Below are 559,238 nucleotides of genomic sequence, written 5' to 3'. Positions count from 1 at the left end.
ATGCTGTGACGCTTGAGTCCCCTGTGAAATACTTTAAAGCTGACGAAAGTGGAGAAAAATAAAGTAGAAAATCTAAACCAAATTGTTTTAAACGTTTACAGTAGCCTACGAGATTAGAATCCGCTGTGGACTGTGGAAGACGTGAAAAAGACCGCGCAGCTGATCGGCGTTTCTGTGTACAGTGTTTATGCCACTCGCTTGGAATTTAAACTCCACGGAAAATCCAAGTCTCCAGCGAAAGATCGATGTGTCAGCTCAGCACTCGCCGTAAATAAAACAGGAAGGGCCTTAACACGGTATGGGAATAGGATCCTTGATATTCGATGATGATAATAATAATAATAGTAATAATAATGTGTACTTTACTTTATATTCGTAACCGCCCTCTACCTGCAGAAATGTTGTCATGGGGGGATCACGAGTTCGTTTTTACCTTCCGAATGACGAGATTACAATATTTACAACATTCCTGGAAGCATTGTATTTTGCAATCCCACTCACGGGTGGGTTTTTCAGCTTTTTTAACTGTGAGAAACTGCCACTGACAGTCGTTGCACGAGAGCGGAATCGTATACTTATGTTGTAAGTCTCCATGTGCCTCACACAAATCGCATTATGAAATAAAAATAAAATTTGCTTCTCTTGCCTCGGTATTCGTCAGTAGTTAGGTTTTACATGGTCAATAAAGGAATAAATAGGTATGGTACGTAATCAAAGTACAGCTATGTGAAAGGAAGTGATTTCGTTTGATGCTTCACTATTTCAGAATGAAGTTCTGTACTTGTCAGATGGACGCACGGCGTTAATGATAAGCTGGTTGTGGCGGAGATGGAGAACGTAGACGAGACGGGAAGGGGGAACAGGGGACGTGCTCACATGCGGAAGGATACTTTTCCTAAGCTCTTGACTTGAATTTCAGTATAGGAGCCAATTATAATGGGAACAAACGACAACAGTGTTAACCTGAGGAGGGAATGACCACATAGGGCTTGGCGGTATGTTGGGAAATTACACAAGGATTCCACTGACAAAGACTTCAAAAGCTTTACCGTACAATAGGTAAGGAACTGAAGTAAGAGATTGTGAAGTTGAAATAGGACTCTGCTTAAAGGCATTTCGATTAGGCGTTTCACTGGAAGCTCTACAAAATGTAAACTACTGACAGTTCTCTAGAAAACACAGTGTTCAGAGGAACCACCATGAAAAAGGTGTCCAATTCAAATAACAAGACAACACAGCAAGTAACAGTTATAACCAGGAACATAAGGGAACTGGAAAGTTCTTACTGTAACCTTTTCCACATATGAAACAACCTTTTAGGAATACTATTCATATAAAGCCTTGGTGATGCAAGGGCCTTCAGGAATACTAGCAAGTCTATAACCTGCCCAATCAAACTTTGCTTGGCACCAGTGCAATTGATACACAACATGTCACACATCATTTTTCTAAACACCAATCAGCTGGTTATAATACAAATGTATTTTCAACGAAAGAACACAGCTCAATAGATTGTAGAAACTATTGGGAAATCCTTCCAGAAAATTGATAAAAACTAAGCTTTAGTCCTAGCCGAGATCCTCAATTGCCGCAATGATCAACACAACCACTAATCCAATCTTGTCCTAACCTGTCGGGCCTTTGCAGTTTAAGTTATTCCCATGCTGACTTATGGCTTACAAATAATATGGAGCCACTTTAAAGACCTCAAACTCCTAGAAAAGGTGAAAGCTACTTGTCTGTGGGTGTCAAAAATGACCCCTCCAGGCTGGTGTACAAATTAGCATGGAAGAGTTTCCTTATAGAGGTACTGAAACTATTTCACTGCCTACCAGCAACACACAGCTATGACAAACTATTGGTAGAGAGAAGGAAACAACACAGTGAGATAGAACTGGACTACTATGACACTGAAGCGATGCTCAGTCAAAACTGGGAGAGCTTTGAGCAGCCACTGGCACATGTGCTTACTCATTTCTCCATGCAGTTTCCACCATAAAATCTATTTAAAACCTGGCTTCCACAGAGCAGCAGAAAATTGTGTGTGCTCTTTATGTGAATGTAAGTAATACCACTTAGAATTTTGCACAATAAGAACAAATAGCATGACTGAATACTTTAAAGAAGGCTCACATGAACATTTCTCTACATATGTGTAAGTTTCTACTTTGTTATTATTTAATGTGATTTGATTGATTGATTGATTGATTGATTGATGATAAAAAACAATGTTCAAGTCATCATACCTGTGAGCAACCTGGTATAGGATTAAAGATGTTTATTTACTAGAAAGAACATGAAACCCAATAGTGAAACCGGTTCGAATCCCACTGTTGGCAGCCCTGAAGATGGTTGTCCATGGTTTCCCATTTTCACAAGGCAAATGCTGGGGCTTTACCTTAATTAAGGCCACAGCCGCTTCCTTCCAACTCCTAGCCCCTTCCTATCCCATCATCGCCATAAGACCTATCTGTGTCGGTGCGACGTAACGCCATTAGCACCAATAGTGAAATCTAATAGCATTGAAAACAGGTGATGGATTTTAATGTCCATATACTTTTTTTAAAAAAAGTTGTCAAATGTACTACTACTACTACTGTTTTTCCAAGGCCCTTACTGAGACAAACAGTTTATTTCAATAAGAATTATGTGTTGGTGAAAATATTGTTTCTAATTTCAATGTAGATTCTTTTTACTGCAAACTATAACATAAAAATGGTTATTGAGGGCTACTTTTTACAATAGGTATAAACCATTACAGAGTTTATTTAGTAAGGCTTTCTTTGGTCAACAATTCTACATATCCATCATTGACAGTCGAGCAGTGTAAACCGAAAAAAATCACTCCGGTGACCATTCTTTTATTTGATTTCCTTCACTAAAATCACCACAGTTGGGTTTCCTTTTGTCGTAGGCCTAGATTTATGTTTCATACACTTAAAACTTCCTCGATAAATCCTCCATACAACAGTAAAAACAGCATCAAAATCTGTTTTTATGGTTCTTAACCCTTTGACTGTCAGCCTCATACGCGGTGTCCATGTCCTATACCGCCAAGGCCTAATGAGCACTTTTTACCTTGCAGTAAATTATTCGTAATAACTTCTGTTCATTTTATGTAAATTGGATGGGCATTTTTTTTTGTTTCGAAGGTAATGCTTCGGACATTTTATTGATGTAAATTTATGCACCTTTATTTTATAAAGTTTTATTTTATGAAGTGATAATTCAAATAAATATTTCCTTTCTTTGAAAAAAATATATTTCATGATAAAAAACCGGTAAGAAAAAAATATTTTTACTGTCAAAAGCTGCATTATTTTAGAGCCTTATGTACAATATTACAGTTACAATGTTTTATTATTATTACATTAACGTGAAATTTTCTAATCTTACATTATATGCAAATGCTGCAGTTCCTGGTTCGTTATAAGTAAAAAATTACTACTAATGTCTATTTCACACAGACTTAATGCTCAAAAATTCACTTTTTGCCTTAAAAATATGATATAAGAAATTATTTACTATTATTTACACAAGTTTATGACGTGCTCTAGCAAATGTGCTTAGGGAGGCACAAAGGGTGTACACTCTTCTTACACTGTTTACAAATGTATCTGGTCTTTTTTCCATTTACCACCTTGACTAGTACTAATCTTTCTGAATACGGAACAGTTGCGTTCTTTTTTTTTTTTTTTTTTTTCGGTAGCTGAATTGCCGCTTGGCCACCAAGCCACTCGGCAGCAAGTTCATCAACTAAACTTGTTGTATATAGTCTTATTTAATCCAATACTAGTCCAAAACATGTATTATACATTATTAAAACGAATAAATAACTTGGAAAGTATTTTTTCCGGAATGTCCGATCAATCAAACGTTAGCGTTTTTAGACTGAACCTCGAATGTCCGATCAATCGGACATTGGCGGTAAAAGGGTTAAGGTTAGCCTGCACAAACAGACAGGCACACTTACCAAGGACGTTATTTTGTATGTATAGATTTATTGCAGTTTTTCATTGGATTCTGACCATGTTCGCATTAAGAGTTGAAGTACGCATCCTCACCAAGACTATCGGAATCATTCGTATACATGTTGATACATCTAATAATTGTTATCTAATGAAATATTGATCACAGGATATATTTTTTATTGTTAATAGCAAAAAGTTGCTTTACTGTGGATATATATTTTGTGATGTATATTGTGAGAAATGTAGACATTCAAATAGACTTTTTTTTTCAGTTCTTAATACTGCTGCTCTGATATTGGGCTAACAACTGACCTAATAGTTTTTCTGTGACACATTTGTAATATTTTCCCAAATCTCTTCTCCCACAAGTCAGTGGGTGCTATGAGAAGTAAATGGTAGTATTTTCATGCACAGTCGTGTTTGAAAGGCAACACTTATATTTAAAGATAAAAACTTCATTGTTCCGTATTGAAATTATTGATGTTAAAAATTAAATAATTGAAAAGGAGGTTCAACCTATTCAATACTAAAAGAAGGAAATGCAGTAATCACATTCCTATTTAAATGGGACCGGTTTCGACCTTAGTCCAGGTCATCATCAGCCGTAAAAAAATGTACAATGTTTATGAATGTCAGTTTCACACTTTGATAGGCACAAAGACACGACACCACATTCTGTATGCACAAAGTCACAACACTATCAACTGATATACGAAGATCAAAAATAACTAGAAGTCGTAGACGAATAGATTTGTAGTAGAAAGCCGCCAGCTCCTGGTGATCAGCGCGGCACATTCAAGGTCATGCGCTGCGGTCGAACGCCAAAGTAGAGTGGAGAATGTTTTGAAGGTCTAGAATTTGTCACGGTTGCGGGAAGTTATATTTTTATATACGTACTTAACTTAAGTAGCTGGCGGCTTTCTACTACAAATCTATTCGTCTACGACTTCTAGTTATTTTTGATCTTCGTATATCAGTTGATAGTGTTGTGACTTTGTGCATACAGAATGTGGTGTCGTGTCTTTGTGCCTATCAAAGTGTGAAACTGACATTCATAAACATTGTACATTTTTTTACGGCTGATGATGACCTGGACTAAGGTCGAAACCGGTCCCATTTAAATAGGAATGTGATTACTGCATTTCCTTCTTTTAGTATTGAATAGGTTGAACCTCCTTTTCAATTATTTAATTTTTAACAGGCAACACTTATCTCAATGAATTTTTTAAAAAGTGTTATAACATTGGTGTGAATGAAAATCATGACTCACGTTGTTTTATCATAGAATTGTATCATAGATGATGAAAGTGATTTTTCCCCAGTTATTTAAAAACTTCCACCTGAATAAAATCTCCAATGCCAGTCTGGAAATCAATGTTTTTGAAAGGAAGATTTGAGATGTTGGGCATAATGAAAGCAACTCACTCACATCATTGTATTGTATCTTTATTACTGTATGGTGCATTAAATCCTCCTGTTACCAGTGATTGTTGAGGCACCAAAGCTTGCAAACAGTTCTTCAGATATTACAGGTACAATTTAAAATGCACGTATGTGAGAGATATATTTGCCAAAATAATTTTTTTTGTATGTCAAAATTATTACTATTATTAGACAAAATATCTGCAATGTAGAATTATTATAAACTTTGTTTCTTCAATGTCAAATATCCTGGTGAATTTTAAAAATAAGTCAACATAAAATGAGTCACATCTACTAACAATACCAAAGAGAGGGCATTTACAAATATCCCATCTTATTCATGCTAACTTCCATCATTTCTCTGTTCCAATAAATTTTGTTAGTATGAGCATCAACAATTGGATACATATTTGACAGACTTTGTCACACAACACTGCATTGGTTGTAGATTATATGTCATCGGCACAGCTACATACACAAAAATAAAATTGGTCTGTGTGAGTAAGTCTGAAAACATTTGTAACTCCTCAAGTCTAGAGAGATGTTTTACAGACCTCTAGTACATATACTTCCTGGACAAATACTGACCATACCACTGAAATTTTGAGATGTTCCATGTTTGTAGAAATGGTGGAAGGAGGCTAGACTTAAATATAGTATTATAAAATTCTTTAGAAATTACTGCACATTTCCAATAATTACATTGTTATCTTCCTCTCTGTGGAGATACAAGCAGTTGTTTGTGTATTCAAAATAATGTGCACTTTCTGCCTGTTTTGAGATTTTATTTTGAATAACATCTTGAATGTGATTGGTGGATATTTTTAAATTTTGGGGACTGTAATCTTTTTAAATAGATTTATAGTTAACAAAATTAAACCCTTTTTTTGTGCTGCATATCTGACAAAATTACCTCACCTGTGCATGAATCTTTTAACACACACATTGTTTGTGTTGCCTGTAGTTTTAACACACTTCTCAATTACTGTAAAAAATATTTCATTTTATTATAATCGTATATCGTTATAAAGAAATATTTTAAAATTTACGTATAGTGTTGTGTTTGGCCATTCAGCCCTTATAATTCCTAATCTTAAAGACAAGAAAGAATCACATTTTAATGATATTGCATGTTTTCCCTAAAGTGGATATCTGGCTCCATGGTTAAATGGTTAGCATGCTGGCATTTGGTCCAAGGGGTCTCTGGTTTGATTCCTGTCCAGGTTGGGGATTTTAACTTTCATTAGTTAATTCCTATGGCTTGGGGAATGGGTGTTTTGTACCACTTTCAGCACTAGACTCATCTTAGGTAGGGCCTCATCCTCACAGATGCACTGGTCTTCTATACAGTGTCAACTCGAAAGAGCTGCACCAGAACTCCTCTATTATTATTTCGATAATTGCTTCACAGATCATGCACTTCATTTAAGGCAACTATGAAGTCTGGACACATGAAAATGAGTTCTGTAATTTCAGTGGCTGACAAATGTTTTTATTATATAGGAACCAGGAATTTTATTCATATAAGCAGATTATTTTATACCTTTTTTCCAAATGAAACATAAAATTAACAGACAATTTAAAATCTTAATGAACACACTTTTTTTTTTTGCATACCATTTTTCAGCTATTATGACGTACACATGTCTAACTTGTGAATTGAAATGCTTTTAGTTTACAGCTGGTATAGGATCAAGTTCCATCACTTCTGGCCATCCAGTTCTTTCTCTATTCATATCAGAACATTGAAATATCTAAGCATATAAAAGGATCATTTTATGTGCAACATTAGAATATATAGTACAATACAAATCTAACAGTAAAACAGTAAGACTGAGTTATACTGTGGTGGCCCAGTACTGTGTTACTTGCAGAGCCACATCTGTACCCTACATTAAATCTTCCTGGGTGCAGGTTATAGGAGCCAAAGGGCATGGAATAACATGTCCTATTGTCTGGGTTTCTTCACATGCACATAGTGCAGTGTCATTATCTCCCAGATATTTCTGCAAATTTCCCATGAATCTTTCAACCCCAGTTTGAAGTCTATTTAGGGTCATGCAGGTTTTCCAATCAAAATCATAGACTGGAGAAAGTTGCCTGCCAGTAGTAACCATGCAGACAGTACTGCAAATTGGTTGCTCAAAGTACTATTCTTGTTCTTTCTGAGCGTTTGTTGAAAACTGGAGTATTTGTGAAGAAACTCCTTTGAGATTTTAGTTTTGCATGTGACAGAATGTATCCATACAGAAGGTGCTTTTCATTTGTTATGGCCTTAGTTTTCTCCACCGCCGTCTCAATCTCTATATACTGCCTGCTCTGTGCCACGAGAATTGCGTTTACAGTGACATTGCAGATGGCAGCACTTACCGCACCCACAGCACATGTTGGTTAAATGAGAGTTAGTCCGTAACATCAATATAAAATGAAAAATAATCCTTAACATGTTACTAATTGAGAGGATAATGCACATACAGAAACTAATATTTCACATTTGAGCTTGGCTTAAGATATAGAAACGTAAAATATATAAAATCTTACCAGTTACAGTAGATATATTAGGATCATCCTATGCAGCATGGTACATACAAATTTCAGAATTTTCTCGACACGAGTAACGGAGCACCTTCTCAGTCCTTTTCTTTCTGTTATTTACCAGCAGTGGACGCAAAAAAAGTCTATCACTATTTCGTTGACCGTTTGTTCATGACCAGTTTTCAGGATACGTTTTATAGCACATAATGCAGTGCGTGCGTTCGTCATGTCATTAAATCCACCACCCAATCTCACTGAACTAAATAGAGCTTCTATTGCGTCTCCAGAAAATCATCTAGTGAGAACATTAAATTACTGATTTTTTAATAGGTAAGACACACATTCCACTATAGATTTCACCGTTCGCGAGACAGCATCTGCCGTCTCATTAGTCAGACACTTCAGTTTTTCACGTTTTGATTCCAACCGAATTATTTTAACGTACTCGATGAAATCATCATTCAACCATTGTAAGTATTTTATCTGCTGGTGAATAGAAATGCACACAGTCTGGTTTGCTTTGCCGAAAGGCATTACAGTAATCATTTCTGAACTAAAAGGGATAGATCGTAGACTCGACGCCTTTAATGGAAGTAGGCAGCAGCGCTAGAGAACTTATTTGAAAGTCGGATTACAAGAAAACACAACAGTTTATTCGCGAGAGCAGGAGATTTTACAATATCTGTGCCAAATACACCTTCAACATTGACTACGCAAAGGAACTTGTCACTGGTTCGGTCGTAGAGTAGCCGTACCTAATTAACCATTTAATCTGCGATCACTGTTACACTCCTATCTCTTGGTCTGAGAGTTTTACATTCAGCTCTCAGTGTCTCCTTCACTAATTGGGAAATCCCGACAAACACCGTCAACATTTTCCATTAAGATTACCTGTCCAGAGTACTTTGTGACGGAGCTGACACTAGACCAGCAGTCCTGCCATATTCGTAACCGTTTGGGATACTATTCCCCACGCCACATAGTACCGCGTGATTTGTTCTGACTGCCCGGATTTTGTCTTGCGAAAATTATAAATTTGATTTTTAAAAACGGTCGTTTTTCCTTTGTTTGGCTGCTTCCTTTATTTTATTCAGACGATCAATTTCTGGGTTGTCTTCGAATTGTCTCTGTAGTCTTTTAACTTTATTATGATTAGTCATCAGCTGTTATCGCAGTCTCAGAATTCTTGATCGGAGCCTCTAATGTCTGATTTTCTGATCACTGCTGTCATTCTTACTCGCTGGAATCGTTGTTCAAATTAATTTCGTACTCGTCATCCAGTGTATTTCCTGCTGCTTGTTTGATCACAGATTTCTTCCAAAGAAATACCTTGTCACTGTCTGGTCTTTCGTGGAGCTATTTTTCTGGTTTGAAGGTAATGGGGATAATTCGAAGACCGACTATGCACTCTCTCTGGCTTCAATAATTTTTTTCTTTTAGTTTTTATCTTTTATCTCCATCTCTAAAATTCAGGCTACAATTTTCTTGAAGTCTTTACTTGCAGGGATAACAGGAATCCTCACACCTGAAAGATTTGGATTTCCTGTTTTGATATACAGTGAGGAACACAACAATTAATCATTTTACAACCAGAGACACACAAATAAATGCTCGATGCAAACGCACTGGAACAGAATAACGTGGGTACGGAGATAAGTTGGGTGCGTTAGCTGGCGCCCCTAGCGGAGGTTCGTGACACTAAGAGCTCACGCTGAGAAGCATATTAACCGCATAGCATAGAGCAGGCAGTATATAGGATTGAGACGGCGGTGGTTTTCTCCTACTGGGCAAGTTGGCCATGCAGTTAGGGTTGCGCAGCTATGAACTTAAATCCGGTAGATAGTGGGTTTGAACCCCACTGACGGCAGCCCTGAAGATGGTTTTCCGTGGTTTCCCATGTTCACACCAGGCAAATGCTGGGGCTGTACCATAATTAAAGCCACGTCCGCTTCCTTTCCACTCCTAACCCTTTCCTATCCAATCGTCGCCATAAGATCTATCTGTGTCGTGCGACCCACCATTTCGCAGACTTCAACACATCTAAAAAATGTACACATCAAAAATATAAGCAAATCATTAAACATAAAGGAGGGAATTGAAATAGGCCCTACACAAAAAGAAAGAAAAGCCAATCAAACCAACCTCAACGATCACACGTCTGAAAAATTCCCCCCTCCTTGCGCTGATAAATTACTTCGAATTGGGTAGGACAACATTTCACACTAGTTTTCATTAGCTTTTAATTGAGACTATCAGCACAATAGTTATGGGAATGGCAACTGCTAGATATGGATGTTTGAAAAGTTGACATGTAACGTAGTGTTTGGGGCACAGAGACATGATGTATAAATAATGTGGTATTATGTACAGTGGTCAGATATAGTTATGTAGTTTAAGATTAATAATGGATTAATGGCTGTTTTGATGTGAGTTACGCTATTATTGCTTTCGCACATTTGGCCATAATACACCAAATGTGGAATAGTCCATTATTGCAATACAAACTTTATTCATATATTTGACAAATTACACATCTGTCATTAATTTTTATCATCAGCATGAATGATGTCTGCAAGCTGTAGTGCAGATGTCTTCAAGTTATGGTGGTAAACATGGTAAACAGCGAATACAGACTGCAGCGAGATCATTCTTCTTCTTCTACCATGGGTGCAAACTGTGTCGCACATGTGGATTTGGCCCTGTTTTACGGCCGGATGCCCTTCCTGGCACCAACCTTATATGGAAGGATGTATTTGTTGTTGTGGTATCTGTAGTGGTTGGTAGTGTAGTGTGTTGTTGGAATGTCCGTCTGTTAGGTCAACAGCCCAAAGGCTGGCTGGATCCTCAAATAGCACCACCAAAGGTTATGCGGTTATAAGGAAACCGCAAAAACCAATGGCAGCACCAAAATGAGGCATACTAGGCAAGACGAGGAGTGAGGTAGTTTGCCATTGCTTTCCTCACTGGGTCAGCAAGTGCTATTGCAGCACGACTGACCCTATGAGCAACACCTTTCATAGCACTCAGATGCACTAGTCGTGCTCTGAATGTCATTACTCAGCACCACCCATACCCCAGCAGCTTCCATATTGTCACAGCCATGGATGAGACTGGGACTTCAGTGGAAGCTACATTTTACTCTGGCCTGTGCCAAGAGATGGATACAAAAGTACTGTATCCATCAAGAAATGGCAGCAGGCAAGTTGTTGGAATATGAAGAGGAAAGTGTTGGAACAAACACAAATACCCAGTCCCCGAGCCAGAAGAATTAATCAGACACAACTAAAATCCCCGACCCGGCTGGGAAGCGAACCCGGTACCCGCTGACCATTCAGCCAATGAGTCGGACATTGCAGGAAGATCATTAAATGCAGTAGCGTAGCCAGGATCGGCCAATGGGGGGGGGGGGTTACAGTTACAAAATTAAGATATAACATAATGAAAGTGCTTGTGCTTGTGCGTGTCTGGTACGCGCATGCATGACTGTCATAAGGATACGGATACAAGAGTGAATTACTGTATGTGATATTCAGATTGCAATACACTACAAAATTCTTACTTTAAAATACAGAACAAGAACAATATGATCGAGGTCAGCAGTTTTATCTCAAACGGTATGTTCAGTTTACAATCTAAAATCTAATTTTCGAGGCTTCCTAGAAAATAAATTTAACACATCTGTTGGTTTTACAACTATGTCTCTGTGAATGTTCAAGGGAGCCAACCCGTTGAGTCGACTTTCACTTGTGGTATTTCTGAGGTAGGTTTTAAGGCGTCTTAATGTTGAAAATGATCTCTCACTGGCTGCAGTGGTGACAGGTAGGGTGGCAAACACTCTCAACAAGCAGTAGATTGCAGGGAGTTTATCTTGATCACATAAAAGAAGTTTATTGTTTACTGTCAGTTTCTATTTATTTTCTTTTTGTGAAAGTTCAATGGGGGGGGGGGGTTCTAACCCCCAGTAACCCCCCCCCTGGCTACGCCCCTGATTAAATGTTTCTTTTTCAACTTGCTAATAGCATGTCCATTGGGATATAGTAAGTCCACAATCCAATTACGTTTGATTCAAGTTTTGCTAAACTTGCTGCGGCAAATGGAACATGTGACTCATTGGAATACTTATAAAAATACACTGTCTGACAACAAATAAATAAAAAAATGCAGTACCGGTACCCAGAAGAAATGGTCAAATGTCAACGTAACTTCTTACATCTACATAGCATATGTAAATGATTCGAGTTGCAATTCTCTCGGACATGTAGAACGGCCACTAGAGTGCATTATTGTTGTTCATGTTTAGTGTTGCTACGACCTTGTAGGGTATGTGAGGGGTGTGAACAGTTTCAGATGTTGAAATACGAAATACGAATCCAGCTATATCAAGATAGCGCTGCAATCACAGGTTATCACAGTTTTTTTTTTTTTTTTTTTTTTTTTTTCCAGTGTTGCTGATGCGAACAGGAATAGGTCAGCCAACCCTCTACTGCATGAATTATTATTCGTTTCCGTTTGGTGAAGAAAATTTCAAGCTTTAATGTTCAACATACCCTCAGTGTTTTAGATGTATCAGCAATTCTTAACTGGGCCTAATAGCTTAACACGTGTGAGTGGATTGCCATATTGGAATATATATATATATGTTTTTTCACGATCCTGAATTAGACAGCGCACTGCGCTAGACCACACACTGGTCACCCAGTACGCAGCATTATGTACACGCCCTGGGATATACAGTTTATCATGCTCTTATCTAAATTCGAGGGATCCATTCTGGTGAACTCTGGCGCCCATACTACGGACATTTCGGTTAATTATGCTTATTAATTTTATTAAGTTTTTGAGTAATTTTATTTATATATTTTTATTCATGATTTTATTTATTATTATCATAAAAAAATACACACATGTTGCCGCTTTCTGCAATTTCCTTTACCCATGCACTAACACTAATAGCATCATCTTGATGTCGCATCACATCACTGTTCAAATTGAAACTTTGTTCGATATTATGCTGGTCTTTCTTAGTGATAAGATGTCTCCTGTCTAACTCATCTACAATAGAATTTCGAACTTCGTCCAAAATTGTATCCATAGGAATATGAGCTGCAATTTTAGAAGCTATCACTTCGCGTTCTTGCTGTTTAAGTCGCAGATGCCCCAGATCACCCTTATGACCTACATGTGTAGTTATAAAAGAAACCTGACATGCTCCATCTTGCGAAAGTGTCATTTTCATGCTTGCTGGGCAAAATCCATTTACCTTGCAACTTCCTTGGGTTTTAACATGTCTTTTGCCCGTAGATTTTGACACGTATGTACCGGAACGATGGCAGTAGTAAGTGTACAATTTTGTTCCATCTGCACGTGTTTTCACAGCAGTGCGCCTTATGAAGGAAGAATTCGTTTGATTTTCAACGGATTCTTTCCAGGACCTGAAATCTGTGAAGGAAGTAAAGTGTTTCTCTTCGGAGGCTAGGTGAATGTCATGGATCTCTTTGAGATGCTGAACCATGCCTTTTTCTGTAAGTGCCGTAAAATCGCAAATACAACAATTCAAATTCTTAATCATCAACGAGGGAAGTAGTAACTGATGGATTCTTCGTTGATGTTTTCGAAGACCTGACAAGTCAGCAAACCGTTTGTTACACAAATTGCACAAATTTTGTCCCTCTCCCTTAGAGTTTATCTTCTTATGGACTAATTTTCTCACTTCAGAAGGATGACACTTTTTAATATGTCTGTGTAAACTTCGGGTATGTTCATACTGCCGATCACACTCCGAACACTTAAACATTCTGTAATCACGATTGTCACTTTTCGTTAAAAGCAATCAACGACTAGTTCTCACTTATCATGCCAACTAATGACTGATTTAGAACGCGAGGTAAAATATATTTACGCGTCCAAACAGTTGTGTTAGGTTCACGATTGTCACTTCTCACTGAAAGTAATCAACGACTAGCTCTCACTGACATAAGAAGCGACGAAACATATAACTAAATGCACGCGCGCAAACCGTAAACTTACTATAGCGTACTTCATACTTAATAAAATTAGAAGTTATATAGATCTTACAAAAAAGTGTATTCATTAGCAAATATTTTCTAGAAATGTATTGCTAATTTAGCAATATTGGGGATGTGTCAATGAGCGTCTAGAGATAGTCCAGTCCTTGGGATAAGATTCCTTCACGCGGGAAGAGGAGGCGGAAGTTAGGGCATGCGCTCTCTGTGTTTGGTGCAAGGACTGGACTACCACTAGACGCTCGTGAATATGATGGGGAGGGCCCACATAAAATAAATGGTGGTTGGTACGCGTGGATGTTGACGGGGCGGAAGGAGTACCTTTGGTTGTAGGGCTGTTTTGTCTTAAGTTATGTAATATATAATATTTATATAAAAACAAGGCATCACTGGAATATATGTTTAATTGATTGTACAGTTGAAGATGTGACGTAAAACTACCACTGCCTACAATATTTATCCATGTATACAGGTAAAAAGTTATTTGTTGCCTAATGGCAACAGTATGCAGTAGAGGGCTAAAGGCTGCCTCTTCCTGGTTGCCGTGGCGGACGCCCCAGGAGCGAGCAACTTGGAGGAGGTGCGACTACTGTCGAATATGCTGGTGACAGTCGAGCCGTACCGCCCCCCAACCACTGGCCCCCGATGTGGAGTGTGTCAGAGGCACGGGTATTCAGGTGCGGCCTGCAGACTGGATCCCAGACGCGTCGCACCCCCAACACCTCTCTCGCGACTGCGACGGCAGCGACCCCGCGTACTGGAAGTCCGCTAACTGCGGTGGGGGGGGTGGGAGAGTTGACTCGAACCCGCACCTCCTCCTACCCATCACTCATCACACAATGTTTCAATTGCCTTCGGCTGAACCACTCTGCAGCCTCGTGCTCAGAGGCTAAGCGGTCCTCACCGTCACACTGATTGCACAGTGCCACGTGACCAGGCGAGGTGCGCTAAATTCCACGGCAGCCACGCCGCCTCATTCCCTGGTTGCCCGTTCCTCAAGAAGGCGATTAGAAACCATTACAGACGCGCGACACACCTACAAGCACGCAACACAACAAGCTTCAACACCTCGAACCCCTCCAACACATGAACACACCACTCAGCCCAGCCTAAACCCCCCTCCCCTAAGCCAAGACACCCTCACCCTCCTAAACCTACTTATACTTAACCTCCTTTCGGCCCAAAAACAGAACCTTCCACCCACCATGCCAAGCAAACAGTTAATCATTGCTTAATGCCACACCAGGTAACCATCCCAGCCCTGAACTCACTTCATTAGCTAAAAGCACTGTCCTCACTTCCTTAAAATGTATAAAAAGCACCTCACTCCCAAGCTCCAATAAAAGCACTGGGACACACGGAAACCGAGGCGGGTGCATATAAATAAACATACGCTGCCAATAACGATGCTTTCACATTCCACCCGTCAAACTTATGTGTATTTAAATGATAAAATTTAATTAAATAATGAGACGCCATTTTTTCGCGATGAAGCCACTGCAAACTTTCAATACAACCAGGCGTGGTTAGCTACTGCATTCCAGTACTACCACATCGCTACACCAAAAATGCTGTGCCAGTCATTTCACAGAATGTCATGCCACCCCCTGGCCACACTTTCACAAAAGACACCACCACCACAAAATATCACACATCAAACTGATAAAAAATCACATTAAACGTCACTAAATACAAAACTAAAACATCAAATTAACTAAAATACACTTACAGACCGACAGAGGATCGCCAGGTGCGCACCGGTATCGGTACCTTACTAATGAATCGCTATAAATATGTTATGCTTCGGAGATAGGTGCACATACAGATACCCAGGGCGGGGGGAAGGGTGAACACGAGGCTAACTTCAAAGAATGTCCCCGCCGCAAATACTACGAAGCTGCACATCAAGGCAAAGGGCAAAAGGGTGACAAGCGTGGCGACCCTAAAACCCAAGCAGGCCCTTCAGGCAAGAAGAACCAATGCCCTTCAGGCAAAAACGGCCAAAAACAAGGCCTTTCAGCTGGAGGCAAACACAATTTGCAACCACCATGGATAGACGGTGAACCCAACCTAGGACCTTCAGCCCAGCCACCCCCACCACCGTCCAAGTTAAGCCTGCCAGGAACAACAGAAATAAGAAGGCCCAGGCCCCTACAACAACAAAAAGGCAGATTAAGCCTACGCAAACTGCCCCAGATGCCCCCTTGTCCAGCTCCACCCCCGCTGAAAACCTGCCGCTAGTAAACCGGCACCCGTGACACTGCCCCCCGCACCAAACCATCCTCATCCCTTTCACCACCTACACCAGAAACACAAAACCAGGTACAACAGCACGCGTGGAACATGGCGTTCAAGGAAAAGATAGTCGTAATTCTGAAAAATGTCTTCCCGAACCTTGCCGCAATCATAACCACTGGAGTTATGATGGTGAACATGCTGGCCGCGCCCTGTCTAAGGGACCTGGTGAATGCGGTCTCCAACCTCCTGACCCAAGATGCCCCCAAGAAGGCGTCTGGTCCGGACGAGATTCAAAATATTATAATTAAGAAATTAACCCATAAAGCCCTTACCCTACTCACCAGCATCTCCAGTGCAATGTTCAGGCTTCAGTACTACCCTGAACAGTGGAAGAGGGCCAAAATACTCGTATTTGGAAAACCAGGCAAAGACAGGTCAGACCCAAACCATTACAGGCTCATCAACCTTCTGGACGCCCTGAGTAAAGTATTTGAGAAAATTGAGTCCGATCCTGTTTAACATAGCGACCATGGACGCAATAATAACAGTAAATTCCAGTAATGTAAAAATATATGTTTAGGCGGATGACATGGCGATTGCGTCATCATCTCATGCAGATCTGCAAGCAGCCTTCAATAGATTAGTGTAATGAGCTGGCAGAAATGACCTGCAGCTGAATGCAAATAAGACAGTAGTTATGACATTCAGACGAGGGGGAAAAATTGCATCGCATGACACTATTTATTATAAGAACGAAAGATTAACGACGGTCGCATCCTATAAATACCTTAGAATGACGCCACAGACTACAGGAACCAAATTAACACTTCACATCAAGGACAAGGTCGCAACTGCGACAATAGCAATGCACGACATCTTACATATGAACCTCTCAGTGGATACAGCGATAAAGCTATTCAAAGTGAAGATCTCGCCTATTGTGAGCTACGGATTATATCTAATATGGGAACATCTTTCTAAGAGCAATCTTCTGGAATTGGAAAAATCAAGGCAATTTATCCAAAGAGAGTACTCAGCGTATCTAAATTAACCCCTCGCGGTTGGTATGAGGATGGTTGCCTAGTTGTACTTCCTCTTAAAACAATACTCACCACCACTCACGGCTGGTATATGAGCTCGTGAGAGAAAGGTTCTTTATAGAGGATCTTCGAGAATGGATGCTATTACATTCTACACCTGTGTATCACAGTGCGTTAAAATAACTACACAACAAGAAGAAAGAAATATGGAGTACGTTTTACATCACGGATGCTATGATTACTCAAGACTGGCAACCTCCAAATTACGACCTGCGACATATCATGACGCGATTCGTTGTGCATGGATTCCATCACAAAATATGCGACAAGACAAGACATCACGACACTACTAATGAATGTACTTGCAAATTGTGCAAGAAAGAAATGCGATCGGTACCATCTTCGGGAGTGTACGGAAAGAACAACGTCGTTGACCTCATTTTGTAGTGAAGAACAATGTACAATATTGTATTTATTTCTTGGTCATTGGCTGTATTAAATTATAGTATTATTGTAGTAGTAGTATATAGTCTATTAATCGATAAAACAGTCGCTATTATTGTGTCAAGTATAAATGGTCTGACCACCGGTGTGAAATTTCTTCTTCTTGGTGAAATTTGTTGGGCTCTTTATATTTCGCCCAGTCACAAATCATGTTTTATGGGATCACTCGCTCTAAAGACGCTAATCACTAACGTGACATACGTAGTAAATCTTGTATCCATACATACACCAATAAGAGTGAGAAAAAATATATTGATCACAGAAAAAGCACTAATGAAAGCAGGAGCGTACGACCGTCAGAAAGACTAATGGGATACTAACGTTTACCGAACCAGTTTACAATCATCAATGAACTGATTGAATGCATCAACTTTAGCTGGAGTGAGATTATACAATAAACAGGAAACACTGGTCGGAAAAGGGTATTTAAGGCGTTCAAGACGGGACAGAAATATTCATCGCGCCGAAGAATGTCGAGGACATTGAAAGACTAAATGATTAATATTTCCATCTTGATCACCACATATGCAGTAAGATAGATTGGTAATGTGGAAGCGATATTTGTAGTGGGGTGTGAGGGCATGACTAAAATGTAAACTAATAATATTTGTTATGTGGCGACGAGAATAGGAACCTTTCATATACCAAGGTTTAGGAGGGATGTAGGGTCGCCACACACACGCAAACCCCCTCCACACGTTTACCCTCCCCTCCCACCAATCGGTTTCTTCCCCCATCAACTCCAACACTCGACATCTTGCGATTCCTAACTTCCTTCCTCTGTAACATCACGGCGACCCTGCACCTCCTCACCTTCCATTTACAGCCTGGTAACCTCCTCTAAACATGTCACTCCTCCCGCACACCCTCATAACCTCAGCCCCGTAGCCATTCATAAAATTTTCGCACCGTTTTGCCCTCTTCTTCATTTGAAACATCTCACTGTTCTCTCCACATTACCCGGCCCGAGAGATCGCGACACGATCTAGGGGGCCCGCCCGTCCTTCGGGCGGGGAATGAAAACTTTCCAGCAGCAGCAGCAGCATAATGTAAGGACGATGAATGAAACATTCATAAGAAAAAGAGTAATACGGCAGTTTAGGCATACGCAAAAGAGAAACTCGATATCCATGTAAATAAGTATATGCATAATATAGTGCCGGCATTTTTTGAAGACGGTGACGGGGAAGAGCATATAGTTCGAACAATAATTTTAATTTTGGTATGAGGGGAGAAGTGATGATGGCAAATTCCTTGAAGAGGTATTTTGTTGTTAACATAAGTCGACGCATTTTTAGAGGGGGATCGCCAGCTTCTACAAGTAACGCGTTAGTGGGTGTTGTGTGAAGAGCACCGAGACAAATGCGGAGAGCACTGAATTGCAACGTATTTAGATGTGCTTAGGTAGTATTAGAAGCAATATGTAGCACATGGGCACCATAGTCCATATAGGAACGAAGAGTGGCCTTATATAAAGAAAGAGCGGTGGTCGGGTCCGCTCCCCAATTTCTGCGTGTAACAGTTCGGAGGACATTTATATAAGAAGTAGCTTTGTTACGTAAATGTTTAATATGGTGAGTCCAGGTTAGTTTATGGTCTAAATGTAGTCCAAGTTATTTATAATGGTTACAGATAGGGATAGAATACGTATCGAATAGAAGAGGGTTCCGGTCATATTTACGGCGATGGGCGAAGATCATCGTTGCACATTTGGATATTGCAAGCTGACGGCCGTGGGAATCCAAGCACGAGATAGCCTCACTCATAAGTTCCGACATTCGCTCGCGGCATGAAGCTATGTTGATGTGAGACATGTAAAGAACGATATCGTCAGCGTACGCTATTATGCGGGCGGAGCGTGTTACTAACCTGTCAAAATCGCTCATATGTCCGACTTGTTGGCTGAACGGTCAGCGTACTGGCCTTCGATTCAGAGGGTCCCGGGTTCGATTCCCGGCCGGGTCGGGGATTTTAACCTTAATTGGTTAATTCCAATGGCACGGGGGCTGGGTGTATGTGTTGTCTTCATCATCATCATCATGTCATCCTCATCACGACGCGCAGGTCGCCTACGAGCGTCAAATAGAAAGTCCTGCACCTGGCGAGCCGAACCCGTCCTGGGATCTCCCGGCACTAAAAGCCATACGACATTTCATTTTCATCGCTCATATAAGGAGCAAAAAGTATCCCGCTGAAAATGTCCCCGTGAAGTAAACAATTTGACATTTGAGACGATTTTATTATAAGATTACGGTATGTAAATAATTGCTGTAAAAGGGAAATAAAACCAGGTGGGAAGTTCTTAGCAGAAAGACAATTCCATAACATATGTAACGGAATAGAGTCATAGGCGCTTTGAATATCAAGTAACGTAGCTATGGTACTGTGGCGACGTGCCTTGGCTAATATTAGGTCGATTACAAAGGTGTTTATAGCATCGTGAGTGCTACGGCCTTTAAGAAACGCATATTGATTTTTTGGGACCAAGTTATAATATTCGAGTACCCAAAGAAATCTCTGGAGTAGTATTTTAAGGAATGTTTTCCTCATACACGAACTGAGAACAATCCCAAGGTAACTGTGAAAATCAGAGGCTATCTTATTCGGTTTAAGGATTGACGCAAGAAAGTCATTCCATTGACAGGGCTTTTTAAGTGTAGATAATATGGTATTATGGTATTTAAGAATGACTTGCGTAGTTGCGTGAGGCAACAAGTGCAGCATAGGTAATGTAATCAGGGCCAGGTGCTGACTGAGAGGATGTAGGGATAACTGTTTCGAATTCGTATAGTGTAATAAGTTGTAATAAAACGGAAGAATAACGACTGGAATCGGCTTGTGAAAAGGTACTGGTAGGGACGACATAGTCCGGAGTGAGAGTAGGAAGAAATTGCTCAAGCACATCAGTCGGGATTATCGCACTTGTGGCATGTTGAGAAACACGTGTCAGTGTTCGAACTGCATTCTAGAGTTGCGTAACCGGTGTGGATGTTGTAAGTGATGAAATAAAGTTCCTCCACGCTTCCCGGCGATTGGCATTAAAACTCGGCGAGAATAAGCAAAATAATGTTTTAAAGCGAAATAGTTATGAGGCGATATAAGTTTTTTCGATAAATACGAAATAATCCTTTACGTTTTTGTATAATGTTGTGTCACCCAACATCCCACCAACGTAGACAACAAGGTTGCCCTGATTGAGGAGTTTGAACGACTTTAAAAGGGTGATAGATATTGATGTAGCGTAAGATGATCTGCAGGAGTGAGCCATATGTTAGCATATGAGAAGGCGTAAGAGAAAATTGAGTCGCGATAAAGTGGCTGAAGGTGTTCGCGTTAATGTTCTTAAGCGATCGTACAGCAAGAGTATGTCTGCTGTCAAACAGAGACGGGTTCGGTCTACAGAGGCCGTACGTAATAATGGTGGGAAAGTGATCGCTTATAAAGGTATCCACCGAAGTAAGCCAGGTTGTGAGTGGTGCCATAGAACCGCGACATAGAGTAAGATCTACCGCGCTGGGTGGGGAGCCTGGGGGAGTCAATCTTGTAGGAGAGCCATCGTTGAGTATTATGTGATTATGTTGATATGACGCATCTAATAGATGGGTAACTTTTGACGAGTCAGAGTCACTACCCCACACTGTATGGTGACAATTCATATCTCCGAGGATGAGAATCTTTGAGGCATGATCAAATTGAGTGAAATAGTTCGACCATTGTTCTGAAAGATAAATATCCGGGGAACAATAGATATTGATAATGTATATATCACGATAAAGTATGCCGATACTGAAGGTGGAAGGAAGTTGAGTAGTAATGTGTAATGGTTGATATGACATATTATTTTGAACAAGGAGTGCCACACCACCAAATCCTCGCCCATCATATCGTTCAATATTATAACCTGCGACAGAAAAAATGACTCGGCAAAAACCATGTTTCTTGTAAAATTACAATCTGAGGGTGTGTGTGTTGGATAAGTACTTTTAGTTCATGTTGTTTAGTTAGGATGCTCCTGGCATTCTATTGCGTTAGACTGATCATAAAAAGAAAACATAGAGTATACACTATTTTTTAACATGTGAAGAGCATGAGATACTTGATTATTATCTCCCAGAAGTTAGAATAATAATGTTATTTGTTTTACGTCCCACTAACTACTCTTTTACGGTTTTCGGAGACGCCGAGGTGCCGGAATTTAGTCCCGCAGGAGTTCTTTTACGTGCCAGTAAATCTACCGACACGAGGCTGACGTATTTGAGCACCTTCAAATACCACCGGACTGAGCCAGGATCGAACCTGCCAAGTTGGGGTCAGAAGACCAGCGCCTTAACCGTCTGAGCCACTCAGCCCGGCCCCAGAAGTTAGATCAATTGTGCTAGTTTATAGGTAATATCATGTCGTATATGTATACCTTGGCGTTGGATATTGTCTACCAGCGGTGGGTGTGGCACACTTCCGGATACAGGACGAGATCCGAAAGTACGGGGTACAGATGGGGCGGCTGAAGTGGATGGCATTGAAAGGGGTTGAGAAACTGGTACCGGAGGAGTACCTATGAGATTTAGGTAACCTTTTGGGTCATATCCTGGTACAGGTACAGGCCGAGGTTGATGAGTAATAATTTGGATGAATTTGGGTTTTTTTGGTTGTTCGTCAGGCATAGGAGATGTAGCCTGAGGTAGAGGGGGAATGTGTTGCTGATGCCGATCAGGAGAATAATTTGGGGGATGAAGCTTAAACAAGTCGTCATTAAAGGAGATACTTTCAGTGCTCATTATTTTCTTAATTTGGAGCTGGTGTTGTTGTTCTGGACAGGAGGCAGAACCAGTCAGATGGGGTCCTTGACAGTGAACACATTTAAAGAATGATTCTAGACAATCTTCAGTAGAATGGGAAAGGGAACAGCGACCACATCTGATAGTATTTGCCCTACAATTCTTGTCTCTATGACCATACCTTTGGCACTTGCGGCAAAGAATAGGAACAAAGATAAACGGTTTAACTTCCATATAAACACTGTATAGGGAAACATGTTGAGGTAGTGCCTGACCACGAAAGACTTCTTTAACAGAACCCGTGGGTAGATATTCTGTACTACATTGTTGCGTGACTCGAGGTTAGGGCGTTAAACAGATTTCACTGGGATCGTGGATTTTAAGTTTTTAAGAATCTCAGCTTCAGTAAGTGATTTTTCAACATAACGGATGATATTCACACGCATAATATTGGAACTGGGTATGAATGCTTTAACTTGGAGAGTAGTGAGAAGAGGATTAGTTAAGAAAGCATTGGCTTGCACTGCATATGAAAATCCAATTTGAGTCGATTACGTCCTTTGCGAGTAATGGATTTGGTACTTAAATTATTTTCATGAAATTTGCGCCCCAAAGCTATCGGGTGCTAATGACTGATATTCTGTTGATTGATAGATTCCACATATACAATATATGGGCCATAATGATTATTAAGTTACGTTTCGTTTACAACAGGCGGAGTAGAATCAGAGTGGGGTGGATCATTAGATCCTTCCATATTTTGAGAAGAAGAATTGGGTAACTGAGCGGAATTGAGTAGTGAGTTATCATCTTCCATACGGAGTTCTATTTCCCTTTCAACCTGTAGCTGTGACGGATCAGGAGATTCGTCACCCCCTCTATGTTCTGCCATATCACACACACACTAACACGAAGAGGTAAAAGGTAGTAATACGCTATGTAGCACACACTGCACTTCGCTACACTTGACCGTACAATATACAAGGAAACCGTTCAGGAAAAAGCCCGGATATGAACTAGGACACGTAATAACGCAATTTACTGTTCGCGGATTTCCTGTTCCAGACACAATTTCGCTCCAAACCTCCAAATCCGAACAGCTTTAATTGTACGCTGCTCTTAGTTTATGTATTTCACAACAATGATGGTGTGCAAGTTGTTGTTGTTGTTGTTGTTGTTGTTGTTGTTGTTGTTGTTGTTGTTGGAGAAGTTATGGGCTCTATTATTTCACCCAGCCACTACACTTATTATCGTGATATTACACTTAATATGCGAAATCACACGCAATTATTCACACTACGAAGATCACACGCAATGAGTCTCACTACAAAGGTCACAAGAACAAAGTTGAGCATCATGTCTATGTACACATCTTAAATAGCTCGTAACATAACAAAGGAAGTGCATAGAAGTAAAAAACAGTGGAAGCAGGAGTATGTAACAGAGCGAACAATAAAAAGACAGTAATTTACAAATGAATATGAGAGTCATCCAAATATTGATTGATAGCATGTATTATAGCAGGAGGAATATCGGTAAGCAAACAGAAGACATTGGTGGGGAGAGCTTTCTGAAGACTGATAAGACGAGAAATAAAAGCCGGACGAAAAGAATCATGCACAGGGCATTGGAATAATAAATGATTTACATCAGCATTCGGAGTACCACATAGACAGAAGGAGTGGGGGAGAGGTTAAAACGATGTTTATACAGAGGAGTGAGGGCATGATTAAAGCGAAGACGAATAATGTTGGTAATCTGACGGCGAGAATAGTTACCCTTCAAATACCAAGGATAGGGAGGAATACAAGGCTGAATATTGTAATAATAGCGATCTTTATAAGGAGCTGATCGAGTCCAATCTTCTTGCCACTGACGATAAGCGGAATGTTTAATAACAGGGTAAAAATCGGGTAGAGGAACTGCAAGTTTAAGTAGGGATTTTCCATCACGAGCAGCTCGCTTAGCAAATAAATCCGCCTGTTCATTCCCATAGATACCTATATGACTAGGGATCCAGACAAAAGTGAGAACCTCCCCAGATTGATGCAAGGAATAAATTAGACTTTTAACATGATACAAATACCAGTTAAAAGAAAGATGAGAGGACATGATCGATTGAACGGCACTGAGAGAATCCGTATAAATAGTTGCTTTAGGTATAGAATGATGGTTAATGTACATGAGAGCTTGACGAATAGCAAAAATGTCCGCAGTGTAGATAGAAAAGTCACTGGGTAAACGATAGAGTTCAGCAACATTGGTATTGAAAATACAGAACGCTGCTCCAACACCAAAAGAGTTTTTTGAGCCGTCTGTATATATGCTGACACCAGAATCACTTAGAGCAACACGTAGTTGTTTAAAAGGAGGGCAGTCAACGAAGAACCAGGAATAGAAGAGGAAAAAGAAGATGTAGGGGAGATAATGATAGAAAGGACAAAAAATAAACAGTCAAAATGAACTGAATAAAAGGGAGAAGAAGTAGTGCGTAAGATAGTATTTTTATAGGAGAGAAGAAATTGACATGCATACAACAAAGCAGGCATCTTTCGACGGCGAGCCTGTGAAAGAAGAGAGTATTCATCTAATAACTGCAATTTAGGAAGCAATGGGTGTTGAGCCAGGGCAAATCTTTTAAGTAAATATTTAGATGTTATCATTTTACGGCGAATTGGAAGAGGGAGCTCACCGGTCTCGACAAGGAGAGCATTAGTAGGGGTAGACAACAATGCTCCAACACAAGTTCTCAGGGCTTTACATTGTAAAGTATTTAAGTGGTTAAGAAAAGAATCCGGCGCAGTATCTATAACATGCGCACAGTAGTCGAGTCTAGAGCAAATAGTAGCGGAATATAACAACTGAGCTGTGCTAGGGTCAGCACCCCATGATCGTCTAGTAACCGCTTGGAGAATTTTAATATGCGTATCAGAAGAATTACGTAACTGAGTAATATGATGTTTCCAAGATAACGAGCGGTCTAGCATGACACCAAGGTATTTATGGGAGGAACAAAAAGGAATGACATGAGAATCGAAAACAAGTGGCTCAGAGTTAAACCTACGCTTAGAGGTAAAAAACATTGCACAGCATTTGGAGGTGGAAAGTTGAGGACCATGAAAAGTAAGCCATGTAATGACTTGCTCCATCAGCTGATATATATGATGACGACACACATCGACATTACTATGAGAATAATAAAGAACTATATCATCAGCATAAAAGAGAATGCGAGCTTTTTGTGTAACCAACTGTTCAAGATTACTCATGTACAGGGCAAAAAGCAGACCACTTAAAATGTCCCCCTGAGGAACACCGACAGATGACAGACGACAAGGAAGAGAAGAATAAGTGGATTTAAGTGAAAGTTTCCGATACGTAAACAAATTACGCAAGATGTGGAGAAAATGAGCAGGAAACCTTTCTGTGCGAGATTAGTCCAGAGAAGATGAAGTGGTATGGAGTCAAAAGCTCCTCGTATGTCCAAAAAAATAGCAATAATACAATCCTTACGAATTTGCGCTAATAAGATATCTATAATTAAAATGTTAATAGCATCTTGAGCACAACGACTTTTAAAGTAGGCGAATTGATATTTGGGAACCAAATTATAATATTCAAGAGACCACAGGATTCGCTGAAGGAGAATTTTTAAAAACGTCTTGCGGATACACGAACCAAGGAGAATCCCTCGAAAGCTGTTAGCGTCAGTGTGAAGTTGACCAGGTTTGGGGATAGGCACCAAAAAAAATTCATTCCAAGAGGTAGGAACAGAAGTAGTGAGAAGTATATTATTATAGAGAGCTAATAAAGCTGGTTTAGCACGTAGAGGGAGGATCCGGAGCATGTCATATGATATATAATCAGGGCCTGGAGGCGAACTCTTTGCGTTACCCAAGGTGGCCTCATGTTCAGAAAGGTGTATAGGTTGGAGTAATATAGAAAAACGAGAAGAGCATGGAGACAGGGGGATAGTAAAGTCGGGCACAACATAATCAGGAGTGAGCGAGTTAAGAAAGATAGAATCTGTGGAGGGGTGACAGAGGGTAGAATGTATTGAGAAGCTCGGGTAAGTGAGCGAATTGCACTCCATAAATGAGAAGACTAAGTACGATCGTTTAGGGAGGAAATAAAGGATCGCCAGGCAGCACGGCGTTTAGAAAGAAAAACTAGTCTAGCGTAAGCAATATGTTGTTTAAGACGGAAATAATGACGGGGGGCTAGTGTTTTCCTATATATCCGGAATAAGCGACGTCGTTTAAGAACCAGATTATAGCACTCTGAGTCCCACCATCGTAAAAAGGAATAGGGACGAGAAGAGTGAGAAGATATAGGTTTATGGGGATGGTAAAGATCGAGATAATCTTGTATAAATTGAAAGAGAGTAGAAAAGGACAAAATAGTATCCGAAATAAGCTCAATACGATGGGTAACATAAGAAATAAAAGTTACTCTATCAAAGTGACGGAGGGAGCGAACATTACTGATACATGTAGGAGTGGAAGAAGAAATAGGAAACCTACCAAGACCATACGTAAGAATAATAGGGAAATGGTCGCTAGAATGTGTATCAGAAAGACGATACCAAGTTACAACCGAAGCCATTGCAGGACGAGATAATGATAAATCCACAGCACTGGGAGGAGAGCCGGGGGAAGTGAGGCGCGTGGGAGAACCATCGTTTAAGATGACAAAGTCGTGCGATTGGGAAGCAGTGAGGAAATAACCCAGGGAAGTACCACTACTGCTTCCCCACATACAGTGATGAAGATTGAAGTCCCCTAAGAGGAGAAGCTCGTTATGAGAAGAAAATTGCTGCAAGAATCGACAGCATTGTATATGAGAAATAGAAAGATTTGGAGGGCAGTAAAGGTTAATAATGTAAAAGCCGATTATATGAGATGCCGATAACAAACGTATGGGGTAGACAATACGAGATGTGAAGACGTTGATAGGATAAAATATGGTGAATAAATAAAGCAACACCACCATAACCAATACTATCACAACGCTCAACATTAAAGCCATTTAAATAAAACTCAGTGGATGGGGAAAACCAAGTCTCCTGTAAGGCTATAATGAAAGGGGAAATTTCGTTTATCAAAAATTGTAACTCATACCGTTTAGAAGGAATACTCCTAGCATTCCACTGCAGGATACGTAGCATCTAAAGAGAACATAGTGTGCACACAGTCACGAAGCTTATAAAGTGTATGTGCAACATGTGGCTGGTCCCCTAATAATTGAATAAGTTGTAGAAATAATTGATGAATACTGTTACGGTGTTTTGTGGATTTGCAGAGGTGAAAGAAGGTGCTGGGTGGAATAGGTCTCAACTTACGAAATTAAGGTTAATTTAAAACTTTAACAAAGGTTATATTTTCTTTTCAAAATCAACAGATAACAACAACAGAGTAACAGGTACCAAGTAGCAGGAAAATAATTTAAGAAATTACAATACTTACAAGATTTGGGCTTCGAGCCCCAAGATTAATTTCTGAGCTCTCAGCTCACCACCACAATAGCTAAAGGGCAGAAAACCCTAAGTACAAGGAGCACTTACTCCTAATTACAACGTTAAGAAAAAGAGCAGACCCGCTCTCAATTTGACAAGCCTATCAAAGGCTACAACAAACTTCATTTCTATCTGCCCTTAAGGCACACCAAGAAACAGGGGTATTTGACACCCAACATACAGGGCCTTTACATGAGGAAAATAAAACATCAGGTTAAGTTACTGGCCCATAATACAAATTAGAATGGAGGCGAAGCTTGCACTCCTAATAGTCTTTTGAAACCTATTTGGCACTGGACCGCTTACGCAAGGGCTAATCCCATACTAAGGAGGTGACACGATAAGAAAACTTTATTACATTACGAAGAGAAGAAAAACGGTTATGAAAACAGTCACCTCAAAAGAATATGAGTGGGAGCTCGAGAGGGTTAGGCACTCTCTATCCCAATTTAATAGTTAAAGAGACGAAATTTTACCAAGTGTCTATTACATTTTAAAAATAGGTTACATGAGGAAAGTTTCGAACATGCCCCGAGGGTTAAACTGCTGAGCTAGCAAAAAATAAAGTTATTAAACGGCCATTACCTTGTGGATGAACTTGCTCCTTGGAGAAAGAGGCGCTTCCCGCCCCCTGCTATATATGTTCACATACTGCGAAAGATGTTACTGAAGTGGCCCCGAGACAAGAAAATCAGCAGTTTATATACCCTCGTGGAACACTCGTGACCTTTCAAGAATGAGTACCCACACCCCCCTCAACTTTATTGGATAGCTTAAAGCAACATATCCATATCGGAGAAGACATACGTTATTGGTCAAAAATGAATTAGAGAAATTCGGGATTGGCTAAATTCAAAACAAGCGGGTAGAAATGATTAATGTTGCCAACCCACAAACCACAGAACAAAATTTAGTAAGGTCAAAAACTTATTAACACAAAACTTCTTCAAGAAAAACAGTTCCTTCACTTCGCACTAGGGTGCACAATTATAGTTCTTAAGTAGTGCCATCTAGAAGAGAATGTCCACACTTCTTGCTACAGAGCAAACAAATACAAATCGAAATAGACATAGTTCAGAACACTTCAAAATTTACAGTAGAGACATCTTCCGAGAAACCTTTGATTTAATACAGATTTTAAAGTTCAGAGTTTCTCCTGTAGAGAGGTTTCAACTGGCGCAATATTTGAATTCGCGGCGTGGAGGTGTACCGCCCGGTACAAATACCACTTTGGAGATGCGCCTTTTGGCGTAGCACAGGGGAACTAGATGATAGAGAAGAAGCTGAAGGCAAACACTGAGAATTACGGGACGTAGACGGAATTGGGGACGGGAAGGATGAAGATGAAGTGGATGGAAAGACCGAGGTATGTGAAGACACTGGAGTGGGTCTGATGAGATTAAGATACCCAGACTTATCAAAACCAGGTTTTGGAATGGGACGGGGCTCTTTCATAACCTCCTGAGTAAATTTACGTTTTCTGGGGGTTTCCACAGGTGAAGAGGAACTAGTAGAAGGAAGAGGTGGAAAATGATGGGTATTATTGGACATGTCAAATTGGGTCGAGGGTTTTCTAGCAGACGCCTCGGAAAAGGATATATTTTCTGTACACATAAGCTTTTTAAGAGCAGTTTGCTGTTGATGAGTAGGGCAGTTTGATGGGCCAGTATAATGTTCCTGCTGACAGTGAACACATCGGCGAATATTTTCCTAACACTCAGATGTAAGGTGATGTAACGCACAACGCCCACATCGGGGTGACTTAGCCTGACAGTTTTTGATCGTGTGTCCATATCGCTGACATTTTGAACATATAATCGGAGAGAATATGAAAGGGTGAACCTCTAAATGCACTTGAAACAAAGATACGTATTGAGAAAGAGTCTGAGAGCGAAAAACAATCTTAACTGTTCCAGTAGAAACGTACGTCACTCCACTGGGCTCCACAACCTTACGGTTAAGCCGCTTGACCGATTTGACCCGAACATCAGATTTGAGGTATTTAAGAATGCCAGAATCAGAAGTATTATTTTCCACACTGCGTATAAGTCCAACACGAAAGATATTGGAACTGGGAATATATGCTTTCAAAGAGTGAGTTGCAAGTATTGAATGAGGTAGAAAGGAATTAGCTTGGCTCGCGGAACTAAATTCCACCAATAATCTATTTCGTCCTTTGGGCGTTATACCTTTCACAAAAATATCATTATCGTAAAACAAACGCCCAAGGGCCATGGGATGTAGCCCACCAATATTTTTCGATTTAGTTGATTCAACAAAAACAATAAATGGACCAAAATGAGCCTGTTGATAAACCTCCAACTCTTCAGGAGGTGGAGGAGGTGGCTGAGCGTCATTAGACTGTTGTGGTTGTAAAGGCTGCTGTAATAAATTCATATGTGAAGTGAGATTAATCAAATTGGTTTGCATCAGCACAGTTTCTTCACGACCAACATTGGCATTGGTTGAGGGATCCGGTGCCTCATCTCCTCCACTATCAGTATCCCATCGCCAAAGCTTACACAGACACACACTCGCCAAACGTTCACACACTACTTATCACCGCAGGCAAACACCAGGCTGCAACCAAAGAACGATCCGCTGCAGGAGAAAGTACGCCAAGTTGAGCGTGCGGTCCGCCACGTTGGTGTACCCATCATGGAGATCTCCTTATGGGGAAGCAATGATAATATAATCAATGTTAAATCGCAATTAATGACGCATTGGAATAATTAAAATATAAGGACATATTCACTCAAAGCATAAGGAACACCGTTTTTTTAAAATTTGCATTACGTCGCACCGACGCAGATAGGTCTTATGGCGACGACGGAGCAGGAGTGGGAAGGAAGCGACCGTGGCCTTAATTAAGGTACAGCCCCAGCATTTGCCTGGTGTGAAAATGGGAAACCACGGAAAACCATCTTCAGGGCTGCCGACAGTGGTGTTCGAACCTACGATCTCCCGGAATACTGGATACTGGCCGCACTTAAGCGACTGCAGCTATCAAGCTCGGTATGAAACACCGAGACGTCATTCTGAGGGCAGTTAATCTCCAGGATAGCAATAAAAATGAGTGTATAATAACGGCCGACAAATATTAACTTAGGTGCTGAATACATGCAATTAGCGGTCGGTAATACAATAGAGTGAGAAACAGTTTCTGGAAACAACGCTGTAAATTTTATGCATGTATGCCACGAAATTATTAAGTGGAGGTATGACTGAATTTTTCGTATTTTGAGCCAAAAACTCGGTTTTTATTTTTATTCATACAAAAATAGCCCTATTTTTCCTCTTTCAGAAAATGTTTTTATTTTAGTAATTCCGGCTTGTTTAAAGCTTGTAGAAGCCATTTAATATGAGCCTGCAGGACATTTAAAAGCCGAGAATCACACCCACTTCTCCTGTAACGGCATAATGATAGTTTACTGTGTGTTTTTCGCTGGATATTCTAGTATTTCGCGGCGTTTTCGCCGTAGAGGTGCACTGCGGCATGCTGACAGTCACTCAGTCACTTACTTCCTACGTAATCAATACAATTACGTTATGTTTGGAAATATTATAATTTGAACTGACGGAGAGAATGTTGTACCTCTTCCAAATAGTACTCAATTTATATTTGCCACACATGTATAATTTAATAGTTTAAATATTTTATGTATTTGTATTATTTACATTTATGAATTCGTATTTGTGTTAATCGTAGTAGTACAAGCATGGCTCCCTTGTTTGTTTATATTTTACTAACACGCAGAAATAACATGTGGTTTCAATGCAGCGAGTGAAATATCTAAACTAGTGAATTTTCATTGATGTTTATCTTAGTTCCTTTGTAAATGTGTGGGATATTGCAATAAAACAGCACAGAACACCCGTGGAGCTACAATCAGGAGACCTGGCGTTGCTGAACTAAACATAAACAAAGCAAGCGCGCTCCTCGTGCTCTATTGCGCCGTGCGCTCGCTGCCATCTTACTACGCCAGTCATCTTCTATTCGGCTTACTGCTACCCAAGCTATCAGCCATCCATGTATAGAGATCAGTGAGTCCTGCAGAAAGCAGTAATTGGAAAGTTTCACCATAATGCCGCTGGAGCGCTGGCCTCCTAATTCAGTGACAGGAAGCTGTACATCGCAAATGATCACATTTCCGGTTTCATTTATATTGTTTTACTGTTAACTGTTGTAAGTGTTGGTAATGTGTTCGTAATGATGTGTTTGTTGGCATTTCTTGAGAGCCGATAGTTATGCGCTAATTAGTTTCCTATTGTATCGTGTGGTGTTATATGTTTACAAGTTTTGGAATATGCGATATTGCTGTTCGCCTTTCTGCACTTCGAAAATAAATTTTCTGCAAATAAGTAAAAATGTAATGAGTGGTTCAGAGTGGTTTCTTGCCGTAACTTCGCCGTAAATAATAAAAATTCTAATTTATGCGCTAATTCTTTTTTTCATTTTATTGTGTAGCGTAGTGATTTGTTTTTCTTTAACAGTTTTCGGAAATATTCGAACATGTATTGCTATGTGCCTTTTTGTACTTCGAACAGGAAAAAGAGCAAGCGAACTTCATCATTTCACGAATTCCCTGTAGACCAGAACAAAACTAAGGAGAGGCTCAAAGCAATTTCTCGCGATAACTTTGACCCTAACACTAATTCTTCTTCTGTTGCTTGTAGCCTTTATTTCAGGAATTACTTATTGCCTTGCACTTCAACTAACGGGCTGACGCAAAGCAGAGAACACTACGTTGAAATCTATGAAAAAGTAATCTGATGAATCCTGATATTATTGAGATGTACTTACTAATTCATTTTCAAATGTTTGTTTCACTGTACAACAACTAGCATAAAGTGGAGATATGCCTGAAGCAGAAATGACATTACAAGCACAAGGATGACTGTTACATCTAAGTTTGTATTATAGCTCCCTACAACCACACTTGAATTAGCACTTTCATCTTAGTTTTCCCTTTCTATTTTAGGGCATTTCTTACTACTACATTTCCTTTGATTGAATAATTCTCTAGATGTAGTCATATTTTGCCACATGACAGCAACACAACACATTTTTTCCAAGATAATCTGAACATTAATGTTCAAACACTGGCAGTAGGAACCATTACTGTTATGACAGTAAAGCCAACGTATGGAGCTCTAAAGGCCGGTCTCCACTGATTAACATTTAAAACGTGTTAAATGTTAAAAGTGTTAAATGTTAACTGGTGACACCATCAACATGTTAAATGTTGAATACTGTTTCATATAACATTGTGTGCACACTTAATAAACATGTTAAACTTGATTTTCTTTGTTTGTATATAGGTAGTTCATCATATCAATTTGTGGTAATACATTTAGGTGGTGTCTGGTATTTTCAGACAAGGACAATGGACTCAGATGAAGAGGATTTGGCCTTTGTTATTGCCATTGTTGCTTTTTGTTATGATTTAGAAATGCAGATCTATTAGACACATTTCCTCCCGTCATCCTGCTCATTGCTTCAAAAGCAAACCATTTTGAAGTATAAATTTTGTCCGCTCCCGCCCCGACTTTTCTGTGTTTTTTTTTTTTTTTTTGCAATACTCGACTGTATTGGTTGCGGAGGGACGCTAGGTTTTTTCGATGCACTCGCAGGAACAATTATAGACAATTAAGAATTCCTGAAAAATGTCGGCTTTCTTCGCTTTATCGCTGGATTCCTTTGATGAGACATCCCACAAACAAGGCCTTTCTATTATATCATTAATTAAGTCTAAAGTAATCTTGCTCCACTCCATTTCTGACTATAAATTTTAGTATAGTGCAGAGAAAACGACACACGTGCGCGTATCGGTACCAGTACTGTATTTGTAGCTTATAACAAAGAGAATGAGTGTTGCGGAGTGTTGTAACTATAATCCTACTTCACGAGAAGCACGTCGTTTGCATCGTTTGGCTATCTATTGACATGGAAACGGAAAGAAAGTTGCCGAAGCTGTGCCAACATCTCCCGAATTACGAATTGACTTGACATGTTTTCCACTTGGAGCGGAAAATACGCCAACCTGTTAAAAGTGTTAACTTCAACATTCTGAGTTAACATGCAAAGTCAATTTGAAGACACAATCACAATATACATGTCAATTGTAACATGTTAAATTTAACATGTTGATGTTAAATGTTAATCAGTGGAGACCGGCCTTAAGTGTTATCTTTTGAATGAACAATTTGCCAAGTATTTACTGAAAATACTTTCGTATCATTTAATTTTTATTGAAAATTCTAGGGCAAAGTATAAGTGAAATGTAATCAGAAACTATATATTAAAATTAATATTTAAACATATTTAAATCAAAATATTTATGTTATCCATTGTAATCTTTCTATTAAATCAATAATAACTGATGATGAAGAAAAGAACGTAGGAACCACTGAAATATATAAATAAGTAATTCATAAAATTGCCGGCTGTTGAGATTTATCTTCAGGGTCGTTGCCTTGTGACAAGGAGATCTGAATCACTTGACATCTGGAAAATAATATTGGAAAAGGAGTCCATCTGGTAATTTCCTCACCCATGGAATTTAAACAGAATATATCTCATAAAATTTACTTTTTCTATTGAGTGTCATGAATTAAACAGCATTCACCTTGAAATTTGAGCTTAGCTCATGATACACCATTGAACATATATTACCAACTAAACTGAATATTGATATAAATAATCAATGTCTTGTGATTAAGAAGTAACTCTCTCTCTCTCTCAATATATCTCAATGATTAGAACTCAATTTATTCCGGAACGCAAAATATTCACACGCAGTCATGACTATTTTTACGAGAATGGACTCCATTTCACTGACGGCATTGGTATTGTTTGAAAAGGCCCAACATTTTACCTTATGTAGACTCTCTGTAGAATTATATATGGCTAACATTCATAACCATAGAATATTGTTACTATCCAGCACTTTTTCCCCAGTTCCGTCAACAGCAGATCTCGAATTCCCAATATGGCATGGAACATCTTCCCACAACTCGTACAAAACACCTCTGATTACACTCCGAAAGAAAGCACATCTGCTCACTACCAGCTCCAACTCGAGAATAATATGACACGTGTCGGCTCCAGGCCAGTCCAAGCCCGCGCAACTACCTTCAAAATAGCACAGTTTCGGGAATTTTCCACCTCAGCTCCGTCAAGAGTAGATCTCGCTCAGAGAATTGTCACATGCAGAACCGGGAAATAAACTGAGTGATCGAAGCACACTAGTCCCAAATGAATACAGAGAGTAAATTATAAGTAGAGAGTACCCATAATAATGAGAGTTCCTATAAGAATTACCATGCCACGACGGCTAAATATATACATTTGAAATATACACATTTAATAATAATAATAATAATAATAATAATAATAATACTATCTGACCGGCGTTTGTCAGGTTACACCATGCACCGAATATTTAAGGAAATAATAAGGCGTTTATATTTTGACCACGCCCTCTTCGTGACATCAGCACTTGAACATGTTTAAAACTCTAATTGAGCAATGACTTTTAATCTCAAAATTAACATCAGAAGTTCTGCTATGTATCTAAATGCTATAAAAGTAATTACTATTATTCCTCACAGTTAAGGAACGTCAGCTGAACTACTCCAGCTCTCCGCGGTTTCACTTCACGATGTTTGTTTGAGAAATATCTACGAAAGTAGCCTTTAGGATTAATCATCTTAACAGTGTTAGTCAATTAACATACCCCTTCATTCCTCTAAATTATGATCAATTGGCAATCAAAGTCAATATCAGATCGTCAGCTGGACTACACCACCTCTCCGCATTTTCATTTCACGACATTATTTTTGGCGTATATCAACGGAAGTATTCTTTAGGATTCATAATTTTAACAATATTAACCTATGTAACATTCCCCATACCTGTAAATTAAGATAAATCGGCAATGAAAGTCAGTATCTTTTCCACAGGTGAGTATGCATTTCTACCGCAAAAACTTAGGTCGCCAGCGTCATGTGTCGAGCTATGAAACTACTCCGATTAAAGTGCGTTGACCCGATTGTCAAGGCCGGTAAGGAGCTAGCTAGAGTGACGCATCAAGTCCGTCGTGATTATAGCTTTATGCTGGGCTTCACCAAGACCGACACCAATCCTCAGACCGTAATATAAAGAAAACATGGCGGCCGAAGTAGCCGGACTGCTGCTGTTGGCTAATACGAAAATACCATGTTCATATATAATCGGCGGTAATTTAACGTGATAAATGTGACATTATAGGAGAAAATAACTTGTTCACGTATGAAACGCTTCGCCAACAAGTACGCACCACATAAGTTATAATCAACTAGAATCACAAATATTCAACTAGAAAATAGAACAACAAGCTGATTATGTAGCCCGACTCCTTGGCTGAAGAATCATCATTAGGCCTTCGGTTCAGAGGGACTCGGGTTCGATTCCCGGCCGGATTGGGAATTTTAACCACATATGATTCATTCTTCTTTTTTTGCTAGTTGCTTTACGTCGCACCGACACAGATAGGTCTTATGGCGACGATGGGACAGGAAAGGGTTAGGAGTGGGAGGGAAGCGGCGTGGCCTTAATTAAGGTACAGCCCCAGCATTTGCCTGGTGTGAAAATGGGAAACCACGGAAAACCATTTTCACGGCTGCCGACAGTGGGGTACTTGATACTGGCCGCACTTAAGCGACTGCAGCTATCGAGCTCGGTATTAATTCTTCTAGCTCGGGGAAATGTTGTTTTTGCATTTGTCCCAACGAGCTCCTCTTCATATAAAGAAAATGCGTTACACTACCTACCACAACATAAACACGTAATAGTGAATACATCCCTCCACATAGGGTTGCCTCAAGAAGGGCATCCAGCCGTAAAAGAGGGTCAAATCCATATGTTCGACACAGTTCGTGCCCGCAATTCCACAAGGTGTGGAAAAAGCGGAAGAAGAAGATGATGATAATCTTCCGCTTGGCTTGTCTTGTCATAGGCCTATATTGACTATTTAGTAAACCTTCAATACTTGCAAGAGATAGTTTATAATACATACCTACTATTCATATAATAGCTCAGTGAACAAGTTTTCTTATACAGTATGTTCGTGTCATGAATAAAAAAAGTTCAAAACTTGCAAACATGATGGCTGCCATTTTTCATTTTTCAGACTTCCTGTTCATAAATCTTCTGGAGAAGTAGCACACGGTACTTTATAATAATAAATGTACCTCTATGTTAGGTTACAACACCGTTCTACATATCTTACTTGGGGTCTGATATTCCACCACAGACACCGCCTTAAGGATCTGCATAGTTGACAGATAAAAATACTAGTTCATAAAAAGATTCTAAACCTCTTTTGTAAATCTTTGGTATCCTGTCCGCGACAATTCCAATGGCATTAAGTAACACTTGGTCATTAATATGCCAGCACCGTGATGTAGGAGGTTCCTGGTACGATTACTGACCCTTGGCACATGAAATACATTTTGGCCTTGGATTCACAAGACGACCATTGCCCATTCACATGTCGTGGAGATTAGAGTGCAACGGGTAAAACAAGGGTCATGCGAAGAGTCATCTATGTTCTTGTATGACTTGGTTCTGATTCATGCTGTTGTCTCGTAAATTGATCATATATCGTACTCTTCCTTATGAACGTCTGTGACAGTAGGGTACACACATCACACCCTTATACATGGGCGCCCGCAGGATCTTTTCCAGGGGGGGGGGGCACATTAACAATTTTCTTGAATATAAAAACCAATATAACGTCAGCAACATTAAATTGTTTACAGAAACTTCCAGTTATAACATATGCTAGATGACTGTCAGGAATTTCAGTTTATGAAATAATCTGGTATGATATTAAACAATTGAACATCAACATCTTTAGAATTCCAGGGGGGAGGCAAGTGCCCCTCCTTGCCCTCCCTTGCGGGCGCCCATGCCCTTATACTGTATTTATTATTATTATTATTATTATTATTATTTTAATCCTATTTGTGCATTATACTAGGAACTGGAAGGTATCCATATTGGATCCTGTAAGTAACTTATGTTGTACAGTAGTTGAGAAATGCAGAGCTATTTACAGAGGTGGAAGCAAACTGGAAAGCGTTATAAGTCAACAGCGCAGCCAGAAGGATGGTATCAATATGGTTTCTACGGATCCAATAGTTACAGTATATTTCAAGGTGTGCCTGGCGGGATGACTACGTTGGAGATTAAGCGCGGCAAACCTCTCTCTCGTGATTGGACTGTCGCAGCCCAGGCGGGGTAAGCTATGACGAGTTTAAGTGGGGAGGGAGAGGTGTATAAGAATATGTGACTTGACCCGATCCGGTCAGCTATTTCCATTTCGACCACTGTCCGGCTCCATGGCTAAATTGTTAGCGTTCTGGTCTTTAGTCCAGGGAGTCCAGGGTTCGATTCCCGACCTAGTCGGTGTCTTCAACCTTAATTGGTTAATTCATTTGTCTCCGGGGCTGTGTGTGTGTGTGGCGTCTTCATCATTAGAAATCATCTTAGGCATGACTCCATTCCCATAGACATGCAGGTCGCCTATAGGCCGTCTACTAGAAAATGACCTGCACCATGCCCCTCCGGAGGCAATACGCCATTGTTAATATTATTATTTCGACTACTTATGGGTTTATTTATATATTTTATTTCATGAGCAATTGCAGTCGCGATTTGATGGAACTTATACAACTTGCCATCATCTTTAACGCGAGTTAAAACCATGAATGTCGATTTGATGTTCTTAAAATGGCAACCACTGTATATTGTCGTTGTTCTATCATTGCTACATGATATCCTAGTGCTTCTGTACTTCGTCGTATAGGAGATCATGTGCTTTCTTTCAGACTTTCTACAGATACTTTAATATGACAATACCCGACAGCTTGATGTTTTCAGCGAGAAAGTCGATAGTGCTGCTACCTACATGGCTTGGTGTGACCAACTCTTCAATAACATATTGCCATCTGTATGATTCTTGGCGCACTGGCGTGTTGTTTATAATGTATCAGTGTTCGACACTAAATAATCTTATATTGCAGTTATATTCCAAGAAAAGTGTTATGCTCTGAACAAATTACCCAACAAGATAATGGACATGGGAACTGATAAGGACCGCAAGTATTTAAAAAAAAGTAATGACCTCGCATCTGTGTTGCGGTTACTGTATTTGGTTACATTCTATGCCCCTTATATTAAGAAAATCAATCAAATACTCTACTGAAATATTAGTGGGACGTAAAACCAATAACATTAACAAATATTGAACTCCAGTATACTCAAACTTGAGGGTCCACATTGTTAAAAGTACCATATATTTCACAATCGAAAACTTGTGGGCCTGTAACGTAATGGTTATCGCGGTATTCTTGAAACTGAATATTGAAGAGTTACGAATGCAGTCACTTTTTTACTGTAAGATAATAATAATAATAATAATAATAATAATAATAATAATAATAATAATAACTTTTCTTTACGAACCACTAAGTACATTTACGGTTTTCGGAGACGCCTAGGTGCCGGAATATCGTCCCGCAGGAATACTTTTACATGCGAGTAAATCTACCTACACGAGGCTGACGCATATGAGCACCTTCAAATATCACCGGACTGAGCCAGGATCGAACCTGCCAAATTTGGATCAGAAGGCCAGCGCATAACTGTATAACTGGCAGAGGCTTCAGCACTTGTCCAGCTAATTTCATACGTGCGTATGGTAATTCTTCATGCATAAAATTGTGAAACAGGCTTTAGAAAATTCTGAACACTTCTTCCTTGTTAGGAACATCGTACTTCAATCACGTAACACCAATATGTGTTATACTTATATATGGCCTATTATGTATTTCTGTCTTCAGAGGTAAAACAGAAAATTCAAAGTACAGCAAAAGCGAGATAGCAGCGTGAGGTGAGTTCCCCTGTAGAGTTCGGGAAGATCGGCCGTACCGAAGAAGAAGAATAAGTCAAAATAATGGACCAAAACTCCTGTTCCTTAATTACGTTTCTCTTTCCCAAAATATTAATAAATCATGGATGTTGTAAAGTTACCTGCCCCCTCTATGGCTTTGGCTGAATGGTTAGCGCTTCCTGACACCCCCCCCCCCGCCCTTTTATGATACTTTCATTCTTCGGAGTGTTGGACCTCTTCCATTTCCCTTCTGATTAGTGTTAATAGAGGATGGCTGGCCAGTTGTACTTCCTCTTAAAATAATCACCACCACGGAATGGTCAGCGTACTGGCCTTCGATTCAAAGGGCCCTGGTACGATTCCCGACTGAGTCGGAGATTTTAATCACGTCTGTTAATTCCTGTAGATCGAGGGCTACGGGTTTGTATTCGTATTCATACGCATCTTCAAGTATATACAACACATCGTACGAAAAACAACCACAGAAACACGCAATAGTGAGTACGGTATATATCCCTCCATATATGATGCTGTTATGTAAGGTATCCGACAGGAAACTAGGCTAAGTTCATGCAAAATCCTGCCCTAGGTAATTGAGAAAAGTCTAGAAAGAAGAGGAGAGAGTAGTTGTTAAATATTTCCCCCAGAGGATGGGTGGATCCTCAAACAAATACTGCTTTATAATTTTTAAGACATAGCGAAAGGCACGGCTAACATAATGCTCATTTAGAGGTTCATGAAGGAGGCATTTCATATTTTAAAATTTCATTCTTAATCATTATGATTATACAATTATTTAAACAAAAATAGTTCCAATGAGTGTAGTACATTCCTCTCAACTGTAGCATAGACAAGTATGCAGTTCACACCAACACGCTAGATGTTACCACCGTCACTGTTCGCACTCCACTCAATGCTGTTGAGATAGAGCTGTCCGGTATTGGTTTATTAAAGTATTTGCTTTCTACAGCAGGCTTATGCAGGTAGACAATCGGTTACCGATGGATACCAATAACTATGTAGTCAAGGGTAAAAGTGATTAATAATCTATGGCCCAGTTTCAAGGCATATAGATAAGCGGCGTGCGTTTGCTCAAGTGAAGGTAAAGTTAAACCAAGTGATAGAATCATTGAATATATAAAGGTACAATATTAAAGTAAATGAATTCAGCTCAGGATACCATGTGTCGATGGTAAAATCCCCTGAAACTCACGTTTATACACAAGGCAGAATCGGTTAAAACACATTTTATTATTCGGTAAGTGAAATATCATTGATTTTTTTTGCAGTTCTTTTCCATCCATAAAAAGGTAGCTCAGTTCCTTCAGATTTTATTTACCCTCATCACCCACCAAACCGAAAACAGCGCTTGTTCCGTCACTCACCTTCAAACTGTCTTCGTCCAAGACAATTTTCCCCCTTTCACTGAGTTTAATTTGATGTCCCTGAATCTGGTTCGCCCCCGAGATTTACGATACGAATGTCCATTAAAAAGTGTATCTAGTTTTCCTTTCTCATTCTGAACGATTTCTGTCACTGCAGGTCTAAGCAGCACTGCCCATATATGAGCTGTAACGAGTAACGAACTGGCAATCAGTAGAACAGCTTCTGCCGAACTTTCCACCTGGGCCAGGGGAGGAGAGATATAGCAGATTGATTACATCTAAAGCTAGGAAATGAATCATAACACGGTATATGTGCGATTGTCATAGACCATGTGTCCAGTCCTTAATAGGCCATGTGCAGATGTCCATCAATCGTGTGCACAATTGCCGCTGTGTATTCATTTCTATAGTTCCTGCCATGTAAGCTTATACACTAAGCGTACAACCTTACGCATTCTTTCCTGTTAATACTGAAGGTGGTGGTTTATAGTTATTTTATAACTGTTGGGTTCGATTCAGTATCGCCAGCTATACAGTATAGGGACCCTACTTGCCGATATGACGTCTTACAGTTACTATTCATCTTTCAGGTTGGCACTTTGTAGTCATGATTTTTTCGTGACTTGCGAGATTAAACTGTACTGCCACTGTTGAATTATGAAAAATCACTTGTGTTACATTTGCGGATAAAAGTAAAGCATATTTTCTTTTTCTGCAAGGTTGTAAATCTGCTTGGGTAATACGAGGTAAGTAGAATTGTGGCATGTTCGAATAATGCATTTAATAACGTAGTTGGTGTGAAATGACGAACGCAGCTTTCTATTAACACGGTCTTATTTCCAGTGCCGTGCACTTTAACCCATCTATCCCTGCGCTGCTGGGGTAAAGAACTTTGTATTAACATATTCCTTAGAACGCTTTTTATAATGTTTAAAAAATTGCGAACATCTAAGCCAATCCAAGTACAGCTGTCTCGACAATCCACTCACACTACCGCAGTTCAGCTTCTCCAGCGAGCTGGGTTTTCTTGCCGGCGCGATAGACAGCTACCCCCAGCGAAATTTAATGTCGCTTTGGTGACGCATACACTTGAAGTTTCCTCGAGGCGAAGCTGTGCCCCTCCCCCTCCCCGACAGGAATTTATGACGACAGGCCAGCTAGATTAGGTAAGGGGCGTTAGTTGTTATACTTGACATTCGAAGTCTTCAGCGCCACATACTAGAGACTGCAATAAAAGATACCGACATCTTAACAGTACAATAAACAGCCAATAAAAATAGAGCCAATATATGAAATGAATTGTAATATAGAAGAATATATTTTATTCTTGGGTTTCGGCATGCGTACAGTTTTTTTCGAGCAATTCATTGACGGCACGTGTAGAGTATGAGTTCCGATAGCCGCAGAAATATATTTAGATTGCCCAGCATGAATACAGAGATTATCGCGAATGGTTGTCTGTGATGGTGGTGTATAGAGAATTTTTGTTGTGTTCCTCTTGGATTATAGGCGAAGGTTTCGCGAGTTCTGTGGCATTCTTCATGAATATAACGTGTGTTATACATCGCGACAAATATTTTCCCTCGTTTGTCGTTGATGCACGTACACTCAGTATGCGAGTGAAACTATAAAACTTCAACGAGGGTAAAATACCAGTTAAATTTAGCTGATTAGTTTAGATTAGGCTTTTTAAGTAAAACAATGGTTAGTCCCAGTGCATTTTTGTGAAAACCATGACTGTACTATCACGAAGAATCACCGGATGAAACTATAAGTAATTTGTTTAAAATCTGCTATAGATTATTATGGTGTCGTCACTGCCGTGAATATCAATTTGCAAATATGTGCGAGCGCGTGGTTGTGCCTCGAGAGGCCTGGAAGTGTAAAATTTATTGAGCAAAGACGCTCTAATCTTTAATGTAAACTAAAAGGCTGCCTTGATTAGGCTGTAAGGGTTGGGGGCGCAACCTCCTGGGTAGAGTTACAGAGCATAGGGTCTCTTTCCTTATAAGGTAAAATATATTTGTGTGAATATTGAATGGTGCCTTTGGAAGGCCGTGACTTGTAACCTTAGGAGCAAAGTGCTCTTGAAAATGATGTAATTTAAAAATCCTGTAAAAGAAATTGCGAGATTGTCTCCTTGACTATCTATCTAAACGCAACATTAGTGAGGTAGGGACTTTTGTAAATGGGGAGCCTGAGACTCAAATTGTAACCAACTTTTTCTAGGTTTTTCTGTTTTTTCTATTTTGTACCGTACTAGCTCTGTATCTGAAATCTTGTCCCGTCACCTAGCAAAGTGTTTTGTTAAAATTTAATATCTGAAAAAATATAACCTTAATTTTTAAAGTTTTAAATTAATTTTTTGACTGTCGTAGATCGACCCATTCAATCCAGCACCTTCTTTCACCTCTCTGTTCCACACAAACATCGTAACAGTTTATATATTTTTTTAATGTTTGCAGCTGGGGTAATGAATATGTTCACCGCACGCCACTGTTTATTTCGTCCAATTCCTATGTAGGGTGTTCAGTTAGTATGTAGAAGTAAGAAAAATCTGCAAGAACTCCTCCGGAAAGGAAAGTAACGTCACCTCCTCTATAAAGATCAATGCCTTGTCACGACTTTTGTACAGTTTGCAGACTTAGCCTTTGTGTATTATTCTTTTTTCAATTTGCTTTACGTCGCATCGACACAGATAGGTCTTATGGCGACGATATAGAAAAGGCTTAGGAGTGGGAAGGAAGCGTTCTACCAACATTGAATAAAGATGATGGGTCAAGTTTGATTGCATATAGTACCTCGGAGGAAATACTATCTGCACCTTGCCCAAGCACAGCGTCATCGCTCTCGAGGGCCAGATGGAATAATTTTGTTTCTTTGCAAAAATGAAATGAAATGTCGTATGGCTTTTAGTGCCGGGATATCCCAGGACGGGTTCGGCTCGCCAGGTGCAGGTCTTACTATTTGACACCCGTAGGTGACCTGCGCGTCGTGATGAGGATGAAATGATGATGAAGACAACACATACACCCAGCCCCCGTGCCACTGGAATTAACCACTTAAGGTTAAAATCCCCGACCCGGCCGGGAATCGAACCCAGGACCCTCTGAACCGAAGGCCAGTACGCTGACCGTTCAGCCAACGAGTCGGACTCTTTGCAAAAGGAACATGGTTTTTGTTGTCCTTAGTACGATGGTATTATTTCACAATCATTCAGCATAAGCTGAGACGGGATAGGGTACTTAAGTTCTATTTTTACAATTCGTATGCCATTACTTACATAGGTGTCCGGCTCCATGGCTAAATGGTTAGCATGCTAGCCTTTGGTCACAGGGGTGCCGGGTTCGATTCCCGACAGGGTCGGGAATTTTAACCATCATTGGTTAATTTCCCTGGCACGGGGGCTGGTTGTATTTGTTGCCTTCATCATCATTTAATCCTCATCACGACGCGAAGGTCGCGTACGTTCGTCAAATCAAAAAACCTGCACTTGGAAGATGAACCCGTCCTGGGATCTCCCGGCAATAAATCAGTGTATAACTGGCCTGACACTCGGTGCACAGAAAGTGACAGTACGAGCGTATGCTGACGACGTTTGTATTATCATAGTCTATCAGCTTCATTTCCGTATTGATTGGTACTCTGATATAAAGAAAGTCTAAAATCTCCACCTCATCAATACATTAGTTTATTTACTCTAAATTAGTAAATTGGTCAATCCCTCGGGGATAATCTTCAGTTGACACACAAAAAAGAATTTATAAAAAACATCACATATGAAAGGTTACATTTGGTGACTATTTCAATTAAATCAAGTGTTGAAAGTTATGTCATTAAAGCACTAGTGGGTACATCTTAGTTTTTTAAAATGCTATTGTATGAGGTATATTGGCTCACTGTGTCTAAGCTTTTTGTACATATAATGGGTTCTACACTTATTCACATCTGGTATTGATAATATTACATTCAATATGATTGATTCATATGATTAAAACATTAACATATATCTTACTAAAATGGTAAAAATATACATCATTTGTTTAAAAAGTACTTGTTGTTAGAGTCTTTTTGATCATACTACACTTGTATTACAAAATATGGAATAAGATTTTTCACTCATACCGGTACACATTAGTGATAATGAGTCCATTATAGAGTGTTAAAAGTATTGTTGTAAAGGTATATCGCAGCTTATTGGTTGTTGTGATGTCAATAAGACTAATTTCACTTTGTATTAATGTTTGAGGTATTCCACTTTTTTTAAAAGTCCATTGGAGTAAACATAGGAAAAGCTTAATTAAAGGGTTAATTAAAATATATCCTTCATTACTAAAAATACTAGTATGTGATACCTTATTAAAATGGATCCTTCACTTCTAAAGTACTGATATGTGATACTTCAAGTGTTTGTTTTATCATGTATAAAATGGGGTTTACATTTCTAAACAGTAGTACTGTAGGTTGTTACCATCTATAATACATATGTAATATTACGATCTGACATAGCAGCCACCTGAAAATGTTTAAAGTATAATCTTATGGAATGGGACCAATTCCTTCTTTTTAGTGTTTGTTTTTCACTTTCAACTGGTGGAGTGCATAACATATGCGTATTGTGTTAGATCTATATTATTGTTGAATTTGTTGCAATCTGTAAACTGCTGCTTTTGGTGAAGTGTCTTAGTCTATGAATGTCAATAGGAAATTGTTAGTGTGTCGTTGCTGGTTGAATGGTGACTGTTGCAAAATGAAGCTCTTTCGTCTTGATGGAAATTAAATTTGCACTTTATGGTAATGGCATGAAGGCTTCTGTGTGTTGTAGATTAATTATGTTGAATGTTGAGACTGTAAGCTTTGCGTGGCTGCCTGTTTACCTTAGCAACCATAAAGAGGCGTTGTTTTTGAACTCAGGAAAATAGAAAATTTATCAGGATATATAATTTCTCCGTCTTCTGTGGTATTTAGTAAAGAAATCTAGCATAAGTGGTTTCGACGAATTATTTCAGTTCGGTTGCCTGGACTAGTGTATCCGATTGGAAAGTCACATACAGTGTAGTGAGTGTTATAGTGTCGTGTTCGTACTATGACAGAGTTCAGTGGGGGTGATGAATCACCCGATCCATTAAAGTTATCAGTTGAACGAGAGATAGTAATTCGTATGGATGAAGATGATCCATTATCTAATTCTGAGAAGCGGAATAGTTCTTCTTCTCAAAATACAAAAGAGTCGAATAATCCAACTAATTTGAATTCTACTCAGCCTGTTATCATCGAAAAATATCCTATTACTCATTATGGCCCCTATATTGTGTTTGTGGAGTCTATTAATTCGCAAAATCTTAGTCATTTGCACCCAATGGTTTTAGGGCGCAAGTTTCACGATACTAATCTTAATGTCAAGTCTATCACGCGCAAAGGGAGAAATCGCCTTCAGTTGGAATTTTCCTATGCAGTACAGGCAAACGAATTGCTAACTAATCCTCTGCTCAATTCTTTAAAACTTAAAGCATTCATACCCACCTCTAATATCATGCGTGTGGGCATTATTCGTGATTGCGACAAAACGCTCACTGAATCGGAAATTCTTAAAAACTTAAAATCTTCAATACCTGTCAAATCTGTTAAACGTCTCAATCGACGAGTCACACAACGAGAACAAACAGACTATTTACCTACGGGTTCTGTAAAAGTAACATTTCGAGGTCAGGCATTACCTTCACATGTGTCACTATATAGCGTGTATATGAAAGTGGAGCCGTTTATTTTTCATCCCATTCTTTGTCGTAAATGTCATAGATATGGACATCGAGATAAAATTGCAGGGCTAACACTACTAGATGTGGTCAATGCTCTATGAATCATGCTACTGCAGATTGACAGGAAACTTTTTTTAAATGTGTGCATTGCAATGGACCCCATTTGACTGGTTCTGATTCATGTCCCGAAAAACAGCATCAAATTCTGGTCAAAAAACTCATGAGCACTGAAAACATTTCATTTAATGAAGCAGTGTCAAAACTTCATCCTCTCAGCTATTTTCCTGATCGGAACCCGCAGCAATTTCCCCCTTTAACACAATCTGTAACTCCTACATCTCCTGTACTTCCAAGAAAGAGAAAATTTACCCAAATTATCACTCCTAAACCTCGACCGGTCCCAGCAACTGGATATGATCACGCTGGTTATTTAGATTTTATTCGTACACCTTCAGCATCAGCTTCTCAGTCCCTTTCAAGAGTCCCTACTACACAATTTACTCCCCCATCGGTACCTACCACTTCCAGTAATCAGTCAGTACACAGCAGTGTATCACAACCCCCGACAGTAAATAATATCCAACGGCAACATTTATATTTGCAACAGGACATTCGTAGTAAGCTTTCCCAATTAATCCAGTTACTAGGTGATAATCAACATGTAACTCAGGTACTTTAAATGTTAAAAGATAGTGTTCATTCTATGTTTTCTTTCTATGATCAGTCTCACGCAATGGAATGCAAGGAGCATACTAACTAAACAACATGAATTAAAAGTACTCCTACAACAAACACAATCTCAATTTGTCGCTTTACAAGAAACCTGGTTTTTGCCGTGTCATTCTTTTTCTTTTAAAGGATACAATATTGAACGATATGATGGACGAGGATATGGCGGAGTAGCATTTCTCATTCAACATAATATCTCTTATCAATTAGTACCTATTTCTATTCAATTACCTTCTTCTTATAGTATTGGTATCATTTATCGTGATATCTACATCATTAATTTATATTGCCCTCCAGACATTTATTTTTCGGAAGAACAATGGTTGTCCTATTTTGCTCAATTTGATCATGCCTCAAAAATACTTGTCCTTGGTGATATGAACTGTCATCATACAGTATGCGGTAGTAGCTCTGATTCCTCCAAAGGTACTCATCTGTTGGATGCGTCATATCAACAAGACTTATTAATACTTAATGATGGATCTCCCAATAGATTAACCCACCCTGGTTCCCCGCCCAGTGCGGTGGATCTTTCTCTATGTCGTAGTTCGATGCCAACATTTATAACCTCGCATACATTAGTGGATACTTTTACAAGCGATCACTTTCCTATACTTATCACCTATGGCCTGAGTCGACCGAATCAGTCTCTGCTTGACAATCACTCTTCCCCTGCCACACGATCTCTCAAAAATTTTGATTCGAAAAACTTTCGACACTTTATTGAGAATCAACTTTCGTCCATGCCAACCCATCTGCTTACTTATGACTTTCTCCTACAGATTGTTTATCGATATATTAATATTTATCATCCTTTTAAAGCAGTACACACTCCTAAAGCACGACACCCCTGCTCCTTGCGATGGTGGGATGCTGAGTGTCATAATATTATACAAAAACGTAAAAGAATTTTTTGCTTGTATAGAAAAAATTTATCTCCGCATAATTATTTCCTTTTAAAACAACATATTGCTTACTCTCGCAGAGTTTTCAGTGCCAAGCGCAGGGAATCGTAGAAACGATTTATTTCCTCACTTACATCCTCAACGCCGATTACACAAATCTGGAATGCTGTCCGTATATTGACCCGTGTTTCTCAACATGCTGCTACTGCGTCAATTCCTACTGATGTGATTCAGAAGTTTTTACATTCTCTTAACCCGGATATGTTGTGCCTTTCAGTATTTTTCCCAGATCGAAAATAGACGTCATTATTCTGTTTTATTACAGCATATCACTCTTTCTGAACTTGAAACAGTTCTTCCTACAGCCTCTCAGTCAGCACCTGGCCCAGACTACATCACCTATAGTATGCTGTACTTATTGCCTTCCAACGCTAAACTAGTTATCGTTAACTACTATAACAACATATTATCTTCACTTAGAGTGCCATATCAATGGAATGATTTTTTTCATTGTACCCATCCTCAAACCGAATAAGGAAACATTTCTTAAAATATTACTCCAGAGATTCCTTTGGGTACTCGAATATTATAATCTGACTCCAAAAAGCTATATGCGTTTCTTAAAGGACGTAGCACTCAAGATGCTATCAATACCTTTGTAATTGATCTACTTTTGGCTAAAGCACGTCGTCATAGTACTATCGCTACGTTTCTTGATATTCAAAGCGCATATGATTCAATTCCATTACATATGTTATGGGACTGTCTTTCAGCTAAGAACTTCCCCCCTCGTTTTATTTCACTTTTATAACAATTATTTACCTACCGTACTCTTATAATACAACCGTATCAACACCATATTTCCAGTCGACAGACGTCCCATGGTTTGGCGCAAGGAGACATCTTCAGCGGGATACTTTTCGCACTTTACATGAGCGAATATGATAGCTTAATAACACGCTCCGCTCGCATAATAGCTTATGCTGACGATATCGTTCTTTATTTATCTCACACCAACATTGATACATGCCGTGAACGAGTGTCACAACTCTTATCTGAAGCTATCTCGTGGTTGGAATCTCATGGTCTTCAACTCGCAATATCCAAATGTTCGACGATGATCTCTTCTCATCACCGTAAATATGATCGAACTCCTCTTTTATTTGATACATATTCTATCCCTCTCTGTACTCATCACAAATATTTAGGAACATTCCTAGACCATAAACTAACCTGGACCCAGCATATAAAATATTTAGGGCACAAAGCTAATTCTTATTTAAATCTCCTCCGAACTGTTACACGCAGAAATTGGGGAGCTGATCCAGTCGTTGCTCTTTCTTTATATAAGGCTACACTCCGCTCCCAAATGGATTATGGGGCCCATGTGCTAGATATGGCTTCTACCACGACCTTAACGCACTTAAATAATCCAATTTAGTGCACTTCGCATTTGTATTGGTGCTCTTAGTACTACGCCTACTAATGCTCTTCTTGTGGAAACTGTCGATCCCCCTCTAAAAATACGGCGCCTTATCTTAACCACAAAATACCTACTTAAGAAATTTGCCATAATCGCTACTCCTCTCATTCCAAAATTACAACTTCTATTTGAACTTTCTGACACTTTCCGCCATCGTCTTATTAAAATGCCGGCTCTATATCATGCATATACTTATTTACATGAACACCGAGATTCCATTTTACGTATGCCCAAGCTACCACATTACTCCTTTTCTTATGAATGTTTTATCCATCGCCCTTAGGTTATTATACCTCCTGCTTCTAATTATAGCCGCGATGTTACTTTGCACAGTACACAAGTACAGATTCACAAAAAATTATGTTTCTCACCCTTTCCTAATTCTGTAGACATTTTCACAGATGGATCGAAGTCATCGACTGGTGTTGGGGCGGCCTTTTTTGCTGTACAACCACAGTTTGTCTAACAAATTAGATTACCCAATTATTTTTCCATTCATTCTGCTGAACTTTTTGCCGTCAGACAAGCCCTCCTTTATGTTATACAACATCATTATACCAAAGTAACTATTTACACTGATTCAATGAGCGTATTACAATCACTCTCCTCCATCTCCTTTTCATTCAACTGGTATTTACATAACGTGAAACATTTAATTTACACCCTTGAATGTTCAAATGTCTACCTTACTTTTGTTTGGGTGCCAGCTCACATTGGAATTTACGGTAATGAACAAGCTGATAATGCTGCTAAACAAGCGTCACTTCTTCCACTCCCCGCTTTCCCTATAGCTACCCCACCCACTGATTACTTTATACATGTTAAACATAAGGCCCGTGAAGATTGGCAATTACAATGGCAAAATACTGCAAACTACAAGGGTCGATCATACTACCAACTTCAACCTCTCATACCCCTACAACCCTGGTTCGTATCAGGTCAGTATTCCAGACGACACATCATTACTATCATCCGTCTTAGATTTAATCATGCGCTTACACCATTGTATAAATATGAATTTCACCTGTCAACTCACTCACTTTGTCTATGTGGTTCTCCCGACGCAGATGCTAACCATATCTTTTTCAATTGTTCTTTATATCGTTCAGCTAGACTCCGTTTTTTACATCACCTTGTTCAGCATAAAATTCCTTTGGCTTCTAGCATATCTTGCTTACTTTATAATTTGACACCTAACGTCATTTCATTAATTACCACGTTTCTTGATGACACTAACATAACTCTATAACTAGATACTACATCATGATTTCATTGGTCTTGTTGCTTTGGTGAGTAGACATGTTCCTGGTTTCCTTTGTGTTCGATTGTATATCTGATAATTCATCTCCTCCTGCTTCCCTGAACCTGCTTTTCTACCTTCTATACCAAGTTTTAGCACTTGCTTTAATTATTCTTCCCGCTATATGAGTTTATCAAGTGTATAATGTATATATTGTCGAGTGTTTTTATTCAGTGCTCAGTATGGTTAACGTGTCTATATAGTTCTTGTTAACTACATAAGAATATTGACTGGGCAAAAATTAATAAATAAGGATTCCAAAAACAGTTCACGAAGAAGAAGAAGAAGAAGTTAGCTGATGTGTTGTGTTTGATGGCCTCTTTTGGTAATATATGACCTACGTCAAATTTGTGATACAATCAAGATCAGGGGGTGACACTTCATAGGGAGTTTCCGAAGCAGTTCTGAGATGGCCCAATCGATCTCCGCCAACTAATGAAAACTAAAATTCTCTTTTAGAGGGTTAATTTAGAAGGCAGAGGTTGGCATTACACATTCAGTTGCGTGGTACAGCCAGCGCCTCCTAGAGAGGCGCTGGTGTAACAGACAGCAGAAGGAAACAGATATGAACTCACAAAAGCTTCGTTTCCACAGGTAAGCAGTCTAAGCACTATCTCACTGCAAAGCATTAAATATGGTATTTTAAAACGATAATTACTATTTTCTTCCGGTTTGGCTCTTGTCATTAAGTATTCTATGTTTATGGAGATATCTTACATTTATTTTGGCATATTAAATGTCGTACGTTACGTTTTATAGGTTATAGTCAGAATGATATTGTTACCAGTATAGAATTTATAACTTCAATTGCAGATTTCCGTAGAAACGACCGGAAATATTAAAAAAAAGTGGATTATAGTTTTGAGAAGGGTACACTGGACCCTTACAAAATGAGATATGTTCAATAGATTAAATAAACAACTGATAGTGAGCCCTAAATGCAAATCAATGGTGATTGGTTATTTTGTAAAGTGTACTTTTTAGTGATAAATTTTTGTACTCGGTGAGGAGTAAGAAGGGAGCAATGCCGGTTCCGGTAAATACTGCCAACTGAATGGAAATGAAATCTGAATTGAATCGATAATATGATCGATCGATATGAATTTTCTAAACCTTTATTATCGTAACTCCAACAACTATGTCACACACACAATATATAATACTATATAATATATCCCGATGCGAAACGTGTTCCTAGCATGAATTCTATAGTTTGGATTTGCTGTGTAAACAACAACATTACGAGTACGTAAAGTGTACGCCAGATGTCGCACAGCGATGATAAGCGATTCTTAGTTTGTGTTTCATAGGTTGCCAATACGAATCTCGAAAGGTAACCGAAGTCGACCGATTCAGCACTTGGGTGTAAATCTATCGCTAAAAAGTGCGCAGATAGTATTTTGTTTATTAAGCGTATATTCCGATGTGAATTTGTGCATTGTGTATAAATATATACACGCATACGTATGCTGCCTTTGTCCTGATAATAAATATGGTTCAGATATAGATTTCAATGTATTTTCAATTGACCGTCATTCGCAGATATTTCCCGCCTGAAATCACTACCGGTAGGCTATAATTTTGTATGCATATGTTTCGTTTGTATGGCGTCTTTCTAGTGTAGGTATTGGTCTCGAAAGCCAAGAATAACGGCTGAGAGGATTGGTCGTGCTGACCCCACGACACCTCCTAATCTGCAGGCTTAGGGCTGAGCAATGGTCGCTTGGTACGCCCTGGCCTATCATTCTATCTCTTCTTCTCGTCAAATATAGCCAAATCGATCTCCTCTCACCAATTCGATTCAGTATCTCTTCATTCGTGATTCGATCTATCCATCTCACGAGGTATTTGATCCTAATTTTCTTACAGCATTAGTGCGCTTAGCACCACCTCGTCCATGTTGCGGCTTGAAGCCAACATCTCGATCAGCTGACTAGGGGGGTAGTTCGAAGCAGAGTCTGAGAGGATATAAGGAAATTGTCAAACAGTGACATTCGAAAAGGCGGCAAAATCGGAATATGAGATGTACCCTGCTTAGCTGTTGTGGACATAAATGCGTAATTACGGCAGACATGTTTAAAACCAAGAGAGACCTACGACAGAAATGTTTGAAACCAAGAGAGACCTACGATAGGATACACCCTCATTATGATCGTTTTTTTGCAAGTATTACGTCCCCGTAACACCAATTGTTTAATGTTAATTATTTATTATAATGTAAGAGACAAGTATTTTTTTCCAATTACCGTATCATATTGAAATTAATAGCTGAAATTTAACCTCTGAAAGTTGTCCGTAAGGAAGTGTAGCCTGATTTCAAATATTGATGCGACTGACATCTACAATAAACACTTCATAATTTCAAAAAAAAATTTAAAATACTGTATTTACCGTGCTTGGTGTACTTTTGACTGAAATAGGTCTACTTCAAACCAATGCCCCAACAACACAAGATACAAATAATTACACAGAGCCTACAGGACCATTATGGAAAGAAAATAACACAAGTATCATCCTTAAGTGAACCATACACCACCAATAGATGGCAACAAAAATGAACTCTCCAGGGTAAACTATAAACAGGTACCATAACAAGAAATATTCACTTATCATAAGTAGGGTCAACTGCATATCAATTGGCACTGGTTGTTGTACCTACTTATGCCTATGAAGCAGTGATCTGTTATAATATTCTGCTTCAACAACGACAACAACAACAACAACAACAACATAATAATAATAATAATAATAATAATAATAATAATAATAATAATAATAATAATAATAATAATAATAATAATAAAGGGATACATAAAATGCTACACAGGTAAAATTTCACTCCACTGCCACCTACTAAAATGAGCTTAGTTTAAAGCCCTACTTAAACTAATGCACATGCCACATTTGAAGTAGACCTATAAAAAGGAGATCACATCTGAAGAAAAGAAAACATCCTGCAGCATTCAGTAATGTTATTCCCAAAGTACAGAAACATGACCTGCCAATATAATAGTAATTTAAGAATGAATTTCTATAAAAATCAACCTGAGTCATAGACAGAATGATTAGAGGAAATATGCCTAAAAGTAGAATACTAATACAAATCAGTGAGACTAGCATACCACACCAGCATCCTCTTACATAAGCAACTTGTGTCTATATAAATATTTCAGGACAGGAAGCATAGAAATCCTCATATAGACCTACACTCTTTAACACGTTTATATAGCAAATACAATAATTATATTATAAAGCAGCCTACCTTATATCACTGGTTCCTGAATAGAACAGTCTTTGTGTGAAAGCTTCGTACCCTCACACTGTGAACTTTGTCTGTTTCAAGCCGTGCTTTATGGTGGAACCTCACTTTAAAGTATTCCAGCAAAACTGCTCGCTTCAGCTGATGAATGTGGTTGTCAATGGGTGGAGAAGCAAATGTATGCTCCTGAAGTTCATCAAACACTTCTCTCTTAGCATGGTTCAGTACTGCTATTACAAGTACATTTAAAGGGTCCTTCGTCCTTGTCATTCTGTGCTGGAATTGTCGCATCATCTTTTCACCTTCCCTGCAGAGGTAAATCACATCTAATGATGGGATTGAAAGGCCACCTCTGTTTTTCCTCTTCAGGAGTGCTGAATGTGAAACTGATGTTGGGAGAACCGCCTTACAAACATAACATTTAAATGCTTTGTGTAATCTTTTCACAGCAAAACCTACTATATATTCCAATCCATCCTCAACATAAAGTGTCAAGTTGGCTGGTTGTGGAATGTAGTCATGACCATGACTAACAAAAAGTACATCAGTACTGTTGGCAGGCAGATGAATAGGATCACCAATTATTTGACTGCGGTCTCTATAATTCATAATTGCAGTAGGGTCAACTGCAGAGCAATTGGCACTGGTTGTAGTACCTATCTGTATATGGAGTAAAATTATTTTATATGCTGCTTCAAACTGCCTAGGTTTGGGGTTGTTGTTATGACCACCATGACTCCTAATGGCACTAAAAATACTTCCAGGTGATCCTGACTAAATTTGTAGGTGAGCAGAAAATGCATCTTCAGCTGTGGCATGTTCAAAATTGAGTCATGCACTCCTAAGACAGACTTTAGACACACAATCAAACCTATGAAACCAGTTTTCCTAGAGCACTTCGCTAGACAAACACCACCATCCATCTCTTGCAGTGATTGTATATATTCAATAGCCTCCTGAATGTAGGCCCTCGTACTGTGGGTATTCTCTGCTTTCAATGGTTTCTGCCATCCTTTTGAACAAAGATTACGGCTGTTCAAGATATCAAATATATTGTTCATGAGCGTAACAAATTTTACAGTCACCTCACACCCTTGAAACTGAGGAAGATTTAAATCTCTGTCACAATATGTCATTGGACTTGCAACACTTTCACTGAATGTTTGTGTGGCGAGCTTTACAATCATAGGTTCCTTCTCCCAGTGAACGTGCCTTTTGGTAAGTTTTATTCCTAGATGAAGGCCCTCGATAATCTGAAGTTTCTTTAACTCTTCTAAGTACCTCCAATCTATGACATTATCACCCCTGGTAAAAGTTCTCTTAGTTCCTAAAATACTCCTAATTTTATAGCATGGCAAGCATCTAGAAGAATAAACACGTTAGAATCATTTGAGGGATTTTCAAACCAGTTTACCATATCATTTTCATCAAAAGAACCTCCCAGACAACGGACCATGGATAAATTAGAAGCAGCACCATCAAAAGTAAGTGACACTACAATTACATTTAGGTCATTTAAAAATTTAAGGCACTCAGTCACTAGGTTTGCTCTCTCCGAGCCACTTAAAACCGTTAATCAAAAAATAACCCACTGGAATTTTCCAGTGTCCATTTCGTGAGACCACCATAAACACTAAAGCCTCCTTGGCTTCTGGTAAATACTGATCCTCGATTTCAGTACCACAATTCACATAACCAAGAAATTGTTTTCCATCAAATTCAATGTGCTTCCGGATGCATATTTCATCCATCATCATTGCACATACTAGGGGCTTTCCATTGATAGCCATCTCCTTCCCTTTCGAAATGAGAGCAGTTGCGGCCTCTGAACTGAATTCTGGCTTACCATCCACCGACTGATGCCACTTCCGCAGTGTACTTGGATGGGGCAAACCATGAGGAAATACATCCCTCAAGTAGCTGTATGCACGACTTGAATAGAAATTCAATGTAAGTGCAAAGCAACGTAGTTCAGGAGGATACTCTGCTCTTGTATCACCATCCTTTGTTCGCATCAGAAGTTGGGCCGCAGGAGGAGAAAGACATTTCTGGAACAATGGAAATTAAAATGTGCATTATGCTTTTTCACAAATTAATCTATGGTATTACATTATTTTTGAAATATTTGTTTAACAGAGATTGTGATACATTAAAAACAAATTACAGACTTCTAAAGGCTCCAAATTTTACGTATGTATGTCTGTCTGTTAGGTCATCAAGCCAGAGACTGGTTGAATCCCCAAATAGCACCACCAAAGGCTAGCGGAATAGGGAAACCGAAAAAAGTATTTAAGCTGTTGTTTTCTTACCTCAAGCGTGCAAGATCATCTTCAGTTATCATCATTTTCTCCTTCAGATGGTTTACTAAGGCTTTTCCATTCTGCAACTGATTAATAGCTCGCCGATACTTCTGCCTTTCCAATTTTAGCTTCTTATGGGATTTATGAATAACTTCCCTGGCAACCTGCATGAAGGTCTGGGCTTTCCTCGGTGACTTTACCATTTCCTCAGTGTAATCACCAACATAAGATTTTCTGAACACCTTTGTTTTAGGAAGAGACTCATTCTTCCCTTCCTGAGGAACACTGACAAAATATGAAAATTATAAGGGTCAACAATAAAAATGTCTCACCTATGTGTAATATAGTAACCTAATATGCTTCAATAGATGTTGAAGTTGAACAGTATGTTAAATGTCTTAAACATAAATATTTCACATAAGGATGACAGGCCACATTCCTGCATAAACCTATGGAAAATAAATAAATAAATAAATAAATAAATAAATAAATAAATAAATAAATAAATAAATAAATAAATAAATAAATAAATAAATAAATAAATAAATAAATAAATAAATAAATAAATAAATAAATAAATAAATAAATAAATAAATAAATAAATAAATAAATAAATAAATAAATAAATAAATAAATAAATAAATAAATAAATAAATAAATAAATAAATAAATAAATAAATAAATAAATAAATAAATAAATAAATAAATAAATAAATAAATAAATAAATAAATAAATAAATAAATAAATAAATAAATAAATAAATAAATAAATAAATAAATAAATAAATAAATAAATAAATAAATAAATAAATAAATAAATAAATAAATAAATAAATAAATAAATAAATAAATAAATAAATAAATAAATAAATAAATAAATAAATAAATAAATAAATAAATAAATAAATAAATAAATAAATAAATAAATAAATAAATAAATAAATAAATAAATAAATAAATAAATAAATAAATAAATAAATAAATAAATAAATAAATAAATAAATAAATAAATAAATAAATAAATAAATAAATAAATAAATAAATAAATAAATAAATAAATAAATAAATAAATAAATAAATAAATAAATAAATAAATAAATAAATAAATAAATAAATAAATAAATAAATAAATAAATAAATAAATAAATAAATAAATAAATAAATAAATAAATAAATAAATAAATAAATAAATAAATAAATAAATAAATAAATAAATAAATAAATAAATAAATAAATAAATAAATAAATAAATAAATAAATAAATAAATAAATAAATAAATAAATAAATAAATAAATAAATAAATAAATAAATTAAATAAATAAAATAAATAAATAAATAAATAAATAAATAAATAAATAAATAAATAAGTAAATAAATAAATAAATAAATAAATAAATAAATAAATAAATAAATAAATAAATAAATAAATAAATAAATAAATAAATAAATAAATAAATAAATAAATAAATAAATAAATAAATAAATAAATAAATAAATAAATAAATAAATATGCTCACACACAACTTGTTGATGCAACAGGATCCACTTGAAGTTTCCTCTTCACAGGAGGTTTTCTCCTCTTCTCAGCTGGTAAGAGGTGGGGTGGAAAATTAAAAATTGTTGGTACTGCATTTGGCTTCAGTTTAACTCCCACACCAAATGCTTCATTATCGAAACATTCCGGTGAAAAATGCTTAGAGCATAATCTTGAATGTTTTCCAGACAAGAAATTCTCTCTTCTTAATGCAACTGCTCATTGCTTTTTTTCTTGTCTCATCACCAGGAAAACTGAAATCAATAAAAGCACAGTATTCAAAATTGCTGTAACCGGGAAACTGGAGCTGTAACCAATAAAATAAATTACATGTAATTGTACGTATTCTACAGACACCAGACAATAACTGTATGAAACCCCTTACATCATCATCATATTTACGTAAGTATTTACTTACCCTGAAAGGAAATGCCAGATCCTTTTTTTAAGGTCTCCTTGCATCCATACGCTACGCAATAGTGCACCATAACTTCATTAATAGTAGCTAAAAGTCACTTTTATGTATGCTGGACACTATTCTCGCTTATAACACAATGTTCAAAACTCTCGCACTACCCACCAGTCAGCTGATTGAGATCCTTGCTTCAAGAATGTGACGTCATCTGCCATCTATTGCTTCGATCATATATCCAATAGATGGCAGATTACATTAAGGCCTTATCAAAATCACTTGATGCGGATGACATAAACGTAGCGACACAGACATTGGAACTGTTGTAAACAAGGTTGGGTTTACAAAAAGCACAACTTCTTTATTTGCTTCACATGTAAAATTACAATATTTACACTAACAAAACTGAAAGTTATCTCGAAGCAAATTGAACTATGAATTTGGAGAAAGAGTCTGTCTTTGTACACTATATACACGTTGGAGTATTCACGTTCACTACTATTTCGGAAAGATAGTCCTTGTGACATAAAAAGTTCTTGATAGTCGAAAACTATCAGAAGCACTGACGTAAATATCTCAGAGTGTCCTTCCTTGTTGAAGTGTCTGAGTTCATTAACGTAAGTTCAATGACTGAAGAGTTCCTACTTAGCGAAACTAAGTCGATAATGGGAGCTGCATTAGCTAGGGAATGATAGTGGCATATAATGGTAAGACTGGGCATGGACAGCGGAATAGGCAAGAGGAGCGGTGACCCGAGGTGAGACCTCTTACTGCCAGAAATTCAGTCCACCTGGCCGAAGCACATTTTCAAGAGGAGTAGCCTCCGTGCTCGACGTAGGGTGTATTCTGGAGCTGGACACCGGGGTCAGTGGGCGTCTGGACAGGCTAGGAGTTCCTTTATATAGCACACACGACGTTCAGGCACGCGCACTGAGGGCTGCGCGTCGATGCTCGAAGAATAACACACTGGCAGGCGTGTAGCTGGCTGGCGGATCGAGAAGGGAGCGGCGGACATACAACACCCTCCCCTCCTAAATACGCCGGTACGGCGTGAAACGGCGGCGGCGCTGGCGGCGGCTGCGATGCTGGGCCGGAGCTGCTGATGTCTCTGTTGTATTGTCCGGAGCTGGGACTGGGCGGAGTGGCGCTGCCTCGTCCTGAAAGGAACCCATGGTTATTAAATGGTCTAAAGCTCGTTCAGCAATAGATTTATCTGGCTTAGCAATAGCATCAATAGCTGGACATGGGCGGTAGCGCAGACGTATCTGGTCTTGATGGCGGCAGATACGTTTTTCCGTAGTCTGTATCTCGTAGAGACGATGACCCAACGATCTGCAGATGACTCCAGGTATCCAGAGTGGGTTGGACTTGAATGTCCTGGTGTAGACCTTGTCGTTGACTGAGAACTTCGGTGGTGAGGCCTGAGGCTGGGCCGGAAGAGGCTGCAACAGAGAAAGTAAAGTTCTGTGAGGTCGTCCATGGAGCTTCTGTGCAGGAGTGATATTATCAGCGCCGGGCAGAGTTCTGTAGTTGCTTAAGAGTTGGAGTAATGCTTGGTCTTTAGTTAAGCCTGAAGAGACAGCTTTTTTCATACTTCTCTTAAATGTTTGTACAAAGCGTTCAGCTTCACCATTAGATTGAGGGTGAAAAGGCGGTGCTAGGATATGACGAATGCCATTATATGTACAAAAGTTCTTAAAAGCAGTAGCTGTAAATTGAGGTCCGTTGTCCGAAATGAGTACTTGAGGTAAACCTTCTGTAGTAAATATTTTCTGAAGAGCACGAATGGTAGCTTCTGTCGTAGTAGTTGAATGCATATCCACTACATATGGAAAGTGCGATAGTGAATCGATGACTATTAACCACATGGAACTGAGGAAAGGACCTGCGAAATCGATGTGAACTCGTTCCCATGGAGTAGTAGCAGGAGGCCATGAAGCTAGATCAGAAGACGGGGCGTTCTGATTCAGTTGACATTCTTCACAATGACGGATGAGTTTTTCGATGGCGGCATCAATACCGGGCCAGTAGCAGTGTTGACGTGCTAGTTGCTTTGTTCTGGATATACCCCAATGGCTTTGGTGTAATAATTCGATAACTTGTTTCTGTAGGCTAAGTGGGATAACCACTCGGAAGATGGTGCCTGTTTCTAGGAGTACGACTCCAGCACGAGTCGTGAGACGATGCTGCAGACGATGATAAGGTGCAAGGTGGGCAGGAAGCTTGCTCTGAAGAGGCCAACCGTTGCGGATGTAAGTACGCACAGTAGCAAGTGTACTGTCCCTATCCGTAGCTTTAGCTATGCAGGGAGCATCAATAGGAAGATACCGTATCTTCAAGTTCTATGTCCAACTGAAGACATTCAGATTCCTGAGAATCGAAGGCAGTATCAGGACCAACTGGTAAGCGTGAGAGGGCATCAGCATTACAATGCTGGGATGTGGCTCGATAGACAATCAGAAAGGAACATGGGCCACCTTTGAAGCTTGCGGAGGGAATTCTCAGGGATCTTATTACCAGGGTGGAATAAGTGTACGAGAGGCTTATGATCAGTAATGATCAGGAAATGGTTGCCATAGAGATATTCATTGAAACGGCGAATACCAAAGATGATGGCTAAAGCTTCTTTCTCTATCTGTGAGTATCGACGTTGATGGTCATTAAGTGTTTTCGAAGCGAATGCGATGGGGCGTTCCTGTCCATGACGATCCTTCTGGGAGAGAACGGCACCGACACCGTAGTCTGAAGCGTCAGTAGCTAGCGTGATGAGCTTGTCGGGCTGAAAATGAGTGAGTTGTATATCTTGAATTAAGGCGTTGTTGATGGTTTTCCATGCCTGTTGGCATTGCGGAGTCCACTGAAATTTAACACCTTTTTTACGTAGAGCGTTTAATGGAGCTGCCACTGTAGCGAAGCGGGGAATGAACTTATTATAGTAGGTCGCTTTGCCTATGAAGGTCTGGAGCTGCTTGAGGTTCTGAGGTGCCGGCATGTTTACGATAGCTGAGACATTCTGTGCACTAGGGCGAATTCCAGTCTTATCAAGTATATGTCCTAGGTAGTGAACTTGAGGCTGAAAGAATGTACATTTAGCGAGATTTGCTCGTAGGCCATTGTCTTTCAATTTCTGGAGAAGGAGGCGTAGATTGGTTAGATGTTCCTGATGATCTTTTCCAGTAACAATAATATCATCCAGGTAGTTAGCACAACCGGGAATGGAGGCGGTGAGTTGAGCTAAATAGCGCTGAAAAATAGCCGCTGAGGATGAAACACCGAATGGGAGCCGCTGGAGCTGGAGCAGTCCGAGAGGAGTGTTGAGTGTTAGAAATTTCTTAGATTCTTCGTCTAAAAGTAGCTGGAGATATGCTTCTTTAAGATCAACTCGAGAGAAGAATTGTCCACCAGAGAGACGACGGAATAAGTCTTCTGGACGTGGAATAGGAAAGATATCTGTGTCGATGTGTGCGTTGACGGTAGATCGAAAATCTCCACAAAGTCGAACATTACCATCAGGTTTCTTGATGACCACTAGTGGAGTAGCCCATTGACTAGAAGTAACTGGTACCACAATTCCAGTTTGTATCCATCTGTATAATTCTTTCGTGACCTGGTCTTGAATTGCTAGGGGTACTGGACGTGCTTTGAGGAAGCGAGGCTTAGCTCCGGATTTCAGCTGTATGTGAGCTGTATAGTCTGTTGCTGTTCCGAGCTGAGAGTCGAAGACTTCAGGAAACTGCTCTAGGAGAGCGGTAACGTCAGAAGTAGGATGCAATGTAGAGACGATATTAATGTTGTCATGTATCTGGAAACCAAATAAGTTAAATAGATCCATGCCCATAATGTTGGAGGCAGTGTAGTTGTGAACTACGAGAAGATGAATGGCCTTCTGAATTCCTTTATAACTAGCCTGAAGCTTGATTTGACCTTTAATGTCAATTTTCCTTTTGTTAAATGTCACGAGCTGGATGTCAGCTGGAGAGCATGCAGGTGAACCTAAGTCATGGTATGTAGCCAGGTTAATAATAGAGACAGGTGATCCAGTGTCGAATTGAAAATCGACAGATCGATCAGAGAATGAGAGAGGAACGATGATCTTGTGAGAATTCTTGGTAGGAAGAATAAGATTGATCTGATCAACTTCCATGTCTTGGCGGGGCTGTATACGCTTCCGGCGTGCTGCAGGAGTCTTAGCAGGGCGGAGCGAACTCTGACATACAGTCTGAATGTGCCCAAGTTTATTATATCGTTCACAAGTGGCTTTGAAAAAACGACAGTCACGACGTTCATGATGCTTGAAACAGCCTCGGCAGGAAGGCAGGAGTTTCGAGTTGCTTTTAGAATTGGGCTTCCTTGTAAAATTACGAGAGGGACCCGTGCGAGAATGCTTGGTAGAGAGCGCCTTGTCTGCGCGGGTCACTGTAGCAGAGGCTTTGTGGGCCTGAGGCGAGACTTGAGCAACTTCGTGTGGAGAAGCTATGGCTGCGGCAGTCTTGGTAGTAAGCTCATAAACCGTAGCAATACGCTGGACGTCTTCTAAAGAAGGGTTACTCTTCTTGACAGCGTCAAAACGTATTTTGTCCTCAGGAGTATGTAAAATTACCATGTCCCGAATGAGAGAATCAGTGTAGGGTGAACCACAACCGTCCTTGGAGCATATGAACTGGCAGGGTTTAGCTAGACCACGCAATTCAGTTATCCATTCAGTATGTGTCTGATGGGGTTGCTTTCTGCTCTGAAAAAATTTATAGCGAGCAGCCACTATGTGAGGAGCTTTGGCATAGTGTTCAGTGAGACGGGCCAAGAGCTGTGCGAATGTGACCTCAGAGAGGTTTTCTTCTGGACTTAATTTACGTAGTAATTCACACGTAGCATTGCCAACCGAACTAAGAAATAGTGCTCGGCGGCGTTGATCATCTGTGACAGAATGGCAGATGAAATGCTGTTGTAAGCGGGCTAAATAAACTGACCATTCTTCCTTAGCCGGATCAAAAGCAGAGAACGGAGGAATAGCTGATGGCTGTGTAGAGACAGAACTAGCTTGAATAGCCTGAATTAAGGCTGTCTGTTGTTGTTGCATAAACTGTTGTTGTTGCTGCTGTAAGGCCTGGAATACTGTAGCGAGTTGCTCAGCTGTAGCCATTGCGAGATGCGTGCAATAAAGAGCAAGTATAGCTGTGTGTCAGAACTGGTTGGATGCGAGACCCTGACCTGTATAGCGGGGAGTGAGAGAGAGAGCAAGCAAACACGCTGGAGCGTGCCACACAGGTGGAGCGCACGACAGAGAGCTGTGGAATGTCGGCTGACGTTCCGGAGTGTGAAGAAGTGTAATAGCTTCACTTGAGAAAAGCGAACTGCTGTGATAGGTCGTACGGGCGCCAATGTGGAATGATGATAGTTACGTAGTATAATGTCACTGTGCCCATGAGTGGACAATATCCCGCAAGAGTTTGTTGGTCTGTTGCAAATGAGGTGATAACCGAATGGACACAGGCTTGCACTTTGTTTCGACCGAGTGGGCGACACACTGAGCACTGATTGACTTCGTCGCCAATGTATAAGTGTCTGAGGGCACAGAGTTTGCTGTATCTCGGTGTGAATGAGTGGATGACGGGGCCTATAAAGTTCGTGCTGTGTCTCGTCACCACTGAGTGTCGATTGGGGCAGATGAATTGCAAGTTTGTTATCCCGTCGCCCCAGAGTTGGCGACTGGGGCCGATGAAGTGTAGTTTTTGTTTTTTGTTTTTTTTTGTTTTTTTACCTCGTCGCCACAGAGTTGTGTTGTAAACAAGGTTGGGTTTACAAAAAGCACAACTTCTTTATTTGCTTCACATGTAAAATTACAATATTTACACTAACAAAACTGAAAGTTATCTCGAAGCAATTTGAACTATGAATTTGGAGAAAGAGTCTGTCTTTGTACACTATATACACGTTGGAGTATTCACGTTCACTACTATTTCGGAAAGATAGTCCTTGTGACATGAAAAGTTCTTGATAGTCGAAAACTATCAGAAGCACTGACGTAAATATCTCAGAGTGTCCTTCCTTGTTGAAGTGTCTGAGTTCATTAACGTAAGTTCAATGACTGAAGAGTTCCTACTTAGCGAAACTAAGTCGATAATGGGAGCTGCATTAGCTAGGGAATGATAGTGGCATATAATGGTAAGACTGGGCATGGACAGCGGAATAGGCAAGAGGAGCGGTGACCCGAGGTGAGACCTCTTACTGCCAGAAATTCAGTCCACCTGGCCGAAGGACATTTTCAAGAGGAGTAGCCTCCGTGCTCGATGTAGGGTGTATTCTGGAGCTGGACACCGGGGTCAGTGGGCGTCTGGACAGGCTAGGAGTTCCTTTATATAGCACACACGACGTTCAGGCACGCGCACTGAGGGTTGCGCGTCGATGCTCGAAGAATAACACACTGGCAGGCGTGTAGCTGGCTGGCGGATCGAGAAGGGAGCGGCGGACATACAACAGGAACAAGTTATAAACATGGCCACAGTTCCTATACGATTAACAGGAAGAAAATCCAAACCGTCGTTCAATAAAGACTGTTACGCCGCTCGAAAAGTAGCCTTAACTGCTCTTCATAACATGAAAAACGTCCCTACGGATAAACACCGACAGATCTACATCGCAGAAGCAAGAACATACAAAGAGCTGGTTAATAAAGCCAAAAGAAATTTCCAAGATGAAGAAGAGAGGAAATTGATTGAAGACGCTGAACGAAAACCTTACGGAATCTTTAACGAGATAAATCCATCCTTCCCTAGGCATATCCCCATGACTATCTGGGAGGAACACCTAACATCAGTATTACAATCAAGAAACACGTGTCCCACAGTCGATTCTGAGAAAACATACAGTTCTCGAAGAAAACTTCTTATTCTCGGTAGAAGAGGCAAAGGCTGCAATTATGAGCTCCAAGGATAGGCAAGCGTGTGGCCCAGATGAAATGTACAATGAACACATCAAAGACTTGGGATATGACTACTGGGATAAAATCACGACCTTATTTAATAGATGCATTCGCCAGGGATTAATCCCAAACAACTGTAGAAAATCGACTATAAAAATGCTCTATAAAGGAAAGGGTGATCCAACGAACCCCAACAATTACAGAGGAATAGCACTGAATGTTCGCTATTTAAGATGTTCACACGTCTACTTACTAGAGGACCCCTGACCTAGTAGATACTTACCTACCTGAAGAGCAATTTGGTTTCCGGAGAGGAAGAAGCACTACGCAAACTGTCCATTGTCTTCAAAGGGACATTGAATATGCGTTATCAAAACCGAAAGGGAAACTACACGCAATTTTCGTTGACTTCTCAAAAGCCTTCGACACCATCAGTAGAGACATGATCTTAACTAAACTAGATTGGCCAAGGTAATCCCATATGCTGCATTATAAGAAGTATACTAAGCGAAAACTATATAGTGATATACGATGGAATCTCCCGATCAAGAACCATAAAGCAAAAAGTAGGGGTGTTACAAGGTGACCCACTTAGTCCCCTTTTATATACAGTGGCCACAGCGGACGTAATAGAGGCGACACACTCAGAGAAAGTTAAAATATATATCTATGCAGATGACATTGTGATGGCCTCAACATCGAAAGAGGATTTGCAAACCTCTTTCGATCAGTTGGCAAACTGGGCGTAGAATAACGAGCTATAAATTAATAAAGAAAAGACAGTGACTATGACATTTAGAAGAGGTGGGAAACAGGCGACTTCCTTCCATAGAACATTTCCTGTAGCAGCAGTATCACATGCGAAGTATTTGGGAGTGATCTTGCAAACAGGTGGAGACAAATTTTCTTACCACATTACAGGGGCGGCTTTTGAGATGAAGTAGGTGAAGTGCCACTTCACCACTTATTTTTACCATAATGAATTTCTTAAATTTATTTTTCTTATGACATTTGTTGGTTTTACGGAAAGAAAATGTTTTATTGTACGGCGTTTGGAGCACCTCTTCACCTGATGAGAACCAGGGGAACGCACGAAAGCGCCGGCTGTCGGCCACAGTATGGCGCGTGAGACTGAGAGTAGACGAGAGATTCCGCAGGGGCCTCTACCTCCCAAGTGCTCCCTCCTAGCGCTTGGCCTTGGCGGTTGCCATGACAACCGTGACGTCACCTGCGTACTTTCCACATTACAAGTTGTCCATTTCATGACCGTATCGATGTTTAATCAAGAAGTAAGTATAAATAACCACCTAATCGATACTTTATTAATGCCTCAGGCAAAATTGAATAAAATTAAAACTTTCAGGAAATGTTTCGACCACTTAGTGGTCCTCTTCAGCTGTATAAATAAAGAACTGAAGAGGACCACTAAGTGGTCGAAACATGTCCTGTAAGTTTTAATTTTTTCAATTTTGCCTGAGGCATTAATAAAGTATCGATTAGGTGGTTATTTATACTTACTTCTTTTACTTTCCACATAGCGGAATGTGCTAGTGAAGTTGTCGGAAGAGCGGAATGTTTCGTCTTCCCTGCGTCATCCTGTGTGAAGTACGAGTGCTTACGCATCGTGGTTCATTCGTAGTGTTGTGCTGTTTTATTTAAATATGTAACCTGTTTATGACATAGTGTGCATTTTATTATAAACACCATTTTCACGTTGGAGAAACGAAGATCAGAATGAAGTTCTACGTTTTGATCACTCTACTGAATCACTACAAATTTGTGCTACAGAAGAAGTGAAACATTACGGTATATCTTACAATCTTCGTTTCAAACGATCGTGGTTTAAGGAATTTCCATGGTTGTGCTTCTCTCCAGCTCTACAGAAGTTGTTTTGTCGGGCCTGCTTGCCTTTTATCAATAAAAATAACGTTTGGTACAAAGAAGGATTTTCAGCCCTTTTGAACATAACACGTTCTTTGCATAAGAACTCAGACTCTGCAGAACATAAAATACGGCAGCTAGATTTCAAGATATTGGATACAAACCAAAATACGATCTCTGATGTCCTGAAGGAAAATGCCAGACTGTATATTGTAATTGTACAGTTCGGTGAAAATGTGCATTTAAATAGGCATCTCCTTCAGTTGGTAATTGTTGCAGTGCTCTATTCAAGTAAGGAAGAACTAGCTTTTCCTGGTCATGACGAAACATTAAATTCAATAAATTTTGGTCACGTGCTGGACATTCCGCCAGTCACAGGTACGAGTACAAAACAACCAAAAACATGACGTAGTTCCTATATCTTGTCCTCCTCTGTGTTGTAGTGGTTAGTGTGATTAGCTGCCACCTCGGAGACCCGGGTTCGATTTCCGGCTCTGCCACGAAATTTGAAAAGTGGTAAGGGGGCTGGAACGGGGTCCACTCAGCCTCGAGAGATCAACTGAGTAGAGGTGGGCGCGATTCCCACCTCAGCCATCCTAGAAGTGGATTTCCGTGGTTTCCCACTTCTCCTCCAGGCAAATGCCGGGATGGTACCTAACTTAAGGCCCTTCCAATCTTCCCATCCCCCACCAAGGCCCCTGTTCAGCATAGCAGTTGAGGCCGCCTGGGCGATCTACTGGTCATCCTCCCCAGTTGTGTCCTCGACCCAGAGTCTGAAGCTCCAGGACACTGTCCTTGAGGCGGTAGAGGTGGAATCCCTCGCTGAATTCGAGGGAAAAAGTCAAGCAAATTAAGAAAGAAAGAAGTTCCTAAATCTGTCGCTCGAAACCGAACGGGTAATAGCTCTTCACCATATTTTACAGGCACGAGCCGCCACTGCCACATTAAGACAGAGCATTCAGAAGCGCAAATAGCATAAAACATGTGAGGAAATTATCACTAAAAACAACAGTAAAATTGTTCAACGTCAATGTTTCACCTGTCATCACCTACGGAATAGAAAACATCTGGCCTTTCCTAACTAAAGCTCAACTGTCGAGCATAGAAAAGTTAAAGCATCATTTCTGAAGAAAGCTTTATGTCTCTCCAAGTACACTCCTTCTCGCTTGGTTTAGGTATTGGCAAGGGAATTGTTCTACTTTGAGGAAATAAGGCTAACATTTCTACTTCCAGCCACACCCGCATACAAATATACCATGATGGAACTTGGATCTAAGAGAGAAGAAATCTGGGAAGAGTTCTATGTCAACGACGCCATATTCATACAAGATTCGAAACAACCAAACTACGATCTCAGACATGTGACGGCTCGGTTTGCAGTACCGGATACATGGTTTTCATCATCTATTACAATTACAGTAGAGATAATACGCGACACTTACGGATTTCGCCTTGATAAAATGGGAGACAATTCGAAGGTGGCGCTCCTAGTGACTTGAACTGAACAAATCGCGCTAAATTCAAATATCAATGGAAATGTTTATACGGAAATGGATAAATAAATTACGTCTAGAAAGAAAGTGTTATTGAGATATTAACTTCGAAGTTGCTAAAGCAATTCTGGATAAATGAATGAATAATTATTCAAAGACTGAAATTAGACATATAAACAAGAAGTGAAATGGACTGATGTGAAATGGCTTGATCTTTCATTTATGCATTACTTTTTTAGCTTTAGCATTCCTGCCTGAACTCTTACGGTTGGATTTGTCTTTCTTCTCATTTAAAAACATTGTATCATCACATTACGACAATTGTCAATAAAAATATCGGCACATTCCTTACACATATGATGCAATGAATTAACATTTAATAGCTGGACAATTTCCCTCTTAACATGAAGCCTACAAACAGAAAGTTATTCCTTACACATATGATGCAATGAATTAACATTTAATAATAATAATGTTTGTTTGTTTTACGTCCCACTAACTACTCTTTTACGGTTTTCGGAGACACCGAGGTGCCGGAATTTAGTCCCGCAGGAGTTCTTTTACGTGCCAATACATCTACCGACACGAGGCTGACGTATTTGAGCACCTTGAAATACCACCGGACTGAGCCAGAATCGAACCTGCCAAGTTGGGGTCAGAAGGCCAGCGCCTTAACTGTCTGAGCCACTCAGCCCGGCGAATTAACATTTAATAGCTGGACAATTTTCCTCCTAACTTGAAGCCTACTAACAGAAAGATAATCTATAAAATCCCGGCTTTATTCTGAGAAGAGGGATAAAGAAAGAAAAGTATGAAAATGTTGTCGATAGTGATGCTTTAAGGAATATTTCCGTACAATTAGAGCAAAAATGTAACATACCCTTGGCTGTATTGTCGAGGATTTCTAAAGTCGCTGGCCTGGAAATGATCTGAACAGATCTTATAATTCTTATATAAGCGTAACGCCCCTTCTTTCTTGTACACCTTATCCAAATCGTTCTGTGACATTTCAAAACCCACAGATCACGCCTACAACAACACATCGGTATTGAAGGTTAACTGCTGCACTATAGAATAAAATATGCGTATTACATTTTATGCCAGTTAAAATATGGGTCGAGCAGGTCAGAAGATTATGAAGTACTATAAAAATCTCTGTCACTGGAAGAATATATATGCAAACACAATATTACTTACAGGTTCTTGTCACGAGGGAACCTGAAGAACGACCGCGCATTTTTCTCTACTTCGTAATTACTGCAGCCAAACACAGCACATACTTTTCCCCTCATGTTGAGAGGAGATATCAAGGAATGACACACACTACTATTTATTTATGTCAACTCACTGAAAACGCATAAATAACACCAAAAACTTCACACAAAAATACACGTGCTCTTATGAGAGAATCAGTACTGTTCAGGTCTATCCGCTAGAGTGAGCTCCAGTAGCTGTCCCTCGAATCTCGCTCAGTTTTGCGTATTATCTCTACTGAATTTGTCTATTATGCCAGAAAGTAGGTTTCCATTCTCCAGAGTGAGAATGTGTATTCAAGCGCTGTGGTGGGATGTGTTACAGATATCATGCGATGTTTTGCAAGCCAAGCATCGAGAAACTGACTATGTTCTGTGCTAGAGTCAACTTACCATATACTTACTGTACCATTTATGCACATTGTGCGCATTTTCTCTATTAATTAAATAATTTATTTAACGCGCACAGTGTGCAAAGAATTACTATATAAAACATTAATCATCATTGCAAAATTTCACCAGTGATTCTGATCGCTGTTTACAATTTAAAACATGGTACCTAGTACAGTGTGCACCACATCTTAAACATACACAGTTCAAACCTGGTTCATGATAACGCTTTATATTACACAGTTTATAATGGAACCCATGAACGGAGAACCTTTTCAGCAGGTGTCGCAGTTCATATCCAACTTGAAACCACTCGCGATTTAGCATGGCATCGGTAGAGTAGAAATCTTCCCAGATGTCAGCCTTCTTCGATCGTAGGTCTCGAAGCAGACGTATATAGGGTGTTGTTGCTGGAAGTAACAACTGTAACCTTAGCTCTTCCACATAAAATCCCTCTCTGGATAGCTCATACACGATCCGGGAAGGAGAATATTTGGAGAGGCATAGAGCCCGTTCAAGTAAATTGCCTTCAACTTCTCGATTTTATCTAACTGTTTCATACTCAAATGTTCCCAAATGTTTTCCAAGCCATATGTTGCTATAGGGCTGATTTTTAGATGAAAATTTTTGTGGCCGTTTCTAAAGACAAGTTTCTCAGATGTTTAATGTCAGACATTGCTTTCATAGATGCATTTATACGGTCCATGAGATGGAGGGTGAAAACATTACCTTGGGTTTGAAAAATTACACCCAAGTATTTAAAATGCTTTACGGACTTAAGTTCTTGGTCTTCATAATAGAAGATTCCATGAGGACCCCCTCTTCTAAACGTCATGGAAACTATTTTTTCTACATTCAGTTTGAGCTCATTTTTATTTATCCAGCCTACTATTTGGTTGAATGATTCCTGGAGTTCCTTCTCTGACGTTGATGTTAAGACCATATCATCAGCGTACATTAATAGTGCACCCTACGGGTCAGGGTAACCGCAGTATTTTCCCAACTAGTCAGTTACATATCTCAGGGTATTCATGCCTCCAGAAAAATGGTTAATTTTTCTATGTTTTGGTTTAACGTGTGTTCAAAGAGAAAGTAACGGCATCATACGCGGTTCAGAATGACGTAATTCAACGCTCAGTAGTGGATTTTGTGAACATAAACATCATTCAACCTTTCGAAAAACACATCCGCGTAACGAGAACCTTACTCACTAAGTACAACTACTGACTACCATTATAAATGAAAACTCATTCCATTCTATAAAAATTAATCAAGAAACACATTTATTAAACTATCAAGATTCGCGAAAGAAATGGTTAATGTCAAATATTGCTCTTAATCTTCCAATTATCAACCTAATAAATACATATTTTAATTGTTGTTGTTGTTTGAGTCATCAGTCCATAGACTGGTTTGATGCAGCTCTCCATGCCACCCTATCCTGTGCTAACCTTTTCATTTCTACGTAACTATTGCATCCTACGTCTGCTCTAATCTGCTTGTCATATTCATACCTTGGCCTACCCCTACCGTTCTTACCCCCTACACTTCCTTCAAAAACCAACTGAACAAGTCCTGGGTGTCTTAAGATGTGTCCTATCATTCTAACTCTTCTTCTCGTCAAATTTAGCCAAATAGATCTCCTCTCACCAATTCGATTCAGTATCTCTTCATTCGTGATTCGATCTATCCATCTCACCTTCAGCATTCTTCTGTAACACCACATTTCAAAAGCTTCTATTCTCTTTCTTTCTGAGCCAGTTATTGTCCATGTTTCACTTCCATACAATGCCACGCTCCACACGAACGTCTTCAAAAACATCTTTCTAATTCCGATATCAATGTTTGAAGTGAGCAAATTTCTTTTCTTAAGAAAGCTCTTCCTTGCTTGTGCTAGTCTGCATTTTATGTCCTCCTTACTTCTGCCATCGTTAGTTATTTTACTACCCAAGTAACAATATTCATCTACTTCCTTTAAGACTTCATTTCCTAATCTAATATTTCCCGCATCACCTGCCTTTGTTCGACTGCACTCCATTACTTTTGTTTTGGACTTATTTATTTTCATCTTGTACTCCTTACCCAAGACTTCATCCATACCATTCAGCAACTTCTCGAGATCTTCTGGAGTCTCAGATAAAATAACAATATCATCGGCAAATCTCAAGGTTTTGATTTCTTCTCCTTGGACTGTGATTCCCTTTCCAAATTTCTCTTTGATTTCCCTTACTGCCTGTTCTATGTAAACATTGAAAAGGAGAGGGGACCAACTGCAGCCTTGCCTCACTCCTTTCTGGATTGCTGCTTCTTTTTCAAATCCCTCGATTCTTATCACTGCAGACTGATTTTTATACAGATTGTAGATAATTCTTCGTTCTCGGTATCTGATCCCCATCATCTTCAGAATCATAAATAGCTTGGTCCAATCAACATTATCGAATGCCTTTTCTAGATCTACGAATGCCATGTACGTGGGCTTGTCCTTCTTGATTCGATCCTCTAAGATCAGACGTAAAGTCAGGATTGCTTCACGTGTTCCTACATTTCTTCTGAAGCCAAATTGATCTTCTCCCAACTCAGCTTCAACTTGTTTTTCCATTCTTCTGTAAATAATACGTGTTAAAATTTTGCAGGCATGAGATACTAAACTAATGGTGCGGTAGTTTTCACACCTGTCAGCACCGGCTTTCTTGGGAATAGGTATAACAACATTCTTCTGAAAATCGGATGGGACTTCTCCTGTCTCATACATCTTGCACACTAAATGAAATAACCTTGCCATGCTGGTTTCTCCTAAGGCTGTCAGTTTAATTACTGAATCAAATATTCTAGGTCAGCGCTGCCTTACTCCTAAATTAAGTTTACATATCTTAACATTCTGGGTCGCGTATTCCTGAAATGAATTGTTGCTTTGTTTCATCTTCCTATTAAAATTTACATCTGGTCACTTAAGTATATATTACATCAAAGTCTTCAGACCACAGTCAAAATTCGGTATATCAATAAGTTATTCCATCACTCACGGTGTTAATTATACACCCTCATCAAAAATACAACCATTACATTGTTCAAGTTATCACGAAATGAACTGAATTTGAATAAAGTGTCCTGAATACAAATATCAGTGACCTAAGTTACATTGAAAATTATCTGAGTTCGTTGGTGCCGACTACAGTGAAGAAAATGAAATATTGAATGACGCACTAAGTTTCTCGGTCCGATTGCCACTTAAATTACGGCTCCTAACTAAATATTCGCTCTAATAATATTTCAGATTAACAAAACATCGATGATATCCTACGTAAATCTCAAATAATTTCCCTACTCTAGCTAGATAATTTCTTATGTAACGTATTCCAGATCAATATACACGTAGCCAATAAGCATTTTTCATATATAGATGTGCAAATGCCTACATAGAGATATTTCAACACTACATTATCATACTAGTTGGATACAAGTTTGATCTTCCACGCAATTACCATTCATTCAGAATATGATACAATCATGTATTCATTTACCCATAACCGGTTGTTATTATTGTCAAACCACTTTCACACTTCATTAAAATATGCGTAATTTTACTGTCCATACCTTGCTATAGTTCCTTCCTGGGGCATACTTATATTCCGTAGTCGCTTTACATGTGCTCCTACATCGCACATTATATATATCATATACGTTTTACTCCCTGTTAATCTGCGCAATATATCATTTAAAATACCATATATACTTCCATTATTTCATTATTAACCTTCAATTCAACCCATATTTAATTCATTTAACATCTATAATTACTGCGTTTAACCTCCAATATTAATTAAACACAACGATACGTATCTCTTCAATAGCGCAGAATTCGTTCCTCAAAACGCATTTTGTCATACAATTCAACATATAACCCCAAATTCAGTATCTATTCTTTCAATATATTCACACAGCAAAGAGTATGGTAATTTAACTTAACCAATTCAAACATGCATCCCTCTGTGACGTAACTGGGTTTGACTGGTATTACATCACTCATGGATCTTTCTAACTAACCGGGATTCTTTGAAAACAGCTGTTACACTATGTCGCATTTTAAATCGTATTCCTTCATCCTTGGATAAAATAATGTAGTAAACACGTTACCATTCTGTCACGAGATATCGTCTTAAATATTTCACACTGCACTTTCTTATATTCACTGCACACTTAATTATCTCACGCTTAGGCTATTCAGATCTATTGCATATACTGGTAATACTCTACATAAGAAATTATACTACTTAATACTATTACTTAGCTCGCCATTCAATATCTCGGGCCTTACTTGCTCTTCGGTCTGGTCGCAGGCCTTGGACTGGGAACTGGGCAGGATCTCCACCATTGGTATCTCAGGTAGAGTGACCTCCTCCACACGGGTCGGGTGGTTTTAACAGCCAGGATGACATCTCCCTCCAGGTTGGTCTATGCCGATTTAGCAAGCCATCATCTGTTCAGGAACACAGTAAACAATATGCGTCGATTCTGGAAAATATGAATTCATCATGGTTCTGCGTAGTATATATATATATATATATTTTTTATAGTGATTGTTTCTTTATTTAGGCTGTCCTTGCTATTATTTCCACTAAATATAGCTCAACCTCGAGCTCTCACGTCTCAATCAACTTCTTGTTTTCAAACGATTTTGCGTCTAAGTATTTGGACGGACTTTTCAAAATTTCTGGATTTTATTCCCTCTTTACGGTATTTCAACGTTTATCTCTTCGTTTCGCTCAATATTTCCGTCCTCTCAGCTTAAAATTTCACGTTAGATATTGCAAATCTTGCTTATTTTTGAGAGCGATGTTCGGGATATCTTGTCCTTACCACGTCAATTTTTTAAGTCAGTTTTTATAATAATCTCTTTGTTCCTTCTTATTTTTTTAAAAACAATTCTATCGATTCTACACCATTGTACACCGCCTTCATAGTGGTAGGTTTAAGTTAGTCATGGCCTTCTAGCATACATCAATATCGATACCCTATTACACATTTCTTTGCCTTGGCTGGCCTCTACCTTCCGTAGGCGCCATTTTTAATACGTCCAGTAAATGCATCGGGTACAATAGTTTGACGCTTTCCTGGTTTACCAAATCTACTATGTCTGCTGTCGCAATGATGAATAATAATGGACTTAACAGGTCTCCCTGTAATACCCCGGTTGTTTGTTCCAAAATAATAGATTTGGTAATGCCATCATCTACTTCTATTGAATTGTTGAGCAGTAAGTTCCTGATCAGCGGTATAAGGTAGTTCGTACTACCAATGATACTCTCCAATTTTTCTAACAGTATGGTTCTGCTTATGGTGTCAAAAGCTTTCGAATAATCTATAAAGATGGCATGCAATTTACCCCCTGGTTTCTTTAAGGCTTCTTCTATGTCATTCTGGAGACAGCGGATAGCTAAAGTCGTTGATTTTCCTTTTCTAAATCCGAATTGCGACTCCGGTAGGTTATTTTCCACCAGGTTAACGAGACGTTTACCTACTAATGAAGTTAAAGTCTTTAGTAGAGTACATTCTAGCTCTATTCCTCTATATGAGTTGGGATCTGCGGTATCACCTTTGCCTTTATATAGCATTAAATAGTAGATTTTCTCCAGTTGTCTGGTATCCTACCTTGCCGCAAGCATTCATTCATTAAGTGAGTGATGGATTCACCCAATTTTGGGAGAGCAGCTTTAAGATGTTCATTAAAAATGTGGTCTGGGCCACATGCCTTGTTATCTTTAGATGCTGTAATAGTTGATACAACCTCATTAATTGAGAATTCGTCAATTTCAGGGATTATTTGAAAAACTGGCACGAAATAATTAGTACTCTCTCTCTTGAAGCACTGCACTTAAGTGCTTTTCCCAAACTTCCATTGGTAAGTTCCTGGAGAACTTCGGTTGTCTAGGCTTCAGAACCAGGTAAGGATCTAGACTGGCACATTCTATAAGTTTCTTTTCTTCTTCCTCTCTATAATGATTTTTGGCTTCTTTTAGTAGTAGTTTGTATGCTCTTCTTTTACTGGCATATATTTCAAAGAATTCTTTTGTTTTCTCTCTTCGGGCTGTATGTAATGCTTCCAGCACTTCTCTACGACACTTATAGCATTCCTTGGTGAATCAGGGCTGAGCTTTCCTGACCACAGCTATTGTTGGTAGAGTAGTATTCTGGAGCAGCACTTCTAGATATAATGCAGCCTTATTAAGATTACCCTCTCGTAATAGGTTAAGTATCGTTTGATTATCTTCCGTGTTCTGTCGTGAATGTGAGATAAAGTTTCGCGAACATCTTTAGTAACCATCATAAGATATAGTTAATAGTGTCGTAAAGTTTTTCATTCTTAAAGTATTGGAACTGAATACCCCGTCGTGTTATCATACTGTTCAGTGTTGTATATAGTCTGTTGATTATAATGTGGGGATATAATTGTGCAAGAGCAGTGTAAAATTTGTGTCTGGTGTGTGTGATAGAGACGTACTCAATTTTCTGGAAAACATAGGGCCTATATCAATAAATTTAATGTGACTTGTGATTATCCATCGATCTGAGTGTGTATGTTTCATCTGATAAAGTGAACATTTGGTAACCACAAGAGAATTACACTTATTCAAGTGTTTCAGTTTTGTAGATATGAGGATAAACTAATTTAAGGCATTATTTTATTTATTCGTGATAAGTGTGTACGACTTATTGCGAATATCGTTGTATTAAAGACTGCGTGAGCGAGCGCGATTGTTGATTTAAACAAGTAGGCTATATCGATAGTGACGGTTTACTATTTGAAATCACGGCCTACCAGATATCAAAACTGATCCAGTGTATCCAGATACGGTAAAGTTTATTTTCTATAATGAGCTTCTATCTGAATAAGTGTTATCTTCGAGTCTATTTGTGTAGTGGAGTAAATATCAGCCAAACGAACACTTCAAAATTATTTTAGTGTGGTAGCCATATTGCTCTGCTCTGCAACGTCTTTGAGGGTGTGTTCCTAATGCCAGGGAAGGACGATACCGAGAGCACAGGAGACAACACTCCAATCAATCAATCAATCAATCAATCAATCAATCAATCAATCAATCAATCAATCAATCAATCAATCAATCAATCAATCAATCAATCAATCAATCAATCAATCAATCAATCAATCAATCAATCAATCAATCAATCAATCAATCAATCAATCAATCAATCAATCAATCAATCAATCAATCAATCAATCAATCAATCAATCAATCAATCAATCAATCAATCAATCAATCAATCAATCAATCAATCAATCAATCAATCAATCAATCAATCAATAAATACTGATCTGCATTTAGGGCAGTCGCCCAGGTGGCAGATTCCCTATCTGTTGCTTTCCTAGCCTTTTCCTAAATGATTTCAAAGAAATTGGAAATTTATTGAACATCTCCCTTGGTAAGTTATTCCAGTCCCTCACTCCCCTTCCTATAAATGAATATTTGCCCCAGTTTGTCCTCTTGAATTCCAACTTTATCTTCATATTGTGATCATTCCTACTTTTATAAACGCCATTCAAACTTATTCGTCTACTAATGTCATTCCACGCCATCTCTCCGCTGACAGCTCGGAACATACCACTTAGTCGAGCAGCTCTTCTTCTTTCTCTCAATTCTTCCCAACCCATACATTGCAACATTTTTGTAACGCTACTCTTTTGTCCGTGCGGAATATGTGGAAAACAGATAACAGAGACCAGTGCTGCTGTGGGCTGTGATGGAAACTGTCGCAAGTGGTTTCACAAGGAGTGTTCCGGAGTTAATGCGGGTGACTTCGCGACTCTCAAAAAACCTAGCACTACATTGCTATGGATGTGCAAGATATGCAAAGATGATTTAATTATGTTAAGACATGGAAAAGAAGAATTAAAAGCAATATGGGAAGAAATAAGAAGTCTTAAGGAAAGCATCAAACAAACGGTTGCGGAGGAGATAAATAAAGCGATTGCTAGACAAATTGAAGAATATAAGAACAGTTCTAAAGGAACCAGTACTTCTGTTATAGTTCAGTATCCTCGAATCACTGCCAAGAAAGGATTGGCCCCGATACCACCACAAGTGGAGTCAAATAGCCACGAACAGAACATTCCAGTAATTGAAGACAAAGAAACGTCATCTGATAACACCGAAGAGGGGACTTGGACGGAGGTTGTGAAGCGAAACCGGCACCGTAGACAGGTAATCATAGGTTCGAGAAAGGCTGATGAAACCAGCAACCTAAGAGCGGCTAATAGAACAGCCTGGTTGTACATAGGCAAACTTCATCAGAACACGGAGAGGGAGGATATTATTAAATTCTTTCGAGATAACAATATATCTGATGACATTATATGTGACCAATTAGACACGAAAGGTACAAAGAAGGCGTTCCGAATTGGTATTGTATTTGAGCACCTAGAAAAAGTAAATAACCCAGAATTCTGGCCAGGGAGGATTTTGGTGAGGAGGTATAATTTTCGACCCCATAACGGCTCGGGTACAATGCTCCCAACCAAATCCTGCTAAGGACGACAACGTTTTGCCTACATCAAAGATTAAGCTACTATTATGGAATATTGAAGGACTGCTGAGCATGACAAACACACTAGAAGAGATGATACAGGAATTTGATGTAATAATCCTAGTGGAAACATTTTTAACGCATGCGTGGCGAACTAGTAGACATTATTCAACATTCGTCATGGCAGAAAAACCTCCAGTAGGGAGGCCCACATGAGGCATTGCATGTCTGTTCACTGATCAATTCTCACCATTTAGTGTACAATACAGATCTACGAACGTTTTAGTAGTTCGAACCAAGCCGTGTGTATGTGTCTGTGTATATTTCCAGCCAGATTTCTAATCAACTGAGATTATTGAGGAAGTTAGTAAAGCTTTAACTGTGACTACTAGGGATGATGCCATTATCCTTGCCGGAGACCTAAATTGTCGCATCGATACAGAACATCGAAAATCAACAGAAGTTTTGGACTTCTTAGAAGAGGAAGGTCTTCGGTTGGTGAATGCCTCTGACATAAATACCTACATGTCTCATAATGGTCCTAGCACAATAGATCAGGGGCCTGTTCCACGAATGAACTTTGCAACTTTTCAACTTTGCACTTTTCACTTTTCAAATTTTGCAAAGTGCAAAGTCTTTCTGTTCCACCATGGTCTAGGTTGTACTTTTCAATTTTTTCGCAAAGTGAAAAGTCTTTGCGAATGAGTGATACGATCGAGTTTATTCCATGAGCAAACTGTATAGGCCTAATACTCTACGATTTTAATGCTTTACTTTTCGCGGCGAATTTGGCGGTATAATTGTCGTACAGTTTACGTTTTTATCATGGGAAAAAAGGTTATTACAAGTAGCTGGCTGTGCTGGAAGTTGTCAAGGAGAAACGTGACATACTTTTTCGACAACTTTAAAGATAACCTCTCAAATTATGACACATCAATATTAACGAGAGTAGGCTGCCGTCAACACATTCACACACAGAAGGAAATTCACCCTTCATTAGAAATGCCGTCGCTATATTGAGTGGATTATCAGGCCAACGTACTGTTAGGAAATATTACATTTACTATAACATCTACGACTTTGGTAACAGTTCGCAAATAATTGTTTTGATGTCACATGCATTGGTGTTACACCGTGCAGCTGGGCACCATTTACTAACCAATGTAAGCATATAAGAATTTGTTCTTTTCCGGAAAGGGATTGACTTCTTTTTGTTACATATTTCAATAAATGCCCGATCATTTCAAGAATATAATGAGCCTGTGTTGGGGTAATACGAAATCACTCGCGAAAGTCCGTCGAAGTGAGGTTATGAAAATTAATCTCGTCTTTGTACGTTCTCTTATTGTATTCTTCATCACTGCCCTCACTTGTTGCTAATAAAAGCTCACGTCGTAACGTGTTTATATCACTAAACCAAATTCTACGCCGAGAAACTAGTGTACATACTTGTTAATGAACATATGAAAAGGGAATCATCTCTTTGCAAGATTTATGAAAACTTTTCACTTCATTTCTTTGCACTTTGCATTTCTGTACCAATGGAGGAACATAACAGGCTTGAAAAGTGAAAAGATTCCTAACTTTTCACTTTTCACTTTTCACTTTGCAAGTTAAATCTGAAACGTGATGGTGGAACAAAATCTGAACTGAAAAGTGCAAAGTGAAAACTTGCAAATTTCGTTCGTGGAATAGGCCCCTGGTGTTTATAAACTCTAAGTTTGTGCCGTTCAAGCAGGAGGTTATTCTCGAGGCGCAACGGAAACACCTACCAGTTGCAACTTCCTTACAGCTGGAGAATAGGCCTAGTACGCTTGATACAGTTAGAGACCGTACAAAAATAAGTAGAAAAAGTAATCCGTCTTTATTAATTAGAGAAAAGATTGTCAAGACTGGTGTGAAGAATGCAGTGTAGTATCCAGCCGGCCGTGGTGAAGAATTTTTGTTAAGTTGGTGGTTGTGGCAGATAACAAAAGAACAGCGATAAACACCAGCGCTCAGGTGCAGGTGTAATCGTTGTAAAGTCTGTTTTGACACTTTCCATTCATTTCTCAGATCTAATTGTGGTAATAGAAGTTTTGCTGTGTTAGAAATCGTGTTGGGATAATGTACGACCAAGATGAAGGTTGGTAGTTAATTTCAGCGAACTGTAATACCTTTCATTGTAGTAAATATTGTAATTGCCTATGCAATGTTTTGCAACGATAATGATCATAATTGTTTTAATTATTTTTTTGTTATATGTAACAGATCAGTACGAAGAAGATGAAGCGGAAGAAATTTCTTCTGAGCTGTGGCAAGAAGCATGTTGGATTGTTATTAACGCTTATTTTGATGAAAAAGGTCTGGTACGCCAGCAGTTGGATTCATTTGATGAATTCATTCAGATGTCAGTGCAACGAATTGTTGAAGACTCGCCACAGATCGAGCTTCAGGCAGAATCCCAACATACATCTGGAGAAATTGAAAATCCAGTAAGCTTATTTAATTTATTTGGTGTAACTTTCTGACTGTTCTAATTTTATACCTTGTGCTTCATTGGACTTTTTGTTTCCAGCCACGCTATCTGCTGAAGTTCGATCAAATTTACTTGTCAAAACCAACTCACTGGGAGAAGGATGGTGCTCCTTCACCTATGATGCCTAACGAAGCTCGCTTACGAAATCTTACTTATTCAGCCCCGCTTTATGTTGACATTACAAAGACTGTTGTGAAGGATGGTGAAGAGCCAATTGAGACTCAGCATCAGAAAACTTTCATAGGTTAGTTTGATAGTAAACCTTAATTCATATTAAAAAGTTGTTGGAAAATGCTCTATTTGTAAGTGTATAATTGTATTTATTTCAGGCAAAATCCCTATAATGCTGAGGTCAACATATTGCCTACTCAGTGGACTTACTGATCGTGATCTGACAGAGTTGAACGAGTGCCCACTGGATCCAGGGGGTTACTTCATTATAAATGGATCTGAAAAGGTAATGGTTCTTTAGCTGTATTAGTGTAGTGGAAGAATGTAATCTGAACACCACTCTAATGTTACACATATGATGAATTTTAGAGGCTTTTTTCTAGCAGTGGTCTTCTTTGGGGATATTTGATCATATTCACATTTGAAATGTTTTGATATTTTATAGGCACAAAATTACTAGTTAGTTTACAAAAGAGAGGTTAAGAATCCAACATAGTGCAGCTCACATGATGTCACAGTAAGCTGCACAAAGCTGCCAACTTAGAAACTTAGTTCAGACATGTGACAAGACCATTGGATAGTGACAAGAGGTCAGAATATGAAATACGTCTGGATATTGATAAAGACCATTGGTCTGAATTGTTAGATCCACCTTCTTAGACAAATCCGTTTGTCTGGATTGGTTTGGTCTGGCTAGTGACGTCATGACTAAGGGTGTGTGGTTGTGCGGAGCTTGCATTCAGAAGATGGAAGATCCTCTAAAGTTTACTCTTTTTTTATCTTCAAAATATTATGATCTTCCATTTAAGATACAGGAGAAGCATCAGATTTTATTGATACTAATGTATTACTTATCCAAATAATCAATACACGGACTTTGAAAGTGAAGTGTCATAGTGAATGTCAGATTTAGGTACAATATCAGCGACATTTGAATTAGATCACCACCCGGAACAAGGCCAGAATTCGCCGGCACAGCTATGACGACATACTTACGGGACCTCCTGGAGGGGTTTTGGGTGGGGAGAACTTAAAAGATAGTGAAGAACTTTCACCTTGTATTTCCTCTCCCTTCACTTTCTTTCAGCCCCCGCCTGTATTTCACCGGCATCCATTTAACCTATTTTATACGTAGTTATTTCACTTATATATTCGCATACTAATCTAATTTTACTTACCTGTTATAAATTCCTGGCGACAGGCCGTCTTGAACCAGCGATCTTCAACTCCGTAGTCCATCAGCTTATCCACTCAGCTAACATGTTACTTGATAATTTGAAGCGTAAACGAGGTATATATAGATACATATAGTACATTACCAGTAATAGAGATGGCATTGCAATGTAATTAATATTTACCCCAAAAGATGACTCTGTCGTCTCTCTCTGAACTGTCGCCAACTTAACTTTTACGAGGAACAAAAATACATCAAACTCAAATCACGAGTTTCATTACCAGCAGTGTGATTATTGTTTGAAGAGGGAGTACAAGTAGACGAAAACAAACCAGTCATGTGTCCAGCTATGTTATAGTCTTGATTGCTATCTTAAGAGGAAGTAGGCCTACAACTAGACAAAAACAATCGAGTTGTGTGTCCAGCTCTGTCATAGTCGTGATTATAGTTTTAAGAGGAAGTATAACTAGAGATAAACAGTCGAGTCGTGTGTTCAGTTCTGTGATAGTCGTGATTATTGTTTTAAGACAAAGTAGAACTAGCCAAAACAATTAAAACTCCCATTCAGTGCTGCATCCATACTAGTAATTATTATTTTAAGAGGGAGTACATCTACACAAACACAAGAAGTCCATCTTCTGTCTACTTCTGGTCCAACGTTTGGCGAGTACCCATAAATTCATACCCTGTCTCAGTGGTTGCAATATACTCGTGTGTATAGTGTTGCTTTCCTATTCGTGATGTCATCACCAAAAGTGTACTTTCAACAACAGTCGCTCAATTAGCAATGCTGTTGCACCTAACCGAACCTAACCTAACGTGTCACTACCAGTGGGTTTCGGTGGATCACAACCTAACCTGTCACTATCAGTGGTTTTCCGTGGATCACAACCTAACCTGACACTACCAGTGGTTTTCGGTGGATCACCCCGCTAAATTAGTAATGCTGTCGCACCTAACCGAACGTGTCACTATCAGTGGTTTTCGGTGGATCACAACCTAACCTGACACTACCAGTGGTTTTCGGTGGATCACCCCGCTAAATTAGTAATGCTGTCGCACCTAACCAAACCTAACCGAACGTGTCACTATCAGTGGTTTTCGGTGGATCACAACCTAACCTGACACTACCAGTGGTTTTCGGTGGATCACCCTGCTAAATTAGTAATGCTCTCGCACCTAACCAAACCTAATCTAACCTGTCACTAGCTTTGGTTTTCGGTGGATCACCCCGCTAAATTATTAATGCTGTCGTACCTAACCTAACCTAACGTGTCTCTACCAGTGCTTTTTGGTGGATCACAACCTAACCTGTCACTATCAGTGGTTTTCGGTGGATCACCCCGCTAAATTAGTAATGCTGTTGCACCTAACCAAACCTAACCTGTCACTATCAGTGGTTTTCGGTGGATCGCAAGCTAACCTGTCACTATCAGTGGTTTTTGGTGGATCACAACCTAACCTGTCACTATCAGTGGTTTTTGGTGGATCACAACCTAACCTGTCACTATCAGTGGATTTCGGTGGATCACCGCGCTAAATTAGTAATGCTGTCGCACCTAACCAAACCTAACCTAACGTGTCACTACCAGTGGTTTTTGGTGGATCACAACCTAACCTGTCACTATCAGTGGATTTCGGTGGATCACCGCGCTAAATTAGTAATGCTGTCGCACCTAACCAAACCTAATGTAACGTGTTACTACCAGTGGTTTTTGGTGGATCACAACCTAACCTGTCACTATCAGTGGTTTTTGGTGGATCACAACCTAACCTGACACTATCAGTGGATTTCGGTGGATCACCGCGCTAAATTAGTAATGCTGTCGCACCTAACCAAACCTAACCTAACGTGTCACTAACAGTGGTTTTCGGTGGATCACCGCGCTAAATTAGTAATGCTGTCGGCAGCCCTGAATATGGTTTTCCGTGGTTTCCCATTTTCACACCAGGCAAATGCTGGGGCTGTACCTTAATTAAGGCCCACTTCCTTCCCATTCCCACCTATTTGCGTCAGTGCGACGTAAGCAACTAGCAAATAAAAGTGTTTTTCGGTGAATCACAATTGCTTTCGTAAAGAATGCTAGGGGCTGTTGGCCGCTTCGCGGCCCTAACATGGGGGCTTATGCCCACCGACCCCCTTTTGCTTGTCTCTAGACCAATGGTTTTGCCACTAGCCGGACTTAACCAAACCAGATAAGTGCTTTTCCTACTTGCCGGACGTACTTAATATTCGTAAAGTTTTCGCGAAATCAAGTCAGCTCCATCATATCGCGCCGTTAATATCTATTTCACTATCCAACTAGTCAATTTTTAACCCAATCTAGTGCCAATCTAGTGGCTGTGAATTGTGTTACGCAGTCTCAAACAACTAAATATATCAGACCATTCATTCATACATTTAGCGGCTGCTACAGGTTCCTTCGAATTATCCGCCATGTTTGCAAACATCAACTCGCTAAACACGTCGTACATGACGTCATATAGACGCACGAGCAGCAGCCGCGGAGCCCGTGCTCGCCCGTGCCGGCGGATCCTGGACTTATACCCACCACCCTCTATGGGTATATAATATCTTCCCTAACAATAACTAACACATCCAAAGTTTTAGGTGACACAAGGATAAGAAAAGGGCTAGGAGTGGGAAGGTAGTGACCGTGGTCTTAATTAAGGTACAGACCCAGTATTATCCTAGTGTGAAAATAAGAAGCCATGGAAGGTCCAAGTGAACCTGTCTGATATTCTTGTTAATACCCTGTGGAAAATAAAGCGATTTTTTCTTTTTTTTTTTTTACGTGTTAGCTTAAGACCCCAGGTTAGGGCCGCGAAGCGGCCAACAGGCCTCTAGCATCCCTTATGAAAACTATTGTAGTTCACCGAAAACTACTGATTGTGACAGGTTAGGTTGTGATCTGTCAAAAACCACTGATACTGACAGGTTAGGTTGTGATGCACTGAGAACCACTAATAGTGACAGAAATATTTGTCAGCCGGCTAGCTGGAGTGAGTATTCAAAAAAAAAAAAAAATCGCTTTATTTTCCACAGGGTATTAACGAGAATATCAGACAGGTTCATTTAGACTGCTTTGAGACAGAGAAGGTAATTACATCTGACCATCGAGCTGTAGAATTTACTTCATCCTTACCGATACTTAGCGCACTGTGCCACGAGGAAGTTAATGTTCGGATGGACTAAGTCCGATTTTCCTCAAATGAGAGATTCTTTTCATTGTGTCTTTGGAATTTAATAAAAAATTCCCCCTTTTGATTGCAAGTAGTCAGCTTCATTTTCTGTATCAAATTCTAATCACAAATACTTGCAATAATTGAAAATCTTCCACCTTTTTGATACTTTTTATTTGCTTTTTAGCAATTTAATTAATTATAAACATTATATGCTTCGTTCTTGTTTGAGAACATCTTCAGCTGTTGTTTAGCTTAGGTGAATCACTAAGTTTTCAGGTACATTGTTCCTCTTAAAAGCTATTTTAATATAAATTGAAAATGATATTAAAACAATGTGGTGGTTAATGGGTTGATGAAATGAGACAGGATGAATACATAGTTAGCCTACTTAAAAAACTATATCTATTCATTTGAATAGTTGTTAAAAATTTCAAACTCTGTTACACTAAAAAATATCTGTTTGTCTTCCAGTTAAAAGGTTTTTCTAAAATGATTGACTTCTTGACATTGTTCTAAATATTGTTGAATGTTCACTTCTTTCACTCCTTCCAGGTTGGTTGTTATTAATTTTGAGTTTGCTTAATGTGTCTTAAATCGATTTTTATGTGGAACTTTGAAGCTGATTGCTGTTGGGGAGCTTCGTCTCAATTTCTTACTGTTGTTAAACTCCAATTCTACCGTGATCCTGGAGGAGCTACGTTTGAAGCTGCTTTACGTCTTGTTCCAGGGTCAAAATAAAAAAAGGTTTTGTGGAAAGATTTTGGTAAAAACCTGGAAAGGCTAGGTCAAGCAGCAGGGAAACCTTTCTGGACAGTAATAAAGAAAGGAAGGGAGGGAAAAGGGAAATGAACAGTGTTTTGGATAATTCAGGTGAACTCATAATAGGTACCAGAGAATCACTGGACAGGTGGAGGGAATATTTGGAAAATCATCTCAGCGTAAAATTAAATTTTCCTGGTGGTGTCGCAAACTACCGGGCTTATGGGAATGAGGAAAATGTTGGTGAACTTACTCTTGAGGAAGTGGAAAGGATGGCAAATAAACTCAATTTTCATAAAGCAGCAAGAATAGATGAAATTAGACCTGAAATGGTGAAGTATAGTGGGAAGGCTGGGATGAAATGGTTTCATAGAGTAGTAAAATTAGCATGGAGTATTGGTAAGGTACCTTCAGATTGGACAAAAGCAGTAATTGCACCTATCTATAAGCAAGGGAACAGGAAGGATTGCAACAACTATCGAGATATCTCGTTGATTAATATACCAGGCAAAGTATTCACTGGCATCTTGGAAGTGAGGGTGCGATCTGTGGTTGAGAGGAAGTTGGATGGAAATCAATGTGGTTTCAGACCACAGAGGGGCTGTCAGGATCAGATTTTCACAATGCGCCAGGTAATTGAAAAATGTTATGTGAGGAATAGACAGTTGTGTTAGTTTTATAGGTCTAGAGAAAGTATATGATAGGATACCAAGGGAAATGATGTTTGCCGTACTGGGGACTATGGAATTAAGCGTAGATTGTTAAAATCAAAGGCGTTATGTTGTCTATTGGGCTTCATTGAGAATTGATGGTAGAATGAGTTCTTGGTTCAGGTTACTTACAGGGGTTAGACAAGGCTGTAATCTTTCACCTTTGCTGTTCATAGTTTACATGGATCATCTGCTGTAAGGTATAAAGTGGCAGGGAGGGATTCAGACAGGTGGAAATGTAGAAAGCAGCCTGGCCTAGGCTGACGACTTGGTCTTAATGGCAGATTGTGCTGAAAGCCTGAAGTCTAATATCTTGGAACTTGAAAATAAGTGCAATAAGTATGGTGTGAAAATTAGCCTTTTGAAGACTAAATTGATCAATAAACTTAATTGTTTCAAATTTGTTTAAGTGGTCAACCTACTCAATACAGTACATTCGTGCGAATGTTTATAACTTAAGCATGACACTTAAATTGGGACATGTTTCGCCCTTGTTGTGGGCATCATCAGCCTATCTCTCAGCCTCAAATTCAGTTGTCATCGGAATAGTTAAGTTAAAAGTACAATGTGACAGTCCTTTACTGAAAGGTAAACAAGATTTAGTGGAGTTCTTGAAAGAGTCTTTGAAAGAATTCGTAAGATATCTGGTGTTGGCACCTATTAAAATTATCATCATGTGATTAGGCACACTGTCTTATGAAACAATGTTTAATGTTTAAGGAATACATTAACACTTGATGTAAAACGAACACCATTTTAAGACACTATGTACGGTCACAGGATGAAGATTTAGGTGGAAGTTGTCTGGATGCTAATTACAATGTTTGATGTCTGATAACATCTATTAATCATACTCGAAGAATGTTATGAAACCTCTTGATCTTTCTATAATCGTGGTCGTATTTTTCTAAGTTGAAGTCTTCTTTACAAAAGGTATATTGACAAATTGTGGAATTATGTGGGAAAAGGGAAATGAACAGTGTTTTGGACAATTCAGGTGAACTCATAATAGGTACCAGCCCTTCATTCATGCTATTTTAAAAAGTGGTCTATTATTGACTGGCGACCTAATTTGCATACTGTAATGGTTTAGAGAATAAGTGAATAATAAGGATAGGTAGATCAACAATAGTTCCCAAGTGTTCGAGGGTGGTGTTCGCCACTGTCTTGATGTTGGATGGGAGACTCACGAAATACTAACTTTTTAGATGGAAGAATCCACTGAGGAAATGGAGTTGTTAGAAATGTCTGTAACAAAATTGAAAATGATGTTTTACAGGAAGATGGTGTTATCAGTCGCTCAAAGAGCTAAGTTATGGAGCCTTTTGCTGACCTCCTCTTGTTGTTTGTGGCAAGATCGTGTCATTCTTGTCGCCAGCTCGACTGACAGTTACAGCTCTCGTACTTTGTATGTTGTAGCGGTGTGACGTCTTAGGTGGAGGGAGGGTAGGGTTAGGAGGGGTGGGCGGAGTGTCACGTGTGTAGTTGTATTAGTGGAGGCGTGTTAGTGTGGGACAACCACTGGAAAGTTAGGTTATTGGAAACTATAGGAGTATTTGAAGGGGGAAATTTAAAGATATTCTTGATTGTGGAACCCTTTATGTTTAATAATTGCATTAATTTAGGTAATGGGCTGATGACCTTCGATGTTAGGCCCCTTAAAACAACAAGCATCATCAATTTAGGTAAAGTTTCGTAAGTGGGAATCTTGGTATCTGAAACGTTGTTTAAATTACGGTCTTTATTAAGGTACTAGTCTAGAAAAATGTAAATATTCTCATATTCGTTCATTAACCTTCCTTTGTTCAATTTCTTGAGGATTGTGAGATTTTGATTTATGGTTGTAATGATTTCATACTCCAACCTCAGGGTACAATTTCCTTTGCTGCTCTTTGAATCAAGCCACCACATAAATGATACACTAGGTTATCAGCTGCTCTAGCTGAACTGTTTTCATTAACTGATAGATCTATGCGATTTGTCAGTGTGTAATACGGTAGTGTCCCTAATCTGTTCATGAATATTTTCATTTACCTCCCTACTTCTTACGTCTTTAGTCTCATGTCATTGATATTATCTGTTGCATGAAGGAAGACAAACCAAACAAACCAACCCCATGGCACTACAGCCCTTGAAAGGCCGTTTTTCTAGACCGGGGCCGCTATTTCACCGTCAGATAGCTCCTCAATTCTAATCACATAGGCTGAGTGGACCTCGAACCAGCCCTCAGGTCCAGGTAACAATCCCTGATCTGGCCAGGAATCGAACCCGGGGCCTCCGGGTAAGAGGTAGGCACGCTACTCCTGCACCACGGGGCTGGCATGAAGGAAGACAGCTTGTGGTCAATAACAGCAAACTGTGAGCAAATTCCTTTCATTGCCAACTTTACATTCATCTTCTGATAAAACATTAGGATTGATGTGTGTACCATCTCCTTTACTGTACTCAGATGTACAACCTGGTACAAAACAGCTTGGAATAATGATAACAATGAATGATTTTAATAACAACATTCAATTCAAAAGTAAACAATATTTTGCCTTCTAATACAGTACATCGTGCCTACGCAACATTGCATTCAACCGCTTCTCTTTCAGACCAAATGGTGTGTACGGCACATGGTGTTGAAATATGGAACTAACTTTTCTGAACAGTGGAACCTTATGGAAGTTCCAATACTTGATAATGTGATGATGCTGATGTTTGTTGTTTAAAGGGGCCTAACAGCTAGGTCATAATCTATTCACCCTGCAGATACTAATTTGTTACCTGAACCACTACTTTCATGGAGTGTGGCAGCAGTAGGCCACACATTATGTGAGCTTCGTTGGAGACTATAAAGACTGCCCTACAGCCAGTAGAAACAGAGGAAAGGACCGGATTTCAGAGGTTTTGTCGGTTTTAATTTTTTTTATATAAGTAAGTATACCTCTAAGGGCGGGTTGGTGGGACCCTGGGAAGTGTAAAGGAAGGATCTCTGCCCTCGTCTTCTGTAGCTATTATTTCGCATCAGTTTTGCATGATTTTCATTGTCCTAAAAATGCAAATCAGCTAGTAAAGTAATCTTTTTCTATTATTTTCAGAGAATTATCAGTTAAACAGGTGAATGAATGACAATTATCAGTTAAACAGGTGAATGAATGACTAGTTCTATAAGGTGTCTCGGTGAGAAGTGTTGGTTTCTTATAGTATACTAAGTATCTGGCGTTTGCAGGTTGGCCATATCGGTAGTTCAGGTAAACCTAAATTGCAGCTAGAGTGAAAGTACAGTCAAACATTGTTGTTAAAAGCAGCACTATCAAATGAAATGCTCTATGAAATGTAAAACTGGGCAGATTCTCACTTTTCACGAACAGTGCTACATTGCAGTTCCAGTGCGGGAGCGACGTGGTCATAGACTGCAATGAAAACTGCTCGTCTGTGTTCCATTCAGTATATAAACTTCCCATCCCTATTTGTGCCTCCAATAGCATGGATCAAATAGCTGGAATACTTCGATGGTCTAGTGTGTTGAGTACCAGTAGTTAATCAAATATATATGATCTAGACCATTGGTTCTCAAAGTGCCCGGTACCCCCTCCCTGGGGGTGAGAGAAAGCCAGGGGTCGTTCACATTATTTTGCACTGCTGGGGGACGGTTGAGATGTGTCCTACCAAGTCCTACTGAGCAGATCGAAATAGCCTTCTCAGTTTGAAGTTTTGCCGCTGGTTTGTGCTGACATCTGCTGTGAACTATCAAAACATCCATAGAACATTGAACGTCATCTATGGCTGACTTTATGCACTACTATACTCTTAAAAGAAAAGTCTGTTGCATATGCTGGCACAGTTGGGTTTGCAAGACTGTGTTTTATAAAGATTCCATATAGAGTAAGTCGGGGAGAGATGCCGCACATTTTGTAATGATCGTGCAGCAAGTCTTCGCCAGTATTTCGATTAGCTTATTTTTATGCTAGATGTCATTCCTTATATCTTTCCTCACTATAGTAATCGCCGCGTAAGGAAATACCCCAGAAAGTAAATATCGCCGCCCGATGCTCTTCTTTTCTCTTTTTTGTAATGGCTGATCACTGCTGCCAACCTGCCTGGTTACATATTAAAATCACCAGACATAACCATAACAAACTAACCTCAATGTAAACACCGATAATGAATGTGTCCCTACCCTAGTAAATGCTAAAAGTTAAGATGAAATAAATCGAGATATTCATAATTAAGTCGGTTTCCACGCTCAATGAGGAATTAAGGAAATAAACACACTTTCTCACTCAAATTAATGTTACATGTATCTGTCTTTATTTTGATATACAGTAGGCGTACTAACCATATTCTTGAAAAGAGGGGCGTGTTAAACGATACAATTTATTTAATAAATCTTTGCAGTGTGATTTTCGAAAGTTCCAGACATCCAATGACTTCCCTTTCTTTTGCGCGAACATTTCCTTCTCTCTTCAATACCGGTAACCAGTAAGGAGAGAGATTACTGGGCATATTTTCAGCCTGCAGGCTGGTTATATCTTCAAGCTTACCAGGAAACATATAGGAATACCAATGTGCCAAGCTCCGTGAACGGAAATTAGGTCAGCTTTCAAGTTCACTGCGGATTTGAAAATAATAATGTAATAAGTTCTACTGCCAAAAAATTTCGTCCCGCAAGAGTTATTTCATGTACCGGTAGATCTAGGCATGACACTGGCGTATTTGAGCACTTTCAAATACCGCCGGACTCGAACCCACCATATAAGAACACTAATGTGCCAAGCTACGTGAACGGAAATTAGGTAAGCTTTCAACCTCACTGCAGAATTGAATATTACTTCTACTATCTACTTCTATCGTTTTCATATACGCCGAGGTGCCAGTATTTCGTCCCGCAAGAGTTCTTTATGTACCTGCCGGTAGATCTAGACATGAGGCTGGCGTATTTGAGCACTTTCAAATACCGCCTAACTCGAATCCGCCAACCTGAGCTAGTCATACATTCTCTCCTTCACTTGCTTAAATTAATTTTAAAAAATCCTGCCTTTATTCTGATGTACGCATTACTATAACTGCATTCTTAAAGGAAGGGGGGGGGGGTCGTCGTCATAAGACCTAGCTGTGTCGGAGCGACGTAAAGCAAAAAAAAAGATTAAAAAAAGGAAGGGGGGAGGGAATATAGATTGTATAATTCATTGCGATTTCTGCAAGTTCAAGGACTTACCACATAAGACATATCTGTCCTTTTTTTTAATAATAATGCTAACAGCTTTACATCCCACTAAGTACTTTTACGGCATTTGGCATTTGAAAAATATTTTCAGCTTACAAGTTGGTGTATCTCAAGCTTACAACATTACAGAAACCAATGTACAGGAGCACTATGAGTCAAACAACATTACCAGATTTTTACATATACATTGCCTTAAATCACATGAAGACAGGTTGTGAGGCAAGAATGGGATAGGAAAGAGGGCTAAGATTTCAAACGTTTAAAATGTACATAAGCGTACAGACACAGCACTAGCCTGAAATGAAAATGACGGGCGAAAAAAAAACTTCAGACCTGCCGAGTGTGGGGTTCAAATCCATCACCATCTCCTGATACCAAGCTCACAGCAATGTGATCAAACTGCACAGCCAGTTCACTCAGTTTCCTATGACGCGTAATAGGCCTACCACATGGGCGACCCACTTACCTGTATATGGATCTTCAGTTCTTCAATTATACATGTATGCAAAAACATTATGCACCTTAGTAAAAGGTACTTCCCTAGTTGGTTCTCTGATTGGTGCACGTATAACAAATATGTTTGGGAAGAAATACTTTTATTTTATATTTATTTATATCATAAAGAAGTAATGTTGTCATAGCAAAAAGAATATGCAACGAAAAAATGAATCCAAAGAGATAAACATTATTTACTGTATTAAATATTAGTTTATTTACATGTTAAGCGATATGTAGCAGTAATAATAATAACAACAAACATGTGCAATATGGAAAAAGGAAATAAATACAAGTCAATATAAATATAATTCACAACATTTAGAGCCATTCCATGGTCACTGAATTACAAAGCAGGGGTATGAATAAACAAACATAATAAACATGAATACTAATATTTAAAAAGCAAAAAGCAAAGTCATCTCCGTACAAACCATGAAAGCCATTGGAAGGGTGGAAGGTGAAGGCTTCCACTATCCATAACGTTGGCACTTGGTGGAGTGGAGTGGTTAGCTCTACGCATGCCGCCCTTGCCCCCCAGTAGTTAACCTGGTACTCGTTTATCATACGCAAAACATTCCTTCCAAATTACGTTAAACCCCTGTCACTCATTATTATTATTATTATTATTATTATTATTATTATTAAATTGCAAATGGGAAATATCCCGGTGGCAACGGTCACTTACAGTAATGTAATAATAAAGTAAAGTTAACATAATTACCCAACAACAACAAACAAAAAAACAAACAAACAAGCAAAGAACAAGAGTACAAGAAGCAGATATATGGAAGGAAAATATTGCAGGCATTACTGCTAGTTTAATATTCTAAATCGAGCAACATCATATACAAATTCTCACACAACTTAAGTATTTATAGTGCTTAACAATATGGCTTACAATATTATAGGTTGACCTTACTACTAGCTTACCATTATAAGTGATAATAAAGTGAAGTTAAACCGTAATTACCCTACAACAACAACATTACAACAAGCAAGAAATACTAGTAATTTAACTTTCTAAATTCAGTGTCATTATATACATATTCGCACACAACTTAAGTATTTCCAGTACTTAACACTACAAATTACAATACTACAGACTGAACTTGCTACTAGCTTAACACTACAAGTGATGATAAAGTTAAAACCTACTACCCAACAACTACAACAACTCAAGTATCGGTACAAAAAGGAATTCCATAAAAAATATTACAAGAAATACTACTAGTCGTTTTAAATCCAGCATCATGTACAGTTTCACACACAATTTAATTATTTCCACTATGGCTTACAAAACTATGGATTGAGCTTACTACTAGCTTAACGTTACAAGTGATAAAAAATAAAGTTAAAAACATTGTTAATTAACCAAGAACAACAACAATTACAAAAACATGAGTACAGCAAGCAATTTCCTGGAAAGAGAATACCACAAGTAAAAACCTCCCAGTTTCACAATCGAATCCAAGCAGAAAATCACAAATTCAGTGCCCATAATTTACAACTTTTACTTTTCACTTTACACAAACACTAATGGTCTTCTTAAATGACTTGATACCAGAAGGGAATCTATCAAAGACTGCTGCAGGTAATTTATTCCAATCCCTTACGATCCTGTTGACGAAGGATGATGCTTATGATAATTTCTCGATAAGTATGAGGGAGGTTCCAAATTATTCCTAATACAACTCCAAGCAGCCCTTTCCGTATAGCTCTTATAAAGACCACACAGGCGAGCTCTAGTTCTTCTAGATTCAAGACTTTCCCAATTAATGGTATTCCTCCTATTCCCAGTTACGAAACGCATTGCTCTTCTTTGAACTTTCTCTAGGGAATTTATTAAACCCATCCTGTACGCATCCCAGCATGCAGATCCATATTCGAGAATGGGCCTTACGAGGCATTTATAAGGTTTATTTAAACCTACTAGGGTGGTGAACACATAAATAAGAATTCCAATGAAAGTATTTTCCTTCTGGACCTTCATGTCAGATTTTTTTAAAACAAATTTTTTTCACTATAATATGATTTATCTATAGAGCGAAACCGCTCTGCAGTGTGCGTCTCATAGCTATCGAGATGGAATTGGTAATGTACTATGTATCTGTAGAGCCTATATACAAGACTTTTTACAATTACCTCTAAAGTGACATTTCAGCTGTGTGACAACGCTAAAAAGACTATGGACTTTGAGATTGGCATTCCTGAAGAGGGTTTTCTGCACTTTCCCATTTTTACACATTGATTCAAGAGTCTGTATTGGCTTGTGACAAAACCACAGTATTCTTCCGAAAACCACTGATAGGGACAGGTTTGGTTGTGATCCACCAAAAACAAATTATAATGACCGGTTAGGTTGTGATCCACCGAAAACCACTGATTGTCACAGGGTTAGGTTAGGTTCGACAGGAATTGTACTCAAGCGACTGTTGTCATTGAAAGCACTGCCGTGACGACTGAAGGCAATAAACATAAAACTGAATCCATTGATCTACAAAGTTTTCATTCAGTAGATACGCTAGGAACTGGCGAACCAACACTGTACCGGTACATACAAAGTTTACAGGAATCAACAAAACAGGATATTAATTCGTGGTACTCACTGTTCTTTAAAGAGAAGAAATATCCAGTCAACAATAGCTGCAGTGAACGTGGTTTTTCACTATTATTGTCCGGCCCCATGGCTAAATGGTTAGCGTGCTGGCCTTTGGTCACAGGATGCGGGTTCGATTCCCGACAGGGTCACGAATTTGAACCACCGTTGGTTAATATCTCTGGCACGGGGGCTGGGTGTATGTCGTCTTCATCAACATTTCACTATTATTGTGTAAAATAGAAACTTACTAGTTTTGACAAATACAGTATGTTCAACAGCGACTCATGAATGATGACGGGCAGGATGTCCAACCTCACTAATCTATGTTGACGATGTATTTCATGGTAAAGACAGCTGCCTCTGTGGATCAGTGGTAGAGTGACGGCCTCCGGATCCCAAGATAGCGGGTTCAAACCCGGCAGAGGTAGTTGGATTTTTGAAGGGCGGAAAAAAGTCCATTCGACACTCCATGCCGTACGATATTGGCATGTAAAAGATCTCTGGCGACACATTTGGTGTTTACCTGACAAAATTAATTAAATCTCAGCCAGAGACGCCCAAGAGAGTTTCGGTATACTCGGTCTGCCATCTAGTGGGCCTAGAATAAAACGGAACGTCAAAATTGACGAGCAGACAGCCAGATGGCGTCAACTTGAAATGTCTACACACGGTAACTGAGGCCATACGATTATTATTATTATTATTATTATTATTATTATTATTATTATTATTATTATTATTATTATGGTAAAGACGAATTACTTTGCAATGCTATCTGTCTTAATGGTAATGTACTATGTACCTGTACTAATGTTGGCTACTGAGTGCATGATTCGAAGCAGTGTATCGATTCATTCAAGTGTCCGAGTGAATCGATTCACAGGAACGGCAAGCTCACGGCACACAAATCATGCACAATCACGGCTCAGTGAGCCACATGACACACACGGCTCCTTATCGGCATAATGGACACTGGCGGGGAGCCGAGCTTCCGTTGCAGCGAGACACAGTGAATCATGGCACACTGAAAGAATCGTGCGTAGTCACGGATCAGTGAGACACAACACACACACGGCTCATTATCGGTACACTGGACATTGGCGGGGAGCCAAACTTCCTCTGAAGCAATACATACAGAGTCATGGTACACTGGAAAAATCATATGCTACAATGGACTCTCGAGCTCAGCTCATTTGAAAATAATACCCACTCGCATTCACTGTCCTCTTCTTACAGGGAGTTTTAAATAATAGATGGATTTATTTGCAGTGTTAAAAAGATAGTCAGAACATAATTCCAAAGTACCTAGCTTGTAAGTAGGTAGGCAATTAGGTTATTCTAATTACCGTATTAGTTTAATCAATCAGTATTTTTATAACTAGTTGACGTTCGACAATTACTTAAACTCAGCTCTCTAGCCTCCACGCCTGTCTGAATGGCTCAGACGGATGAGGCGCTGGCCTTCTGAACCCAACTTGGCAGGGCCGAGCTCAGTGCGATGGCATTTGAAGGTGCTCAGCCTCGTGTCAGTAGATTTACTGGCACATAAGAGCTCCTGCAGGACTAAATTCCAGCACGTCGACATCTCAAAAAAACCATAAAAGTTGTTAGTGGGACATAAAGCCAATAACATTATTATTTAGCCTACCCTATGACTATGAGTTATGCTCATGACCACTCGAAATTGTCTCAGTTTGTATGTCGCATCATTGCACAATGCTTCAATAATCAAATCACCAGGTTACCGGTATACGTGGACAGTGAGTATGTAAGTAGACTGATGCAATAGCTTAAATAAATTATGTTTAATCAGAAAACCAGTGGGCTACTGTCCATCTCGCGTAGCCTATACAAAATATGACGATTTTAAAAAAAAGCCTCTGCCGATAGAAAAAGACATTTTCAAAGATGACCCAGTTAGTTGGCCGACTCGACAATCCTCTTCTCAGTGTGTTTCACTTCATTTCTCCACATCTCTGCTGTCACCTGTAGAATATATTGAAGTATCACAACCTGACAAGTATATTATAAACTCCACTTGCCTATATCCAATAAATAACCTTTCCACTTGGCCTACCTGATCAAGAGATTCTTTCCACACAGCTGTAGCTCTGTCCAATCCATGACCAGGTCTTGAAGCCACTGTTTTGTTATAATACTGTTTTGCCACAGACCATGCAAATTCGATGGCATTGAAAAATGAGTGGTATGGAGGAAATCGTAAGACAGTATGGCCTTCACTGTGCAGCATCTCGTCAACAATGTACCTGGTTTTAAAGAAACAGAGAAATATTATTATGCATACATGAAAGTCAACAACATGAATGTAAACAACATTATCTAAACTTATGTTTAGGTGCTTCTGTACCTCTTTAAGTGACTTTGATTCATATTACACAACCTTTGCAGCTCATCTTTTGTAGCATAATCTTGATTTCTCTTCAAGTTTGCAGCATCAAATCAGCACCTGTAAGAATTTTAAGTTTTAGTTTGAAGTTATTTCTTCTAAAAAAAAGTATTCCCTAAAAATATGAGATCCTCTTCAAGAATAGGCCTATTAATTGATAAAAAATGTGATTTCTGTTGAATGATACAAAAAGATGTCTGATTTTAAGTGAAACCAACTACTGTGTAGCAAAGTCAGCTGATGATGAAGTCAATGAATTACTACTTACACTACTTTATCCTAACATCTCTCATGAATGTATTTCCATTAGTAGGCCTATATCTGGATTAGAAGTCCACAATCACTTGCATTAAAGATATAAGTATAAACACCCATTTCAATACCTTAGAACAAATGTAATTGCTGCAAACAATGAACCTATATCAGGCAGTAAGAAATAAGAAGCTTGAAAGGTGTTCAACAGTCAGGTATCAAGCACCGATTCAGGTGGAGATTGTCGAATGCAGAATAAACATAATAAATAGGCCTGCAATACAAGTAATTTACTGATACAAATATCCAGTAATATTATATGAAAATACACTGGGGAAGTTTTGATTGAAGTACCTCTCTAAGGTTAATCATTGGCCTAAAGTGAATACCTGCAAGTCTTTTTAATAACCAAGAGATCCCTTGACAGTGGAGAAGTCAAAATCAAAAACCACGCACAGAACCCAATGAGCGGTAAGTTATAATGCCACTACCGATCTCGTGCCAGTCAATTTCAATCAATCGGGCACCACTGATCTGCACTTAGATCAGTCGCCCAGGTGGAAGATGTAGTTTCAGGGATAGGCCTAGTCTTTTCTTCAATAATTGCAAAGAATTTGGAAATTTATTGAACATCTCCCTTGGTAAATTACTCCAATCCCTAACTCCCTTCTTAAAAAAAAAAACAAAAACAAATATTTGCCCCACTTTTCATCCTCAACTTTATAATTGTACTATGATCTTACCTACTTTTAAAATACCACTGAAACGTATTCGTCTACCAATATCATTCCACACCACCTCTCCACCGACAGCTCGGAACACACCACTTAGTCCAGCCACTAGTCTCCTTTCACCCAAGTCTTCCCAGCCCAAACTCGACAAAATTTTTGTAACGCTACTCTTTTGTCAGAAATCACCCACAACAAATCGTGCTTCTTTCTTTTGAACTTTTCCAGTTCTCAAATCAAGTAATCCTAGTGAGGGTCTCATACACAGGAACTGTACTCAAGTTGGGGTTTTATCAGAGACTTACGTGCCCTCCCCCTTTACATCCGTACTACAAACCCTAAATACCCTCATAACTATGAAAAGAGAGATCACCTCACTATAATAAAATGAAGTAAAATAAAGTAAGAACATACCAGGTACAAAGCCATCTTTCTTTCCAGCATGAACAATAACCAGTCTTCCTCCCTCAGATACAGGTCGACGAATTACTCCTTGAACATCATGTCCAGATTTGTGTGGTTTATTCCAGGAGTATGTGGGCGACCCTGAAAGAGAAATGCACATTTGAAACCAAAGACACCTGATGAAGATAAATTATTCTAAGATTTTTAAATAAAATATAACATATAACATATATATTCACCACTACCCTGTAAGAATACACACACAGAAATATATTAAATACACATACACCGTACGTCAACAGGAATACACAAAGGTTAAGCCTACAAACCGTATCGAAGTCGACACAAGACATGGTATAGGCCTACATGATTAGGTTAGGTTAGGTTAGGTTCAGAATGAAATACTGCTCCATTTGAACTGATTGTCATTATGTCAGAAACTTATCATAGAAACAAGATAAAAACGAACACTTACCCCAGTTAATAATGAAACTCTTGCCATTAGCTTCGTATCACTGCGACTGATACCTTCTTCGTCGTAGTTCGTGTTTCAATTGCTCGTAGCAATGTACAAGCATTTCTTGACCTGATGTTTGTAAAGGACGTAACCTTTTTTCCTTTTCGGAGGAGTTCTTGCAGATTTTTCTTCCTTCTTAGACATCCCAATCGAATTCTGTTCGTATAAGTATGGGACGAAATAGGAACGTAATTAATAAAATGTTGTGCTCATCATTTCACACAAACTATGTTATTAAATGCATTATCTGAACATGCCACAATTCTACTTACCTGGTATTAGCCAAATAGATTTACAATCCCACAGAAAAAGAAAATATTCTTTAAATATTCTCGCAAATGTATCATTAGTGACTTTAATACCAATGCGGTGGCAACACGCAATTCACGCTAGAACAGTGATTGAACGTTGCCAACGTGCCAGATTAACGGTAAATGTAAGACGTCGTATCGGCAAGTAGGGTCCCTAAACTGTATGGTTACCGACACTGAAAAAGACCCAACAGCAAGAAAAGTTACTATAAATCAATACTTTAATATTACAGGGGAGAAAGGGTAAGGTTGCACCCTTAGGGTACGTCCTTACACGGGGACGACTATACCTTTTGAAGGAAATGATCTTAATGTAAGTAGATAACAGAAAGAGATTGTTTATTTGAAAGTGTGTCACCTGCGCCAACTTTCCTGTAGTGTCAGGGTGAGATGGTGTTATGTACTCGATATGCTAAGGAGGGAAGAAATTAAGAAGTAAATTATGATTACAAGTTTAATACATTTATTTATCTTATTTATATTCACTTGCTCATTATTCTTTGGTCATTAACGAATTATTAATTATTTAAACTTTCAAGATTTATTCCTCAGTCCTTTTAGGATATGTTTTTTCTTACTCTCTCTCATCCACAATCATTACACAAGTTCTTATACACTGAACACAATTCATGCAGCCAGGTGCACTTAATCCAGTTGTCATTCTTTTTTGTCAAATAATAGTTCTCCCAGCACTCCACACACTTGTTGCAATCATCAGATATTCCATTATTTTGCCCATCTTGAATCATTTTAGCTGCTTCATTGGAATGAGGTTTTTCTCCTTTCCTACTCTTTCCCATTGTGGCAGTGGCTGCAATTTTTCTTTCCACTTTGTTCTTTTTGTTCACTGAGATTTCTCTTTTGTTGGAGATATTACGCTTTAAAGTTGCATTAGAGACATATACCACAAACTTCGATTAGGCTGTAGCTGCTTCCTCTTCCCCATAATTAGTATAATTTGACACAGAATTAAACAAAATACATATATGCTATATATATTTTATTAACAAACTGATCGGAGAATGGAAACACATTTTACACATAAATGGAAATCCAAAGAATACCGCGCCATCTCTCCCGGAAATGTAGCGCGCCATCTCACCAGACATTTGGGGAGATGGCGCACCTCTGCCCCGGGAACTGCGTTGGCCCAACATGGCGTATATCACACCACCATAGTCGTTGACTATCCTCGTCACCCACCTGTGGTAACGAAATGTTAATTTAGCTTGAACAACCCAGTCACTGGGATTTTATGTCATGCCGTAGCAAAACTTTGAAGGTAGAGAAGACGTACTTACCAGAAGTATCAAGGTTTTCAGGTGAAATCACTCGCACTGTATGACATCCAATAGATAGCTATTGTTCTCATGTACACACTGTATACATGAGAAGCAGTGGTCGAGCGATCTACCGGGTGATTGCCACACTGGCCTACCCTGCGCCATCTCCCCCGGAATGACTATAATCAGAAAATTCATAGTTTTTTTAAAGTCTGCTTCAAGCTCTTTTAACATGTTACGTTATGAAATGGTAAAGTAATATTGCCATAGTAGCCTTCTGAGTATTTTTCCTGTAACCTTATTTTTGAAGTTATTAAAATGCAGAGCTTAAACATAAATGAAGTTTTCTTCCACAGATTACCAAATTTTTTACAAAGCAAAGAAATAGGCTCCAGAAAACTCAGTGTGGACATCTGAGGCTCTTATTAACTGAAATTAAACCATAAGAAAATTGACACCTGTCAACTCTGATCATTAAATCTGTCTTATCACAATTCAGTATAAAGTTACTGTTCAGTTAGAAAGTTAGATCTATTATTACATTTTAAATACCGTATAATCTTGAATACCACCCGCCACCGAATAAGACCCGCACCCTTATTTTGAAAGAACAAAAAAAAAAAAAAAAAAAAAAAAAAAAAAAAGGTGAAATCAAAATTATTTACAGTCTTTACTAACACACATCAAATGATTAGAAAATACAAGTAAAAGTAAACAAACATTTCCAGAACAATATCCAATGAGTTCATACATCATCATCATCAGTACCAACTTCAGAACTTTCATCACTATCACCTTCCCACAAAATGTCATCGCTGCCATCCATAGCATTAGAAATGCTACATTTCATGAAGCTCTTCTGTGTGAGGTCTCCAGGGATATGATTCCATGCCGTCAAAATCCACAAACACAGCAGCTGAACTTCCGGGCGCTGAATGCGACCAGTTGGCGTCAATGTGTGATTATCAGCCGCCATCCATTCCGTATAGAGCTGTTTCTAGGCTGCTTTAAATGGACGGTTCACGCAGACATCCAACGGCTGTAGCATCTCACAAAACTGCTAATGATGAAAACAACCAGATCAGATGTGCTTTCATTGTGTTTGAGAATGGTATTGAAATATTTTCAACACAGTATAAGCTCTCCTCATACTCTTCAGTTTTCCAAGGTGAACTTTGGGCCATTAACCGTCGGACACTCACGCTAGGAGTAGACGCAGCATTACTTGCGCGGGCTACATATGTAGCCCAAACTGAAATTCAATCTGAATGAATTGCACGCGCTATTTTTAAGTTTCTTTTTGTAATACTATCTTAAATAGTAGTATATACAGGGTGTTAGGTGTATACGTGCAGATATTAAGCTAGTCGGCAAAGAAAAAGCCATCTCACAATATATGCTATGTACTTTTTATCTCGTCCTATTAGTTTGCCCGTAACTGAGCCAAATATTTCAGGACCTAATGTGTTTTGAACGGCCGTAGCAGGATGCGCCGGTTACGTCATTCTGTCCACGCGTAGTGGAAGTACAGTAGCAGAGTCTAGGGCTTGTTGAACCTGTTTCTTATCGCAGGCCAACACATGTTGTTGTGCACTTCCCCTAAAGGCTTGGCAAGTAGAAGAGGATGACTCACGTGCCAGGCCACTTGCTGTACTCGAAAACCGGTCTAGGGTACTCTGTGTGAAATGTACACAGGATCCTTACAGTGACCTCGAAGATACGCAACAGCACATACGTGCGAATAAAGTATTGTGTAGTTGTGTGTGATTTATAAGACGTCAATGGCATTACTCAGTGATCAAAGCTGACAAAATGAAAGGAAATTGTTAATAAGTAAATGAAAAATGAGCGCAACATTTCTGTGCTCTTTTTGCGACAGTCTACGATGAATTTCTGACAATAGACAATGCGAGTTGTCTATGCTTATTCACAAACTTTTCAGGTCAATGAAAGGACGGTGGACACTGAAAGAAAAGGCTGTAAGTATTCAGTCATATTGTTATTAATGAGACAGATTTCAAAAACCGCAGTTGCAACCATGCGTGAACATTGCTCGAAGGAAAAATAGCTACTGTGGATTTCTTTTGCTAGATGCTTTACGTCGCACCGACACAAATAGGTCTTATGGCGACGATGGGACAGGAAAGGGCTAGGAGTGGGAAGGAAGCGGCCGTGGCCTTAATTAAGGTACAGCCCCAGCATTTGCCTGGTGTGAAAATGGGAAACCACGGAAAATCATCCTCAGGGCCGCCGACAGTGGGGTTCGAACCTGGATACTGGATACTGGCCGCAGTTAAGCGACTGCAGCTATCGAGCTCGGTCTACTGTGGATTTGCCGCCGGGCATTTCTAATAGAAGGCTTATTCTTCTTTTTCCTAATCTGCTTACCTTCCAGGGTTGGTTTTCCCTCGGACTCAGCGAGGGATCCCACCTCTACCGCCTGAAGGGCAGTGCCCTGGAGCGTGAGACATTGGGTCGGGGGATACAACTGGGGAGAATGACCAGTACCTCACCCAGGCGGCCTCACCTTCTATGCTGAACAGGGGTCTTGTGTAGGCCTTGCGGGGGAATGGGGAGATCGGAAGGGATAGACAAGGAAGAGGGAAGGAAGCGGCCGTGGCCTTAAGTTAGGTACCATCCCGGCATTTGCCTGGAGAAGTGCGAAACTACGGGAAACCACTTTCAGGATGGCTGAGGTGGGAATCGAACCACCTCTACCCATTTGACCTCCCGAGTCTTAGTGGACCCCGTTCCAGCCCTCGTACCACTTTTCAAATTTCGTGGCGGAGCTGGGAATGGAACACGGGCCTCCGGGGGTTGGCAGCTAATCACACTAACCACTATACCACAGAGGTGGACAGAAGACTAATTACTGAACAGTAAGTGCCGATAGGTAATGTAACGGACCCGTTTAATTAAAACGTCCGTAATAATAATGTTACTACTACTACTACTACTATCTTTACGATCCACTAACTAATTTTCACGGTTTTCGAAGACGCTGAAGTGCCAGAATTTTTTAAAGCAGTACTTTTTTAAATTCAAGTAAATCCACAGATACGAGACTGGCGTATTTCAGCACCTTCAAATACCACCGAACTGAGCCGCCATCGAACCTGCCAAGGTGGGATCAGAAGACCAGCGCTCTATAGTCCGAGCTACGCAGACCGGCATTGGAGCTTAGAGTAAGTTGATCGTGCGGTTAGGGGCGCGCAGCTGTATGCTTGTATTCTGGTGATAGTGGGTTCGAACTCCACTGTCGGTAGCCGGGAAGATGGTTTTCCGTAGTTTCCCATTTTCACATCAGGGAAATGCTGGAACTGTACCTTTATTAGACTTCGAACGCTTCCTTCCCACTTGTATCCCTTTTCTCTCCCATCGTCGCCGTAAGACCTATTTGTGTCGGTGCGACGTAAAACAATTTGTAAGTACATGCTTCAGTAATTTCGGAGACATGTCTGCAATTATAATATTAATAATAATTCGAACCTGTTAAAACTTCACTATTTCTTTAGTGTTTTCTGACAGATTACGAGCTACGAAGTTTGAGTGGGGGGATTATCTTCTATTTTCATAATAGTCAGTAATAATAGACTAACACAGTTTTTATAATAATATTGTTAGTGGCTTTTCGACGGATGCAAGCTAATCGCACGGCCAACTCGCCCAATAATAATAATAATAATAATAAATCTTCACGTGCCAATGGAGACGCGCGATGTCGGAATTTTGCCCACAGGTATTCTTTAACGTGCCCGTAAATCTACCGATCAGAAGCGGTCGTATTTGAGCACCTTCAGATACCAGCGGACTGAGCCGGGATCCAGCCTGGTAAGTTCATGAAACCAGTGCTTGAACCGTCTGAGCCACTCAGCCTGGCAACGTTTGTTTTGATACGTTGAATAGGCACTGCAAAATCAGCAGTAAGCTAGAAGGTTCTCATTTACATTTAAACATGTTCTCTTCGGTTGGAAGCACGAAAGGAAGGTACGTTTAATTAATTTATGTTTATAACATGTCCCTTACTGGTATGAAGTAAAACGTTCAATGTGTTTTGACATTTCAATTCCGATACTACTCACTTTGAAATTCTAACCCATGCATTCTTTCGTTGACGCAATTAACTTTATTTACGTACACGTCAACACGGGTTGTTTCTGCATACGGCGAGATGGACTCCCAAAAGACCATGATATTGAAATCGCACTGTGGGAGAATATTCCACGTAAGCAGTTCGACAAAAGCACTAGACCTGTCACATGCCGGTTGTCTGCGGTTCCTAGCGACGGAAATGTGGCTGGACGGGTTCCCCACCCCTACATGAAACCGGTCTGTCTGACCTTGACCTGAATAACAGCTGTCAGAGATGCGAATTATCGTCCGAACTAGTTCGCGAGTTACTTCGTAGTAGTAGCATCAGTAGTAGTATTTGAATAATGCCAGTGTATGAATACCACGAATACCATTATATGCTGCTACTGTATCGTGTGGCAGAACAGAACACGGGTCACCCTTCATGAATCTATTGGGAAAGGCTTCCAGCAGTTTATATTTTGTTTCTTATTCCCTACGAGTTAAAACATAGGACACTTTGCGTTTTTCAGGGCCGATGACATTAAGACAGCAATCATCATCATCATCATTGTCGTCGTCGTCGTCGTCACGTATAAATATTCAATAAAATAATCGTTTTATATTCATCATTACTGAAATAGGAACTATAAGTTAACATTTAACTTAAGAAGATTGCTTAGAGTGTTTTGTTAATTTACAAAAGAAAGTTTAACATTTCTTTTAATGCAATCTGTATGTTTTTGTTTTCTAAACTGTTGTACTGTAATGTTTAACATAGGTACATTATGTTGCTCACAAGCGTTTTCGTGTACGTTCGTAAATCCATACTTTTCTATTCGAGATATTCTTGTTACCGTCCACCTGGAATTACGGAGCCCGTACTGTATGTTAGTTCATTATTTTTCTGCAACAGAGGGTTACGAATGCGACTGTAGTTCCCGCGACCACGCCACTCTTATGTCTGTGTCACTAATGTGCACTTTGTTCAGCTGTGTGCTGCTTGACTATGTGGCTCTCGTTACCTTCTTCTTCCTCTTCTTCTACTGCAGCCTTATGTCTTAACAGGTATACTGTATTCTACCGACATCATCTCAACACGCAGTAGCGTAATCTGCTGCGATTTACCGAGCTCGAAAGCTGCAGTCGCTTAAGTCCGGCTCCATGGCTAAATGGTTAGCGTGCTGGCCTTTGGTCACAGGGGTACCGTGTTCGATTCCCGGGAGGGTCGGAAATTTAACCTTAATTGGTTAAATTTGCTGGCACGGGAACTGGGTGTATGTGCCATCTTCATCATCATTTCATCCTCATCACGACGCGCAGGTCGTCTACGGGAGTCAAATCAAAAGACCTGCATCTGGCGAGCCGAACTTGTCCTCGGACACTCCCGGCACTAAAAGTCATACGACATTTCATTTCAGTGTGGCCAGTATCCATTATTCGGGAGATAGTGGGTTCGAACCCCACTGTCGGCAGCCCAGAAGATGGTTTTCCGTGGTTTCCCATTCTCACATCAGGCAAATGCTGGTGCTGTACCTTAATTAAGGCCACGGCCGCTTCCTTCCCTGTCCTAGCCCGTTCCAGTCCCATCGTCGCCATAAGGCCTATCTGTGTAGGTGCGACGTAAAGCCAATAGCTGCTGCGATTTGTTATTAGCACCATCATAGTAAAATGTAATATAGTTGTGGCGGAATCTTCTTAGATATGTTCGATATCTGTGGATTGTGTATAATTTGATAACTCATCTGTACTTATGAAAGCGACCGTTGGCCTGGCGTTCAGGTTAATAGCTACATGTCTCTAACGTGTAACCTTGTTTATGTTTCTTATATTTGTTGATGTGTATGTTTGATGTTTATACACAATACGAGATTACAGCTGACTCATCCCCACGAGCTTGACCTGGTTCTCGTTTTACGCATAGTAATCTGTAGGTAACTACTGCGACCGATGCTAACTCACGTGACATACATTTCATCTTGTTTCCTCTTAAACCACGCATATTTTACTATTTTCTTCCACGTATTTCAGCTTTTAATGACCTAATAATAATAATAATAATAATAATAATAATATAATAATAATAATAACGCTAAGTGCTTTAGTCCCACTAACTACTTGTACGGTTTTCTGAGATGCTGAGGTGCCCGAATTTAGTCCCGCACTAGTTCTTTTTATGTACCAGACAATCTGCCGACACGAGGCTGACCTACAGTATTTGAGCACCTTCAAATACCACCGGACTGGGCCAGGTTCGAACCTGTAAAGTTGGAGTCAAAAGGCCTGCACCTCAACCCCCTGAGCCACTCAGCCCAGAAGGAGGCACGAAATGTAGGTACGTTTAATTTATTTAGTTGTATAACATGTCCAATATTCCTTTGAAACTAAACGTTCGATGTGTTTCGATAATTCAATTCCGATGCTACTCATATGGGCATCCCATGACTGCTTTCGTTGGCGTAAGGACCTGCCATCTTTCTTCTACCTTTAAGCAATGCACAACGGGGATCTACTGTATTTCACGTCCCGGTGCGCCTATCCCAACCAATAATTATATCACACGCTCGTACAGGTCCCGCACCGATTCAGGTTTTCAGGTCATTTCCATACTCACTAGACCACGGGGCTGATGACCACACATATCCCAATCCCTTAAAGGACATAGCAGCAAATGAACCAGCATTACCGCTGAGAATTCGGTATATCTCCAGGGTCCGAAACCGATGACCAGGGTTGTCTGAAGCCCCTAAGACGGAAACTGAATACTGACAACTACGAAACCAGTCTGGCGAGAATGTAACGTAACAAGGCATACGCTACTGTAGTAGCTACTTTCAGCTGTTATCGTAGCTCTGTTGCTCTTAAACATAAAACCAGTTTGACAAGTATGTTACGTAACATCTCGTGCATTGCATAGGTAGCGTTCAGTGTTGCACGTAAACATAAACAGAAACCAGTTTGGCACGCATGGCGCGTGACTCGCCTGTTCTCAAAGGGAAGCTATTCATTCACAAGAACAAGGCATACTACCTATTCTAAAAACATCGTATCTCTTTGCTCTCGAAAATAACTTCCGAGAATTATTAAAAGTTTGATATATAGTGGTTCGTCACATCGTTCTCTATTGCTAGAAGAAATATCTGCAGGTATACACCTAACACCCTGTATAAATAAGTTGAGCCAAAATTGAAGACCATATGTAGGTTTTTTTTTTGTTGAGAAGAGGAAATATAAACCCTTGAAGAAAAATTTGATTGCATCTTACTCTGAGGGAAATCTGCCATGGAAACATAAATAAAATTATTACAGCTTTTAAATTTATTTATGTATATATCCAATTACCTGCATTAGAACATATTTGCATGCTAAATAAATAAAAACATCAGGTTAAAAACTGTCTTGGAGTTTCTGTGAGCATTTCAATGAATTTTAGCATTCTATCATATCACGTATTTCTGTAGTATCAGTAAATTTTGCATCACAATCACGTTCAAACTTGTCTCTTAATTCACCTATATAAATATTTGTCACTGCGGTTATCATTTGTATTATATTGCTATCTATAAAAATTTCTAAACGTTAAAGTTCAGTTTTCACAGTACGAGCAATTCCCTTAGTGCCAGGAAAGTACAGGATAATATTATGGGTTCTTGTACAAACATTAGTACATGGATGATCCCTTAGCCACTTGAAATTGTCCTTGGCAGTGAACAATCTGGAATTATTGCTGCCTGTACCTGCATCGTCATTTTTTACTGGACACTCGCGTGGGGTATCTTCCTCACTGCTTGTATCTTCTTCAGATTCAGTTTGGTGTATTTCGTGTGTAAGTATATCCTGTTCACTATCGTCACTATCACCGCTTAAAACACTATCAGTACTTTCACCTAACCACCAAGTAATTTGAGAGTCATCTACTTGGCCGCCTGCGCAGCGACCTTTCCTTTGCTCGGTCATTGTCAGCACTCAAACAGCAGTGCTTGCGCAGGCTACTATTGTAGCCCAGATCACTTCTAATCCGCCTGGTGCCTAAATGGTGCGCCTAGTCAGGCCGGAAACACACTTGCCAGTTAATTACATTGACAGGCAGCTATAGAGAGTATCAGTATTCCTAACAATGAATATACTGTGTACTACTACGAAATAAATGACTGGGCTACACCTGTAGCCTGTGCGAGTATACAAGGGTTAAGTCAGTACCGTAATACTGTAAAGATAACAACAAAAATGCAAAGTTATTCAGTGGTTCATATGCAGCACTGAACTCAATAAATGACAAATACAATATGAACCCAATAGTTGCTAACATAAGATTAATTACTCAGCAAGGTTTCAATAAGTGTCTCTCCTGAGGTCATGGACACATACGGACAAATCGTAAATGAATAACATACATACATCACCTGCATACATCATTATACACCGTTATGCCTTTCGGCATTCAGTCTGCAAGCCTCTGTGAATTTACTATATGTTGCCACAATCCTCTATTTGCAAGTAGTGCTGTGGCCTTATTTAGTTCTATACCCCTTAAATCGTTAGAAATTGAGTCTAACAATCGTCATCTTGATCTCCTTGTACTTCTCATACCCTCCATAACAGAGTCCATTATTCTCCTAGGTAACCTATCCTCCTCCATTCGCCTCATATGACCGCACTACCTAAGCCAGTTTATGCGTTCAGCTTCATCCATAGAGTTCATTTCTAACTTACCGTTATCTCGTCATTCCGAGTACCTCCTGCCATTGTTCTCACCTGTTTGTACCAGCAATCATTCTCGTTACTTTCATGTCTGTTACTTCTAACTTGTGAATAAAATAGACAGAGTCCACCCAACTTTCACTCCCGTAAAGCAAAGTTGGTCTGAAAATAGACTGATGTGTAGATAGTTTCGCCCGGGAACTGACTTCCTTCTTACAGAATACTGTTGACCACAACTGTGAGCTCACTGCATTAGCTTTACTGCACCTTGATTCAGTCTCACTTACTGTATTATCATCCTGGAAGAACACACATCCTAAATACTCGAAATTATCTACCTGTTCGTGCTTTGTATCACCATTCAGTTCTCTTGGGTTTCTTACCTACTGTCATTAGTTTAATCTTTGAAAGGCTACTTTTCATATCATAATCACTGCACCTATTTTTAAGTTCCAAGATATTAGACTGCAGGCTTTCGGCACAATTTGCCATTAAGACCAAGTTGTCAGCATAGGCCAGACTGCTTACTACATTTCCACATGCCTGAATCGCTCCCTGCCACTTTATACCTTTCAGCAGATGATTCTTGTAAACTACGAATAACAAAGGTGAAAGATTACAGCCTTGTCTAACCCCTTTAAGTACCCTGAACCAAGAACTCATTCTACCATCAATTCTCACTGCAGCCCAATTGTCAACATAAATGCCTTTGATTGGTTTTAGTAATCGACCTTTCCTTAATCCCATAGCCCCCAGTATGGCGAACATTTTTTCCCTCGGTACTCTGTCATATGCTTTCTCTAGGTCTACGAAACATAAACATAACTGTCTACTCCTCTTGTAGCATTTTTCAGTTACCTGGCAAATACTGAAAATTTATAATGTCCAATAATGGACCATTTATATAGGTATTATAAATTTACTCTTTCCAAACAAATATTTCATATTCCCTATGGGAATCAACATCTATGTCATACTGAAAATTTGATCGTGACAGTCCCTCTGTAGTCTGAAACCACACTATTTTTCATCCAACTTCCTCTCAACCACTGATCGCACCCTCCCTTCCAAGATGTCAGTGAATACTTTGCCTGGTATACTAACCAATGAGATATCTCGATAGTTGTTGCAATCTTTCCTGTTTCCTTGCTTATAGATAGCATACCTGCCAAGTATTCTCGTTTTTCCATAAAATGTATGGATTTTGAGTGTGTTTTACGGTTGTACAGATGAACGTTATTGTACAGATTTTGAATATCGCGCTTGTTTTTGCTTTCTGCGGTCCAATCGGATTTGTTTCACTTTCGATAATAGCTGCTAATGCGAAATGCAGTGTTTGAAATTCGACCCGTAAATGTATCGATAATCACATTATCGATTATCACCGTGCTTTTGTCACCTGTTCGACCTCAACTCCTACTTCATTCACTGAGATGTTTCCGAACAAGTAGCAGGCTGTGATTTTGAAGAAAAGAAATCAGTGAAAAGTAGCAGGCTGTGGATTTATATATAACAATTTCAGTAACTGCATTGTGCTTCATAGCAGCTGAAAGTCTTTGTGTGTGGGTGTAAGTAACATTGGCGCTAGTTCTGAAACTCGTGGAAATGTGTGACGAATTTCTAAGCGATTAAGTATTGTGTTCGTAATGAGTGCAACTAAGAAACGATATCAGTCTTTTAGGGAAGCATATTCTGTTGAATTTTCTTGTTTTATACGATCACGGAAAGGTGAAACATTCACATTCTGTTCATATGCTCGTGTGATATAAATGTTTCTGATGGAGGAAGAACAGAATTAGTAAATCACATTAAATCTGTAAACCACGTCTCCAAAAATAAAATTTAAGGATGGCAGTCAAATAATTCCTTTTTTACCCCTTCTGGAGCTGACCTTGATATAGTAAGAGCGGAATGCTTGTTCACTTCATTTTTAATTAAACATAATATCCTGTTAGTTGCTGCCAATCATGCTGGTGCTCTGTTTAGGAAAATGTTTCCAGGTTCAGAAATTGCAAAAAAAATAAGGCTGTGGTCGTACGAAAAGCACGCACATTTTGAAAGAAAGGGCTATGGATTAAAGAAGTGACCATGCAATGTGAACCATTTTCTCTTGCTATGGATGGGAGCAATAATAGTATTGCTAAGCTTTACCCTATTAGCACCTTTTTTGTGTCAAAGCAGGAAAAGATAGCTCAGTGTTGTTTGTCCCAGCCTTGGTGGGTGATTCAGTGGGATGTAATGTTGGTAATTTGGTAATTTTACAGTTAGTGTTACAAAATACCAATTCAAAATTGTGTAGTGCTCTGTTCCGACAATGCTCCAGTCATGATTAAAAAGAAGAATGGAGTTGCTGCGTCTTTTAAGGGAAGCACAGTCATCTGTCTTCATACCTGGTTGCTCATGCCATTTGATTTACTTGGCTGCTGAGAAAAGTGCTAGCAGTTTGCCTCTTAAAGTTGCTGAACTATTAGTCAACATCTTCTTTTATTTAGAAAAGAGTTGTAAAAAAGAGGAACGCCTTGAGAAATTCCAAGAGCTTCACAACAAGGAAACGAAGAAGATGCTGAAACATGTTTGCACAAGTTGCACAAGGAAGGTGTCTGCAGAGGCTGTTAGAGCAATGGTATCTCCACTACTTGGTTTCTTTAAAGATAAGGTGCTTGTTAATGCTCAGGGTGCATCAAATACTAGCTTAACATCATTTACGATCCCAAAGACCATGAAAAGAGTAAAGCTACTGATTCATCAGAACTGGTCGCTCCCAAAAGATTTCCATGTCTCAAAATCTGACACTCCTGTGCTAAAGAATAACATTATTCAAAGTCGTGAAGAATTTTTTTCTTTTGGTTCTGTCATCAGACTTAAATAAGGTATACTGTGCCTTCCTGTATGCTGTCATTCTTTTATTTGAGAATCTCAATGCTACACTTCAGAGTGCTTTCTCTCACATTCATAAACTACTCGAACTAATTACGAACCTGTTAAGGTAGCTGTTTTCCAGATTTGTTAAACCAAAAGTGTTCAAAAGTTCCCTTTTATTAAAAGTTCCATACCATTCTATTGAGAATTCTAGAGACAATGATGAGCTAGTCATTGGCGTTTATGAACTTTGTGAAGAAAGTTAATGTTAGAGATAAATCAACATTCTTTTCATCTGCCAGGGGTTAATACTGCACAGCATATGATTATATTATTAACAAGTTCTCTCTCAATGATGAAGTATTGAAATGCGAAGGTTGCAGATGTTTCAAAAATTGAACATGCCCAGTTTTCTTCTGTTCAATTCTTTATAGAAAGACTTCCATCATTGCTACCGAGGAAGAACAGTGAATCGGTTGAGGATGCAATGAATATGCTTCAGAACCAATTTGTCGCTCCTCAGATTGATGACTGTCCTACTGTTGACAGTGAGAATCTGACAGATGACACCAAATGGGCTCGCTTGATGAACATTCATGGAGCTGATGGTGTTCCTAAGTAGGATAGAATATCCAGGCTAATGCTTTCGGATCTGACTACTGTACAGCAGTGCTGAGTGTGAATGTGTGTTCAGCTTGGTGAAAAAGAACCAAAATCAGTTTATGTCCTCAATGTCAAATGAAATTCTGGATTCAGTTTCTTTTTTTGAAAACCGGTAGTACTGGTTCATGATACTCGAGTAGTTTTCCTCCAGAATTTCTGAAGAAAGCAAAGAAAGCAACTCATCTGCGTACTGCATACTGTGAACTTGACAGAATATTGTAAATAAGTGTACATGTTTAGCTTAATTTTGATAGTGACATTCATATTGTGATCCACACGTTAAAAGTGCAGAAAAAACACTGTGTACTGTGTGAACTGTTCCCAGTGTTAAGTGAAAACAGATGAGCACTCATCAAGATGTAACTTCATGTAAGTATTTAATTTCAGGGGTGATCATAACATGTATTTGACTTGTATTAGTATTGTTTGTAATCTCCTCCCTTGCCGTCCTATTTCACTATCTCTCAAGACTTCGCAACGCATGCGTGTGTTGTTAGAAATTTTCGGATTTAGTATCTTCTGGATTTCTCTTTTTGAAAGTTGGCAGGTATGAGATAGGTGTTATTACTCTTTTTGTCCAATCTGAAGGTATCTTGCTAACACTCCATCCTATCTTATTACTCTGTGAAGCCATTTCATCTCTGCCTTCCCACTATACTTCACAATTTCAGGTCTAATTTCATCTATTCCTGCTGCCTTGTGACAATGGAATTTATTTTTCATCCTTTCCACTTCCTCATGCGTAATTTCACAAACATCATTTTCCTCCTCCCCACGAGCTCGGTTGTTCGTGACACCACCAGGAAGATTTGCTTTTACGTTGAGAAGATTTTCAAAATATTCCCTCCTCCTGTCTAGTGATTCTCTGGGATCTGTTATGATTTCACTTGAATTACCCAAAACACTGTTCATTTCCTTTTTCCCTTTCTTCCTAAGATTCTTTATTACTGTCCAGAAATGTTTCCCTGTTGCTTGACTTAGCCTTTCCGGGTTATTACCAAAATCTTCCCATGACTTCTTTTTGGATTCAACAACTATTTGTTTCACTCTGTTTTTTTCATCTACGTACAATTCCCTGTCTGTCAGCTGTTGTTTTGACCCATTTCTGATAAGCCTTCTTTTTTACGTTTACAAGCTGCTCTCACTTCCATCATTTCACCAAGATGTTTGCTTTTTCCCACCTTAACACGCAGTTATTCCTAGGCATTCCCTTGCTGTTTCTACTACAGCATCCCTGTATGCCACCCATTCTCTTACTATATCCTCAACCTGCTTACTGCCCACTGTTCAGAACTTCTTACTAATCATATCCATGTACTTCTGCCTTTATTTCCTCGTCCTGGAGATTTTCTACCCTTATTTGTTTGCAGACAGATTTCACTTTATCCTAGGCCTAAAGATACTTAGTTCACTACAGATCAGATAGTGGTCTATATTTTTCTCTCCAGAAAACCTGTACATTCCTAACAGATTTCCTGAATTCGAAATCTATTAAGATTTTGTCTATTATGGGTCTGGTATCCCTACCCTCCCATGCGTAGCGGTGAATAGCCTTATGCTTGAAGAATGTATTCGTAACTGCTAAACCCATGCAAGCACAGAAGTCCAGCAAACGCTTCCCATTCCTATTAGCTTCCATATCTTCCCCACATTTACCAATCACCCTTTCGTATCTTTCAGTTCTATTTCCAACTCTTGCATTGAAATCGCCCATTAGCACTGTTCTATCCTTGCTGCTGACCATGACTATGATGTCACTCAGTTCTTCATAAAACTTGTCAAATTCATCCTCATCTGCACCCTCACATGGTGAGTACACTGAGACAATTCTCTTCCTGATTCCTCCAACTGCCAATTCTACCCACATCATTCGCTCATTTATGTGCCTAACAGAAACTGTTGCATGCAGTGGTATTCCTAATTAATAGCCCTACCCCACAATGCCCTTCCCCTTTTAACACCCGTCAAGTACACTTTATAATCTCCTATATCTTCCTCGTTATCTTCCCTTACCCCAATATCATTTACTCTTAGCACATCCAGATGCATCCTCTTTGCTAACTCAGCCAGTTCTACTTTCTTTCTTCCATAAGCCCCATTAATATTGATAGTTTCCCACCATTTTGTTCGCCAAGTTGTTTCCAAGGAGCCCTTCGTCTCTAAAATGAGAGTGGGACTTTGGTACTCCCATAGGTCAGAGGCTTGCTTAAAATGTTCTGAGCTCAGTAAATTCATAAAGAAGGATGCTACCCTACTTATACATAGTCCAAGTGAGGATCTCTCCTCTAAGGGGTTAAGGCCACCGCTGGATAGTATAGTCCTAGCTGCCTGAGCACAAGGAGGGCCATGACTCAGAATATGTTCAAGATGCCCACTCCCATTCCGTAGCAGCTGGTATCCCGACTCTCAAGACCAATTATTAGGCCACTCAGCCGTTGTCCATGGTTCACAAACTAGGACATGACTGCAGTAACCTACACCATGAACCATAAAAATATTAATGATATAGTTTATTGCCATTAGACAACATACAGTTGCAATAGACAGTCTGATACAGTACATAAGTTACGGTTTAAAAAATATAAATACATCTAAATGTTTTAAACAGAGCTCTACGTATAAAAGGTTTATATACACCGAAAAGTAAAATGAAAGCTTATCATGACACTTTAGGCTATTTATCTGTTGAATACTAATCGTAGAGCTGATTATAACTACCAGTGTTGCCTACATATTAAGAAGGTGCTAACTTTCATATTTATCCCTTGACCTTGTCTTCAAATTCAGGTAGAGAGTAAAAAACTGTTTAATATCAGCCATGGTGACTGAGCTGGTGGGCGTCGGCTGGCGCTGCAACTCTGGAGGTTGATGAGGGTCTGCGTTGGCGGGTGGCAGCTCCGGAGGCAGTCGAGGCCTGACCCAAGGACCGCTGAAGTCGGCTGCACGAGCGTCCTCCTTGTTGTCATCGAAGCTGTCCCGGTCCGGGGAACCGGGTGTGCCTGGGTGGGAGTCGTAGCTGAACTTGGAGAGGATGTCCCAAGGTGCTGAACAAAGTTGAAGCTCCTTAGGATAAATGTTGGGCCGAAGAGGCAGGGCTGCCCGGACCTCTTCTAGGGCATCCGAATCGAAGGAAGAGCAGTATTCCGCCAAGGTAGCTTCAATCGTCAGCTCGGGCGCGTAGGCGACGGAATTCCTGGTTGCATATAAGAATAAATTGACCTTTTCAATGCAATATATCAAGTAAATGATATTACATAATGTCTTGGGAGTAGCTTCAGCCACTTAGTGGCTATCTTCAACCAATTAAAAATTAAACAGATTATGTGATTACTAAAATATATGTATACCATATTAAGGTAGCAGGTAGGGACTCTCTTCAGAGGTAGCCCTGCCCAGGGATTGGTGCCCCTGCCTATGCGAGTCCCAGAGCGCACTGACCCGGTGTGTAGCATCTGGTAAGGGTCCCAGCTTAGGATACAAGTGAAGCCCTCAATGGAATCCACAACAGAGAAGATGGACTTCTGAATGGTGGAGTGCAGAAGAGGTAGCCCAGTACTCAGGAAATAATATGAATACGCTTGGCATCAGCAGCGTCTGTTTCTCATGTTAGGGTGGCTGCAAGGGTGTCTGTTCCTCATGTAAGGGGCGGCCTAAATAATTGCTGGGAGTGGCGACCCCATTGTAATCATCGCTCCTGAATAAGATTTGGAGTGGCCAACCCTGAAGATGTTTTAGTGTTCACCCCTAGTAAATTTCTTTACTAGTTCGCATACGGTGATAAACAACCACGCAGACGTTACTATCCCAGGGAGTATCCAATCTCCTGTCACCAATGGTGGTGCATTCAGGCCTTCGGATTCTGGGGAGCCTGACCTCATCGTGCGGGGAAAGTCGGAGTTTCCCAATATCACTAACTTATCGAGACCCAAAACTGTCACACCTTGGAATCATGAATATTCAAACCCTTTGTAAGACCGGAAAACTCAAACAATAGACCGACATCCTGCATAAGCGCAAAATTGCAATAACAGCAGTCCAAGAAACCAGATTTACTGATGTGGCTTTTGAGTCAGAAGGTTATACAGTAATTAAGTGGAAATCAGCGTCTAAGAAGACACATGGCTCCTGCGTTTTTGGTACATCCTTTGTAATATGATGTGATATAATGGATTCTGTCATTGGATTTACATCAGCTAGCGAACGCATCTCCGTGTTATCTCTGAGATGTGGCAACAAGGGATACTCTATTGTAAATGCACACACTCCAGTTAATGATGACAATAAGAACCACCCTGAAAAGGTCCAAAGTTTCTGGCAGATGCTAGAAGACGAGGTCCATAAGATCCCCGATCACCATGTCAAAATCCTTGTAGATGACTTCAACGCTCAACTGGGGAAAGAACGACTGTACCAAGATATACTGGGGCCTTACACAGCACATAGATGAACAAACACCAACGGCATGCGCTTAATTGAACTGTGTAGGTTATATCAGTTGAAGATCATGTCCACAGTTTTCCCCAGAAAGGCAAAATACCAGACCTCCTGGCAGTCACCGAATGCAGCTATAGGATCATTGCAACTCAATCATGTTGCAGTCACTGTAAAATGCAGGAAAGACATCATGAATGTCAGAGTTCCTAAAGGTTGGAATGTTGATTCTGACCATTTCTTCACACAAAGATCAGATTACTGCCCAAACAAAAGATACTTTCTACCACAATTCCACCAATTCCTGTCTGAGATTAAAGAACGTTTTGCAACTGACATCTTGCAAAAAGATATGAAAGACTGGAATCAACTGAAGTCCACCATATGCGAAACGACCAATAACCTCGGACAACCTTGAAGGAAGAGACAACATAGATGGTGGAATACTGACTGTGATCTTGCAGTTGATGAGCGCGCCGCAGCCTGGACGAAGTGGTATTCGACTAAACGAAGGGAAGACTGGGAGAATTTCAGAATGGTGCGGAAACTGTCGAGTAAGACCATCATGCGTGTGAAAAGATCTTACGATCGGTCAAGATTGGAGAAGTTAGATGAAGAATTCAAAATGTAAAACACTAGAAACTTTTATCGGGCCTTCAAAGAGGAACTCTCGGGTATAAACCACAATGCCTTCACTTTAAGAATACAGACAAGGAGTTGGTCACCCGTAACCGCCGGAACATGGAACTTTTGGCAAATTACTTTGAGCAGTTGCTCAATTGCGAAGAGCCCTCGGAAAGATTACCTGTTGAAGATCCTTTTAATGTTAAGAATTTCATATTTAGGTTCCGTATTGAAACAAGATTTACATCAAAGAAAGGACAATAAGTTCTACCTTTTCAATAACTGTAATGTAAAACTTTCACATAATATATAGTATTGAAAAGGGGGAACTTATTGTCCTTTCTTTGATGTTGAAGATCCCCCAGAGATACACCTCCCATCTAACCCACCAACAATGCAGCAAGTTGCTAATGCCATCGGACATCTTAAGAAATGCAAGGCACCTGGGGAAGATGACATAATTGCGGAAGCTCTAAAAGAAGGTGGAAATAAGATCACAGAGGCTATACACTAGATCTTGGAAGACTGGCAGGATCCCTGATTGGAAATCAGCTACCATACACCTTTTACATAAGAAAGGTGACTGCAGTGATGTCAGCTACTACTGAGGGATCTCTCTGCTGTCAGTAGCATACAAAGTGCTATAAAGGATTTTACTGGACAATGTGGAAAGCCAATGTGATCGAACGTTTAGTGAATATCAAGGAGGATTTCAGTGTGGATGGTCCTGTACCGAGCAGATCTTCAACTAAAACAAGTAAGGAGTATGAACGTCGCTGTGGTTTTCGTTGAATTTAAAAAAAGCTGATGATTCCATCGACCATCAGACACACTTCTCCGTACTGCAGGAACGAGGTGTTGATTACAACACATGCACCCTCATCCAATAGACTCTTACGGATACAACATCCAAGGTGATGTTCAGGTGAGAACTATCTCGGAGTTTCAAGATAAAAACTAGAGTTTGACAGGGTGATGGCCTCTCATCCATTCTGTTCAATCTAGTGTTTGATAAAGTTATCAAGAACTGGGAATATACACTGAGGAGTCTAGAAATAAAACCAGTTGCCATTGGAGCCGGGACCCGAAAGATTGAGATCAAAGCCCTGCACAAGACAGTGGTGAAGGCAGGAATACAGATATCGTATGACAAGACCAAGTACTTTAAGACTCGGCATCCTGGAAACCCCCCTTTGACGACCATACATGGAACGATTGGGAGAGTCAATCGCTTCCGCTATCTTGGTGAATGGGTCCACCCCAATGGTAGAGATGGTACATCCATCTTAGATGTAAAAAACTCAATGCAGTGTACCAACTATCCCACAACCATTATAATAAGAGGTGCATTTCAAAAAAATGCTAAGATCTGTCATTACAAAACTATTGTCAGACCACAGTTTTTGTACATCTTAGAGACCGTCCTAAGGTACAAAAAAGGCACCATGGATGATCTAAAGAAAGCCGAAAGACGTATCCTCAGGAAAATTCATGGACCGAGATTGCTCCCAGATGGAACCTACAGACTTAAATTGAACTCTGAGCTGTATCGAAAGTTAGAATCAGCTAATACCAGCATGTGACGTAGGAGGCTTAAGTTCTATGGACACCTACAATGAATGGACAGCAACAGGCTTACCAAGAAAATCTTCTCTTTGGTTAAAAGCTACAAGACTGAAAGCTTGTGGCTTAATGAAGTACAGAAGGACTTGGATTTGGCTGGGATTTCAGAAATTGATATAGAAGATCGTTCCAAATTTTCAGAGCCCAGGGTCTATCTGGGCACGGAGCTGTCGGTATGGATTACAAATTATTTACATGGTACAAAATTAAAGTCCTTGAAGAAGCGATGGGCGGCAGCCATGATTGCCGCGTCAATGTGGGCGGTGTCTCAAATGCTTGGGCCCAAGACTGCCGGAACCTCGGCACTACTACTGCAATGGACCAGGGGGTGGCGTCGGCAAAGTGCTGGACGGGCTGCAACTGACGCATCATTGTTATGAAGTCGGGGTGAGTAGTTGCCGTACCCAGAAGAATTCGCCTGCGAGGATGTGCTTAGAGAGGAAACTGGGCCAACCCATGATCCATCCGAGCCATGCAAAGTACCCAGCTGCCTGTTTGAGCTATTACGGGGTCAGAGAGGATAGCGCGTGCACAAGAGAGGGGACACACTGCTGTGTGACATGGTGCATTTTGATTTCTTGGCGAACAATGTCGATGGTCACCCTAAGGTAGGTGAGAATGGGTGTCAGGTCCAGGACTGACTTCGGGTAGTTGATGGTGATGCCAAGAATCACAGTCAAGTATAGTTTGATTTTACGCATGAGGTCAGCAGTGAGATCGGGGCTATGGATGAGCCAGTCGTCCAGATATGGGATCTTCTGGAGGAGAAGGGGGTCCTAATGTGTTCTGAATGGTGGTTACTGTGTTTTTCCAAGACACTTTTGAATTTTAACCAGAGACCACAGTGATTAGATAAAGGAGACTCTGTGACACCACATATGAAATGAAATGTCGTATGGCTTTTAGTGCCGGGAGTGTTCGAGGACAAGTTCGGCTCGCCAGATGCAGCTCTTTTAATTTGACGCCCTTAGGTGACCTGCACGTCGTGATCAGGATGAAATGATGATGAAGACAACACATACGCCCAACCCCCGTACTGGTGGAATTAATCATTTATAGTTAAAATTGCCGGCCCTGTTGGGAATCGAACCCGGGACCCCTGTGACCAAAGGCCAGCATGCTAACCATTTAGCCATGGAGCCAGACTGCACCACATGTAAAGTCACTTTTATGGACATTAGTAATGATGTTGTCTAAACAAGATTCTTTTCTAGTGTCCGGCTCCATGCCTAAATGGTTAATGTGCTGGCCTTTGGCCACAGGGGTCCCGGGTTCGATTCCTGGCATGGTCGGGAATTTTAACCATAATTGGTTAATTTCGCTGACACGGGGGCTGGGTGTATGTGTCGTCTGCATCATCATTTCATCCTCATAACGACACGCAGGTCGCCTACGGGTGTCAAATCAAAAGACCTGCATCTGGCGAGCCGAACTTGTCCTCGGACACTCCTGGCACTAACAACCATACACCATTTCTTTTCTAGCAGGTTGATCATTGGCAAGATAGAAGTTATAGTTAAAAATTAGGTAAGTTTCAGCCCAAATAAAACATTATAGTGAAAGCTTATTAAAAATTTGGTGAATGTCAGAAAATGAAAATGGGAACACTGTTGAATATCTGATACAGCGGTTTCGCCATTTCATTGTCACAATGTCCGGCTCCATGGCTAAATGGTTAGCATGATGACCTTTGGTTCAAGGAGTCCCAAGTCAAATCGAAAGACTTCCACAGGGCCTCTCCGGAGGCCACACGCCATTATTATCAGCAGCAGCACAGTAGTTCAGGTGACAGTCTAGAGTATGTTTTGCTCTTCCAAATACAGGACATTCAAAAAGCAGGTGATTTACAGTTTGAGGGAATCCATGCATAATCATCCGAACACTGATCTCAAATCATTCAAAATATGACTTACATTTACTATGGCTAGTTAAGAATTCGGTAAGGACAAAGTTCAGCAGAAGTATTTTACAATGAAATCAGTGCTGGATCTTGGGAAAGAATATTTGTCTAGTAACAGGTCCTTTCCAGATATTATTGCACTGGGGAGTTGTGTTCTTTAATCTTTCTTTTCAGGCAACATATTGGAGCTCTGTTGTGTGCAACTTCCATCGTAGATTTTGTAGAATTTCTTTTCTGTATTGGAAATTCAGTGTTAATAATAATTATTATTATAATTTGGCATTCAAGTTCTGTGTATTTAGTACTTACTAGGCCTACTGCTTACTATTGTTTAATAAAGTCTTAATCCAACAGTAAAAACTTGAATACTTGCATATTTAAGTAGTGTAACTTTGTTGGAAGCTAGCAGTAATTGTGTTGTTATCAACTGTTTCCTTGTATACTTCATGTAGCAAGCCTAATTATAAAAAAAATTGTATGTTCAGGTCCTGATTGCTCAGGAGAAGATGGCTACCAATACTGTGTATGTGTTCAGCATGAAGGACGGAAAGTATGCATTTAAAGCTGAAATTCGCTCTTGTCTGGAACATTCCTCAAGACCAACTTCAACTTTATGGGTCAATATGATGGCCAGGGGTGGTCAGGTAAGATACGTTTATTGAAAATGTGCTTAGTAAGAAATTATATGTATGTATTTTTTTTTTTTTGTAGTTTTGAAGTAGGAAAGAAAACATCTTGTAAAAAATGATTCATGTGTACAGATAAAGAATAAAAAATTGTTGTGTCTCTAGAGATGTGATATATAAGAAAGTCCATTTGAGCTGTATGTATTTTCTAACATGGCCTGTAGTTCTCATTGTGTTATTTGCTGTAACTCTAGCTTCTCCCTACATTCTCTTTGTCCTTGTGACATGCACTTGCATACAGCACTATGAAATTATAAGAACATGGCACGCTCCCACGTAGTGTGGTGGTTCAGCCTCAGGCTACAAAATTTGTGGCTACCATAACAGGTAAGGTTTGAAATCCTGCAAGAGCAATTTTTCTTTTTTTCCCAAATGAATATACTGTGATTAATTATGTCAGGCAACGAAAGCACTAAGTTTGGTTGAGCTAACTTTGATGCTAAATGCTTCACTGTATTCTGACATGGCACATTATTCACATGTGTCAGTGGAGCAATTTTAGGATTTGTGAGGCAACCATTCGGTGTGGCATTTTGCCTAGGGCTGCTCAGGGGTGGATACAGAAGTGGTGGGTGTCAGGGGACGTTGGACGTTTACCACGCACTGGTTTAAAGGGGATTTTTAGTAGGGAAGAAGTCAAGAGATTGGTTGCAACTTCACAGGAGAACCCGTACTTAAACACGGCGGAGCTCATGCAGGGGGGGCCAATTTTCCTGGGTGTCCATACGTTGTACATAAACAATTATGAGAGGCCATTGCAGAAAAGTTGCCACCAAAGAATCTCTATCTGATAAACAGATGGTCAGTCACTTTTTTGTTGTAGCTATACCACCTTTTTTTGAGGATGATGATACCCCATACAGGACTTAATACTTTTCATGCATCAAGTTTTGGTTGTCAGACTGTACATTTCTTAGGGGCGGTAAGTAGGGACAATTTGTTGAAGGGAGGGGTCTAATTAGATGTTAAAAATAAACTAGTGCTTATTATGAGGGAACATTAGTGTGTATAGAAAGCTGTTTATGCAAAAACTTACTTGCATCTCCAGTGTCACATTTGTTGCACTTTGCCTTTCAAATTATTCTTGTTAAGAAAGACTGTTTTTCTGTTATCATCAAATAGGTGCTTGGCACTTTACTGACTTTATTTATTGAACTGTTCTTTCCTCTATGCTGACAGGTTTAATGTTGAAATATTAATTGAAACATATACATGACTTAAGGAGACAGCTTCTCTTAATGCAGTGTTATTTAAAGGCAAAAGAACTGAAAATATGGTGCTTGTTGGACTTGAGCAGATGTGTTAACATATTCAGATAAGATGGTCAGCACACTGGAGAGGTACATTGAGCTTCTTGAGGCGAGTTTTCCAACCTAAATCCATTTCAGAGTTTTCAAAAATTGGTCAGATTTCATCATGGCTAATATAGCACTCTGGGTATTGTCAAAATGTTTCATAGTAATTCAGCGTTTCCCCATTAAATCTCTCCAGAGAAATCTAATTCACCATCAACGAGCTGAAACTGAGTGTCATAAATTGACCATCCTAGTGGAATTGGTTCATGCACCTGTCAAGGGAGATAGGGATTCGAGTTAGTTTTTCACAAAAGGGGCCGCTTTTTCAGCTCTTTCACTGTAGAAATATTTTTGTGTAATTGTATGATGTTTATTTCTCTATCATGTTCCTGCCACGATAAATTGCTCTTGTATAGTTTTCCATTTCCATATTTATTATCTGTATTTTATATCTGAATATTGTACATTATGTATCTTTATGATAGTTATCTATTCTTTTCTACTGATTTACGACTGATCCACATTTAGTGCTGTCGCCCAGATGGCAGGTTCCCTATCAGTTGCTTTCAAAGCTTTTTCCTATGATTTTGAAGGGAAGTTGGAAATTTGTCAAATATCTCCCTTGATAAATTATTCCAATTCCAACCCCTAATTCCTCTTTCTTTAAATGAATATTTGCCTCAATTAGTCCCCTTGAATTCCAACTTCATTTTCATGTTTTGATCTTTCTTTAAAAACTCCACTCAAGCTTATTCGTGTACTAATGCCATTCCATACAATCTCTTCACTGACAGCCCGGAACATACTCCTTAGTACAATTTACGAACTTCATCGTGTAGATCCGTATTGATACAGTTAAAACTAAGAAACAATATTAGATTTTGGTCTACCAATCAATACATACCACTTTACAAGTGAACTATTTAAATTAAAACATATTAAAAATACTTAAGGACATGTTTTCTCTCTGTTTGAGGCTTCATCAGCCATACAATCACGTGGTAGATTACAAAACTCAAAAAAAGAGAAACTGAAAAAATGGAAGAACCCGATGCCTTTTTAGGCATATTTGTTCTATGTTTTCCCAACAGTTCAAAAGAAACTTCCGTTTTAAATACGGACAGCAACAATGGCCATTGAAAATGAAATGAAATGTCGTATGGCTTTTAGTGCCGGGATATCCCAGGACGGGTTCGGCTCGCCAGGTGCAGGTCTTTCTATTTGACACCCGTAGGTGACCTGCGCGTCGTGATGAGGATGAAAGGATGATGAGGACAACACATACGCCCAGCCCCCGTGCCATTGGAATTAACCAATTAAGGTTAATTCCCGGCCGGGAATCGAACCCAGGACCCTCTGAACCGAAGGCCAGGACGCTGACCGTTCAGCCAACGAGTCGGACTAATGGCCATTGATTCCATATGAGACGTTATGGCAGGCTTGTCAATTTCAAGTTATATTTCATTTTTTAACATTGAAGACAAAAGTTTTTGCAAGAAGTGAGGTCAATTTGTTTAAATAATATGTATATATTTATATCTTTTGCATTTCTCAAATAGTCCTTAAAAAGGCATTGGGTTCTTCCATTTTTTCAGTTTCTGATTTTTTTAGTTTTGTGATTTACCACGTGATTTTATGACTGATGAAGTCTCAAATAGAGATGGAAGATGTCCCTAAATATTTTAAATATGTTTTTATTTAAATAGTTCACTAGTAAAGTGATGTGTATTGATTGGGTGGACTAAAACCTAACATTGTTTCTTAGTTTTTACATACTGCTTAGATGAGAAGCTTACCTCCTTATTCCAAATCTTCACAGCCCAAAGATTGTAACTTTTTTGATCCTCTGCCTGTCATAAAAGGGGTCTCAGGGGCTGTTAACTTGGGAGTGAGAGTTGACGACCACGGGGCCTTTAGGTGAGCTCTGGCATTGCTTTCACTTACTTGTGCTTGCTCCTCACTTTCATCTATCCTTTCCGACATCCCTTGGTCGACTCTTGTTCTTTTCTGACCCTGATGGTATTGTTTCCGAGGCCTAGAGAGTATTTTTTTTTTCAGACCCTTTCTGGCCCTTGTCTTGCTTTGGCCGATACCTTCATTTCTCGAAGTGCTGGATCCTTTCCATTTTTTCTCTCTGATTAGTGTTATATGGTATAGAGGATGATTGCCCAGTTGTACTTCCTCTTAAAACAATATTCACCACCATCACCACCACCTGCAACATGTTTGTAGCACTACTCGTTTGAAATGGCCCAGAACAATTTGAGCTGCTTTCCTTTGGACTGTTTCCAGTTCTTGAATCAAATAACCCTGGTGAGGGTCCCATATACTGGAATCATTCCCTTAATTCAGATTTTTATCATTGACTTATACACCCTCTCCTTTACGTCCTTACTACAGTCTCTAAATAACCTCATAACCATATGAAGAGATCTGTAACCATTATTTATAACCTTGTATTTGTGATTACCCCAATGAAGATCTTGTCTTATATTATCACCGAAGTACTTACAGCAGTCCCCATGAGTAACATTCACTCCATTAACATAGTAATTAAAACTGAAAGAACATTTCCTCTTGGTGAAACTTACAACCTGGCTTTTCACATGTATATTGGCATGCCATTCTTTATTTCAGAGCATTAAGAAATCTGCCATTGGTCAAAGAATTATTGGAGTGCTTCCTTATATTCGTCAAGAAATTCCTATTATGATAGTTTTCCGAGCGCTTGGTTTTGTAGCTGATCGCGACATTTTGGAGCATATCATATATGACTTTGACGATCCTGAAATGATGGAAATGGTAAGTGAACTAGAATGATGGCAATCTCTTGGCTCAAAGATACTGGTTTTTTTATATTTATGGAGGTTTTCATATTATTTTCTTCCCCCAGGTAAAACCATCATTAGATGAAGCTTTTGTTATTCAAGAACAGAATGTTGCTCTGAATTTTATTGGTGCCAGAGGTGCTCGCCCTGGAGTTACCAAGGAGAAACGTATCAAGTATGCTCGTGAAATTTTACAGAAGGAAATGTTACCTCATGTTGGGGTATCCGACTTCTGTGAAACTAAAAAGGCCTATTTCTTAGGGTAAGTGAACTAGATTTGTAGCAATATGATTTTATACTGTAACAAGATAGTTTGCAGCCAGGGCCAACTAGAAGGGCAAATTAAATCATTACTCTTCTGTATTCAGTTTTTGTTGCTGTAACCAGCATTGGTACTTTCTGACTTCAGACACAATGATTAAGGTATTAATTGTGTGTGTTTGTGTATGAATCACAATCATACGAGAGGGACTGATTCTATTTTATCTAGTCTGCTGAAGATCCAGAGGAATTGCTGAATGGTATGGACACAGTCTAGAGGAAGGAGTAAAAGATGAACTAAATAAATCCTAAACAAAAATAATGGAAGGCAGGTGAACAGTCATGTGATGCAAGAAATATTAGAGTAGGAAATCAAATCTTAAAGGAAGTAGATGAGTGTTGTTACTTGGTTAGTAGAATAACTAACAACAGAAGAAATAAGGACGACATAAAATGCAGACTAGCACAAGCAAGACGGTCCTCGTAAGAAAAGGAATTTGCTCACTTCATTAATGTACAAATTAGAAAGATATTTTTGATTAGTTTTGTCTAGAGTGAGGTATTGTACGGATGTGAAAAGTTGACAACAAACAAATTGCAGAAGACGTGGCTCCAATTAAACCACGTAAAAAACACCAATGGTGGAACAGTGAATGTGATGAAACAGTGGAGAAAAGACATCAGGCATGGCTATAACATCAGTCCCAAAAAACAGAAATATTCTTTCAACATCTAGTAAAACAGAGAAAAGAAACTGCCCAAGTCTTAAGAAGAATAAAAAGACATCATCATAAGGGCACACTGCAGTTAATTGAAGAACAATTCAATAAAACTCAATCAAGGGACTACTACAAAACCTTCAGAAAGCAGCTCCAAAAATATGAACCCCCGACCCTACTGATGAAGGATGAAAATGGTAAGCTGGGTCATAACAATAAAAACAATGCAGAAATTCTGGCTAAATATTTCCATCAAGCTTTTAAATTGTGAGGAACCTACAGAACTCCTTCATTTGGACACCAACACCCCGATAAAAGCACCACCAGAGAACATCAATCCCCCACAATAAAGGAAGTCTACCAAGCTCTGAATAAATTTAAAAAACTACAAAGCGCCAGGAGAAGATCAGACCTTTGCGTAAATCTGGAAATATGCAGGAACATCAGCAAAAGTTGCCCTCCATCAACAACTTGTCTCTATCTGAATTAAAGAACTACCAGAACACTGGACAACAGCCCTCATTCACCCACTGCACAAAAAAGGAGACAAAACCGACCCTAATAACTACAGGGGAATCTCGCTGCTAGACATAACATACAAAATATTTTCAATAATCATCCTTAGTAGGATAAGTTTACAACTTGAGAATGAACTAGGAGAATATCAAGGAGGTTTCAGACCCTGGAGGAGCTGTCCTGATCAGATCATGAGTCTTAAGTTGATAATGGACTATAACAGGAGAAGAAATAGAGATATGCTGTTAACATATGTGGATTTCAAGAAAGCTTATGATTGCATCCATAGAGAATCTCTGTTCAAAATTTTAAGTCACCTTGGAGTACACCCCAAATTAATAAACATGATAAAATTGACTCACTAACACCAAATCAAAGGTGAAGTTTAGGGGTGAAACGTCAGACATTTGAAATTAAAACTGGACTACGGCAGGGAGATGGGCTCTCACCACTATTATTTAATTGTGCTCTAGAAATGGTAATGAGGGAATGGTTTAGGAAATGTCCCCCCAAAATAAAGGTTGGCCGAAAAATCAAAACAAATTGCCTGGGTTTTGCTGACGATTTAGCATTACTAGCAGTGGGCATAAAAGAAGCAAAAACCCAGATATCAGAACTTCAAAACATTGCAAATAAAATTGGCCTCAAAATATCATTTGAAAAAACAGAAATTATGCCCCAAAAACCAACACAACTAAAAGAAGCTACCATAAATGGTAATAAAATCAAAATAGTAACTCATTTAAATATCTTGGAGAAATAATAACACATAACCTAAATAGAAAAAATCTCAATCCAAACAAGAACAAATAGATTAGCTAAAGCACAAAAATTAACATGGGATATCTACAAAAAGAAATGTCTTATCAATAAATGCAAAAAGAAAACACTACAACACAGTTATAAAACCGGAAGCTACATATGCAGCAGAAACACTTTTTCACCTGAATTAACAATCAAAGACTGACAGACTTCAGAAAATTGAAAGGAGGATTGGAAGAACCTGCATCAACAAAGAATACCAGAAGGATGGACAGTGGCGGTTAATACCTAACAAAGTTGTGTACAAAGAGCTAGAACCCATTACAGATACTATGCGTAAGAGGAGACTGGGATTCTTTGGACATATCATGAGGATGCAGAATTTGAGGCTTCTGAAACAACTAGTACAACACAATCTCGTCTCAAAAAATACCACAACAGGATGTAAATGGATCAGAGAAGTAAGAGAGGATCTGAAGGAAATAGGCCATAGAACAGAAGACACCACAAATAAGATAAAATTGTATACAAAACTCAAGAATACAAACCTCCGCTGTACCCTTACACAAAACAAACCAACAACACCCATATTTTCAACTGAGGAAAGGGCACGAAGATCGGAGTGTCTGAAGAAGTACTGGGAAGACCGCAAAGCCCGAACAATCCCTTCAAAGGGACCTGAATGACGGACTGACTAAAGTGATCCTATGTGGTCATAAAAGAAGAAGAAACAAGAAAGAGAATATAAACTTTTAAAATGTGGTTTCAGAGAAGAATATTAAGGGCGAGATGGATAGATTGGATTGCAAATGAGGAGAGATTGAATCGAGTTGGTGGTGGGAGAACAATTTGTTGTTGTAGTGGAAGGCATTTCTTTTCAGTTTTGATTTAGCTGATATATAACTGTGAGGTTTTTCAGTCTGCCAAAACTAATCCAGGATCAGTAAAATTAGAAAATACCTGAAAAGAAAACATTTAATAACAGTTTATTAAATATCTTTAACCCCTTCAGTGGCAGGTTCTGGCAGGCATTCTATGCCAGAAAAGTGAGTTTTCTTCAGAGAAAATTATTTATTTTTAGGAAGTAAGGAATGAGTAACAATTATTAAGGGAACAAACACATTCATATATTATTCAAGGTTAATAAAAACTTACTTTACACTCTATTGACACTTTCTTTTACAGTAGGCCTGTGAGATGGTTTCATAAAATACTGGTGTTTTGAGAATACTGTCTTGTGAGCAATACATTTTTATTTCAGGCTCTTGTATTATTCCCATCAACAACACTAACGCAATAAACTACCAAATTTCGTAAGAGTTTGTTTCTTTCCAAAACTGTGCCCATGCATGTGGAGAGATATATTTACAAGTTTTTCGATGCAGTATTAGCATACAAATATTTTTCGGTCACTGTCAATTTACAACTTCATCCGTTCGAAACAGTTCAGAACAATCAGTCACGCTCACCTCTGGTAATAATCCAACCCTCACACCAGGATTTCCCGTAAATGGAATTATATTAGGTCGCACACTATTCCGAGGCTTACACTTTTCCCACATGAATGAATATTCAACATCTCCTACCATCACCTCATCTTCTGACGTAATATAGTCTTCACTTTCACTAGAAATACTAATTTTTTTTTTGCTATGGCTTTACGTTGCATCGACACAGATAGGTCTTATGGCAACGATAGGACAGGAAAAGGCTAGGACTGGGAAGGAAGCGGCTGTGGCCTTAATTGAGGTATAGCTTGGTGTGAAAATGGGAAACCACAGAAAATCATCTTCGGGGCTGCCGACAGTGGGATTCGAACCCACTATCTCCCGAATACTGGATACTCGCAGAAACTTACAGTAATTGAAAATCTTCCAACTTTTTGATACTTTTTATTTGCTTTTTAGCAAATTAATTATAAACAGTACATGTGTCATTCTTATTTGAGAACATCTTCAGCTGTTGTTCAGCTTAGGTGAATCACTAAGTATTTGAATACATTATTTTCAGGTACATTGTTCCTCTTAAAAACTATTTGAATATAAATTGAATTAAAATGATATTAAAACAATGTGGTGGTTAATGGGTTGATGAAATGAGACAGGATGAATACATAGTTAGTCTACTTAAAAAACTATATCTATTCACTTGAATAGTTGTTGTTAAAAGTTCCAAACTCTGTTACACTAAAAAATATCTGTCTTCCAGTTAAAAGGTTTTTTTTAAATGATTTACTTCTTGACATTGTTCTGATTATTGTTGAATGCTCATTTCTTTCACTCCTTCCAGGTTGGTTGTTATTTATTTTGGGCTTATTAATGTGTCTTAAATTGAGTTTAATGCAGAACTTTGAATCTGATTGCCGTTCACTATTTGAGAAGGGAGCTTCGTCTCAATTTCTGAAATGAAATGAGGAAAATAGGGATTTGCTTTTATAATGAAAAACATGTCTCTTTACAAAGTGACTTAAAGAATTGTACCAGGAAGGCATAGGCCCAGGCACATATAAATGACAAATTTTATTTTCTAGCATACAATTCAGTTTCGATACGTGAACAGCTGTGTGAGAGAATGTTCTCGTACCTACTGCACTCCACGAGCAAGAAAGCAAGTCAAGCAAGGTCATGTGAAGTCACCGCCGTTTGCAGCTTGCTTCCCCTACCAAAGTTTCTCGATTGTATTTTTACGAACTTTTTAACGCCTGGACCGATTAACACGAGACCAACACTGAATTATAGCTAATGTTCTGGAAGTAAAACCCTGCAAATTTGAAATCAATGCATCCAGTGGTTTCTGAGGTATGACAATTTAAAGTTTGGGAGAAATACTCGCCCCTTATCACTTGATTCCAAGCGCCGCCCGCCTGACGTGTATATATAGGCCACTGGGCCAAGGCCATAGCCAGTGCAGTCCCGTGTACAGAGTCATGTGTGCACAGTGTGTGTAGAAAGTATGCTCCGTCGCGATTCGCGAGGATATAATAATGGCCTTACTCAAACGCTGTAACGACTGTAAGATTCTAGACTTTTTTCAAGGTGATAGAGTACTTGCAAATTTGTTATAAAGGTGAAACTATAATAGGAAGTACAGTGAACTGTGTGAGACTGTACTTATTCGATATTCGTCCCAGAACAGGGCAAAGATTAACTATTTTCATTGTGCACTTTCTCGATCTTTCGATCACTACGGTGAGAAATGCAGTGAACATTAAGGACATTTTTCAATAATATTAAGTAGTACGGACTAGTGTAGTGTGAATACAACCATAAAACCGCCTTAATCTGTTAATAATATTTGTTCAGAGACTGTGATAGAAACTGTGATAGATAACGTTTTCAAGTGCTTATGAACTGTGTATATACAAACTGTGTTTTCTGCATCATGGACTGTGAATGTTAATTTAACGCCGTAAAATCAGTGTAAAAATAGAACTGTGCATTACGACGGTGTGTGATATTAACATCCGTAATATTCTCAACAGTGCCAATTGAACTTTCTGTGTTCAGACATTACTTCCACGAACAACGGAAAAAAGTGCTATGAGATCCTGCTACATTAAACGTCGCTTCCAACGAGGGATCTATAGGGTTTCTTCAGTTATGATACCCATCGAGGGACATCGACGAGGGAGATCAACGTGGTATCTTCACTGAACATCGCCGGTGCTGAGTTCGAGTCTTCGTCTGCACTCCGCGGAATGTTTCAGACACCGTACAGCACAGCTCCAACATGTGTAAGCAGATCTTCTCGCAATCTGAGTGAGTAATCACAACTGACTGACTTTTTACTAAGCACGTTGTTCAGTACAGTGTTCTTACAAGTGCTGCGTGTGGATGTTAATTCATAATTTCATCGTCAGTTAAAAAGTTCATATTTTGCTATAAATTCCTTTCTAAATTATTAATTAGTTGAAGTGCTTTATTCATTTCATTCTTTCAATTTAAACAAACTGAAATACATACTGCAAGAGTTCAAATATTTAATTTATCAAACTTTCCATGACAAGTGTGTGTTTATTTTGTGTTTCAAAATTTAGAAAGACTGTAGGTCAGCACCTTAAATGATGAACTGACAATTTCCAAGGTGCTAGGCAATATTTGTGTGTGTTTGCATTTAAAATTAGAAAGACTGTAGGCTGTTCATGATCTATAGAAGAACAATAATTAGTTCAGAAATTCTCAAGCGAACAGACGTCAAGAAAATGATAACATAAATCTTTTCTTCTTCATTTTGGCAAATATTAACTACCAAGTTGAGTTGCAATTGCAGGGTGATATATCTGTGGCTATTATTAATAAATTTTATAGAAAAAAGAATTACCATCTATTATTCGCCCTGCGATACTATCCGTCTCTGTACTTGCTCCAAAAAACATCGGACACTATCTGAGATCCTTCCCATGCTCAAACCCCACAATCATTTCCTGGTGCAGTATAAAATGGTTCCATACCTTACTGCTGTTAAACTCCAATTCTACCTTGACCCTGGTGGAGCTACATTTGAAGTTCCTTTACGTCTTGTATAATAATGATTTGTGTGTTCCGATGTCTGTTCCACCTTCCGGGCAGGCAGGGCTGTGGAAAGGGGAGGAGGCGTGTTGCTTACTGTCACGGCTTCGGCTTTAGAAGGAGTGGGGTCAGTGGATGTACAAAATGGCGGAGGCTCGTTCTTATTCATACTTTTACTGTGTTACTTGGTTAGTAACAAGTAATAATACAAAGCAAAAAATCTTTAATTACAACAGTGTTAATTCCCTGGGAAAAAAACAAACATTCAGAATCAGGAGTTTACAAATTGAAATGCCAACAATGTGAAAAAACTTATGTTGGGCAAACAGGGTGCAGTTTTACTGTAAGATACTTAGAACATGTCAATGCTGAGTCATAAAAAACACATGAGGACAACCGGACATCAGTTCACAACTATAGAGCAGGATTTAACTATATTACGTAAAATAAACAAAGGAGCTCTTCTAAATACGTTCGAAAATCTATATATTTATTTAGAACAAAAAAGTAATCAGGACAATAACCTAAATGATATAATTGACAATAGGAACCCTGTATTTGAAGGGATATTAACAAATCTTGCAACTTTAGGCAAAATAAACAACACAGACAATAAAAGTATGAATAAGAATGAGCCTCCACCATTTTGTACATCCACTGACCCCACCCCTTCTAAAGCCAAAGCCGTGATAGTAAGAGACACGCCTACTCCCCTCTCCACAGCCTTGCCTCCCCGGAAGGTGGAGCAAACATCGGAACACACACACATCATTATTATACAAGACGTAAAGGAACTTCAAACGTTGCTCCTCCAGGGTCAAGGTAGAATTGGAGTTAAACAGCAGTAAGGTATGGAACCATTTTATACATTAAGTTACTTTGTAAAGACACATGTTTTTCATTATAAAAGCAAATCCCTATTTACCTCATTTCATTTCAGAAATTGAGACGAAGCTCCCTTCTCAAATAGTGAACGGCAATCAGCTTCAAAGTTCCGCATTAAACTCAATTTAAGACACATTAATAAGCTCAAAATAAATAACAACCAACCTGGAAGGAGTGAAAGAAATGAGCATTCAACAATAATCAGAACAATGTCAAGAAGTCAATCATTTTAAAAAACCTTTTAATTGGAAGACAAACAGATATTTAAGTGTAACGGAGTTTGGAACTTTTAACAACTATTCAAATGAATAGATATAGTTTTTTAAGTAGGCTAACTATGTATTCATCCTGTCTCGTTTCATCAACCCATTAACCACCACATTGTTTTAATATCATTTTAATTCAATTTATATTCAAATAGTTTTTAAGAGGAACAATGTACCTGAAAATAATGTATTCAAATACTCAGTGATTCACCTAAGCTGAACAACGGCTGAAGATGTTCTCAAATATAAAACGAAACATGTACTGTTTATAATTAATTAATTTGCTAAAAAGCAAATAAAAAGTATCAAAAAGGTGGAAGATTTTCAATTATTGTAAGTTTCTGTGATTAGAATTTGATACGGAAAATGAAGCTGATTACTTGCACTACTGGATACTCGCCACACTTAAGCGACTGCAGCTATTGAGCTCGGTCATCCAAAGAATCACTAGAACCATTATCACCATTATCACTATCAGAAATACTAACGTTACTTAGAGATTCATCTTTGATGTAGTTCCTTATTTTTTTCTTCAGACAAACGTCTCTTCCATTTCACGTTCGCCATTTCTGTTTACCTCGTCAGCTGGCCAGAGATTGTATTTGTAAAATAGAGAAGATAAGGCATATTTTAGATTAGAGACTTCATGAATACAGCTGGAAACCCTCCTGCCATCTGTTGAGAATGCTGGAAAACATTTTCCAAAGAGATTACTGTACCCGACAAATTATTGGGCGATTGCGAACTGAATACTGCAGCTACACGAGAATTTCTCGGGCTGTGACATTATGGGCAAGTGTGCGCCACCCGAGAATTTCTCGGATGTGCCACTAGAGAGGTTAATATGTTATTAGATGTTAGAAAATTAGGAAATATATGAAAAATATTTCAAAAAACATTTAATACCAGATTATTCAAATATATTTTTCGGTTATAGTCTGTTATTAAATATTTTCTTTTTCAGGTATTTTCTAATTTTAGTTCTCCTGAATTAGTTTTTACAAAGTAGAAAACCTCACAGATACAGGGAGAACATACACACTCACTCCCTCCTCGATAGGGGCTACATCAAGTTTACATTGCACATCTTCATTTCTGACATGATCCAAGAGAATTTGCCCAGTGACCATGGCAGCATCCTTATCTCCATAGCATGGAAGGCCTGTCCATATTTCCCTGTCGAAGAGCAACATTCTACTCCATAGAGAGCAACTGGTCTTGTCACTGTCTTGTAAATTTTAGCCTTCAGGTATTTGGGCATCTTACCATTTACCTATCTCCACTTGGACCATGCTGCACCGAGGCTCATCTGTTTATCAGAGGTAACATCATTAGAAAGATCCAAGATATTTAAAATGGTTGAATTCTTGCAAGGTCTGGCCGTTGGTGTAATGATGCCGCTGGTTTGGGGGGCCACATTTTAGATATTCTGACTTTTAGTTGAGTCAAAGCTCATTCTCATCCACTTCTGTTCCCAGTTTTCCACCTGGTGCTGAAATGCAAAGAGTTAGAGGGAGAATGATTTGCTAAATTTGACCAGAAGGAAAGATTGAATGTAGGACAAATTTTGACACATCAAGGACTTATTCAGTTAGCTTTTGAGGGGTAGTATGAACAATAGGGGTAGATCAGAGCATGAATAGACCAACAGATTAAAGTTGATATAGAATGTAGTAGTTACGTTTAAATGAAAATCTAGCACAGTATAGGGCTGCTTGGAGAACCACATCAAACCAGTCTATTTCTGATGATGCAAACAACATGTTGTATAGATAATGTAACCGTATCAGGAGACATTATTCTCAATGCGGCCGTACATATGCATTAAATTAATTCTCGACTATTCACCGGCACCAAAAAATGCAACCTCCAAATAGGACCCTAGGTCCTAATTCAAATGTAAATCTTGTCAGTATATAATTTGATGTAGTGCTATCTCCTCTTCTTCCTCTTCAGTTGTTCTTCTTGAGTTGATACCCTAATCCCAAAAAGTGTAGGTTTCTATCATGGTTAAGTATGCCTGGTGTGTAAGCATCCTGACAAAGATGTCCCTATCTGAATAAACATTAGATACCATGAAATATTATTTATTTGTTAAGTAGCATTAATGTAGGCTAGGTTTGCACTATATACTGAATAACACCAATGAATAGATATTAAGAGAGATGCTTCTCCAATTTATTGCATTTCAAAAGATAATATGTAGGTGGACTAAGATTTTATCATTCAACTAAAAGATGAAAAATAGGGTTGGCCTGTGGCGACGATGGCAATGCTTCTTGAACAATGAAACATTAACTGAATACCGTACATTTCTCACTAACAGTGTTCTCGTAGAAGGAAAACTGATAATTTCCCACATCTAATTTATCATCGTATCAGTTATCAAAATACCAGGGCATTAAGTACATTATTTTAAACAGTTCGGTATTCATTTTATTTCGTAGCTCGTAATTTATTCTCTCTCTGGTGTGAATTAGTATGTGTATTATTTACTTTCCTCGACAAAAAAAAATAAATTAATTTGCGTTATCATCGCATCAAAGGGATATATAATTATACAGGGTTATTACAAATGATTGAAGCGATTTCATAAATTCACTGTAGCTCCATGAATTGACATATGCTCACGAAACTCAACACCCATGTAGAAAATCTCAAAAAGTTTTGGTCTGCTGAAGTCGTAATTCAGATTTCTGCCACGAGAGAGCAGTGCGCAGTGAGACAAGATGGTGACAGGAGCCAAAACAGGGTTTATTGTGCTTGAAATGCACTCACATCAGTGTGTCATAACAGTGCAACAACACTTCAGGATGAAGTACCATAAAGATCCACCCACTGCCAACTCCATTCGGCAATGGTATGTGCAGTTTAAAGCTTCAGGATGCCTCTGTAAGGGGAAATTAACGGGTCGGCCTGCAGTGACTGAAGAAACTTTTATTTTGGCTATTTGTTTTAAGTCGCCTTGAATTTTCGGCGCGGTTGCAACAGTGTATGGAAGAGGATGAGTTTAGTATGACACTTGTCTTCAGTGATGAAGCAACATTTTTTTTGTTAATGGTGTAGTGAACAAACACAGTGTGCAGATCTGGGGAGTAGAGAATCCTCACACTATCGTGCAGCACATTCGAAATTCACCGAAAGTTAATGTGTTTTGTATAGTCTCACGGTTTAAAGTGTATGGCCCCTTTTTCTTCTGCGAAAAATCTGTTACAGGACACGTGTATCTGGACATGCTGGAAAATTGGCTCATGCCGCAAGTGGAGGACAGCGCGGACTTCCATCTTTCAACAGGATGGTGCTCCACCCTACTTCCATGGTAATGTTCGCCAGTTCTTAAACAGAAGATTGCCAAACCAATGGATCTGTCATGGTCGAGCTGACGATTAGCAATTCATGTCATGGCCTCCACGCTCTCCTGACCTAACTCCATGCGATTTCTTTGTGTGGGGTTACGTGAAAGATACGGTGTTTACACCTCCTCTCCCAACAAACCTGCCATAACTGCGAGCTTGCATCAGACGTGCTTTCAAATCCATTGATAGGAACATGCTGTGCCAAGTGCAGGACGAACTTGATTATAGGATTGATGTCTGCAGAATCACCAAAGGGGCACATATCAAACATGTGTAAATGTCAAAAAAGAATTTTTTGAGTTATTGTGGAGCTTTGGAATCGCTCACATCATTTCTAATAACCCTGTATTTGGAAATAATGAAAATTTGAAGGAAAATTTGCCATTCAGAAATGTAAACAAATGGTGTCCATATTTTATTCACAGACATTAACAGTGGACGCATATAAATATAAACATATCAATTTCATCTCAAACTCTGTAACGCCAACGAAAAATAATAAAAAATCCACTACACAAAATATATACATACAGCATCTCGGGAACTGAAAATAAAGACATGAAAGGTATACCACGGGACATGCATTGCAAGGCATGCATTATTTTTGAAGATTCCTTTCTATATTCATAAGTTATTTGCTAAACGTGGTTCCAAACTGATTTAATCCTTCCAGATAATCGATATAGCTTCACTCAAATGCACACTTATCAGTACACTGGACCAAAATATTCTTTTACGGAACCTACTGCTGCAGTATCATGAACATGTTATACAAGGTACACATATTTTAGGATGGATTTATTATCTACTGGGTGTACATTCAGATGATATCCTACACACGAGTGGAAGAGAAAGTGTGAGCTCATAAGTTGTTTTCTCTTGGCTAGTATATGGACTGTGATGAATTGTCCGCTAGGGGCAGCACCGTTACTGTCTGAAGGTTGGTATCTGTTGTTGTAATATGTTTATGTTCGATAGTGTTGTTCTGTGAAGGCAAAAACATAAGTGTCGTGCATTATTGTTAATCCAAAGTTATGAATTTCATTATTGGTTCTGTATTGAATTAAGAGTGCATATAATTTAATTGACAAAGTTTTAATCCACCTACTCAATACTATACAATAATTGTAATGCCTATGTATACATTACAGTGTATTAGGGGACTAGTTTCGACCCTGTGTGGGTCATCATCAGCCTAAATAAGGTACACTTTTTATTTGTTGATATCCAGGAACAACATTTTGTCGTAAATTGATCAAATGAATCAAATGAGCAAAATGTGTAATGTGGTAACATGTATATAAAATGGTGAAATGCATGAAATGTTTTGTGAGATAAAAAAAATTATATCGTGGTACTACTCAATAGATAGTGAAATGTTTAAGTTTGCAAATTGCAGTGAGACTATAAATATAGTACCACATCGATTATTTACAATAATGGTTGAAATATTGCACTTTATATACATTGAAATTGGCTAGTGATAAGGTATAAAATGCTGGTCTGCATATAAAGTCCGGATGCTTCTAGTGAATTCTATCGTTCTGTTTACATCTTCTGTCAAATATTGAATATATGTTATGTATAACTTGGCGCAGAGGGTATCTATCTTGCCTAAAGTCCTGTATTTATAATTCAGAAAATGTATGCAGGCTGAATATAAGAGACTCCTTATCATACAAAGAGTTCTGCATATGATAAGAGGTGAAATTCCCAATCCAAGATGTAACCAATGGAACCTTGCGTGGCAATGTGATTGACCTGACCGCTATTGTGCAACTAAGTGAAGACTGTGTACCTTGTTTAGGCTGTTGATGATCCACGCAGGGTCGAAACTAGTCTCTTAGTACATTGTAATGTATACATAGGCATTACAATTATTGTATAGTATTGAGTAGGTGGATTAAAACTTTGTCAATTAAATTATATGTACACTGTTGTTAAGTCAAAGTGAAGAGCGTGTGATTTGGCGATAGTATTTAATTTTTAGTGTAAACGTAGTGCTTGGCTTATAAAACTTACAAAAATACAGAAGAGGAAAAAATGCCTACTTGCTTCATTCCAGGCTGTAAGTGTGGCTATGAAACTACGAAAGGTAAACATTCCTTCAAACCACCTAAAAAAAAGAAACAGAATTTTCAAACTGGGAAGAGGTGGTTCCCAGAAAAGACTAAAAGCTTTCTGATAAGAGTTATGTGTGAAAACCGGCGCTGTCCCTCATATATTCCCCAATTTGCCACGGTATCTCATGAAACAATTAATCAAAAATCACCACATAAACGACAGCGTCTGAAGATGGAGGAAAGCTTTAATCACACATGCCTCACTGCGAATTAAATTTTGATGCACCAGGCGAGTTGGCCACGCAGTTAGGGGCGCACAGCTGTGAGCTTGCATTCGGGAGATAGTGGGTTCAAATCCCACTGTCGGCAGCCCTGAAGATGGTTTTCCGTGGTTTCCTATTTTCACACCAGGCAAATGCTGGGGCTGTACCTTAATTAAGGCCATGGCTGCTTCTTCCCACTCCTAGCCCTTTCCTATCCCATTGTCGTCATAAGACCTGTCCTTGTCGGTGCGACGTAAAGCCACTAGCGGAAAATACATTTTTGATGCTTTTATTGTGAGTGCTAAGAGAAATGAAATAGGTTCAGACACAGCTAGAAAAGACAAGAAGCTCACTTACAAACTAAAGAGACAGGGACGTATTGTAATGACTACCCGTAATAAATTGAAGATAGCTAATGCTAAGATATTTTGTTAGAAAAACAAATAAGAGATGCAAAATTACAGTGAAATGATTTAAGTGCGCCGACATTAAGTAGAAAGCAAAAGGTGACTATTGACACCATGGTAATTGTGAGCCCAAATTTGAATTGACATTGATATCATTCGTCAATGAAATGAGAGCACTGGCTAAGAAGACAAAAGAGACAAATAAGGCCATAGTAGGAAAAAGGCACAAAATAAAATAAGGCAAGCACTAGACCCCACTGAGAACATGCATGACCTCATACTGGACTGGGAGAACAACTTAGGCTCACTTAGTGATAGCCACATTCCTGCTCAGGAGTGTTTAATTTATTATCTAGAAATACATATAGTACGCAATGTATCGAAGATCACAAAATGTCGTAAATGTGTCGGTCTCTTTCACGGAAAACCTACAGAAGAAATACTTGCCGCCGCAGTCCTCGTATTTATTAGAGATTATAGCAATAAATACAGCATTGACAGCACTTTCCTCACCCATCCTTCAAGAGCAGTTTATAATGTGTTCCTGCAAGTTGAAAGTGCAGTAGAACAAAAACTCTCCTGTGAACATAGTCTGCAGGAAAATATATTTTACGAGTGTTTGGACAATTTGCTGCGATGACCATGTTGTGGACATTATCCCTAAACTTGTGTTATACCATATGAAGTGTTGATTTTATTCTCTAACAAGACAGATGAGAAAGGAACTGAAATCTTATAAGACCACAAAGTCTACCCGGAAGCTATCTAAACTATCTGACAACTAACTTTAGAATGGTAAGCAAAAGTATAATATTTTGCATTCAGTAATTTTCTTTTATTCGTATAATGACTACTAATTTCAAACTCACTCACTGCTGGAAGAGCGGTGTAGCAGAGGAACCGATGAACTAGGAGAGAGGTCACACTTCTACCTTCTACTTGCCATGTTCTACATACATTCTATTCGAGAAACAACACATAATCATTTGACGGTTTTCATACAAGTTCATGCTTCCATTGACCTTTCTTATGAAGACTCCTAACATTATTCGTAAGTATGTCCTCCAGCCCACACAACGAAGACTTTCATAACATACGATGATGTTTAACTTATTCTCACATTCATTGTTAAAGATCCTAATGTTTCTTTCCATCAACTTATTTAAACATGTATTCCTATTCAGATAAATATTATAGTCTCTGACTCTATTATTGTAATATAAACATCATTACTTGACATATTACGAGGATTACATTACTCCAAAATGTTATAAATCTATATATAAGCCTATGAATTACAGTCACGTATGGTATTTTTCCAAAGATCACGCCCCCCACTATGTGTATTAATATTTGAGGATCCATAATTATTCCAACCAAATACACATTATACCTTCGATCTTAGGTGTTCACTCACTTCTAAGCGTAGGGTCATATCAAAGATTCACATACGTGTTGTCACATATGGGCATACTAAAATCATCTTGAAACAATCTCATGAACTATGGATCCAAAGAATTATCAGACTACTCAATTTTCTGTTGATGCTGCAAAATATCTGTAGTAAATTTATCTCATAGTTAGTCGATGACCCTGTGGTTCATTCAAATTAATCTTCATGGCTCAGTTCAGCCTAATTAAGTAACTGTCTACATTAAAACTCAATAAATCTCAAAACAAAAGGAATCTTCACTCAAAATAATAATTATATAAGAAAAATAAAGGGTACTTAATGTTCGTTGATAGTGCCCGTTACATGGTTGAAGTTTGGCTATTCAGCAAAAGCCATCAGAGCTTCCACGTCATATCCTTCTTACTCTTGCATGGTGGTGTTCAATAGGCTAATTCTCTTTTTAATAACTTATCTCCATTGTCCATGAAGTCTTTTACCTGCAACTTAAAATCTAGAGTTAGAAACGTATCATACATTTTTGATTGTTTGTTCACTACTATTACAGATCAGTTCTTATCAACTATGCCTGTATTATAACATCCACTCACTATTACAAAAAGATTACATCTTAATTATTACAATATTACACTGGCCAACTTCCTTTATAAGACAAACATTGACTATAACCACACGACTGTGAACATGGGTCCGTTCTAATTATTACAGCATTACACTTCTCTACAGTGCAAACCTCCTCTCGTGAGACAAAACTTCAATATAACTACACAATTATGAACATGTATCCATCCTTCATTTCACTGTGACCGGGCAAGTTGGCCATGCAGTTAGAGGTGCGCAGCTGCGAGCTTGCATCTGGGAGATAGTGGGTTCGTACCCCACTGTCGGCAGCCCTGAAGATAGTTTTCCGTGGTTTCCCATTTTCACACCAGCCAAATGCTGGGGCTGTACCTTAATTAAGGCCACGGCCGCATCCTTCCCACTCCTAGCCCTTTCCTCTTCCATCATCGCTATAAGACCTATCTGTGTCGGTGCGACGTAAAGCAACTAGCAAAAAAAGAAAAAAAGAAATAAAAATACTCTTTGCATATTAATCTCACAAATATCACTTTCAACAAGCTTCATTGTTGTCTTCATAGACATGGTAACATCAGTCGAGTAACAGCCTTCACCTTCCCAAACGATCACCAGTAAAATAATTATGTATCCTCTTCTGTTTTCATCTAAAAGTAATCCTTTCATGGCAAATTATCATTTATTCTGAACTGCTTGATTATTGAAACACTGAAACATTCAGTGCACTGTAGGTTCTGTAATAATTTATAAATAGTCAAAAATGATTTTATTATAACAAATGCATTCAGAATAAATTGGCCTTCAAAATACTGATTTTCCATTAACATGTACTCAACGTTCTACTACTCTATTTTTCTACTCCTTATTCATAATTAATCTCCAAAATTATGTGGCGTTAGAGTTGTTTATGTACGTAATAATTCATTTTATGAATTGAGAGGATTGTTTACATCTAAATTTTGCCACACACATGCCATATTTTACTGAGCTTCCCAGTAAATAGGTGTACATTTGTTCATTTTAGCTCCAGCTTGTACAGATTACCAATTCACTCAATGACCTGAAAATAGTTTTGTATAGTTTTTCATTTTGAAAACAGATAAATATCAGAGGTCAGGAGACATGTACAAAAACTCTGTCCTCCATCTGCTTCTCCTCCAATGTATGACTCTTATACTCGGTTATCATTTACTGTGGATGGTGATCATGACCATTCCTTGCATATGAAAAGCCACAGTAAGTATTCCCTTTTCATTAAATATATGGATTATTCTTTCATTTCGTTATTGTCACACTAACATGGATAAGTTGTTGGTAATGGTGGGATAGAAAAGGTCTGGAACTGGGAAGGTAGTGTCCATTGCTGTTATTAAGGTACACCTCTAGCATTTATCTGTTTTCAAGATGAAAAGTATAGAAAACTATCTTCAGGACATTGAGTGATTCGGTAATCTGTAGAAGTTGCCAGGCTGTAGTACTACCCCTGTGTATTTGGATAGTAAAGTCAAAATTTTCTCTCTGTACCAGCTCGAATCAGTATCTTTTCATTTGTGATCTGATATATCCATCTTGCCTTCAGTGTTTTTCTGTAACACTATATTTCAATGGCTTGTATTTTCTTTCTTTCTTTCTTTCTTTCTTTCTTTCTTTCTTTCTTTCTTTCTTTCTTTGTTATTGTCAGTAGATCATTTCCATTCTTCAGAAACGTTGTTTTAATCTGCATTACTTTGTTTCTGGGGAGCAATGTTTTCTTAAAGTAATTTCTCCAGATCCTCCACAGACTCAGATAAAAAGTGTAATATCTGCAAATCTTGACTACCAGATTTCTCGAGCCATAAAATCTGTCCTCAGACTTTTCAAGCAGCCTATCCCAGTACCCTTCATTACAGCATGTCATCCAGGTCTCCAGAAAATGAATCACATTTTAAAACGAGCATTTGATCTTCTCTCATCCTCAGTCCACACCTGCGATCTTTATCCAAGAAAGCCTTACAGTCTCATTCAAGCACCTGCCGAACCTGAAAACATTCTCTCTTTCTGTGAATCACACAAACCTCCACCCTCCTCCTGTCTTTTCCCTGTGAACACAGCTACTGCAATACCTGTTGACTATATATACCAATCACTGCTTTTATTGGAGCATTGCCAACAAGTCTTGTCCCTGTACAAGGTTGTCGTGACTGCACTTAATCCAGCATCATCTACGAGCTTTAAGGCAGGCTTTGCACAATGTTTTCTGTTGGGTTAACTGCCAACACTAGTCAAATGAATATCTGGTCACTGCAATACCTCTAAAACCCATAACATGGATCTTCCTGTTCTTATTCATACCCAGCACCATCAAATCACATTTGATGATTCAGATTGTTTCACGGTTAAAGTACTTCCTGTCCTCTTGCTCTTAGAGATTCCAAAGTAGGACGTCACGTTGTGCTCAGATGTAGGGAAGTACCCAGCTTGTTACATTAGATAACCACCCCTTTTTGTTCCATTCTCATGTCTTGCCTATTTCCTCCCTCTCTTAATTCACAACAGCGTCTACTTGTCAACAATGACCACCATTCTTATTCTATCCTCCACTGACAAAGGCTGCACCCAAAGAGTTTGGTCCCTTGTCTTTCTTATGTGTCCACTGTAACAACGTATGTTTATACAGTAAGTTGCTGCTCTCCATCTGTTTTCTGTGTGTATGGTTTCCTGCCCTTGGGATGGTTCCTTTCCTAAATTTCTCTTGAGTTTCATTCACTATCTACTCTGTATAAACATTAAAAAAAATAGGAGGAATAAACTGCAAAACTGGTTTGCTCTTTTCTGGAGACAATTGTTACTTTTCTTTCATATTGCTTGATTCTTATCTCTGCAATTGATTTTAATGCTAATTGTAGATAGCTTTTCTGTTTTTTATCAGAGTTGCTTGTAGAATCTCAAAGTGCTTGGACCAATCAGCACTATCAAAACCTTTTTCATTTCTTGAAATACCACATGCATAGGCTTATACTTGTTTTTATTTCTATAATATTGTTAGTACACCATGCACCACATGCTGCAACGAGAGGTTAACTTCATGAACACCACAATGAGTTGCGAAATTTATACCTGACACAAATTAAGAATGTGTCAGTTTTAACCATATCTTCATGTGCCGTCCTGAAAATGTCCAACAGCATTTCAGCATGTTTTTAACAAGCACTACGGGAACATTCCGTTTTATTTACGTGGTCGATGTGGAAACACCATCCAGCAGTTCTGCGTCAGCTGGTTGTTATTTACAGTGGCATCCAGTAGCTTGCATACTGCTAACACCACTCAAGTAGATTTGGTGATTGATGATCTGACTACAGAATCAACATTTACCAGTTCCTGTTTTGCAATTGAAATTGTAATGATTGGCAGTGATGGAACTAACAATTCTACGAATATCAATACAAGAAAGAGTCTGGATGATGAGCATACTCCAGATGCTAAGAATTTAGAGCCTAATTTATTTTTTCAGATTTTACACTTAGTTCATCCCAGATTTTAATGTTGATTGTGTGTTAGTACATTTGTATTCATGTCAATTGTGTGTAGTCCCTAGTTTATTAATGTAATTCAATAATATTGCATAATACAGTATTGAAAAAAGGTGGACCATACAACATTAATTTAATAATTATTACTGTGATCACAATACAATGCAGATCAAAAACATGAAGTTTATATCCTATGATACAGAGTGAGTTAGCTGTGCGGTTAGGGCGTACAGCTATGAGCTTGCATTCAGGGAAATAGTGGGTTTGAACCCCACTGCTGGCAGCCCTGGAGATGGTTTTCCATGGTTTCTCATTTTCACACCAGGCAAATGCTGGGGCTATACCTTAATTAAGGCGATGGCCACTTCCGTCCCACTCCTAGCCCTTTCCTGTCCCATTGTCACTATAAGACCTGTCTGTGTTGGTGCATCGTAAAGCCAGTTGTAAAAAAAAATTCTTTCTTTGTTAGCTGTTTGTGTCTCTAACTCTTAGATATTTTTGTGATCGCTGTTCTTTACCTGGTCTTCTAAGATGTAGTCAGTATTGCTTCATGTGTTATGTTTCTGTGGGAGCCTAATAGATCTTCCAATTCAGTTTTTGTTCATCCTTCTGTAAATGTTCTTGTACAATTGTGGACAAAGCAAAATGTACTTGCCTCTATGTGGTATAGGGATTTCTGATCGTTTAACATGGACTTTCCGTCCCTCCTCTACCTCCTTTTCCTGCCTCCGTGAGGTTAGATGAGAGGTTAAGTTCATGGACTGCAATGAATTGCAAATTTATACCAGATTCAGGGTGAGGAGCTCACTATTAACTTTGAGTGAGGCCATATTTCTACTGTTTTGCATAAAAGTTACATCTGTTAACTTTCTTGACTGTGAGATGTCCTGTAATTTTGACATTGATGTGCCAAAGAAGGTTAATAAAAATGAACCATCAACAGAAATCTAAAATATGGAAGTTTAGGGGGGAAAAAAGAATAACTTGTATAGAACAGTTGCACTCACCAGTTGTGTATATAGCCATATCAGATATACTCCACTGGAGCAGGTAGACCACTCTTTGTACCGATGTAGTATCTTACCTGTGTGCTGTAATTGTGAGCAAGATGTGGAGAAAAGAATTGGTGCTGCCTATGCAGTTTTTGGGTGACTATCATTCCGGGTGTTCACGAATAGAGACCTGACAGTGAACACGAAACTCATGGTGTACCACGCTGTTGTCATCAAAACACGGCTGTTTGGTTGTGAAACTTGGACGCTTTGATGACGTGACTTGTAAATTTTCAGTGGTTCCACTAACAAAATATTCAGTCCTTCCTTAGGATCAAAAGGGAAGACCATATCACAAGTATTGCTGTTCTTGAAAAAGTCTGTGCCAAGAATATAGAATTATTCATCATTGGTTATCAGTTTAGATGGACTGGCCATGTCCGTTGGATAAGTGATACCAGATTTCCTTGCCAAATCCTGTATGGTAAACTTTGTTTCAGCACCAGACCTCAGGGAGCCTCTATGAGGCACTACAAGGACCAGCTTAAGCACACTATGAAGACGACAGGTCTTAATCCACAAACCTGGGACACGTATTCTCAAGACCGTTCAATTTGTCGCCAGATCTTTGCTGCTGCTGTCAATCTGTTGAAGGGGAATGACGCAAACGTGAAGAGGCCAGAAGACAAGCACGAAAACTCGGTGCAGTACCACCACGCCTTCCTCCAACAATTCTGTGCAATCTGTGTGGATGCTTGTTCCATGCTAGGTTTGGTCTGTTCTGTCAGTACCACTGTATAAGGAACACTTTGGATCTATCCAGCGCCCGTGATTATTACCACCCTGCGAGGAAGACCATGATTCTTTGTTACTTGTGATTAGTACTACTGTAGGAGAAACAGTAATAATTAAACTTATGTCGTAATGGTCCACCTTTTCAATACTATATTATGCAATGTTTAAGTTATATTTCTAATCTAGAAACTAATTTCACCCTTGGCTGGCCATCATCAGCCTTAATGCACAACTGTACAAACACATCCAATAACTAAAACAAATGTAAAAGCACACAAAAATGATATTTAAAAAGTGCTAAAAATCCTATGTCCTATGATAAAAATGAAACGTCATGATTCTGCTTTACCAGTGATAAGTACTATTATGAGGGGTTGATGACCTGGACAACAAGCATCATCCCAGAAAATAAGGCATTGTGAATTGGATCCACTGATTGTTTTGGATTCATGGTCATTTTTTCATCATTAGATTTAGATTCTAGTCAGTAGATACATTTTGAACTTTAGTTATCATTTCATTTTGTTGCACGTTGTATCATTAGTGGCCGATGACCTAGCTGTTAAACTCCTTTCAACAACAAACATCTTTATATTTTTTGTGTATGGGCAACAGCTCGACCATGGAACGCTATTCCTCATAACTTCCAATGCACGGTGATGTTGATGTCTGGGCAATTGGTAGCACTGCAGAACTCATGGGTAATTATTTCACCCTACGTCTGGCAATTTTTTTAACCATCATCATTGCTGTTCACTGGTCCATCCGTCATTAAACACAGTCTACCTATCTTTGGTTTTGTCATGGTTGTGCATTTTTGTTTCCGTTTCAAAATCATGTTACCAACAGTTGAAAGGCAACTTGATAAGAGTTAATATGTTCTTAACAGATGTGACAAGTTATAAACTAGTCCATGTTTGAAATTGTTGAGCTCCCATCCTAGTACTCCTTATAATGAACACCACACAATGCCCTCAGCCCCCTCTTACAGTGGTCAGTGCAATTTAGACATTGGTGGTGGGGGTTCACATACTTTTAATCACATAGTGTACTTACAGTACTGTAATACACGTTGCCAGTGACCACTGTTTTTTCCCAAACTCGACTCTTATTGTCCTTATGCTCTGTAATTGTCACCTCTTGATTTTCATGCTGTTTATTTTCAGAACATATTTATAACCTGACTGACATATTCACATTTTAAGATCTTGGGACCAACAGATAAGGTCATTAGTCTTACATGCATATTCTAAACTGCCTATGTATTTTTTTATAAAGTCTCCTTTGCAGTTAGTAGATATTCCTGTGTTAACTGTGACATTGCTTTCCTCTCTCTGTTAGTGAACAGTGTAACTTGTTTATCTGGAATTTTGTGAAATTTCTCCTGAATCTACAATTCCTCCCCATTCTCTGAACATTCCTTCCACTACTGATTATATCTACTTAATGCCTTAGTACTGCGTATTGTAGTTTTGTGTAATAATAAAACTGCAGGGTGTTTTGTTCTTATAGATTTTTATATTAATTTCCTTCAGGTACATGGTACATCGTTTGTTGCTGGCTGCCTTGGGTCGCCGGGAGCTGGATGACAGAGATCACTATGGCAATAAAAGACTAGATTTAGCTGGACCATTGCTGGCATTCCTGTTCCGAGGGTAAGTTATTGCTAGTCTTACTTGTTTATTAAACATAACTAAGTGTTCTATAGCTTCTTTTCTTCACGGGGGCTCTAAATATTAGTTCCTAATTAGCGTCGACCTTTAAGATCTTTCGCTACCATGTTTTTCCTTCATTCCCACCTAGATATACCTGCTTCCTTCACAAAGCTGCAAGTTGTTCTTATTGGGTCTTCTTGGATATTTTCTCTCTCTTCACCTGGTAGTCCTAGAGTGGAGAGTCTGATTCTACCCAGTGCCTCACATTCGAAAAGTATGTGTTTAGCTGATTCCTCTGCTTCCTGCATTTCCTACATATATTGTCTCTTATTACTCCTTTTCTATGTAGGTGTTTTTTTAGATGGCAGTGTCCTGTCAACAGTCCTAGTACCCATCTTATATTTTCTCTGCCGAGTTTAAACAGTTCTTTAGTATGCTTGTTGTTTGGTCCTTTTATCAGTTCCTTTGCAAGCCTACATTCAGGAGTATTTTTCCAGTTCTCCATTTGTTTCTTTTGTACCCATTTTCCTATGTAGTGTCGGGCTTGTCCATAGGAAATTCCGCATACGGGTTCTGGGCGTACAAAATGTGTTTCTGCCCCTTTCCTGGCCAGTTTATCTGCCTTTTCATTTCCTTCTATACCTGCATGCCCTGGTACCCATATTATTTTAACAATGTTGTAGTTTGAGAGCTTCAGAAGAAGTGAATGGCAATACCAGACAAAACTGGATATTATACGGACTGCTTCTTGTGCCTTAATGGCCTCTTGGCTGTCCGTAAAAATGAAAATGTTCTTAATCCCATAGTTCATTTTCAGATTTTCTTCAAGACATGTTGTGATAGCTATCACTTCAGCTTGAAAGACTGTAGTGTCTTTGCCCAGGCTCATCTGGATTGATCTTTCAGGTCTTCCCCCGTTGATCTCTCCTCCTGTGCCATCCCCAGTCTTTGAGCCATCAGTTCACCACACTATATCTTGTTTTTCAGTATTTCATTTGTTGATATCTCAGTCTTCTTTTTCTTTTATTGTTTGGGTCTCAAATGGTTTTTCGAATTTGTACTTTGGTATCATATGATCAGAAGACATGTGTAGAACTTCCTCTGTTATTACTCTGTTAATTTGACAGTGTCCTAGATTGGGTCTTTGTGCATTCCTGTACTCTGATTGTGCCAATCTATATGAACTCATTCTAGCCTATCCTTTTAATGAAATTGCATAATGATGGGAGGTCTAGTAAAGTATTCAAGGCTTCTGTTGCCGTAGTTCTCATAGCCCCAGTTATGGATATGCCAGCCATTCTCTGTAGGCTATCCAATCTACTACTGACTTTTCCTTGGCTTACTTTCTGCCACCAGTTGATTACAGCACATGTCATCAACGGTCTGATGATTATTGTATATATCCACATTACCATTGATGGTCTAAAGGCGCGTCCAGACTTGTAACAGAACATCGTAACCTAACCGCGTCGCGCTCGTGTCTGGACGGTACTGCGTAACCTCGTCGCACAACCATAGCCCGCAACATGAACGATACGGAACGAGGTTCGCTGCGTTCCACAGCTTGTCGGTTTTCCCGCGTCTTATCAAAGAGCTGCGCGCGCGGAAGTTACAGCAAGCTTGGACGTACACAGGACCTCGGCGCATAACACACATTCGCCTCTGTCTGCTTGATCAGTAAAAATGTCGTGGACCGAGCAAAACACACTGCATTTTATTGAAATGTACAGAGCTAAGGAAATGTTGTGGCTAACTAACCATCCCAGGCATTTCAACAAAATTTTAAGGAATTACCACTTTTCCCATCCACTCCATTCTCCGGTTCACTCTACATATTCCCAATATCCCCATCATGCTGCACAACAATGTTCATCAGCTGCCGAACCCATCACATTTTCAAGGTTACACCGTTTCAACACCCACTCCTTCAGCTTCCTTATCCTCGCCGAATACTACTACTACACCCAATTCTCCTCACTCCAACTCCAATCTGTCCACTGAGTCAAATACAGTAAGCCATTCCCACGATGTGGATATGGATTTTCAGGACTTGATTAGACATACAAAGTAGTGTTTCTGTGTTGAATAAGCAATTAAAATAGATAAAGCTTGATGTATGAAACATAGAATATCCCAGCAATTAATTCCTTACGTACGTTTATATTTTCGTTTAGTGCTTCAATCAGAGCTTGACACATTCCGGTACGATAACACTAATCGACTGTATGGATATTTTGAAAAGATACTGTTGACTAGTGTTTGAATCACCGGTTGCTAGAAATCGTACTGTCACTGCCAGTCTCTCTTGCACCGAGATAGCCTCTTTGAATGTGGTATCCTTCTTAGCAACTTTAGGCCCTATCAAATTGATGAGGTGGAATCTCTCGCCGAGTCTGAGGGAAAAGCCAACTCTGGAGGGTAAACGGATTAAGAAAGAAGGAAAGACATGTATTATTATTATTATTATTATTATTATTATTATTATTATTATTATTATTATTATTATTATTATTATTATTATTATGGAATTTCTAATATGTTTTCATGTAATAAGATACGTATTTCCGTTTCATTGCTGTCATTTTTATTCAATTAATGTGAGTATAGCTATGCAGTATAACTTAACCTCTACAAATGATGTTATGGCAGTAAATACATTGCCAAAATTATGTTGAAGATAACTACATTAATATTTTGCCCATGTAAATTGTGGTTTATTGCGCGTTTCTCTTCTTTTTAAGACTGTACCCCGCTGCTAGTCCAACAACTACAACAGCTGTTTGCCTTTCCTCTATGTTAAAACGAAATGCTATCAAACCTTGCCAAATCTTTTCAAATCTTATCAAACCTTCAGCACTGTTGAACAGTCTTTGACAAGATTTGACAAATTTCTTGTGAAATGTTGAACTGACAGGAAAATGTAATGGTGTACAACATGCATAAGACAGTGGCATTTCCTGCCCCAGAAGTTCTGGCGTTGTTATAGATTAAATTTATGAATTAAATATAAGACCGCACATTCCTCCACACCCTCCCCGAATTATTCTGCAGAGAATTACGACTTTCTTTCAAAGATGAAGTGTGTATTTCGGCCATTTCAGTCACTTCACCGTTGTAAAATCTTATATACTGTAATAATATAATATTGTAAAACTAAAGTACAGAAAACCGTCGTCAGGCCTGAAAATCGCTCAGCAGGGTCGGCTACAGTCAATCACTTGTTTATTTTCACTTGATGAAAACCGTGTTTAATAATTGTTTTACTATGCTTTCACTACCCACATTACCAGGCGAGTTGGCCATGCGCTTAGGGGCGTGCAGCTGTGAGCTTGCATCCGGAAGATAGTGAGTTCGAACCCCACTTTCGGCAGCCCTGAAGATAGTTTTCCGTGGTTTCCCATTTTCACACCAGACAAATGCTGGAGCTGTACCTTAATTAAGGCCACGGCCGCTTCCTTCCCACTCCTAGGCTTTTCCTGTACCATCGTCGCCATAAGACCTATCTGTAAAAAAAACCTACCCATATTGAAACATTTAAACCTCCGACTTGATTGCCTAAGCAATAATACTCTTGCGCGGAACTCGAAAACAAAAATCAACACAAAGCGTTGGAAACGGAAACGACGCCTTGGTCAGGTTTAGCAAGTAAAATGTTTATAATGCCCACTAACTGTCTGAAACTTCATGTCAGCCAGCAAATTTGAACCACCATGTGTAGTTCTACGTGAATATAGCTGAGTTTTCCACCATCGCCTATGTTTCCGTTTGGTTGCATAATGCAAATAAATATAGGCTGCTGCAGCTAAGTCCATCTTTCAAAGCTGCACTGTCTCAACTGGCGGAACGCTGGTAGGTTACGCGTTACGACCTGCGGCGCGGGGTAGAAAAGTTTACCTCGCAACCGCGGTGCGTAACATTGCCCCGTTTAACCTCGGCGCGCGACGTGGTTACGTTACAGAGTTAGGCGCGCATATCTGTACCCGCCTTTAGGCCCCATGTCCTCTCGATGGCTCTTTCACATGTATACAGCAAGTTCTTGGCCTGGGTTATGTTCCTTTCTATATGTGGATTCCAAGTTAGATTTTTATCTAACACTACTCCTAGGTGCAGTGCCTGTTCTTCCATATATATGTCTTGCCCAAAGAGCTTCAGTGATCTCCTTCCCTCTAATTTCCTCCTTCCTGTAAAAGGGACTAGAGTTATCTTATTGGGGTTGACTGATAGTTGTTCTTCTTGACACCAGTTCTCCACAAGGTTAAGTGATCTTTGCATGAGGTCCTGGAAAACATCATCTTACTTCGTACCACAATCACTAGGTCATCTGCGTATCCTTGTGTATAAAAACCTTGTTTGTTGAGCATAGCTATGATTTTGCTCACCACAAGGTTCCACAGCAGAGGAGAAAGAACTCCTCGCTGAGCACAGCCTCGGATGGGTCTAACCGTGAGGGTTTCTTCAAACAGGGTTGCTTTTATCTTCCTTATGACTAACATGGATTTAATCCATTTGACGACTGTTTTACTTACCTTGCTGTTTTCCAATGCTTTGATCATAGTCATAGGTTGTATTGCTGAAGGCTATTTCTATATCTAGAAGTGTCTCCAGTGCAATTTCTTTATGTTCTAGGCTTTCCTCTAGTTTACAAACCACTGAGCTTGATAGCTGCAGTCGCTTAAGTGCGCCCGGTATCCAGCATTCGGGAGATAGTAGGTTCGAACCCCACTGTCGGCAGCCCTGAAAATGGTTATCCGTGGATTCCCGTTTTCACACCAGGCAAATGCTGGGGCTGTACCTTAATTAAGGCCACGGCTGCTTCCTTCCCACTCCTAGGCCCTTTCCTGTCCCACCGTCGCCATAAGACCTATCTGTGTTGGTGCGACGTAAAGCAACTAGAGAAAAAAAAAAGTTTACAAACCAACTGTTGGAGTGCTACTTCAGTGGATCTGCCAGGTCTATATGCAAACTTATTTTCATGTAACGTTGAGTTCAGTTGCACCATTCTTCGGATATATTTATCCAGAATTTTCTCCATTGTTTTCAGCATGAAGGAGGTTAAACATAATGGTTTGTATGCTTTGGCTTGGGCATAATTTGCCCTTCCAGGCTTAGGTATGAATAGTGCTTTAACTTCAGACCATGATTTCGGCACGTACCCTAAAACTAGACTAGCTCTGAAAAGGTCCATCAGGGTATTGACGAGTATCTCCCGTACTTCCTGTAGGTGTATCGGAAGTATCTCATCTGGCCCCGGAGCCTTTATAGGATGAAACGTGTCGATTGCCCATTTTACATGGTTATGTTTTATTATTGTTGGCACAGTTCCAATCTGCTCTTTGAGCTCCAGTCTTTGTTCCAACCGTTTCTTCTTCCGTCATCTCCTCAGCCTTAGAAAAGTGACACGCCATTTGTATCTCCAGCATGTCCCTCCCTGCCTGAGTAAATGACCCATCTGGTTTCTCCAGTGTCCCCACTTGATTTATATGGGTTGCTTTCAGAACCTTCTGGATCCTTGCTGTTTCAGTGTGTGATTCCACTTTCTCACAAAACAGTCCCCAAGATTTTTTTTTTTTTTTTTCCGTTCCGTATCTCTAGGTTGTACTCAGTGAGTTTCATATTATATACGTCACACATACCATTTCTAGATGATATTCTATGCAACATCCTAACCTCTTTTTTATTTTGGCTAGTTTGTTCCACCACCTTAGTTTTTTGGTATTTTTCTTTTCTTTGAGAGGACAGTTGTCATGGAATGAGTCTATAATGGCCTCTTCTAATAGTTCCACTGCCTCGTCCAATTCTTTCTGTCCTCTCATATTAGTTCAAATTTTTTGTACAGCCTTCCCTAGAACTTCTCTGTATCTGTCCCAGTTAGTTCTTTTTGGGTCTCTCTACATCTCAATCCCACATAGTCTCGCATCTATTGCAAATTAGATGTGCTGGTGGTCTCAGTGATGGTTCCTCCATCACTTTCCAGTCTTTAATAGTCTAAGGTTTGCAGTATGCATAGTGCTTAATGTAATGTCTATTACCTCCCTACGATTTTTATTTGTAAATGTAGTCTTGTTTCCTAGGTTTAGTATCGTCAACTCAGTTCCAGTAATAAACTCTAGTAAAGTCTCACCTCTTGCATTGCAGTTCATGCTGCTCCTTGCCATCTGGTGTGAATTTGCATCTGCTCCAAGGGCTAGGTGTTCACCTTTCCTCTTTGCATTGCAAATTAGGTTCTCAACTCCTGATTACTTGAGTCATATGGGAGACATGCAGAGCGTACGATAATTTCTCTGGGTCCCTTCCAATTTCCAAGTTTAATCTTGGCCACGGTTAATTCCCGTGAACAGTGCTCCTGCAACATAAGACATTTTAGTTTCCTGTTCTCAAGAAGACATGTTCAGGGTATTTCCGATGTTGTATCGTACGTCAGCATACCTCCAGATTCTGTCAGTCTTGCTACTCTGCCTTTGACTACCGATGGCTCTTGAATATGGGCCACATCAATAGCCTCGGACTTGAACTTTATGGCAGAATTGGCCACAGCTGCTTTTTTGTGCTGAAGATTGGCCTGAAAGACCTTCAGCTCCATTATCAAACATTGGGTTCCGTTTTCCCCCCCCTGATGACTTGAAACTTGATCTGCCCAAGTCCGAGCTTAGCCTTAAGGCTTCTCTTTTTGAGCTCTTCAAAGTGTCTTCCACCAAGGGCTAAAACGACTGTCCTTCCTGTCTTATCGATTGAAGTGGCATTCAACACTCTCCACTCTTGTGTTAGAAGTTTGGTATCGTGCTGATTGATTCTGACAGCAGTCTGCTCTACTGGAGCTTCTGTTGCCATTTCTTGTTTTGAGTCGGCGACAGGCTGTCCAATTGGGACTTCTGTCTCCATTTTTTTCATCTTGGGCTTGCTCCCGGATCTGCTCTACTGGAGCTTCCTTGGCTTCCCTTGATGTCAAAATATTTGAAATTCGTTCTTTATAAGCAGCCATATTTCAGTCATAGGGTTTATGCCCCTTCTAGGGTCCTAAGCTCGTTTTCACCATCCGTGGTGAGGCATACAGCCAGACTTTGTCCTTCCGCAACTCAGGCTCTCCATTGCAGAGACCACGCCCCTCAGTCGTCCATCCAGCTGTCCACCCCTGCACAGTGCGTTATTTCATGAATCTAGCCGGCCAAAAATCGTATCTTGGACACTAATGGACCGATTTACACAAAACTTAGTGTGTAACTGCTGTTATTGGAGATAATTAAGGGTGTGATCAATCAAGTATAAAAACAAATTACTATGCCAAGAATAGAATTAGTAATTTTATAAATTTGATTCATTTTTCGTTATAGCTGTAAGAAATTAAATAGATGTTAATATTGGGACATGCTGTTAAGAATGTTTAAAAACAGGTACAAGGTACAAGAATACATGTACTTGCCAAACAATTTAGTCGTTAGATGCAGTTCCATTAGAATTGCAAGCTTCACTGTCACTATCTCCTTGGGCAGAACCAGATACAGGAGACTCAGACAGTAAGTTAAGCACTTCTGGTGAAAGAGGAATCAATTTCCTGTTCCTTGATTTCATTAAGCTGGTAATATAATGGTCCGAGGATATAAACAGTCTATGGAAAAGGTCAGTATTTGTGTCCTTTCTGGAGGTTTTCCTGGTGAATACTTTTCTGAAATGCCTATTATCTTTATTCCTGGTCTCCTGGGCTTCCTCAGAGAGTTGTCCAATAGGTATAATACAGTGCCCAATGACTTCTTCTCCATGAACCAAGAGTTTGTGCAAAGTTACAGGCATGTAGTACCATTTGTATTTTTGCAAGCACAATTGTATAGTTTCCTTTGCGTACATGTCAAATGCCACTTTATCAATGGCATACCCACACAAAAGAGTTTCTAAGATGACACGTAGAGTTTATTAAATTTGGATCTATTCTAGTAATATCCGCAGAAGTGGAAGCCTCCCTGAAGAATCTTCTAGTGGTCTTTCCCTCATTAATAATGCCAGCATTTTGTTTTGGTGTGTCAACTAATAGACTCGTTCCCTCCGTGAACCAAACCTATATATTTTTCTTTCTTTCTTAACCAGTTTCTTCTCTTCGGCATCTCTTATTTGCCACTTTCTTACGTCAGATCTGTATGCTATATGTAAAAGGCATTCGAAACATCAAATCCATGCATGAAGTGGTGATAACCCAAACTTAAGTGTTGTTGGGTTAATTACTCTTTGTCACTTCAGGAATATTGTTATCTCTTTAGGGAACGTGCCGCATATATAACACCTTTGGGAAGACTGATAGGAAGACAAAGCACTGTAGAATTTTCCATCCACCATAGTGAAATGTAGCTCACGTTCAACGACCATTGTTTTTTCATTATTCAGGACTACCGTAGTAGGCGACGACTTCTCCTTCTGAGCACTGATACATTGCACCTCGTCACGGATTAAGTTGGCTGTTTCTTTAGATGATGAAGGTCTAGGATTATGCCAAATTGTATCCTGGTTTCCGGTGTTTGGGTGGCTAAACAAGAGCTGAAGGGGCACAAGTGAAATGCAAAACAGAGACTCGTCACATAATGATCGACCCTGTGAAAATCCCTGTTTATAGTGACTTTGATTTGAACTGCCATCACAGCCCCACTTCGTTACAAGTTTATAGTGATATTTACATTCCTCATCTGCCAAATTCAACATATTCCCATGTATTTTGCAAATTCGGCATACTGTGTGTTCAAGAATCACTTGTAATCGGACCTCCGCAGATGAATCGGTGATTAAAATATGACTGGGGTAACATTCATATTTACTGATATTGTACAGGCTTTTGGGCTTGTGCCGTGTCAAGAAAATAAGGTAAAATTCTTAACGTTTCGCAGAAAACTTTGCTCTGTGTCCTCAGACGAATTCTCGACTGTCCACAAGAAAGGCTTCTTAAACAATGACCCTTTTGAATTTGGAACGTTATAATAGAAGGGGAAATGGTACGTTCATTCACCACCAGATGGCCCCTAGGACGTGGCACAACGCTAGCGTTCAAAGCGGAAGCTGACCGAACCATCACAATCAGACTAAGCGGTTCACATAATGTGTTTGCGTAACGTATGACAGGTGTAAGACATAGACATAGACAAGCCTGGAATGAAACATCTGGTGACGAGGAACGTACGAATTTGGAAAACACCGAGACGTAATAACAATAGTGAAGGGGTAGGGAAGGGAACTACCTACGTAAATTCTTAATGGCTGGCAACCAGGTATTACTTAATTGATAGCCGGTGTCCCTGTTGAAATTGTTAGGATTTCTACATATTTCCACAGTCCTAGAGTGCTAGTATTGGCAGGCTCATCCTGACATTGTTGTGATGCATGTCCTTCTGCAAGGCTCACTTTCTGGTCCAACCAACTTTTGTTGTACTTCAAGAATTTGTCTGGTTTTGTACTATATTTTGTCCAACGTGATTGAATTTTAACACCCAAAATACTGACCGATTTCCTTATTGACTTGGATATATCCTCGGAACAATCCTCAAGGCCTAAAAGTTCAATTACAACATTTGCAATATCATCGTTCCGCTTATATTCCTTGCTGTTCCTCCACAGCTCGAAAACCGACCTCCAGGTTACAGAGGACATGGCTTCTGAAAAAATTAATTACTCTCATGGTTGCGCCTGGTCGCAGAAAAAAAATCATAGTTTTCTATTCATTAAAGTATAGATAACTCATCCAAAAAACTTCCATTACAGAAATCGAACGCTATCCCTTTTGAAAGTCACCTCAAATTTTTATAATTAGATAGCACTTGGACACCCTGTACCTGAATTTTAAGCGCAAATTCCGGACAATAATATAGTAATTTTCAGCAAATGATACATAATATATAAAATACATACCTTCATCTAATATAATCCACTGCATTTTAAAGAAATATTTAGTTCTGACGTCCTTACTGAGCCCTAGCAAAGAAATAACTGTGCGCTCGTCTCGCCACAATATTATCCCCTAACGGAGAAGAGCCACTTTAGGCCTTCGGTGAGATAAGATAACCAGACAGCGTGACCTTTCAGTACTTAATTACTGCACCCAAGAGTCTTATAAACTCGTCTCACAGAAAATGCACACCAAAGACAGGGGTGGAAAATATTTTTTGGCCGGCTGGATGCTAGAAATTACCCACTGTGCCCTGGCCCGAACCTAGCCAGGTTTGTTCCCCCTTCAGTAGGCCTACTCACATGGTCTCAACTTGGCATTATCATGACTGAGTTCACAGCCATGACTTTCCCCCTAGGTTGGGATCGCCCCTTTCCCAACCCGCGGCACGTCCGGACTACGTAGAGCAAAGTGATGTGTTGGTTCCAGCAGCCCGCAGTGAGCCTTCACCTCAATCACCAGCCCTACTTCACCTGAACCACCGTCTCACTCATGTGTAGGAACCATGGATGCCTCTCTAGCATGTGTGGGCGAGACCTCTGCTTCCAAGCCTTGACTTGGGCTAGTAACAAAGTTCTATATAGCTTTGTACTGTGCACAATTTTGTCTGTTCTCCTTATTCACTCTAAATTATTTTCATTTTGCATTACACTAGGATTGTCCTGTATGTTGTGCTGTAAGTAGAGGCATGAAAATATCATAACCATGATGAAAATTTTTAAAATCCATTGTTTTTGTACTTTTCTTTACATCTTTTCTTAATTACATTCCTTTAAGGGCAGTTCCATTATTCAAATGTATTGTATAAGTGGTTATTAAAGTAACAAACTGCAGTTTCAGCAAAATCCACGGGATTTCGAAGAATGCATAATATTTTATGAAATATAATTTGGAAACAAATATGTTCTCAGACTTTGTTTTGCTCTTTACGTGCATTGTGGCTGGAAAATTTATTATTATTATTATTATTATTATTATTATTATTATACCGGGCAAGTTGGTCATGTGGTTAGGGGCACGCAGCTGTGAGCTTGCATCCGGGAGATAGTGGGTTCAAATCCCAATGTCGGCAGCCCTGAAGATAGTTTTCCATGGTTTCCCATTTTCGCACCAGGCAAGTGCGGGGGCTGTACCTTAATTAAGGCCACGGCCGCTTCCTTCCAACTCCTAGGCCTTTCCTATCCCATAGTCGTCATGAGATCTATCTGTGTTGGTCGATGTAAAGCCACTAGCACTGCTACAGAGCACGTGTTCGTTACTTGGTAGGTATGAAGGGAGGTACAAATACAACGGCAGGCACAGTTTGATTTTAAAATTTCAAGTAGTTGTTAATTTTAAAAATGAACGTTTATTCAGTGTTATACTGGAAACAATGAAGTAAGAATGTTGAAATTTGTGCAGCACCATCCTGTAATTCAAATGTCATGTTTGTTTCTGTCTTCTTTTTGGCAGCTATTGATCATTATTGAAACTATTCCAGGTCTAGTTATTTAGCAGAACATTGTAATATAAGTTGGGTTTTGTATGTCCATATATATATAGGTCTAATATTTTATTTACCCCTCTCAGGTAGGCATAATAAAATAGAATAACGGTTATAGCTAATGTATGTTATTTCTTTAAATAATTAATGCTATAAAATGCTATGTTTAATTAACCTTTTCCTATTAACAAAAAAAAAAAAATCCTTTAATTTCACCTCTCTGCCTACAAGTAATGAAATCATGTACAGGGTTATTCAAAATGATTGTCGGGGATTCGTGATTTTGTTTTAGAAACAACGGAAAATATACTATTATTGTTACAGCAATGGTTAGACAACTTCTCCAAGGTGTGTTCTGCATGGACTATAGTGATATCAATTACCATCAGATGGCAGCTACAGCAGGGTTTACAAAATGGCGCTGAGTGGTAAGGAGAAAGCATTTTGTACTCCTGAATATCATCAATATTGGCCCGTTACCATGGTCCAGTGCTATTTTTGAACGAAATATTTGAAGGACCCTCACTTCGACAACTCTCTTTGCAGATGGTATGTCAAATTTGTGGACACAGATTGTTTGTGTAAAGGGAAAAGTAGTGGGCGTCCCACTGTGTCAGAAGCGGAAGTGAATAGGATCAGGAGCGCTTATCTCCGTATCCCTAAGAAATCAACTACAAAAGGCAGCAGGGAACTGACTGTACCTCAAACCACGTTATGGCATGTGTTACGAAGGCACTGAAGATAAAGCCATATTGCTTACAGTTGCGTCAAGCTTTAACAGATAATGACAAAGTGCTACGTTTGAATTTTTGCATCACACTGCAAGAAAGAACATTGTGAAGAAGATAATGGTTTTCATGACAGACTAGTTTTCAACAATGAAGCAACCTTCCATGTGAGTGGAATGGTGAATAAACAAAACGTTCGAATTTGAGGAGCAATAAACCCTCATTGTTATGTGGAACATGTGCGTGACTCTTCAAAGGTGAATGTGTTCTGTGCTGTTTCAAAGACAAAGGTCTGTGGCCCATTCTTCTTCAATGAACAGACAGTGTCAGGGCTAACTTACTTGGATATTCTTACAGAATGGCTGTGACCCCAGTTGAGTGACAACAGGGACAATTATGTTCTGCCACAGGATGGTGCACCGCCTCAATTCCACAGGGAGATCAGAGTATTTTTAAAATCAACAACTACCACAGCGATGGATCAGACGTTCAACTGATTGTGATCAGTTGCTCTTACCCTGTCCACCAGATTCATCATATTTAACACCGTGTGATTTCTTCCTGTGGGGATACGTTAGGATCAAATGTTTGTTCCTCCTCTACCAGTGAATATTCTAGAATTGAAACAGCACATCCGAGCTGCCTTCCTAAATATCACTGCTGACATGTTGGGGCGTGTGTGGGAAGAGATGGACTGTCGACTAGATGTGTGTAGTGTGAAAGAAAAGCGCATATATTGAGCGTTCGTAATGTATGTAAAAAAAATTTGAGTTACAGTCCACAATAAAACAGTATACATACCCTACATCAATTGCACCCCAACAATCACTTTAAATAACCCTGTTTGTCTTGTATGTTGAGTGCTCATCCCTGAAGTTGGTTTGGACATCAACAGCTCAGCTATCAGCCATTAGTGGTCCAGATGTCACTGAAGAGGCATACTAGGGAAATGAGGAGTGAGGCAGTTTCCTGTGCTTTTCTCACTGAGCCAGAAGTTGCTTCTGTCAAGCCCAATGAAATGCCTGCATCAGCTGACCATATAAGCAACATTTTTACGGCATACATAACAGGGACTGGCTACATAAGAAATGGCATTACTAGTGAATCATATTATTCTTAAATTATTTTGTTACGAAGGAAGCCATACTTTCCAGTGTTGACTCAACTAAATGTAATATAAAAGCTTTTCCTTTTCAGTCTGTTGAACACACAAGTTCGGTATTAATATTACACTATAACATACCTGTAAAAATACACACCATTGAACAAAGAATAAATAGTGTGTTTTTATTCCCTGTTTTTTTTATAGTATGTACCTTTATTTTCTCCTGATCCATACCGAATTCTCCCAGTTAGATCATTTCACTGGAGAAAATATATATATTAAAAACCCACAAAAAATAAACAAGGTATATAGAGTTAATCTAAGTCTTAAGGCATATGTGCCGGCATGGATGAACTACCCCTCCCCCCCCATCGCGGATAACCAACAACGTGGGGGCGGAGCCCTTCTTACAAGCCGCCAATCTCATATCCAACTATCACTCTCATCTCCCCTCCCCTCCTCTACGGTATCCAGTAGTAAAGGAGCCAATCATGAAAAAAAAAAAAAAAAATGCTTGCTTAAGGTTATCTGTATCTATCCCAACACTCCCAGCTGACGTGGCTCTCACCAGCCTTATGGGTATCTGCTAAGAGCTGGATTAAGTCCAACCTCCCCTTTGTCCCCTTGTATCTACAATCCTTTTAAAATGTTGTGGATAGGTAGCTCAGCTGTCTGGTATCACCCATGCAGACACACCCTCTGAATTCCCTATCTCGGATAGCTGTTAACTAGGGGAGCACACTCCCAAACGTCTTTTCTTTTGCCGAGTTAAAGCACACAACATTTACATTTTACACGTTGTCTTCTGTTACGGCAGGACAGGACAAGCCCGTTTTTCCCTACCGTGCCCTTTTAATATGTCATTAATGAACAACAAAAATAGTATGGGACATAGTTTGCAACCTTGTTTCAACCCTATTTTTGACTCAGTGCATTTACTTCCTAACCCTTCTTCAATTCTAACACTAGAGTACACCTGCTCATATATTGCCTCAAGCGCTTTTCTCATCTTTCTGGAAACCCCTATCCGACCTAATCTTTCGAACAATGCCCCTTTGCTCACTGTGTCGAAGGCCTTTTCAAAGTCTACTGCAGCCATATATACTTTACCTCCTATTGACTGTACATATTTATCTATTATAGTACTCACTATCATGATATTATCCACAGTCCTTCTTCCTTTCCTGAATCCACCCTGGTACATCGAGAGTATGGAAAACTCCTCTGCCCAGTTTCTCAACCTCCTCGCTAAAATGCCAGTATATACATTATTCAGTGAGTCTAATAATGTTGTACCGCTGTAGTAACTTGGGTTATTCCTGTCTCCTTTCATTTATGAATGGGGTATATTATTCCTTTTCTCCATTCATGCGGAATTTACCACACTCAAAGATCTTATTGCACAGCTTTACCAAACTCTCCAAAAGTTTTTATTTTTTTACTGCCTCTTTCCAAAACACCTATGGGCCATTTAATCCCCCTGCAGACCCAACTTCCAGTTTTTCAAGCATTACTAATACTTCATCTTCCGTTATATTTTCATCCAAGAGCACATTACCCAGCTCTGTCTCCCAACCCCATCTCTCTCGTCAACACCTCCCTACTCCATATGTCTGTCCCCCCTAATAATATCTGGAAATATTGGACCCATCTTTTATAATTAATACTTTTGCCCTCTATATATTCTGTTTATTCTCTCCCACACCTTATCACTTTGTTTATTTTTACAATCCCTATTTCTTGCCTCCGGCTGTTCCTTCCGCCATAACATCTTCCTTTCTACTAACATGTCCTTATACATTTTCATAGCCTACAAAACTTCTCCCTCTTCTCCATCCCCCCCCTCTTTTCCTATACACCCTTAAAGCCCGCATCACCTCTCCTGTCATCTCCCTATATTCCTTATTGCACCATCCCTCTCCTCCTTTCTTTTTTGCTCTACCTTTTATCACACCTGCTACATTCTTGATCAGTTTTTCTAATGATGATTTGGAAGTTCTCATCTAAATAATTACTTCATGTCTCTTTCGTCTCATCCTACCATTTATATTTAAATTGACTCGTGCCCTTCCCTCCCTCTCCCTACCCCTCTTCTGCTCTTCCTTCATCTTCCTCAAAGTAATATTATATACCAGCACGTGGGATGATTCTGCCTAATCTACTACATCTATCATATTTATTCTATACAGCATAACTCCCGAACTAATCAAGTCAATTACACTCCCTCCTAGCGTTGATATGTACGTCATCTTCCCTTTTTCATCCCCTCTTCACCATCCATTCAAATATATACAAATTTCCTGCTGCACGAAAACCCAACATTTTTATTACCATAACAGTTTTTCTCTTTATCCTCACTCAGTTTCTCTCCTCTCATTACTTCCATCCCCTCCTTATTACATGATGGGCTTAAAGTACTTATCCTCACATTCCAGTTCCCTGTTAAAATCAAACCTATCTTCGTATTTTTCTCTAATTATACTTAAATCTTCTATTAATTCCTCAAAGAAGTTATGATTTGGAAATGCCGATCCTACCGGATGCTTATACAGAAAAGCCAGGCATACATTTTTAACCTCACACCCCCCAAATTTTAAACCTTATCCACACATCATCATCATCTCCTTCAAAATTTCTTCTATTAACTTGTTTAACTCTTCTGTAACTAATGTAGCTATCCTGCTGGATTTTTCCCCTTCATCCCCTTCTTTCTTTTTGCTATATTCCTTACTACAAACCCTTTCCATACTAAGCTTCTCCATATTGCTAGCCACGTCTCCAAAAAAAAAATAAAAAAAAAAAAATATCAAAACCCTCTACCAACTCTGCCACTTCCTCATTGCTCAACTTACTAGACACCCCTTCAATATTTACAAAACCCACTTTCCGGAATAGTTATCTCTTACCCCCTTCTTCTTTTCTGCTTCGTCTTCTGTTCTTACTGCCCTCTATTGTCTTTGTGGTCGTACTTCTAGTTATTCTCACTTCCCCATTTTCACCTGTGTTCACCTTTTTCTTTTTACCATTTCCACACTCTCTTTACCCTCTTTCTCCTCTAGTCCCTTATTATTTTTCCCCATAGGTCTTTTAAACTTCTTCCCCTACCCATTGATTCACGTCATCTTTCTTCTCTCTCATCACCTCATCTTGTCTGCGTAGTCCCCTACCTGCCCTCCAATCTTGCGATCCCTGGCTCCACGTGCTCCATATTCAGCAGTTCTCTTCTTCCCTAACTTGGTGTGCGGTGGACTTCACTCACTTCCGTAATATCACTCCTCTACGTCATCGCTACTTCTCCTTGTCGTGACCTTCCTCACTTCTCCCTTTGCCGTCTGGGTCGCCTTCTACTGATGTTGATGTTCTTCATCCATTTCCTGTAATCGACCCACCGTCCATATACACTGACTGACAGAGCAAATGCAACACCAAGAAGGAGTGGTCAGAACTTTATGCCAATTGCAGGGTAGACTGACGTCACTGAGGTATGCTCATGATGTGAAATGCGCCGCTGTGCTGATCACGTAGCGAACGATAAATGGGACACGGCGTTGGCGAATGGCCCACTTCGTACTGTGATTTCTCAGCCGACAGTCATTGTAGAACGTGTTGTCGTGTGCCACAGGACACGTGTATACCTAAGAATGCCAGGCCGCCGTCAACGGAGGCATTTCCAGCAGACAGACAACTTTACGAGGGGTATGGTGATCGGGCTGAGAAGGGCAGGTTGGTCGCTTCGTCAAATCGCAGCCGATACCCATAGGGATGTATCCACGGTGCAGCGCCTGTGGCGAAGATGGTTGGTGCAGGGACATGTGGCACGTGCGAGGGGTCCAGGCGCAGCCCGAGTGACGTCAGCACGCGAGGATCGGCGCATCCGCCGCCAAGCGGTGGCAGCCCCGCACGCCACGTCAACCGCCATTCTTCAGCATGTGCAAGACACCCTGGCTGTTCCAATATCGACCAGAACAATTTCCCGTCGATTGGTTGAAGGAGGCCTGCACTCCCGGCGTCCGCTCAGAAGACTACCATTGACTCCACAGCATAGACGTGCATGCCTGGCATGGTGCCGGGCTAGAGCGACTTGGATGAGGGAATGGCGGAACGTCGTGTTCTCCGATGAGTCACGCTTCTGTTCTGTCAGTGATAGTCATCGCAGACGCGTGTGGCGTCGGCGTGGAGAAGGTCAAATCCGGCCGTAACTGTGGAGCGCCCTACCGCTAGACAACGCGGCATCATGGTTTGGGGCGCTATTGCGTATGATTCCACGTCACCTCTAGTGCGTATTCAAGGCACGTTAAATGCCCACCGCTACGTGCAGCATGTGCTGCAGCCGGTGGCACTCCCGTACCTTCAGGGGCTGCCCAATGCTCTGTTTCAGCAGGATAATGCCCGCCCACACACTGCTCGCATCTCCCAACAGGCTCTACGAGGTGTACAGATGCTTCCGTGGCCAACGTACTCTCCGGATCTCTCACCAATCGAACACGTGTGGGATCTCATTGGACGCCGTTTGCAAACTCTGCCCCAGCCTCGTACGGACGACCAACTGTGGCAAATGGTTGACAGAGAATGGAGAACCATCCCTCAGGACACCATCCGCACTCTTATTGACTCTGTACCTCAAGGTGTTTCTGCGTGCATCGCCGCTCACGGTGGTCCTACATCCTACTGAGTCGATGCCGTGCGCATTGTGTAACCTGCATATCGGTTTGAAATAAACATCAATTATTCGTCCGTGCCGTCTCTGATTTTTCCCCAACTTTCATCCCTTTCGAACCACTCCTTCTTGGTGTTGCATTTGCTCTGTCAGTCAGTGTATATGACCATCTTCCATCCCCGACAACCGGCTGCTGTCCTCTAATATATGCTTTTAGGCCTTGCCTCCCTTAATGCCTGCTGAGGATTCTGTTCTCCTTAATGGCTTAGTTGTCCATCTCCCTTCTTATCCACATTTTCTCTCCTTTTAAATTACTCGCATTCCTTATCACAATGTCCGCCATCAGTGTAGATAATAATTCACTCTAAAGGGCCTCCTTCCCTTAACTTTCCTGACCTGATGCACATCGTTTATATCAAGTTCACTAAAGTTAATCTTCATTCTATTCTGCACCACTTACCGGGCGAGTTGGCTGTGCGGTTAGGGGCATGCAGCTGTGAGCTTGCGTCCGGGAGATAGTGGGTTCGAACCCCACTGTCGGCAGGCCTGAAGATGGTTTTCCGTGGTTTCCCATTTTCACACCAGGCAAATGCTAGGGCTGTACCTTAAGGCCACGGCTGCTTCCTTCCCATTCATAAGCTTTTCCTATCCCATCGTCGCCATAAGACCTATCTGTGTCAGTGCGACGTAAAGCAAATTGAAAAAAAAAAAAAAGAACTTTCACCACTTTATACAATAGTTCCACTTTACTCTCTTTTTCCTTTTCTTGCGCACCATGAATGAAAATAACCTTCCTCACAATTTCTTATTAGGGGCTGATGACCTAGATGTTAGGCCCCTTTAAACAACAATCATCAATCAATCATCATCAATCACAATTTCTTGACCACCCCTCACTACTAATCGCTTCACCTCCTTCATATCTTGCTCTAAACTTCTTACCTTCTGCTTCAATATTTCCAGCTCATCTTATTACAACCTACCTCTTTCCATATTTTGCTCACGTCTTCCTTAATACACAGCTTTAAGTCCTTAAACTCCTTAGATAGCTCTCGAAACATTTCCCTTATTTGCTCCGTCGGGCATGCCTCTCTTATCTCTGTTATCACTTCATATTCCCCCTATCCAATGGAACCCATTGGACCAGGACTCGGATTAACTTCAGCTCCCCCGATTATCAACAGCATAACCACCACCAATGCCACCACCAGTAGAGCTGCCAACATCCTCACTTTCTTACCATTTATCTTCACTCTTCTCTCTTTTCTACATTCCATTCCAGAGTACCAGCTCCCTATCGCTATCCTGTATTGTGCCAATGTTTTGCCCATTACTCCACGCTCAACTCAGCACATCTGCACTCCTTTCTTACTCAGACACAACTGACCTATTCCTTGTTTAATAGGTTTTTTTAACACGTATGTTACAGTGTAATATTTATACTGAACTTGTGACTGAAAAGCTTTTAAGTTATATTTCTGCTTTAATTTATAATAACCAGTACTCATAAAGCATTTAGAAGCATATTGTATGTTTGGTGAAGTACTGAGATAATAGTGTTGTTCATGTTTGCTTTAAAAAAAAAAAAAAAAAAAAAAAAAAAAAACATTTGCTGATAAAGATCTCATCAGTCAAGTAAAATGTACCAAAAGGCATTTTGTAATGTTGAAGGAATATGAAACAGTTACATTTTTTAATAAATCTGTAATGTACTGTATGGTGATGAGTAAAAAATTGTTTTCCTCCTAGTGGGGGCACAATTTGCTATTAAGTGCACGTAATCTTGTAAGGAGGAATGATTTTAAAAAAGTCTAGTCATTCATATAGCATTTTGCGTTTGGAAGAAAATGACTGGTAATGGAATATATGAAATCTCTTGAGAATGAGTCATTTTATTTCCAACTCAAGCATGATAATAGAAGGGGACAAACAAGTGTCAAATAAACACATAATTTGAATAAACACAATGACTGGTCTACATGGGAAGAGGGAAAAATAAAAAGAGGTGACAAGGACAAAAATGAAAAATACCTTAAGAATTAGTAGAAAACTATTTTATTCTGAAGTTAAATTTTTTAAATTTCTAAATCTTTTAATTATGGCTTTATGAACGAGTTGACTCCCAAAGCTTACATAAATTGCACATTCATTATAAGTTGTTTCATTATATATACATTCAAAATTATTTCATTTTTCAGTTTGTTCAAGAATCTGATGAAAGAAGTTAGGATGTATGCCCAGAAGTTTATTGACAGAGGCAAAGACTTTAACTTGGAGTTGGCTATCAAGACAAAGATCATCACAGATGGACTGCGATATTCATTGGCCACAGGAAACTGGGGTGACCAGAAAAAGGCTCATCTTGCCAGAGCTGGAGTATCTCAGGTATTGATCAACTCAGAATTCAGAATTTAACATAACATAATAATGAGCAGTTTATCAAATTAGTGCACCCTTCTTGTGGTGAAGGTTGCAGCATTAACCTGATTTCCTTTCAATTTCCATTCAAACTTGTGTTTTCTCTACATATTTTAAAGTTGTAGAAATACTACCACTTTAACTTGAAATCAAACTTAATAATAATTTGCAAATCAGGAGTACCCTCTTTTTTTAAAATCATATTTTAGTTAAATTTTCCTGCTGATTTAAATCATGCAAAGGAATAATTGATCACTAATGGTATAATTGAAAATAAACTTGAGAATACAGATGTGATTGTGTGGTAAGCAACTAGCTGTGAAGTGTAGTGATAGAGGTGCTCACTTTTCATGTTCTAGTTTGCAGGAATGAATTTCATTATGTACAATTTGTTGGCATTTAAGAATGTTTACATGCAAGTAGCTTTTATAGCATTTTGAAGTATCCCCTTTTCAGGGTGAAATTCCTTCACTCGGCATTTCTTAAAATCTATGATAGATCTCAAATAACTTTCAGATTGTTTCTTTAGAAACGATACAGTAAAACCTCGTTAATTCGAAGTCGTTGGGACTCAAAAATCAGACTTCGAATTATGTGATTTCAAATTAACCACCAATTCGTAATTCAGAAGTGCCAACCCTTGCCACGTTACAAAATATTCTAAGGCCCGTTACTGCATGTAGTTAACCTCAGTTCACAGTTTATACCTTTCAAATGGCATGAAAAAAACTATTTCCAAAATGCATCCAAGAAAGTGCATTTAGAGTATTCAAATAATGCACTTGGATAACTCGCTGACAAACATAACCTCTTGCAACGAAAGAAAGAAAGAAAGAAAGAAAAAAAGCATGATTCAAAGATGAGGAAAAATCTATGCTGGCTCTCATGTGCAAGTTCTTTACTCATTCTCTTTGATTACTGAACTGTATGCATTTTAGATGCCCTGTACTTGCACAGAAAGTACCCGATGCCCTTAAAACATCGTGGCTAATCAAACTTTCCTATGACGAGGGAGAAAGTCTCGCTTCCTTCTGCATGACAACACAATGCAGTCACTCTATCCTTGTACAATTTCCCACTATGGCACTTCTCTCTTACTCCAGACATGTAAACACTTGCTGGATCACAAAGTATTCTAAGACCCATTAATGCATGCAATCACCTTGATTCACAGTTTAAACCTTTCAAATGCCATGGAAAAAACTCTTTCCAAAATGTATCCAACAAGGTGCATTTACAATGTTCAAATAATGCACTTGGATAAATCTCGGACAAACATAACCTCACACAATGAAAGAAAGAAAATCACACGATCAAAGATGAGGATAAACTATGCTGGTTCCCGTGTGCAAATGCATTATTTTTTGGATTACTCTTCCGTTTGCATTTTTAGTTGCGTTGTACTTGCACGGAAAGTGCCTGACGCCCTTAAAACATTGTGGTGTATCAAACTTTCCTATGATGAGGGGAGAAATTCTCTTGCTTCTGGCAGGTTGTCAGCTTCGATTAGAAGATGGGCGCTATAAGTGTAAGAAATTGTATCACTTCGATTCGGAAGAGGCAGTTTCAGGAGATCATTATATAAGATGTTTGCCATTGATGCTTTCTCCGTACTTATAGACATGATACTGTATAGGCTTTTAGGCTTATGTCGTGTCAAGAAAATAAGGTGAAATTCTTTACGTTTCGCAGAGAACTGTGCTCTGCGCCATTAGAAGAAAATCTTGACTGTCCACGAGAAAGGGTTCTTAGATTTAGATGTTCTAATAGACGTGGAAATAGTACGTTCATTTGCCACCAGATGGCTCCCCGGACATGGCACAGTGCTAGCGTTCGAAGCGGAAGCTGACCGAACCATCAGAATCAGTCTAAGAGACTCGCATAACAAGTGCTGGTAACATATGACACTGTCAGGTGTATGATATTGACACAAGCCTGGAATGAAACATTTGGCAATGAGGAACGTATGAATTTGGAAAACACCGAGACGAAATAACAATTGTGAAGGGACATTGAAGGGAACTACCTTCGTAAATTTTTAATGGCTGTCAACCAGGTATTACTTAATTGATAGCCAGTGTCCCTGTTGAAATTGTTAGGATTTCTACGTATTTCCACAGCTTCCCATATAAAATCCTGGACCTGTAATGTCTGGTGTGGATAAGAGCTCGAGCATCTTGGAACGTGACATCATGACCAGACGATAAAGCGTGCTCAGCTATTGCCGATTTGTCTGGCTGGTTGAGACGAATATTACATTAATGTTCCTTGATATGGGTACCAATGAACCAGCATATTTGGCCGATGTATACCTTTCTGCAATTACAGGGAATTTCGTATACCCCAGGATGTAAAAGTGCGAACAATTTGTCCTTGGTTTTACTCCGACTCAGACTGTGAGCAATTTTAGTGGCGGTGCCAAACACGGTTTTTATATTGTGTTTGCAGAGGACCTTGGCAATTCGATCTGTGGTATTGTGAATGTAAGGCAAGTAGGCAGTTCCCTTCACTTCCTTCTGTGAGCCTTGCTTGGTCATTTCTTTGGGATGCAGGGCTCTATGAATCTGCAAATCGCTGTAATTAGCAGCCTTGAACGCGACTTTGAGCGTGCCCATTTCCACCTGGATATTTGATGGCTCACAAATTCGTCTCGCCCTCCTGGCGAGTGTCGTGAGAATCTGCATGAAGATAGTGATTTGTGTGGGTAGGTATACGATAGACGGTATGTCCTAAGGAGCCGTCCCATTTCTATTTTACTAGAACATCCAAGAAAGGAAGGCGTCCGTCCGACTCCATCTCCATAGTGAATTTAATTGAAGGATGTTGGTGATTTAGGTGGTTTAGAAATAGATGAAGTTTCTCAGGACCTTCTGTCCAGACCACAAATGCATCATCAACATACCTCCACCATACCTTAGGTATGACGGGCGCCGAAGCAATAGACTCCTCTTTAAAATGCTCCATAAAGAAATTAGCCACTACGGGCGAAAGTGGACTTCCCGTAGCCATTCAGTCTGTCTGTTTGTAAAAATTCCCTCCCCACAAGAAAAAGCTGGAAGTCATGCAGTGGTAAAATAGCTTAGTAATGTGCTCAGGGAACAGGTGTTCAATGAGAGACATGACCGAGTCAATGGGCACTTGTCCCTTCACTATCGTTATTTTGTCTCAGTGTTTTCCGAATTCGTACGTTCCTCATTGCCAGATCTTTCATTCCAGGCTTCTGCCAGTGTCATATGTTACATACACATGTTATGTGAGCCTCTTAGACTGATTCTGATGGTTCGGTCTGCTTCCGCTTCGAACGCTAGTGCTGTGCCACGTCCAGGGAGCCATCTGGTGGCAAATGAACGTACCATTTCCACTTCTATTACAATGTCTGAATGTTTAAGAAGCCTTTCTCGTGGACAGTCAATATTTTCTTCTGATGACGCAGAGCACAGTTCTCTGCGAAACGTAAAGAATTTCACCTTATTTTCTTGACATGGCACAAGCCCAAAAGCCTATACAGTATCATCATATAAGATGTTCCAAAATCCAGGGTTGCAGTTTGATTCCTGAGAACAACCCATGATGACATATTTGGTGGTGACTGCATTTCCAATTTTGAGTACAGTACAGTATAAGAATCAAACAGTACAACCTTCAAAGAAAAAGTGTACATGGAAGACTCAAGTGGTCCAATGTGGCCAATAAATAATAATAATAATAATAATAATAATAATAATAATAATAATAATAATAATAATATATTATATTATTATTATATATAATATATATGTATATCATATATATTATATAATATATTTTATATATTATATATTATTATTATTATTATTATTATTATTATTATTATTATTATTATTATTATTATTATTATAGAAGTGTGCTTGTATTTTATAGACATTTCTAGGGCATTGCTTTTCCTTTAGCTGAGATACAATTTTTGGCCACCAGGTATTATCAATAGCACCTGCTATATCCAGGGATGTTAATAAAGGTACTTTTTTCATTGAGAAAGTTTGTGGTGACTTTGAAGGAAGTTTCTTTGGGTATTGATTTAACAATTGCAAGTTTCCAGAAAGAAAGAAAGGAAGGAAAGAAAGAAAAATGTTTAGGGATATGCATTTATTGAAGAGGATTAAAGAACAAGAACGGGAAACAAAAGTGAATGTTTTTAATTATATTAGCTGATATTTAGGCCCAGCCTGTAGCTCTCTGTCATTTGGTAAGAGAATAATACACTCAGCTTCTTACTGTGAGAATGGTTCATCATCTGCAGTATTAGGTGGAAACTAATTACTTATAAGACAAGCTAACAGAAATTAACTCTACCCTTAAATGCTGAAAAATCGAAGTTGCGTGTACAAAGTATGTTGCAGACTCTAACTACATAGAACTAAAACTATCGGAATATCAGAATTGGCTTATTAATTATTATTTTCGTTTTCTTGGTCGTATGTGAACAGTGCAGTATTTGAATGTGAATAGCAGTGATAATTACTAATGATTATAAAATAATAGGAGTGATAGGGTAATCGAAATAATAGGAGTGATAGGGTAATCGAAACTTACAAGTGTACTTTAAACTAAATGCGTAGGCAGATTATCATAATTATTTTAATGTACTGTGCTCTAATAGAATTTATGAATCAATTGATTTACTTGACTGTTTGCCACCAGCGGAATATTTAGCAATTGTCACAACAATGCAAAGGCTGTTGCCAACCTTGTCCGTAAGATACCTTAAATTCTCTAGAAGTCTTTTCATTTTCTGTAACTAAATTTACATTGCTGCCAGTATTGTATTGTTTATTTAAAGAAATAGTTTCCTTCATAATAGGTGCAATGGATCTTCAGTGCAATATGAAGTATCGTATCTATTACCTATACGAATTTTTTTCTAGAAAAAATTCCATATTATAATACCAACAAAACTGTAGATACATAAACAAAAATTTTAAAAAAGTGGAATATTATTTTCTATTTCTCCCAACCCAGATGTGAAAGAAAATAAACCTAACCTACAGTGTGTAATCTACCGTACACCAACAGAACTACTCAATGTAAAATTTAAAAACATGTACTAATCTTGATTACGATTGACAAACACCAACATAAATTGTTCATTCCACTAACTGGATCACCTACGCACTAAATGTTTCTATTATGCTAGGTAATAACTACTTTATCTCTACTAAATGAGATAGCACTATCAACAGCTAACCATTCACTAGTGTGTCCAACAATGTAGTTATATTTTCATTGTTTCTCTTTAGGTGTTGAATCGACTAACATTTGCTTCAACTTTATCACATCTTCGGCGTGTGAACTCTCCCATTGGTCGAGATGGTAAACTAGCCAAACCACGCCAACTTCACAACACGCTATGGGGGATGGTGTGCCCTGCAGAGACACCTGAAGGAGCTGCTGTAGGTAAGTTTACCCTTGTGATAAAACCAGATTTAGTTTATTTCTTTCTGTTTTATGCTATTTCTAAAATAGTTGTTGTGTGTTTTTTTAGGAAGGCGATCCAAATTTAAAGATACCTTTCACGTTTTTTATGCTATGTAGGTTTGGTGAAGAATCTTGCTCTAATGGCTTATATCTCTGTGGGCTCACAACCTTCTCCCATTCTGGAGTTCTTGGAGGAGTGGAGTATGGAGAACTTGGAGGAGATTGCTCCCTCTGCCATAGCTGATGCCACCAAAATATTTGTGAATGGATGTTGGGTACGTACATTTCTCACTCTGAGAAATTTATTCTTTATAGTTCTGTGCCTTTGGAATTCTTGAGGACTGTTCCGCTCATTCTGAGAGAAGAATGCCCAGTTGATTTAAAAGTTGTTTGCCATTTGAAGGAAAAATAGATTGTGGTCCATTTATAATGAAGGTTTTTTTTTTTTTGTTAACCTTTCACATTTTAAAAACTGTTCGTAAGTATATTAGAATGTAGGAATTCTGAACTGCAGAATGTAACAGTGATTATAAGAAACAATCCAATAAACAAAATATTGAGTGCCAGCCTTCTTAACACATTGTTGACTGGAATGAGCATTGCGTCATCTCCTTCTGTGGAGCGGCCTAATGCAACATCGCTTGGTGAAATATGCAGCCATCTACTGAATTATCCAAAGTAAGTGTAATGTGTAGACTCCCTCCGAATCATTTTTATTGGTTGAGTTGATGCTGAAATCCCAGATATTCCAGGTTTGTTTAGACATATTCTGACTCCTGATTTTGCCAAACTGAAGTGGCCGAGTGAATTTCTTTATAGTCCAGTAATCCCTTGGAATGGCTTTCCTTAAATGACGTATGAAAATTATTATTGGCAACTTCCTCAATTCTTTGAAACCATTATTCTTCCATGACAATGATTTGGGGATATTTTATACAAGGAGTATAATTTAAGACTTCATAGCAGAGTATTGAGGCATAGAAGCGCAGAGAAGTGGTGACAGCGAGCACTATACCCGCAATGGCGAGCGGACATTGTTGTCTCAAAGATGCGGCATGATCACGCCTGTAGAAACTAAACGAAGCTGAACTCTCCAGCTGTATATATGCTCAGGACAAATAAATAAATAAAATAATATAGCAAACAAATAAACTAGTAAATGAAACTGAACTCACCAGTATTTATAGATGATGTTGAAAGTATCTCCTTGAGCTGCGATGCAAGTTTCACAATTTGAGATTTCGAAAGACACTTTACAGTTCATGAACACTGATGGAACACACAGTATTCTTGATTTCGATTTTTCATTCTTCTGCAGTTTTGGAATTATTCCTGTAAACTTTTCCTTTGGGGGGGCCTCTGCTGATGATCTGATCATCATCGAACACTTCTGCAGCCGTCACATAGAGCTATTCGCCGTATGGGCCGTCGCACCATCCTGCTGGAAATAACCATACCTTTTTCGGTCATTTCAGCAAAAAAAAATGGTTCGAGAATGCTGTGAATATAACTATCGGAAGTAATTGTGTCCTGAGAAAATATTTTACCAGTAATTTGCTGGACACTAATAGTGTACCATACACCCACCTTCACATCATGCTGTTAAATGTGGGAGTTCTCTTTATTCCAGATCCTATTGTTCTGTGAATTGACATGCACTCAAACGAAACAGTGCTTCATCATTCATAAAAATAAAGTTTGAATCCACGATACCATCGTGTACACTATTAATGTTTTTTAAAATCCCATAGCTCTCAACCATGATGGGCATTGACCTACCAAGTGACTGCTGCTCAGCCTGCAGGCCTGCAGATTACAAGGTGACACAGGGTCAGTGCGACGAATCCTCTCTGTTGTTATTCTTGATTTTCTAGACCAGGGTCACCATTTCACTGTCAGATAGCTCCTCATTTGAAATCACGTAGGCTGAGAGGAACTCGAACTAACCCTCAGGACCAGGCAAAAATCCCTGACCTGCCTGGGAATCATTACTGGGGCCTCTGGGTAAGAGGCAAGCACACTACATCTAGATCACGGGAATCATACTGGGGCCTCCGGGTGGGAGGCAAGCACGGGACTGGACATTATTCATTAGGCAGTTGCAAAATCTTAATCTTTCAATGAAATCTGTAGGCTGTGTGTTGTGGACTGAATGAGTCTGGTAAGATTGTAAATGTAATAATTTTGTTGCATTACATGTTGACGAGTGTAAAATACCAGATTCCTGACCTACTCTACGAAGCGATTTATGTGGACTGACTTGCAGTCTTGCTTGTATATCCTTTGCTGTTTTTTCTTATTGGTTACGGAACCAGTATTACACCTCTTGTGAACAATCTATCAGTGATAACTTAAAACTTATAGTCTACCTAGTCAATACTTATTACAATCTTTTATTGCTGACTAAATGCTGTACATGTTTCTTACCTTACAAGTAAATTACAAATTATTTGTCATTCTAAATAAAATTTTATAAACAGAGTCTAAGAAATAAAATTATTATATGTCAGTTTAAATAAAGACTAGTGGGCCCGGACTGCTCCGCACCATTAGTATAAACAGGTCAGATAACTCGTCTTGATATGCCTGTCGTAGTCATATTGTTTTGCCTGCCCTTTTCAATAGTTTTATGAACATTTAATAACTGATTCATTCGTTATGTATTTTATAACACTTTCCATACAGTATTCACTGTGCTTCGACCGCGTGTCTGAATCTTAAAATCTCCAAACAATCTTGCCCGAGATAGTACAACATACAATTGGCCATGACAGAATACTGGTTCGGGTAAGTAGACTACCCACTTTTTCAGGAGTTTGTCCTAGCGCTTTATTAATGGTCGTACAGAAGGCTAGTGGGCTTGATACTTCCCCGCCTGCACGTACGTCAATGTTTTCTATTAGCAGCATGTAAGTTATTAGGAAAGTTCTGCCATCTGTTGAGTATATAAAGAAGCTGAGGAAGGTCATAGAATCAAAGAGTACCGTATTTGCTCACATATAACTCGCCACCGCGTATATCTCGCACTCCATTTTTAACATTTGGAATTGCAGGGGAAAAATTCCCTGCACATAACTCACATTAATTTCTGATGTCATAAAGACATGTGGTACATACATGAAATAAAGTGCCTGCATTAAATATCGGGACTGTACCAATTGCTGTTACGGTACTTTGTACGTGACAGTGCAAGAATAAGCTGCATTTCCTTCTACCTGCAGAACGGTTGAGGCTAGCTGTTGCAACAAAAATACCTAACTCGCAAATCCCCGCCCCAGGGCTGCATTCCTTGCCAGTCAGTCACACGCTGCCATCTCTCTCTCTCTCTTCCGTCTTTGTCAATATGCTTATCGCTACCTGTCTGGCAGAGCTGATCACGTGAACTGGGAGTGTTTCTCTGTCCTGGCAGTCAAGTCCATCTGTAGTATTGTCGACAAGTACCAGTATTCTGTCTTCACGTTTCATTTTTGTTTCTCAGTTAAGTTTTCTTGTGTAGACCGATCTTTAAGTTATGGAGAAACGTGGGAGTTATACAGCTGGGTTTAAACTCAGTGATAAAATGTGCTGAAGAACATAGTAACAGAATTGCCGGTCGAGAATTCATTATGACTGAGTTTAATGTTCACTACTGGCTTAAACAGAAAGCTGCACTAGAAACCACCAACCGAACATGTAAGTTTCCTGAGCAGGAAGATGCTTTAATATCTCGCACGAGATGCTACGTTTCAAAGCGCGCGAACTAGGGATTGAAGGAGGAATCAGCTGTTCGGATTTGAAAGTGAGACGGGGTTGGATCTGCAGATTCATGACACGGAAGTGATTGTGTCTGCGGCGGTGAACATCTCTTTACCAGAAATTGCCAAGCGATTTCAATGGCAAAATCATAGATTTTCATCGCCATGTGATAGCAATGCGGAAGAAAAACAATGACCTCTTATCTCAAATTGGCAATGCAGATCAAACCTCGATAAACTTCGACATGCCATGCAACACTACCATCAACAGGAAGGGAGAATCTAGTGTGCTTGTACCTACAACTGGGTGTGAAAAACAGCGTTGCACTGTCATGCTATCAATAACTGCAGACGGAAGAAAATTGCCACCGTTCGTTATTTTCACAGGAAAAACAGTGCCTAAAGCGAAGTTTCCCCAAAGACATTCGTGTACGGGCTCAAGAGGAAGGATGGATGGATACAGCTCTTGTCCAGGACTGGGTCCGTACGGTGTGGGGAGCACGGCCAGGTGCACTGCTTCTATGCCCAACAATGCTAGTGTGGGTCAGTTTCTGCGGACACTGGGTGGAAGACACAAAGAAACGTCTTCAGGAAGTGAAAACTGGTCTTGTTGTAATTCCTGGTGGACTCGCATGTTGTCTACAGCCCGTCAACAAGCCCTTCAAAGACAACATATATAAATTGTACGTTGAATGGATGGCAGGAGGAGAACATGAGCTGACGCAGCAGTCAAGATAAAGAGGCCATCAGTTGAACTCGCTTGTGATTAGGTTATGCAGGCATGGGTTATGGTATCGTCAGACGTTATTGTGAAGAGTTTCTTGAAGACGGGCATCACAAATGCGTTGTAGAGAAGTCAGGATGATGCAGTATGGGATGGTGACCAGAATGATGCACGAGATAATAGCTCGGAGACTGAAGGCAGTGACAATGAATAGGGTAAGTATGCCAGTTGTTTTGTTTCAATAGCCTAATGCAAATTTTATGTTGTTTTCTTTCCAGCAATATGATCTTTGGCACACAAATCCCCACATATATCACGCACCGAAAATGTTCACACTTATTTTTGTCAAAAAAGTGTGAGTTATATGCTAGCAAATTTAGTATATTCTTCCATGAACAGAGGAAGTGGCTTGACAGGTAGTAATCAAACATGGCTGCATGCAATGACATTACTAAGGATTAAAATCACATAATTAGATCAGAATATTAATGAAAGTATTAGTCGCTTAGCAACCTGCTAAGTACTTCATGTATTGTGGGTTAGGGTAAGCCTTTGCCTGCAATTATTAGAGCGATCGTTTAATGATTTGATTTTATGATTACTCGAAGTTGGATGAACTTACGTCGCCCTAGCAGGTAATTCCAGAGAAAATAAGACGAAAAATGAAGCAAATCGGTCCAGTACAATAGATGGACTGATTTGCCAAAGCTGTTTTTATTAAACTCTTTTAATATATAGATTACTGGAAGTTATTATGTGACCTTGTGTTCCAACTTTGTCTCAGTAAAATAACAAATTTGTCAGTTATCTACTTCATAAGAATATTTTGTCTAAAAACAAACGGTCTTCGAAAATTGAAGCATTCACCGTAATTGATGTGCCTGTAAATGTTTATATCTTCAACTCCTCTTTTTGAGGAGGTGGTGTTGGTGATTATTGTTTTAAGAGGAAGTACAACTAGGCAACCCTCCTCTCCTCCGATTGTTAAACATTCTTCTGTTCCATTGCTTTGAGAACTTTTACAAACTTTCTTGACTTAAGTACGTTGTTTATCCCCTATATATAATTATGTTTGATCTTGACATCTGATTTTAGAGCATAGTATGTTTAAAATTAGTTGACAAAATAGCCCAGAAGTTGGTTTTGAATGCCCTCACAATTCTTCCACTCTTGTCTGAATAGCGTTTTGCTAAAACATGCAAATAAAATTTTGAGGACAAAATCATTCTGACACTGCAATGAGATTCTTGCTAAATTTGGGCACTTTCCCATGCTTTCCGACATGTTCTCTACTAACGTGATCCAGAGATGCCAACTATTATGATTCTGTCGTAATAATTACGGATTTTCCATTGAATGACACACCACAGTTTACGATTTCCTGTTGATTTTTAAATGTAACTGTATGATGTGTTCAAAAGGATACACCAGGAATGCCATTTTTAAATGTAATGTATGATGTGTTCAAAATGATACACAAGGAACGCCATTACAACTTGAATTCTCAGAATATTTTTTTCCAGATTTCTCAGTAATCATTTATATCTGTGCACTATCCAGTCCCTTGTTTAAGAATACTTTTAATACATCAAACGCAGTGTGTGCTTCCAGTTCCCAGAAAATAACCACCTATGAAGTGGTATATGTTGTGGAGTTGTATTTGTACATCACATTATTATTCTTCCTTGCAAGTATTTAAGTTCTGTTGTTCTTGTTTTGGTGGCAGTGGCGGCAAGCTCAGTTTCATTGTGAATACTGTGTGTGTGTGACTGATGAAGTATTTATTGCAATTTTTATTGCCAAATTTATATATATTGCTCTTCTAGGAGATGCTAAGTATGTGTTGAAAAATGCAAAAGGTTTGAAATGAACAATGAAGCTATTTCCTGTGCAGAAAAATTGCCAGTGATGACGTTACCGGGACTAGTGATGCTAATAAGAAACCGAAAATTGTTCAAAAATTTAGGGAGGAATACTTGAAAAACGGCCCTATTTTCTGTGTTCCTCAATCTCTTTCACACGTGTTTTATAGTGTGCATAGCCGCGATTTTTCAGTTACGCATGGCGAACGTGATAACTGTCATAAACACATGGCTAACAGCAAAATGCATACAGACACAGTCAAGCTGCGGGATACAAATAAGAATTTAACCATTTTTGCTAAATCCTCGGAAGATGAAAGCTCGGTAACAAATCTGGAAATGTTTTTTTTACGACTTTTTTGTTGAACACAACTTGTCTTTAGCCTGCAGTGACCATGCGGGACATTTGTTGAAGAAAATGTTTCCTGTTTCGAAGGTAGGTTCAGCAGAGTATGGTTGTATGAGAATGAAAACAGGAGCGACCGAGCTCTATAGCTGCATTCGCTTAAGTGCAGCCAGATCCAGTATTCGGGAGATAGTAGGTTCGAACCCCACTGTCGGCAGCCCTGAAGATGGTTTTCCGTGGTTTCCCATGGCCACTTCCTTCCCACTCCTAGCCTTTTCCTGTCCCATCATCGCCATAAGACCTATCTGTGTCAGTGTGACGTAAAGCAACTAGCAAAAAAACAAAAAAACTGGAGCGCTAGTTAAAACTTTGGCTTCTACAGTTGAGGGAGAGGTAAGCAATTAATGAAGTCCCAGTCCTTTGCCCTGGCAACAAATGGCAGTGATGATATGAATGTCAAAAAGCTGTACTCATGAGTTGTGTCTCTTTTCGATGGGGAAACTATGCAAATTTCAATGATGATTCTAACAATTCAGGAATCCAACGACAGTACTGGCAAAGGAATATTCAATGTTTTGGATGATGAACTGAAGAAGAAGGGAATTCCGTGGGATAACTGCGTAGGTTTTGTATGTGACAATGCAAGTATTATGGCTGGTGTTTCCAAAGGTGTGAACTCCTTTAGTTGTAAAGAAATTCCTAATAGTCTTACACAAGGCTGTGCTTGTTATCTTGTGCACTTTGCTGCTTAAAAGGGGTGCAGTGCTCTTGTAAATGTCAATATTGAGCATGTTTTAATTGACATTTATTACTATTTGCTGAAGAGTTCAAAGAGGCAAAATGCTTTAAAGGTATGTCACCAAGTCTTTGGTGAAAAGTCTCACAAAATTTTGAAGTATGTTTCTACCAGGTGGTTACCTCTTGTACACTTTGCATCAAAGGTCTTACAAGAGTGGAACCCTTTAAACATGTTCTTCTGTGAACCAGATTCTGACAAGACCAACTCAAAATTTCTGAAAGTTAAGGAAACATTTTAAAATTCATCTACTAAGCTTTTCCTTTTGTTTCTCATCTCTGTTCTTCCTTTTTTCAACTCCTTAAATGTATTCCTCCAACAAGAGACACCACTTTTTCATAAACTTCTTTCAAAGTTAAATAATATTTTCAGTGACCTTATTGTTTGCTTTGTGAGAGCATCCTCGGTTCCAGAGACCCATAGTATTTGCTTGATGTGAAATTTGGTTCTGCTAAGTTACAGAAAAGTGACAACGAGTTGTTCATTGGGCTAAACACAAGGGCATACATAAGGGCAGTTTTTCCATGTGAATCTACATTGAAAAAGTTTTATTCCAATGTCAGACTGTTCTATATAAAAACGTGTGAGTACATTGTCAACAAGTGGCCAAAAGTTTCTTGAGCATGCTGAAGTTGCTGATCTTTTCTGGAGGAAATCCAAGATTTTTTTATCTATAGAACTTATGACTGACTGATTTCTTAAAATTCTGTCATCAGAAGAAATTAAGTCTTTGGAAGCAGAGTTTAGTCATTTCCAATATGATGGATTCCCTTTTGACAATGATGAAAGGGCCGACTGAATTTGGTTTGAAATATCGAAGATCAGTGATGCTCCAGGAATAAGGAAGTACCCTTCACTGAGTAAGCTGGTGATGGCTATTCTTCCGGTACTCCATAGCAATTCTCCAGTGGAAAGATTTTTTTAGTTTGGTGAGGAAGAACAAGACTGAATTTCGTGCTAATAATATCACACACTGTTAAGTGCTCTGTTGGTACAGAGGAGGCACATGATTTCAAATGGAAAAGCATGTCACCAGTGCACTTTTACTAAACAGGTACTACAGGCTGCTAAGGGGCCAATTACAGTACTCAACTCAAAAAATGATCCTTCAACCTCCACTCAGATATGTATTGCAGATCATCTGTTACTCTAGCAGGTAAGAGCCATACACTGTGTATGTGCCACCCAGTCTTTGAATATGTTACATCTGGTTGAATTGCATGTTTGTTGATTTTTCAATGATGTCTAATTTAGTGAGATCTTGAAAGAAACGTGCTGCTTGAGCCCGCCCGCCCTATCAGTCGCAGTCACATTACTAATTGATTTTCTTGAAAGTTGGCATCTCTGGTGATCATCTAACATTGGCTTTGGGATACCATATTTTTAGATAGCTTGTTTAATGGACATTTTTTGTGCCTTAATTCGTCAATCGCAGTTTATAATAAATACAAGTAAGTATTGCTGCTGTTGCTAACAACAATACCAGGAGCCTTTAATAACAAATATGCCCATATACCATAAATGCAACCTTCCACTATTATTCAAAGTTGGACAGACTTATTCATATTGGTGTTTTCAAGGTCAGATATTTTTAATTCTTTAACAACATGTTATGTAGTTTTGGCTGCTCCCACCATGTGGAAAGTGTTGACTGAAACCTGTGCTTCAGTGGTGTGCATGGATTTCATGTCCACTGTTCCCAAAATCCATTGTGTTTTTGTCAGTCAGTCTTGTTTCTTGCAGTGCCAGTATCTGTATTTCTCGTTCGTTTAAGGTTTGCTCTAGTTCATACAATTTTCCTGCTCGTATGAGAGTATTTATGTTTAGTGTTCCGAAAAAGGTTTTGCTGTTTGGGCGAAGTTGGCCAGAGGTCTCAGACTCCCTCTGTTTGCATGTCAGTCCAGACTCCCCAGAATCCAACAGTCTGGTTGTAGTGTTCTTGACAGCAGTGGATTGGTTACCAAAACCAAACCAAACTCCATGGCACTACCACCCTCGAAGGGCCTTGGCCTGCCAAGCGACCGCTGGTCAGCCCGAAGGCCTGCAGATTACGAGGTGTCGTGTGGTCAGCACGACGAATCCTCTCGGCCGTTATTCTTGGCTTTCTAGACTGGAGCCGCTATCTCACCGTCTGATAGTTCCTCAATTCTAATCACATAGGCTGAGTGGACCTCGAACCAGTCCTCAGGTCCAGGTAAAAATCCCTGACCTGGCCAGGAATCGAATCTGGGGCCTCCGGGTAAGAGGCAGGCATGCTACTCCTACACCACAAGGGCAGCGGATTGGTTACCACCTGGGGTAAAAGTTTGATTTTTAACATGCCTCATGGTACTTGATTATCACAAGTTTGGACCTAGGTCCAGTTTTTAGGACTGGAGTGGTGAGTTCCAGAACATGAATCTTTGGCCGCACCTCTGGTGATCAAATGCTGACCACTTTGCTGCTTGCTGCAAGTCACACGCGAATTGGATTTGAGTTGGCTCTTCCATCCTCTCTGCCCTTGGGATATTTCCTCTTCTGTCTTTGAGGCCGTTGACCATTTTTCCCATTACCTCTGTTGATTTGAGAGTGCTGATTTGGCTATGCCTTATACACACCTGTCCTGCATATCTACAGGAACTTCCCCTGTCAGCCATTTAGGACGCGCCATGTTGGGCACCCACCCCAGTGTCTCACACAGAGTTGCAATTTTTGTGAAGGAGATTTGTAAACCAACTTTCCCAGCAAATTCTTTGAGCAAGGTTGAGAGTGGGTAGATGAGTGCACATTTCCATTCGTCCGGTAGTTTTTCACTTCACCAAAAGTCTTGAATGATCTGTGTGATTTCCTGTAGTGATCGTGGTCCTAAATTTTTCAATAGTTCTGCGATGATTCCTTCTTCTGATGTCTTTCCATTCTTGAGTTTTTTGAAGTAGTAATGGATTTCTTCTTGCATTGGTGGTTTGACTTTGGGTTGTATGTGCTCTGGGACTGTGCGTGTGAATCGCTCAGGTGGTTCAGGGCGATTGAGGAGGTTAGAAAAATTACATGCTAGTTTTTCACATTTTTCTTGGTTAGTGAGTGCTAGACTTCCGTCTTGTTTCTTGAAGGTCAAATTTTGCGTGCATAACCCTTAATTCTGTTTGCGAAAGTTTTATTAAAAAACTCTACTGTTGTGTTTTCTGAAGTAAACCTCGATTGATTGAAATTAGTTATATAATTACGTTTAGTTGTCCTGATAGTTCTGGTTGCCTTTTTGTGGACATCGAAAAAGTGTTGTAGGGTTTCTGGAGATTTGTGGCTATTGTATTTTTGGAATGTGATTCGGCGATCATTAATAACTTGATCACAGTTGGAATCCCACCAGGGGTGTTTTGCTTTCTTTTTTAAGTGGAATCAGTTCTTTGTCTTTTCTGATAATTTTGCTGCAGAAGGTTTTATAACCATATACAGTAATATTGACTTTTATATTTCATTATCATCATCATCATAATCATTTACCTTGGGGTGCAATGCACAATGCTTATCACTATTACAGCCAGAAGGAAAGAGCCTTCCCTCGAATGTTTTATAACCATATACAGCATTTTGAAACAGTCATATACACTATTTACAGGTAAAGGTACAAAGTATAATGCATACATATTTCTCATTTACACGATCTTTCACTTCCTGGTTCATTCTTCCACATATTCATACATTTTCTTACCTCATTTAACTATATTTACATTTTTACATTTAATGGTGGCGGGGAGGTCATTCCAAAGTCACGTTGAACGAGCAAAGAAACCTAGTATGTAGAACTCGGTTTGCACAAAGGGAGGTATAAGATGCACCCCTTTGCCCCTGCGGACAGAGCTGTAGGATAAGGAGAGTCGAGGGAATGATGAACAGTGATTGGCCCATGAGGGACTTGTGTAAGAATGTGACGTCGCTTTGTTTACATAAGGAGTCGATTGACGGGAGGGAAGGCAGGCAGCTTTTCTTGTTAATTAGTCGTTCAGCGCGACATTGGATTCCTTCTAATTTGTGAAGGTTAGCTGCAGTAGTAGGGTGCTGGGCCGGTAGACCATAGGTTAATATAGGTCTCACTAGTGTCAGGTAAGCCGCTCATGGAGGTTTCTGTGCATAAAACCGAGCACCCTGGAAGCTTTGCATGTCGGTTCCTCTGTTTGTGTGTTCCATTTTAGTTTGTCAGAAATAGTTATTCCTAGCGAATGCATGGCTTTAACTTGCTCATTATGTACATTATTAATGATGTATTTACATTTGCTAGCATTAATGTTGAGACTGTTGAGGTAACGCCACACCGCAATAGTGTCCATGTCCGACTGTAACATCAGACAGTCGTCTGCACATTGTATATCCCTGTACATTACTGTATCATCAGCATACTGGGCGATGGTTGAGGTCACACATTTAGGTACATCAGAGACAAATGCATTAAATAATAAAGGTCCCAAGACTGTGTCTTGACGTACTCCTGAGATTACTTCAACAGTCGAAGATTGAACTCCATCATACACAACATGAGTTCAACCCTCGACAAAATGACCTCAACCATGCCAGTACACTTTCCCCGATGATATTCATCAGTCTTAATTTTAACAAATTCGTTCATGTGGGGTTTGGTCGAAAGCTTTAGCCCAGTCTAAAGCCATGCAGTCTACCTGAACAATTTTAGATTTCTCCAGGGAGAACTGCCACTCATCAATAACCTTTATTAACCCAATCCAGTCTGGGCCTGAATATCCCTAACAAACGTTCTGGACTGGGCATTTCTAAGGATTTGTAAAAGATTATATTTCTGTACCTGTAGGAGATATTTGCATAATTCTTTTTTCTTTGTGCTTGTTTGAGCATCTAGTTTTTAAAATGATGTTTGTTTCATGTCAGCTATCACTTAAGATTTTAAAATTGTTTATATATTATACCATATTTTGTGAATGAAGAAAAATGTCTGACAGATTATTAAGTAAGTACAGTTTTCTGAAATACTGTTATATTTTCCCTGATCACTTGGCATGCTATCAGCTGGAAGGCGAGCAAATGCTGGAGGGAATAATGACTGTGGATGATTCTGGGCCAGGGCGTATGAACCAGAGCTCAAATGTCAGTCTGTATGATGGCAACATGCAAAATCACCATGAAGACACAAGTTCTGGCAAAAATTTTCCCTCACAAAGCCAATGGTCATTGTAGCTTACGGCATCAGAGGCGTTATTTTGTGTCACTTCTTTCCAATTGGCGCAGTGGTGACAGCAGCATACCACAGAACTTTCATGCAGAAACAATTACGTCATGCCATTAGGGACAAATGCCTAGATCTCAGTAATGTCCAGACAATACCAGGCAGCGTGTAGCAGAGGCTGTATGGAGGCAACTACAGCGGTGTGCTGACGTGTCTCTATTTACATGACACATGTACTGAAATGTTAAAGATTTTTATAATATACTTTTTAATACCTACTATTGAAAAGGTGGACTCCTCCTCCTTTAGCCAAAATAAAGCTTGCAGGATAGCAAAATTTTGCAAGAACTGTGTGCAGGTAGCTTATCTGATCTACCTAGACACTGTGAGGTTGCAAGTAAAGTGGAATCTTGTTAGTACGTTTTAGAAGGGATGAAAATATTTCAACTCATAAGCAGGAAGATGTAGATCTGTGATAAAGGTTGCTTTTTCACAGATCTAACTACACTGCAGACAGAAATACACATCCAAAATAGATTGATTTTTCTCTCCCCCCACCTCCCCTCCCCCAAGTTTGCATAAGACTGAATCCTTCATTGTTATAGCCATGTCATCACTCCCAATGAAATGAAATGAAATGTCGTATGGCTTTTAGTGCCGGGATATCCCAGAACGGGTTCGGCTCGCCAGGTTGCAGGTCTTTATATTTGACGCCCGTAGGCGAACTGTGCGTCGTGATGAGGATGAAATGATGATGAAGACAACACATACACCCAGCCCCCGTGCCATTAGAATTAACCAATTAAGGTTAAAATCCCCGACCCGGCCGGGAATCGAACCCGGGACCCTCTGAACCGAAGGCCAGTACGCTGACCGTTCAGCCAACGAGTCGCACATCACTCCCAATGACAAAGGTAGACACAAATTTCCTGCAATTTTCAAACAGTATCCATTGCTTCTATGGCATTTCGGAAATACTACGTAAAAATGAATATGATAAAATTTCAATTCCCCTCAGGGCATTAACAATAATATTGGACAGGTAAACATTGACTGCAAAATTGAACTACTTTAGTGTTATCACGAAGAAAACATAACGGAGTATTCTGAACTTACAGCATTCTACTGCTTGTTCATAACCACTTGACCGAGCTCGATAGCTGCAGTCGCTTAAGTGCGGCCAGTATCCAGTATTCGGGAGATAGTAGGTTCGATCCCCACTGTCGGCAGCCCTGAAAATGGTTTTCCGTGGTTTCCCATTTTCACACCAGGCAAATGCTGGGGCTGTACCTTAATTAAGGCCGCGGCCGCTTCCTTCCCACTCCTAGCCCTTTCCTGTCCCATCGTCGCCGTAAGACCTATCTGTGTCGGTGCGACGTAAAACAACTAGCAAAAAAAAAAAAAAAAATAACCACTTGGTTGCTGTGGAGTGCCATACAGGTTTGTTACATCCCACGGAATCGAGTGCTGGCATGCGATTCCACGCTAATCCAGACACCGCTCGGGCACAACACTACGTGATAAGCTAAACATTTAAACTCCGATGTAACTCGTGCAATTATGCTGACAATAATGAAGATTTTTCATTTAAATAATTTACGGTATTTAAATTTTCATTTGGAACACACAGTGACTCAAATATGCATTAATATTACGTAAACCAAGTGAGTTGGCCGTGCTCGGGAGATAGTGGGATCGAACCCCACTGTCCACAGCCCTGAAGATGGTTTTCCGTGGTTTTCCATTTTCACACCAGGTAAATGCTGGGGCTGTATCTTAATTAAGGCAATGACCCCTTCCTATTCCGTCTTTGCTATAAGACCTATATGTGTCGGTGCGACGTAAAGCAACTTGAAATATTATGTAACTAGCACATATCTAGGTTATGATAGCCGGGCGGTCAGTGAAAATGGCTGGGTGGTGCACCCATTAGAAAGGTCCTAGAGAGAACACTGGTTACTGTAGTATCTGACAGTTTCCTCGCTTTATATTCTACACCTGGTAAATCTACTCAGCATTATTCATGCACAACACCTTACACTCCTGACTTGCGTCTGTATAGTTCAATTTGTCTGGTAGATTATGCAATCATGTGGAAAAAAATAGTTGCCATGACTTATGCCCCAACCCTTGTAGTACACAATTAGTTTCAAACTTAAAGTGATAACATCCAAAAGTGGTTGGATGCAGGTGGATGAGAATATAGAGCAGATCTGAACTTGGTCTGTCATTCGTGTAATGAAAATAAATTATTGAAAGCACCGCAACTAAATATTTGCTTCAAGGACCCAAAATAGGAAAGTTTGAAGGCGCTGAGAAAAGTGGTGGACCACATTATCGAGTAAGAAGCAATGGAATGGCTGTAGACCATCAAATGACGCAGATGAAGGCTCGGGTCATTACAAAAGCATGAAAGGTTGCTGATGATGATGATGCTTGTTGTTTTAAGGGGCCTAACATCGAAGGTCATCGGCCCCAAGCATGAAAGGAATTTTCAGTCGGGAATTACAAGCCAACTGAGAATGGGCTACTCATTTAATGACACATTGCTGATCAAGCCTCAAAAGAACACTCTCTCTGTACAAATGCTCCCAAATGACTATACAGACAAAGTTGAATAGGTAATGAGTGGAAATGGTGCAGAAAATAACTTGAAGATCAAGCAAAGTCAAATGGATGCTTGTAGGAGAAGCATACAATTATGTGGATGGTTTAATTTTCAATGCCCGTTTTGGCTTGTAAATCAAGTAGTGTCTATCTTGTCCATGTCCATGCACTGGGTGATTACTGTACATGACACATCAGTCTGGATACTAACAGGTCTTCTGGATGTCTCTGCTTGTTTCACATCCATGCTGAAATGCTGCTACCGATCTTGCAATGGTTCGGTATGGAAGGGCATTTATTATTCCCCACAGCCTTCCACAAGCTGTCTATGACATTCTTTGGCATTGCGACCCTGGCATGCGGACAGTTTGATGTACGCTCGCTGTGCCTGTCTAGTCACATCCATTCTGCATGGAACCTGACTCGCTACTGCTGTCCCGTTACCATGTGTGTTGTATCTGTTCAGTGCACTGCCATCTTGTATTGTGTCCATGTACTATGAATGTGTCTGGCTCCATGGCTAAATGATTAGCATGCTGGCGTTTGGTCACAGGGGTTCTGGGTTTGATTCTCGGCAGGGCCAGGAATTTTAACCATCATTGGTTAATTTTGCTGGCACGGGGGCTGGGTGTATGTATCATCCTCATCACGATGTGCAGGTCGCCTAGGGCGTCAAATCAAAAGACCTGCACCTGGCGAGCTAAACATGTCCTCGGACATTCCCAGCACGTAAACCATATGGCATTTTTTACTACGAGTGTCATGCTTTCGAGCACATATGATCATTGTATGGTAGCACTGTGCAAATGTGAAGAACAAAGTAGGGTCATGACATTTTTTCTTACTCACTAATATGTTTAAAACGGTACATACTCCAAACTGAATCAGATTTAATTTGGGACAATTTTTACAGATAGTCCATGAAAATAGGAGGCAAAGAAATTTTAGTTTTAGTTTGGAGATTTGCACAGCTCAATGCATCTTGAAATGTACATACATGTTACTTACTGTTTTATCCGTTGTTTTAAGTCCAGTGTTCTGTAATGTTTTTTGTTACTGCCTTTGAGTATGGCTTTGAAATATTTGTAGGTTGGAATTCATCGTGATCCTGAACAACTGATGGCTACTCTCCGTAAATTGCGTCGTCAGATGGACATCATAGTTAGTGAAGTATCTATGATTCGAGACATTCGTGATCGAGAGATAAGAATCTATACTGATGCCGGTCGCATTTGTCGTCCACTGCTCATTGTTGAGAATGGGGCTCTGCTTTTGAAAAAGAGACATATTGATATGTTGAAGGATCGGGATTATAATAATTATGGGTAAGTGCCAGTGTTATTTAAATAAAATGTCATGCTTTTAATTTCTATGATAAGATGGCCTGTTCATTGCTTGGAAGTATCATATATCAGTAATGGATACAATACTTGGAATACTGTTAGTATGTAGGTGTTAATATAAGGAATGATATTCATTGGGATAATCACATTATCACGGTTGTAAAGAAAGGTTGCAGACCTCTTCACATGGTTATGAAGGTATTTAGGGGTTGTAGTAAGGATGTAAATGAGAAGGTGTGTACAAGTCTCTGGGAAGACCCTAGGAGTATGATTCCAGTGTATGAGATCCACACCAGGACTACTTGATACGAGAACAGGAAAAGACCCAAAGGAAAGCACCACGATTTGTTCTGGGTGATTTCTGACAAAGGAGTATTGTTACTAAAATGTTACAAACTTTGGGCTGGGAAGACTTGAGAGTAAGGAGACGAGATGCTTGACTGAGTGGTATGTTCTGAGCTATCACTGGAGAAATGGTATGGAATGACATTATTAGACTAATAATCTCGGATCGAGCTTTTAAAAGTAGGAATGATCATAATATGAAGATAAAGTTGGAATTCAAGAGGACAAATGGAGGCAAGATAAGAAATGAAACTATATGAAAACACACTACAGATCAACCCCCTAAAATAAACCATGGAGAGAAATAGGCTGAAATTGTTCGTCCACGACAAAAGAATGGGACAAGAAAGATTACCAAGAAGAGCTCTGGAATGGACAGAATCTGGAAGAAGACCAATTGGAAGACCACGAACAAGATGGAGGGATCAGGTGGAGGATGATGTAAATTGGAGAGGACTACGATGGGAGACAGTGATGAATGATAGACTGTGGGGAAAATAGAGAAGATTGGAAGAGGCTCTGTGAATGACCTGCATAAGCAGAAATGTTTCAGGAAGAAGAATAAGAAGAAGATTAATTTATAGGATGAGTAAGGGATTGGTATAATTTATCAAGGGAAATGTTTGAATAAATTTCCTAGTTCTTTGAAAATATTTAAGAAAATGCTAGGTAAACAATTGTTCGGGAATCTGCCACCTGACTGACTGACTGACTGACTCAACACCCAGCCTAGACCATTACTGTAAATCTAGAGACATGATGTTTGTAGGATATATTCATGTACATGTGTAAAGGTGTATTAAGAAGTTTAAAAAAAAAATTAAAGAAAAGATTTTAAGTGGTTAACGTGGGGTACATGCAAAATTGTTCTTTTTTCTTTTTTCAGCCCCGTAATAAAATAAAACTTCATTTTTGCATTAAAACATTCTGCATATAAATGTCTAAAATACAATTTCTGCAATTTTAAAATTCAACTTAACAGTGTTTATGGAGGGTTGGACAAGTGCCTGTTCAAAATATACCTTTTTTTAAAACTTTCTCAGCCACAAAATAAAATAGAACAATTTTTGCACTAAAACTTTCTTCGTCTAAATGCTAAAACGAAATTTTCTCATCTTATGAAATTTGACTTGCAAGGTGTACAAAGTGTTAAAATACTGATTCAACAACCAGCCAAGACTATTAGAGATATGAAAATTTAAAGATATGTTCGTATAAATGCATGAAGGTGTGCTAAGAATGGGCTTTTTGCAAACTTTGATTTTGTAGGGTTAAAATGGGATATATTCAAAATACTGGTATAGGTTTTCTTTAAAATTTCCTCAGCTGCAAAATATAATCTTTATTTTTGCTCTAAAATATTCTTCCTATAAATACATAAAATACAATTTGTTCATTTTTTTTTGAAATTTGACTTACAAGGGGTGCAAAGGGTTGAAGAAAAATTTGTCGCAAAATCAGATATGCAGCAAATATTTCATAATGAAATGAGGTGCCATCGCCATTCTTGCTAAGAAATTGTTACCTATACTTTGAGGAGGACTATCTCTTTAATGGCAGCTTAGCCAGGATAATTATAAGAGGGTGCTAGGAGCAACATGCTAATGAAAAGTGGGCACTACATCAATTGCGTTCGACAATACGTCTATTTCAGATGACATCTTTTGATGGTGATCACATTGTAGGAGAAGGTCGTATGCTAACTTTCAAAGTGTAAAGTCATATTTAATATTTACACGGAAGCTTGCTGCTAGATTTTGGAAGAGAAAGCTAACTTTTTATGAATATATTTGGTCAGTGAAGGTGAAAAAGAAGCGTGTCAAAGGTGTTCTAAATATCCCAGTGTTAATGAGGAGTTAGTCAAGCAACTACAACGAGTTGTTCAGTTAAAATAATCATGGGTGAAGCCGTGACGGGTAGTGCTGTTAATGTATAAAAATGCCATTACCATCAGATAAATAGTTTTCCAGGTATATAATTTTAAGTGAGCAGTTCCTAGAGAAGCAGCCAAAAACTTGGACAATATTTACTACAACCAAAAATAAATTAATTATTGAACTTTAAAAAAGATTTGTCTTAAATAGTCTAATGCAGTATCAAACAAGAAAAATATTAATACTTTTGCAATAGATATATTGGTTTGTTTGTAATTAAAGCCTAAAGTTGAGTATCCACAGTAAAAAAGTCCAGCAGTAGATGCCGAGGTGATTAAGTGTTTCAAAGTGTACTACCGCAAGCAGCTGGTGTAAAGGGCTGCATGTGTGTTGGATGCCTGAAAAGAAGTATCAATGAACTGCGATATTCTACAGGTGGTCCACTTTGTTGTGTAAGCATGATTCCACATTTCACCTGCCACAGTCCAAAACCATTTCCATAAAATGTAGCTCTGAAAAAAAGCAGAGACACGAATAACACCAACACCATTACCAAAGAAGTTATCACAGAGGACTGGGAGAAGCTTACACGAACAGATGTTAATTTAGACACTTATGCAGCAGTCGACAGTGAGCTTACCACTTGTGGGGTAGTGCACGTGAAAGAGCTGTGTGACAAGGCTACTGCTACGATTAGCACATGCGCCGTGTAACAGATCACGAACGTTGCAGAAGACTTAAGAAGAAATCAAAACCCCTGCCTATGTTTGCCAAAAGATTAGCTGCCTTTGATAAAATTTTCATGTACTGTACATCTTCACATATGACACAGATGGCAGCAAATTACAGAATGTTTTAAATGTTTGAATGAACATTGTACTTTGTTGAAACAAAACAAAAACAACTGATCATTAATTACTTTTTCACTAGAAAGTGACTATTCTGTGGCTGAAGAAACAGTGCTATATAGTACAGCAGTTTAAGTGATGTTTTTTGTGAGCATGTGGCTATTTCAGTAAGAGCTCTTTTTTGTGTTTTAGTCGTGTTGCTTTTGTTTTTGTGTGTGGTAATTATTTGCTTGTGAGTAGATCTGTTAAGACCTGTGCTTATTTGCTTGCTTTCAGCAATGTTTTTAACTACAGGTAGGTTCAGTTGAATTGCAGTAGTGCAAGCCACATTTCTCACCTGTTTATCAGTTTATTGATAGGAATCAAGGGATATGAAAGAGAATATATCAACCAGAAAGGAACTAGGCAGGGTTGCAGTTTATCCCCATCAATTTTAATGTTTAAATAGAACAGGCAGTAAAGGAAATTAAAGGGACATTTGGAAAAGGGAATCAATGTTCAAGGAGAGGAAATCAGATATTCAATGTTTGTGGATTTTACTTTATCTATGTCTGCAGAATACCTGGAGAAATTTCTGCATGGTATGAATACATTTTTGGGGAAGGAGTAATGATAAATAAATCTAAAAGAGTATGGAATGCAGTCAAGTGAAGTTTGGTGATGCAGTAAATGTTCAATTTTGTGATTGATAAAAGAATGTTATCGTTACATGGATACTAAAATAATGAATTATGCTTGAAATAAAGAGGAGATTATATATTAATATGATTTAGATGTAATTGGTTTCAGAAATGGAAGGTCAACAGTTGAACCTATTTTCATTCTGATTCATAATGAAAAAAAAAAAAAAAAAAAAAAAGCTGGGAATATGGGAAGACTTAGAAAAGGCATACAACACCATCCCCAGAACAGAAGTTTGGGAAAGCCTGACACACAGGGACACTGGCAAGAAACTAATAACAAGGATAAAATCAATATATGGTAACTGTTGCAGCTGTGTGAGAACTGTGGGTAGATCAGAATAGTTTAGAATTGACAATGGGTTAAAACAAGTGTGCTGTGACCTTTACTGTTCATAATGGTGATGGATGACATTGTAAAGGCAACAAGGGAAGATTATAGAGGGGAAAGAATGAATGTAATGGTGTTTGTGGATGATAATGTGATCTTGGGAGAAGATTAAGAGGAGGTACAACAGCTAAATGTACTGAATAGAAGGATTGAACAGTGGGGACTGAGGATTAATGTTGTGAAGAGCAAGACAATGGTGATGATTAGAGAAAGGAAAGGAGCTATTAAAATTTGAGACAAGGAACTGCAAATAGTAGAACACTTCAACTACTTGGGAAGTGAACTGACAGAAAAGGGAAGACTTGATATGGAAATTAGCAGGAGGATACAACTGGGCAGTGTCTTCTACCACCAGGTACGGAATTTATACAGAATTAATATGAAGACTAAAGTAGTAATGTACAACGGGTATTGAAAATCCACAGCCTGTTTCCAGCCATCCGACTGGGTCAGGAATGGAATTAATGAAGCCCCTATCTAGCGGCGAGGGTAGGAATTGTGACGGCTGCCGAAGCCTGTCGCGCTCCTCTGGGGCAATTATTAATGAATGATAGATGAAATGAAATGATTTTGGAGAGTGTTGCTGGAACAAAATATGACAGGGAAAACGGGATTACCTGGAGAAAAACCTGTCCTGCCTCTGCTTTGTCCAGCACAAATCTCACATGAAGTGACCGGGATTTGAACCACAGAACCCAGTGGTGAGAGGCCGGCGCGCTTCCACCTGAGCCACGGAGGCTGTACAGTGGGTATTATTTACCTACAATGACATATGCAGCAGAAACCTGGGCAATGACTCACAGAGGTGAGAGTAGAGTACAAGCAGCTGAAACGAAATTCCTGAGGAGTATGTTACAGAAGACAAGGAGGGATAGGGTGAGAAATGAAGACGTACAAAAATAACTAAATGTGCAAAAACTAACTGACAAACTGGAACAGTACAGATTGAGATGGTTTAGACAGGTCAAGCAAATGAAAGAAGAAAGACTGCCGAGACAAGCACTGGAAAGACAGATGACAGGGAAGAGAGGACAAGGAAGATCAAGATTACGATGGATGGATGGATGGATGGACTCTGTGATGAACAGCATAGGACAACGGAACCTGGACTGGAACACAGTGTTGGATGAGGAATGGTGGAGACAGGACGAAGTGGAGAGGAACCACATTTGCCCCCACCCAATGTCAGCTGAGAAAGGGGAAATGATGGTGGTGGTGGTGGTGGTGGTGGTGGTGGTGATGATGATTCAGATAAGGTATTTAGTAGCATATTTTTGGAAGAGTTGACTTGATCAAAATTGCTTATCTGAAAAAATTTTCACGGGAATGTGACTGTTTCCCAATAAAACTGCATTTAAGGTGTCTTAAGTTTTTTAAATCATGTAATTTATGTAGGATTATAAGATTTTATAATTGAATCATGACTTGTTAAAAGGGCTTAAGTCCAGTTTTTAGCGACTTTGAGTTAAGTATTAATACAGGTCTACAGACCTCAATACAGTGTTATGTTAAAACAACTTTAGTCCTCGAATCCTGCAGCATAATATTGAAGATGCTTTTCTGAGATGAAGTGTTATTAGAATTTATGAAAACAACAATTTCACTGGAAATCATGAAGCATTCTATCCCGCATTCTGAGAAGATAAGCTTCAAACCTACAGAGTACATGAAGTTCAAATATTCTGCAGATATGAAAGGTTGTGTAGTTACTTTTCCATACATCAGCAGCAGTCCTGTTTGTCATACTGTCAGACTTGCACAGCCAGGAGTACAGGCAATAGTTCTTCCGAAGACTTCAGCATACCCACAAGGTAGTGTTTCCATCAACACAAAAAACCTAGCTGGTATGCAACATGTGATACCGAACATTCCTTGTGGTACAGAAGAAGAGACATTTTTACCAGGAGATTCTGTGGTGGAACTATGATGACAGAGGGGGTGATGTTAGTGACGATGACTAATGAAATAATATTGTCACGCTCATGACTTCTCCAGTAGTTAGCCTTCGATGTCTTAATATCATTGAAATGACAACATTTTATACGAACCTAATAAGTACTTTTACCATTTGTAACGTCTGTAAAAAGAGTGTCTATTTCACTTCAATTGTATTAATATTAAAAAACAGACATAATGTAACGATTTACATGTGTATGGTTTCGAACTATGTCATACACTAACAATATTTAAGAATGAATTGTTTAAAGGACTTAAGTCCATGTACTTTAAACACCTTAATCTGTATGTAAAATTGCTTTAAAATTAAAGATCTTATATCCTACATGTTATACATTACAGGTTGAATCATGAGAATAGTGCAATTTACAAGAACAAAATTAACTGATTGATAAATAAAGTTTTTTTGTGTGTCTTAAAATTAGGTTAAAATTAGTCATGATTCAATTATAGATATTTCATTATTGTAATATCCAGCCAAATTGTTGATGGTTTTAATTCATTCCTGGATTCCCAGTTTTCCTATTTTGTACTTTTTTTAAAATCCAAGGTCCCTGAAAACTGAGAATAGAGGTTTCACTCTATTCAGTCTGAGTGGACATGATTGCTCTAGAAACCTCAGTTTCCAATGGGTTGTTGTTGTTGTTCCAGTTGGCAGATGTTGGTGGCACATGGGGTTGTGGAGTACATTGACACTTTAGAGGAGGAGACTGTAATGATTGCTATGTCACCAGATGACTTGCGACAGGATAGAGAGTATGCTTACTGTAGAACATATACTCACTGTGAGATTCATCCAGCTATGATTCTGGGAGTGTGTGCATCTATTATTCCATTCCCGGATCATAACCAAAGTCCCAGGAATACTTACCAGGTTGGTAGATTTCATTGTGTAGAAATATATATATATATGTGTGTGTGTGTGTGTGTGTGTGTGTGTGTGTGTGTGTGTGTGTGTGTGTGTGTGTGTGTGTGTGTGTGTGTGTGTGTGTGTGTGTGTGTGTGTGTGTGTGTGTGTGTGTGTGTGTGTGTGTGTGTGTGTGTGTGTGTGTGTGTGTGTGTGTGTGTGTGTGTGTGTGTGTGTGTGTGTGTGTGTGTGTGTGTGTGTGTGTGACTAAACCCTCCTAGTGCCAGTCAGTAATGCAAAGGTGTGTGTTAAAAGTGCCAGGTAGTTTCTGTGAAGAATGCAGGCTTTCAGGAAAGATGTAATTCCTCTGTTTCCAGAGTTGTTAGATTGAAATTTTGCCTGAAATCTAACTTTCTGTTAATTATTACAGCAATGTAAAATGTATTATTGATTCAAAGAAATAATTACTGCAGAATTTTACATTATGAAAACAAAATTTGTTTAATTTGACTAATATTGAGACCACAAAAACAAAAGTAGAATAAAAATACTGGAATTTGCAAACATGTTATATAAGAAACATATGATACATTTAACTCTTTAAAAAAGTTTTGGTAGGGGTGCCAGATATAAACAAACTGGGGTGTGGCAAAAGCACTGAAGATGTCCATTATTTGTTGTTATTATTATTGTTATTATTATTATTATTATTATTATTATTATTCCCTTTGTGTATCGGCAATAGTGCTGGCCTCCAAATCCCAGAGATTCAAACCTGGCAGATGTAGCTGAATTTTTCGGAGAAAAGCCCATTTGATGATCCATGTCGTATGATGCTGTCATGTAAAAGATCTCGGTGTCACATTTGATGTTTATCCGATAATATTAATTCAAAACTGTCTCTCGATTGTTTACTAAGCATATCTTGGACATCATTGTGATCTAACAAGCACCTGCTACTCATGAATGCTATGCTTGCCTCTGTGGCACGCATTGTGATATGTATAGAAAATAGAATAAATTTTTCAACACGTGTTTGCTTGAACACTTCTCAGTGCTAACAGCTGACAATGCCATTTTTGTCCATAAGGCCTGTTACTCTAAAAATACAATAAAACCTCATTAATTCAAAGTGCTTGGGCTCAAAAATTGGACTGTCATTCCCAAATCTCCAATGCTCTCTTGCCGATTGCATAATAATGTAAAAAAATTATTTTAACCCTATAAAAAACAAAAAAACAGCTGTATAACACAGTATAAAAACAATTTTTATGTGATCTGTAACAAATGCAGTTAAGATTGGGTTAAGTTTTTGTTACCATACGTCACTTACATGCGTACAAGAGTCATTATTACTTAGACATGAAAGGGTCGAAAGTGGCAACAACCAAGGTGAAATTTCTACGAGATTACCATCTTGAGTGCATTTACAATAAGTGTGTCAGGTGGTTGAAGTTAGTGCAGAGATATCTTCCGTAAATTATTTTAATAAATTATTACAGATTTAGGCTGGGAGAAAACGTGAATAATCCACTGTTCATGGAAACATGTTTGCCAGCAATGTTAGCATCAATCATACTTAGCACAGTTCAAATTTCGGTCTTGGATCTCGGCTCTCGTTTACTCGTGAAATCCAGCACTATCCATAGCAGGTAGCTGTTTAACATTGAGACGAGATAGGCCCATGTTGAAAATATCCTTCGTTGCATGTGAGTTTATGATATGCATTACATTTTCTTGTCTTCGCTCGGGATCTGCTATATTAACAGATTTAGTTTGTCCATACACAGAGCTATGGTTCATGGTGTGGGTTACTGTAGTCGCATCCTAGTTTCTGTACCATAGGCAATGGCTGAGTGGCCTAGTAAGTGGTCCTGAGAGTCGGAATACCAGTTGCTAAGGAATGGACTGGGCATCTCGGACATATTCTGAATAATGGGCCTCCTTGTGCTCAGGCAGCTAGGATTATACAATCCACCGGTGGTCCATAACCCATTAGTGAAGAGATCCTCACTTGGACTATGTATAAGTAGGGTAGCATCCTGCTTCATGAATTTACCAAGCTCAGAACATTCTAAGCAAGCCTCGGACTTATGGGAGTAACAGAGTCCCACTCCCATTTGACAGGCGAGGGACTCCTTGGAAACAACTTGGCGAACGAAATGGAATTCGATGGGGAGCTATCAATATTAACGGGGCTTATGGAAGAAAGAAAGTAGAACTGGCTGAGTCAGCAAAGAGGATGCATATGGATGTACTAAGGAGTAAGTGATATTCGGGTAAGGGGAGATAACGAGGAAGAGATAGGAGATTATAAAGTGTACTTGACGGGTGTTAGAAAGGGAAGGGCAGAGTCTGGGGTAGGGCTGTTTATCAGAAATAACATTGCATGCAACATAGTTTCTGTTAGGCACGTAAATGAGCGAATGATGTGGGTAGATTTGGCAGTTGGAGGAATTAGGACAAAAATTGTCTCAATGTATTCACCATGTGCATATGAGGACAAAGTTGACAAGTTTTATGAAGTGAAAAGTTTTATGAGTGACATCGTGGTCAGGGTGAACAGCAAGGATAGAATAGTGCTAATGGGCGATTTCAATGCAAGAGTTGGAAATAGAACTGAAGAATACGAAAGGGTGATTGGTAAATGTGGGGAAGATATGGAAGCTAATGGGAATGAGAAGCGTTTGCTGGACTTGTGTGCTAGTATGGGTTTAGCAGTTACGAATACATTCTTTAAGCATAAGGCTATTCACCGCTACACATGGGAGGCTAGGGGCACCAGATCCATAATAGACTATATCTTAACCGACTTCGAATTCAGGAAATCTGTTCAGAATGTGCGAGTTTTCCGGGGATTTTTCGATGATACAGACCACTACCTGATCTGTAGTGAACTAAGGATCTCTAGGCCTAGGGTAGACAAAGTGAAATCTGTCTGCAAACGAATAAGGGTAGAAAATCTCCAGGAAAGGAAATTAGACAGAAGTACATGGATATGATCAGTGAGAAGTTTCGAACAGTAGACAGTAAGCAGGTTCAGGATATAGAAAGAGAATGGGTGGCATACACGGATGCTGTAGTATAAACAGCAAGGGAATGCCTAGGAACAACTGTGTGTAAAGATGGGAAAAGGCAAACATCTTGGTGGAATGATGAAGTGAGAGCAGCTTGTAAACGTAAAAAGAAAGCTTATAAGAAATGGCTCCAAACAAGGGCCGAGGCAGACAGGGATTTGTACATAGATGAATGAAACAGAGCGAAACAAATAGTTGTTGAATCGAAAAAGAAGTCTTGGGAAAATTTTGGTAATAACCTGGAAAGGCTAGGTCAAGCAGCAGGGAAACCTTTCTGGACAATAATAAAGAATCTTAGGAACAGAGGGGGAAAAGGAAATGAACAGTGTTTTGAGAAATTCATGTGAATTTATAATAGATCCCAGGGAATCTGTGGAGAGGTGGAGGGAATATTTTGAACATCTTCTCAACGTAAAAGGAGATCTTCCTGGTGGTGTTGCGAACAGCCAAGCTCATGGGGAGGAGGAAAATGATGATGGTGATTACGCTTGAGGAAGTGGAGAGGATGGTAATTAAACTCCTATTGTCATAAAGCAGTAGGAATAGATTAAATTAGACCTGAGATGGTGAAGTATAGTGGGAAGGCAGGAATGAAATGGCTTGATAGAGTAGTAAGATTAGCATGGAGTGTTGGTAAGGTACCTTCAGATTGGACAAAAGCAGTAATTGCACCTATCTATAAGCAAGGGAACAGGAAGAATTGCAACCACTATCAAGGTATCTCATTGATTAGTATATGAGGCAAAGTATTCACTGGCATCTTGTAACGGAGGGTGCGATCAGTCGTTGAGAGGAAGTTGGATGAAAACCAGTGTGGTTTCAGACCACAGAGGTGCTGTCAGGATCAGATTTTCAGTATGCACCAGGTAATTGAAAAATGCTACAAGAGGAATAGGCAGTTGTGTTTATGTTTTGTAGATCTAGAGAAAGCATATGACAGGATACCGAGGGAAAAGATGTTCGCCACACTGGGGGACTATGGAATTAAAATTAGATTATTAAATTCAATCAAAGGCATTTATGTTGACAATTGGGCTTCAGTGAGAATTGATGGTAAAATGAGTTCTTGGTTCAAGGTATTTACAGGAGTTGGACAAGGCTGTAATCTTTCATCTCTGCTGTTTGTGGTTTACATGGATCATCTGCTGAAAGGTAAAAAATAGTTAGGTGGAAATGTAGTAAGCAGTCTAGCCTATGCTGACGACTTGGTCTTAATGGCAGATTGTGCTGAAAGCCTGCAGTCTAATATCTTGCAACTTGAAAATAGGTGCAATGAGTATGGTATGAAAATAAGCCTTTCGAAGACTAAATTGATGTCAGTAGGTAAGAAATTCAACAGAATTGAATGTCAGATTGGTGGTACAAAGCTAGAACAGGTCGATAATTTCAAGTATTTAGGTTGTGTGTTCTCCCAGGATGGTAATATAGTAAGATTGAATCAAGGTATAGTAAAGCTAATGCAGTGAGCCCGCAGTTGCAAGCAACAGTATTGTGTAAGAAGGAAGTCACTGAGCTCGATAGCTGCAGTTACTTATGTGCGGCCAGTATCCAGTATTCGGGAGATAGTAGATTTGAACCCCACTGTCGTCAGCCCTGAAGGTGGTTTTCCGTGGTTTCCCATTTTCACACCAGGCAAATGTTGGGGTTGTACCTTAATTAAGCCCATGGCCGCTTCCTTCCCACTCCTAGCCCTTCCCTGTCCCATCGTCGCCATAAGACCTATCTGTGTCAGTGCAACGTAAAGCAACTAGCAAAAAAAAAAAAAAAAAGCAGAAGAAGGAAGTCAGCTCTCAGGCGAAACTATCTTTACATCGGTCTGTTTTCAGACCAACTTTGCTTTACGGGAGCGAAAGCTGGGTGGACTCAGGATATCTTATTCATAAGTTAGAAGTAACCGACATGAATGTAGCGAGAATGATTGTTGGTACAAACAGGTAGGAACAATGGCACGAGGGCACTTGGAATGAGGAGATAAAAGCTAATTTAGGAATGAACTTGATGGATGAAGCTGTACGCATAAACGGACTTCGGTGGTGGGGTCATGTGAGGCGAATGGAGGAGGATAGGTTACCTAGGAGAATAATGGACTCTGTTATGGAGGGTAAGAGGAGTAGAGGGAGACAGAGATGATGATTGTTAGACTCAGTTTCTAACGATTTAAAGATAAGAGGTAGCCTATTGAACTAAATGAGGCCACGGCACTTGTTACAAATAGAGGATTGTGGCGACGTTTAGTAAATTCACAGAGGCCTGCAGACTGAATGCTGAAGTGCATACCAGTCTTTAACCCCTTGAAGGTTACAGCGCAATATATTGCGTGTCGGAATTTGAAGTGATGTATCTCCGTAACTGTATGTCTTTGGACAACGATTGAAAAACAGATAGCTCCCTACATCTGTTGGCTATATTTTGAAGTCGTTAGGTTATTGCTATCACCACGGGGAGTGCTGGAAATGAAATGTTTTTCAGCGGATGTCTTCAGCTTTAGCGAGTCAATTGCAAACAGTTGAACATGGCTGCGCAAAGTCGAACTGACTTGCTTACAAACGACGATACAGTTCGTGAAATTCTTATGAATACTGAAAATGATTGTTCAGTGTTTGAAGACAGTGAAGAAGATGATGTAGGAGGTATATCTGGAAATAATTCAAGTGGCGAAGACTTAAATGAAAGTGAGGATGAGTTCTTACAGCCGCCACGTCCGAAGCACACGGGAACGTAAATAAAGCGCCTAGTAATCACAAGAGTTTGGGAAGACGAGACTATAACTAACCAATTCACGCCAACCACTTTAGCTTCGATGGCAGTAAGTCAGGAATTCAGAATGTTTCACAGACGAAAAATTCTTCAGAAATTGACATTTTCAAAAAATTGTTGTCCGCCTCTGTGGTGTAGTGGTTAGTGTGATTAGCTGCCAACCCTAGAGGCCCGGGTTCGATTCCCGGCTCTGCCACGAAATTTGAAGAGTGGTACGAGGGCTGGAACGTGTTCCACTCATCCTCGGGGGTCAATTGAGTAGGTGTGGGTTCGATTCCCACCTCAGCCATCCTGGAAGTGGTTTTCCGTGGTTTCCCACTTCTCCTCCAGGCAAATGCCGGGATGGTACCTAACTTAAGGCCGTGGTCGCTTCCTTCCCTCTTCCTTGCCTATCCTTTCCAATCTTCCCATCCCCCACCAAGGCCCCTGTTCAGCATAGCAGGTGAGGCCTCCTGGGCGAGTTACTGGTCATTCTCCCCAGTTGTATCCCCCGACCCAATGTCTCACATTCCAGGACACTGCCCTTGAGATGGTAGAGGTGGGGTCCCTCGTTGAATCTGAGGGAAAACCAACCCTGGAGGGTAAACTGCTTAAGTAAGCAAGTAAAAAATTGTTCCAATTACCTTGTTTTGAGGATTATCTTGCCAAAAAACATCACTAAAATGATGTTTCACAATTTTTGTGCTCAAACTAGTTCTTTGATGTCTTATTAACATACTTGTTAAATTCATTCGTTTCTTTAAAATATAATGCCTCTTGAGGGTTGTTTTGCAAACATGTGCAATAACCTAAATTTTTGGGTGTGCAGTGGACTAAGAAACCTGACTCTCAAAGGGTGAATGATAATGTATGTATGTATGTATGTACACACAGCTTGCGATGCTATGTTATTTCGCTTTTTAAATGTTTGGAGCTGTCCATTCAAACACTGGAATTCCATCCTCAGCCCCAATGCTAATTCATTCGCTTTAACTTTTGAAACTACGCAATGAAGTGGAATGTTATTTTGGACATGCCTAAACCACTCCACCAGATAATCCTCCAAGTGCAAATGCTTGGCACCTTGAATTCTCATTTTTGATCAATAATCTGTCCCTTTTCACTTGAGCTTCAATACTCTCCTGAAGTTTTAAATACCGGGCGAGTTGGCCGTGCGCGTAGAGGCGCGCGGCTGTGAGCTTGCATCCGGGAGATAGTAGGTTCGAATCCCACTATCGGCAGACCTGAAGATGGTTTTCCGTGGTTTCCCATTTTCACACCAGGCAAATGCTGGGGCTGTACCTTAATTAAGGCCACGGCCGCTTCCTTCCAACTCCTAGCCCTTCCCTGTCCCATCGTCGCCATAAGACCTATCTGTGTCGGTGCGACGTAAAGCCCCTAGCAAAAAAGAAGTTTTAAATGACACACAGTTACACCTGCAATAAAAATTTAAATAAAAATAACCCAACACTAAACTTACATCATATACAGTATTTTCATTCAAAATTTATTTCCTTTTAAACTTCAAACAGAACAACGAATCAGTTCATGCTCGTTTCACTCCACTTTAATTTCTGTTATGTGCCATATAGAACAAGTGTACATTATCTTTACTCATAGAGAAGTTTGGACGATAGAGTGCTGGCCTTCTGAGCCCGACTTGACAGGTTTGATCCTGGCTTGGTCCGGTGGTATTTGAAGGTGTTCAAATACATGAGCCTTGTGTTGGTAGATAAATTGGCGCCTGAAAGTACAGTACTCCTGTGGGACAAAATTCCGGCACATTGCTGTCTCCAAAAATGTAGAAGTGTTAGTGGGACATAAAAACTATTATTATTATTATTATTATTATTATTATTGTTGTTGTTGTTGTTGTTGTTGTTGTTGTTATTATTATTATTATTATTATTATTATTATTATTATTATTATTATTATTATTGCTATTTGCTTTATGTCGCACCAACATAGATAGGTCCTATGGCGACTATGGGATAGGAAAGGCCTAGGAATGGGAAGGAAGTGGCCGTGGCCTTAATCAAGGTACAGCCCCAGCATTTGCCTGGTGTGAAAATGGGGAAACCACGGAAAACCATCTTCAGTGTTGCCGACAGTGGGACTTGAATCCACTATCTTCCGATTTCTGGATACTGGACGCACTTAAGCAACTGCAGGTATCGAGCTCCGTTTATTATTGTTGTTGTTGTTGTTGTTGTTGTTGTTTGTTGAGAATATTCATATGACTCTGGCTGAGCCACCATCGAGTAGCACCACCTACACACTACAGATTCTTTTTCCATTCTGACAAGTCACGATTGTAACCTCTATGTCTACTGTTTTCACTGTATCTATCTGTAATTTACATGTGTATTATATAGTGTCATTCTAATATAAACTTTACTGACATTACTTTCTGAAACATCGTGCATTTTCGACTATTATTATTATTATTATTATTATTATTATTATTATTATTATTATTATTATTAATCACTTTTACTTGCACTTTGGAGATAATCTGCGCTCTATAAAAACACAAGATGTCTGAAGCAGCTGATTACAGTACGGTATTGACTAAGAAGGAAACCTTTGCTTGTGGTGCTGACAAACAGTTTGCATCAGCAATGAAAGATCTGATGATGAGTATTATGTGAGAAAATAGTAGTTTATCAATGATTTTTTAATTAAAAAAAAAACATTTTCCATTTATGTAACTGGTGCAATCCTTCAATACAGATCATGACGTACGTCTTCTTGAAATAGATCAGAAATTCTATCATTTCCCTCAAAACTGCCTGGCGAACAATGGGAATGAACGTAAGACTTAGTATCTTACCAAATGCTTGCTTTATGGTATCATCATTGGGATTACTATACACACCCTGGAGTCCTAATTGGTATATTTTCTGCCAGGCACTCTGCTCCAGGTGAAAAGAACAGAGCCTCAAGTGTATCACATGGGAAGATATTTTTAAATGCTCGGATAATACTCATTTCAAAATTGGATATGACAACAGGTGGTTGTGGAATATCCCAGCTTGCAATCCTAGCACTTCTCTATAGTTGCTTCAAGTACATCTCCCTGTGATGCTGTGATTTTATTGGGCATTAAGACATAGACAAAAGGAAATGGGTTACCTGTATGCTACCCATAATCCATTACATTTGTGCAAAGCGTTTGGGTGGAATACGGAAAGTTCAATCGATGTACCATGTTGTTGATTGGGATAGTTTGACCCAAACACCAGTTTATGGTCAAATTCATCTTCATTACTGTCCCACTCATCAAAAGTGTCATGAAACCAAGAGTTCTCTACTCGTTACTGTATATTCACAGGTAATATCTAAAGGATCACTTAATGATTTGGGGTTTCCAAGGAAAATGGCATTGTTGCCTTTTGTTAATATTCCTCCTCAAGGATTCTTGTTCAGGAAGAAATGCTAGTACTCCCAATGCACTCTGTCCAACTTGATGTAATCACAAAGACGCACACAAAATGCTGTCACTTGCATACGCTGTTTTTATTTACAGTTATTTACATGTTGCACATCAATAAACCACCATTTTGAAGAATGCCTATCGTGAAGCATAAGAAGAAGATTGCACCAGAGGCATGTCAACTACCAACTCAGCAAAACCAATTCACATACTTCAAACACTCGCTAGCACAACTTCTACACAAGTCCCATCAAAACAACTCCTGTTACACATTAACTCAGCTCCACCATCGAGCCTGTCTCTTTATATATGTTGCCTGGCCAGGTTTTTGGAAGGATATTACACAACATATCTTCTCGTAAATTCTAGAGTGCCTAATGGCCTAGTTATAATTGTACCGGGCGGTACACCTCTACACCGTTTATTTAAAAGTTGCGCCAGTTGAAACTCCTCTTCTGGAGGAAGGTTGAACTTTATCTACTCTATTAATTCTCTACTTTCTCAGAAGATGTCACCACGTGGAAAATTTTGAGTTTTTGAACTGTGTCACTTTTGATGTGTTTTTGTTTCGCTTGAAGTAAGAAGTGTGAACTTTCTCTTCTAGAGGACACTACTGAAGATCAACAATAGCGCACCCTAGTGCGGAGTCAAAGAACTATTTTGTTGGAGAAATTTTTATTTCAAAAGTTTGTTTCTTGTTAAATTTCTTTCTGTTATTGTTTAAGTTGGCTGTATACCCCTCTTTTTCCCCTTGTTTAAGATTTATCCAATCCCGAATTTCTTTTAGTAATTTCTGACCAATCTGGTGTATCTTCCCCCAACTTGTATCTGTTGCGGGGTCCTATCCAATAAAAACATTGTGGGCGGGTGTTTTCATTCCCCTAATGCCTAGAAACTTCCGCGAGAGTATATAAACTGCTGATTTTAGGGTCTCCGGGCCACTTCTGTTCCATCTTTCAGTGTATTAAGTACATAGCAGGAGGCGGGAAGCGCCTCTTTCCTCGGCGGCGGTCAACAATAAGGTAATGGCCGATTAATAAATTCTTTCTTTTCTTGCTCAGCAGTTTAACTTTCGGGGCGGGTTCTAAGCGTTCAACCATGTAACCTTTTCCTAAAATGTAAAAACAACTGGTATCTATTCTATTTTAAAACGACATATCGGGATAGAGAGTGCTTAACCCTCTCGAGCTCCCACTCACATCGTCTTGAGGTGAACTTATTCTCTCAACCTATTCTTCCGTAATGTAATGTAAATTGCTATTAAGTCACCTCTGTAGTATGGGATTAGCCCTTGTAATAACGGCCTAGTGCCAAAGTAGGTTTTAAAATCAAAGTGTATTAGGAGTGCAAGTTCGCCTCCTCTCAAATTGTTTTAGAGGTCATTCAATTAACCTGCTTTTCATTTAATAGACCTCAGTAGATTGGGTATTTTACCCCTGTGTTTATGTCCGTTGAGGACAACTTGAAGGTGGAGTTTGGTGTGGCCTAGGAGAGGCTTAAATTAAAGAGCGTGTGGCTCTTTTGGAAACGGAGTATTGTATGCCTCGAGGAGGCTTTACTGTGTAATTTGGAGCAAGTGCTCCAGGGTTTGATTGGGGTCTTCTGCCCCTTTGTTAAAATTTGTATATCGGAAAGTTGGGCTAGTTGCTCAAAAATTGTGAACTCAGGGCTCGAAGCCCAAACTCTGTAATCCCTGTAATTGTACATTTCAAATTGTGTTTCGGCTACTAAGTACCTGTTCTTTGTTATTACTTAATATTGAAAAGGAAATATAACCTTGTTAACTTTTACATTAACTTTGATTCCGTAGTTTGAGACCCATTCACGCCCGCACCTTCTTACACCTCTACCTACCACCAAAATTCGGTAACAAGTGGTAGCAGAGCGTGGTTGAATGGGTCTCAATTTAGCCCCTTTTGACGGCTAAACATTGTTTGTTCCGAACTCTAACCATTTTCTCAGTTGCTGGATTTTTTTGATTTTTTCCAAGTTGTTCTGTCATCATGCCCGGCCCTCGCGATGTTCTCCTTCTTAACTATTTGCGCAAGGAGGAGTTGATCTATGAATTGACTATTAGAAATGTACAATCTGCAGGCACGGTTGCAGTAGACACTAACAAGCTTAGAGAGTCCCTTGATTTGCCCATTTCCATCCCCAATTTGGGAGAGAAAGAAATTGACGACTCTCTTTCCACGATCGCGGAGAATATTACTGGGCTAGCTTCTGTAGTTAGTTTTTTTGATGAAAATGATCCGTCTCCAAATCAAATTAAGCGTGTGCAAGGCAGGCTATATCATTTTTCGAATAGGGTTAACGATCTGTTGTCTCTAAAACTGAATGACGTTCAGAGGAAGGAAGCTAGTACGCTCCTGGAAAATATTTCCGAGTTATCTAGTAAGGTCACTCAATTGTTAACTGGGGAAGTTCCTCCCAAATCTGATCAACCCACCATAGTGAATCCAGGTAGTGAGGAAGCGCCTCCCAAGGGAGAAGTTAATAGGATAACCGTTGCTGCTCAAACTATCCCTGCCCCATTGGACAACGGATCTGAACGTCGTGCATCATTGAGTAACATCCGTTCTGAATTGACTTCCTTGCCATTGAAACCTTTACCTACTATGTCACCCGGATTTAGTAGCTTGCCTCATCCATTGGCAATGTTGCTCAGAGGTATATCCAAGTTTTCTGTTAATACCACCAGTGACGTAATTTCATTTTTAAGATTTCTAGTGGAATTTCAGGATCATGCCCTTGTTTTTTCTCTGTCTCCATGTCAAATCTTGCAAATTATCTATCCGTATGCTATTGGTATTCTCTCCGACAAAATAGTAAGAGCCATAGCTGAACAGTCATCTATTGAAGATTTTCATGCACACTTGCTTGCAAACTTTATTCCCGCCCGCGCGAGGTCATCTCTGATTCAAAAGTACTATTATCGAGTACAGAGGTTGGATGAAAACTTGGCTGATTTCATACAAGACATTAAGTTTTATACCAGGGTGTTTGCTCTTCACTTCCCTGAGGATCAAATTGTACAAGCTATTGTGGAAGGCATTTCACCATCTTATAGGTCATACTTGTGTTTTGCGGCGTGCCCGCAAACTTTCTCTGAACTTGAAGCGTTGGCCGTCTCAGCGGAAGGAGTTAGATACGCCGATTCTTTGCGTGTAGCGAAAGAACCCCCGCCTTCCTTTAGTAACACTCGGCCTCCACCTCGCCGACCAGTCACGCCCCGTAAATGTTATGCTTGCGGGTCGCCTGACCATCTTCGCAATAAATGTCCATTAGTCAAAAGTAGTAGGGCAAATAATGGAGCTGGTTCAGCACAAGGCTGTTTTAAATGTGGGGCCTTCTCACATATCGCCAAGAATTGCCCAAACTCAAATAGCACCCCCTCCTGCTCAACTTCTGGTGCAAATTCCACCTATGCCAATAATAAAAAGTGACTAGTGGCTTCGGCTGAGTCGACTAATCAATCTTCCCGAGACTCAGCCCCTAGTAAACAGATTGTAAATGCCGAGAACGATCAGCCTTCAAGTTCATCTTTTGAATGCCCTAAAGAATGTCTTAGGATTGCGGCGGATACCCCCGCACCTGTTCCTTTTCTTAAGATTGAGGTAAATAACGAGCCTATAACAGCTCTCTTAGATTCAGGTAGTGTTTGTTCGATTATTGCGGCTGAATGGTACTCTAAATTGAAAACGGTTTGTAAACTTCCTGACTATGTCTCTTCTCCTGTTCAATACGTGTCGGCTAATTCATCTCCATTAGAAATTCTAGGTTCCTTACTGGTCAAAATTCGTGTTTTTAAGTTTACATGGAAAGTTAAATTGTTTGTGGCCAAGCAATTGTCTTGCCCCATTATATTGGGAGCTGACTTTATTTCTCACACTGGTCTTGTGCTCGATCTGCAGTCTAGGTCGTGCACATTCAAATTTGCTTCTAGTTGTAAAATCCCACTATTAAAGTGTAATTCTGTGTCATGTTCTTCTATTTCGCCTATCCAGGATGAGATGTTCTTAGACCTTAGACATCTACCTGAGGAGCAGGCTGATAGTATTCGCAAACTGTGTCAGTCGTTTCCCGAGGTGTTCTCTGATACTCTTGGTGTCACTGACCTTATTGAATACAAAATTGAGGTTACGGATTCGATTCCTGTCCGTTTTCCACCGTATAGGCTATCTCCACCTAAAATGAAGGCTCTGAAGGAAATCATCGATCAGATGTTGAAGGACGGTATTATTAGGCCCTCTAAGTCAGCGTATTCTTCGCCTATTTTTCTAGTACCGAAACCCCAAGGAGGTTTCAGGCCTGTCATTGATTACAGGGCTCTCAATCGGAAGGTGGTGTTACAATCTGTGCCCCTTCCCGACCTTCATTCTTGTTTTTCATGGTTTCGTAAGGCCAAGTTCTTCACCATCTTGGACTTAAATCAGGCCTATAATCAAATTCCCCTTGCCGAAGAGTCTAAACACCTTACAGCGTTTGCCACGGACTGGAATTTATATGAATACAACCGCGTACCTTTCGGGCTCCCCACGGGGGCAGCTGTACTCACTAGGCTACTAGATAGGGTCTTCTCCGACATCAAATTTGAGTACTTATATCACTACTTGGATGATGTCGTCGTATTTTCAGAGACCTTTGTAGAACATCTTGATCATTTGCGTGAAGTTCTCGATCGCCTTCGTAAGGCTGGGTTAACGGTTAAGTTGTCCAAGGTTGCCTTTGCTAAGCCCTCTATGTCTTTCCTAGGGCATATTGTGTCACCCGATGGTGTAGCAGTCGATCATTCTAGAACACAGGCCATCCGTGATTTCAAACCTCCCAAGGACATTAAAGGCATCGCCAGGTTCATTGGTATGGTGAATTTCTTCAGGAAGTTTATTCCTAACTTCGCTAATAGAGCGGCGCCCTTAAATCTTCTTCGTAGGAAAGGCATCAAATTCGAGTGGGGACCCTCTGAACAAGCCGCTTTTGAAGACCTTAAATTAGCACTTTGTAATGCCCCTGTACTTGCTATGCCTGATTTCTCGAAGAAATTCATCGTCCAAACCGACGCGTCGTCGTCAGCGGTAGCTGCAGTCCTTCTTCAAGAGACTGAACTAGGGAGGCGCCCCATCGCCTATGCGTCTAGGACATTGTCGGCTCAAGAAGCCAAGTATTCCATCTATGAGCTCGAAGGTTTGGCAGTCTTATTCGCCTTAGAGAAGTTCCGTCTCTATCTGGAACATGTCAAATTCGACCTGGAGACCGATAATCAAGCCCTAAGCTGGGTCTTAGGTAGGCCGCGTCGTACTGGTCGTATAGCCCGCTGGGCTATTCGTATTTCCGCCTTCCAGTTTGATGTTAGACATATCAGAGGTACCGAAAATGTTGTTGCTGATGGACTCAGCCGTATGTTTCATAACGACGTAGAGACCCACGAACCGGTCGACAGTTCATCACCTTCCGAGTCCATACTATCTGGTGTTAATGCCATCTTAACAGATGCTCCCATGCTTTTTAGGGATATTGAGAAATACCAACGTGAAGATCCGACGCTGGCTCCGATAATGGAAACCCTTTCTTCTGGGGAACATGCTGTCCCTTATGTTCTGAGGAATGGTGTTCTATGTTGCCCTTCGAGGCATGATAAGTTGATGAAAGTTGTTGTTCCAGCGGTTCTTGTACCTATGATCTTCAAATACTATCATGAGACCCCATTGGGGGGGCATCTTGGAATCTTTAAAACTCGTGAAAAGATTCGTGAAATGTTCATATGGAAAGGTATGGACGGTGAAATTCGGGAACTTGTAAAAGCTTGTAAATCTTGTTTGATCAGTAAACCCACCATGTCCACTAAAGTAGGCCTTTTGTCTTCTCATCAAGCGTCGCGCCCCATGGAACGCCTGTATATTGATTATGTAGGACCCTTCCCCCAGTCGAAGGGAAATGCCAACAAATTCATCTTTGTATGTGTAGATGGTTTTACCAGATTTTCTTGGTTATTTTCGACTAAGCTGGCTACCGCTCAGTCCACCATTACCTGTCTAAATTCTATTTTTGCTTCTTTTGGTCCGTGCCAATATATTGTATCTAATAATGCTAAGGCGTTCACATCAAATCTTTTTCGTAAATTCTGTTTTGACTTGTCCATCTCTCATGTAACCACTTCTGCTTATTACCCTCAACCATCTCTGGCTGAACGGGTTAATCGAAATCTCAGGTCCGCACTTATCGCCTATCATCATGAAGATCCTTCCAGGTGGGACACGTCCCTGCATTGGCTAGCTTTTGCATTGAATTCGGCGATTCATGAATCTCATAAGTTCACTCCAGCTTCATTGATGTTCAAGTTTGTTCCCAACACGCCGCTCTCTAACCTCTGGTCTCTGAGTGACATTCTACCCGAGACAATAGATCCGGACAATATTAAAGATCTTTGGAAGAAGGCTAAAGCCAATCTTAAAGTGTCTCATGAAAAGGTTAGGGAAAGGTATGATCGTGGACGGAGACCCACCCCTTTGAAGGTAGGTGACCAGGTTATGGTCAAGAATTTTGTTCCCGCGGGCAAGCTTGCCCCCAGATTCCATGGGCCATGCATCATTCTCGATTTTCTCACACCGGTTACATTGTTACTAAGCAATCCAGCCACCGAGAGGATATTTAGGGTTCACCTGTCACAGGTGAAACCGGTGTAAATTTAGTTTCAACTTGCTTCATATAATTTGAAAGGATATGAAGGTTATATTTTTTTTTGAGTTCAACTCTTAAGGCATTCTGCCCCTTCTGTAATATTTTGGTTTTAGATGTAAGCCTTGTGTAAAATCTGCCCCGACCCGTTAAACTGCCATCCTGTTCTTGCCACGGCCATTACCACGCTCCCGTCTCCTGCTCCACCTTACACTGTGGCTTCATAATAGTAAATGCCATGGATATCTACACGCCGCTGGCCCCTCAACCTCTCCACAAGCCTGTACCCTCAAAGAAGATGATAGTCCAACACAATTCTGCCGCCTAGCTTTAATGTTTCAGCGCCCCCGCAGCCGCGCAGCGCCGTGCAGCGACTGGGGAGGGGGATGGGCCCCCTCCTCTCCAGCGAGGACGACATGTGCACGGCGAGCCGGAGCTCTCCTCCCGGCCAAGGCTGATGTGCGGCGCACGACCTGCTACATGCCCGCAGCCTGTATCTGTTCACCGCGGGCGCGGCGTGCTTCAACACCTCTGCTCCCCTCATAGTGCGGGCGAGCGGTATCTCAGGGTACTTGAGGGGTCCGAGCGGCCTCCTTTTGGACGCAAGCTGCAACGGCCGGTCCGGCCATCCAACTTCATCAACATCAACTACATGGACAGTTACTATAAGAGATAACTACATTTGGGAATTCAACAGCAATATTCAGTGGACCGTGCAAAAAATTTTTCTTCACTTCTAAGTATTAAAAGTTTATCTTCAGAAATCCAAATTCTACAAACTTAAAGACTTTCATTCACCTGCAACAACAACATTTTGAAACTGAATTAAGAAATCTTGTAAATGCTTCTGCTATCTATCTTCGTATCAACATCATTACTTGGACTTTGTTTCAAACTGATTTCATGTGTCACCCCTGGAGGAACTTTTGGGGGGGGAGGTCTGTACCGGGCGGTACACCTCTACACCGTTTATTTAAAAGTTGCGCCAGTTGAAACTCCTCTTCTGGAGGAAGGTTGAACTTTATCTACTCTATTAATTCTCTACTTTCTCAGAAGATGTCACCACGTGGAAAATTTTGAGTTTTTGAACTGTGTCACTTTTGATGTGTTTTTGTTTCGCTTGAAGTAAGAAGTGTGAACTTTCTCTTCTAGAGGACACTACTGAAGATCAACAATAGCGCACCCTAGTGCGGAGTCAAAGAACTATTTTGTTGGAGAAATTTTTATTTCAAAAGTTTGTTTCTTGTTAAATTTCTTTCTGTTATTGTTTAAGTTGGCTGTATACCCCTCTTTTTCCCCTTGTTTAAGATTTATCCAATCCCGAATTTCTTTTAGTAATTTCTGACCAATCTGGTGTATCTTCCCCCAACTTGTATCTGTTGCGGGGTCCTATCCAATAAAAACATTGTGGGCGGGTGTTTTCATTCCCCTAACGCCTAGAAACTTCCGCGAGAGTATATAAACTGCTGATTTTAGGGTCTCCGGGCCACTTCTGTTCCATCTTTCAGTGTATTAAGTACATAGCAGGAGGCGGGAAGCGCCTCTTTCCTCGGCGGCGGTCAACAATAAGGTAATGGCCGATTAATAAATTCTTTCTTTTCTTGCTCAGCAGTTTAACTTTCGGGGCGGGTTCTAAGCGTTCAACCATGTAACCTTTTCCTAAAATGTAAAAACAACTGGTATCTATTCTATTTTAAAACGACATATCGGGATAGAGAGTGCTTAACCCTCTCGAGCTCCCACTCACATCGTCTTGAGGTGAACTTATTCTCTCAACCTATTCTTCCATAATGTAATGTAAATTGCTATTAAGTCACCTCTGTAGTATGGGATTAGCCCTTGTAATAACGGCCTAGTGCCAAAGTAGGTTTTAAAATCAAAGTGTATTAGGAGTGCAAGTTCGCCTCCTCTCAAATTGTTTTAGAGGTCATTCAATTAACCTGCTTTTCATTTAATAGACCTCAGTAGATTGGGTATTTTACCCCTGTGTTTATGTCCGTTGAGGACAACTTGAAGGTGGAGTTTGGTGTGGCCTAGGAGAGGCTTAAATTAAAGAGCGTGTGGCTCTTTTGGAAACGGAGTATTGTATGCCTCGAGGAGGCTTTACTGTGTAATTTGGAGCAAGTGCTCCAGGGTTTGATTGGGGTCTTCTGCCCCTTTGTTAAAATTTGTATATCGGAAAGTTGGGCTAGTTGCTCAAAAATTGTGAACTCAGGGCTCGAAGCCCAAACTCTGTAATCCCTGTAATTGTACATTTCAAATTGTGTTTCGGCTACTAAGTACCTGTTCTTTGTTATTACTTAATATTGAAAAGGAAATATAACCTTGTTAACTTTTACATTAACTTTGATTCCGTAGTTTGAGACCCATTCACGCCCGCACCTTCTTACACCTCTACCTACCACCAAAATACGGTAACAATAATGTAAAGAACTTTCTCCAACCATCTAGTGTCAAAGATATGCCATTCTGGATATTACAGTGTGTTGCACAATATTGTAGTGGATTATACATCACATATACAGGTAATAATGAATTATATACTATTAATTACATGTTCTTACATGAACTAAACTCATCTTAATATATATACACACACACAAATACACAGCACATTTTTCATAACATAACATCGCAAATAATACGATCGTCCGTAAATAATAATAATAATAATAATAATAATAATAATAATAATAATAATAATTCAAGCTCGATACTTGCATTATTTACCCATGGGTTAAAGAATATTGTTTTCAAGTTATCTTAGTCTTGCGTCAAACTGTTGTTGAATTATTTGTGATAGTGTGGCAGTCAGTTGTTATCTACAGCTGTCTTTAGTTGTATACATTTGCGAACAGCTTCCACTTCTTCTGGAGGTTGAGGATGGTTATGATCATTCGACTTGTGTATCTGAACAGTACAACCGTTTAGGGCTGTTATTGTCTGTTCATTGCATGGTTTTTCGTGCATATCCAGTTCACCCTTGATGGCTTTTGTTTCTTTAATGTTATAAACCAAAGTAAAGCCGTTTCTTTCACTTAAAGTAATTTCTCCTTCATTTGTCATTACTCCAAACTTGTCATAGTTACATGGGTTATTGTTTGGATGGAAACAGTATAAGAATATCATTACTGGTTTAATTTTCATTGTGTGAGTAGTCTTGTATGAATGGTCTTGTGTCAATTTTCTTAGATGAATTATGCTATTGTATCCATTTTCCCTGCATGAAATGGCTGTATCCCATACAGCGCAGTTATATAATTTCAGTTATAATTGAAACTGTGTATTATAACCACTAGAAACTAAACTAAAAAGCATACGATAGTAAAATAACTTCAGTTTAGTTGGTATGTGTCCCCCAGGCTGTAGTTTTGGTGGCCCTGCATTAAACTATTAACTTGCATAACAATGCAGACACTGTAGCAAAACATATTATCTGGCAGACTTCACAAGATAGATAAGGAAGTTGACCAAGATGTTACTAAAGTAGAAGTGGAATCAGTGATAGCGTATGCCCATACAACTATCTAGGTTTGGATTAGGTAAGTGCCTCAAGTCAACTTATCCATCATTTCTCAGCTGTGTTTCTGAAAGCCATAAAAGTAGTTAGTGAGACGTAAAACCAATAACATTATTATTTCTTATGTGCTGAGCAAGGTTGGTTTGTTTACAGGGAGGTGAAAAATGTGGAGGGTAGCTGTTTTACATTACTAGTAGGTACTTACAAAGTTCAAGGGTGTTGATCCGTAGGGAAAAACAATATTGCATTAATAACAAGCTGCACATTATGTGATTATTGTTTTGACAGTGAACTCTGCTTTATGATGATCATACAGGTTGTAGGGCAAAAGTAAATTATACAGCATTGATATCAGTTTAATAATAATAATAATAATAATAATAATAATAATAATAATAATAATAATAATAATAACGTTATTGGCTTTACGTCCACTAACTACTTTTATGGGTTATGGAGGCACAGAGGTGCTGGAATTTAGTTCCGCAGGAGTTCTTTTGCGTGCCAGTAAATCTTCCGACATGAGGCTGACATAATTAAGCACCTTCAAATGCCACCAGACTGAGCCAGAATCGAACCTGCCAGGTTGGAGTCAGAAGGCCCGTGTCTGAGCCATTCAGCCCGGCTGATAACAGTTTTGCTCCATTACTTGTATATCACATTTTCCTGCAAATGAGGAAATCAGTTTTTGACTTTAACCTACTTTTTATTATACTGTGCATCCAGTGACATAATTCATACTCTTGGTTACAGGTTTGTTGCAAACTTTAAATTTAAAAAGAAACTGCGGAAATTCAAATAATGTGACACAAGTTGTTGCTGTTAAAGAAAGATTCTAAATTCTTTTATTTTGTTTGGCCATTTTATCATAACTCCATGGGTAGCCTGTCTTTTTAGTGACCAACAGTAGTTAACTATCATACCAATTGTCCAGCCCAGTGATGTCTTTTTTAGTGTCATTTAAGTCCTTGCGAAAGTGTTCACCACGTTCCTCACTGTAAACACCAACATTGTGTGCGGGATGGTTTAAATGTGCATGTAAATAGTTTGCTCATTTATGTTCTGCTGTCACTTACATACAAGCCTCAGTTAATGAATTCTCTTTCTCTTGCTTGTTCATTTACTCCCAATTTCAACATTTTCATTATTGAACATAATCAACAATTAAAAGAACACTGGGGCTCAGCACAATTAAAGTCTTTTATTTAATCTATAGACATTCACTGCTGTTCATTCTGATGCCATATTAGTAAAGGACAAGCTGCCAAATTGAGAAATAGTAGTAAGAATACCTTATATGACATGAAATTTCAAAATTTACTCTGTTTAAACTTATCTACTGTAGTAAAAAATTCATGTAAAATTTGTGTTATCACAGATGCAAAATTTTGAGGGCCTGTTTCTGCTTTGTTTGACTCGTCTTGTTTGGTAAGGGATGTGAAAAGTCCTCTGATCCCCTTCCCCCCTGTTAATCCTCCAACTTGTGGTCTTCATGTTTTATGATTTTGTGGAAGAAAGTAAAATGTGTTGTTTCTATTGGAGCTGAAATTTAAGAGATTCCCTTGTTTGAATGAAGGCTTTGTTTTCAGAGTGCTATGGGTAAACAAGCCATGGGTGTATATATCACCAACTTCCATGTTCGTATGGACACACTTGCTCATGTACTGTATTACCCTCATAAACCTTTGGTGACTACCCGATCTATGGAGTACCTGCGCTTCAGAGAGTTGCCAGCTGGTATTAATTCTATTGTAGCCATTCTGTGTTACACTGGATACAACCAAGAGGACAGTGTCATCTTGAATGCTTCTGCTGTTGAGAGAGGGTTCTTCAGGTGAGTATGCTCTTCTGTAGTAGTTATGTACCAGAGTACATAATTTACGTTAATGTATTTTACAAATATCACTGTTTTGTTGCACTTTGTTTTGAAAATCATATGCAATTTTGAACGAGTACAGTACTGTATCTGCGCTAATAATATTTTCTTCTAAATTTGGCGTTGAAAAGTTGTGGTTATTTGGGTCACGGTTGGTACAGTGCTCCTGACATAAAGAAATCTGAAAGTTGGTATTTTTCCACCCACTCTGTTCCCACCACAAGTAATAAGCATGCCGCATACATACCGTGTCATTTACATAATGTTAGTTTTAGTAGTACAGTAGAACCTCGATAATTCAAAATTGGTTAATTCAAAATCCCGCCTAATTCGAAGAAAGTCTCGTTCCCGGAAACATGAGATACAGTTTTGCATGTTATTTAAATTGTTTATTTCGAAATATGGATAATTCGTAATTCGAATTACAATGTCGACCCCTTTACCGAAATTTAGACTTTTAATTCGAAACTGCCTTTACATTATAAAATGATAGTATGTTACAGAGTAATTTCAACTCGAAATTTATCCGCGTCATAATAGAACGCGTGTTCCGGAACGTGGAGTGGTACCATAGCTTTCCGCATTTACACTCACTTCGGTGGATCTACAGTGCGCTTCATGATTACTAAGTTGAATGAAATCGGAATTCTTTTGTACTCAAACTTTTAAGGAACGCTGTAATATCACGCAACGGGCAGTGTGCGGGAAAACAGAATCCGCGAACACTGGCGATGCCGACAGTTGACGAGAAAAAAGAACAACGTGGCTCATATAATAAATTCGTTGTTGGATACATGTTGGAAATAGTTTTTTCCCATGGCATTTGAAAGGTTTAAACCGTGAATCGAGGTGATTGCATGTATTAATGAGTCTTAGAATACTTTGTGACCCGGCAAGTGTTTACATGTCTGAAGTACAAGAGAAGTGCCATGGCAGGAAATCGTACAAGGATAGTCATAGGAAAGTGCGATTTTAAGGACATCGGGCACTTTCTGTGTAAATACAAGGCATCTAAAATACTTACAGTATAGTAATTTAATGAATAAAGTACTTGCACATTGGAGCCAGCATAGATTTTTCGTCTTTGAATCGTGCTTTATTTTTTTCTTTCTTTCTTTCGTTGCGTGAGGTTATGTTTGCCAGTGAGATATCCAAGTGCATTATTTGAATACTGTAAATGCACCTTCTTGGATACATTTTGGAAATAGTTCTTTTTTCATGGCATTTGAAAGGTATAAACTGTGAATCAAGGTTAACTGCATGCAGTAACGGGCCTTAGAATATTTTGTAACGCAGCGAGGGTTGGTACTTCTGAATTGCAAATTGGCGGTTAATTCGAAATCACGTAATTTGAAGTCCGATTTTTGAGTCCCAACGACTTCGAATTAACGAGGTTTTACTGTATGTGTTTAGGGTGGCTGGTGTACGGTATGTGAAATGAGGTAAAATGGATCCACCTATTCAATATTATGAGGTTTATATCATACGATGATTCTTATAAGTCGTTTACAGCCTAAGAAGAGTTCTACATTGTTGAAGATAGGTAAATGCAATGCATGAAGAGAGTTCCATGTGCACAAGAGTTGTGGTATGTGATTGGAGGAAAAATAAAGCTCACTTTGGAAAGAGAAATGGTAATTGCTGGGCATTTTGTGGACGAAAAGCAAAGTTTCTACAAATTGTAAACAGGATGTGCAAGTATGTGACTGAAAAGATTGTGTTTGGATGTGTGGTAATATGAGTGAAATGTGTCAGTTGAAACCTTATGGTAATAGCAAGGAATTTAAAAGTTATCGCTATTGAGGCTTGCCGTGGGTGGCTCATGTGTATTCTTGAATGAAATAACTTCAGTTTCCGCAGGAAAGCTAGCATTGCCCAATGTCTCCAGCCAATTATGAAGAAAAGATTGTGAATTTCCAGATTTGCTGTCAGTTTGCATCGGAGAAATTCTTATTTAGTCTTGCAATTTGAACACAGACCAAGTCGGTATATTTTGAAGATTACAATGTGGCAAATTGTTTCATAATTTTATAATTTATTGTACTGTGGTATTTACAATTTTAAATATTTAACAAAATGTAAATACAACAGAAACTTTTCAAAATTCTTTCTAAAATTATGGTGCAGGGATTATTCACATATATATAGCATTTCCTTTGCTTGTTTTCTTAAATGCAAATCTTTTTCGAGACCTAAATTTTGAAAATAACTCCGTAAGAGACTTACTTGCAGTCTAGTTAGCTTTGTCTCCTTTGAAGTACTACCTCTTCTTTTAACCCAACATTGTCAAGCCGTTTTCACTTATGGAATTCTGGTGGACAGTTTGGGGAATTGTACGCAGTTCAGCCTGCAATTGCAGTGTGGTCCCTTCAGTGGTTGAAATAGTCTTCTGTTCACAATAAATTTCAGTTTGAGGAATAGGGAAAAGTCTGCCAAGGGTAGGTGAGGTGAGCAGGGTGTATGAAAAAGTACACTTGTCTTTGTGTTTATAAAAAACTCAAGAATAGACAGTACCTATTGTGTGAGCTGGCACATTGTCATGGTGGAGGCTCTAGGAGTTGTTTCTCCACAAATGAGGTCTCTTTCTTGTGACATTACAATAATGGTGCTGAGAGCTAGACCCGTGTAAGTGTGCTCTGTAATTCACCGGCCTAAATCGCAAGAAAACCAGCGAGTGAGTGTGATTTGAAACTTTAGGATACAAACATATCTTGTATCTGACAGTGACCCTGAAAGAAGTGAAGGAAAGAATTACATGCTTTGAAAAGCAAATGGCTCAATTCCAAGCCCGCCTGGAAGAAGCAATGCCTGCTATCACCGACAGTGCTACCAACCGCAGTGATGTTCTGACTATGCTTCAAGGGGACTTCCGAAACTCTATCTGTGCGGAGCTCTTGGTTTTGAAAGACAACATCGCTGGTTTCTAGAAAGGTTTAGAGATTCAGGAGGCTCGGTACAACAAAGCGGAGCAATACGGTAGGCATAATTGCCTTCGTCTGCATGGAGTGAGCGAGACGCCTAATGAGGACATTTACGGAAAGGTCATGGAAACCATCCGTGAAAAACTGAAAGTCTACCTGGCCATGGACTCCATCGATTGCTGTCATTGACTGGGACAGCAATGTAGATCGACTGCTGATGTAGTGAACTCGGGAAGTCGGCCTATCATAGTAAAATTTCTCCGCTACCACCAGCAGGATCAAATTTGGTGCTCTAAGCAACAGCTGAAAGGCACCAAACTACTCATAACTGAATCCCTCACTAGGCTGAGAATGGACATTTTGAACTAGGCACGAGACACTTTTGGATTGCACAACACGTACAGCCAAGATGGAAGGATAATTATCCAGCAAGAAGTTCCATGTGAACACACTCTTGGAATGACAATCATTAATCAGGCAATATGGTGAAGGCATAGTGTGAACTATGTGCAATCTTTGTAGTTTATTGGTTTTTAATTTAGTATATATTTGTGAGAATCAGCTGATCACTATATGTACGAGGAAATTAAGGTAAGCCACATGTTTTACATTCCTTTAGCATGCCTGAGTTAAGAAGTGCTATTGAAAGTCCCTCTCCTTGCTCCCTCCCTCACTCCTCAGCACTCATCCGTAAGACAGATCCTCATCACTCTCCCTTCACAACCCTTTCACCGGAACATACGTATGGAGGACACAGCTTGCCTTCGCCCATTTCTCGGTGCTTTCTCCTTCCTATTTTACCCAGACCATTTTAGATAAGGAACTCAAGTCATTTACTCACGCCCTATTGTGTGTGCATGTTAACAGCCAATCCATCGTTGCTCACCTTGATAAACTGAAGGCGATATTTGAAGACAGTCCAGTTCATTTTGTTTCTGTAAGTGAGAGTTGGCTCCTTAGTTCGATATCCTTAAGCATGGTTGATATCATGGGCTATGATGTTCACAGGCATGATCAGATGTGGCGGGGTTGTCCTATATGGTAAAACTATGCTCAAGAGTAGTTGTACACCCTCTACTGCTGTAAAATCTGCTCCTGAATATATGTTCATAGAGGTGTTTGTCAACACTGTGAAAATACTGGCAGGTGTAGTATATAGGCCTCCTGATGCAGTGCGAGACTTCTGTGATTTATAAGATAGCTTACTGAGACTGCTACCATACTATGAGCACGTGATCCTTTTGGAGACTTTAACACAAATTTATTAACCCAGACAACTCCATAAGATTACAAAATATTTTAAAACCCTGTGACATGACTATATTGCCCCTTTAACTCGCCCACCACGTCCATACTTCCACCATTTCCGCTGATACATTCATAGACCTAGTAATAACAACCCCCCAAAAAATCCTTCACCACTGTCAAGTATCTGTCTATCTAAACATGACCTCATATACTTAGCATACTCTCTTCGCGTGCCTAAGTACTGATCGAAATATGTAATGTTTAGAGACTTTAAAAGCATGAATTTAACACAACTGAGACAAGATGCACAAGACTGCCCCTTGTATGGCATAATGATAAAGAGCGACATTGATGAGAAAGTGAAAATATTTAATTCCCATTTACATGAATTGTACAGCAAACATGCACCCAAGCGTAATATGTGGGTAAAACGGCCGCCCTGTCCTTGGCCGACTACCGATGTTAAGACTATGATGAACGAGACGCACTACACAGACTCTTTAGGTAGACTCAACTAGCTGGCGGCATGAGCAGTATCATGTTCTTCGAAACCGAATTAAACTAGTAATTCGTAATAATAAATTTCTTTCTAGCATTTAAACAAAAATATTAACACTAGTTTTACATCTTATAAATCTCATATTTTGTCCCATATTGGCTCAATCAACTAAGGTTAAGTTGTAAGGAGATTCCCACCTTCCAATACTTGTCAATTTCTTATAACAGTTTTATTGTTTACATGACATAATCTAGCTTAATCTCTAGGTATATACTAAATAGATAGAACATGTTTTGTTCCCATAATGGAGCATTGTCAGCTAAAAGAATAAACAAAAATGGCAAGACAATTAAAACACAATGATTATGGTGATGTAGTAAAACGTTCATTCATGTTGGGTTAAAATTTCCAACAAGTCGGTGTCCACGTAACAAAGTAAAATTGGCGTAAGGAGTATTCTTTATGCTGGAGACATGTATACTTGTTAATCTTGAAGATAAAATTAGTAATATAAAAGATTTTCTTAGAATATGGTTGTTAGGGGAACTCTTGTATATAACTGTAGTTGAAGTTGAGTTTTGGAGTTAGATTGTTAAAATGTGTCTGAAACAAGAAGAAATTAAGTAAGGAGGGAGATATTTTAAGTGAGAAAACCTTTTAAGAATGTCTGTTAGTGACGTATAAAAGCATGTATGAAATTGTTTTCCCTCACAGTTGGTCGTATTGTATTTAGTGTCCTCCTTTACGCTGTGCCGTCAACTGACTGAGTTCTATGTGTGTGTGAGGAGCTTGCGGTAGGCGAGGAAAAGCGGGAGGAGAGGTAGGGGAAGTGGGGGAAGCAGGGGGAATGTTGTGTAGGGTGGAGCTAACTGAGAAGTGGTGTTGTGATAGGTGAGGGGGAAATGGAAGGAGAAGTAGGGGGAATGTTGTGTATGGTGGAGCTAACTGAAAGGAGGTGTGTTGGATGTTTTTCCAGATCCTTTTGGATGGCTTTTCTAGACGAGTCTAATTTGGTAGCCTCTTCTAGCAATATATTGATATTCTCCGTTATTTCGTTAATGTTCTGGCTGGGGTTTTGTTTCTGATCAATCTCAATATAGATATTCTCCAAAATATTCATTAATTTACCTTTGTTTAATGTTCGCAGAATGGTCGAGTCCCTTTCTATTTTCATAAAATTATGTTTATATTCAGTCATATTGAGGCTTATGGCCGATTATTTCCTATGTTTCTCAGCATTAATAAGTTCCTGGTATCTTACTAAGAAATTACGTCCTGTTTGCCCAATGTATGAATTGGCACAATTTGAACATTTAAGTTTATATATCCCCGAATTTAAATATGTTATTTCTTGCAGTGCTTTGGTAATTGAAAATTAAACGTTGATTGTTATTATTGGTGCGAAAAGCAATTTTGAAATTAAGTTTCTTAAAAATATTAGTAATCTGGTAAATGTTCCCATTATTATAAGTGAAAGTGGTAAAGTTTTTCTTTTTATGTTCTTTTATCAGCTGCGTTTGAGTTTGTAATGTTTTGTGTATCCGTTGCATATCGCTATTTTATAAATGAGATTAATTTCGTTTTGGAGATTTTTTGAACAAGGGAATGTTAAAGGTTCTACTTAACATGCTTAAAAAGGAACTCCTTTTATGTGCCTGAGGATGGTACGAATCTTTTCGTATGGTATTTATAGTTTGGGTCTGTTTTCCAAAGATTGAGAAGGATAAATTTTCTTCTTTTCTTTCGACTGTTAAATCCAAGAAATTTAGTTTTTTATTGTTCTCCGTTTCTAATGTGAATTTTATGAAAGGGTCTAAACTGTTGATTTGGTCTATTAAATTAGCGCTACTCTTGATTTGTTCATCTATAATTACAAAAATGTCATCAACAAACCTTAGCCAAATAACAATACCTTTTTCTTCATTTAAAATTTTGTTTTTTTCTAAACAATCCATGTGCATTTCAGCAAGGATGCCTGACACTGGGAATCTCATTGGGAGACCTCTCTGTTGATATACTGTGTTATTGAAGGAAAATAATTAGTGTTAAGGGTAAATTCTAGGAGTAGCATAAATTCTTTTATTTCATGGTTACTGAGTTTCTTATGAGTCCTTAAGTTCTTAATTATATCTAGAGTTTCTTTTGTGGGGATGGTAGAATACATATTAGTAACGTCGAATGAGTTCAAGGTGAAAGATGGTTTTAATTTAGTTTTCTTAATAATTTTACAAAATTCTATTGAATTACTGATTGTGGTTCCACTTTGGAAAGTATAGTACTTTTTTAGAAAACTATTGATAAATTTAGAGGTTTTGTAGGTGGGGCTGTTTTTAAAGTTAATAATTGGTCTTATGGGTGTGTCAGGTTTGTGTATCTTAGGCAAAGCTCTTGCTGTCGGTAGTCTTGGATTCATGTTAATTAACCTTGATATTTCTTCTTATTAAGGATGAAATTAATGTTTTTAAGTATTTGTTTTAATTTTCTTTGGACAGGGTTAGTGGAGTCTTTTCTAATTTTAGTGAAAGTATTATCTGAGAAAAATGCTTTGGTTTTTTTGTATGTACTCTTTCTTGTGCATGATAACTGACACATTGCCTTTATCCGCCTTTGTGATTATAAGGTCATTATCTTTTATTTTTTGTTTTAAGCCTTTAATGTCTTTAGAAGGTAAATGGGGCATGTTATAATTCTGATCTTTAAATAATTCTAGAAGTTTTTCTTTCTTTTCATAAAATTCACATTAGAAATGGAGAACAATAAAAAATTAAATTTCCTGGATTTATCAGTCAAAAGAAGAGAAGAAAATATATCCTTTTCAATCTTTAGAAAACCGACCCAAACTATAAATACCATACGAAAAGATTCGTACCATCCTCGGGCACACAAAAGGAGTTCCTTTTTAAGCATGTTAAGTAGAGCCTTTAACATTCCCTTGTCCAAAAACTATCTCCAAAAAGAAATTAATCTCATTTATAAAATAGTGATATGCAACGGATACACAAAACATTACATAGATAGATTTGTTACCTCAGACTACAGGGGTAACACTAAACAAGACACAAACACAGTTAAAAGGGGGAGGTAAGAGTACAATACACAATATAAGAAAACACTACACACTCGGAAAAACAGTAGCTAGCATTACCCGGATCTCCAACAAACAAGTACGTAACTATCAGTAGGGCCAACTAGTGAACAACAAACCGGGAAGATGAAAAGGCTGGGAACCTACCAAAGGCATGGACATGGCTTAGATTGCAGATTCGGAAATAAATCACCGTGATCCTTAGATTTTAAAAATATTATTTACAAGATAATTTTACAAATACATTCCAAGTTATGAGCTATAAGTTCAGTGATATACATTGGTTATTTCGTAGCAGTGTAAATTCAAATTTCAAATCACCTATACATCTAGTTACCAATATAGTTGTACAATGCAATATATAGTGATGTGAAAAAGGTTATCCAAAACTTGGCGTACCTCAAATGATACAGAACTACCAGAGGCAACCCCCAAGGAAAATAATGTTAAACTACATATACATATTTTAGTGAAACAAGAAATGAGAATGCCTCGGAAACGAACAGGTAAGTCCAGCTGAAAAACTAAGGCATCATAAGTAACTAATTTGGTGAATCTAGGCGAGGTTAGGGCAGACTCCTGTATGAAAAGCAAATCGGAACATTACGGAAATTTTAGCAGGAACGGAATTCAAGAGTGCTTACCCGAGGAGTGTGCCATCCTGGAAGCCGGGGGATGTCAACCAGATAGGCTGCTCGCAGACAGATAAACCGAGACCGACAGAATTCAGGATACAGAATTAATTCGAACACTGCCTCGCTCACTATATATAGGAATTACTGGCCTTGGAGGCAGCCAATCAGCGTGCACGTGTTCCCTATCACCACCTAGACTCACCAATCACAACCTTACTTTCGATCGCGAACTTTGACTAACATTCTAGAATACGCATGATCGCGAAAGTCGTATTTTTCCAGAATAGACAGAACACACTTTCTAGAACACATACCAACAAATTAACACACCCTGTACAAAAGTTATGTAACTTTCTGAATCTTTCCAGGAACTATAGACAGAATTCTACTATTTACAAATGCCTATGTTACAACATTATACAGTACAGGTTAGGTCAATAAAAATAAAACATCATATTGTATTTTACAAACAAAGACTTCAAAAAAATACATTCCACTCGCATTCCATATTTCACTTGTAACAAGATTAATAAATAAAATTAAGAATAAACCTCAAGTTGTTCTTGTTTGAGGGTTACTGTAGTCACGTCATAGTTCGTGAACCATGGGCAACGGCTGAGTGGCCTAGTAAGTGGTCCTGGGAGTCGGGATACCCGTTGCCATGGAATGGGAGTGGGCATCTCGGACTATTCTGAGTCCTGGCCCTCCTTGTGCTTAGGCGGCTAGGACTATACAATTCACCGGTGGTCCATAACCCGTTAGAGGAGAGATCCTCACTTGAACTATGTGGAAGTAGGGTAGCAGGCGAGGGACTCCTTGGAAACAACTTGGTGAACAAAATGGAATTCGATGGGAGCTATCAATATTAATGGGGCTTATGGAAGAAAGAAAATAGAACTGGCTGAGTCAGCAAAGAGGATGCATCTGGATGTGCTAGGAGTAAGTGATATTCGGGTAAGGGGAGATAACGAGGAAGAGATAGGAGATTATAAAATGTACTTGACGGGTGTTAGAAAGGGAAGGGCAGAGTCTGGGGTAGGGCTCTTTATCAGGAATACCATTGCATGCAACATAGTTTTTGTTAGGCACGTAAATGAGTGAATGATGTGGGAAGATTTGTCAGTTGGAGGAATTAGGACTAGAATTGTGTCCGTGTATTCATCATGTGAGGGTGCAGATGAGGATGAAGTTGACAAGTTTTATGAAGCATTGAGTGACATCGTGGTCAGGGTCAACAGCAAGGATAGAATAGTGCTAATGGGTGATTTCAATGCGAGAGTTGGGAATAGAACTGAAGGATACGAAAGGGTGATTGGTAAATGTGGGGAAGATATGGAAGCTAATGGGAATGGAAAGCGTTTGCTGGACTTCTGTGCTAGTATGGGTTTAGCTGTTACGAATACATTCTTCAAGCATAAGGCTATTCACCGCTACACATGGGAGGCTAGGGGTACCAGATCCATAATAGACTATATCTTAACAGACTTTGAATTCAGGAAATCTGTTCGGAATGTACGGGTTTTCTGCAGATTTTTCGATGATACATTGTAGTGAACTAAGTATCTCTAGGTCTAGGGTAGAGAAAGTGAAATCTGTCTGCAAACGAATAAGGGTAGAAAATCTCCAGGACGAGGAAATTAGAAGTACATGGATATGATTAGCGAGAAGTTTCGAACAGTAGACAGTAAGCAGGTTCAGGATATAGAAAGAGAATGGGTGGCATACAGGGATGCTGTAGTATAAACAGCAAGGGAATGCCTAGGAACAACTGTGTGTAAAGATGGGAAAAGGCAAACATCTTGGTGGAATGATGAAGTGAGAGCAGCTTGTAAACGTAAAAAGAAAGCTTATCAGAAATTTCTCCAAACAAGGGCCGAGGCAGACAGGGATATGTACGTATATGAAAAAAACAGAGCGAAACAAATAGTTGTTGAATCCAAGAAGTAGTCATAGGAAGATTTTGGTAATAACCTGGAAAGGCCAGGTCAAGCAGCAGGGAAACCTTTCTGGACAGTAATAAAGAATCTTAGGAAGGGAGGGAAAAAGGAAATGAACAGTGTTTTAAGTAATTCAGGTAAACTCATAATAGATCCCAGGGAATCACTGGAGAGATGGAGGGAATATTTTGAACATCTTCTCAATGTAAAAGGAAATCATCCTGGTGGTGTTGCGAACAGCCAAGCTCATGGGGAGGAGGAAAATGATGTCGGTGAAATTATGCTTGAGGAAGTGGAAAGGATGGTAAATGAACTCCACTGTCATAAGGCAGCAGGAATAGATGAAATTAGACCTGAAATGGTGAACTATAGTGGGAAGGCAGGGATGAAATGGCTTCATAGAGTAGTAAAATTAGCGTGGAGTGTTGGTAATGTACCTTCAGATTGGACAAAAGCAGTAATTGCATCTATCTATAAGCAAGGGAACAGGAAGGATTGCAACAACTATCGAGGTATCTCATTGCTTAGTATACCCGGCAAAGTATTCACTGGCATCTTGGAAAGGAGGGTGCGATCAGCCGTTGAGAGGAAGCTGGATGAAAATCAGAGTGGTTTCAGACCACAGAGAGGCTGTCAGTATCAGATTTTCACAATGCGCCAGGTAATTGAAAAATGCTACAAGAGGAATAGGCAGTTGTTTGTTTTGTAGAACCGGAGAAAGCATATGACAGGTACCGAGGGAAAAGATGTTCGCCATACTGGGGGACTATGGAATTAAAAGTAGATTATTAAAATCAATCAAAGGCATTTATGTTGACAACTGGGCTTCGTTGAGAATTGATGGTAGAATGAGTTCATGGTTCAGGGTACTTACAGGGGTTAGACAAGGCTGTAATCTTTCACCTTTGTTCTTCGTAATTTACATGGATCATCTGCTAAAAGGTATAAAATGGCAGGGAGGGATTCAGTTAGGTGGAAATGTAGTAAGCAGTCTGGCCTATGCTGACAACTTGGTCTTAATGGCAGATTGTGCCGAAAACCTGCAGTGTAATATCTTGGAACTTGAAAATAGGTGCTATGAGTATGGTATGAAAATTAGCCTCTCGAAGACTAAATTGATGTCAGTAGGTAAGAAATTCAACAGAATTGAATGTCAGATTGGTGATACAAAACTAGAACAGGTCGATAATTTCAAGTATTTAGGTTGTGTGTTCTCCCAGGATGGTAATATAGTAAGTGAGATTGAATCAAGGTGTCGTAAAGCTAATGCAGGGAGCTCGCAGTTGCGATCAACAGTATTCTGTAAGAAAGAAGTCAGCTCCCAGACGAAACTATCTTTACATCGGTCTGTTTTCTGACCAACTTTGCTTTACAGGAGTGAAAGCTGGGTGGACTCAGGATATCTTATTCATAATTTAGAAGTAACAGACATGAAAGTAGCGAGAATGATTGCTGGTACAAACAGGTGGGAACAATGGCAGGAGGGTACTCGGAATGAGGAGATAAAGGCTAATTTAGGAATGAACTCGATGGATGAAGCTGTACGCATAAACCGGCTTCGGTGGTGGGGTCATGTGAGGCGAATGGAGGAGGATACTTTACCTAGGAGAATAATGGACTCTGCTATGGAGGGTAAGAGAAGTAGAGGTAGACCAAGACGATGATGGTTAGACTCGGTTTCTAATGATTTAAAGATAAGAGGTATAGAACTAAATGAGGCCATAACACCAGTTGCAATTCGAGGATTGTGGCGACGTTTAGTAAATTCACAGAGGCTTGCAGACTGAACGCTGAAAGGCATAACAGTCTTTAATGATAATGTATGTATGTATGTATGTATGTATGTATGTATGTATGTATAAACCTCAAACGCAGCTGATAAAAGTACATAAAAAGAAAAACTTTGCCACTTTCATTTATAATAATGGGAACATTTACCAGATTACCAATAATTTTAAGGAAATTTCAAAATTGCTTTTCACATCAATAATAACAATCACCGTTTAATTTTCAATTACCAAAGCATTACAAGTAATAACAGATATTTAAATTCGGGGATATATAAACTTAAATGTTCAAATTGTGCCAATTCATACATTGGGCAAACAGGACGTAATTTCTTAGTAAGATACCAGGAACATATTAATGCTGAGAAACATAGGAAATACTCGGCCATACGCCTCCATATGACTGAATGTCTTTCTGTTAGGTCATCAGCGCAGAGGCTGGTTGGATCCTCAAATAGCACCACCAAAGGTTGTGCGGTTATAAGGAAAACTCAAAAATGAATGGCAGCACCAAAATGAAGCGTACTAGGCAAGACGGGGAGTGAGGTGGTTTCCCATTGCTTTCCTCACTGGGTCAGAAAGTGCTATTGCAGCACGACTGACCCTATGAGCAACACCTTTCATAACACTCAGATGCACTCGTCATGCTCTGAATGTCATTACTCAGCATCACCCATACCCCAGCAGCTTCCATTTTACCACAACCATTGATGAGACTGGGACTTCGGTGAAAGCTACACTTTACTCTGGCCTGTGCAAAGAGATGGATACAAAATTACTGTATCCATCAAGAAATGGCAGCAGGGAAAATGACTGATTATAAACATAATTTTACGGCAATAGAAAGGTACTTGATCATTCTGTAAATGTTAAACAAATATAAATGAATGCATATTTTGGAGAATATCTATATTGAGATTGATCAGAAACAAAACCCCTGCCAGAACATTAATGAAATAACGGAGAATATCAATATATTGCTAGAAGAGTCTACCAAATTAGACTCGTCTGGAAAAGCCATCCAAAAGGATCTGGAAAAACATCCAACACACCTCCTTTCAGTTAGCTCCACCCTACACAACATTCCCCCTGCTTCCCCTGCTTCCCCCACTTCCCCTACCTCTCCTTCCACTTTCCCTCGCCTACTGCACGCTCCTCACACACACATAGAACTCAGTCAGTTGACGGCACAGCGTAAAGGAGGACACTAAATACAATACGACCGACTGTGAGGGAAAACAATTTCATATGTACTTTTATATGTCACTAACAGACATTCTTAAAATATCTCCCTCCTTACTTAATTTCTTCTTGTTTCAGACACATTTTAACAGTCTAACTCCAAAACTCAACTTCAACTACAGTTATATACAAGAGTTCCCCTGACAACCATATTCTAAGAAAATCTTTTATATTACTAATTTTATCTTCAAGATTAACAAGTATACATGTCTCCAGCATAAAGAATACCCCTTACGCCAATTTTACTTTGTTACTTGGACACCGACTTGTTGGAAATTTTAACCCAACGTGAATGAACTTTTTACTACATCACCATAATCATTGCATGTGTTTTAATTGTCTTGCCATTTTTGTTTATTCTTTTAGCTGACAATGTTCCATAATGGGAACAAAACATGTTCTATCTATTTAGTATATACCTAGAGATTAAGCTAGATGATGTCATGTAAACAATAAAACTGTTATAAGAAATTGACAAGTATTGGAATGTGGGAATCTCCTCACAACTTAACCTTAGCTTGTTTCACATGGCGACATCTTCGGTCACTGGGTATTTGCAAACCACTTGCGAAGCATACCGATCCCAAGGTGTCCGTGGATGAATTAAATACATATTTCTCCCCAGTACGTCTCGCTCCTGACACACCAGCTGTACAAAACACCATTGACAACAATTATATTAAAGCAACAATCTCCAGTCCGTCCTTCATTTGAATTTGATATTGTTACAGAACATGAAGTAAGAAGGGAAAGGAAATTATGTCAAATCTCACGCAACTCGAGCTGATGAAATTCCTATTTCCTTCATGACCTACGTAATTGACATAATATTGCCCATTATTGCACATTTATTTAATACCTGCCTGGCTTCAGGCAATATCCCAATGAAATGGAAAGATGCACTCATTGTGCCAGTTCCAGAAATCTCACCTGCCAGCAATACATCTGACTACCGACCTGTCTGCATTCTCACAGCTCTTTCTAAGGTTCTGGAGAAGATAATGCTTAAACAAATAATTAAATACTTAAAAAAAAATTTCTGCACTTAATCCCTTACACTCTGGTTTTAAGAAAGGACACAATACTGCAACAACACTAATAGAAATTACGGATGACATTAGATGGGGAATGGGCGAACGAAAAGTGACTATACTTATCCTTCTAGACTTCAGCAGTGCGTTTGATACTGTAAATACAGTATAGACATATTGTTAGCTAAGTTACAAAAACTTCACGACTCATTCTGCTATTGACCTCTTGGGCTCATATCTAAAAAATAGACGACAGTGTGTCATATCAGACACGGCGACTACTGAATGGAGGACTTAGCTATTTGGCATTCTCCAAGGGTCTACTGTATTCTTGGACCTCTTTTATTCTTAATATAAAGTAATGACATTTCTTCTCAGTTGAATGGCTGCAACTATCATCTTTATGCTGACGATCTTCAGATATACTCACACTTTAAAGTTTCCAACATTGGCAATGAAATCCTCCAAATTAACTTTACTAAATTCAATTAGCTTGTTTGCAAAAGAGAACTGCGTATTAATTAACCTGAAGAAAACGCAAGCAATCATTATAGGACAGTCTAGGCTTTTAATTGCACTAAACATCACACAACTGCCTGCTCTGACGCTCTGTGGTGAAGCTATACCTTTTCAGAAGTCTGTAAAAAACTTATGCGTCATGAAGGACACCTTAAACTGGAATGACCACATAACATGTGTCTGCAGAAAGGTATCTGCACCTCTTCACCTCCTAAAAATGAAACAATCCATTCTTCCACATAGTATTTCTCTTCTTTATCCTTTCCCTTTTCCAGATTCTCTCTGTGTAGGGTAGTGTACTAAAGCCCTCCACCTTACTCAATCTTACCACCACTACTCTTCTAGTACTTTATTGCTATAGACTCATCTATTTGCAGTCCAGTCCACAACAGAGCTCCTCCGTCTCATTCTAGGCTGTCCCTTAGGCTTGTTTCACACCTACACGGCTGCCGGGTAACCGGTGCCGGGTATACGGTTGTCAGGGCGAGAAGTGTACGAGACATTTCAAACTTGGCCGGTAAAAGTCGTTGCCGTATAATCGGCACCCGGCTGCCGTGCTATTGTAGTAGGAAGCCGGCAGCCCCCACTGTACCGGCCGGCTGCCGGGCGAACAAAACCAGATTGGGAGGGTAGTGGGGGCTGTGAGTCAGTAGAAGTTTACATATCTAGCCAGCATGGCAGCTGTCTACAGTTTTCTCGAGTGTTGTGTTTCCTTGTTTTTACGCTCTAGTGTATTAGGCTTACGTATTTGTTCTTATGGCGGAAATTGACACAGAAAGTTTGCACACTCGTCCTAAAATAGTTGAAAAATTTGTCGCTGTCATTTGCTAAGTCTTCAAAAAGTATAAAGAATGCCCCAACTCGTCTCTTCTCATATTTTGACTGGGTGCACCCATAGCAGTCTGTTTTTTTCCTTCTCTTCAAACGCCTATACAAGACCACAAACGCTAGTAATTTATTGCGATCCATTCTAACCCGCGATGTGTACCCGTGTTCTTGCCGGGTATATGTGAAAAGGATTCCCATTCTTGCCGGAGCCGGCTACTGGTTACCCGGCAGCCGGGTAGGTGTGAAACAAGCCTTAGGCCTCTTTGCAGTCTCTGTATCCATGAATGTTCTCCTTGGTATTCTGTCTCCTGGTATTCTCATTATGTGTCCAAACCATTTCAGCTTTGCTATATCAATCTCTTCTTGTTTACACACTCCCACGCTTCTCCTTATTTCCCCATTTTGTATTCTATCTGGTCTTTCCCTGTATACTCCTCAAGAACCTCATTTCAGCTGTTTGTGTCTTACTCGGTTCCGCTTAGTCAATATCCAGGCTGCTGGAGCATCGGTCAGTATAGGTTTATAATAGGATGAGTATAAAATCTTGCACTTCATTGGCACATCTTTGTTCCATACAATGTCTCTGAGACACTGGTAGAAACTTGCAGACTACTGTATTCTTAAATCAATTTCTCCATCCAAATTTCCATCTTGTGACGACATGCTGCCAAAATATTTAAAAATTGTCACTACTTCAAGAGGTTCATTTCCTATTCTTATCACTCCCCTGGATTTTCTGTTATCTCTCATCATGATGAAAGTATTGCTTTTTGCAGGACTTATCTTCATTCCAAAATTTCTTATCTCCTCATTCCATAAATATACTTGTGTCTGTACTTCCTCTTCATTATCTCCCCAAACTGCAGTGTCATCAGCAAAGAGCATAGACTTTACTTGCTCACCCATCACCTTCTCCTTGACATTATGTAGAATACTATTCATGATTATTATGAAGAGTAAAGGAGACAGTACACTTCCCTGTCTTAAACTTGTCTTAACTCTGAACCATTCAAGTTGACCCACTTTGGTTCTAACACAGCTTTTGCAATTTTGATACAATGCTATTACCATCTGCATTGGTTCATTCCCAATCTGTGCCTCTGTCAATATTTTCCATACCAAATTCCTTGGGACACTGTCATATGCCTTTTCAGCACCTAGAGATGTTACTACCATGTCCTTCCCATATTCCCAATACCTATCCATCATTTGATGCAATGTAAATATTGGGTCAAATGTGGACCTGCCTCTTCTGAATCCATACTGCAGTTCTGCCAATTTTTCCTCTGCTCTGTCTCTTATTCGTTTATCCAAGATTCTTTCAAGGATTCTAGCTGTATGAGGTATCAGTGTCACTCCTCTGTAATTTTCACATTGCTTCCTGTCTCCTTTCTTGAAAATTGGTATAATGACCCCTTTTGTCCACTGTTTTGGAACAGTCTTTTCTCTCCATACCACTCTGAAGAGTCTATACAGCTACTGAAGGCCAGTTGCTCCTGCTGCTATTATAATTTCTATGGTGACTTTGTCAATTCCAGCTGCCTTGCCTCATTTCATCCTTTTAGTGGCCCACTCAATCTCTGTCACGGATACCTCGTTTTCCTTATCTTCCATCTGCACTAAATCTGGTTCTTCGATTTCTCCTTCTACCGAGGTATTTTGCACGTTGTAAAGCTGTTCAAAGTATTTTCCCCACCTTTGCAATATATCCTGCTTCTGTGTCACCACTTCGTCCTGTTCATTTCTAAAGAAGTTAGCACCTTCACTTGGGTTTTTCTTCTTTTTTACCCACTGGAATAAGATCTTTTTGCTTCCAGTTGTATCTTCTTTCAGAGATTCAGTAAATTTTTGCCAGCATTTTGTTTTCTCTTCTTGAACCACCTTGAAGCACTGCTTCTTGCAGTGCCTGTATTCTGTTTTGCATTCTGTTGTTCTGATTCTCAGCCATTTTTTCCAAGCTTGTTTCTTCCATTTACCTATATCTTTTACTCTGTCATTCCACCAGGGCATTTCTTGATCTTTCTTCCTTCCACAGGTCTTTGCTACAGACTCCACAATGACTGTTTTAAAGTACACCCATTCTTTTTTGACCCTTCCAATGTCTTCCGTGGGTATGCTTGTTTTAATGTGTGTCTGGAACTCCTCATTTATTTCCTTCTCCTGCAATTTCCACACCCTTAGCTTTCTCTGCCTAATCTGTCATCTTTTGTATCTTTCCCATCTTTAACTTAGCTATCACAAGTCTGTGATCTCCTTCAAAAGATTCACTTGGGAGGGCTGTTACATCTACCAACATTTTCCTGTTACCTTTCTTGACCAAAATGTAATCTATCAGAGTTTTGATTTTGTTATCCCAGCCATATCTTGTTATCATTTGACTTTTTCTTTTGAAATCATTTATTAACCAATGATCATCTCATTTCTTCTACAAAAGTCTACCAAAATATTTCCAGCCTTGTTTCTCTTCCCATATCCAAATGGTCCTATAATCTCTTCATCTCCTATATCTTGTTATCTTTTGACTGTTTTTCTTTTGAAACCATATGTTACCAGTGATCATCTCATTTCTTCTACAAAAATCTACCAAAATATTTCCAGCCTTGTTTCTCTTCCCATATCCAAATGGTCCTACAATCTCTTCATCTCCTTTTCTTTCCTGACCTACTTGGGCATTCATATCTCCTATGATCACAACTTTTTTGTCCTGTACATGGCTTTCCAGATATTAATGGTATTCCTCTAGATCCATATCTGTATTTCCTGTTTGTGGAGCATACTCTTGAATTATGTCTGTAACACCAGTTTCACGTCTCAGTCTGACTTAATCAACATGTCGTTTATTTTTCCCACCAATTCTAGGTATTCCTTTAGGTCTTTTCTAATTATGAGACCTACACCATTTTTGCCTTCTCTTCCTCCTCTATCGTATAAGGTGTATCCTTTCTTTAGTTTCCTCTCACCTTTTCCTTTCCATTTGGTCCCACTGATTCCCCCCAAAAATGTACAATTTCTTCCACTTTCCCTGTTCGTGTCAATACATTGATGGTCGCTATCTTGATGTATTTGATTGCTGGTTGTCCATTTCTCACATTTCACTCAGCATCACAAGAACTGCATGTCGCTTGTGGGGAATGCCCTAGCATTTTGCACGTCGCTTGTGGGAAACGCCCTAGCATTTTCCAGGGCTTCAGTACACTTGTCATCATATTATAGGCTTTTATTATGATGGGTTCGCTACTCCCAAAGGCATTTTAGAGCTACTGCCCGCCGAAACTTGTAGGCCACTCCTAACATGGAGAACAGATGCCTCTTGTAGCCGCTCCTCTGGAGTACAGACGCTACAGTTGGTATGGGGTTTCAGTTTCATTTCCTCCACTGAGGCCCCATTTCCCTTCTACAAGGACTCCTCCGCCCATAGCCGTTGGTCCTTATAGTGGGTCAGGCTATTAACTGCCACCCAACACTTGGCGTGGAGACACTGGCTGTATGGTTTACTCCATTACCAAAGTAGATTTAGCTGGCCATATTTCCACATAGTATGAAAATAAAACTTATTCAAACTCTCATTTTTCCAATCATTCATTATTGTGATATTGTACTAACCGATTCAACTGTAGAACAAACAATGAAACTTCAAAGGGCAATGAACTCTTGCATACGATTTATGTTTTCTTTGAACTTGAGGATATATATTTCCCCTTATGAGAAGCTATCCTGACTGAAAATCGATAAACTAAGAAACCTACATACTGTGATGCTAATTTTTCAACTTCTGATCAAATCTACACCTGAATACCTATCCTTGCAGTTTAACTGCCTCTCATTTATCCATGGACATAATACCAGATCGACTTCTACCCTTATGATACCTGTTAATCATTCATCTGTATACAGCCACTCATTCCAGGTGTCTGGAGCAAGGCTATGGAACACTCCTCCTGTCAGTATACGTAATATCACTTTAATAGCCTCATTTAAACAATCTTGTTGAGATTTCCTCTTAAATACGTGAACAGCTTGTCTGAATGTTAATGTGAATGATAACAAGTAAGATTTAGAGCTATTAGGTGATGTAGATAGATAATATTAACTCATCGCGGACAGTGGATGGTGTAAGACGTTTAAGCTTGCTCCTATGCTGCAGGCTGTGGATGGCGTAAGGCGTTTAATGTTCCGTGCGAAGCAATGCTGTTCACGTTCGTCATCTATGCATTCTTACACCTTAGTCAGCGTTATTGGTTGTAACAGGAAGTTGGTTGACCTTGTTGAGATAACCCTCACGTTGAGTGGGCTCATGTTTATCTCAGCTGTTTTAGAAGGAAAATCTCAGCACTTTCTTGCGCGTCAAGTCGGTACTTGAGATTCCAATGCAGTGCGTGTCGTTCTTACCGAGTGTAGTATAATGGCTTATAAAACAAAGTTTCTTATGGAAGAAGAACTGTTAGATATTGTTCACAATGATAATTCTGGTGATGAACTTATTCCTGAAATAGACTCAGATAGTGAAAGTGAGAGTGACGAGGAAATTCCGATTCCCGAATGCGATAGGCGTGTAGAAGAAAGTGAAGTGCCTGATACAAATCGTCCTAGTTATTGTCAATCTGTTCCACCATTTACAGGAAATTCAGGTCTAAATATTCAAATAGAAAATGAGCAGGATATTATGGGTTACGTGAATATTTCATGAATGATGAATTTTATCAGTATGTGTGTGAGCAGATGAATCTATACACAAGTCAAGTGATAAGTGCGGCTCCCTGGCCTTTCACAAAGAATTTGATTACGCACTCCTGGAAACCAATTGATGTCTCTGAGTTGAAAAAGTTTTTAGGGTTGATGTTCATCACAGGTATAGTCCAAAAGCCTGATATAAAAATGTACTGGACCCTGTTTTTCAGACTCCAATGTTTTCTAAAACAATGTCCTGAATATGCTTCCTTCATATTTTTTTCATTTCTTCACTTCAGTGACAGTAATCATTATACCGATAGTACAGATAGGCTGTATGAAATTAGACCTATTTTGGAAATATTGAGCAATAAATTTTCAACCATATACACTCCAGGCAAAAAGATTGCATTGGATGAGGGGATGCTAGCTTGGTGAGAACGTTTGAAATTGAACACTTTTTTTTTACTTTTTAATATTGAAAAAAAAAAAAAAGCCTGTTTGCAACGCACCATTTGTAACAGTTGTTCAGATCGGTTTGCAATTCCATAGCATCATCATACCCAGTAATTTGCTTATAAATGTTTAGGTCATCAGCAAAGAGTAAGCACTTTGAATATTTTATTACTTTCGGTAAGTCATTTATAAAATAATATTAAAAAGAACAATGGACCAATGTTTGAGCCCTGAGGAACTCCAGAATTAACTTTGAACTGGAATGAAGTATTTTGTGCATAAGATACAAATTGTTTTCTGTCTGACAGATATGAGGAAATTAATTTTAAAAACTCAGAAGATAAACCATGGTAATTTACTCAAAAGTAGGGTAAGTAAGGTAACTCTGTGATACTAAGTTTTTTTATATTGTGTACTGAAATTTTTTCACAGGGATGATCACTCTTCAGTTGAAAGAGGGATAGTTTTGGAGCACATTGTGGTTAAATTTTGAAAAACACCCAATCTTTAATACCAAGAATTTATTTACAAAATTTACAGTTGAAATTTGGTAATACCGTGATAGGGTTCAAGTAACTACGTGACAATAAATTGTTCACAAAGGACTGTGCTTTTTCATAATAGAAACATGTTTGTGATATAAAATAGGTTTATATATCCATTTTAAGTATCCTTCAGTTTCCTATGTTGCAGTTAAGATTTGCTACGGTGTAGGGCTTAAATATTTTAAAACAAAAATGACAAAACAAATCCCAGTTCTAGTTACTGTTGCAGAAATCTCACACCCACCGCACATAAAATACACTTTGTCTATCACTTCGCCACTTTTCATTATCACTTTTTGACACTTTTCATGGTACCAAACATGACAAAACTGGCATTCAATCCACTTGGCCCCATTTTCCTTCCTGACGTCATCTGCATAAAAACCTCAACATGCCCCACAGTTGTCGTTTAACATATTTTTAACACTAGAACCGCCGGAACATATTGTATACCTAGAACCGCCGATGCGGTCATTTTGACCGCTGTATTGGAATTATTATTTTTATTCTAAATACGTATAGTAACTCATTGTCATACTTTCAAACATGTGTTACTAAGTTTATAAAACATTAATTATGGGATCTAAAGCAGAAAAGAAACAAATTATTTCATTGTATTGCAAATGTAATATTTTCCTAATTTATTACAAACACAGATATTTTTCTCTAAAACACACTTATCTAATAAACAAACATTGCTTTTACTTCAAATTCTTTTAGTATAAACTGTAACATAGTTATTACACATTAACAGAAAAGAAAATTATTGTAATATTTTATTTAGTGTAATTTATGACCTGAAACATGTTTGCCAAATCCACGTACCACACCATATTTTTGAAATACTGTCTTTCTTTTCCTTTAGTGTATTTGCACACGCTGATGCAATTCTGCATCTTTAGAAGCAGGAACTACATACCACGACCTTAGTTATGTCCTTTGAGCAAGAACCACACACTCGCTGTTTACACTTTCTGCAAGTAAAGTTTGTCTTATTCCTGCATTTCTTCATTTGGCATTGCCTCCTCTGTACATTTCCTTCCACAGGCTCCCTAAATTCGGGTTCTCTTTCCACATACTTAGGTTTTGATTCCATGTACTCCATACGAAGCTCCTCTGCTAGCTTCAGGATGTAATTTCGGCGACTGATCTTCTTCCTGGTCACTTTTTTAAAATGATCCAGGAATTGATAGCTGCCAAGTCAAGAATATTATGAAATACATGAACAGGCCATCTTCGGGTAGCGGATCGAACAGTATATTTTCTTCCCATTTGATCCACTACGTCCACACCATGTTTTGTATTGTTGTAGAAGTCTACTGTTTCGGGAATTCTTTCGGGATTAGCTGGAAGTTCAACTTCTGAGTGCAAAGTACTGTATAGAAGGACGTTCTTGTTTCATTTACCTTGATAAACAGTAAGTGTGTCATTGGAATGTTTCAGGAGAGTTAAGTCGTAAAGACTAGCTTTCATAGCCTTCACAGCTTTAGGTATTTCTCTCCTTGATCGGATCGTCTAATGGTTCCAACAATACTCGTACCATTACTTTTCAGCTTCTTACCAAGTTTCACTGTTGTAAAAAAGTTGTCTGTAGTCACGTTTCGCCCCTTCTTTTGAAATGGTTCCATCAACTTCATTACTACACTTTTGGGAAGAGTCTCGTCACGTCCTCTGAGATCGTCTTTTCCTAGGTAAGGAAACCCATTGCACAGAAACTTTGAGTCAACGTCCACAAGAAGCCAAAACTTAATTCCAAATTTATCTGGTTTGTTCGGCATGTACTGTAAGAATGGGCACCTTGTTTTGCTTGGGAAAAGCTGCTCATCAGCCATCAGATTTTCACCTGGAATATAGGTCAATTGACAATTTTCAATGAATTTGTTCCATACTTTTGATACTAACGCAAATTTATCAGTCTTCAAACATTCTGATCTTGTAGTTCTGACGTCAAAACGCAAAAATCTTTGAATTTCTTGAAAACAATTCCTCCCCATTGTTTCACTGAAGAATGGTGGCCCCCACTTTTTAGACCAGAGTTCATCAAGTTCAGTGTTACTGGCTCCAAGAACACCACGAGCATACACTAAGGCAATGAATGCCTCCAGTTTTTCTAAACTTACCCTCCACAATTCATTACCTAGAATACGTTTTGCTTCCGTTTCCGTACAGTGTTTGATGTGTTTCAATATAGATTCATCAATAAAAAGACGCCATGCACTCGCTACACTGTCGTCAGAAACACGCCGCTTTGAATATGGAGTAGGTCCTGGATTTTCTTTCAAGATGTTGTGACAAGCCATCCTGCCAGGTGTAGTCTTCCCAAACTCTCCTACAGTCCACTCCGTGATGCCGTCTGTACCTAGTAACGTATTACTTGTTCCTGGGAGGCTTGTGTTGATTCGTCCCCTCTTATTTCCAGCTTTTCGTACTACATTTTCTGCTGCTGTAATAGAACAATTGATAACTTTCAGTTCTCGGCCTATACCAGGCGTAATTGCAGTCTAAATGTTGAATTTCAATACCAAAGTTGAAATGTTGACATCAAGATAACGTATATCATTATTGTAACTTACCTGGTTCAACAATTTGGTATTCAGCATCATCTGAATCACTGCTTTCAGAATGGACACTTGGTTGGTAGTAATCTTCGTCCGCAGCTTCTTCTCGTAGGTCCTCTACATCTGGGTCACATTCAACTTCAGACATATCATCTGGAATGTTATGCAGTTGGGTGAGTAATTCTTCATCGGTAAGGAACGGTGGTCTACGAGCCATGGTCTGTGACAAACTGACGAAGCTGTGGCTCCAGACTGCTGAGAGAGATTAGTGGACATTTGTCCCAAGGTTGTGATTGGCTCACGGAGAGAGGAGGGGTGAGGGAGGCCTTGAAGGGGATTGTGAGAGCGGAAGAATGTTCGCTACTCTCAGAGGAGAGTGACCCATTAGCCCTCGTAGCCGCCTTTCAATAAATGAATAAAGAGGAAATTGAACAATGGCCGTGCATAGACTATCAGAGTTTCATTGTTGTGCTTACATTATTGCAGGGAGAATAATTATAAACAAATTTTATCTCAACCAGAGGAATAAGCACATGTTCTAACACATTTTATTATGATAATCAATACAGCGGTCAAAATGACCGCTCCGGCGGTTCTAGGTATACTCGTTACCTACGTCCTATCCAATGACGCAGATTCTGACCGGTAATCAGGAAAAGTTACTGAAGCTCTTTACAATAGGACAAAAAATGTGGTCAAAATAAGGCTTTGAAAATGTGTAGCGGCATGGATTTCAGCTTGGGCCCAGTTGTGGATTTCATTCCTGACATTGATGGCCTGTTCTGGCTTGGTTAGCCTGGTTGGTTGTAAGTTCGAAGCCGAAAGATTGCATTGTTGTAACATAATTTACTATTTAATTTCTTTTTTTTTCTTTGCTAGTTGCTTTACGTCGCACTGACACAGATAGGTGTTATGGCGACGATATTTAATTTCTAGCTCAGATGGACTGACAAGGGGCTTTCCAATTTTAGCAGTGGTGGCACACAGGGGATCAGCTAAGAATTTAACACAATAATCCTTGAGCGTGCTACATGGGATTCCAAATTGTTCCCTAGCTTTGTAAACTGTCCAGCCTTCCTCCTTAACCAGATGCAGCGCTTCTTTCATGCTTACAGACATGTAGGAGTGAGCCGCTTTACTCTACTTGGGCGCCATCACCACATGCAAAACCTAAGAAAAACTATAATCTTATTAAGCTCATTGACCTCTACCCTGTAGCATGATTTGTTTGTGATTTTTATATCTAAATTATTAGTATCTGATCTGTAACTCTAGTTCATATTGAACATTCACATTAAAACTTAGTAATGTATTAAATTGCACAACACTGCTTTCACTGCAAATAAATGGTGTGTTGACACTTCAAGTACTCACAAAGGACTCTGTAAAATCTCACACAGGCACCTACAGATGGTGTTAGCTACCTTGTAGGAGTCCTGCATTATTCTGCCATCTGGTGATGGAGTTTGGAGACATTCAGATTTCAAGCTACGTCGTGATATAGGAAATTCTTGATATCACAGAGTTATCTTACCTTACCTTACCTTACCCTATACCATGATCAATTTTATCAAAAGCTTTTGCAAAGTCAGTATAAACTGCATCTATAGGAAGCCCTTCATTCATTGAATCAGAAACATCCTGAATAAAGTTCATAAGATTAGTCGTAGTAGAGTGCTTGGGATAAAACCCATGATGAAATTCTGATATGTTTGGTTTGATATGATTAAATATTCTAAGCGTATTTGTTCAAAGAGCTTTGCTGGAGCACATATTATTGAGATAGCTCTGTAGTTCTCAATTATCGAACTATTACCAGATTTAAGGATCGGAGTTAATTTTACTTGTTTTCTAAATTTCAGGAAATATTTGTGTCTAAATTATATATGGCACATTGTGGAACCATTAGCACCTCTGCACATCCTTTAATAATGTAAGGACGTATGTGATCAAATCCCGCTGATTTAGTTGCCTTAAGTTTTGTTTTGCGTCTTTGTACTCACCTTCGCGTATAGGAACCATCTGTAAACTGTGAGCAGTGAATATTAACCGGTTCAAAATATAAATCAGGATGGTTAGAATCTTCATTCACAAGTGGGGTAATCTCTTCTGAATACATTAATATTTCCTAGATAGTTGGACAGGACTAAATGAAGTGTTTTACCATTGGCATTTTTTACATTATTAAACGAACTGATTGAGTAAAGCATAAAATTAGCCAGAGCAGGGTATTTTGGTCCACAGTCAAGTAAATTATAGTTACTATCAGGGATCAAAGGTAAGTTAAAATCACCCGTTATAATAATATTATAATGTTGTATGAATTCAGTATGTTCAAATACTGCAAAAAAAAATTATACATTTCTACAGTAGATCAGAGTTTGGTGGAAAGTAAACAGTTGCCAGGAGACATACCATTTCACCTAAAATAAATTTAACACAGACACATTCGATGTTCTCTACATCAATTTCTACAAGAACAGATTTAAAAGTATTAGCAATAGCTATCAAAACACCACATCCTTCTTATGAACACGATCCCACCAAAATACATTATATCTTGTATCAAATATTTCCCCCTTATATACGCTCTTCCTCAACCATGACTGTTGCCATGATCATGTCATAATTACTAACAAGGACACTTGTGTGTATGTCACCCTATAACATTCTGATAGTAAAATAACATCTATCCTTTACAGCCATCTAAATCATACCAAATTCTTAACATCATCAGTCGTTCTAGGAGTATATAGGTGTCACTTACTTTCTTCCTAAGTTTAATATTTCCTGCATTATCCACCCACAAATATGCAAAATCTCTCTCCCTTTTTTACCTTTCTGGCTTCACTGAAAATAATCCTTCTGTTTTAAGTGAAATTTTGATTGACATAGATAGACCCCCCCCAGAGGTTAAGTCCAGTGTCAGCACAGCTCGAGTTACGTTTAATCTTACGCCTCTGGAGAAACATATCCCTGTCAAATCTTCTGACAATTTTCACACTAACTTCTGCGTTAGGTTGACGTACTGGCTTTTTTTAACCTATGACGTGTCGATCATATTTTGTCATAGTAACATCTAATGCCCGACCTACACTTTTCACTAAGGAGATCACATCTTCGTTTGGTGTTTCAGGAATCCCATGTATTTCCTGTGTATTTCGCCTTCCATATTGGTCTAGATCATCTATTTGTAGCTCTAAGTTGCTCATCTTGTTCTTTAATGCACAGTTCTGTGATTTAAGGCTCTCAATAATTTCCTTGCATGATTTCAGTTCTTCTCCATGGCTCTTGAGTAGAATAAAGTTTTCTTCCAGTTTCTCGTGAACAGAGTTCAGTGATTTACCAAGCTCTACCTCAAGATTCTTACACGATTTCTTAACTTCTTTACTAATTGAAAACAGAAGTCTATATATCTCGCTTACAATCGTTACATTTTCTACAACCTTACTGCCCTCCTGATCACTCATGTTACCACGGGGAGTTTTCTCACAATTACTACATAACCACATCTCGTCATTGGATCGCAAGTTTTTCACATCCTCCTCCGTAAGATTTACACTTGCACTATGAAATAGATTACTGCATAACTTGGACTGAATTTTTCCATTTAAATCCTGACGTGCATACTCGTTATAATAGATTCAATACAATACACTTTTACTCCTTGAAAACATTGAAAATTGAAGTTGTAGTAGTTTGTCACAATCTATAGTTCACTTGACCCCACAGAGGTGTTTACGATTAAAACAGGATTAAGACAGATGGTTTATCGCCATCACTTTTCAACTGTGTTCTAGAATATGTGATGAGGGAATGGTACAAGGAAAATCCTAAGAACATAAAAATTGGAACCAAGAAAGATCAAATAAACTTAAATTGCTTGGGATTTGCAGACGATTTAATATTACCGGCTAATAACATTCAAGAAGTGTGAAATCAAATAAGTCTACAAAATATAGCACAAAAAATAGGACTCCAGATATCATTTGAAAAAACTGAGATAATGGTAGCAGATCCACATAACAGTACATAACAGGGAAGTAAAAATAGTGGAACAATTTAAATACCTAGGAGAAATTATAACATACAACTTGAACAAGAAACCTGCATGGCAAGAAGGAACTAGTAAAACAAGAAAAGCTCAAAAATTAACATGGTCTACATACAACAAAAAATGTCTATTGATCAAAACAAAATTAAAACATTACAAGATGGTGGTTTAACCAGAGGTGACATATGGAAGTGAAACTCTTTTTGAAGTAATTCAGAGAAACAGTCAACAAAGTCCTAAAAGTAGAGAGAAGAATAGCAAGGGTATGCATACAGTAAATGAAAAATATCAAAAAGATGGACAGTGGTGGATAGTCCCAAATGAAGTGATGTACAGAGAACTGGAGTTCAACATCACAGATTCTAAACAGAAGAAGAGGATCTCCTCCTTTTTGGTTACATTATGAGGGCACCAGAAACCAGATCACCAAGAAAAATTGTAGAGAAACTCCAGAATCTGAAGCAACATGTAGGATGGATTAAGTAAATTAGAGAAGATATGGAAGAACTACAAATAACTCTGGATGATTTGCAAAACAAAACAGAAAATTTAAAGAAACTGAAAAGAATAAAAATAAGATTTAAACCAAAAATAGACAAACAACATACAATGAAAAGGGTATTTACAGATGAGAAACAAAAGAAATGATGAGAACGAATGGAAAGTTACTGGGCAATTTGCAAAGAAAATGTAATTGTACAGTCTATGGAAGCTAAATAAATGAATTAATGAATATCAAAGAAGATGACCAGAAAATGATTGACTGAAGTGATCGAAAGAGGCCAAGGAAGAAGACATTAAACAGGACTTATCGCTACTGCATTAGATCCCCTTAGGCGGACATGAAAGGTGATATATCTCTTGGCAAATGAGTCACCTGGCTGTGCTATCACATTCCGTATAGCTGCCCAGATACTCGTCAAAAGCTAACAAAAAAGACCTTGTAGTTAGGAGATGAATTGTTATTGCTTGTCATTTTCTTAGGTCATGCTTCATATTGCACTCACAAGCATGTAAATTACCAGACCTTAAAGTGCATGTTACAGTTGCGAGCAAATTTGCTTCTTTTAATTTTTAAGGTCAAGATTTTTGCCTAATATTTAGAACATTCATTGGAGTTATTGGTACATAAATATAGTTGTTTATCAATTTATTGCTTAATTTTAAACTTAATCGTCCTTTCTTTAAAGGTCTGTTTTCTTCCGATCCTACAAGGATGCTGAATCTAAGCGTATTGGTGACCAAGAAGAACAATTTGAGAAACCTACAAGACAGACATGCCAGGTGATGATTTTTTTTGAAACGTTCACTGAAGACTTTTGCAATGACTCTTTAAAGCCTTTGGAAAATATTGCATGTTTGTGAAAAGAGATATCTATTAAAGTATCTCATCCAGTTCATTTCTGGTGCAGTTAGCACAATTTATTTTCCTATTACTGTTTCTTTCTTTCTTTCTTGTGGTTTATGAAAAATTTGCATCTGTTAAATTTTTGTTTAGGGTATGCGGAATGCTCTTTATGATAAGCTGGATGATGACGGCATCATTGCACCTGGAATTCGAGTTTCTGGAGATGATGTGGTCATTGGAAAGACAATAATGTTGCCTGATACTGAAGATGAGGTAATTATTATTAAGTCACTCATTAACAGTGAGTTGGTACTATTTTATTAATAATTTTATTGATAAATAACATATTCTAGTTCCAACATGGAATGGTCAAAAGCATCTAGAAATCTCCTTGAAATTGTCCTCTTAAGTGTTCCTCGGATATACTTCCCTTCAGTGGACATTAGGCCCCACACCCATCCTTGATTTTTATGATGACTAGATTACTGTGGAGGAGACTTTTCTAGCAGATTGCAAAATATCTCCGGGGGAATGACAAACCATTCTTCCTGCAGTGCTGTAGCAAGTTTAATTAGTAATATGGGTCATTGGCGTCTGGAGTGAAGCCGCTGTAGTGGTTTGTCCCAGAGGTGTTTGATAGTATTGAAGTCGAATCTCTGGGCTGGCCACTCCACTTCTAGAATCTTACTGTCCACAAAACACATGCAAACAGAGCATTATCATGCTGAAACAAACAGTAACCATCTCTGAACTGGTTTTCTGCCATCTGTAGTAGGCCAAAATGTCCTTATATCCTTGTGCTGTGTAGTATTACGAGGAGACAAAGTCCCTTCCATGAAAATCTCTCCCATATTGTCATCTCACCTCTGCTGTACTTCACTGTAGGAATTGTAAAGGCTGGCATGTATCGTTCGCCACACTCACTCTCCCATATGACTGCCACATTGTATAGTCATTCATCAGTCCAAATCATGCATCCCTGGTCATCCCCATAACAGTGGCAGTACTCTACACCACTGAATGCAGTGCTTAGAGTTCTCTAGTGAAATGTGTGTGATACGTGGGCTGGTGCCTGAACCTTGAACCCCAGTCGTGTGATCTTCCAGTGCACATTTAATGGCTCTGTGGAGATCATGGGTGATAGTATCATATGATGTCATGCGATTATCCCGTACGCCTTTCTTCGTTGCTTGATGGTCCGTCGGTCAACACTTAGCCTGCCCGGACATTATTTAGTTGTGGTTATCTCTTCCTGTTTCCACTTCAGTCACATTCTCAATTTGAGAAGGCTGAAAATGGCCCTGACTGATTGCTTACTGCATACCTGCCAACCCTTCTGATTTACCCGGAAACTTTCCGGTTTTTAACTCCTCTTCCGATTTTCCAATTTATTTTTACTTCTTCCAATTTTTGACTAACATAATCTCTAGTATGGCCAATACTCTTCCCCTAGGATAAAGGATAAATTTGTACGTGCTTGTGTAATTTACGAAACCTCATTTTCAACCGTATTTATGTGATACTTTATTCCGTGAATGTTTCGTCCGTCGCAATAACCATTCTGTATTTGAAGACACTAACCTCCCTTGCTCTACCTTTTCTGCAAGTATCTCATAGCACTGAACAACATCAACCCCTCAAGTTCCTTTTATAGCAGCAGCAGTAGTCATAGTGATTTAGAAAAGTATAAGTTTGTTTATTCCTTTGCCTTATCTTTAGTGAATGGATTACTTGAATGTACATTCCTGAAAATCATATTCAGTACAGATCAAATGGTAAAATTTAGTTCTTAGAACCCTACTGTTGAACTACAGTATTAGCACTTGTTTTTACTATAATTGCTGTTACTGTAACTTTTAAAAAAAAAAAAAAAAAAGAAATTTAAGTAGTGATGTACCGTAATTATTCACTCGCTATAAGTTGTTAATTGATAACATTTTAGTACATACTGTAGATTGTCTGTTTAGTACTTCACCTTCAGATGTGTAATTAGTAGAGCCCAGATTATATATAATTACATATTCTGTTCCCGTATATGTATCTACAGAAAAGCTAAAATGTCGGCGAATCACACTAAAAGGACTATTATTCGAGGAGTTTAAAGTTACACATTTTTTACATATTTTGGTACATAATAAATATTTTGATAAATATTATATATTTTAAATATTTTGAAGGATATTGCGCATTTGAAAGAAAACAATTATTTTTTCACTAATTTTACATTGATTTAAGTTTTTTAATTAAACACTTGAAAATAGTTTTTAAGTCTCTAACATCTAAAAATAATTTAAAGTGAGATATTTTGTGAAAGAATCGCACCCTTAGGTATGTTGACGGTGCAAGTATTGGGTATCTCGAGCTGTCTATCAATCTTCCCTTGCACAAACTTTGTCACATTGTTGTCCTCTCAGATTTAGTGACTTCTTTTGTGATCCATTCGCCAGTCCTCGGTTTAATGTTGCGTGTCAAAAGCGCCTTTTCCCTTTCTTTCTTTTTCTTTCTTTCTTTCTTTCTTTCTTTCTTTCTTTCTTTCTTTCTTTCTTCTTTGATTATTTTCCATGCTTCACTTCCATAAAGAGCTACACTTCATACAAAAGTCTACAGAAAGATTTTTCTAATAAGCATATCTGTTTTTTATGAGATGAAATTTATTTTCTCTTAATAAGGACCTTCCTTGCTTCAGCAAGTCTACAATTAAATATTTCTTTGCCGGGTAATTTGAAATACATGCCTGTGACTTTATGTGAAGTTGAAAGGTCTTTTTATATATATAAGAGCAGCCTAACAGAGAGAAGGCATTGGATGACTGCAGAAAATTTGGAAAAACATTTAGTTATTAACTGCACCTCCAAATGAAATTTAGAGGTTGACTAACATCTGAATTTTAACTTTTCTTTAGTTTCGTTTCCTTTTCTGTGTATAAGAATACATCAAATGAAATCCAACAAATAAAGCTTAGATATTAATTACATATTTTTTATTTATTACATATTTAACTACATATTTTGTCAGTTTTAGCTACATATTTATGTACATATTTGTTATTTTTATATTACATACAATCTGGGCTCTAGTAATTAGTACTGAATGGATGAAACCATATTGATTCCAGCCTAGTGTTCAGGCTGATGAAGCCAATTACACTCCTCCAGGGCAATGATAAATAATTGAGGAGTGTTAATAGAATTAAAATGACTAGAAAAAATGATCCTGGAGAAAACTTGTCTTGCATCTGTTTTGTTTGTTGCAAATTTCACATACAGTGGTTGATAAGATTTGAACTTGGAATACAACAGAGAAATGCTGTCACCTAATTGTACAAGCCACTGAGGTCTCATTAATGATTATTACTATAATTTTATGAGTTATAACAAACTATAGATTTTGTGTAAGTGACTATAACTTTCAGTGTGGGTATGATGGAATTGACTCGCGAATTGAGGGAAAGGGGAGTGAATCTGCACATTTCTTATGTTTGTCATAGACCTCTGGCAGCAGGAAGTAAAGCTTGCAAATCTGTAAAGAGATGCCTTTTAACAGGAGAAATGCTTAGAAAACTTCTCTTACGGGCACATGGTCATCAGGATTGGACAGTGGAATGCTGGAAGAAAGTTCTTTCTCGAGAGTCGCTTTGAAGTGCAGAGACAGAGGGTTCAGTATATGTGCTGAGCAAAAATGAGCCACCAACTTCGGCATATTTGCAACAGGCTATTAAACACCCCATGAAGATGATGTTTTGGGGATTATTTCACACATGAAAGGACTGGGACCCTTAGTACCAGTTGGCAGGATGATTATTTCTGATCAGTACATCCAAATACTGGAAAGGAGATCTGTTGGTCTGCTGCAGAAGAGGTCTTTGAATGGTGACTGAATTTTTCAGCAAGATTTGGCTTCTCCTGTATGAACGTGGCTTTGTTCCCTGGATACCGTTACTTCAAGAAAGCAGTAACCGCAAAAGCCAAGGCACAACAACACTTCCTACCATGTGCAAAACCAAGCACCAAACGCAAAACCCCACCACTCCTCCCTGCCCCCAAACCGCAACCAAGTCAACAACACCCTACTGCATTACTCGTCAACCTCCTCAACAACCAATCCAACCCACTTCAGGGCCACCTCGGTGGATTGAGTAGCTGAGTCCCCTGAAAAACCCCAACCCAAGTAACAATATACCGCACACCGCCAAGATACACTACCCACCCTCCATGAGCTTAAAAAAGTGCTCACTTCCTCATAACATACCATCACCAGGTCTTCTAACACCAAACGGCCTTCCTAGCACAAAGATGAAGCAGTGGTTCTCGGAGACGAGGCGGTGCACACGCCATACACGCTGCATCTCAACGATGCTATTATTCAAAATTAACATCCGCACACCCACACTAAAGTAAACTCACTGTTTAACTTAAGTGGTAGTCACTGCACAACACGGTTGGTAACAGTCTCACTGTTTACAGATAGCAACATTGGAAGTGGTCAGCACTTGGATGGATTACCATCCAGTACTACCACTTACCGATACACACAATTGCTATTCACACAACAACTCAGCCATGGACTAACAACAGCGAAGATTTCAATTAAGCCAAATGTTACAGCAATACATAATACAGACTCAAATCTCATTATTATTATTATTATTATTATTATTATTATTATTATTATTATTATTATTATTATTATTATTATTATTATTATTATTATTATTATTATTATTATTATTATTATTATTATTATTATTATTATTATTATTATTATTATCAATTATAAACTTATTATTCTTATACTTATTGTTCTGAAAAGACCAGGTGAGGAGCGCAATAGCGCACCGGTACTGGTATCACATTAGGCCCCCCTCAGGGGTGCCCAAACAGAAATTTGTCAATATGGACAGATTCGAATATCTTGTAATTGACTATTTTGCCAAAATTTTCATACAGTTATTCGTTTCTGGTGAAATAATGACATTCTGCATATTTTTTAGCTTTGGTGTCTGTCTGTTTGTCTGAGTTCTTATAACTTGAAAACTACTGGATATATTTCTACCAAACTTGGTACAGTGGAACCTCAATTCTCCGGTTTTGGAGGGACCATGGAAAAAAACTGTACAATAGGGAAAACGGAAAATCCGGGAACGAATGAACCATCAACAATTTGGCTAAACATCACAAAAATAAAATATATATACTTATAATCTTACAAACACCCCTAAACCAAACCAAACCAAACTAGTCCCAATGGGCCTTCTGCCTACCAAGCGACTGCTGCTTGTTCCGAAGGCCTGCAGATTACGAGGTGACGCATGGTCAGTGTGACTAATCCTCTCGGCCGTTATTCCTGGCTCTGTAGACCGGGGTTGATATCTCACCATTAAATAACTCCTCAGTTGAAGGTATCTGTAATCATAGAATGAGTGAACCTGGAACCAGCCCTCATATCCAGGTAAAAATGCCTGATCTGTCCGGGAATCAAACCCGGGCCCTCCGGGTGAGAGACAGGCAAGTTAGACCGCCGGCTTCAAACATGAGTTACTGGTACGCGACTTAAAAATCTCGAAACTTCACATTCAATTTTACCGGGAAAACTTTGTCAGTTTCCTCTAGAAATTTCTTTCAGTTCCACAACTTTGATCAGCCAGAAACAATTTTTTTTTTTTTAATCTGATACCCGTAACGCCAAACAACAATTGACCACAAGTAGTTTTAAATTCTCTAATCTAATAAAATAAAGCGCATTAGATACCAAAGCGCCCAACATAACGGCGAAATCCCTTTTTTTAATCTTCCATTGTAATTTGGTCACCGGTATACTGTTCGTAGTCAGTTTATGGAAATCTTGTACCCCGTAAATTAGGCCTACATTGACTTTTAAAGGTTATGTTGAACTTTAGAATATGGTTTTGAATATAAGTATCGATCCTCAAGTTTTCGAATGCATTATATTCAGTTCTGCCTGTCGCTAATCACAATCAAATTGGAAAGAGAAAAAATAGCATTAACACTTCCGAAATTACAGTTATTCACGACCTTGAGCTCAGCTGGAAAGCGTGTTCGTTGTACAAGTCGGTACAACTGTGAAATGTTACATAGTAGGCAGTTTTTATAACATTTTAACACAGAAACGTGAAATTCCCAGTCTTATATTAGGATGAAAACAGTAATAGGCAATCGCAAAACCTCCCATGGCTTTATGTATGTAAGGTACCCTACAACATCTGTTCTGCTGGTCTCGATAACATAATCGTAAGTAAACTCTTGCAAGATTAAAATTATTGTCGACCTTTTCAGTACAAATATATATTTTTAGTGGTTAAATTCTACATGAATTAAACACACCAGTTAGGGACATGTTTCGCCCTAGGGCATCTTCAGCCTATATTAATCTTAAGGTCAAGAATTAAAACTATAAACATTGAAACTTGTATTAAACTAACTTAATAATAAATACAATTGTCTTATGCTATTTACATAGTTTACAATTTGTACAGTATGTACAATATGTGCATTAACTTTGCCAGAATTTATGAACAAGGAATTAACTTATTTTATAATGACTAGACTTCCAATTGTGGACTGGTTTGATCACAGCATGAATTGGGGTTTCTCAAATTGTATTGACTAGAATTTATCACTGCTGAGTTGGGATTTCTTTAGCTGTTATGGTCGCCTGAGTTGGAAGAATTTTTACAAAACCGGAATCTTGGTTAAAGTCATTAATATTCAATTTATAGTCCACATGTAGCACTCATCGGAGACAACATTTGGGCAAAAAATAAATGAACCTTATATAATTATACAATTATATAAGGTAATTATATAAGGTTCACTTATTTTTGGCCCTAATGTTGTCTCCGTTGAATGCAACATAAGGACTATAAATTGAATATTAATGACTTTAACCAAGATTCCGGTTTTGTAAAAATTCTTACGACTCAGGCGACCATAACAGCTAAAGAAACCCCAACTCAGCAGTGATAAATTCTAGTCAATACAATTTGAGAAACCCCAATTCATGCTGTGATCAATCCAGTCCACAATTGGAAGTCTAGTCATTATAAAATAAGTTAATTCCTTGTTCATAAATTCTGGCAAAGTTAATGCACATATTGTACATACTGTACAAATTGTAAACTATGTAAATAGCATAAGACAATTGTATTTAGTATTAAGTTAGTTTAATACAAGTTCCAATGTTTATAGTTTTAATTCTTGACCTTAAGATTAATATAGGCTGAAGATGCCCATAACTAGGGCGAAACATGTCCCTAACTGGTGTGTTTAATTCTTGTAGAATTTAACCACTAAAAATATATATTTGTATTGAAAAGGTCGACACAATAATTTTAATCTTGAAAGAGTTTACTTATTGTATCTCCAATATGGAACAAAATGAAATTAGTTACTTGTAACATAATCGTATACGATAATATTAAATACTAAATTTGTGTTACTTAAGAAGGAGCAGTTTCGATTCGTGCCTATACAGTGCCCTGCGGGAAGTGCCGAATACGTGTTCGGTGATACACTCAGGAGGGGAGGGGAATGTAACCCTGGACATAATGTGCCTTAGACGTTTTGCAAGTACGAACATTTCATGAAACTCGTACCTTCTTCAAGTAGAAATGTCGAAATGCGCTCTGTCTCCTTCCAGTTGTTGTGGACACTCTCTGCTTTATGATTTCCAAGGATTCTCTAAATAATACCACCCGAATGCGATGCTAAGATGGTCCCTTATGCAAGTTCACCGCCGATCGCTTTTCCAGTACGGTACAGTACTTCAAGTTACCGCATTGACGGGACTTTAACACCAAGATCTGAAAGTATGCTGTAGCTGTACTTTCGCGAGATACAGTTTCTTAAAAAACGCATGATCGAGGATTTTTTCTTTTTTTTTGCTAGTTATTTTACGTCACACCGACACAGATAGGTCTTACGGCGGATCGAGGATTTAGCGTTGATGGGACTGAAATTTCTGGACGATTGATCCGGGAATAATTTTTCGAGGAATGTATAATGCAGGATTTTTACAATGTGATTTAATTAGGATGCTCGCGGGGCCACATAATTTGAACTAATAATACGAGACTTCACCTGTCCTTATGTAGGTTTTAGGGCCAATATTATTTCTGAATACCTAAATTTACAGGGGGTGTATCCAAAACCAGAACTTTGATTTTGCACTCCCACAACATATGCACATCCAAAATTAATGGAAATCTACCATCCTTAATAGAAATCAATTTCTAAAACTTTTTTCTCACGTACATCATAGGATTAGTAAGGGAGATATCATTAACGGACAGTCTTTCAGCACAAGTCCCAATGGACTTAGCTGAGATGAGCTACGAGAAAATATCAAAGGACCAGTCATTTAGACTCTAAATATGGTGTCTTATGGTAGAATCCACTTGTCAATATGACATACTATTTAGCGGCAGTTAATCTGTAAATGAAGATCTGCAATATTCTAAATATGCATACTCTTTTCCTATGTCTATATATATACATTGACATCGATTTGTAGCAATCAGGAAAGGGTGTGTCTACTATTGTAGTCAATACTTCCCACACTAACTTTGACTGGCAGTAGGAATGGGGTCCTTCTCCAACTCCTGTGTAACTGTCATTAGTAAGGAGGGGCCTACCATTATGCTGAATAATTCCCTTCTTGATTTGATTTACAGAAGACTAGGGACATGCAGTTTTGTTCAAAACTCCCCTACCTGATTGTGTTTGGCTCTGGGCCAGTATAAACAAAAGTACCCATCTAAAATGTGACTGGCATTATGCATAGTTACCTGCTATTTTAATGGAAATTCACCAACTTGGTGTGACTGGCAGTAGGAAAAGGGGCCTGTCATTATAATAACAGCACAACTCAATTTTGGCTGGCAGTAGGGAAGTTGCCTGCCCTTATATTAAAAGCTCCTCGACTGTAATCTGTCTGGAATTAGGAAAGGGGGCCTGCCATTGTAATGAAAACTCCCCAAATCTATTGTGACCGCGCAGTAGGCAAGTGAGCCTGCCGTTATCATCACACATCACAACTCCATAACTCACACTTTACATTGGAAACAACATATGGGTGGGTACCTGTCCATGCAGTTTTTTTTTTTCTTCAGATAAAGCTAAGACGCATGGAATGTAAAAAAATGTTGTTCACTGCACGTACATTAATTTACTTCGATATCCGTATATACATACCTCGGCAGTGTAATATCTCGAGATACACTAGCCACAAAGGAGGTGGCAAATAGAGTGCAGAAGACCTCTCACTTTTACCAGTATCGAGCTCGATAGCTGCAGTCGCTTATGTGTGGCCAGTATCCAGTAATCGGGAGATAGTGGGTTCGAGTCCCACTGTCGGCAGCCTTGAAGATGGTTTTCCGTGGTTTCCCATTTTCACACCAGCCAAATGCCGGGGCTGTACCGTAATTAAGGCCACAGCCGCTTCCTTCCAACTCCTAGGCCTTTCCTCTCCCATCATCGCCATAAGACCTATCTGTGTCAGTGGGACGTAAAGCAAAAAAAAAAAAAAAAAAAAAAAAAACCTTTTACCAGCAAGTACGAACACTCCTCTTGGATCCCAAAGTACCAACAAAATCAAAGCTGGTGATGTTCAATCAGTACTTCATACCAATCTTAACCTTTGGTATTGAAACCTGCACCCTCACTAAGAAAGACTCATCAAGGTTGCAGGCATCCGAGATGGAGTTCCTTAGGTCCACAAGTCAAAAGACCAAACTGGACAAGTTGAGGAATGATGTGGTTAGGAAGGAAGCTGGGATTGTTACTTCATTGTTAGATCGGATCAGCATGTCCAGACTGAGGTGGTTTGGGCATGTAATGAGGATGGAGCCAACAAGGACAGCATATGTTAAATCGGAGTGACATGTGGCTGGGAAACGGATGGTGGGAAGACCAAGAACCCACTGGATGGACGTCGTAAAGATGGACATTGCAGATCGGGGAGGACACTGGAGGACGTCATTAACAACAGAACGTATCTCAGTAAGACAGAATGGAAGAGGCTCGCAAACAGTACCCGGGAAACTGGAACTGTAAAATGATGATGATGATGATGATCCGTCTACAATGTAAAATACTGTAGTGAAGCACGGTTACATTTCTAAGTTATTACTCAAGGCAACTGGACTTCCTGCTTAGTGTGTTGACCAGCTGAAATCTGTAAATAGAACTCTACATAGGCAATATATTTTCCTTAGTTCATGAATGAACTGTCACATTTACATGCTTAACCTCTTATCTTGTAAAACGTTTAAATCCTGAGAATATTTGGGCAGTCCCGAATATAAATATGTTTTGTGCATTTATACTGTAGTTACCTAACTAGCCACAAGATGGCATATAACTTCACTTTTACTTTCGAATTCTCAGACAAATTCCTGTCCCAATGCAAACTGGATGGAAGACAAGAAGAGAATCAAAATACTGTAAGCCTGTTTGTGTGAATATTAGGATGTAGCTCTCTCTGTGTATTGTTCCTTGCTTTAAAGCATATCATATGCCAACAAACATTTTAAATTGATTTATGCTGAAATGTGACAGAAAATTTCATGTTTTTATTGTAATGTATCTTGTTTGTAATTGTGAAGTGTCTTCTTTCCATAGTAATTCTTCTAGCACAGTCAATGAAAATTTTTGATGGTTGTTGCTCACAAAATATTCACTGCTGAAAGCATTTCATGGAATTTTCAGTTATTTTTAATAGCAACAGATATATTTTGGCTTTTAATGTTGTTTCTTTTAACATCTTTTGTAAATAATTTTGAAAATTATAATTCTTTTGAAAATTATAAATCTTCATATCTATGTTTATAATAAATATTACATTTCAGCAGTTAAAATAATGGAAATTTTTAGACCAACATTCTCCTTTTTATGTTAAATTACAGTAATAGGTTAACTACAAGGCCATTATATACACATTGGTGTTCTGTTCTAGTTGGAGGGAACAACAAAGCGTTTCACCAAGAGAGATGCAAGTACATTCCTTCGTAACAGTGAAACGGGTATTGTGGACCAGGTGATGTTGACCCTTAACTCTGAAGGGTACAAGTTTTGTAAGATTCGAGTACGATCTGTGAGAATACCTCAGATTGGAGATAAGTTTGCCTCTCGACATGGACAAAAAGGAACATGTGGCATTCAGTACAGACAAGAAGTGAGTATCCTGCTGTAATGGGAATGACTTTTTCTTCCTGAACGTATTTGTTATGTACTCGGACAGGCTATAAATTTGAAATTAGGTGTAGTTGTATGATATTAAACAAATCTTATCCTAGAAATTACTGGCCACCATTGCTTCTAAAGTAGACTTTGGGGGATTATACAACACTTCCAGCTATGATGCCAGCCTTACAGCATGAAATCACTTTTAATGTTTTCAGATCAACCTGTGATTATGCTGGAAGATTCCCCATCTTTTCAGTTTCAATTGCAGCACTTGCATAGGGAAGAATTAGCGGGATGTAACACTTAATGATATAGGTGCTGGGGCATCTGTTAGATATTGTTTGTGGTTGGTAAGTGTTTTGTTAGGGGGGCTGCAGGGAGGATATTTTCTAGATAGAAAAGTTGAGGGTAGTTTCTACCTGTTGTGATCACTTTCTTCTTGCATGTTTGGAAAGCATTACCCATGTTCTCAAGGGGATTGAAATTTTTCTCTCTATTTCTTCTTCTTCCTGGCCTCTTCCCCGCTTTATTGGTGTCGACACTTCGCATAGATTTGGCCCAGTTTTACGGACGGATGCTCTTACTGGGTACCAACCGTATGTGGAGGGATGTATATCATTATTGTGTTTATCTGTGGTGGTTAGTAGTGTGTGTTTTATGTAGATGAAGAGAAGTGTATGAAGACAAATATAAACGCACAGTCCCCAAGACAGAAGAGTTAACCACATACCATTAAAATCTCCAATCCAGCTGGGAATCATAGCTGAGAACCTATAAACTGAAGGAGAGTATGCTGACTTTCCTTCTCATTTGAAAGTTGCGTGAATGATATCCTTTTTTTTTAACATTCCTCAGACTTTCACGGTTTTTAAAAACTGCTATTTGATGCTCAGGTTATAGATTTCATCCACAGAATGTTCAGATAGGTGAGATAATGTGTAGCATATGTTTGGGATTAGAACAAATATGTTGTTCTTTTTGGTTTGCATTCAAGAGCCTGGATAATGTAGTGAACTGCATGTTATAAATTGGTGTGATATAAATTGAGTCATGTTTATTGTCTTTGATGTTCATTTTGATTAGGATCTAAGATAGAAAATGCAGTTTCCAATATATCTGAATCATTTTTACTGTACAAGCTATAATGTAGATCCTCCTGAGGCCCAACATAGTTCAGGTTGAGAGATTTTGATGAAACTTGTTTATACTTACTGAAATAGCTTAATAAGAAGTGTTTTGGAGTAATTTTATGATGTTGATGCCCAAGGGCTTTAATGAGGACTGTCCATTTAAATGGACAATGGGTCTTCTTTCGGTAAACATTTTAAGTGGACTTATTTATTTCTCAGTTTGTAATATTCCACTTATTAATTTTCAATAGGGCCAATGACCTAGATGTTAGGCCCCTCTAAACAACAAACAAGCATCAATTTTCAATAAATATCAACCAATTTACATAAAATAAAGGGAAATCAAGAAAATATACAGGCACATAAGCATCAAACAACAAAATGTGATACAAGACGTTTGCCATAAATTAAATAATAATTTGGAAAGAAGGTATTGGAATCACCTTACATAGTTGCTACAAATACTTGCTATTGCAATGGATATTTAAAAATAATCAGTTAGAATGTACATACTGGTAAAGAAAAAGAACAAATATTACATAAAGCACATGATAATGTGAGGTTTTATGACTTGATTTTTCCCTTCAATCAGTCATCACTTTTCATGGAACTCTGAGAAACAGTTGTTTTTTGTAGTGACGCAGGAGTACTTTTCACACCGCCGGCACATTACTTTTGTTTATCATCTGTTTATTGGGTTAAAATCTTACAATGGCTACTAAAGCATTGATGTACAGTGTAAAAGTTGAGGCTATGGCAGAACAACAAATAACGGCACCATGTCTTCATGTCCAATAAAGTGGATATACAGTAGATTTTAATCTGTATTTTCATCAACTTACTGCATTAAAATCTCGTAGTGATTACTAAAATACTAAAATATATAGTTATTACTTTCATTTTAGGCCAATACACATATTTTAGAACATTAATGTATTTTTAATTCCATAAAGAATGTAGAACAGTTACCAGACATGATGATGCTCCATGGAAATACATTGGGCCGATTGCAGAAACGATGACTAGTTTTAAACCTTAGACAGTGTCTACCTAAACAAGGTCTAAGTTGCACAAGGTCTTCCATTGCTTAAACAATGTTCAGCCGGTGTTTAACTAGACATCACTTAAAGTTTAAATATTTGTTCAAAAATGGAGATAGAAGTATCTATAATGCAATCCTTTGCTTGTTACAATCAATGAAAATCGTTGGTGCATGCGCCGGAACACTAGTCAGCTGTTGTTTTCCTACACATTACTCAAATATGGCTAAGCATGAGCATGACTTTCCCACAGATAAGAATATTGCTTTCGGTGGAAATTATATCTCATATTATTATCGACAGTAAAGTGACACCCCACTGTACGAGAAAGTGTAGCTTTGATTATACTGTAGTGTTGTTACGGTGAGGGCTGTTATTATGGCTATGGCTCTTCTTCCCCAGTCCTTGCCTTTTCCTATCTCATAGTTGCTGAAAACATATCTGAATTAGCACAACGATTATCCAAAAAAAGGAGAAACCACACACAACCTACTCTTTAGTTGTCACTATTATTTGTGCTTACTTGGCAGTAAATATATGTGAATCCCTCCAGGTTGATGTATGTGACAGCCCTCTGACTTGGGGACAAGTTATTCTGATATGTATGTAGTCGAAGTGACCTATAATTCCATGGAAATTGTCCCATGTGTAATAAAATATATCGGATGCCAAGAATTGTAGTCAAGTTAGCAGTTACCAGACTGTGCCTTAGTCTCAGGAAATAAGTCTCTTGAAAAGCAACATTGTATTTTAAGCTGTACCAGTACCTCCCAGAACATTTCAAGTGAATTGTTGCCATTTCGCAGCAAACGACCCACAGAGAGGCCACAGGCCGTCGGACTTACCTTTCTTCCCAGAATCGCCTCGACGTGATAATTCAAATTACAGTAGAAGTCAGTTATAGCGAGAATTCATAACAGCGAAAAAATTACTCCCTATAACGGATTGTCGTTATATCAGATTTTTGTATAAAAGTCAGAAAACCCACCATGCACATTAAAATCGGTATGAAAAGACAATCAGTTTGTTCAAAACTTGCGTTTCCGCAGATGGTATCCAGACTACGGCTTACTTGTTTGTTATTTTTCAAAACCCGATACTACGTGAAAGTGTGTGTTTAATTTCATTCTAAAAAATATATAGTACCATATTTCTCCGAATCCAAGATGAACCCCACTTTTCCCTTCAAAAAATTTAAATCAGGCTCCAAAAGTACTTTGTAAAATCATATGAATGCCTTTGTTGTACAGTAGGCCTACACATTTTTCGACTATTTTTAAATGCTGAACATTAACTTTCGTCGTGCCGTAATTTTTGCGGCTGCACAAGTATTATTTATTTCCGCGGGTTTAAAGACCATTAACTTAAAATTGGCATCATAATACCGAAGCGAACCCGTTGAAAATTTGCCGGCAATACCTATTCCATGCGTCTCTACAATACAACGATCCATCAGAAAATTATTCTTGATGTCTATAAACCTGTTACTTTTACTCAGCGTCAGATATAACCGGCTACCGCTACACGCACGTCTTGCTTGCCGGGTTCGGCCATATTCAGCGGCTAGCGATGTATGGGCCTAATCGCGGACATTGAAAGTCAACGAATGAGTTTACTGCGCCACGGTATGGCCATTCCGCCATTGCGTTTTTCGTGCACATACCTCACAATTTCATCTTCAACTTCTTTAAAGCGTCCTTGTTGCGGACTACTGAATGCATTTTTTTGTACAGTACGGTATGCATTTTTTAGTTCTTTGTCTTTACGTTAACGACAAATATTGGCTTTAGTTAGGCCTATGCCTATTTTCTTGCGGCTGCACAATTATTCTACATTTCCGAGTGTTTAATAACCGTTAACTTGGCATCACATCGACTAGAACCTGTTGAAAATTTGCCGGTAAAACCATTTCCATGTATCTTTACAATACGACTATTCATCACAAAAATATTCCTGCTGTCTATAAAACTTAATTTTACTAAGCGTCGAGTACAATAGACGCGTTATAACTCTGCCACTGAGTAGCTATGGCCTTTCTAAGAATTCGAAGGCTCGCATGTTTTGATGCCATTGTGCAGATTTGAGAAACGTTTTTGTAGAAGCTAATAGAATGCCATACTCTCTTCACTATTTCCTGAGATCCAGCGACGTTACACACAAGCACCGTACAACCGATTGTCGCGGCTAGCGATGTAGGCTATAGTAAAGAGGCGGTCGTTTAATGTCAACGAGTTTTGTGCGTGTGTGAAAAGAAGCAGCGTGATTACCGCAGTAGTTGCCAGTGGTATCCATTAACTTACCGTCAGGCCGCGAATGCAAGATAACCCTCGAGTTTTCGCATGAGATTCTGAGAAAAAAAATGTCTTGGATTCGGAGAAATACGGTGTCATTCCAGAGGTTTCTGTGGCAAACACTTCAGTTTTCTTCTTCAAACGGTGTCACCTAACCTAACCGTATATGTATTATGAAAACGTATTTGAAACGCATGTAGAGAAATGATAACCTACTCGCGAAAAATTTACATGTAAATAGCCTTTCCGAAATTTAACTAGACGCGAGAAGATATGAAAATGTCCTCTGAAATCAGTGATGTACTCTGCCATATCTTGAGGTGTATCACATTCTTACTTAATTTCCGTATATAACATTAAAATCAAGATATCGTTTACTTCAGTCTTTATTTTTAACGAGTTAACAACTGCTATCGGCCACGTTATTTACGCATTTATTACGAAAACGTGTTATCCTCTTTCATTTATAATTTTCTTTAGAGAACAGCAGTCGACGCGTATTACTAATCAACTCCAACATCGCCTTTAAATGTCGACGAGAGAGCTTGCAAAGGCACAATGTGAGAAAACTATACCGTACGAAAGATGATCGATCGCATTTTGTTGCAAACATTTCATTTTTCTTATTCAAACAACGTCACCTATCCAAACTTAACCGTACTATACATATGATGAAAACACACTTCAAGCGCCAGTGGAGAAATGATAACCTTCTCGCTATAAATTTTCATAATAACCTTTCCGTAATTTAACCAGACGCGAGAAAGTATAAACTACTGATCAATTAAGCACTATGCCATATCTCGAGGTGTATCCCATTCTTACTTTATTGCAGTATTTAGCCTCAAAATTAAGCGGTCGTTTAGTCAGCCTTAATTTTTAACGAATTAACAACCGTTATCGGACATGTTATTTACGCATTTATTACGGAAATATGTTCTCCTTCATTTCAAATTTTCTTTACAGAACAGCAATCGACGGGTATTACTAATCGACTCCGACATCGCCTTCAAATGTCGACGAGAGAACTTGCTAGTGCACATAGCAAGGAACAATGCCGAAGGTAATTGATCGCTTGCAATATCATCGCTGGGGTGCATAACTATCGGTAACGGAAAAAATCATGCGCGCTTAATCGCTCGTAATAATGGATGCATCAGTGATAAGGCTCTCGCTGTAACCAAAGGACGATACATAGTTTCATATAGGAATTTTGAAGGGACAGAAAAAAGGAGCCGTTATGGCGGAGTTCTCGTTATATGCCGTACTCGCTATAGCGGACTTCTACTAAATATGTTTCATGGTACATAACCTCTGATTGTGATTCACTCCTCATATTTGAGGTTAAACAGTTTTCTGGCCGGTTAAACATCGGTTTTAGACAGTGTCTAAGTGATAAATAACGTCTCTGTAATGTGGTAGCCATACTTAGACATTGTTTAACAGCAGACATTGTCTAAACACTGTTTCTGCAATCGGCCCATGATTCCTATACTGAGAGTCAACTCAAGACCTAAACGATCCCTTTGATGTTAGCCAGACTTCTGGTCAGTGAAGAGGCTTCCGCAGTGGTAAATAGTTCCTATGTTTGTTGCTTGTTTCTGCAGTCAGGAGCTTCCCTCAGTTTGGTTAGATATTCTGGTGAAGTGACTTGACCAGTTAAAAATGTTTGCGCTGTGAAAATATGGAAAATATTTCACAAGTTGCATGTTATTCGGGTTCGTTACCATCTCTTACATTTCATATATAGATGGCTGTGAATAGTTATTGTTCTCGGTGGTGTATGTAGCAAAATAAATAATTATTTAACACGAGTTAGATTTGTTATTGCATTGTGTACTTTTAAGCTTTGTTTGAGTTCATTCCATTGCTATTTAGTTCACATAATTTTTACGACGTTGAAGATGGATCCAAGAAAACTGTTGGCATTATTCACTGCAATAGCATGCTCAATATTCATAATGGCTTCCAGCTGTGAGCAACACGTGGTTGATGCTGTGACGCTTGAGCCATAAGTGAAATACTTTATGTTGAGTCATCAGTCCATAGACTGGTTTGATGCAGCGCTCCATGCCACCCTATCCAGTGCTAACCTTTTCATTTCTATGTAACTATTGCATCCTACATCTGCTCTAATCTGCTTGTCATATTCATATCTTGGTCTACCCCTACTGTTCTTACCACCTACACTTCCTTCAAAAACCAACTGAACAAGTCCTGGGTGTTGTAAGATGTGTCCTATCATTCTATCTCTTCTTCTCGTCAAATTTAGCCAAATCGATCTCCTCTCACCAATTCGATTCAGTATCTCTTCATTCGTGATTCGATCTATCCATCTCACCTTTAGCATTCTTCTGTAACACTACATTTCAAAAGCTTCTATTCTCTTTCTTTCTGAGCCTGTTAGCGTCCATGTTTCACATCCATACAATGCCATGCTCCACACGAAAGTCTTCAAAAACATCTTTCTAATCCCTATGTCAATGTTTGAAGTGAGCAAATTTCTTTTCTCAAGAAAGCTCTTCCTTCCTTGTGCTAGTCTGCATCTTATGTCCTCCTTACTTCTACCATCGTTAGTTATTTTACTACCCAAGTAACAATATTCATCCACTTCCTTTAAGACTTCATTGTCTAATCTAATATTGCCTGCATCACCTGCCTTCGTTCGACTGCACTCCATTACTTTTGTTTTGGACTTATTTATTTTCATCTTGTACTCCTTACCCAAGACTTCGTCCATACCATTCAGCAGCTTCTCGAGATGCTCTGCAGTCTCGGATAAAATAACAATATCATCGGCAAATCTCAAGGTTTTAATTTCCTCTCCTTGGATTGTGATTCCCTTTCCAAATTTCTCTTTGATTTCCTTTACTTCCTGTTCGATGTAAACATTGAAAAGGAGGGGGGAAAAACTGCAGCCTTGCCTCACTCCTTTCTGGATTGCTGCTTCTTTTTCAAAGCCCTCGATTCTTATCACTGCAGACTGACTTTTATACAGATTGTAGATAATTCTTCGTTCTCGGTATCTGATCCCAATCACCTTCAGAATCACAAATAGCTTGGTCCAGTCAACATTATCGAATGCCTTTTCTAGATCTACGAATGCCATGTACGTGGGCTTGTCCTTCTTAATTCAATCCTCTAAGATCAGACGTAAAGTCAGGATTGCTTCATGTGTTCCTACATTTCTTCTGAAGCCAAATTGATCTTCTCCCAACTCAGCTTCAACTTGTTTTTCCATTCTTCTGTAAATAATAAGTGTTAAAATTTTGCAGGCACGAGATACTAAACTAATGGTGCGGTAGTTTTCACACCTGTCAGCACCGGCTTTCTTGGGATAAGGTATAACAACATTCTGCCGAAAATTGGATGGGACTTCTCCTGTCTTGTACATCTTACACACTAAATGGAATAACCTTGCCATGCTGGTTTCTCCTAAGGCAGTCATTAATTCAGAGGGAATGTCATCAATTCCAGGTGCCTTGTTCCTTTTTAGGTCACTCACAGCTCTGTCAAACTCTGACCTCAAAATTGGGTCTCCCATTTCATCAGCATCAACAGCTTCTTGTTCCAGAACCAAATTATCTACATCTCTACCTTGATACAACTGTTGGATATGTTCCTGCCATCTTTCTGCTTTGTCTTCTTTCCCTAGAAGTGGCTTTCCATCTGAGCCCTTAATATTCATACACCTAGATTTCCTTTCTCCAAAGGTTTCCTTGATTTTCCTGTATGCAGCATCTACTTTTCCTAGGACCATACAACCTTCGACATCCTTGCACTTCGATATACTAACAATTTGTTGGTTATTTTGATCCACCTTTTCAATACAAATTTGTATTGAAAAGGTGGATCAAATTTGTATTGAAAAGGTGGATCAAAATAACCAACAAATTGTTAGTATATCATAGCATAGTTCAATACGGGTCTAATAATGAGATTAGTTACATGTAATCCTTGCACTTCTCCTACAGCCAATCTTCCTTAGCTACCTTGCACTTTCTATCCACTTGATTCTTTAATCGCCTGTATTCTTTTCTGCCCTCTTCATTTCTAGCATTCTTGTATTTTCGTTGTTCATCAATCAGGTCTAGTATCTCCTGAGTTATCCACTGATTCTTAGTTGATCTTTTCTTCCTTCCTAACATTTCTTCAGCAGCCATACTGACTTCATTTTTCATGACTATCCACTCTTCCTCTATTGTGTCCTTTAGCCTTTTCATTTAGTCCTTGTGCAACATGTTCTTTGAAACAATCCCTCACACTCTTTTCTTTCAAGTTGTCTAGATCCCATCTTTTTGCCTTATTTCCTTTCTTCAATTTCTTCAACTTCAGATGGCATTTCATGACCAACAAGTTGTGGTCAGAGTCCATGTCTGCTCCTGGGAAAGTTTTGCAATCCAATACCTGGTTTCTGAATCTCTGCCTAATCATAATGAAGTCTATTTGATACCTTCCAGTGTCTCCAGGTCTCGTCCACGTATACAGCTGTTGTTTGTGGTGTTTGAACCAATTATTGGCAAGGTCTAAATTATGATCGGTGCAGAATTCAACCAGCAGACTTCCTCTTTCGTTCCTTTGTCCCAATCTGAATTCTCCTAGTGTATTACCTTCTCTTCTTTGGCCTACCATTGCATTCCAGTCTCTCATCACAATTAGATTCTCGTCACCTTTTACATATTGTATTAAATATTCTATCTCTTCATATATTCTTTTGATTTCCTCATCATCCGCTGAGCTAGTAGGCATATAGACCTGCACTATTGTGGTGGGCATTGGTTTGGTGTCTATCTTGACGACAATAATTCTTTCCTATGCTGGTCGTAGTAGGTTACCCGCTGCCCTATTATCTTGTTCATTATTAAACCAACTCCTGCATTACCCCTGTTTGATTTTGTGTTGATAATTCGGTAGTCGCCTGACCAAAAATCCTGTTCTTCCTGCCAGTGTACATCTAACTTTAGTCTATCCATCTCTCTTTTCAGATTCTTTAACTTACCACAACGATTCAAACTTCGAACATTCCACGCTCTGGCGCGCAGAATGTCGGTATCTTCCTGATGATCGCCCCCTCTCGTGTAGTCCCCACCCGGAGATCCGAATGGGGGACTAGTTTACCTCCGGAATATTTTACCCGAGAGGAAGCCATCATCAATACATCATTCATACAGAGAGAGCTGCGAGTCCTCGGGAGTTAGTTACGGCTGTAGTTTCCCGTTGCTTTCAGCCGTGTAGCAGTATCAACACAGCTAAGCCATGTTGAGTGTTATTACAAGGCCATATCAGTCAATCATCTAGACTGCCACCCTTGCAACTTCTGAAAGTCTGCTACCTCCCTTAAAGTTAATAAAAGTGGGGGGAGGGATTAAGTACGTTATCTAAACAAATTGTTATGAACGTTTACAGTAGCCTACGAGATGAGAATCCGCTGTGGGCTGTGGAAGAAGTGGTGAAAAAAGACCCGCGCAATTGGCCGGCATTTCTCCGTACAGTGTTTACACGGCTCATGTGGAATTTAAAGGAATTCGTATGTTTTCTTGGGGTACCATATCTTATATGCTGGCCTGTTGTAGTTTGTATATGTCGTGAGTGTTTCTGACGATACGTCCCCCTAAAGTTGCTGAAAATGTAGTTTTAAGAAAGTGTCTGAATTATGTAAACAAGCAATCAAGGCAATAAGGAAGGTGAAACAAAACGTAACTAAGCTAAGCTGAATGCCAGATTTATGTGACAGAACAGGTTTGTTCGTTTGACTGCTCGTCACTAGGCCTGTGTGTCAGCTCAGTTCGAACTATGCACTCTCCTTAAGTAAAACAGGAAGGGCCTTAACACGGTATAGGTATAGGATCCTTAGCGTACTCGAAATAATAATAATAATAATAATAATAATAATAATAATAATAATAATAATAATAATAATAATAATAATAATTTGTACTTCATTTTTGTAACTGCCCTCTATCTGCAGAAATGTTGTCATGTGGGGATCATGAGTTTGTTTTTACCTTCCGAATGAAGAGACCACAATATTTACAACATTCCTGGAAACACTTTATTTTGCCTGGAGGTGTTCCTTGTGGAACTATGTGAGCGAACATATGAGTTGCATGGTTGATTCACCCATATAGAATGAAAGATAATCACAAAGGTAGTGCTAATGCGAGTGTTAATACCAAATGTCTGGAGCTTGTGAAAATATAAGGAAATAGTCCTAAAAAATTATTGAACAGAATAAGTGAGAAGAGTGAAATAAAGATGAAAGTTCTTCCGTTATGACTAGTTATAGGTGGGTTTTCAGCTTGTTGAACTGTGAGTAACTGCTACTGACAGTCGTTGCACGAGAGCAGAATCGTATACGGTACTTATATTGTAAGTCCCCATGTGCCTCACACAGATTGCATTATGAAATAAAAATAAACCTTGCTTCTCTTGCCTCGGTATTCATCAGTAATTTGTAGGTTTTACATGGTCAAGAAAGGAATAAATAGGTAAGGTACGTAATCGAAGTACAACTATGTGAAAGGAAATGATTTCTTTTGATGCTTCAGTATTTAAGAATGAAGTACTTGTCAGATAGACGTACGACGTTAATAATAAGCTGGTTGTGGCGGTGGTGGAGACGGGAAGGGGGAAGGAACAGGGGACGTGCTCACAAGCGGAAGAATACTTTTCCTAAGCTCTTGAGTTTACTGTCAGCATAGTTTGTATCGTTTCATACTTCAAATTTTCTTCAACAGATAGCAGCAGCATACAGTCCATTTGGCTGGACACTGGGTCTCTGTGCCAATTAATGAATATTATGAATATTAGAAGGAATATGACGATGTCCATTCAAATGGACAGGGGTCTCAGGAGGAGATATTCGTGAATTAAAATTTTTATTCCAAAGTCCATCAACTGCAAGATCACTGATGTGGAGGTAGTTCAGTTGTCATGGTTATGAACTGGTGATGGCTGTTATTATGATGTAGAAATAGTTCAGTTGTCATGGTTACAGACTGGTGATGGTTGTTGTCATGACTTTTTGTATGCTGCTAAACCATGCAATTATTGACCCCGGAATCGTGTACATATATACTGCCGAGAAAAAAAAATTAGTACACCCTCTTAGAGTTTTCCAATTCACTCAAGATTTATTGTCAAAACAGTGCATATGGAGTATAAGTATTACATTTACAGAGCAGTACTGAGGTACCAGGTGTTGATCCATGCTGAAATACCCATATTAGTACATGGTGTATCCTCCCCAGGCGACAATGCAGGTGCTGATTCTGTCATCCATTCGATCATACATATGGTGAATACTGTCTTGGGGGATACATTATTCCATGCCTGTTTGACCTGTTCAATTAGTTCTGCAAAAGTTGTGGGTTGACGAGTCGCACGTGTCGGTTGTCGTCCCATCGTATATCTTACACGTGCTTGATGGGAGAGAAGTCCGGAGATTGTACTGACCAGGGAAATTGCTGCACGTCTTGCAGAACATGTTGAGTTTCACATGCAGTATGTGGACGGGCATTATCCTTTTGGAACAACCCATCACCTTCCTGTTGCAAGAATGGCAATAGAATGGGTCGTACAACATTCTGCACGTACTGAGCACTGGTCAGCGTTCCCTCCACAAATACCAACTGAAAGAGAGTGAATGCCAAAGTAAAGTCACATCAGTGGAAGGCAATAGAGGTTGTGAACACCAAATTACGGCAAATTAATAATTCCCTGGGACACTCAGTGCCCCGGTGTACGATTCTGGGGTTAACTCTTGTTGATCAGGAAGATGACGATATTTATCAACATGAGAACAAAACAAAACAAACATGAAGGGACCGTCATTCAATAAATATGGGGAAACAGAACGTAATAGCTGTGTGTTTGTGTTTTGAAAGCCTTTCTCCTTATTGCCCTAATTTCGTAGAGCTGGAAGAAAATAAAATATTATGGCCTACTGTTTCATAAGCCTCTAAAACTTAACACTAACAATACCATAGTTATTCTTTTATAAGCTGACACAGATTGTAACCCGACCCTTGGGAAATCAGAAAAAAATTTAAACAAACAATATTGATAAAGAACACAAAGCATACGGTATTAATTTTCTGTCATAGTTGTTTAGTTAGTCATTGCTATCAGAGAGCTTCAGATTCATAGTCAGTTATTTCTTTGTTATTATCACTAACTTCTTGTTGAGACATTCTGTTTATGGTGATTTCACGTGCTATGTTTTACAGCTGTATTCAAAGTAAAACAAAATTGTATTGGATTGTCTAGGGCGTCCGAGATTGAACATTTCTTTAAATGCATTACCGATTTTTCATGTAATGTTTCATGACAGTGCTAAAATTTCAAAAACTTCAGTTAGTAAAATTGTTAGCAGATATTCTGCAGCAGTAGCATCCATGAGAAAATTGCTTAGTATTTCCTTCAGGAGAAGAACATCAACAAATTATTCAAGATTCCTTTGAAGTGTGCCATTTTGCTGGTGCTTTAGGTGCAATAGAGAGTACACTCACAAGAATCCAATCACCTGGAGGCAATAGAGCTACCTAAAATATGCTGGTAACGTTCCCTCCACAAACACCAACTGAAAGAAAGTGAATGTCAAAGTCACATCAGTGGGAGGCTATAGAGGTTGTGAATTGTGTTCAAGTGATTGATCCTAACTCCAAATCAGGAAGTAGTTCTGGCCACTTTCTGTAAATGACAGTGTAATAATTTTAATAACTCCAATATCCAAGCATGGTTTGTAATGGGTCAGGTTACAAAGGGATCCTCAACAGTGTGGAATGTATGATAGAAGTCTGCAAAAGACTGTTTCCCTCTCTTAGTTGGGGAATGCGATTCAAATGTTGAGAAAATCTGTTTATGGTAATTTCACGTTCCCTGTTTTACAGCTGTATTCGAAGTCAAACAAAACTGCATCGGATCTTGCTTAGAAACTGTTTGGTTCTGCCACTACCTTCTAGATTCGCACTGTTCATAACTGTTGTGAGAGTTAACAATGTGGTATGGCTATATAACATTTCTCAGAAAAATTTTGAATAAACCCAAGAATCTTAACAAGTGTTAAATAACAGTTTATTAGTAGAAACCATATATTTAACAACTGTTGATGAAACCGGGAGTGAATCTATACATGATGGCAAGAAACTTACTTATGGCAGCTACTGGCATTATTTTTGGAATTTCTTCATGTTGTATCGATAAAGTCTACTTTAATTATACCAATATAAATGGTCCGTTATTGGACATTATAAATTTTCCAGCTAACTCATTCTTGGTTGCCAGTGTTTAATCTATATCATCTATATATAAATTTTCCAGCTAACTCATTCTTGGTTGCCAGTGTTTAATCTATATCATCTATATCATCTGATGGCCAAGCAGGCATCAATTTTTGGTAATGAGACAAAGTCTCTAAGTGCATTGGCACTGCCGGTGGCTCCAGTTAGCCTACGCAGTGGCCTCCACGGTATGCACTAGCCAGCGTATTGGTAGGTGTGCTTGGTACCAACTGATGAGCCCACCCTAGCACACGAGGGCGAAACGCTGGCAACCAAGAATGAGTTAGCTGGAAAATGTATAATGTCCAATAACGGACCATTTATATTTCAGATTCCCTATGGGAATCAACATCTAAAGTCTACTTTACCAACCGTGTTAACAATATAGATTGTTAGCCAAGGGGCATTTTCCAACCAAGGAAAAAGTAGGAATAGGTCAGCTTACAATCGGATAACTACTGTAACTGACTATTGTTAGTTAAGGTATGGTCTGTCTCTTTCATTGCCTCCCTATTCTGCTAGATCATATTATTGCTGCAGTTACAAAAACTAACCTGTCAATGGGTTACACAACAGCTAGTAATCTATAAAACTTAGGACAAATATGCTGTCATGTGCAGTTGCTAAAAAAGAAAATGAGTGCATGGTATTGTGTTAGTTACTTGCAGGTACATTTTTTCAGAAACAATTGAACCTATAGATTTGTTTATTGTGGGTATCCACAGGGTTTATATGTCTGTGAGTGGTGATTTTTTTTTTCTTTTTTTAATACATCGAGTTTGGCCTCTATGGACTGCATGGTAACAACCAACTTCATTTTAGTGTCTAGGTCTTGTTCTTGTTCCAGCTTGGACTTCCTGCCAGTATCTTCTGAGCCCAGCGACCAGTGTCTGTTTTTGCTCTTCAGACAAAGGTCCTCTCCGTCTTCTGGAAGTTGATGCCATTTTGAAACCTTGATAGTTGTTCACCAACCTTCTGAATGAGTTCCTGTCAGGAATTTCTTGGTCTGAAATACCAATCTGCCTTGGATCTTTTTCGCATTCCTGGAGCCATCTCGGCCTTGTTGCCTTAGATTGAATAAATTTCCGTATTCTTTTTGTTAGTCGATCATCAGTCATCCCCAAGAGATGACCGTAAAATAGTAGCTGTCTCTTCCTAATTGACTCTGTGAGACGTTCTGTCTTGCTGTACAAATCCCCATTTCGTCTCATTCGCCATTGTCCATCAACCCATCTATTACCTAGGATTTTTCTTAGTATCCTGTGCTCTCTTTTTTCCAGCCGGTCACCTTGAGAGGTGAATTATATTTTGATAACGATTAAAATTCTCATAATATATGAATGCAGGGAACATAAAATACCTTGCGCTCATTCTTTTCTTGAGCAACTATACATATGTGAGATTAACTGTGACTGATATGTTTTCTTTCAGGACATGCCATTTACATGTGAAGGACTTTCTCCCGATATTATCATCAATCCTCATGCCATTCCATCTCGTATGACAATTGGTCACTTGATCGAGTGCCTTCAGGGCAAGGTAAGTGTCTGTGGTGAATATATGAATCTTGAAATGCTAAGTGAATCCAAACCATGTTGGAGACTAAAAGTAATCTTTTATAGGTCTCCTCCAATAAGGGTGAAATTGGTGATGCCACACCATTTAACGATGCTGTGAATGTGCAGAAGATCTCAACACTTCTGCAGGAATATGGGTACCAGCTGAGAGGTAATGAAGTGATGTACAATGGTCACACTGGGCGTAAGATTAATGCTCAGGTCTTCTTGGGTCCAACTTACTATCAAAGACTGAAACATATGGTGGATGACAAGATCCACAGTCGAGCTCGAGGACCTGTGCAGATTTTGGTTCGTCAGCCCATGGAAGGAAGAGCCAGGTAAGCAATTTGAAGACTGATATAAAAGGGTAGTCATTTTCATGAATTAAGAAATATAACATTATTATTAAGTACAAAAGTAATTCATGTTGTAGTATTTATCAGTGTATGTATTTATGCTAAAACTTGCATATTTAAAAAAGGCTCAAAAATATATTGGTTTGTTTTTCGTAAGTATGTTATTATTTATATTTGTATTGAATTCTGCCATATTCATTATTATTCTTGTTCATCAATGTTTACTGGGCGTGTTGGGCCATGTGGTTAGGGCTGCGCAGCTGTGAGCTTGCATCCGGGAGATAGTGAGTTCGAACCCCACTGTCAGCAGCCTTGAAGATTGTTTTCCGTGGTTTCCCATTTTCACACCAGGCAAATGCTAAAGCTGTACCTTAATTAAGGCCACGGCCACTTCCTTCGCACTCCTAGACCTTTCCTATCTCATTGTCGCCAAAAGACCTATCTGTGTCGGTGCGACATAAAGCCAATAGTAAAAAAATCATCAATGTTTCTCACCCAATGACATGGTGTGCTTCATGGCTTCACCACTGCCATTCCATTTCGTCAAGGGCCATGTTGGCACATAAATTTACACTAGGCCGTCTTCATAACAGGCCAGAGTATTCGATATGTGGCAACACTGCACTAGGGGCCAACTGTTGCTTGTTACAAAGAAGTTGTGTTAATCTGTGCCATGCATAATTCATTTAAGAAATACATTTCCTCTGCAATTGCACTTGATTCTTGATGTGGTATGTGCAAAAGTATGAGAATACAGTAGAACCTCGATAATTCAAAATTGGTTAATTCAAAATCACGCCTAATTCGAAGAAGCTCTCGTTCCCAGAAACAGGAGGTATGGTTTTGCACGTTATTTAATTTGTTTGATTTGAAATACGGATAATTCGTAATTCGAAGAACCATGTCGATCCCATTACCGAAATTCAGATTTTAAATTCAAAACTGCCTTTAAGTTTTAAAAAAAGTAGTATTTTACCGAGTAATTTAAATTCAAAATTCCATTCGGAATTGCTAGGCAGGCAATAATTCCATTGTGGAGTTTTATCTCCTGTATGCAAGTACAGGAGGAAGGATCAGCCTCCCAAACATGGGATAACCTCAAGTCAATCATTAACTCTTCTCTCCCTGAACCGTTTACTAATTCTTCCCAAGCTAACCACCCCTGGATATCGAACACCACTCTACTGCTGATAGAAGAGCGGAGCATACTGAAGAAACGTGGCATTCAAACCAAGCAAGACAAAGAAGCATACAGTGAACTTTGCTGTGAAATACAGCGCAATTGCAGAACTGACAAGACACGGTATCTCACCAGTATTTGTGATGAAATAGACCAACATCATAGGCTGAATCAAACACGTGATCTTTTTAAAAAAGTCAACAGCATTACCTGTGAGTTCAAACCACGCACATGGGTGATTGAAGATGAAGACGGCAACCTTATTACTGATAAGAACAAAGCAGTAGAGAGGTGGAAACAATACTGTGAAATGCTGTATTGCAAAGGAAATAATTCTGCCGAACAGGAAATTTCTATGAGGTATGACGAAGAACCTGATATTTTATTCACTGAAATTGTGAATGCTGTCAATCATTTGAAGAACAACAAAGCCCCAGGTATGGATGGTATTTCGGGAGAAATGCTGAAAGTGATGGGGGAGGAGGGCATGCGTGTTTTACATTTGGTATGTAATATGGTGTGGAAAACTGGTGAATGGCCCAAGGACTGGACAGCATCAATACTAATCCCTCTTCACAAAAAGGGGTCTATAAGGGATTGTTCCAATTATCGTACTATTGCATTAATATCCCATGCAAGCAAAGTTCTGCTCTACATAATAAATCAACACCTAAAACCATTCCTGCAACCTCAGATATCCGCAGTACAAGCAGGCTTTGTTGCAGGTAAAGGAACACGAGACAGATAATTGAGAAATGTTGCGAGTTTTGTGTCCCTGCCTTTATTTGCTTCCTGGACTACAAAAAGGCCTTTGATTGTGTTATGTGGGACAAGTTGTGGTAGGTGCTAAGGAATTTGGGGTTCCACTGCACTTAAAATTGTTACTGAAAAGCCTGTAGATAAACCACGCAGCAACCATAAAGGTGGATGGCGATCTCTCAGGCATTTTCAATGTGACAAATGGAGTAAGGCAAGGTTGTATATTATCACCTCAACTCTACAACATCTATGCAGAGTGTGTCATCAAAAGAGCTCTCAGTGGCTGGAATGATGAAATTTCAATTGGTGGCAGAAAAATTAATAACCTGCGCTTTGCAGATGACACTTCCCTCATCGCTGGTAGTGAAGAGGAATTTCATGACCTGCTTACAAGGTTGAAGAACACTAGTCTTCAGTATGGTCTAGAGATAAACATCAAAAAGACCAAACTAATGGTAGTTGATCAGCAAGGTCAAATCCAACTTATGGGATACCTAAAGGACCTGTGTATAGTTAAGGAATTTGTATACTTGGGGTCTGTCATCAATGACACGGAAAGCTGTGATAAAGAGGTAAAAAGACATATTGTCTTAGGTCGTGCTGCAATGGTTAAACTTACTAAGATCTGGCAGAACCGGGCAATATCAAAGGCCACGAAGATGCGCTTGGTAGAATCACTAGTGTTCTCCGTCTTTTTGTACGGCTGTGAGACCTGGACCGTGAATGGTAAAGACAAAAAGCGCATTGATGCCTTTGAGATGTGATGTTGGCGGAGAATGCTATGTGTACCCTGGACAGAAAGAAGAACTAATGTTTCCATTCTGGATGAACTCTGCGTCAAGAAACGCCTATCTTCCCGTGTGAGTGAGCGTTACCTCCAGTTCCTTGGCCACATTTTAAGATGAGATGGAGAGAACTTGGAAAAGGTAATTTTACAAGGCAAAGTTGAAGGCAGCAGACCACGAGGAAGAACAGCAAGCAGGTGGATAGATCAGGCGAAGAAGATCACTGGGCTACCACTTCAGGTCATATTAATGAAATGTGAAAACCGCTCAGGATGGAGACATCTTGTCAAGGTTGAAACACGGAAATGATGGAGTTATGAGGTCACAACGCTCAGTAATGAGCACAACGACTGATGATGATGATGATGATGATGATGCATTTATCAGACTGTGCCTCTTATATAGGGCTTCTGATAAGTTCACCTGCATACACCCCAGCGTCAATGGGTAGGGTCTGACATATCCCACTCTGATCAGTCTAGTGTCAGACCTAAGACGAAACGCTGGTTGATAGAGCAAATGCCTGAAAAGCCTTACATCTGATCTGTTTTTGTTTTTTATTCAAAATTTATCCGTGTCTTGATAGAACGCGTCTTCTGAAGCGTACAGGGGTAGCAAACCGCACTTTCACTCACTTCGATGTGTCTACAGTGTGCTTCCTAAGTTCAAGTGAAATCGTAAGTCTTTTGTATTCAGTGTTTTAAGGAACACCATAACATCATGTAGCAGACAGTGTGCGGAGAAGCAGAAATTGCGAACACTGGCGATGCCAACAGTTAGTGAAAAAGAGTGGCTCGTATAATCAATTCGTATGCACCAAACAATATTGTTATTGTCGGTGAAACTCCACCGTTTAAAAAAAATGCCAAGCCCAAACGGACTTCAAGTTTTAAACGAGAGAAGCGCCAGCTGGGAAATCGTACAAGGGTGGGGGTCGTTGTACTGTGTTGAAACTTGTAATGCTCATGGAAGCAGGAGACTTCCTCCCTTTGTCATAGGAAAGTTTGATAAGCCACAATGTTTTTAGGGCGTCGGGCACTTTCTGTCCAAGTACAAGGCATCTAAAAAATGCAAACAGTAAAGTAATATAAAAAAGCATTTGCACAGGGAAGCCAGCAATATTTGTCTTCGTCTTTGAATTGTGTGGATTACTTTTTAGTTCTGCCAGATCCTTCTCTACCTGCTGGATCCACAGCTATCCAGTGGCTTTACCCTTGCTTACTTTGAAGATTTTATAGGTTGGTCTATGGGGATCCATTCTATGCTGGTGTCCATAGAAAGCCAGCTGTTTTCTTCTAATGGAATCTGTAAGGGTTTCTTTGTGTTCGTAGAGTTCACAGTTTGGTTTGTACCATCGCCTTTCATCTGATAGGACCGTTGTTCCTAATATCCTTCTCAGGAGCTTCCTTTCTTTTACTTCGTCTGGCTCCATGGCTAAATGGTTAGCGTGCTAGCCTTTGGTCACAGGGGTGCCAGGTTCGATTCCCGGCAGGGTCGGGCATTTTAACCATAATTGGTTAATTTCACTGGCATGGGGGCTGGGTGTTTGTGTCACCTTCATCATCATTTCATCCTCATTACGACGCGCAGGCGCCTACGGTTGTCAGTTCAAAAGACTTGCACCTGGCGAGCCGAACTTGTCCTCGGACACTCCCAGCGCTAAAAGCCATACGCCTTTTCATTTCTTTTCTTTTACTTCGAGGGCTCCTAGTGGGGTCTTCTTGGTTAGAGGTAGGCACTCTGCTGCGTAGAGGACTGACAGTCTATTGAATTATATCTTAGTTTGACATTCATTGATAGGTGTTTTGAGGCATACAGTTTTATTATTTATTATTATTTGTTAGGTACGTTGATGAGTAAAATAATCGTTATTAGTGGATTGTTTTTATTATATGTTTTAAACCTACTTCTCTCCAAAAATTGCATAAATTGGCCTGAGTTATGAGATATTAAACGATCACTTTGTTAATTATCTCACTCGCTATCTTAATAGCAACAACTGTGAATATTTCTTAACTAAAATAAACGTATGTCCTCATCCTGAAGTGGTGCAACTCATTTTAGGCACGCCCCCAGTGAAGGTGAGCTGCATGTACCATTTTACTGCATATCAACCTTTGTGCTATTCTTAAATCTCTAGCAGTACCGGGAATCAAACTTGGGTCTCCGAGAACAGCAGCTAATTGTGCTAACCATTACGCTGATGGACATTCTTAGCTATAGTACGTAGACATATCGCATGACTGATGCATGCTTGCAATGCACGGGTCAGACATATGAAACTACAATACTTACTTGTGGGATGTCATTTAAATCTAAGAATTTCATTTTTGTCCGTATTGAACTGAGAATGGAAGATAGGAAACTTAAAAGGGTCCACCTTTTCAATACAAATAATGGGATGTCATCGGAGCTGCAGTATGCTACAGAGGCGGACATTACTTAACTACAAAACACAGACATACCACATGACTTTGATGCGTGTTTTCATTGTGCGGGATGGACGAATGAAAATATTCACAAATTTGTGCGACGTCATCGGCCTGTACCTGCTTCAAAGCGGAATCGTTGTTGTTCTCTGACAAATTACATTGAGGGTTATTACATGCAAGCTTTATTAATTTATTTTCTTTGTGTCAAAAAGCCAGGGGGTCTAATACCCGAGGAAATATGGTAAATCGCTTTCTTATTGATTTGCCTTTTGGATTTACTTTTTGTTTAGCTGGAAGGTGGTTTGTCACTTTCGGTGGCACATATTTCATTGCTGGTATTGTTGATGAAGAAAGGAGATGTCGAATAACAGTGTCATACAAACAAATTTTCTCTCCGGAAAACCTGGAGAATAAATTATGTGCATTGATGAGAATCAGTTGGAAGATGTCCTGCTCCATGGCTAAATGGTTAGCATGCTGGCCCTTGGTCACAGGGGTCTCGGTTTGATTCCCGGCAGGGTTGGGAATTTTAACCATAATTGATTAATTTCGTTGGCACAGGGACTGGTGTATGTGTTGTCTTCATCATCATTTCATCCTCATCCTGACGCGCAGGTCGCCTAGGGGCGTCAAATAGAAAGACCTGCATCTGGCGAGCCGAACATGTCCTCAGACACTCCCGGCACTAAAAGCCATACGCCATTTCATTTCATGTGGAAGATATGCACTCCAATTTTCTTACACCAATAAATTTTCTTTTAACTGGGATAATATGCGAGCATTTGGTCTTGCCGATCAACGTCATACATCAGGAGATTATACTACGTTATTGCTTTTGGCTGTTTCTTTGTTTGACCTCTTTTAATTCACAGTGTTGACCATTTTGTCTTCAAATTCTGTGGAAATGAAAAGAACATATGTTATCCTTCCACTTAGTCACAATGACATCATTAGCATGCTGGGATATGTGTTCATCATTCGGAAGTTTGCTTTCTTGTTTAGGATTACTTTTGCTATCACTTTGAAGTGTTCCATTGCAGTAGGTATTGGCATTTAGCACCTGTATTACTAAGTCGTAACTGTTGTAGAAATTGTCCATGAAGAGCAAGTGTCCTACATTTAGTTTTCCCCCCCGTCAACTTCATTACAACATTAGCGGCATGTCCCTTACACCCATGTCATCTGCTTGACCTTAACACAATAACATGCATTATCATTCTATTAGGCTCAGTCAGCATGTACAACTTGATGCCCTATTTGTGCCTTTGCCATTTTGTGTACTCTGGGAATACTAATCTTCCTCTCCACAAAATCATAGGTTCATCAAGCGAGAGATTCTTCCCAGGGTAATACACGTTATCAATGGTGGAGGTGAAAATATCTTACAAGGGTCGTATCTTCACTAGTCGCACTCGATATTGATCCCTAGGTCTAGGGTTCGTCATAAAGTGCAGGCATCAAAAAATTAGAAGAAAATTATTTCTACTCATATGAGAAGAAAAGCACTCCATTTTGAACAACAAATCGGTTTTCCAGTAATCCTGAAGGTGAGGCCCATGTGAAATAAAAGGCCTAAAAATGTTTTCATTTCGCTAATGGTGACGCCTTTCCAGTCAGTTATTCTGGATTGTTCCCCAACACTTGAAAGAAATGCTGTCTTTGCATATGCAATTATTGTCTCTCTTACTGTTAGGTTATAGAATTCATCACATGTAAACAAATAAAAAAAATTAATTGGCTCATTCCTTGACACTACACATTTCATTTAAGGCACACCAGTAAAGTTTATTTGTTTTTGTGTCTGGTTCCATGTCACCAACCTACATCTAAATTTGAAATATTCACAACTAATGCTGGAGATATAACACGAGGTGTTGGAGAACTAACACTCAATTTCAGAATTACTGCTCCTCTCACTGTCACGATCAATACTGAAATCTTCGTCAGAACTTACTGACAATGCTCCTAGTAGATCGAAAATTTTGTCTTCATTGTAATTTTTCACCAGTCTTCCAACACGGTCATTTGGAGTTTGCAGAACCAGTAGAATTATCATTGCCACTTTCATCCATTACTACACGTTGGAAAGCAACAGGTCACAAACCAATAACACAAACACGTAACTCAAACTTCGGTCTGAATGCCATTATAGCAGAACAAAGCCCAATCGCTGTGCGTTCAGTAAACACAAGCAAAATTGGATCATATACAATGACGCATGTGTGTATCAACGGCATGTAGCGCGGGAACCACACGATGCACATGCACGTTAGAGAGCCAACATGTTAAATGAAGCAGGGTTTGTGTTTAGTGTTAAGTAGCTCATAAGACGTTATCATCTGAGATGTGAAGCTTGTAGAGTCTGTTAAGTTACTGTTAGGCTCTTTTTCCAGATTGAATCATGTTGTTTTCTGTACCTTATATACAGCTTGCCTATGTTTTGAATACATTGCAGTATTCTTTATCATGGTGGCTGATGTACTCCTCTTCACAAAGGAACGGATTTCGGTGTAAAATTCTTATGTGGTTGAAATTTAGTACACAATATTCCTACAAAGTTGTACAATGACGTAGTGAAAACCGCACAAGCCACTTTCAATTTTTAATGCCAATATTGAACACCGAAAACCTGCTGGTTGATGGCATTAGCAAGAAGGTGGTGAGAGGTAAAGCTGATCTTGAATCCTAGCAGCACGCGATGGCTCGTGGCAACCAGGCAGCAACCTACTGTGCCGCATTGCATTTCCCACCTTCCACCTTGCCCTAATCCCTTCACTGTCTTATCAGTTTGGCAGGGCTATGCAAAACAAACGTGATTTTTTTTTATGGACAGGTCTAATCAGTGTGACAATTTCATTTTGTCTTTTTTTTTTTTTAATTTTACTGGCACAGACAATAATTAATTTTTAAAACTTCAATTTACAGTCAGATTATTTACAAATGTCAGAAATTGATGACGACGATGTTCATGACTTCCATGTTTCAGTTGCAAGTCACATATAACCCATGTGCCAAGCGTGACTGACAGAACTAACCTATTTCATGTAAACTGACTAATGATATGTATATTGGTGTAGGAAGTGGTATTATTATAAATGAATTCTAACCTTAACCATAGTTCTGCTAATGCCATAAGAGAGTGTGTTACGTATAGATATAAGATCCCAAGTCATATGGAAGGGCTATATTGTTGTAATTCAAAGAATTTTGAGAAGAATACCTGCAGTGTGAAATTTAGATGGATACTATGAGATAATAATATTGATAGACATGACGACGGCTATATATTGCAAAGAAGAAATAGATCCTGTATGTATTAGAGGCAAATGCAGAAGCAGTATCGTCGAGGGAAGTTTAATGTTATGACAAATGGGAGGTTATTAAGAAGATTTGAAATGAGAAAAGCAGTGACTATGAAGTGATAGACTTGAATATATATGGAAAGGAAAAAATACGAAGGTGCATGCGTCTGTAATTGCGAAGAAAGAAGATATTGTGAAATTAAATGGTACATGAGTAGGATCGTATTGAATAATCATTGTATGGCAAGGTTTATGTCCAGAAAAGATTATACAATATGATCACAGCATATTCCCATCTTAAATAAAAATAGGAAATAGTTAAGTAAGACTTTATTAAGACTTTATTTTTAAGAATATCGTAACTATTTCCTACATCATCCTCACATTCATTTGTAATTTATTTTTTAAAAAAATCAACCACAATTACGAACAATCAGGATCCTGATTTTTCAACTTTCAGATTGAGATGCAGGCTGAAGATGCCCTTAAATAAAGGGCGAAATATGTCCCTATAATTTAAAATCACTTTTTGTGTATTGAATAGGTGGAATAAATAAATATTAATATTTCTTTGACTTTATTGTACAATTCAATACGGACCAAAATATGAGAATTATAACATGTAACAACTAACACAAATCAGACCTTATTTTTAGATCATAATAAAGTCAATCATAGCAATAACGGATACACGGGATCTGGAGCGTACAGATTGACATGCTCACAATGTGGATTTTCATATGTCGGACAGACTGGAAGGAGTTTTTTTACATGATATATGGAGCATTACAACGCAGAGAAGGATAATACAGTAAATACTCGGCAATGAGCATACATATGAGGCAGACAGGACACCAGTTCACTTCGATAGAGAAGGACTTAACAATAATTAAGAACATGAGAAAAGGTAAACTCTTAAATGAACTAGAAAGTTTATATATTTTCTTGGATCAGATTTATAACAAAGATAAAAATCTTAATGATGTCACGGACGTAAAAAGCTCATTATATGAAGTGACACCCGATTTGTTGAATATGGTTAGAACAAGTAAAAATAAATCCCCTTTTATATTCAGTTCTATAGGTTTAAAGATTCCCTCCAGCTCTCCAAGTGTCAGACCCGCTCCGGCCAATCAGAGTGGCTCCTGTCCTTTAACAGCTCTGACGCATAAAGCTCCACCTACCCCCTCTTACCCCCTGTGTTTCCTCACCCCTTCCCCTGCAAGTTTCACACCGCCTCTGCCACATAGATATAACACTAGAAGCAGGACCAACAGACAAGCTAACACTGCTATAACGGGAGGACGTATATAACATCTACACATACATGTAAGTAACAATTCTACTCCAGTAAAAATGGAAGACCTTTTAACTTTTCCAGGAGTTTAAAATTTCTTTCCGTTTCGTTTCATTCCAGAGAAATGACGTCCCATTCAACTATCAGATATTCTCTACGAAGGGCCTTACGTCCAATATAACTACATTTCACCTTTTAGATATTTTTTAGCAACAATTCCAGCTAATATCTCATTTTATATGTCTCTTATGACAAACTCTGCATTCTCAACCATTATTATTTACGACGCACCAAATGCGGATTTCACGACTTGCACAAAGTTGTATTTTCTACAAATGCTCATTTTTATTCAGTTTGGACACAGATTTTAACTATGGGCAAGATTCTTTGGTGATTATATTGGAATTACATGCTTGAAAATATACAAGTATCACACCTCATAAAAGATGAAGATAGAGTTTTAGCTTCAGAAGCATAGTTTTTGACTGACATTGATTTATAATCTACTTTATCATCACGTTTTAATTTAATATTGTCCATATTTCAAATGACTTCCTATTCTGGTTTTAGCTTTACAATGTTAATTGTTTCACATTTTTATTGAATATTCAAGTTTAGCATTTTAAGTTTGACAAAAGGCTGAAGATGCCCTCTAGTAAGGGCAAAACATGTACCATTAATTTATATAGCTATTTATATTAATGTAACCACAGAACAGTGTGTTGTATTGAATAGGTGGAACAGTAAAAATACCTTTGTTATTTCTTATATGAATAACTTTCAATACAGAAAAAATCATGAGGATAATTAGTTGTAAACCGGGGTATGTAAAAATTGTTAGATTTTTTTGTCGCACCTGAGTTTTACTGATAGCCCTTTTCAAAAGTTGGCAGGTAGGCATAACGTTAACAATTTGAAAATTCGACAGATTTATTTTGCGAAATAAAATGAAATGAGAAAATAACGGGAATATGTCAACTTAATCAATTTTATAAGCATAATAATGTGAATTCACAGTATTTAACTTTTTAGAAATGTTTTTTCACTGCCAGAATAGACCATCGTGTCCACGAGTCTTACAAGGTCAACTTCTCCCACTCCATCAACTCAACTCATGTGCGTGTCTCATTCTGCTTAAGAAGCTGGTCAGTAACAGTCTTATTTTCTCCCTGTGTTATGTTATGGCTAGTATTATGCCTTTGAAATCCAAAAATACGGTAATGCTATTATTAAAACTAACACGAAATTCTAAAAATATCACGCAAAATTCTTCAGAAATAACCCTGATTTCCACCAACAAAAAAAGACTAAAAACGCAGGTCCCTAGCAATAACTGATTCAGATTACTTAATGACGTCTGGTATTTTAACAGTAAAATGTATTGATGAGAAAATGAATACAACAAATTTAAACCTGGGAAGTCAAGTAGTCGTAATGGGGTACCACCACATTTAATAAAGGGATGTGCAGAGTTAGTAATGTTGCCACTGTGTACGTTATATATTTTATTATATTTTAATTGTAAAATCGTCGCCATAAGACCTATCTGTGTTGGTCCAACGTAAAGGAAATTGTAATTTAAAACGTTAAATTTAAAAAAAACTCACGATATTCCCAGACTTGTGTAAATTGAATTGAATTTCCCCCATCTTCAAATTGTGATATAATACATTAATAGATAACTTTTGACCATTCTGTTATTTGTGCTCCTACCAGAATTTTTTAACATATTTTATATTTTTGTATCTTTTGCAATGTCAAACCATATTTATCACAATATCAACATGGGTTTTATCCAAAACGATCGTCAGCTAATTTGATGAAATTAGTTCAGTGTATGTTGATTTCAATGGTTGATGCAATATAACCTATTTGGACTTTTCTGAAGCTTTTGATAGGTTAGATCATGTTCTTCAAACATTGTAAACTTTTGGGTTTTCATTCAGATTATTAAAATTTGTCACTTCTTACCTATCTTACAGGAAACAGTTTGTTGCATATTCTCAAGCAAAGTCTTTTGCTTTTGATGTTAATTCTGGTTGTACCTTCATTGTTTGTATTGTTTATACATCATTTACCGGATTTTATACAATTTTTGAAGTGTTTGTTGTTCACAGATGATGTTAAGATATTTCAAGAAATTACTAATTGCTATGATGCCTTAAAATTACAAATAGATCTGGATATATGTTATGAATGGAGCATAGCAGGCAGACTTCCATTTAACATTAAAGAGGGTTTGCAATTACATTCTCTAGGATTAGCAATTATTTATATTTTAAACACAAAATAAATAACCAAGAGGTAAAAGGATAAGCAGTATAAATGATCTTGGCATTTACCTGGGTACATTAACTTGCAACCTTTCATTTAATTTGCATATTGAGAAAATTTGTAATGAGAAATTTAAACTATTAGGATCTGTTATAAGAAATAACAAAGATATTAGTGTTACTTAAACATATCAGTGCTATTTAATTCTTTAATACAGAGTGGATTGTAATATGTTCCTGTAGCCTGGGGGCCATCCTATAAATCTTACATCAGTACATTAGAGAGACTAAAGAATAAATTTTTAAGATGTCTGTGTTTGAAGCAGTATACAACCACTCATCATACAAAAATAGAATATCATACAGAAAAATGTTGATGAAATTTAATTATGTGTCTTTAAAAAGCTGTAGAGAACTATGTCAACAAATTTTTCTGTATAAAAAAGTAAATGGCATAATAGACAACAGTTCTTCTTTTTGGAACAATTGAACTTCAGTATCAAACTATCCAGTTTACACATATGGCAAACAGTCTGTTGTATACAAAGTAACACATTAAATTGCAAGAATTCTCCACTAGTGAGAATGTGGGAAACATTTATTAATTTGATATTACAGGGAATGCAGATTGATTTTGATGTGAATTTTTCCAAATTTTTGTGTTTGGCTGAAGAAATATTCATTAAGTGAATGCCACTATTTATTAATAATATTTTCAACTCTACAGTGTATTATGATGTCAGTAAGAATTCCTTAATGCACCATTACCATAATCTGTTTTGCCATTCTTTTCTCGTCCATCCTCTTTACATGTCCACACCGTCTTGGTTTACTCCTATCAATTATCTCATTTAGATTTTCCATTTTTGACCTCCTTTCTCACATCTTCGTTTCTCAGTCTGTCTTTTCAGTCATACTTCTTACATATTTAATTTTGCTGGCTTGAATTCTACTCTCCTCCCTACTTTTCATTGTCTAGATCTCAGCCACATTTATCAGCGTTCTGGCAGAAGTTACTAAGTCCAAAAACATAGTTTTGAGATAAATGGGTTTTAAGAAATCAGTGATATATGATTCTGTATTACTGCAAGGCTATCGAACGTTTTGGGCTAGTTCTTTTTGCAATGCCTTCTACTATGTTATATATTAAGTGATTATGTCTACTTAGTCACTTTTGCCTGGATGTCAATCTTCAAAAATGGACTTCACATTAGAGGGTAGGGTACCCTACCCCCAAAATGGTTCATTCTATTAAAATAACGACCATGCCATTGTGTAGAACGTGTTTTCTTTACCCCAGTAGTGCCTTTAACTCAAATTCGTAAAAAATGGACTTAGTCACTTCTGCCTGAACGCCGACGAATATGTCAGTATAGGTGTGTAATACATTTTGTACTTTGTCTCTTTACACTTCTTTGGTACTTCCTTATTCCAGACAAGGTTTCTTACACTCTGGTAGAATGCATTGCCCTGTTGCACCATTTCCATGTCCAGCCTTTTATTCTTCATTAATTCACTCCCTATTTGAAACCAATTTTCACATACTGCCTTTCCCTTATTCTCCTCCTCTTGATATCACCATGGTCTTGCATTTCCCTGTGCTGATTTTCATACCATACTTTTCAGTTTTCTCGTTCAGTGCATCAAGTTGTTCTTGTATTTCTTTGCTGTTTGTTCCCTAGACCACAATATCGTCTGCAAAAAGTAATAACTTCATCTCTCTATTCCAATATGCTTCCTTTGTCTCCTTTCCAATTTCATCCATAATCATTAGAAACAAAAGAGGTGACACCACACACCGCTGTTTTAGTTCAGTTTCATTTCCAACTGGAATTTGTTCGCTGCTCACGCAGTTGTTGTACGTTATCTTGCGTTGAGCCTGGATTATACTAACCCTTCACTTCCAACATAAAGAATGAGAATGACAAGAAAGGAGAGTTGCATGAGGCAATCAATGGAAAAGAATTGGGAATATGAAAAGGATCTAGTCATGACATAGATCTAACAAAGGCATATGATAGTGTACCCAGGAAGAAGGATTGGGAAACCATGGTCAAAAAGAGACTGGGTGCCATTTACAGTTTTATATAGAAAAATTTGTTACGTTGTTCTTTTATGATTCGTACTTCAAAAAGTTCTTCGTTATCCCTTGCCTATATTATAAAAGTCCATTTGCCAAATTTCACATTTCTAAGTTCAGTGAAAACTCAATTCTCCATTTTTGGAGGGATCACGAAAAAACGTACAATACGGGAAAAATAGAAAATTCTGGAAGAATTAAAACCATCAATAATTTAGCTAAACATCACATTAATGAAATGTGTATAATAATAATAATAATAATAATAATAATAATAATAATAATAATAATAATAATAATAATAATAATAATAATAATAATAATTTGGACAAAATTACATGAGTTTAAAATCTCAGTAATTTACATTCAGTTTTACCAGCAAAACTTTGTTAGTTTCCTGTCAAAACTTCTTTCAGGTCAGCAACTTTCAGCCAAACCTATTGAAACATATCTTAATGATAACACCAAAATAATAATAATAATAATAATAACAACAAAATTATAAACTTGCCCTTGACCTACCTAGCGACCACTGCTCCGCCCAAAGGCCTGTGGATTACGATGTGATGCGTAGTCAGTGTGACGAATCCTCTCGGCCGTTATTCCTGGCTCTCTAGACCGGTCACCATGTCACTGTTGGATAACTCCTCAACTATTTGTAATCATGTAGGCTGAGTGGACCTAGAACCAGCCCTCATATCCAGGTAAAAATGCCTGACCTGGCCAGGAATTGAACTAGAGTCCTCCAGGTGAGAAGTAGGCAAGACATAATTACATGAGTGAAAAATCTCAATAATTTACATTCAGTTTTACCAGCAAAACTTTGTTAGTTTCCTGAAACCTGTTGAAAAATATCTTAATAATAACACCACCATAATAATAATAATAATAATAATAATAATAATAATAATAATAATTGTTACCGTGTTTTAGTGGTAGGTAGAGGTGAAAGAAGGTGCGGGCGTGAACGGGTCTCAAACTACGGAATCAAAGTTAATGTAAAATTTAACAAGGTTATATTTTCTTTTCAAAAACAAAGAAATAACAAGCATGGCAGGTACAAAGTAGCAAATCAAAAGGGGAGTTACAATATTTACAGGATTTGGGCTTCGCGCCCTGACTTTACACTGCTTGGGCAATCAGCTCAGTTTTACCCCAAACACAAGTTTCAACAGAGGGGCAGAAAACCCCATTCATGCCTAGGAGCCCTTGCTCCAAATTACACTGAAAAGCCTCCTCGAGGCATACAACACTCAATTTTCAAAAGAGCCACTCGCTCTCAAATTTAAGCCTCTCCCAGGCCACACCAAACTCCACCTTCAAGTTGTCCTCACTGGACATAGACACAGGGGTAAAATACCCAACCTACTGAGGTCTATTAAATGAAAAGGGGCAATTACATGACCTCTAAAATAACAATTTGAGAGGAGGCGATCTTGCACTCCTAATACACTTGTTTTTAAAACCTAATCTGGCTCTAGGCCACTAATGCCAGGGCTAATCCCATACTACAGAGGTGACTTTAGAAAAGAGCAATTGGTTTTACATTAACAAAGAATAGGTTGAGAAAATAAGTTCACCTCAAAACAATGTGAGTGGGAGCTCGAGAGGGTTAGCACTCTCTATCCCAATATGCAGCTTAAAAGAGAATAGATGAAAAGATTGGTTACATTTTAGGAAAAGGTTACATGGTGGAAACGCTTCGAACCCGCTCCGAGAGTTAAACTGCCAACCTAGCAAGAAAAGAAGTTATTAAGAGGCCATTACCTGGTGTTGAACAGCTGGAGAAGAAAGAGGCGCTTCCCGCCCCCTGCTATGTACTTTACACACTGAAAGATGGAACAGAAGTGGCCTGGAGACCCAAAAATCAGCAGTTTATATCCTCTCGCAGAAGTTTCGAGGCGTTAGGGGAATGAAAACACCCTCCCGCAAATTCTTTATTGGCTAGGGTACAGAAACATATCCAAGTTGGGGGAAGATACATCGGATTGGTCGGAAATAACTCAAAGAAATTCGGGATTGGATAAATCTAAAACAAGGGGAAAAAGAGGGGTATACAGCCAACTTAAACAATAACAGAAAGAAATTTAGCAAAGAACAAACATTTGAAATAAAAATTTCTCCAACAAAATAGTTCTTTGACTCTGCACTAGGTTGCACTATTGTTGATCTTCAGTAGTGTCCTCTAGAAGAGAAAGTTCACACTTCTTACTTCAAGCGAAACAAAAACACATAAAAAATGACACAGTTCAAAAACTCAAAGTTTTCCATGTGGTGACATCTTCAGAGAAAGTAGAGAATTGATAGCGTAGATAAAGTTCAGACTTCCTCCAGCAGAGGAGTTTCAACTGGCGCAAATTTTAAATTAGCGGCGTGGAGGTGTACCGCCCGGTACAGACCTCCCCCCCCAAAAGTTCCTCCAGGGGTGACACATGAAATTGTTTGAAAACAAGGTCCAAGTTTTGATGTAGATATGGAGATTAATTGCCAAAAAATTTATAAGATTTTCCTAATTTGGTTAGATTCAGTTTCAAAATTTGTTGTTGCAGGTGAAGTAAAGTCTTTATATTTGTAGAAGTTGAATTTCTGAAGATAAACTTTTAATACTTAGAGTTGAAGAAAAATTTTGCAATTGCCACCAAATATTGCTGTGGAATTCCCAAGTGTAGTCATTGCTTATCGTAACTGTCCATGTAGTTGATGTTGATTAAGTTGAATGGCCAGACCGGCCGTTGCAGCTTGCATCCAAAAGGAGGCCACTCGGACCCCTCAAGTACCCTGAGATACCGCTCGCCCGCACTATGAGGGGAGCAGAGGTGTTGAAACACGCCGCGCCCGCGGTGAACATATACAGGCTGCGGGCAAGTAGCAGGTCGTGCGCCGCGCATCAGCCTTGGCCGGGAGGAGAGCTCCGGCTCGCCGTGCACCTGACGTCCTCGCTGGAGAAGAGGGGGCCCGACCTCTGCCCCAGTTGCTGCACGGCGCCGCGCGGCTGCGGGGGCACTGAAACATTAAAGCTAGGCGGCAGAATTGTGTTGGACCATCATCTTTTTGAGGGCACAGGCTTGGTGAAGAGGTTGAGGGGGTCAGCGGCGTGCAGATGTCCATGGCATTTAATATAATTCAGCCACAGTGTGTATTGGAGCAGGAGACGGGAGCGTGGTAATGGCCGAGGCAAGGACAGGATGGCAGTTTAACAAATCGGGGGAGGTTTCACACAAATGCTTACATATAAAACAAAATAGAAGGAGCAGAATGCCTTAAGAGGGGAAACTCAAAAAAAATATAACCTTCATATTCCTATCAAATTATATGAAGCAAGTTGACACAAAATTTACACCGGTTTCACCTGGGACAGGTGAACTCTAAATATCCTCTCGGTGGCTGGATTACTTAACAATAAGGTAACCGGCGTAAGGAAATCAAGAATAATGCATGGCCCATGAAATCTGGGGGCAAGCTTGCCCGCGGGAGCAAAGTTCTTGACCATCACCTGGTCACCTACCTTCAAAGTGGTGGGTCTCCGTCCACGATCATACCTTTCCCTAACCTTTTCATGAGACACTTTAAGATTGGCTTTAGCCTTCTTCCAAAGATCTTTAATGTTATCCGGATCTATTGTCTCGGGTAGAATGTCACTCAGAGACCAGAGGTTAGAGAGCGGCGTGTTGGGAACAAACTTGAACATCAAGGAAGCTGGAGTGAACTTATGAGATTCATGAACCGCCGAATTCAAAGCAAAAGCTAACCAATGCAGGGACGTGTCCCACCTAGAATGATCTTCATGATGATAGGCAATAAGTGCGGACCTGAGATTACGATTAACCCGTTCAGCCAGAGATGGTTGAGGGTAATAAGCAGAAGTAGTTACATGAGAGATGGATAAGTCAAAACAGAATTTACGAAAAAGATTTGATGTGAACGCCTTAGCATTATCAGACACAATATATTGGCATGGACCAAAAGAAGCAAAAATAGAATTTAGGCAAGTAATGGTGGACTGAGCGGTAGCCAGCTTAGTCGGAAATAACCAAGAAAATCTGGTAAAACCATCTACGCATACAAAGATGAACTTGTTAGCATTACCCTTTGACTGGGGGAAGGGTCCTACATAATCAATATACAGGCGTTCCATGGGGCGCGACGCTTGCTGAGAAGACAAGAGGCCTACCTTGGTGGACATGGTCGGTTTACTAAGCAAACAGGATTTACAAGCCTTTACTAGTTCACGGATTTCACCGTCCATACCTTTCCAGATGAACATTTCACGAATCTTTTCACGAGTTTTAAAGATACCAAGATGCCCTCCTAATGGGGTCTCATGATAATACTTGAAGATCATAGGTACTAGAACCGCTGGAACAACAACTTTCATCATCTTATCATGCCTCGAAGGGCAACATAGAACACCATTCCTCAGAACATAAGGGACAACATGTTCCCCAGAAGAAAGGGTTTCCATTATCGGAGCCAGCGTCGGATCTTCACGTTGGTATTTCTCGATATCCCTAAAGAGCATGGGAGCATCTGTTAGGATGGCGTTAACCTCCGATAGTATGGACTCGGAAGGTGATGAACTGTCGACCGGTTCATGGGTCTCGACGTCGTTAGAAAACATACGGCTGAGTCCATCAGCAACAACATTTTCGGTACCTCTGATATGTCTAACATCAAACTGGAAGGCAGAAATACGAATGGCCCAGCGGGCTATACGACCAGTACGACGCGGCCTACCTAAGACCCAGCTTAGGGCTTGATTATCTGTCTCCAGGTCGAATTTGACATGTTCCAGATAGAGACGGAACTTCTCTAAGGCGAATAAGACTGCCAAACCTTCGAGCTCATAGATGGAATACTTGGCTTCTTGAGCCGACAATGTCCTAGACGCATAGGCGATGGGTCGCCTCCCTAGTTCAGTCTCTTGAAGAAGGACTGCAGCTACTGCTGACGACGATGCGTCGGTTTGGACAATGAATTTCTTCGAGAAATCAGGCATAGCCAGTACAGGGGCATTACAAAGAGCTAATTTAAGGTCTTCAAAAGCGGCTTGTTGAGAAGGTCCCCACTCGAATTTGATGCCTTTCCTACGAAGAAGGTTTAAGGGCGCCGCTCTATTAGCGAAGTTAGGAATAAACTTCCTGAAGAAATTCACCATACCAATGAACCTGGCGATACCTTTAATGTCCGTGGGAGGTTTAAAATCACGGATGGCCTGTGTTCTCGAATGATCGACTGCAACACCATCAGGTGACACAATATGCCCTAGGAATGACATAGAGGGCTTAGCAAAGGCAACCTTGGACAACTTAACAGTTAACCCAGCCTTACGAAGGCGATCGAGAACTTCTCGCAGATGATCTAGATGTTCTTCAAAAGTCTCTGAAAATACGACGACATCATCCAAGTAGTGATATAAGTACTCAAACTTGATGTCGGAGAAGACCCTATCTAGTAGCCTAGTGAGTACAGCTGCTCCCGTAGGGAGCCCGAAAGGCACGCGGTTGTATTCGTATAAATTCCAGTCCGTGGCAAACGCTGTAAGATGTTTAGACTCTTCGGCAAGGGGAATTTGATTATAGGCCTGATTCAAGTCCAAGATAGTAAAGAACTTGGCCTTACGAAACCATGAAAAACAAGAATGAAGGTCAGGAAGGGGCACAGATTGCAACACCACCTTCCAATTGAGAGCCCTATAATCAATTACAGGCCTGAAGCCTCCTTGGGGTTTCGGAACTAGAAAAATAGGCGAGGAATACGCCGACTTAGAGGGCCTAATAATACCATCCTTCAACATCTGATCAATGATTTCTTTTAGAGCCTTCATTTTAGGTGGAGATAGCCTATACGGTGGAAAACGAACAGGAATCGAATCCGTGACCTCAATTTTGTATTCGATCAGGTCAGTAACACCAAGAGTATCAGAGAACACCTCGGGAAACGACTGACACAATTTGCGAATACTATCAGCCTGCTCCTCAGGTAGATGTCTAAGGTCTAACAACATCTCATCCTGGGTAGGCGAAATAGAAGAACATGATGCAGAATTACACTTTAATAGAGTTATATTACAATTAGAGGCAAATTTGAAAGTGCAAGACCTACTCTGAAGATCGAGCACAAGACCAGTGTGAGAAATAAAGTCCGCTCCCAATATAATGGGGCAAGACAAGTGCTTGGCCACAAACAATTTAACTTTCCATGTGAATTTTAAAATACGAATTTTGACATATAAGGAACCGAGAATTTCTAATGGAGAGGAATTAGCCGAAACGTATTGGATCGCCGACAAACAATAGTTAGGAAGCTTACAAACAGATTTCAATTTTGAATACCAATCAGCCGAAATAATAGAACAAACACTACCTGAATCTAAGAGAGCTGTTATAGGCTCGTTATTTAACTCAATCTTAAGAAAAGGAACCGGTGCGGGGGAATCCGCCGCAATCCTAAGACACTCTTTGGGACCTTCAAAAGATAAATTTGAAAATTGCTCGTTCCCTGAATTTACAACCTGTTTACCAGGGGCTGAGTCTCGGGAAGATGGATTAGTCGACTCAGCCGAAGCCACTAGTCACTTTTTATTATTGGCATAGGTAGAATTTGCACCAGAAGTTGAGCAGGAGGGGGTGCTATTCGAGTTTGGGCAATTCTTGGCGATATGTGAGAAAGCCCCACATTTAAAACAGCCTTGTGCTGAACCAGCTCCATTATTTGCCCTACTAGTTTTGACCAATGGACATTTATTGCGAAGATGGTCAGACGACCCGCAAGCATAACATTTACGGGGTGTGACTGGTCGGCGAGGTGGAGGCCGAGTATTACTAAACGAAGGAGGGGGTTCTTTTGCCACACGCAAAGAATCGGCGTACCTAACTCCTTCCGCTGAGACGGCCAACGCTTCAAGTTCAGAGAAAGTTTGCGGGCATGCCGCGAAACACAAATATGACCTATAAGATGGTGAAATGCCTTCTACAATGGCTTGTACAATCTGGTCCTCAGGGAAGTGCAGAGCAAACACCCTAGTATAAAACTTAATGTCCTGTATGAAATCAGCCAAGTTTTCATCCAAGCGTTGTACACGGTAATAGTACTTCTGAATAAGGGAAGACCTGGCCCTAGCCGGGATGAAGTTAGCTAGCAAATGGACATGGAAATCCTCAATAGATGATTGCTCGGCAATGGCTCTTACGATTTTATCTGAGAGAATACCAATAGCATACGGATAGATAATTTGCAAAATTTGACATGGAGAAAGAGAAAACACAAGTGCATGATCCTGAAATTGAACTAGAAATCTTAAAAATGAAATTACATCACTGGTGGTATTAACAGAAAACTTAGAGATTCCTCTGAGCAACATTGCCAATGGATGAGGCAAGCTGCTAAACCCGGGTGACATAGTAGGTAAAGGTTTCAATGGCAAGGAAGTTAATTCAGAACGGATGTTACTCAACGATGCACGGCGTTCAGACTCGTTGTCCAATGGGGCAGAGATAGTTTGAGCAGCGATGGTTTTCCTATTTACTTCTCCCTTAGGAGGTTCTTCCTCGCTACCTACATTCACTATGGTGGGTTGATCAGATTTGGGAGGAACTTCCCCAGTTAACAATTGAGTGACCTTACTAGATAATTCGGAAATATTTTCCAGGAGCGTACTAGCTTCTTTCCTCTGAACGTCATTCAGTTTTAGAGACAACAGATCGTTAACCCTATTCGAAAAATGATATAGCCTAGCTTGCACACGCTTAATTTGATTAGGAGAGGGATCATTTTCATCAAAAAAACTAACTACAGAAGCTAGCCCAGTAATATTCTCAACGATCGTGGAAAGAGAGTCGTCAATATCTTTCTCTCCCAATGTGGGGATGGAAATGGGCAGATCAAGGGACTCTCTAAGCTTATTTGTATCTACTGCAACCGTGCCTCCAGATTGCACATTTCTAATAGTCAATTCGTAGATCAACTCCTCCTTGCGCAAATAGTTAAGATGGAGAACATCGCGAGGGCCGGGCATGATGACAGAACAATTTTGAAAAAGTCAAAAAAAAATTCCAGCAACTGAGAAAATTGTTAGAGTTCGGAACAAAACAATGTTTAGCCGTCAAAAGGGGCTAAATTGAGACCCATTCAACCACGCTCTGCTACCACTTGTTACCGTGTTTTAGTGGTAGGTAGAGGTGAAAGAAGGTGCGGGCGTGAACGGGTCTCAAACTACGGAATCAAAGTTAATGTAAAATTTAACAAGGTTATATTTTCTTTTCAAAAACAAAGAAATAACAAGCATGGCAGGTACAAAGTAGCAAATCAAAAGGGGAGTTACAATATTTACAGGATTTGGGCTTCGCGCCCTGACTTTACACTGCTTGGGCAATCAGCTCAGTTTTACCCCAAACACAAGTTTCAACAGAGGGGCAGAAAACCCCATTCATGCCTAGGAGCCCTTGCTCCAAATTACACTGAAAAGCCTCCTCGAGGCATACAACACTCAATTTTCAAAAGAGCCACTCGCTCTCAAATTTAAGCCTCTCCCAGGCCACACCAAACTCCACCTTCAAGTTGTCCTCACTGGACATAGACACAGGGGTAAAATACCCAACCTACTGAGGTCTATTAAATGAAAAGGGGCAATTACATGACCTCTAAAATAACAATTTGAGAGGAGGCGATCTTGCACTCCTAATACACTTGTTTTTAAAACCTAATCTGGCTCTAGGCCACTAATGCCAGGGCTAATCCCATACTACAGAGGTGACTTTAGAAAAGAGCAATTGGTTTTACATTAACAAAGAATAGGTTGAGAAAATAAGTTCACCTCAAAACAATGTGAGTGGGAGCTCGAGAGGGTTAGCACTCTCTATCCCAATATGCAGCTTAAAAGAGAATAGATGAAAAGATTGGTTACATTTTAGGAAAAGGTTACATGGTGGAAACGCTTCGAACCCGCTCCGAGAGTTAAACTGCCAACCTAGCAAGAAAAGAAGTTATTAAGAGGCCATTACCTGGTGTTGAACAGCTGGAGAAGAAAGAGGCGCTTCCCGCCCCCTGCTATGTACTTTACACACTGAAAGATGGAACAGAAGTGGCCCGGAGACCCAAAAATCAGCAGTTTATATCCTCTCGCAGAAGTTTCGAGGCGTTAGGGGAATGAAAACACCCTCCCGCAAATTCTTTATTGGCTAGGGTACAGAAACATATCCAAGTTGGGGGAAGATACATCGGATTGGTCGGAAATAACTCAAAGAAATTCGGGATTGGATAAATCTAAAACAAGGGGAAAAAGAGGGGTATACAGCCAACTTAAACAATAACAGAAAGAAATTTAGCAAAGAACAAACATTTGAAATAAAAATTTCTCCAACAAAATAGTTCTTTGACTCTGCACTAGGTTGCACTATTGTTGATCTTCAGTAGTGTCCTCTAGAAGAGAAAGTTCACACTTCTTACTTCAAGCGAAACAAAAACACATAAAAAATGACACAGTTCAAAAACTCAAAGTTTTCCATGTGGTGACATCTTCAGAGAAAGTAGAGAATTGATAGCGTAGATAAAGTTCAGACTTCCTCCAGCAGAGGAGTTTCAACTGGCGCAAATTTTAAATTAGCGGCGTGGAGGTGTACCGCCCGGTACAATAATAATAATAATAATAATAATAATAATAATACTAACAAAATTATAAACTTTGAAGCCAAACAACAATCGATCACAAGTAGTTTTTAAGTCTGTAATCTAATGAAATAAAGCACATCCGATACAAAAGCACCCAACATGATGGCAAAATCCTTTCTTTTTTTAATCTGCCATTGTAATTTGGTCACCATGAACTGTTTGTAGTAACTTTCTAGAAGTCTTGTAGTGCATAAATTAGGCATAAGTCAACTTTTAAAGGTTATATTGAACTGAAGAATTTCAAATTTAAGTATCAATTTTCAAAAGTTCTCAAGGGCATTATATTCACTTCTGCCTGTCACTGATCACAAGCACATTGGAAAGAGAAAGAAATCATCAAAACTTCAGAAATTTTGGATTATTTGTGACCTTGAGCTCAACTGGAAAGTGTGTTGAATGCTGCATGAGCCAGTACGAGTGGGAAATGATACAAACTTTTTAAATGTGACACTGCGCATATAAAATGACTGCAGTTTTTATAAGTACATTTTAACATAGTTTTATATGTGTAAGGTGCAACATCTATTCTGGTCTTCAGAACATAATCATATTTGATCATATTAAAATACTAGATTAGTGTTAAGGAGGAGGAGTTTCAATTCCTGCCTGAAAGTCCATTGACTTTATAGTGCCTTGAGAGAAATGCCAGAAACCAGTTTGACAATAGAATCGAAAAAAAGTCAAAAATAACCCTGAACATAATTTTGAAGTTTTACAAGTACGAACATTTGACAAAACTCATTCTCTCTTCGAGTAGAGCTGTCAAAATGTGCCCTGTCTTCTTCTAATTGTTGCAGCTACAGTCTGCTTGGTGATTTCTGAGCTTTCCTTAAATAATACCTGCCAAATGCAATGCTAAGATGGTTCCTTATGCAGGTTCACTGCCAATTGCTTTCCCAGTACTGTACTTGTTCTAATTACCGCAATGATGTGACATTGTATAGATAAGAAAAGTGTTTTTCCACCAATCAATACACAATTTATTTTAAATAGATTAAACTAGTACCGGTTTCGGCTCTTTAACGGCCATCATCAGCTAGTACATGGTTTGTTTCCAGCCATTAGACAGTTCACAAGTTGTTATTGTATTAGACATCCGGATGTCTAATGGGGGATGGAAATGTATACAGTAGCATGTAATTAAAATATCAGTAGTCAAGGTAAAAAGTTACAGTAAGTTAGAACATGAGTATGTAGGACATATTAAAACATATGGGTCATAATATAAAACACTTAAAAAGTTTTAACACATTAAAATACGGAAGCCAACCAGGCAAAACATAAGGCATTTAAATATCAGAATTTGAAAATTAAACTAATGCAGAAATACAATAATAAACACAGACGAACTGCTCAGACACGAAAAACACAAAACAGGACTAATGAAATTCGGTTAAAAGAAGAAATAAAATTCCTATATCGTACGAAACAACACCTTAATAATGAACTTTACTCAACACACCTGGAAGCATCCCATGAACTCCCACACAGCTATTGGAATTACTTTCAACAAATTTCCAGAGAAAAAATAGAAGACTTAGCCATAAAGAAACAAAACACACTAAACAAAAAACTGGAAACACTGAAACAACAACAAAATAAACCAAAGCCACTAACCATAATCCAAAACAAAGATCCCTCTCTTTCTAACAAGAATTCCCAGCATAAATTCCATCCGCCTATAAAAAATCTTACGCAAACCGCATTTGACGACGTAGAAACGGATATGTTGAGCAGGGGACCCAAACACAACTGGGGTAATGCATCATCCTACCAGAATATTATAACTACCATTACCGAAACAGAACTTGCTTTACAAAGGATCCCATATGACGTACGAGACGAAGTCAGACACGAAATCAGCAGAAAGATCCCGCAATACATCAATAACATTCACAATAATAACCTAAACATGAATACCACCAATAGATCGAATTTAAACAAACTTAAAAATAAAATAAAACAGAACAATTTACTAGTAACAAAGGCCGACAAAGGCAACACTACGGTTATAATGGATACAAATGAATACATAACAAAGACTAAAAAATGTTTCCAAGACAATACTTTTTCTATTAAACGCCGAGATCCAACCAATAACATACAAAGGAATTTAAAAATTTTACTTAAAAAAACACAGTTTCTTCTCACCAAAACTGAATCTGCCAAACTCATAACAATGAACCCCCAATTACCGTCCGCGAAAGCCTACCCAAAAATACATAAAGAAGACGTACCTATGAGACCAATTATAAACTATAGAGCCAGTCCAACCTACAAATTATCGCAATTCATCCAAAAAATTTTAAAAAAGCACTATACATTTTTAGCAAACAAAACAATACTAAACTCAATAGATTTCTGCAACAGAACCAAAGAGCTAAAGATCGAACAACACCACACCCTTGCTTCATTTGACATAATAAATATGTACCCTAACATTCCTGTTAAACAAACAATCAAAATAATAGAATCTAACCTAAAAAACAATAGCAACTTGAGCACCTTAGAAATAAACGAATTCATAAACTTACTTGATTTTGCCATAAACAATAACTATTTCAGATTTCACGATACCATTTATCAGCAACAAGGCCTACCTATGGGGTCTCCTGCCTCCGGAATATTAGCAGAAATATATATAGATTACTTAGAACACACGTCAATCAAAGAAATAGATAATATACATTTTTGGTGCAGATTTGTTGACGATATCTTCGTAATTTTAGATAATAGATCCACTGACGCACAAGCTATACTGGACAAACTTAACACTCTAGATCCCCAAATTAAATTCACCAAAGAAACCGAAAATAACCGTACACTAAATTACCTAGACTTAACAATAACCAGACACGACAACCACTTATCTTACAAGATCTACAGGAAACCCATACACACCTCAAATACCATAAAAAATGAATCCATTCATCCCAATACACAAAAAAGAGCAGCCTATTATAGTATGATTTATAGAGCTTTTAACATCCCAATGACAACAGAAGACCAAAACAATGAATTGAAGTTAATCCACGACATAGCTAAACATAACGGATACAGCAAAGAAATGGTCAACAAAATCATTCACAAAATAAAATCACAACCTAAAACTAAATTAGCAAAATCAACCAAACCCAAAAAAGACTATGCCCTATTTACCTTTAACAACACCCATATATATACTATAACTAATATTTTCAAGAAGCACAACATGAAAATAGCATTCAAAACCACACACAATAGTACCAACATTATACATAACACTAAAACAGTCAATAATAACAATAAATACAACCAATCAGGTGTCTACCGTATCAAATGTAACAACTGTGACACAAGTTACATACGACGTACAGGCAGAAACTTCACCATCCGTTACAATGAACATATAAATGCAGTAAAACATAACCATTTCTCATCAATAGGCCAACATGTAGAAGAATCCAAGCATAGTTTCACAGACATCAATAACGACATGACGATACTAAACATAATCTCCAAGGGCCCACTGCTCAACATAACCGAAGATTTCTACATTTCTTTAGACCAATACGCTAACCCCAATCATAACATTAATGATATTACTGAAAAAACCAGCATCATTTTTGACAAAGCCATTCCGGCATTGATTACCTCAAAATAGTAAACACACGCTCCAACAAATCAACGAATCACAAGCCCGACCCCGCCCCTACTTCCCCAACGGCCACTCCTTCTTCCCCTCCACCTACATCCCCCTCCACAGCTAGTATGAGCCCCAGACGCACTCGCAGTAGAACACAACAAGCCTTCAAACACATTGGCACAAGACTTCCACAACTAAAGTAAGTACTCTTTCCATACACACACCAGGCATTCCTTCATACACACACCACCGGTATACTTATATTACCTTATCTTTACAGACTACAACCACAAACGTAGACGAGAGAGGTGTTGCCACCAACTACTTCTAATTCAAACTCAAGACCTGCTGTTTACTATATTAAAACTTACCAGAGTAAATCACAAGTTGGAATATATAACACAATATAAAAAATTTCTTCATGACAAAGGTCCATATCAATATGACGCATACCAGCTTCAGAACTTTCTCGAAGATTACCATACACAGCTAAAATCAACATAACATAAAAGCAAAGGAACTACACAGAAGATAGAAAAATGGAACCTATGTAACATGAACTAAAAATTTTTAACAAGTGTCTACCTATACTTACCAAATTTTAATGTGTTAAAACTTTTTAAGTGTTTTATATTATGACCCATATGTTTTAATATGTCCTACATACTCATGTTCTAACTTATTGTAACTTTTTACCTTGACTACTGATATTTTAATTACATGCTACTGTATACATTTCCATCCCCCATTAGACATCCGGATGTCTAATACAATAACAACTTATGAATTGTCTAATGGCTGGAAACAAACCATGTACTAGCTGATGATGGCCGTTAAAGAGCCGAAACCGGTACTAGTTTAATCTATTTAAAATAAATTGTGTATTGATTGGTGGAAAAACACTTTTCTTATCTATACTTTGAATCTGTCAATACGGAAAATGAAATTTATAAATAATAATGATGTGACATTAACGCCAAGATCCATAGATATGTCGTAGCCCTCCTTTCGTGAGATCCTGTTTCTTGAAATACACTTGATGGAGGATTTAGCGTTTATGGGACTGGGATTTTTGGACGGCTGATGCGAGAAATTATTTTGAGGGTCAGATAATGCAGGATTTTTAAAACATGATTTATTTAGGATGCCATGTAAATTTAATTAATAATCCAGGGAAAAGTAGTTTCCGGGAATGGATAACTGATATTCCACTGTATTGCTGTTTGGGCTACAACAAAGAAAACATATATAACTTTTTTCAGGCTTGTCTGATGGTTTGTCATAGTACGAAACTTTGAAACTGTCATGCTTTACAAAACTCAATAAAGCCATATTAGAAGGATTTCACAAGAAAGAAGCAGAAACCACTGTAGAATTTGGTAAAACTTAAATAGTCTTTGAAACATTGCTGTATTATAACAAAATTTTCTCTCTCCTGATGTTTTATTAGTATGCATATGTGACTTATGTCCTCTCACCATCTTTTCTGACATTGTTTGTTTGTGCAGGGATGGTGGTCTGCGTTTTGGAGAGATGGAGCGAGATTGTCAGATTGCCCATGGGGCTGCCCAGTTCCTGCGAGAGAGGTTGTTTGAAGTCTCCGATCCCTATAGGATACATGTATGCAACTTCTGTGGTCTCATTGCTATTGCCAATTTGCGCAATAGTACCTTTGAATGTAAAGGCTGTAAAAACAAAACGCAGGTAAAGTCATTTGTTTTCCCTTTAATGTCCACTTCAGTTGTGATGGGGGTGGTTTTATACCTTTGTTTTAATTCAGTTATCCTTTTCTTTGCATATTGTTGTATTTGGCAGATGATGACAATATATGAAGTATGTGTTGGAAGAAATGTTATAACTGTATGTCTCTTAGGTTCACTCAACTGCACAAAACTGCTAAAAACTGCCAAAATTGAAGAATCCGACACATTAGGATTCCTATAATTGAAGGCAGTAAACACACAATGAGAATTGCTGTATTTCAGTAGAATTAACTTGATTTATTGACGGACTGACCCATGGAATAATAGTTCAGTGTGTAAAATGGATGGTTAGTGTCAAATACTGTAGTTGTAAGTTGAAGTTTGAATCCCAATCTCTATCTTGTGCATTCAACATCATTATTATTATTATTATTATTATTATTATTATTATTATTATTATTGGCCATTACTAGCTGTCACACAATGTTGTAAGTCAATGACTGCTGACGATACTTTTACAGCAGCCAGAACATACACCGTATTTACGTGAATAATCCCCGCACCCTAATTTTAGGAAGGCTCATTTTGCAAATAATTAAATGAACTAAAATTCCGTCCTTTGAAAGAGTAACGTAGGCATAAACAAACATTTCATATCACTCCGCCAGGTCCACATGATCTTTACGCTAATATGAACATGTATATTTACGGATATAGCTGCTCTGCCTGAACATATTTGAGAAATACATTCTCACTGCTATAAAATTAATTTGCCATGAAAATTATCAAGTAGGCCTACGCATTTCATTAATCTGAACTTGCAGTAGGCTCAATTCCCATTAGACCGAAAGATTCGCTGTCTCTTGCATCAGTAGAATCCTCTTCTAAATTACTTACAAATTCGTTACATTCCACATCTAAAATAATTTTTCACATGTGGTCTTTTCTTGACGCGGATATTAACACGACAGGTGATGGATAATTCTTTTTCGTGCAATGTAAACAGTTGAAACACACACACCGGCGAACTCGGATGTTAGTTTTGCGATATGGTAATACCTCATTAATTCAAATTCTTTGGGACACAAAAATCAGACTTCAAATGATGTGATTCAAATTAACCGCCAACTCGTACTTCCGAAATACCAACCCTTGCTGCGTCAAAAAATATTATTTACATCATGCAAAACATTGATTCACAGTTTAAACCTTTCTAATGCAATGGAAAAGAAGTATTTCCAAAATGTATCCAACAAGCTGCATCAACTGTATTCAAATAATGCACTTGTATAAATCACTGACAAACATAACCTCACACAACGAAAGGAAAAAAAATATCAAGGACGAGAAGTCCATGCTGGCTCCCCTGTGCAAGTACTTTATTCATTGGATTACTGTACTGTATGGAATTTTAGATGCCTAGTATTTGCACGGAAAGTACCTGACGCCCTTAAAACATCGTGGCTTATCAAGCTTTCGTATGACGAGGGGAGGAAGTCTTTCGCTTCCTTTTGCATTGCAACACAATAGTGACCCTATCTCCTTTTTTAAAGTCTGTTTGGCCAGGCATAAAAAAAAAATGCAGTTTCATCGGCATTAACAATATTGTTCATTGCGGACGAATTGATTATAGTTATGAGCCACGCTTTTTCGCCAACTGTCGGCATCGCCAAAGAGAATCGCTAGTGTTCGCAGATTCTGCTTCTTCGCACACTTCCTGTTACGTGATACTGTGGCATTCCTCAAAACGCTGAATACAGAAGTATTTCATTTTCATTTTTTTCAAACTTACCAGTTATGACACAAACTGTCAACACTCCGAAGTGAGTAAAAGTGCGGAAAGCTAACCCTACACGTTCCGGAAGACTCATTCTATCGTGACACGGAGAAATTTTGAATTTAAATTACCGTGTAAGATACTATTTCTTTTATGTAAAGGCAGTTTTAAATTTGAAAACTGAATTGTTTTCTGTTAAAATATGACATATGGGGGCAGTTTTCTTCCATCTACGGTTACACAAAACATAACTGTACACCCAGTATCAAAGACTAGACGAGTCAGGAGTGTGTTGCCAACATTGATGCAAATAAAACCCGCGCCCCAATTTCGTGCCTCAAATTTTTTAGAAAAATATGCAGGGATTATTCACGTAAATACGGTATTTGTATGAGGAATCTGAACCACCCCATGAGCTCGTCTAGTAACTACAGTTGTATAAAGGCCTTCTGTTTTGATTACCACTTAAATTCTATGAGGAATAGAAGCCATGAGACGAGCAATACATTTCTTGCTAATGGCAGCCTCCTCCCAAGCATCAAGGGCTAGATCCCAAACATCATCTTGGAGCCGTGTAAGGCCAGTTCTCTCTCATAACATGCTTTGTCTCAGCCCACACGTTGGGCTTGATTCAGAGCGCAAGGAAGCCAGTCCATAAGAATGATTTCATTTTGTTCGGCAAACCATATCTGGACCATATTTCTCTTCTGCATGCAATTATATGAAGCTGAGAAATATGTAACGATAGTTTTCACTATTTCACTCAAATGCACAAAATTTGTCCGTCACAGTAGATGGTAGATGCTAGAAGATGGATTCAGTAGTACTGCAAAACAGGAAATTCCAGTAGATGGATCAGTAGTGGATTGTGGCATGTTTCAGCACCAGCCCAGGATATTGAGCTGGTGAATGCATCATGTCAGAATCAGTTTCTGTGCAATTAAGCACAGTACTGGATTTCATGGGTCCGTGGATACTGTTCGGTGATCACTCTGTTCCAATGCTGACTTGCGAAGTAGAAATGCAGGCGTTAAGGCGTAGCTCTCCAACAAACATCAGCTCTCCTGCATAGCATTTGCCATGGAAAATATCAGTTGTGACTGGGAAACTATTATTTTCTCTGGTGAATCTTCATTTTCCTTGGATAACAATAGACCGGTATAAGTATATAGAACATGGGGTGCTCAGTACGAGCCCCAGTATGTCAAGAAGTCTTCCCATAGTGGTTGCATGTTTTTACCAGTGAGGGCGTGGGTATCCTTCCATCGACTTGGAATGCTTCACAGGATACAAAATTGGCTAGATGTAGGCCAGTATATTCATATGATGAGTGATACTGTGATCGTATCAGTGCAGCAGCTGTATCCTAAGGGAGTAATTCACTTTCAACAGGACCAGTCTCCTATACACACATCAGCGATGGTCCAGGGATGGTTTGCTGAACAAGACCATCAATATTATGGACTGGCCTATTTGCACCCCAGATCTTAGCACAGTTGAAAACGTGTGGATTAGACAAAGTGTGTCATGAGGGAGAACTAGCCTGACACCGCCCCAAAATCCCAAAATGACATTTGGGGTCTTGCCCTCAATTCTTGGGAGGAGGTTGCTGAGAGCGAGTAGTATGTTGCCCGTCTCATGGCTTCTGTTCCTCACAGACTTGAAGTGGTAATCGAAACCGAAGGCCTTTATACAAGTTACTAGACTAGTCTGCAGGGTGGTTCAGATTCCATGTAAAAATACATGTTCTGGCTGCTGTAAAAATATCGTCAGCAGTCGTTAACTCATTATGAATTATTCTTATTCCACTAGGGGTCAGTTAGCCATCTACCCCACAGCCTTTTACAGGCAGAGCTGTTTATTCACTGGCCAGCCCAAAGATAAATCAAGATACTCGACCTCGTTACCTGTCTATTGCCTTTAATCATAGGATGAAAGACAAGGCGTTTTGGTTTGCTTAATGTAGTGATGAACTAACATGTTTTGTGCATTAAACAATTATTTACAGTCTGAGGAGTAAGGAGGGAGCTACCCCAGTTCTGGTAATACTGCCAACTGAATGGAAATGAAATCTGAATTGAATCAATAGTATGATCGATCCATATGAATTTTCTAAACCTTTATTATCTTAAGCCAGCAACTGTATCACACACACATTACATTATATAACATTTCTCTATGCGAATCTTGTTCCTTGCATGAATTCTATATTTTGGCTTTGCTATGTAAACAACAGTACTAGTACGTAAAGTGTATGCCAGATGTCTTATGGCAATGCATAACCAATTCATAGTTTGTGTGTTAAAGGTTGCCAATACGAATCTCGAAGTTAGCCAAGGTCTACCGATTCAGCACTAGGGAGCCGAAGTATCACTAAAAGTTTTGCGTACTGTATCTACCCCTTAGTCCCGTTTATCTGATATGAGGTCGGGGATGAGGTGAGGTGAAATGATATGGCAAGCTTTTATGGCCAGATGCCGTTCCTGATGCCAACCTGAGTTGAGGAGGTAATGAAGATGAAATGAATTATAGTGAATGAAATTGGTTAAGGAGGTGAAAGGAATCAGCTGTGGCCTGTAAAGAGGAACTGTCCCAGCATTTACCTGGAAGTGGAAAAGGGAAACCACAGAAAGAAAACCATTCTCAGGATAGCAGATTGTGGGACTCGCCTCCTGAATGCAGAGCTCGGTTCCATAGCCATATCACATTTACATGCGCAGTCATTAGGCTCTGTGACCTATGCTATTAATGGACCAAATACCCTCATGTATACTCCTATACAGAGAATTGAAATTAAATAAGGGAATTATGATAACTGTTCTCCATTAATACTGTTAGTGTATTACTAAAAGTGACTGCTTACAAGTTGCTGTAGTCAACAAGCACCAGATGGATTTGAACCACTGCAGTTTGTACCCTATTGCCCATGTACAGCACCTATACCGTCTAAGCTACTACATCCCACTTCCACTTAGCAATGAGGTATGTTATTAATGGGACTGTTGGAAAGATAGCTGCTTCTTTACCTTTATCTTTAAAAAAATAAATCCTGTGCAGTTTGTTTGTTACGAGTCAATCTAGAAATTGGATCTCAGTGATGTCTACAAGCCAGATACTGTGTATGTTTCTGTTTCATGGCCAGTGCTGTACAGGTTTACTCTGATTGTTGGTTCTCTAATGTGGTGGATTCAGTGATTTTAGCTAGTGGCCAAATTTTGTGTGGTTGAGTGTACATGTGAAATGGAAACTGTCTAAACTTTCCCACAGCTTGTATTGAATATTCACCATTTTCCTTTGTTGCCATTTTCTGATGGATGCAATACTTTTTGCATCTGTCCCTTGTCATCGGCCAGAGCAAAATGTAGCTTCCATTGAAGTCTGTCTCATTTATGGCTGTGACAGTATGGAAGCTGTTGAGGTTGTGCTGAGAAGTGAATTTGGGGCATGATTAGTGGGTCCGAGTGTAACGAAATGGATTACGCTTAAGGGTTGTTCATGCTGCAATAGCACTTTGTGGCCCATTGAGCAAATCAGTGGCAAATTACCTCATTCCTCATCTTACCTAGTACACTTCATTTTGGCACTGCCTTCAGTTTTTGCGATTTGCCAATACACAGATAACCTCTGATGGTGCTATTTGAGGATCCAGTCAGCCTGTGGGCTGATGACCTAACAGTCAAATGTAACTGGTACTCAGCTCAGAGTGCAATGTCCCTCACTGTCTTTACTCCTGCTGTGGGCATATTTAACTGTTAATATCTTTTGATTTAAAAGTTTTCGATTTAGGTACTTAACATGTTCAAATGATTATTTTGCTAGTACAATAATTTTGCTAAGGAAGACTGAGATTGTGATTTTACAAATGAGCTCACTTCACTGTTTGTTATGAGTGCTGTCAAAGATGTATACTTTAGTACAGCATAGGAACAACAGTTTGTCGTGTTTTCACACGCTCTCTAGAGGATACAAAGTTTATACTCATTATTCACACTGTAACAGGGTTGGAAAAAAGAACAACAGGTTTTTACAAAACACCCAAGAAACCTGTTTTTGTTATTTAAAACCACCTTATTTTCACATTATATGGTAGAAAAAACTATGTTGCTTTTTATATTATTATACTGTTGTGAAGAATTATTTGCTGTAATGTAGGCCTGTTAGAAACCTTAAATGAAATTGAGAATACAGTAATATTAATGATCATGTTAATCATTAGCTTTTGTACTTACAATATTAAATCTGATCATTAGTAATCTTCTGTATATATAAAATAAGAGTTTTGTCTGTACGTTGCTCAGAATTTGAAAAGAATGGTATTTCTGTATCGATCATGTCCACAGTAACAAGGAAATGCACTTTTTACTTTTCCGTAGTTTCTGTCTGTCTGTGTGTATGTATGCACACGCATCACGAGAAAACTGCTGAAGAGAATTTAATGAAAAATATTAATGATCATGTTAATCATTAGCTTTTGTACTTACAATATTAAATCTGATCATTAGTAATCTTCTGTATATATAAAATAAGAGTTTTGTCTGTACGTTGCTCAGAATTTGAAAAGAATGGTATATAAAGTCGGGGAATGAGCCACTACAATCTAGGCTATAAATCATTTTATTCACGCTGGGTGAAATGGTAGTTTAGGGGAAGGCCTAAAATGTAATTCTCAAATATTTATATTATTAGTGGTCCTATCAATAAATACTACATAACTAAAGTTATATAGAATTAAATTTCTGATCATTTATGTCATATACATTTTACTGTACTGGCTATGATAACACAGATATTCATGAATTTATATTTTTGTTGCTAAGTCTATATCAGCGCTGAGCCATGAGAAAATGGGTTAGGAGAATTTAATGAAAATCAGTAAATAGAGTCAGGGAATAAGAAAATAGTCTAAGCTACAATTTTATGCACTCTGGATGAAACTGTAGTTTAGGGGAAGGTGCCTAAAATTTAATTTTTTAATATCTAGGTTATTGGTCCTATCTAAAAGTACTACATAACAAAAGTTATAGAGAATACAATTTCTGATCATTTATGTTTTATTCTGTTTTATCATACCAACCGTACCAAGTCGGAAGAAAACTAAATGTGAAAGCCTACAATATTGTTCAACAATATCATTACATTGACCATTGTTTGTTGTGATTTTCTTTGTCTGTTATGCTGCCAGACAACTCCGATAGATGGAATTACTGCTGTGGACCGAGTATAACAGCCTGACTGAATATTGGCAGGAAATGGCTGGGGAGTTAGGAAAATTTCTTCTTTAGCATGCCATTCTTCTGGTTCATACATTTTATGATACTGCTGGTATGTAACACACTGGTTCATCATAGTATTCCAGCTATTCGATCTCTACTCTGACTCGCTGTTTTGAATCAGCAGTGTGCACATTTAAGGCAGAGGCTCACTTAGTAGTAGTAGTAGTATGACCTGGTCTAGAATTACAATGCAGGCCTATTCCATATTATAGCACGACAATCCACTAAGTAACTCAAAATTCAACCCTGAAAAGAGCCGTTTCTTAAGAAAAGCTTCTTGCTCTTCACTTTATTCAATTCTACATTCATTTTATTCCAAATTAGCAGTGAAGAGGGGGTTTCTCCTCTGACTTGGAGGAAAAATTTGCCTCCAAGTCAGATTTTTCCGCCGCCAGTGTAGTGAATTGAGATTTTCCGACTCATCGGGTACTCCTAGGAAACAAATTAGTAAAAGGGCATACTTTTGCCCTGGGACTCTCCACTATTGCACCCCCTCCTCCCGCCGAATAAAGACAAAGAGTGTTCACGGATCACGGCTCTCTGAGCTCTGGAACTTTGGACTGTTAGATCGGCTGTGTAGTACTGTTTGTTAAAAATGTATGGTTTTTCATTTGATCGAGTATTTCATATGAAAGCATTGCTTTTAATCGTGCCATTCCTACTGAGGTCATTGTAATGACCTATGTTAATTTAAATTGGGAAAACCACTATGACAGTCTTTCTGATGATGTAAAAAGGCAGGTGGACAGCGAGTCTCTGCTATTATATTGAAAATTCTCCAACTCGATTGTGACTGATGGTAGGCAAGCGGGCCAATCATTACAATGAAAATTCCCTAACCCAGTCTTCATATGAGAAAAAATGTTTGGTGACTTCCCCGTTGTGTTTCTAGGGCAACGTTAAGAGCTACGCATTTTAATAGAATTTTGCTCACAACCTGTACACTACCTAACCTAGAATTCTTTATACAGTGTAGAATTCCGTAGCGAAGCATGGGCACATCAGCTAGTACGCAATACTAAGCTCACTTACTCCTTCATACTTACTAAACACGCCCCTCCAACTTGTGTATATTGCCATTCTCCAATTATTTCTACCAGGCACATTTATGTTTATTCCTGTTTAGATACTTATGAACTTGAAATCTGGAACTTATCTTAATGAAGTCCTCTTTTGTCTCCACCCAAGTACAAAATGTGATGTGTTTGAAAACTGTTGCTCTGTCATTGGCGTGAATCCAACTGGGTAGTCCAGTCTGTTGACCTTTAGCTACGCCATGCCCCTTCCTGCCCTGACTAGGTCAATGACATGCTGTATTTTACTTTTAAGCATTTTTTTTTTTTTTTTAGTGCTCCCTTTATTAATGTTGTTGTTGTTGTTATCGTCATCCTCTTTTTAAACAATTTTTATGCAAGGATTCTTATTTAGTATCTTATGGGCTGCCTATCATACCAGTAATTTTTTGTTCTGTCATTTTCGTTTACTGCAAATCTTTTGGAACAGTACTTGAAGGCCCCCCCCCCCCCATGTATGTGATGTTGCAGTTTGTTACTTAACATTTGAATTCATTCAAAAACAATGAAAATTATAGCTTAATTTGAATGAACTCAAATGTTAAGTAACAAACTGCATACAAAGAAAGATCTTAGGTCTCTTAAAAGAAGATGAGGAATTCCATAGACAGCACAATTCCGAGCCCTATTAACATACAGAGAGGCTCTCTGATTGTGCTAGGGAAAGGAGAGTAGCTTTCTATGGCCATATAGTAAGACCACCTCCCAAAAGACTAACTAATAGTCTGTTCATCTTCTGCTAGAACACAAAGATTTGTACCTCTTGGCTGACAGAAACTAAGGAGGACATTCAAGAATGGGGAATATTAGGTCTTCAGGATAGACGATCTGTGCGAAATATCCTGAAAAAAGTCCACGGATTTCAGGAAAAACCCCAGAAGAAAGATACCCCCTGGACAGATGAAAGAAAGGAGTTACACCGGTAGAAAATATATTGGGCAAGGATCAAAGCTCAAGTGGTCCAAGTAGGTCCATTCGAACCAAGAATAATAATAATAATAATAATAAAATAATTACCATTATAATAGGCAGCACATTAACAGGGAATCGATTTCTATGTAAATACAAATCTATTCACAAAACTAAAATGAATTATATTTTGTATTATCTTTATGAATCATGACGTGTAGAGTTGAAAAATGCTATGTTTATTTTCCATATTTTGGAATTTAGCATATATGTTCCATATTCTTAGTCATTACCAGGCGAGTTGGCCGTGCGCGTAGAGGCACGCGGCTGTGAGCTTGCATCCGGGAGATAGTAGGTTTGGATCCCACTATCGGCAGCCCTGAAGATGGTTTTCCGTGGTTTCCCATTTTCACACCAGGCAAATGCTGGGGCTGTACCTTAATTAAGGCCACGGCCGCTTCCTTCCAACTCCTAGGCCTTTCCTATCCCATCGTCGCCATAAGACCTATCTGTGTCGGTGCGACGTAAAGCCCCTAGCAAAAAAAAAATTCTTAGTCATTAAAATCAACATAGTCTATATTTTGGCTTAAAAATATTAAATTATATTAACAGTCCTATCAATAATGGAGGAACAATTTAAAAATTTATATTTAAGCATTTAATATTTTAATGTATGTCCAACTCAACAATCGACAGTGTGCCAGTGGTTTTCCGATTATTTTGTAATTCGGGCATTCTCTTTTATTGCCCCATGCGACTCTAGCACTTTTCAATACATTTCAAACCTGCTGAACTGCATAGGGTGCACTACTATTAGAAATGATTGTTACATTTTTATATGGCCACACCTGAATTTAGGATTGAACAGTTTTCTAACTGCTGTTGGGGTGTAGTACATTGACTTAAAACTATGGTTATACATTGCGCTGTGGTATGCGAAAATACTTCTTGTGCTGCCAACTGCCTATCCATTTCAGTCAAAGCATTTTGAGGTTAAATAGTCGCTCATACTTTTATTTACACTTTTCTTTTGAACACTCATGTGGTGATTCACAATGTCAGACCATCCACTATGTCCAATATAGAATTTTGATTTGCACAACATACATTTTACAGTTTCTCCACTACTAGTGATGAAAGGAAACTAAATTTTTATGTTGCTGTTAAAACTACACCTTTGCTTCGGCATGTTGAAACAGTAATTTTGTAGATCTAAAATCTAAACTCAGCAGCTGACCTAGTCAGAATAAAAAATACAACTTAAAATTGCACAAGTGCTACCAGTAATGCAAAACATTGACAGTAAAAGGTAAAGAGTATTGAGCAAATTGTACAAGTAGCGCTTCCTAACGTATATACTTGCACAGTAAACTGTGAAACAAAATAATGTATCATAAAATACATTGGCCAAGCGAAATCACAAAAGCAGGACATTTGAGCACCCCCAATAAAACTCGGACACCATTCAAGGGCAATCCAAGGTTCTTACTGTTGCTCAGGTAACTGCTCCCCTTGCCATGTTTAAATTTTCACCTACGCTATCAGTTAATTTTGTATTTTTCTTCAGGAAGAATCTTTTTTCAGTCTGTCCTGTTCTTTTAACCTCTTAACCAGGCATGACGAGTTAATTCACTTACCGGTAGTTGTTACTCAATAGGGTAATGAGGAGTTAACTCGTTTAGAGCCTTAGAAAATTGTTATCTGCTGGGCGGGACGTGTTATCTCGCTCCCTATTGTTGTTGAGTGTAGTTCTATGATAGCTTTATAGATGTCATTAGGTTCCAGACTAGCACAAGTGGTGAAACTGACAGTGTGCTTGCTTCTGAAAATGAAGAAGAGAGAGAACATATTAGCTTGCCTGCAAGTGATGCAGCCACTTCGCACTGGCATAACTAAGGTAATCCTCGTGCTCCTTTTACGTTTGTATCGGATAGTAAAATAAATATTGAAGCAGCTGCAAGAAGTCATAGCAAATATGAAATATGGTTTGAATTCAAATCAAAAGAAACCATTTTTCCCTTTGCAAAAATCAAATGATCTTAAATATGTCTCACGGTCATGGCCATCCATCAACGGCTTCTAATTTCAGATGACAACCAGCCATAAGACATAGCCTGCATGGATACTATGGTTGTCTGACGAGAAGTTTCGTGGTTGTGGGGTAAGGATTACGAGGGGTAAACATGGCTGCTGCACATCTGCCTATCTTAAGACCTGTTCCATTTGCGGTTACTCTTGCGAAATGAGGTACTGATCTGAAGCTTCAAAATGGTAGTGCAATTGTGCTTTAGTTACGCATTTAGTCTACTATAAGTACCGAGCATGCATCGTTTCAGAGAGTTCACACCATCTGTCATGATGAATGCTTGTAGCTTAGAGTGCAGTATCTGTTACTCATGCCGTACATACAAGCTGCCTCGACTTCTCATGAGACGCAGGTAGTAACACTGTATGACCATCGATCCATACCTTACATCACAGTCTATAAGAGTTACATTTCCGTCACACCTTTTGTGACGCTAACTTCCGTAGTGCAAATTTTCAGATGAACCCCATCCATAAGACATATTTATGTCAAAACAGACAAGCTAGATAACTCTTCTTCCGCGAAAGCCTGCACGCGTAATGGGTGGGACAAGTTCCTTCGTCATTCCCGGAAGCACATAATGTGTGGGATGAGGTAACTCGTCACCCACATCATGATAATGAGCGTGACGAATTAACTCGTTTTCAGTCAAAATTTATTCCCCACTACGAATGTTCATTTCTCAGTGGAAACTCCCTGGTTAAGAGGTTAAGAGATACCTGTACGATATCCCTAATATATTCCTGAAAGGCGACACCCACTTCAACCAAATACTTTTCCTCACTCAGTAAGATCTGTCTGGTCGTCTATTTTATGTTTGTACCTGTTATTCATTTAGTCATTTAAGGTTGTTTAAGGAACTGCTTATTATTCTGATGCTTTGCTAATGCTTAGCTTACGTGACTTGACAGTAGTGATGGACAGTCTGAGACAGGATCTTAAGATTTCTCGAGACTAGCGCAGGCACTGTTTCTTGCGAGAAATTTCAAGAGGTCTCGAGAGCATTGTCCCTGCCTTGTTTGGCGAGCAGCGTGTCATAGGCCTACGTGTAGACAGAGCTGAGTGTTGTTCTGTGTGAGGAACGCCGTGGGATAGTGCGAGTCCCTGTGGTTAGTACACTTGTGTGTGGAACACCATAGGTCTACGTTCCATGTGTGCATTACATTATCTGTGAGTAGTACCAAAATGTGTGGAATACCGCGAGTCTACGCTACTTTTGATTAGTACCGCAACATGACAAATACCATGGTTTTACTTTCCTAACGATAAGTACCGTTATGAGGGGCTGATGACCTGGATTTTTGACCCCTTTATATTACAAGCATCATTGATTCAGTATTGTGCTTTAGAAGCAGTCCCGTGGTCAGTAATACTATTGTTTAACGCTACTTTCTGGTAATGTGGGGCATTACAGGTCGGATCCACTGATTGTTTTAATTTCATATCCATCCATTCATTCTTCGTCCTCACATTTGAATTCTGGTCAGTGGACGATTTTGGACTTTTAAATTGTCATTACATTTCGTCTCATTTCGTACTATTAAGGGTCAATGACCTAAATGGTAGGCCCCTTTAAACAACAAGCATCATCATCATCATCAAAGCTTACACTCGTAGTTACTGTGACATTGCACATATTGCAGCACTGGAGAATCTGTCTCGAGAGCGTTGCTCATCACAAATACAGTAGAGGCAATACGCGACACACTGCGAGATATCGAGGGACAGCAATTAGAGCTCTATCTAGCGGAGTGACCTGAGAGTTACTGATTCTGTCATAAGAGCACGTGTATTTGTTTGTGAAGTTTTTGGCGTTATTTATGCGTTTGCATTGACATAAGTAAATAGTAGCGTGTGTCATTCCTTTATATCTCCTCTCAATATGAGTGAAAAATGAGCTGTGTTTGGCTGCAATAACTATGAAGTGCAGAAGGATTCGCGGTTTTTCTTCTGTTTCCCTCGTGACAAGAAAATGTACGTAAATATTGTGTTTGCATATACTGTATATTCTTCCAGTTACAAGGATGTTTTTATATTACTTCCTAAACTTCTGACCTGCGCAACCCACATTTTAACTGGCTTAAAATGTAATAAGCTTATTTTAGAGATGCCAACTTTCAAGAAAGGCAATTCGTAATGCACCCATTAGGGCACGGGTGGGGGCGTATAATTTTTTTCCCCGAGATCTTACTAACTTACATATAATTGAAAAATCAATGAACAACATACAATTCCACCAGATGTAAGTTTTAAAGACTGGCCTATAAAGAGTGTATGATTCTTGCTAAAGTAACAGGTGATCTGCAGTACACTTCTGAGTGAAAGTTGAAGGATCATTTCTTTTGAGTACTGTACTTGCTCTCTTAGCAGCTTGTAGTTCCTGTTTGGTAAACGTACATTGGTGAAATGCTTTTTTTCTTGATATAATGTGCATCCTCTGGACTAACACAGCACTTAACAGTTTTCCGAGTTCATACTAGCACGGAATTCAGTCTTGTTCTTCCTCATAATGCGCATCTGAAAAATCGCGGCTACACACACTACAAAACACGTGCAAATGAGGTTTTGAGGAATGCAGTAAACAGGGCCATTCATTCGAGTATTCCTCCCTAAATTTTTGAACTATTTTTGGTTTATTACCGTACTAGCGTCACTAGTCACAGTAGCGTCATTACACGTATTTTCCTGCACCAGAAATCGCTTCATTATTTCAAACCTTTCACATTTTGTAACATACGATTAGCATATATCCTAGAAGAGCAATATATGTAAATTTGGCAAGCAGAATCACAATAAATACTTCTTCAACAGTCATGCACACAGTATTCACATTGAAACTGAATTTGTTACCACTTTTTTCGGTACTAGAAGCACACACTGCGTTCGGTGCGTGAAAACTCGAAACGTTCTTAAACGAGGGACACGAAGGGGTTTAAATGATTACTGAGAAATCCGAAAAGAATATTCTGAGAATTCGAGCTGTAATGGCATTCCTTGTGTATCCTTTGAACACTTCATACACTTAGATTTTAAAATCAACAAAAAAATCGTAATTTGTGGTGTGTGATTCATAAAGATGTAATTATGGTGGGTGATTCGTAATTATTATGATTGAATTGTAATAGTTGGCATCTCTGTTATTTTATTGTATAGTGCAGCAGTTAACCTTCAATACCGATGTGTTGTTGTAGGTGTGATCTGTGGGTTTGATTTAATTCAGGAAAATACATATGCATATGTGTTTGGCTGGTTGTTTTCCAAGTTACCCTGTTTGGAATGCCGTAATGTGTTGTTAAGCACTGAAGAAAATATGGGTGATTTAAGAAATGTACATATTTTGTTGAAACAATATGATGATGCAAATTTGCTTTACCCTAATGTAATGGCATTATGGCAAGTATTGCTTATAGGGAAAGTTTGAATGTTTTTGAGGCTAAATTTATAGATTTTCTTTCTGTTAGTAGGCTTCAAGTTAAAAGAAAAATTGTCCAGCTCTTAAATGTAAATTCATTGAATCATGTGTGTAAGGAATGTGCCAATATTTTTGTTGACAAGTGTTTTAATGTGATGATACAATGCTTTTAAATGAGAAAAAAGACAAATCTAGCCGTGAACATTCAGGCAGAAATGCTAAAGCTAAAAAAGTAATGCATAAATGAAAGATCAAGCCCTTTCACAGCAGTTCATTTCACATTTTGATTATATGTCTAATTTCAGTCTGTAAATAATAACCTGTTAAATAATTCTTCATCCATTTATCCAGAATTGCTTTAGCAATTTTGAAGTTAATATCTTAGTAATACTTTCTTTCTAGACGTAATTTATTTATCCATTTCCGCATATACATTTCCATTGATATTTGAATTTAGCACGAATTTTCAGGTCACACCACTAGGAGCGCCACTTGCAACTTGTCTCCCATTTTAACAAGGCTAAATCTGGAAGTGTCGCGTATTGTGTCTACTGTATTTGCCCATCACTACCGTGTTGAAAGAATTGGAGCAAACTCAAGCATTTTAGATTACATATTCCACTCATGCTTAATGGTGATTGCACATACAGCAAGGCGTATCTTGCCCTGTCTCACATTCGAATCATGCATGCCTCTAGTATCCACATAGGTGTGCATCCTATCTACAGTTTCTCACAAATTATGCAGGAATATTCAGCTAAGATGTCCTCCTCAAATAAGTCGTGAACAGTTTAAGATACTGACATTCTGTTTTCACTTTCATTAATGGTATCAAGGGATTCATAGTTGAACATCCAATACTTTTCCGGGCTTTTGACAAAATTTATCGGCACACGTTTCAATATGAGAACGTTACTTCACGCAATAACTGCTGATATACTATCAAGCTTACACTTGTAGTTACTGGAACGTCACACAGATCACAGCACAGGAGAATCAGTCTCGAGATTCACAGCATTAAGAAGGTATTCAGGGTTGTAAAGTAGTTGGATTTTTGGGTTGGTCCTAGAACCTTCTTATATACTCTGATGTTGGGATTCATCCTACAAAATTGCAGTGTTATAATTAGGTATGCATAATGTCAAAACTGTATTAACTACGGGCAAGCAAATGAAGATTAGTAATTAAGATGTTCATTCGAGAGTAAAAATATTATCTTATCACCTATACAGTTGAAGTACTTGACAGCAACAGAAGTTATCTGACTAATGTCCTTACTTCATGAATGTGGCACATGTAAAACACATCTGCTGACAATGACAATTGTTGGTAGCTTGCACTACAACATATTATTACTATAGACAAATTAGTCAAGAATTTGCAACAGCTGCAGGGTTATTGTTATGTCACATGCACATTTCCTAGTTTTGAAAAATACGTAGATATCGGATTTACACCAACTGATCAGAATCATCTCATTTTACAGTACCATTTTGATCTGCATTCTTTGTTGTATGATTTATCTCTCTTTCAACATGTTTCCTGCACTGTACAGTCATGGATGCATCTCTTCTCAAGTATTTTCACCAGCAAGTTGACTGATGCAAGATGGGGTATGGGGATGGGATGTTAAACTTTTTTTAAAAAACTTTCTGCTATGCAATGATAACCCCTGAATATCACATTTTCCTGGCCTTGCATACCCATGTTATTTTTAGGGACTACCTAGCCATTGATCAAAATTATTTAGACAGCAATCTATAGAACAGGCCATTCCAACTCAGCATTTGAGGGTGCCGAGGGATGACCCTCCACGGCTCTGTGTCATCGTGGCTGAGGTGATGTAGAACATACATGCTGGGTTGTTGACCTTGCCATTTTCAGTTGACATTACAAATCATTTGTGTAATTTAAATGTTTCTTTGGAAGGCAAATATATGTTGATTAGTGTTATGTGGGACAGAACGCTTGCTTTTAAGATGTAAGTTCCATTGTTCCAAAAAATGTATACGAGAAAGATTTTGAAGGATTCTGAAGAGACTGTCTGATTATAACACTGGTAGTTACTGTGAAGGAAACAATTTCCATAGTACTTTAGAAATATCGAAGAAATTTTGCCTGAATTAAACATTTTTTTGATGCCCTTGTCTGTAAATTTTGAGCAGGCCCCAGTAAGATTTCGAAGAGAATTGATAATGCCTCAGTGTAATACAGTTCTGAAATATAGGTATAACAGTATTCCATTTGTCCTCCGTGCATTTTTAAGGCCTCAGAACAAAAAGTATTTCTGTGTATCCATGCATTGCCATGTACATTAGTTACACTATTTGGCTCTAGATAACCTTTGCATAGGCATATTCTGTGTGTTGAACCTGAATTAAAGTGAAACTAGGTCATGTTTATCTAGTGATGCATTGGAAGGAGGTATATACATTCATTCTTCTCAGACAATTTTCCCTCACATCACTATGTTGGTAAAACCAAATAAATGTCTAGTGCCATCCTGAATGCAGAAAAAAAGGACACTTTTATTTTGTTGTATTTTTTTTTTAAGGCAGACTTGTAATAGTTGAATTCCTTCTGTCCGTGTCTCAAAATGTCATCCATACTTCTCATTCCCCTCTTGTCTCTTTCCCATTCAGTCGCTATCTCTCTCCTTTGGGGCTCCCTCTCGGTCCTGACTGCCCAAGGCTGTCCATTTCAAATGGCCTGTCATAGGGATATGATGATTGTTTTTACAACCAATTTATCTCACAGCCAATCACCAAGCAGTTTAGATCTACTACCAGCAGGAATGTGGGCTGTTACTAATATGAGTACATATGTTACTTAGAAATGTGTTGTGATTCTTCTGTTCCACTTCTCCTCTGAATAGACCCTTGAAGATGTCAGTCAAAACCCTGAGCTCAGCCCCCTTATATATTTATAACCCCTGTAGAGAGGGTGTTCCAAGATTATAAAGCCCAATGAGTTGGGCTACTTGTTGGTCTACAGATTCTGTTGGGGGTATTTTAAACCTTTCCACTTGCCTAAGTGGTCTCCCATTTGTCACCTGGAGTTGTGCATTTAATGGTTTACAGATTTCTCTGATGCTCTCTCTTACTACAGTAGTATTTTAATTAACAAAATATCTGAAGGCAAACTGCACAGTGTTATAGTTAAAAACTTAATATAAAGATAATTTGATTATGTAAATCTGCTATTTTTTGTAATGTCCTTATTTATTTATTATTGTATTTTCAACATGTTCCCATGTCTTAACAACTTTGTGTTTTATTTTATTTTTTTCTTTCCTTTTTTTCAGATCTCGCAAGTAAGGCTTCCATATGCAGCCAAACTTCTTTTCCAGGAGCTTATGTCGATGAATATTGCTCCTCGACTGATGGTAGTTAATTGATACTGACCCCCTCATATAGACTTTCAATATTGAACTCTGTTCAAGTTGTGATTTCAGGTGAGATGTGATCATTCCAGTTGCACATTGCCAAGATATTCAATCTTCTCAGTAAAATGAAAGATTAAGCATCTATGGATTTTACTTGGCCACACAAAGAGCTGCTGCCTACCTTGAAAGAACAGATTGAACTAGAAGTTTTGATATGATCATTTAATGAAACTGCCTTTGCTAATGGCATCAGTAAAAGTTTTTTCTATGATATTTTCCCTTATGGTCCTATTTTAATTTTGTTTATAAAAAAAGATTACATATTCTCAAGACAATATTGTGATCATCTTTTGAAAACAGCTGCAAAATAACAAAGTGTTTCAAGTGAATTCCATTTCATATTTTACTCTTAGCATTTGTGCAAGTCCACCGAGCCTCTTCCAGTCTTCACTGTTCCCCAATTATTTTTATACTTCACCCTTTTAAACGTACTTTTGTTCCATTTTTTCTTCTGTTTAGCCTCCTATAGATCAACTAACTCTCTCCATTCCAGTATTTTCTTGTTTTTTTCTCCCATCTTATTTCATGCCAATCCACTTGTGCCGAGGATTTTCTTTTAGACTTTTCATGGAAGGAAGACTTATTACAACATTTTCAAATTATTTACATTTAAATTATATACCTTGGCTTCCTCTGCTCACTTTATGGAAAGGAATAAGCAAGTGGCAAATCATGATATATGTAGAAGGTTGTATCAATAGGAACCGATGTTAAGATAAACACAATGGCCGGTTAGCATTGGAAGAGGGAGCAACATGACAAGGAGACAAGGACAATTTCCACGTCTTCGTACACTGACATCTTCACGTAAATGGGCTGCTTCCTCATCATTCCCAGTTATTTATCCTATCTCTTCTCAGCCCCTGACAAACTTGTTCCTGTTTCCCAGCTTCATCAAGAAAGCGAGTGCTGATGCCTGCCTTTCTGATAAAGCTGGGAAGCAGAAACAAGCTTGTCGGAGGCTGAGAAGAGATGGATGTACAATTGAGACTGATGAGACATCCCATTTATATGAAGATAGCCGTGCATAAAGACATTAAGATTGTCCTTGTCTCCTCTTCCTGTTACTCTCTTCCCACATTGACCTTTCTTTGTGTTTATTCTGTTATGATCCTTTTCATATTCCCGTCTTTCTGTATATTTATTTATCGTGTCAGAAGTACAAAGTAAACGAGACAAAAATTAAACAAGAAATTTTAAACATTGGTTGACCAAAAATTGGCCAGGACAAGCGCATTTGGAGTTGCCTTCATTAGATCTTCACTTTTTGAAAAATGTATTTGGAGGCCTGTAATCAGACTGATGTCCCAATCCCTTCTTCTGTCAATTTCTTCACAATATGGATTACTCTGTACCCCTTTTGAGCTAAGTCTTGAGAATATTGAGCATATTATTTGTAACATTTAATTTAACTATGTGTTAGTAAATGTGATATTCAGTGGCCTTCAGCTAGTAAAACATGGATGGTGATGCTCATTCTTTATCTCAGTCTAATATAACTTCCACTGACTGATGTAAGGCTCCTATCTTTCCTGTTCCCTATCTATCCCCAATTGGTGCACTGTACCAACACAAAACAACTATGAATGTGAGTTACTTTTTTTACAAACTTTAATTTATTCTTACACCTAATCAATACATAGCTTATATCCTCGAATAGTACTAGTTTTGCCTGGTCATTGCAGCCATCCTCAGCCATTCACCATAAATTATTAGGACACAGTATCATTAAAATCAAATGGGGTTGAATCCCATAAGTTAAAATTACACAATACAAAAACAAACACTCATATATACACATTAAAAAATTCAAACATTTAACACGTGGAGTAATGGTCTTGTGAATTTGAGTTCCAAAATGAAACTATAGTTGGTCACAGGATTCATGTAACTTGATATTTAAGGATTGTTCAGTGTGGCTGTATTTAAAATCAACACTTAATCAAATGAAAATGACATAAAATGTCATTGTCTAATAATCCTGCAAGGGAATCATTATAAACGTATGAATGTTAAGACTATCATTTAAAAAAAAATGAAATTATCACAGAATTGATGCTGGTAAAATCTATTCATTTTTGAGGTATATGCTGTTAGTTATAATGGAGTGTTACAACCTTCCTTTGCTTCCTTTCTTAACATGGGACTTTAAATACCGTACCAAGAAAATTTACCCACCTAAAACAACTGTTACCACCACTACCACAGCCAAGATAAATTTGTGAGGACTGAGAAAGGAATTACAAAGTAACTTACTTTTACTGTAGACTTTTTCTAGAGAATGTACACAATCAAGAAAGAATGTTTAAATACATTGTGGACTGAAAATTTCTCTTTTCAGTTATTTATTAACATCTAGATGCAGTTTTTTATCAGTGATTACCCTAGTAACGTAATTTATGTATTTGTTTCTTGTGTGGCAATCTTGTCAAGACTTGCAAAAATGTACATCATTTTTATCTATTCTTGGGCTGCTGATATATTCCTGTATTCCTTGGCATGTGCAATGTGCTTTTTCCTGTCGTACAGACAAGTTAATTTCAGTACATTTATACTTCCCTGAATGTATTTTAGGATTTTTTTCCCCAACTGATTCTAGTAAACCATCATAATACCTTCTTAAGAATTTTGAAAGCTATGGTAGTTTATGTACTTTTTGGTTGTGAGGGAAATATTATTCAGAATATTTCTGTAAATTTTAAAATGATTTTTCCTTGGATGTAAAATTGTTATTGTTTTATATGTAACAATGTGGCCTTCTAATTTATAATACTTTCAGATATTACTTGAATTTTAATTTCATCTCTCATTAACACAAGCATTTGTCTTTTATATTAGAAAGTAGGAATCTTCAGGGTAAATGGTAAATGCAGTAGAAACTATAAACTGATCTGTTACAAGCTGGGTTATGTTCTGGTCAAAAGAAGTTTAGCATATACGAAAAAACTGGAATCTTGATAACATAGAATTTACTTTTAACCTTTAAGTAATGTATAAAAGAAAAAGAAAGGTTTTGTTAACATTCTGTGCACCATAAAAAAGGAAAAGTATTGCCAGTTAAATAACAACACAAAGAATTTTTAATTAGTAAAAATAACAGATTTTCTGATCCAGTGACGGAATCCTATAACAAGTCTTGCCTAATACCAGAACATTGAACATTTCTTGAGTCAGCGTGTTCCATTCCTCACTGATGACATTTTTTATAATTGCAAGTGCATCCTTTGAATCCAACATCTCTCCAGGTATTCATTTATAGGTACTGCCTGATGTAGATGAGAGTTAATCAGTTGTGTGGCATTATCAGAAACCCATTAGTTATCATCATGTAATGTATGATCACAGATGATGATAATATCACAGCTTGAACTTTATAGAATGGTAAATACAAGGTTCATGAACATACTGTTGTATTATTAACTAGCTTTTAAAATTTAAACTAGGTAGCTCAGAGCTAATCAGAAAAAGACATTACTCCATTGTTATATTGATACAATTGTTATAAGAATAATGCAGAATCCCAAAACAACAATTAATTACAAGTACCTATAGATATGGTACACTTTTGACAGGACAGTTATATTTAAGGTTCTGTAATACATTCATTTCCATATTGCCAAGACAAACTATATGCACATCGTGCATGTTTACTCTTACTAAAATATAGACATGCCGAAGTGGCCACCATTGCAGAAATTTTTTTGCAAACGCCCATTGAACAGTTTGAGAATCGCTATCTTTTGGTATCAGAATGATGATTTTGCTGTGATCTGTCATTGAAAGAGAACACAAAGCATTTTACTGTATAATACACAAATAAGCAGCTCACATATAAGTTTGCCTAGAATTAATCTAAGTACTATTGTAATTTGTGCATTCATACCGGTAGTTATGCTGGTGGTGAAGAACAAAGTTCTTAATACCTAAACATGAAAGAACATTGCCAGGAGACACTGGAAATATGCTAAACCTTTTTTGACCCGTTTTTAATAACATACACTGTAATCATTCATTAACATATCTGTGCAAGCAAGAAGCAGACAAATGAACATCTTATGAAAAGAGAAGAAAAGAACCAATCTGTTAAAACCTGCTCCATTTTTATTTTAGTCTTTTCATGGAGAACCAGAACGGGAAGTACTTCAAAGTTAAAATAAGATTAGTGAATCAATTGAGATTAGAAAAACTTTGTCTGCTATGTAGTTGAATAAATTTGTATGTGGAGAGGAAACAGTTTGTGTATGTTTAACAGTATCTACTGTATGTTTGTATAGTGTTGTTCACTTCATTATAGTGATGGTCTTCAAACATTGTATTTTTGTACATATCAAAATTGAGCATAAATGTGATGCTGCCTTATTTTTTGAAGGGAATATTCAGAACATGAGAGATTTTTCTGAAAATAATTAAAAGATAAAGTCTGAACTTTAGTGTGCATATTATGTTATAATGACCAAATCATAAAATTCCGGCCAGCATTCCATTTTCATACACTTTGTTAATAAAATCCCAATGAGATGTTGTCATTTTGCATCTCTATGAAAATTGTATTTTATGAGTAATTTTATACTCTTCTTATGAAAATAAATATTTATAAAATACTGAGAGGTTTTATTTTGCCCTGGTTCAGAATCATGCTCTTTTTGTATCTAAATAGGAAAGTAATTATATCATAGTCTGAAGTTCAGTAGCTCCATTGTGTTCAGGTTGAAAGAGCCACCAGCTAGATGTTGGGCTTTTTTATAATTTTTGAAGGATCATTAGTATACTATACTTCACCAAAGTAATTTCTGTATCTTACTTTTGATCCTTCCTCTTCATTACTGAGTATTATCTTATTGCCATGTGGTACTTTCTGAATTTCAGTAGAATTATGAAGGAATTATTTTTAAAAATAATTTTGTCCTTTCTGTGAGAGATAGGTTTTCCATGTTTAGCCTTTCGGAAAAGTGATGGTCATAGATAGATTTATGCACTGAAACTTTGTATGATGTGTTACGTTAGGGATGTTCTGTTGATTGTGTTCTTTAGACGGTGGTGTACGATGGTTGAGAATAGGGGCCGAGTGCTAACAGACAAGAGTATTCCATTCAAAACATAATCAACAGTGCAATACACCCTAATTATGTAGAAAGTTTTTAGAAATTACAAGCTGATCCCAAAGAAGTGTTCAGTGCAGGGGAGCTTTCCATCAGTCACTGTCTTAAATAAAAAGAAGTGCAAGTGCTTTGAACATTACAAAGGATCTCGCTCATTTTTGGTCAGAAGAAGAGTAATGCCCCATTGTATAACTTGTAATGTACAGAAGGAAAATGAGATTGCATGCCTCGAGAAGCCTGAGAACTTCTTGATGTCTTGCTGACGAGATGTCTCATGAGACTCTCAAGATGAATAAGCACACTTCTGACATTACACAGTACATGAGACATTATACAAACCACGTAAACTTCGAAAATGAGCAATACTACTTAGTTTATGCTCTGGAATGATTCCAACGTAACTCTTAATTGCTAATTATCTTTCGATGTTTTTGTGAGGTTTTAAGCTGCTTTCAAGGAATATTACTCTTTTATAAGAATTTTTATTCTAGCAGATTGGTTTACAGGTGTTACCTTTGTGCTATCAAGTTTTATATATGAATTGTGCATTGTTTATAGATACGTCACTGTGCCTTAAGAGATTATCTGTTCACATGTTTTAATCCCCTTCGACCTATAACATTTCTGTGGCATTAAATTGGCAAAAATTTGTATTAACTGGACTAAGGTTAATTCCATGGAAACTGTCTACATAAGTAATAGTATAATGTGTGCATTCGTAGTTGCACTGCAGAAAGTCCTTACTACCTAAACATGAAATAACATTACTAGTAGACACTTAACTGTAAACAAGGTATATAACTTCATGTAATCGTAACTAGGTATTTCTTTGTCATAACTTAGAGACCCTAGTTTAATTGATAGATTTGTTTATTATTTCTAAGTTTCATCCCTTATAGAGCTTCATTATTTTGTATGAATTATTTGGAGGTTCTTCTTCTTTTCTTCATGGGGCCTCTAAATATTAGTTCCTAATTAGCATCGACCTCTTTAAGATCTTTTGCTACAATGTTTTTCCTTCATTCCCACCTAGATATACCTGCTCCCTTCACAAAGCTGCAGGTTGTTCTTATTGGGTCTTCTTGAATTTTTTCTCACTCTTCATCTGGTAGTCCTAGTGAGGAGAGTCTGATTCTACCTAGTGCCTCACATTCGAAAAGTGTGTGTTTAGCTGATTCCTCTGCTTCCTAGCATTTCCTATATATGTTGTCTCTTATTACTCCAATTCTATGTAGGTGTTTTTTCAGATGGCAGTGTCCTGTCAACAGTCCTACTACCCATCTTATATTTTCTGTGCTGAGTTTAAACAATTCTTTAGTATGCTTCTTGTTTTGTCCTTTTATCAGTTTCTTTGCAAGCCTGCCTCCTGGAGTATTTTTCCAGTTCTCCATTTCTTTCTTTTGTACCCATTTTCCTATGTAGTGTTGGGCTTGTCCATAGGAAGTCCTGCATACAGGTTCTGGGCCTACAAAATGTTTCTGCCCCTTTCCTAGCCAATTTATCTGCCTTTTCATTTCCTTCTCTACCTGCATGCCCTGGTAACCATATTATTTTGACAATGTTGTACTTTGAGAGCTTCAGGAGAAGTGAATGGCAATACCAGACAAATCTGGATATTATACGGACTGCTTCTAGTGCCTTAATGACCGCTTGGCTGTCTGTACAAATGAAAATGTTTTTATTCCTATAGTTCATTTTCAGATTTTCTTCAGGACATGTTGCGATAGCTGTCACTTCAGCTTGAAAGACTGTAGTGTGTTTGCCCGGGCTCATCTGGATTGGTCTTTCAGGTCTTCTCCCATTGATCTCTCCTCCTGTGCCATCCACAGTCTTTGAGCCATCAGTCCACCACACTATATCTTCTCTTTCAGTATTCCATTTGTTGATATCCCAGTCCTTTTTTTTATTAACTGGGGCTCAAACGGTTTTTCAAAGTTGTACTTTGGTATCTTATGATCAGAAGGCATGTGTAGAACTTCCTCTGTTATTACTCTGTTAATTTGACAGTGTCCTAGATTGGGTCTTTGTGCATTCCGGCACTCTGATTGTGCCAATCTATTTGAACTCATTCTTGCCTGTCCTTTTATGAAATTGCATAGTGATGGGAGGTCTAGTAAAGTATTCAAGGCTTCTGTCAGCGTAGTTCTCATAGCCCCAGTTATGGCTACACATGCCATTCTCTGTAGGCTACCCAATCTACTACTGACTTTTCCTCGACTTACATTCTGCTGCATGAGGTCCTGGATAACACTCATCACCTTACCTCGTACCACAATCACTAGATCATCTGCATATCCTTGTGTATAAAAACCCTGTTCGTTGAGCGTAGCTATGATTTTGTTCACCACGAGGTTCCACAGCAGAGGCGAAAGAACTCCTCCCTGAGCACAGCCTCGGGAGGCCGTAACCATCAGCGTTTCTTCAAACAGGGTTGCTTTTATCTTCCTTTTGTCTAACACGGATTTAATCCACTTGACAACGGTTTTACTCACCTTGCTCTTTTCCAATGCTTTGATCATAGAGTCATAGGTTGTATTGCTGAAGGCTCCTTCTATATGTAGAAATGCTGCCAGTGCAATTTCTTTATACTCTAGGCTTTCCTCTAGTTTACAAACCAACTGGTGGAGTGCTACATCAGTGGATCTGCCAGGTCTATATGCAAACTGATTTTCATCTAACGTTGAGTTCACTTGCACCGTTCCTCTGATATCTTTATCCAGAATTTTCTCCATTGCTTTCAGCATGAAGGAGGTGAAACATAATGGTCTGTATGCTTTGGCTTGGGCATAATTTGCCCTTCCAGGCTTAGGTATGAATACTGCTTTAGCTTCAGACCATGATTTCGGCACGTACCCTAAAGCTAGACTAGCTCTGAAAAGGTCTGTCAGGGCATTGATGAGTATCTACTGTCCTTCCTGTAGGTGTATCGGAAGTATCTCATATGCCCCCGGAGCCTTTAGAAGATGAAACGTGTCGATTGCCCATTTTACATGGTTATGTTTTTTTTATTCTGTTGGCACAGTTCCAGTCTGCTCTTTGAGCTCCGGTCTCTGTTCCAATCATTTCTTCTTCTGTCATCTCCTCAGCCTCAGGAAAGTGACATGCCATTAGTTTCTCCAGCGTGTCCCTCCCCGCCTGAGTAAATGACCCATCTGGTTTCTCCATTGTCCTCACTTGATTTATATGGGTTGCTTTCAGAACCTTCTGGATCCTTGCTGTTTCAGTGTGTGATTCCACTTTCTCACAGAACAGTCTCCAAAATTTTATTTTTGCTTTCCATATCTCTAGGTTATCCTCGGTGAGTTTTGTATTATATACGCCCCACATACCATTTTTAGATTATATTCTATACAACATCCTAACCTGTTTTTTCAGTTTGGCTAGTTTGTTCCACCACCTTAGTTTTTTGGTGTTTTTCTTTTCTTTGAGAGGACAGTTTTCATGGAATGATTCTACAATGGCCTCTTCTAATAGTTCCACTGCCTCATGCAATTCTTTCTGTCCTCTCATGTTAGTCCAAATTTTTTGTACAGCCTTCCCTAGAACTTCTCTGTATCTGTCCCAGTTAGTTCTTTTTGGGTCTCTCTCTACATCTCAATCCCACATAGTCACGGATCTATTGCAAATTGGATGCGCTGGTGGTCTCAGTGATGATTCCTCCAGCACCTTCCAGTCTTTAATAAATTTTTCAATATGCATAGTGCTTAGTGTAATGTCTATTACCTCCCTACGATTTTTATTTATAAATCTAGGCTTGTTTCCTAGGTTTAGTATCGTCAACTCAGTTCCAATAATAAACTCTAGTAAATACTCACCTCTTGCATTGCAGTTCGTGCTGCTCCATGCCGTGTGGTGTGATATTTTTCCACATCCACAGGGTCAGACACGTCCCACTCTGATGAGTCTAGTGTCAGACCTAAGATGAAACGCTGGTTAATAGAGCAAATACCTGAAAAGCCTTACATGTGATTTTTTTATCTGATTTTTGATACGCTCTGTTGGTGGAAAAATATGTAATTCCCTCCATGGGAACTTAGAACTTCCATTCGGAATTGCTAGGCGGGCATTAATTCCATTGTGGAGATTTGTCTCCCGTATTGCAGTTATCAGACTGTGCCTTATATAATGGGCTTCTGATAAGTTAACCTGCATACACCCCAGCGTCAGTGGGTAGGGTCTGACACATCCCACTGATGAGTCTAGTGTCAGACCTAAGACGAAACGCTGGTTAATAGAGCAAACGCCTGAAAAGCCTTACATCTGATTTTTGATCATATATTTTCCTCCCGCAACTCAGGCTCTCCGTAGCAGGCGCCGTGCCCCTCAGCCGTCCATCCAGCAGACCTCCCCAGGCCCAACCAGGTTTGTTCCACCTTCAGTAGACCTACTCACTTGGTTCCCACTTGGCATTATCATGACTGAGTTCACAGCCATGAGTTCCCCTAGGTTGGGTTCGTCCTGTTCCCAACCCGCGGCTCGTTCAGGCTGCGTAGGGCAAAGTGATATGTTGGTTCCAGCATACCGCAGTGAGCTTTCACTATCAAAGGGTAGGAAGGGTCCACCTATTCAATTTCACCTCAATCTCACCGGCACCCACTTCACCTGAACCACCGTATCACCCATGCGGAGGTAACATGGATACCTCTAGCGTGTGTGGGCAAGGTTTCCACTTCCAAGCCTTGGCTTGGGCTAGTAACAATCACACTGCCTCAAGATGTTTTGTGGCAGTACCTGTTTTTGGTCCGCGAGAGGGTATTATATTTCTCTCAGACCCTCCAAACAAGTCCGGAGGGCTCCCCTATCCGCCACCTGGGAAGAGGCCGATAGGGGAACAGGCAAGAAAACCTCCATGGGTCTTTGGAGGTTAGATGTCTACATTACAGTGAGCTGTTCAAAAGTGATGGAGGTTTAATATATCGTATAATCTCGAATACCATCCGCACTGTTTTTTCGAAAATATCGCTTCCAGAATTGGGTGCAGGTCTTATTTAAAATTTTTGAAAAATTATCTTTCCGAATGCGCGTAAATCGGGCATCACCGCCGGCGCGGCTTGGGAAGAATGCTCTCTCCGCTCTCAGTATACACTACTTCTGCGCTTGGCGTCAGTATCACGCATGTTCTCAGAGTATCAACATTAATTCCACAAAGCGTTTGTGATTTTTTACTGCGAGTGAGAAACGGAAAGTATTGGAAATCGTGCCGCTGGTAGGAAATACAATATTGTCAAGTCGTGTATTCACAATTGGAGAAAGAAGAAAAATGTGTTGTTAACACGTAGTGGTGATCGTAGAGCTTTTTGTGGACTGAGTGTACAGTTTACAGAAATTGAAAAAAACTTTATAAATATGTGACAGAAAGGTGGGAATTGGGATATGGTGTGTCAACCAAAATGTGTCAGCTAAAGGCATTAGAGATCGCAAAGGAAGGGTTTAAGGCAATCCGAGGATGGGTTTGTAATTTTTATAAAAGAAATGGGTTGAGTGTACGAAGGCATACCTCAATTTTACAGTGTCTTCCTGGTTCCTACGATGAGAAGTTTTTGTCGTTTCAGCATCACATAATTCGGTTGCGGAAGGAAAATGCATATTTGCTCTTCCAAATTGGCAATGCAGATCAGACGCCAGTCTACTTTGAAATGCCAGTGGACAGGACTGTGAATGTTAAGGGTGCGAAAAGCGTTGCCATTAGAACTTGTGGTAATGAGAAATAACTGTGTACGGTAATGTTGTGTATTCTCACTGACGGAACCAAATTGCCGTCATACATTGTTCTCAAGTGAAAGACGCTTCCTAAAAATGTACGCGCTGGTGTTATTGTCAATAATCGAATTTTGATACCACCGGTGTACGTGGACAGTGAGTAAGTGAGCCGACTGATGCAATAGTTTAAATAAAAATATGTTTAATCAGAAAACCAGTGGGCTACTGAACATCTCGGGTAGCGTATACAAAATAGGACGATTTAAAAAAATCCTCTGCTGATAGAAAAAGGCATTTTCGAAGACGACCGAGCTAGTTGGCTGTGCGTTTAGGGTCGTGTAGCTATGAGCTTGCATTCGGGGGATGGTGGGTTCAAATCCTACAGTCTTCAGCCGTTAAGATGGTTTTCCATGGTTTTCCATTTTCAAACCAGTCAAATGCTGGTGCTGTACCTTAATTAAGGTCACGGCCCCTTCCTTTCCACTTCTAGCACTTTCCTATCTCATCGTCGTCATAAGACCTATCTTTGTCGGTGCGATGTAAAGCAACTTATTTGATTTATATTTAATACATAGGCTACTTATTGTGGACACAGGTATTTTTACATCTAATTCATATATATATTAGAATTGTGACTTTTAGAGAACTGTGGAAAACCATAAGGTAGCGAAAAAATTTGAGTTATATAAATTATTATTATTAACTACATAAGTTTTGTGCTGTAATGAGTGTGTATGATATTGCACAAGTACCTATTTTTTCCTGCATTTCAATTTTTAACTTATTTATTTTGTATTATGTACTTACCGGTAATATAATGAAATTTTCAAGTTCTTTGAAATCATTTAAGAAAAGACTAGGCAAACAACTGATAGCAACAGCAACAGCTCTAAATGCAGATCATTGATGATTGTGTGTACAAATATTTTTCATCTAACTCTATATTCTTATTTAATGGAGTTGTCACTGTCGGGGGAAGGCTTTGTAACATCAAAACTTGATGCGAAGAAGTGATTGCAGGAGGAAGGAGAATCTGAAAGCTAGACGGCGCATAGGAAAGCAGTTCATAGAATGAAGACCAGATGGCAGCAGCAATCATTGAATGTTGTTGCTGCTATCTTATCAGTACACACTACGCAGATGCAATATAATGTACATAGTATTATGTAAATTTCACCCATACACATACATAGAGTTCGCACATACATAGTGTACATAGTATTATGTAAATTTCACCCACATAGCAAGTGGCATGTATTGAATAGGTGGTACAATAGAATAAATTATTTTGTGATAATTTGCTTATATAAACAGGTCAGCGTTGGAAGATGGAGCGTTACAAAAGGAGTCTGGGACAAATGTGAAGAAACAAATGGTCAAGGATAATTTGATAGGCTCTCTCCTTATCAACCCCAGTTCTTCTATGTCCATTTTGTCCATTCCATATCATTTCTTCATAGATCTTCAGTCTTGATGTGAGACGAGGAAAGCTAAATGAGCAAGGAAAAGGAAGAAAGAAAAAGATAAGATTAAAATGCAGTTGGTAAAAACCAGAAAAACAGGACAAGCACACAAGGAAAAAAGTAACCCATCAGGTGACTATAATAAGTGGAAAGGAACACACATGTAACAAACCAAGTCATGTATAGTTGCTCAAAATATGAATGACCACATGGTATTGTATGTTCCTCACATTTAATATTTTGTCAAACTTAATTTGTAATTATTGTTATTAATAATTCATCACCCATTTAGATCTGTACAAGAATTGGAATTGATGAGGGTAGAGCCATTTTGAAGATTGGATTTTCATGTTTGTCCTTGTCTCATTTCTTTTTCTTCCTCTTCAGATGCAGATCTGTCATAGTCTCTTTCCTATTATATGCTCCTATTCATGCTTCTCTCTTTTTATATGTATGACTCGATCTACATTTTAGTGTAATATAATAATAATAATAATAATAATAATAATAATCACGTATGGCCTCTGGAGAGGCTTGGTACAGGTCTTTTTCAAGTTGACAGTCTATAGGCGACCTGCATGTGTGTGAGGATTGGGCGCTACCTAAGATGATTTCTAATGTTGAAAGAAATCACAAACACCCCGTTCTCGAGCGAGATGAATTAACCAGTTCAGGTTAAATTCCCCAACCCAGCCAGGAATCAAACCCAGGACCTCTTGGACCAAAGAGCAGCATGCTAACCATTTAGCTATAGAGCATTTTAGTGTTATATTGTGCGAAAGATAAAATTACTTCACCTTCAATAAAACAGCAGAAGTTATGGAAATGGACTCAAATTACACATATAATGACCTGTTTAATTGAACTCTATATACATTGTTGAGAAACTTCTTGTTTTTTATTGGAATTTAAATAAGTTTTGATGTGTTAATGTAGACTGATGAAACAAACTTGTTTCATTATTTATGAAAGCAGTCGATCAGGCTTTATCTTGTAGAATAGCACTCAAGCATGACATTTCCTGAGTGACTTGATTTTACTAAAAAGTTATTCAGAAAATTACTCTAGTTAAAAATGTACAAAAATGAACATGACTGGCTCTTGTGAGAATGCTCAGATGTAAATGGAATTACTTCTGCTCTTAATATGGGCATACTCACAAGCCTCTGCAAGAGGGCTCGTTAGCTGTACAGGTGGTGAATGCTGTGTTTGCTGTTCTGTTCATTAGAAACCAGCTGTGACAGATGTTTCTCTATTGTATTGGTGTCTGTCGCACACTCAACAGAAAGACTTGTGATACGGCCCACTGGAGCTGCTTCCACATGATGGTTTATTTAAGTGAAACTAATGGAAGATTGCTCTCTGGTATCCAGCCAACATGTATGTTGATTGACTTAAGACAGTCAACAATATTAGAGTTCTCCAATCACATTCCAAAGAAGGGAAATATACACAATATTTAATGATCACTTCAAAAATAGAAAAATGAGAGCTCGCATGCTTTGAACTAGAGATGCCTGTGTGAAAGTCTGAAACGCTGACTACTTGATTAGCGGTATTACAGATACATCCAAATTGCCAACAGGTATGTGGGCAGTTTTCTTATTAAATAAAGGTCAGTGGCACAAAACTTCGGGCATGAACCACTTGTCCTTGTCTCCTCTTTCTGTTGCGCTCTCTTGTTTATGATGGTGGTGGTGACTATTGTTTTAAAAAGAATTGCAGCTAGGCAACAATCCTCTCTTAACACTAATCGGAGGACTTATTTTGGTCAGAAGAGAGCGAAAGTTGACCAAGGAAAGTTGAATAGGAAAGATCAAAGTGTAGAGACTGGCACAAGTAAATAGAAACAATGAGACTAAGCTAGAAATCCCTCTACCCACTCTCCCAAGCTAAGAGCATGGAGATCTTCTTGTTATTTTCCTTGTTCTTTCCACAATGAGGCTCTGTGTTTACGGAGTTGTATTCTTATCTACATATATACTAATTGTGGAATGTTTCTCGCATTTAATGCAAGGGGTGATGTGTAAGTCATAGCAACTATTTTTTTTCATACAAATGAGGGATCTACCAGACAAATGGAAATATACAGATGGGAGTGGGGAGCGTAGGGTGCTGTGAAATGCATGTATAATTGGGTGGGCCGAAAAAAACTCGAATTCTTTTTTCCAAGTCGTAATACCGCGGAAAAGTTGCTTATAGGGTAGAATAAAACGGGGTAAAAAAAAAAAAAAAATAGGTTCATTTCTTCCGGTCACGCACGTGCTCTAAAGTTTGCCGAAATTCGGAAAAATGTATATTTTTACGATAATTTTCTACCTTGCTTAACTTGTCAATATTTAAATATAATAGCTCTAGTCGACTATTACTAGAACCAATAATGATTTAGAAAAAAGAATGGTTCAAATCGGTTAAGGTCTTCATTCTCGCGCTCATCGTAACTCGCTCGGGTCAATGACTGACGATCAGCCCACCTACCACTCTCGCCACCACGCCCTGCCATTGTTGTGTCAGTCTGTACTTTTCCCTCGTGGTTGATGAGTGTTTCATTCGCTCTTCCAGTTACTATTGTGGCATTTGCATCTACTGTATTTCGATGTTTGTTTTGTGTTATGACATTTTTGTGTACGGTACGGTAACTTTGCGACTTAACGGTGGTATACTATGGCTGTACCTCAGAAATTCATCACAAGACAGGTTACTTGACTGTCCTATATTTCTTGCACCTAAAAACTTTTCATCGAACAAGCTTCCTACTGGTGAGGACGTGATTCGGTGTTGTTCACTGGAGATATACCACTTGGCGCTTAAAGTTAATAATAAGAGCGTCAGTTTTTCACACGTTGCAAGTACAGTAGCTAACAAAATAATTGGTGTGTATCAGAAAGCATCCATCCCAACGGTTACAGATAAGAGAACTGTGCAATTTATAAAAGCGTTGCATGATAAATATTACAGCATTCGAAAACCATATACTCGGGATAAGAATAAAGATTCGTTTAAGCAGAAAATTGAGGAGTTTAAGCAAAAGTTCTCATTGCTTTTTGACGTATCGGCTTGCAAGTGCCCCATTTTTGTTCATTGCATTTGTAACAGAACCCCTGATTTATGTAAATGCGATATAACTGTCAACTGGGTGCAAAATCAAACAAAATACCTGCTATTGAGCTAAGATTTGTTTACTTATTACGAGCACACGGAATGGGAAAAATTGGAGGGTTGGACGTGTCTGAAACAAAGAAACGTACCGTATTAAATCATTGGAAAGGAGACCGCGTGACAGCCATTTAACTCTGGATGATGAATCTGAATCTCATCTGAAACCCTCGTGCTCGTATTCAAATGTAAATATTGTTGAAACTGATGATGAAGACCAATATCTTGGTCGCTATCGCTACCTTTACTAGAAGGATAACAAATTTGACTTTATCTTAAGCTTGTTTGATGAAAAGTCTTTAGGTGCAGCAAATACAGGGCAATCAAATACGGTACCTGTTTTGTGATGAGTTTCTGAGGTACAGCCATAGTATACCACCGTTAAGTCACAAAGTTACACAAAAATGTCATAACACAAAACAAACATCGAAGTACAGTAGATGCAAATGCCACAGTGGTAACTGGAAGAGCGAATGAAACACACATTAAATACAAGGGATAAGTGCAGACTGACAACAATGGCACGGCGTGGTGGCGAGAGTGGTAGGTGGGCTGAGCGTCAGAGTCTTTGACCCGAGCGAGTTACGATGAGCGCGAGAATTTGTCAGCTTTTTGACGGCTGTTGCGCGAGCGGAAGACCTTAACCAATTTGAACCATTCTTTTTTCTTAATCATTATTGAGTGGAGTAAGAGTTGACTAGAGCTATTACATTTAAATATTGACAAGTTATGCAAGGTAGAAAATTATCGTAAAAATATATATTTTTCCCTATTTCGGCAAACTTTAGAGGACGTGCGTGACCGGAAGAAATGAACCTATTTTGTTTCTACTTTTGCCCCGTTTTATTCTCCCCAATTCGCAACTTTTCCGCGGTATTACGACTTTGAAAAAATAATTGGAGTTTTTTCGGCCCCCAACCCCCCATGGCACTACAGCCCTTGAAGGGCCTTGGCCTATTTTTCAGCCCACCCTAACGTAAAATGTCAAATAGGTTTAAATAGGTTTACCCGGTGAAGGATATAAAAAACAAGGAAACTTTCAGCCATGAAATCCTTTTACTACATAATGTTCATCCGTAGAGAGTTTACTGTAAATGTTACCGTACTGTCTAAGTAGTCCATTTGTTGCCAACAATGCAGGAGACTCTGATACCAGTCACCTCAACCTCGTGTTTCAATACCTCCATGCAGTGGTTCTTTCACTTTGGGAACAAGGTCAAAATCTCAAGGAGACAGGTCTGGTGAATATGGTGAGTGTTCCAGTACTTCCCTCCTCCAGCATTGAAGTTACCTCACCTCAAAACTTGGAACACTCTGTACCATCATTAACTCTGTTCATTAGTTAACTTGGTTTACTTAAATAGGAATAATGAAGGCTGTTATTATAAGTAATTTTTATTTCTCTAACCTATATAAATGAAATTATAATTTAGCCTGTCACTTCATATGTTTGTTCCATACTGCATTTTTATCTCTGATAAGGTGTACAAGAGTCAAAAATAGATTGAGTTTGCTTTTATGACATCTTGGGAAAACAACTGAACTCAGTTTCTCGAAACTCTGTATTCAAGTTCAAGGATAGTTGCATTGTGCATTAGACCTTAGTTTAGACTATATATTATATAATTAATGTGTCCGACTGCTTGGCTGAATGGTCAACGTTGAGACCTTCAGTTCAGAGGGTCCTGGGTTCAATTCCCGGCCAGTCGGGGATTTTAATCGTGTGTGATTAATTCTTCTGGCCCGGGAACTGGTTGTTTGTATTTGTCCCAACATTCTCCTCTTCATATTCAGACAACACACCATACATACTGCCAACCACCACAGAAATACACAATAGTATTACACCCTTCCAGATAGGGTTGGCGTCAGGAAGGGCATCCGGTCGTAAATCAATACCAAAGTCACATGTGCAACACAAGTTGCACCCACGACCCCACTGGGTGTGGGGAAGAGCAGTAGAAGAAGAAGAATATTATTTAATTAATGTAACTTGCATAGCAGTATTAAGGGGATCAAAACAGGAAATGTCAAATTCCACTGTTAATTTTAGCTTTACCAACTGAGGATAATGAAAGTTGTGTAAAATATAGTTTACTATCTTACTTGTTTCATGCATTCTTACCATATGAGGAATAATAACATAACATTGATTTTTGTGATTATGCATTATTTGTAAACTTGCATCTCTGAAAATATTATATCTTATGTAACAAAAAGGCATAGAAAACCCAGTCTCCAGTCTTTTATATCTGATATGTCTTGACCATTGAGCTATAATATTGGATATACTGTGTTCATGAATTCAGATTTTTATTACGAAGTCCATCAACGGCGAGCATCATTGACATATAAATATTGTTCCGTTTTCATTGTATTGAACTAACTGGCGATGATGGTGGTTGGTGTGGTATTTTTGTTTATAACGGCATGGTCATCAGACCCATCGATCAGGAAAATACCGGTAATGAAGATGACTTTTGAAATTAGAAGAAACAACACAAAGGAATTGTCTGTAATCGATAGATTACATGCCATAAGCCTGGATTCAGTTCGAAAACTCTCCACAGTTTTCATATAGAGTGAGGGCATATGATGCTATTGATGGTGATTCGTCCATCAGATGGAGATGTTAAGCCTTGAGCAGACCCCTTCATGTTATTCAACAGAAGTAGCCTGTGTGCTGGCACTGGGTTTCACCCTCTCCCTTTGTACTGTTATAATTGACAGGTGGCTGTGTAAAGTGCATTATGTCAGAATTTACTAGTTTTGAGAAAGTCAATTTTTAAAGTTCAGTTTGAAACCCAAAATTGAGTTATGTAATATAAGTAATTTGAATAATGTTTTCAGGAACCTAATACTGTTCACAACAATGCAGTAACTCCTCATAATAAATTGCAGATAAATTCGCATAGTTAGGGAACCAAACAACACGAGGCATTGTATAAATTATGACTTAATACACTTTGCACACTCGCTCGCCAATTATGTCACATAATTTATCTTTACCTGAAGCTAGTCAAGGTATTCCAGAGAGAGTGAAGAATACTGCAAAAGACTTATGAGTGCTTTCAAAGCATTCAGGACCAAGCGAGTTGGTTATGTGATTAGGGTTGCACAGCTGTGAGGTTTCATTTTGGAGATAGTGGGTTTGAACCCCACTGTTGGCAGCCCTGAAAATGGTTTTCCATGGTTTCCCATTTTCACACCTGGCAAATGCTGTACCTTAAGGCCACGGCCACTTCCTTCCCACTTCTATCCCTTTCCTATCCTATCGTTGCCATAAAACCTGTCTGTGTCAGTGCAATGTAAAGCAAATTGTAAAAAATAAAAATAAAATGCATTAAGGTTTTGAGTGTTTTAATGAGAATGTGAAGTTAAGGCAATACAATATGTGAAGGGGAGGTTTGTTCTCTCTAATGAATAAAGATGATTAATTTAAAGCTCCCTCTGTAGATCAATGTACTATTGGCTTCCAGATCCCGAGATTATGGATTCAAACTCAGCAGACAAGTCATAATTTTTATATAGTGTTCGCATGAAAACATCTGTTCATGATAGACTGTGTTAACCTGACAAAATTAATTAAAAATCTGCATTAGCTTACCCAAATGGAGTTCTGATTTCTTTGTCATCAAGTAGTGGAAAATGGAATACAGAAATTATATGCAGGTAGCCTCTCCTAATTGGTGTCAAACCAAGATGGCATGGTAATTAAGGCCATATGATGATGATAATGATGATTAAAGGATATAGGATTTTTTGTTTCAGTTTTATCATCATTCTCATTATCAATTCTAAAACATGAAATTTTAACATATTCATATCGCCAAGAAGCTGGACTTTGATCGGACTTTTGACTGTCCTGATTTGTATAACAAAATAAATATTTATTTTCCAACCCCAGTTGGGCAGTCGATTACCCACTGTTGTTTTGTTTCCAAAATAGCAAGGCTGATCCTGGCTGAGATCTGTGGCAATGAAGGGTGTTTAAATGTGATGGCACCTAATCATCTCTTGAAATCTACAGTAATTGAAGGCATACCAAACAAGTATTATTATTACTATTATTAGCTGACCATATGATCTATGTATAGCGAACCTACCTCTTATCTGGAGATCCCAGGTGTAATTCCCGGCCAGGTCATGGATTTTCATCTGATCTGAGGACTGGTTTTTAGGTCCTCTCACAGCCTTTGTGAAAAGAATTGAGGAGCTATTGATGGCGAGATAGTGGCCCCAGTCTAATTAGCTGAGAACAACATTGTGATATAGAATATTTGGTGAATAATGTTAATCTATAAATCTGAGTAAACCATATGTCTTATTTGAATTGTTGTGTATTCCAATACTAAGAATACTGCCACTGTCTGAGTCAGAGTTCAAAGTTCAACTCATGATAAGAACTATGTACTTAAAGTATTACCTTGTTGACCTACAAATCTGACATGCTGGTTTGGATATGAGTGGGATTCTCTTTTGTTTTCATTTTATACTATCCAACCCTTGTATTATTTAACAGTGTGATAATCATGGATATTCTTCCTATAATAAACATAACAAGTTCAGATATATACTAATAAGTTGTATGTTCAATTGAAAGACCATCTGCAATACTAAGAAGTAACCAATTGCTTACAAGGATTTATTTAAAGGGAATATGCCCTTGACAGTCTTATGATATTGGAATAAACCATGTCAAATTAGATGTACAATTCATCTTGACTAATCTATACTTGATGTTTTGTCTGGTTTTTTCATAGAATCAGAAAAGAGTAAATTTTCTTTTTATTTCATGATGAGAAAGCAAAAAATGTCCCTTTGGGGGGGGACAAGGTGTTTTTTTGCCCTCCACCAAAATGATTTCAGAGGGGCAGAGTGCCATTTCTCCCCTCACCCCCACATTCTCCTCGTAGATTTTAAGTCCCCTTAAAATGTGGAGTTTGGTAGTCTTCAGAGCCCTGAGACAGAATTACAGTGTAACAGGATTTAAGAAGAAAGTCCCAAGTTTGGTTCTCTCAAGTCTGCTGCGGGATGGGTTGAGCTGCACTGATAAGGTTATACCCAGAGAGTTCTGTGAGCTCTCACTAATGGGTTTGGGAAGAGAATAGGGTACCACCCTTGAAACGTTGGTTGAACGATGAGTGGACGGGCGACTCGAGTTGACTAACAGCTACAACAGCTATGCGGACTCCCTGGAGTTTTCGTAGAAGTAATCCGTGCAATTAACATGTTATGCATGTACAGTCAAAAGAGGTGCAGAATTGCAAGTTATAGGAACATATAAGTTTCATAAGTGTGAGTTAACACAATGCAGTCAGAAGTGGAGGTATTCGTGCAAGGCATGTTCAATGGCAGTAACTTTCTGTTATGTGGGTCTCACAATCACGAACCATGTCATACGATCAATCAAGAATTTGTTTCGAACAGTATATAAAGAAAGGTGTGTGACGAGATATGTAAACGGCCATTGGAGTTGCAGAAGTTCATTCACCCACTCTGCCTAGAAGGATGAAGACTCCCAAACGGCATGATGATTCTGAAGATAATTCAGCATAGCAGTTTGTTTCAGTTGAACAAAGGTACAATGATAGATACCACTGTTATAAAATAACAAATTAACAAGAGAGTTACAAAAAAGGTATTATGAACATATTTTACAGAATTGCAAAAACCAAAAAGAAACATGGTATGTAGTAGTCAATGAAGTGTTAAATAGGAAGCCTGGACATAAACATGAAATCAGCCATCTGGTGGTAAATGATGTCAGCATTACAAACACGGAGGACATGTGCAATAATCTAAATGAACTAAATGTTAACGTAACTGAAAATATAAGGAAAGGCCTTCCTGAAGATGAGCAAGTTCATGGCAGCACAACAGCTGAAAATCAAACTAATAGTATTTTCATGTCTCCAACTGATGAATGTGAAGTGCTCAAAATTACCACTTCTCTAAAGAATAAAAATAAATTAACAGAAGATAAAACCAATGTCATGTTAAAAACCTTTGTTGAAAGCTTAGTGCCATACATTGTGGAAATTATTAGCTGTTCAGTTCTCGTTGGAGAAATACTCCAAGTACTCAAGTGTACCAGAATTGTACCTATATTTAAATCAGGAGGTAATACAGATCCATCCAATTACAAGTCAGTTAGTATATTATCTGTGATTGTAAAACTCGTAGAAATGGTAGTAAAAATTAAATTGGTATATTTTCTATGTAAAACTAATTACTTTTCTGATAATCAATATGGGTTTCTCCCAAATAGAGGAACTGATAATGCCATATTTGATACAGTAATAGATCTTCAAAAGACCTTAGATGAAACGAAATTAGCAGCAGGACTACTCATCAATCTTAAAAAAGCATTTGACCTGGTTGACAACAAAACACTTCTGAACAAATCAAACATAACAGGAATTAGGGGTTTAGCACACAAATGGTTCCAAAATTATTTATCAAACAGAACACAATGTGATGATTAATGATACCAAAAGTTCTAAGCAACAAATAAAAATGGGTGTACTGCAGGGCTCAGTACTAGGTCCAATTATATTTTTGATTTATATTAATGTCATACAATCTTTAACACTAAAGGGAAAATGTAAATTATTTGTGGATGATATCTTAATAACTTATAAAGGACTAAGCAAAACACAAATTATGAAGATATACATTGTGACTTGTACAAGTTATCGGACTGGGCTTTATCTCAAAAAATGATCATAAATGTGACGGAAATAAAATACATAATCTTCCATAAAACAGCCCATAAGATCACAGCAGCTAACACTGTTACCCTAAAGAACCAAGTAACAGAGAGTCAACTCAGCTATGTATATTGGTATAGTATTAGACTCAACACTTTCCTAGAAAAACCATATTGATTATTTAATCAGCAAATTATTTTTTTTTTTGCTAGTTGCTTTACGTCGCACTGACACAGATAGGTCTTATGGCGACGATGGGACAGGAAAGGTCTAGGAGTGCGAAGGAAGCGGCCGTGGCCTTAATTAAGGTACAGCCCCAGCATTCACCTGGTGTGAAAATGGGAAACCATGGAAAACCATCTTCAGGGCTGCCGACAGTGGGGTTCGAACCTACTATCTCCCGAATACCGGATACTGGCCGCACTTAAGCGACTGCAGCTATCGAGCTCGGTAATCAGCAAAATTACACCTTTGATAGGAATAATGCACAGATTAAGATACAGTAATTTCTCTCACCAACAATTGAAGTGTATATATTCTGCAATGATCCACCCACATCTAACTTACATAAGCTTCATTTGGGGAAGATGGAAAAATTATGTTAATAATTTGGAAATCCTACAAAAAGGAGCCACCAGAATCATGTATTTCTCAAACCATCACAAGAAGTTTTTTCAGAGTCTAATATTCTGCCATTCCATAAGCAAATTGCATTTTCGTCATTAGTCTTTATATATAAGCTAGACAGAAAATTAACCCACTCTGCTGTTAAATTCTCCCATTTTAGTGAAATTCATAGATATGAAACTAGGGGATCATTAAGGATTATATCCCTGTCACTCCAATATTCAATAAAGTATGGAGTGAAAGCATAGAATCATTAACGTTTAGGGAATATAATGTATTGCCTCCTGTTATAAAGAACTCTAAATAAGTTAAATGTTTTAAGAAAATTATTGTGTCGTGTTAAGAAAAGTACCGTATGTACTGTACTGTCCCTATAACGAGTCCGAGGCTTATGGGACTTTTTGTCACCAATAAATAAATAAATAAATAAATAAATAAATTGTTTGGCTCCCCGTTTTGACACACCATCTTACAACTTCTTACTTCAATTTGAGGAAGTTCTACTTGGGAATGATTCAAACAAAGTAAAAATTAACTACTCCATGGAAAATGTTGTAGACTCTGATCATCTTTTGCTTCACAGAGGAATGTTTCACAAGTCATTGCTGAATGAAAAATAATTGATAACTTAGTGGACATTACCAATCACATCAATAAAGTAGTTCATCTTAGGATGTCCGACTAAGTGGCTAAATGGTTAGTGTCCTGGCTTTTGGTCCAGAGGGCCCTGGGTTCGATTCTCGGCCGGATCGGGGATTTTAATCTTAATTGGTTAATTCATTTGGCTTGGGAACTGGGCGTGTGTGCCATTTCATAATTAGAAAGTCATCTTCGATAGAGCCCCATCCTCATAGACAAAAGCCTCTCTGGAGGCCATACACCATTATTATCGATTTGCTCTCAAGAACTGTTCAAGTTTTTAAAAATAGTGATGATAATCCCATGACAACTTCAACAACTGAGAGGTTTTCCTCAGGCCTTAAAGGACTTAAGGGTTATTTCCATACAAATACAGGACAGGAGAGATAAATTCATTGAACCTTCTGCATATAAACTACACGAGGAGGCTGCTAAAGCATTAAATCTGAAGAAGTAGGTAGATGATTTTACATTCCTTCAGAGAACTACATTTCCCAATGGAGACTGTTTAGGCGATACATCTGGTGGTAGAGCTTTTCATATTTCATATCATAAAATCAATAATATACAGTAATGGGACATGTATTCAGAAAAGGTATTTATGAAGCAAGTTCTACTATTTTACTTGTGATTATTTTTGATAGCTTCATACATAGACATTCCATTAAAATATTTATTTATGAATCAAATTCTATTTTTCTGTTTACTTGTAAATATTATTGAAAACTCGACACATAAGACTCATTCAAAAATGTACTGGTATTTGAGGAATAAGCTCTATTGTTCTGTTTTCCCTGTTTGTGAATATTGTTAATTATAGGAATGTTTGCATTAATAGTTGTTCCTCATTTCACATGCCTGTGTTCATGTTAATCATGCCTCCCCAATAATTACTCACATATAGCCTAATTGGAATTTTAGGCTACTCAGTAATTTGCTTGATGGATTCACAGAGCCTCGGCCTGCAGGAAACACTCGAACGCATATTAGCTGATGACACAACTACTGCTGATCTCGTCATCCGCTTTATGTGCGACAGTGGATTAATCAAGGGCAATTAAACTGTAAGTGTACTGTTACTCAGAGAACGCACTTTCCCTTTTGATTCGTTAGTAATTTTTTGGCTTAATCCAATAACATTTTGTTTTATTTTGTTCTGCGTTTCCAAATTCCTTTGTTAAATAAATAATTTTGTTTTATTTGAAATTTCTTTTCCACTAATTTGTTCAGAGAGGATGATTACCTAGTTGTACTTCTTCTTAAAACAAAATTCACCACCACCTCCCTTAAACAGGTCAACCGTGATACAGTTCATTTGACCTCCTGAATCCAAGATATCTGTCCCGCCGTGGGTGGGGGCGGTAGAATTACACCCACGGTATCCCCTGCCTGTCGTAAGAGGCGACTAAAAGGGGCCCCAGGGGCTCTGAACTTTGGAGCGTGGGTTGGCGACCACGAGACCCTAGCTGAGTCCTGGCATTGCTTCCACTTACTTGTGCCAGACTCCTCACTTTCATCTATCCTATCCGACCTCTCTTGGTTAACTCTTGTTCTTTTTTGACCCTGATGCTATTAGGTTTGCGAGGGCTAGGGAGTCTTTCATGTTCATGCCCTTCGTGGCCCTTGTCTTTCTTTGACCGATAGCTTCATTTTTTGAAGTGTCGGATCCCTTCCATTTTTCCCTCTGATTATTGTTATATAGAGGATGGTTGCCTAGTTGTACTTCCTCTTAAAACAATTATCACCACCACCACCACCACCAAGATATCTGATATATCTTGCTGGAATCCTACAAGTTGAGCTTCAGTGGAATAACCTTTCCTTAACCCAAACTGCCTTCTATCGAACCAGTTATTAATTTTGCAAACATGTCTAATCAGAAAGAAGGCTTTCTCAAAGCTTAGGCCTATATGCAATGCATGGCAAATTGACTGGCCTGTAATTTTCAGCTTTATGTCTATCACCTTTTCTTTTATACACAAGGCTACTATAGCAACTCTCCATTAATTTTGGTATAGCTCTTTCATGCAAACATTAATCAGATAAATACTTCAGATATGGTACTATATCCCAACCCATTGTCTTTAGTATATCCCCAGAAATCTTATCAAATACAGCTGCTTTTCTAGTTTTCAACTTTTGTATCTTATTGTAAATGTCATTGTTATTATAGGTAAATTTTAGTACTTCTTTGGTATTAGTCACCTCCTCTATCTGGACATTATCCTTGTAACCAACAATCTTTACACACTGCTGACTGAATAGCCTACTTCTGCCGTTTGAAGATCCTCACATACCTACTCCCCTTGTCCATTAATGATTCCTGGAATGTCCTTCTTGGAACCTGTTTCTGCCTTATAGTACCTATACACACCCTTCTATTTTTCACTAGAATTTTCATGACTGCCATCATGTTATCCTTAGCTGACTTCTTTGTTATATTCAATTTCCTAGTAAGTTCCTTCAATTTCTCCTTACTTTCACAGCCATTTCTAACTCTATTTCTTTCCAATCTGCACCTCCTTTTTAATCTTTGTATTTCTCTGTTATAATAAAGTGGGTCTTTACCATTCCTTACCACCTTTAAAGGTACAAACCTGTTTTCACATTCCTTAACAATTGCTTTAACCCACCCCAGAGACTGTTTACATTTTTATTTATCCTATTCCACCGATCATATTTACTTTTTAAAAGCTCCCTCATGCCTGCTTTATCACCAATGTGGAACTGCCTAATAGTCTTACTTCTAAGACCTTCCTTTCTATCACATTTATTTTTAACTGCAACAAAAACAGCTTTGTGATCACTAATACCATCTATTACTTTGGTTTCTCTATAGAGCTCATTTGGTTTTATCAACACCATGTCCAAAATATTCTTCCCTCTAGTTGGTTCCATCACTTTCTGAGTCAGCTGTCCTCCCCATATTAACTTATTTGCCATTTGTTTCTGATGCTTCCTGTCGTTCGCATTACCTTCCCAACTGACATTTGGTAAATTGAGATCTTCAGCTACACTCACATTCCTTTCCATATCGTTTCCCACATAGCTGATTATCTTATCAAATAAATCTGAATCAGTGTCAATGTTACCCTTTCCTGGTTTGTGCACTCCAAAGACATCGGGTTGCCTATTATCTTTAGAAATGAGCCGTACTCCTACAATTTCATGTTTGTCATCTTTAACTTTTTTGTAACTTACAAATTCTTCTTTCGCCAGAATGAATACTTCCCCTCCTGCCATTCCTATCATATCTCTACGATACACACTCAGTTCTGTGAGAAAATTTCTGTATCCATTATATCACTTCTCAGCCATGATTCAACTCCTATTGCAATATCTGGTAAGTATATACTGTATTTATTAAATTACTTAATTCTATTCCTCTCTTTACAATACTTCTCCAGTTCAACACTAACATTTTTATGTCATCTCCACTTGTCTTTCAGATCTCTGTACTCTTTTCACCGTTTCCTAGACCACCCCATTTCCCTGAATGTACCTCCCTATAACCCTTCTAAACAAATTTCCTAACTTATACGTATCACTGCAGTTTATGTGAAGGCCATCTGAGCATGGATCCCTATCTCCTATCCACCCATTAGGATCTAGAAATCTCACTCCCAGTTTCTCACATACCCACTCCATAGTCTCATTTAAATCCCCAATCAAAAAATTTCAAAATGTGGTAGCTGCAGAGAAAAATATGTAATGATCGAGAAATTACTCTCGTTCGATTTCACGAGCACGGGAGCAAAGAAAGCCAGTGACTACCAGTGACACGGGCATACCAAGCTGCAATCCAGAATCAAAGTCAAGAATTTCGCTTCACAGGATCCGATACGTGGGTTAAGAAATTCAAGGCAAAATACAAAATCAGACAACATAAAGTAATGCTTTACATCAAATCGAAACGAGGTTTGAACTTGGATGCAATTTGAAAGAAGCATATGTTTTTCAGAAACGTGTTTAACTGAAAATAGCCTCTGAAAATATAAGAAACAGTTCATGATTAATATTGATCAGACAGGTTGTGAGTACAGGGTAGATTTGCAAAGGACTTTATCCACCCAAGGAGAAAAAGTAACAGAAATTTAATTGGGAGATTTTAATAAGATACATATAGCTCTACTGCACAATATGCTGCATGCAAGAACCAAAGAGCATGTTCAGCCCTTGTGTAGCAGTCAATTTAGAGAAATTATCTGTAGAATATGGCAACGTTTTCATATCGGTAACTGCTTCAAAATTGGGAAAGTTGACAAAAGATCACTTTAGAAGTTTTCTTGAAATTTAGTAATGCCATTTGTGGGAAAAATTTTTTTTTAATGATTTTGGATTCATGGGGAGGACAAACGGATTCGTACCTACTGAATGACTTAACGATTGAAGATGGCAGGTGTACGGCACACGTAGAAGTCATCCCACCACATTGCACCCCGTTTTGCCAACCATGCAATATTTACTTTTTTTCGACAAGTAAGTAATAAAAATAAGTGCGTCTATTGAATACTTTGCTCTTCATATGAAATAAAGCTGTAAGCATACTCAGTTTTGTTTTTGCAGGTAAAAGGCCTCATTAAAAAACTATAAAACGGTCCATGCTGTACACGAGGACAAAGATCTGTCTACGAGAGAAGATGCTATCAAAATCCATTCACTGATTTGTCACCTTCATATAATGCTTTTGTAGACGTAAGAAATAAATTGACAAGAAGGTCTATCTTTTCAATACAATATATCAAGTAAATAATATTACATTAGTCTTGGGACTTGATATATTGTATTGAAAAGGTGGATCCTCTTGTCAATTTATTTCTTATAATTGCACTTCAATACAGAAGAAAAATGAAATTTATAGGTTATAATTTTGTAGACATGATCAAATATTCTTTCTTTGCACCAAAGTTAACAGACGAATGACAATGTTCGGAAATGTGAACACCATCTGTTTTCCGCATAAAGTAATGAGGTCAAAGTGTTATTGCTCTGGACCGGCATTGTCGTGAAATGCTTTGATTCTAATGCTTCTATGAAAAATACCACCCAAATAAGTGTAATTGTCAGACAAACAGTGAAAATGTGACAAATATTATAAATAATGTAAACAATAATGTAAATATTTATTAATATTGTAAATAGAAAAACAATAACAAATAAAGTATTTGATGTAACCTAAAAAATTAAATATTGTACCAAAAACATGACATTAAAAGAAAAATGGAAAAGAAAGGGAAGGAAATTTAAAAAAGACCAAGGTTGGATTCGAATTCAGCAACTTAAATTTCCAATACCAATGTGCTAGCGACTACGCCACGGAGACAAGTCGGAAATATCTGCGGGAATAAGACTACAAATGTTTGAGGATATATTTTAAACGTTAAATTTTGAACAAAATAAGGCTCATAGGCAAAAACACTCAAACAGGGCTAAAAAATTTTTTAACGAGGGTAAATCCTCAAAATTTTCTAGAAAACCACATGGTGACTTCCCGTTGTGAGTCCCAACACTGCTTCCACATACTTGTGTCTCTCTCCTCACTTTCATCTATCTTATGCAACCTCCCTTGGTCGACTCTTGTTTTTTATCAACCCCACGGTATTAGCTCGCAAGTAATGGTGCAAATTCCAGTGCCTCTGCTGACACTGGTGTGCACAGTGCCAGTGCCAAGCGCTGTCAGTGCCACGGTGACTACTTATTCATTGGACTCGTATGGAAACATTTATGCTTCATGTATTGACAAAAAAAAGGAACTACACATAGGTATACCGTAATTTATATTCATGTGTACATGCAAAATACTACAAAATAACCCTCAAGTAAGTTTTCCATTCACATTCAAGAACAGTATTTTTTTCACTTTATTCACTTACAGTTTGTTTCGTCTCTTAGTCAAAATTTACATGCAAAATACTACAAAATAACCCTCAAATAAATTTTCCATTCACATTGACCAGCTTTCGAAGACACACCTTCGACAGGCGCGGATGTTACTACAACACACAACTTTCGGACAGCTAAATAGTAAATGTTAGGATACTGAAGCTTTCTTCCCAACCACCATTTTAACAAATCTGCCTGCCTAGCTATTAAGTGGTCTTCCAGGTATGACGAAGCATATGCCGTTTTAAACATGTTATCGTTGATTTGAATGATATACAAGATTTACAAATATCTTACACTGCTATGTACTGGTTTTTATCATCTGGTGTGATGTAGCTCCACAAAGAGTTAGATTTTCATTTATCTGCCACTGACACGGAATTCAAGACAATCAATAACATCACGAAAGAGAATAAAGCAGAGCGTGGCACAGTCTGGCAGCACTTGGTAGGACGGGTTGACCAGCAGGTACTGTAGGAGCGATCTGTCCTGGTGCATTGCCACTGACACCGGCACGAATCTGAGAAGCACTGGCCTGTACGTGCCGTGCCGTTGGCACGAGGCAGTCACGTGGCCACACACAATAGTGCTTCGTTTGGCAACAGTGCCAGCCGCCAGTGCCCGCCATACTGTTCGATGTACTCATGGAAAAGCAGACTTGATTGATGGTTCTTGTCCTTACTAACGGTATAAAGAAGGTCAATATTCATGTCACAAACCTTTTTATTCTTGTAAACGTTTCACAGATTTATTTTTATGACAGTGCCACTGGCACTGGTTCATTTTAAATCATTTATCTGCCATTGACCGTGCCTACCGTTCCGTCTCTGGCACCGGTGTCAAATCACAGTGCCAGTGCCTTCCTTACTTCCTTACATCACTACTCGCAAGGCCTAGTGAGTCTTTCATCTTCATGCCCTTCATGTCGATATGGGTTGTTGACAATGCAGTTTTTCATGTTAGGACAATCATGACAATAACCAACATCGGTTAATATGACTGAACGAAATTTCCATATTAGTGATGCTTGGTGTTGATATGGACTAAGCAGTAAAAGTCTAAATTCATTAAAATCTCTGTTACCATAATTGGTAGGTAAAACTGTATAAGACATAAGTGTTTGGAAATTGCATTTTCTTTAACTTTTGCTATGTAGTATTTATCAATAGCAAAGCGAAGTCACCTCCGTACAGGCCATGAAGGCCCTTGGAGGGGTGGAAGGTAAAGGCTTCCACCAGTGTTAACCTCAGCACGTGATGGGGTAGAGTGGTTAGCTCTACGCCCGGCCGCCTTTGCTCCCAGGAATTAACCTGGTACCGGTACTCATTTTTGGTGTAGGCTGAGTGAACCTCAGGGCCATATGCACCTCTGAAAGTGGAAATCTTGTTTCTGAAATTTTACGACTTCCTGACGGGGATTCGAACCCACGTCCTTCCAGGCGAACCGAGCACGCCTTTACCACCTTGGCCAGGCAGCCCCTAGTATTTATCGATAGGACCACTAATAACATATATATTTGAGAATTAAATTTTAGTCCTTTCTCTAAACTACCACTTCACCCTATAATGAATAAAATTATTTATAGCCTAAAACTGAACTTTACATACCATTTTTCATTCAATTCTGTTTAGCCATTTTTCCATGGGTTGGCACTGATTTGGGCTAAGTAACAAAATACTAAATTCATTAATATGTCTTGTCATAGCTGATTGGAAATCTAATTTTCTATAACTTTGTTAAGTATTTTTTATTGATAGGACTACTAGTAACATATATTTGAGAATTAAATGTCAAGCCTTTCCCTAAACTACCATTTCACACAGCATGAATAACGTTATTTATAGATGGATTGTAGTGCCTTATTTCCTGACTTTATATACTGAGTTTCATTAAATTCTGTCCTGCCATTTTCTCAAATGTGTGTTCAGACAGACGGAAAATTAAAAATTGCCTTTCCTTCTTACTGTCGACATGACCCATACAGTAATTTTGAGCAATGTACAAACAAAACAAAACAATTTTTCGGAGGTTGTTCAGGGATACCTTCTGAGTATATTGGTATAAGGGACTTGTGGTCTCCGGTGGCTCGTTATGGAGTAAAAATGTAATTATGATTTATTCCATTCATTACCACAATCATCCTTGTTTCTGTGAAAATACCTTCACAGCAATGAAAAAGCCTGTAATATGCTGTAACAAAAAAGAACAAAACAAAATACAGAGTAATGCAATAACCCTCAGATGAAACATGTACGCTTTGATCACAGCGAGTTCAATATGTTCTGTCAGTGTACTGTACAGTAAAGGATGTTTTAAAGGTAACAACTCCATGTCGTTGGCTTCTGGCACGTTCAAGACCTCCTGCAGGACAAAATTCCGACACCCCGGCATTTAGAATGGACACAAAACAAATATTATTATTATTATTATTATTATTATTATTATTATTATTATTATTATTATTATTATTATTATTATTATTATTATTATTATTATTATTATTATTATTATTATTATTATTATTATTTCCAGTGCAATACAGATACAAAGCTGATTGGGACAACAAACCAAATGAAATGCAATTACTCCGTAACAATCCACCAGAGGAAAACACAAGAAATCCCTATGAACATATGCCCTAAGGTCGATCGTTTTGACGGAAACCACTTTCCAACATACCTGTTCAGCTGTGGAGTGCTTACGGCAATTTTAAAACTAAACATAAATTTGTGGAGAGGAGTACCGAAATCTAGCCTTTGGTTTTTATGATCTGCTCTGTTGTTCACACTACACAGGTTATGGTTCAGTCATTGGTTTTCCTGGTTTCCGTATAACTGCATAACCTTTGGTGGTGCTATTTCAGAATCCAACCAGGCTTGAGCCTAAAGACTTACCGAGCTGGACAGGCAGACAGACAGTACTTTGATATTCAAACAAGGAGGGAAAATTTAAAGAAAGTCTCAAATAGGGACTTTTTCTTGTATTTTTTAAACAATGGAATATTTTAAACAGTCTCCTGTATTTTAATTCAAGTATAGCTTAACTTAGGTTCTTCATTTTTTTGATATTGAAGCTAGAAGAGGGGGGGGGGGGGGGGAGGGGGTGGTCTTGAAGGAAGACTCAAGCAGGTTCTTGTTCATATCTTTTGAACAGTTTACTCCACTTCAAAACTTCATGAATTATTTATTTTGACTATTTTATGTCATTTTTGCAAGCAGACCTGGCCAACAGCTGGAAACTGCAGATGATCATGTCCATGTCATTTTTGCAACAACGTATGATTACATGAAGCAGTACTGTCACAGTGTAACAATATACGTGGCTTAAAAACGAGGAAGTTTTTTTGTGTTATCGTAAGACGTTGAGTGTTGAATGGACTTCTTTCTGCCATTCCAAAATCTAACTGCCTCTGTCTGGTTTTAAACCACTTTTTGGGGATCCAGAGGCCTGCATACTCCCACTGATTCACTGAGGAAGCTCAGGTTCACTTCTTTCTTTTAATAATTTTCTGTCCTCTGTTTGATCAGGTTGAAGATATCTCAACATATTTTTATTTAAGGAAGGTTGATTAGAACTATAAATTTTATGATGTTAATAGGTACAGCCCAAACATTTACCCGGTGTGAAAATGGGAGAAAGAATAGAAAACCATCTTCAGGGCTTCTGACAGTGGACTTCAGATTGCAAGCTCACAGTTATGTGTCCCAAAGCACACAGCCAGTTCACTTTGTAGTTTGTATGTGCGTTGAGTCATCAGCTCAGATGCTGATTGGATCCCTAACAGCCTAGGTATCACTGAAAAGGCATACTAGGGAAATTAGTGAGGTAGTTTCCTGTTGCTTTCCTTACTGAACCAGAAGGTGCTGTTACTTATCAATCAACCAAGTCTGCTGAAATGTCCATACCAAGTGCTCCTTTGAGGAAGACTTTTACCCTATTCATAACAGGGACTGGCTGCATAAGGAATGTCATTACTAGCATCACTCATACCTGTCATTTTCATATTAACAAAGCCAAGGATAAAACTGAGATGCCTCACTGAAAGTGATAGCACATTGCAGAAGCCAGAGTACACTTGTAACTCTACATCTCACCAAGAATGGATCTGGGCCTGGGCTTATTATGGTTTGTATGCTGTGTTTATTAAAGGGGAGCCTCCATGGCTCAGACGGCAGCACACCGGCCTCTCACCACTGGACACCATGGTTCAAATCCCGGTCACTCCATGTGAGACTTGTGCTGGACAAAGCGGAGGCAGGACAGGTTTTTCTCCGGGTACTCCGGTTTTCCCTGTCATCTGTCATATCTGTCAGTCATTAATCATTGCCCTAGAGGAGTGTGACCGGCCTCGGCAGCCAGCACAATTCCTATCCTCGCCGCAAGTTGGGGGCTTCATTCATCCCATCCCTGACCAGGTCATTGACTGGAAAACAGTTTGTAGGTTTTTCATACTGTGTTTATTAAAATTCAGATTTTATTTTTGTTACGGGGTACGACCACAATATTAATAGTTGCAGAAGACTTGAAAAGCTTCTTTAGCTTTAAGAGAATGTATATACGAGCACACTTAGATGTCCTCAGATACTTACACTTGAGACAAAATGAGAAAAATATTTCTTTTCTTCTCAAGTAAACCTAGATCCAAGTTTATTGCAGCGATTAGTCTATCAAAGTCTAGCTGCACTGGAAGGAGGTAAGTGGGAATGTCTATAAGTAAACTTTACCCCAAGTATAATTGTATCACGAATCCATCAGTCACCAACCCATCTACTATCCATCCATCCTACTGTAGTGAGAAGTACAATAGACCTGTCACACCTGTCTCATACTGTGTGTAGTGGGGCAGAGGGGGAGGAGAGGTGGAACATGCAGGTGGTTCATCATTTCACAGTCTGGCTCCATTACAACATGCTGCCTCAAGGTAAGACTTATGCATATCAGAGAATACAATTAAGTTATCAATAAACATTCCTTCTCAATCAGAACCTACTTTAACATATTCTGAACGAGAGAAGTACAGTATGAGACAAGATGTCTTGTGTATGCTTTTGTATAGTTGAATTGTTAGCAAATTTAATTAAATTAATTGATTAAACTGGGAACATTCCCATTTCCTTTTTAAGTACCAGACAGACTGAGTAGTTACAAGTGAGAAACTGCAAGGTTATCATCCTTGAAGGTGAAACATTACTGGCAGATGACAAGAGAGAGCATCCAACTTAGAGGAAATTGGTCAGGTAGGAAAAGGAAAATAAGAGTAATTAACACTGGCCCACATCCTGTATTTATTGGCTATGAATAGTTTTATCACCTTCGCTGGTGACCCTCTTCTCTAGTGATAGTATTGTTTCCTATCTTATTTGTTTGGTTTTACCACTTTTTCCTCAACTGGTGTTCTGAGGAGATTTGCCTAATTGTTTATATATACATTTGTTCAGAGAATAAACACTTCTCCCATAAGGAGGTTGCCCATGAGGACAAAGTATACTAAATACATTTATGACTATATAAACAATTTCTCACTATGGATAATAAACCTTTCAAGGCTTTGGGGACCTCATTCTTCATCAATGACTCTAGTAGTTTTAATCTTGAGTGGAATTCTTCAAAGAACTTACGAATTGTTCCTCTTGCGTGGTGGTCACACACTGACAGATAGTTGTGAATGTGCTTTTGCTTGGTTCTGCCTTTTTGAGTGAATTGGTGTTCTGAGATTTGCCTTTTTGTTTATTTTGACTGATGACCTTATTGGAAACTCCACTAACTCTTTCTCAAGTCATCAGGACATACACACTAGCTATACATTAGAATCCTTTTGTAATTTTCTAGGAGCAGTCAGTAATATGCAGCTGCAGTTACCCACATGTATCAGTGTAGCAGCTTCCTGCTTGGTTGGTCTGGTTGTGATTCCTACCTCTGTCATGAATTTAAGACTGGATTTAAGGGTGTGGGATGGGAACATAATTGAGAAGAAAAGTGAGTCAAAATCCCACTCTTGACCATCCTATATAATATGCTTTTACATGGTTTCCTCTCTCCAACCCTAGATAAACTGAGTCTGCTTCTTATGCAGTCTTAGCTTCAGTTAAAAACACATACTATCACAAACACAGTCACACACTGACAGATAGTTGTGCCCCTGCTTTTGCTTGGTTTTGCTTTTTTTATGTGAATTGGTGTTCTGAGATTTGCGTCCTTGTTTATTTTGACTGGTGACCTTTATGACATCTGTACTAACTGCATACGACTCGAGTGTAAAACATTTGCCAAGATATGAAGGCATTGATGTATAAATGTCAGATTGAACACTTGTAAGGCAGTATGTTCTCCCTTGAACCCCTGGTGTTATATGAAACACTGTTGCAAGGAAAGGTAATTCTAGCTTAATAATAATGTACTTCTAGCTTTAGGAAAGACTACTTATTTCAATGGTACTAAAAAATTAAAAATAATCTAAATATAAAAAAATGAAAACATATAAACTGAAATAACAAAAAAAATTGTATATTGAAATTAAGTAAACAAAGATATTTTTCTTTTTTGCTTTTCTGACCAGAAAAATATCTGTGGGAAAAATGTAAGGAATCATCTTTCCCTGAAACTATTTTTCATGTGTTTTAGTTCACCCAGAAACATGACCACCTCAATTTCAGTAACTGGGATCATTAATGCACACAAACACAGGACACAATTTTTTTGTTTCCATCATCAATCTGTATCAGATTTATTAAAATATTGAACAACATGATGATTGTTTAAAGGGGATAGGCAATGAGGTTATCAATCCTGTACTTTCCTAGTAAAATTGAATCCTCTGGCAGGCTAAAATAAGAAGAGGTGAGATAATTGTTAAAGCGACAGTGGGCCAAACGAATGTACGATTCCTACGCATATTTAAAATCCATAATTTTAAACTGTAATAATATTGAGTGATGAAGTACCCTCTACTGATATAGGCTCATCTGTGTGCAATAACCTTCTGAACTATGCATCAGTATTTTCAGAAAGACATGTATTCAACCATCAGAGTGTAAACAGAGCAGAACTTTTGCTACTATGCTGTAAAATTGAAAATAACTTCAAATAGCAACAATTTCCTGAGTGCATACTTTTTAATATTAATTTTTACTTTATTGGATATCTATCTAACACATGGGCTGTATTACAAATTGCTACAGAAAGATAAATGCTGATTTTTAGAAATGACAACAAGCAAGTTATTTTATTTCTAAATTTTTGTATTGTTGTTGGTTAATGTAGGAGGTTGGTGTTCATTGGGTTTGGGTACTTTAAGTGTATAATCATCTGTGCCAATGTTTACCAAACAAAAATAATAAGCCCCTGTGAGGTGGGCAACGTGCATTGTCTGGGCCAATGACCTACATTTAAACTGTAAGAGAAAAAATACCCAACATATCAGAAGCAGAGTTGATTATTAAAACTAGTTTAGAGATACTACTACACCTACCTTGAAGCAAATGGTGAACACTGTCTTGCACCTTTTGAGACTGATTTCAAGAAATTAAGTGGATAAAGCAATCAATGATCTCATTAGCAATGTTTTCTCTGGCTAGCAATTCATGCGATAAAGACCTGCAAAAACTAGTTTAGAATCGGTTCGTCTTTGACTGGTCAGCAAACATAATGAAATGGTTTTACTCAACCAGACATTTCATAGCTAACCAATCTTGCCCCTAAGTATAAGAAACAACACCGCATAGCTAAGTGAACACAGTCAAATGCAGCTGTTCAATATCACATAACTAACATGGAAATGATGTGTTGGTTATTTTTTTCTCTCCATTATAAGAGACCAATTCTTAAGACTTCTGGATCATTATGTACATTTTTATATACTTCTCTCCTCCTCATGAAAAATCAGAATTTTGTCCTTAGATGGTACTGGTTTTTAAGCAATGTTATTGATTATGGGAATTTGTCATTTGAAACTCATTTTCTCTAAGATTAATGTTATAACCAGGGAGTATTCATTCTTATTCTAAATAATTTAAAATAATGCACTTCTTTTATGAGGTGTGATCAAAACTTTTTCGTTTGAGGGCATTGCTACAGCGGACATGCAATGTAGCGCGACTCCGATGTGGGTAGATAAGCACAGACGTGTAGGCAAAGGGATTAGTGTGGCACTCGTGTCGTGCTGAGGTGCGTGTGTTAAATGCAGCCACGTGGACTATGGAGACATTATTACCAAATGTCTCCAAACAGGATAGAAATAACAGGGCTGTTATTCTGTTCTTGGTTGCCAAAGGACAAACACCGGAGGACATCCATCAGAGAATGAAGACTGTGTATGGGGCAGCATGTCTGTCGAAAACCGCACTTGTGGAACGGTCCACCAAGTTCCGTGTGGGTTGCGTTTCGACACAAGGCGCCGGTCAATCTGGGAGGCCAACCTCATCCATTATGGACAACAACAGGCGGGCGATGGATGAGACAATTAGGGCGGACCAGCTCATGACCATTTGTGCACTAGCAATGGATCTCGACATCAGCTTTGGTAATGGACATTATAAATTTTCCAGCTAACTCATTCCTGGTTGCCAGCGTTTTGCCCCCGTGTGTTAAGTTGGGCTCATCAGTTGGTACATAGCACACCCACCAAGACGCATGGCTAGTGCATACCGTAGAGGCCACTGCGTAGGCTACTTGGAGCCACTGGCAGTGCTAATGCACTATGAGAGACTTAGTCTCATTACCAAAAATTGATACCTGCTTGGCCATCAGATGATATTCAGGACAAATATTTCAGGTTCCCTATGGGAATCAACATCTATATCATCAGCTCTGGCATTGTGCAACACATTATCCAGCAGGAGTTAGACTGTCAGACGAGGATGTGCAGCGGGCAGTTACGGACATCTTCATGCAGCAGGACACGGTGTTTTACCACACAGGGATCTTTAACCTGATGCGTCGGTGGAATGAGTACTTCAATGCTCATGGTGATTTTACCTGATTGGCATCCTGATTCAGGACTGTACGGTCATCGAACGGAAACTTTTTGAATAAAAAATTAAGTTCCCAAAAGGAAACCCTAATTTCATCGATTGCAAATGTTAAAACCATTTAAGCTCTTTAGGGTTTTTCATTCGTGAAATCACCAGCGTTTTGCTGCACTGTAGCAGTGGGCTTATCATTTGGATTGCTACACCTTCCCTTTCTTTTTACAAGTTGCTTTATATCGCATCGACACAGATAGGTCTTATGGTGACGATGGGACAGGGGAGAGCTAGAACTTTTTGATCACCTCTTATATTTTCACTGTGTTAACAAAAATAATTATATTAATGGCTAGTGTATAATAATTTGAAATCAAATTATTTTCTCACTCATATTAGGAATTACAACAGAATATGACTATGGTGGTACAATGCTACAGCAAATAAAGGAATTACCTGAAGGGACAGTTTTGACACAGACAGAAAGGACCGAACATAAACAAATTCAGCTGGATATTTTAAACTTGGTTGTAGTATACAACACTGTTTCACAGAAACATTCAATGGTTTGTTGATATGGCTGGCTGTTGGACAATTTCATTCAACCTAGGGTCTTCATACAAGTAACAATTATTAGATTTTTCAGTTACCATAAAACAACTAAATATTATTATTAAATTAAGAGTTTGTTCATTCAATATGAGGCTATATTTATTTCTGTGGTATGAATATTGTAAAATTAAATCTGCGGTTTGTACTTTTAATATTGTAATTTCCTTTTCCAACACATCAACTTATTTCTACTGTTTTACATTAAGGTAGGCACGGAACGAAATTATCAGAAGAAGGAACAAAAATCAACAAACAAAACAACCACGTATTTTAAAAACAAGGGGTATGGTTTATAGAAACTGGTTTAAAACAGGTACACAAGAAAGAAAAGTCTGGGAAATACTGATCTGTATTAATGCAGTGTCTGGTATACTTATCCTGGGATGTAAAATATTCTAATAATTTTTCTAGTGTGCCAAACATCTTGTTGTTGTCGTTGCTTCACAGAAAGGGTTGGGGCATCATGATCAGCATCCCCATGTAGATAAGAGATTTATTTTTTCTGGCAAGATTACAGCCATTAGGCTCTTTCTTCCATCTAACCAGAAAAAAATGTGACTTCAAAATATTACATTTATCAGTACAAGTTTAAAGAAAAATGAAACATCTTACAACTACTGTACTAAACAAATAATAATAATACATTGAAGGACATATAAGGCATGAAAATTACAGCACTGTGTAAGTTCAGCCAAACATTGTCATAGTAATGTAGGTCATGTTTGTGCCTAGTGTACACAAGCATTCTGCCTGTGTTGCAGCTTGTCATTGAGACTAGCAGTCAGGTCATTGTGCATAGCATCACAGTAATTATTATTATTATCATTTTTTTTTTTTTTTTTTACAAGTTGCTTTACTTTGCACTGACACAGATCTTATGGCGATGGTGGGACAGGAAAGAGCTAGGAGTTGGAAGGAAGCAGCTGTAGCCTTAATTAAGGTACAGTCCCAGTATTTGCATGGTGTGAAAATGGGAAACCATCTTCAGGGCTGCCAACAGTGGGGGTTCGAACCCACTATGTCCCGAATACTAGATACTGGCTGCACTCAAGCGACTACAGCTATCGAGCTTGGTCACAGTAATTAAAATGAGGAAATACCAAAGTGCAAATGAATCAACAATTGCAGAAAGGAATTGTCACATTTTTGATAATGTTGAGTTATGAGCACTCTGGACACAGATGCATCTTTGTGCATAGAAAGGATCCTAGTCCATGCAGATATAGCATTGCCAACAGAGGATTGAATTATTCGGTGAGTGCATAAAGGTCTAGAGTCCACGACTGAGGTTCCTTCTTTGCTCAGCTGGTGGCTTGCTGTGAGCAGATATTTTGATGTCCTCACATCTTTTGTTTTACAACATGCTGCAGCTTGATAATCATGCATCTTATTTTGGGATGAAGTAAACTAATTTAGTTCCATTTGTAAAAGGTGACGGACTAGATAGCCAAAAACCGAATAAACGCAAAAGAGAATTCTCAAATAATGCTGATTACAAATGTAACAAGATAATGGTTGAAAAATTTAAAGGGCAGCAACATACCAACTATACCAGCAAGAGTAACTGAATCACCGTGCAGGTTTCCATTGAAATGCTTACAGGGAATTTGTGGGACTACAATTTTGGACATCCCTACTGCATCTTAGTAGAAACTTCTCATTGTTCTGAGGCAAGACACTGGAAGAATTCATTCAGTGTGTCGATATTTAACCAGATTGTCTACAAGAGTGAAAAGAAGTAATTGGTCTCTACCTCACATTAGGCCTATATCAGTGGCCCAAACTTCAGCACATTTCAACTTTCTATCAGTAGCAGCCAGCCCTTAAGGACTCCCGGACGGTGTCCTCCCTAGCGAACACAAAGGTTCTTTTATTTTCTCTCGAGATTTGAAGTCAAACATTAGACTTGATTAATGCTAAAAAAATTACATTTCATTGTAAAACTGTAAATTCTCATCTATAAGGAAGACTGTTTGGTGATATCAAACTTAGGTGATTGACTGACTTTCAGCACGCATTTCACTGGTAAATGTTTTCAGGTTGAAGTTAAGGCACGGACTCTAGAGCTTCCGTCCGACGATATAGGGTGGGTGAGGGGGTTGAGATGTAAGGGGGAAAACGCGCTGGTGGATGGTTTTCGGGGGGTGGAAGAGGCTTTCACTTGCGCAGAGTCCGTATCAGTGTAGCAGTAGGGATGTCCTCACAAACCCCTATACGAGCATGCGCCAGCCATATCTCCATGGTCGCATGCAGTAAAATTAAATAATAATTTATTTGCCGTAATAATTATATTTTAAGAAGGAAACTAATTATAGTGAAGTGTAACATTTGAGACCAGGACTTTTGATTCAAATTGGGCCTTTGACTTGCATCCCAAATTTTGTGAGGCTTGGCAGCAGTGAATTAGTTTGTTTTCTCACGGAAGACTTGAATGAGTGCAGTGGTACTGGTCAGTAGCAAAGAAAGATTGTGGGAGAATGTACTGTGCCTGCCCCCTGACCTGAGAGTCCACTGGCCACCACTGCTTTCTGTGTTGCAGAACCATAACATTGCTCTGCCTGTACGCCTCGCATATCCAAACAATGCACTTCCTATCATTGAGGAAATGTCTGATATTAAGAAATCGGCCATCTATGTGTCAAAAACAGCTAAAAATAAAAATTTCTGGAATGGTATCTTCAATGACCGACTGTGAAATGAAAATAGGAAGACATTGTGGAAGTGCTACCAAATACTGTTTTACAGATAATATTGTTTAATGTTTTCTGTCTCTGTAAAATGTGACGAATGTTAGCAGGGGTCAGCAACAAAAATATCACAATTAACATTATTACAATGTTTTGAACGGTCTAATAATAGGGCCGGTGACCTTAGATGTTAGGCCCCTTTAAACTACAAGCATAATCAGTGTAATAATACTGTACATATATTAATGTACTTCTGTCATAGTGGTGGTGTGTGGGTTACTTGAATTAATACTTGCTGTGATTTGAGGTGATTAATTAAACATTTTATGCTATGGTCATGTTGATTGTAGAAAGGACCAGGATCCATCAATTATGAATAGATTTTTGAAAATACCTCAATATTGTTCCGAAGTAACTCAGATCCTTTCTGCAATATTTGATTAAATATGTTTTGGTATCTTGTTATTGACTTGAATATTGCAAAGACCGAAGACGTGATACTTCCATGAAAGATTGTCTTGGAGGCATGTTTTGTCGCATTAATGATAAACATGACGAAAAAAATGTTGAAGCTATTTTGAGATATCTCAACTAATCATATGGTTCTGGTTAAGAAATGAGTGATTTCGTTTTCGAGAATTACAGCGAATTAAAGCTATGAGGCCAGTTAAAGCAAAATTTAATTATTTTGCGATGAGTGCAAAAATGCAGCAAAATTTATGGAAAATAACAAGCTTGAAATTGTATTCTACTATTACGTGTGCGAAGGGAAACAGAAGACAGAATAAGGATTTCTCATTTCGACAGAAGTACCTGTTCGTTTTAATAATGTAGGGAATCCCCTAATCCAATTTAGGCGAAAGCTATGGCCATGTAGGGTAAAAGGGTAATTGTTATATATTTTTGATTAGGGCTATATTGTAGTCCTATTCAAGATTACATAAGGAATGATAATCAATATTGTTTCCCTTCATATATATATATATTTCACATAAACAATTCACAAATCACACGAATGGGACTTTCTATGAACAATTTTAGAAAATGATGACAGCAAAATTCAAGGAGTGGGTCAAGACCTACTTCGAGAAATAACGCAAAAAATGGTTTCCTTTTCACGAAATGGTACATGAATTAATGTGAAAAATGCATGCCTCTATGTATAATTATACCGGTACCTAGATCTTTGACTGATTCACTGAAATTAATTGGTGAATCGGTGAATGAGGGCTTAAATAAATTCTATATGATATTCTCAAGTCGTTTATAGAGAAAAGGGAACAGGAAAAGGAACACATAATAGGATAAAGACAATGATAGGTCTGTGTGGGAAGAGGGAGAGATTGAAAGAGGAGACAAGGACATTATGACCCCATTTATGTAATTTCAGATACTAGCCCAGGTGGAGTAGAAGTAGCAGTGTGCCACATTATAAATGGTACTAAGAGACCCATAATGTTTGCATCTGATACATTGTCTAAAATAGAGCAAAATTATCAACAACGTTTGGCCTTGACTTTTGATGAGAAATGCTTTCATAGATATGCTCATGGGAGAAAATTCCTTTTAGTCACTTACATGACAACAAGACCTTTGAGGCTAAGTATCATTTCAAAGATCCATGTCGTACAATGTCAATATGTAACACATTTGGTGGTTATCAGACAAAATCAATTAAAAACTCACCCATAGATCGCCCAACACAGATCTGATTTACTATATCATCTGGCAGTGTAAAACGGAACGTCGAAATGACACCCAGGCAGCCTATATGGCGTCGGATCAAAATGCCCGCACACGGTAGAAGAGGCCGTACGATTATTATTATTATTATTATTATTATTATTATTATTATTATTATTATTATTATTATTATTATTATTATCATCATCATCATCATCTGTTTACCCTCCAGGTTCGGTTTTTCCCTCGGACTTAGCGAGGGATCCCACCTCTACCGCCTCAAGGGCAGTGTCCTGGAGCTTCAGACTCTTGGTCGGGGGATACAACTGGGGAGTATGACCAGTACCTCGCCCAGGCGGCCTCACCTGCTATGCTGAACAGGGGCCTTGTGGAGGGATGGGAAGATTGGAAGGGATAGGCAAGGAAGAGTGAAGGAAGCGGCCGTGGCCTTAAGTTAGGTACCATCCCGGCATTCGCCTGGAGGAGAAGTGGGAAACCACGGAAAACTACTTCCAGGATGGCTGAGGTGGGAATCGAACCCACCTCTACTCAGTTGACCTCCCGAGGCTGAGTGGACCCCGTTCCAGCCCTCGTACCACTTTTCAAATTTCGTGGCAGAGCCGGGAATCGAACCCGGACCTCCGGGGGTGGCAGCTAATCACGCTAACCACGACACCACGGAGGCGGACATTATTATTATTATTATTATTATTATTATTATTATTATTATTATTATTATTATTATTATTATTATTATTATTATTATTATTATCTTCATCGTAACTCGTACCGAAATGCGCGTGAAAAGCGGAAGGAGAAAGTGATTTCGTAATAGTAAAATCAAATTATTGTAAGTGAAATGTTGCCTAAAAAATAATAAACAATAAATAGTCGAACCTTCGACCTCGGGGTTTAAAAGCAAGCACGCTACCACTGAGCCAACTGGAGTAGAAGCCTACCGAAACAGATTCAGACGGAGTTCAACTTCGACCAGCCAGGGAACATAACATGACTGTTGTACTCGGTCAAATATAGTGGAACGGACTCACCCTCGAGTACACAATTGCTTAGAAATAACACAGAATGCAAAAAAATGCAGCGCTTCAATATCGCGTAACATAAAATGGATAAATCAGTACATAAATGGTAATTTTTTTAAAATTTTACTTATTTCATTCGAAGAGACCTATTTTAAAAATTCCCGGTCCATTTTTTCTTTTTTTTAAATCCGCTTACCCTCCAGGGTTGGTTTTTCCCTCGGACTCAGCGAGGGATCCCACCTCTAACGCCCTCAAGGGCAGTGTCCTGGAGCGTAAGACATTGGGTCGGGGATACAACTGGGGAGAATGACCAGTACCTCACCCAGGCGGCCTTATCTGCTATGCTGAGCACGATCCTTGGTGGAGGATGGCAATATTGGAAGGGATAGACAAGGAAGAGGGAAGAAAGCGGCCGTGGCCTTAAGTTAGGTACCATCCTGGCATTTGTCTGGAGGAGAAGTGGGAAACCACAGAAAACCACTTCCAGGATGGCTGAAGTGGGAATCGAACCCACTTCTACTCAGTTGACCTGCCGAGGTCCACCCTCATACCACTTTTCAAATTTCATGGCAGAGCCGGGAATCGAACCCGGGCCTCCGAGGGTGGCAGCTAATCACACTAACCACTACACCTTTTTAAAATATGTTTATCGTCCAAGGGTGATTTTTCCCTCGGACTCAGCGAGGGAAGCCACTTCTACCGCCTCAAGGGCAGTATCCTGGAGCGTGAGACATTTGGTTGGGATACAACTGGAAGGGAGGACCAGTGCCTCGCCCAGGCTGCCTCACCTGCTATGCTGAACAGGGGCCTTGTTGGAGATGAGAAGAGTGGAAGCGGTAGACAATAAAGAGGCCGTGGCCGTAAGTTAGGTACCATCCCGTCATTAATTTGCCTGGAGAAGAAGCGGGAAAGCACGGAAAACCACTTCGGAGATGGCTGAGGTGGGAACTGAACATATCTCTACTCATTTGACCTCTCGTGGCTGAGTAGATCCCGCTTCAGTCCTCATACCACTTATCAAATGTTGTGGTACAGTTGGAAATCGAACCCGATCCTTCGGGGATGGCAGATGTTTCTCTCCTTCTGGTGTAAAATTAAAAGTTTATCCTTACGTGTTACTGGTTCTTAGTGACAATATAGATTGTGTCCGTAGGAATTCTCCACTCGTAACTCGTTACTAATATGAATGAAAACCTACAACCTGTTTTGCAGTCAGTGACCGGGTCAGGGATGGAATGAATGAAGCCCCCATCTTGCGGCGAGGATGGGAATTGCGCCGGCTGGCGAGGCCCGTCGCACTCCTCTGGGGCAATGATTAATGCCTAACAGATGGAATGACATGATATTGGACAGTGTTGTTGGAATGAAAGATGACAAGGAAAACCCGAGTACCCGAGTACCCGGAGAAAAACCTGTCCCGCCTCCGCTTTGTCCAGTACAAATCTCACATGGAATGACCGGGATTTAAACTACGGAACCCAGCGGCGAGAGGCCGACGCGCTGCCGCCTGAGCCATGGAGGCTATAAACTCGTTACTGATATAATAATGTTATTGGTTTTACGTCCTACTAACTACTTTTATGGTTTTTGGAAACGCCGAGGTGCCGAGATTTTGTCCCATGGAAGTTGTTTTGTCATGTCAGTAAATCTACCGAGACGAGACTGACGTATTTGAGCATCTTCAAATACCACCGGAGCGAGCCGGGATCGAACCCGCGAACTTGAGCTCAGAAGGCCAGCGCTGTACCGCCTGAGCTACCAAGCCCGTCAAGAAAGAAAAAAGAAAGGAAAAGGGGGTAATCACATTAACGACGTTGTAAAGAAGGGTTATGAGGGTATTTAGGTGTTGTGGTACGGATGTAAAGGCGATGGGCTATAATCCGTGGTAAGACCCAGATTATGGTTCCAAGGTATGGGACCCCTCACCAGAACTGCTCGATTCGAGGACTAGAGAAGATCCAAAGGAAAGCACCACGATTTGTTCTTGGTGATTTCTTACAAAAGAATTGTTGCCAACGTAGGGATGGGAAGACTTGGGAGTAAGGAGACGAGCCGCTTGACTAAGAGGTATGTTCCAAGCTGTCAGTGGAGAGATTGCGTGGAATGATAGTAATACACGAATAAGCTTGAATGGAGTTGTTAAAGGTAGGAAAGATCATACAGTGGCGTTGCTAAGGGGGGGGGGAGGGTACTGGGGATTAGAATCCCCCCCCCACGGAAGTTTTACAAAAGAAAATAAACGGAAACTGACCATAAACAAGTGCAAATTGACTCAACGTGTTGGCTTTTTGAGCATTCACTGAGACATATATGCAAAACCAACACATCTCTTGAAAGTTGGATTTTAGATTGTAATCTGAACATACCATTCGCTATAAAACTGTTGACCTTGATCAATTCTTCTCGTTCTGTATTTTAATGTAAGATTTTGCAGTGCGCTGCAATCTGAATATCAACATAATTCACTTGTACCAGTGTCTTCGTAACGACATCCATGCATGCGCACACCACACACTCACAAGCGCCTTCATTATGTTCTATAATTTTGTAACTGTATACCCCCCCAAGTAGCGGCGATTGGGAATAAGAAGTGGGGATGAGGGCACAAAAATGTATAGACAACAAAATTGAAAAAAATAACCATAAAATGGGAAGTTTATGATGCTCTCTGAGTGGATTTCTATAGAGGCATAAAGGTTGACAGTCTACCAACTTATATTACTCCACAGACACATTGACTGGGTAAGAAATGCAAACTCGTGTCCTCATACCGAGGTGGTTGAGCTCTTTTCAGGCACACCCCCAATGGAGATGAGCTGCATGTGCCATTTCAACCACATACCAGCCCTCCTGCCAATCTTAAATTTCTAGCAGTACCGGGAATCGAACCCGGGCTCCGAAGGACGGTAGCTAATAACACTAACCGTTACGCTACGGAGGTGGACATTACATTGCCTGTCAGACTGACGAATGCGCGCGGCAGGCGGGTGATCTTGGTAAAAATATACCCCTGCCACGCTTCGTCGCAGAACATGCTACACATTGCTCCGCAGGTCTCCACTACTTGCTGTGGCGCTGTACAATTCGGTTAGCCGCGACGAACCACATTTTGTGCGTATTTGCGATAAGTATTTTTCTTAATAATTAAAGAAATTAAAGGGAGGAAGTGACTGAAAAGACAACAGGGTTGCACATTTTTTTTATAATTCCTAGTTTCAGCCTGCTATAATGGAGTTAAAATGTAACTGTTTTGGCCCTCGCCCCACCCCGTAATCGCCCCCCTATCGGTCGAACCTGGCTACGCTACTGCCGTCTATAGTATCATGCTCGTATATAGTCTGTCGAGTAACTAGGATACAAATTAAACAATTATGTAAATCGCTATTTGAATATGACAATAATAATACAGATCTTTGAGATAAAGGTTTAAATTACTTCGCAATGAATAACGCAAAGTCCAAGTATACAGTAGTGCACATGCGTGAGCATGTGATTGCTTATAACCAATCAGTAACTAGAATCAAATCTTGGATTTCTACTCTGTTGATAGATATACTGTAGGGCCAGGGGCGGACTAGTGGTTGGGAACACGCCCAAGGCAGAGGTTGGCTGACCTCAGAGAGGAAACCGGAGCTGTTATCCCTGCTGTCCAAAATACAGGGAGAACTCTATGTCGGTTTCTTTAAAAGTAGGTCGTTGACACCTGTTGTGCGGGTTGGTACCCCAAAGATTTTCAATTCAAACCTTGAGCAACTTCCCATACTCATATCGTATTTCTTCTGAACCATTTCCTTGACATTGTCGTTTTTCAGAATTCCTCAGTTCATATTTTCTCATCCGCCATATTTCAGAAGCCATCCATGTCTCCGCCATGATACCTTCTACTCAACTGTTCCTATTGGGTGCTCTGAACCTTTCGCTTCCTTGGTACTCTATTACTGAAAGTTATATTCATTTACTATTCAGTAAAAATGTTCCGCCCTATTAGGATTCGAATTCCAATGTTCAGCATTCATACTACAGCGTCTTACCCCAAGACCATACATCACTGTCGGACGTTGTGGCTGCAGGGTGACTTCGATAGTGTTGTGAGATAGACGGTGGGCAATGGTATGATGATAAACGGGGTTAAAAGTCAGGTTGTGTGTTTCACAAATAGCAAAAGTCCTCTCAGTCTTAATTACTGCGTTGAAGGGGTGAGAGTCCCTTTTGGGGATCATTGTAAGTATCTGGGTGTTAATATAAGAAAAGACCTTCATTGGGGTAATCACATACACTGACTTAGCAAATGTCATGGGATAGTCACCTAATATCGTGTGGGGCCATCTCCGGCCCTGCGAACTGCAGTAAGACGCCGTGGAAATGAGTCGACAAGTCCCTGGTAGTCCTCTGGACGCAGCTGACACCAAATCGTTTGCAGAGCGGCCGCCAATGCTGGTCTGTTCGTGGGTGCAGGACCCATGGCGTGGAGCCTGCGTTCCAAGACATCCCAGATATGCTCGATAAGGTTCATATCGGGGCTCCTGGGTGGCCATGACAGTCGTTGGACCTCCGTTGCATGTTCCTGGAACCATCCTTGGGCGACGTGGGAGCTATGTGGCGGCGCGTTATCATCTAGAAACACCGCAGAACCGTCTGGGCGCTGGAAGGCCAAAAATAGGTGGAGATGGTCTCCGAGCAGCTCAACAACATACCGCGTACCATTCAAAGTCTCTTCCAGAACAACTAGGGGGCCCATTCCATACCGGGAAAATGCACCCCAGACCATAAAAGAGACACCAGCGCCCTAGACCACACCTTCGAGGCAGGCGGGATCCATCGCTTCATGTGGTCTGCGCCATACACGGTGCCTCCCATCGGCATGGTGCAGTTGAAATCGTGATTCGTCCGACCATATCACGTTACGCCATTGTTCCAGTGTCCATCCCTGGTGACTGGCGACAAATGCGCGTCGTTATGCTCGATGACGTTGGGTTAACAGTGGCTCCCGTGTGCGGCGCCGACTTCCATACCCCATAGAACCCATCTTCCTACGGATTGTCCACTGGGAGACGTGTCTAGCACGGCCTGTGTTGAATTGAGCCGTGATTTGTTGCACGGTTGCCCGTCTATCACTATTGACAATCCGTCTCAGATGTCGCCGGTCACGGTCATCGAAGGTGGCTGAACGGCCGGTCCTTCGTCTGTTGTGGACGGTGACACCCACATTCAACCCTTCACGATACACCCAGGACACGGTTGATCGTGTGAAGCCGAATTCCCGCACCACTTCCGAAATCGCACTTCCCGTCCTTCGGGCACCGACCACCATACCCCGTTCGAACGGTGTCAGCTCACGACGACGTTCCATGTTACACCTGTCACATTCACAGCCACTGCTCACAAGGTCTCCTATACAACTGCCGCTGGAACAGAGGGCGTGTGGTGCGCAGACAACACACCTGCGCATCAGTGCTCCGCTATCCCATGACATTTGCTCAGTCAGTGTAAATATGATTGTTAATAAAGGGTACATATCTCTGCACATGGTTTTGAGGGTATTTAGGGGTTGTAGTAAGGATGTAAAGGAGAGGGCATATAAGTCTCTGGTAAGATACCAACTAGAGTATGGTTCCAGTGTATGGGACCCTCGCCAGGATTACTTGACTCAAGAACTGGAAAAAATTCAAAGAAATGCAGCTCGATTTGTTCTCGGTGATTTCCGACAAAAGAGTAGCGTTACAAAAATGTCTAAAGTTTGGGCTGGGAAGACTTGGGAGAAAGGAGACGAGCTGCTCGATTAAGTGGTATGTTTTAAGCTGTCAGTGGAGAGATGGCGTGGGAGGACATCAGTAGATAAATGAGTTTGAGTGGTGTCTTTAAAAGTAGGAAAGATCGCAATATGAAGATAAAGTTGGAATTCAAAAGGACAACTTGGGGCAAATACTCGTTTATAGGAAGGGGAGTCAGGGATTGGAATAACTTCATCATCATCATCATCATCTGTTTACCGTCCAGATTCGGTGTTTCCCTCGGACTCAGCGAGGGATTCCACATCTACCGCCCCAAAGGCAGTGTCCTGGAGCTTCAGACTCTTGGTTGTGGGATACAACTGGGGAGAATGACCAGTACCTCGCCCAGGCGGCCTCAACTGCTATGCTGAACAGGGGCCTTGTGGAGGGATGGGAAGATCGGATGGGATAGGCAAGGAAGAGGGAAGGAAGCGGCCGTGGCCTTAAGTTAGGTACCATCCCGGCATTCGCCTGGAGGAGAAGTAGGAAACCACGGAAAACCACTTCGAGGATGGCTGAGGTGGGAATCGAACCCACCTCTACTCAGTTGACCTCCCGAGGCTGAGTGGACCCCGTTCCAGCCCTCGTACCACTTTTCAAATTTCGTGGCAGAGCCGGGAATCGAACCCGGACCTCCGGGGGTGGCAGCTAATCACGCTAACCACTACACCACAGAGGCGGTTTGGAATAACTTACCAAGGGAAATGTTCAATAATTTTCCAATCTCTTTGCGGTCATTTAAGAAAAGGCTAGGAAAACAACAGATAGGGAATCTGCCACCTGGGCGACTGCCCTAAATGCAGATCAGTAGTGACTGATTGATTGTCAATGAGATACTGGGTAATGAATTTCTAAAGAGAAGGGAGTTATTCCTCATGAATAAGTACCATGAATTGATTTCGTAGGCACAGTGTAGAGAAAAATGTATCGGCCCGCCTGCGTGGGATAATGTTTAGTGTGATTAGCTGTCACCCTCGGAGCACGGGTTCGATTTCAAACTCTCTGCCAGGATTTTTGAAAGGTGGTACGAAGGGTGGAACGGGGTCCACTCAACCTCAGGAGTTCAGCTGAGTAGAGGTTGGGGGGGGGGGGGGGTCGATTTCCTCCTCAGCCATCTTGGAATTTGTTTTCCGTGATTTCCCACTTCTCCTAACTTAACGCCACGGCCGCTCCCTTGTTTATACCTTCCAATATTCCCATCCCGCCACAAGGCCTCTGTTGTGCATAGCAGGTAAGGTCACCTGGGAGAGGTACTGATCCTCCACCCCAGTTGTATCACCCCGACCCAAAATCTAACGCTCCAGGACACTGTCCTTAAGGCGGTAGAGGTAGGATCACTCGCTGAGTCCGAGGGAAAAATGAACCCTGGAAGATAAACGGATAGTTGCCGGACAATTGCGGTCGCCGGACATTTGCTGTCACTGAGATAAATTTGTGCCCACTCACAGAAATTCCCCAGTTGTCACAGGACGTTTGTGCTCACTGCAGAAGGGGATGGCCCTCATTAGCTTAATCTCGGGGTATCCCCGCTAACCTGCCTGAGCACCTGCTCGCTCCTTGCAGATCAACATTTTTCTCTCGCGGGCATTATTTAGAGATTGATACCTTAAGCCACAAACCATTCAATTCCGAAACTTCCTGATGTCAGTACTGTATTTACTATTGTGTGCTGTAATGGAATTGACAGTTACTAATCAGGGAAATGCCCCTGTTCAGCATAGCAGGTGAGGCTGCCTGGGCTAGGTACTGGTCATACTTCCCAGTTGTATCCCCCGACCCAATGTCTCACGCTCCAGGACACTGCCCTTAAGGCGTTAGAGGTGGGATCCCTCGCTGAGTTCGAGGGAAAAACCAACCCTGGAGTGTAAACAGATTAAGGAAGAAAGAAAGAAAGAAAGAAAGAAAGAAAGAAAGAAAGACATTGTCAAGGAAATGGTGCAGAAGAAATATGATATGAGTAAGGGAAGTTGTTCAATGATTGAATTGAGCACTTGTGAGGTAGGCAACCCGCACAGCAACGGTCAACGACCTACTTTTAAAGAAACCGACAGAGTCCTCCCTGTACAGCTGGGATAATGGCTCCGGTTTGCCCCTCTGGGGTCTGCCGACCACTGCTTTCAACGTGTTCCCAAACTCTAGCCCGCCCTAGGTCCTACATTTATCAACAGACTAGAAATCCACGATGTGGTTCTGGTTACTGATTGGTTGCAAGTGATCGTATGCTCACGCATGCGCACTAGAGGATATTGGGACTTGCTATTGTTCTTTAGAACTATCACAGTCATTTCCATTTTCACTGATTCCAACACGTATGTATTTTTTCGCTCGTAGACTACTTCATTGCATTTCTTGTTTGAGTTTTTGAATGTTTCATCCTTTTCATCCCGTAATTGTTCGTGCTGACGACACAACTTAGTGATGTCTAAACGACGTCCCGTATCATACCCTATTGTATATTTTATGATTTTATTTCACTACTTCTATAATCATCTGTCCATACAGTAATTATTCTTATCGTGTAAACTTCAGATACCGTACGGTAATTAATTAACGTGTTCGTTTGTGAACGCAGAAGTAAATCACGTTAAGAGGAAAAGAATCGCCATTACCTGCTCATATGTGTGTGTGAGTGTGTGTGTATTAAAATATTGAATAAGTGCTCGCAATGATTTCGGAGGTTTGGCATCTTATCCCAAACGATAGAATGTCCTTAGGCTATGATAAGTGTGAGCATCACGGAAGTCTATATCAAATATGGAAGGTAGCTGATGAAGTTATCCACAGGAGTTGGCGTATTCTCAACCGCAACACTCTTCGGCACATTTTATCCCCATACCAGAACACTAGGATCTGATTATGGCTTCTGACTGGTAGACGTTAAATTATCACGCGTCCGCATTAATTGAAGGGTATTTCGATATAATTCACAGGGAATTAATACAATTATTATATATCCTCCCCACCCCCTCAATCTTAAAATCCCTGCTCATCGTCTAATACACACAGGGATCCTCTCTTCCAACAGTGGTCATCTAGAATACACAGTTAAGAATACTATACTGTATTTGTCACCCCCTTAATCCCACCATTGCTCATTACGTTCAAGTCCACTTTTTACTTTAGGGTCTATGTGTTAAAAGGAAAATTATTCTTTTACCTTGCAATTTCTTTCCAGTTATCCGTGTTCAAGCCTGGCATATTTGTTTTCCCGTACCCGTGTGCTAGTTTTGTTCGCTATAAATGAAACTGAAAATGTCTTTCTGACAGGCCTACCTTGCCATTTCATTTTACAGTTATGTGTTTTCCATTATTGTTCAAAAGTCTGCCGAGTTCTTTTCAGGTATTTGTGTTTGTTCTTTATCAGAGTCGAAATTTAAAATAACTTAATATCATATTTTCGTTATGGATTTTTTGGCCATCTATGTCCCAACTATACCAGTGTGAGTAAACACACTTTGTGGCCTGTTCTATACTTCAGTTGTGATATAACATCTATCCTCTCTCTTTCTGTTGGGGCTGATGACCTAGATGTTAGGCCCCTTTAAACAACAAGCATAATCATAATCATAATCATAATCATAATCATCATCATCATCATCTCTTTCCGTCCGTATGTACTCCGGGATGAACTAAAATGTACAAACGCTTTAAAGAAGCCATTTGTTCTAATACAAATAATTATTTCAAGTTTAATTAACCACGGCCTGAATTTTCTTAAGCAAATACGAGTAGTGTATATAACACTAAACCCTAATGACAATGGCATCTTGCTATCGAAATCATGGTATTGTGGTCTACTGTTAAACGTAGGTAAGTCTGTAAAGGTCCGCATCTGTGGTGTAGTGGTTAGTGTGAATAGCGGCCACCCCCGGAGGCCCGGGTTCGATTCCCGGCTCTGCCACGAAATTTGAAATGTGGTACGAGGGCTGGGACGGGGTCCACTCAGCCTCGGGAGGTCAACTGCGTAGAGGGGGGTTCGATTCCCTCCTCAGCCATTCTCGAAGTGGTTTTCCGTGGTTTCCCAATTCTCCTCCAGGCAAATGCCGGGATGGTACCTAACTTAAGGCCACGGCCGCTTTCTTCCCTCTTCCTTGTCTGTCCCTTCCAATCTACCCATCCCCCACCAAGGCCCCTGTTCAGCATAGCAGGTGACGCCGCCTGGGCGAGGTACTGGTCATTCTCCCCAGTTGTATCCCCGACCCAATGTCACACGCTCCAGGACACTGCCCTTGAGGCGGCAGAGGTGGGATCCCTCGCTGAGTCCGAGGGAAAAACCAACCCGGGAGGGTAAACAGATTAAGAAAGAAAGAAGGCGCATACATACATACATACATACATACATACATACATACATACATACATACATTATCATTATAGACTGTTATGCCTTTCAGCGTTCAGTCTGCAAGCCTCTGTGAATTTACTAAACGTCGCCACAATCCTCGACTTGCAACTAGTGTTGTGGCCTCATTTAGTTCTATACCTCTTATCTTTAAGTCGTTAGAAACCGAGTCTAAACATCGTCGTCTTGGTCTACCTCTACTTTTCTTACCCTCCATAGCAGAGTCCATTATTCTTCTAGGTAACCTATCCTCCTCCATTCGCCTCACATGACCCCACCACCGAAGCCGGTTTATGCGTACAGCTTCATCCATCGAGTTCATTCCTAAATTAGCCTATATCTCCTCATTCCGAGCACCCTCCTGCCATTGTGCCCACCTGTTTGTACCAGCAATCATTCTTGCTACTTTCATGTCTGTTACTTCTAACTTATGAATAAGATATCCTGAGTCCACCCAGCTTTCACTCCCGTAAAGCAAAGTTGGTCTGAAAACAGACCGATGTACAGATAGTTTCGTCTGGGAACTGACTTCCTTCTTACAGAATACTGTTGATCGCAGCTGCGAGCTCACTGCATTAGCTTTACGACACCTTGATTCAATCGCACCTAATACAGTATATTACCATCCTGGGAGAACACACAACCTAAATACTTGAAATAATCGACCTGTTCTAGCTTTGTATCACCAATCTGACATTCAATTCTGTTTAATTTCTTACATACTGACATCAATTTAGTCTTCGAGAGGCTAATTTTCATACCATACTCATTGCACCTATTTTCAAGTTCCACGATATTAGACTGTAGGCTTTCGGCACAATCTGCCATTAAGACCAAGTCGTCAGCATAGGCCAGACTGCTTACTACAGTTCCACCTAACTGAATCCCTCCCTGCCATTTTATACCTTTCAGCAGATGATCCATGTAAACTACAAACAGCAAAGGTGAAAGATTACAGCCATGTCTAACCCCTGTAAGTATCCTGAACCAAGAACTCATTCTACCATCAATTCTCACTGAAGTCCAATTGTCAAAATAAATGCCTTTGATTGCTTTTAATAATCTGCCTTTAATTCCATAGTCCCCCAGTATGGCGAACATCTTTTCCCTCGGTACCCTGTCATAAGCTTTCTGTAGATCTACGAAACATAAACACAACTGCCTATTCCTCTCGTAGCATTTTTCAATTACCTGGCGCATACTGAAAATCTGATCCTGACAGCCTCTCTGTGGTCTGAAACCACATTGGTTTTCATCCAGCTTCCTCTCAACGACTAATCGTACCCTCCCTTCCAAGATGCCAGTGAATACTTTGCCTGGTATACTAATCAGTGAGATACCTCGATAGTTGTTGCAATCCTTCCTGTTCCCTTGTTTATAGATAGGTGCAATTACTGCTTTTGCCCAATCTGAAGGTACCTTACCAACACTCCATGCTAATTTTACTACTCTATGAAGCCATTTCATTCCTGTCTTCCCAATATAGTTCACCATTTCAGGTCTAATTTCCTCTATTCCTGCTGCTTTATGACAATGAAGTTTATTTACCATCCTTTCCACTTCCTCAAGCATAATTTCACCAACATCATTTTCCTCCTCCCCATGAGCTTGGCTGTTCACAAAACCACCAGGATGATTTCCTTTTACATTGAGAAGATGTTCAAAATATTCCCTCCACCTCTCCAGTGATTCCCTGGGATCTATTATGAGTTCACCTGAATTACTCAAAACACTGTTCATTTCCTTTTTCCCTCCCTTCCTTAGATTCTTTATTACTGTCCAGAAAGGTTTCCCTGCTGCTTGACCTAGCCTTTCCAGGTTGTTACCAAAATCTTCCCATGACTTCTTTTTGGATTCAACAACTATTTGTTTCGCTCTGTTTCTTTCATCTACATACAACTCCCTGTCTGCCTCGGCCCTTGTTTGGAGCGATTTCTGATAAGCCTTCTTTTTACGTTTACAAGCTGCTCTCACTTCATAATTCCACCAAGATGTTCGCCTTTTCCCATCTTTACACACAGTTGTTCCTAGGCATTCCCTTGCTGTTTCTCCTACAGCATCCCTGTATGCCACCCATTCACTTTCTACATCCAGAACCTGCTTACTGTCTACTGTTCGAAACTTCTCACTAATCATATCCATGTACTTCCATCTAATTTCTTCGTCCTGAAGATTTTCTACCCTTATTCATTTGCAGACAGATTTCACTTTCTCTACCTTAGGCCTAGAGATACTTAGTTCACTACAGATCAGATAGTGGTCTGTATCATCGAAAAATCCCCGGAAAAGTCGTACATTCCTAACAGATTTCCTGAATTTGAAGTCTGTTAAGATATAGTCTATTATGGATCTGGTACCCCTAGCCTCCCATGTGTAGCGGTGAATAGCCTTATGCTTGAAGAATGTATTCGTAACAGCTAAACCCATACTAGCACAGAAGTCCAGCAAACGCTTCCCATTCCCATTAGCTTCCATATCTTCCCCACATTTACCAATCACCCTTTCGTATCCTTCAGTTCTATTCCCAACTCTCGCATTGAAATCGCCCATTAGCACTATTCTATCCTTGCTGTTGACCCTGACCACGATGTCACTCAATGCTTCATAAAACTTGTGAACTTCATCCGCATCTGCACCCTCACATGGTGAATACACGGACACAATTCTAGTCCTAGTTCCTCCAACTGATAAATCTACCCACATCATTCGCTCGTTTACGTGCCTAACAGAAACTATGTTCCGTGCAATGGTATTCCTGATAAAGATCCCTACCCCAGACTCTGCCCTTCCCTTTCTAACACCCGTCAAGTACACTTTATAATCTCCTATATCTTCCTCGTTATCTCCCCTTACCCGAATATCACTTACTCCTAGCATATCCAGATGCATCCTCTTTGCTGACTCAGCCAGTTCTACTTTCTTTCTTCCATAAGCCCCATTAATATTGATAGCTCCCAATCGAATTCAATTTCGTTCGCCAAGTTGTTTCCAAGGAGTCCCTCGCCTGTCAAATGGGAGTGGGACTCCGTTACTCCCATAGGTCCGAGGCTTGCTTAAAATGTTCTGAGCTTGGTCGATTCATGAAGCAGGATGCTACCCTACTTGCACATAGTCCAAGTGAGGATCTCTCCTCTAACGGGTTATGGACCACCGAAGGCGACTTGTAGTAAAAATAGAGTATATACGTGATGAACGTATTGACTTAAAGAAGAATGAGTTATTTACAATTCAGAAAAATCTCCACCGTGCTGGGATTCGAACTGCAGCGTTCAGCATTGATAATACAGTGCGTTACCCCGAGACCGCATATCAATGTCGATTGTTGGTATTGAGGTACTGGGTAATGAAGTTTAAAAGAGAAGTTAGCTAAACAATTCCATTCGCGCTGATAAACGGAAGTATGAAGGCGAGCTAGTTGTTGGGAACACGTCAAAGGCAACTGGTCCAACCCCAGCTGTCTTAAATACAGGGAGGACTGCGCCGGTTTATACAAAGTACGTCGCACAGTGTGTCGAATCCCAGTTCTAGGTGGAAAAAATTAAGAACGTCGTTAATAGTGCTGGGATCCTATTAAAAGTTGGCAATACACTGTTTTCAAGGTCGCTGAATTCATGTCTGGCATCCTCTAAAGTGTTCGATCTTCGGGGGTAAATATATAGGGGTGAGGGGAAAGGGGAGGTTTAAAAAATGATCGAAAGCAACAATAGAATCGTCCATTTACGGGAGTAAAAATCACGATTTGGATGTGTATATTATAATTTATGACAGTAGTAAACATACTGTTTAACACTGGATAAAATATAACAAAGAGAATTTCAGTGCAGTATTCTTGTTACACTCCAGGACACTGCCCTTGAGGCGGTAGAGGTGGGATCCCTCGCTAAGTCCGAGGGAAAAACCGAACCTGGAGGGTAAACAGATGATGATGATGATTCTTGTTACACCTTGTTTGAGGGAATAGACCAAGGCACTGTATGTAAATTCTTCCAGATTGAAAATGTATTTTAAATTGGTATTAAACATAGAACAACGAAATATGCACAAAAAATAGCAATAATTTTTAAAAATAAAAATATATTCGTCAAAATCAAAACAACAATATTTTTTATAAGACAATTTCATTTTCCAGTCCGGTTAATGACGTAGTTTTAGTAAACACACCTTACATACGAAAACAATATTATTATATATTATATTGTATTTGCACATTAAAAAGGCAAGATTACACTCAAAAACATTTCATAAAAGACGTGAAAAGATCATATTATTTACAAGTATTTGTCTCATCAATCTCATCCCGTTAATAATAACAATATACTAATATTCATTCGTCCCCTGATTCATCTGCAGAGTCCAGAGCATCGTAGTCATTGCTATACTGGTCTTCTTACTTTGATGTGAAAGGATCTTGGGAGTTATTAAGTAACTCAATAGCTTCCACAGGTAGATTACCAGGAGTTTTACGTGGCATTGTTCGGTACTTCTTTATTAAGGGATCTGATGTAATCAACAACATGTTAAGCAAGTCTCTATTCGTTCAATCCCTGCTACATTTTCCAGTATGATGTTCACGAAACCTCCAACAATCTTTATTTCTAGCTTCTTGAGCTTCTTCAGATAAAGTTCTTATTGGCACAAGAAAATGTTCAATTACTTGAGTAGGCCTACTGTGTACTAAAATGTTATGCACAGTTACCATGCATATAGTTTAACATACACAGCCGCAACGAATTTTACCCGAAATCGTTGTCTCTTCTTGCTGCACTCTCCCATTTTTGTTAATATTATGGGATATCAACTTAATTTCGTTTCTTAGCTCCTGAACCCGAGTGCCAGTAAGAGTTGTAGGCTCAAATGTATTTATAACATATTGAAATATGACTTCTGAACGCCCCTCTTTACGACACGACAGCCACGCGTTGAAAAATTCTTCTCGCGGTAACGCCCACATAGTCACTGAAAATAAGAAAATAAACCATCATGCACATTCGTGCGCAACCAAACCACTGCAGATCCTGAATCTACATTAAATTTCCCATCGAATGATGTTGAAAGTAAAGTGGCACTATGAGGCACACATAAAGTTTCTCCCGAGCAAAATCTAAAAACAATCTAATTTTCTACAACCACTTCCTTTTACAACGCATTGTGAATAATTTATTTTGTGCAGAAAGCTTATATTACGCATACAAGTGAGAACACATACCTCGTTTCACTATTCCATGAGCCACAGTATTTTTGAACCCACTAGAAACACAACGTTCGGTTCACTCCGACACCTCCTATCAACTAGGCCTGATAACTGTCCCCCCCCCCCCTCCTACGCACCAGAAAGAGGAAAGGAATACCGAAGGTCACCATCTGGTTTGTTCACTATCGAATGAGTCAGGTTTCACTTTGATTTGCGCCAGTGAATTTTTTCCACCTAGATATGGGATTCGACACACTGTGCGTCGTGGAGTCCCATTGTGCAGGTTGCCTAACCCACAGGAACATGTTTCACTTTCAGTCCAACCTTTCACCGCAGTCACTCATGTCGTATTTCTTCCTAACCACTTCCAGGACTTCCCTTCTTAATACTTGTTTCTTCGTGTTCTCGCATCAGTCACATTATTTCAGACATGCTTTTCCAAGTTTCTCCAGTCCTGCATATCGACGGTATGGTGGTTTCCCACTTCTCCTCCAGGCAAATGCCGGGATGGTACCTAACTTAAGGCCACGGCCACTTCCTTCCCTATTCCTTGTCTATCCCTTTCAATCTTCCCATCCTCCTACAAGGCCCCTGTTCAGCATAGCAGGTGAGGCCGCCTGGGCGAGGTACTGGTCATTCTCCCCAGTTGTATACCCTAAAGTAATGTCTCCCGCTCCAGCACACTGCCCTTGAGGCGGTGGAGGCAGGACCCCTCGCTGAGTCCGAGGGAAAAACCAACCCTGGGGGATAAACAGATTAAGGAGAATAAGAATAAGAATCTGAACATACGATTCGCTGTAAAACTGTTGACCTTGATCGTATTGTTCTTGTTCTGTATTTTGTTGAGTTCTACGATCTGAATATCAACACCACACCCTCACAAAGACCTTCGTTTTGATCATTTTGTAACTATAACCCGCACTCAGGTCATTATGCAGATAAAGTTGGAATTAAAGAGGACTAATCAGAGCAAGTATTCGATTATAGGAAGATAAATTAGGGGTTGGAATAATTTATTATAGGAGATGTTCGATAAATGTTCAACTTTTTTGAAATCATATAAGGAAAGACTAGGTAAGCAATTTATAGGGAATCTACCACCTGGACGACAGCCCTGAATCCAGATCAGTGACGATTGATTGACTGATTGACTTGCAGGTGTGGTGATTGGAAAGTGGTATCATTTTGTTCAGAATATTTTCATCATCATCATCATCTGTTTACCCTCCAGGTTCGGTTTTTCCCTCGGACTTAGCGAGGGATCCCACCTCTACCGCCTCAAGGGCAGTGTCCTGGAGCTTCAGACTCTTGGTCGGGGGATACAACTGGGGAGTATGACCAGTACCTCGCCCAGGCGGCCTCACCTGCTATGCTGAACAGGGGCCTTGTGGAGGGATGGGAAGATTGGAAGGGATAGGCAAGGAAGAGGGAAGGAAGCGGCCGTGGCCTTAAGTTAGGTACCATCCCGGCATTCGCCTGGAGGAGAAGTGGGAAACCACGGAAAACCACTTCCAGGATGGCTGAGGTGGGAATCGAACCCACCTCTACTCAGTTGACCTCCCGAGGCTGAGTGGACCCCGTTCCAGCCCTCGTACCACTTTTCAAATTTCGTGGCAGAGCCGGGAATCGAACCCGGACCTCCGGGGGTGGCAGCTAATCACGCTAACCACTACACCACGGAGGCGGACTCAGAATATTTTAATTTGCAAAACAGATTTTTTTTGCGTCGTAGCCTATCCATTTTATTTTTAATTGGCGTTTTAAATTCCAAATTGCTGTTTATTCGTTGTGTATGTAGGACCCTTGCTTGTAATCCGGTGTGAATGGAAATAGCTTTTCCGTCTTTAAATTTCGCTCCAAGTTACACTCGGAAACGAGTAGACTCTTAACGTAAACTTGGAAGAGAGCTGTCCAGTTCGAACTTCGAACCGTACTCGTAGCCGCATAGCTCAAATCTTTGCTCGGTTTCGTCCAACGCTCATTATCAAAAGAAAATAAAGATGAATCATATTACTGTTCCATGCTTAGTTCGCCTTTTATCTTCGTAGCGTCTTGCATTTTACTATGAAATTCCATATTTCGAATAACTCATTCTCAATTATGTTTATGGATACACATACTCTACCAATCTATTGATATACTGGGGTTGAAAAGGTGATGAAAACATTTTTATTTTTCAATGTTTTGCTACTGTCTTTCTCATTACGTTGCGCGCTTTCAACTGACTGTTACCAGGCGAGTTGGCCGTGCGGTTAGGAGCGAGAAGCTGTGAGCTCGCATTCGGGAGATAGTGGGTTCGAACCCCACTGTCTGCAGCCTTGAAGATGTTTTTCCGTGGTTTTCCATTTTCATACCAGGCAAATGCTGGGGATGTACCTTAATTAAGGCCTCGGCTGCTTCCTTCCCATTCCTAGGCCTTTCCTGTCCCATCGTCGCCATAAGACCTATCTGTGTCGGTGCGACGTAAAGCAAATAGCAACTGACTGTTTTTAAACCACAAAATGACTTTTTCTCCTATCAAGTCAAACTATTAATTTGTTCTTTGCATTTCAGATTGAATTATACTCAACGCTTTTTAATAGAGTTCCTGCTTCTCTTACACCGGTAGGAGCGGTCGCACATTATATTATTAGTCATAGTATAAGAACGGCAAAAATTATATTTTGAATCATCGGTGCTTAGAAGGCGATATTTAAGCGAGAATGTACGTATAGCTTCCGACACACGAAGAGAAAGACGAAATTGCTTCCACTCACTTTTGCCAGACTCTTCTCTTTCATGAGTTTTGAAAGTTTATAGGAAGATAAATTAATTTCGTCAAAAAAGTCATTGTTAATCAACTGCAACACTGCCGAATGAATTGGAAAGGATCTCAATCACAGACACTATAACAGGTTTTCAACTCGGGACACGGGATTTCCTTTATTGTTAACCAAGAGCGTTTTTAGGTCCTTGAAATGGTAAGACTGTTGTTTAAGGAAAGGTAACCCACCCTTTGGAACGTGTTACAATCTTCAAAACAGTCTGTGTTAAAACGTCTTGATTAATATTTTTCTAAAGAAAATAATGAACAGAGGTGAGCAGAAAATCATTTTTCATCCTTTTCTCATATTTCTCACCTAATTCGGCTCGAACTAAAACTACTTCAACAAATCTGACATTTTGCAGCTGGGTTTTTAATGTTATCGTTAAATCTACCGATGGATACGTTGGAGGAGTCCCGATTAACCAGAGTTGCCAAGTACGAATTCTGAGTACAGGCGAAATGCTTTTGTCAAATCATGAAATGCGTGATAAGATATGGTGAGACAAAATGCAATAGAGCCGGGACGAATGTATCGGGAACGTTTTCTCAACCGAAGACACCCAAGTGATTGGTCTTTTGTCACTGTTTTGCAGGTACTTCCACACCGGCTGATTTATCGAAATTATTCATTCTTTCTTTCTTAATCCCTTGACCCTCCAGGGTTGGCTTTTCCTTCGGACTCAGCGAGAGATGCCATTTCTACCGCCCTGGAACGTGAGACTCTGGTCGGGGGTATACAACTGGGAAGGAGAACCAGTACCTCCCGGCCTCACCTGCTATGCTGAACAAGGGCCTTGTGGGGGGATGGGAAGATTAGAAGGGATACACTATATGTCTTTTCACGAGAGTTTAATCCTGACGTAAACATGGTATGTCCACGCCTCCGCCAAAGAATGAGTTGTGATTCGCTGAGCGTGTAGTACCGACCTCCATTCCGTGAACATCTCGTGTTCGGACGTACAGGGCTGAGCATCACATGCGATAAAAGTGCGAAGATCTGAACTTCTGAATAAACGACTAAACCTGGATTCTGTTCACTTAGTTTATTGAACACATTCACAATGCACTGCCTATGGTCACTTCTGAGAGGTTTTCCTCTTTTGTGCCTCACTACACGCGATGGTCCTATCTCTTACTCCATTTCTCTTACCATGAATACTGACTCACTGATTGCTGCTGCATGATGCAACACCTCATCTCCACACTGTACATCTTGGAACTTGCCCTCACTACGAGAAGACTTCCTGTATTACACCACGCCCTGTGCCTTCATTTCTCGTTATTTAATATTTTATATATAAAAAAGCACATATATATATACAGGATGAAGCGTAATTCGCGCACTCGGGCGTCGCAGCGCGACTCCTCACATGCCAGCAATAAAAAAATGTCTTACAAAATTTCGTCTGGCGAGTATATCCGGTAGAAAACGGACGTTAAAGAGTAGCAATCTGGCAACACTGTAACCATATGTACGGTAACTACCGCTGTCAGCATGCCTCCGTTGTGCTGTGTAGTTGGTGCAGTGGGTAGAGTTTTGGGTTGGCATGCAGGAGGTCGATGGTTCGATCCTGGGTTGAGGCGCATTTCTTATTTGCTAATTTCCATCTGCCATTACCTACTGTAATACAGAAGACACCGTTTCTGAGGTCACATGTACCCTACATTTACAACAACATAATAATAATAATGCATTGAGATACGTACTAAACAGCATGCGGTTATCAGACGCAATGTTGAAAGGCAGAATTATTGGAACCATGATGATAACACATACAAATTGTAACCGAGTTTGGACATTATTCGCAGAGCACGTTGCTAGGCCTACCGGTAACGTAAGGCCCTAACGAAATGTAATGGACCTGAACGAGAAAATAGTTGGTACTAATCTATGGGACTATTGGAGGAGGGTACAAAGAAAACAGGTTTCACATCTAGTAGATGAAGTGGTGCGAATAAATTCACGCCCACGGCGTGGAAAGGGCGCCTTTCAAAGCTGACCAATGAAAACGATTGTTCGTCCATTTCTAGGATCGTAGTATGTAAGTGCAAATAGTTTCTAGAGGACCCACTGCAATCGCTGTTGACGATTAAGATGCCAGGTACCATACCACCTGGACTACATTTACGAAATAAAAAAAATACGCCTCAACCCAGGATCGACCACTCGACCTCCTGCATGCTAACCCAAAACTCTATCCATTGCACCAACTGTAGAATACGGCTAACTTCTGCTGACAGAGGTAGTTACCCTACATGTGGTTACAATGTTGCCAGATTGCTAATCTTCAACGTCGTTTTTCTGCCGGATATACTCGCAAGATGACATTTTGTAAGAGACGTTTTTTATTGCTGGCATGTGAGGAGTCGCGCTGCGACGCCCGAGTGCGCGAATTACGCTTCATCCTGTATATATACCGGTATATATGACAACCATATTTTAATTTGACTACGTACTCTTCCAAACTTTCTAAATGTAATAAACTAAAATAAAATAAAATTAATGCGACGTACTACTTTTCTTCGAGCTCGCATACGGTCGAGTGAGTGCGACGGTTGCTTCTACGTGCAAAAGCAAGGTGCTCCGCCTATTTGTTTACATCATAATTAAACTCTCGTGAAAAGAGATATAGACAAGGAAGGGGGAAGGAAGCGGCTGTGGCCTAAAATTAGGTACCATCCTGGCACTTGCCTGGAGGTGAAGTGGTAAACCACGGAAAACCACTTCAAGGGGGCTGAGTGGACCCCTTTCCAGCCCTCGTACCACTTTTCAAATTTCGTGGTAGAGTTGGGAATCGAACCCGGACCTCCGACAATGGCAGCTAATCACACTAACCACTACACCACCGAGGCGGACCGAAATCATTTTGTCCTTTAAACCAACAATAACACCGAGCGAGTTGGCCGTGCGGTTATGGTCCCCTAGCTGTAAGCTTGCATTCGGGAGATGGTGGGTTCGAATTCCACCGTCGACAGTCATGAAACGGCTTTCCGTAGTTTTACATGTTCACACCAGACAAACACTGGGGCTGTACCTTAATTAAGGCTACGGGTGCTTCTTTCCCAATCCTAGCCCTTTCCCTTCCTTGCGCCACTGCAGGCCTTCGATGTGTTAGAGCGGCGTTAAACTACTATCAATCAATCAATCAATCAATCAATCAATCAATCAATCAATCAATCAATCAATCAATCAATCAATCAATCAATCAATCAATCAATCAATCAATCAATCAATCAATCAATCAATCAATCAATCAATCAATCAATCAATCAATCAATCAATCAATGATTTCCATATTTACTAAGTAGGATTCGTAGTACTACCAGTAAAAATATCCCAATCCTCTATATGAGGTTGCAACAGCAACAACAACAATAATCTCGTCTCGCAAAATCCCTACGTAAACAAATTGCCGTTGCCCTGCTTGGATTACGCACAATCTTCTCCTCACCGACATTGGCTCGCCCCAATCTCTTCTAGCTACAAAAGTCTTAGCTTGACATTGCTGCCTGCATTTCCTGAAAATCTGATGACTTTTTTAAATACTTAATTTTAAATGTAAAGGTAGCTGTCAATTTCTTCGCATATGTTGCTTAGAAGTCTTTTTATCACCCGTTAGACGAATGAACCTTATTTCAGTTACACCCTGTACACATATATACTCTACATAAAACATGACATAACATGTAAATTATTCGTGATACGTCTTCTAGTATATTCCCTTGACTAAATGGTCTGCGTACTGGTCTTCAGTTGAGAGGGCCCTACTTTAGATTCCAGACTGGGTCGGAGATTTGAACTGCACATGGTTAATTCCTCTGGCTCGGGGACTGGGTACGTGTGTTCGTTCCAATACATTTCTGTTCACTTACATACAAAACACCACACAAGCGCGGAATAGGGAATACGTCCCTCCACATAGGGTTGGCATCAAACTGTAAAGCTGGGCCAAATCCACACAAGTGCTGACCCAATAAATTTCGAAAAGGCTAGGAAGAAGAAGAAGATACTATGGTCTCCTGCTGACCTCTTTTTTTTTTTCCCCTGCCATGACTTCATTCAACCTTTGAAAGAATGCACATCATCTGGGAAAAAGGCTGGAGATGTCCTCTAGCAGCTATTCCTTTATATTTTCCCATGTTAGTGCACCACTGACTTACCATGTGCAGTGACCTAATGGCTTTTTTGACCACATCCTCTAATGTGCCTTCCTCAGTGAAATTCATTACACCTTCTGAGCGAGCTGGCCTTGCGTTTAGGGTAGCGTAGCTGTTAGCTTGCATTCGGGGGATGGTGGGTTCGAATCCCACCGTCGGCAGTCCTCAAAATGATTTTTCGTGGTTTCTCGTTTTCACACCAGGCAAATGCTGGGGCTGTACTTCAACTAAGACCATGGCCGCTACCTTCCCAATCCTAGCACTTCCCCATTCTTTCGTCGCCGACAACCTTTCGATGTACTGGTGCGACGTTAAGACACTAGCAAAAAACAAAAAACAACAAAAAAGCAACAAAAAACCGCACCACCCAATGTGACCGCTAACTCTTAACTCTTCTCATAATTACCACACAATTTTTCTGACTCCACTTTTGTATCTTATTCAGATCCTCCCCTGCAATATTTTACACTCGCCTAGATTGTTCACTTTTCCATGCACAACTAAATCATTTACAAAAGGTCTGATTTGCGAGGTCAGTATTTGATCCTCTAGGGGCTCACAACTTTTAGGCGCTTCCACTTGCTTGTGCGAGGCTACGTTGAATGCCGTATTAGCGTAGATGTGTTCAAATAATCGTGTTTCAGTTTCTTGTTTTTTAAAAGTTGCTTTAAGTCGCACCGACACAGATAGATCTTATGGCGACGATGAGACCGGAAAGGCCTGGAATGGGAAGGAAGCGGCCGTGGCCTTAATTAAGGTGGGAAACCACGGGAAACCATCTTCAGAGCTGCCGACAGTGGGGTTCGAACCCACTATCTCCCGGATGCGAGCTCACAGCTGCGCGCTCCTAACCGCACGGCCAACTCACCCGGTGTGGCCTTAATTAAAGTACAGCCCCAGCATTTGCTTGTTGTGAAAATGGGATACCACGGTAAACCACCTTCAGGGCTGCCGACAGTGGGGTTCGAACCCACTATCTTCCAAATAGAAGCTCACAGCTGCGCGCCCCTAACCGCACGGTCAGCTTGCTCGGCGTGTTTCAGTTTCTTCAGCAATGGTACTCTCTCTCTCTCTCTCTGTGTTGTAGACACCCTATTTGATTGTTGTTTGCTGCAGGTAGAGGGTACGATGACCCTGACGTGGGTCGACACAGCTGGCCGAGAGCTTCTCAATTAAGGTTACTTAAACGTTCCCTGTTGCGTCACTTCCGGAGTGCAGCAATCATCTAATAAGAGGTCGTCTGGACCACGCAGTGGGAACCTTCAGTCACACCATCGACCGGTTTAAGGCCAGCATTCGCTTGGGGTATTACTTATTCAATATTCTATCGGCATTGATAATTAGTAAAAGAATAGGCAACCGTATGAGTTGGCTACGTGGTTTTCTGTGGTTTCCCATTTTCACACCAGACTGTACCTTATTAAGACTGCGATCGCTTCCTTCCAAAAGCCTTGTCCTTCACCATCGTCGGTGCGACAAATTTAGCGATTGAAAATACTAATTAAGTTTTCAGTTGTAGACCTATATCTCTACAGTTTGGATTTAAACTCGAGTTTTCTTCCAAAGCGGCCGGGCTGAGAGGCTCAGACGGTTAAGGCGCTGGCCTTCTAACCCCAACTTGGCAGGTTCGATCCTGGCTCAGTCCGGTGGTATTTGAAGGTGCTCAAATACGACAGTCTCGTGTCGGTAGATTTATTGGCACATAAAAGAACTCCTGCGGGACTACACTCCGGCACCTCGGCGTCTCCGAAGACCGTAAAAGTAGTTAGTGGGGCGTAAATAACATTATTATTATTATTATTATTATTATTATTATTATTATTATTATTATTATTATTATTATCTTCCAAAGCGCACGTAATTGCAATACTTTAATTGGGATAAGATATTTGGTGGTACGGTCGTTCTGCATTTCACATTTCTTTCATACATTTTCACGTTGTGTGACCTCCTTTCCTCCAAAAGCCATAAAGGGCTGGACTGCAGGTAATCAAAGGCGGTCCAGTAAAGAAAATACGGTAAACACCAGATGGTTGGTGTTTCCAATCTGGAGACAGCTTCTCTTCTTCGTCATTAGTTCATTCATTGCATTAAACGCATTCTAATGTGCAAATATGAATAACTTGTGGACATGATATGGGCTTTTCGACTTGAAGATGAGAAGCAAAGTTTTCTGCGAAACGTAGAGTTTTACCTTGTTTTCTTAACACGGAAGAAGTCTGTAAGTACGGGCCTTGAAAGCATCAGTGTCAATATGAATAACGTGCATTAATGTTTCTAGGTCTTCGTTTCTGTTGTTTATGTCGATGAATTTACCAAACGCGTTAGTGTATTTTTGATTCTCGGGTAGTTGGGAGATTCCACACAAGTTACTTATACACTGCTGCCACCATGTGTTCACTCTGCCGGGTGGCCATGATCGTTAATCAGTAGACACATCTTGATTTAATGATCTAAGTTGAATTCACTTTATAAATGAAAACACATTTTTATTTCGATAGGAGCCTCCGTGGCTCAGGCAGCAGCGCACCGGCCTCTCACCGCTGGAATCCGGGGTTCAAATCCCGGTCACTCCATGTGAGATTTGTGCAGGACAAAGTGGAGGCGGGACGGGTTTTCTCCGGATACTCTGGTTTTCCCTGTCATATTTCATTCCAGCAACACTCTCCATTAACATTTCATTTCATCTGTCAGTCATTAATCATTGCCCCAGAGGAGTGCGACAGGCTTCGGCAGCCGGCACAATTCCTGTCCTTGCTGCTAGGTGGGGGCTTCATTCATTCCATTCCTGACCCGGTCGAAAGATTGGAAACAGGCTGTGGATTCATTTTATTTTTTAAAATCTTTGTGACAGGTCACAGATCATTGTTTATATGCAACGACTCCAGCGTTTATCATAATGAATGAGTACTGATGTTTAACTGTTGGCGAATGACCCCAGACTTTTCATTTTATGGATAACCCCAGATTTTTTTAATTTTGTGAATGACCCAAGATTTCTATTGGCATGCAATGACCCCAAATTTCTTACTTATTCTTATTTACTGATACATATTTCTAATAACTGCATTATATAAAAGTTAAAATAAACTATAGGCCTATTTGATAGTAGTATGAATATCACAACAATTTTTAGTTATCAAGGTATTTTTCAATCGCTAGTAATTTTTATACGTTGTTTGTTCGATTAGGTTGATTACATGGATGAGTGAATGGATAGTATACACTATATAATCCAAGGCCAAGGCCATCGGCGTGTTTGTATACACTACGCCTACTCCTGTCGTATAAAATCAAGGGTTAAAGTTTAACGTCTCCATCCATCGGACGAAACACCAACACCAGCTTCAGATGCCCTCAATCCTTGTGGACACTGCGCGGAGAGGTTTTGGAATATTGAACTTCGACTTTTGACACGCAATCTAGTGATTATGAATTGCTTACCACCCTGCTGAGATTTGTGCTGGACAAAGCGGAAGCGGGACAGGTTTTCTCCGGTACTCCGGTTTTCCCTATCATATTTCATTCCACCAACACTCTCCAATATCATTTCATTTCATCTACCATTCATTAATCATTGTCCCAGAGGAGTGCAACAGGCCTCGGCAGCCGGCACGACTCCTATCCTCTCCGCTAGATGGGGCTTCATTCATCCCATTCCTGACCCGGTCCAATGACTGGAAACAGGCTGTGGATTTTCATTTATAGAGTTCTTCCTCTCTTTTTAATTTTGTTTCATATTTACTGCCCAAATATTTAACTCTAATTGTGCCAGTTCCCCTGAATACTCTAAGAAGATGTGCCTCTTCCATTATTTATCCACAAATAAACAATAATTCTCGTCATGTTTCTCTCTCTGACCCTTATTTTGTACATCCCCATTAGCCACCACACCATACCTCTTACTTCACTCTTTGAAGCCTTTCTTTCCTTATTGATATGTTTTGGATAAGCATCTGCTTCAATATTTTTCACTCTAATTTATTACTTTATTGCTTAATTTCTTATCTTTGTTCTGAATCTCTCTACCCCAGTAGACTCCCATTCCTATTCTGTCGAGCATCATTCTAACTTTCATTAGCCAATAATCATCATTTAAATGTTTCGTCTGCTGTTGGATTTCCCTCCTATCTCTCATTCCTAATCTTAACCAGTATTTTATTACTCTTCAAGTAATATTTGCTTGAATGCTTATATCTTCACATAGTCTTCTAACCCACTATTGGCTGCACACTCTGGAAGATCAATATTACGATAAATACAGGCTGGGTTGTCAGCATCACCTGTGTCGATACTTCATCATCATCATCATCATCATCATCATCATCATCATCATCATCATCATCATCATCATCTGCGTACTCTTAGGACAAAGTGTAACGTTTCATTTCGAGCGTAAACTATTGCCACTTCTTCTTCTACCACTTTTCCCAGACTCATGGGGTCGCAGGTGCGAACTATGTAGCACATGCGGATCTGACCCTGTTTTACGGCTGGATGCCCTTCCTGTCAGCAACCGTATATTGAGGGATATATTCACCATTGCGTGTTTCTGTGGTCATTGAATGTGAAGAGGAGAGTGTTGGGACAAACACGAACAGCCAGTCCCCGAGCCAGAAGAATTAATCAGATGAGATTAAACTCCCCGATCTGACCGGAAATCGGACCCGAGACCCTCAGAAACGAAGGCCTCAACATTGACCATTCAGTCAAGGAGTCTGACATCATCTATTGCGAATATTTTTACAGTAAATAAACTAAAGAATCCTGAATATAGATTAGAGATACATAAAACAGTATATGAATGACACTTCCGTGGTTTCCCATTTTCGCACCAGGAAAATGTTGAGCTGTACCTTATTTAAGACCACGGCCACTTCCTTCCCACCCTGCTGTGTTCTATCCGTTCGTCTGCGTGACGTAAAGCAAATTGTATGAATGTCACAATGCCAGGAATTACCGGTTGTCAAGTTTATAAGACCACCACAGCTACCTTCCCCCTGTCCTAGCCCTTTCCCACCCCACCAATCAGTATGAGTTGTGCGATGTCAAACCACAAGTACATGCACTTAGTGACAAAAATAATTACGCACCAAGAAAGAATTGTCGGTTTCCTGCAAAACCTCGGCATATACATCTCAAATAAATAGTTAAATGATTAGCGTAGTAAGGTGACCGATTTTGTCACTAGAGGCCGTGGACCTGCTCTCATCCGTGGCTTTGCCTACACACTTCAATTTTTTGCCTCATATCTCGTTTGTATCTCATATTAGGTATATACAAGTCGAAAGTAGTTTCAAATCAATTGTTGTCTGTCTTCTTTTGTTTATTTGCTTGCTGGAAGAGATGTTTCTACAAATGACAACCAGAACACTACTTTTAATTTTAATTTATGTCTGTCTTAAAGCTATTTACTGTAGAAGATAAAAACAAAAAAACCTCAGCGGCGATGAGGCATTTATCACCTTACTTCGTTAGAAGTGTTAGAGAAACTCGAAGAATTCAAGACCGTTCGTCCGAGGTCGTGGTGAGTAGTGATCATTCATTAGTACTATAATGACAAACTAAACTACGGGAGGATATATGAATGCCTGAATACCTGGATTTCCTGTTTCTCTACAAATTCTATGGCTGTACTATTGTTTTCTTTTTTTGCTAGTGGCTTTACGTCGCACCGACACAGATAGGTCTTAAGGTGGCGAAGGGATAGGAAAGGCCTAGGAGTTGAAAGGAAGCGGCCGTGGCCTTATATAAGGTACAGCCCAAGCATTTGCCTGGTGTGAAAATGAGAAACCACGGAGAACCATCTTCATGGCTGACGACAGTGGGATTCGAATCCACTATCTCTCGGATGCAAGCTCACAGCCGCGCGTTCCTAACCGCACAGCCAGCTCGCCCGGTGTACTATTGTTAACCATGAGAGATCTTATTTACTACTAGCTGCTGTGCCCGTCGTTTATGGCTTAATTTTGTGCAATTGCAGCAGTACTGTAATATAGTGAAGATGACCGGCAGCAGAAAAGATAAATCACACTTTTTAACTAACAACACTCAGTGATCATAATGCTGATTAGCTTTAAAGGCTCTGGAACGCGTGCTTTATAATGTAATAACTAATTTCTTAGTGAACTATTAGAATTACAAAGAAATTCATGAATATTTTGTAGAAAATTGAATTTTAAGTACACATGCTGGACTTTATTTTGTGATAGGACTATTAACCGCTATTTTGGTTTTTAGCCCATAAAACAAGCGGAAGTTCAATAAACGCCTACGTATTAATGGCAGCCATTTTTAAAAAGCTAAGTATTCAAAAATCAAGAAAGGCCTGTATTTGAACCGAATATCTGAAATATACCCTGACCAAATTTCAGCTCAATTGTAGTTTTGGCGAGATTAAGCGACAAAAAAAGACATCTCACTTTTAGCTATTACGCGATCTTTTGCAAATAAAATTAAAACAAGAATAAACTGCCTTTGCTGGCGGGACCTAGTGTTTACAGTGCACTGTCTTCTGGCATAGGCTAGAGCAATTTTGTTACTTTCATTGATCTGTCTCTGTCTTACCCTTGGCTTTGATAATATGAAAGTGACTGAGGTATGAGCGACGCTAGTAATGCCAATCCTTATGAAGCCAGACTCTGCTATGAATGGTGTGAAAATGTTGCTCTTAGGGTCGGTTGGTGCATGCCTTTCAGTGGGCTTGGCAGACTGATATGTAATAGCAACTTCTGGCCCGGTGAGGAAAGCAACGGGGAACTACCTCGCTCCCCATTTCCCTAGTACGCCTCTTCAGTGATGCCTAGGCCATCTATGACAGCCGATGGCGGAGCTGTTGAGGATCCAAACAGCGTTAGGGCTGATGACTGAACATACATACATACATCAGTTCAATATTTTGAAATAGAACTCAGGTTTGGAAGTGAAAGCTGTGAAAGCTTGTGCGAAATTTCATGAAATTCCACTCAGCGGTTTAGACGTGATATCGTTTCGATGAAGAAAGACAGACAAACGTAATGTCATTTTTATATATAGAGAGATAATAATAATACTAAATACTAAATAATAATAATAATAATAATAATAATAATAATAATAATAATAATAATAATAATAATAATAATAATAATAATAATAATAATAATAATAATAATAATAATAATAATAATGTATGTCCAACTCTTGCCCCATGGTCATAAGCCGATAGGCCTAGTCTATCATTTATTTTGTGTGTAAATAGAAGAGGACATGAAATGCTTGATGACCTCACCAGTCAGTGTCCAAATACGAGATAATACGAACGACTCACAAACATGGGTGATGCTATCTCTGCAACCATCAGATGAATAATCCCGAGTAACATCAAGGTATCAGAACGCTTGAATTCCTTCAGCATAATATGTTTGTCATGTGCATCTAAAATTGCTGATTGGGCCAACGTGGAACTTCTATGTTTGAGAGGAAAGTAGCCCTGTGATGACTTGATCCTCCCGTATTTTTGGCGTACAATAATGAAGCACGCTAGCTTGTAGTTTAGCATGACTGTTAGTAAATAATAAAAGCCGGAAGAAAAAGAAAGGATTCCATCGATATTGTGGAAAGAAACATTTTCAAGCAGACAGTAAGATTAAGCAACTAAAAAGGTCGACAAACTGTATTTTGGACGTATTGTTGTTGTTGATGATGATGATGTTTGTTGTTTAAAGGGGCCTAACAGCTAGGTTATTGGTCCTGGATATCCTGTTCAGAGGGTCCCGGTTTCGATTTCCGGCAGGGTCGGGGATTTTAATAGCGTCTGATTAATTCTTCTGGCCCGGGGATTGGCGTTTTTGTTTGTCCCAACACTCTTGTCTTCATATCCAGACAACACACCACACTACCAACCACAACAAAAACACGGAATAGTGATTACATCCCTCCACATAGTGTTAGCGTCAGGAAGGGCATCCGGCCTTAAAACAGAGCCAAATCCACATGTGCGACACAGTTCGCAAAACAGTTTTCTTCACAAAATCTGACACACGAGTCAAGAATTAAATTGTTCCAGTATCAACCAAATCTGAATGAAACAAATGAAATTTTTCATGCAACTAAAGAAAATAAGTATTTCTCAGAAAAAAAAAAAGATTACCATTTTAAAATGTCGTTGATATCACATCCTGCAGAATAATGGTTGAAAGTTTTATTCGTTTTTTTTTTTCGTAAAACATCCCTTTCAGAATATTACATTTGGTATGTCCGAGCATTTCCTTTAAAATGAGTTAGTTTTATTGGTATTATGTGTTTTATGGAAAACCTTATATACGACCCTGGAGAAATTTCTGAAGATTGACTGCCATCAACATTCATTCCCCTTCCTAAGACGTGACATTTCAAGCGATGCAATAATTGTCGAGCCATGCTTTCTGAGAGTAATTCATGGTATAATAACACAAAAATGGGAAGAGAATATTGGGTTTAGAAACTGTCTTAAAACTCTCGGAGCCCTTTTCGAGTTAACTGTCCTTCTACAAAAATGCCAAAGACAATAGAAAGGTGACCATGAATGCTTTATAGACTATGACACAGCATTCGAGTGAGTCAGATATACGGAATTTATGAAATTGTTACATGGAACTGCGATAGATGACAAAGACATCAGAATCATTGAGCGCCGACATTGGAAGCAAAAAGCTGTGGTTAAGATAGACGAAGGAGTGACAGATTACCTGGATATTTGTTAAGGAGTCGGGCAATGCTGGGTGTTGTTCACTTGACTGTTCAACCTATGCTCCGATGCTTTTTCAAGAAAATACTAGCAGATACGGAAGTGGGAATAAGAGTCAATGAAGAGAAAGTCACCACACTATAACTTTCAGATCATACGGTAATCCTTAGTGAGAGTATTGGGAGCTTACAGCATTTTATAGACAAGCTGGATGGTACTGGTGACGAAATGGGCTTAAATATAAATGCCGACAAAACAAAACTGATTTTCAGCAAGATAAAGAACAGGATTGTTACTTTAAAACTCAAACAACATTCAGTCCAACAAGTAAGTAAGTTCAAGTACCTTGGGCGCTAGAAATGTTTGTAACAGTTCTGAATGTAATGAAATCATCAGCACTAGCAGTATTTTGCCTCACAACATACCTTTAACCAGGACCGCTCCCGTAAATTCTGCTCTCCCCCCACTCCACCCCCACAAATACATTTCAACTCAAAGTATAAAATGTGTACATTGCTTGGTACAAACGCAAGGATATCTGATTATCTTTCAGAAATGCATTTTGATACAGTATTTAAATCAGATGTCCGCCTCTGTTGTGTAGTGGTTAGCGTGATTAGCTGCCACACCCGGAGGTCCGGGTTCGATTGCCGGCTCTGCCACGAAATTTGAAAAGTGGTACGAGGGCTGGAACGGGGTCCACTCAGCCTCGGGAGGTCAACTGAGTAGAGGTGGGTTCGATTCCCACCTCAGCCATCCTGGAAGTGGTTTTCCGTGGTTTCCCCACTTCTCCTCCAGGCGAATGCCGGGATGCTACCTAACTTAAGGCCACGGCCGTTTCCTTCCCTCTTCCTTGCCTATCCATTCCAATCTTCCCATCTCTCCACAAGGCCCCTGTTCAGCATAGCAGGTGAGGCCGCCTGGGCGAGGTACTGGTCATTCTCTCCAGTTGTATCCCCCGACCAAGAGTATGAAGCTCCGGGATACTGCCCTTGAGGCGGTAGAGGTAGGATCCCTCGCTGAGTCCGAGGGAAAAGCCGAACCTGGAGGGTAAACAGATGATGATGATGATTTAAATCAGATAAACGATCTGAATGATAAAAGCTAAAGGCAATATTGGCTGAATCAAGACAGCTATCAAAGACGAAGGCAATCGGTCATTGAGTTATAAAACAGAGACCAAGAGACGTGTTATGAAAATAATATTATACTAAATACGGAAATGCTTTTAGCTGGCATTACCGGGCGAGTTGGCCGTGCGGTTAGGGGCGCGCTGCTGTGAGCTTGCATCCGAGAGATAGTGGGTTCGAACCCCACTGTCGGCAGCCCTGAAGGTAGTTTTCTGTGGTTTCCCATTTTCACACTAGGCAAATGCTGGGGCTGTATCTTAATTAAGGCTATGGCCGCTTCCTTCCCACTCCCAGGTCTTTGCTATCCCATTATCGCCATAAGACCTATCTGTGTCGGTGCGACGTAAAACAAATATCAATAATAATTAGCCGGCATTATTGTCATTGGGCTTCCAATAACATCATCACTTCATTAAATCCCTCCACTCGTCCCGGTTAGGTGCCCCTCTTGCCCCCATCCCCGCCTTTGGGTGGTCCTGTCTGATATATCTCTCTAGATGTTCAATTATCTCGACACTTTCTCTGTAGACCCGTGTAAAAATAGCAATAACTCCACTTCGAGAGAGAGTAGAACAATAAATCTAAGTTGCCTTGAAGAACAATATTCGAATTAACTCTTGGTACAAAAACAAACAGAAAGTCTATACATTTTTTGTTTTTATCACCTCCAGTTCCCTTAATATACCGGAAGTCTGCAACACGAAGTTCCTGCATTTGAACACCCTTAGTTGGGATCGAACTAATGATGTTTAGCAAGATAAAGAACAAGACTGGTACTTCAAAACTTAAAGATCAGTCAAACCAAAATTAGGAGAACGACTAACTAACTGCCACTCAGTGGTAGGGTTGCTAGATGTACCGTTTTACCCGAAACAATACGATTATTTCTTATTTTGTTCGGCGTATGGTGCGTCCTTTAAACCGTACGCTAAATGTTCCGTTTTTCAGAAAACAAATTCTTCATTAGAAAATCCCGTGTTTTATACCACGACACAATTGTTAAAAAAGTATAAAGAATTCAAAATATTTTAAGGTTTTTGAAGTCATAGTAGGTTTACAGGCTAGCTATTGATTTAATTTATTCAGAAGTTGTAGATATTAGTCAACTTGTTTTCGGGGGGAGGATGGTGTAAAACTACGACTCCAAAATAAAACAATAGAGGAATGGGTATATTTTACATGTGTAACTGGTCCAGTAAACGCGAATAACATTTTAATAATCCTTAAGACTTTTTTAAATTGTGTTTCCATGTAATGCATATACGGAGAGAATATTTTTAATACTGGCGATAACATGGAGGAATGCAGGAAACATGAGTTGTCCAGATTTGAGGTGTTTCGTTTTCGCACGTAAAAAAATCAAGGTGTTATTCCGAATTTTAGAGTACTAAACAAGCTTTGCGACTTCAACGAGCACAAAGCTCATGTATACGATGTGCCTTCCAACTGCGGCATGACGCTCATGTTACACCATATTTCAAAATATTGGGATGACTACGCATAAATGAATGAAGGAATTTTTCACCTAATGGCATTTGTTTACCAACTGCTCTCGAGGAACACTCCTACTTACTTATCTTCTAATTTTCGTTTCCTTTCATCATTCCATGAAATTAGTACCCGTTCTGGTTCCCTACTTGTAATTCCACTAAATTGAACGAATTCCTACAATCATTCTTTTTAGGTAATGCATCCAGACTCTAGAATACACTCCTAATGGACATTCGGCACTTCCCTTCCTTCAAATCTGCCTGCCGAAAGTTTTTCTTGGGAACATATAACTGAATTGTGTGTCATCGTAGGATTTCTTGTAGGCCTATATATTATGCACTTCAGTTATTATTATTATTATTATTATTATTATTATTATTATTATTATTATTATTATTTCTTAATCTGTTTACCCTCCACGGTTGTTTTTCTCCCTCGGACTCTACCGCCTCAAGGGCAGTGTCCTGGAGCATGAGACTTTGGATCGGGGATACAACTGAGAAGGAGCAGTAGGACCTCGCCCAGGCGGCCTCACCTGTTATGCTGAACTGGGGCCATGTAGGGAAATGGGGAAGATTGGAAGGGATAGACAAGGAAGAGGGAAGGAAGCGGCTGTGGCCTTAAGTTAGGTACCATCCAGGCATTTGCCTGGAGGAGAAGTGGAAAACCACGATAAAGCACTTCGAGGATGGCTGAGGAGGGAATCGAACCCACCTCTACTCAGTTGACCTCCCGAGGCTGAGTGGACCACGTTCCAGCCCTCGTACCACTTTCCAAATTGCGTGGCAGAGCCGGGAATCGAACCCGGGCCTCCGGGGGTGGCGGCTAATCACACTAACCACTACACCACAGAGGCGGACTAATATTATTATTATTCTTTCCTCTTTATATTGTCACTCTACTTGCCGTACTGATTTGTAACCTAGTCTTAGCTTATCTGTCCGTAGTATTACTTTTATAGAATTATTATATCTTACTTTTATGTTTACATTTTAAAATGTTATTATTTTAAGTGGTTATGTGGAAGAGAGGGCCGTGAGCTCCAACTTCGCCACAAGTGTAAGACAGTAATAAATAAAATAAATACAATTTGTCAACTGCAAATCTGGCAGCCCTGCTCAGGGGTCAGCCTAGAATTAATATGGTAATGCTTCTTGTAAGTGCAGTAGTTGGGACTGCGTGACGCACGTCTTCAGTTTGATAAAGTGCGTAGTTACTCTGTCAACATTACTGTGTGCGTGCGCTCGCTACTCGTACAAATAGCAGGAGAAAACGATAAATGCAGATTACTAATGGAATGAGCATAACATTAATACAAGTGAACCGGTCCCAAAACGTTCTTCAAATTAACGGGCCAAAGGAAAGGCATATATGCAGAGTGTAACAAAACTATGGGAAAATTTTCAAAAATTATTTATGCATGGAGAACACAAGTTTATTGTATTACCACAGCTCCGGGAATCCTAGTTTCTGAGTTAACTTCCTTTAAGGTATGGCCATCATCATCATATGCAGTTTTCAGCTGTTGGAACATAAGCCTCTTCACCTCCTCTTGTCTTCCCACCACTTCTTCCTCTTCACTCTTAGCCAGTCCTCTCCTCTTCTCTGTACACACGCCTTCACTCCTTTTATCCACCTGTCTCTTGCTTTTCCTCCTGGTCGTTTTCCGTTATTTCAACTTCGTGCATTTCTGAGTATCCTTTCCTCCGTCATTCTCTTCATGTGTACATTCCACCTAAATTTAGATGCTTCAAGACTGCTCTGTAGTGGCTCTTCCTTTAATATAACTCCAACCTTCTTATTTAAACTGTTCTCATCCAACCAAAGTTCCTGTACAGTGGCTTTCCATCACCAATTAGTCACAATGCCATTAACGGTCCCATGTTGTAAAGATGTTGCTCTTTGACTTTCCTGTTTTCTAAATGTACAGAGCTGGCAGCATGGTCTTACGGACCAAATGCCAAAATGCTAAATAAAATAAATAAAAAATAAAAAACCTTCTTATTTTTCATCTTACCCATTCTTGTCACTCCTCTCCTGCTTCTCAAAAATTTCATTTCACTTGCCTGTTTCCTAGCCACAGCTCTAAAATAATCTCAAATTCCACATTCAATTTCTGCTATTATAATATACTTTGTTCAAATCCAGTGGTCAAAATGTCCACCCTCTGTCTGAACAGAAGTCTCAGTTCGTCTCCTTACCGAAGTTCTAAACATGCTTCGACATTCGACACGTAGTTCGTATTGTTTTTTACAGGCTCTCAGTTCATTTCCAGAGGGCGCATGTACCTTCGTTCAATTCAGCCATGATAGACAAACATATCAGTGTCTCAAACTCAGTTCCACCCACTAAACGTACTGTACAGCAGACACTAAGCCTGTCAACTCAGAAATGAACCATTTTCCGGGCCCATATTGAAATGACCTAGTTATCTTTCCTACTATGGTAGTTTGAAGAGAAGTCGCGTGGATGCGGGAAAGCATGGCTGCCACTCGTGCACCAATCTCAATAAACATCCTTTCCACTTCCTCAAGCGTAATTTCACCAACATCATTTTCTTCCTCCCCATGACCTTGGCTGTTCACAAAACCACCAGGAAAATAAGATTTCCTTTTATGTTGAGAAGATGTTCAAAATATTCCCTCTACCTGACCAGTGATTCCCTGGGATCTATTATGAGTTCACCAGAATTACTCAAAACACTGTTCATTTCCTCTTTGCGTCCCTTCCTATGATTCTTTATTACTGTTCAGAAAGGTTTCCCTGCTGCTTGACCTAGCCTTTCCAGCTTATTACCAAAATCTTCCCACGACTTCTTTTTGGATTCAACAACTATTTGTATCGGTCTGTTTCTTTCATCTACGTAAACATCCCTGTTCGCCTCTGCCCTTGTTTGGAGACATTTCTGATAAACCTTCTTTTCACGTTTACAAGCTGCTCTCACCTCATCATTCCACCAAGATGTTCGCTTTTTCCCATCTTTACACACAGTTGTTCCTAGACATTCCCTTGCTGTTTCTACTACAGCATCCCTGTATGCCACCCATTCTCTTTCTATATCCTGAACCTGCTTACTGTCTACTGTTCGAAACTTCTCACTAATCATATCCATGTACTTCTGTCTAATTTCCTCGTCCTGGAGATTTTCTACCCTTATTCCTCTGCAAACAGATTTCATTTTCTCTACTCTAGACCTAGAGATACTTAGTTCACTACAGATGAGATAGTGGTCTGTTCATCGAAAAATCCCCGGAAAACTCATACATTCCTAACAGATTTCCTGATTTCTAAGTCGGTTAAGATACAGTGTATTATGGATCTGGTACCTCTAGCCTCCCATGTGTAGCGGTGAATAGCCTGCTAAACTCATACGAGCACGAAAGTCAAGCAAACACTTCCCATTCCCATTAGCTTCCATATCTTCTCCACATTTACCAATCACCCTTTCGTATCCTTCAGTTCTATTTCCATTTCTCGATTGAAATCGCCCATTATCACTATTATATCCTTGCTGTTGACCCTGACCACGATGTCACTCAATGCTTCATAAAACTTGTCAACATCATCCGCATCTGCACCCTCACATGGTGAATACACGGACACAATTCTAGTCCTAATTCCTCCAATTGCCAAATCTACCAACATCATTTGCTCATTCACGTGCCTAACAGAAACTATGTTGCGTACAATGGTATTCCTGATAAACAGCCCTACTCCATACTCTGCCCTTCCCTTTCTAACACCCATCAAGTACACTTTATAATCTCCTATATCTTCCTCGGTATCTCCCCTTGCCCGAATATCACTTACTTCTAGCACATCCAGATGCATCCTCTTTGCTGACTCAGCCAGTTCTACTTTCTTTCTTCCATAAGCCCCGTTAATATTGATAGCTCCCCATCGAATTCCATTTCGTTCGCCAAGCTGTTTCCAAGGAGTCCCTCGCCTGTCAAATGGGCGTGGGACTCCGTTAGTCCTATAGGTCCGAGGCTTGCTTAAAATGTTCTGAGCTCGGTAAATTCATGAAGCAGGATGCTACCCTACTTGCACTTAGTTCGAGTGAGGATCTCTCCTCTAACGGGTTAGGGACTACTGGTGGATTGTATAGTCCTAGCCGCCTGAGCACAAGGAGGGCCATGACTCAGAATATGTCCGAGATGCCTACTCCCATTCTATAGCAACTGGTATCCCGACTCTCAGGACCACTTACTAGGCCACTCAGCCGTTGCCCATGGTTCACGAACTAGGACGTGATTACAGTAACCCACACCATGAACCATTATTATTATTATTATTATTATTATTATTATTATTATTATTATTATTATTATTATTATTATTATTATTATTATTATTACATTCATCAAAACGTGCCCAATAAATCCACCTTCATAGCGCCCCCTCCCACATTTGAACACTTAAATACCAACTAACTGTGCGGGGATCTATTCCCGCTACGTAATGCATGGGCATTTACCTCCAGACGAGCTATGGATCTCTCTCGTTTAGCCGTATCTCAACGTCCTGCATTATGAGTAAGAATGCTTTAATTGCGCGCATTATTATTATTAGTGTTAGTATTAACTTGTCCAAATACATACGAGATATTAGAGAGTTTTCCTCTATTGATGAATTTCTTTCGTGAATAATGGCCGATGGAAGAACAGTGCTCTACACTGTTCTCGTCTGTACTCATGATCAAAGATACAGGGTGATGTTAAAGTATATTGTCTATTTATAATACTTGTTGTTGTTTGTCGAACACTTGTCCAGTTTCCCTACGGGGTCGGATATGAGGTGGGATGAATCTGTCGTGGCGGGTTTTTATTACCGGATGCCCTTCCTGACGTCAACCTCATCAGAGGAGTTAACGAGATGAAATGAATGACGTGATATATGATAGTAGGGAGAGGGTGAAACCCGGTGCCAGCACATAGCCTACTCCTGTCGAATAGCACCAAGGAGTCTGCTGAAGGCTTAACGTCTCCATCCGACGGATGAATCACCATCAACAGCGTCATATGCCCTCACTCCATATGAACACTGCGGAGAGGTTTGGAATTTAATCCAGGCTTTCGGCACGCAATCTAGTGATTAGGAATTGTATACCCTGCCGGCCAACATTCTGATGGTGAAACGTTTTTCGACCAGCGGGACTCAAACCGGCTAACTACGGTGTCAGACCGTTTTAGACTTCAACGCCTTAACAATCATGGCCAAGGCGGGATTCTATTTATAATAATAATAATAATAATAATAATAATAATAATAATAATAATAATAATAATAATAATAATAATAATAATAATAACAATCGAATCCGGGGTATTCGGGTAAGAGGCGGGCACGCTACCCCCTTCACCACGGGCCGGTTTCTGTGTAACTACTACGTCCTAAATCTATTCTAATCTGTTTGTCATACTTCGACCGTTCTTATAAGTTACCCTACACTTCCCTCAGAAACCAACTGAACAAGTCGGGTGTTTCAAAATGTGTGGCCGATCAATCTCTTTCTCTCTCTCTCTCTCTGTCTCTCTTCTAGACAATTTCCTCCAAATCATTATATTTATTACAGTTTACTTTACGTCTCACTGACACAGATAGGTCTTATGGCGACGGTGGGGCAGGTAAGGCCTAGGAATGGGAAGGAAGTGGCTGTGGCCTTAATTAAGGTGCAGCCCTAGCATTTGCCTGGTGTGAAAATGGAAAACCACGCAAAGCGATCTTCAGGGCTGCCGACAGTGGGGTTCAGTCCCACTATCTCCTGAATGCAAGCTCACAGCTACGTGACGCAAACCACGCAGCCCCTAGCTCGCTTCCCTCCAGATCATTTTCCTCTCACTAACTCGATTCAGTATATCATCATTTCTGATCCAGCCCATCCAACTCTCCTTTAGAGTTTTTCCTGTAACACCACATTTCAAAAGCTTCTATTCTGTTTCTTTCTGTGTTTTACATATTGTCCATGTTTCACTTCTGTACAACAAGACGCTCCACACGAAAGTCTTCAAATACATCTTCTTAATATGAATATCTATTTTTGAAATAATAATAATAATAATAATAATAATAATAATAATAATAATAATAATCATAATAATAATAATAATAATATAGTGGTACTAATCACGAGTAAAGTCGACACATGGTGTTCCTCGAATGATGGTACTGTAGTGTCTTGCCCCTATGAAAGAAAATATAGAAACTCATAGAACTGATCATTTCGCAAGATCAAGAATGGTAAAAATAAACCTGAAAGCACGCTGTTAAACGACAAGATAAGTGTTTCACTATCAGCAATAAGGGCAGAGAAGTTAATATCTCCACCGATAGGTTAAAGCCAGCATTTATTTTTGGCTTCAAGAAATGACTCTTATCCTCAGCCACCAACTATTAAAGATGATGACCAGCCAGGTAGTTCTCATACCCAGGAGACGAGAACAAGAAGAGGTCAAATAGTGCATTTTCCTGCACGATATCTGGACTAAGCAAGATAGTGCGTGAAGTGCACATAGTGTATTCAGTATATTGTTAGCATTGTGATATTTACTAGTAGTATTCTTTTCATTGTTATGGTTCATTATAATGGAATTTATTTGGAATAACAGTGCCTCTAGAATTAATATCGTACCTTCGTTACTGGCAGCTAATCTCATGGTTCAAGATCCATAATTCCTCGGTCGCCGCTTTGAATCGCCTCTTCCGACAGGCAGGGGATACCGTGGGCGTATTCTTCATCTGCGTTCCCCACCCACAACGGGAAGAAGAAAACGAAGAAAGACCCCCCCCCCACATCTTAAAATGTGATTCCTTCTCTAATTAAATGATGTATTGTATTGTATGTTCCAGGTGGGGCCTGCTCAAAGCGATGCACACCACAGCAGTGAAGAATTCAGCAGGGCTTTCGGTTTGTGACCGTTCTAATGGGCATCTATATACTACTAGTGCTCGCTATAACGTTCACGACTCGAACACCCTTGTTAGTCTTCACCTCACTCTGATAAGTCTCCTACCGACATCTTGGCTGTCTGTACATCTTGCCTCATATTGCAAATCTCAAAATTCACACATCAGGAAAGGTTATGAAGTACGTATGAAACTAAACCCAAAAATGATCTAGATTCATGTAAGTATAACTCTTTTCCACTATTTTCTGTGTGGATCAATTGTACAGTGTAGGCCTCCGAATCCCAATATCGGGGGTTCAAATCCAGCAGAAACAGTCGGATTTTTGAAGGGCGGAAAAATGTTCTTCTGGTACTCCATGTCGTACGATGTCGGCATGAAAGAGATCTCTGGCGACGGTTGATGTTCTCATCCATAGGTCGCACAACAGAGCTCCGCTTTTTCTGCGATCTGGTGGAGTAAAACGGAACGATGAGAATTGCATGCGGGCACCCTATATGGCTTCAAACCAAAATGCCTGCACATTATTATTATTCTTATTCTTATTCTTATTCTTATTCTTATTCTTATTCTTATTCTTATTATTATTATTATTATTATTATTATTATTATTATTATTATTATTATTATTATTATTATTAATATTTAATTTTCGTTTCGGCCGCTCGTGGACCACGTTTGTCAATCTTTGCAACATTTTTGGCCTTCTCTGCCATCACTCTCCGCTAGTATCTTTTTATCCTTTCTCCAACTTCCTTCTTCTGCTCTTCCGTACGGAAACCACGGAACTTTTTGACAAGTTGTCTAAACTGATTTCTGTCCATGGTATAATCTTCCGGGTCCGTCTCTATGGTGTAGTGGTTAGTGTGATTAGCTGTCACTCTCGGAGGCCTGGGTTTGATTCCCGGCTCTGCCACGAAATTTGAAAAGTTACACGAGGGCTGTAACGGGGTTCACTCAGCCTGGGAGGTCAACTGAGTAGAGGTGCGTTCGACTCCCACCTTAGCCATCCTTTAAGTGGTTTTTCGTGGTTTCCTACTTCACCTCCAGCCAAACGCCTAACTTAAGGCCACGGCCGCTGACGCTCCAGGACACTGCCCTTGAGGCGGTAGAGGTGGGATCGCTCGCTGAGTCCGAGGGAAAAGCCGACCCTGGAGGGTGAATAGATAAAGAAGAAGAACATATACTGTAATCTTCCGGATCCCCCATATTCTTCAAGTCTAACATCACTTCTCGAAACCATTTCAGTTCTGTCTTCCTCTGCCTGAAGACATCAAAGGTTCTCTTCGCCAGTCTGTTGCTATCCATCCTCAACAAGTGCCCATAGAACTGTAACCTCATCAGTTCAACCATCTCTTCAGTTCTTTGTTATACATATTTGTTAGATTTGAGTCTCCTCTCCCCAATTTTTACATTTGGGCCCAGAATTTTTCTTAGCATTTTTCTTCCTCTCTTTCGAATATCTTCAAGCCCACCTTTTTCAATAATTTTCAATGTATTATTATTATCATTATTAATTTGTGCTCAATAAACCGAAAACGAAAATATTTCTGTTTAAGATCAAATCATTAGTTTCTCGGAGTTTTTTTCCACATCAGTCTTGACCATGTTAATACTGGTTAGCACATAATCTAGTTCGGATAAACGCTTGTATCAGCCTTCGCGTACCGTAGACGATATGATGTCATGTTTTGTCTAATTGTCTCATTCATCTCTGGCGATTCGATATAACTCTTGCAAATTAGGTACGTCGTCGATCAGTACGTCCATAAACAGCTCGTTCAATTTCTTCCAGACATGTTCAATGGGCTTCATGTCTGGGGAACAGGCAGACCACTTCATTTGGCCGATATATATTTGGTTTCATTTCCCGCCGGGAGGACGGGGCGGGCCCCTTAAAGCGTAACGCGCTTTCTCGGGCCGGGAGAAGGGAAAATAATTAGGTGTGACAGAAGAAGAAGATGGATATAGCTATGTGAAAAGTCATGGGGAAGTAACGGCGGGTCTTCTTAGCTGGGGAGATGGGAATGGTAGGAGTTGTCCCTAGGAGTGAAGTTTAAATGAATGTAGCAGGGTGGAGATGGAATGTGAGGAGTTGCAGAATTGTTGTGATATTGTTGAGGGAAGTGATGAGGAATCGGATGATATCTAGCGTTGGAGGTGGTTGGGGGAAGAAACTAGGTGGGGAAAGGCGTCGTCAGGCGGGTGTACTGGATTGGAAAGGAGTGGCTGGCCGGGGGTGGCGATATGGTGGGTTGAAATGTTGGCGAATAGGTTGAATAGGGGGAGAGAGGGCTCAACTTTATGACGATGGCGATAGATGTAGGCTCCATTGGCAATAAGTCGTTGGACATCTTCGGCAGTTGGAAGGTGGACGCGGACCATATACGTCGGGCCGAAGGAGTTCTTGATCCGAAAGACGCGACGGACTGGGACGCCTGCGGCTTGAAGTTCCTGGAGAATCGTTCGGGCTGAGAGAGCAGGATCCACTCCGCGGATCACACAACTGTACATGGTGTGACAGGTCGTTGAGGACTGCGTGGATGGTGTTGCGGCGGAGGCTGCGGCATCAGTAGTATGCGTACATGATGGTGACGAAGGCAGTGCTGCAGCTGTAGACGGAGATGTCTCAGTAGGCTGGTACGGGGGTTGAGGTCCTTCAGCGGTACGGCAGAGAGGGAGGGAAGAAGTCATGAGAGGAGAAGGATGGCACAGACCAGAATTAGAGAGATGGATGGATGGCGTGGTGGTTGTTGTGACGGTAGCGGTCATGGTGGTGGTGATGGGAGTGGTGTAGGAACGAGAGGAAGATGGTGGGGGCGGTGCCCACTGTGGTGGTGCTTCTTCGGTAAAGTACGAAGGACTAGACGTCACTCGATGTATCTGGCGGTCCAAGTAGATTCCGTTTGCGATGAAATCTGGAATGACGTCCGCTGGATGGAGATGTAGCAGGACCCGACGTGTGGGAACGAAGTCTTGCAGTATCCTTGAGACGCTTCGGGCTGGGACGTGTGCCAGTTGGATTTTGATAAGTAAGTCCTGGTCAGAAAGGGTGGGACCAATATCATGGTGCACGCAGCTTGATATGGTGTTTGTTGGGGAATGGGGGTAACTATCAACTAGGTGTCGACCCAATATGCTGATTGTATCGGTGGGGAGCCACCCGGCCGAGCAAACATGATACGAAGGTGCGACGGAGTTCGGTGCAATTCAAATCAAAGATAATGTGCAACCAGAACTGTGTCTCTGCGTGTCTCGGGGTCGATATTAATTTGGCGAAGATATTTATTAACGTTAACTGCACGATGGGCATGAGAGTTATTGTCCATTAAGATTAAGTTTTCTCCAAAATGATACACGATTCCAGTACTGCTCGGAGAATGTTGTCCTTGTATTTTGGAAAATTTCATGCGTCCTAAATAAATACGAGTGACATGCGGTGACATCAATGAGCCACATCTTGCTGTTCACTTTGGACACAGTGTCCGAGATATACAGTATTGCCTGGTTCCCTCCAAGTACGTAGTCGGCGATCGGCTTGGTTTAGACTCGCGTAGGCTTACATTCAGCGGTCGCTATCTCTTCATCAGATTGTTCTCATGTAGACTGAGTGGACCTGAAACCAGCCCTCAGATCCAGCTAGAAGTCCCTGACCTAGTCCTCCGGGTAGGACACAGGCTCACTAATCATAGACCGCGTGAATTAAACCAGAGTAAACTCACTCGTTAGAAAGAGAACTGGTAGTAAAGGCGTTTGCATAATTGACCAGAAACTGAATTGAAACACAAAGAAGCGTGCGGGGTAAAATTAAGATAAAAATGAAAAAGACGCAAAGAAAACACATTATGTTTAGATATATTCCGCAATCTAACAGAGAGACTCGACCGCTAAACCATGGGACTGGTCAGGTAATAACATTTAAAAGTTTATATAAAATATACTTATACATCAGTCGTTCTATAAGTGGTTTGCCTTTTCCTGAAGCCAAATTTGAGTTGAAACACGTGTGAAAAATCAAAGAACTTCTGCTCTTCAGACGAAATTCATGGACTCAACATTTCCAGAAATCGATAGCTATTGACACATATTATTATTATTATTATTATTATTATTATTATTATTATTATTATTATTATTATTATTTTCTTTCTTCCTTTCTTAATCTGTTTACCCTCCAGGTTCGGTTTTTCCCTCGGACTCAGCGAGGGATCCCACATATACCGCCTCAAGGGCAGTGTTCTGGAGCGTCAGACATCGGGCCGGGCGATAAAACTGGGCAGGAGGACCAGTACCTCTCCCAGGCTGCCTCACCTGCTTTGCTCAATAGAGGTCTTGTGCGAGTTGGGAAGATTGGAAGGGACAGGCAAGGAAGTGCGAAGGAAGCGGCCGTGGCCTTAAGTTAGGTACCTTCCCGGCATTTTCCTGGAGGAGAAGTGGGGAACCACGGAAAACCGCTTCCAGGATGGCTGAAGTGGGAATCGAACCCACCTCTACTCAGTTGACCTCCCGAGGCTGAGTGGACCCCGTTCCAGCCCTCGCACCATTTTGCAAATTTCGTGCTAGAGCCGGGAGTCGAACCCGGGCCTCCGGGGGTGGCAACTAATCACGCTAACCACTACACCACAGAGGCGGACATAATAATAATAATAATAATAATAATAATAATAATAATAATAATAATAATAATAATAATAATAATAATAATAATAATAATAATAATAATCTGTTTGGTTAGAAGCCATACTTTGCAGTGTCGACTTTTTAATAATCTATGTATGAAATAGAAGGTTCCTGTCGATCAAGTATAACTTATAATATAAACAGTGATCAAAGATATAAAAGATGAATTAAACACAGAATGACATACCGTACTTCATGTAATAAGGAGGAAGATTCAGGCGTTTTTACCGTACGAGGAATAGACCTAATATCGAAAAGATACGATTATCATATACTTCCCGGTCTAGAAAGCCAATAATAACGACTATGAGGATTCGTCGTGCTGACCACACGACACCTTGTAATCTGCAGGCCTTCAGGCTGAGCAGCGGTCACTTGTAGGCCAAGGCCCTTCAAGGGCTGTAGTGCCATGGGGTTAGGTTGGTTATTATATTCTTCACCAAATTCCAAATATGTCCGTAAATATATATATATATATTTTTTTTGCTACTTGCTTTACGTCGCACCGACACAGACAGGTCTTATGGCGACGATGGGACGGGGAAGGGCTAGGAGTGGGAAGGAATTGGCCGTGGCCTTAATTAAGGTACAGCCCCAGCATTTGCCTGGTGTGAAAATGGGAAACCACGGAAAACCATCTTCAGGGCTGCCGACAGTGGGGTTCGAACCTACTATCTCCCGAATACTGGATACTGGCCGCACTTAAGCGACTGCAGCTATCGAGCTCGGTCCGTAAATATTAATTTTATCTAAAAGCATACGTTTTTTGGTATCATAAACATTACAGCAGACCAATTTTAATGATAGACTTTAACCGTACAAGCTACAATAATATAAATATTCGGTAATTCATAATCTTATTACGAACAAGACTAACAAGGGGAAGACACTACCTGCGAAATGGGTTTCGGGAGCACACTTCGAGTGGTGGTAGCGTACCCTCCCCAAGGTGCGATTTGTCTACCCCGTTTCTAATATGGGGCCGAGAATGAGATGAGATTAAAATATACGGCATGTTTTTACGGCTGGATGCCCTTCCTGACGCCAACAAAATACTTCTGACCAGTGCAAAAGCTAATACTGAACTAAAGTGAACGTTCTTATTTTCTATCGCTGTGTAACTCGTAGTCGGCTAGTCTTAGACAGCCTAGAGGCAAGCAGCGAATACATTTTTTGGACGAGTTACTGCATTTACTTTTAAAATTCTGATTCCATTCTGTACAAAATGCCACTTAAATACTTCAATTTAAAATATGTTAGATATTAAAACGTTTCGTGAAAATAACTTCTCAAAATATTTATGAAAGTTTAGAAAAGGGTATTTAAAAATGTTAAAGAAGGGGGGTGATGAATAAGATTCATGAAAGGTAAAGGAAGAAAAACATGGATAGAGACTCGAACCCCAAACGTCGTGCTCGTGAAGCCAGAACACTACCGCCTCAGCCACCCGTCAGGATGTGAGTGGAGAAACACTTTAATTTTTTTTTAAATTTGCTTTACGTTGCGCCGACACAGATAGGTCTTATGGCGACAGTGGGATAGGAACGGGCTAGGAGTGGGAAGGAAGCGACCGTAGCCTTAATTAAGGTACAGCCCCAGCATTTTTATTGTGTGAAAATGGGAAACCACGGAAAACCATCTTTACGGCTGCCGACAGAGGGGTTCGAATCCACGTTTTATTTCAAGAGAACAAAAAAAGGTGTCAAATTTCTCTTTGGGAAAATCAAATGATCTATATAAATATATAAAATAACATGTACTGACTGACTGATTCATCATCGCCGAGCCAAAAACTACTGGACAGATAGAAATTATATTTTTGGGGATACATTTATATTTGAATGTACGTGCTCACTAAGGGAGGATTTTTAATATCCATTCGCTAAGCGGTTGAAAATTCGGAGGGGGAGGGGGTGAATTCTTTAAATGGGTATATCTATAACTCAAAACTTAAAAGTAAAGGCTGGTATTTGGAATCTCCTTTAAAAATAAAGAAACACGTATTTTTTGTTTTAGTAAAACCCAATTAATGGGGGTGAACAAGAGTGACAAAGGGGGTGAATTAAAAAAATACTATATCTACAGTATATCTCAGAAACGAAACATGTAACGTAACTGAAAAAGAGGGGTGAATTATTACAATGAGCATATCAACAGTACATCTCAAAAACTGAACATGTCAGAGATGTGAAAATTGGTATTTTTAATCTTTTAGAAATAAAAACATGTATGTTTTCTTTCGTAAAAATTACTTAAGGGGAGGGGTAAAAAGGGCTGAAAAGGGGGTTGAATTCTTTTTCATTACGATACGGTACTGATATCTCAATAACTGAAGATGTTACACACGTGAAGATTGGTATTTGGTGTCTCCTTTAAAAACAAAGGAATACGTATTATTTGTTTTCGGAATATCCACTTAAGGCGGTGAAAGAATTGAAAAAGTGGAATTCTTTGTATGAGGATATATCTCAAAAACTAAATAATAATAATAATAATAATAATAATAATAATAATAATAATAATAATAATAATAATAATAATAATAATAATAATGTTATTGGCTTTAGGTCCCACTAACTATATTTTTACGTTTTACGGAGACGCCGAGGTGCCAAAATTTAGTCCCGCAAAAGTTCCTTTACGTGCCAGTAAATCTACCGACACGAGGTGACGTATTTGAGCACCTTCAAATACTGCCGGACTGAGCCAGGGTCTAACCAAAAAAAAAAAAAAAAAGATAAAGATGTTACAGACGTGAAACTTGGTATTCGGAAAGTCCTTTAGAAACACAGGAACAAGCATTTTCTTTCTGTTTTCGGAAAAGGCACATAACGGGGGTGAAAAGGAAGTTGAATTATTTTTATGAGGATACTTATATCTCAAAATTGAAGATGTTACAGACATGAAAATTGGTATTTGGAATGTCCTTTAAAAATAAAGGAACATGTATTTTTTTGCGGAAAATGCACTGAGGTGGGGGTGGGGGAAGGACTGATAAAGGGGTTGAATTACTTTTATGGAGTTACTTATATCTCAAAACTGAAGATGTTACAGACGTGGAAATACAGTAGTTATTTGGAATGTCCTTTAAAAATAAAGAAACATGTTTTTGTTCGACTTGAGAGAAGACTGTTTCTCACATGTACAGTTCTATGTCGCATTGTCGTCTTAGCCCCAGAAGGCAATACCACAAATGTGGTTTACAAAGAGTTTCTGGGGTAAATGAAACTCAGTTTTTCAGTGAGTTTTTATACTGTAGGGATTTTCAGATAATGTCTTAGAACAGTACCGGGGAACGATTACTTTTATCAAATTGCGAAATCCACGCGAGCGGAGCTAGTCATAAATACGTCTTTCAATAAAGAAAACTGAAATTAATAAAGATTAATTAATTTGAATCTAACGAATCGTTTTAGAGAGGTATTTACATGGTCATCCATCATCACAGCCTGCACGGTTGCTAGGCAACATCGTGTCATACATTTCGTGACGCAGCTTTTCAGATGACACCCAGCCATATAAGACATTTATGTCAGCAACATTTTGAGGGTACAGTTTCAACATATACAGTCAGTTTCCCCTTGCGAGTCTATAAACGGTGACCATCGCTGACGGGGAAGTAACTTATTGTTCAGTTGTCATGCTAACGAGTTAACTGGCGATGATATTGGTTATAGTCATCGTTTTCATAAGCTGAGATACAAGCCCTATTGATCAGTAAGACTATCGAAATGAGAGAATAACGCGAAAAGAAGATCACTGGAAAAATGAAGAAAAAAGGGAAGGTAGAAAGACTTTACCTCAAATGCCATAATATCGCCGAGCCAGAAGAAACAAAATGTGATGGTCTACATTGTTCTAAGCCCTTATCAACAATAACATTATACTGGCAAACTATTGTTGTTAACTGAGCTGTGCTTTGCCTATTTTACTGCCGCTCATCTCTGCCAGATGACATGACTGCTGCAATAACAAGAACTAACCCAGACATGATACTGTATAGGCTTTTGGGCTTATGCCGTGTCAAGAAAATAAAGTGAACTCTACGTTTGGCAGAGAACTGTGCTCTGCGTCATCAGAAGAAAATCTCGACTGTCCACGGGCCGTGAAAGCATCGATGGCAACAAGAACTAACCCGTCAACGACCAGGTACAACTGCTAGTTCTGTGCATTTTCAAGGTGTTTTGAATGTTTTAATATTCGCAAGCGATAAAATTATATTATAGTTCCCTTCTGGAAACTTAATTTTTCATGTGGTTTAGAAATCTGATAGTGTTCTAGTGCATTTCACTTTTCATTCCGTGCTGAGTAAAAGTTTGTTTCAGCGTTTGTAACTTTTCGACTGTGCTACAATTGAAATTCCGGTGACTGGATTTTTTTCAATTTCTTGTCATGTTAAAGATCAGACTACTCACCGTATGCATTGAGTGTGTGTGTACCGCATTTTGTTGACAAGGTGATCTATCATGCTTACTTCTTTTAGATTATGAAAAAGTCAAGTTCAGTTTGTTATTTGGCTGGCTATACTAATCATGGAAGAATCTCAATTTTGTACAAAGTCTGAGAGTTGTTGTATTGGAGGCCGGACTCAGTGTGTGTTTTACATCTGATAAGCCGAGGGACGAAGTGCATAGCTGTGGAAAGGTTGGACATGACTCATGTTTGTACAGTCCACAGTTTGTGTACGAAGGTGACTGCACTTCAGCATCAGAGGGTGTCAGAGGTTCGACTTGGTCATTAACGAGGAGACGTCTGTTCGGTCCTAGTGTGCTAAGTAGTAGTGCCGTAGGTATGATGGTGGTTTACCTGCGCACCGCTACTTGATACACTGGGACACGCCTGGCAGCGCCTGCGGACAACACTGTGAGTACCTACACCTTCATCACGTTACAACAATCCTGTCCTCACTATTGTTATATCCATATCTGGTGAACCACCCTGGCGTCGCACGAGAATTAGTTTGAATTTATGGTAAGACGACATTAGTTGTTTTTTATGTTCGTAGCTCAGCGCGACGTTTCTTCAAGACCCTCGCGTTCGCCTGCTTGTTAGTTCGGTCCTTTGTCCCACGCGATAATTGAACTGTTCCTACTAAAACAGCGATAGCTTCTAAACCATTCTAAAAAATTGTATGCTATAAAGGGCGCTTCTATAGTAAGATTATTGAGGTGAATAAACAATTTACATTCGTAAAGATTACACGATAATTTGAAAATATAGATTCTAATATTTAAGTTATTTGGTACTGCAAACTGTAACTTAAAGACGCTTATTGATGACTACCCTCTACAGATAAGTACACTGGTATCCATAGTTCTGGAAACTTCGTAAGAATATCGTAGTTTTAATTTTTCGAGCATTTAATTTATTTTAACCAATTTCAAATTACTCAAAGACTTTACAAACAGAAAACAGTTCGTTTTTCATCGAAATAAGTTGAACTTATTTTTAAACCTAATTATTTTCAAAACATATGTAGTGTCCAGAAATTTTTTATGTGCTTTTCTGCATTCACTCCATAGTAAAATAATGCCAGATCTCTTTTTTTAGATTTATGTTTATCACTAATCCAAGATTTATTTTTCTTTTACACAATTTCACGTTGTCTTTAGTTCGTGTGTGATGTAGCTTTTAGGCCGTTTTGGTATAATTACCTTACAGCAGTTCTCACAGAACCGGCCCCGCGGTGTGCTTGGAATCTCCTCTTACCCGGAGGTCCCGGCTTCGATTCCCGGTCAGGTCAGAGACTTTTACCGGGATCTGAGGGCTGGTTCGATGTCCACTCAGCCTACATGATTACAATTGAGTAGCTATCTGACGGTGAGATGGCGGCCCCGATCTAGAGAGCCAAGAATAACGGCTGTAAGGATTCGATGTGCTGACCACACGACACCTCGTAATCTGCATGCCTTCGGGCTGAGCAGCGGTCGCTTGGTAGGCCAAAGCCCTTCGGGGCTGTTGCACCATGGGGTTTGGTTTTTAGTTCTCACAGAAACATAATTTCCATTACGACGTCAAACTTCCTGGATTATTTAGAGTATTTCCTGCGATCTCTTGGTGATAATCGGCAAAAAACAATCATAACCCTTGGAACTTACTTTAGAATTTCTAGCAGTTCTCGGAGCTGCTTTGTAGGATTTGCTAAATTTTAATTTCTGGCATGCTTATAGAACTGCAGGCACTGTAGCATCATCAGTCCTCCTGAGTCGTCTTGTATGAGTAACCTGCTTCATTTAGTTGGTGATCAGACCTTCCTTAGAGCCATTTAGAGAATATTTTACATTGACACTGATCACCCACCAAGGTGGATGCGGTTCAAATCCCGGCCAGTGCATGTGGGATTGTTGAAATGAAGTCACCTCTCTGTGACTCGGATTCCACATACAACTGGAGGTCTCATTCCTATGAACACAATATCAACAGCTCGCTTTTGGTAACTTTTTAACTAAAACCAACTCGTGAAGCATTAACGATGGAAGGAAATATAACTCAATATGACAAAATAAATACTCCATACTGCTGAAATTGCAGCCAGAAGTAAAACAAAAGCATCAAATATATTCACAAATACAAACATGAATTTCAGCAATGGGGGAAGTGTTCATTACATGGAAGAGCTAATAGTGATATCCGCAGCGTTGAATCAAAGCACCTCAAAATTAAAGCAGACTGTTGATGCCCCACATGGAGGGCGAAACATGTCTCCATTTTAACGATGTTTAACTAAAAATGTTAACATCCTGTAATGTATTGAATAGGTTGGAGTCCAATAAATTCTCTTATATTATTATTGAGATTCTTTCAATACGGAAAATAAAATGATTTTCATTACTTGTAACAAAATTAGCTTCTCAGTTACTAACAAGGTTTTAAATGTTGCTCCTCTGTTAATAAGTACTCGCGTTGTGATAATACAAATGAGAATGCAGAAAGTTTCCAGAAATATGGCCACAGTGTACCATCGCGGACTATTCCGTAGAGCTTTCGATATTCGACAATCTTTCACACATTTTCGGGGTCTGTCGTTGACGCTTTAGGCAGTGTAAGCAAAGAAAGCTCTCAGATGGCTGTTATTTTTAAAAAAATTGTATTTCCTTCAGTAAAACCGCTACTGCTCTGTACATGTGATGGCAAACTGATGGCCCCCGGGAGTCTGAGGTTTACTTTTCATCATGATTGTATCACCGTATCGACGTAGTATTTAGTTCTATTCGAACGCTTCACAAGGTACAGTGTTTTGCAGTAGACTGTATACATTCCCACCATGTTCGGTATTTTTCACGCCCCTACGCTTGCATTTTCTTCACTGAAGCAACGAAAATTGGATTCTTCAGGTAGCAACCTGACAATTACGAGTGGATTTGGTTCTCATTAAAGAGAGTCTGTGTGTAGAAGGATGTCAGTAACTATTTAAGGACCATGTAACTATATTTCACATTATTATCGTGCTGATTCCTGCAGAAAAATAATTTATTCTATTTATGTTTTGTGGCGAATAATAAGAAATTTCCAGGCATCTGACCTTTGTTTATTAAAATATGTGTACCTATACCTAAACTTGTATTTTTCCATCCGTATGGATAAAAAAATGCATGACCTAACCCCTGATGGATTTCTGAAATTAAATTTTGTCCTCGATAGGTATTAATATATCCCTCGCATAAGCTTCCCGTCAGAAAGGGCATACGTTCGTAAAACTGGACCAAATTCACATTAACCCTCTACTGCATGAATTATTTTTGGTTTCCGCTTGGTGAAGAAAATTTCAAGCTTTAATGTTCAACATACGCTCAGTGGTTTAGATATACCAGCAATTCTTAACTGGGCCTAATAGCTTAACACTCGAATGTGATGTGGATTGCCATATTGGAATATTTATACGATTTTTCAGGATTTTACGCTAAGCTTTTAACATTCAAAGACCGAACATTACTGCCTACTGGCCATGGGTACGTATTGCAAGGCGCAAGTATACTTGCACGACCGTAGGTCGGTAATGTCTTTGAGGTTGAGCCAGAGGTACTCCTGAAGCCTGTGGTAATATGATAGGGAGGGCCCACGTAAAATAAACGGTGGTTGGTTCGCGTGGATGTTGACGGGGTGGAAGGAGTACCTTTGGCTGTAGGGCTGTTCGATAAATAATAATAATAATAATAATAATTTCTAAAAACACTTCAACAGTTCGTATGTTATTTGTGCTGTCCTCTTCATTTCCTGGTAATTCTGGCATTCTGTAGTCCCCATTACATTTTCTACTATCTTCTTTCGATCTAACTTTTTCTTTCTTTCTTTCTTTGTTGGTAATTTGTCTTCGAAAATATTTATTAAAATTTGTTGTATATCGGTATGTGGCCCTAAATTATTTATTTTTTGCTAATATATCACTGCTCATATGATTCTTTTAAAACTTCATTTGATTTTCTTTTTATCCAGCTAATTTTCATCATCAGTCTCAATGTGCACATTTCTACGTGTTCTAGACGTTTCCCGACATACTGAATAAGAATCCAACTCCCACAGCCATACATACGGTTGCTCCAAACGAATACTGTATCAACAAACTGATTCCTTTTGCTAATACTGAGAGATATTTGCAGACTTTTAAAAACCAGAAAATACTCTTTTGGCCATTGTAGTTCTTGTAATTTCTATGAATCATTGGTCGTCATTTGTAATGATGGTGCCTAGGTAACATAACTTACAGAATTAAATCTGTGTCATTGTTTCCAATATTTAGATTGATGCTTTTACATGATAATGCAGTATTTTGGACTTTTGCCATGTCAAGAAAACGAGGAAAAAATCTTAATGTTTATTGTTTCCAGTTTTAATGTATTTGAAGTTACCTGAATTGATTTGTTTTGTTTTGTTTGTGTCATTATGTAACAGAAGTTCTTTCAGAATTGTTGGGAGTGTATTTAGAGTATGTGCGGTTCGAACCTCTCTGTTGGCAGACCTGAAGATGGCTTTCCATTTTCACACCAATCAAATACGCTGGAGCTGTACCTTAATTAAGGCTACGGTCGCTTCCTTCTCACTCTTCGCCCTTTCCTTTCCTATTCTTTTTTTTTTTTTGTTTTGCTATTTGTTTTACGTCGCACCGACACAGATAGGTGTTATGGTGACGGTGGGATAGGAAAGGTCTAGGAATGGGAAGGAAGTGGCCGTGGCCTTAATTAATGTACAGCCCCAGCATTTGCTGGTGTGAAAATGGGAAACCACGGAAAACCATCTTCAGGGCTGCCGACAGTGGGGTTCGAACTATTATCTCCCGATTACCGGATACTGGCCGCACTTAAGCGAATGCAGCTATCGAGCTCGGTCTTTCCTATCCTATCGTCTCCATAATACCTATCTGTGTCGCGAGGTGAAGCCAATTGAAAAAAGAAAGTCACATGCCGTTTGCACTATCAGAATCATATACAGTCTGCACTAATTATATAATAATAATAATAATAATAATAATAATAATAATAATAATAATAATAATAATAATAATAATAATAATAATAATAATAATAATAATGTCCGCCTCTGTGGTGTAGTGGTTAGCGTGATTAGCTGCCACCCCCGTAGGCCCGGGTTCGATTCCCGGCTCTGCCACGAAATTTGAAAAGTGGTACGAGGGCTGGAACGGGCTCCACTCAGCCTCGGGAGGTCAACTGAGTAGAGGTGGGTTCGATTCCCACCTCAGCCATTCTGGAAGTGGTTTTCCGTGGTTTCCCACTTCTCCTCCAGGCGAATGCCGGGATGGTACCTAACTTAAGGCCACGGCCGCTTCCTTCCCTCTTCCTTGCCTATCCCTTCCAATCTTCCCATCCCTCCACAAGGCCCCTGTTCAGCATAGCAGGTGAGGCCGCCTGGGCGAGGTACTGGTCATACTCCCCAGTTGTATCCCCCGACCAAGTGTCTGAAGCTCCAGGACACTGCCCTTGAGGCGGTAGAGGTGGGATCCCTCGCTACGTCCGAGGGAAAAACCGAACCTGGAGGGTAAACAGATGACGACGACGATAATAATAATAATAATAATAATAATAATAATAATAATAATAATAATAATAATAATAATAATAATAATGGCGTGTGGTCTCCGGACCTTGTGCAGGTCTTCTGATTTGACTCCCGTAGGCGACCTGCGCGTCGTGATGAGGATGAAATGATAACACCCAGTCCCCGTGCCAGGGGAATTAACCAATTATGGTTAAAATTCCTGTCCCTGCCGGGAATCGAACCCGGGACTCCTGTGACCAAAGGTCAGCACGCTAACAATTTAGCCATCGAGCCGGAAATAATAATAATAATAATAATAATAATAATAATAATAATAATAATAATAATAATAATACCTCTAAGTGACTTAAAATATTCTGACAAGAACCCGTGGGAGCTTCAATTTTACATGGAATCCGTGCTGTTAGGTTATAATGACTAAAATTTGACCGTGATGATGAGAAACTATCACAAACCTCATCATGTCTTCTCTGACAACAATCACTGTAGATTCAGATTGAGTTAGCTACGTACTAAGCGTCATATAGCAGTATGACTGCATTCGGGAAATGGCGGGCTCAAACCCAGGCGACAGCACGGGTTTTCCGCGGTGTCCTATTCTTTCACCTAGCGAATGCCGGAACTGCACCTTAACTAAGGCTATGTACGCTACCATCTTAGTCATTAGAGCTCTTTTCTAATATCACAATGTCACCGAAATATACGGAGTGAAAACAAACGTTGTCCGCCTCTGTGGTGTAGTGGTTAGTGTGATTAGCTGCCACCCCACGAGGCCCGGGTTCCATTCCCGGCTCTTTCACGAAATTTGAAAAGAGGTACGAGGGCTGGAACTGGGTCCACTCGGCCTCGGAAGGTCAACTGAGTAGAGGTGGGTTCATTTCCCACCTCAGCCATCCTGGAAGTGGTTTTCCGTTGTTTCCCCACTTCTCCTCCAGGCAAATGCTGGGATGGTACCTAACTTAAGGCCACGGAGGCTTCCTTCCCTCTTTCTTGTCTCTCCCTTCCAATCTTCCCATCTCCCCGCAATGCCCCCTGTTCAGCATAGCAGGTGAGGTCGTCTGAGCGAGGTAGTGGTCATCCTCCCCAGTTGTATCCCCCGACCCAGAGTCTGAAGCTCCAGGACACTGCCCTTGAGGCGGTAGAGGTGGGATCCCTCGCTGAGTCCGAGGGAAAAACCAACCCTGGAGGGTAAATAGATAAAGAAGAAGAAGACAAAGGTTTACTTGGTTTGGTCCTTGCCTTGCAATTAGAAAGTTGGGGAATGGAAACCTGGCGCAGACGTTTGGCTTTAACAGTACCATAAGCGAGAAATCTCTGACAGTATATTTATTAGTAGGCTACGTTGTAGAACTTTCGTGGAGGGTAAACTTGTACAGTCTGGTGTTTCTTAAAACCGACAACACTTGAAGGGATGTTGAACTATTATTATTATTATTATTATTATTATTATTATTATTATTATTATTATTATTACTACTACCCGATTTTGCTAAACGTAGCATACCTTCTACGATCGCAGGGTTATATCCTTGGCAGCGCTTCTGAGCATGTTATGCTGTAGGCTGAAACAGTTGTTAGAAATGTCAATGAAAAAATGGACAAGAAAACATTTGATTGAAAATTAATGAATTTTGACGTCCTTATTTAGATTTGAACGAAAAAGAATATAAGTACAAAATATTTTCTCGTTGCATGAAAATATAAAACCATCAATCTCAGGGTACATTTATTATTTACGAAATGAATAACAAAAAAATATTGCAAACTACCGGGATGAACGATTCAAATCTTAGTGTATTGAGTATTCAGCCCGAAGGCTCAATAGCTCCAACATCAGCTGTCATAAACGGCCTTAAGTGGCATACTAGGGAAATGAGGAGTGAGAGGTAGTTTGCCGTTGCTTTCTTCACTCAAATGGCAGAGCGCGGGCTTATTGAGACGAAGATAGTGGATTTGATCCTGGTTCATTCCGGTGGTACTTAAAAATGCTCTCATACGCCAGCCTCGTGTCGGTAAAGGAACTAGTACGGGACAAAATTCTGGCACCTCGAGGTCTCCAAAAGTCGCAAGAGTAGGTACGGGGTCGTGAAACCAGTAAACATTGTGTATTAAATTGTGGCGACTTGAAAGCAATCGTTTTGTTATTATAATAATTGTAAAGGAGGAAGGTTAGTCTACCGATTTTTATTGTTTTGATAGGATATTAGAGCTCAGACCTCAAAAATAATGTGTAAATTAAAGATGGTCGAGATTTTGTAATATTTAAAGCATTTCCTGAAATAAATAATGCCATATCAAAAGAATATACAGAGTGGTCAGAAACATGAGCGTTAGACCGATGGCCATGCTGACATATAATTTCAAAAAGTACTTTCATATCTCACACCGTTGTATTTTTATCAGCTGCTGAAATTAACCAATCAGATCGCTTCGCGGGCGAATTCAGATGGGCTTTGCGAGGCGGTATTGCTAAATATGCGCGTGGATTAAGACCGGCTTGAGAACACCAATCGAAGAAAAAATTCGCCAGTGGGGAGTGGGATTCGAACACGGACCTCCAAGTTGACAGGATCGCTACGGTGACACTGTCTCCAGTGTGTTTGTGTTTGATGCTCGGCATCAGTAGCTGCTAGGCGATCGGTCATCTGGCATGTGTAGACTATAGTGGGGTCCGCCTCTGTGGTGTAGTGGGTAGTGGGATTAGCTGACACGCCCGGAGGCCCGGCTTCGATTCCAGGCTCTGCCACGAAATTTGAAAAAGTGGTACGGGGGCTGGAACGGGGTCCACTCAGCCTCGGGAAGTCAACTGCGTAGATTCCCACCTCAGCCATCCTCGAAGTGATTTTCCGTGGTTCCGACTTCTCCTCCAGGCAAATGCCGGGATGGTACCGGTACCTAACTTAAAGCCACGGCCACTTTCTTTCCTTTCCATTCCAATCTTCCCATTCCCCCCACAAGACCCCTGTTCAGCATAGCAGGTGAGACCGCCTGGGCGAGGTACTGGTCATCCTCCCCAGTTTCATCCCCGATCCAGAGTCTGAAGTTCCAACTTCCCTTGAGGCGGTAGAGGTGGGATCCTTCGCCGAGTCCGAGGGAAAAACCGACCCTGGAGGGTAAACAGATAAAGCAGAAGAAGAAGAAGAAATATAGTGGACTTGGACTCACGTTGCAACGCAAGCTTAGTCAGTGTCGACATCGCCAGGCAATATATCGAAATGTGTTGCTGCACGGAATGACAACGTGAGGAAATCTTTCACTGTAAATCCTCCGCACCTCTGCTCTGTTTAGCTGAGCAGCGCCATAAGCTAAATACATATCAGCAAAACTCTGCATAAGAGAACCATGTATTGTCAATATAATGAGGATTAAGGAATTCTAAACCATCTTCTTTTCAATGCCAAAGTGTTATTTCGCCGATATAGTTCACGATTAATAATAATAATAATAATAATAATAATAATAATAATAATAATAATAATAATAATAAATGTTTGGCTTTACGTCCTGCTAACTACTTTTGCAGTTTTCAGAGACGCAGAGTTGCCGATATTTAGTCCCGCAGGAGTTCTTTTACGTGAAAGAAAATCTACCGATACGAGGCTGCATATTTGAGCACCTTCAAATACCACCGGACTGAGGCAGGATCGAACCTGCCAAGCTGGGGGTCAGAAGGCCTCAATCGCCTGAGCCACTCAACCCTGCTGGTTCACGATTAGGTTTGTAACAAGTAGATTTAACGTACGATTATATCGAACCTCTTCTTCTTCTTCTGCTTCGTTACATGTTTACCATCCAGGGTTAGTTTTTCATTCGGAATCAGCGAGGGATCCCACCTCTACCGCCTCAACGGCAGTGTCCTGGAGTTTCAGACTCTGGGTCGGGCGATACAACTAGGGAGGATGACCAGTATCTCGCCGAGGGTGGCTCACCTGCTATGCTGAACAGGGGCCTTAGCGGGGGATGGGAAGATTGGAAGGGAGAGACAAGGAAGAGGGAAGGAAGCGGCCTTGGCCTTAAGTTAGGTACCATCCCGGCATTTGCCTGGAGGAGAAGTGGGAAACCACGAAAAACCACTTCCAGGATGGCTGAGGTGGGAATCGAACCCACCTCTACTCAGTTGACCTCCCGAGGCTGAGTGGACTCCGTTCCAGCCCTCGTACCACTTTTAAAATTTCGTGGCAGAGCGGGGAATCGAATCCGGGCCTCCGGGGGTGGCAGCTAATCACACTAACCACTACTCCACAGAAGCGTTCTATACCGAACCTCAGTCACTGAATTTCGACGGGCAATTCCTACAATCGTGCTGCATATACATCAATATACCGTATACTTCAAGTTTCAAGATAGGTTTTTCTAACCTCTCATTCTCTCCAAAAGAGTTGTAAAGAGAGATGAATATTCTTTGGATTTAACGCCTTCACCTCTTCAACTGCCGGGTCTGTAACGTACGAACACACGCTGCCGTGTACCGTACACAGTTTTACACTTTTGCATATCCACTCATAGTTGTGCATTATTGCCTGCCATAACAGAATATGTTGCTCATCGGCGAACAACATTGCAACAGTACGAGCATCACTCATACGTCTCAATGTTATCTTGGCCACACGGCGCGTATCCGCAGGTATTTTCACAACTTTGAAGCACCAGCATTTGCCAGGTGTGAACATGGGAAACCACGGAAAACCATCTTCAGGGTTACCGACAGTGTGGTTCCAACCCACTATCTCCCGAATACAAACTCACAGCCGTGTGACCTTAACCGCACGGCCAACTCGTTCGGGAAGTCGTAAATCACTCGCGGCTATGAATGGGGTGATATGAATGAACAAATGGGCAATATGCGAACTTATTTTTAAATGCTTTTTGGGGTTGAAATGAAGTTTGAATAGTGTTTACCATTGTTAAGCCTACGCTTATTGGCAGTTTGGTCATTGAGTTCAGCTGTATTCAGTCAGTGAATGTGTAAGGTAGACCTACAATATGCGATGAGTGAAGGGTTGTTCCTCTATATACGTAGTACTATACTGTCATTGTTCAGTAGCCTATACGCGAATTCCTTGTTTCACTGTAAATGATGTAACGTGCTAAGCAGTCATTACACCTTTTAATAATATATCGCAGACCGAGCCAGTGGCTGCGTGGTTTCGGACCCGTAGCTGTCAAAGTGCATTCAGGAGATAGTGCGTTCGAACTCCACTGTCGGCACCTCTGAAGATGCTTTTCTGTGGTTTCTCATTTTCACACCAGGCAAATGCTGGGGCTGTACTTTAGCTAAGGCCATGGTCACTTACTTACCGCTCCTGGCCCTTACCTATCCCACCGTCACCATAAGACATATATGTGTGTGTCGGTGAAACGTAATGTAAACTGTAATAAATAAATAAATAAATAAATAAATAGATAAATAGATATATCGTAGTCCGCCTCTGTGGTGTAGTGATTAGTGTGATTAGCTGCCACCCCCGCAGAACCGAGTTCGATTCCCGGCTTTGCCACGAAATTTGAAAAGTGGTACGAGTGCTGAAACTGCGTCCACTCAGCCTCCGGAGGTCAAATGAGTAGAGATGGGTTCGATTCCAACCTCAGCCATCCTGGAAGTGGTTTTCCGTGGTTTTACACTTCTCCTCCAGACAAATGCCGGGATGGTACCTAACTTAAGGCCACGGCCGCTTCCTTCCCTCTTCCTTGTCTATCCCTTACAGCCTTCTCATCCACCCACAAGGCCCCTGTTCAGCATAGCAGGTGAGGTCGCCTGGGTGAGGTACTGGTCGTTCTCCCCAGTTTTACCCCCCGACCCAATGTCTCACGCTCCAGGACACTGCCCTTGAGGCGGTAGAGGTGGGATCCCTCGCTGTCCGAGGGAAAATCCAATCCTAGAGGGTAAACAGATTAAAAAAGAAAGAAAGAAAGAAAGAAAGAAAGAAAGAAAGAAAGAAAGAAAGAAAAGATGTATCGTAGGTCGTACTGTAGCTAATCATGCAATTAAATTGACCTCTTCCCAATTTCAAAATTGTGTAACCTTCATTTACGGGCCATCTGTACTAACGGCCATATTTTCAGAAGAACGATTGGTGGCCCCTATAGGCAGGTTCCACTGTATTTTCAAGTTCAGGGTATTTTCGACACTTTACGAGAGCACCATTTTTTGACATGGGTTAGATTCCTGAGTTACAGGTATATATAGTGGAATTCAACAATTGAACACGAATAGCATTAGGGTGAGTAGTGGTAGACAGTCTGAGAAGGGATCTCGAGATCTCTAGAGACTAGCGCAATGACAGCCGCTCATGTCGCCAGATCTCGGTGTTATCCGCGCATCGTGCGGCGAGCGATGTGTACTGTACAGTAGTAAGCCTATTAGGCGGAGCTGATAGCTTTTTGTACCGAGTACACGAGTATCAGCTACGGGCCTTTTCCACTATGCGCTGAGTGGCCAAAAGTCACGGGAAGGGGTGTCCCATTAGAAAACGTGCCGTGAATGACCCCCGAGCGTTGTGGCTAGCTGCGGCGTAGCTGAGCAGTCTGTCACAGACACCAGTGTCTTGAAAATGGTAACACGTCGCGAATTAACCAACTTTGAACATGGGATGATCATCGGCGCATGGCGCATGGGTCATAGTATTGCGGAGATTGCACGCGAATTCGGTTTTCCGAGGTTAACAGTGTGGATTTTCAATATCGCAGAGAGAATGTTTCCACCCGCGTAAACCACCGCTCGGGAAGACCATAGGTGTTTAACGAACAGACATCACGTCGCCGCCGTAGAACCATCCTGGGCGCTCGACGGGCTACTGTGAGTCAGATCACCGCCAGATGAGTGTTGGGAGTCAGGAACCCAATTGTACCAGGACTGTAAGGTGGCAATGCACCGCATAGGCTTCACCAGCCGACGACCAACTCGTGTCCCTTTGCTGACACCTCGACACAGAGTTCAACGACGTGCATGGGCTCGCGAACATCGGCAATGGACCATGGAACAGTGGCGGGGTGCGGTGTGGTCCGATGAATCCCGCTTCCAGTTGTATCGAGCTGATGGGCGCGGAGAGTATGCCCCATGAAGCTATGGATCCTGCGTGTCAACAAGGTGTGTCCAGGCTTGAGGTGGCTCAGTTCTGGTCCGGGTAGCGTTCTCATGGTCGCAATTAGGACCCATTGTCCGGCTGCAGGGAGCGTTGACAAGTGCACGTTATGTGGACATTCCTTCAGACCATCTGCATCCCTTTCTGGCCCTAGAGAACCCTGAGGGAAATGCCATGTTTCAACAAGGCAATGCGTCGTATCACCGCTCTGTGGTTGGAGAAACACTGCAGTGAAGTTAGACCATGGATTGGCTCCCCAGATCCCCCAATCTTAATCCAATCGAGCATTTATGGGATGCTGTCGATGCTTGTGTACGCTCCATGAACCCCGCACCAACGACTCAAATAGCAGTGCAAGATGCGTGGATCCAGATCCCTCCAGAACGATTCCGACACCCTGTAGAGGCGATGCATCGTCGTATTGCTGCCATTTTGAGGGCTCGCGGAGGAGCAACTCGTTATTAACTTCGCATTCAGTGTCTTCCCATGACTTTTGGCCACTCAGTGTACGGGTCAACGAAAGAATAGAACGCTGGGTTCTAGTGTGCGTCTGTTATTGGTAAGGCAATGCATAATCTTTCAAGCATACGCAATATGTACAGGTACCCAGTAAACGAACTGTTCATGTCTTAAACTCTTGGGCTATTACGTCGTGACTAGCGGCGGTGTTTGGTGGTATTAAAGACATCTGTGATTGTTTCTTATTTGAAAACGTGTATGGTAGCCCTACTTACTTTGTTCTCAGTTCTGAATATAAGGCACGTGAGTTTTGAGTTCGCTGATGCCATGAAATGCGACCATCAAAGTGAAGTAAGGCCTATATAACGCATTTCACGAAGTACATAACAACATTAGCGTTGTAGTGGCGAAGAAAAGCCGGTTTGTTGATTTCATTTTACAGAAATATAAAAAAGAATTATGAACCTTTGAAATATAATATACAGGCCGTGAAAGTCCTTGGAAGATTTTTTTTACAGGTTGTTTTATGTCGCAGCGACACAGGTAGGTCTTATGGCGACGATGGGATAGGAAAGGGTTAGGAGTGGTTAGGAAGCAGCCGTGGTCTTAATTAAGGTACAGCCCCAGCATTTGTCTGGTGTGAAAATGGTAAACTACGGAAAACCAACTTCAGGGGTGCCGACAGTGGGCTTCGAACCCACTATCTCCCGATTACTGGATACTGGGCGCACTTAAGCGACTGCAGCTATCGAGCTCGGTCCTTGGAGGAATGGAAGGTAACATTTTCCACTTTCTGTTACCTCTGTATTATGGGAAATACTGTAGGAGCCTGTGGGGGTGGGGGTGGCAAAATGGCACCCACGGTATCCCCTGCCTGTCGTAAGAGGCGAACAAAAGGACCCCAGGGGCTCTGAACTTGGAAGCGTGGGTTGACGACCACGGGGTCCTGAGCGGAGTCCTGGCATTGCTTCCACTTACTTGTGTCAGGCTCCTCACTTTCATCTATCCTATCCGACCTCCCTTGGTCAACTCTTGCTCTTTTCAGACTCCGACGGTATTAGAGCACTCGAACCCGAGGGAGTCTATCATTTTCACACCCTTCGTAGCCCTTGTGTTTCTTTGGCCGAAACCTTCATTTCTCGAAGTGGCGGATCTCTTCCATTTTTCTCTCTGATTAGTGTTATATAGAGAACGGTTGCCTAATTGTACTTCTCTTGAAACAATAATCACCACCGCCACCTGTCCGGTCACATTTCTCTCAGGAATTAAGCTGGCAATTCATTTTTGGATTCTGTTAACTTGGATTCGGAAGATGGCGGGATCGAACCCCACTGTCTGTAGCACTGAATATAGTTTTCTGTTGTTTCCTATTTTTTACGCCAGGGAAATGCTGGGGCTGTACCTTCATTGAGGTGCCTTCCCAGTCCTGGTCCTGTCCTATCCCATCGTCGCCCTAAGACCGATGTGAGTTGGTGCGACGTAAAGCCGATAGCAATAAAAAATAAATTTTTGGTGTAGTCTGAGTGAACCTAAGGGGCATGTGACTTTCTAGAATTGGGAGTCCCTGGCGGGGAATCACACCCACGTTCTTCCGACTAAATCGAGCATGTATTTATTGCCACTGTATTTCTCTTTCAACTCCAGTAGGTTCTAAAATTATAAGTAACTATCTCACATTATTCACCTGTCGAAGAATAGCATTGCTACCAACAAAATGGAAGCACCGAAAGGTAAATTGACACTTTGTCAAGTTATATTGTTCATAAGTTTCAATGATGTGGAAAGAATGGCGGCGTTCATGATGCCAGTTGGAATCACTGGACATGGAAAAGTATGATGGTGCTGAATTATTTATGGAGGAGAAATAAATAAATAAATAAATAAATAAATAAATAAATAAATAAATAAATAAATAAATAAATAAATAAATAAATAAATAAATAAATAATGCCTAAACATGGTAAGAAAAGGGCAACTTAGAAAACTGGAGCTGAAGGAAAGGAAGATCTTGAGAAAAATCATGGGCCCTATTAAAGAAGAACGCAAGTACAGAATCAGGCACAACAACGAACTGTACCAACAATTGGAGAGCATTACAACATCTATGAGGAAGAGGAGATTGAACTTCTATGGTCATGTCATGAGAATGGACAATCAGAGGCTCACCTCCAGAATCTTCCACACCATCTCTAGAGGGAAAGCGACTAATGCCAAGTGGGCAAGACTCGTCAGAAAAGACCTTCAGGAATTGGACATTGCTCCCAGTGAAATTTATGACAGGAATAGGTATAGAACGTTGATCAGAACAACAAACTCTCTCCAGTCACTAACAGAAAAAACAGCACGTCCGGGAGGAGGTGTGAAATGGACGCGAAAAGACATTCACAGTGCAAGAATGAAGGAGTACTGGTCAAAGAAGAAAGCTGCTAGAGATAAGAACCACGTGGTCCATAGCAGGCCCAAACGGAACTAAAATAAATAAATAAATAAATAAATAAATAAATAAATAAATAAATAAATAAATAAATAAATAAATAAATAAATAAAATAAATAAATAAATAAATCTATATTAATAAAGAATGCTTGATTTAGGGTTATAGTTTAGCAGCTCTATGAGATAAATCTTTCTTTCTTGCTTGCTTCCTTGTTCAGCAGGAATTTCTGGCCAGTTACAGAACGAAGAATAATTATATTCTTCCATTAACTAATTTTGATGCCTGTATACATTACTGTAAACAGTGAGTTTTGGCACGCAGCCCCTCCCACTCCCCCCCCCCTCGCGGCAAAACTATTCTCTCACACCAGGCAAATGCTGGGGCTGTACCTTAATTAAGGCCACGGCCGCTTCCTTCCAACTCCTAGGCCTTTCCTATCCCATCGTCGCCATAAGACCTATCTGTGTCGGTGCGACGTAAAGCCCCTAGCAGAAGAGAAACTATTCTCTCACTTTCTCAGGTGTGGTCCGTTCGGAAAACGTTCAACAACTGTCGATTGGTCGTTCAAATTGTTCTCCAGTATGCAGTGTTAGTTCGGAGGATAATAGTTATTCTCATAATGCCTCAACATGTGTACACAGTACGATAGTTATGTGGAAACAAGGGAAGTCGTTAGACAATTCATAACAAAATTTCTAGGTGTACGCCCCCACATAGGGATATCGTGTGGAAACTCGTAAACAAATTGAGAGAAACGGGTTATGTACTCGATAACAAGGCAAAAGACAAGAAACTGTGTGCTTAATGAGGAGAAAATAAACGAAACTGCAGAAAAAATAGAACATACGCTTATGCATTGTTTCTTTGTCATGGATTTATTTAACACCGCTCACGGAGGTATTCCTGGTGGACCACACCTTCAGCCACCGGGCGAGGTGGACCTGTCGACGGCTCCAATGCAAAGACCCAGACTGGAGTACATCTTCCAGATCATCAGGGACTTGGGACTGTTTCTCGTGCCTGGAGCTGAGGAGGCTGGCCGAGGACGGGCAAGAGTGGAGGAGACAACCGTTGCAAACCAATCTCAGAACCGACTAATAGAAAAGAAGAAGATAGCAAAAAAGGTATACTGCTTTATATGTCCGATTCAATGGTTGAGTGGCCAGCGTTTTGGCCCTCGGTCCTTGACACCCCAGGTTCGGTTCCTGGCCGGGTCGAGGTATTTTAATCTTAAAGGGTTAATTCCCTTGCCTCAGGGACTGGGAATTCGTGTCTTTCCGAATATTTCTGCAACTCGCATACCTCACAGAACGCTATCCTCCACCACTCTAACACGCAGTCTCTCGTACACGGCAGACGCTGCCCATTTGCGTCCGGGAGTCTCCACCAGCCACGCAAAAGTATTGTTTTTATATTTATATGCTTACTATATATAACGTGGCAATCACAAGCAGAGAATCACCATCCCTGGACAGGAAATGGTGCCACAGCAACACTGCAAGAAATGCCTACCTATAGACCTATAGAGATCTTTTGCCCCTAAAATTCAATTCCTAACGCCAAACCGCTAGTGACTACGCCACGGAGAGAAGGCGCAATAAATGTAACCGTGACCTCCGGCTCAAAGCTGGTTGGCGTGCCGTTAAATTATTTGTGTTTCTTTACGATTTACGGTGTCGAAGGATGGACTCTAGAGGCCTCGTCAATGAACTGACTGTGGGTGTGTCGCAGACTGCTGAAGATCCTAGTAGCAAATTAGAGCATGTACTCTTCTTCTTCTTCTTTATCTGTTTAACCTCCAGGGTCGGGGATCTCACCTCTACCGCCTCAAGGGCAGTGTCCTGGAGCTTCAGACTCTGGGTCGGGGATACAACTGGGGAGGATGACCAGTACATCGCCCAGACGGCCTCATCTGCTATGCTGAACAGGGGCCTTGTGGGTGTATGGGAATATTGGAAGGGATAGACAAAGAAGAGGGAAGGAAGCGGCCGTGGCCTTAAGTTAGCTACCATCCGGCATTTGCCTGGAGGAGAAGTGGGAAACCACAGAAAACCACTTCCAGGCTGGCTGAGGTGGGAATCGAACCTACCACTACTCAGTTGACCTCCCGAGGCTGAGTGGACTCCGTTCCAGCCCTCGTACCACTTTCCAAATTTCGTGGCAGAGCCGGGAATTGAACCCAGGCCTCCGGGGGTGGCAGCTAATCACACTAACCACTACACCACAGAGGCGGACAAGCATGTACTCAACCATCTGAAAATCTTCGCAAAACGCAGGAACTGTAACTTCTTCCGAAATGACAAATACAGACTGATAACTGATCATGGAAGGCAAAATAGAAGGGAAAGGTGGGCCTGAGCAGAAAATATTCGATGTGTTAGTGCGACGTTAAACCATTAGCAAAAAAATAATAATAATATTACTTTACTGTGTACTGTATTTGTTGTAGGTCCCCTCGCCTATCGCCAGCCAACGTGTTTACCTTAATGGAGACTTACGTACATGGTGCTTTCCTCAATAATAATAATAATAATAATAATAATAATAATAATAATAATAATAATAATAATAATAATAATAATACTAATAATCACGAAATATTCTCAGTAATCTTTAGTTCGGGTCATTCCTTTGGCTCGGCGATTGTATATTTGTGTTCATCTTAATACATTTCTCTTCATCTAAATACAACACAGCAGCAAGTTTCTAAATAAAATGTGAATATGAGGGAAATGGGCTGTTACCTTTGGAACTAACCAGCACGGAAACACGCAATAGTGAACATCTTTCCTCACCGGGTTGGCGCCAAGAAGGCCGTCCGGCCGCAAAACAGGGCCAGTTCCACGTCAAGTGCTGATCGCAATGAATTGACAAAAAAGCCAGAAAGAAGATACGTTCTCAGTAATCTTCACATATATATATTCGAATTTGCTTTACGTCACCCGTACACAGACAGGTCTTACGGCGACGATGGGATAGGAAAGGCCTACGAGTGGGAAGGAGGTGACCGTGGCCTTAATCAAGGTACACCACCAGCTTTGTATACAGTAGACTATGTCTTCTCTTCAGAATCTTCTTCATCCTCCTGGCCTACTCAGATTTTTTGGGGTCGGCAGTTCTTGTGGACTTACTTTTACGGCCCGGTGCCCCTCCTGTCACCAAACCTGTGTGGAGAAATGTATTCTATACTACGTGAGTTTGTGAGTGTGATGTGTTTTGTGTGAACTAAGATGAATACAAACACCAACATTCCTGAACCAAACGTGGCTAAAATCCTAGATCCGTAGCCGCTACGCTGACCGTTCAGACAAGGAGTCTGACTGTGTTTCAACAATATTTTGTTATTTACATCTGCCTTTATTTTTCAGTTGGTTTGAAGTATTAAAAAAAAAGTTTTGTAAATCGTGTGTGTCCCATTTAAAACGTTTTATTTTAACTTTCTGTACCATTCTGTTTACAGTGTGTATTTCCTTAAAACTGCTCTTTAATGAAATTATACCAGTAACTCATTTTGTAATTATAATCACTTCCCAAGGTTCTGCTTAATTTGTAAGCATTTTGAGTTAGAGTGTATATTCTTTTCAGACTGTTTTGGATTTTAACATTTTTATTTTTATTTTACAGTGTGTGGTCTCTTCAGAATGTTTTGTATTTTTATCCATTTTAATTTACGATGATTCCTATTCATGAGTAGTGAACCTGCCTCCTCCCAGGAAGCCCTAGGTTCGATTCCCGGTGAGATCAGATTTACAACTGAGAGTAATTCCAGGACTACTCATCCTGTATGAGAACAACTTAGGAGCTATCTGACCGTGGGATAGTGGCAGCGGTCCACAAAGCTAAGATTAACGACCGAGAGGATTCGTCGCGTTGATCAAGCATCAACTCTTTTGGAAGGCCAGGAATCATCAGATTTGCTACTGAGTCATGCGTTTGTTTGTTTGTTTGTTATTTTGACCCTATTTCCTATTTTTGGCCATTTGATTTTCCAATCTATTCTCCCTCCAGAGTGTTTCGTATTCAGTTTTACAGTGTGCTCTATCTCCCCCACACCTCGTGTTCGCTAACGAACCTCCCCGACCCTCCCCGCCCCTCTAATTCAGGTCATCAGATTTGTTACTTCCTATTTAACTGCAGCTCAAGATGGCGGCGGCAGCAGTGCGTGCGTGAGACCTGCGACCTCCAACAGCCAGAGATACGGTTCCGTCTCTTGAGGTCTAACACCGTCTGTCTTGGGACATCGCGGTGAATATTTAGCGTACCACTGAGGACAAATTTGCTACTTATTCTTCTTCTTTCCCCACACTCTAGAGAGATTGCGGGTGTAGCGCGTGGTGACCTGACCCTGGTTTACGGCAGGAAGCCCTACCTGACGCCAAACCTGTATGAAGTGATCCATTCACTATTGCGTGTTTCTGTGGTGGCTGCTAGTGTGGTAAGTCAATGAAGAAGAGCGTATTTTAAGACCAACACAAAAACTCACGCCTCGAGCCAGAAACATTTACCAGACGAGATTAAAATCCCCGATTCGGGCGGGAATTGAACACGTGTCCTTATAAACCGAAGACCTCAATGCTCACCACTCAAATTGGTTTTACATCGCACAAACTACATTCTTGTGTTTTTCTGAAGCGCCGAGGTGCCGGAAGGTTGTCCTGCAAAATTTCTTTTATGTTTCTGTAAATCTACCGATATGAGGTTGAAGTATTTGAGCATCTTCAAAGACCATCGGTCTGAGCCAGGTTCGAACCTGCAATGTTGGGCTCTGAAGGCCAGCACCCTATCGTCTGAGCTACTCAGCCCGGTGCTGACCATTCAGTGAAGGAGTAGGACAATTGACAACAAATATAATATTTCGTGTATGTCCGACTCATTGGCTGAATGATCAGCGTTAAGGCCTTCGGTTCAGAGGGTACCGCGTTCGATTCCCGGCCGGGTCGGGGAGTTTAATCGCCTCTGATTAATTCTTATGGACCGGCGACTGGGTATTTGTGTTTGTCCCAACAATTTTCTCTTCATATTCAGATACTACACTACCAACCACCACAGAAATACGCAATAGTGATTACATCCCTCCATATAGGGTTGGCGTCAGGAAGGGCATCCGGACGTAACACAGGGCCAGATCCACATGTGCGACACAGTTCACAGCCGCGACCCCACAGGTGTGGGAAAAGCGGTAGAAAAAGAAGCAAGAAGAAGATAATATTTCGTGTATATGATTGCTAGACAAATGTTATACAGTTGATATCTTCTTTCGAAAGTTATGCATCCCCTTACTACACAGACAGTAGAATTGGAACAATGGGCTTGCGAAACTACTGCTTATAGGTTATCTTCCATTTGTTTATACTTCACAGCATTTCTGGTTGTGTAACAAACACGAGAGTTTATGTTTTAATAATAGCCAGATAACAAATTAGTTATTTACGTCATAAGGGTCGAAAATGAGGTTTTGCGTATGAGTTGAGAAGGCTTGGCAGGATTGTCGAAACGAATACGTGAAATATAACTTACAAGCTTTTCAGTCTATCATCTTCAAATATCACAGCACTGAGTCAGGATCGAACCTGCAATGTTGGGCTCAGAAGGCCAGCACTCTACCACAAACAGAACGCGCAGAACACTATCAAATATGTCACCTAGCGAGTTGGCCGTGAGGTTATGATCGCGCAGCTGTGAGCTCGCATTTTGAAGATAGAGGGTTCAAACCCCTACTGTAGGCAGCCTTGAAGATGGTTTTCCATCGCTCCTCATTTTCACACCAGGCTGTAGGCCTACCTTAATTCAGGCCACGACCCCTTCATTTCCACTCCTAGCTCTTTCCTAGACTGTAAGACCTATCTGTGTCGGTGCGAAGTAAAGCAACGTTAAAAATGAGCAATTACTATTATATTTACAAGAATTTTATAGTGTTCTAAGTCGTGTCCGACAGACTGGAAAGTTTATAAGTTATATTCACCGAGTCGACACTGAAAAAGAATGTGGGTTCATGAAGTCGAAACTTAAGTTCCCGAACTGGAGTAAAATGTTGTAAAATCTACAACTTAAACCTATCATAATGAGTAAATACAACATTATTGCTACAGTATTTTATTTCAAACCACCTTTAATTTCTTTAGTTTTATTTAAATAATATTAAGAACAATACCTCATGCTCAGTTCAGGATCCACCATTCAAACAGAACGAATCGATAGTGCAACATTCAAGAACCAGTCGACAGATGCATTGACTCTTCCACATGGTAAGTATATGAGGGCCATGTGTATGTGTATGTGTAGCTTTTCCCCCCGATCGTGCCATTGGGCTCGTCAGTTGAAGAGACACTCCTTTTCAAGACGCTACGTAACAGTAGCAGATCGTCCAACATCCTCGCAGAGTTAGCATATAAGGATTGTTAACCTGCTAAAGAAGAAATTATCATATTATTAAAAACTGCTCTCCCATCGAGGTACAATCTAAGTCCCGGTAACTGTTTTATAAGCATGGAAAAATATTTATGATGTTATGTTTCTATGTTGGTATAAGTTGAGTGTGGTAAGTAACTACAGTATGATAAAGTTGCATTTAACGTATGATTTCGAAGAACGTAAACGCATGAAATATAGGACGTTCAGAAGCTAGCGCCACGCATGCTCTTTCGGGCCCTCCTCCGCCGCCTGGCGGACAATGAGGACAGCTTCGCCGGGGCAGCACTTAAGGAGAGCCGGTGAACAACAGCTACCTGCCTAAAAGACATTGTATTGAATGCTCATTCTTACTTGCTTTGATCACGTTAAGGCCTTTATATGCCACATTCTTGGGAGAGCCGCCGGACCGAATTTTTTTCGGACTCTGTTCCATTCTCGCTCGGATATAAGGAAGCCGTTCCTCGGTGAAAACTCGTTTAGAGCACTGCTTCTTCCTATCGGAAACAGAGCCTGTTTCTCGCCACAATCAATCAATCAATCAATCAATCAATCAATCAATCAATCAATCAATCAATCAATCAATCAATCAATCAATCAATCAATCAATCAATCGTCATTGATCTGCATTTAGAGCCGTCGCCCAGGTGGCAGATTCCGTAATAATACTTTACCTAGTCTTTTCTGAAATCGGGCGAGTTGGCCGTGCGGTTAGGAGCGCGCGGCTATGAGCTTGCATCAGGGAGATAGTGGGTTCGAATCCCACCGTCGGCAGCCCCAAAGATGGTTTTCCGTGTTTTCCCATTTTCACACCAAGCAAATGCTGAGGCTGTACCTTAATTAAGGCCACGGCCGCTTGCTTCCAACTCCTAGGCCTTTCCTATCCCATCATCGCCATAAGACCTATCTGTGTCGGTGCGATGTAAAGCAGCTAGCAAAAAAAAGCTTTTCTTAAATGATTTCAAAGAATCTGGAAATGTATTGAACATCTCCTATTGGCAAGTTCTTCAATTCCCTAACTCTCCTTCCTATAAACGAATATTTGCCCCAATTTGTCCCCTTGAATTCCAACTTTATCTTGATATTGTGATCTTTCCTACTTTTAAAGACACCACTCAAACTTATTAGTCTACTGATGTCATTCCACGCCATCTCTCCACTGGCACCTCGGAAGATACCACCTAGTCGAGCAGCTCTTCTTTCTCCCAAGTCTTCCCAGCCCAAACTTCGCAACATTTTTGTAACGCTACTCTTTTGTCGGAAATCACACAGAACAAATCGAGCTGCTTTCCTTTTTTTAATTATTTTCCAGTTCTTGAATCAAGTCATCCTGGTGAGACCCCAAACACTGGAATCATATTCTAAATCGCGTGTTTCCGGTGACTTATACGCCCGCTCCTTTACATCCTTATTGCAGCCATGAAATACTCTAATGACCACATGAAGAGATCTGTAACCTTATTCACAATCCCGTTTATGTGATTATCCGATTGATTATCATTCCTTATATTATCACCCAGGTAAAAAAAATGAAATGGCGTATGGCTTTTAGTGCCGGGAGTGTCCAAGGACAAGTTAACCAGGTGCAGATCTTTCGATTTGACTCCCGTAGGCGACCTGCGCGTCGTGATGAAGATGAAATGATGATGAAAACGACACATACACCCAGTCCCTGTGCCAGCGAAATTAACCAATGATGGTTAAAATTCCCGACCCTGCCATGAATCGAACCCGGGACCCCTGTGACCAAAGGCCAGCACGCTAACCATTTAGGCATGGAGCCGGACATCACCCAGGTACTTGACAGCGATTACCATAGGCTACTTTCGCCCCTTCAACAGAGGTTTTTTTTTTTTTTTTTTTTTGCTTTACGTCGCACCGACACAGACAGACCTTATGGCGACGATGGGACAGGAAAGGCCTAGGAATGGGAAGAAAGCGGCCGTGGCCTTAATTAAGGAATAGCCCCAGCATTTTCCTGGTGTGAAAAGGCGAAATCAAGGAAAACCATCTTCAGGGCTGCCGAGAGTAGGATTCGAACCCACTATCTCCCGGATGCCAGCTCACAGCTGCGCGCCCTTAACCACACAGCCAACTCGCCCGGTCTTCAACAGAGTAATTAAAAGTTGACTCATCCTCTTGGTGGAAATTACAACCTGACTTTTCATTCCGTTTACCATCATACCATTGTCTGAAGTCCATCTCACAACACTGTCCAGGACTTTTTGCAGTCTCTCAAAATCCTGTAACCTCTGTATTATTATATACACAGAGATCTAATTTCTGCTTTACACCGGCTCCCCCACCTTATTTAATTATTACATGGTTCTCTGAGTTCTATTTTATAGAAATTTAGCCACCCATTGTCACTCTTTTGTCTAGTCCAACATCCATAACTTTCGTCAATGATCTTCCATGATCTACGCTGCCAAAAGCCCTGGATAGGTAGATAGGGATACAGTCCATTTGACCTCCTGAATCTCAAATAACCGAGCTCGACAGCTGTAGTCGCTTAACTGCGGCCAGTATTCGGGAGATAAAGGGTTCGAACTCCACTGTCGGCAGCCCTGAAGATGGCTTTCCGTGTTTCCCATTTTCACACCAAGTAAATGCTGGGGCTGTACTTTAATTAAGGCCACGGAGGCTTCCTTCATACTCCTAGCCCTTTCCTCTCCCATCGTCGCCATAAAACCTGTCTTTGTCGGTGCGACTTAAAGCAACTCGAAAAAAATAGAAAAAAAGAAAACCACTCAAATATCTGCTATATCTTATTGGAATCCAACAAGTTGAGCCTCACTGGAATAACCCTTCCTAAAACCGAACTGCCTTCTATCAAACCAGTTAGTAATTTCACCATCGTGTCTAATATAATAAGAAAGAATGCTTTCCCAGAGCTTATATGCAACACGTGTCAAGGTGATCGGTCTGAAACCAACAGCTGTATGTTTATCACTCTTTCCTTTGTACTCTGGGGCTACTATAGCAACTCTCCATTCATTTGGTATAGCTCCTTTATGCAAACAGTAATCCAATAGGTACTTTATATATGGTACTGTATCCCAATCTATAGAAGCAGTAAAGGCGTGCTCGGTTCACCCGGAAGAACGTGGGTTCGATTGCTCGTTAGGAAGTCGTAAAATTTAAGACACGAGATTTTCACTTCCGGAGGTGCATATGGTCCTGAGGTTCACTCAGCCTACACCAAAAATGAGTATCAGGTTAATTCCTGGGGGCAAAGGCGCCGCCGGGCGTAGAGCTAACCGCTCTACCCCACCAAGTGCCGAGGTTACGGATAGTGGAAGCCTTTACCTTCCACCCATCCAGGGGCCGTCATGGCCTGTACGGAGATGACTTTGCTTTGCTATCACAATCCATAGACTTTAGTACATCCCCAGAAATCTTATCGATGCCCATTATGAAGCTTTCTTATTATTAAATTTCCATTTTTATCCAAAAAATATTATTTGTCCAAGTGCGCCCCTAGTTTCATCTTTTTCATTGTAAATTTGATAATTTTCCATTTTTATCAAAAAAATTATTTTCTGTCCAAGTGCGTCCCTAGTTTCACCTTTCCTATCTTGTATACGATCTGGTTGGAATCCTACAAGTGGAGCCTCACTAGAATAACCCTTTCTAAAACCACTGCCTTCTATCAAACCAGTTAGTAATTTTACCAACGTGTCTAATATAATCAGAAATAAGTAATCTCAGGATTGAAAAGGTCTAAAGAACTTGAATAATATAATATTCTCAATCGGTGAAATTAAATTATTAATTTGTGGTTCCTTTCTGGGAATTTAGGTTTGATTATTGTTATTGTATTATATCTGTAGTGTAACGGTTAGCGTTATTCGCTTCTCATTTGTTGGCATTATTATTATTATTATTATTATTATTATTATTATTATTATTATTATTATTATTATTATTATTATTAAATCTGTACCAAGAGTGCTGTAACAAGGTCAATGGCCTGGCACTTAGGCAACACTTCTTGCACCTAACCTGCGCGCCATCTTAATGTATTAATGCTCAACAACGCTATAGCTGGTGGGCTAATAAGGTAGTACAGCTTCGAAACGTTAAAGGCTACCACTATCGTCGAGACTCCCCTCCTAGATTAGGGAGATATTTTAAAACTTAAAATTACAGTTTAGAAATGACTTAACTGTCAGGTTAGTTTGCCTTAGTTAATCTCGCATGTGGCAGCCGGAGTTTACGTACGGTAGGGTGGTCAGTTCCTTTCCGCTTCTCCATCCCCCCCCCCCCGCCAATAGGGCGTGCCAACCCATTCAAGTCTTGATCACGCCCAATGTTGCTTAATTTCGGAGATCTCACGGGATCTGGTGTTTCAACACGGCTACGGCCGTTGGCTACTAACTTAAGCGTATAACCTTAATTGTATTTCTCTAAAATGTCACAAGGATGTTCGAGTGTGTTACCCTTGGTATCCGCCTCACTGTTTAATGCGACTAGGTCCTTTCTAAACTTAAACCTTGTTGATCTTTTCGAATTTAAAACTCTCTGCCGACTGGTCGCAGCGTAGTTTGGGCTTAACCCCTGTTTCTTCTGGGCAACCGTGCCCCAGTGGGGTGTTGTCTAGTGTCATTCATTGTTTTAACAACTTTCTTTACGTCGCACGACACAGATAGGTCTTATGGCGCCGATGGGATAGGAATGGGCTAGGAGTGGGAAGGAAATGGCCGTGGCCTTAATTAAGGTACAGTCCAAACATTTGCCTGCTGTGAAATTGCGGAAACTACGGAAAAACCATCTTCAGGGCTGCCGACAGTGGGGTTCGAACCCACTATCTTCCGGATGCAAGCTCACAGCTGTCATTCATTTAAAGGAGTTCCTGTGTTTTGAAATCATTTGTCTTTTGCTATATTTGGCCTTTCCTACGTTTATTCTTTCACCGTTTGGAGTAAAGAGTGCTTTATTTTTAGACAATTTACATAGTATGGGACTCGCTCTCGTGCGTTCTGGTACATGTACCCAATTACGGTTCATTGCCACAGTATGTTGTTTACTCTATTTAAGGTAATAGTGTTTATTTTCTTTGCGGTACGTGAATGTAGCAGACTTGTTATCTACTTTGTAAAATGGGGCTTGTATGATTGCTCTGTGCGCCTTATAGTTTGGCTTCTTTTCCAATTAGAATTTCTTTGAGGCCGGTTCTCCTAATGTTTAACAAAATTTGTTGTAACCTTACTACATTTAGTGTTTTTTTAAAAATATTTCAGTCATTTTGTTTACATGTTCTTCCTAATTGAAAATTCAGAACACAAAAGGAAAATTAAATTAATTTCACGGCGTTTTTTGTTCTTATTCTACTACCTCGTCCAGACCTGATGTCCTGTCACTTTCTACACCTCCTGTTCTATAGGTATCAAGAATCATGCCCGTAACTATTTAGAATAGGAAGGAGGCATATTCTTTGCAGTTATTTTTGGATTTTGTACACCGGAGCCTCTATCTCATCGTCAACTAGTTCCTCAGTTGTTCTCGTGCAGGCTGTGTGAACATCGAACCAGCCCTCAGGTCCAGGTTAAAACTCTCTTACGCGGTCTGTCTCCGGGTAAGGGGCAGACTCGTGGGGCCGGCTCTACCATAGTAGTCAGTAAAGTAAAATATCCTATGCCAAATCCGCCACGTGCCTTCAACGTCGAAACAGTGCTCCTTATCTCGATGTTTAAAAAATATATATATTTGTTCGTGGCGTCGATCTCTGTAGATCTTTTGCCACGACTTTCACATATGATAGGAACCTGCGTGTAAGTGTAATTGCGAAAGTGTAGAGTGTTGAATGTGACGAATGGAACGTTAAGGACGACACAAACACCCAGTCCCCAGGCCAGGGATATTAATCATTACAATTAAGAAACCCCGACCCGGCCGGGAATCGAACCTGGGGCCGCCGGTGATCTCGATGTTAATGCTCCTCAAAGTGAACAAGGGAAAGGCATTTTTCTTTTCTGGCCTTTCTCCAGTTATCTGGGGTCTGATCTATGTCAACTTTTACGGGCGGATGCCCTTTCTGACAACAAACCTATGAGGAGGGAAAGTATTCACTATTGCTGTTGCTGTGGCTGTTGGTAGTGTGACGACGTGTGGTATGCAGATGAGAATGTGTATAGATGCCATCACAAAGACCCAGCTCCCGAGCTAACAAACGCGGCTGAAATCCCGGCCCGGTTCTTTGAACCGGACGTGAATAAAGGAATGAATGGAATATCAAATGAGTCTACCACAATCGCTCTCTGTGGGATTACGTACAATGAAGTCTACCGAATAACGGCATCTTCCATGGCACATTCAATCACTATTATAATGATTGTAAGCTCACGTGGCATATTGTCCTTCGTTTTTCTACATAGGACGTGTCAGTTTATTACAGGGCTTTATAATAATAATAATAATAATAATAATAATAATAATAATAATACCCGTGTCGTCGGGCTGAGTGGCTCAGACGGTTGAAGCGCTGGCCTTCTGACCCCAATGTAGTAGGTTCGATCCTGGCTCTGTCCGGTGGTATTTGAAGGTGCTCAAATACGTCAGCCTCGTGTCGGTAGATTTACTGGCAAGCAAAATAACTCCTGCGAGACTTAATTCCGGCACCTCGGCGTCTCCGGAAACCGTAAAAGTAGTTAGTGAGATGTAAAGCAAGCAACATGATTATTATTATTAGCTGTCGTGTGCATAAGGACACTATTAGCCGAGGGCGACTAGTGGCGCAACTAGTTGCCTGAGGATGTAAGTACCGGGCGATTTGTGGCCCAACTTATGAATAATTGCTCAATTCACATCGGGGACATAGTCACTAGAGAGAAAGAAAATTGTGCTCTATGATGAACTTCTTCTCCTTGCTCTTCTTTTAAAAATGAAAAGCTGAAGGGTTCGGAAAATGCGAAAACATCCTGTGTCTGTTTCTCAACTGACTAGAGGATCATATTATACATTGGTTAACGATCTAACTGCGGGCTACAGTTAATTTTTCAGTTGTCGTCGCATGTCGAAATCGTAATTTTACTAATTGATAGGCTACATAAAATAAGATATAACAGAAAACGACACAGGACTAAACAAGAGTTTCCCAGTAGAAGATAAATTGCTCCCACACTGGGGTAAGTCATGCCACAGTCGTTACATAGTTTCTCATAATAAATATTTTACAATCACCCGTAATTTTGAAAAAATCTTGTTATTCGAATACATCACAGATTATTTTAGTTAATCATTAGTAACTGACTCATTTACTCCTTTGATGAGGTTGACGCCAGAAAGGGCACCCGGTCGTAAAAACTAGCTCCGAAGATTCATTTCGCTTCATACACCACCCGTATAGAAACGGGACAAGGGTATACTTACATACATACATACATACATACATACATACATACATACATACATACATACATACATACATACATACATACATACATACATACATACATACATACATGCATACATACATAATGTGCCCTACAGCCTCCAATACACGTCAAGCGAATGTTGAGAACTTAACGGAAGTACTGTAGTCTCGTAGAAATACCTACCTTTGTGGGTCGTGAATATTGGCACATAGCTTACCATTAAATCCTGTCCTCTTCGGCACCAAGCTGCTCAGTCGCCGGGATCCATGGAAAAATGTTCGCGTGACTTATACATGAAATTAAGAGGTACAGGAGATATGCCTAGGGTTTTTATCTTTATATAGGTGTGAGTATGCGAAACTGACTTTAAAACAAAATAACAATTTATTGTAACTTAAGATGGATGTGAAATCCAAAGCAAACTTAAATCAATGACTAGTTAATTACATTAAAATATGTGCAAATAATTGTGCCACGAAGTGGCAAATTAATCTTCATTTGGCGTTCACCGGCGAGAGTTCTCATTTGAGCAGGATTAGTGTTTTGGTGTGGACAGACTCATTTGACTCATTAAGGAGTGTTGCTTAAACATAATGGACATGAGATTAGGGAGGAATCACTTCGCATTACTTAAATTGTCAGTTCCCCAGTGTAGGGAAATATTTACTTTGCACTACAGGACTGAAATTAACGACTAAATACTTAAAACTACACCCGAAGACGTCACAGCTCACCAGCTGGGATACGAATATGAGACCCTTTCTCATACCCGTGCGATACCTCTAAGCGTAACATAAATGCAGACGAAAGAAACAATATAATGACAACACACCGAACGATACATGCATCTTGATCACCTGTAATAGAAGTACATTGATAAAATGTGGAGGTTCTCGCAGCTTACAAATGACAAAGATGGCCTTGTTTAAAGACACCCTGCCTTGGGCTGTTGACCTCCTTCCTGGTGAGGGGAGCGACTCGAAACCTAAACAAATGACGTCACTAACAGTTTCTTTATTACCTGCAACTCTCCAAACATGGCGATACGTCACCACAGCGGCCATTATTACTGCCCTTTAGACCCTCAAAAATGGCCGTTCCCACTATCATTACGTATCACGAAGAAATTCTCATTCTTATTTTTATGCGTATTTCGCACACAATAAAGCTCTTCTGCTGAGCTATTCCTACCGGCCATTCAAAATCATACATTACAAATTTATCTCTTGCGTAACCACGCAAATTAAGGCTATCCAGCCTAACTACCTACGGGCTAATCAAATATTATTCATCTGGTCTGGGCATCGTCTCTCTGAATTCTGAGGCCCACCGTTCGAGCCACGCTCATGTCAAAGAGAATATTTGAGGGAACTGCTGTGATGACCTTCCTGACGACAACGGTATCGACATCAGATTGTAAAACTACATCTATATTTCATGCTTATGCAAATACCTCTCTCCAACTAGCTCACCTAACTCACAAGCGCTCTTTCTTTAAAGACCTTGCACTGCTAGCCCTATCTCCAAAATACCCACACATCTATTTACATTGAACTACAGGACTTAAATTAACCAGTAAATACTTAAAAGTACACCCGAATCCATAGCTGATAACAAAATAAAATCTAACACTACCAAATAGAAACGTTAACTACGCATGAAAGTCTGAGTGTGAAATATACATCATTCTTGCGTGAAGGGCTGAAATAATTATTTACAGACATCTGCGAAGCTATCCTACTCCTAACCCATGCTTAAAATAGAGTCTGTCCCACCTTTATAGCTCCTGACTTTAGCGGTTCTCCAGGCTCCTAACACACCATGGTACAGCTGTTGTCACGGGTCTAGGGTCCTCGGTTCATCTCCAGTAACTTCCCCATGGTCTTGCGTCTTCTTGGCCGTCGATCCTGGGCTGCTGGCTCCTTTACGACCGTGTTGATCCTGGGCTTCCGCTTGTCCTTGATCTTCTTCTCCCGGCAACACCCGTTGTCTTCTTACAGCCTCTCGTACGTCTGGGATGCACAGTTGTGTATCAGCACTTACTGATGAGTGTACCTGCGGCCTAATGGTAAGAAATACTGCATTAATGTCCGTATTTATTATGTGTAATGTCCGTGTTTATTATGTGTGCAAATTTCTTTACTCTCACATGGCACCGTTGCTCCTGTCATTTTATCTGACCGAAAGTGTTTACTTAAGCCAACGTGCTAAACCGCACGGGCACCTCTATCCTAGCAAGTGAATAGCAAAGTTCTATGCTAGTTCATCCTTACTCCCGCGAAGCTTACTACTGTTAGTGGTATCTACAATCACTGTTCTAGTTTCACCTAGCTTAGCGTCCTGTCCATCCACAGATTTATTTCTGTCCTCATGAAAAGTGCAATTACGAGACTGCTAATTTATACAGTTGAGTATGAGTTTACACAGTTCTGAGGGCAAGTTAGCAATCAAGCTTTACTGGATTTTAAGCCTCCATAGCGGGCGATTCAAGCCAAAATAAGAATGTTTTTAATTCGAACCATAATCAACTAATTGCTGTTCGATTTTACAATACAGTCTTGGAATAAAAGACCGGTATTTTAACTGTGCAGACAAAGAATGTTCTCCCCATATCTAACACTGTTTTTAGATGATGCTTTGTTATACAAGATTATGCTTCGGTGAGATCGACACACGTCACGTAGTTTCACGAACAGAGTTGAGGATAGAGTGCCTTCCTGGCCGCGTCTGCTCAGTATTCATTAGCTCGATAATCCAAGCCAAGTTTTTCCCCACCTAATATACTTCAAATCCACTTGAGTCCATTGTATGGTGCTGGCGTGGTTCTCACGGTACTTGTGGTGAACATCTGTTAATTGCAGGAGATGATAATTAACATAGCCATGCATATCATATCACTCGGAAAGTTATTTCTGATTTTCCTATCATTTTATTTCCTCCAGATTCCTTCGGTGGGCCGAGATATGTCTCAAGTTTATTTTCTCGTCAGGCCTGGAATCTCCCGCGTTTCTTGTCCGTAGATTGGCATCAGAAAATCCCCTAGCCTCAAGTGGTTGGCCTCCCTTGTCTTTGTCCTTGTCACACAGTGAACCACACCCAAACTGATGCGGTGATTCTCCCAAAAACGCGCTATTGCTCCAGTTTGCGCCCTTTTCCTGTGGTCTCATACAATTATTCTCAATGCATTAAATATTGCTTCAATTGGCCCATGAACATAATGGTTCAGTACATACATGCATACGTTATTGACGGTGACATAGTTGTTGCGCGCGCTGACTAGTTCTTCCTAACGAACTACTGTATACTTAAAATAATTCTAATTAGAAAAACATGAATGTTAGTTAATATAAAATTGTTTCTGTAAAAATATTTACTTTGCAATGAAAATAATTTTAGTAACTAGTAATACTAGTAACTAGTAGTAAATAAAGTAGGTAAAACAAGAAACTTTCGTTTATTGTACAACTTTAATTAATGGTAATTATTCTCTCATATAAAATACTGAAGAAACGTTGTGTAAATCATATTTAAGATTTTTCTAAATAAAATTTCAGGTCTACAAAAGGTTATTTGCTCTTCAATTTACCAAATCCATCTGAGCTATAATTCACTAATACAGTAAGACAAAGAAACAATGGTACAATTTAAATGATATAGACTCCTTATAAATATTACACATTTCTATACTGAATAGTACAAGTAGTTTAAAAATTACCTAGAACACTCTTCTCGCCCAGGGGTTTTTCTTCGAATTCTGGAATAAAGTTCTTTCAAATGCTCTTTCAAGAATTCAGTTTTTCTACTTTGTCTGCGTAGGTTTCAATGCTGGAATCTCAAATGGTCGGTTTTCTTTCAATTTCAAAAATTAATTCTTCAGTATTTAATCGACTTTCTTATTTGTTCTTTTTTTTACAATCTACTTTACGCCGCACCGGTACAGATAGGTCTTATGGCGACGATGGGATAGGAAAATGCTAGGCGTGGGAAGGAAGCGACAGTGACCTTCATTAAGGTACAACCCCAGCATTTGCCTGGTGTGAAAATGGGAAAGCACGGAAAACCATCTTCAGAGTTGCCGACGGTGGGGTCGAACTCATTATCTCCCGAATGCAAGCGTTTAGCTGGGGTGATCCAAACCGCACAGCCACTTGCTCGATCAGTATTTGACTTGTAAATAGTTTTGTCATCTCCTTCGTTTGTTGTGCTAGATTATTTGATGTTTCCATGTTCATTAAAAGAACTATCACAATATGGCAATGCACATGAACGAGTAAAATATTCACTCTACCACCAACAAGCTAATGAAATGTGTGGGTGGAGAGCACAAGCTCGAGTGATGTTCGGTATGCGCGCGCAGGTACGTCGGGCCCACCGACCGGGCAAGTTGGCCGTGCGATCAGGGGCGCGCGGCTGTGAGCTTGTATTCGGGAGATGGTGGGTTCGAATTCCACTGTCGGCAGCCCTGAAGATGGTTTTCCGTGGTTTCCCATTTTCACACCAGGAAAATGCTGGGGCTGCTTCCTTCCAACTCCTAGGCCTTTCCTGTCCCATCGTCGCCATAAGACCTATCTGTGTCGGTGCGACGTAAAGCAACTAGCAAAAAAAAAAAAAAAAAAAAAAAAACCACCTTTTGGAATACATACAAGGAGAACTACTTGTCTGATGGTAATGACATTTTTATATGTTATAACCGCATGTATTTGTAGTGTAATACTCAAGTTACAACTTTTTCAACTATCCCGAAAAACGTTATTATAATTTTTGTAAAGCAAAACTGTAACCATACAGTGGTTTTTTTTTTTTTTTTTTTTTTTTGCTAGTTGCTTTACGTCGCACCGACACAGATAGGTCTTATGGCGACGATGGGACAAGGAAGGGCTAGGAGTGGGAAGGAAGCGGCCGTGGCCTTAATTAAGGTACAACCCCAGCATTTGCCTGGTGTGAAAATGGGAAACCACGGAAAACCATCTTCAGGGCTGCCGACAGTGGGGTTCGAACCTACTGTCTCCCGAATACTGAATACTGGCCACACTTACGCGACTGCAGCTATTGAGCTCGGTACCATACAGTGTGGTACCGAATTTATGAAGAGTAATATTGAAAGGAGGTTTTGTGTACGCCGGACCGTGCAATCAACAGCAGGCCGGGTGGTGAAATCGGGCGCAGTGTTGCCGCGTTCAATAGTTATCACGCGCGCAACGAACACAGTACACTCGCCCCGGGCAGTTGTGAAACGGAATGCCCGTGACCTTGGTTTGTCCGCAAGCTATTTGCAGTTGTCCTACGTTCTGCATGTTGGCCACATCACTTCAAGATGCCTCCGAGACAGCCGTTATCAGAGGGTGAACTTGCAATAATTTTGAGTGCTATTTGTTTCTTTCAATGTGCGGGGGGAAAGTAGGGGACAAAAGGTTCCCTGTGCACCAGAAGGTGGCAGATTGTCTTGGATTATCGCTGTCAGTGAAGAGAGTAGGAGCCGATTCAAAGAAGAATGATGGAAATACGTCATCCAGGTCAAGGAAGAAGCAGTGTGTGATACCGGGGCGTCCGAACATCCATCTCGATGATTTTACTTTGGGCACAATACGAAGAAATATGCACGATTTGTATATGAACAGGAAACCAGTGCTAACGGAATCTATGACAGTTGCTGCATCCCGACATACCTATCTTAGACGAATTAGAGACTTAAGAGCACAGGGTTACAAGATCTTCTTTACAGACAAGACCTGGTGCGGACATAATCATACTATGAAATATGGGTGGCAAGAAAACGTGGATGAAGCTTTAGAAAACAACTTTGACAACTATAATCTGTACAGAGGGTACATTAAGCAAATTTATGGATGGCATGGAGGGTTCAAAACACCGTCTGGAACTGGCAAACGCATCATAATTTTACACAACGGAAGTGAAGGATTTCTTGACGGTGCAGAACTTTGTTTTATTGGCAAGAAAGGAAGTGGTGATTACCACAATAAGATGAACTCGACTCATTATGAAGAATGGTTCACGAAAGTCCTGAGTTTGTTACCTCAAAGGTCGCCTGTCGTTAGATCAAGCTCCATATCATACGATGGTCGATCCTTCATCTAAAAACCCGAACATGTTGTGCCGTTTCACAGTTCTTTATACGAGCTGATAGGAACAAACATGGAGTCTCTGCGATCAAAATGTTAAAATAAATGCATTTAACGTCAATACGGGCCGAAATGTAATTATTTTCATCAGTCAGTTATGGAAAGAACCATGTATAGAAGGCGCAGGAAAAGAATGACAAATGGACATTATTTAAACCTATTATTTAAGAAAAAATTTGCTCATCACTCACTATATAATCAGACCTTGAAGCAGTAAGAAGACGTAGGTCTAGACTGAAAGAGATTATTCATCTGGAGTAAATACCGTAATTTGGAAGGAAATATAATTCGCGGCTACACGCCCAACACTTGTTATCAAGATTTAATCGCTGCGCGAAAGATAAAATACTATAAAAGGAGATAAACCAGATTACAATAGAGCTACGTCACGAAGTGGCGCAGAGCTTAAATAAATTTGCCCGATACCGCTTAATAGTAAAAGATACGTACTGATCAGCTATTGAGTGCGTTCACACCAATAAAAATATAGAGGAAAGAAGTTCCTTTTCAAATTGGAATAAATACTTAATAATTATCCTAGTCGATTTTGAGCTAGCGTATTGGACTAAATGTACCATAGCAAAATCCATACAATTTGAGCTTCACAAGAGATATATTAGTTGAAGAATGACAGCAATGAATCACATATTTTGTTATTATTCTGTTACATACGTACGAGATTCCACTATGAGCTTGTAAAGAAGCAAGGCAACGCTATTTGGATCCTGATGAGGCGATACGATGTTGATCATCCCAGATGACCAGTAATCAATTGTGGAGAGCTACGATGAACCCGATCACTCGTGGAGGAACCAGATGACGAGATCCTAATCTCAGATGACCGGAGATGAGAAGACACCGAGACCACCTTGAGCAAAGCTAAGTCCATTATCTGAGTCGCTTTCGTAAGTAAGAGAATATTACCTTTTATAATTATATGTTTATATGTGCATTTGTGCGAAGACAGTGCGTAGATAAACGTCTAGATGAGATTATTGGAAGTAAGTATTCATCTATATGAAATGTCATTTCATTAGTAGGCGTGGTCACCAAGTGATATTCCGATCGTAATGTTTCCAGTGATATGTGAGAGTAAATAGTTAGTGTTATTATTATTATCAGTGAAGAGTAAAGTGTGAAGTTGACATTAACACCAGTGTATACTATTTTAATCAAAGTCACTCGGTGCGAGATCGTATATAGGAAGTGTTTATGAAGGAATAAGGCAGTAGATTACTCAGAGTTATGATGTTAAATTTGGCACTATGACGATAGGAAATAAAGAAGGCATTTTAAGAATGTCACGGCACGTTGACGTGCAGTTTAATGAAGTGATTTGCATATGATGAAGAGAGAGATTTATTATACGTGAAATGTGAGTAATAATTGACGCGTTATAGATATGGTATAAGGATGATAGTGATTTATGATGGTCATATTTATTATTTTCTTCGAGAGAGATAGTCATAGTTGTTCTAAGTGAGACGATGTGATTTTCAAATGATGTTTCTGAGAGTGTCAGTGAATTCTTGCCAATTCCATATGATAATTCTTAATCCTATGCATTTTCACATAGCTTAGGATACGATCTCGAGATTGATAGAGCAATGTTTTTATCCATGTTAGGATTGTCTAGAGAGTCATACATGTAGTCATGATAATATTTAAGCCTTCACTGAATTATTTCGGATGAATTTGAACACTCTCACTGTGTATAACATTATTCTGAACAATATTCAACCTACTAGACTAATCACTGGTGACATAGCTATTCAAAAAGGATCATTTTTTAGTCCAAGATAGTGTCTTCTGATCAAGTAGATTTTCCGTTAGTAGTAGGTGTGATGAAAATTTCATAGGGTATGTATGATGACGTTTCTTACAACCAAATACGCACGTAGACTAATACTTATCACTAAAATTAAGGTCACATTACCTTAAGTTTATAAGTTAAATCTTATGATAACGTTACTTGGAGGGTGATTACGACTTACACTGGACATAGCTTAGCTTATGGTGAGTGACACAGGGAAATATAAGTAACTAAGAGGCAATTGAGCATGCGAATGTGAATATTTAAACCGTGAAACATACGTGAGTGTACTTGTCAATTCAAAATCAGGAGAAGTTTTGAGATAGTTTTTCATTGAGAATTTTACACCTGCATCGAGACAGACAGTTAGTGTAAATTGAAATATGTGTTAGTCCTATGAGTAAGGAATAGGTAGTAACGAACTGAATTTCATACACTGACTGACAGAGCAAATGCAACACCAAGAAGGAGTGGTTCGAAAGGGATGAAAGTTGGGGAAAAAACGGAGACGGCATGGACGAATAATTGATGTTTATTTCAAACCGATATGCAGGTTACACAATGCGCACGCCATCGACTAAGTAGGATGTAGGACCACCGCGAGCGGCGATGCACGCAGAAACACGTCGAGGTACAGAGTCAATAAGAGTGCGGATGGTGTCCTGAGGGATGGTTCTCCATTCTCTGTCAACCATTTGCCACAGTTGGTCGTCCGTACGAGGCTGGGGCAGAGTTTGCAAACGGCGTCCAATGAGATCCCACACGTGTTCGATTGGTGAGAGATCCGGAGAGTACGCTGGCCACGGAAGCATCTGTACGCCTTGTAGAGCCTGTTGGGAGATGCGAGCAGTGTGTGGGCGGGCATTATCCTGCTGAAACAGAGCATTGGGCAGCCCCTGAAGGTACGGGAGTGCCACCGGCCGCAGCACATGCTGCACGTAGCGGTGGGCATTTAACGTGTCTTGAATACGCACTAGAGGTGACGTGGAATCATACGCAATAGCGCCCCAAACCATGATGCCGCGTTGTCTAGCGGTAGGGCGCTCCACAGTTACTGCCGGATTTGACCTTTCTCCACGCCGACGCCACACTCGTCTGCGGTGACTATCACTGACAGAACAGAAGCGTGACTCATCGGAGAACACGACGTTCCGCCATTCCCTCATCCAAGTCGCTCTAGCCCGGCACCATGCCAGGCGTGCACGTCTATGCTGTGGAGTCAATGGTAGTCTTCTGAGCGGGCGCCGGGAGTGCAGGCCTCCTTCAACCAATCGACGGGAAATTGTTCTGGTCGATATTGGAACAGCCAGGGTGTCTTGCACATGCTGAAGAATGGCGGTTGACGTGGCGTGCGGGGCTGCCACCGCTTGGCGGCGGATGCGCCGATCCTCGCGTGCTGACGTCACTCGGGCTGCGCCTGGACCCCTCGCACGTGCCACATGTCCCTGCGCCAACCATCTTCGCCACAGGCGCTGCACCGTGGACACATCCCTATGGGTATCGGCTGCGATTTGACGAAGCGACCAACCTGCCCTTCTCAGCCCGATCACCATACCCCTCGTAAAGTCGTCTGTCTGCTGGAAATGCCTCCGTTGACGGCGGCCTGGCATTCTTAGCTATACACGTGTCCTGTGGCACACGACAACACGTTCTACAATGACTGTCGGCTGAGAAATCACGGTACGAAGTGGGCCATTCGCCAACGCCGTGTCCCATTTATCGTTCGCTACGTGCGCAGCACAGCGGCGCATTTCACATCATGAGCATACCTCAGTGACGTCAGTCTACCCTGCAATTGGCATAAAGTTCTGACCACTCCTTCTTGGTGTTGCATTTGCTCTGTCAGTCAGTGTATTTATTCGAAGAATAACTGATATTCAGACAATTTGAACTCCAATTCTTATCTGAACACCAACTCGATGATTCCATAAGCGTTCTTTATTTCTCAAGAAAGTTTAATCAGATATATTGTAAATAGTAATTGATACAATTTTTATTTATTTATTTTTTTTCTTAAAGGATGCATCCAACACTCTTAATATTCTTGATTTTAATGTTTATTTTCTTGCCAGTACGGCACATGTAAATATAATTAATTTCATTCATATTAGTTTAATTCATTATCGCCCAACTTCGTAAGTGAATTGCCCACGAATGAAACCATATGTTTCTTTATAATTCCCAAATGTTATGTAATATTTCTTCTAATATTCTATAATTTTGAGAGATCAATGGACTCATGAAATGAAATGGTAGAATCCTAGAATGCGTTTATTTACGATGAGTTCGGAGGATATGATTTTTCTGAAATGTTGGTGAAGAATACAGACTGTACGAATAACAACGAATTACTCACTTCAAGAAGTTTTCATTGGTCGAATTTAAGATGATTTTTCTTATAATGTCTAACTTAATATTTAAATAAATGTGAGATAGTATAACCTCAGCATTCTTTCTATGTGTTCCTAGAATAAGTATCAGTTATAAGATAGTGGTATCTTCAGTTGACGACAACTTCTCTATGAGCTAATAAGAGTATGGTATCTAACTAGTAACGGGTAAGAGACGTCTTTCAACGTTAGTTAGAATCTACCATTAACCGACCTGAACGTTTTTCTCTTACGGAACCCATACCTATAAAACTTAGTCGTTGAACCAATTGAATTTAGAGCTAGTCAGGATCTCTTGTGTCCATGCCTGGACGCCGGAACGGCGCAATGTCATGGCTGAAACATGAAATTATATCTTGGATAACATCAAATAATATTTCACTACCAAGTGGAGTTGACGATTATAAAAAAATTAACTAAATCAGATCTCATTGTCCTTTCCAGGCCTTATTTTCAAACACCGGTAAAGAAGCTGGAACAACTGACTAAACGACTTCGACCAGATGTACAGCTTAATCCAATCGAGCTCATTTGGGCTTACGTAAAAAGAAAAATAGCAAAAACAAATATGGCTAACACATTAGAAAATGAAGAGGTATGGAAGCAATTAACGCTTTATGCCGAGAAGCCTTACGTACCGTGACCGCTGAACTCTGGAAACAATCAAACACGCTAAGAAAATTGAAGACCACTACTGGGAAAAAGATGGACTGTCTGCAAATGTCCCTTATTTCGAGCTAGTCATTATCAGCATGAATGACAGAAACACCGATTCTTCGGAAGACAGTGATTTTTCAGACGAAGAAAATTGATAGAATTAAATATTGTAAATAATAATGCAAATATCTCTTGTAAAAATTGTACAGTGTGATATTTGTAAATTAGGAAGTCAACCATTTTTAAACCTGCCATTGAAGGTCCGAAGTACTTATGAGAAAAGGTGATGGGAAGTGGAATTTATAAGAGGAAATACAATTAAAGGTTGAAAGTAAACGAAAAGCTGTGTTCGTTGCGCGCGTGATAACGACTGAACGCGGCAACACTGCGCCCGATTTCACCACCCGGCCTGCTGTTGATTGCACGGTCCGGCGTACACAAAACCTCTTTTCAATATTACTCTTCATAAATTCGGTGCCACACTGTACGGTTACAGTTGTTGTAGTTTCTTACAACCATGACTGAGTGCTTCAAAACAAGCCCAAGTTTGCTGGTGTACGTTTATCCTGGATTGAGAAAGAGTTGCTTTAGAAAAACGATAAGAACGTTTTTCGGGGTAGCTGAAAAAAGTTGTAACTTGAGTATTACACTACAAATACATGTGGTTATAACATATAAACATTTCATTACCATCAGACAAGTAGTTTTCCTTGTATATATTCCTAAGTGAGCGCCTCCTAGAGAAGAAGCCAAAAACCCGGACAATATTTATTACAACCACAAATAAAAAATATTTAATGAACGTCGAAAACAATGTATCTTATATACGCTAATGTAGAATTAATCAAGTAAAATATTGGTATAATTCGCATCGCAATAGGCCTATTGGTTCGTTTGTAATTAAAGCCTAAACTCGAGTGTCCATAATAAAAAATCCGACAGTAAGTTTCTTGTGATGTGTTATAAAAAATGTATTTCATTTCACATTATCTTCTTATTTACGATGTGCATTTAAAAAGAATGGTTTATAAGCAATTAAACTGGCTTAATATTTAGCCAGGTACTCAGATTTTTTATACCTATTATTTAGGGATTTTTTCGTAGGGATACATTGAACTTTTAGCCATGAATGAGGGGTACAATCTCATAATAGTTTGAGAACTTCTTCTCTAGAGAACTGATTATTTCATTCGCGGTAGTTTACTAGGCCCTGAGTCAGTTTCCTCTTTTCCACGCACTGAATCCTACTCTTGTCGACTTCAAATTCCATACAGATGCCTTTAGGAAACTATTCGTTAAGTGAAAATAATTCAATCGTTATCAATTCGAGTTTCATTTATACAAACAGGGTATTCTGTGTTGATGAATATTGAATTTTCACGACCGCATTGTAATCGAAACAGACTTTCAACGTATTATTCTGTGTTGCTTTATCATCACTGTATTATACTAGGTTTTATTCTGGCATATAGCAGAGAAACAGATCTCTACTGGTCGCTCCATGGCCGAGATTTAATATACATTTTTTCTGGTAAACGGCAAATATGTCCGGCTGTTCAGCACCTCCGTCGCCCTTCCCTGCAACCCAGCTCTACCTTCCTGCGTCCACCCATTGGGGCTGGCCACAGTCCTGACCTGGGTACAGAATGTCACCCAGGATGTACTGTTGTCGACGCTGGAACGCCTCGGTCGTCATCCTGTCCTGCAAATCACTCCCCTTTTACTTAAAGTCTCAGACACTGGAATCCAAAATCTGAGTTATTGCCTTGAACAGTTTATGAACCGTTTCATTGATATCTTGCCTCAAGTATCGAACACTGGACTCTACAATCTGAGGTATTACCTTGAACTATTTTTCTACCATTTCACTTACGTCCTTCATAATGTCACTTTTTGACCTTACTTCAAGAGCTTGCACCTCCTGCTTTTCACTCTGAAGTTAGTCCATCTCACGTTTAAGTTCATCCCAGCTGAAAAGTTCATCCATACCTTAAGTTCGTTCTGGTTAACCTTAAACTCTACGTTAAGTTCGTCCTGGTTAGCTTTAAATTTATCCTGACCGGCTTCACCTTCACAGAGGTTAGACCCTGACTCCATTATGTCAATTATCCTAAAAACTTCCTCATACTAAAAGCGCTACCGATTTAATCCCGCTTCTGGCACCAGCTGTGAGCTGTGGCGGGTTTCCAGGTTCCTTAAAACTAAAGGTTCTGCCCAGAAAGATGGCGTGTTTTACTACCCACTAAATTTATTGCAATACTATTTTTAGTTATTTACAAATTCAATCGGGTTTGAGTTTTCCATTCAACACAGTTCCACTCAAATGTACTCCAACACACAGCCTTCTGGTACGTCGCGACGTAAGGATGGGGAAGGGCTAGGATTGGGGAGGTAGCAGCCATGGCCTTAATTAAGACACAGCCTCAGCATTATCTGCTGTAAAAATGAGAAACCACGGAAAGCCATTTTCAAGGCTACCGGCAGTGAGATTCGAACCCACCATCTCCCGAATTCAAACTGATTGCTACGCGACTCTAACCATGCGGCTAACTCACTTGGTCGGCATTCATTATCATAATGTTATTATATACTAGCCGAAACCCGTCAAAAACATGACGGCCAATGGGGTAAATATTTAAATATACATTTTTTGTACAATTACTTTTTGGCAGTATTGCAAATTTAAGAACGTCCAAAGTTTGCAACATACGCCATGGCTGAAACCTGAATGTTCTAGTGTTTCCCCTTGAGCTTTATTGATCGTGATACAAAATGCGAAACGAATTGGAAATTGGGTCACTTACAATAAAATGGGAGTGTTTTATCTGAAGGAGTTAAATCATCTCTTGGGATTATAGATCTCTGCCTATTTTGAATGAACAGTGCACTGATCAACCGTTGGCAAGCAAAATTGTGGCTATTTCTGTCCATGCTACTAATAAAACACGAAGCCCTAAATTGAAGCACTTTTGAATTAAGCATAACTTATAGTTTTTTTCTGTGCGCACGGGACCAGCGATAAAAAAAATGCATTCTTGAATTTGTATTGTTTTGTTTGAGCACGTCTAGGACTTAATTAATATAATTGAAAGTTTCTCCTGATTTGGTATGAGCACAATGTCAGCCAAATCAGATTTGAAAATTGGCACGTTACAGTTTGCTCGTGGTAAAGGTACAATCCTTCAGGTTCCCACGACAGTAAATTATGACACGGGGATCGACTCACTTTCCTAACTACCGGAGTGGAAGAACTTCACAGCCTTAGTGATAAAATTACGACTCGGATAAAAGGACTTTTACATTTCTCCGACATCATTTTTTAAGCTAGCAAATATAGGGAGAGCTACAAAGAGACGTTAACGTTGCACCGAATAGCTTCTTCTCGACTAAGCGACTATTTGCAACTACAACACAACACAGACTGAAACAGCTGACCAGGAAGACAGCGCATGTTTGCTTACCCCCTTTCACATCTCCTCACGCGTCGTATGCCTCAGTGCTACAACAGTCCAGGTGACCTTGAAGTACTGAAGAACGTTTTGGCGAATCAGAATATTACATTTTTCTTTAGTAATTTAGAAATATACAGCAAGAAACTGTTATGCTTTCAAAGACACTTTGCAAATCTGCAGGCTAAGAGCTTTAGTCAGAATACTTTACGATGTCAATCGAGTCAGCCGTTCTTTCAAAATCGATGTAACACAAATCAGCCTACAGTTTTTATTGATTATTAGGAAGGAAAGCTAAGGAAGGAGCAAATGGGTTCACATCCCGTTTACTGGACTGTCTTCATCTTCAATTCATATGCATTATTGTAAGCTTTTATTCAGATTAATACTAATTTAGTTTTTATATCTTCTGCAAGTTCAATAGGAATTCATTATCTCAGTGATATTTCCACTATACCTCCTCAAGCTCCAAAATTATATCAATGAGTTCTAATACACTCGAAAGAAGTCATTATTGCGATAGAATGGATGAAGTTACACATGATTCACGGTTAATTTATTTAGGAGATGCATCTCTTCTACCACGTGATTTAGTATAACAGTTTAATTATTTTAATTTTGAGAACACTAACCATCATATGTGAAAGCACAAGGACAGACTAATATCAAAATTACTGTATAGGTGGGGCATCTGTTAAGCGTATGACACCACAGGCCTAGCCTCGTACTTCTTGGAAAGAATGAAATGACCCATTATATCCTATACGACACATCAGGTCTTAAGAAGATACAGTCACTCCCATAAATATTCGGCCACTGATAAAATCCGCGAAAAAGTGATGACAATAACGCAACCATGAGCAGGATGTGAAACCAAATATATTCAGTCACCCGGAAAGGCCAGGATTGCCGTTGTGTTCATTGACAGAGACAGGGCAGATATCGTTGCAAAACTTTCAGTTCAGAAATGCGGTGCCGCAAGACACGTCGTGCCGAAGTCATTCGCTGTAGTGTTGCGGACAGGTATCAAATAGGGTGCAAAAGACAACACAATACCACATTTGAAGAACGCCAGATCGTGATATTCCATCATGCTCGAGGTAAATCGCATAGAAAGATATCGCAGATGCTTAACATAGCAGAATAATAGTTGGAGATATAATCAGACGATTCAAAAAGGAAGACAGAATTGATTCAGCTCCTCACACAGGCAGACCAAGAAGGCTGACAGAACGGCAGGAGCGGTTTGTGCTTCGGAACGGGAAACGAAATCCAAAAATTAGTGCTCAGAAAGTGGTAACAGCTGTTTTAGAGGAGTATAGAAAGAAAGTGGGTACTGAAACCGAGCGACGAGCACTGCGAAGGAACGAGTTACTTGGGAGGAAACCATTCATTAGCGTGGTACATGAAAAGAAGCGGTCAGAGTTCACAAAACCTACGTAAGAAAACCCAGTGATTGGTGGGAGGATGTGTTATTTGTTGATGAGTCAAAGTTCAACGTGTTTGGGTCCGATGGAAAGCAATTAGTGTGGCAGAAACGTCACGAGGAACTGAAGACAACCAATTTACAAGCAACGTAAAACATGGTGGAGGAAGTGAAATGGTGTGCGGATGTATTGCATCGAACGGGGTTGGTGCACTGAGTTTCACTGAACACATTTTGACAAAAGAGGGCTATTTGGCTATCCTCAAGAACAATTTGCGGCAATCTGCGGAACAACTTGGTATACAGCGTACTTTCAAGATCTACCAAGATAAAGACCCCAAGCACAAGTCGTAACTTGTCAGGGAGTGGCTCCTGTACAACTGCCCGAAGGTTTTGGAGACTCTACCACAATCACCCGACCTGAACCCCATCGAGAATGTGTGGAGTCAAATGAAGACTGCCCTGCAATTCCGGACGACAAGTTCCCTCACAGACTTGAAGAGGAGACTGCTACAAGAATGGGCGGCATTAAGCCCTGATTATGTCAAGAAAGTTATCGTCAGTATGCCGAATCGACTGGAAGAGGTCATAAAATATCAAGGTGGACCTACAAAGTACAGAATGTGTTACAGGGTTGTGAATTATGCGAGTTTATGTTGCTTTCTTGTACAGTGGCCGAATATTTTTGAGGCGGCACTGGAATTATTGCTTTTATTTAAATGTACGACAGATGGCGTAATAATGACTGCCAGAAGATTTTGACTTACATCACAATGTGTCTATAACGTTGTATTATGTTTTCCTACATGTTTCGTTATATAATACACTGACTGACAGAGCAAATGCAACACCAAGAAGGAGTGGTCAGAACTTTATGCCAATTGCAGGGTAGACTGACGTCACTGAGGTATGCTTATGATGTGAAATGCGCCGCTGTGCTGCGCACGTAGCGAACGATAAATGGGACACGGCGTTGGCGAATGGCCCACTTCGTACCGTGATTTCTCAGCCGACAGTCATTGTAGAACGTGTTGTCCTGTGCCACAGGACACGTGTATAGCTAAGAATGCCAGGCCGCCGTCAACGGAGGCATTTCCAGCAGACAGACGACTTTACGAGGGGTATGGTGATCGGGCTGAGAAGGGCAGGTTGGTCGCTTCGTCAAATCGCAGCCGATACCCATAGGGATGTGTCCACGGTGCAGCGCCTGTGGCGAAGATGGTTGGCGCAGGGACATGTGGCACGTGCGAGGGGTCCAGGCGCAGCCCGAGTGACGTCAGCACGCGAGGATCGGCGCATCCGCCGCCAAGCGGTGGCAGCCCCGCACGCCACGTCAACCGCCATTCTTCAGCATGTGCAAGACACCCTGGCTGTTCCAATATCGACCAGAACAATTTCCCGTCGATTGGTTGAAGGAGGCCTGCACTCCCGGCGTCCGCTCAGAAGACTACCATTGACTCCACAGCATAGACGTGCACGCCTGGCATGGTGCCGGGCTAGAGCGACTTGGATGAGGGAATGGCGGAACGTCGTGTTCTCCGATGAGTCACGCTTCTGTTCTGTCAGTGATAGTCACCGCAGACGAGTGTGGCGTCGGCGTGGAGAAAGGTCAAATCCGGCAGTAACTGTGGAGCGCCCTACCGCTAGACAACGCGGCATCATGGTTTGGGGCGCTATTGCGTATGATTCCACGTCACCTCTAGTGCGTATTCAAGGTACGTTAAATGCCCACCGCTACGTGCAGCATGTGCTGCGGCCGGTGGCACTCCCGTACCTTCAGGGGCTGCCCAATGATCTGTTTCAGCAGGATAATGCCCGCCCACACACTGCTCGCATCTCCCAACAGGCTCTACAAGGTGTACAGATGCTTCCGTGGCCAGCGTACTCTCCGGATCTCTCACCAATCGAACACGTGTGGGATCTCATTGGACGATGTTTGCAAACTCTGCCCCAGCCTCGTACGGACGACCAACTGTGGCAAATGGTTGACAGAGAATGGAGAACCATCCCTCAGGACACCATCCGCACTCTTATTGACTCCGTACCTCGACGTGTTTCTGCGTGCATCGCCGCTCACGGTGGTCCTACATCCTACTGAGTCGATGCCGTGCGCATTGTGTAACCTGCATATCGGTTTGAAATAAACATCAATTATTCGTCCGTGCCGTCTCTGTTTTTTCCCCAACTTTCATCCCTTTCGAACCACTCCTTCTTGGTGTTGCATTTGCTCTGTCAGTCAGTGTACATTATCATTATAGTGTAAGAATAATTATCCAGTAAAAGTATGTCAAAAATCAGAGTGACCGAATATTTATGGGAGTAACTGTATATTAATGTAAAGGTCGAATGTAGAAGAGAGAAGGGAAATCGAGCCCGAGACCTCGAGAACCATCACGCTGGGGAGGCGGCTCATCTAGCCAATTGGTGAAATGAATCCCAGCTCTCTTCATCATGGACTCCAACAGATTCACACTGCAGCGTACATTCAGTCTTACTTGTTGAGCTCATGAGAATTTCCGGCAAGTGAAGCTGCGCATATGTAAGAGAAATTGTCATCAACCGCGCGCTGCTCTTAAGTACCGGAAATGCCCCTTACGATTACAATGATTGGGGAGTGCAGACTTCTGAGCGAGAAAAGTTCCTGCGTTTCTAAACAGGATAGCTTAACTCTTGTAGAGACCACTGTTTTCGTCGTGCAAAACATTAGCCGTTTAAGGTATAACGATTAATATGTTATAAACATAAGGCCCTAAAAGCGCGATATGTAATATGTTAGATATCCGACCCCAGTCACTAGACTAAAAGTATTCAAAATATGTAAGAGATTTTATTTTGAGGCAGAAAAGTCTTACTCGAGGTTAACTATTTACATTTTACAGTGTTGTTCCAAGATGTCAATCTCAAATACGAATTATATAGCCAGTTCTGTGATAAATTGAGTAGGTACAAAGTATAACTTTAGTATTGAAATTCAGAAATCATACGAATCAACTATGAAATAAAGAGCAAGCAGTACTAATGTTACTTACAAATTGTTCCTTCATTCCCCTTGCCGAAGCCATGACCTAGACGTTTTTAGATGTATCACTATTGCTAAAAAATTTAAAAAGTAGATTATGTTGGACTATCTTCGGAGTATGCGGCTTATAAAAATGAATTAAATTTACGGACGATGCTAGAGTAGGCAATAACTCCGATTTCGTATTTTTTGCGTTGTGCTACTATTGCAGCCCACGAACGATATATATAATAGTAAGCAACCTTCACACACGCTGATGTCAATCTGAATTACCAGGACCTACCAAGAACCGGCCAAATATATAGCCGAATCGTGGACGCCCTGGAACAGGGCGGCGGGGTGAAACTTTAGCTTTCGGTACCAATCTGCAGCTAGCTTCACATAGTCTTTTCATTGTTGATAGATCGCGCTGGAGGCCACTGGAATACTTCACAGACGCGAAGATAGTTCTAAATGAGCTCCATAAATGGCAGGCAAGCAAACATAACATGAGAGTCTGTTTGACTTTCTTCGGGTCTTTGGCTGATGGTCAGTGTACCTGCCTTCAGTTCCGATCAAACAGCACATCACACGACTAGAGAAACATGCAATATTGGGAATCTGGCCACAACAGCGGGTTAGATCCGCATATGTAACTCAGTCCGCACCCGCGTCCTCACCAGTGTGGGAAAAGAAGAAGACTGGCTCTTTAAGAATTTCAAAGGTTGAACCTCCATCTATGAGCCCTTCCAACAAAGAATTAGGCATATATCGTCGAGTATTGCGGAGACAATTCTGTTTGATTGAACTGAATCCGACTTCGACAAAGGGATGGAATTTGCTCGAATTCGCTCATATCAGTTTCTACCGATAGTTCCTATGATGTTGTTTTCATTCCATGTGCCATTAGAAATCGCCAGCCTGTATTCGTTGTGCTTGTTGTTTATTAAAAATATCTGGTACCTCTGTATGGATAGGCAGAAGATATTTATAGTATCCAGGCGTGGAAATACTTCACACGTGAGGTTTCATTGCCTCCCGAGAACCGAAGAAAGGTAAGAGAATACATCTTAAACCAATATGAAATCATTGCATTTTCTGGCGTAGTACCAGTTTCATGTAGGCCTTACAAGTTGTCTATTTTCTAATTTATTTTGAAGAGCGTGCGTTTCAAATTACCTTCTACATAACTATTCTGCATGTAACCACTAACTTTTACTATTACTATTTTACTCTTCTGTTATCTAAATATGATACTGTTTCAACATTTCTAATTGTACTTAGGCCTATATCATTTGTCGCAGATTTAAAGAGTGGAATTTTGTGAAAATCAACGTTTGTTGGGACTGGAGGCGAAGGATTGCTCCGATTTCTCTGTGCCAGTGCTTGACTAAAAGTCCTTAGCAGAACGGATTACCGGAGAAGCTTGACAGGAACGCTGTATCTTCACTTCCAGCACCGTCTCATTCCCCCAGGTTTCTCTATCTTTCAGCCTTCCCTTTCTTTCTCTCCTGGAACTTTATAAACCAATTCTTCCTAGAACTCCGTTGATATCCTCGAAACCTCTTGAGACTCATCCTTCTCTGCCCAGTACCTCAACTTCCACACCCCGTTGCGTATCTCACCTTTCCTTTGGTTTCCCAATCCCAGATGTCTCTGATACAAGTCTAGGATGCCTACCACTTGAGTAACGTCCCGAGCCATCCTTTGTAACCTTTTCTGTTACTGAATCGGTTGATACTGTTACTGACGCAGGAAGGAGCTCATTATCAACTGTTTCAGGAAAGAGAAAACGCAAGAAGTTGACCGTGCCTCAATTAAAAATGTGATCTAGGACAGAGTTAACTCCTTTGAAGGAGTTTTTTTAAATTACGGTCAGAGCGAAGTATTGGTGTAAGAGCATGGAGCTGAGAGATATTTTCTTTTGTAAAAAAAATAAGCAGTTTTTACGAAAGCAAATATCTTCTAAAGCTACTATTTTGACGTTGCAATTAAGCTGCTCGAAAAACAAATACACACGGAAAGCGCTGGACTGTTGAAGAGAAAATGTTAGCACTGTCCCATTACAAGCAGAGCCCGAAATGTTACCCAGTCTTGAGTAACGTTTTTGTGCTCTCTTGGAAGCGTAAACTGAAATCCTTGGTTAATTACCCTTCTCTGTTGGGATTAATGATGTCATCTGCACCACATTCAACGAAGTGCCAGATCGTGACAAACTGTGCTATCTTATCTTTGATAAGATGTTATTAACGGAGGGTCTGCGTTACAATTCGAAGTTCGAATGCACTGAGGGTTTGGAGGATCGTGGATACCTGGGTAAAGTATGCTCAGGTGTTCATGATTCATGGACTGGTGTGGGAGTGGAAGCCGCCCACTGCTTTTTACTTTAGTAGAAGTGGGGTGTCATCAAAGTACCTAAAGGAGAACATCCAACAGGTATTCGGTGCTTGCTTTTATGCTGAAGCCAATTTCACGGCGTCGGTGTGTGATTTAAATCCAACAACAGAGTGACATCGAATAATCTTAAAGAAGAGAAGATCTGTTTTTTTTTTCTTCCGAGAAAGGAGTGTACATTATTTTTAACTCTCCCCATCTCCTTACAGATTGAGATCCATTCAAATTCCGTCTTGAAGTCAGAAGTATACACTAGAAGATGTGGAGAAAATTCATCACAAGTCCGGAGGCATTACGATTCATGATTCCTTCAAGTGTTGTAGGTCAGGCTCCCAAAGAGAACAAGAAAGCCCTTCTGCGCATGCTTGGGTTATGCCCATTAAAGCTATGAAGCCTTTATGGATAAATATAAAGTATTTTAACCTCAACCGTGTAAACCTAGCTGCTGAGGTTCGCTGTTTACAGCTGAGGTATCTAAATGAGAATGCTGTTTAAAATGTGTTTGGATTAATTACTCGTAGATCAGGTTATGGTTGCAATGATCATCCTACAAAATGACAGTGTGTAGATACACTGAAGTTCTGCATCATCAATGGTCTGGCATTTGGAGACATCCTGCGAGGTTCCAATTGTATAGACGATGATGCAGAGCTTCTGTCCAATTTACGACAGTTCCGTTTTTGGTGATCATGAACCTGATGTGGTTGAAGTCTGTGGATAACATTCTGATTCTGACGAGGCCTTATTTCCAGGTGACAGTGTTATGCGCTCTGCAGACTGTGTTAGTGGTCATATTACCAAGAGACTCTAGGATCATGGTCCTTACGAGATTTTCAGATCTGTTTTGTGTTGTGCTGACACAGATATTTTACTGCATGAGGTCAATGATTTTTCGAGAGAAGGACCTCCATCAAAGATGCTTAACAAACCCCTCGGGAAATTTATGCTGTTACTTGGGGCATGATTCTAGTTGAAAAATGCTTTATACATGTAAAAAGCAATGCACATTTCATTTAATCCTCTGTCAGAAGCTTTGGAAAGAGAGATCTGAATTGTTTGGCTACGCAGTGTTGGCTGTGGCCATTGTAACATTTTATTGCACAGGATTTTCAAAATTCCTTGCCTTACGAGTGTAACATGGTGGTGCACCAAGTACAATTGATAAGTCAAATAATCTCCTAAAAATTCACCGTAAAATGAAAAACTCAATGCAGTATGAGCTTTAATAGTTTCCTATTTTCTCGGTGTGCTACATGTCTTAGTCCGGTGACAACAGTTCTTTATACCGTAAGTGAAGTTAGAAATTGATATTTTAGAAGGTTTGATTCCAGATAAATACACATCTATTACATTTCCACAACATTAACTTGTGGTTGAATGAGTGATGGTGGTGGTAGTGGTGGTGATTATTGCTTTAAGGGGAAGTACAACTACAACTCGGCGAAAATCGCGTTCTACCCACCACTAAAAGCGTCTTAACATTTTTCTTTCCACGTGCCCGTTGTCGAGGAACGTAAGTCCACGTTAAAATAGACTACTGTGCAACAGAATTTGTAAATTCTGATTTCTCCTAGACTTGTGAGTAGCCTTGGAGCTTTAGGTGCTTTTGAGTTGCCCTGTTAGAAATGTGAGGTCAATTAAGCAAGATAATTTACAAACGTACACTTTTGGTGTTCGAAACTTCTACGCAAGTCTACGTACTTTCACAACGCTCGGCAAATATGTCGGCAATCGACTTCATATCAACAGATGTATGTGTTTGCTATGCTCACGTAACCATGGTGCGTGATTTTATTACGCGATTTTTCGCAAACAATTTCGCAAATAATATATTTTCAGGTTAATATTTTGAAATAGAACCTAGTCATGTGACAGAACAATCAATCAATCAATCAATCAATCAATCAATCAATCAATCAATCAATCAATCAATCAATCAATCAATCAATCAATCAATCAATCAATCAATCAATCAATCAATCAATCAATCAATCAATCAATCAATCAATCAATCAATCAATCAATCAATCAATCAATCAATCAATCAATCAATCAATCAATCCTGATCTGCATTTAGGGCAGTCACCCAGGTGGGAGATCTGTTGTTCTCCTAGACTCTTCTTAAATGATTTAAAAGAATTTCTAAATTTATTGAACGTCTCCCTTGGTAAGTTATTCTATTCCCTAACTACCCTTCCTATAAACGAATATTTACCCCAATTCGTCCTTTTGAATTCCAACTTTATCTCATATTGTAATCTTTCCTACTTTTAAAGACACCACTCAAACTTATTCGTCTACTAATGTCATTCCACACCATCCCTCCACTGACAGATCGGAACATACCACTAAGTCGAGCAGCTCATCTCCTTTCTACCAAGTCTTCCCAGTCCAAACTTTGCAACATTATTGTAACGCTACTTTTTATTGGTCTAAAATCAGACAGAACAAATCGATCTGCTTTTCTTTGGACTTTTTTCAGTTCTTGAATCAAGTAACCCTGGTGAGCGTCTCGTACACTGGAACCATACTCTAGTTGGGGTCTTAAAAGGGACTTATGTGCCGGGCTGAGTGGCTCAGACAATTAAGCCGCTGGCCTTCTGACCCCAACTTGGCAGGTTCGATCCTGGTTCAGTCCGGTGGTATTTGAAGGTGCTCAAATACGTCAGCCTCGTGTCGGTAGCTTTACTGGCACGTAAAAGAACTCCCGCGGGACAAAATTTCGGACCTCGGCGTCTCCGAAAACCGTAAAAGAGTAGTTAGTGGGACGTAAAACAAATAACATTATTATTGGGACTTATGTATAGAATAACATCATTCGCAAAATGTTTTATCTCTGATTCCACACCTTTACTAATATCATTTATATATATAAGAAAACATAAAAGTCCAAAAGTTCTGCCTTGAGGAATTCCCTTCATATTGATTACAGGGACAGATACAGCTTCGCCTACTCTAATTCTCTGAGTTCTATTTTCTAGAAATATAGCCACCATTCGGTCACTCTTTTTTCTGGTCCTATTGCACTCGTTTTTCCCAGTAGTCTCCCATGTTCTACCCTATCAAATGCTTTAGACAGGTCAATCGCGATACAGTTCATTTGACCTCCTGAATCCAGGATGTCTGCTGGAATCCCACAAGTTGAACTTCAGTGGAATAACCTTTCCTAAACCCGAACTGCCTTCTATCAAACCAGTTATTAATTTCGCAAATATGTCTAATATAATCAGAAAGAATGCTTTCCCAAAGCTTACATGCAACGCATGACAAACTGAGTGGCCTGTAATTTTCAGCTTTATATCTATCACTTTCCTTTATACACTGGGGATACTATAGCAACTCTTCATTCATTTGGTATAGCTCCTTCATGAAAACAATAATAAAATAAGTACTTCAGATATAGTACTATACCAACCCATTGCCTTTAGTATATCCCCGGAAATCTTATAAATTCCAGCCCCTTTTCTAGTTTTCAAATGTTGTATTTTACAGTAAATGTCATTGTAATCATAGGTAAATTCCAATACTTCGTTAGTATTAATCACCTCCTCTATCTGGACATTATCTTTGTAACCAACCCTTTTTTTACATACGGCTGACCGAATACTTCTCCCTTCTGAAGTTCTTCGCATACACGTTCCCCCCTTGTTCATGAATGATTCCTGGAATGTCCTTCTTGGAACCTGTTTCTGCCTTAAAATACCTATACATACACTTCTATTTTCCACTAAAAATGTGTATCACTGCCAATTATGCTTGCCATCATGTTATTCTTAGCTGACTTCTTTGCTAGATTATATTTCCTAGTAAATTCCTTCAATTTCTCCTTGCTTCCACAGCCATTTCTAACTCTGTTTCCTTTCAAACTGCAACTCCTTCACTGTTGTAATATAGTGGGTATTTAACATTCTTTCCACCTTGAAAGGTCCATACCGTTCATACTTACCTTTTTAAAAACTCCCTCATACTTGTTTTTAATTTCCTCAACAATTTTTTTAAACCGATCTCACAGTCTGATTACATTTTTATTTACAGTTTTCCACCGTTCATACTTACGTTTTAAAAACTCCCTCATGACTGTTTTATCAGCCATATGGTATTGCCTGATAGCCCTACTTTAACGACCTTCCTTTCTATCACATTTATTTTTAACTACGACAAAAACAGCTTCGTGATCACTAATACCATCTATTACTTTGTTTTCTCTACAGAGCTCATCTGGTTTTAGCAGTACCACATTCAGAATATTCATCCCTCTAGTTTGTTCCATCATTTCCTGATTCAACTGTCCTTCCCATATTAACTTATTTGCCATTTCTTGGTCATGCTTCCTGTCGTTCGCATTACCTTCCCAATTCACATTTAGTAAATTGAGATCACCTGCTTCAATTACGTTCCTTTCCATATCGTTTCCCACATACCTGATTATCTTATCAAATAATTTCGAAACAGAGTCTGCGCCACCCTTTCCCGGTCTGTACAGTCCAAAAACACCAAATTGCCTATTATCTTTAGAGATAAGCCTTACATCTAGAATTTCATGTTCGTCAGCTTTAACTTTTTCGTAGCTTACAAATTCTTTTTTCACCAGAATGGATACTCCCCCTCCTACCATTCCTATCATATCTCTACGATAAACACTCCAGTTCCTTGAGAAAATTTCTGCATCCATTATATCATCTCAGCCATGATTCAACTCCTATTACAATGTCTGGTAAGTATATATCTATTAAATTATTTCATTCTATTCCTTTCTTTACACTACTCCTACAGTTCAACACTAACATTTTTAGATGAGTACAGATCGCTCTATAATTATCATCGCTCCCTAGTCCACCCCGTTTCTCTGCAACCCTTCTAAACAAACTGTCTTACGTATACGTACCACTGCGGTTCAACTGAAATCCACGTGAGCACAGATCCCTATCTCGTACCCACCCATTAGGATTTAGAAATCTCACTCCCAGTTTCCCACATACCCATAGCCTCATTTAAGTCCCTGATCACCTTCCAGTCGCATCCCTCTTACACAGTAATCCTCTGATAACAATCTCCACTTCCTTAAGCTTCACCCGTGCTGAATTTATCAGATCCCATACAACTACAACTACATTGATACTCCTGCTTGCCTTACTTTGTTGGTACCAACGTGAAAATCTACCACACTATTTTTCTTCTACTTTCCTCAACATCTACCTTAACGTAATTCCTGGGTAACACTCTACCCTGTTTCCCTTTCCTCCATACATGTTACCCATACGTCTAGCAATGGAATCCCCCATGACCAGAGCCTCAACCCTACCCACCTCTTTTGATCCCCTTCCCTCCTGGTCTCCCCTATCTTTCCTGACGTATACAGAAGTTACTTCTTCATCCCTTTTCTCCCTCCGATGACCCTATTCCACTTTTATTTTCCTATTCTCTACTCTACATTTCCCTTTCCCACATTTTCCTTTCCTCCCACTTCCGCACTCTTCTGCAACAGTTCCCTCTTCCTCATCTTCCCTTTGTTCTACTTGCAGTGACTCACATCGATTCCTCACTGACACCTGTCCTGAATTCTGCTCGTGAATAGAGCCCTTAGCCTGCGATTTCCTTCCCCTTTGAAACATTAGACCACCTGTCTTCTTTATCTACCCCCTTTCCTTCCCATCCCTCTTGTACACCTACCGTATCCTGTACTACATTGTTTGAGGGAGGCCTACATTCCTTCCTGCCCTCCGAGAGAATCCTAATTATCTCCCTCAAATTTTCTAACTCCGCCCTCAAGCTCCTTAACGCCTGGCACACCCGCAGTTTCTACACGTGCATTCCTTAGCCATACTTAGTAAAGTACGAAATAATGAAAAATCAGTAAAGATAAAATATATTGTTCTGTGCAAAAAAACCTAAGGCAAGAAATATTGTTCAGGATAGTACACAAGGATCACATGGCAATAAGGTAATACTAACTACACTACAATACTACTTAGACATAATTATGATATATTATGATATGATATATTATGATATGATATAATAATAATAATTTCGTGTGGCTATTACTAGCCGAGTGCAGCCCTTGTAAGGCAGACCCTCCGATGAGGGTGGGCGGCATCTGCCATGGGTAGGTAACTGCGTTTTATTGTGGTGGAGGATAGTGTTATGTGTGGTGTGTGAGTTGCAGGGATGTTGCGGACAGCACAGACACCCAGCCCCCGGGCCATTGGAATTAACCAATGAAGGTTAAAATCCCCGACCCGGCCGGGAATCGAACCCGGGACCCTCTGAACCGAAGGCCAGTACGCTGACTATTCAGCCAACGAGTCGGATATGATATGCTATGATATGATATGATATGATATGATATGATATGATATGATATGATATGATATGATATGATATGATATGATATGATATGATATGATATGATCATCCTACAACACCCTAACAAAATGAAATCTCTCAAGTGTTACTGAATGTATGTGTATGTTGGGTATTCAGCCCGAAGGCTGGTTTGATCCTCTCCAGCTCCACCAACAGCTGTCATAGATAACCTAGGTGTCACTGAAGAGGTATACTAGGGAAATGAGGAGTGAGGTAGTTTCCCGTTGCTTTCCTCACCGAGCCAGATGTTGCTATTGCATATCAGTCTGCCAAGCCCACTGAAATACATGCACCAACCGACCCTATGAGCGATATTTTCACACCATTGATAACAGGGACTGGCTGCATAAGGAACGGTATTACTAGAATCGCTCATACCTCGGCCATTTTCATATTGCCAAAGCCATGGATGAGACTGAGACAGGTCAATAAAAGTAACAAATTTATTCCAGCCCATACCAGAAGATATAGTGCACTGTAAACAGTACACCCTGCCAGCAAAGGCATTATTACTGAATATCGAAAGGAATACACAAGAATTACACAATTCTGAACTGCCGTTAAGCCTATCCTAAATACAACAATAGAATTTGAGTAAGAGCTAAGTTTCTGGAGTGATATTTCTCCTACTAGATAAATATTTCGCAATAATAATATAAGCACGCTAATTTCTAATGAAATAACTACACTAGAATAATTTTAAACTGCGCTCAGACGTATCCTAATTACAAGAGGTTATTACTACGCGCAAACAAAAATGAAAATTGCAATAAAAATTTGAAATTCGGGAGAAATAGGTACTCGAGGATTACACAACAAAGCTAAATGAGTAGATTATTATTATTATTATTATTATTATTATTATTATTATTATTATTATTATTATAACGTACTATGCTCTAATTAAAATGAAACCTGTCATTTATATAATGCTGAAATATGGAAAGTGTTACTGTACCGTACACAAGGATAACACACGAATATAGCAGGTAAGATACTATCTAATATAATCAGTACGGTACACTACAGCTCTCGAATGCATTATTATAATTAGGCGTATCCTAGTTATAACAGGTTAGCTGAAACAATTGTATTTTATAAATCATTTATACTTATTCGGGTTATTCTTTTTCTATCTACGCGTTAACAGAAGAGAGATTTTTATTCTCTTAGAGAAATATTAGGCAATGGTACAGTATGTACGACAATTTTTAATAAAATAACTTCACTACAATAATTCTAAACTGCATTGAGACGTATCCTAATTACAACTGGTAAATTGAAACAACAGAAATGTAGTTTAAAACTAAATCCTCATTAGAAAGTAGTTTCATGTTATTCCTACAAGCTAACAGAAATTAAAACTGTTCAAATGCTGAAAGATCGAGGATGCAAGACGTATGAACGACGCCGGAGACTTGAACTACTCAAAACCACAAATACGGTAAGTTATCGGAATATACAAATTAATTATCGGAATAAAGGAATCAGCTGATTATTGTTTTTGTTTTCTTGACTACACTATACCCTTTGTTCTCGACCGTAGGTAGCTGACATTGTAATATTTGAATACAAAGAGTGACAATAATCTATGACAATACATCGACTGTTAACTATTGTATTTCGACGGTGAAATATTGTAAGTTATATTCAGTTGAATTTCTTTCTTTTAAACAAAATTTACAAGTTTTTATTTTTTATTTACAACCTGCTTTACGTCGTACCGATACAGAAAGGGCTTATGGTAACGATGAGATAGGAGGAGGCTATAGGTAAGAAAGATGCGACCGTGGTTTTAATTAAGGTACAGCCCCAGCATTTACCTGATGTGAAAATGGGAAGCAACGGGAAACCATCTTCAGAGCTGCCGACAGTGGGGTTCGAACCCACTATGTCACGAATGCAAGCTGATAGCTACGAAACGCAAACTGCAGGGCTCGGTGAGTATTGTCTTATTAAAAAAACAATATTACCTTCGTTATAAGCAGAACCGGCGATTTTTTTTTTTTTTTTGCTAGTTGCTTTACGTCGCGCCGACACAGATAGGTCTTATGGCGACGATGGAACAGGAAAGGCCTAGGAATGGGAAGGAAGCGGCCGTGGCCTTAATTAAGGTACAGCCCCAGCATTTGCCTGGTGTGAAAATGGGAAACCATGGAAAACCATCTTCAGGGTTGCCGACAGTGGGGTTCGAACCCACTATCTCCCGGATGCGAGCTCACAGCTGCACGCTCCTAACCGCACGGCCAACTCACCCGGTCGGCGAATTTCTATTGGAGATGACGTGTCTATTGCCTGTACGAATGGAAAGAAAACGCTGCGAAAGTTACAACGTTTTACAATATCCTGTCTTTGTAAGTATTCAACCGAAGTCCATTGTTGGATGGGCTAGCGAGTGGTTGACTGTTCCAAGAGCTCTGTATTATCTTCGTGATAAAGTAGTTAATAGTTGAAGAAATTTAGCAAAGTTTGTGTATCTGTGATACACTTAGTTCACAAATATTGGCGTTTACTGTTTGTTTGTAGTAAATGAGATTAGTGGTATTTATTTACAATTTTTACACTGAGTAGTTCCGTAGGCGTTCGCTAGATTACAAGTTGTAATTTAGGACTGTGTGAAAGAAGAAATATATTTTAAAAAATATTATTATTAAAATATCATTACCTTAGGTTTGTTGATAAAATACTTACAAAGACGGGATATTAAAAAGAGTCGTAACTTCGGCAGTGGTTATATTAGTGCAGGCAATTGACAGGGTATTTCAAATGGAAGTTCACCTGTTCCACCTATCACGAAGGTAATAACTTCTTTAAATAACGCGACACTGTTGTGAATTTTGTTTAAAGAAAGGATTTCAACAGAATATAGAGTATTTTACTGGCGAAATAGTAAACAGTCGCTGTATTGTTATCGATTATTGTCACTCTTCATATTCGAATATTGCATTGTTGGCTACATTCATGAACAAAGGGTGTAGTGTAGTCAAGAAAATATAAATAAAATCAGCTGATACTTGTATTCCCATCATTTGTAATTCTGAGTAGGTATCTAGTTAAAGTATCCGTAATTTATATTTCGCACCCTCGATCTTTCAGTATTTATGAGCAGTTAGCTTATAATAATCAAGTTCATATATCCCAATAATTGCAATTCAAGTCCCTGGCGTAGTTTTGACAGAAGTATTTTTGAGAAATTATTGTAGACAACCTCGTATTTTTCAGCATTTAAGGACACTTTGATTCTCCGTCCCGTGGAGTAGGGAAAATAATAGTAATCCACTAGCTGTAATAATCACATAACCACATTTCAGTTGAGAATTGTAGTGTAGATACGGTATATTAGATAGTGTCTTTCCTGTTATATTCGTGTGTATCTTTGTGTACGGTAAGCCTTTCGATACTTTAGCATTTAACCAAAGGACAGGTTTCGTTTCTATTACAACAAAGTAGGATTGAGTAGTAAAACGGCAATTTTCATTTCTATTTTTGCTTAGTAATAACCTATTGTAATTAGGATACGTCTGAACGTGGTTTAAAGATTATTGTAGTGCACAGTAGTAACAGCCTACTAGAAATTAGAGTGCTTAATCTATTATTTTGAATAATCTTGCGAAATTCAAACTTTAATTGTAATTGCCATTTCTGTTCGTGCTTAGTAATAACCTGTTTTAATTGGAATACGTCTGAACGTAGTTTAAAGTTATTGTAGTGTATTATAGTATCTTATTAGAAGTTAGAGTGTTTATCTATTAGTGTCAAATATTTGTGTGTAATAGTATCTGTAGTACCTGCGGTGTCTGTAGTAACATTCTTACTAGAATTCTGTTGTAGTAATTAGGGTAAACTTAACTGCAGTTTAGAATTATGTAATTTTTGTGTATTACTTTCGGTTTTCAGTAACTAACAGCAATTTTCATTCTGTTAGGGTGTTGCAGGAAAAAAAATCGTACAACTAAATAGTGTTGTAGTGTAGTAGTAGCCTATATTAATTGCCTTATTTTCGTGTGATCTTCGTGAATTATCGTAGTCAATATTTCTTTCCTTTAATTTTTATTTTGCACAGAATAAGGTATTTTTCCTTTCCTTTTCATTATTCCGTAAAGAATGTCTAAGGAGTGCAAGTGTAGGAACTGTGGGTGTGGCCAGGCATTAAGGAGTATGAGGGAGGAATTGGAGAGTTTGAGGGAGATAGTTAGGATTCTCTCAGAGGACAGGAAGGAAAGTAGGCCTCCCTCAAACAATGTACTGGATAGAGTAGATGTGAAAGTGGGATGGGAAGGAAAGGGGGAATTGTAGAAGACAGGTGGTCTAAAGTTTTAAGGGGAAGTTGATTGCAGGCTAAGGGCTCTATTCAGGATCAGAATTCAGGACAGATGTCTGTGAGAAATCGGTACGTGTCACTGCAGGTAGAACAACCGAGGGAAGATGAGGAACAGGGAACTGTTGCTTAGAAGTGTGCAAGTAGGAGGAAGGGAAAAGGTAGGAAAGGGAAATGTGGAGTAGTAGATAGGAAAAGACAGGTGAAGCTGGGTCATGGTAGGAAGAAAAGGAAGGAGGAAGTAGCTTCTGCAGCTGTCAGGAAAGGTAGTGCTGACCAGGAGGGGAGGGGATCAAATAAGATGGGTAGGGTAGGGTAGGATTGAGGCTCTGGTCATGGGGATTCCATTGTTAGACATGTCGGGAAAGTGTGTGGAGGAAAGAGAACCAGCGTAGAGTGTTATCCAGGAATTAGGTTAAGGGCATATGTTGAGGAAAGTAGAAGAGAAAGAGGAGGGAAAGGAGAAGGCGGTATTGTTCCACGTTGGCACTAACAAAGTAAGACAAGCAGGTATGAGTACCAAAATTGTTGGGGATGTTTGGGACCTGGTAAATGCAGCACGGGTGAAGTTTAAGGAAGCGGAGCTTGTTATCAATGGAATACTGTGTAGGAGGGATACTTACTGGAGAGCGATTGGGGATTTAAATGAGACTATGGAGTGGATATGTGGGAAACTGGAAGAAAATTTCTAGATCCTAATGGGTGGGTAGGAGATAGGGATCTGCGCTCAGGTGGCCTTCACTTAAACCGCAGAGGTACATATAAGTTAGGAAATTGTTTAGATGGGTTATAGGGAGGTACATTCAAGGAAACGGCGTAGTCTAGGGAGCGGTGATAAGGGTACAGGGAACTGGAAGTTGGGATGACATAAAAATGTTAGTCCTCAGCTGTAGAAGTATTGTAAAGAAAGGAATAGGATTAAGTAATTTATAGATATATACTTAACAGATATTGCAATACGAGTTGAATCATGTCTGAGAAATGATATAATGGGTGCAGAAATTTTCTCACGGAACTGGAGCGTGTATCGTAGAGATAGGTGAGGAATGGTAGGAGGGGGAGTATTCATTCTGATGAAAGAAGAATTCGTAAGCTACGAAAAAGTTAAAGATGATAAACATGAAATTCGGGTGTAAGGCTCATGTCTAAAGATAATAGACAACTTGATATCTTTGGAGTGTACAGACCGGGTAGGGGTAGCTCTGATGCTGATTCAGAATTATTTGATAAGATAATCAGGTATGTGGGAAACGATATGGAAAGGAACTTGATAGTAGCAGGTGATCTCAATTTACCAAATGTCAATTGGGAAGGTAATGCGAACGACAGGAAGCATGAACAACACGTGGCAAATAAGTTAATATGGGAAGGGCAGCTGATTCAGAAAGTGATAGAACCAAATAGAGCGATGAATATTTTGAATGTGGTTCTGGTAAAACCATATGAGCTCTATAGAGAAACCGAAGTAATAGATGGTATTAGTGATCATGAAGCTGTTTTTGTGGTAGTTAAAAATAAATGTGAAAGAAAGGAAGATATTAAAATTAGGATTGTTAGGCAGTGCCAAATGGCTGATAAAACAGGCATGAGGGATTAAAAAAAGTAAATATGATCGCTGGAAAATGGTAAATAAAAATGTAAACAGACTCTGGGATGGGTTTAAAGCAATTGTTGGGGTATGTGAAAATAGGTTTGTACCTTTAAAGGTGGTGAGAATGGTAAAGATCCACTATATTATAACAGAGATGTAAAGAGACTAAGAAGGAGGTGCAGGTTGGAAAGAAATTGAGTAAGAAATGGCTGTGGAAGTAAGGAGAAATTGAAGGAACTTACTAGGAAATTGAATCTAGCAAAGAAGTCAGCTAAGGGTAACATGATGACAAGCATAATGGGTGGTCATAAAATTTTAGTGAAAAAATGGAAGAAACAGGTTCCAAGAAGGACATTCCAGGAATCATTAATGAACAAGGGGAGTGTGTACGCGAGCATCTTTAAAAGGCAGAAGTATTCAGTCAGCAGCATGTAAAGACTGTTGGTTACAAGATAATATCCATATAGAGGAGGTGACCAATACTAAAGGAGTATTGGAATTTACCTATGATAACAATGACATTTAGAGTAAGGTACAAAAGTTGAAAACTAGGAAAGCGGCTGGAATTGATAAGTTTTCCGGGGATTTACTAAAGGCAATGGGTTGGTATATAGTACCTTATCTGAAGTACTTATTTGGCTATTGTTTTCATGAAGGAGCTATACCAAATGAATGGAGAGTTGCTTTAGTAGCCTCTGTGTATAAAGGAAAGAATGATAGAATGATAGACTTAAAGCTGAAAATTACAGGCCAGTCAGCATTTTTTCTGATTATATCAGACATGTTTGCAAAATTAATAACTGGTTTGATAGAAGGCAGTTCGGGTTTAGGAAAGGTTATTCAACTGAAGCTCGACTTGTAGGATTCCAGCAAGATATAGCAGACATCCTGGATTCAGGAGGTCAATTGGGCTGTATCGAGATTGACCTATCTGAGGCATTTGATAGCATGGACGTCCATATAACAGTTTGTAAGGAGGGGGGGCGGGCTAGACCTAGGGGTATGCAGTTTTTTAATATTTTGGAAGATGAATGGCGACTTGTATTCCGCGGAAGAATAACATCCACGGTATCCCCTGCCTGTTGGTGGAGGGGGTGGTGCTACCACTTCTCCGTAATATCGACTTTTAAATCATTTCCTTGAAAGAAAAACACCCGACTATTTTAGAATTTTTCTTTTTCCTGAGAGTTAGGGAGGGGCCGCCCCACCCCCTTTCCCCCGGGCATGGGTGCCCTTGTTTGATAGTGTAAATCATGGGAGACTACTGGCAAAAATTGAGTGGTATTGGACTAGAAAAAGAGTGACAGAATGGGTGGCTATGTTTCTATAAAATAGAACACATAGAATCAGCGTAGGCGAAGTTTTATCTGTCCCTGTAATCATTAAGAAGGGAATTCCTTAAGGCAGTATTTTTGGACCTTTATGTTTTCTTACATATATATCTGATATATGTGTAAAGAAGTGGAATCAGAAATAAAGTTGTTTGCAGATGATGTCATTCGGTATAGATTCTGTATTCTGTATAAATAATTTACAAGACTGTGAGCAACTGCAAAATGACTTCGATAATGTTGTGAGATGGACAGTAAGCAATGGTATGATGATAATCAGGGTTGAAAGTCAGGTTGTGAGTTTCACAAATAGGAAAACTCCTGTCATTTTTAATTACTGCGTTCATGGGGTGAAAATTCCTTTTGGGGATCGTTGTAAGTAGGTACCTAGGTGTTAATATAAGGAAAGGTCTTCATTGGGGTAATCACATAAATATGATGTATCCAGTATTCGGGAGATAGTGGGTTCGAACCCCACTGTCGGCAGCCCTGAAGATGGTTTTCCGTGGCTTCCCATTTTTTTTGCTAGGGGCTTTACGTCGCGCCGACACAGATAGGTCTTATGGCGACGATGGGATAGGAAAGGCCTAGGAGTTGGAAGGAAGCGGCCGTGGCCGTAATTAAGGTACATCCCCAGCATTTGCCTGGTGTGAAAATGGGAAACCACGGAAAACCATTTTCAGGGCTGCCGATAGTGGGATTCGAACCTACTATCTCCCGGATGCAAGCTCACAGCCGCGCGCCTCTACGCGCACGGCCAACTCGCCCGGTGCTTCCCATTTTAACACCAGGCAAATGCTGAGGCTGTACCTTAATTAAGGCTACGGCTGCTTCCTTCCCACTCCTAGTCCTTTCCTGTCCTATCTTCGCCATAAGACCTATCTGCGTCGGTGCGACGTAAAGCAACTTGCATAAATATGATTGTAAAAAAGTGCACGTATTTTTGCACTTGGTTGTGAGGGTATTCAGGGGTTATAGTAAGGATGTAAATGAGAGGGCATATAAGTCTCTGGTAAGACCCCAACTGGAGTATGATTCGAGTGTATGGAACCCTCACCAGGATTACTTGATTCATGAACTGGAAAAATCCAAAGAAAGGAAGCTCGATTCATTCTGGGTGATTTGCGACAGAAGAGTAGCGTTACAAAAATATAGCAAAGTTTGGGCTGGAAGACTTGGGAGAAAGGAGACGAGCTGCTCGACTAAATGGTATGTCCCAAGCTGTCAGTGGAGGGATATTTTGGAATGACAATATGTTTGAGTGCAGATCAGTAGTGATTGTGATTCTATCGACAAACCTACAACGTAAAATAATATTCTTTCTACTCCCAACCCAAAATCGGAACAAAGTAGGAAAGATCACAATAAGAAGATAAAGCTGGAATTCAAGATGACAAATTGTGGCATATATTCGTTTATATCAAGGGGAGTTAGGGATTGGAATTACTTACTGAGGGGGATGTTCAATAAATTTCCAATTTCTTTGCAATCATTTAAGAAAAGGCTAGAAAAACAACTGATAGGAAACCTGCCACCTGGGCGACTGCCCTAAATGCAGATCAGTAGTGATTGTGATTCTATCGACAAACCTACAACGTAAAATAATATTCTTTCTACTCCCAACCCAAAATCGGAACAAAGTAGAACCTAAGCTACAGCGCGTAATATTTATATTCTGGACGTCTAAGGCACTACTTAATGTAAAATATAAATAAGCTAGCAATTACGCGCTGCTTCGCTCGCGTGGATTTCTTAATTTGATCGAAGTAATCGTTCCTCGGCATTGTACGAAGACATTATCCGAAAATTCCTAAAGTAGAAAAACTCATCCAAAAATTGAGTTCCATTTACCCCAGAAATTCTTTGTAAACTATGTTTGTGGTATTACCTCTTGGGGCTAAGACGACTCTGCGACATACTGTAGAAGTGTACATGTGTGAAAGAGTCTTCTCTCAAGTCGCAAAAATAAATACTTGGGTCTGAATTTTTAAAGAAGATTCCAAATACCTATTCCCACATCTGTAATATCTTCAGTTTTTGAGATGTACATAAGTATCCGCATGAAAAATAATTCAACCCCTTGATCAGCCCTTCCCCCACCGCCATCAAAGTGTATTTTCCGAAAACAAAAACACAGGTTTGTTTATTTTTAAAGGAGATTCGAAATACCAATGTTCACGTCTGTAACATCTTCAGTTGTTAAGATATAAGTATCCTCATAAAAATAATTCAAATATTTTTCACTTCTTTTCACCCCCCCCCCCCCCACCGTTGAGTGCCTTCTCCGAAAGAAATGGCACATGTTCCTGTGTTTTTAAAGGACTTTCCAAATACCAAGTTTCTTGTATCTAACATGTTGAGTTTTTTTACATATAACGTAGATATACCGGTACTCATTTAAAAAATTTACCCGCTTTTCCAATTCCTTCCAAGCCCTTAAGTGGATTTTCCGAGAACAAAAAGTACTTGTTTCATTATTTTTAAGGAGATTCCAAATACCAGTTTTCATGTCTGTATGTCTGTAACACCTTCATTTTCTGAGATAAATGTATACTCATAGAAATAATTCAACTTTTTCTTCACTTCTTTCCACCCCTCTCCCGCCTTAAGTGGACTTTCCGAAAACAAAAAATACGTGTTTCTTTATTTTGAGAGAAAATTCAAAATACCAACTTTCACGTCTGTAACAGCTTCAGTTTTTAATATAAAGTATCCTCATAAACATATTTCAACTCCTTATTCACTTATTTTCAACTCCACACCCCTTACTTCGATTTAAAAAAAAGCGTGCTTCTTTATTTTTAAAGGACATTCCAAATACTAGTTTTCCCGTCTGTAACATCTTCAGTTTTTAGATATACGTATCCCCACAAAAGTAATTTAACTCCTTTTTCACCCCCACCCCCTTCCTATCCGTTATGTTTATTCCCTCCTCCCCAAAAGTGCGTGTTTATTTTTAAAGGAGACTCCAAATACCAATTTTCACGTCATTAACATATTTACTTTTTGAGATACAAGTATCCTCATACAAAGAATTCAACTAATTTTTCAATTCATTAATCCCCTTAAGTGGGTTTTCCGAAGACTAAAGAACACGTGTTTCTTTACTTTGAAGGAAGATTCCAAACAAATGTTCATGCCTCTAACATCTTCAGTTTTTGAGATATAAGTATCCTCATGAAAATAATTCAACTCTTTTTTTTTTCACTCCACTCCCGCCCGTTAAGTTGGTTTCCCCCCACCCTAAAAATGCGTGATTCTTTACCTTTAAAGGAGATTACACATACCACGTCTGTAACCTTCAGTTTTGAGATATAAGTTTATCCAGGAAAAGAATTCAAATTTTTTCACTTCCTTTCACACTCCTCACTCAAGTGAATTTTCCAAAAAAAAAAAAAAAGTACCCGTTTCTTTAAAAGAGCTTCCAAATACCAATTATCACGACTGTAACTTCTTCAGTTTTTGAGATATATATATCCTCGTAAAAGGAATTCATCTTCGTTTTCACCCCCCACCTACAAAGCTGATTCCCCTCCCCCCCACAAAATGCGTGTTTATTTTTAAAGGAGATTCCAAATACCAGTTTTCAAGTTTGTAGCATCTTTAGATATTTTTGGTATATATATATTCTCTTACAAATAATTTAACTAATTTTTCTAGTCTTCTACCCCCACCCCCGTCAAGGGTTTTTTCCCGAAAACCAAAGAATACGTGTTTCCTTATTTTTAAAGGAGATTCAAAATACCAATTTTCACGTCTGAAACATGTTAAATTTTGGAGATATACTGTAGATATGCTAATTTTAAAAAATCGTCCCCTGTTTTCAGTTTCCCTTAAGTGGTTTTTCCGAAAACAATATTTATGTTTCTTTACTTTTACAGGAAATTCCAAATACCAGTTTTCAAATCTGTAATATGTTACGTATCTGACATAATTTTCAGATATATTCTTTTTAAAAATTCACCCCGTTTGTCACTCCTGTTCACCCCCTATTCAACGGATTATCCAAAAACACAAAAATACGCGTTTCTTTATTTTCAAAGGAGATTTCAAATACTAATTTTCATGTCTGTAACATCTTCAGTTTTTGAGACATAAGGCTCCTCATAAAAGGTGTTCAACCCCTTTTCCTCCTTTTTTCACCCCCCCCCCCCCCCTTCATGGGATTTTCCGAAAACAAATACGCGTTTCTTTATTTTTAAAGAAGATTCCAAATACTAATGTTTACGTCTGTAAACTTTTTAAGTTTTTGAGATATAGATATCCTCATTTTAAAAATTCACCTCCCTTTTGACCCCCTTAGCATCGGAATATCCAAAAATCCTCCCTTAGTGAGAAAAATTTCATTTCCTTATGTCCAGTAGTTTTGGCTCGGCGATGATGAATCAGTCAGTCAGTCAGTCAGTCAGTCAGTCAGTCAGTCAGTCAGTCAGTCAGTCAGTCAGTCAGTCAGTACATATTATTTTATATGTATATAGCCTTTTTGGCTATCAGAAGTAGTACTGATATTGCCATTTCAAAAGTAACTAATGATTTTAATTCAAATGGAACGAGAAGCCTTAATTTTGTATAAAAATATGATGTGATCAAAGTATAGTAAGTTAAAGAAAAGGTGTGGATTTCGTCCATGTAGTCTGCTTGATTTTTACTTTTACGGGTAAAAACAGGACAAGTAACAAATACATTTGAATTATGTCTACTTTTTAATGTGACTGTTCTTTACTTTACAGAAGTTTGGACCGAGCTCGATAGCTGCAGTCGCTTAATTGCGGCCAGTATCCAGTATTCGGGAGATAGTGGGTTCGAGCCCCACTGTCGGCAGCCCTGAAGATGGTTTTCCGTGGTTTCCCATTTTCACACCAGGTAAATGCTGGGCCTGTACCTAATTAAGGCCACGGCCGCTTCCTTCCCACTCCTAGCTCCTTCCTGTCCCATCGTCGCCATAAGACCTGTCTGTGTCGGTGCGACGTAAAGCAAAAAAAAAAAACCAGAAGTTTGGTTACCAAATTAAAGTGATTAACATAGAATGTTCAAGGAAAGATAGAGAATTTTAGCAATAAATTGTGATCGCAAATTGGTCTCAAATGGGAGGAGCCCTGCCCCCACCCCAGTCAAAATGCTCAAATTACGCCCATGGTTAGTTCCTTGGTTGCTACAGGAACAATCATTGCATTCAGCTTACGTGACAGTTTGGTGTGGTTTTGCAAGCTCCTTCATTCTCGGTCCGTTTTTCTTTGAGGAGGTGACCCCTCGGGGGCGTGTTAGGTATACAGTGACATCCGCGCGTTACAGGAACCTCCGTGTGCAACATGTGATTCCAGTTTCGAAAGAACTGACTTGAAGGAAAACCTAAGAAACGAATATAAACCAATGAACGATGGTACATTCGGTGTAATATGAAGAGTGGGTCGGAAATAGTCTCCCTTAATGAAATGTGCTATGACCGGAGGAAACAAAAGAGAGCTGTGCAAACTCAATGTTTTGTGAATAGAGGCTTCAATCAATCAATCAATCAATCAATCAATCAATCAATCAATCAATCAATCAATCAATCAATCAATCAATCAATCAATCAATCAATACTGATCTGCATTTAGGGCAGTCGCCCAGGTGGCAGATTCCCTATCTGTTGCTTTCCTAGCCTTTTCCGAAATGATTTCAAAGAAATTGGAAATTTATTGAACATCTCCCTTGGTAAGTTATTCCAATCCCTAACTCCCCTTCCTATAAATGAATATTTGCCCCAGTTTGTCCTCTTGAATTCCAACTTTATCTTCATATTGTGATCTTTCCTACTTTTATAGACGCCATTCAAACCTATTCGTCTACTAATGTCATTCCACGCCATCTCTCCGCTGACAGCTCGGAACATACCACTTAGTCGAGCAGCTCTTCTTCTTTCTCTCAATTCTTCCCAACCCAAACATTGCAACATTTTTGTAACGCTACTCTTTTGTCGGAAATCACCCAGAACAAATCGAGCTGCTTTTCTTTGGATTTTTTCCAGTTCTTGAATCAGGTAATCCTGGTGAGGGTCCCATACACTGGAACCATACTCTAGTTGGGGTCTTACCAGAGACTTATATGCACTCTCCTTTACATCCTTACTACAACCCCTAAACACCCTCATAACCATGTGCAGAGATCGGTACCCTTTATTTACAATCCCATTTATGTGATTACCCCAGTGAAGATCTTTCCTTATATTAACACCTAGATACTTACAATGATCCCCAAAAGGAACTTTCACCCCATCAACGCAGTAATTAAAACTGAGAGGACTTTTCCTATTTGTGAAACTCACAACCTGACTTTTAGCCCCGTTTATCAACATACCATTGCCTGCTGTCCATCTCACAATATTTTCGAGGTCACGTTGCAGTTGCTCACAATCTTGTAACTTATTTATCACTCTATAGAGAATAACATCATCCGCAAAAAGCCTTACCTCCGATTCCACTCCTTTACTCATATCATTTATATATATAAGAAAACATAAAGGTCCGATAACACTGCCCTGAGGAACTCCCCTCTCAACTATTACAGGGTCAGACAAAGCTTCACCTACTCTAACTCTCTGAGATCTATTTTCTAGAAATATAGCAACCCATTCAGTCACTCTTTTGTCTAGTCCAATTGCACTCATTTTTGCCAGTAGTCTCCCATGATCCACCCTATCAAATGCTTTAGACAGGTCAATCGCGATACAGTCCATTTGACCTCCAGAATCCAAGATATCTGCTATATCTTGCTGGAATCCTACAAGTTGAGCTTCAGTGGAATAACCTTTCCTAAAACCGAATTGCCTTCTATCGAACCAGTTATTAATTTCACAAACATGTCTAATATAATCAGAAAGAATGCCTTCCCAAAGCTTACATACAATGCATGTCAAACTTACTGGCCTGTAATTTTCAGCTTTATGTCTATCACCCTTTCCTTTATACACAGGGGCTACTGTAGCAACTCTCCATTCATCTGGTATAGCTCCTTCGGCCAAACAATAATCAAATAAGTACTTCAGATATGCTATATCCCAAACCATTGTCTTTAGTATATCCCCAGAAATCTGATCAATTCCAGCCGCTTTTCTAGTTTTCAACTTTTGTATCTTATTGTAAATGTCATTGTTATCATACGTAAATTTTATTACTTCTTTGGCCTTAGTCTCTTCCTCTATCTCGACATTATCCTTGTAACCAACAATCTTTATACACTGCTGACTGAATACTTCTGCCTTTTGAAGATCCTCACATACACACTCCCCTTGTTCATTAATTATTCCTGGGATGTCCTTCTTGGAACCTGTTTCTGCCTTAAAATACCTATACATACCCTTCCATTTTTCACTAAAATTCGTATGACTGCCTTCTTTGCTAGATTCAATTTTCTAGTAAGTTCCTTCAATTTCTCCTTACTTCCACAGCCATTTCTAACTGCACCACCTCCTTCTTAGTCTCTTGAATTTGCAGAGGAATGAGAGATAGTTATCCTCCACTGAACTTTTGGGTGACTTATCAGTCATATTGCAAGAAGCATGCAAGAAGGGAAAAGAGGTTGACACTGGAGAAAGCGTGGCATTCATAACCAACCTAAGTCGCTGTTTCTATATTGGCCACATTTTTTATTTTATTATTATTATTATTATTATTATTATTATTATTATTATTATTATTATTATTATTATTATTATTATTTGCTCGCAAGTGTATGTACAGTATACGATCTTCTTCACAGGAACGTGCGCACCACCTGTGGACATGTTTTCGTGAAACACAGTAGTCTTCAAGTGTAGCAAGAATGCTCCTATAACTGTTGACTGTAGTCAAGAAACGTATCACACCACATTGTTCACTACACGAAAAATGACGTGGTCTAATGTTGTAGAGTATATTTATTTTAGAACACAACTGACTGTCTCACTGGACAGTGGAAGCCTCACTACAATATCTCGTCCTCGATTCGTGACGTCTGTGATGTCATGTGACATCGAGTAGATTGCCGGGAGCATTTTATAGCGACAGACTGTTCGGGCAAATTTTTTTTTTTTTTTTTTTTTGCTAGGGGCTTTACGTCGCACCGACACAGATAGGTCTTATCGCGACGATGGGATGGGAAAGGCCTAGGAGTTGGAAGGAAGCGGCCGTGGCCTTAATTAAGGTACAGCCCCAGCATTTGCCTGGTGTGAAAATGGGAAACCACGGAAAACCATCTTCAGCGCTGCCGATAGTGGGATTCGAACCTACTATCTCCCGGATGCAAGCTCACAGCCCAGCGCCTCTACGCGCACGGCCAACTCGCCCGGTGGGCAAATTTTTATCAGAACTCCTAATCTTTTAATCTGACCAAACCATATGTAGGTAGAGATGAAGGTAGTCACTCAGACAAGGTGCTTGAATATATTATTAGATAACAGCGATGACAATATACAGAGGATGGTTACGTAGTTGTACCATCACCACTTGACAACATAAAAATCATAGACAATAGTTGATGGAAAGGGCAAAGCGAACGTTTGTTCTCATCTCTTTAGACGACACAACTGACAGACGGGGGGAATGGAACACCAAGCCTATTCCTTTGAACTTGGGAAGTCCTGCAGTGGGCGCAGCTGATAGCCTTCCCCCTTCCTCTCTCCGCCCGCGTCTCATGCCCTCCTTATATTAGAGCAATCAAGAGGACCTGCCCACAGTCAGTGTGTGTGCATCGCCGATAACAGCGCGGGAGTCGAACCCACAGGTCAGTGCACATTATTGACTGAGTGACTTTATCAGTGCTTATTTTTTCACCTCTCCAAAGAGAAGATCGAAAGTGTGGATCATTTTGTTTATAAAACACACTCTAGGCCTATAATGTTACATCATGTCACGTAAGAATATTAACATTACTTTTTTTCTTTTGACAATGATCTCATCCCAAATGAAATGAGCCCAGTTGGGCTATTTGTGGTTTATCTGTTCATTCATAATCTAGAGCAGCGGATCTCGTAGGATGTGCTTCGAAATCGATTGGCAGTGCTGTGAAAAAATACATTGGTAAACTATAAATATGAAAAAAGAAGCATGTGTACTAAATATTTTAGTATGTATGTATTAACCTTAGAAAATTGAAATGACCTAACAGCAACTGAAAAATTAAGAATGTTCTGTCAGTAGTTGTATTATTGCTGCAACTCAGTGGGAAATTTGAGATTTTTTTCTAGTGGTTTAACATCGCACCAACATAAAGAAGGTTTCTTGCGACGTAAGGATGTGAAAGGGCTAGGATTGAGAAGAAAGTGATCGTAGCCTTAATTATAAAGTGCATTTCCCAGCATTTGCCTGGTATGAAAGTGGAAAACTATGGAAATCCTTCTTCAGGGCTGTCGACAGTGGAATTCAAACCCACCATCTCCCGAATGCAAGCTCACAGCTACAAGACCCAAACCGTGGACCAAACTCCTCTGTTGGGATTGTTTACTTTCGTAAAATCTGTCTATACAGAGAGTAATAGCAGACAAACACACCCATAATTCTTAATCTACAGAAATAAATACTGTATCTTCGTTTCTCACATCATTTCTGTTCAGTGCGGACGTCTGAAGTAGTATGGACATGTTTCCCGTGCGTTCCGATGGTCTGTATACTTTCTCTATCGGGACTGCTCCCTAGCATTTGAAATCCTTCCAAAGCAGATCAGATGTGCCGCAGTATTCTACAAGGCAAAACATTGTGCCACGAACTCGTGATGTGGACACTTAAGTTATTAACTTTTAAATATTGCATGGGTGTACGAAAATAGGTTACCTATGACTGGCGTTCTCGTAACATGCTTCTTCTTCTTCTTCTTCTTCTTCTTCTTCTTCTTCTTCTTCTTCTTCTTCTTCTTCTTCTTCTTCTTCTTCTTGGCCTTTGTATCAATTACCTGGCGTCGGCACTGTATGTGGATTTAGCCCACGCTTACGGCCGGATGTCTTCCCTGAGGCCAATCCTGTGTAGAGGGATGTACTCACTACTGCGTGTTTCTTTGGTGGTTTGTAGTGTAGTGTGTTGTGTGTAAGTGAAGATTTGTATTAAGACGATTACAAACACCCAGCCCTCGAGTTAGAGGAATTAACCAGATAAAGTTAAAATCTGGGAATCGACCCCGGGGCCCTATGAGCCGAAGCCCATTACGCTGATCATTCATCCTAGGAGCCGAATATTCTCGTAACATATTATTATTATTATTATTATTATTATTATTATTATTATTATTATTATTAATGTGATTTCCATTAAGGCCCTTGGAGGAGTGGAAGGTAAAGCTTTCCACCATCTGTAATCACGGCGGTAACTGGGATAGAGTGATGAGTTTTATGGCCCACCGCCTTCGTCCCAGGAACTAACCTGGAATAACTTATTTTTGGTATAGACTGGGTGAATCTCAGGACCACGTGTCTCTCCACAACTATTTTCTTACAGGTATGTTACGGTGTTCTAAGAATTACATTTCATGTTTCGATGGGCTGAAAAGCTTATAAGTTCTATCTTCAGAAAAAGAAATCTCGTTTCTAAATTTTCCGATTTCCCGACGGAAAATCGAACTCACGTCCTCCCGCGTGAACCAAGCACTAAAACCCTAATGATGAAGTCATGTTTTTAGAAAATTATTCTTGAGGTAGAAGTTTTCTGATAATTTACGATTTTACCTTCATCTATTTAAACAAGTTTTTGAGAAATGAGGTATTTTACGAATCAGCTCAAAATGGGGTACCCCTTCATCAATTCTGCTCAATTTTCTACAGAATTACACTATTCCACTCAAACAATTCAACAAACAAATGATCTGCTGTTTTAATAACATTTTCCTTGATTTTGTTTCATTGCCGCCCCCCCCCCCCTTTCCCCATTCGCTTTATAAATCTTCCTCTCACGAGACTTGTACCAGTATGGGACGGAAAAAGCTGATTTTATCCTAAGCCACCCAGCTGTACGCACTCGACGTACAAGCGCCCTGGGCCGCATGCTTGAAGTGATCCTTCAATGTTCTGGCAGACTATTAGAGATATGAATACTTTTTACATAAAATTGAATTCCAAATCCTGCATGTATTATCCATTTTTCCGCTGAGTGGTTTCCGAAATTACTCAATATTCTCCATACACAATCTCATAACCGTTCCCCTTTCTATACATGAGTTGTCCACTTGCAAACCCTGAAAAACGCATTATAAACGTAACGGAGGAAACTGACAAAAACGTCTTACGGCTAATACCCAAGATAAATTAATGATTTTTCCTATAAATCAGGAAAAAGTCTTTTATTTTGATGTTAAAGTCTGTACATCTCATCAAAGAGCTTTCGAACTATAATAATTTAAAGTTCACAGATATAAAGTTTTGGAAGTGGAAGTCAAATTTGGCAGGTTTTGCTTCAGCATCAACGGTTATCTTGATCACATTTTGATTTGCAAAACCTATCAAATTTGAGTTCCACTTACAAAACCTGCCAGAGAATTATAGCTCGTCTGACTTTTTCTTGTCTACGTATTTTGAACTCATTTTTAGTGTTCTAAAATGCAAGAGGCTGCAATATTATATTTCGGAGCAAGTAACTTGGGAGTGACAACCAAACGAAATAAATGAAAAATAAACTATCGCAAAATAGTTTATACCAAATAACTTTTGTCCATGTTGAAATTACCCCTATTCTCTTAAACTTACAGGATAATTATCTGAACACATTAAACAATTTACCTCCTGATTGCGTTGAACTCTCAAGGAATTAAGAACATCGATGAAAGAGTAAACGTCTAGTCAGGTAACTAACAAAATTAATTCTTTTCATGGTTCGCACATCATGATGTCTTGTGCATTTACTCAACAAATCGTACTTGAAAACTAGAAGAGAAAAACGGCTATCATTGCTTTTAAAAACGCAAAACTTTGACAATCATTATGACCAAAAATATTAACTAAAAATCGCAGTAAAAGATTCGAAGAGAAAAATAACAAACACAGGCATTTACTAACTGCAAAAGTTAATTCGAGAAACGTACGTTCGTGTAACAGTCAAATCTTCATTGTAAAACATACTGACAATGTTCAAAACGATCAAGTAATCTCAACGTCTTCAGCGTCCATGACATCAAACACTTCTCTATCCTCGTTATTATATTCATTCCCAAGTAGGCGGTCCTTTTCCTTGAAAAGGTCCAAAAAGAACTTGAGATTTTCCAGCTCCTCCCAGTTGTCTCCGTAGAGATTTTAGAGTAACGTTTTGACGGCATTCAATTTTTAACTCTTCAGGGACGATGCCCTTGGGGCTGGAATTAGGAAGAAGTTTGTTACGACTTTTGTTTCAGCTCTTCGACTGTCCGGATTGGAAATTATAAAACGATTTTCCTTGAACGAGGCACGAGTCTTACTTTTATTCTCCGTTATCATAAGTTTCTTAGCTTTTCGAAACTGGAAATGCCACTGTCCGTTTTCCTTCAAGGTACTGTCTGACCAGCGTTCCCAGCCTCGAACAATACATTCTTGTCCTAGCTTTATAACTTTGCCGTGGTTTTTATTATATTAATGTAGGAACCCGGATGCTTTACTTGGTGTTATGATTGTGTTGAAACAAAATAAATTAGCATGTTTTTCCTATGTATCCTAACGTGCGGCCATGTTTCTTTTGTAATTTAGCGGATTTTGCAAGTATACATTTTTAGCAGGTTTTGCATCTGAATCCATCTCAATTTAGCCATTTTAAGCTATTTTACCAGGGTTTGCAGGCAGAAAAATCTTAGCCATGTAGAGGGCGCTGAGAACTTACCATTAGTAGGTGTCAATGACTCCAATTCGAAAAAAAAAGTTTTGTATGGTTTGAAAATGGGGTACTCAAATATTATTGTGATAGAACGTTCTTTATTTCATGATGTCTGGCTCTGTAGTTGATTAGCAGCGCTATTGTCTTTGATATAAGTGGTCTCGCGTTCGATATTCCCCCTCTGCCGGGCTGTGAGAAATTCAACTTAAAAGGTTAATTACTATGACTCTGGGATATCTTGTGATATCTCCCCACTTATATGCAACTCACACGCAGCATACAATACGTTCCACCGCTACATCTTCACACAGCACTATACTTCACACGACAGCCGTCACCCTCCGTACACAAAGGACCTGTCAAAGGAAAGTTGCACCGTGGCTGTAATATTTGTAGCCGTACAAATTTTTTTAAAATATCTAACAATTTAAAAGAAAATCATATACTTATGTATTTTTTCTATCTATGAAAGGAGAAGGAGAGGAAAGAGCTAGGTCTGGGAAGGAAGCGACCGTGGTCTTAATTAAGGTACACCTCTGGCTTTTGCCCGGGCTGCCGATAGTGGATTTCGAACCCATCATATAGCGAATGTAAGCTACCTGGACCGAGCCACGAAGCCCAGGCTACATATTTGCCGGTTAATCATGTTCTTGGTTTCTTCGATTCGCCCTCTTTCCAATAAAGTTCGTACATTCTGTGTAGCAATTCTTGCGGTGGATGACGAACTGAGAAACCCCTTCGTCCCTTCTCTGCCGGACCTTGAACTCCGTACATCATGATCATGCCTCACTGTGACAACCGCATAATTGATCTTCTCTCGGTCGTTCCTTCATCGCTGAGGATCATAACCTTGCTTGATATTTTTATGCGGGTTCAGAATATTGTTCTCCACTGAGCTTTCTTGTATGTGCTAACAATTACAGGACCAACACTACTTTTAATGTTGAGACCATCGTTCTACCAAGTATCTGGACGACCACTACCACCTTCTCTAGAGATACCTCTCCTCTATGTCTAATATGGCCAAAGAGCTACGGTTTTCTTTGGGGACAGAAAGTGGGCAAATCCTTCTCAATTTTCAGTTCCTTTAAAACTGAGTCGTTCTGTTCACGAAATATGAAGCCATATTTTCCAACATCACATCTCAAAAGTTAGCTGATGCTCTAACAGTCCACGTCTCCACAGCGAAATGAAGACAGAGAAATTAGTGTACGAACTTGTCGCACTTTGATGTCGTAGAAAGTTAACGGTTTTCCAAACAGAATTCGGTTGTGACATTGCCTTCTTCGCCATTACGATTCTGTGATTGATTTCCTTGCTGCAATATCCATTGCTGGTAATATTTTAGTCGAGGTTTATGAATTCCGACACTGTTCCAAGACTCCCAAGATGTTTCTTCCAGAACCTTGGTTATTTTTGTTCGTTTTCTGGCAGTTGATCTCGAGACCCAGTTTTTTACTTTCATCCTCAACTCTTTTGAGTACAAAGTCTGCTTTGATGAGGGTAGTTTCATCAGGTCTGAAGTTTGACATCTTCAGGCCACCAACTTTCACTCCACCATTCCATCCTTCAACTGCAGCCCTCATTACTAGGGGCCGTATCTTTATGCACCAAGAAAGATTGTAATATGCACTAACATGTAGAAAATATGCATTAAAATGCAGAAAATATGCATTAAAGAATAAGCCAATCTTATTCACTCACTTTATACATCTGTCATTCACTGCAAAAAGAAACATCACAATAGATAACTGCGAGTTTTTAAATATTTTCTGGAGACAAATTACCGTCTATTGTCTGTCAAAATAAGTTTATAGGCTGTTAATGACCTTTCTACATTAATTGAAGTGATGGGAAAAATTCATACACTGGCACCAAACGTTCCGAATATTTACAGTGGAAGCTCGATATATCGAATCACTTCGAGTAATCGAAATTTCGAGATACAGAGAATGCCGTTTGTGAGCGTGTATAGCACATAATTGAATCATATGTAACTACGAGCTTATACTGAATACATTATCTTTAACCAAACCAAACCCCATGGCGCAACAGCCCCGAAGGACCATGGCCTGCCAAGCGACCGCGCTCAGCCCGAAGGCCTGCAGATTACGAGGTGTCGTGTGGTCAACGTAACGGATCCTCTCAACCGTTATTCTTGGCTTTCTAGACCGGAATTATCTTTAACAGTATATAAAAATATACATACAAACTCTATTTTACGGCATTACTTTAATTATAATTTTTAGAAGACAGGATACAGTAGTGAAACAAGAAAGATACCTCTGTTAACACCTTTGTAAAAATTCCGTTAGTCTCTTCTGTTTGTTACTGTTAAACCTTCCTCCCTTCACGTTGAAACTTCTCGTCAATACCACGCAGCCGAGATCGTAAATGGAGCTTGTAAATCGCGACTTCGGAGGTCGTTTTCGTACATGACCGGTAATGAATTCACACTCGGGAAACAATGAGGCTTCGCCGATTTTTCTGATTAATAGAAGTTTAATTGTTTCTGTCCCCGTCATATTAGCTCCCAGCACCACTGTAACCCTTTCTTTACTTGTTAACTGTTCCTAACAAACCATAAATGCCGTATCGCACTGTTAATCCCTTTGGGGATCATTGTAAATACCTAGGTGCATCCGGGAGATAGTAGGTTCGAATCCCACTATCGGCAGCCCTGAAGATGGTTTTCCGTGGTTTCCCATTTTCACACCAGGCAAATGCTGGGGCTGTACCTTAATTAAGGCCACGGCCGCTTCCTTCCAACTCCTAGGCCTTTCCTATCCCATCGTCGCCATAAGACCTATCTGTGTCGGTGCGACGTAAAGCCCCTAGCAAAAAAAAAAAAATATAATTAATATAAGGAAAGATCTTCATTGGGGTAATCACATAAATATGATTGTAAATAAAGGGTACAGATCTCTGCACATGGTTATGAGAGTATTTAGGGGTTGTAGTAAGGATGTAAAGGAGAGAGCATATTTGTCTCTGCTGAGACCCCAACTAGAGTATGGTTACAGTGTATGAGACCTTCACCAGGATTACTTGATTCAGGAACTGGGAAAAATCCAAAGAAAAGCAGCTCGATTTGTTCTGGGCGATTTCCGACAAAAGAGTAGCGTTACAAAAATGTTGCGACGTTTGGGCTGGGAAGACTTGGGAGAAAGGAGACGAGCTGCTCGACTAAGTGGTATGTTCCGAGCTGTCAGTGGAGAGATGGCGTGGGAGGACATCAGTAGACGAATAAGTTTGGATGGTGTCTTTAAAAGTAGGAAAGATCACAATATGAAGATAACGTTGGAATTCAAGAGGACAAATTGGGGCAAATATTCGTTTATAGGAAGGGGAGTTAGGGATTGGAATAACTTACCAAGGGAGATGTTCAATAAATTTCCAATTTCTTTGCAATCATTTAAGAAAAGGCTAGGAAAACAACAGATAGGGAATCTGCCACCTGGGCGACTGCCCTAAATGCAGATCAGTATTGATTGATTGATTGATTGATTGATTGATTGATTGATTGATTGATTGATTGATTGATTGATTGATTGATTGATTGATTGATGTTGCACAAAATTCAAGTCACACAGTATTCTTTGCTTCAAAGGAGGAAATTTTTGCTTCGAGAAATAAAGAAATTCGTGTAACCGAATTTCGAGTAATAAAGAAATAAATACACATTGAGAAGAAGACAATCGGCCGGGAAATTTAAGTTACTTCGAGATACTGAAAATTCGAATAATGGAGGTTCGAGATATCGAAGTTCGACTGTATAATTATGGCAAAGACACCCTGACTCCACTCGAGTACTGACTAATTGCTTGAATCACCTACAGTCCTCGGATATTCTCGCTTACACAGTATTTCTTCAAGAATGACTGTAGAAGTGGATTGTTTAATTTATTCCACGGAATACTGCTGAATACTGAAGCCTTACAAAGATCGGCTGAAAATGTATTAAGTGGAGGATTCGCTTTTTGCATGCAGTGTGTTGGTCTTCTTTGCCGTAATATGTACGGTCGTTTTTGCATGTTGTTCAAGTTGAAATTTCATTTCACATTTCACTTTCTTCGAGCATACTTGACACTGCTTTCTGCTGCTCCTCTCTTTAGGCATTTTCAGTAAAGTATATATTGGTTTAGAATAAAGTAAAACATTAACTGAAGAGATTCCTCACAAAACTAACCCCCAGCTAGTGGCTGCCCAGATGGTCAAAGAAATGTCCCGCCCCAGTCCTATCTTGAAAGAGCCAGACAGCATGTTTGCTTAAAATACTGTTATCTGTTCCTCAGAAAGTTGCTTACAAGGGACGTCCAACACTCTTGCGAAACCAATTTTGTTCGTGATGTTTTAAATTACAATTTCTAATGTATACGCTGAAATATGCTGTTATGATTAGAATATGCAATAAATCCATTAAACCCACAAAATATGCATTTGCGTATGCGCATATGCATTTTCAAAAAATCCGGTGCCTACTCATTACACATTCCCCATTTCCATGCGAGTACTGGGCGAATTGGCCGTGAGGTTAGAGGCGCGCGCCTGTAAGCTTGCAACCGGGAGATAGTGGGTTCGACTCCCACTGTCGGCAGCCCTGAAAATAGTTTTCCGTGGTTTCCCATTTTCACACTAGGCAAATGCTGGGGCTGTACCTTAATTAAGGCCATGGCCGCTTCCTTCCAACTCCTAGCCCTTTCCTATCCCATCGTTGCCATAAAACCTATCTGTGTCGGTTCCACTAGCAAAAAAATAGAAGAGGACATACATCCTTGCCGAACTCCTTCGTGCACTTTGAAATCTTCAGAATGTTTCTTGTTTACCGTAATAGCATGGTTGATAAACTTGGGAATATAATGCCGTGGTTTCCAGTTGCCTTCTACATACACTTGATGCTTACTGCTAAATGTTATTATGTCGGCCGTTCCGACCTGGTCTGAGTAATATTTCGGACTACTCCAAATTGCACCATTTCTGTCACTAAATGAAAACAAAATTGAGCCTGAAAGGGGCTGTTGGTTAAGAAGCTTGGCCTTCCCTCACCCACACTAAATAACAATTATCAATATTTTCCAAATTACTAACGAAGTGGGGGTTTCAGCTCTGACTGGAGGTAAATTCCACCTCCATGACAGATTGTTTCATCCCCCGCCAGTGTAGAAGAACAGAGATTTCCCGACTCATCGGGTAGCCCTCGGAAACAGATGAGTAAAAGGGCACAGTTTTCGCCCTTGGACTCTCCATCTACTCGCCCCCAACAAAAAATAAAAAAAATAAAAAATGTTCCATTCGTGTGCAGCAACTCCTTGGGGATACAGACGTTGCAATAACTCACTCTTCTTTCCGCCTTTGGGCGTTTTCATTTTCATCCGACTTTTGGGCGATCATTAATTCTGCCATTTCCGCCATTCTGAAACATATCCTCTCCACCACTGATGCCGTTGACAAGGAGCCTTTTCAAGGTACTACAAGTCAGGCCAGGTTTTCTAAAATGTAACTTTTTTCCCATTTGTGTACAGCGTAGCATTATATACAGGATGTAACAATAAGGTTGCTCGATAGCTGCAGTCGCTTAAGTGCGGCCAGTATCCAGTATTCGGGAGACAGTGGGTTCGGACCCCACTGTCGGCAGCTCTGAAGATGGTTCTCCGTGATTTCCCATTCCCACATCAAGCAAATGGTGGGGCTGTACCTCAATTAAGGCCACGGCCGCTTCCTTCCCACTCCTAGCCGTTTGCTGTCCCATCGTGGCCATAAGACCTATCTGTCGGTGCGACGTAAAGAAACTTGTAAAAAAAAAGTATGGCCAGATTTTCAGGACACATTCTTCACACATAGAAGAAGAAAATATTTTATTTGGACATGGATCCGGAAAAGCTTTATTTCCATGTTAGAACTCATTTTCCACAACTTTGTATAGTGCATCAATCGTGGGAAATACACAGGAACAGAATATCACATGACACTCTTTGTTACATGAAATGTTCTCCGTTGGCATTGGTTCGTGCATGAACCCGTCAACATTACATGTAAGAAAGAGTTTGAAATGGTTTTCTGGCACACGCATGCACAGAAATGGTGTCCCCCACGTCCTCGCTCAACGCATTACTGCAGATAGACAGCCCGCTACAAGACTGTTGTGATTGGAATGGGCACAGTGGCTCCCTGAGCCCTCAGTACTATTATACCCGTTCAATCCCTTCCCGTTCTTTTCGGTACAGGAGTGGCCTTCAACACTACCCCTTCACTCCCTCCCCTCCTTTTCAGTACTGGAGTGGCGCAGTGTTGATTTTTTATGTCGAGACACCATTTCTGGGCATGCATGTTCGTTCTGTTCCTGTTTGTTTCCCATTATTAATATACTATGTAGAGTTCAATACCCCACCAACTCCTTCCCCCTTCCCTCACCTACCAATTGATTCTGGTTGAGTTCAGTGTCTTTTTGCTTTGGATAGTTGATTTTGGTCAAGGCCCTTCAGCCGAAGAACTAAACTGACGATCTATGAAACTCTTATAAGGCCAATCGTCACATATGCCTCGGAAACATGGTCTTCAATTAAAATGAACATGTAGATGCTGGCCATATTTGAGAGGAAGGTCCTGTGAAGGATATTTGTCCCCCTGAGTGATTATGGCCGATGTAGTAAGCGATATAATGCGGAACTATATTCTATATATTCTGATAAACCAGTAACAAGATTAACAAGGCTAAGGGTGGCTACTCATGTGGTAAGGATGGAGGAATCTGTAGTACCAAAGAAACTTCTACCGTAATTGGAATCTCTGGAGGACAGCGTGGGAGAGAGAGAGAGACCCAAAATCAGATGCCTGGAAGGAGTAGTGGAACGCTACAGAAGCTGTGTTGTTGTAACTGGTGGACTGTAGTATGTGATCGTGTCAGATGGTGGAAGCTGGCGATGGCGATGGTGAGATGGATAGATCGTAACGAAGAGAAACTGCCCTAACTTGATAAGGGGAGAAACATTTGACGTGTCTTGTTCATTGGCTGTAGAGCAAAGTGTGGAGTATAAGAGCGGACTTGACTTTAACAAACATATTATAAGTAGACAGTAACAGAGATGAAAAGGTTAGCTGAAGATATGATATCTTGGAGAACTGCATCAAACCAGTATATTAACTGATGACCTGAACAGTAACAACGACCACAAGCAGAGATAGGGCGACTCGTGATTCTTATGTGGTGTGGTTAAAAGATAATGTGTCTTATAATGACACGTGTGGTGTGATATAATTATTGTTTGCTAATGTGTTCTTGTACTTGGTTGTTGACACCGACTCTCTCAAAATAATAGGGTGATTCAAAAGATTGCACAGAAACAGACGTAACCCATAGAGAGGTCGAAGTTCAACTTTCGAATAAGAACGTGCTGGAAGTGTCAAGAGTGACATTAAGACAATGTATTTTTTTTTCCCACAATGCTCTGTATTCTTAAACAACGCAGAACTGACAATCAATAAAGTGATGCCTGTTTGTGCAATGGGGACTATTTTGGAAAAAATAAATAAAATACTGTACATTGTCCTGATGTCGTTCCCGACTTGCCCAGGCTTGTCCTGATGCTTGGTTTCGTCATAGACTTCGTTCCTCTTCGAAATTTGTTGTACTTCGACCCCTCTATCGGCTACTTCAGTTTGTGCGCAACCTTTCGAACCAGTGGGCCGAATTTCACTACTGCAGCACCCACGGGCCTAAGACATTATGAACCGCTACCTCATACCCCAAAACCTCGGTATGTACACACATGAAAATTAGAATAATCAGTACTTTCATGCTTTCCATCTTTCTTTGTCATTAGAAAATTTGTCTGACATGTTCATGACGCAATCGTACTGTTCTTGAGTTTGAGATGATTATTTAAATCATTTGAAGTCCTTGCAAGAGTCAAAAACAGCCTTTCAGCTGAGCCATTTGAAACAGGAGTACATAAATAAATATTTACACTATATAACTTAGAACAAATGATGATGCGAGCGCAAAACACACAGCAACTGAAGCACTTAAAAACCGTTATAAACTGCGTAAGAAATGAATGGTGTCGAGTTATCCCGCCCGTTTTCCCTCAAAATGAAAATAGTTAACAGTAAACCAGCAGCTCTCTCAGCTCATCGAAGTAGGAAACTTCCCTCATTCGCACTTTTTGCAAGTGTTTTAGTGACACCAACTCAGTTAGGTATTGCGACGACGATGGGATAGGAAAGGTCCGTGGCCTTAATAAACCCATAAAGTACCAAATTTTCTTCTTGTAATTTAAATGGTTCCCTATGTTTCTTAAAGCATATAGGACCAAGTACACGCTTTTGATTAATCATTATCTGTCATAAGCCCTGCGTGGAGTTCAATCAGAGTACCTCACCATAGCAACAGGAAATTAAAAAGCTATTAGATATAGTCTATAAACTATAAGAAATAAAAAATCGTTGAATTATAGATTGTTTGTATATAATATGACTTTAAAAGTTTTAAAATCACAAATCAAAAATCTGTGTTCTTCACACAAATAACATTCCATAACATATGTTTTAAACGATCCAACAATCACTTCATAAACAAGCATGAATAAGTTTGGAACAAGAAGGGAAGGAACAAATCTGCACTGCCTCCTAAGGATTGCTTCCAAATTTACGCAGCAAAAGAAACCCCAGACGGGAATCATGGCATTCAATAGGTGCCCCAGCATTTGCCTGAGGAAAAACTATCTTCAAGACTGCCGACAATGATTTTCGAATCCATGATCTACCGAATGAAAGCTCACAACTACGAGACCAGAACCGCGCGCCCAACTCTTTCGGTACCAATCCTTTTCCACATTAATTCAAACATTGCTCGAAAGGTTTTATGAATATAGTTAATTCTTTACCGTGCTGATCCGGGTCCATTGAACCTCTTCCTATACAGACGAGTGTGACAGGCTCCATAGAATACTTTTGTCATTCACACCTAACCTGCTTAAGTCAATTCTTGTTCTATTCCTCCCCCCCCCCAGTCCACTTTTTCAGGTCCACCCATTCCTTTTCCCGATACCTGCGTTGTAGCACTGCCTTCATAATATACAGGCCGTACTGTAGAAAGCGCGCCAAGCCAATCAGCTGATCAATTGAGGCGAGCTAAGCGAATGTTACAATTTGTACTTGTGAATAAGGATTGGGAGAATTCTTAGGATCGTTGTGAACGTTGAGGGACAAAAATTTATATTTAACTATATTGCATGTTTTTTCGTTAAATTTATCACATCAGGATTTACATAAACAGCTGTTATTAAGATAATGAGACCACATAGTTTAGGTTAGGCATGGTATCTTCACGTGGTGAGTAATGTAAATTCAAGGGACGTAATACTTCTCGTGTAATTTATTCATTTAACTATTATGGTATAACACGTTTTTGTGGAAATATAATGTGCTACAAATTTAAATACAGTGTGTGAAATTTCGCATTTGCCACAATGCTAAGAACTTGTGCGTACCACGGCGAAAATAGAACTGTACAAGTAAATACATTAAAGTTTTCATTTTCTTAGTATGGGTGCAGGTTACCTTTATGAAAAACGAAAATCCCAACCGAAAAAATACCTGTTACGAAGAATGAAGGTATGTTTCACTCATTTTCCAGAGCTGATGATGAGTTCTGCTTTTGACTTTCTTGTTACACACATTTACAGCAGAGCGTTCTATTGTTGATACAGAACAAGTATAAAAGTGGACAGTAGCCAATGGAACCTGCATATGGTTATTTCTTGGGTTCGTAATGTTGAGCACGCGCTGCATTTTCTCCCCAAAATTAATGCTAGTAAAAACGATTCCTCGGCAGTTTTCGCGAATGTGGGAAGTAACTAATATATCTGGCTGATAAGTGCATTAATATTTGGGAAAATATTGGCTATTCCTAAACAAAAAAAGATACAAATATTTGTACAGAAGAAGGGTCTCAAGGAAGTCTTCGAAGGATAGTGCCAGAAGTGTCAACAACAACAAAAATAAGCCAAGAAAACTACTGCATTTATGGCCATATAGAGGTATGGAAGTAAAGTTTATTATTGCACGTTTTTTGTCTCCATATTTGTATTAATGCATAATAATTATTTGTCGGGTACATTGACGAGTAAAACACTGAAAACACTGAACCTTTGATCGCGTAGATCGCAATTCAAACTTACTTCTCCTAAAATTACATAGACCTGACTTACGAGTTATGATGCGATTACAGGTTTTAGTGATCTCACCTGTTATATTAATACAACATCTGTAAATATTTCATAATTACAAAAGGTACAGACGCACCATGTCCTTGCATTACACGGGTCGGACGGAGGAAACAGTTCGCCTCTTTGTGTGACGTCATCGGAGGTGCAGTACGGCCTGTACATCACGAAGGCAGTGGTTCTTGGAAGAGATCCAACCTTTTCGTCTCTGTCCTATGATTATAGTTGAAATCGTGTAAAATTGGTCCTTAAAGGCCAAATATGGCAGACCTTAGTAAAATCCATCACTGTTGCCAACGTCAATAGTTACAAAATTCGCCAAACATTTACAAAATAAATAGTTCCGGTATCTCAAGGGAAGTACCAATAACGGTGATTCACTTTCTGAGTACATTATTAATGAAATTTATGACGTTACTCTACCATCAACCAAGTTATTAAATATATAATATTTGTGGGCAGTGGCGTATCCTAGAATCTCCACTGAGGCATGCAACTAGTAACCATGCAGTTAACACAATGTATTAAGTAAATTTCAATTCTACTCACCCTAATTACATGTAGGTGAACTCGAGCAAAACAGTTTTACTGTACGTTTCTGGACTGAACGTGCGTACACAATTCTTGTTTTCTGTTTTCAAATTTACGAGGGTCCGCCTCTGTGGTGTAGTGGTTAGTGTGATTAGCTGCCACCCCCGGAGGCCCGGGTTCGATTCCCGGCTCTGCCACGAAATTTGAAAAGTGGTACGAGGGCTGGAACGGGGTCCACTCAGCCTCGGGAGGTCAACTGAGTAGAGGTGGGTTCGATTCCCACCTCAGCCATCCTCGAAGTGGTTTTCCGTGGTTTCCCACTTCTCCTCCAGGCAAATGTCGGGATGGTACCTAACTTCAGGCCACGGCCGCTTCCTTCCCTTTACCTTGTCTATCCCTTTCAATCTTCCCATCCCCCGCAAGGCCCCTGTTCAGCATAACAGGTGAGGCAGCCTGGGCGAGGTACTGGTCATCCTCCCCAGTTGTATCCCCAGACCCAGAGTTTGAAGCTCTAGTACACTGCCCTTGAGGCGATAGAGGAGGGATCCCTCGCTGAGTCCGAGGGAAAAGCCAACCCTGGAGGGTAAGCAGATTAAGAAGAAGAAGAAGAAATTTACGAGGGAAGTAGAGGTCTCCCGGCTTTAACTATTTGAATCTTTTCATCAAACGAACGGCCAGTAAATGCTTTTCAAACTGATTTACAATTATATCCGTTTTAGACTCATCCATCGTTCATACCACATGTGAGAAAAATATAATAAAACCGAAAACACAATGAATTAACTCACTAGTCAGCCACAACTCAAGCACTAGAGGTAAGTCACCCCAGTGGCATTGGTCAGTTTCGTCACGTTGGGTTCTCGCTGGGGGGGGGGGGGGTAATCTGTGGGTCCCGTTCGCTGTAAAGATGCCGACTTTCTCCAAATTGCTAACAGATGGCAGAGGGTAGCACGGGTATGGGGTGACAAATTCTGACCAATTTTCAATTGCAGCGACATCGTTCGGAGGGTTTCAGAACTACGTCTGCCACCGAATGCAATTTTAAGATTGAATGCCTTACATCCTTTACTCCTCCATTCGCTATCTCTTTCTTTCTAGAGTGGTGTAAACGGCGAGACTACACCAGCACCACACGTAGTCAAGCAACGGAACCAGTACAGTTGCGCGGACCTTTTGAACTTCTGAGAGATGAAATCGTTAATATTTGACTTGAAACAACCTAAAATCGTACATCAGACAGTTCTTTGTGTTATCATAACGCATGCAATGAATGCCTTGCATTCAAGGAGAATACGCCCCTGATTTGTAGGCTACATGCCACTATACCGCTTACCTTATTTTATCCTAATAGTCTTACAATGGAGTGAACCAAATCACACCTCATAGCGCTACAACCCTGATCTAACAAGCGACCACTGCTCAGCTCGAAGGCCTGCAGATCGCGAGGTGGCACATGATCAGCGCTACGAATCCTCTTCGCCGTTGTTTTTGGATTTCTAGATCGAGTTTGCTATCTCACTGTCACACAGCTCCTCATTGTTCTCACGCAGGCTGAGTGTGGACCTCGAAACAGCCGTCAGGATCAAGTAAAAATCTCTGTTCTGGCTGGGAGCGGAATCCGGGTCCTCCAGGTAAAGGCTGCATTACTATTTTTAGACCACAGGTTTGTTCACAGTATAGGAGGGAACGCAGGATGCAACTCCGCGGTTTAGGTCACGTAACCGTCAGCTTGCATTCGGGAGATAGTGTGCTCGAACCGACTATCGGCACCCCTGAAGATGGTTTTCCGTGGTTTCCCATTTTGACACCAGGCAAATGCTGGGGCTGTATCTTAATTAAGACCACGGCCGCTTCCTTCCCACTCCTAGGCCTTTCCTATCCCATCGTCGCCATAAGACCTATCAGTGTCAGTGCGACGTAAAACAAATTGTAAAAAAAAAAAAAATAGTAACTATTCTTTGAACGTAATAGCTTCCAAATTGACGTTTGGGACGAATTTGGCGCTGTCTACAGATTGCGGAAATACGAACATCCAACCAATCCCAAGCTGATTTTCATGTGGATTTATATTATATCAGTAGAGCGCGATATGGAAACCTGTTTGCCAACTCTGTTGTGTACATTCACCATGTGGCTAAGTTATACCGCTCAGCGTATATGGTATTCGGTACAGTTCGCGAACTTTAGCATTTTCTTAAGTAATGTGTGTTATTCATATTGTTATAGATAGTTTAGCATAGCATAAGCTAGTTCATAGTTGTGCGCATTCACAAAAGCAGAAATGGGTGAGGTGTAAGAAATGCGTGAAAGTTTAGTAATCTCTTTGGGAACGGGTGATAGTGACAGTGACTAAGATCAGTGGAGTGTCGAGTTTGTAGCCCGTACCTACTTCCTTCCTGTGACAACCAACTGCGATGATCAATTCGTTATTTCCTTATTCCGTTTTATTCTCAATAATTTACTTTTCTTGTGTTAGTGTCGAATGTTGTTAGTAAGTGCATACAGTGGCTTTTAAGTCTTAGTGATTTTTTTTTTTCACTCATGACTCATTAGCTTTTCTGAGCACGGCATTGTGTTCATACGAGGACTGTATTCTGCGATCGTATTGCCTTAGCTGTTATCGCAGCAGGAGCAACACAGGTAACGTGTTGGTCACGTGGTTTGCGAACTATCAGTTAAGAAGTACGGAGCATAGTTTCTGTAGTAATGGAGAATAGGATTAGGTGAGACATACTACAGTAAATTGAAGAGTCCTGGAAGTTTGTGTACATTTATTTAGATTAATGCTTTCACGGCCCGTAATTGTAGACATGTCCGGCCGGATCCATGGCTAAATGGTTAGCGTGCTGGCATTTGGTTCAGGGAGTCCCGGGTTCGATTCCCGACTGGGTCTGGGATTTTCACCTTCATTGGTTAATTCCGGTGACTGGGGGCTTAGGGCCCCATCCTCATAGACGCGCAGGTCCCCTGTAGTGCGTCAACTCGAAAGACCTGTACTAGGCCTCTTAGGAGGCCACACAACATGGGTATTATTGTAGATAATAAGCCGTTCGGCTTTTTCCCCTGTCAGAATACAAGGTGAAATTCTTTACGTTTCGCAGAGAACTGTTCATCTGCTCACATTTTCTTCTGAAGATGCGGAACAAAATTCTCTGCGAAACTTAAACAATTTCACCTTGTTTCTTATGTACATTCTGCGTAATTACAAGAACAAGATACATGTAATACATCATTGGCGAAAATGTGATCGTACAGCAGATCACTGTACACGTACCTACTTATGCAACGTACATGGGGCAGGAATCCCGAAGAGGAAGTGAAGCAGTGACGGATATTCATCATTCTGACAGCAAGTACGGTAAATATTAATTTGTACTGTACATGGCTACAAAAGTACAAGTTTAGTGCAAAGAAAGCTGTCTCTGTGGATCAGTGGTAGAGTGTCGGCCTCCGGATCCCAAGATAGCGGGTTCAAACCCGGCAGAGGTAGTAATCGGACGTTTGAAGGGCGGAAATAAAGTCCATTCGACACTCCATGTCGTATGATGTCGGCATGTAAAAGATCTCTGGTGACACATTTGGTGTTTAGCCGACAAAATTCACTGAAACTCAGCCATAGACACCCAAGAGAGATTCGGTTCACTCTGCCGTCTAGTAGGCCTAGAGTAAAACGGAACGTCGAAATTGAAGAGTAAGCAGCCAAAATGCTTGCACACGGTAGCTGAGGCCATACGATTATTATTCTTCTTTTATTACAAAGAAGAGCATATCCATCGTTGAAAAATAAACGAAAAGAAAAAGAAAGAGCATAGGACACACAAGACTGAACTTAACTGTCTTCAGACCTTCTTTGTGGCAGTTTCAAAATCAAGAATTATACCATTTGCTGACGGTCGTAATTGATCAGAAAAGAATGTTTTTGTCTGTCTTCTGTTTTCACTATTTTCATTGTTAAAAATAATGTTGTTCATAAACGTAAATTGTAGCAAACATGGCTTCAACAGGACAGGCGAATAAACCAAGATTTGAAAATGTCAACATCTGTCAATCCTATACATCTAAACTTTCATGCCAACATCACACTGTAACTCAGTAAGCTCAAATTTTTGTTTCGTAAAGGTTAGTGGTTTCGGGAGACACATTGCGATACATCTTTATTTTATTTTCCTGTTAAAAGTTGTACTGATAATTGTTGAAACATGAAATAGACTAGGTTAACATCTAAGAATTAACATAACCGGGTAAGTAGGCCGTGCGGTTAGGGGCGCGCAGCTGTGAGCTTGCATCCGGCAGATAGTGGGTTCGAACCTCACTGTCGACAGCCCTGAAGATACTTTTCCGTGCTTTCTCATTTTTCACACCAGGCAAATGCTGGGGTTATACTTTATTTAAGGCCACGGCCGCTTCTTTCCCACTCCTAGTCCTTTAATATCCCACTGTCGCCATAAGACCTATCGGTAGAGGCATGATTTTTTCGCATTAATTTTTGAACGATTTCGCGAGAAGGATACTAATTTTCGCGTTATTTCGCGAAATAGATATTGCCGTATCGCTTTAATGACATTCTAAAATTAATCATTAAAGGTTTAATTACTATCACTGATCGTTGATTGTGGAGGTTTAATTGATAGACTGTACATATCTGGTACATACTTTTGAAGCCATTTCCGTACTGCAGGGTCGTCTACCTTCTCCAGCGGGATGTTGGTTTTGAGTAGCATCGCTGTTGTTTCGTGAATAAATTCTATTTTTTAACTCTTAGCTTTCTTTTGCATATCTAATGAGAGTTCTATTGTTGCCTGCCGCTTCATTGTTGGAGTGCTAAATTTACGCTCTGAATGTTCCTTATTTTTAAAACAATGTTTTGAGACAGTATCTTCTTTCTCCCACTCGATACGAACATTACAAAATGTAGGCCTACACATTAAAATATTGCTTTCCGAAACGTATAAACCTTCACTCGCAAACTGCTTAGGTCTGCTGTGCACCGTAACACTTGTCGAGCGACCCATCTTCACTACCGTCTGTGATCAGTGATCACATTCTTAATTTTACCTGACCACGAAGCCGAAATACACCAATCAATAGGGATGTAGGCAGAGAAAGTTCGCGCCAGACAGCGCTCGTGTACTACTGGGTAAGCGCAAGGCGATCGTCTTATGTTTCCCCCAGTCAGCTGCAAGTGTGACCGAGTTTTCTGAGCTAAAGCCGATTGTATCTTCTCTAATTTTACTTCAAGACTATATTAATTAATTGTATAGGTATATCCCCTAGAATATTTCGGACGATTTTCAGCGTTTAAGCCTTAAACAGATGCAAAATGAGCTACGGACCAGAGGCGCTAAAACTAGCGGGAGGAAGGAAGAATTAGTACAGCGGTAGTAGTTAGAAAATTCAAACACGCTTTATTATTCAAATAATAAATAGGATTCAGCATGCCTTTTTCTGAAGATTACAATTACTTGAGTATTGTACATTGATAAATATATAAATGTACTTCCACAAGACTTAAATCATAAATAGATATTTAAACACGTACTTGCTCCCGTGGCTTATAGACTTCGAATCATGCATTTTTTTATAGGTTGATGGCTTACATGAAACTGAAGATACAGCCTTTGTCCACCACCAAAGGCATGTGAATATTCCTGAGTTTCCCAGTGCCGGTTCGTTTGAATATTTAACCATCAACCATAAGGTGACGATCACTATCACAAATTTGCATTTGATGGATTATTTCGTATTTAGAAAATCGGAAATAGATGGAGCACCTGTTTCCAACTACGAATCATTGTGTTATGCTAGATACAGACTTTTCAGTGAAAAGTTTGTTTTGTTTATAAAAGGTTAATTTCAATCGGGTGAAATTATAAAATGCAGTGCTGTGAAATCCGAGTTCACAAAACATAAGACCTATAATGTGAAGCTTATTTTAGGAGTATCTGGTGACATTACAGGAGGGGAATGTGAACGTTTTTCTGGAGCAGGCCCCAAGGAATGTTGTAAGAATATTGCTGCTGTAAGCTACGCATTAGAGCACTTCCCCAAGACTGGTATTATTTATTGTTCAGAAACATGCAACCAAAATGTATAAACTTTTCAGCATCCCCCTGCCAAACGGTTGAGGCCAGTTAGCCCTATGAAAGTGGAATGTTTGCCCTTGGAATAAGTTTTGCTATGTATAATCTCAGTTGCACCAGTTATAACTCTAGTCGAGGGGTATTTCTGTCTAAAAGCAAAGGGGATGTTTTAGTCGAGGGGTATTTCTGTCTAAAAGCGAGGGGGCTGTATTCAAGGACATTTTCTCTATCAGACCAAATGTCCAACTCTTTAAATTGGCATGCATGAAATTAATCCAAACATTAAATATTCTCCCAACAGTAGTTTTATTGATTCCGAAGTTAAGTCCTAGTTCTTCGTCAGATTTGTTGGTCCTTAGCTTCATAACTGTCAAGAAGAAACACAGTCTGTTTTCTCCCAAAACAGCAAACACCATATTACAATGTTGGACGTCTACAAACCCTGTATAAAGCAATTTGATATCACGATTATGCATTGTTTACTCAACAACCAAATTACCTGTAGTATTTTTTTGATTGCTGATGCCTTTGAAAATGGGAGTCACAAATGTAACATTCACTTCTTCGGGTATATTTACGATTTCTTCCCGTACTTCAAAGGAGGTCATTTCTGCATATTCCGATAGTTTAGGCTTATCGTGGTAATCCGGCAATTTTCTGGTGTATGGCCACTTCCTTCGTTCTGTTTGTGGTCCATGGATAAAGCGATGGAACAGCGCCCGTTTTTAATCTTGCTCTCTCACCTTTAAATACAAACACATAAATTCGCTGGTTATCAAAATGCCTAATCAGTTTATAGGTAGGAAATAGGAATTATTTCCCTTCGTAAATCGCACTTACCCAAAGTTTTCGTGAAGTCACCGGGTTTAAAATAATGGGAACACACTTTAATATTTTCGGTCAGATTCTTCTCACCGAAATTTTTCCTTCTAATAGTATGTAACCATTTCTTCCTCATTTCTTTATTTCGTGGAAACTGATGAAACGAAAAAATGGGCTTCCCTGATTTTTTCAAAGAAGAACACTGCAACAGCTCGGCATAGTCACGAAAATAACAACTTAAGCAACTTAAATTCGTGGATATTTAGCGGCATGAGTACACAGGAGACAAATGAAGAGCGCATTGCGCTTACCCAGTACAACAGCAGTGCGCTCTATCGGTGCTAGTTCTATACATCCCTATTGTGCTGCTTGTAGACGTCATTAGGGATTCCAAGATTGCACAATGCCGTGAGGAGACAGGCTGGGGTGGGATTACCAGCCACCACAAGAACAACATACCAAACATTTCGTTTGGCAAGAAATCTGGAGCCAACCCCTTTTCTTTGATGCCATGTCTTAAAGAGATTTTCCAGAACATTAATGATAACTTATTTCTTTCCTGTTGATGAATCTTTTTTCGCTCTTCCTTTTCTTTTCATACATAATCTTGGAACAAAATGTCAAATTCGTTATTTACTACAGATTTCGCTGTAATATCGCGCTTATCGCGAAATAATTGAATTTCGCTTTAAAATGGCCTTATCGCTTTAATTCGCGAACATAATATCCATATTTTCTTAAGCAGAAACATATAATTCGTAAAGATATCGCAAAATCGCTTCAAAATATTTTTTTGTCGCGTTTATCGTTAATGCGAAAAAATCATGCCTCTACCTATCGGTGTCGGTTAATATTAATATTGATAATTAGGTATGAGACATACAGTCTTACGTGAAATTCCCCAGCCACAGAGATTATAAATTTCATTTTAATGTAGGCCTACAGTAGGCCCTGAATTTAGAAACAACACATTTCCTTGAGGTAGTCCATTTTGTTCTTGCATTTAGAAACTTTCACAGTCTAAAATTTAATCCAAAGTCTCGGTTCTTAACTTACCGTTAATCTGTTCGAATATTGACAACCTTTGGCCTTGAAAAACACAGTTTTACATGGAGAGTTCAAAGAGGGAAATTTCTTTACAGTATTCTGATACAAGAGAAGAAGAATGTTTTATGCAGGATAGCATATTAATGTAGAGAATTTCAGAAGGGAATTTTACATAGGTTTTTATACGAGAAGTTTAAAGGACTGGACAATAAGAGCGATTTACGCTGGATGTGTTAAACGGGGAAATTAAAGAGGATATTTCACACAGGTTTTTACAAGAGAGGTTCAATGGACTGGAGAAGAGAAGGGTGTATAAAACGGAATATTGTATTAAATAGTGAAATGTTGTTGTATTAAAGCAAAATATAAAACAAACCGTTCATCTTATAAGGAAACAGCATTGCTGACTAGTAAGAGCACCGCGCCTTCCTAGACCACCCATCCCTTCCACTTCTAGCCTTCTCATTTTCCATGCATGACTTCATGGACACATTGTGTTAATGGTGGCAAGGCAACAAGTCTCAGTGTGAGGGAAGCCCACATTGCACTATGACCTCTAAGCTAGCGGCGCTCTTTGACCTCCGCTATCATCTCGCACGCGATCCATTGCTCGAGATATGTGCCACTAGAGACTTCCATACGCAATGGAGAGAACTTCACTGAACCAGCGGTTCTCAACTTTTGAAATGTATACGGTATCCTTGAAGTGCTTATTTCCTTTCGGCGAACCGCCATCAAATTTAGGCTATTGAATTTTACCCGACACAACATGAATGCAATATTACGTTCATGTTTTATAATGCAGGTAACTCTGGAAACAATATATTTCACATAACATAAAACACGATCAACCAATCAATAAATCAACGATCTGCGTCGCCCAAGTGGCAGATTATCTATCAATTGTTTACTTACCTGCTTTGAAATTTATCGAACTTTAGGCTAACTTTGATAATTTATTCCAGTACTTTACTCCTGGTCTAATAAATAAAAATTTTCCCCAATTTGTTCTCTTGAATTCCAACTTTATCTTGATATTATGATCTCTTTTACTTTTAAAAACTCCACTCAAGCTTATTCGTCTACTAATGCCATTCCACGCCATCTCTCCACTGACAGCTCGGAACATACCGCATAGTCGAGCAGCTCGTCTCCTTACTTCCAAGTCTTCCCAGCCCAAAGTTCGCAACATTTTCGTAACACTACTCCTTTGTTGGAAATCACGCAGAACAAATCGTGTTGCTTTCCTTTGGATCTTTTACAGTTCACGTATCAAGTAGTCCTGGTGTGGATCCCATACACTGGCACCATACTTTAACTGGGGTCGTTACTAGAGACCTTCACCCTATCATTTACATCATTACTACAACCTCTAAATACTCTCATAACTATGTGTAACCTTTCTTAATAACCTCGTTAAAATTATTTCCTCAATGAATATCATTCCTTATGCAGTATTAACTCCTAGGTACTATCACCCCCATCAACGCAGTAATACTCAGAGGACTTCTACTACTCATCATAAAAGCGAAATAAATGAAAATACATTTACCGTACTTAAAACAATCTGAGTTATGGTGTTGAGCCTGTCTTGAAACTGGCACTTTCTCGAGATTTGGCTCAGTGGTGGACACTCTTAAATCCTAAATCTAACTTTGATACTCTGGTTGTTTTTTAGTCTTACTCGAGTACTGTCAATCCCAAATCTAAATAACTCGCATGGTAAATCCTAAATTTCGTATATCTATCTCCACGGCATGTTAATGTTGTTAATTTCTTCACTCATTATTCTTTAGCGGACCCGATGTTAACCACCGACTCTTTCTTAGACTACACTGGAAAATCACGAACATCAAAAGACATGATAATTTAACCACGACTTACAAAGACGCAAATAACATCAGAGTTGACATACGAAATTAGCTCCTTTTATTGCTAAAAGAGGGAGTGGGGAGTTGGAACGCCACATGTGGCTATATAACAGTACTTCCAAATTACTGGACGATATGAAATAAAATTAGTGAATATTTTTCAGAAACAATGAATATGATAAAGATAAATCCGCGTTCTCCGCGGACCCCTTTTGGTCGTTCCTCGGACCACAGGTTGGGAATCGCTATTGCAAACCATCCAGAATGAGACGACCTTCCGTTTTGAAACTAGAACTCATGAATACGACTTCTTATGCTGAGACTGAGAAACTAACGAGCCGCTCAGTACAATCAATCAATCAATCAATCAATCAATCAATCAATCAATCAATCAATCAATCAATCAATCAATCAATCAATCAATCAATCAATCAATCAATCAATCAATCAATCAATCAATCAATCAATCAATCAATCAATCAATCAATCAATCAATCAATCAATCAATCAAGATCTGCATTTAGGGCAGTCGCCCAGGTGGCAGATTCCCTATCTGTTGCTTTCCTAGCCTTTTCCGAAATGATTTCAAAGAAATTGGAAATTTATTGAACATCTCCCTTGGTAAGTTATTCCAATCCCTAACTCCCCTTCCTATAAATGAATATTTGCCCCAATTTTGTCCTCTTGAATTCCAACTTTATCTTCATATTGTGATCTTTCCTACTTTTATAGACGCCATTCAAACCTATTCGTCTACTAATGTCATTCCACGCCATCTCTCCGCTGACAGCTCGGAACATACCACTTAGTCGAGCAGCTCTTCTTCTTTCTCTCAATTCTTCCCAACCCAAACATTGCAACATTTTTGTAACGCTACTCTTTTGTCGGAAATCACCCAGAACAAATCGAGCTGCTTTTCTTTGGATTTTTTCCAGTTCTTGAATCAGGTAATCCTGGTGAGGGTCCCATACACTGGAACCATACTCTAGTTGGGGTCTTACCAGAGACTTATATGCCCTCTCCTTTACATCCTTACTACAACCCATAAACACCCTCATAACCATGTGCAGAGATCTGTACCCTTTATTTACAATCTCATTTATGTGATTACCCCAATGAAGATCTTTCCTTATATTAACACCTAGATACTTAATATGATCCCCTAAAGGAACTTTCACCCCATCAACGCAGTATTTAAAACTGAGAGGACTTTTCCTATTTGTGAAACTCACAACCTGACTTTTAACCCCGTTTATCAACATACCATTGCCTGCTGTCCATCTCACAATATTTTCGAGGTCACGTTGCAGTTGCTCACAACCTTGTAACTTATTTATCACTCTATAGAGAATAACATCATCCGCAAAAAGCCTTACCTCCGATTCCACTCCTTTACTCATATCATTTATATATATAAGAAAACATAAAGGTCCAATAATACTGCCTTGAGGAATTCCCCTCTTAATTATTACAGGGTCAGATAAAGCTTTGCCTACTCTAATTCTCTGAGATCTATTTTCTAGAAATATAGCAACCCATTCAGTCACTCTTTTGTCTAGTCCAATTGCACTCATTTTTGCCAGTAGTCTCCCATGATCCACCCTATCAAATGCTTTAGACAGGTCAATCGCGATACAGTCCATTTGACCTCCAGAATCCAAGATATCTGCTATATCTTGCTGGAATCCTACAAGTTGAGCTTCAGTGGAATAACCCTTCCTAAAACCGAATTGCCTTCTATCGAACCAGTTAGTAATTTCACAAACATGTCTAATATAATCAGAAAGAATGCCTTCCCAAAGCTTACATACAATGCATGTCAAACTTACTGGCCTGTAATTTTCAGCTTTATGTCTATCACCCTTTCCTTTATACACAGGGGCTACTATAGCAACTCTCCATTCATATGGTATAGCTCCTTCGACCAAACAATAATCAAATAAGTACTTAAGATATGGTACTACATCCCAACCCATTGTCTTTAGTATATCCCCAGAAATCTTATCAATTCCAGCCGTCCATCTTTGTAATCACAGATGTACTGCCGTATAGACCTTGTGAGGCTACATTAGTGTCAAACGGTTTTGCATTATCATTTCGACTCATAGTTTTGGTCTGGCTCGTTGGATGAATTGTGAGCGTCAAGACCTTCAGTTCGGAGGGTCCAAGTTTCGATTCTCGGCCGGGTCCATACAAAGCAACGCCGACAATACATATCACGACACACCAATGAGTTTCAAATATGAGGTCCGATTGTACACAAAATGCTTTAATTTCAGAAACACACGACGATATACATTTCCATTTCAGAAGTCTCACTCGCCTTGGCCACCTTAGTGAACAGCCATTGACGATGTCACTCAGCACTCACGACCCTACTTTCTAATAAATGGACAATTATTTCTTTTAGAAAGCTTTACAACACATCTTATTGCAAACTGGATGAGTAGCTCAGACATTAGAGCTCTGACCTTCTGAGCTCAAGTTGGTGGGTTCAATCCTAACTCAGAAGGTATTTGAAGGTGCTCAAATACGTCAACCTCCTGTCGATAGATTTACTGGCATGTAAAACAACTCCTGGCGGGATGAAGTTATGGAAGCTGTCCTCTCTATAAACGGTCAAAGTAGTTATTGCGTCGTGAAACCATGTAAAAGTAGTTAGTGGGATGTAAAACCATTATTATTATTATTATTATTATTATTATTATTATTATTATTATTATGAGGCGAATGGAGGAGGATAGGTTACCTAGGAAAATAATGGAGTCTGCTATGGAGGGTAAGAGAAGTAGAGGGAGACCAAGACGACGATGGTTAGACTCGGTTTCTAACGATTTAAAGATAAGAGGTATAGAACTAAGTGAGACCACAACACTAGTTGCAAATCGAAGATTGTGGCGACGTTTAGTAAATTCACAGAGGCTTGCAGACTGAACGCTGAAAGGCATAACAGTCTATAATTATAATGTATGTTATTATTATTATTATTATTATTATTATTATTATTATTATTATTATTATTATTATTCACAGAACCCCTTCCAGCGTGCCGGATAGTGTGGTGTTGGACGAGTCTTCGCCATCGTTGTCTGTCCAGAAATGCCTCTCCCCTCATCACTGACTCCTAGTTCCCTCCTTTTCTCGCCACATCCTCTCTCATTTGGTGTAGCCATCTCTTCCTAGGTCTTCCCACTCGCCTTCTTTCTTCAACCGTTCTTTCTAGGCATGCATGTGGTGTTCTTGTGCTACGCATTTGCTTTGCATGCCCATACCATGTTAGTCTCGAAGTCGTTAGCTTCTCTTATATTGAGTCCACTTCCAGTTCCATTCTGATGTCATTGTTCCTTACAGGGTCCTTGCGTATTTTTTAAAGGGAAGCTCGTAGAAACTTCATTTCATAAGCTTGCAATTTACTAACTTCTCTATCTTTCATTGTACATGTTTCTAGATTCTATATGAGAATGGGCACAAAGTATGACTTATACAGAGTCATCTTGGTTCTCATGGACACTTCGTTATCCGGAAGTAGATGTTTCGCGAGGTTGTAGTAGCTGGAACTGCCAGCCACTCTGTTTACTGTTTCTTTATCTTCAATTATTATTATTATTATTATTATTATTATTATTATTATTATTATTATTATTATTATTATTATTATTATTATTATTATTATTATTATATTTTTGTAGCAATATGCTATGATACAAATTGATTTTGTCGTATTAATTTCGTGGACTTGTTTAGGCACTCACTTTCTGTACTTGAGGTTGCGAGATCAAATCCGCTGACAGGTGGAATGTTTAAAATAAGACAATGATTTCCGGTTTTGTTCGACTTGAAATTTCGACACGTGTTGATGAAATTCATTTAAACACAACTGCAATGGAACGCTGTTCGTACAGGACCCGATCTAATGAACTTACAAGCATCCAATTCGTGATTCGCACAAATTAAAGTGTTCAACGGCCTGGCCAGTCATATTGTCAGAGTCTATTTCATTTTGACCCTGTAAATTTTCGGTCTTGGTTTTGTGATTCGCTTCACTACGTGTATTGTCGGTACTACTTTTGTGTTTTACAGAATTAAAAGTAGATTTGACAATTTCTACTTTTTCAGCTGTCGTAATTTTGCTCACTGATTAGAGTAACTATTTATTTTACCCCTTTTGAACAATGTTTGCACTGATTTAACTCGGAGTAGATTTATTAAAAAAACTCACGTGAACACCTGCATTTTGCATAGCGGATATAGAACTGAAAGACTATCACTGTAAACAATCGGAAAGTGAACACAATTTCCTGTTTCCGGCTGCGTTACTAACCTATGACGCCTATGAAACATAAAAGCGTGGTACCAACTTGCGAGAATCCAAACTTAAAATGCAGTTCGTGAATACACTACCATCTGCTTGAATATACATAATAAATTGCCCTGTCAGTAAATCGCAGTTCTTTCAAAAGGAAAACTTGGGAAAAAGAGGTTCCGGTACTGCGTACCGTTGCGTACCGGAAGAAAAAAGTACAGGGTCTAATCCCTTTATAAATTCGTATGTGAATGCACAGGAAGTTGCTGCTTTCTACTTGTTGTTTGCTGGTGCAGTGTACCATAAAGAGGCTCATTTGTAGGAAAAGCAAGCAAGCAATGTTATGTGACTTGTGATCATAGCAACGGGACCTCCTGTTTTACGTGTAATCCGAACTACGGGGAACTCAATTTTTACTTTAACCATTGGCTTCAGATCGAATTATGGCCACAATGGTGACAATGTCACACGGCTATCATGCCCAACATTGGAGGATGGCTCGTAGTTGATCCCTTAATCGCAATGTGTATAAATTATTGTGGAGGAGAACTTTACAAGATACAAATGTTTCTCTTATAAATTGTTATTGTTAAGCGTTATTCAATGTCAGTTTTGCTAATGGACTTGAACAGATGTCACCGTGTCGGAATTTTGTCTGACAGAAGTTATCTTTATGTGCCAGTACATCTACCGAAACGATACTGGCGTATTTGAGCACCTTCAAATACAAACGGACTAGGCCAGGATCGAACATGACTAAGAGCCTAATGCTTCTACTCTCTTAGCCATTCAGGTCTACTCAAGGGAATACAATTAAAGGTTGAATGTTTCGTTTGAAGGTAATGATATCTCTGGGTAATCGAAGAAGAAAAATGAATAAGGATTTAAGAAAGAAGAATTTGAAATAGATGAATGACATGCAAGGAAAGCAACACTCTATCCAACTCGCAACCTACATTAAGTAATACTACCATCTCCGAGGACTGATTCACCATCGAGAAATTGCAGTAATCAGCATAATAACTCAATAGGCTATGTTGCATTTCGATGAGAGCAGAAGAAATGTCCCGGGCTCGTTGACCTGAGCAGCAGACTCTGGAAAGCTTGGACACAGTATCCAGTAAAACCCTACTGGACCACGGCCCACAAGACTGGAAAATATATATTAATGACATTGAAACAACCAATTAAATTAATGTAACTGTGCCCTTTATTATGCCAATAGAAACAAATGAAATAACATTCCAGACCAAACGTGTTACGGTTCATTGCCATAAACGAGGCACATCGAGCTGAGGTTAACTCTTCCTACGACAGAAATGAGTAACAGGCCAGTTCCTGGGGGCAAATGTGGCCAGGCTACTCTATCCCAGATACTGCCGAGGTTACTCCTTTACTTTCCACTTCTCCAAAGACCTTCTGGCCTATACGGACATGATAATAATGAAGTTAGCTTACTAGCTCTCTGGACCCAATGAAATGACGGCAAATTTTGACGTGAGTTCAGGAAATTTATTTGAGCCTATTGGATGAAACAGTTTGCTGATAACTTGCGGTTGCTGCAACCCGTTATTTAAATAAAATTCAATCTCTGAATCTCAAATACGCAATTAATTTTCAGAGGAGTTGAAAGTACTGTAATCTTCTCGTAAATATGTAGCGTGCTGATTAGTGTTCGTATGAGTCAAGAGAGAGATAAACACCGCTCAGATAGTTGTATTGACAACCCTCTTTACATAATTCATTGTTTGCCTGTTGCCTTCTTACTTCTATATCGTAATCAGGCATGGACTGACAAACAGGACATAACCTGGAGTTGGTACGTTCATTGAAATGATTGCCCTTGTCAGTGAAGAGCAGACTTATCCACAGTTTAAGAAAATAAGAACCAAATTAAATATGAATATATTTTTAAACGATAACCTTGGTGACAGGTCCAGGTAAACAGGTAAGTATCCCTGACCTGATGCGGAATCGAACTCGGGACCGTCGGGTGGCATGCAGGCACGCTACTCCTAGACCGTGGGGCCGGCATTATTATTATTATTATTATTATTATTATTATTATTATTATTATTATTATTATTATTATTATTATTATTAAGAAAGAAAATATTAATTTAGACTGAAGGCCAATCCTAGTGTTTGCTTCGAGTAAGTGCTGTAACTATTGTTGGAAGCAGGGGTACAGTCTTCTTACGATAAACTTAACCTGTGATGATGCTGTGATTAGTTTCACTAAGTTTTCACTGTCTTTCGGTAGAAATAATGGCCTATGATTTCTGTGCGATTTAGGCCTACTTACATTTTGATATAGGAACTTGTACGTTCTGGAAGACTATTGGAACTTGCAATTTTTTTTCCAGCATTTCATAAAGTTATCTTATAGGCGAGTTATTTCTGAGACTGTACTCACAGTTACAATATTGTCTATGTCATATCGACGTCATAAACGCTATATGGATAAAGCTGGTCAAGCGTCTCTCGCTGTACGAATATCTTAGTTTTGAGACTTGTTGAGAGAAAAGGAATTTTAGTAGCCACAATGATATATATTTTAGGCGTTATGGATACTGCAATTTTATCTAATGACTGATGTTCCAGACGTTTGAAGTTTCAACCAATTAACTTCCTAGTGGCAAAGTGTGTTTGATACTGCGAGCCTTTAATGAAAGTTTAAGAATCAATAATTGACAGCTGTCTTCATCTAGTAACAAGTAAGTTACCCATGAATGTCCTTCTCCATAGCTAAATGGTTAGCGTGCTGGCCTTTGGTCACAGAGGTGCCGGATTCGATTCCCGGCAGGGTCGGGAATGATAACCATAATTGGTTAATTTCACTGGCACGGGGGCTGGGTGTATGTTCGTCTTCATCATCATTTCATCCTCATCACTACCCGCAGGTCGCCTACGGGCATCAAATCAAAAGACCTGCATCTGGCGAGCCGAAGCAAGATTCTACAGAGTAATATAACTATGTAATGCAATCCATGAAGACATGGCATTTACTAATATTTGAAAATAAGATAAGATAATACCCGTCTCCCAAAATCTCAGAAACCTGTACAGATCTTACTTTTCGATACATGCCGTTTACAAAAGTTCATATTCTATAGCATAATTGAAAAACATGCAGTGAAAGCACAAATAAAGAATAAGGTGTCCGGGAAACATCATTAATCGGAATTTAACATTTTAAAGTGATTTAGAAATTGAACAGAATATTTGAAAACAAATGGACATGCATTATTGTGTATCTGTGTGTTGTATGTTGGGTATTCAGTCCGAAGGCTGGTTGGATCCTCCACAACTACGCCAACAGCTGTCATAGATAGCCTAGGCATCACTGTAGAGGCTTACTAGAGAAATGACGAGCGAGGTAGTTTCCCGTTGCTTTCCTAACCGAGCCAGAAGTTGTTCACATATCAGTCTGCCAAGCACACTGAAATGCATGCACCAACCGACTCTATGAGTGACATTTTCACGCCATTCATAGCAGGAACTGGCTGCATAAGGAATGGCATTACCAGAATCACTCATACCTCAGTTACTTTCATATTGTCAAAGCCAAGGATGAGACTGAGACAGGTCAATGAAAGTAACAAATTTATTCTAGCCCATACCAGAAGACATAGTGCACTGTAAACACTACACCTCGCCGGCAAAGGCATATTGCGTATCTCTTTAGCGTAATATTTGGTTATTCGAGAAAGAAAGAAAGAAAGAAAGAAAGAAAGAAAGAAAGAAAGAAAGAAAAATATAGCAAAACTCGTAATTAATTATATCCAAGTATCTTACCTACAAGATTACCAGAATTCATGCCTGAAAGCAGTTATTCTCTAAATTATTAGTGTCAATGTAGAAATAAAAGATAATTACAAGGTGATACAATTCTGCTATATGATATTCGTATCGTAGCTTAGTCAGTAGACTGTTGGCCTTCTGACTCCAAGTTGGAAGGTTCGAACCTGTCTTAGACCGGCGTTATTTGAAGTTGTTCAAATGCGTCAGCCTCACGTCGATAAATTTACCGGCAAGTAAATTAGCTCGTGCGGGACAAAATTCCGACATCTAGGAGTCTCAGAAAACCGTAAATGTAGTTAGTGGGACTTAAATCCGATAATAACAACATTATATCTACTTGCGAAGAAGTCCATTTGGACTATGTAGAGTAGTAAGAGGCGCGCGTTGGTCTTCCTTTGTGCATCGAAGGCAGAAGAGCACATATCCCAATGGCAGAGAGGGTAGAAGAACCAACTCAAATCCACTTCGCGTCTGACTTGCAGTAAGCGGCAAATTGATCAGTAGGGGGCGGATTTCTATGACCTAAAAATGTATGAACTATGTATGCATTTATGACCTAGAAAACATAAAAATATGAGCTATAAAATTCAAAATATGTCTTAATGAAGAGCATCTACGTTACATAGAAACACTTTTATTACGATTGTTACAGGCTGCAATTGATTTAGATTTAAAACGTTTTAATGCTTCGAAATCTTTAACCCAAAATCAACTAAAATGATGAATATTTTATGAACTCGAGAAAAACTTCTTTCGACATCACATGATGTAACGGGAGCGTACTTGAATAGAGTTAAATCACTTGGAGAAAATTCCTGGAAATCTGCAGATGAAGGGTTTCCACAAAGAATGTCACTTATTCCACGCAGGTACACAAGTCCGCTATTTTTCTCAGTACATTTTCTAATTTTCTACACACCCTAGATGCTGTTGTTCCTTTCGCATGCTTTAATTCCTGTTCAATGCAATTTACAACATCCAGTGCATTGCTTAGTTCTGCACCTGAAACTTCCAGTTGCGTGATTGCTCCAGATAAAGAATTAAAATTGGACTTAATGTAAGCCAGGTCCGCTTTTAATGTAGTGCTTGAAAATAAATCTTGAGGGTTTTTTATGAAGGACGATTCTGCAGGATCAAAAGACTTCACGATCTTCTCCACGACATCCATGTTGTTGCAATAGTACACTGCGGCATGAAGCCAAGTCCCCCATCGCGTTATAACTGGCTGGGGAGGTAGGGGTAGTGAAGGTGCTTCTCCTTGAAATTTCTGAACGCCAAGTGGAGCTTTGACAAACACTTTCTTACAGTTCGATATTCATTTATCAGATTCAGCGAAGCTACTTCTAACTTCTTCAGCTGCCCTATGCAAGACATGTACAAGACATGTCACATGTATAATTTTCGGGTATAATATTGAAGTCCCTTGGCTGCCTTCACCGTATACGGAGCAGCGTCAGTTACAAACAGAAACATGTTCTCTCTCTTTGCCTCGTTTGACCACAACAGATTCATTGAATTGTCGAAAAGAACTGCAATGGTGGAATGGTTTGTCTTCTCTAGCACTTCACATGTCAGGAGGAACGTATCTCCAGGCCAGTCTTCCTTCAGCGTGCCAACGATCGCATTTGCTACATATCTTCCATCCACATCTGTGGTCTCGTCTATTGAAACCCATATCTTACTGTATCCCACGCCACGCCTTATTATATCCAACATCTCTTCATAACAAGGGGTCAGATAATCATTCCTGAGAGTAGATTCGTTGGGAACAGGATGCTTTGTATATTTTTCAAGAAACTGTCTGAAGCTTCGGCTGTTAAGTTTCTTTAAAGGGATATTAGACGAAACCATCATCTTGCAGAGATCTTGTGAAAATTGTGAACACTGTGAACTTGATGTCGGGGTTTCGAATAGCAGACGTTGCCTGTTTTCGAGTGCAGAATATCTAGTTACACAATTCTTATGTTTTACAGTATTACAGTGTTGTTGCACAGAGAAGCGTTTTTCGGCAGTAACTTTTACCTCACACAATTTACGGAATAATATCACTCCATCCGTACTGAATATGTTTTCACCGAACTCGCGAACAAAACTTCGCAACTTCCCACAAATGGAGACTTTCGTTTTAGGCATATTGAAAGGAACTGAATGACTGAAGCTCCCTAATGACCAAGGTCATTCAGTGTATTGAAGGTGGAAGAGGGAAGGGCGAAGGAGAGAGATAAGAACAATGACAAATAACTGCAGAATTACCTCTGCCTCCGTGTAAACAATAACCCGGTTTCCAGGAAGTGACCCAGCTAGCAAACAATAGGGATGTATCACGCAAAACTTGTCCGCCAGACAGCGTAATGGTAATACCCGGTATGCGCTTTCCGCTGTTCGATTGTTTTACATGAGACTTATATGGAGTACTCCTACATTTGTGATCATCGAAACGAAACTTTTGCTTTAAATGCATGAAAATGGAGTTACCATATTCTGCTAATGTTTTCAACAAGACGGGAAATGGTATAGGTGCAATGACGATTGCGGATTTGGATGCAGAATTGAAGAAAAGGGGCGGAAAAATATCCGAAAAAAAGCAAGAGTTGATTGAAAGTTAAGGACTAAATGCAGCAACTCCTTCGTTTAGCGTTTTTGTACTAATGTACAAATGGCATTTTGAAAAGATTCCTAATACGGTATACGTACATAAGGCACGACATTGGTGTGACAGCAGGGCCTGGGGCTACATCCAGCACGACTGACCTTCATTTCCCTGCAGCGCACGAGTTTCAGGATCTTCTTTTGGACCATAAGACAAATATAAAGATTTCAAATTTGGAATTAATGAATTATTTCGTGTTCAGAAAGTCTGAAATTGATGGTGCTCCAGTGTCAGATTATAGGTTACTGTGTGATTCAGAGTACGGCACACGGTGTTATGGCTGTTTTCCTACTTCTATATCTTCTTGCTCTCGGAGTTATTTCCAAGGTACCGGTGCCACACCATGAAAATATCAAGAGTACAGCGTTCTCCTTAAGTCTTCGTCTTTCGCCTAAAATGATTGAAATAGGTCATATTAACTTTTCAGAATGTCACTACCTTATTATAAAATTATTTCTGAATTAGTATTAATTAGCTTACTTACCAGTTTCAGCAATGACAATCTTCAACTGTAAAATGTTTCGAACAGACCTTCATATTAGGAGTCACATTTTTATTTCGTAGGTCCTGCCTACGAATCGCATGCAACCACTTTTTACGGAAAGGATCCTGCTTAGGAAATTGATGGTATTAATACGGTCAACCTTGATTTTGTGACATTGGGACACAGCAATAATCAGGCATCACAATTTTTTTGTTGTCTTTGTTGTCGTAACGATATATTAAATCTTTCTTAATCATTTAACTAGGTAACTTCCATTAAAAACACATACAAACAAATGACAATCGACAAGCGCATACCGGGTACTACTCGTGAGACATCTATTGGTACCGTTTCAGTACATCCCTATAGCTCCTAGCTGATAGAATATTCCATACATTACTTTAGAATGGTTCTTCAGTAGTATATTCCAGTCTATACTGAAAAATAATTTCTAGAGCTTATTCTGAATTTTATAAAACGAAATTCAAATGAAAATTACCAAAATATGCCGTTATAATGATATTGTGTTCAAAATATGCCATAAAACTACGGAAAGCCTAAATATGCATTTATATGCCCAATTGACTTGTCATAGAAATCCGCCCCCTAGTGATCAGTGTCTGATCACCCGAGTTGGGGCTGGAAATTCATGTTCTGGAACTAACCACTCTAGTTTTAAAAACTGGACCTTCGTCCAAACTTGTGATACTCAAGCACCACGAGGCGTGGCAGAAATCAAACATTATTATTATTATTATTATTATTATTATTATTATTATTATTATCAAACAAGTTTTCAGAACTTAATATGTAAAGAACTAACATTTTTACATCAGCAAATATGTATTCGATCGCAAAGTAGATAGGCCTACATTATTATTTGATTTTTTAATATTATCCATTCATTCATTATTTTCAAATTTTTGAGTTTGGCGAAATTGCGCAGAATATCAAATCCATTAAATGAGTAAATTTTATCCCCGCCGTTAAATCTACCGACATGAGGCTGGTGTATTTGAGCAGTTCCAAATACCACTGGGCCGAGCTGGGCTCTAACTAGCCAATTTACGCTAGTACAACTTCGCTACGATGTTGTCAGTTCTACCTGAATCTTCCGCACTACTTCTCTGCTATAATACACAGACTTGTCAAGAACCCAGTTCTCGCTGACTATCTTAATTCAAGTACTTACAGTTTTTTAAAAAAGAAACTCGTCAATTAATTGAACGAATGACCTCTTGGCTGTGCTGAGAACATGAACGTCGTGAGAAGCCACTGGACGAGGGCTTGTGAATCATTTCCACAGAGCTTACTTGTAGCCCCCAGGAGTAAATGTGTCAGACATAGCAAAACTCCACCTCCTCCTGTATGCATATTACGAATAGTCTCCTGTTATAAATATCTGGGAATTACTCTTCAGACGACAGATAACTCGTTCAGATTACATATCAAAGAAAAGGCGGCTGCAGCCATCCAAGTCATTTACCGATACGGACACGAAGAGACTCTTACCGGGATTCAATCCGACGGCAGGTTATTTTGAACATTTCATATTGTATGCTGGTACGTTCAGTCCCTGCGTGTTTACCCATTATTAATGCACTATGTAAGAGTTGTAGGAAATTAGTCCCAACATGGAAATAAAGCGTTTCCGAACCCATGTCCAAATAACTTTTTTTTTTCCCGGCGCGAGGAATTTGTCCTGAAAATTTGGCCATACTTCTTGTTACACCCTGTAATTATGTAATAAGGTCCATTAAATTGATGAAAAAAACACGACTGCTTCTGACACGCAGAAATCCATTTACTTTATATTTTCTATAATATAAATTTGGTGGTCTAATAAATTCCTGATTTAACTGTAGCGACCAGGTATTGGTTTGCAGAAGATGGCAGTTGAAGTAGACCACGTGATTACATTATCTCGTTGTGCCTGGCCCCTGTGCCCCACGACCGTTAACCCAGTGCCCCCTGCAATCAACAGAGCTAGCGTGCTCTTTTTTCTTGTTGCTAGCCCACCACTAATAGGGATGTATAGAACTAGCACCGATAGAGCGCAGTGCTGTTGTACTGGGTAAGCGCAAGGCGCTCTTCATTTGTCTCCTGTGTACTCATGCCGCTAATATCCACGAATTTAAGTTGTTTAAATTGTTATTTTCGTGACTATGCCGAGCTATTGCAGTGTTCCTCTTTGTAAAAATCAGGGAAGCTCGTTTTCGTTTCATCAGTTTCCACAAAATAAAGAAATGAGGAAGAAATGGTTACATACTATTAGAAGGAAACATTTCAGTGAGAAGAATCTGACCGAAAATATTAAAGTGTGTTCCCATCATTTTCAACCCGGAGACTTCACGAAAACTTTGTTGGGTAAGTGCGACTTACGAACGGAAATAATTCGTATTTTCTACCTATAAAGTGATTAGGCATTTCGATAACAACCACAGAATTTATGTTTCTATTTAAAGGTGAGAGAGCAAGATTAAAACCGGGCGCTGTTTCATCGCTTTTTCCATGGACCACGAACACAACAAAAAGAAGGAAGAGGCCATACACAAGGAAATCGCCGGATTACCACGATAAGCTTACAATATTGGAATCTTCAGAAATCATCCCCATTGAAGTACGGGAAGAAATCGTGAATATACCCGAAGAAGTGAATGTAACATCTGTGACTCCCATTTTCATAGACGTCAGTACTCAGACAAATACTACAGGTAATTTGGTTGTTGAGCAAATAATGAATAATCCTGATGCCGTATTGCTTTATACAGGGTTTGCAGACGTCCAACATTTTAATTTGGTGTTTGCTGTTTTGGGAGAAAACAGATACAATTTACAGATATTCCCTCTTGAACCCAGACTGTGTTTCTTATTGACAGTTATAAAGCCAAGGACTAACAAATCTGACCAGGAACTAGGCCTTAACTTTGGAATCCATAAAACTACTGTTGGAAGAATATTTAATGTTTGGATTAATTTCATGTACTGCCAATTTAAAGAGTTGAACATATGGCCTGATAGAGAAACTGTCCTTGAAAACAGCCCCCTTGCTTTTAGACAGAAATACCCCTCGACTAGAGTAATAATTGATGCAACTGAGATTACAATAGCAAAACCTAAGAATCCTACAGCACAGCAAGCTACATTTTCTACATACAAAAATGCAAACACAACAAAGGTATTAATAGGTATAAATCCATCTGGTTTCATAAGTTTCATATCTGATGCATATGGTGGGGCAATATCAGATAGGCAGTTATTTATCAGATCAGGAATGTTGGATCTCTTGGAAGAAGGAGATTCAGTTATGGCAGATAGGGGGTTCAACATTCAGGATCTGTTATGCACTAAAGGTGTAACATTAAATATCCCACCATTTCTGAAAGGCAAAAGGCAGTTTACTCCATCAGAAAACATTGAAACAAGGAGGATAGCCTCTAAAAGAATACACATAGAACGGGCTATAGGACTTGCTAAAACATACAAAATACTGCAGTCAAAATTGCATGTCAGTAAAATTCGTCTTTCAGGGAGGATAATATATGTATGTTTTATGTTATGCAATTTCAGGAAAACCATTATGTCAGGTTAGGATGACTGGAACAAAATATTCATGGTAAAACTTGTCTAATTTTGCCACCATTTCATGAATGAAAATGTCATCTCTCTCTATTTCCAACACTAGCATGTCAACAGCAGTGTACACAACAAAGCTACAATAATGTCTGCCTGTAACAAACAGCTGGCCTTGCACTTGGAAGTAATGGTTGTGATTTTTCTTGAGTATCACTGCACCACTGCTCTCACCCAAGTATGGAACACATTTGATTGAAATAGCTTCATTTTTATTACTTGGCAACCCTTTAAGTTCCAAGACTCTGTCCTGTCCAATTAATCCATCACAAGATGCTGCCAGATAATGTCTGATAGGATGAATAATGAGGCCACACTTTTGGACTACATGGCCTGTTAGCTGAGAATATCTGTCCCTTGCTGAGTCTTCCATTTGAAGTCCCCATTTCATATCACTGGAGCAAAACAAACTTCCCTTGAATAAGGATTTTGCTAGGGCTTTAGGTGTTTTTGAGTGACAGATTTTCCCAAAATTACTTGCTGTCAAATGATATTTCCTCTCTTTGAACCATAGACTTTGCTGGGATTGTTGTCTAGTATTTTCCTCAATTTTCTTCCTTTCCTCATCATTGACTCTTACAAGATTTTCAGCTTGTGTCGCACATGGATCCACACCATAATGGTGGTCATGAATGACATCAAAGCAGCTGGCCTGTTCTTTTTTTAGAGCAAAAGAAAAAGCAAGCTTATGTTGGGAACTTTTCACAATACCTTCAACATATTGCTGATATCCAGGCTGATTAACTCCTGACAATGGCCTAACATCATGGCAGGGTTCCTGGAAAACTTGTTCCAAGGGCAAACATTCCACTTTCATAGGGCTAACTGGCCTCAACCGTTTGGAAGGGGGATGGTGAAAAGTTTGTAAATTTTGGGTGCATGTTTCTGAACACTGAACAATACCAGTCTTGGAGAAGTGCTCTAATGCATAGCTTACAGCAGCAATATGCTTACAACATGCCTTGGGGCCTGCTCCAGCAACACATTCACATTCTGCTCCTATAATGTCACCAGGTACTCCTAAAATAAGCTTCACATTATAGCTCTTATGTTTTGTGTACTCGGATTTCACAGCACTGCATAATAGAATTTCATCCGATTGAAAAAAACATTTTATAAACAAAACAAACTTTTCAGTGAAAAGTCTGTATCCAGCATCACACAATGATTTGTAGTTGGAAACAGGTGCTCCATCTATTTCCGATTTTCTAAATACAAAATAATCCATCAAATGCACATTTGTGATGGTGATCTTCACCTTATGGCTGATAGTCAGTTCTTCAAAGGAACCGGTACTAGGAAACTGAAGAAATTCACATGCCTTTGGTGGTGGACAAGGCTGTATCTGCAGTTTCATGTAAGCCATCAACCTAAAAAAAATACGTGAATTGAAGACTATCTTATATGCAAGTAGAGTAAATGCGTATTTAAATCTCTATTTATGATTTAAGTCTTGTGGAGGTATATTTATATATTTCTCAATGTACAATAACCAATTAATTGTATTCTTTAGGAAAAGGCATGCTGACTCCTATTTATTATTTAGATAATAAAGCGTGTTAGAATTTTGTAATTACCGCTGTACTAATCCTTCATTCCTCCCGCTAGTTTTAGCGCCTCTGGTCCGTAGCTCATTTTGCAGCTGTTTAACGCTTAAACGCTGAAAATCGTCCATAATATACTAGGGGATATACCTGTACAAATAATTAATATAGTCTTGGAGTAAAATTAGAGAATATATAGTAGGCTTTAGCTTAGGAAACTCGGTCACAATCTGTATATTTCTCGCAGCTGACTGGGAGAAACATAAGACGATCGCCTTGCGCTTACCCAGTAGTACACGAGCGCTATCTGGCGCGAACTTTCTCCGCCTACATCCCTATTTCCCAGTGCCAAGACCTTCCCGCTCCTTGCAAACACGCTACACCAAGAGTTAAGGCTGACAAGCCTCGTGTCAAAGAAAATCGCGGCTAAAAGCTACAAGAAAATTAGAACCGTCTACCAACGGAATTTACAAGATTGATTTAAAGCAAGATACGTTTTGCATGTTTTATTGTTACTTAACTACCCGGTGTTGGCATTTTTAACCACAGTATCAGCGTCGTCTATAATTCAACGAGTGTTGTTACATGTGGCAACATTGCCCATCTGTGAAACTGTAGGCCAATTCTTTTAGACACTATTTTTTCTAGAAATTACAAAAAATATGAAATGTAAATACTCACCCATATGTGCATCAGTTAACATAAAGAATGCACCAGAAGTGATGACATAATCTGAAATGGTGGAACATACATGAAGTTAAAAAAAAATGCCCCAGTGAACATGAGGCAGCAATCGAACCATTCGGGAGATAAAAGCCGACATACTATCCCGAAAGTTTTAGTGATACTTCAGGTCCCTAGTGTTGAATCTGTTATCTTCGTGATAAGAATTGGCAACCACTAACACCCAACTTGAATTGACCATGCATCGCCGGGACATCTGGCGTTTTAATAGCAAAATTTCGAATGCTGTGGGAATTTATATAACAAGGCAAAGAAATAGCAGGTGAAAGACGAACTTTTAAAATTTATTTCAAAGTCTGAAGAAATTCCGGGTACAACATAGGAACACTTTAGAACAAAATAAGTGGATGAGTTTCATAGTTTATTATCGTTTCCTTTTACTTAGAGCAAATAGGTTACACCCTTAATTATGATGGCTCGGTGACGTAGACACCATTTCCGGACCTTGGACATGCACACAGATGAACAGCTGATCGCTAAGTATGACATCAAAATGACTGCGGAAATGGTGATATGGGAGGAGAGCATCTCGAGATCTTTGTTTCAGTTTTCTAGTTCCATTCGCTTGGCAGTACAGCCGATGAAGCTCTCTCGTGGCCTCTCAAACCCGTAAAAAAAGAAAGTATCGCTCGAAGTTTCGCAGATAGTATGACGTGATCACTTGTACACATGGATACATTGTGTGCTTTACGCGTTTATAAACCCGATGCCGTTGTCCTAGATAGTGCCAAACAACAAAGACGCATTTAACTGTGTTAACAATAGCTTTTACAGAACTCGATAACAGCAGTCGCTTAAGTGCGGCCAGTATCCAGTATTCGGGAGATAGTGGGTTCGAACCCCACTGTCGGCAGCCCTTCAGATGGTTTTCCATTTTCATACTAGTCAAGTGCTGGGGCTGTACCTTAACTAACGCCACGGCCACTTCCCACTCCTAGCTCTTTCGTATCCCATAGTCATCATAAGACCTATCTGTTTTAGCGGGACGTAAAGCAAGATGTAAAAATACCACAGAAACAGCAGTTTCGCCAGTGCTGAATGATATAATAAAGATTTTCTAGTGGTTTAACATCGCACTAACACATCTAAGGTTTACGGGATCTCAAGGATAGGAACATGTTGACTGAAACATTAAAAAAGGTGCCCTATATATAATGTTATAAATATAGTAGTATTAACTGAATCTCTTTGATAGTTTCTCGCGTTCAGAGTCACCCCTGCAACCATAGATGATGATGATAATAATAATAATAATAATAATAATAATAATAATAATAATAATAATAATAATAATAATAATAATAATAATAATAATAATAATAATAATACACCGAGCTCGATAGCTGCAGTCGCTTAAGTGCAGCCAATATCTAGTATTCGGGAGATAGTGGGTTCGAATACCACTGTCGGCAGCCCTGAGGATGGTTTTCCGTGGTTTCCCATTCACGCCAGACAAATGCTGGGACTGTACAATATTTAAGGGCACGGGTGCTTCATTCCCACTCCTAGCCCTTTCCTGTCCCATCGTCGCCATAAGACCTATCTGTGTCGGTGCGACGTAAAACAACTTGTAAAAAAAAAAAAAAAAAAAACGAGCTCGATAGCTGCAGTCGCTTAAGTGCGGCGAGTATCCAGTATTCGGGAGATAGTGGGTTCGAACCCCACTATCGGCAGCCCTCAACTGAAGATGGTTTTCCGTGCTTTTCCATTTTCACACCAGGCAAATTAATTAAGGCCACGGCCGCTTCCTTCCCACACCTAGCCCTTTCATATCCCATCGTCGCCATAAGACCTATCTGTGTCGGCGCGACGTAAAGCCAATAGCAAATAATAATAATAATAATAATAATAATAATAATAATAATAATAATAATAATAAGAGAAGAAGAAGACTTTCAGCATCGCTAGCACACGCGTCTTTGAAAGCTAAAAATATAGGCTAAATATGAATCTTGTAAATGTTCAATGAATACGTATCTGGTTTACGGATAAACAATAATAAAATGCATGCTTAGACTAGCTGCAAAGTAACTGAAATTAGAGGATGATATTATTGATGGTTGACAAAACACTGAGCATACTCATGACCTAATAACCCAAAGGCTTGGTTCTATTGCTGTGAATTTTTTAAAGTGAACAAATTTTGACATGAGGGGGGATTAAATCCTGTAACACCTCATCTTGCAGACGTTGCTGATCGAAATCTCTTCAGCAATTAAAAATTCCACTAGCTATCCTGAGAAGCACGTAAGTCAATGGCAACGTTAATGGGTTGCGCAAGAGTTAATTTCACTAATTTTCTCTAATAAAGTACAAAGTACAGAGTAGACTGAAGACCTAGAGTGTGGTACAGTGAGTCACGGGTTAAGATACCAAGTGACCCTCATATGCAGTTTGAAACCTTGACATCTCAACGGAAATGCGTTATTACGCCTATTATGATACCGTTTACAAGTGTCACTTATACCGAAAGACCTGCACGAGGAGAGCTTAACTTATCCTCGGACAGTAAAAACCACACGCTAAATAAATAAACAAATGAATAAATAAATTGCACGGAGCTGAAAAAAGGAAACTCAATTCATCAGCTTGTCTTCTTTCTCCGCTAGTTTCCCCATACCCTCGCGCGACACGGGTATAAACTGAATAACTTGGTGTTCTTGTTTTTCTTAACACAAAATATCACACTATCAACCACCAATGAACAGATATCATATCATATCATATCATATCATATCATATCATGAAAATGAAAACCTACCACCTGGTTTCCAGTCATTGACCGGGTCAGGGATGTAATGAATGAAATATAGGCTATTATTACGATGGGGTCGCCACTCCCAAAGTGATATATATTAATGACTGATAGATGCTATGAAATGAGAATGGAGAGTGTTGCTGGAATGAAAGATGACAGGGAAAACCGGAGTACCCGGAGAAAAACCTGTCCCGCCTCCGCTTTGTCCAGCACAAATCTCATATGGAGTGACCGGGGTTTGAACCACGGTATCCAGCGGTGAGAGGCCGGCGCGCTGCCGCCTGAGCCACGGAGGCTCATATCATATCATATCGTCCCTGCTCTGGCAAACTAGCGAAACTGACAAACTAAGGAATCTGTAGTTCTGAAGTTCTGGTCTAGATTTTGTTATTTATATATTGTCTACCCTCTGACAAAGTCTCACATCTGCAGCTCATTCTGTATGCCTAACATATAAAACCAATAATTAAATATAAAAATTGATTTGACATGAGTAATCACAACTTCTTTCAGCTCTCCTAACCTTTTGACAATTTTCAGATTCGTTAGTTTGCCAGAGCAGGGACGATATCATATCATATCATATCATATCATATCACATCATATCATATCATATCATATCATATCAGTTCTGTGGTTGTTGATAGTGTGAAATGTTGTGTCAAGGAAAAGAAGAACACCTCCTTTCTGAGACAAAGTAACGGCCCGTCCAGGAATATAATCCAGGACTCTTTGAAGCGAAGTCCCTTTTGCTGACATTTAGGCATAGAACTAGACATTATTATTATTATTATTATTATTATTATTATTATTATTATTATTATTATTATACAATTTATCATAGTGTACTTCAGGATATCAGGAGTAAACTATCGTAAGTAACATTTCACTAGCTTTAAGGGAGAGCAGAAAGAAGCTGGTGAAATGCCCATTTTGCTACCTTTAAGACAGGTCGAATAGACAGTTCTGACCATGAGCCAATACGGCGGACGGCATGAGGTTGAACTGTTATATGATCACTTACCATTGTTTAACGCTGGGTTCTCCTTGCACATATGATAGTATCGCATAGGATATGTTCATTCCTGCGAAACTACAACTGTGTATCCATGACAAGACACGACCAAAACAAGTCACATGCGGTAAGAACCTCAAAATCGTCGTTTTTGCATTTACAATAGTTTACCTCTGACGTCCAGATTTATGGGTACAGTAGAGCGAATACCTACTGTAGCTGTCAGAAGAAGGTGAAGGATGTCAACATCTAGCTCATGTTCCATATGCAGCGAGAATCGAACAGGGCAGCTCCCAGCTGGCAAATGAAGCACGTTTGAATACAGTGCATAATATTTTCTCGAGATTTTCAACATAATCACGGCGTTGAATTCATATATTTAATAAGTTTAAGTCTAGGTATAGAAAACAACGTAGTTCTATTTGAAAGACAAAGTTAGTACCATTATCTCAGCAGATACTGACACTATGAAATCGTACCGTAAGTGCAATTATGAGCCCGTTGGTACGATTACTGACAATGAAAACAGAATGTCGATATCTTTACCGGTTAACGAGTTTTTTGAGATGGATACTGTTACGGACTTTTCCGTGGTAGGTAGAGGTGAAAGAAGGTGCGGGTGTGAATGGGTTTCAAGCTACGAAATTATAGTGCGACGTAAAATTAATTTAAAATTCAACAAGGTTATATTTTCTTTTCGAAAACAAAGAAATAACAAGCATGGCAGGTACAAAGTAGCAATTCAAAAGGGGTTAGTTACAATATTTACAGAATTTGGGCTTCGCGCCCTGACTTCACAATGCTGGGGCAATCAGCTCAGTTTTACCTCAAACACAAGTTTTAACAGAGGGGGAGAAAACCCCATTCATACCTAGGAGCCCTTGCTCCAAATTACACTGAAAAGCCTCCATGAGGCATACAACCCAGAATTTTCAAAAGAGCCACTCGCTCTCAAAATTTAAGCCTCTCCCAGGCCACACCAAACTCCACCTTCAAGTTGTCCTCAACGGACATAAACACAGGGGTAAAATACCCAATCTACTGAGGTCTATTAAAAGAAAAGCAGGTTAATTAAATGACCTCTAAAATAACAATTTGAGAGGAGGCGAACTTGCACTCCTAATACACTTTGATTAAGACCTACTTGGCACTAGGCCGTTAATACAAGGGCTAATCCCATGCTAAAGAGGTGACTTAAGAAAAGAACAATTTGTTTTACATTAACGAAAAATAGGTTGAGAAAATAAGTTCACCTCAAGACAATGTGAGTGGGAGCTCGAGAGGGTTAGCACTCTCTATCCCAATATGTCGTTTTAAAAGAGAATATATGAAAGGAGTAGTTACATTTTAGGAAAAGGTTACATGGCTGAACGCTTAGAACCCGCCCCGAAAGTTAAACTGCTGAGCTAGCAAAGAAAGAAGTTATTAATCGGCCATTACCTTGTGTTGAACGGCTGGAGAAGAAAGAGGCGCTTCCCGCCCCCTGCTATGTACTTAACACACTGAAAGATGGAACAGAAGTGGCCGAGAGACCCAAAAATCAGCAGTTTAAATACTCTCGCGGAAGTTTCTAGGCGTTAGGGGAAAGAAAACACCCTCCCACAAACTCTTTATTGGATAGGACCCCGCAACAGATTAAAGTTGGGGGAAGATACATCTGATTGGATAGAATTTAATTGAAGAAATTCGGGATTGGATACATTCATAACAAGGGGAAGAAAGGGGTAAATATTGCCAACTTAAACAATGACAGAAAGAAATTTAACAAAGAACAAACTCTTGAAATTAAATTTTCTCCAAAAAAATAGTTCTTTGACTCCGCACTAGGTTGCACTATTGTAGATCTTCAGTAGTGTCCTCTAGAAGAGAAAGTTCACACTTCTTACTTCAAGCGAAACAAAAAAACATCAAAAATGACACAGTTCAAAAACTCAAAATTTTCCACGTGGTGACATCTTCTGAGACGGTAGAAAATTAATACTGTCAATAAAGTTCAGACTTCCTCCAGCAGAGGAGTTTCAACAGGCGCACATTTTAAATTAGCGGAGTGGAGGTGTACCGCCCGGTACAGACCTCCCCCCCCAAAAGTTCCTCCAGGGATGACACATGAAATCAGTTTGAAACAAGGTCCAAGTTATGCTGTGGGTATGAAGATTGATTGCCAAAAAATTTATAAGATTTTCTTAATTTGGGTTGATTTGGTTTCAAAATTTGTTGTTGCAGATGAAGTAAAGTCTTTATATTTGTAGAAGTTGAATTTCTGAAGATAACTTTTTATACTTGAAAGTGAAGAGAAAAAAAACATTTCAAGGTCCACCAAATATTGCAGTTGAATTCCCAAGTGTAGTCATTACTTATGGTATCTGTTCATGTAGTAGATGGTGATGAAGTGGGATTGCCACACCGGCCGTTGCGGCTTGCGTCCAAAGGAGGCCGCTCGGACCCCTCAAGTACCCTGAGATACCGCTCGCCCGCACTATGAGGGGAGCAGAGGTGTAGAAGCACGCCGCGCCCGCGGTGAACATATACAGGCTGCGGGCAAGTAGCAGGTCGTGCGCCGCACATCAGCCTTGGCCGGGAGGAGAGCTCCGGTTCGCCGTGCACACGTCGTCCTCGCTGGGGCCGAGGGGGCCCGTCCTCAGCTCCAGTTGCTGCACGGCGCCGCGCGGCTGCGGGGGCACTGAAACATTAAAGCTTGGCGGCAGAATTGTGTTGGACCATCATCTTTTTTGAGGGTACAGGCTTGTGGAGAGGTTGAGGGGCCAGCGGCGTGCAAATATCCATGGCATAAGTCAAGCCACTGTGTGTATTGAAGCAGGAGACGGGAGCGTGGTAATGGCCGAGGTAAGGACAGGATGGCAGTTTAACAATCGGGGAGGTTTACAAGAAATGCTTACATATAAAATAAAATAGAAGGAGCAGAATGCCTTAAGAGTGGAACTCAAAAAAAAAATATAACCTTCATATTCCTATCAAATTATATGAAGCAAGTTGACACAAAATTTACACTGGTTTCACCTGTGACAGGTGAACCCTAAATATTCTCTCGGTGGCTGGATTGCTTACTAACAATGTAACCGGTGTGAGAAAATCGAGAATGATGCATGGCCCATGAAATCTGGGGGCAAGCTTGCCCGCGGGAACAAAATTTTTGACCATAACCTGGTCACCTACCTTCAAAGGGGTGGGTCTCCGTCCACGATCATACCTTTCCCTAACCTTTTCATGAGACACTTTAAGATTGGCTTTAGCCTTCTTCCAAAGATCTTTAATGTTATCCGGATCTATTGTCTCGGGTAGAATGTCATTCAGAGACCAGAGGTTAGAGAGCGGCGAGTTGGGAACAAACTTGAACATCAAAGAAGCTGGAGTAAACTTGTGAGATTCATGAACCGCCGAATTCAAAGCAAAAGCTATCCAATGCAGGGACGTGTCCCACCTGGAATGATCTTCATGATGATAGGCAATAAGTGCGGACCTGAGATTACGGTTAACCCGTTCAGCCAGAGATGGTTGAGGGTAATAAGCAGAAGTAGTTACATGAGAGATTGATAAGTCAAAACAGAATTTACGAAATAAATTAGATGTAAAAGCCTTAGCATTATCAGATACAATATATTGACACGGACCAAAAGAAGCAAAAATAGAATTTAAGCAGGTAATGGTAGACTGAGCGGTAGCCAGCTTAGTCGGAAATAACCAAGAAAATCTGGTAAAACCATCTACGCACACAAAGATGAACTTGTTAGCATTACCCTTTGACTGGGGGAAGGGTCCTACATAATCGATATACAGACGTTCCATGGGGCGCGACGCTTGATGCGAAGACAAAAGGCCTACCTTGGTGGACATGGTGGGTTTACTGAGCAAACAAGATTTACAAGCTTTTACAAGTTCCCGGATTTCACCGTCCATACCTTTCCAGATGAACATTTCACGAATCTTCTCACGAGTTTTAAAGATTCCAAGATGCCCTCCTAATGGGGTCTCATGATAATACTTGAAGATCATAGGTACAAGAACAGCTGGAACGACAACTTTCATCATCCTATCATGCCTCGATGGGCAACATAGAACACCATTCCTCAGAACATAAGGGACAACATGTTCCCCAGAAGAAAGGGTTTCCATTATCGGAGCCAGCGTCGGATCTTCACGTTGGTATTTCTCAATATCCCTAAAAAGCATGAGAGCATCTGTTAAGATGGCATTAACCTTAGATAGTATGGACTCGGGAGGTGATGAACTGTCGACCGGTTCGTGGGTCTCGACGTCGTTATGAAACATACGGCTGAGTCCATCAGCAACAACATTTTCGGTACCTCTGATATGTGTAACATCAAATTGGAAGGCAGAAATACGGATGGCCCAACGGGCTATACGACCAGTACGACGCGGCCTACCTAAGACCCAGCTTAATGCTTGATTATCTGTCTCCAGGTCGAATTTGACGTGTTCCAGATAGAGACGGAACTTTTCTAAGGCGAATAAGACTGCCAAACCTTCGAGCTCATAGATGGAATACTTGGCTTCTTGAGCCGACAAGGTCCTAGAGGCATAGGCGATAGGTCGCCTCCCTAGTTCAGTCTCTTGAAGAAGGACTGCAGCTACTGCTGACGACGACGCGTCGGTTTGGACGATGAATTTCTTCGAGAAATCAGGCATAGCAAGTACAGGGGCATTACAAAGTGCTAATTTAAGGTCTTCAAAAGCGGCTTGTTGAGAAGGTCCCCACTCGAATTTGATGCCTTTCCTACGAAGAAGGTTTAAGGGCGCCGCTCTATTAGCAAAGTTAGGAATAAACTTCCTGAAGAAATTCACCATACCAATGAACCTGGCGATACCTTTAATGTCCTTGGGAGGTTTAAAATCACGGATGGCCTGTGTTCTAGAATGATCGACTGCTACACCATCGGGTGACACAATATGCCCTAGGAATGACATAGATGGCTTAGCAAAGGCAACCTTGGACAACTTGACAGTTAACCCAGCCTTACGAAGGCGATCGAGAACTTCTCGCAAATGATCTAGATGTTCTTCAAAAGTCTCTGAAAATACGACGACATCATCTAAATAGTGATATAAGTACTCGAATTTGATGTCGGAGAAGACCCTATCTAGTAGCCTAGTGAGCACAGCTGCCCCCGTGGGGAGCCCGAAAGGCACGCGGTTGTATTCGGATAAATTCCAGTCCGTGGCAAACGCTGTAAGGTGTTTAGACTCTTCGGCAAGGGGAATTTGATTATAGGCCTGATTCAAGTCCAAGATAGTGAAGAACTTGGCCTTACGAAACCATGAAAAGCAAGAATGAAGGTCAGGAAGGGGCACAGATTGCAACACCACCTTCCGATTGAGAGCCCTGTAATCAATGACAGGCCTGAAGCCTCCTTGGGGTTTCGGGACTAGAAAAATAGGCGATGAATACGCCGACTTAGAGGGCCTAATAATACCATCCTTCAACATCTGATCGATAATTTCTTTCAGAGCCTTCATTTTAGGTGGAGATAGCCTATAAGGTGGAAAACGGACAGGAATCGAATCCGTGACCTCAATTTTGTATTCAATAAGGTCAGTAACACCAAGAGTATCAGAGAACACCTCTGGAAATGACTGACATAATTTACGAATACTATCAGCCTTCTCCTCAGGTAGATGTCTAAGGTCTAACAACATCTCATCCTGGGTAGTCGAAATAGATGAACACGACACAGAATTACACTTTAACAAGGGAATTTTACAATTGGACACAAATTTGAATGTGCACGACTTACTCTGAAGATCGAGCACAAGACCAGTGTGAGAAATAAAGTCCGCTCCCAGTATGATGGGGCAAGACAGGTGCTTAGCCACAAACAATTTAATTTTCCAAGTAAACTTAAAAATACGAATTTTGACCAGTACGGAACCTAGAATTTCTAATGGAGATGAATTAGCCGAAACATATTGAATAGAAGATGAGACGTAGTCAGGTAGTTTACAAACAGCTTTCAATTTAGAATACCATTCAGCCGAAATAATCGAACAAACACTGCCTGAATCTAAGAGAGCTGTTATAGGCTCGTTATTTAACTCAATTTTGAGAAAGGGGACCGGTGCGGGGGAATCCGCCGCAATCCTAAGACACTCTTTGGGACCTTCAAAAGATGAATTCGAAGACTTATCGTTCCCTGAATTCTCGACCTTTTTGCCAGGGGCTGAGCCTTGGGAAGCAGAATTAGTTGACTCAGCCGCAGCCACTAGTCACTTTTGATTGTTGTTGGAAGTTACACCAGAAGTTGAGCAGGAGGGGGTGCTATTCGAATTGGGACAATTCTTTGCGATATGTGAGAAAGCCCCACATTTAAAACAGCCTTGTGATGAACCAGCTCCATTATTTGCCCTACTAGTTTTGATCAGAGGACACTTATTGCGCAGATGGTCAGGCGACCCGCAAGCATAACATTTACGGGGGGTGACTGATCGGCGAGGTGGAGGCCGAGTATTACTAATGGAAGGCGGGGGTTCTTTCGCGACACGCAAAGAATCGGCGTATCTAACTCCTTCCGCTGAGACGGCCAATGCTTCAAGTTCCGAGAAAGTTTGCGGGCACGCCGCGAAACACAAATATGACCTATAGGGAGGTGAAATTCCCTCTACAATAGCCTGTACAATCTGATCTTCAGGAAAATGAAGGGCAAACACCCTAGTATAAAACTTAATGTCCTGTATGAAATCAGCCAAGTTTTCATCCAAGCGCTGTACACGATAATAGTACTTCTGAATAAGGGAGGACCTGGCCCTAGCAGGGATGAAGTTAGCTAGCAAATGGGCATGGAAATCCTCAATAGATGATTGCTCGGCAATGGCTCTTACGATTTTATCAGAGAGAATACCAATAGCATACGGATAGATAATTTGCAAGATTTGACATGGAGAAAGAGAAAAAACAAGGGCATGATCCTGAAATTCCACTAGAAATCTTAAAAATGAAATTACGTCACTGGTGGTATTAACGGAAAACTTAGATATACCTCTGAGCAACATTGCCAATGGATGAGGCAAGCTACTAAACCCGGGTGACATAGTAGGTAAAGGTTTCAATGGCAAGGAAGTTAATTCAGAACGGATGTTACTCAGCGATGCACGGCGTTCAGACTCGTTGTCCAGTGGGGCAGGGATAGTTTGAGCAGCAACGGTTATTCTATTAACTTCTCCCTTGGGAGGCGCTTCCTCACTACCTGCATTTACTATGGTGGGTTGATCAGATTTGGGAGGAACTTCCCCAGTTAACAATTGAGTGACCTTACTAGATAATTCGGAAATATTTTCCAGGAGCGTACTAGCTTCCTTCCTCTGAACATCATTCAGTTTTAGAGACAACAGATCGTTAACCCTATTCGAAAAATGATATAGCCTGCCTTGCACACGCTTAATTTGATTAGGAGACGGATCATTTTCATCAAAAAAACTAACTACAGAAGCTAGCCCAGTAATATTCTCCGTGATCGTGGAAAGAGAGTCGTCAATTTCTTTCTCTCCCAAATTGGGGATGGAAATGGGCAAATCAAGGGACTCTCTAAGCTTGTTAGTGTCTATTGCAACCGTGCCTCCAGATTGCACATTTCTGATAGTTAATTCATAGATCAACTCCTCCTTACGCAAATAGTTAAGAAGGAGAACATCGCGAGGGCCGGGCATGATGACAGACCAATTTTGAAAAGGTCAAAAAATTCCAGCAACTGAGAAAATGGTTAGAGTTCGGATCAAAACAATGTGTAGCCGTCAAAAGGGGCTAAATTGAGACCCATTCAACCACGCTCTGCTACCACTTGTTACGGACTTTTCCGTGGTAGGTAGAGGTGAAAGAAGGTGCGGGTGTGAATGGGTTTCAAGCTACGAAATTATAGTGCGACGTAAAATTAATTTAAAATTCAACAAGGTTATATTTTCTTTTCGAAAACAAAGAAATAACAAGCATGGCAGGTACAAAGTAGCAATTCAAAAGGGGTTAGTTACAATATTTACAGAATTTGGGCTTCGCGCCCTGACTTCACAATGCTGGGGCAATCAGCTCAGTTTTACCTCAAACACAAGTTTTAACAGAGGGGGAGAAAACCCCATTCATACCTAGGAGCCCTTGCTCCAAATTACACTGAAAAGCCTCCATGAGGCATACAACCCAGAATTTTCAAAAGAGCCACTCGCTCTCAAAATTTAAGCCTCTCCCAGGCCACACCAAAGTCCACCTTCAAGTTGTCCTCAACGGACATAAACACAGGGGTAAAATACCCAATCTACTGAGGTCTATTAAAAGAAAAGCAGGTTAATTAAATGACCTCTAAAATAACAATTTGAGAGGAGGCGAACTTGCACTCCTAATACACTTTGATTAAGACCTACTTGGCACTAGGCCGTTAATACAAGGGCTAATCCCATGCTAAAGAGGTGACTTAAGAAAAGAACAATTTGTTTTACATTAACGAAAAATAGGTTGAGAAAATAAGTTCACCTCAAGACAATGTGAGTGGGAGCTCGAGAGGGTTAGCACTCTCTATCCCAATATGTCGTTTTAAAAGAGAATATATGAAAGGAGTAGTTACATTTTAGGAAAAGGTTACATGGCTGAACGCTTAGAACCCGCCCCGAAAGTTAAACTGCTGAGCTAGCAAAGAAAGAAGTTATTAATCGGCCATTACCTTGTGTTGAACGGCTGGAGAAGAAAGAGGCGCTTCCCGCCCCCTGCTATGTACTTAACACACTGAAAGATGGAACAGAAGTGGCCGAGAGACCCAAAAATCAGCAGTTTAAATACTCTCGCGGAAGTTTCTAGGCGTTAGGGGAAAGAAAACACCCTCCCACAAACTCTTTATTGGATAGGACCCCGCAACAGATTAAAGTTGGGGGAAGATACATCTGATTGGATAGAATTTAATTGAAGAAATTCGGGATTGGATACATTCATAACAAGGGGAAGAAAGGGGTAAATATTGCCAACTTATACAATGACAGAAAGAAATTTAACAAAGAACAAACACTTGAAATTAAATTTTCTCCAAAAAAAATAGTTCTTTGACTCCACACTAGGTTGCACTATTGTAGATCTTCAGTAGTGTCCTCTAGAAGAGAAAGTTCACACTTCTTACTTCAAGCGAAACAAAAACACATCAAAAATGACACAGTTCAAAAACTCAAAATTTTCCACGTGGTGACATCTTCTGAGACGGTAGAAAATTAATACTGTCAATAAAGTTCAGACTTCCTCCAGCAGAGGAGTTTCAACAGGCGCACATTTTAAATTAGCGGAGTGGAGGTGTACCGCCCGGTACAGATACCTTACCTGAATAACCCTGTATTTTTGTAATCACCGAGCGAGTTGGCCGTGCTGTTATCTTGCATTCGGGAGATAGTGGGTTTGAATCCCACTGTCGGCATCCTTGGTGGATGGTTTTCCGTGGTTTAATTTAAACGTACTGTTGCATAGGACAGTTCTTGGACTACGTGCTTCCTAGATAATCTTACCGAGCTGGCGCCATCAGGCTGCGGAAGAAAACTCTCATTTCGAATAGTTCAGTACGCTCCGAACCACTGCAGTGAGCTAACATCCCAACTGGCCGGAGCAAATCTAGTATCAATTTATAGGTAAACAAACAGACTAATACCATAATCAATTAACATAGTGACTTTATAACCGACATGGCCATTTTCTTTGTAGTTTATAAGCAAAATCGGCTATTTGACGATCGAAATACAAATCCGACACCCCCACGTGGGCTACCATTACAAAGCTGTCTCTGAACCCGAAATGACATCACCACAACGGTTGCCCTGAGACCCTCAGTAACAGAGTTATATGGGGTCAAAAATGTGAAAATTGCTTCATATCGATTTCTGAATGAAAATTCCTACCGATTACTGACGAGAAGTCCCGTGGATGCGGAGTACGCGGTGCGAGGATAATACGCGTGTGTCTTTGAACAGAGAATGTTACGCCCAACTTAACGGTGCCGTTGCGGTAGACTTAGAATAATTAGGGCAGAAGTTATACGGTGTATGCAATTTTGAAAAATGTCATGTATTGAAAGATAGTACGCTCGGGCTATCCGTGTCACTAGACGATAAGTTAGTTCGCAATAAATAACATCAATAACCTACGAGCCGTAAATATAAAATCCGTTAATCTGTTTTTATTTACCTCCTTTTTGTTCATTTCTTGATGTTCCGGGGTTTCCATGGATCACAGGGGGATAATAAGCGCCTGGGTTGAATGGGTGGACAAGGGATTAACAAGAGCAGAACTTAACACCGGTTGTCCTCAATCAAAGTATTTACACCAAGTAGCCCCCATGTGGGCTTATCTATTGCTCAACAGTTTATAAACTCACTGTTCCTAAAGGAAACTAACACCAGAAACAATGACCTAATAAACAGGGGCATAATTGCCCATACTAAATGGCCTTAATATAAAAAGAAAAGGTTGAACATGACTGGCTATAAACAATAGGCTAGGAGGTGAAACACTTGCCCTCCTTCTAGGAATAGTTAAAATCCTAAGTGGGCTTATGGCCCAATAATACAGAGGCTTAACCTATTCTACACCGAGGTGACTAAATAATAAATATTAAAGCCAAATATGATTAAAGAAATTTAGAGATTTTGGAAACTGTAGTCACCCCATGCCAAGTTGAATCGAAACCGACAGAGAGTAATCCCTCCTTGTTCCCTTACATTACATATTTCCCAGTAGGGAATAGGATAGAGTCCTCAGAGCTGCCGAAAATCCTAAATTTAAACCACCAAATATATAAATTTACATTAAATAAAAGAGGTGAAACCTTCCCCTCAAGCTATCTGATGGAGCTATCACATAGCTATGAAAATTCTACCATTACTTTGAGTTCCTGGACCTTCGTAGCGCAGGCCGCCCTCTGCCTCCTGGTTCACCCTCATCGCACTGGAGCAATTCAGACCATACGGCCCTAAAGCACCCTGCTTTTATAGTATTTTAAGGGGAAGCTTCCAGACTCTTTACTGATAGGCTGTATTCCAATACACACCCCCAATTTTAATTGGCTAGAGAAAACATTTACAGGTTTTTAATAGGTTGATTACTATTGAAGAAGGAACCAGCTGAAGTGTTGAAAACTTTGATACATAAACAAAACAATTCTCTAAACCTAAGGTTTGCCAACTGCAAAAATAAATATTCCTTTGTGAAATAATTAGAGTTCATCCCGCCAGGGGGAGCAATTAAACCGACGATACAGATATCCAGCAGTTGAAGACTAAAGTATCTTTTAGTACACCAGTTCAAATTTGTTTACATAGATGGCGTTATAGAAGGCGCGCAGTTTTACTGGCCGGGGAAGGTCACAAAACCCAGCGGAGAAGTCCCTTACATGTCCCCACTCGTATCCTTTAAAGAGAAACTTTACCTTATCTCAGCTATCAACTATATCATACTATATTACGGCGGTTAAGAGACAAAACCTTTTATCTCACAATGCTCTTCCTAGCTATTGTTTTCCTTAAGACTGGTCACACCTCCCAACCACACATGGATATGCACGCCATCAGACCAGAGTACATTGTGTTCATTTTCCCATTCTGAAGTGTAAAGAAATATGAACCTTAAATACACTATACAGTACTGTAGGAGTGCGTAAATAGGTCATGAAAATACACATTCCTACTGAGCGGTACGGTGGGGTTCGTTTTCCATTGCGGATAAAAGTGAAAGTAAACTCGTGTCCTCACCCTGACGTGGCGCAGCTATTTTCAGGCACACCCCCAATAGAGGTGAGCTGCAAGTATCATTTCAACCACATACCAGCCCTCCTGCCATTCTTAAATTTTTGGCAGTACCGGGAATCGGACCCGGGCTCGCGAGGACGGCTGCTAATAACACTAACCGTTACGCTACGGAGGCGCACTTCCATTACGGATAACCATAGGTAAACGAACACAACGAACGTTTTTCTGATGCACTACATATCCATACGTGGCTACGAGGAGTGATCAGTATTAAGGAGAATAATGGCTAGGAAGAGCATTGTGACATACGAGGTTTTGTTTCTTAACCCCCGATGACATATGTGATATTGAACCCTTTAACTTACCATTCCATCGTTGGTCGGCCACAGCTGCTGCAGCAGAGCAATATCGAACTCTTAAGTCTTGGGGTCGTAGCGGGAATATTTCGGTCACGATCTTAACCAAACGATGGGGTTCAGAATAGAGCCTAACTACTTGAAATGAGGAGCAAATATGTACTTACTAACTTTTATTGAATCAATTAAATCCAAAAATTTATTTATATAAATCATTAATCAAGAAAAAATTAATTATTTAATGTTTCAAACGCAGTCACATTCCATGACGTTAGTTTTATTAGTTACAGTATCGAAGAATTTTCTTCGGAGAAAAGTAGAAATATCACAGATTAATGGACAGCGAAAACTAGAAAAATGAAAAGAAACCTGAAAATCAGGCACCAATTGATCCAAACGATAACTGAGAATTAATCCACACGATTCGTGGAAAATCTGACCTTCAACAAGTATAATTCCAGATTTATTTTTAACTAAGGTTATCCAGCGAAAACTAGAAAAATGAAAAGAAACCTGAAAATCGGGCACCAATTGATCCAAACGATAACTGAGAATGAATCCACACGATTCGTGGAAAATCTGACCTTCAACAAGTATAATTCCAGATTTACTTTTAACTAAGGTTATCCACCAGTCAAATGCCCTGTCGGATCTGGGAACACCCGCCAAATGGATCCTTAATCGAACCAAACTGACTATCAGTTGCTTTGGATAGGTTGCGAAATACTACTGGAAAGCATGGTGTTCACTACAAGTTAACAGCAACAGTCATAACTAAAAGTAAAAATTCCACCATGTATTGTCATCTCGTGATACCCTTAAGTTATAGAATAATCCCGATGCTGAAACGTGCATCACCCAAACAGCTGTTCAGAAGGAACCAACAACAACTCGATCCGAGAGGATCTTACGTTACGTCGTTCTGAAGGAGCAAAACTGCGAAATGCAGGAAACACTTATTCCTCATGCATTTAGAAGAAATGCCAAACACTGAAGTTAAATAAAGGTGGTAAATCACTTGAAAAATATTCTTATGAAATCAACTTTCAGGTTATAAACGATTACGTTAATTTTAATAAAATTACAAGTCCACATGGTAAAATCAAATCAAAATCTAGGAATTCTTATTTTACAACAACGACTACCATTACGGATCCATCTACTTATTGTTTGTCCCAACAAACTAACTACAAAGTTATTGATCGTATATTATATAAATGAAAGAACGAAAAATTGAAAATAAAATATATTCCCGGCCGACGAATTGAACCCACATTCATAACTCAAGTCTCACATAAATAAACTAAGTGTCAGCGCGCACACTAGCAAAGCAATCGGATGTCTGAACGACAAAACAGTTAAGTCCATAACTAAAATAAAATACTGAAGCTCAATGAACTCAAACGCGCATGGCAAACCGCAGTAAATACTCAATCACCGTTAGCTCAGTACCCAATATTGGACAACCCTCACGTTCATGCCACTAGTGGTTCCATAATCTTAGGTAAACACCTTCCAGCTGGTAAGGGCTGTGCCCAAAACATGGCCTCAATATTACTTAGCTAACACTCTTCGCATAGCATACACTACTGCAGACACTACCATCGCTCAAGTCACTTCGCAAAAACACCGAATCTAAGACTTGAGTATATACAGCCGACACCCTAAACCTATCGCCGGGCCTACATAATGTCTACACACCCTAACACTAACATATATGTACACACACACCTTCTTAAATCTATCGTCGAGCGTAAACTGGGACGTCTCATCATCAGTATACTCCTAGGATAACATGTAATGTCCTAAATCTATTGTCGAGCGGGAACTGGGTTGTCTACGCATCCTCTAGAATGTCAGGCGAAATCGTAACTTCAAACACACTCTTTGGTATTTTAGCTTGAAACCTTGTCGAAACCATAGCACAAAATGAAACAAATCTTGCCACTGAATGAACGCAAGTCGGGAAATGCAACTAAGTCCCTATCTTGTCAATAAAACGTGAAATTGAAAATAAATAACGCGTGGCAAGCAATCCACAACTCAAACACGATCTCGACATATGCAATGAAGTTTGGAAAAATAATAATGACTTTCAGCACACGTCTAACATTACGTGAATATCGCCAAAACAGTAATCATCACCGCCGCAAAAATCCTCACTGTAATTTTAGGGTGAGGCCCAAACTTCGCCTACCATCTCACTATTCCAAACATTCATATCCATAAACTATCCAATGAAGCGAAATTCAATGAATCTATACAGCCAAACTATCGCTAATAACGTCCAATATCTCATCCCACAATGTTTCCGATTTAATTATAAATTATCGTCTCATAATATATGAAAATTACTGAGTAATAATAATTTCATGTGGCTATTTCTAGCCGAGTGCAGCCCTTGTAAGGCAGACCCTCCGATGAGGGTGGGCGGCATCTGCCATGTGTAGGTAACTGCGTGTTATTGTGGTGGAGTATAGTGTTATGTGTAGTGTGAGAGTTGCAGGGATGTTGGGGACAGCACAAACACCCAGCCCCCGAGCCACTGGAATTAACCAATGAAGGTTAAAATCCCCGACCCGGCCAGGAATCGAACCCGGGACCCTCTGAACCGAAGGCCAGTACGCTGACTATACAGCCAACGAGTCGGACATTACTGAGTGGAAATTTGTAATAACAGTCAAATAACACCAACCGTGTATTCAGAATGCTCTTCTACCCTTGAGGTCGCCTACTATAATGTTCATTATGCTGACTTATAAATCGTCACTTGGACTTAACTGCCAAGAGCTACAGTCTTCTGCAGAATTGTTTTTCACTGGGAGATCTTGACTTGAAATCTTTATGTGTATCATAAAGTACTCATTTCGAACCAACCTTCACCCGGTCAGCTGTTCCGGATTGTTAGCGGAATTTCACTACAGCCTGCCTCAGAAATATCACATTTAATACACAGCCTGTCTCAAAAATTCTTCGCCATCAACAAAATATAGCCTGTCTAAAATATTCATCTTCATCGCCTATCACGGCAACATTACTCATTAAATACAGGCTTCCTTTGCCTTCAGCATCCATACAACTATTCTCTCAACAAATCATTCCGGCACAATCCATTTCTTCCTGTATCACAACTTTTTACCTCAATACTCCCGTGACGAACAACTTTATAATAATCCTTTTCATTCATTTTTATTTTTACTACAACTTTCGGACCTCAAGAATACAATAACACACCGTGATTTCCTATATCACCGACATACACGATGTCACAAAATTACCTTCCCACGAAAAAAACATAACTTTATCAGACTTCACTGGATTTCGAGACGAACGCAAATCTTACTGAACATATGTGTTAAATACACTTTTAACATAGAAAAAGTTTTATCCCGCGGTAAATATTATTATTATTATTATTATTATTATTATTATTATTATTATTATTATTATTATAGAGGAAAGCAACGGGAAACTACCTCACTCCTCGTTTCCCTAGTACGCCTCTTCAGTGACGCCTAGGCTATTTATGACAGCTGTTGGCGGAGCTGCAGAGGATCAAACCAGCCTTCGGGCTGATTACCCAACATACATACATTATTATTATTATTATTATTATTATTATTATTATTATTATTATTATTTCGACAAAAATTGTCTGAACTCAGACGATATTCGAAATTAAGGCATTCACCACGTCTACATTACCGTCATCACCTTTCTAACTTTACGCAATTTGAACACTATCTCAAAGAATATTAACACATTATTCAAACTTCGCATTTTATAGTTTCTCGACGTGAGTTTTACTGCCCTGAAGAGTTTCACACGACGACCAGAAATGTAACACATTCGCCTGATCATTATTAAATATTAATTCGACACACGCATTGAAAAATTTATTGGGACAAACAAATTCTATACTACAACATTAATGAAAATATAGTCACAGACCTGTAATGGTAGACATCCTGATTCTGGCCACATTTAGCCAGCTGCCCTCTTATTCAGCCTTTCATGACTACAATCGATATCATCTTCTTATATATATAACTTAACCTACACAGATTTTACACTTGGTATCGATTAACACCGTAAATGACACGCTTTCTTCGCGTTTAACATGCGACGAGTACCCTTCTCAACCTGTGAATGCCACTGTTTTCCCAGGACTCTGCTTTCGTAACTCTAATGTTGTCCAGGTGTTTCAAATAGATAACAAAAATCAACCCTCACCGGCTAGCCTCCAGACTCCCTTTGACAAAAATGAAACACACACAATTGTAATACGGAGAGAAATACAGTTTTCATCGGCGGAAGCTCAGGAAAATTTCTATCACCTTCCATTTAATATCCTACTTGAACCATTGACACGAGTATATATGACAAGTTATTTTGAGAACTAAACCCCGCACTTTCTTGCAGACGGGCGACGTGGGTTTCATCGTCCAGACCTTCAGATAGAACTGTGTAAAATAGGTGTAGGGGGTTTCTTATATATCCTCTGGGAGGACGCCACCCTTTCCACGAAGCTCGGTTGTGCAATCTGCTAATTCCACATCCACTGGACCAATTTTCTTGAAATTTATTCCATAAATTCGGACAGACTTATAATTCATTATGGTGTTAATTTCATATTTTTCCCATACTTGCAACGGCCGTAATGAATTTATTTCTGATATGTAATTTCGCGGTCTTTCTTCAGGAAAATGACCTCGCCAAGTGTCGCAAATCCGCGAATAGGACGCCAACTTTCCTCCAGGCTTAACTGCACTTATATTTACCCTGGGGATTCTATCTTCACGTAAGGTTTATTAATAATTTAGATCCTTTGTTCCTGGATTTACCATGTCGCCCAAAGTCTCTCGTTATGAAGGATTTTTCGAAATTGATAATTTATTCAATACTCGAGGTCAACCGAAGTATCCCGGCATTTCACGAGCTTGCGGCTCGCTTGTTACGGTGAGTTCGTTCCCACGAGATAGAGAGGCTCATGAAATAAAAACATGGCTACACTCAAAAAAAGTTGTTTGTAGCTGAAATAAATATCTGGAATTATTTTTCATCGTAGAATTATGGGTTCAATATTATTTCTAATGAGGACATCTGTTCAGCATTCCGGATGACCGCAAGGCTAGAGAAGAAAAACTGGCGAACTATTTACAATATGTTTATAATTATAAATCAATCAATTAATCAATCTGCATTTCGGGCTGTCTCCCCGGTGGGAGGTTTCCCATGAATTGTTTACCTAGGCTTTTCTTAAATGATTTCAAAGAACTTCGAAATGTATCGAACATTCCCTTCGATAAATTATTCCATTCCCTAATTCATCTTACTATAAATATTTGCATCAATTTGTCCAGTTCACTTCCAATTTTATCTTCACACGAACTTTCCTGCCTTTAAATACTCCACTGGAGCTTATTTTTCTACTACTGTCATTCCGCGCCATCTCTCCAATGATAGCTAGGAATATACTGATTAGTCGAGCAACTGGTCTCCTTACTCCCAAGTCTTCCCAGCCCAAAGTTTCATAACACTACTCCTTTGTCGGAAACCACCCAGAACAAATCGTGGTGTTTATTTTATTCATTAACGACACAATTAAAATTACGTTTTCAACAGTAACTAGTAAAATTACTTCACAGAACGCCAGTCGTAAGGAAATCACTGATATTTTTGACACTATTTTTTCCAGTGGGGCTGGAATATCATATTCTGTCACTTAAAATGTACCAATTGGGGGAAAGTATTTATACCTGCTGAAAATACTCTCTGCAGGGTCACTTGAAAGAACACCTGTGTTTAATTTTAAGAATATCCCCAGCAGTGATGGATAGTTTGGGATATTTGACATCTTTCCAAATACTGGAGAGGTAAGAAATTTCCGAATATCCTGTGGGCTATACACTGGGGAAGGGTCCAAATTGGGTCTCGGGAATAAAGCAGCATAAAAAGTCAAGGGTAAGTACTTTTTCACCTAGTAGAAATCATGCTCCAAAGCAATGCTTTACAGACATGATAATCTTTCGGGATTTTGTCGTGCCAAAGAAACAGAGAGTAAGAATTATTTGCGATTCACAGACTTTTGCTCCTCTTCTAAAGACGCGGAGCGAAGTCTGTGTGAAGTGTAAAATATATTATACTGTTTGTCCTTTGACACGGCAAACTCCCAAAAAAGATGATCATGTCTAGGGCCGTAAGAGCATCAATATGTTTCCTAATTTGCGTGAGCTCAAATGTGCCCTGAATATCCAAATTAATTTCTAACATCAAACCCGGGAAAAGTGCTGAGTGAAATATTCGGGATAGAAGGTACATTTACTTGGCTACAGAACACACGTGTTGGCATGGTAAATCAGTCAGTAAGAAATACATGAAATAGTTAGTCCTTTAATATGAAGTACATGTTGTACCTGCCCCGTCGATCGACTACTATAATATTATGTAACACGGCCCATTCCATTCCGTTAGTAAAATGGTAGGCATCTTTATCACTGAACTTTTTCCTGCGATTTTTGTGTGTATCACTAGTTTAAAATAATAGGCGCCTTTTGTTCGCTTGAAATGTGAATCTTGTTTACTTCCAACTCCACCTGCAGCAGGAGTTAGTTCTATTTCCATCACAGGCGTGACTCGAAGATCATTTGACCCTTGACTCTACCTACAGTGATGTCAGCATGTCTGAACACTTCCACGTATCAAGAACAACTATATTCAATAAGTGTAACCTTTATTTCAGCGAGCATTCTGCCACTCTCCAAGATCCGTACAATGAAGACCAATATAATGATAATTTCTTTTTTGCTAGGGGCTTTACGTCGCACCGAGACAGATAGGTCTTATGGCGACGATGGGATAGGAAAGGCCTAGGAGTTGGAAGGAAGCGGCCGTGGCCTTAATTAAGGTACAGCCCCAGCATTTGCCTGGTGTGAAAATGGGAAACCACGGAAAACCATCTTCAGGGCTGCCGATAATGGGATTCGAACCTACTATCTCCCTAATCATCATCATCATCATCATCATCATCTGTTTACCCTCCAGGTTCGGTTTTTCCCTCGGACTCGGCGAGGGATCCCACCTCTACCGCCTCAAGGGCAGTGTCCTGGAGCTTCAGACTCTTGGTCGGGGGATACAACTGGGGAGAATGACCAGTGCCTCGCCCAGGCGGCCTCACCTGCTAAGCGGAACAGGGGCCTTGTGGAGGGATGGGGAGATTGGAAGGGATAGGCAAGGAGGAGGGAAGGAAGCGGCCGTGGCCTTAAGTTAGGTACCATCCCGGCATTCGCCTGGAGGAGAAGTGGGAAACCACGGAAAACCACTTCCAGGATGGCTGAGGTGGGAATCGAACCCACCTCTACTCAGTTGACCTCACGAGGCTGAGTGGACCCCGTTCCAGCCCTCGTACCACTTTTCAAATTTCGTGGCAGAGCCAGGAATCGAACCCGGACCTCCGGGGGTGGCAGCTAATCACGCTAACCACTACACCACAGAGGCGGACACAGATCAGTAATCAACAACTTTAAGAGCTTCGACGATAAGCAGAAGTAAAACAGCAGCAGGACAGAAGAGGGAAAACAGGCGACCAGAGAAAAATGTAACGCTTTTGGGCTGCAAAGAAAATACTTCCAGAAATGCCTTATAGTTACTTGACGTGGTCTCTAATGACGATAAAAGAGGAAAACTCCACTATTACCTATAATAAAGACTTACAAGTGTGTACAGAAGTATTCTTACCCTACTAAGATGGGTCTTCATAAAGAAAAGATGTTTTCTTCAAATATCGACTGGTTACAATTAAACTTTCCCTACGTAACCCACTCTAGGCAGAAACTATTCACAGTACGCGTACCGAACTCGGTATGAAAAATGTCCATATTATGGGCTACACGATTTGTATGGTTCACCGTACCTGAATGTTCTCACATGTGCCGATATGAAGAGAAGTATATCAAGAGAGGTATCAGGCATAAAAATGGGGATGTTTCGTACAGTCGTGCAGCAAGCTGTCTTATGCTTTCATACTGCCCTGAACCAGAGAAAGTGACGATAAACAAGTGAAAGTCAGCTCAAAGTGTCGGCTCTTTTGAACTTTCACAGAGGCATGACATAACAGATCTCTTGAATCTATTTTCTAAGAGGCCTCGAAGGTTGGATTTTAGATTGTAATCTGATCATACCATTCGCTCTAAACTGTTGACCTTGATCATATTGTTCTTGGACTGTATTTTAATGTAATATTGTGTAATGTACCGGTAATCCAATCTTAATATCAACGTAATTTACTTGTTTCAGCGTCCTTATAATGGACACCATTGTGAGCACACTTTGTTGTGTGACGGGTGCTACGTACACAAAAACCAGGACTACTGTATGATATGGCAACGTGTTAAAAGTGTTCCATTGGAATGGACATTTATTGTTTATGTTCTCCATGTCCTTGGCAATTTTCGCGTTAAGTTTCCTGTTCATGTGGTCATCCATTTTCCACGTAGAAAGGGTTAAGTGGTAAAAGTATAATTTTATCCACCCATTCTATTTACAGTATATTATAGTGTAGAATGTCCTTTCTACAATCCTTACTGCAGCGTTTAGGCAAGTAAACGGTATTCTGAGTTTGCATGCTCGGACTCGTATGGTTCCTGAGGAGAGTATACATACACATTTAACACTGTCACTTTCAGAAATGTAATGTCAGCTGATAGATGAGGTGCCACCATCTTTAAAGAGCTATTTAAAATTCACTTTGTTTTTGAAGGAACATACACTCTAAGTCACCTTGATAGATAATATTAAATACTGCAAATACACTCCACTTCTTAAGTATCACATATTTATACTCGCAAAAATTCACATGTAAAATGTACAAAAAGTAAACAACTAAGCAAGAATAAAACTTTGAAACCTTATAATTAAATGATGGACCAACAAATTTATAATAGCTTCTACTATAACATCACAAAAAGAATTATGTATAATATAATGCACCCGTTTTGAGTATTTCCTGGCGTTGAATTTTCATCGCGTTTTTCGCCCCAACACAATCAAAATTATTTATCTAATCACACAACAACATACGGAGCATACCTGTTATACACTGATAATTTTACCTTAAATAATTTATCAACAAACCCTAAAGCCCTTCGGGGCCATGTAAAAAATATTTAATAGAAATATAATCAACAACTTGGTGCTGTTTGCTGATGGAGAAGTGGAACGTACTGGCCATCTCACCGCAAATCAGTTTCGACTTGGACCTTGACATAGTTGTGGCACTGATTAAGTCACTAATGACCAGATTTGGGTAATACACTAGTCTTACTGTCGCTTACCACAATAACAGACAAATTAGGAGAAAGGAAAGATAAAACTAAGCGAGTTGGCCTCCTGACAAGGGTCTCGTAGATGAGAGCTTGCATTCGGGAGATGGTGGGCTCAAATCCAGCCGCTGACACCCCCGAAGATGGTTTTCCGTGGTTTCCCATTTTTGCACCAGGTAAATGCTGGGGCTGTACCTTAATTACGGCCACGGTCGCTATCTTTCCAATCCTACCGTTGCCAAGAACCTTCGATATGTTAGTGCAAGATTTAACCACTAGCTAAAAAAAAAAAAAAAGACGGATAAAATTATCTCGATGCATTGCAATTTACTTTTAGGTTCAACGTTTCTCTTTTCCGTGCAGGTTTTGACTTGTTAAATATAATTTTCCATTTCCGCTTATTGCATATAATTCTACATATTACCCTCTTATAATGCTTCCAAGGGGGGTCTCCGTGGCTCAGACGGCAGCGCGTCGGCCTCTCACCACTGGATTCCGTGGTTTAAATCCCGGTCACTCCATGTGAGATTTGTGCTGGACAAAGCGGAGGCGGGACAGGTTTTTCTCCGGGTACTCCGGTTTTCCCTGTCATCTTTCATTCCAGCAACACTCTCCATTCTCATTTCATAGCATTTATCACTCATTAATAAATCACCTTGGGAGTGGCGATCCCATTGTAATAACAGCCTATAT

The 559,238-nt window shown here is 39.6% G+C and overlaps 1 protein-coding gene and 2 long non-coding RNA genes across 3 annotated transcripts; 1 reads left to right on the top strand and 2 right to left on the bottom strand.

Moving 5' to 3' along the window:
- Positions 1-81,502: 81,502 nt before the first annotated feature.
- Positions 81,503-329,366, top strand: LOC136877404 (DNA-directed RNA polymerase II subunit RPB2). Its single transcript, XM_067151413.2, has 21 exons — positions 81,503-81,631; positions 81,757-81,980; positions 82,064-82,268; positions 82,354-82,481; positions 123,594-123,752; positions 127,727-127,891; positions 127,983-128,179; positions 150,745-150,864; positions 170,952-171,138; positions 176,448-176,604; positions 176,743-176,900; positions 192,954-193,189; positions 199,953-200,175; positions 221,183-221,427; positions 250,673-250,766; positions 250,981-251,103; positions 261,802-262,020; positions 277,205-277,312; positions 277,396-277,670; positions 306,596-306,791; positions 324,625-329,366. The coding sequence occupies exons 1-21, from the start codon at positions 81,613-81,615 to the stop codon at positions 324,715-324,717; spliced, it is 3,531 nt and encodes a 1,176-aa protein (XP_067007514.1). The 5' UTR covers positions 81,503-81,612; the 3' UTR covers positions 324,718-329,366.
- On the bottom strand, positions 100,228-101,180 carry LOC137501523 (uncharacterized). Its single transcript, XR_011018589.1, has 3 exons — positions 100,915-101,180; positions 100,601-100,798; positions 100,228-100,266 (listed from the first exon to the last, which is right to left on the bottom strand). It is a non-coding gene; the product is annotated as an uncharacterized lncRNA (long non-coding RNA).
- Positions 329,367-336,821: 7,455 nt separating the features above from the next.
- LOC136877405 (uncharacterized) lies at positions 336,822-358,818 on the bottom strand. Its single transcript, XR_010860758.2, has 3 exons — positions 358,635-358,818; positions 344,290-344,435; positions 336,822-337,054 (listed from the first exon to the last, which is right to left on the bottom strand). It is a non-coding gene; the product is annotated as an uncharacterized lncRNA (long non-coding RNA).
- Between the last annotated feature and the right edge of the window lie 200,420 nt (positions 358,819-559,238).

This window comes from Anabrus simplex, chromosome 7 (genome assembly GCF_040414725.1).
Source record: "Anabrus simplex isolate iqAnaSimp1 chromosome 7, ASM4041472v1, whole genome shotgun sequence".
Classification (NCBI taxonomy): Eukaryota; Metazoa; Arthropoda; class Insecta; order Orthoptera; family Tettigoniidae; genus Anabrus; species Anabrus simplex.
Note: the sequence above shows the minus strand (reverse complement) of the source record. Positions and strands in the feature narration are given on the sequence as shown.

What these genes read in the sequence shown, in the direction of transcription:
- LOC136877404 (XM_067151413.2), top strand. An exon ending in TGATGGCCAGGGGTGGTCAG is followed by an intron (nt 123,753 to 127,726) that starts GTAAGATACGTT and finishes TCTTTATTTCAG; the next exon opens with AGCATTAAGAAATCTGCCAT. An exon ending in CGGGATTATAATAATTATGG is followed by an intron (nt 193,190 to 199,952) that starts GTAAGTGCCAGT and finishes TTGTTGTTCCAG; the next exon opens with TTGGCAGATGTTGGTGGCAC.